The sequence below is a fragment of the Manis pentadactyla genome, chromosome 7 (assembly GCF_030020395.1).
Source record: "Manis pentadactyla isolate mManPen7 chromosome 7, mManPen7.hap1, whole genome shotgun sequence".
NCBI lineage: Eukaryota > Metazoa > Chordata > Mammalia > Pholidota > Manidae > Manis > Manis pentadactyla.
In genome coordinates this window covers 49,805,794-50,382,509 of record NC_080025.1, presented here as the reverse complement: position 1 = coordinate 50,382,509, position 576,716 = coordinate 49,805,794, and the positions used below count along the sequence as shown (strand labels likewise).

Here is a 576,716-nt window from a genome sequence, read left to right as displayed (position 1 = left end):
TGCTTTGGTTATGTAACTATACTCCTATTATGTTAATGTGTGTGCACAATTTAAGTAGTAGCTTAAAACCTATACATGCTGAAGTTACTCTACAAGAAGATTTATCAAAGAAATAATCAATCTTCCCATGTTTTCTTCCGCCTGCTACTTCTATAGCTTTTCTTCTTCCTTCCTAATTACAACCCTTAAATAGAATTCGTGCCTCATATCAAATTTACCGAGTATCATAACTCCTCCAAGTGGTAAAAACACCTCAAGACAAATGCTGGGCATAGAAGCCACAGGGCATAAATATGCAAAGAAGTAAAAAGCTAACCTTTTCAAACAATAAGGCTTCTCTCTCACTTACCAACTTTACATTTCCCTGTATGGCCCCGGAAGATGACTGGTTAGCCAGAGACGGGTAAGATTCCTCAAGGGAGGAACAACCTAAGACAGGCACAGTCGCAGGGGGGCCATCAGGTGAGAAATTGGGGATCAACAGAGGTGAGGCTCAGAACCTCACCCCCCCTGTTCTGAGAGAAATCTTCTGCATATGTGGATGTTTTATTGCCCTGGTCTAGCTTGGATTAACACATAGTCTACAGGCACACACCTGATCATCTACATTTGCTCTCTTACAACACTAAACTATGTTTTCTACCTTTATCTTGTATCTACCTACCACTTCAGCATTTTATTAAAAATAATAATAATAAAGAGAGAAATGTGGTATCCACATATAAATCAAGTATAAAAACCAAATGAGTATTCATATTTGAACTGACTGTTTAGAGTTCATAATGCATGAGCAAAACCGAAAGTTTCTGTGATGACTGCCCTTGTACTGTTCACCATGTAACTTATTCATTATGTAAGAATTTGTTCTACATGTAAGAACTTGTTTGTTATGCCTCAGAAGATTGGAGACTGACTAAAATTAGGCTTGGGGTGGATTAATGATTGTGCATTGAGCACTGACTCCCCTATACAGATTTTGTTGTCATTAACAACCATTTGATCAATAAATATCAGAGATGCCCTCACAAAAAAAAAAAGGACAGACTTCCAATGGTAAAATAAATAAGTAACCAAGATGTAATGTATAGCATAAGGAATATAGTCAAGATGCAAGGATGGTACAACATTCGAAAATCCATCAACATCATCCATCACATCAACAAAAAGAAAGACAAAAACCACATGATCATCTCCATAGATGCTGAAAAAGCATTTGACAAAATTCAACATCCATTCATGATAAAAACTCTCAACAAAATGGGTATAGAGGGCAAGTACCTCAACATAATAAAGGCCATATATGATAAACCCACAGCCAACATCATACTGAACAGAAAGAAGCTGAAAGCTTTTTCTCTGTGATTGGAAACAAGACAGGGATGCCCATTCTCCCCACTATTATTCAACATAGTACTGGAGGTCCTATCCACAGCAATTAGACAAAACAAAGAAATACAAGGAATCCAGATTGGTAAAGAAGAAGTTAAACTGTCACTATTTGCCGATGACATGATACTGTACATGAAAAACCCAAAAGACTCCACTCCGAAACTACTAGAGCTAATATCGGAATTCAGCAAAGTTGCAGGATACAAAATTAGCACACAGAAATCTGTGGCTTTCCTATACACTAACAATAAACTAATAGAAAGAGAAAACAGGAAGACAATTTCCTTCACAATAGCATCAAAAAGAATAAAATACTTAGGAATAAACCTAACAAAGGAAGTGAAAGACCTATACCCTGAAAACTATAAGACACTCTTAAGAGAAATTAAAGAGGTCACTAACAAATGGAAACTCATCCCATGCTCCTGGCTAGGAAGAATTAATATCGTCAAAATGGCCATCCTGCTCAAAGCAATATACAGATTTGATGCAATCCCTATCAAACTACGAACAGCATTCTTCAATGAATTGGAACAAATAGTTCAAAAATTCATATGGAAACACCAAAGACCCTGAATAGCTAAAGCAATCCTGAGAAGGAAGAATAAATTGGAGGGGATCTCACTCCCCAACTTCAAGCTCTACTACAAAGCCACAGTAATCAAGACAATTTGTTACTGGCACAAGAACAGAGCCACAGACCAATGGAACAGAATAGAGACTCTAAACATTAACCCAAACATATATGGTCAACTAATATTCGATAAAGGGGCCATGGACATACAATGGGGAAATGACAGTCTCTTCAACAGATGGTGCTGGCAAAACTGGACAGCTACATGTAAGAGAATGAAACTGGATCACTGTCTAACCCCATACACAAAAGTGAATTCGAAATGGATCAAAGACCTGAATGTAAGTCATGAAACCATAAAACTCTTAGAAAAAAACATAGGCAAAAATCTCTTAGACATAAACATAAGTGACCTCTTCTTGAACATATCTCCCCAGCAAGGGAAACAAATGCAAAAATGAACAAATGGGACTATATCAAGCTGAAAAGCTTCTGTACAGCAAAGGACACCATCAATAGAACAAAAAGGTATCCTACAGTATGGGAGAATATATTCGAAAATGACAGATCCAATAAAGGGTTGACATCCAAAATATATAAAGAGGTCACCCACCTCAACAAACAAAAAGCAAATAATCCAATTAAAATATGGGCAGAGGAGCTGAATAGACAGTTCTCTAAAGAAGAAATTCAGATGGCAAACAGACACATGAAAAGATGCTCCACATCACTTTTCATCAGAGAAATGCAAATTAAAACCACAACGAGATATAATCTCACACCAGTAAGGACGGCTATCATCCAAAAGACAAACAACAACAAATGTTGTTGAGGTTGTGGAGAAAGGGGAACCTTCCTATACTGCTGGTGGGAATATAAATTAGTTCAACCATTGTGGAAAGCAGTATGGAGGTTCCTAGAAATGCTCAAAATAGAAATACCACTTGACCCAGGAATTCCACTTCTAGGAATTTACCCCAAGAACGCAGCACTCCAGTTTGAAAAAGACAGATGCACCCCTATGTTTATCGCTGCACTGTTTACAATAGCCAAGACGTGGAAGCAACCTAAATGTCCATCAGGAGATGAATGAATAAAGAAGATGTGGTACATATACACAATGGAATATTACTCAGTCATAAGAAAAAAACAAATCCTACCTTTTGCAACAACATGGATGGAGCTAGAGGGTATTATGCTCAGTGAAATAAGCCAGGCGGAGAAAGACAAGTACCAAATGATTTCACTCATATGTGGAGTATAAGAACAAAAGAAAACTCAAGGAACAAAACAGCAGCAGAAGCACAGAACCCAGGAATGGACTAAAAGTTACCAAAGGGAAAGGGACTGGGGAGGACGGGTGGAAGGGAGGGATAAGGGCAGGAAAAAAAGAAAGGGGACATTACGATTAGCATGTATAGTGTGGGGGGGCATGGGGAGGGCTGTGCAACAGAGAAGACAAGTAGTGATTTTACAGCATCTTACTATGTTGATGGACAGTGACTGTGAACGGGGATGTGGGGGGGACTTGGTGAAGCAGGGAGCCTAGTAAACATAATGTCCTTCATGTAATTGTAGATTAAAATGATACCAAAATAAAATTAAATTAAAAAAAGAACTATATCAATGTTACAAATGTAAATAATGTTTACAATGCATCCACTCCCCCAAATCTGATAGTAATAAAATATTTAAATAATTTAAAAATAATAATAATAAAGGCCCTCCTTAATAAAAATAAATAAATAATAAAGGTCCTTATTTTCCAAGAAAAAAAAAGAGTACAGAATAAAATACCTAACAGACAAAGAATTGAGAAGGAAGAATAAGAAAGGAGAGAAATAAAGAATCATCAGACTGTCTTTAAAATAGCATAATAAGTGAGTTAAGTTAGATGGTTAGATAGTAAAGAAGCTGCCCTTGAACCTTTGGTAACCACTAATCCAAAGCCTGCAATGGCAATAAGTACATATCTATCGATAATCACCCTAAATGTGATTGGACTGAATGCACCAATCAAAAGACACAGAGTAACAGAATGGATAAAAAAGCAAGACCCATCTATACGCTGCGTACAAGAGACTCACTTCAAACCCAAAGACATAAGCAGACTGAAAGTGAAGCGCTGGAAAAAGATATTTCATGCAAACAATACAGAGAAGAAAGGTGTTGCAGTACTTGTATCAGACAAAAAAGACTTCAAAACAAAGAAAGTAACAAGAGATAAAGAAGGACATTACATAATGATAAAGGGGTCAGTCGAACAAGAGAATATAACCATTATAAATATCTATGCTACCAACACAGGAGCACCTACATATGTGAAACAAATAATAACAGAATTAAAGGTGGAAATAGAATTCAATGCATTCACTTTATGAGACTGCAACACACCACTTACTCCAAAGGACAGATCAAACAGACAGAAAATAAGTAAAGACACAGAGGAACTGAACAACACATTAGAACAGATGGACCTAACAGACATCCACAGAACTCTACACCCAAAAGCAGCAGGATACACATTCTTCTCAAGTGCACATGAAACATTTTCCAGAATAGACCACATACTAGGCCACAGAAAGAGCCTCAGTAAATTCAAAAAGATTAAAATTCTACCAACCAACTTCTCAGATCACAAAGGTATGAAACTAGAAAAAAATTGTATGAAGAAAACAAAAAGGCTCACAAACACATGGATGCTTAACAACATGCTCCTAATTAATCAATGGATCAATGACCAAATTAAAACAGAGACCAAGCAATATATGGAGACAAATGAAAACAACAGTACAATGCCCCAACTTCTGTGGGACTCATTGGAGGGAGTTCTAAGAGGAAAGTATATAGCAATCCAGGCCTATTTAAAGAAGGAAGAACAATCCCAAATGAATAGTCTAAATTCACAATTATTGAAACTGGAAAAAGAAGAACAAATGAGGCCCAAAGTCAGTAGAAGGAGGGACAAAATAAAGATCAGAGAAGAAATAAATAAAACTGAGAAGAATAAAACAATAGAAAAAATTAATGAAACCATGACCTGGTTCTTTGAGAAAATAAACAAAATAGATAAACCCCTAGCCAAACTTATTAAGAAAAACAGAGAATCTACCCACATAAACAGAATCAGAAATGAGAAAGGAAAAATCACAACGGACACCACAGAAATACAAAGAATTGTTAGAGAATACTATGAAAATCTATATACTAACAAACTGGATAACCTAGAAGAAAAGGACAACTTTCTAGAAAGATATAACCTTCCAAGACTGACCCAGGAAGAAACAGAAAATCTAAACAGACCAATTACCAGCAATGAAATTGAATCAGTAATCAAAAAACTACCCTAGAGCAAACCCCTGGAGCAGATGCATTCACCACAGAATTTTATCAGACATTTAAAGAAGATATAATACCCATTCTCCTTTAAGTTTTCCAAAAAATGGAACAGGAGGGAATACTTCCAAACTCATTCTATGAAGCCAGCATCACTCTAATACCAAAACCAGGCAAAGACACCCCAAAAAAAGAAAACTACAGAACAATATCCTGATGAATATAGATGTAGAAATACTCAACAAAATATTAGCAAACTGAATTCAAAAATACATCAAGAGGATCAACCATCATGATCAAGTGGGATTCATCCCAGGAATGCAAGGATGGTACATTTGAAAATTCATCATCATCCACCACATGAACAAAATGAAGGACAAAAACCACATGATCATCTCCATAGATGCTGAAGAGGCATTTAACAAAATTCAACATCCATTCATGATAAAAACTCTCAACAAAATGGGTATAGAAGGCAAGTACCTCAACATAATAAAGGCCAAATATGACAAACCCATAGCCAACATCATACTTAACAGTGAGAAGCTGAGAACTTTTCTTCTAAGATTAGTAACAAGACAAGGATGCCCACTCTTCCCGCATTTATTCAGCATAGTACTGGAGGTCCTAGCCATAGCAATCAAGCAACACAAAGAAATAAAGGCATCCAGATTGGTAAGGAAAAAGTCAAACTGTCACTGTTTGCAGATGACATGATATTGTACATAAAAAACCTAAAGACTCCACTCCAAAATGACTAGAACTAATATCGGAATTCAGCAAAGTTGCAGGATACAAAATTAATACACAGAAATCTCTTGCTTTCCTATACACTAACAATGAACTAGCAAAAAGAGAAATCAGGAAAACAATTCCAATCACAATTGCATCAAAAAGAATAAAATACCTGGAATAAACCTAATGAAGGAAGTGAAAGACCTATACCCTGAAAACTACAAGACACTCTTAAGAGAAATTAAAGAGGACACTAATAAATGGAAATTCATCCCATGCTCTTGGGTGGGAAGAATTAATATTGTCAAAATGGCCATCCTGCCTAAAGCAATCTACAGATTCAATGCAATCCCTATCAAAATACCAACAGCATTCTTCAACAAATGGGAACAAATAGTTCTAAAATTCTATGGAACCACAGAAGACCCAATTAGCCAAAGCAGTTCTGAGAAGGAAGAATAAAGCAGGGGGGATCTCGCTTCCCAACTTCAAGCTCTACTACAAAGCCACAGTAATCAAGACAATTTGGTACTGGCACAAGAACAGAACCATAGACCAGTGGAACAGAAGAGAGAGTCCAGATATTAACCCAAACATATATGGTCAATTAATATATGATAAAGGAGCCATGGACATACAACAGGGAAATGACAGTCTCTTCAACAACTGGTGTTGGCAAAACTGGACAACTACATGTAAGAGAATGAAACTGGATTATTGTCTAACCCCATACACAAAAGTAAGCTCAAAATGGATCAAAGACCTGAATGTAAGTCATGAAACCGTAAAACTCTTAGAAGAAAACATAGGCAAAAATCTCTTGGACATATACATGGGCAACTTCTTCATGAACATATCTCCCTGGCAAGGGAAACAAAGGCAAAAATGAACAAGTGGGACTATATCAAACTAAAAAGCTTCTGTACAGCAAAGGACACCATCAGTAGAACAAAAAGGCATCCTACAGTATGGGAGAATATATTCATAAATGACAGATCCGATAAAGGGTTGGCATCCAAAATATACAAAGAGCTCACACACCTCCACAAACAAAAAGCAAGTAATCCAATTAAAAAATGGCCAGAGGATCTGAACAGACACTTTTTCAAAGAAGAAATTCATATGGCCAATAGGCACATGAAAAGTTGCTCCACATCACTAATCATCAGAGAAAAGCAAAATTAAAACCACAATGAGATATCACTTCACAACAGTTAGGATGGCCACCATCCAAAAGACAAACAACAACAAATGTTGGTGAGGTTGTTGAGAAAGGGGAACCCTCCTACACTGCTGGTGGGAATGTAAATTAGTTCAACCATTGTGGAAAGCAGTATGGTGGTTCCTCAAAAAGCTGAAAATAGAAATACCATTTGACCCAAGAATTCCATTCCCAGGAATTTACCCTAGGAATGCAGGAGTCCTGTTTCAAAAAGACATATGCACCCCTTGGTTTATCACAGCACTATTTACAATAGCCAAGAAATGGAAGCAACCTAAGTGTCCATTAATAGATGAATGGATGAAGAAGATGTGGTACATATACACAATAGAATATTATTTACCTGTAAGAAGAAAACAAATCCTACCATTTGCATTAACATGAATAGAGCTAGAGAGTATCATGTTCAGTGAAATAAGCCAGGTGGAGAAAGACAAGTATCAAATGATTTCACTCATCTCTGGAGTATAAGAACAAAGCAAAAACTGAAGGAACAAAACAGCAGCAGACTCACAGAACCCAAGAATGGACTAACAGTTACCAAAAGAAAAGGGACTGGGGAGGATGGGTGGGAAGGGAGGGTTAAGGGGGAAAAGGAGCATTACAGTTAGCACACATAATGTTGGGGAGAGGGCAAGGGGAAGGCAGTATAGCACAAAGAAGACAAGTAGTGATTCTATAGCATCTTACTACACTGATGGACAGTGACTGTAATGAGGTATGTGGTGGGGACTTGATAATGTGGGGAATATAGTAACCACAATGTTGCTCATTTAAGTGTACATTAACAATAACAAAATTTAAAAAGTAAAAATAAAAAATAGAAAAAAAAGAACAATACAGATCTGTTCACACATGTCATCTGCACTTCGAGAAGGTGTGACATCTCCCAAGCAGAATTAGGAGAAACCAGACTAAGACATAAAAGAAAACAGACATTAGTCAATCTAGTCAGGGCACCAGGACTGGTGTCCTGTGTCTCTCGGGGAAGGAGCATGAGCTGTCACAAGGGTCCAGCTACCCAGAGTGTCCTTACTTCCAGGTGACCCTAGGGCATCGCCTCCCTCACACTGTGTGATCAGCTGACAATAGCATTCTGGCCGGCTTGACAGTCACAGCCAAAGACTAATACATGACTGTCTCTGGCTGCCGTCATTTTCCTGAGTTGTGTTTATGACAATTCTGGCCATGCTCTGGCCCCTGAGATGGCCAAGACTGAATTTACAAATGTGTGGAATTGAGCCCCAAACCCAATATTGGACTGTGGCAGGTGCCCCCTGGGGCCAGGTGGCTTCCTCTATTTGCATCAGGAACAACCCCTCTTGCTCTGATTTTTCAGGGCAGTCCCCTGGCCTTTCTCAAGGTCTTACTGTGTTAGAACTTTATTTACTCACTTCAGTTTTCCAGCCAAGAACAGAATCTGCTTCCTTTGGAGTTGAGATTCAGTAAAGATGCCTGGCCCTTTTTTAATCTTTCTAACACCATAACACAGCCAAATCATTTAGAAAGATTTACTTGGGACAATTGCTTCACACTTCATATCATATCTTTGGATACAATATATTAAACAGTAAACACATTGTAGACACGACAGTTATTGACTTTTTATGCCTGATTATGATTATTTTCACATTTTTCATGTTTGTCCCAATTCAACTTTGCAAGTGAACCACTTCTCCCAAAAGCTTTTTTCATTGTTCAGTCTCATCATCACTGTTCCTTATCTGCCTTTCACCCTCAGGATAATCTGGAAATAATATGTTTTGTTTACTTCTAGCTCAGTGTAATCTCTTTCTGATGCTCAGTGACGCAACTAAAGGGTTGACCTCTTAGCCCTCAATGAGTTGGGAGAGTCCTCCTAGACAGATTACATCACTTTGTGTCATCTGGCCAAACAGACAGGAAGCACCCATGAATAAGAAGGTTGAACCTGAAGCTGACACACTCCAGAATCTCTGAAAAGAAAATGCACACCACTTGGAGATGTAAGAACCACTGTGAACATTTCCTAAGTCATCATTTATGATCTGAGTCACTTTCTTCTAAATTCGTGAAAACTTTGATTTGCTCTCAACTCCCTGGATAAGAATATCACAGCAACCTATACTTTGCAAAATTTAGCTTTCTCTTTTCACCTCCTAAAGATGGATATATCTACTGATTTCAATCTCTGTTGACTGATGTGACCAGGATCTTGAATCAAGGTGATTGAGTTGGATTGTCTGCCACCATTCGCATGTGCCCTTTATACATTTGTAGCTGTTTAAATAATAGTAATAAAAACACTAACTGTTTAATGTAATCTTTTTGGTCTCTGTAGCTCCTCCCTGTACAAACCTTAGAGACTCATGGCCACCCTCACCTGACCCATCCTTCCTCTTCTTTGGCCATAATCCCTGGCTCCTGGGGCCCACCATTCCCAGTCTCCTGAAAGCAGATCCAAGAGAAAAAGGGAGAAAGAGGAAAGAGAAAAGACAATGAAAGGAGAAAAGGAAGGCAAGTCCCCTCTCTTCCCCCATGCCACCCCCCACCACATTGATGCTGTCCTCAATAGTGGCCTGGAGGAGAAGGGGGCAGGAAGGAGGCTGGAGACATGCACCCACAGAGAAAGTGCCCCTGGAGCCCCGAGCTCTCCAGCCCTGGGTGCCTCTCCTCCTTATGCGTCTGGAGCATTCCATCCCAACCCTAGGACTCTCACCCAGCACCTAGACATGGAAGTACCCATCCTTTGCAGGGAGGTATTCTCCCCAATTCCAAGCCCCGAGCACAATCTACAAATGACTGCAACATAGAGCTTTGTAAGTAGGCATTACTTACATTCCACTGTAAATTCTGGTATGCATACATTTATACTGCATACTAAGCAAAACTCTTTTCTATCTATGTTAAATATACTTATTTTAGTCCACCAATGTAATTATTTACACTTGAAGATAAGCACCATCATTTTCACTATATCCCTTGTTTTAAAAGCCAACTCTCTTTACTATCTGTTTTTATAATAACATTTAGATAATTTTATTGTTAGTTATTACTATTAAAAATATTCAAATTACCATATACACACATGTATATATAGTGACCTTCATATAATGAAATTTACATATAAGAAGTTATGTATATATTATATATGATATGTATTTTACATATGTATTAAACTTCACAAAAAGACTGGAAGGAAGTACTAAAATGTTAACCATGGGAGTAGAACTGTGGGTATTTTAAAGTTCTTCCTCCTTTCCGTGGCTTCCAAATTTCATCTTATAACACATACTACTTTTATAATTGGAAAAAAGAAAATAAACATAACTTGAGTATATTAATGTCTGTTAACGATGAAAGCTGGCTGAAACAAAGAAAACAAAGGCACTTTTAGAGCCAATGTTCCAAATCTGGACTTTCAAAAACAAGACTATCTATTACAATGCTTTTAAATATGACAGAAATTTAAAATTTTTCAGAGAAGTAGGAACCTATAATTATGAGATGAAAGAAAAGGTATCTTTCCAGGGATTATCCCTGATCTGAAAAAAATCTAAGTAATTCTTAGAAAAACAAACCCTTGTCTGGATACGTATCTCAAGTAAGAAAAAGTGTCACTTGGGTCTTACATTCTTAGCGAATTTCCTGATTTAAGGACGCATGTACATTTCCATCATCACTGAAGCTTATACATGCTTTTAACTCAAAAAATTATCTGCACTACAAATGTTCCCATCCTGCCTGGTTATAATCTGGTCGCGGCAGAGCTGTATTTTCAGACAGGGAGAATGGCAGTGAGCAGGAATCGGGAGAGCCCATCCCTAGTCCCAGTAGCTTGGTGAGGATCCTGTCACTGAGGGTTTGTCACTGACCAATCCAGAGCCTTAACTTCCTCACCTGGAAACTGAGTTGACAGGACCCCAGCACATTGCCATGAGGTGCCATGCCATTAAATGACACCTTATAAACAGGTAACCTCTGACTTGGCTGTGACTTCTCAGTCTCCCTTGCTATGAAAGGAACCAATTCTCAGGGAGAGTGCAAGGGTCGCCAGGAGCAGGCAGCACTCCCAGGAAGCTTTGGGAAGATGCTTCAAAGCACAGAAACAAGAGCTATAGATGTAACAGTGTCCAGTGAGACGGGAACGTGGATGGATGCAAAGCAGAGAACAGAGACAGGAAAAATGCACTTGGGAGAACATTTGTCTTCCTTCCCAAAGCAATGGACAGTTGAAGGAAGAATGCAACAGCATTTCACAAAGCACCCCCATTAAGACCAGCAACGGACTCCAGCAGGGCCGTGGGGTTTGGACAACTGGGACACAGCAGTGGCCAGTAGCATCCTGGTGATGTTTCTCAAGAGGATGGCTCAGCCTGGCAGGCCCACTCCTGTTTCCACTCAGTGACTCAGAGGCAGCAGTAACCCTACAGGAGCCTGAGGGACCACAGCACCCAGGGGCATTTCTGGTTCATTTGCAGGTAAAGATCTGTAGCTGCTGTGCCTGGCTCCTCAGACACCTTACTAAAATATTGTGAGAAGAAGCTGCTGGTATGGAGCTCCAGGATGCAGGTTATGTGTATATTCCTAGATGCAGGAAGGGATTAGCGCAAAGAGAAACATGACCCCTTCAGTAGAATGCATGCTCACAGCAGGAATATCTCCAGCCAAAGGGCCAAAGGTTGCTATTACGCATGGAAGAAGACAAGCCTTGCAACAGTGGAGACCTGGTAGAGGGATCGGATACTCTGGGGGCCTGGGAGGTCAGCAACAATCTTCCCAATGAAAAAGAAAGTACTCATAAACCAAATTCCCTCATTCAGATTTCCTGAGTACCTAACCCAGATGGCTAATTAGTGAGCCATTTCCCAGGGCCTGTCTCCATGCCCTTTTGACCCTCCTTTTGTTTACTTAAAGATATTTGAATAACCTCCAAAAGGAATTCAGCATCATTACATCTTACAGAATCAGCATCATTAGGAACAAGGCTAAGTGACAGAAAGATTGGACTGAATACTTAAGAAAAGCTTCAGCAAAGAAACCAAAAATTATTTTGGGAGAGCAATGATTCTTTTCCAATTTAGATTTCTCATGGATTTCTTTTCATCAGTATGACAAAGCAGACAGTCTGGGATTTTAGCTTCCTGTCTAGCAAAGTGAAAAATACTTAAGGATTGCACAAATTTATTAATATTATAAATTTTACTGAAAATATATTGTTACTTTGAGACTGGAACACAGTATTTCTGAATCTTAATGGATTTCTAAAATTTCAAGGAATAAAAACTAATAAAATTTTCAGAAATGTGCGTCCACTTGCTTTTAAGAGCAGTAGGATTCGTTTTTCAGAAGCCTTTTGCTTTATCTTTATTCAAGCCTCTTTATCTTGGAAATAAAGTGTCTTTACTTAGTAGCACACAAAGAGGAATCCCTTCAAACACTTTTCAGTTTACATAATGCAAAAACTTGCTCTAAAAAGGAAAAGGTACATTCTACAAGAAAAAAAAGCTTTTTTTTCCCTGTGAACAAATTGGCCCTTTACCCTGGGATGCTATAGAACAAGAGTTTTAGAACTGGGGTGATGCAAGACCTATGTATTTTAATTGTGGGGGCAGAGGAGATCAAATTCCTAGGCCATATCTATAGTGTTTCCCTCTTCTCTAAGGATAGATAACATGAGATGACACATCTAGAGTGATGCATAACTGTTAGGCAGGAAAATAGATATGAGCAGGGTGGAAAGAGAATAAGGTCAGTAATGCCCACTGGAAAGGACTCAGAGTTAACCAGTTAAAACTAGAAAGCCAGAAAAGACTCAGTTAATGAGTTAATCAGTTAAAACTCAAAAGGTCAGGAGCAACTTGAATGTTGCCTTGTATGTTTGAATATTCCCCAGAAAGGAAAAGTATCTGAGCACAGCCATGTCTTCATTGTGTCAATTAGATCATGCCATTGTAAGATTTACTCAGGCCTGCTAAAAGGCCAGCTACACACAGCATAATAAAGACAGGAAGATTCCATCTTAGAACTAAAATTACATTTTAAAAAACCCAAGAAGTTAAGAAGTAAGATTCTTAACATACTCTTTAGCAAACAGACAGTAATTCAGCCCACCTTGGTGGAAGGACAGGCAGTCTGATATGCTCCCAGACCAGGAAGCTACTATCCTGGGAGGGGACCAGAGCAGTAAATTTCATGTGTTAAGTTAATTTTGCAGAACTACCTGGAAGACTGATAAGAAGAGACTCAATGTCTGATCAAAGATAAACATCTTGAGACCACTTAACAAGTCCACACCCCTAGCCCTTTGTCACATACCTGAAAAACCTTAAGAGGGTGAACACCCAACCTTTCAGTGCATACCTCTCTCTGAGGTCGCCCACACTTTTAAGTGCATAGACTTTCTCTCTAACCTTTCAGGGCGTCTCTCCTCCCTGAGGTCACCTGTACTTTTTCTCTCTTTAAGTAATTTTAAATAAAACTTTAACTTTGCTTCTCCAACCTTTCAGGGCACTCCTCTCTCTGAGGTCACTTGCACTTTCTGAGTGTGTAGTAACTTTTTCCCCATCTTGCAGCATGCCTCTCTCTCTGAAGTAGCCCATATTCCCCTTTCTCTGACTGTGCACTTTCTCTCTTCAAATAAAACTTAAACCTTTCAAGGCACCTCTCCTCCCTGAGGTAGCCTGCACATTTTCTTTCTTTAAGTAAGTAACTTTAAATAAAACTTTTACTTTGCTTCACAACTGTGTCTCTGCCCTTCAATTCTTTGCTGTGGCCAGGACAAGAACTAAGGAAAATACACAACGCCCCCCCAACCCCCTCAACATAACAAAACTATTGGCAAAGAATATCCAAGAGGGTGAGACTGAGGTCTTATCTTCATAGGTCTTATTTGACATATCTCTGCAATGCTTTCACTTGTAAGTTTTTGTAATCAGGACAAAAAGGTGATAAAGATTTTTAAGTTGGCTTTACTTGGAAATGCTCTATACTATGGATATTGGAAAGAGGTGAGTTTGATTATCGCATTTCCACGCCCAGGTTTTCCCACACAATCAAATGCAGAGCAATGTCACCCAGTAACCATTTGTACCATCTAAGGCCTGGTCCCATGGGAGGACACTGCTGGGACACTGAATGAGGGGAGGCCCAGCTTCACCCCTGCCTCCAGCCTCTGTGACCACATCCTCGTCCCCATGCCAGGGCTATAGGGGCTGGGGACGCCCCAGCTCTGGAAGGTGGGATAGCTGGAGCCAGTTTTGAGCCTCTCAGGTTTAAGCCTCTCTGATTGGAACGGAATCAGTAAAAGGAGCCGTGCAAGCGGAACCTTTACTGCTCATTACCAGCTTGTACTTCGTTATGTCAGTTCTGAAGCTGAAAACCTGTTGCTCTATACTTTTCAACTTAGAAGTTCACTAATAAGGTATGTTCAATATGACTTTATTTCTTTCTTAATGAAAAGATTCCTTCTGAATGCAATTTATTCTCCATGTTGCTGGCTTGCTGCAGTCCCATCTCTGAGCACAGAACTATTTTCTAGTGTCTGGATGGCTTGGAGCAACGCAAAGGTGACAGAGTAAGAGAAATTATTTTGGAAATTAACTCTGTTGGCTTGACTGTCCTGTACTTCTGTTGATTTCTAGATATCGGAAAGAGGAATTCCTTTCCTAAGACACATTCAAATACAAGTACTGGTTTTATGGATAGACAATGCCTGACTTACGTATCAAATCCCTTACAATACAAATCTGCTAAATTCATTACTTTCCAGACCTGGTTATCTAATCACTTGTATCAACATTTATGGCCAAAAGCAGTTCTTGCAAAAGGGAGTGGAGAAGGGTTTATATTAACTTGACCATGGTGATGCATGATTTTGAAGTGAGAACAAATTTTCCTAAAATAGTTGGTTCTTGTCCTTCTCACTTATTTGCCTTGATTTAAAAATGGGTTAAACTCAGTAGAATGAAGAAAACCGTCTAATACAGAGCCAAGTCTCATCTGTTGCTATTCTGCAGACTTATCTCAAAACTTGCCACCCGAGAACATAAGCCATGATTTCAGAAGAAAAAACTAGCCTCCTTGCCAAAGCTCCTCAGAGACTCTGCTGCGGTCATGAAGCCAGTTGAAAATGAAGCAACACAGAGGTGGCCATGTTCCCTCTCGACTCAGGAGAACGGTCAAGAGCCAGTCCACACTCAGACATCTGCAGTGTCACTGCTTGGATGATGTTTGCTCAGTCCAGGGGCACCGCTATGAAAATGCCAAAAACAGACCCACTTGGTGACTCCATTGCCTGGAAGCACACTCTGCTCGCTGATCTCATGTGCAGACACTTGGTTGACATTCCTGTTTCAGTTTTGCTTTTGTTTTGATGAGCCTAGTTTGGTTGTGTTTCCCTCTTCACTCACACACGTCTTAACAGCCCATCTCTCTGTTCAGTTCCCATCCTATCATCCTTGATAACTGTGTAAAGAAAAACCAACCCTTCACTGTAGTCAAACCATAGCCCAACTCAGTGCTCAGAAATTCAAGAATGAGTAAGTCTATTAGCATCACCCACTGGATTTTCTTCCTGCAGGATTATTCTAGGGTTTAACCTTGTCCTACTGTCACATCTGTTCTTTTGAACCAATGTTCTGTATTCTAGAAGTCATGCTGCAAGAGGATGATATGTTCCCTTAGTTCAATGAATACTGTACAAAATCTGAAGAGCAAGGGACACAGCAGAGAAGGCACAGGCACCATATTAAGCGAGCAGAACTAAATTAACTTTCTGGTCCCAACTCACATGTGGCACACTTGTTTTTCTTTCATAGACTAAGATCACAAGAATCTTCAACAGGAGAAATGCCGAGAGGGCTAGAATCTCACCAGATGGGGCTATTAATAATGGAGCAAACTAGAACTGATGACAAAGGCATCAGGTCAGAAAATTACATGAAGAACATAAATACTGTGAGATGGCGCCCTCCCTCCCAAATCTACCATTTGCCAACTACTGTCATTTCCTTTGCATTACTTATGGTAAAATATGGAATAAAGAACTGCACATCATGTCCAAAAATGCTCTGCTGGCAACTTTATATGATTCACTCTTTTTGTTATTCATATCTTTAAATAGTAAATTGATGGTTATTAAAATCATAGAATGTTTTGTGAGAGTTTGTTCTATTTGTATCCCTGCTTTAATTCAAAAAAGGGCTTAATGTAGTTTATAAGGTAAGAAGGAAAAAGGATAAACAAAGGCAAGAACTAAATTTATCTAGAATCAGAATTGAAGTTGATCTTCAAGAACTAAATGCCATGTACTTCTCTCCGCTTCCTCTGGTGACAGGTATGTCCAGATTAAGGAGGGGCTGCATCCTCTTTCCCACCCTTATCTACCCCGAGGGCTCATGGATGGTTGGGCACAGGTAAAACTCAGAGTTAGCTGAACAGGTGACCAGTGGCATCTGTGTAGGTGAACAGTCTCGGATCTGGGAACCAAGATCTGTTTGTCCATCTAGGAGTCTTCCAATTGTTTGCCATCAGCATTGAAACTGCCTCCATACAACTTACCTGCTCGCAAAAGTCCTATCCTCCACCCACCCACCCCAGCACCACAACTCTCTTCCCCCAAATACACACATTCAGGAAAGGTACCCCAAGTCAGTGTGCTCTGCAACACAGGAAAAGAAAACAGCCCTCATTAAAAGTTGTTATGGGTCCTGTTCTGGGAGGTACGTGGATGTGGACGTGCCATTTCCAAGCCCACAAAGTCTTCTACTTGCCATGTCTGAGTCATTACCAGAGTTACCCCCCAGGAGTTAAGGAAAGAGAACAATAGCTTTAGAATTCAAACAGAAAATTAGACGGAACTGGGATTCTCAAAATGAAAAGTAGTTGACAAATACATATACAAAAATAATAGAGCATCAAGCGATGCACGCATGTGTACGTACACATGTAGTATATATAATATACATATGTAATTTATTCTGAAAAAATAATTAGCATGAAATTCTGTATAAAAGATACAGGAAGTTTGATAACTAACAAGAATTGATGGTTATTAGGCTTTACTTTGGGCCAGATTCTGTTTTAAATGCTGTACACACAGTATCTTATTTCATTTTAATCCTCATAACAACTTTAAAAATAAATACCATTTTTATTTTACGGGGAAGGAAACTAAAGGGTGGTGAGGTTAGGTCACTTCCTCAGGGCTGCCAGAGTGGCAAAAATGAGGATCAAATCAGGTCGGCCTGACTCCAGGGCCAAGGTTTGACTATTATATTTGCTGCCTCCCAGTGGAAAGAGCTGGTAAGTAGCTGGAGTTCTGGCTCTTACTCCGTTTCTCTAGAACTCTGCCTTCACCTGTGAGAATGGTTGGCCAACAAGGATCTCCCAAATCCCTTTTATTTCAACTATTAATAATTAATTGCACCATTTCATATTCCATTAGGAAAATATGTCCACATATCATATTGATTCTTAGGTATCCTGACTTCATGACAAAATTGATAACAATTCATTCAGCCTGGATTTATAAATGACACATTATGACTAATCAGTGTCTCACACCCTAGACTTAAGAATATAATTACTGGGATATACATAAAGCTCCCTGAGAAGCAGAACCAGGATGACCTCGCTCACCTTTGCATCCTGAGCACCAGGAATGGTGTGCATCACACCAGAGGGCCTAAAAGTGACTGGTGCATCCTCAGGCAGTAATGCAACATTATTCAACCACCTCCATACTCAACCTCACTGTATTTTTTATTTTTTGAAATAGGAAAAAAAATGGAAAACAACAATGCAAGAATTGAAACTTGAGATTATTTAGTTCACTCTCATTTTATAAGTGGATTAACTCTGGCCCAGAGAGGACATATCAGTATCAGAGATACCACTATTATTAGTGTTTTTATTACTATTATTGTCATCTTCACCTTCTAAGGCAGTCCATCTATCTGAGAATTCTTCTTTTTTCATTCACTATGAAATGTCTTGGCATAAGAAGCCTCAAAGGCCCTTTGCTTTTTTTCTTCTGAGCTGGAGATTAGGAACCACAACACTGTGCCCACCTTAAGCCCCTACTGTAAACGTACACACACACACACACACACACACACACACACACACACACACACTCCTCAATCAAGAATTCCATTCTCAATCCTTACATTATGTACCATTATTCTCCTTAGCCAAGATATTTTTTAATTTTTTTGTTTATATACAGTATTGCATTGGATCCAGACATATACTGATTCAACAATTATATACATCACTAAATGCTTATCACAACTAAATGTAGTCACCATCTGTCACCATATATACTATGATATTGTTGGCTATATTCTCTATGCTACATTTCTATGATGAATTTGTATTATAATTTGAAGTTTGTATTTCTTTATCCCCTTCACTTATTTCACCTATTTCCAAACTCCCTCCTCTAGGGTAACCAACAGTCCATTGCCTGTGCTTGTGAGTCTATTTCTGTTTTGTTTGTTTGTTTTGCTTTATAGGTTCTACATACAAGTGAAATCATATAGTATTTGCCTTTCTCTGTCTTACTTCTTTTATTAGCATAGTACCCTCTAGGTCCATCCATGTTGTCACAAAATGGCAAGATTTCATTCTTTTTTATGACTGAGTAATATCCCATTGTACATATGTACCACATCTTCTTTGTCCATTTATCTATGGACACTTAAGTTGCTTCCATATCTTAGATACTGTAGAAAATGCTGTAATAGATATAGAAGTGTATATATCTATTCAGATTAGTAATTTCATTTTCTTCCAGTAAATTCCCATCAGTGGAATCCTAGGTTATTTGGTATTTCTATTTCGTTTTTAAAGAAATCTCCATGCTGCCTTCCACAGTGACTGCACCAATTTCCTTTTCTCCAAATCCCTGCCAACACTTCTTTCTTTTTTTTTATACAAGCCATTCTTACTGATGTGAGGCGATATCTCATTGTGGCTTTGATTTGCATTTCCCTCATGATTAGTGATATTTAGCATCTTTTCATGACAAAAGAGCAATGGCAATTCAATGGAGAAAATATTGTCTCTCAACAAATTATGCTGAAACAACTGGACAGCCACACACAAAAAAATGAATCTAGACACAGATTTTACATCCTTCACAAAAACTAACTAAAAATGGATTACAGACCTAAATATAAAATGCAAAACTATAAAACTCCTAGAACATAACACAGTAGGAAACTTAGACGGCCTTGAGTATGGCAATGATTTTTTAGATACAATGCCAAAGACATGATCCATGAAAGAAATAACTGATAAGCTGGATTTCATTAAAAAATTTTTTTTAATTTGTGCTTTGCAAAAGACAGTATCAATAGAATTAGAAAACAAGCTATAAACTGGGAGAAAATATTTGCAGAAGACACATCCCATAAAGGACTATTATCCAAATATACAAAGCACACTTTAAAATCAACAATTGAAAACAAACAACCTGGAGAGGGGCAGAAGATGGCGGCGTGAGTAGAGCAGCGGAAATCTCCTCCCAAAACAACATATATCTATGAAAATATGGCAAAGACAACCCTTCCTAGGATGGAGACCGGAGGACACAGGACAGTATCCAGACCACATCCGCACCTGAGAGGGCCCAGCGCCTTGCGAAGGGGGTAAGATACAAGCCCCGGCCCCGCGGGAGCCGAGCGCCCCTCCCCCCAGCTCCCGGCGGGAGAAGAGCAGGCAGAGCGGGAGGGAGACGGAGCCCAGGGCTGCCGAACACCCAGCCCCAGCCATCCGGGCCAGAGTGCAGGGCCCTCGATACTAGGAAAACAGGGCAGCAAGAACAGTGAGCAGGCACTGGAGGCTGGGCAACAGAGGACATAAGAAAAGCGCGCGACCATTTTTTTTTTTGCTTTTTTGCTGTTTTGTTTTGGCGAGCGCTTTTTGGAAGTCTTAAAGGGATAGGGACCCCAATACTAGGGAAACAGGGCAGAAAGACCGACCGGTGAGCAGAGGCCTGAGGTTGGCACCGGAGAATAAAGAAAAACGAACGACCACCTTTTTTTTTAATTAAAAACTTTTTTTTTTTTTAATTAAAAAAATTTTTTTTTCTTTTTTTTTGGTGGGCGTTGTTTTGTTTTGGCGGGTGCTTTTTGGAAGTCTTAAAGGGGCAAGGCGGGTCACTTAATCCAGAGGTAGGGAATCCGGGATCTCTGGGCACCCTAACCCCTGGGCTGCAGGGAGCAGGGAGGCCCCTTACGGAGATAAATAGCCTCCCGGCCGCTCCTGCTCCAAGGCGACTCCACTTTGGAGTAGCTGCCCGAGCCAGGCCACGCCCACAGCAACAACGGAGGTTAACTCCATAGCAGCCGGGCAGGAAGCAGAAGCCCTGTCTGCGCGCAGCTGCGCAGCACAAGCCACTAGAGGCCGCTGTTCTCCCAGGAGAGGAGGGCCACAAACCAACAAGAAAGGAAGTCCTTCCAGCCGTCACTCGTCCCAGCTCTGCAAACTATTCCTACCACCATGAAAAGGCAAAACTACAGGCAGACAAAGATCACAGAGACAACACCAGAGAAGGAGACAGACCTAACCAGTCTCCCTGAAAAAGAATTCAAAATAAGAATCATAAACATGCTGACAGAGATGCAGAGAAATACGCAAGAGAAATGGGATGAAGTCCGGAAGGAGATCACAGATGCCAGAAAGGAGATCGCAGAAATGAAACAAACTCTGGAAGGGTTTATAAGCAGAATGGACAGAATGCAAGAGGCCATTGATGGAATTGAAATCAGAGAACAGGAATGCATAGAAGCTGACATAGAGAGAGACAAAAGGATCTCCAGGAATGAAACAATATTAAGAGAACTGTGTGACCAATCCAAAAGGAACAATATCCGTATTATAGGGGTCCCAGAAGAAGAAGAGAGAGGAAAAGAGATGGAAAGTATCTTAGAAGAAATAATTGCTGAAAACTTCCCCACACTGGGGGAGGAAGTAATCGAACAGACCACGGAAATACACAGAACCCCCAACAGAAAGGATCCAAGAAGGGCAACACCAAGACACATAATAATTAAAATGGCAAAGATCAAGGACAAGGAAAGAGTGTTAAAGGCAGCTAGAGAGAAAAAGGTCACCTATAAAGGGAAACCCATCAGGCTAACGTCAGATTTCTCAACAGAAACCCTACAGGCCAGAAGAGAATGGCATGATATATTTAATACAATGAAACAGAAGGGCCTTGAACCAAGGATACTGTATCCAGCACGACTATCATTCAAATATGACGGTGGGATTAAACAATTCCCAGACAAACAAAAGCTGAGGGAATTTGCTTTCCACAAACCACCTCTACAGAACATCTTACAGGGACTGCTCTAGATGGGAGCACTCTTAGAAAGAGCACAGCACAAAACACCCAACATATGAAGAATCGAGGAGGAGGAACAAGAAGGGAGAGAAGAAAAGAATCTCCAGATAGTGTATATAACAGCTCAATAAGCGAGCTAAGTTAGGCAGTAAGATACTAAAGAGGATAACCTTGAACCTTTGGTAACCACAAATTTAAAGCCTGCAATGGCAATAAGTACATATCTTTCAATAGTCACCCTAAATGTTAATGGGTTGAATGCACCAATCAAAAGACACAGAGTAACAGAATGGATAAAAAAGCAAGACCCATCTATATGCTGCTTACAAGAAACTCACCTCAAACCCAAAGACATGTACAGACTAAAAGTCAAGGGATGGAAAAACATATTTCAAGCAAACAACAGTGAGAAGAAAGCAGGGGTTGCAGTACTAATATCAGACAAAATAGACTTCAAAACAAAGAAAGTAACAAGAGATAAAGAAGGACACTAAATAATGATAAAGGGCTCAGTCAAACAAGAGGATATAACCATTCTAAATATATATGCACCCAACACAGGAGCACCAGCATATGTGAAACAAATACTAACAGAACTAAAGGGGGATATAGACTGCAATGCATTCATTCTAGGAGACTTCAACACACCACTCACCGCAAAGGACAGATCCACTGGGCAGAAAATAAGTAAGGACACGGAAGCACTGAACAACACAGTAGAGCAGATGGACCTGATAGACATCAATAGAACTCTACATCCAAAAGCAGCGGGATATACATTCTTCTCAAGTGCACATGGAACATTCTCCAGAATAGACCACATACTAGGCCACAAAAAGAGCCTCAGAAAATTCCAAAAGATTGAAATCCTACCAACCAACTTTTCAGACCACAAAGGCATAAAACTAGAAATAAACTGTACAAAGAAAGCAAAGAGGCTCACAAACACATGGAGGCTGAACAACACGCTCCTAAATAATCAATGGATCAATGACCAAATCAAAATGGAGATCCAGCAATATATGGAAACAAATGACAACAACAACACTAAGCCCCAACTTCTGTGGGACACAGCAAAAGCAGTCTTAAGAGGAAAGTATATAGCAATCCAAGCATATTTAAAAAAGGAAGAGCAATCCCAAATGAATGGTCTAATGTCACAATTATCGAAATTGGAAAAAGAAGAACAGATGAGGCCTAAGGTCAGCAGAAGGAGGGACATAATAAAGATCAGAGAAGAAATAAATAAAATTGAGAAGAATAAAACAATAGCAAAAATCAATGAAACCAAGAGCTGGTTCTTCGAGAAAATAAACAAAATAGATAAGCCTCTAGCCAGACTTATTAAGAAGAAAAGACAGTCAACACAAATCAACAGTATCAGAAACGAGAAAGGAAAAATCATGACGGACCCCACGGAAATGCAAAGAATTATTGGAGAATACTATGAAAACCTATATGCTAACAAGCTGGGAAACCTAGGAGAAATGGACAACTTCCTAGAAAAATATAACCTTCCAAGATTGACCCAGGAAGAAACAGAAAATCTAAACAGACCAATTACCAGCAACGAAATTGAAGCGGTAATCCAAAAACTACCAAAGAACAAAACCCCCGGGCCAGATGGATTTACCTTGGAATTTTATCAGACATACAGGGAAGACATAATACCCATTCTCCTTAAAGTTTTCCAAAAAATAGAGGAGGAGGGGATACTCCCAAACTCATTCTATGAAGCTAACATCACCCTAATACCAAAACCAGGCAAAGACCCCACCAAAAAAGAAAACTACAGACCAATATCCCTGATGAACGTAGATGCAAAAATACTCAACAAAATATTAGCAAACCGAATTCAAAAATACATCAAAAGGATCATACACCATGACCAAGTGGGATTCATCCCAGGGATGCAAGGATGGTACAACATTCGAAAGTCCATCAACACCATCCACCTCATCAACAAAAAGAAAGACAAAAACCACATGATCATCTCCATAGATGCTGAAAAAGCATTTGACAAAGTTCAACATCCATTCATGTTAAAAACTCTCAGCAAAATGGGAATAGAGGGCAAGTACCTCAACATAATAAAGGCCATCTATGATAAACCCACAGCCAACATTATATTGAACAGCGAGAAGCTGAAAGCATTTCCGCTGAGATCGGGAACTAGACAGGGATGCCCACTCTCTCCACTGTTATTTAACATAGTACTGGAGGTCCTAGCCACGGCAATCAGACAAAATAAAGAAATACAAGGAATCCAGATTGGTAAAGAAGAAGTTAAACTGTCACTATTTGCAGATGACATGATACTGTACATAAAAAACCCTAAAGACTCCACCCCAAAACTACTAGAACTGATATCGGAATACAGCAAAGTTGCAGGATACAAAATCAACACACAGAAATCTGTGGCTTTCCTATATACTAACAATGAACCAACAGAAAGAGAAATCAGGAAAACAACTCCATTCACAATTGCATCAAAAAAAATTAAATACCTAGGAATAAACCTAACCAAAGAAGTGAAAGACTTATACTCTGAAAACTACAAGTCACTCTTAAGAGAAATTAAAGGGGACACTAACAGATGGAAACGCATCCCATGCTCGTGGCTAGGAAGAATTAATATCGTTAAAATGGCCATCCTGCCCAAAGCAATATACAGATTTGATGCAATCCCTATGAAACTACCAGCAACATTCTTCAATGAACTGGAACAAATAATTCAAAAATTCATATGGAAACACCAAAGACCCCGAATAGCAAAAGCAATCCTGAGAAAGAAGAATAAAGTAGGGGGGATCTCACTCCCCAACTTCAAGCTCTACTATAAAGCCATAGTAATCAAGACAATTTGGTACTGGCACAAGAGCAGAGCCACAGACCAATGGAACAGACTAGAGAATCCACACATTAACCCAGACATATATGGTCAATTAATATTTGATAAAGGAGCCATGGACATACAATGGCGAAATGACAGTCTCTTCAACAGGTGGTGCTGGCAAAACTGGACAGCTACATGTAGGAGAATGAAACTGGACCATTGTCTAACCCCATATACAAAAGTAAACTCAAAATGGATCAAAGACCTGAATGTAAGCCATGAAACCATTAAACTCTGGAAGAAAACATACGCGAAAACCTCTTAGACATAAACATGAGTGACCTCTTCTAGAACATATCTCCCCGGGCAAGGAAAACAACAGCAAAAATGAGTAAGTGGGACTATATTAAGCTGAAAAGCTTCTGTACAGCAAAAGACACCATCAATAGAACAAGAAGGATCCCTACAGTATAGGAGAATATATTTGAAAATGACACATCCGATAAAGGCTTGACGTCCAGAATATATAAGGAGCTCACACGCCTCAACAAACAAAAATCAAATAACCCAATTAAAAAATGGGCAGAGGAACTGAACAGACAGTTCTCCAAAAAAGAAATACAGATGGCCAACAGACACATGAAAAGATGCTCCACATCGCTAATTATCAGAGAAATGCAAATTAAAACTACAATGAGGTATCACCTCACACCAGTAAGGATGGCTGCCATCCAAAAGACAAACAACAACAAATGTTGGCGAGGCTGTGGAGAAAGGGGAACCCTCCTACACTGCTGGTGGGAATGTAAGTTAGTTCAACCATTGTGGAAAGCAGTATGGAGGTATATCAAAATGCTCAAAACAGACTTACCATTTGACCCAGGAATTCCACTCCTAGGAATTTACCCCAAGAACACAGCAATCAAGTTTGAGAAAGACAGATGTACCCCTATGTTTATTGCAGCACTATTTACAATAGCCAAGAATTGGAAGCAACCTAAATGTCCATCAATAGATGAATGGATAAAGAAGATGTGGTACATATACACAATGGAATACTACTCAGCCATAAGAAAAGGGCAAATCCAATCATTTGCAGCAACATGGATGGAGCTGGAGGGTATTATGCTCAGTGAAACAAGCCAAGCGGAGAAAGAGAAATACCAAATGATTTCACTTATCTGTGGAATATAAGAACAAAGGTAAAACTGAAGGAACAAAACAGCACCAGAATCACAGAACTCAACAATGGACTAACAGGTACCAAAGGGAAAGGGACTGGGGAGGATGGGTGGGTAGGGAGGGATAAGGGGGGGAGAAGTAGGGGGGTATTAAGATTAACATGCATGGGGGGGTAGGAGAAAAGGGAGGGCTGTACAACACAGAGAAGGCAAGTAGTGATTCTACAACATTTTGCTATGCTGATGGACAGTGACTGTAAAGGGGTTTATAGGGGGGACCTGGTATAGGGGAGAGCCTAGTAAACATAATATTCGTCATGTAAGTGTAGATTAGTGATACCAAAAACAAAGCAAAAAAAAAAAAAAAAAAAAGGGCAGTTCCTGTGTGGTAACCTCCAACGAGTTCTGCACAAGGGTATAAAGGGCATATAAAAGTGTAGGCAAAGGGTCTGTTTGTGTTTATACAGAGGATCAAAGCCTAATTGGGCTACCCCGAAAATGAACTAAGATACGATATGAAAAAGAACTTCCAACATCTGCACTCTCTGGAAGACTCATGCCAGAAGATGATCATCAAAAAACCCCAACAAAGATCCATGCACTGCTACAGCTGTAGATGCACTCATCCCACCAGTTCCTGGACTTGCCATGGGAATGAGGAAGGAGATATCTAAGCTGGCCTGTGCATACAGTAAAACAACAAATTTGACTGGATCTATACTGTTGGAACTCAACCAAGAATTTGGAGAAGTGCAAATTGTAGCGCTCCAAACTCTTACAACTACAGACTATTTACTGTTAAAAGAACATATGGCATGTGAACAGTCCCCAGGAATGGGTTGTTTTAATTTGTCTGATTTCTCTCAGACTGTTCAAGTTCAGTTGGACAATATCCACCATATCATAGATAAGTTTTCACAAATGCCTAAGGTGCCTTAATGGTTTTCTTGGTTTCACTGGAGATGGCTGGTAATTACAGATATGCTTTGGTTATGTAACTATACTCCTATTATGTTAATGTGTGTGCGCAATTTAAGTAGTAGCTTAAAACCTATATATGCTGAAGTTACTCTACCAGAAGATTTGTCAAAGAAATAATCAATCTTCCCATGTTTTCTTCCGCCTGCTACTTCTATAGCTTTTCTTCTTCCTTCCTAATTACAACCCTTAAATAGAATTCGTGCCTCATATCAAATTTACCGAGTATAATAACTCCTCCAAGTGGTAAAGATACCTCAAGACAAATGCTGGGCATAGAAGCCACAGGGCATAAATATGCAAAGAAGTAAAAAGCTAACCTTTTCAAACAATAAGGCTTCCCTCTCACTTACCAACTTCACATTTCCCTGTATGGCCCCGGAAGATGACTGGTTAGCCAGAGACGGGTAAGATTCCTCAAGGGAGGAACAACCTAAGACAGGCACAGTCGCAGGGGGGCCATCAGGTGAAAAATTGGGGATCAACAGAGGTGAGGCTTAGAACCTCACCCCCCCTGTTCTGAGAGAAATCTTCTGCATATGTGGATGTTTTATTGCCCTGGTCTAGCTTGGATTAACACATAGTCTACAGGCACACACCTGATCATCTACATTTGCTCTCTTACAACACTAAACTATGTTTTCTACCTTTATCTTGTATCTACCTACCACTTCAGCATTTTATTAAAAATAATAATAATAAAGAGAGAAATGTGGTATCCACATATAAATCAAGTATAAAAACCAAATGAGTATTCATATTTGAACTGACTGTTTAGAGTTCATAATGCATGAGCAAAACCGAAAGTTTCTGTGATGACTGCCCTTGTACTGTTCACTATGTAACTTATTCATTATGTAAGAATTTGCTCTACATGTAAGAACTTGTTTGTTATGCCTCAGAAGATTGGAGACTGACGAAAATTAGGCTTGGGGTGGATTAATGATTGTGCATTGAGCACTGACTCCCCTATACAGAATTTTATTATTTTATTGTCGTTAACAACCATTAGATCAATAAATATGAGAGATGCCCTCACAAAAAAAAAAAAAATAAAAGGAGAGACTTCCAATGGTAAAATAAATAAGTAACCGGGATGTAATGTATAGCATAAGGAATATAGTCAAGATATTGTAACAGCTTGGTAGGGTGATAGCTGGAACCTAGAATTATGTATATAAATGTTCTACCACTGTGTTGTACACTTGAAACTAATGTAATGTAATACTGTGCGTCAACTACCCTTCAGTAAAAAATAATTATTAAAAAAAAAAAAAAAAGTGAAAAAAAAAAATGAAAAAAAAGAAAACAAACAACCTGATTAAAAAATGGGCCAAACACCTAACGGACACCTTCCCAAAGCAATACAGATGTCAAATAAACATATGAATAGATGCTCCACATCATATGTCATCAGGGAAATGAAAATTTAAAAACAATGAGATTCTACTACACACCTATTAGCATGGCCCAAATCCAGAACACTGGTGCCACCAAATGTTGGTGAGGATATGGAACAAGAAGAACTCTCATTCATTCCTGGTAGGATTGCAAAATGGTACAGCCACCAAACAAAACATACTCTTACCATGTGATCCAGCAATCACACTCTTTATTATTTACCCAAATGAGTTGAAAACTTAGATCCACACAAAAACTGCACATGTATGTTTTATATTATTTATATCTGCCAAAACTTGGAAGCAGCCAAGGTGTCTTTCAGTAAGTGAATGGATAAAGTAGTATAGCCAAACGATAGAATATTATTCAGTGCTAAAAAGAGATAAACTGTCAACTCATGAAAAGACATGGAGAAATCATAAATCAAACTAATCTGAAAAGGTTGGATGTTTCCTACTACATAACATTCTGGAAAAGGCAAAACTGTGGAAGCAGTAAAGAGATCAGTAGTTGCTCTAGCAGGGGAGGGAAGAGGGTTGAATAGGCACAGCACAGAGCATCTTTACAGTCTTGAAAACACTTGGATCCCATACTGATGGGTAATCTAGTTACCCATCTACATTCCAAACACGTAGAATGCACACCACCAAGAGTGAACAGTGATGTTAACTATGGACTTTGGGTGATTTTGTTGAGTCAGTGTAGGCAGTTTTATCAATTGTAACAAATGTGCCACTCTGGTGGGGGATGTTTGTTGGGAGAAGGCTGTATACACAAGGGCACTGAGAGTATATGGGAAGTCTCTATACTTTATTAATCTCTGGACCTTTATTCTCTCCAGTTTTTTTTTAATCTAAAACTGCTCTAAAAAAATTGTCATAGTAAAAAATTAAGTATTTTAACAAAAAAGAAGTGTAATTGAAATGGGCACAATTGAATATATAAAACTTCGTAAGTCTAATATGGCACTCACAAAACAGTATATCCCTCCAAAAAAGTTATTGTTGTTATTAGAGGTGACTATTACATCAACCCCTTACTCTAAAAATCATTAATTACAGGGAAGGAATTAAGGATATGTCAAAAGGCCCCAGCTCAAAAGGAAAGCTCTTCCTTGCAGAAGAATGATAGCTAATAAGTGTAAAAGTAATGGTAGAATCTCGGAAATCACCATTTTGTTATTCTGAATGAAATTATTGATTCAGGTTATAATCACCAGTGCTGTAATCATTAGGTAGAGGGCAATGGAGAATTGAACATTCACACTGGTGCAAAAGTATAATTTAATTAACTTGCCAGCCCCAAGGGGAAAAATATAACTGGAATGGAAAGCTCTGGCTTCATATTCAGGGACACAACTCAACATCACTAATGGTGGAACAACCAGATGCTATATGGCTCCTGGTGTGATGCAAAATGAAGAACACCTATAAAATTTCGGCCCCAAATGTTTAATCAGAAGTAGATCCAGCCTTTAAATCTCATTTCTAGTTTACAGGAAATGCAATTTACCACTAGAACAACTGGACAAATCAAGAATATAGGGTATTCCATAAAACAGCTGTCTTGGTATCTTCAAAAGTCAAAGTCATGAAAGAAGAGGGGGATAATGCTTTAGATTAAAAGAGAATTAAGCAACTTAAATCCAGACGCAATGCCTACTGTTTGATTGGATCCTGGTTGACAGTCCCCTGACTTCTGAATTCAGACCAGGCATTCAGGATGTTTCAGAATGACTGTTAATTTTATTAGATGTGCTCATGGAATCATATGTATTAAAAAAATGTTCTTTTTAGAGCTGAATAATGAGAGATATATAAGTTAAATATCATGATGTATATAGCTTATTTTCAAATGTTCAAGCAAAAGAAAAACCTAGATAAAGCAAACAAGTGAAAATTACACTCTCAGCCTGAGTGATGGGTATGTGAGTGCTCCTTTTCTAATTGTTCATCTGTATATTTGAAAAATGCATTTATCACATTTTTCACATTCTGTCTATTCTCTTATTTTGGAACAAATAATTCTGCATGTCAGAAATATAATGGAAAAACCAACTACAGTGGCTTAAATAAATAGGGGTTTTATTGTTTTACACAGCAAGAAGTCCGGGGTCAAGCAAGGGAGTCGGCGCCAACATGTGCAAGATTCCCTTGGCCTTTCTCTCATGCTCATAGCATTATTTCCTTCAGAATGAAAAAATGGTGAGTTCCCCAATTCTACCACTGCTCTTATGCTCATTAGCTATCAAGCCTTGCTATCACCCACATTAAGCCAGGAAAAAGGTGGGGGAGGAGACGGCACTAACAGACTTCCACTCAGGTATCATCAGCAAGGAATTTGAGCACTTCGGGGAAAATGCAAGATGGGGAGAGTGAGGCCTCGAGTGTTCCCAGCCCCCAGAGGGCCAGCCCAGTTTGCTGTACTCTTGTTGACCCTCCTACTCATCCTCCATGTCTCAGTCTCGTGGATTTTCTGTCATTTCCATCCATAAAAACTTACTTGTTTCTGAGCTTTCACTTTTAGGGAGAGTTTTTCTATTCCTAGAAGTCCTATTTGCCTGTATTCTTTCCTTTTTAACCATTTTTATTTATGTAGAAAGGGAAGTGCCTCTTCTCCTCTGGTTTTCATGAGAGCAGAGGCAGGGGGTTCTTTCCCTCCAGTACACTCCTGGCCCTTCTCCACGTCTGGGAATACAGAGTCATTTACGTGATTGCTGAATTGGAGGGGACCACCTGGGATGCTCGGCTCATCTCTGCCCCTTTTCCTCTTGGGAACAAGTTTCCCGTGGGTGAGGTGCTCTCTGCAACTCTGAGCAGACAAGCTGTCCTGTCACGTGGCCAGTACTACCTATGACCAGGTGGGTAGCATCTACCTAATTCTGGGGTTCAACCCATTTGCTGCAGATTTAAACACATCCTCCAACTTAGCTATAGGCAATGTTTTGTTGCAGATGATATTTTAGCCTCCATCTGCCACTTTGAATTATTCCCTTTAAAGAATATACATGGGAAAGCACATCAAAGATCCCAATACTGAGGAACTTTTTGGGTTGCTGACTCACTGGTGGTGGAAGGTTTTTACAATGTTTTTACAATGTCTCACTGAAAGCTCATCCAAGCAAAACTTCATTTTTCCGCTGGCCTCTGTGAGGCTTGAGAAACTGAAGTGTCCCCAAGTCCAGAATGATGCCATGTATTCAAACCAGAGCACAGGCTGGGCTTGATTTCGCTCAGACTTGTTTTCTTCTTCTTGGAGCCACTAGGATCCTTGCTGTCTCCTGGGAAATATTTACAAGAGTCTCTTTTGGGGCTGCAGCCTGTCAACGGGTCTGGCTTCCTGCAGGAGTCTTGGGATGACCTCTGACCTCAGGTCTTATGCCTCTGATTTTATTCCAGCATGGAGCTTACTTAGTCCCTAAGACCCTAATATTAAAGTTGGGGCCTCATCTCAGCCTTTCATCCACTCAGGAACAAGATTCCCACAAGGTGAGGTGTTCTCTCCCTGGGACCTACTTTATCTGGAATGTTGGTGCATATACATTCTTCAGCTGAAATATTGCTGCAGCTTTCTGTTTTAGGTTATCTTGTTGAGCTTTAGTATCAGAAGTATGTTTATATTCCATAAGATGAATTTGAAAACATTCCCAATACAGTAACGACCTGAGACAACCAGGCTACTATTACATAAAGTAAGTTACAGACCTGGGCTCCAGTCCTTCACCAGCAGCCTGTCAAAGTTCTCATCTTGGGGCAGGGCAACAGGGGTAAAAGGAACACTGCAGGTCACTGCACTAAATATTTCCACCCCACTTACTACCATGTTCCATTCTATTTACAGCCAGGGGATTACTTGAAATATTAAAGTAAGCAAAAATTTATCTATTGAAGCTAACTGGGCCTGCAATTTTTGGAGGTGATTAACAACTCATTAAGACAACTTTTTTGATAACTACTGGTTAGTTTTTCTATTTCTTCAAGTCTCACTCATATTTCACTGATATTTCCAAATGCATAAAAACAGTAATGTAGTATATTTCCTTATAATTTTCTCCACAACTATTCTATATCCTTCTTGGCCTTACAGGTCTCTCGTTTTATGCTTTCTGGTGTTTAAGCTTTCTTGAGAATTCCTTTGACTTCTTTTCCTATATGGACTGTGTCTACTCTCCATCTTGCCCCTCATTTGAAAGTGATTCAGTTTGGTTTAACTTATACTAGTTCCATTTCTTATTTGATACCTAAAACTACATTGCTCTATTTTTCAATGGCAACAATTATAAACTTATTGACTCCCCTTCTAAATTAAGATGAGGATTTTTTAAAATGCTTTTCTTTTCCCCACCATTCCAATTTCTAGTCATTATTGTAATTTTTATATATCTTCACTTTCATAATTTTTTGGACATTTGCTTTGCTTTGTAACTATGTGAGTCCTTCAACTTGATAGTTTTTAACTGTAAGTTCTTTCTTTTTATTACTCTCATTTATCTTTGTCAATTATCTTGGTAGTCAGCTGAAGCAGATCTTTTGATATATGTGTAAGTTGTGTGTGTGTATTTCTATACAAGACACTGTCTTACTTCACATTCCAAGACCCAGCATCCCACTACTTGTCCGTATCTCTTGCTTGCATTATTGATTGTATTGTTAGGAATCCCCGAATGTCTGGAAAAAGATAATTGTCACTGAGGATACCACAGCTGTGGCCACTTTAGAATGTAGCTTCCTTAAAGATTGTGTTGGCTGTACACATTCTAGTCTGCAAAGAAGCAAGCTCTTAGGGATCCATCCACAGTGGGTGGAGATGGAAATCTTCCTTCTTCCAGCTACTCCTTGAAAGCACATTACAGCATTCAACAAATGTTTATAAAATAAATACCATGTCAATTCTGCCTTGAGCAAATCCAGTATATACCCAAACCTTCACATTCCATCATTACTGCTCCAGCCAAGGCCACTATAGTCCCAACTTTCCTTCCTTTAATGCTTCCCCCACACTACAGGTTTTTGATCTTTTCCTTAAAGTGATCTGATCATGCATGAACCAACCTTTCTTGAAAATTTGCCAGTGGCTCTCTAACACCAAGCTCTTCAGAGACAGACTTCATCTACTCTTCTGGCTTCATTTCAAGATTTATAAACTATCCCCACAAGCCTGGCCTCTGAACACACTCATTCTCACACTTCTGTTATCTTTCCAATCCCACTCCCTGTGCACTTGTAAAATCTCACACCAATTCTCAAATGTAACTGACTTCTTGACCACATTTCAAAAATTACTCCCTTAGTGTCCCCGTAGTATTATAAGCATAATCTTACAGAGAATTTAGTGCATACCGGAGTTGTTCACCTCCAATTCAGATTAAGAATTCCTTAGAGCAAACATCAATTATTCATCTTTTATACCAAACCGTTAAAATGCTGCTCAATATTGACAGTACCAAGAACATTAGTACCTTAACAGATGCTTGAAAAGGCCTAAATCCAATTTCTAACACTAGACAATTTCAGTTGTACTGCAAGTTAAATTTTCCTCTCTACACTAAACTGGAACCCCAATCACAGCCTTTCCCCCTGAGTAAAGTGGACTTAGTAATAGAATCTCTCCAAAGGTAAACACCCCATATAACTTTGCATTTCATTTCAGTGTTTGTGTACTTCTACGATCAAATTCCACTTCCCCAACACTGGGAAATTGAGTTTGTCTTCTCACCAAAGAGAAGAGTTGGCACAGTAGGAGGTCAGGCTGTAGCAACCCAAGATCAAAGCTCTAACACCGGCTCCTACACCTAGCGTATGTTAATACTTAAGCTCTAAAACTCAATTTCCCAATTTTTAAAATGTGAATATATACATTGCTAATTTTGCTTTGTTGCAAATTAATAAACACCTAGTGCAATGTGGACATAAAGATTTATTTTCAACTACAACTTGTGTCTTAAAACAGGCATGGAATCTCCCATACCACCGTTTCACAATAGGGAAGTAATGCAATTGTCAACTGCCACTTGCAAAAAGAACAGAGAAGGAGTATTCATAATTCAAATACTTCCAACATGGGGCTTTTTGTACTTAGAAGTAAAATATGAATTCTTTTAGTGTTTCAGGTAATTGCTTTCAATTTATTCAAATTAGTATCTTAAACATCCTAGGTTTACAGTAGTGCAATTGCTGGCTCTCTTTTCACAAAGGTGTATCAATGCATTCATGGGACTTGAATCACAAGTATTCACTTTTCTTCTATATTAATATATTCTTTGTAAACATACCCACCAGACTGCCCAACATATAGCAAGTGTCAGGAAGTTTCTTTACATTAATAATGGCCATAACTCTAGAATCTAAAGTTAATTATAAACTATTACCTCCCAGCAATCCACATCAATGGATAAACCAATATAATGAAAAACAAGCTTTTTTAATGCAAGATGCTGTATAGCCGTATTCCACGAAATAGGATTACCAGCAGAGGGCTGCAGCCCTACTGAATCAAAGTACTGTCATACATCCGAAAGCCTTATATAGAAGTAATTGCTATAATTTAGATAGTTTGATAAAGTCTCTCAAGTTTTTCTACTTTAAGTTATACGATTTACAGATGAGACACACAATCAACTGTACGGGTTTGAGAGTTCTAAGTATTATTTTTACTAAGGCCTTTTTATTTTCCAATTTAGATGGGAAGACCCAGCCTTTGGTATAAATAACCCACTTCCATGACAATATTTAAAGGCTATCGTTAGTGTTCAGTTGTGTAGTTTTTTGCTAAGGGGGTGGCTAGAGCCTCTTTGCTCTCAGTAAGTGCTCTGGGCTGATGGATAAACACACTAAATTTAACACCCTGGTTGTTGGCAGCTCTGACAAAACCACTATTGGCAGTCATTGTGATAGCTTTTAGAGTATCTCCTGTCCCAAAAATCGTTAATGATCGGCTATTGATTTTTGAACTGGCCACTAGTCTCAAGGCACGCTCGGAAGGCTGGTCTGGCACCACGTTAATTTGTTTAATTAACATAATGGCCCTCTCTCTCTCCCCAGGTCCACCTAAGGTATCTAGAATAGACTGAAAATCCTTGACAGCTGATTCACAAGCAAACAACTCCTTGTCCTTCATAAATGCCTCCAACTGTGGTAAAACCTGTTCTTTCCTCTCTTGCTCTGCTTGTTCCGTGAGCACTTTTTCTTTGAAGATAAAGTGGCAGCCTCCGTAGCTGAGGGCAGATACATACGTGATTAAAGTAGTAATGTCCAGGTTTACTCTTCTGCACACATCGACCTTAATCTCTGTTGGAAACGCAACACTCGCTAGTATATTCTCTCGGTCTACTCTGGTCACCTGCAAAAGTTCAGGGCCCTCATCATCCGATTCACTCTCACTCAGTCGGAGCTCTTCAGGGTGACATAACAGAGAGTTCACTGCGACTATGTCTCCTCTCACAGATATGCCCATTTCTTTCAGCTTCTCAGCCATAGGGCTGGAGACACTGTTATAAAATGCGAAGATGATGTGAGGGTTGCTATACTGCACTGGCTGCTGGTGACTGGCCTGGAGAAAGTCTTCAGCCTGCTCGATGACGCTTTTGTCACCATACTGGCCCCTGCCTAGCCAAATGTTATGCAGAGCTTCAGCCTTCCGGCCAATGGCTTTCACCCAAGTATGACCACCATTTGCAACTACATCCACCACAAGGGTCTGTTTTTCCCCCAAGGTATCTGTGTAACCAAAGACATGAAGAACACTAACAACTTCTTCCAAGTTTTCTGCTGATTCCACAATGGCTCTTAGGTGTGTTAGGTTAGTGCTCTGTAAATGAGATTCCTTAATAGCTACTTTTCCAGCTTCTACTTTCTGTAAGAATTTTAATTCTGCCTTCAGTTTGCTGCATAGCTTTGCACCACCTTCTATGCCACCTTTTCTTGATCTCGAAAGTGATTCTGCTCTCTTGATCAGTTCCTTGGCTATGGCGATTCTTTCACAGAGCATGGAGTGTGCAGACATGCTGACAACATTATTCCTTCCCTATGAAAAGAAAAACAAGGCAAATTGAAACACTGCTTAAAAACTATGGCAATCAATCCTTCACTGAGGATTATAAAACTTCAATCTAACAACAAATTTATGTAGGTGGGGTGTATGAACCTGGGTTTCTGCACGTCTGTTTTTGGAGTAATTCCCTCATCTAGCAGCTAGGGAAAGGATGACAGCAATACATTTGAACACTTTCTTAGGTCTGCTGTATTCTCATACACTTTAGATTTTCATTTCTTCAGCTTGAAGGTAATGAAGTCCAAGGCATGGCCCTGGTCGGATTAAAATGCAGTAATTCAGCAATCTGCCAATAAGGAATTCCCTTATCAACAACCTTACTGTTGCGTTGTGGAGAAATACTAAGACTCCGAATGGAAAATAAAACGATTAAAATAAAAATACCCACAGGGACTAGCTGCTTGGCAAATTGTCCAAAGCAAGCGTGCCTCTCCTAAAATTGACCACACCAACTAAGGCTTTCTAACCTATTCCTCCTTGATGACTGGGTCTCCTTTAACCGGCTGTCTCGGGATTTCCCACGGGCACACGGTACACCTGCCAAGGAATCTACACTGCCTCGTTCCTGCATTTGACGTAAAACCAGCGTATTTTAAAACACCGAAGGAACCCATCAGCCGGAGTCCCTACCCCACTCCAAAGGAAAAGCCTGAAGATTAGGTAAAAGCCACGAGTGCAGCCCGCGGCGCACGGAGGTCGGCGGGGCCTTCCGGACGGGCCTCGGGCCTCTGGCCCTGCGCGGTCCACAGGCAGGCAGATCGGCAGGCTCCGGCTCCTACAGCCGCGCGGCCGGCATAGGGCGCGGAGGGCGCGGCGGAAGGCGAGCTGCAGCCAACACGGCCCCCTCCTCCCATCTCTGCCCGGCCAGGCGGGCCCGGCCCAGCCCCCTCCGGCCTCGAAGGGGCGCCACGAGCCCTTTCTCCGCCCTCCCCGCCTCCTCACCGGCAGCGTCAGGACCGCGAGCACGAGGAGACTGGCATGTGCGCGCGCGAGGCCGGGACCAGCCGGAAGCCCCGCCGCGCAGCCCCCACCCAACTCAAGCCGCCGCAGGGGCTCCGCCCGCTTGAGCGCCACCGCCTCGGGGGCTTTCCTGCATCACGTGGTCTCGCGCCGGGTGACGCCGTGCCCGCGATTCCCAGGCGGCAGCGTGGCCTTCCGACCGCGGCTGACGCTAGCGCGCCGGCCATGTTTGTTGAGGGCACCTGGCTTCTCCACAAGCGGTTCCCAGAGCTCACAGCTACCGGGCCGGCCGCAGAAGAGCAGCTGGGACCGAGGGCGCAGAGCTAGCCTCACCTCATTACCACTGGGGCACTAGTTGCTCGATCCCCAGGGCCCCAGGCCTGCTAACCCGCGCGGCCTACCACTAGTCCCCCGGGGCTGGAATCAGTGCGTTTTGGTGGAGAAAATGTCATGGATGCACCCAACTCTCTTACTCCCGCTAACGAGCTCAAACCCCTACCGAGTGCCAGACAATGGTTGTCTTGGGGTGGGGTGGGGGGAGGCTCATTTTAACAGAAGAGGAAACAGGATGGAGGCTTGGCAAACGCGGGAGCTGGGATTTCTGACTCCAAGCCCTAACTCTTTCCACTACACTATCCTGCGATTTCCATAGAAAGTGTGACACTGTAGAGAAGTGCTAGCCTTTCTGAAGAGATTAAGTGATTGGGTGGCTTCTGAGGGAGAAATTTGTATTAGCCTAGTAGAGTTATCCAAAGTCACCGACAAAGATTAGGGCTTTGATAAAGCTAATACTAAAAAAATAAGACTTCAAGTTAAAATTAATCCTGTGTATGCCTACTCCTTCCTCAAACCTTACTTAAATACAAGTAAAAGGCTAAAAAAGGCATAAGCCCACAAAAACCGAAAGAACAGAAGACGCCTTCCCATGAGGTATGTCAACACATTTGGAAGACAAGCAGTAACATTTGACGCTAACTATATGGCAGGAAGTGTTCTCTTCTCACGTATCAATTTATTCAATCCTCTTAACCTAAAATGCGGATGTATTTTACAGGTAAATCCAGAGAGGTTATTTAACCCAGCCAGCCTCTCTGCAAAAGGGGTTAGCTGAGTGGATAAACTGTAGTGATTCAGGACACAGAAATCCAGAACATCTTTGGAACCCCAGATGCCTGGAAGGTAGAAAGGAGGGGTGAGGCAGGATTGAAATGGGCATTGCCTGAACATCTGTGACATGAGCAAACATGCAGGCCTCTCTTCCATTCAGGGCAGCTGGGCGGTTACCTGTCCTTCCCCAGGCAGAACACTAGAGTTTATAATGCTTAAGATGTGTAACCACGGAGGTTCTAGACAATTATGAAGAGCAAAACTTCTTCCACAGAACGGTGAATGCTATCAGGCCTTCCTCTGCCCTTCCCAGAACTCTGGCTCTCATCTCCTGTTCCCAGTTTTTCTCTGGAAAACTCAACAAATGAAAGACCTTAGGGAAATGAGTTACAGATCCTGACATTAAGCAACCCCCAATAATAGATTCAGGACTCCCTCACAAATATAACACTTCCAGACATTTTTCTGTTTGGAATTTGAAGGAAACATTAAGCCAAACAAAACAGTTTTTCAAAAGATTTCATCCATGAACCAAGAGGACTTGAAGGGGAGATGACAATATAGGAACTAGTTCTTCAAAATGTAAACTGGTATCAGTACAAGAGTATGAAGAGTGGGTAAAAGTCTACCACAAAGTATAATAAAAAAGCAGGTGAAAAAATAGAGCAAAAACAAAAAACAATTTCTCAAATATGAGAAAATTTACCTAAACTGAAAGATGTTTCTCAGTGATAGGGAATACTGAGCGCTCAGCACAATGAATGTTAAGAAACCTACACAAAGGCACATTATGAAATTTCAGAACACTGCAGATAAAAGACCCTAAGAGTTGTAGAAGGCAACCAAGTTATAAACAAAGGATTTGGCATCATACATCTACAACAGCATTAGGCTTATCAGCAACAACAGGGTCCAGTAGGGAGCAACTGCCTTCAAAACATGGAGATCATTTTTAACCTACAATTTTTAAACCCAGGCAATCAAGAGAGAATAGTTTCACACAAGCAAATAGCCTGGCTTAGAACGGGGAGACAAGACAGGGTTCCAATAAAGAGCTTCTTGGAAGTGTGTGGTCCTGGAAGGTGTTCAAGGATTAGGGAGAGAATAGTTAGATTACCTGACAGCTGATATACGAAGGAAAATGGTCTGCAGAGGGTTTTACAATCCTTTTGGGGGTTATCTGGTAAGAATTAGTGACAGCTACACAGAAAACAATGCAAACAAAAGTGAGGCAATTATCACTTCCAGGAAAATTATTTAGGAAATGTAATCTTAGTATACTTACCCATAATAAAGGCCTTTTAGACCAAACATTGTGACCTAATTAAGGCAGAGAAATTGAGGGTGGTACAAGTTTGAAATTCTCATCTTGCAGAATAAAAGTTTACACAGTAGGCAAACCTCAGAAATCCAGAAATAACTGTACAAGCCTATTTTGCAATGTGGAATTGAGTAGTTGATGGAATACCTAAAAAGGTTAAACATGATCTAACGCAGGAAAATAGCATTTGATGAAGTGTTAAGTTACCTTTTTATTTTATGCTTAGGAAGAATCACTTACCTGGCAGCCATAAAGTGCTGGTTCTAAGTCTTCAAGAGCAGGTAAGGGAGGAGTCTGAAGGAACCATCTGAGGTAATGTGACATTAACACAGGAGCACTGGACTGCATTTCAGATGAGCAATCTAAACCAAGGAAGCATACCAACTCTTCTATGTCCTTGTGCAATTCACTATCAGTTGCTCATCTTGGCAAGAGGGGCTGAGGAAGCTTTACCTCCACTGGCAAGGAGACACCTGATGAAGAGGTGAGGTTAAGGACTGAGGGTTGTCTCAGTTCCACCTCATGAACATCAACTGAACAGATGAAAACTCCTTTAATCACCCCGGGTGCCCAATCAGCACTAGGTAATTAGAAGTATTAGTTTTCTTCCTCATTCTCCCTTTCCTTTGCAACTCCCTCCTGCTCCCACATTATATGAATTTTAACCATTTCCATGTTTCATTGCTAATAAATTGCGATCTTAAATTCATGGTTTAGTGAGGAACTGGAAAAGAGAAAGGACATAACAAGTAGAGGCAAATATTTTAAGTGAGAAGATACAAACTGGACCTAGAATGGAGAGGAGCTACAAACATTAGGAGCATTACAATGAGTAGATTAAAAGATGCTGAATTCCACAGGCTAGAAATGAGTTTTACAATGTTTGAGGATGAAATGGCTGGCTAGACCAAACAACTGAGTTTCCCAAGAACTAGGACAAAAAGGAGAGGCTAATTTTAAGGTCAATGGAAGAATAAACTGAGAACAAAGAGAAAAGTGTTCTAAACCACTTCAAGTGAACAGGGCCTTGCATTTAATGGGGCGAGAGGCAGAGAACAAAATATGGACACAACTCTGCTTCAGTGTTTTTCCTTCCTTTATTCTGTAGAACTTATTCTACAGTAAGAACCCACATATGCTTTTTGACCTTAATATATATACCTTTACTCTTCCCTTCTTTTAATGGTATTACTTTGGCATCCATTTTTTTAATATTGGACATTAGAAAGGACCTAAGCAAATTCAAAGGCAGGCTAAACTTTCAGAGTATTTAAATCAATAACCTGAGCAAGACCTTTCACTTTTATCAAATTCAGTCCTCAGAAAATCCTGAGACTATTATCCTGTGCAGTCACTAGGTCAGTAAGTGGCAGAGCTGAGACCTGACTCCAAACACCATTCCTTTTTACTACCCTCTTTCTAGTGTGCTGACGTTACAATATACCATGAGTCTGTAAAGAGAGATTATTAGTTAAAGCCTTCAAGACAAACATCCTGAAACAGGAGGTCAAGCCGCCATCTCCCACCTCTCGCAACACTTCTGCCACCTCTAATAAGCCACAGGTTTTAGACAGATGCTAGACAGAACTGAGAATCTTGACAAAAATACTCCAAGGCTCTTTTCCCCTAAATGTGGCTAAATATTAAGCAAAATTTTTTGAGCTTCATTTAAATCATGGAACAACTGCCTGCTATCTCTTTATTAATAAGAATGATATTCATAAACTTTCCTTATGTTCTGTGAGCCAGACTAATGATATAAGATACCTCAAAAAACAAACAAAACTAAGCACTATGGCTTCATATTTAATGAAAACAGTGTTCAGATACCCCAGTATTTGCTCGGTTGTATCAGCCTAAATTTTTAATTAAAGTTATGATTATACTGAGATTACATACATTACAAAATAATACCATTAAAAGAAGGGAAGAGTAGAGCATATATATTAAGGACAAAAGGCATATGGCCTTAAGCCATAGTTTGGACACTTAAGTATTAGGATTTTATTTCAAGTACTGTAATTCATCCTTGAGTTCTAGGAGAATCTAAGGGGCTCCTTTTACATACATTTATGTACTTTGATGGAAAAACCCACAGGAATCAGTATGCCACTTTTTATTTACTTACACATCTCCTACAGGAGACCATTTGGCTTAGCACTCTTCACAGCTCCAGTGTAATCTCAGAGCACCCTAGGGTTTCACTGATCCTACCTCAAGGTGCCTAAAAAATACCTGCTTCCTCCCTTGTCTCATGAATCCACAAAAGTCTGCAGATTCTCCCAACTATAAAATCAGTGACATTTACCAATATCAGCACTTTGCTTTATGGAAGCATGAACATCTGGTAGTAAAGAGGGCAACAAGATTAGACTTGATGGAAACTGCATGAAGACTGAAGAGCAATTTCACCATTCCATTTTGCAACATAGTTCCCAGAAAACTGTGATAAAAAGCAGGAAATAATTATGTGGAAATTCTACTAACTCCTCTAAGAAGCTGGAAGTTGGATTTAACAGTTTATTATGATTTATTAAGTATCATTTTAAAAACATCGGTCCATTAAACCATGTAGAAATAAGTATGCAAAAAGTCTGCAAAACAAAACATACTTTAAACATGTTTAAGTAGAGAGTTTATCTGAAATTCTGGATTTCTCAGTCACTTCATTATTATGCTATGGCAGCCAAGTAATCCTTAACTTCAGTTGGAGTTAGCCGCCTAAATCCTGCTTCATTGCAGATTCCAACTTCTATGTTATCTTCTGTCATTTGCCCTTCAAAGCTTTCCTATTAAAAAGGGAGAGGATATGGTCAATTTTCCAAGCAGTTAATTATAAAATCGTTATAAATCCAATTAAGACATTCAGCTAACCTTTAGGGTTAATATGGCTGTATGAATGGCATCTTCAAGTTCCAGATCTTCATTATATCTAAAGAATTTTTTTAAAAAACAATGATTTATGGCAACATTTACATTTATGAACACTTAAACACAATGATATAACAGTATATTATTAAAAAATCTCACACTCCTAAAAATACCAAGCTACAGATTAATTTTCTTAGTCACCTCACTATAATAACTATTCCCAAGTAAGAAATTGGCAATTACCTGGTGTGCATTCCTAACATCACGAAGCATGTAACCCTAACATGAGTTAATTTTAAGAAATTTCTTTAAGTATAAATATTCCAATATAATCAGAATGTGGTGGCAACATTTAGTTTTTAAAACTGTAACAGAGAAATCAAAAGCAGATCTTTCGTAACATTTCTTATGTTTGCTCTTGTAAGTTATAACTTCACGTGAAATGTCTGGAAGACTCACTAACTACATACAAAAAGAAAAGGACAATGCTATAAGAAAGATCCAAAGATTATGTAAGTTTACTAATTAATCCCAGGTCTAAGATTTTTAGTATCATTAATATTATGTGGGGAATGTAAGAAAGTTCATCTGTTGGTTAAAGTCAATTACAAACTTTTTCAATTCAAAATTTAGGACTTGTTTTATTGAACTATAATCTGCCTCTAGTACACCTGGAACTGAGAGTAGTTTGCTGTGCTAGGACAGTGATAGTACCCCACTTTTGATCAAGCACATCTATCATGTATTTAAATCAATGCCAGGTACTTAGCTTCACAACTTTTTTTCTCAATGTCATAATGTAAACATCACTTAAATCATTTAAAAACTTCCCTCACAAATTTTTTACTCCAAATTCTTTTTTTCTGACATGGTAGGAAAAATAAAAGTTAAAAATATAAAGAACATTTAGGAAACAACCATAAGAATGTAAAGAGAAGCTCTTAAGAAATGAAAAATATTACCACTTAATAAAATTGAAGGCTAAGGAGCCAGGGTGGAAAGAAGTTTGTTTTTTGCTGTTTTTTTTTTTAATCTGTAACTAGGATAAACAAATTAGTATTCAACACAGTATAAACAAAATTTGTTGGGACTCATGATATTAACTTTTTAAAGAGAGCTGAAAAACAGAAAAGCAAGCTTGCAAGCAAACCCAGTCCCAGTGAACCTACCTTTTCTCCAGAAAAGTTTTCCCATTCACGTAGTTCTTTCCCATTGCTGTAGCTTTCCAGGCAAAGTAAGCTCCCTAATCAGGAAGAAAAGAAAATCATACTGTAAATAATTCACTTAATTAAATTGCCCTGCCACTTGTTTTTTCTATAATTTGTCTCTTTAAGGTCAAAGAACATTCATTTATTGTATTATTAAAGGTTAGAGGAATAAATAACAAGGAGGCATGGAGAGACTTTTGAAGGGCATAAAAGGGCTCAGTATCTTGACTGTGGTGAGTTTTCTCAGGTATTTACATACTTGAAAATTTATCAAAATGTACAGTTTAAATATGTGTGATTTATTATACACAACCTATCCAAAACAACCAGTTAAAGGAAACAGGTTAACTTAAAGCAAATAATCAATAGTAATAATTAAGTTACTAGGACTAAAAGGCTCTAAAATCCATTATATATATTTTGAAAATGGTGATGGATTCTTCATTATCATTAGTAAATAAAGAGATAGGTTTTCATTAAAAATTTTCAAAGTTTCATATTTTGTAATCTAATGTTAAATGAAAGCAATAGCAGTATCTCACATATAACATGGCCTTGTCTGTTGAAAAAATACATATGCACACACTCAAGAAAAATATTGAAAAGAAACATACCAGATGTATTTTAAAAGAAACAGTTGCCTTTTAGATGTAATGAGGGAAATAAGGGCAAAAGATGGAGACGACTCCAGTGGTGGGGCTTCTGCTACTCACTGGGAAGGAAGGTAAGAGGGCTTGTCACTTAGCTTCAGAAGCTCAGAGATGGGCTAACAGACACTGTAAAGTTCCCTTAATACTTAATTTTCCTGATTTAAGTAACAATCAGAGTATTTTTCTTTTGCCTTTTCAGATTACAAAGTTAGACAGTAAGATTTGAACTGAATGAACTTGCAATTATCCATAAAATATACAAAAGACGGTTCCTAATCACAACTTTTTTCTCCCACTTCTCACAGCAAAGGAGAGATGTGGAGCAGTAGTGTCCTCTAAGACACCTCCTAACTCGAACACCTCGGCTTTAGAGCAAACCACTCACCCACTTTGCAAAACCACCAAATATAAGGTAAAGTTACATCAATGTTTGTGCAGGAAAGTCACACTCACGTCAGCTCCCAGATTAAACAGATGTCAAAAGAACACCACAGTCCTCTAGACCCCTATCTTCGTTACAGTATTTCTCAGAGTAACAAAATTCCATGGGTTTAAAGATATTTGATACCAACTTGCAACAAATCATTGAAATATATGAAGTTAATGAACAAAAAAGAAGAGAGAATGCAGAACTGATGCAGCTTCCTCATCAGAAAACCCAATGACCAGCATTTTAAACGTGCAAGTGCATATGCGCTTCATGCTTTCTAAAGCCCAAACGAGAAAGAAAATACTGCTAAACTGAAAACTTTCTACGGTTATTGTTTTCATCATTAGAGATTCAAAGAGCATTTTAACAAATACCTCAACTACATCTGATGATACTTACAGACGGATCTGACTGAAATAAATATGGTCGCCCCTCATTCCAACCACAGATTAATAAAGAAACTCCAAATGGACGAACACCACTGAAAAAAGGAAAATGGGAATTACTTGGCATCTTCATAGTGTTAAAGTCAATGCTCCCTAAGAATTTAATACTCCCAAGTGAACCAAATTAGACCTGCAAGCTCTTGAAAAAACATGTGTAACACATCTCTGAACACATCAATTCAAAATGAATTCTCTGCATGATACTAGGGAACAGTAATCAAATCATTTTGGTAAATGGAGTGATACAAATATTAAGGTCAGTAGTAAGTGTGAGCAACGTTTTGTGTCCTAACAAAACAACTTTCAACAAATGCAGCCTTTCCACTGGCTTTACGTATTTATACTACCTCATCCATGTTCACACCAAATTCAAGAGAATTAAAATGAATATGGATGTGCCAAAGAACTATTGCTTTTATCATGTGCTTACATCATTTCTGGTTGGAAAGATAAACCTGGAAAACAGCAATGACTGCCTGCCAATTAGTGTTTTAATCACCGGCAAAATGACCTTGTCTTCCTGGAAGATGCTTTCAGCTTTTATGTGAACAGCAGGAAAACAATCACATTTTTTCCTTAAGAAAACATTCTAGACCCAGTTAAAATCAGAAATATTCATCATAAGAACTTTTTCTACTTGTTAAGCAAATGTAAGAATACGAAGTCTTCTTTTTTTATACATATCTTCTAAAATGATCATTGTTTTCTAATTCATGATACATTTCAATTAAGAAAACCAACATACCCTGACTGGGTGTATTCTTGCATCACAGAAGCTACTCGCTGCACCAGCTGAGCTGTGGGAATGGGTTCCTGGTAAACAAGGTAGTATTGCTGAGCTAGTTTTCGAGCCCTGTGCACAAGCACTCTAACAAAGAAGAAATAAGATGGAATTAAAATCTAGACACCCTACTATCAAAAGACTCCTCTACTTACAGGCTACACCCACAGCACAAGCTTGATATGTAGCTCTATATAACTATCAGCTCAAAGCCAGGCTTATTCTTGCACCCAACTCTAATTAATTTACAAGTAAATATTAGAGCATCAGAGAGGAGCTGAGCCACAGATGGACAAGGCACAAGGAAGAAAGTGAAGGACTCGGGATACCTGTCAACTGAGGATGAACAGATTTAGTGTACCCACGGAGAGCTTTATCTCCCTCCACAGCTTGCTCAAGATCATGCTCCCTTATCCCACAGGCAGGCAGCCTGTCTTTTTATATTTCAGTCCAGCCAATACACAAGACCACATATGAACACAAGCACAATTTGGGGCATATTGCTCTTACACTGCTTCAATCTTTTCCACAGACTACACTTCAGAGTACTCTTCAGAGATTAAGGAACAAGCAACTACTTATAAACTTAAAAATATAAAATCTGTCAGAAGATATAAAGAATATACTACATAAAAATCAAATATATTAGCAAGACGAAAGGATGGGCCTTTCCCTTCTCATTCTGCTGATCTGAACCATGTGCATTATCCCCTGTACAATACTCAGTTTATCCTCGATTGTACTGCCCTCAGTTATTCTGTCAGTGGTTAGTAACCTGCAGCATCCCTTCTCTTCTGCTGACTCCAGTGGAAACAGGAGCCACTGGAAGGAAGCCTGATCATGTCCCAGCAACACTTGCACTTCCTGGCTCACTGAAGTGAAATTCTGACTCTACCTCTCTTATTCCAAACAATCAAGAATGATGTACTAATACTCCTTTTATTTGTTAAATGATAAACATAAAAAGCTATCCATCTCTTTCAACTTGCTTGTACCCTAATGTTAACAGGATTACTCTCTTTTCCTGGGAAATACTTTAACAGGAGTGACTGCATGAGCATCTGGATCCTGAATAGCTGCCAAACTCAGCAGCTTTCAAGGTTTTCAGAATTCTGTCCTTTTGCTAAAAACAAAAATACATATAATGAGGTTCACTATGCATAGTACTGCTTTCTTTTGCTGCCTGATAACTTTTTTAAATAGCTTATTTTAACTTGTATAGTCTTCACTATTATTAAAATACACTAAAGAAGAGCAAAGCCCCTGAAGCCCAGCCTGTGGATGGTGGAGGAGGAACACTGTCAGAAGGGAAAGATCACTCAACAGAGTAAGAGTAAATAATGTATCTATGCCCTCTTTTACAACCCAGTGGCACTGAGTTACCCTCCTTAAAGGAACCCTTAGTCTAGCCCATGCAGGCAATTTAAATTCAGCTGCCAATCATGCTGCGGATGCTGAACAACACAAAAGCGAGGAGTTGAAAGAGTAAAGGAAAAAAAATGCCTTGATTTTTCTCAAGTATGGATTACAAGCAATTCATAAGATGGTGAGAAAAACAAAAACTAGTATAAGTACCTGTAATCGGGGCCCATGCCACTGTATACCAGGCCTATATGCTTGGTAATTGGCTCCACTTTGTGTACACTTCGCTCGTCATACAGAATGGATTTCTGTTTCTTCTCCGTGGCTAATACCACACCATTCGCAGCTTTAAAAAAAAAAAAAATAGGAAGGACTTAAATGTTCAACCATTTAAAAATTCTGCTACAACAGTTTTCTAATTATGGATGCATTTCACCCAAATTCCCTCATTTCTTATCTATAAAACATTTTCTTCCAGATTTCTATATTAAAATCACCTAAGGAATGGTAAAATTTTCCTTCACTAGTCATCTATAGTGCACCAAAAAATCCCTACAGCTAAAGACATCATACAACTTTTCTCATATTATTGTAAGATACCTAAGAGTCCATATGTTTTAAAATAGTGGAATTCTGCCTACTTGGCCTGCTATTCTTATAATCTGAAATCTAAAATCAATGGTACATACTTTTCCTTAAAGGGTATCTTTCAATTAAGTTTTACAATCAAACTTTTCTTCATAGAAAGGATGAAAAATGCCCAGAAAATAATGATTTAAAATCAGTGGAAAAACAAAATTATATTCAGTATTCTGAATGGGAAATACTATCTTAGGGTTACCATAACTAATAGGTAAAATAAAATAAAAGGTGTTTATTCTGAAAAAAGAAATCCTCTTCTTAGGCTTACTGGCTCTAATTTCTTAAAACTGCAAAAATACTGTCAATTAACAAGAAGACTGTTAAAAATTACACTGCTCCAGCTATTTACTTATAAATTAATTACTAATTAATTCCAAAAGAACATGAGAATCAACTATTAACATGCACCTGAAATGAAAGAAGCCTTTAGTTACCTTTAATTCCCACTGAAGGCGCTCCTCCAGCTACAGCAGCCAAAGCATATTCAATCTGGACAAGTTTACCAGAGGGGCTTAAAAAGAAACAAAGGTATTTACTAAACTCACATATTCTCAAATATTTATTATAGGACTGGCTCTGAGAGAGGGCAGATATTTAGTCAAATCCATTAATCAAACACTAAAGAAAGATGAAGGCTTTCACATTTACCACGAACTTGTACAGAAACTAAGTTTACAGGCTATCTGAACACATTCATACGGCAGCACCAGTCTCTTGGTTGCTTTTTTTTCTACCGTTTAATGCAGGATCATCACTGTTGCCTGTTACCACTCAAAAACCTTGTGACTTTGAGCAAGTTACTTAACCTCTGTGTCTCAGTTTTCTCATCTATAAAATGGGGATAACAGTACTACGCCTATTTCAAAAGACTGTCCTGAAGATTAGATGAAGTGATGCCTTTTGTTCCTGGCACAAAAATTAGCAGTAATGTTACTAAGAACGAATTTGTATCTGTTAAATACCAAACAACAGCCTGTATTTCATGTGGATGGAGTTATACATTTTAGAAGGCAGACCTGGTCTAGGATGTAAGACCTATGTATTAGTCACAACAAAGTATTTGCTATATAAAATCATTTCTAGAAGCCATGAGCTGGTATACTTAACATATTTGGTTCCATAAGTTTGGCAGCCAAATACTATCCCCAAACTGGCTTTTTAGGTCCTATTTCTTTTCAATCTAGTTGTTGAGTTACAATCATAAACACTGCAATCCAACTTTTTTACAGAAAAAGTCCTTGAGTGAAAGTGATTTGTCCAAAGTGACACAGCTCAGTCCATATCTCCAGTCTACTACTGAAATGATCATCTTGCGTTTCAGGTTATCTGTTTTATCTTCATAAAATTACAAATACTCAAGTCTCAACTTGAACCATCCCACTTTGCTGCAAACACACAGAGCACTCTTAGAATTCAAAAACCCCTCTTGACAAGCTGTTCCCTGTCTGGAATGCATTTCACCGTTGCCTCATGAACTCTCTCCTGATCATCCTTCAATCCTTAGCAGAAATCTCAGGTCCTCAGGGAAGCTGCCCTGACCACCCAGGCTAGGCCCTGTCCTTCCCACACTCTCATGCCTATGGTATCCTGTACTTCCTCTCTGGCTAAGATTCATGACACTTAAATTATTTTACAGTATTTGTCTTCCTTAATAAGGTGTAAGCTCTTTTCAGGCAGTATTCCAGCAAATAACCTAGTACCAGGGGTCTACAATCATTTGGTTAACAGAGGCATATCTAGACCTATTTATGGAAGGCAGCAGTTTAAAGACTCTTAAATGACAAAATTGGCTGACTGGAGCTCATTTAAATTAAAAAATTAGGCTACACTTGTTTTCTTTTAATGGTCACTATTTCAAAACCTGTATCATGATTTTCTGGATCCACCCAGCTTTCATTTATTGTTCAATACCTAGTTCAGATACCTCTGGGGAAGTATTTTAAAGGCTCAAATACAGTTACCTCTTCTCTGTTCCCATTATCATTTGGATACACTGTCATCACTGCATCTTTTCTGTATGGAAGTTACTAAATCTATGAGCTCACTGAGCAATCAACCATCTTTATAGTCAATCATGCCCCTCCCCATTCCAAAGCACCAGCATTTCTACCCACAATAACTGAAATAGCCTTCTTACCAGTTTTCCTCTTTTCCACCCTGATTTCCCTCGCACAAGCCAGAGTTACCTTTATACTGTCACTGTCCACTTAACTTCTACAATAACTTTTGGTTCCAATAAAAAATCCTCACTCTAGCCAGCAGAGACCTGTAACATGGGCTGACCCATGCTAACGCCTAGAACGCTGGCCTTATATATGAATTCCTTTAAGAGTCAAGCTCTTTCCCAACTTGAGGACTTTCATACATGCTCCTCCCAGTCCACAACTCTCTCAACCCCTAAATGTATGAACAGTTGGCTCCTTTTTATCTTCCAATCTCAAAATACATCCCCAAGCATTGGTCTTCCCTGACTGCCCAATCTATAATCATGTTCCTCTTTTACTCTTTTCATAAAAATTCCTTAGTAAAAGAAAAACACTTTTCAGAATGCATTAGCAGGCACCAGTTTGTTTACTCATTTATGACCTCCCCAACTGAATGTAATCCAGAAGAGCACTTGTTCATCCTACAGTACTCTCATCACTTCCACCATTCATAATATAGTCCTGGCCACAACAGACTAGAAACAAATTTTTTATCTGAAACAGTTTAGGTGTTAAAAAAACAAGAGTTAATTTTAATAAAGAAATTTATTATAAAAAGATTCAGTCCCTGATGATACATGTTTAAGCTTCAGCTCCCTAGGCCTACACTTTCTTAAAGAAAAAGGACCAAGTTTGCTTTCTTCAGGAACATGAACAGTGACTACTTGGCAAAATACTATTTCTCTAACATTGTATATGTTATGAGACCTTTTATTACAGAATTATTTTCACTCAAAGGCAAAAAAACCCCACACCTTCATTTACTTTTTATAATTGTCAAGAGTAAGGAGGCATTTTGCTATTTTAAGACGGTACCGTATGGTAATGAAAGTGTATTAATTTTGTCATAAGAAAGAACCCAATGTGAATGTTAACTCAGCTACTGATCAATGACCTTGGACAAGTTACTTAATCTGCACGTGCTGTAGTTACCTCATCTGTAAGATACTGAGATAACATTTAGCACACACGGTAGTGGAAAGAGACGGGAGTAGAAAGTTGCACCCACAGAGGAAGTACTCAACAAGTTAAATCCCGCCTGCTTTCAGCCCTTAAATAGGACTACACTTTAAAGGGAGCATTACAGATCCGTAAGAAAATGGGCAAATTCAGTCTTTCCCGGGTCGAATCTTTCCCGGATTCTCTTACACTGGGATGGATGGTTCATCTCAGCTCTATTCTGAAACAGAAAAACCTACAAGTTTTTTTTTTTAGTAAATATATATCCACCTTCCTCAAAATGGCAAAAACTCAAATGTATCCTAATAGTCTGGGGCCCACAAACACTAGGTGACAGAAAGATTAGTGCTTTCACTTTTGGTCCTCCAGCTTCTAATTGGAGCATTAAAGAAACCAAAAGCGGGAAGAGGTTTAGAAAGACACTGATGCCAAATGGAGACTAAAACTCAGACCAAACCGTAAAGTTGAGGCCTTCCAAGAAAAACGGGCTCCCACAGATCTGACCAAGATTCCAAGCTCCAGAAGATCCCAACCAGGCCTACTTGGATCAGGAAGGAAATCCTGAGTTCTGAACGGGACACCCGGAGATAGCTCATCCAAAGCTGCCTTTTTTAGTCTCCAAAGCGAATGCAAATTGCTGGCTGAGGGCCTTACCTTCCCACAACCCAAGGTCGCCCCGATGGCCCGACCCGCGTTCCCACGGCCTCCCGGGACCGCTGCTCCCCAGGCCCCGGACGGGCCCGGCAAATGACTTTGCAAAGTCGCATTTCCGCCCCATTTCCTACTGGGCCCTCCAGAAGCACCAAGCCAGAGACCATGGCGGTAAAAACTGGGTCGGCAGAGCTCCTGAAACCTCCGTTACCGGTAGGACCTCGGGGCCCCTTCCATACCTGAACGTTGTCAGCGAAAAGCTGTAACCGCGCTCCGCCATCTTTATCCGTAGAGCCTAAGCACATCCACACACATGCGCACTGAGGACAGGTTGCTTTTCATTCCCCTCCCCGCGCCTTCAGTTCTGGACCTCTGATTGGAGGAGAATCAGAGCTCCCCCAGAGGCATGCTGGGCATCGTAGTTCCAGAAGCCGGGTATGCCCGACTCTGCGTTTGTGCGCAAGCTCGAGGTGGGGGCGGGACCAAGCAGCCTAGTGGGAGCGGTGTTTGGGCAACGAAAATGGCGTCGGCCTTGCTGGTGCTCGTCGTTCCGCAGTGGTCGGCAGCCCGGGGCCTCCTCTGGAACTGTTGGGAACGACTGCAGTGGATACTTCAGCAGAGCCGTCCAGGCCTTCCCAGTCCTCCGTGGGGTACGTACAGAGGCCGCCGTGGAGAGGGGGCTGGATGGGGGGACCCCAGGCAGCGTGGCGGACACAGCTTTTTACCTGCCCTCGCGCGTTCTGACCGCCACCGCGCGCCCGGGACTTTGTCCGGCACATTCACTATTCACTGACTTTGAAACAGCAGATGACTGGTTTTGTTCTCCCTCCCCTGAAGAAAAAAGTTCTCTCATTGTCCCATTCGTACCCGGTGTAACCGAAAAGAAAGCGTCAAGGGCCGCCGCTGTCTGGGTCGTACTCTTTTTCTAGTCCTCCCACCCCCTAAAGCCATCTGTGTTTGTGTCTGAGCTCTGTGCTGTTGAATCCTGATCCCAGTGTTTCCTCGAAACTGAGGAAGAAAATGCTTGGGTGTTAGTGCCCTGACATTTACATTCCGCTCCATTTCTGAGTATATCCCGAACAGAACAGTACCCTGGCAGTCTGATCAGAGAGCCCACCAAATGCCAAAGCCTGTGCTTCTTGAGGTAATCTCCATAGCAATCCATTGGGTGTCCCCAATTTTCAGCTGAAGAAGTAGGCTCAGAAAGATCAAGGTCACACAGGCCTTTCAGAGCCGTGCTGTTAACCACTGAGCTATGCTTAGCAATGCTTTTCGTTGTCAGCGAAAAGCTGTAACCGCCCTCCGCCATCTTTATCCGTAGAGCCAAAGCACATCCACACACATGCGCACTGAGGACAGGTTGCTTTTCATTTCCCCTCTCCGCGCCTTCAGTTCTGGACCTCTGATTGGAGGAAAATCAGAGCTCCCCCAGAGGCAAATATATCTGTTGACATATCACTGTTGATTGTTAAGGAGAATGATATTTAAATAGTCTTTTAGAAGCTAGGAACCGATTCTGTATTTCCATGTTTTATTTTGTAGTACCAGCATTAGCAGTCCAAGGTTCAGCTGTATTTACAGAACTAGCAAATGACACCAGTGGAAGTAAGGAGATTTCCAGCCTTTTGGATAGTATCTTTTGGATGGCAGCACCTAAAAACAGACGCAGCATTGAAGTTAACCGGTGTAGGAGAAGAAACCCTCGGAAGCTTATTAAAGTTAAGGTAATATATTGGTTTTTGTTTGTGTGCTTTTTCTCACATCCACCACTGCATGTCCTTTTGGTGTATTCACATAGCCTATCGGTAAATTATTTTCAGAGTTTATATGTCAACTTTTCTCTGGCCTGAGTAAAATACATTATCCTCGTTATGTGTGTGTGTATGTCCACTGTCCTGTAGCCTGACTATTTTAGGAACACAGTCGAGGGAGTTTGGAGTCTGGACAGAGGACTGGGTTATGAAGAGCCTACATGACTTTGGAACTGAGCTGTGCCAGTACTGAGCTGTGTGATTCTAAACCTGACATGGCTAAACATCTTAACTATGGCAGAGCCTAAAATTAAAGTCAGAAGCAGTAGGTATATTGGATCTTTGATTTTACCGGCTCCTACATACTTATCCAATTCTTTACTGTGTCCAATAAAATAATGTGAAGGAAAATCCTTAGATAAGTAATGAAAGTAACTGACATCTCTTATTAAGTGCCTATGATTTATCCAAGTGCTTTATGTGAATTGTCTCCTCAAATCCTCACAATAACCGTTCAAAGTAAATACTGCTTTGCTCATTTTTAGGATGAAGAAACTGAGGTAAATGGATTTCCTGTGGTCACAGACTATTAAGTGGTAGAGCCAGGATTGGAGCCCTGACAGTATGATCTTTAGCTCACATTCTTAAAATGTGTTTGTGTGTGTGTGTCCCTGTTCTCAGATAATTCCAGATCTCCACCACCACCTCCTTCCTGCCCCCCATGGGTACACTTTCTTCATTGATCTAGTAAACAAAAATTATAGTGTTGATTACCTTTGATCTATTAATTTATGACTTCAGCAGCTGTGATTTGAGTTACTGTCACATCCACAGCAGCATCACGGTGCAGGTGAAATTCAAGAACGGAGCATGGACTAACATAGGCTTCCACATTCACTAGTAAACCAAACCCATAGTACTTAATCCTTTAGTGAGTCACTGTGGGAATGGACTTAAAATCTGGAACTGAAAAATACTCCATTGATTAAAACAGCAATAACTTACACTGTTTGGTTGAGAGAACATAAGATTTTAGGAATGAGGTCTTGTGCCAATCTACTACATGATTTCCCTGTTTATTCTGATGGAAAAGAGTAGCTCTTATAGTGTACATTTGTTTTCTTCATTGAATTGTTTGCTGTAGTACATTCAGCTGCCTGCTTTGATCAGGGAAAGAGCACCAGTGGACAGTGGATGTCTTTTCCATGTCTCCAGTTGGATATGCAGTCCAGTTCCCAGTGTAGTGGTCTAAAATGAGAGGTTGGTGAGGCAAGTAACTTACACCGTTCTTAGTTCCTTTCAGAAAACTTTTTGTCATCTGTATCACAAATGTTTGTAGATTAGTCTTGTGAAGGATTTGGACTTTCTTTGCTGGTGTACTGTTTTTCTTTACATTTCATATCTTTAAAACATCAAAAAGACTTATTCAGAGGTTATAATTTTCTTACTGAAGTTGAGTAAACATGTATAAAAACTCATTAAAATGCCCTTAAATTATAACATAAGGGAGTTTTACTTTAAGAAATAATCATCCTTCATTCATAAAAAGAAAACATGCTATATACCAACTATACTTCATACAGCAATGTGAGTTACACTGATACCAGAAGAAGCCAATTTGTAATGTGTTGATCATCTTGTTTTCCCCATGATACAGAGAAAAAGTGAATTCTGTTTTCCTTGATGTCTTAAGATGCTGGCTGTATGGATCACCCCATTGTGTTTAGGGACTGACTCATCAGATGTTTATTATTTGAAAATGGGAGAACAGAATGCTGTTTTTACACGATGCGACTACTGTGTAGAAGTAAAAATGCACCAGATCCAAAGCCACCACTTCTACTAATTCAAACTCCATGCTGTTTGTCCTCAGTTTCTCTGCTAAAGTGAGGTTGAATTAGATGGTATTGGACTTCATGCAGCATGAACAGTCCAAGAAAATTCATATATAAGCACCACTTCTAATTGTGCTTTATTTTATCCCTTGTTAAAATATGTTTTTGTTTTGTTTTTTTAAAGAACAATATAGATGTTTGTCCTGAATGTGGTCACCTGAAACTGAAACATGTCCTTTGTGGCTATTGCTATGAGAAGGTATGCAAAGAGACTGCAGAAATCAGAAGACAGATAGGGAAACAAGAAGGGGGCCCTTTTAAGGCTCCTACCACAGAGACGGTGATTCTGTACATGGGAGAGACACCATCCGAACAAGATCAGGGCAAGAGGATCATTGAACGAGACAGAAAGCGACCATCCTGGTTCACGCAGAATTAATACCAAAGGTGCTTAAAAAAGATGACTTCACATAAAACATTTCTCTTGCAAGAAAGGAAGATTCTTCATTTTTATGTGGTTTTGTGCTTGTTTTTAAATTGTGTAGTTTAAAACATTTTATAGGCACTTCTGTGAGTAATTTGAAGAATGTATCAAGAGTAAACTTAAAATATTTATGGATTAATATCTGTTTCTATTATACTATAAGGTTTTAAGTAAACATAAAATTTCCAGGGCAGAAAAATAAAACAAATCATTTCAAATCCATAGCAAGATTTAGGTGTTTGGCTCTGGTTTTCTTTGTTTGCCAGTGGTTTTTCTTATACAAGAACACCTACACAGAAACTTTTCATTTAAGTAGCACCTGGAAATAGTTACTTAAATTCTGGGTATTGGTTTTTAAGATGGTGGTTGTGTAGGTGAGAAAGGATTTGTTCTGTTCTTTTTTTTTTAGCAAATTAAAGTTGCCTTTGATGGAATTATTTTTATGGGATATACATATTAATTTACTTTGATGATAGAAATAGTTCTATCATACTTTATATTAAAATAACATTCAATTCATAGATGGTCTGTGGGATTTGTGTTTTATAGTTTGAGGAGAGATTTTTTTTAAAGTTGTGAGTACAGAAGTCCACAGAAAATGCGCTAAGGATATTGTCTTTGCATTTTCCTTCTAGTATGTCTTTTTTTTACATTATTGTTTTTGTCTCCTTAGCAATGGCTTTTTTAACTTAATTCATTTTATATTTCCTTCTCCCCCATTCCTGTGAAAATCCTGAGCCCAAGGTTTACTATTTTGTTTCCTATCTCATTCAAGAAAAAATAAAATGAGATAGCTTATTAAACACTAAGATAAGGGAATTGCAGTTAAACGGAAAACCAGTAGACAAAATAACATAAAGTCCAAGGACACATTTAAAACAAAAAGCAATGCCACAGTAGCCAGAATACTAAAGGAAATTGACAATTCAACTCTGAACTTTCTTTTCCTTGGCTAGAATGTACATGTATAAGTCTTCACAATCCAGAAGGAGAAGGGCACCACTATGTGAATGCTAAGGCCTGAGGGACACTTCTCCCATGGGACTTTATAGTGAGGCTTTTGTGATGGGGTGATCCATGTTAATGGTCATAGAATGTTTCATGAGGTATAGACCAATACTCTTGTTAAAGTGCAATTCAGTAAAAGCACATCCTTAAAACATCCAAGTATTGGAATCCCACAAAACTGTTCTTTCAAGGCTTGGCTCAGTCTAATTCTGGAGGAACTGGTTATCTGCATATTATTAAGGCAATCCTGTGCCAATAATTACTTCTAAAACTAGATGAACCTTTGAAAGTGTGATGTGTCAAACTTAAGGTGGATATTTATCAGGTAGAATCAGTTGAAAGTTAAGGCTACCTAGGTACATACCTAGTCTATTCCACTGCCCACTCAGTATCTCAGTTGATAAGTCTAGCAGGTTGCAAAGTCTGCCCCTAGGTAACATTGTGCTTCAGTTGAGAAGAATGCTCTCTGCAGGTAGACCTAATCATATGCGGTCAGGGTCACATCTCTGCTATTCATCAACGGATAAAATAATCTCCAAACTACCAAAATCAGATGTCTAGTTCATGGCAGGAAACCATGTCATAAGAGTGCTTATCAATTTTTTGAAGAGGTTGTTCCCTCAGAGTTATATTTTACTACTTAACACCTCCAAATTTTTATGATCAGGGGAAAAAAAACATGAGTTTGAGTTAAATAATTTCTGTAACTGGTTTGTTACTGTTCTGAACATTAGAAATGAACCCCCTCATCCCTATCTGCTCCCCACAACATCAAGATGCTGAGACATTTTACCAGGTACTTTTGGAGGGAGGGGTATAAACTATGTTGCGATTGGGAAAGGTGGGTGAGGAGGTGCCTGTTCCCCTCTGAGCTTGACAGCACTGTCCTCTTGCTGTCTCTCCTTTAAGCAGTTCCTGGCAGATCACCTGGTTCTGAAAGGTCTGAAGTGTCTGGCTTCATTCCATCTCCCTGCCATGTCATTCTGACCCTGATTGTCTCTTAGCTGAGCTGTTAACAATGCATTTTCCAACTATTAGTTACCAGTCCTTTCAGATTTCTAGTTTTCTTTATAATAATTTTTAAATTACAAAAGTAATTCATCATTGTAGCTAATGAAGCAATGCAAGGTATATAAACACAAAGCTAAGGATTATTTCTCTCCTACATCTTTTACCACATCACCATGGTGGGTATGCTTCTAAATGCTATACTGCCACACAGTGGTTTCTAAAACTGTTATGATCATATCAAAACCAGACTCCTAATTAAACCCTTTTGTGTCCTCATGATCTGCCCAAGTATTTATGCCCACCTCCAGCCACAGTGCAATGCACACACCTTTCAGGTTGTTGAGATTCACCGTAAGTCACAGATTGTCGATGTCCTTGTGGGCCACTTCTCTCCCACTGTTCACCTGTCTTTGATGTTTTCTTCGAATCTCAGGGAGTCCCCTGCTCAGACTCCCTGACTGATTCTTCCTCTTTTCCCCAGACTCTTAGCTTTAAAGTGCCCAAGGCTCCATCCTTCGTGATCTAATCCACTCTACACAGCTTTAAATAGCAACTGTATGTTGACTAATTTGGTATTTCTGGCATGGGTGTCTCCCCAGAACTCCAGGCCCATTCAACTGCCTACTTGGCATCCTTTGTCAAATGTCTAACAGGTATCTTAGACTCAGTTTCTCCAACTCAGAATCCCTTTTCTCCGAGCACTACTATTCCCCAGTCTGCGGTCTTCTTCTCAGTTGATGACTCCGTTCTCCTAGTTGCTCAGTCCCAAAACCTACTCCAGAGACATCCTTGACTCTGCCTCTCTCTCCTTCATATTCAGTATGTGAGCAAATCCACAAATCTCATTGGTTCTACATTTAAAATATACTTAAAATCTGACTGCTCACTACACTTGCACCAATCCACCCCAATCAGGGGCCCCATGATTTTGTCTAGAATATGAAAGTACCCCATTCCCAGCACACTAGCCAGAATCCTTTCCAAACAGTTCAAGTCATCTCCGTTTCTTCAAATTCCTTTATTCAACTCAGCTCAGATGAAACATGCAGATTCATACAAAGGAACTATTGCTTCATGCAATAACTTATATATAATATGTATATATAGTCCCTGTGAGTAAACTGAGTTTTGGTAAATAGGTGTACTATGCATGACTGCCATTTAAAGAAATAATAAATCTTTTAAAAATAATCATTTTTTCCATAATTTGTGTGGTGTGATTTTTAAACTCAAGATTTCTTCTTGAAAGAAGAACAAAGACTGGACAAAAAGTCCTGGTATGGGGATCACTTTAACACTCCCTTAGAGAATTCTTTTCTACCCTTCCCCACCCCCCCTTATGCGGTTGTTATGTTTCAGGGACAGGATTAGCCCCTCTATTTCCAAGTCTGTACTAAGGAACTCTACTGTCTATGAGTAATTTCCTTTCCTGTTACACACACAAAAACAGATGCTCTGTCTTCAGCTGCAGCTCCTAAGGAGCGGTGTCATCCTGTGGCCTGTATTGGTGCAGAACATTTTCATTTGCGCGTCAGACAGAACGGTGTCTCTTCCAGCTGCTGTCTGCACTAGTCCTGCAGCAGAGGGCAAAGGAGCGCATGCTCCTGCTGCAAGGGGCTGTCCGGCCTCTCCTCGTGGAGCTATTTTTACCATTTTGGAAACACTTTTTGCAATGGCAATTCCCCTTCTCCGCAGTGGTAAAGTCACTAGTGAGTGTTAGGGATGCTATATGGAGCGAGGACAGGAGGAAGGCATGATCTGGTCTCCTGGACCCTGTTAGTATCACAGTCAGCTTGAGTTCCAGCCTTGAAACAAATCCCGAAAAGTGGCGTGATTTCCTAGGCAGCGCGAGCCGTCCCACTAGGGGGCAGCAGGTCAACAGCGCCGAGACCTCTCCCGAGAAAAACCCGTTGTTTCTGCCAAGGCCCCCCACCGCCTGTGGGGGAGCAGAACGGATTCCTGCAGGACAGAAAAGGCTGTCTGCCTCGCCCAGCAAGCGCCCGGCTTCTCTGGCTCTGCCCGGTGCCTCTGCGAGGCTCTCTGACTGGGGGTCTCCTCTTGATTTCCCCTTCGACAGCACTGGGATTTGGGCAGTCTGCTTAATTCTCAAATCCTTTCCAAAAACTTAACTGTAGGATAAAAGCTCAGAATGCTACTTGCGATATAGCTGTTCCTCCAATATTCTCAAATATAAACATTTCAGCAGCTAAAAATAAGTACCGGTTTTCCCACTGACATTTTTCAAATCTCTTAGCTCTCTACCAGACGCGGTTCCCTCCCTACCCCCAGAGGATGGGAAAAGTCTACAGACATTTCTGATTGTCACTGGCTTCTAGTGGAGGGAAGACGGGAATGATGCTAAAATTTCCCCGTCGGACTCAAAACTGATTTTATTTTTAATAAAATAAATAACATGAAAATATTTTTATTTCTGGAAGTGTCACTTCCACCTTCTCTCTAACTTTTCTTAAACTCTCGGTGATGACCCTTTAAGCCTCTGGGTCTAATTTTCCTGTTGATCTTCAGACCTGTTTATCCAAATAAATCCAGAGATTTCAGCTAGGATGTCACCTCACAGCTTAGCAACTCTTCCAAATCTGTCCCACTAAAGTTGCCTCTCTGGTAGCCTAGTTTGGATCCCTTATTCATTCAACAAGTATCTACAAAGTCTAATATTTCCAACTTTTGCATACCACCACTTGGCTAACTGACGTTTCAGGGTTAGCACACTGAAAACAGAAAACTTGATCACCCCTATATCCTCACCCACCAGTGAAATCTGTAGCTGACCCAGACTTTCCCACCTTAATAAAAGTCATCACCTCCTACAAAGTTCCCGAACAAAATCCTAGTCATTCTGATTTCTCTCTTTCCTTCCCATCTCACATACAATTCACAAGTAATTCCTCCCGACTTTATTCCTATAATATACCCTGAGTCCTGAGTGGCACTGGGTTTCCAGCAAGCGGCAGAGTTGAGGCCAGGAGGGGGCATGGCGTGGGTGGGCAGGAACGGGTCTCGGGAAGCAGGCCGAGGGTCTCTGGCAGCAGTCTAGGCCAGAGAAGATCAAGCACAGACCAGGATGGTGGCAGTGAGCATGGAGTCAACTGTAGGAAACGGAGATACATGTCAGAAGCAAAATAGGCAAAACTCGGTGATTATTTGGATTTAGGGGTACAAGAGAGGAGGAAATCAAGGATGACCCCTGGCTTCCAACTTGGACAACACAGGAGACATGATTAGGGCACCTGGGTGAAGTGAGCATAGCTTATGGGAGAAACCCACACTACCTATTTTCAACAAGTTACTTTTGAAATACTTATTGGACATCTAAGTCAAGATGTCAAGGAAGCTGAGGAATATGTGATTATGTAAATGTGGAAACAGTCAGCAGATATCATGTATTTAAAGCCATGGAAATGAATGAGATGATCCAGGGCAAGTACTCAAGAGAGCGAAGAGAACCCCAACCTGAGAAGGAAGTCAGGAGATTGTCCTGCCACTGATTCCAAGAGAAGAGACATATCAAGAGGGAGTCATCCATTCTGTCGAATGTAGCTGGGATGAGGATAGAAAAGGGCCCAATGATTGTGGCAAATGGAAATTCATTTGTGACATGACAAAAAGCGATTTCATTTGAGTGTTGGTGGTAGAGCCAGATTGGAGTGGGCTGAAGAATAGATGGACCGAGGAGGTGGAGGCAGGGTCCCTGGACAGTTCTTTGCAAAAGATTTCCTCTGCAGGGAACAGGGCAAGGAGGCAATAGCTAGAGGAGGGCAGGGAATTAGGGGACACACGTGTGTGAGCCTGTATGTGTGCTGCAAACTTAGAGATCAAGTGTGTATTTGTATTCTGGGAATTATCCAGAAGAGATTGTTAATGAAACGATGAAGGAGAGCCAGAGGCAGCTGTCTGTAATGTGTGGGAGGGGACCTGAGGCTCACTCTCACTAGGCAAAATAACCAATGCCTCTAACCCACAGCTGAAGATGAAGACCTGGGACCATGCGTGCTGAGTGTGTGTCCAAAAAATAGTTTTGTTCATTAAAAATAAGTGGAGAATAGGCACAGAGTTTATGGGGAAAAACAAAATATTGGCTTTGAAACAAAATCACAGTATTAGCCTCTTTTGAATCCTCAGGCTGGTAGCCAGATGTATGGTAATATTTCTTTGGGATTTCTTGTTTTGATCTTATTTTTATGATAAAGACTTGTTCCAAAATAGTTTCTTCAATTTTTCTACGATTTGATTTTTTTACATGAAATTCTTGAGTCCATCTGGATAAATTTGGTATGTGGTAAATGTGCAGAATCTACCATGATTTTTCCCCCTCAGGCACATCACTAATTTCCCTAATACTGATTAACATAAACACACATTTGCATTACAGATTCTTAACATATGCTCCAGACTGTTTCAGGCTCTTCTTTCCTACTATCTGTCTAATAAAATGCATTTTAATTATTGCAACATTATAATGATTTTACTGTATGATAAAGGTAGTATCTCCTTGTCTGACCCTTCTGTCTGTCTCAAAAGGTAGCCCTATATTTATTTTTCAAAATGGACTTTAGAAGCATTTGGTCCAGTACTATATTTGTTGGGATTTTTCTTGGGATAATGTTAACCCTAAAATTTAATGAATTTGACCTATTTGGTCTTTTTGCATAGCAACATGGTATTTTTCTGTATTAACTCCTCTCTTATTTCCTAGCCTTGATTAAAATTCCACGGTTTTCCTCAGATAGGTCCCACAGATTCATTGCAAGGGTCAGCCCAGTGCACTTGACCGAAACCGTTGGTGAGGGAGAGGAGACTATGTCCTTCAGAGCGGCTTCCACCTCCACCAGACGCGTCCTATTTACTAAAGTAGCCCCAGAGGCGGGAAGAAATCTGAAAAGCCTGATTCATTGTCATACTTTTCTGGAACCTGCCTATAAGCCCAGGTCTCTGAATCTGCCCTCAACGCCATCCCCTCTAAATTTTGCTTTTCCCATTTTGCTGCCATTAGAGTTAGATGAAACAAATAATTCCATTTGGCCCAATGTATTGATGATTTAATGGCTGGTGTTATATGTCAGGTGTTGTTCTGAAGGCTTAATGGTTATTTTTGCTGATGCTATCTTCCAGAATATAAAGGCCAGGGACATTTAAGTATATACTTTGAATTAGCATAGGATGTGGTTGATAGGGGGTAAAAATGAGCAATAGGAAAGAAAAATTCCCAATGCTTTTTAAATCATATTACTTTCAGCTAACTTCCTCATTCAGAAGCCATATTAGTCTTTATATTAAGCTTAAAACCATTTTTCTCCAAAATGATGAGTGGCATTTACTGAACACCTGTTATACTTGAGGCATTTTGTATGTTACAAATAATCTTTAAGATGCCTTTGCAGAACAGATATTAATAATCAAAGCTGTTGTGTCCTAAATGTGTATAGTGCGTAAAGCACAGTGCTGAGTCTTTTACATAGCCTCCTAATAAAATTTTGCATGGCAAATATTGTAAAATTTTAACTGGCATTTTTTCTGTGATATTTCCTTGTATCTTTTGGCCTTTATCTGATTCAGAGAGCCACAGCATTTTATTTACTTTCTCAAGGAAGGAAAAGCAGAGAGAAAAAAAGAAAACTTTCTAAATCCTGACCTTTAGGGGAGAAAGGAAAGTAGTAAGGTTAGGAAAATGTGGTTGGGGAAGGAACATGTTTATTTAGTAGGTCGGATTTCCTACAGCAAGGACTAGATAAAGATGCCCTGGGCTAGAGGAGTTGGAGTAGGAGTCGGAGAAAGTTCCCTTATGCCTTGCCCACCCCACCCAGTCCCTCATCAAACTCTAGCCCTGGAAGGAGGACTGGAGTTTTGATTTTTGGGTGCAGCCCCAGGGAGGCAGAGAGACTGCAGGCCAGAAGCTGCTGGGTGTGTTTAGGCGGGTGGGGCCTTCTACAGTGTCACGGAGACGTGCCGATCCGGAGAACATCTGGCCCTTACAGCGTATTGCAGACAGGAACCATGATTACTCTCCAGGTTGACAGTATAGAAGACCAGAGGCCAGATGGGATGATGGCTTTTCAGTGGATACCAAGAGCCTGTGTCCACCCATCCTCTCTCTTGTCACTAGGTAAGCCCTCCAAAACTACAGGAAAAAAGTGAAGGCATCAGTGGGAAAGGCAGTATGCTGGATGTGTCTGGGGGTGGGCAAGGGACCGTTAACCTTGTGTTAGCAGTTGTGTTTGTCGCCTGATAGAATGGAGCTTTGCATTAGAAATTAAGCAACCCCGTGACGTAGACTTACGCACAGAAGCAAAGCCTAGCCAGTGTCAAACCAGCAAAGGGGCTAAGATCTGAGCCAAAATTGATTCAACTCTAAATCCTAGGGGCTTGGTCACTGTTGTAAAGCCTTGCAGCTTATTGATGGGGACCATGGCACACACTTGCCCACAGCCCTGAGCGCCTGGAGGGGAGCTGGTGTCTGAAGCCAGCATGGGCTCTTTCTTGCATGTGTCTCCTGGCCTCCTTAATGTTGGCACATGTTGATCTTAAAGCTGTGCTTTTTAATTCTATAGAACAGATATTGACCAGACTCCCAGGTGGCATATAGATATTTATAGTAGAATAGGTTGCTAGAGCTTGAAAGGAAATGATGTGGTCCAATGGCTTTGTTTTGGAGTTGAGGAAATTTAACTCTAGACTTAACCAAGATCCCAAAGCTGGTACATGTCAGAGGTGGGTCTAGAACTATCTACCTGGACCATAATGCCAGCCATACTTGACTTTTTAAATGTTAATTATTTTAACAATATAAATACCAAGATTTATTGAAAACTGAGATAAACATACATTCTCACTGTAACTTTTGGAACAATACTTTTTCCCATGGCCACAGTTTATATAGGTTAATAAGTGTAACAGACCTTGTGATTTTCTCCTAATAGAAGAATTACAGCATAATTTATCGTCTAAAACAAGTTTCTTTTGAAAATAAAATGGGAGGATATATGAATAATTATACCAGAACAATAGGAGGCATAAACAGGGACTGCCCCAGGCCAACCCTGTATCTTCTGAACACCCATTGGACCCAGACCACATGATGGGGCAGCTGTTCACAGAGATGCAGGGCTGGGCTCTGAGTAGTTTAAGCTATTCAAGATGACCTCCTCATCATTAAAGGCCAATTTGGTTCAGGCGTAAGCCTGTCAGATCCTAGCATTCTCCTGGATACAGAGATTCTGCATGGGACCCAGTGAGGTTTAAGAAGGGGTTTCCAGAAGACCTGGAAAGAAATGCTGGCTCCTGTGTGATAGCTTCACGGGAGATCTCCCTTCCTCTTACATGTTGTCTGTGGATGTGAGCCCTAGAGTGCTACAGCTCTTGCTTCCTGTCCTATTTCTCTTTCTGTCTCTCCTTGTCACCAGATCTTTCTCTGTCATATCTCACCTTATGAGTATCTGTTTCTCTGTGTCTTTTTATTTATTTATCTCATTATTACACATCTATCTCTCTCACAAAAGTTTTCACAACTTTCTTACTAAGAGATAATTAACAAGTAGTCATTTATTTAATTCACAGTGACTACATTTACTCTAAAAATTATCATTAAAGTAAAACTTGCAATTAGAACTATAAAGGTAAGTTTTGTTTTTGAATAAAAATTAATCAAAGGATTAAATCTTTTTTTTTTTGAGAGGGCATCTCTCATATTTATTGATCAAATGGTTGTTAACAACAATAAAATTCTGTATAGGGGACTCAATGCTCAATCATTAATCAACCCTAAGCCTAATTCTCAACAGTCTCCAATCTTCTGAAGCATAACGAATAAGTTCTTACATGGTGAACAAGTTCTTACATAGTGATTAAGTTCTTACATGGTGAACTGTGTAAGGGCAGTCATATCACAGAAACTTTCAGTTTTGATCATGCATCATGAACTATAAACAATCAGGTCAGATATGATTATTCGTTTGATTTTTATACTTGATTTATATGTGAATCCCACATTTTCCCTTATTATGATTATTATTTTTTTTAATAAAGTGCTGAAGTGGTAGGTAGATGCAAGATAAAGGTAGAAAACATAATTTAGTGCTGTAAGAGGGCAAATGTAGATGAACAGGTCTGTGCCTATAGACTAAGTATTAATCCAGGCTAGACAAGGGCAACAAAACATCCATGGATGCAGAAGATTTCTCTCAAAACAGGGGGGTGAGGTTCTAAGCCTCACTTTGGTTGATCCCCAGTTTCTCACCTGATGGCCCCCCTGCGACTGTGCCTGTCTTAGGTTGTTCCTCCCTTGAGGAATCTTACCCGTCTCTGGCTAACCAGTCATCTTCTGGGGCCATACAGGGAAATGTAAAGTTGGTAAGTGAGAGAGAAGCAATGTTCTTTGAAAAGGTTAGCTTTTTACTTCTTTGCATACTTATGCCCTGTGGCTTCTATGCGCAGCATTTGTCTTGAGGTATCTTTACCACTTGGAAGAATTATGATACTTGGTAATTTTTTATATGAGGCGTGAATTCTACTAAAGGGTTGTAATTAAGAAGGAAGAAGAAAAGCTGTAGAAATAGCAGATGAAAGAAAACATGGGAAGATTGATCATTTCTTTGACATATCTTATTGTAGAGTAACATAAGCATGTATAGGTTTTAACAAACTACTAATTAAATTGCATATACACATTAACAGAATAGGAATACAGATACATAATAAAAGCAGACCTACAATTACCAGCCATCTCCAGTGAAACCAAGAAAACCAGTTAGGTACCCTAGGCATTTGTGAAAACTTATCAATGACATGATGGATATTGTCTAACTGAATTTGAATAGTTTGAGAAAAATCAGACAAATTAAAACAACACATTCCTGGGAACTGTTCACATCTCATATGTTCTTTTAACAGTAGATAGTCCATAGTCGCACGATTTTGGAGCACTGCAACTTGCACTTCTCTTAATTTTTGGTTGAGTTCCGACAGTACAGATCCAGTCAACTTTGCTGTTTTACTGTATGCACAGGCCAGCTTAGATATCTCCTTCCCCATTCCCATGGCAAGTCCAGGAGCTGGTGGGATGAATGCAGCTACAACTGCAACAGCGCCAGGATCTTTGTTGAAGTTTTTTGATGATCATCTTCTGGAATGACTCTTCCAGAGGATGTTGATGTTGGAACTTCTTCTTCATATCGTATCTTAATTTGTTTTCTGGGTAGCCAAATTAGGCTTTGATCCTCTGTATAAACACAAACAAACCCTTTGCCCACACTTTGATATGACCTTTATACCATTGTGAAGAACCTATTGGAGATCACCACACAGGAACTTTTTTTGTTAAGAGAAAGGAATATTATCAGAAAAATATACTTCCATAGCTGATCATCTGACACCCATTAAAAGATCAAAATTAAGGATATATAAAGCATGCATTAATCATTGATTTACTGTTAGTTTTATCCTATCAGGGAGTAATCCCCCTTTTCTTTCTTTTTTTTTTATCATTAATCTACAATTACATGAAGAATATTATGTTTACCAGACTCTCCCCTACACCAAGTCCCCCGCACAAACCCCATTACAGTCACTGTCCATCAGCATAGCAAAATGATGTAGAATCACTATTTGTCTTCTCTGTGTTGCACAGCCCTCCCCTTTCTCCCACCCTCCACATTATGCATGCTAATCATAATACCCCCTTTCTTCTTCCCCTCCCTTATCCCTCCCTACCCATCCATCCTCCCCAGTCCCTTTCCCTTTGGTACCTGTTAGCCCATTCCTGGGTTCTGTGATTCTGCTGCTGTTTTGTTCCTTCAGTTTTTCCTTTGTTCTTATACTCCACAGATGAGTGAAATCATTTGGTATTTCTCTTTCTCCACTTGGCTTATTTCACTGAGCATAATACCCTCTAGCTCCATCCATGTTGTTGCAAATGGTAGGATTTGTTTTCTTCTTATGGCTGAGTAATATTCCATTGTGTATATGTACCACATCTTCTTTATCCATTCATCTACTGATGAACAATTAGGTTGCTTCCAATTCTTGGCTATTGTAAATAGTGCTGCGATAAACATAGGGGTGCATCTGTCTTTTCAAGCTGGAGTGCCGCATTCTTAGGGTAAATTCCTAGGAGTGGAATTCCTGGGTCAAATGGTAAGTCTATTTTGAGCATTTTGAGGAACATCCATACTTCTTTCCACAATGGTTGAACTAATTTACAGTCCCACCAGCAGTGTAGGAAGGTTCCCCTTTCTCCACAACCTCACCAACATTTGTTGTTGTTTGTCTTTTGGATGGTAGCCATCCTTACTGGTGTGAGGTGATATCTCATTGTGGTTTTAATTTGCATTTCTCTGATAACTAGTGATGTGGAGCATCTTTTCATGTGTCTGTTGGCCATTTGAATTTCTTTTTTGGAGAACTGTCTGTTCAGTTCCTCTGCCCATTTTTTAATTGGATTGTTTGTTTTTTGTTTGTTGAGGTGGGTGAGCCCTTTATATATTTTGGATGTCAAGTCTTTATCAGATCTGTCATTTACAAATATATTCTCCTATACAGTAGGGTAGCTTTTTGTTCTATTGATGGTGTCTCTTGCTGTACAGAAGCTTTTCAGCTTAATATAGTCCCACTTGTTCATTTTTGCTTTTGTTTTCCTTGCCTGGGGAGATATGTTCAAGAAGAAGTCACTCATGTTTATGTCTAAGAGGTTTTTGCCTATGTTTTCTTCCAAGAGTTTAATGGTTTCATGACTTACATTCAGGTCTTTGATCCATTTTGAGTTTACTTTTGTATATGGGGTTAGACAATGGTCCAGTTTCATTCTCCTACATGTAGCTGTCCAGTTTTGCTAGCACCATCTGTTGAAGAGAGTGTCATTTCACCATTGTATGTCCATGGCTCCTTTATCAAATATTAATTGACCATATATGTCTGGGTTAATGTCTGGATTCTCTAGTCTGTTCCATTGGTCTATGGCTCTGCTCTTGTGCCAGCACCAAATTGTCTTGATTACTATGGCTTTATAATAGAGCTTGAAGTTGGGGAGTGAGATCCCCCCTACTTTATTCTTCTTTCTCATGATTGCTTTGGCTATTCGGGGTCTTTGGTGTTTCCATATGAATTTTTGAACTATTTGTTCCAGTTGGTTGAAGAATGTTGCTGGTAATTTGATAGGGATTGCATCAAATCTGTATATTTCTTTGGGAAGGATGGCCATTTTGACGATATTAATTCTTCCTAGCCAAGAGCATGGGATGCGTTTCCATTTGTTAATGTCCCCTTTTATTTCTCTTAAGAGTGACTTGTAGTTTTCAGGGTGTAGGTCTTTCACTTCTTTGGTTAGGTTTATTCCTAGGTATTTTATTCTTTTTGATGCAGTTGTGAATGGAGTTGTTTTCCTGATTTTTATTTCTATTGGTTCATTGTTAGTGTATAGGAGAGCCACAGATTTCTGTGTGTTAATTTTGTATCGTGCAACTTTTCTGTATTCCAATATCAGTTCTAGTAGTTTTGGAGTGGAGTCTTTAGGGTTTTTTATGTACAATATCATGTCATCTGCAAATAGTGACAGTTTAACTTTTTCTTTCCCAATCTGGATTCCTTGTATTCTTTGTTTTCTCTAATTGCCGTGGCTAGGACCTCCAGTACTATGTTAAATAACAGTGGGGAGAGTGGGCATCCCTGTCTAATTCCCGATCACAGAGGAAAAGCTTTCAGCTTCTCACTGTTCAGTATGATGTTGGCTGTGGGTTTATCATATATGGCCTTTATTATGTTAAGGTACTTGCCCTCTATACCCATTTTGCTGAGAGTTTTTATCATGAATGGATGCTGAATTTTGTCAAATGCTTTTTCAGCATCTATGGAGATGATCATTGGTTTTTGTTCTTCTTTTTGTTGATGTGGTGGATGATGTTGATGGATTTTCAAATATTGTACCATCCTTGCATCCCTGGGATGAATCCCACTTGGTCATGGTGTATGATCCTTTTGATATATTTTTGAATTCAGTCTGCTAATATTTTATTGAGTATTTTTGCATCTACATTCATCAGGGATATTGGTCTGTAGTTTTCTTTTTTGGTGGGGTCTTTGCCTGGTTTTGGTATTAGGGTGATGTTGCCTTCATAGAATGAGTTTGAGAGTATTCCCTTCTCTTCTATTTTTTGGAAAACTTTAAGGAGAATGGGTACTATGTCTTCTCTGTATGTCTGATAAAATTCCGAGGTAAATCCTTCTGGCCCAGGGGTTTTGTTCTTGGGTAGTTTTTTAATTCCTGTTTCAATTTATTTGTTCATAATTGGTTTGTTTAACTTTTGTGTTTCTTCCTTGGTCAGGCTTGGAAGGTTGTATTTTTCTAGGAAGTTGTCCATTTCTTCTAGGTTTTCCAGCTTGTTAGCATATAGGTTTTCACAGTAGTCTTTAATAATTCTTTGTATTTCTGTGGAGTCTGTCGTGATTTTTCCATTCTTATTTCTGATTCTGTTGACGTGTGATGATTCTCTTTTTTTTTATTAAGTTTGGCTAGAGGCTTATCTATTTTGTTTATTTTCTCAAAGAACCAGCTCTTGGTTTCATTGATTTTTTTTCTATTGTTTTATTCTTCTCAATTTTATTTCTTCTCTGATCTTTATTGTGTCCCTCCTTCTGCTGACTTTAGGTCTCGTTTGTTCTTCTTTTTCCAGTTTCAATAATTGTGATGTTAGACTATTCATTTGGGATTGTTCTTCCTTCTTTAAGTGTGCCTGGATTGCTATATACTTTCCTCTTAAGACTGCTTTTGCTGCATCCCACAGAATTTGGGGCTTTGTGTTGTTGTTGTCATTTGTTTCCATATATTCCTTGATCTCTATTTTAATTTGTTCGTTGATCCATTGATTATTTAGGAGCATGTTGTTAAGCCTCCATGTGTTTGTGAGCCTTTTTGTTTTCTTTGTAGAATTTATTTCTAGTTTTATACCCTTGTTGTCTGAAAAGTTGGTTGGTAGAATTTCAATCTTTTGGAATTTACTGCGGCTCTTTTTGTGACCTAGTATGTGGTTGTGGTCTGTTCTGGAGAATGTTCCATGTGCACTTGAGAAGAATGTATATCCTGTTGCTTTTGGATGTAGAGTTCTATAAATGTCTATTAGGTCCATCTGTTCTAGTGTGTTGTTCAGTGCCTCCGTGTCCTTACTTATTTTCTGCCCAGTGGATCCATCCTTTGGGGTGAGTGGCATGCTGAAGTCTCCTAAAATGAATGCATTGCATTCTATTTCCCCCTTTAGTTCTGTTAGTGTTTGTTTCACATATGCTGGTGCTCCTGTGTTGGGTGCATATATATTTAGAATGGTTATATCCTCTTGCTGGACTGAGCCCTTTATCATTATGTAGTGTCCTTCTTTATCTCTTGTTACTTTCTTTGTTTTGAAGTCTATTTTGTCTGATACTAGTACTGCAATCCCTGCTTTCTTCTCTCTGTTATTTGTCTGAAATATGTTTTTCCATCCCTTGACTCTTAATCTGTGCATGTCTTTGGGTTTGATGTGAGTCTCTTGTAAGCAGCATATAGATGGGTCTTGCTTTTTTATCCATTCTATTACTCTGTGTCTTTTGATTGGTGCAGTCAGTCCATTTACATTTAGGGTGACTATTGGAAAATATGTACTTATTGCCATTGCAGGCTTTAGATTCATGGTTACCAAAGGTTCAAGGTTAGCTTCTTTAGTATCTTACTGCCTAACTTAGCTTGCTTGTTGAGCTGTTATATACACTGTCTGGAGATTCTTTTCTTCTCTCCCTTCTTATTCCTCCTCCTCCATTCTTTATATGTTGGTTGTTTTATTCTGTGCTTTTTCATGTTTCCTTTAACTGCTTTTATTGGGTAGTTGATTTTATTTTTTGCCTTTAGTTAGTATTTCGTTGGTCTGCTTTCTTTGCTGTGATTTTTTTTCTCTGGTGACATCTGTTTAGTCTTAGGAGTGCTCCCGTCTAGAATAGTCCCTCTAGAATACCCTGTAGAGGTGGTTTGTGGGAGGCAAATTCCCTCAACTTTTGCTTGTCTGGGAATTGTTTAATCCCTCCTTCACATTTAAATGATAATCATGCTAGATAAAGTATCCTTGGTTCAAGGCCCTTCTGTTTCATTGCGTTAAATATATCATGCCGTTCTCTTCTGGCCTGTAGGGTTTCTGTTGAGAAGTCTGATGTTAGCCTGATGGGTTTTCCTTTATAGGTGACCTTTTTCTCTCTAGCTGCCTTTAAAACTCTGTCTTTGTCCTTGATCTTTGACATTTTAATTATTATGTGTCTTGGTGTTATCCTCCTTGGGTCCTTTCTGTTGGGAGTTCTGTGTATTTCCATGGTCTGTTCCATTATTTCCTCCCCCAGTTTGGGGAAGTTTTCAGCAATTGTTTCTTCAAAGACACTTTCTATCCCTTTTTCTCTCTCTTCTTCTTCTGGTACCCCTATAATACAGATATTGTTCCTTTTGGATTGGTCACACAGTTCTCTTAATATTGTTTCATTCCTGGAGATCCTTTTATCTCTCTCTGTGTCAGCTTCTATGCATTCCTGTTCTCTGGTTTCTATTCCATCAATGGCCTCTTGTATCTATCTGTTCTGCTTATAAATCCTTCCAGAGTTTGTTTCACTTCTGTAAGCTCCTTCCGGACATCTGTAATCTCCCTCCAGACTTCATCCCTTAGCTCTTGTGTATTTCTCTGCATCTCCGTCAGCATGTTTATGATTTTTATTTTGAATTCTTTTTCAGGAAGACTGGTTAGGTCTGTCTCCTTCTCAGGTGTCATCTCTGTAGTCTTTGTCCACCTCAAATTTTGCCTTTTCATGGTGATAGAGATAGTTTGCAGAGCTGGCACGAGTGACGGCTGGAAGAACTTCCCTTCTTGTTGGTTTGTGGCCTTTCTCTCCTGGGAGAACAGTGACCTATAGTGGCTTGTGCTGGGCAGCTGTGCACAGACGGGGCTTCTGATTCTTGCCCAGCCACTATGGAGTTTATCTACACTGTTGCTGTGGGCGTGGCCTAAGGGCTGCTGCTCCAATATGGTGGAGCTGCGTTGGAGGGAGAACAGCCAGGAGACTGTTTATCTCCATGAAGGGCCTCTGAGCTGCCCTGCTATCCAGGGGTTTAGGATGCCCGGAGTTCCCTGCTGCTGGACTAAGTGTCCCAGGATGCTTCTGACCGGCTGTGTGGTCCCTATCCCTTTAAGACTTCCAAAAAGCACCTGATTTTCTTTGTCCCGAGGGCACTGGCTTCAGGGAATCCCTCACAGGTCTTACTGTCCCGTTTCCCTATTATCCAGGACCCCACGCATGCAGTGTGTCTGCGCTCTGGTGTGGATCCCTAAGGCTGGCTATTTAGCAGTCCTGGGCTCCCTCTCCCTCCCTGCTCTGACTCCTCTCCTCCAGCCAGGAGCTGGGGTGTGGGGCGCTCGGGTCCCGCCAGGCCGGGGCTTGTATCTTACCCCCTTCGTGAGGTGCTGGGTTCTCACATGTGTGGCTGTGGTCTGGATGTTTTCCTGTGTCTTCTGGTCTCTCTTTTAGGAAGAGTTGTCTTTGTTGTATTTTCAAAAATATATGTGGTTTTGGGAGGAGATTTCCACTGCTCTACTCATGCTGCCATCTTGGCTCCGCCCTCTGGATTAAATCTTTCTGATGAAAGATAAATCTTAAAATATTTATTGGGGAAAAGTAGAGTTGGTAGAAAGAATGACTGCCAGAAAAGCCACACAAGGGCAGAAGCTATAATGAGTGCAATTTGATAAAAACAAGTAGAGCGTAATAAATAAAGTGTTATTCTAAAACACTAATGTGAAATAATTAATCTCTATCAAAGCCGTCTTCATAACATAAAAATAAATATTCAAGTAATTAGCAATGATTTGGCTCTGCTCAGCAAAGCTGGTCATATAGGAAAAACAGGGTAGATATGAAATAGCCAGGAGCATAGCCAGGAGCCTCATGTGTCTATTTAATTATGTTACTAATGACTAATAATTAGCAAGTTAATAATAATGAATCAAAAATAAGATTAGATTAACAATTCACTTTCTCAGTTGCAGTAGCCACATTTCATGTGTGGCTAGTGGGTACCATATTGAATAGTGCAGATAGAATATTTCCATCGCTTAGGAAAGGCCTGTTGGACAGCACTGATGTATAGAAAATTGATCAGGAAGTTAAATTGATTCAAAGGAGTTCACTCTGCACAGTATCAAGTATCTTCAAAATATTCTTAGTGTGAAAGTGTTGGGGTCAGTACATCTTGTACCCATTACTCTACAATTCTACAGGCATCCATGTAATACTCCATCTCACTTGTGACATCACCAACATTGAGTACATTTTACAGTTGTGTCTCTATTTTACTATGTTTCTTCAAAAGAACAATTTCTACACTTAATTATAAATTTTTCCATTTTTTGTCCAATTAGTGTATCAGTTTACCTTTAATATTTCATACATATTCATTGATCCAAACCGTAATGAGTCAAATCTATGTTTTTCATCTGTTGTCATAGACTAGAAGTGTTAAATCTTTCTATGACAATTGAGTTTTTGAAGTTTTCTCCTTATATTCTGAAAATTAAAAAAATTATTGGGATAATATGCTATTTTTTTACCTGAAGGTCTAGGAGACTACTATTTATATTTTGAAAAAGTTTTCAAATATACATAAAAGTCTTAAAAAGAGTATAATAACAACTCTCCCCCAAAGATAGTAACTGCCTCATATGCCAAGAAGTATCAAGACTTTGTCATACTTACTTCATCTTTCCTTTTTTAATTTCTTTTTTCTCTAAATATTTCAAGCAAATCCCAGGCATTTACAAATATGGATATCTTTATGAATAGCCACAAGGTTATCCTCACACCTAAGAAAACATACAATTCCTTGTTATCCTCAAGTAGTCAATTCAAATTAAAATTTCTCTGCTTGTCTTAAAAATACCCTTTTGCAGGTGGATGGCTGGAGTTAGGAAACAAAGAGATCCACACCATGCATTTAATCACCAGATCGCTTATGTGTTGCTGACCTAGAGTGTGCCCCACCTCCATCTTTATCATGGCTCAGTGTGAAGAAACTGATCAGTGGTTTTGTGGAATGTTTTTGAATTTTTGTGTTTACTTTCTTATTATGTTATTTGGCTTGTTTCCCTGTACGTCTTCATGTAAATAGGAAGCTAGCCCTAAAGCTTGGTTACACACAGATTCAGTTCTACTTGGCCTGATTGGTTCTGGTCTTTAACCTATTATATCAGAAGGCACATAACACAGCACTGTTGGTGCTGCGAAGACTGATCAGTGGGTTCAGGTGCTGACAGCCTGATCCTTCCACTGCCAAAGTCCCCTTTAACTGTTTTTTCTAATCTCCTCTTTTTAAATTAAAGTATAGTTGACACACAATATGGTATCAGTTTCAGGTGTACAGTGTAGTGATTTGACAATGCTGACATTACCCTAACAAGTGTAGTTACTACCTATCAGCCTAGTTGATACTACTATCAGTAACAAATGTAGTTACTACTTAGTGACTTTTCATCTAAGGATATTATCTTTGGAATCTTTGTCTGAATCAACTATTTCATTAAAACTTGGAAAATAATAAGTTTCTAATTCTATCATCCACTCATTTTTATTAGTTGAAATTATCCTATAAACAAACAAACTTCCCATTATCAATGAGAGTGAATACTGGTTATACAAAAAAAACCCAGGGTAGATATGGAATCCCTTCCCTTTATTGGACAATTTTCAAAATATGGACTTGGTGCCCAAGTATCAATAACGGTGGCCAGAATTATATCTTTTTTCTTGAATATCATTATGAGTACACATGTTTTTATATGTCTAATATGTATTTCAATCAATGTTTGGCTCCTGCATCCTTTCTTTTTCTAGATTTTGTTATGAAAAAATTTAAACATAATTTGGAAGCATTTTACAGTGAACCCCTGTGTACCCATCTACTAGATTGTACCATTAACATTTTAGTATACTTGCTTTGTCGCATTTATCTATCTGTCTATCCTTTATTGATCCATTAATCCTTATATTTTCCTGATGAATTTCATGGTAAGTGGTAGACATCAGTACATTTCCCCTTCAATGTTATTGTGAATTTGTTAGTTAGATTTCAGTATTTATTTATATATTTTTTCCAATGTTCTTCAGACATTAGTTCATAATACTTTAGACATTAGTATCTGAGAGCTTCCTTGCTTTTTGTCAAAAAAGATGTCTCAGTCTCACCTTGGGTATTTCCTGCCCCAGACCCAGAATCAGCCATTCTTCCAAGGAGCTCTGATTCTGCTTAGTGCTTACGTCAGGCAACTTCTGCCATGCAACTAACCCTCCCAAAACTTAGTGGGTGAATAAACTGTTTTTCTAGCTCATGATTCTGTAGTTGTCAGGGACTGCTCATTTCATCACTGTTGAACCCTTTCATACGTCCATGATAAAGCTAGTATCTACATGACATAGGGCAATCTTACTCACATGCAGAGCCAGGATTGTGACCTAGTCAGGCACCTGTGAAGGACCTCACACTTGACCCCAGGGCTCTGTTATAGCTGTTTTGAAATTATTCATAATTTTTAACAGGGGCCCATGTTTTTACTTTGCACTATCCTCACAATGTATGTAGCTGGTCCTGCTCACGTGGCTAGCATTTGTGGACAGCTGTTGGCTAGGACAGTAGGGGTAAAGAAGCCATGTTTCTCTCATTAGCTGGGAAGTTCACCTGGGCTTCTTCAGAGGGTTGTGGTCACAGAGTTCCCTGCAAGATAAATTTTAGCCGAAATAAGCAGGTGAAGAGAGGCAACAAAGGGCCAGGTAGTTTATTTGAATGCCACTCCCAGGTGATGTTCCATGGCCTGGTTATTACAGGCCGGGGAGGTCACACCTGGTCAGGGAGGTGAGGGCTTATAAGGGGTTAGGAGGGGGAGGAGTGGGCAAGCTATCCTAGGGGGTGTGGAGAAGTGTGATTGGCTAAAGGTGACATAATAGACAACTAGAAACTTTTTTCCTTCCAAGAAGGAGGAGGCTGACATCCGGGTCTTAGTTGGCACATCAGAAGGATGGAATTCAGGAAGAGCTGTCCTCTTTCCGTATAAAGCACAGACCTTGGGGTCTGGTCTGTTCTCCCCCTATGGCGTCTCTCTGTTCTGTTTGCATGTCCTTGTTTTTCCTTCCTCCAGCCTAACATTCCCAAGAGCAGCAGAATGGTAAATCTCAAAGGAAAACTGCTTTCAGGTCTTGGCTTGCACCATGTTTGCTAATGTCCTGTTGGCCAAAGCGAGTCACACGGCCACACTATGCTCAGAGAGTAAAGCACTCAGGTGTTGTATTTACGTGAATACAAGGGGAATAGTGGTGACCATACTTGCAAACAATGTATCACAGGAGTGCATATCATTTTGAGATTTTAATCTGTTTCTTGGGGTGCTCATTGCTCCCAGGTTGTCACTGCGTCCAGGATTTTTTAAAGGAAAAAACTAAGAAATATGTTGTATTTGAAATGAAAATAAAAATTGAGTTCATACTGTTATTTTCTCTTAAATGCAATGTTACAGGTCTTTTATTGAACTTCTTTGATTCTATACTTGCAGGTTTGTTGTTGAATGTCAAAAATATTGGTTCCTAAAAATATTAGCATAATTACTTACCTGTTTTAACTTACAATTTACAAAAACAGTCTTCACAACCATACCGCTATTCCTAATGATGGTCAGATCACTAAATAATGACGGTAGGATTTCTTCATAGCTTCATTTGCCCTTATAATATATTTCACTAAAGATGTATAATCAACATATTGTGTTCTGAAATTATTTTAGAAATAATTTTGTTCTTCATATGATTATATCACTAACTTGAAATATAATTAGATCATTTGATTGAATTGGCTCTTGATATTTAGGGGATGCTTTCAATTCTTCTTGGTTTATTTTGATATTTAATGAACTATTTATAAATTTGCATGTAATTGTAAGAAGTAACAAAGAGATGATGCATCCACTTTACTCAGTTTCCCCCAATGGTAACACTTGTAAAACCACAGTGTAATAACACAACCAGAATATCACCATGGTTACAACCCACAGATCTTGTTCAGATTCTCCCAGTTTTACTTATACTTGGGTGTATGTGTACTTAGCTGTGAATAATTTTATCACAGTTAATCCACTGAACAGTTCCATCACCACAGAGCTTACTATCTAGTGGAGAATTAAAAATATACACAGAGAAATACGCATTTTCAGAAATTCTAGTTTGTGCTATGAAAGGAAACTGAAAGGATGAGATGAGAGAAAGTGATGGGGGAACCTGCTATAGATAACACTTCTCTGAGAGATGAACAGTTAGGTGGGCCGACAGCAGAAGAAACCTTCAGGCACAGGGCAGGTGTGAGTTTCCCAAAGTAAAAAGGAGCTTACAATGTAAATACTTAATACCTCCCAAATTGAATTGCCCTAATGTAAGTTCTATTTGAAATGGTATCACCCACTGTTTTTTTTAAAGCAGTAGATGAGGATCTTGGTCATGGTCTATATTAGGGTGATTACTGCCTGTCACCAATACCGTCCATGATGCATTTATGACAGATCACAGTAAAAGGGTCATGTATCATGCTTATCATAGTGGAACATTATAGTGCAGTTTAAGGGGAAGTGTCTACCACTTATTATGAAATTCATTGCATCATTACAGTGAGGCCTCCCAGGAGACTCTTCAGGGTGTCTCTCCTCCAAGTGTGCACCCAGGCATCCTGGCTTCTCCTATTGTGTGGCTCCAGCATGTAAAGTCTTCACCTGCAGCCCTGGAGAGCGGAAAGAGAGGAGGGGACTGCAGGATCTCATAGATTTTAGGGGCCAGACAAGATGGTTACATCACTTCCGCCCTGCATTCCATTGGCTAAAAAGAGTCATTAGACCCCACTCTTTTTTTAAGGCATATAAACTATTAACAGACAAAGCCTACAGATTTGCTTCTTTTCAGACACACCCCTAGTACAGCCAGCAGCCTGTGGTCTCGCTGGGCTGGACTCAGACACCAAGTTCCCAGAAGCGACACAGCCCTCATGGGCCCAAATCTTCTTCAGTCACTCCTTGTCTCCACAGAGCTTTCTGTCCAGACTGTTGGCCAAGACCTGGCTGTTTTCCACCGTTCAAGAACCAGTCTGGGATCTGGTACTGCTGTAGATTCAGCAGAGTGGGAATCACGCATTCCACCTCACCCTCAGGCAGCTCTCCTGCCCTCGTGGTGAGGAGATACCTGCTTTCCTCAACACGCCTAACAGATCCTCACTGCACACCCTTAATTGCAGTGATGGGAGAGGCTGTCTTCTGCCCCCCATCAGTGTGGTGTTGAGTGCTCAAAAAATGTGCTGGACCTTCTCAGTGGTCACGACAGACATGGAAGCAGCCCCCGCAGCAGCATGTCAGTCTCTTGCAGAAAAGAAAAAAACTGCCTGGGAAATGCAGTTTTTCTGCGCTCTGGGAAAAGGGTGATGAAAGGGCCCACACCCAGCATTGTCCCTGTCATGTGCTTCAAAGAGCAACATGGGAAGAAAGTCTTAAAGAATACTATTGCAAAAATACTCTCGAGATGACTGAAGCTTTAGTTGCCCTCATTTTAAACTGTTACGCTTCTCTCCTTTAGGGATGGAAGAGGACTGTTTTCCTTTAACCCTGAACTTTTCCTCTGCAACTTCCTCTGGCACTCAGAAGGCCTCCAAACCGCTAGTCATTCCCAGTCAGGCATCCACAGCACCTTCGCAGTTTCCTCAAGACTGAATCGCACAGAGACGCAGGTCAGCCATTCCTTTTACAGGGCATAGTGAATCACCCCTTTAGCAAATGCAGAATGCACCATGAGCTCTGCAACTGTTGCCCCATGCCTGTTGCTGAGCCAGAAGCTGGAAGACCAGAGGGCATGAGGACTTTATTTCAAGCAATCATCCCATGTTGGGAAGGGTTTTAGTACCCAGTGCAAGTCAGAGAAAGAATACTATCCCAGGACTAATGGTGGGAGTCAGGTACAGAAAATAGCTCTACCACTTATGTCTGGGAAATATTAGTGGCGTTAGAGTCAGAAGAATGAATTTGACATCTGGGTTCGCTACCTATGAAGTCATGCTGGGCAAGCTATCAGTGCTAAAAATTTATTAAGCACCTATTATGAACCAAGTACATAACAATGGAGGCTGTAAAGGTAAATCATGGACTGTCAAGTAACTTAGGGCAATAAAATATGGGAAATGTTCTCCCATTGCCCTATGTGTCTGTTGTGAAAGGGACTTGCACCTCCTCAATCTGTGGCCACTGCCAACTTCAGCAGCTGGATGCTTCAGCCACTGCCCTCAACAGTCAAAATGACCCTCACAGGGGACCTTCACATTGTTGACTTGCAGTTCAAGGTCTCACATGGGTGAGCTTAACTGGGCACACCTAGGTCACAGGACTACCACTGAGTTGTAAAGGAGGCCAGGAAAGGGGGGATGCAAAATTTAAAATTTTCCAAATACTAGAAAGGCATTTAAAATGTCCCAGGCAGAAAATATGGCCCATAAAACAATTTCCAACTGGCACTGAAGGACCATTTGATGTTGGAGACCATGCTTTTGTTTTAGTATGATGTGTAAACCACTTCCAGCTGTGCAAAAACAAGTAGGAACATAGAAAATGGGTTACTGGTTTGATATTGAGATAACTGTGGCAGAAAGATAAGGCTACTAGATGTCATGTCCTAGAAAGAGGTGGATGAAATGATGGGGTTCAATGAATTAGAAGAGCAGGTGGTAACAAAAGTAAGAAAATAGTTCCTGGAATTTAAGAACTCAGGCATTGTGCAGTCCTGGGTAATCATCCAGTGTAGGAATGTGGGTAAGATTCACCTTGGTTCTACCATGTTGGGAAGGGTTTTAGTACCCAGTGCAAGTCAGGGAAAGAATGCTAAGACAGATTCTCAAGGGTCTAAGGATGTAGGCATTTGGCAATAATGTCATGTGTTTGCAATCCGCAGTGCAGAATGTGGTCATGGGAATGCTGGCTAATGAGGAATGATGGTAAAGACACAGAACTGAGAGAACAAATGCTATAGGACCAGTTGTTTATGGGCCTCCAAACATGAACACTGAAGTTTTCCAACAATACAACAGACCTTGAGCTGGAAGATTCAGGAGCCTAAGTCCTCAGTGAAAGGAGAGTGGCCAGGAATCTGGAGCAGGGAGACAGGGTTAGGTGTCAGACCTCAAAAGTGGAGAGGGTGAAGCCTGTGGAGGAAGAAAAAGTAATAATGCAGAGCTGGGAGAATGCAGTGCTGGCCAAGCATAACACAAAGACAATAGTTTTTGAAGAAGACGAGGTTGAAGGAAGGTTAATTAGAATGGAAAGAAAGATTCCAGAAGATGTGGGGAAAGGATGGTGCAGGTCAGACTTAGGAAGAAATATGGGAGAAGATGCAGAATAGTGAATGAGAAGTTAGCTGGTAAGAGTGGTTGGTGTTGTGGGCCACTGATGGCCAAAGGTGCGGGGGATTCCAAACAGGTGCAGATGAATACACATTTTCTCTTAGAGAATGTGAAAAGGGTTTATTTCCCTGTAGAGATGGCATTTGAGGCTGTCTACAGTGGCAAGGAGCCTCCACTTCTCTGCTCAGATGTCAGGGATAAAAACGATCCCAATCTTCGGGGATCATGTGAAATCAGGGTGATGGTGTCCCAGAGAATGTCCATCATATCACCCATGTCTATGAAAACGTTAGTCATGAGGCTGCATTTCCTGGTTGTGTCATGCAGGATATGATGAAGAAGTGTCTTCAAAGTCACAGAATCCTTAACTGAGTATCCCTCAGCTCCCAGGGCATCTTTCCTTATAGGAAAGTCTCAGAGCAGCTTACATTCTTGCATGACACCAACAAAGTCATCTTTCTGTGCTCTTGTAACTCCCTCTGTGCTCCATAGCACACACACACATATCCCACCTGTTGGCTCTACTCATCAAGGTTGCTGTAGCCAGGAGCGTCCCTGGGGACCTTACATGGTCACCGACCCCACGATCCTGGGTGTTCACTTGTCAGAGCTCCTAACGTTGAACTGGTCTGTCCTCCCTCAGCCTTTGCCCCCAGGGTAAATACTCTCTTTATGTCAGGCTATAAAACAGGACTTGTTACTTTAGTTTCTGGCATCACCCTCTAGGGTACAGCTCCTTCACCTGACCTGGTCAGCTTATTTCAATCACTGTTTCCATAAGAACTAGACACAAGTCCCTCGGGGACCCTTGAGTGACAACCTAAGTTTCTGCAGGGAAAGCTTCTAATCCTGGGGCCAAGGGGTGTCAGACAAGGCAACAGGAGTCAGGCCTCTGATGAGGGGGAAATGTCAGAGAGTCTGGTAAGGAGAGTTTTTATGGGAAGGGGAGTTCAGAACAAAAACAGTAGAGTAAAGAGCTGGAAACATCCCAGGGGCAGCACCTCATTAGAGAGTGAGGGTTATGGTGTGTGTCAGCATCTCAGAAATGGAATGTTTTCTCCGATGCTGGGCCACTCAGATCCCAGGTGACAGACTGGCAGTAACTGATGCAGTCCTACAAGACCACCCTCCATTTCAAATGCCAGTTGCAAGTCCAGGTGGTTACATGTGTTTCTGACGCAACTGGCTGTACATTAGAGGTTCCAACAATCCTTGGGTTAGATTAATTTGCTAGAGCAGCTCAACTCAGGAAACCAATGAGTCACTAGATAACTGATTTATTATAAAAGGATACAACTCAGGAAGAGTCAGCTGGAAGCCATGCAGAGGGTCAGGCCCAAGAGCTTCCATGTCCTCATCAGGGCACCAGTCTCCTCGGATGTCTAGTTGTTCACCATCCAGGAAACTCTCTGACCCCATCCTTCAAGGGGTTTTGGAGGCGTCGTTACATTGGCATGATTGATTAAATCATTGGCCATGGTGACTGAACTCAATCTCCAGCCCCTTTTCCCTCCCCAAGTTCAGGGTTGGAACTGAAGTTCCAACACTGATGCCCTGGTTGGCTCCACAAGTGACCATCCCTCATCCTTAGACCACCAGGGTCTTTCCAAAAGCCACCTCGTTAACACATCAAAAGCTATCTTTAGCACTCTCTTTACTTGGGAACTTCCCATGGTTTCACCTCTGTGCCAGAAATGGGATGAAGACCAATTATATAATTCTTATAAATCACAATATCATACTGGTTTTTTAGCTAAAATCAGGATCCAAACAAGGTTTTGAATCCTGTCTTTTAACAACTTTAAAGTTCCTAGTGAGAAGGTTAGTTTGTATGTGGGGATCCACAAAATAGAGGCCACCCCAGTTGCCCAGCCCAAGTCATAAATCTAAGTCAGGAACTTACAGGAAATGCTCACTGTCAAGGAAACCTGACATATGCCAATGCCAGTCCTCCAACTCAGGTTAGCTAGCTTACCTGGAAAATACGACCTGCTGGTTCTATAGGAAAGCCCTGACCTCCTAACCAATCCTGCGCTGGGTCAACTGCCTCTTCTAATGCTCTATAACAATTGCTCTTGACCCGTATCTTTCAGGAGGAGTGCTCCACAGATTTTCCTCCCTTGAATAAAAGACATCGATCTCATTGCTACATTGTTTTGTTTTGCCATTTGTTTGATATCAATACAATCTAATTACTCAGATTTTGAAGTGTCTATTTCTGCTATCCTCTGACTTTCCTTCTTGAAAAATAACTGTTTTGTAAAATGAGCAATATGAATTTATCATGGAGAAATTAGAGAAAAAGAATGAGCAAAAAGTAAAACATAAATCCTTTGTAATCCTGTCAAATAACCATTGGTAGCCAATGTTAGTATTTTAGTGTATATGCTTCTGAATATGTATCTGTTGATCATAAACCTGAAGCACAATGAGAAGCAAATGAGAGTTTATTTGGGATCAAAGAATTGCAATTCAGGGAACACAGATTGAGTTAAAAAACCTAAATAATGTCCCCACTTGTAGGGTGAAAGCAAAGGGTTTTATGAGGAAAAGGAAGGGGTGAGGGAAGTTACATGAATTAAGAGAGAAAAGAAGGGTTTTGGGGGGTGTTTTAACAAGCTAATGGGCTCTGAGTTCCACTTTGTTTGGCTACTGATTCTATCTTCAAAAAGTCCACAACCATCAGACCTGTGATGAGGACGTCTGTTCTCCCACTGACTTTTTAGGCAATTGCTAAAAATCATTATCATTTTGCCCAGTCCAGAGGTTTCAGCCCAGTTCAAACAAAGGCGAATCAGATGGTTTCTCTGCAGTGGCTGCTTCCATCCCATTTTAAAATGGCTCCAGTCATGTCAGTCTTTCACACGATAGGCTTTAGATTTAAATACAGCTTCCAGGATGGTTCTGTGATGGGTGGGCTTCATAATTTATTTACAATTTACTTTCCTCATATGCTATTTGGATCAGCTAGAGATCTTGGGGCAGCTCTCCACTGCTGCCAAAACTTACCTTACAGAGTTCAGTTCATGACTGAAAAGAAACAAACTTTGTAACACTGAGATTACCCGAGTTGGGTTTGAGCACATTGCTAACGGAGCATAGTTCTCAGGTCAACCAGGACTCACCTTCACAGGGCCTGATCAGGGCCAACCAAAAACATTGTCCTGGGGTTCTCAGAGTTTTTGCTGAATAAGCTGGGGAGATGCCCAAGGTTCTGCAAGCCAATGCCAGGTTTCAGGATGTGGGAGGAAGAGTCTGTACTGCCCTAATATTTTAACTCACTGGCTCTGAGTCTCAGTCACCAATTATGGTCATTTTACATGTCTGCAATTCTTTGCCCATTTCTCCCTCAAAAGGTGGAGCTCAGCTCCTCTCTCCTTGAGCATGAGCAGACTTAGGGATTTTCTTCTAACAAGTGGAATGTGGCAGATGTGACAGCATGTGACCCTGAGACAAGTCATGGAAGGCATCATGTCGTGCCTTCCTCCCAGCTCCCCCAAACCCCCTGCTCCTGGCAGGTACCATGGGAGCCAGCTGCCATGCGCCGCCCACCAACAGCCATGTGAGTGAGCCATTTGGAGGCAGGCCCTCCAGCCCTCGCCAAGTGTTCAGATGACTGGTCACCATAATGACAGCACCCTCAGGACAGTCCCTGAGTGAGAACCCCTCAAGTAAGAGCTCCAAGATTCTGGACCCTGTGGGATAATGCATGTTTATTGTTTTTAGCCACTAAGTTTTGGAATAACTTGTTATGCAGCAATTGATAACTAATAAACCAATGAAGAAGTATTTTTCAGGGGAAAACATAAAGAAGGAGGGTGGGTCTGCACTGAAGGGGTCAGGAGAGCATCTGAGAGAAGAGGGATATGAAGAGGTGGGATTTCACTGGCAGAACCTCTCAAGAACACCACATATGTGGCTGAGTAAATTTCTAGATTAGGCCTCTCAGTTCCTTAAACTTGATTTTCTTCCTAATCCAAAGATGATCAGGTTGTCAGGACTGGTGGACGGATGGTAATAACAATGCTCTCCTTTACTGAAGTCACACTCCGTGCTCGGCACTGTTCTAAGCACATTATGCATATGAAATTATTTAATCATCACTACAACCCTCTGCAGTAGGTTGCACAACTATGAAAACTGAGTTACATAAAAGTGAAGTCATTTCTTCCACATCACAGACCTGGTATTGGTAGGTTCCCAGTCCAGGCAGTCAGGCTCCAGCGACCACACACAGCCACAGCTCTATGCAGCACATGAGACAAATCTCTGAGAAGAATCACAGTTTGCTAATTAGTGGTTGTTGCGAGTTGGGGAGACCCATTTCTAGTCATCCAAATATGTCTGCAATTCAGGGTACCCCTCTTCTCAGGAACAAGACAGCATATGTTCTTGGAACTTGGAGGAGCATGGGATTTGACAGCTGAAGTTGAACACACGGAGCCTTGAAGATGAGGGAGTCAGATTATTCAGAAACTTAAATGGTATTTAGTAGCATTAATTTATCACCCAGAATATAGAATAAAGTTCAGAATTTATTCTATACACACTATTTTTCTCAACAATCACATTTCTTAAAATATAGAGGCTCTCAGTCATACTGTGTATGAGGCAAATGAGGGAGTAATCAAGACACATAGTAGAGGAGGAATTTGCTTTCGCAAGCCCTTTGTCAGGCCCAGTGTTATCCTCATGCACTTATTACAAATAGGCTGTTTATTGGTCTGTTATCCTTCCTGCTCCTGGCTTGTTAGCCACCTGAAAGCAAGGACTTTGCCCATTATCTTACTGCTGTTCCCCTGGCCTCAACGGGCATTTGTCATATAGAGGACACTCCATGAAACTTGTCTGAATGAATGAATGAATGAATGTCACCATTCTGTGCTGTGAACCATAATGAATGTGAAATGACGCAAGAGAATGAAGATTCACAATAGGTCAGCTTAATAGCTACTCTTTTAATTCTCTAAATGATGTTGGAAAATGAACATTTCTGGGTGATAAATTAATGCTCCTAAATGCCATTCATCAGAATTCTTGCCATAATCAGCTCAATAAACTATGGAATGCACACTGTACATCAAACTGAATGTGTGCAAACCAGGCACGTAATGATACAAGTATACACTTTGTGGATTGGAGTTAATGCAAAAAAGTGTAGTATTAACTAAAGACAAGGGAGACAATGACACATTTCCTACATGGCAGATCCATACACCATTATAAGGAATTTGGAAGTGAAATGAAAGGGATTTTATTTATGGAAAAAAGAGAAAAGAAGGAAATGGAGAGGGCATGACTGGTTCCATTTATATCTATGCCTTTATGTTTTACCTCCAAATTGTGACCTAAGGTTAGAAATCAAGGCAATAAAAGCTTAAAAATGCATTGCCTTAATTTTCCCCACAGATGATGTGACGGAAGATAGAAGAAAGCACCAAAACAAAACCTCTCTGGCAGAGACTTCTCATTACTTTTCATTTTATTTCCTGGCATTCAAAGACAGCAATACAGTTTTTACTTGTCTGAGAATTTAGAAAGGAGACAGAGCCTGGGGTCAAATAGCAGTAATGGAAGCTGAGAGGCCACAGAGAGAAAGTCTTTTTTGAGCAGGAATTTTGGAAGGTCTCTAAATGATGCAGCAAGCCTCATGCACAGGCCCTCTGTGCTCAAATCACAGCTCCCTGGAGTGCTCGCCCCAGCTCTGGAGGGAGCAGTCAATGCTCCTAATGACTTGCATTTGGAGCTTTTGACAGAGGGGTTGGCCACTGAACCCAAGTTGGAGGGAATTAGTCTCCAGTTTAGTAGATTTCTTGCTAAATATCTACCTCTCCAGGTTCACTGCCAAAAAGGAAGCCATGCTAGGTACTTAGCCTTTTCTCCCTTCCTTTTTTAAAATGATACAGATGTGAAAAAAAAATAATCACAGACATTCTCTACAATACATAACAGGCATCTAACCCCAGAGATCTCCAGATGTGTAATGAGAAATAGGAGGCAAATGGATCCTACAGGTGATCCCCCGGACTCCTCCAACATAGGACATTTTAAGCTTCTATGAAGTCAGGAAGTTAGTCCATAAAATGAACTTAAGCAAATAATTCTATCTGCAACATTTCCCAGAGCTCTCAGTGAAGAGTGAACTCCACATCGGGGTTCTCCTTGGCTCTGCTTCAGCATCCCCGGGTCACGGTCATCTACGGAGCCAGTAAGACGGTCCAGGGTCTGAGAACAGGAGAAGCGAGGACCCGGGCCAGATTCGGCCCCACTGGAGCGCCGCGGGGGGCGGTCAGGGGCTGGCGGGGGCTGCGGCTCTCCTCCGGCGGGTCGGCAGAGAGGGCCACGGCAGCAGTCACTCTCTTCGTTCAGGGCCGGCGGGGTTGCGCTAGGAGAAGGTACTGCTGGGGAAGGAGTGGTGCAGAACTGGTCTTGGCCCCCTTCCTCGCTTGTTAGTTCAGGGACCATGAGCCTCAGTTTCCTCATCTGTCAAATGTGGACGATTAAAGAATGTATAAATGGAATATTATTCAGCCATAAGAAGAAAAGAAATCCTACCATTTGCAACAACATGGATGGACTTGGAGAGTATTATGCTCAGTGAAATAAGCCAGGTGGAGAAAGACAAGTAGCAAATGATTTCCCTCATCTGTGGAGTGTAACAACGAAGCAAGACTGAAGGAACAAAACAGCAGCAGACTCACAGACTCCAAGGGACTAGAGGTTACCAAAGGGAAAGGGGGTGGGGAGGGTGGGTGGGAAGGGAGGGAGAAGGGGATTAAGGGGTATTATGATCAGCACACATAAGGTAGGGGGGTCACAGGAAGACAGTATAGCACAGAGAAGACAAACAGTGACTTTATAGCATCTTACTATGCTGATGGACAGTGACTACAATGGGGTATGTGGGGGGGACTCAATAATATGGATGAATGTAGTAACCACAATGTTGCTTATGTGAAACCTTCATAAGATTGCATATTAATGACACCTTAATAAAAAAATTCAGCAGAAAAAAAATCTCTGGAAAAAAAATTTACAAGTGGACTTAGACTGGTTCCTACTGTACAGGGGACATGCAGTAAATGCCAGTTTCTGATTACCTTTCTTAGTACCTTTTCTTAGATACAGAGTGAAAGACCCTATGGATTTGGCAAGATGAATATGTCTGCAACAGGTCATAGAGCACACTACTCATGCCATAAAAAGATGCTAATAGGAAGATTTCAAGGAGGAGACATTTGCTAGATGAATCAAACCTTCTGGAAAATGCTATTCCGGAAAGTAGCTTGGGGATCCTGTGTGTAAAATTGCAATATCTCCAGACTCTCTCTCCTGGCCTTAGTGCAACTTCATATCAATAGGTGTTTCCAAGGGGTGGGGAGAAGTAGTCCATCTCCATAACATAGGTGGTTACAAGAGGGAGCAAGAGCGTATCTGGACCAGAGAGGCTGGGTGGGGTCCCTCTTTGCAGCCAGGTTGTGAGAGACACAGCAAGCAGAAGTGGATGACTGCTTGTAAGCAATAAATGGGTTTCTCCTACTTTATTTCTCCCTTTGACTGACATCTGCTTCAAAGGTAATTTTCCCTGGGCTGGGAACATATTCCCCCTGACCCCACCTGGCTTTATAGCCCCTCTGCCTGTCTCCTGTGTATCTTCCTTCGCCTGCCACTCAAACTTCAGCTCTCATCTTTGCTCCCTCTCCACATTAAATCCTCCAAACACTTGATCCTCACATTTCCTTTACAACCCTGGATTGTCCAACTGCTCCATTCTCTGATTTTTCCCTTTCTGTCCCACGGCAGTGGCCTGCTCCCAGCCCCCAGTCTGAGAGACCTAACCTCACTGTGGGCAGCCCCACTGCCATACTCCATTCAGAAGGTAATCTCTCCCAGTGGTGTGACAGAGGTGACAAGAAATATTAGGTGCAATAGAGCAAAAGATAGTCTTCCCCCACCCACCCACATCATGAATCTGCCTATGTGTTAGCTACTGTGGCCCTATGCTCTGAGTAAGGCCTAAAGTATAAACACCATAATAAGAATCTGAGCAATTTTCATTTCCATAATTAAGACTTAAAGATGTCATTTGAAATCATCACTGTCCTTTGAGTGCTTCAGGTTTTAAAAAGGCATCCTGTTAGAATCTGGGAGGGTTAGCTGGGACTCCAGCTAATCTTCCATCAGATACAGAATATGTCTTTTGGAGGAACCAATATCATTATAACCCAAACATGCAAAACTGAATCGAGTCAGCAACCTTTCAGGTGTTTCAGTTTTTAAAATTAATTCTATGCTCAAGACCTGTGAGGAAGAAAAAGAAATAAAGAGTAATCTTGCCTTGTGAAGGAATTGCTGCTCAACCCTGGATGTGGTAGTGAGTAGAGGGGAAAACAACAGCCTGGTTGAAGAGTGTTAAATTATTACTACACTGTGCATATGCAGTGGGAGTGTGTGTGGCATGTCAGTTGTTGTTTTAAGCCTAGGGAAATGTGGTGATTAACATAAAACACAGGAATTCTCCCCACCCAGTATATCAAGAATATAATTCAACTGTATAAATAAATCCTTACACTGAGAATCAAATGTGTGGTGAATTAAAAGCCATGGAGAAGCCTGTCTCTGGCACTGGGTTCATTTCCCTTCCTTTACCCTAAAATTGAATATATACTGAATCTAAGTCGTGAATCTCTGGCCCTCTCACCAAAGCATCCCAACCTTAGACCTAATGTACTGCAGTGGCTCCACCTCAGATCCGTCATTGTCCTGAACTCCACGCCAACTTCCCCAATCGCTTTTTGGACTTGGATGGCATACCAAAGTCCATGTTCTCCATTGGGAATCTCTTACTGAAACGTCTGTTTCTTCCTGGGGGCTGACATCTTGCATAACACCTAACCTTGACTCCCTTAACATTTTTGGTAGAAAGGGAGGCACTGCCAGTTTTAGTCCACTTAGGAGATTCTCTCTACCACAGGTCCATTGCTATGAGCATTTCTAGGCCACACCCCTGGGACCGTCCCAAAGGAAAAGCCATGACCCAAACTCCCCTTGACTATGTCATGCTTGCTTTTCAATTCTCAGAGTATAAATCTTAGAGACCCCAACTCTCAAGGCTGTATGTCACATTCATTGTTACAGTGAAATATTTCCAAATACAAAAGACTGAGTACTTTTTCCTGTGTATCTTCTTTTCAAAGTTCCTTTGTTATCCTAAGATAATTCCTACATTGAGAAAAGGAATTGGTCCTCTTTTATCACGATGGGTACAAAATCTCATATTTAAGGTTTTAAAAATCTGAGAGATTAGGTATACTTTTCCAATTGAATTTTTTACCTTTTTTGGTAAAAATTTAGTTGTGAACTGATGTTTTATGAGAATATATACTTAAATGCTGCAAGCACTAGGCTGAATTCCAGCAAACATACACTTAAAACTCAGTAACTTTTAGTAGTGGATGGGGAATTTTTTTTTTTTTTAAAAGAGTCATTAATATGTACATATGGACAAGAAATCCCAATCTTAAACACCCATTCCTTTTCCTTTTTAACAGCTTTAAATACATAGGAACAGATTGTAAGTGAAGCCACTTGTTTTCATCTGTAGTGTAAGCCAGAAATCTTTCTTTGTTGTAAGTCAAAAAGAGAACATTAAACACTTAATAAAAAATAAATGTTACTTTCCCTTTATCAAAGTTAGACATACTTTAGGGGGAGAGGGATGGCTGGAGCAATGATTTCTTTTTTCATTTTTTGGGGGGAGGGTGAGGCCTTAGAGTTATTTTGAACATCAGAGAAGAAATTTCTAATAAACTTCATTTTGTATCAATGTACATTTTGACAAGACTGGAGATACTGAAACTCCAGATTTTGATCAGGTGCACACTTTCACGACTTACGTAAGAGTACCTGTAGAATTAGTCAATCACACTATTAGTCTTCCTAAGAATTCACTCAACAAGGACAAATCTCTGTTGATAAGAAACCTTCTCCTCCCGAAGAAAGTGAGATTTCCCCATGAATTATGAAGAGGCTGTCTTCACGAGCCGCTGTTTAATAGTATCTGCTGGGCTGCTGCTCTGAAGCGCCTCCTAATGCATCTGCTCCTGAATTAGTAATAGGTTTCCAACCTCCACACGCTTCCCTCAGTGTTCAATTTTTTATTGTACGGCGGCTGAGGCAAGATTAGACTAACATGGCTTCCCTCTTCTTTAATTCTTTTTACTTATTTTTTTAAGTATCACAAAAAATGCAACATAAATTTATAATGATCTTGGTTGAGATGTCTACTTCTAGTTTTTTTTACTATAGCACAAAATGTTTTTATTCTCCCCAGAAATCCTGAATTTACTTTCATGTTAACCAGGCTTTGCTAATGCTTCTGAGTTCATTGCTCTTGAAAAACATTCAGATGACATTTGAGAGAGAAAATCTGATTCTTTTTAAAAAGTAGAGGGGACAAAAAAAAGTATTGGCCCAAACCAACACAGGCTGTTAAGCTTGAACATTGCATGAGGTGGTTCTCAGCCAATCCTGTAGTAATGCTACAAGAAGGACCCCTGTGAATCACCTTGGAAGGAAAAGAACGTAGGAGTGCTTGGGCTCCGCCTTTGAGATTCTAACTGAGTAAGCCTGGAATGCAGCTCAGGCATTCAACTAAGGAATTCTACTTTATAAAGACATATTAACTATTTCCAGAAGAAAAATTTGTTCTTTTCTCAAAACGAAAGCTATGGGATGGCATTCTGGAGCAAGGAAATATTAAGAATGGTTTGGATCAGGGTCCTCTGCTTATGCAGCTATTAACTTTTTATGACTGAAATTCACCTGTAAGGTGGGATATAGTCTCATAGCAAACCTTCTTCCTGTATCTTTAACTTCCTTCTATCTGTAAATTAATAAACACAATTCTGTTTAGTTTTATATTTAGGTTTCCCTTATTTTGCAGGTTTAACCATATGGAACTTGGACTCCCCACTTGACTTGGAATGCCTTTTTCTCTAGTTTGTCTAATCAAGTCTCTGACCCTTCTACTACTCTATGACTTACTGGAAAAGTTTTACAGGAAAGAAAATTGTAAAAAGGAGGGAGTACCACTGCTCTGTGCTGAGGGTTCAGCACCCATCATCTCCCTGTTTTACCCTTGGGAACCTAGAGAAAGTGCAGATCACCCCTCAGAGCGATAAATGTCCACCATCTCCCTGGGTTTTCTGTTTCTTGTTCTGGGTATGATATCATAGCAAAGTTGTGAACTTAACCAGACACCCAGGAATAGAGTGGCCTAGTGAGGGCACCCCAGACCACTAGAACCCACAGGGTAAATTGCTCCCAGGTTAGTTCAACCTTGATTGTGAAGGATGAAATAGGAACGTCATCTCTGAGGAACACTGGCTCCTTCTGTTTGTTAAATGTATTTGTACCATGGGAAATTATTCGAAAACTGTCTAGTCCAGAGCTCTGAGGCCTGAAAATATTTCCCATTGATTCTCGGCATGAGTTACCCAGGGGATATTTTTATTTTAGACCTAGATTTCTAAAAATGAGTTACAGCTGGCCTGCCATGAATGGTCGATTCCATTAAGAGAGGAACTTTATTTCCTTACCTTCATCTTATTTTATATTTCTGTGTCCCTTTACTAAAGCAGTTTATTTGGATCTTGCCATGATGACTCTTAAACATTTGATTGTAAAATTAATAAGGACCAAACTCAGATTAATTTTTTGAAGCATCACTTGAATAATGCAAACTCATTTCTCTGAAGTCTTCACTTTCTCCTCATGGCCCCTAGATGGAATTCTTCAGAGCAAGCTCCAGACCTTTCCTAAAGAGATGCCCCGGGGCTCCCCTGTCTCCTTCTGTGCCCAGGGCACATGGATCCCTGTGGTTGCTGCCTTTGTTCCTCTGTAGGCCTCTCTTCAGACTTTCATTTCTCATACTTTTGTTTCCTTTGGATCCACTTTCTCTAAGGTCCATGCATCGAAATTAGAAATGGAAACTTTCTGATGAATATAATGCCCATGAGAAAAAACTTGAATGGGAACTTTTGGAAACCAGGTAAAATCCAGAATCTGTTAGTACAAGTCATTTTTTCTTTGCTTTTGTTCTGACTTTTAATTCAATCTATGGCCAAATTCATGCTTTCTTGATTGTGGTAGCTTTAGAGTAATTAATGACACTGGGCAGTGTAGGGTCTCCAACTTTTGTCCTTTTTCAAGATTCCTTTGGATATTCAAAGTCTTTGCAGTTCCATGACCATTTTAGAAACAACTTGTTAATCATCTCTACCAAAAAATCCTTCTGAGATTTTGACAATGAACTTATTTTACTAAAAATATATCAAAGCTCTGGATACTTAGTTCAAAAGTCTGGATCCCACATCTGAGTTCTGCTGGTAACTAGGTAAGTAATACATTTGTGAATTGGAGATGTGATTTAGGGTTCATGCTGTGAGTGCCTAGCTAGGTAGCCCAGGGTCCAATCCTGGCACTCCCATTTACTAGCTGTGTGATATCCTCAGTGTATTTAACTATATCTCCTCTGCCTCATCAGTTAAAACAGGGATAGTAATAGCATTTACTTCATGAGGTGGCTACAAGGTAGATGAGTTAATATAGAGAAAACTTTTCCAACAGGTTTTGGTATGCAATATTTCACAAACATTTAGCTTGAATTATTTTTTGATGTTCATTATTCCTTTCGATTTCAATTAAACCTTATTACTGCATTTCTTTTTTAACTTTGGATTATTAATAAACATTTTCTTGATTTCCAAACACATGATGTTTTGCTATGTTTTAAAATTTATTTCTATCTTAATTGTCTTGTGGTCAGAGAAGGTACTGTATGCTTTTAATTTTTCACAATTTGTACAGACTTGCTTTATGACTCAATATATGATCAATATTTGTAAGTGGCCCATTTGTCTTTGAAAATAATGCTCATTTTGCAGTTGTTGAATGCAGTAGTCTATATGTGTCCTTTAGGTCTAATAGCTGGTTGTGTTATTCAAATCTAAATCCTTACTGATATTTTGCTGGTTTGTTCTATTACATACCACTAATCGTTTATTTACCCTTCTATTTCTCCAATTTTTTTTCTTTGAAATATTATAAGACTATGTTATTAGATACATTCATGTTTAGCATTGTTATATATTCTGAGTGAATCAAGTATTTTATCATTTTCAGGTGCCTCTTCTTTTATTTTATTTTTTTGCCTAAAGTCTACTTTGATATTAGTATTGCTATTTCAATTTTATTTTGGTTTCTGTTTACATGAAGCATTTTTTCTATTCATTTATTTCCAATCTCTCTGTATCCTTGTGTTTTAGATGTGTCCATCCTACATTGCACATAGGTTTTTTTAATCATTCTTAAAAACTTTGTATTTTATTCAAGTTATCCTTCTTTTATATTAAATATAACATTTGTCCTCAGATATAGATCTATAACCTTATTCTGATCATTTCTATTTTTATTAGTTTATATTCTCTTGTCTCTCTTTTCCTAACTTTTTTGGATTAAAAAAAAGTTTCCATTTTGAGGCAGTTTGGAGGACATACACTCTTCTGATTCTTGTAGCAGTTATTCCTCAGGTTACAACACACATCCTGACTCATCAGAGTTGGCCATTACTTGGCACTTTGACCTCCTTCTGGGACAGCACAAGGACAATAGAACACTTAAATTGTGTTTATTCTCCTCCTGTCATGCAATTTTAATTCTGCCAACAGTATAAACCTTATGAAAATAATGACTGTCAATATTCATTTAATCTACCTAGTCTCATTTCATTCCTTCATGCATTTCTTTTTTTATCTAGGAGAAGATTTCTTCTGCCTACCCTTTAAACTTCCCTGTAGGTCAAATCTGCTGAATTATTTCAGCTTTTGTTTGCCTGAAAATATATTTAATTCACCTTCATTTTTGAAGGACATTTTTCCTACAAAATAAGATCCAGAATATTGAAGATATTATCCTATGAACTTCAGGTGACTTTGTTCTCTTGAAAGTAATCTTTCTCACTGCTTTTATGATTTTTGTTTTGCTTTTTATCCTATCTTCTCCTCCCCTTCGCCCACCCAACTTGATTTTGCTCTGATATTTTTAGGTATGGATTTCTTTTTATTTTTCTTGCTTGCATATCCTTTGGAATTCTTGAGTCTGTGAATTCTTGATTTTCATTAGTTTTGGAAAGTTCAAAACCATTATGTATTTTAGGACTTATAACTGTATCCTGTTTCTTACCTCGTCTTCTGTGTTTTCCACACTTGTATCTTAGGCTTTCTTTTTGATATGCTTCTTCTGATATTTTATCCAGTTCATGAATTTTCTTCTAAAATTTTTCTATCTTCTGTGAACCTTAACATTGAGTTCTTATATTTACTTATTATATTTTGATTTCTACAATTATATTTTGTTCTTTTTCAACATACATTTTTGTTTGTTTTCTAGTTCTAGCAGAAATATTCAGATCTGTCTGTGCTTTAGTTCCTTGATCATAATAAGAAGAGTTAATTTAAGGTCTGTGCCCAATAATTTCAATGTTTGGAGCTCTGTAGGTCTGTTTCTACTGTCTATTGTTTCTGCTGGCTCTCCTTCATGTAGTACTGACCCCTATTCTTATTTATCTTCTTTTGGGGGTTGAGGGAAGGTTTCCAAGAATTTTATTTGTGATTTTGTAGAAGAAAACTGAGGCCTGGAGTTATGTCATTTTCCTTCCAAGACAATTTTCATTTGCTTTTGCCACATCCCTTGTTGGGGTCCTAGCAATCCAGACTTATGTTATCCCACTGTCGGAACTTGGCATTCCCAGTACACTCAGGTGATCTGAGGAAGGGAGGCAGTGTGAATGAGCACCAGGTTACTTCCTATTCTCCCTTACCCCTAGGGTACAGTCCTTTAGGACCCAAGCCCAGAGCATGCAGAGTTTACTTGGAGCCTCACCTTTATTTTTCTCAATCTCTTACTCTCTTCTCTCAAACTCCACAAGGGTGTGAAAATGCCAATTAGACACTCAGCTACCTTTTCTGGATTGGGAATTGTCCTTGGGCTGAAAGATGTCCCAAGTGATGCGTTTATCTTTTTGGCTTTTTTTGGTTTTAGTTTTTGTTTGTTTGGTTTGGGTTTGGTTTGCCTTCTTTCAGACTTTACCTAACAATCTTCAGCATCTGACCAGGCCTCTGATAATTTCAAGTGGATTTATTTTATTGTGGTAAAATATGCATAACATAAAGCTTACTAATTTAAACCATAAGTACATTCTGATTGTTATGAACCACCACCAATACCCATTTCCAGAACTTTTTCATCATCCTGAACTGAAAGTCTGTAACCCACTGAACCACAAGTTCCCATTCCTTTCTTCCTCCAGACCTGGTAACCACCACTCTACTTTCTACTCTATGAATTTAATTATTCTTGATACCTCTTATAGTGGAATCATGCAATATTTGTCCTCTTATGTTCTACTTATTCTATTTATTAATGTCTTCAAGGTTCAGCCATATTCTAAAACCTATCAGAATTTTATTCCTTTCTAAGGCTAAATAACATTCCATTGTGTGTATATACTACATTTTGTTTATGTGTTCATCCATAAATGGACATTTTGGTTGCTTCTACCCTTGGCAATTATGAATAATGCTCCTGTGAATGTGAGTGTGTAAATATATCTTTGAGATTCTGCTTTTAGTTCTTTTGGGTATATAAACAAAAGAGTGGCATTGACAGATCATAAGTAATTTTATGTTTATATTTTAAGAAACCCCCATATTGTGTTCTACAGTGGCTACACCATTTTATTCCCCTCAGCGATGCATTAGAGCTCCAATTACTCCACATCCTCACAAACTTATTTTTTGTTTTGCTTTCTTTTTAGAATACCATCCTAATGGATGTGAAGTAGTAACTCATTGTGGTTTTCATTTGCATTTCTCTAATGATTAGTGATTTTGGGTATCATTTCATGAACTTAGTAGCCATTTGTATACCTTTTTTGGGTACATTTGTATTCAAGTCCTTTGCTGTTTTGTGAATTGAGTTGCTTGGTTTTATATTGTTGAGGTTTAGGAGTTCTTTGTATATTTTGGATATGAATTCCTTATTCTATATAATATGACTTATAAATATTTACTCCCATTCTGTAAGTTGCCTTTTCTTACTCTATTGATAGTATCCTTTGATGCACAAAAGTTTTTAATTTTGGTGAAGTCTAATGTACCTATTTTTATTTTTGTTGCCTGTACTTTTGGCATTACATCCAAGAAATCATTGCCAAGTCCAATGTCAATAAATATTTTCCCTATGTTCTTCTAAGAGTTTCATTCTTTTAGCTCTTACTATCGTAAAGTTAAAAAAAAATTATCTGAAAACTGTTAAAATCTCTTTATATGTTCAGATCTTTGATCTATTTTGAATATGGTATGATATATGAGCCCAACTTCATTCTTCTGCATGTTGATATCATTTTCCCAATGTCATTTGTTGAAAAGATTGTCCTATCCCTGTTGAATAATCTTGGCCCCCTTGTGGAAAATCTAATATGTGGTGGTTTATTTGGGGATCTTTATTATATTCCTTTGATCTGTAACTCTGTCTTTGTGCTAGTGCCACAGCATTTTTATTACTGTAGTAAAATCTGTTTTCAAGATTGTTTTTGCTATTCAGGGTCTCTTGAGATTCCATATGAATTTGAGGATGTATTTTCCTATTTCTGCAGAAAAAAAGTCATTGGAACTTTGATAAGAGTTGCAATGAATCTATAGATTTCTTTGGGTGGTACTGGCATTTTAATAATATTAAATCTTCCAGTCCACAAACATAGGATGACTTTTCACTTATTTACATCTTTAATTTCTTTCAGCAATGTTTTATAGTTTTCAGTGTACAAGTCTTTCACCTAGTTGGTCCAGTTAAGTAGATTTTGTTTTCCAGCATTCTAATTCTCTGCACTATAAGAAAATTACCTTTAATTTTTCCTGTTTGTATATAACACTTTATTGGTGTTTCATAGTATTTCATAATATTCATAATACTGAGCTCTGTAAGGAACACACATGCATTTGCACACACACATACATACAACATTCACATATATGTAGTAATTTTCTCATGCTTTTTGAGTTGTTATTTTTTTTTTCATTTGATTTTTGTCCCTGTTTTAAATTAGAGAATAATTTTCTTTTATGACTACTGCTGGATTATGCATTGTTACTAAAGAGTGAAGCACATGCAGACTGATTATAATTTCTATGCTAAAGTCTTGTCCTTTGTGAGCTTCTAAGTAGAGTATCTGGAGGGAAACTTGCAGCTTTATGGAAAGGGTATTTATAGAGGACCTTGAAGGCTGAGGAGTCTATGATTGGACAACTGCATTTGGTACATGCAGGTTTCTAATATATTCAAGGATGTATTAGGGTTGCTTTGCAGTACTGACCTTTACCTGGTGAACATGTGGACTTACAGGAAGTTTGTAGAATATTGAAGTGGAACTGGGTTATATGAAAGAGTAAACCCCTTAGGAGAAGGCAAATGGGGTCATCCTGAGCTTGGTGGAATCGTTACCTAATTCATGACAAGTGATAACAGCAGCTGCATGTAACCTTTTACAGAACACTTAGGAACCCCGAGAACCCTTCAGTTCCATCTGGGTTTGTGCTATGTTGTCTCCTGCTCATGGGAGTCTCTCTGTAATTTTTCATATTTGCCATGAATGAAATTTAACTGTGCCTTTACCTTTCTATCAATTGTACTAGCATCACCAGTCAGTTAGTAGACTTCCACTCAATCATCCTGCTTCAGAATGTCCCTCAGTTATTTTTTGCCAGACCTGTTGCCTCCGAGTTCTGTACTCCTGGTGCCCAATTCCTTCAGAGTACATTTTTCCCTCCTCATGCTGGGGTAGGAGAGGGGTTTCACCTGGCTGTATGAAGGTAGGAGGAGATGTATGGGTGTGGATATTCCTTGCACAGGTGTGTAGTCCATTCCTCTCCCATGCCTCCTGTTCCTGGGTCCTTCTGAAGTTCTGTGACCCAGGCTACTTGCCTCCTATTAGTCACCCCTTTTTTTAAACACATAAGTATGTTGTCAGTTTTTCTTCCACTTTTCATCTCCCAGAAACTCTGTTGGTATCCCTCATCTGCTATCCTTTTCTTCTCAATTCTATTTTCCCTTTAGGGTTTATATGCTTTTGGATATACTCCCATTTTGATGGCATCGCAGGAAAAAGTAGTGGTAATGATATGTGTTTAAGCCCCCAGGTTTAACCCAAAGCCCTTGTAGTTCTCTTAACAACACAAAGAATATTTGTGCTAATTTTATATGTGAAATTTCATGGTTACTCAATTAGGGGGTGAGGCTATGTTTGGAACATAGATCTGTCTGATGCCAAAGCATATGCTATCAGGCTAGATCATGATATGCTTGTCCTTATAAAACACCTTGTGCTCTAATTAAGCAAAGTTTGCATTTAAAGAAAACATGTCCATTAATTTAATACAGGGAAGTCTTAGGCAAGATCAAAACATTTTAGTTATATTTTTCCTGGTAAAGAAGGAAACTTATTCCTAAGTCCTCAAGTGATAATATACCTCAGAAAAAAATTTTCAGCTCATATGTACTGTGCTTCTTCATTGCTACATGTAAGAATTTAGCACTCAGAATAATAAGAATAATAGAATGTACATATTGTACAAATTTAGTATGCACTTCAATTTTCTATGTTTTGCACAACTTATTGTGTTGTAATCTATGTCTATCTCTTTCCCTTTAGTGTATATTTCTTTTTTTTGATGTGATCTCAGTAGGCGAATAGCAATTACCCCTGGGAATGCATGTGCTTTTTCTAGTAACAGAAGCCTTTAGAAATATTGCCTAAGGGTCAAGAATCAGGACATTACCTGAATATGTGTTACCCATTGTCTAAACTCTACTTTCTTGGTTTTATGTTTCAAAACCAAGGCTGGTTGTACAGTTGATTAGGTATTAATTTCATATTTTTTACCCAAAGTAAAAGAATGATGGGACGCAGCAGTGAGACCTAGAACAAACACAGAGACGCTTGAATTAGCCTTTGCATGAGAGAAATGGAGTAGCCACAGAACATTAAGGATGAATTCAGGAAGACCCAAAACTTTGGGGAACTTGGCTGTCTCTACAATATTTTCTAAGGTTGTTATGGTGACAGACTATGGAGTCTTTTTCAAAATCCCAGGCTGCCTAAAGTAAGATCTGGTCCATCAAACTCACATGTCATCCTGTGGTATGGACAACCTTCTGGATAGTAGAAGTCAGACACCAAGTGCGGGTAAAGCTTATTGGTCAATAGATGAAAAACAATAGGATGAAGTGCCCCTTTCCACAAAAGTGGCCAATCAAGGGATCAGGAAAGACCTCAACTCAAACGGTATCATTGGGCAAGAAGAGGGATGCAGGCAGTCCTCCCAGGATCACACTGGATAGAAGGTCACCCTTGAGGCTATCTGGAACACCACCTGCAAGAAGTGTGGCTGTAAAGGTCACTTGGCAAAGGATTGTTCCATGCAACAAGGTGGGACCAAATGCTCTCTGAAACCGGATGAAGAGAAGGAGAAGCAGTCACCAGAGTTTCAGAAGGCTGACCCCATGAGGAATTCTTCTAGAAAAAGAAAGAAGGAAAAGAAAAAGAAACAGAGATAAGAAGTCATCTGACTCTGACAGCTCAGGCTCTGAGAGTGATGCAGACAAGAAGGCAAGACACACAGCTAAAGACAGCAGCACAGCAAGGCAGATGAAGCCCAGAAAAGCACAAGGAGTGAGAGTGGAAAGAGTGGAGACGGTGATTGAGAGAAGAAGGAACCAGGAGCCTTGTGCCTTGAATCCCAGGCTCCTGGAAAGACTCAGTAGTAAGAATATGGCCTCCCACTCCACTGACTTCTACCCGATGGGAGATGGTTCCCCTCACGCAGCAGGCAGGTTTAGGAGTTAGATGTCAAAAGCATCTGCCTGAATGAGTTGTTCCATATCATTCCTGGTCCCTTTGCAAGTGACCCCTGCAGCTCATCCATGCATTCACCCAACATCCTCATTCAGGAGGAAGTCCTATTAACTTCTCCAGCTGCCACTGTCAGAATCAGATTCCTGTACAGGAGTCCAGGATAGAGCAACAGGCACTGCTGTGGAGGTCAGGCTGGCTGTAGTTGGCGAACAGAATGATTGGTCCCTCCCATTGTTCTTCCCTGGGCTGATTGGTGGCTTATCTCTGCTGCTGCAATACAGGGGCAGAGGGAGACTGGCAGGAAGAGGGAGACCATGGCAAGAAGTGGTGCTCACATTTTCCATTCCCCCATCATGATTCCACTGTACTAGAAGTGACAGCCAGTAGTCACAGCCACAAAACCATTTTTTTGCAGTTACAGAGTTTTTGTGTGGCATTCCACCAGACCACTGAGCCAGACACTCAAGCCAAGATCATTGCTTTACTGTGATTTAAACAACAAAAAGAAAGATAAAAAGAAAAAAGAAGAAAGAAGAGAAAGAGAAAAAGAGAGAAAGAAAAAGAAAGAGAGAGAAAGAAAGGAAGGAAGGAAGGAAAGAAAGAAGGAAGGAAGGAAGGAAGGAAGGAAGGAAGGAAGGAAGGAAGGAAGGAAGGAAGGAAGGAAGGAAGGAAGGAAAGAAGGAAGGAAGGAAGGAAGGAAGGAAGATGGTCTCTTATTCGATGCTTTTAGGATAAGAACAGAGGAACTACAGAGTGATGGCTGATGGCAGGGACTTAGGTACTTCATTGAGCTTTGTTCAAATCCTTGGGCCTAGTTGTGTGATCCTGGAGACTTATACATCCCTAAACACAGAGGATTCTTGTTTAGAAAAGGCAGCTACAAGAACAATGTCTACCTCAGGGAGTTTTTGTTAACTATTAAAGAGGAAATTCAGATAAAGGATATAATATGGTGTTTGGCCCATAATCCGAATATAATAATGGGCAAGTGCTATTACAACACAATTGTGGTTCAAAGGCTTTACTGGCTAGACCCCTGGTAAGGCTAATGACATGGAGGTAAATAGAAAGAAGAGAGGGTGGTTACAGGAGACACCACGGTTGATTGAGGATTACTGCACAGGAATAGAGGGTTATTACGGGAGAAACCAAGGTTATTTGAGGACTACTGCAGGCTGCACATCCCACTAGTTACAGAGCCTAATCATTTCAGTCTTGCACCAGCCCCTTGAGTTGTGCAGTCTCCCACTTCCCAGACAGGGAGGTGAGTTAGCTGGGGCCAGGTGGAGATGGAACTGGAATTCAGATTCCTGTTTGCCTGGCTCCGAAGTCTATTTTCACCCTTTATAGCATGTAGTTTGCCAAAGCCAGATGTCAAACTGACTTGAAGTCAAGTCATCTGTGGAGTTGTATTCCATTTCTGGTTATTTCATTAATGTTACGTTATTATACGTAAAGTGCATTCCATTTCTCCTTCTCTCTTTAATCATCCTTAAGGAGGATTAATAATTGTCCTTCATCTCTAATGGGGTATTAAAGAATAATTTCATGAGCTGTTTCAGAGGGCAAATCCCTAGATTAAAAAGAATAATCAAATTTTAGAACTAGAAGGGTCTGTAGGGATCATCTCGGAGAACTTGCTGACTTGACAGAGGAGGGAACCCAGGCATAATAACAACACTCTTGCCCATGTTCTGACAGTGAGTCACTTGGGGTACTTGGCTTCCCTGCTAGTGAGGCTTAGGTTAAGGCAAGGACTGTTTGGGCTGAGAGCAGTGGGTCAGGCTTTCTTGTGACGTAGACCCAACCACCCCCCTTCAGGCATCCTTCCCTCTTTCCTAGAATGGGGGGAGAGAAGCAGCACAGCTCCATCCTGGGCTCACAGACATCTGGTCAACTTCAAGATTTTCTAATCCATTCTTGCAAACTTCTTGCCCATAGCTAATCAAAGTAATTTCTAATATTTACAGTGGACTTATTAGGAAGTATTTGTAATACATAAAATGCATCTAGTGCATAGATTTCAGTAAGTACATTGCTTGTTCCTTATCCTTTCATATTTGCATTGGCCAGCAGAAGCTAGAGAATCGGGGTTCCAATGCATCGTCAAAATTGCAGAAGAGACATGGGCACAGTCAGCAGGTTGGATATGCCATAGATGTCTGTTGAGAGGGCACAACATAAGTCTATCCCAATATGTATCAAATACATACCTTGCTTTCCAACATCTACACCTCTATGTTTCGTTGAAAACTAAAATCAGTAGTCATCTTAATTCTTTCAACAGATGCCTATTCAACTTTAACCTTTGAGAAACAGCCAGTGAATCTTACTGATGACTGCAGTGGAAAGGGATGTGATTTCTTCAATCGGTTTGGATGGGGAAAGGAACAGGGGCCCCTACCTCTGCCTCTGCATTCAGGATGTGCTGTGCACAGTGCTCAGGGCAGGAATTAAGATTCCCATGGTGCCCTTACTAGAAAGCAAACAGGTGCCAAGCTATACTTACGTGAGCAGAAAACAAGGAACACAAGTTGCTAGCTCAACCTGTAGTGCTGAGTGCAGCAGAGAAAGGGCAAGACCATTACCACGGGTCCTACACTCAAAGATGAGAACTGCGAAGCAGTATTTGCTCCTTTTTTTTTTAAAGTTTGTAGATTTGAAATGAATTTACTTGGACATAGCTAACCTATCATGAAACATCAGGAAAACACAAAATTCATCTTTTTATAGAAGAATGCTTCTAATTCTGAATTGGTCTTTCTCGCTGAATTCACCGAATCAATACTGTCAACAATAAAGGCATGTGATGGCCCAGCATGAGGCCCCTGTCCTGAGAGACAACAAGAAAAATGGAGAAAAGAGTCTCATTGCTTCTGCCATTAGCCCCTTAAATTGATTGTGTTGATTGTTTTCCAAAAGCCCAGGAAAGAAAGGAACAATTTAAGAAACGAGATTTGGACTTGAGTACAAGACTCTGCCAAGAGGGAAGGACACCTTTGAGAGGTGTTCGCACAATGGGGTGACCGTCAAAACCTTTTCTACCTGCAGGGGTGGCCTGAGTCCTATTTCTGAGCACCCTTTGTTAAGACTGTCTGGAAGTCAGAGAAGAAAGAAAATGATTTTTTTTTCATTAGACAAAAATGATTAGGGGATGCAACTCTGAGCACTGAAATTGAGAAATTTTCCAAAGTAATAGGAGTTAATGAGAACTTTTCAGCTTTACTAAAACCCATCTGTGAGACAGCTAAGGACACAGGTCATTAACCCCAGTGAACAAGGAAGAAGTCAGTCAGTGCTCATTAGGGGCAGGTGAGTGTGGTGTTTCATTCAAGCGGGCTAACTCTGTGTCCTCTTCTTTTAGTGACCCCAGGTCATTTTAAAGGGAAGGTTTGACTCCCTCCTTGGTTGCACACCCTTCCCTTTCCTATCCACCACCATCCTCTCTGTCTTGTTCTCTAACATCCTAAACCTTCTTGCCTGTCCCCCCAAACCCAATGCTGCCCATAACTTTCAGGGATGAAAAGAAAAATTGGAAGTTTATGAGGAGATTCTAGTGACCAATGCAACAACCCTGGAAAATGCCACTCATGTGACCTGCTCAGTCACTGCCTCGCAACCAATACTGGGGGCCCCAAACTTACAGCTCAAAATTCCTGATGCTCGCCAACCCCATCCTCAGGCAAGAGGGCTACAAAGGGCCTTAGATTAGGCATCCCAGTAACTCCACATCAGGCAGGCCCAGTGGTTGGCCTCAGACTGGCGCTGTGACTCACGTGGTGGGCATCGGCTCTCCTTACCAGCCAGCCATGCCATCTCTCTCCCACTGAGAGCTGCATGTTTACCAAGAAGGCAACCTACAACCAATCAAGGGTCAAGCTAGTGGGTATAGCTGCTGAGGAGGCCTGAGATGTTTTCTTAAACATTTTACTGTAAAATCCCCACTTCATGTCTTCCAAACTCTTGAAAGCACTGTCCACCTGCCCTACTCACTCCCCACTTCCAAAATCCCACCCAACAACACCAGAGTTCTGCCTGACCCTCCTCAGCCTCATCCTACAAAAATCCTGCTGTAATCTCCTTGTGGTGAGACTTTGTTTTCCCTTGCCTAGCATGGATACATTTAATAACCAACAGTTATCCCTAATGGCCTGGTGGGACCCTCCACTTTCCCCAGTTGGTAAGGGCACCTCAAGTGTCCTCAGGAAAACTCCCCAATCTCTGCCCAAATGTTTTCAGGTGTGGCTGACTGTACTTCCATTTCTAGGTGTGAGCGTGTGACCCAGGCCTAGGTACCTGTCACATCGGAATAGTTTTGGGCATGTGAACAAGCCAGGCAACCAGAGCCAATAAATGCCAAACTCAGACTTGTTCTAAAGCTATTAGTAAATGAACAGTTTTATTTTTATTGAGGTTGTTAAGTTGATAAACTGTAAGCCTGGAGCTTTTGGAGGTCATTTTGAAACTATATAAAAGAGGCTACTTGAAATAGAGGGAAAGTGACTCTTGGGGACATTATTATGAGAGTACAACTGGCATGCCTCAGCTCCATCTGGGCTTTCAGATATGTGACCCTATTAGGTCCCTTTTTCATTTAGGCTAATTTGATTCAGGCATCTAGAGTTTGTAACCAAAAAATTTATAGTCAATTTAGTACTTGAGTTATTGCCCTCTCCTTGTGGACAAAATCCTGCTTTGTACCCCTTTCAAGTAACTGGAACCCTTCCTTCCTCACTCCTCCCCTAACCTATGTTCGCTATAATATTGTTTCCAAATATTTGCTCTTTCTCTAAAATGGGATTGGCATCCCCAGTCTGTGTTAAGTGATCTGTGCTGTATCCCAGGGAAGAAGGATATGGAATCTGGACTTGGCCCAGCTGTGCTTTGGCCAGTGAGTCGCAAACGTCTGTGACATCAGCTTTATTTATCCAGAAGTTTTGCAATACGTGGGTTGCCCCTGGTGTTCTTGCCTCCGTGCCCTCGGCCATGAGAACAAACAGGTCTCATGTAGAAACGTCTCCTTCAACCTGGGTGCCAGAACTGAGCGGGGCCCAGAAGAGCTTCTCAATGCCGGCAAAACTGAAGCCGATCTACATCTCTCATGTCACATAAGCAAGAGATTCTTTTGTTGTTGCAAAGCCCCTCAAATTTCTCAGGGTTGCTTGTCACTGTTGTCAAACTAACACATCTTAGTTACTCTTGTATAGTATTGACTTGATTCAACAATTCTGTTCTTGGACTTTCAGTTGGCAGGCGCCTTGTTACCTGCTGCAGGTCTGAATCTCATAATCCCAAAGGGAAAAGGAGCTAGAGATTCTGGAAAAGGAGGAGTCAGGGTTGGGAGAGCCCCTCTGAGATGGCATGAGGTCAGAGACTTGTGCTGGAACCTTCAGAAACAATTGAAAAGCTGATTACAGAAGCTGGAGGAGAGACAGAAAGAGCAATAAAACTGTAAGCATCCAGATCCTATGAGGAGCACAGAGCCAAGAGTTTAGAATCAAAAGGCTGAAACTACTAAGAGCAGGAGAACCAGACCTGGCAGATCTGGAAAAGGTGTAAGGTGGGGAAAGTGAGATGTGAATATTTCATTAAGTCCACAATAAAGGGTCTTGATAGAGCAGATACCACTGCTACCCCTGTCTCCTCCCGTGGCCCCAGTGCTGGGATGACCCAGTGGACTGCTCTGATGCATGTCAGGCCATCCTTGAGATGGTGGGAAGATTCTGTGAGAGTCTACCAGTCCATGTCCTCTCCATTGCCTCCAGCAGGAGAATGGAGCATAATGCCAGCAGCCTGGAGCCCCCTCATCTATAGCCCCATTTTCCCCAGCAGCACTTTTCAGAAATAGTGATTTAGGCATTGCTCTCAGGAAGAAAACCAGGCAGGTCTTCAGCTCAGATTGTGTCCCCTAAATCTTCTGTCTGTGTGCATTTGTTTTCTGCTGTACCATGGCATGTCAGAGGGTGTCATGGTGTGACCCCAGATGCTAAAAGCTGTGGGAGGAGAATGTGGTTGCTGTGGAATGGCGTCTTCTGTGTAGAAAGTACAGAGAATTGCTCTTCTCCAGCTCTGCAGTGGGAGGGGGAGTAGGCCCACTGCAGAGTCTGTCAGACCGGCAGCAATAGAGATGCTCCTTTACAAGCGACCCATCTCTAAGACCCATCTGCAGGTGAAGGTTGCAGAATGAGGGAATACGCTCTTGCAGACAGACACTTTGAACAACACTTTCCTGGGATGGAAATGAGGTCTCAGTTTAGGTGTGGCTAAAACCGGGGAGGTGGAAACCATCCCTCCTGTGCAAAGTGCTGGTGACTAGAATGGATGGAGTTGGGTGTTGGGAATAAAGGATGAGAAGTCTTTGAATTCATGCTGTCTCAGAGGGGGCCTCCCAGGCCTGGCTCCTACTGCCCCAGAATCTCTTGCCCCTTTTCCCTTTGAGTAAGTGGGTGACGTTTCTAATACTCTGCTTTTATTGTGGCTATTTGCTACATGTTCTACTCTGTTATTAGAATCTAAACTTTTTGTATATTTTCTTTTTCATCTTTTAGGCCCCTAAGCACAATGTTCCTTGTACTGTGAGTAATAATAATTCAATAATATTTCACTACTAACAATAACATAGTGGCAACAAATGGTTAACTAAGTGAAATGAATGGCATAGATCTACATAGAACTGCCAGGGAAAAAATAGCCTTAATGTGTTTTTTCACACAGTACATTTATTTACAGAATTTTTGTTGTTGTTAGAGATGGAACAAAAATGAAAAAAATGTTAGATAGCCAAAAAAAACACCTTAAATTGTTAATTCCAGACTTAGAAAAAGAAAATGAAATAAGCAGGAAGATATTAAATAAATAATAATAAATAAATAATATCTAAATCAGTTTCACAACAATTATTTGAAAAGGGAGTCATTTTCCAAAGCTGTTCACATTTTATCACTTCCGTTAAAGACTTCACCCAGGAAGTTGTGGCATCTTTCTAATAAATCATCCTAGGTATTCAAGCCATTGTTGTCTAACAGCAGAGCCCTTAATCCTGCTGTTTTATTTACTAATCTTGTATGGCAATAGAGTTAGTTTGTAAAGATGGGAAAAGATCTTACATAGTTGACTAATTATCTAGGGCTCCAGGATAATTCTTAGAGGGGTGTTAATCGCAACCACCTCTCTGTAAGCCTCTGCTGTGGTTTTTCTTGCATCAAAGTAAAGAGCGCATGTATTACAAGAGGGTAAAGTCTCTGAAGGTCTCTTCCTTCTCAGAAAAAAAATGCCTTTGAAGAATGTAGGCTGTACACGGTCCTATTAAGGGTGTATTGCACAAAGCTTTATGCACACTGAATCATAACATTTATAAGAAAGATTGAATATTTTTAGGATGAGGGTTGTTGGGTTTTATTTTGTTTTGGTTTTAGTTGCTCCAGGTACTATTGTAATTATGCCATGATTGGAGATACTCTTAGGATTTCACTGTTAATTTCTCATTTTTTATGCTAATGGGCCAGTTAAATTTAGATTAGTAAAGAATAATTCACTTCTATCACTGTCAACTCCACAAGTGTGGTTAAACAGAACTGAAGCTGAGAGTTAGAGACCAGAAACTCGGCTACCTACCAGAGTTTAGTAAACCAGGCACCTGGAATTGTTTTGAAGGTAGCAGAAATGGGTAGGCTCTGATATGTCTATGTTTTCTTACCAATTTTTAGCTGATGAGTGAGTGCATCTGGGAAGTATACTACCTTGCCTCATTGAACACAGTATTTTAATCCACCAGTAAATAATTAATAACTATTCATTGATATATTTTACTGGGCACTATAAGAGATATAAATGTTAAAGAATAACTCCTGCCCTTAAGAAACTCATAATCTCATGTTCTAGCTAATGCAAAATAAAATAAATATTTAGTCCCCTTCAGGTTCCAGGTTAGATTGCCAGTCTTAGAAAATTTAACCAGAATAATTCCAGAAATGGAAATGAGAAGCTGGTTTTAGGAGGCAGGAGGAGATAAACAGTTCGGGTCTGGATGCATTCATTTGAAGCGAGGGAGATAGGACCAGCTGAAAGGCAGTATCCTAGAAGTGGCTGAAAGTAAAAGATTGGAGATCCCAAGTGGTATGTACTGTATGCATCCTGATCAGGATACAGTGATCAAAGAGTAGGGGGAAAGCCCTTCCTTCTGCCTTCTGAGGTTCTTTAGCTTGCTCTTTGAAATAAACTGACAACAGACAGATTAACATGAGAAGGATGACACATTTACTAAGTTTTGATATATGTTCTGTGCATCACAGGGAAAAAAGTGAACCCTCAAAAAAGCAGTGAGATTTGAGAGTTTACATGCCTGTTTTAATAGGGGAAAGGGAGAGGGTATGTAGCAATTTAGGGGAGAGTAAATGATTTTTAGGATAGATGAATGGGCCCTTGTAAGAATAGATGGGAGATGTGCACAGTGTGTCTGGGTGTGGTGTCAGCTTCCAGCGTCCTCTCCTTGTGATGAGCCAATCTTCCCTGGAGGATGAATACTCCAGAAAGGGGATTTAAGGCAACTGAGTCCCTTTTGAGCAGATAGTGGGGTTCAGAGAAAGACAGCCTCACCCTGCATTTGCTGTTTTTCAAATCTTATCATCTCAAAATACTCAGTATACCAAAGTGGCACATTTTGGGATGACATGTTCTGAACTTCCAAAGAAATCAAGAAAATGGACAAGTTCCTTGAGCAGCCAAGTAAAGTGGAAGAGAAGCAGATGCCCTCAAATGGAGCTGCAGGGCATGGCTATGGTTAGGGGCTAGAAAGGGGAAAAAGACAGAGAAGTTAGAAAAAGAAGAACTGTTTCTAAGTTGGACTCCCAATTTCCCTGAATTCTAATTAGTTCCAGAGTCCTGCTACTGTCTCTAGAGTTGTACACACAGTGTCTGAGAAGTCTGGAAGATCGAGGGCCAAGGAGGTATGCAATGAACATCAGTGATGATGGTGAACATAGGCTGGTGAGCAGAAAAACCAAGGGCTTTAGTTAGTCAGCTACTAACTGTATCATAAAAAGCTTTGCATCCTTCCAAAGGTTGGTTAACTCCACAGGGATGAGTACTACTGAGACCATGATTAATTATTCAATCTCTCAAAGAAATATTTATTTGCAGATTATTCTCTAAGCTTTGGGTAATAAATAAATAAACAAGTTAAATAAATTAAAAGCTCTACACCACTGGTTATGTGGAATACTGGAGAAAGAGATAGATGATGTTTAGTACAAATACATTTCAATCAGGACATAAAAGACGCCTCAAAGTACATCCCTGCATGAATGTTGTTGATGAAAAGAAAATCCTAGAATAAAACTCCAGAAAAGAGTTATTGGAGTATCATTTCAGCCCAGGTTTAGGACAACTGCCAGAGAAACACAGTTCTTCCAAAGAAGAAAAGTGCTCTGGGAAGGAAAGCTTTCTTTCAAGGTTATAAATCAGGATGCCAGTAGCTACATTCTACAGATTAGTACATACAGAAATCAACAGTACAGGCTTTTGTTTTAGGGGGGATATTTTGATCATTACCTAGGCACAAGGTAATTTCGTGAAACAACTCAGATGAAAAGCAGATATATAATGTCTGCCCTGCAGACCATAAATCAGGTCTTTGTTTTAGGTAACCCAAGCATTAAGGCCAGGCACTTCTCAGAAGAGTGTATCCTTTGCATTTCTTCTTGACAATGTTTTAACACGTGGCGCGGGCCATGCTGCTCATGTTGTTTGACAAGGTCCAGGCACGAGGAGGAATCCTGAGAACAGGAAACCTCATAGATGGCCCCTGCCAATTCCCACACTTATTTTTGCAGTTATGATGTTGGGGATTGGGCTCATATATGAGAAATCTTTTGTATTTAAAATTTATTAATCTTTAGTAAATAACATAACCCAAAATATTGATCAAAGCAGCAATTCCGGAAACGAAAGCAGTGTTACGAGACCAACTATTCCAGGCATACTGCCACAAATAAGTAACGCAGAACAACTCAGGCCTGTCAAAACTAGATGCAGTTTGTCCTCCCTTTTGTAACAATTCAAATATGACTAACCAGGATTTCTTTAGAATATTGGCAGAGAAGGAGTTATGGGAACCTGGGCCATGGAAAAACCCATTCTCCCAAGAAACTTACAAGAAACAGCAAAGTAATAGAAATTAATAGTCCCCATTGCCCACAGTCCTCTTTATGTTGCTTATAATATGAGAAGAGTATCCCCTTTGAAGAAAAAATTTATGAGCAAAATAAGAAGACTTACATTTATAAATATCCTATATATAAAAGTTTATAATAAATTCATGACAGGATATTATTATATTAATAGTAAGATAGTAAGAGCAGATTTACTGTTATTATATAAAAGATAAAGAGGACTGCAAGGCCCTAGTGCCTGTAGACGCAGGAGGAAAGGTGTAAACATCTGAAATTGTAAAATGAATATTATGAAAGAATAAGATGTTTTTATTGTATTTGTAGGAATGTTGAGGAATGTTAAAACTTATGGGTGATAAGAGTACCATCCCTAGACTTTAGATGTAAGCCTAAACCCACATGTGTAGGATAGGATTTAATTAATACTACAATTAATAATCAAAAGACATATAGCTTGCATTTTATATAACCTGCTTAAACTTTATATAGCCTTAGACACATATCTTAAACTCTATATAATTTTACATGCTTATTAGTAAAAATCATAGCCCACACGCTTAGCCCACACGCTGTCTTACGCCATTTCCTGTCTAGCACCTAGCACGTAACCTACATCCCTGGCCAAAAAGGTTAAGGGAAAGTTAAACATTAAATGTTACAAGAAAGCTGTTCAAAAAAATCATAACATCTGTAATGAGCCGGAATTACACAAAAACTGAAAGCAAAAAACATTGTACCACCCATGATCAAAGAAAATGTGTAACATTATGTAAACTTTAAAAAGATATAAAAATAAAGACCCTGCCGCTTGATGTCAGAAGATGTTATAACCTTAACTGGGTGTTTCGTCTCCTCACTCATCTCCTCACTCGCCGACACTGTCCTTTTCTGCGTGACCCACACCTCAGCTGGAGCTGGACTCCGGCAAACACGTTCACTTAAACTATAGAAAGAAAAGAGCGCAAGATGGCCTTTTGTTTTGGTGTACAGAAGTCACCAATGATTTCATGGGAATTACAACTATTTCTTTAAATCTTTCAGCAGCTCATTTTTAATGAATGTGTCAATTTCTCAGCTTTCTTGCCTACTTCTCTAGATCCAAGAAAATTAGGCCACTATGAGAGTAAATATTTTCTGGGGCACCACGGCATCCTTTTAGGTAAGTCAGACAAATTAAGCCAGAATAGAGTGTGGGAATCCACATCAGAGGAATACAGAAATGGGGAGAATCTGGCTGAATGCCACCGCACTGAAATACAGGATGCAGCCCACAGGCCCTGCACTGGAAGCCCATCTGATAGTCACGTGCTCTGCCTTTGCAGGTGATGTGCACTGCATGCATCTAGACGCTCAGAAGTGTTTGCTCTTTGCCTCCACTAGTTCCTTTCACCAGGCTTACCTCTTTGGAAGAACTGTGTTTCTCTGGCAGCTGTCCTAAACCTGGGCTGAAATGATACTACAATCTACTTACCACAAAGATTTTACTAACTGGAAAAAACATTGCAATGTAATTAATCTATAGCAAATCACCATTTCACAGATGGTGTTTATCATTCTCAAAAGAATCAGCAAAAACGTTACTTCAAAAATTTGGTTCAGTAAGTAACTTTTCTCTGAAAAAGAAAAGGATTGTTTATGCTCTGTTCAAGTGCTCCAGTGTGACTTTTCAGGATGTACAGAACTACTTGAAGGTTAAGCGAGGCTTTTTATGTAGAAGGGAAAAGGAAGGAAACACACATTTTAAACTACACACTGTGTGCTTGATGCTATCGTAGATGCTTCATACATAACATTTCCATTTTATTCCATTTGTGGGGAGTTTTCAGTATTTGCAGTTGGAAGAAATTTCAATCTTCATCAGGGAAACAATAAGTGGATGTAAGAAATTTCAGTTTTCATCAGGGAAATAATAAGTTGAATTGGAGGTGACCAGAAGGACTGGATAGCATTGAAAAAGATATTTTGAGCCCAGGTACCTTTGGCAGGTGCCATAAAATAGATGGGTATGAGAGGCACCATAGGCGAATGTGAGCAGTCAACTCTAAGAGCAAGCTTGTTTTATGAGGACAGACAACAGCAAATGAAAGTTGGCAGAATCACAATTAGGTAAGAGGACGCACAGTTGAATCTGTATTAAAGAGGCCTAGGAGAGTAAATTAATGAATGAGGTAAAGGAAGATTGAGAAATTAAGAACCTGGGTGTTGTCTAGCTGCTCTCCAAATGTCTGCATAAATTTACACTCCCTCCAGTTGTGAAGGAAAGGACATTTCCCTCAAATTTGCCATTGCTTGATGTCATCAAACTGTAAACTCAAAACTATTCCAGGCTGTTAGAATTCCATTGGTTTGTGGAGACGAATGACTGAATGAGGTGCAAGGGGGATTCCAAGGAGCTGGCAAGGTTCTGCTCTTGACCTGGCTATTGGTCACGCTAGGGTTCAGTTTGTGGAAATTCATCAGGCTGTCAGTCAGCATATGTACATATATTATATGTCAATCAAAATGTTTTTAAAAATGCTTGACAATCTAAAGAAAGAATCTTGCTACAGTTTTAACTTGAGTTCCCCCAGTTACCTTGGAGACTGACAGCAGGTCTTCGAATTTATTGGTCACCTGTATTTCCACTCCACATTGATAAAAGAGACCTCAGCAAGTCATGGTGAAATTTTAATTTTCAAAGTTAAAGGAAAATTTTAGCAAAGCATTCACTCACACACACACACATATACAAAAACAACCCCATATATAAATTAAACTTTCTACTTCCACATAGAAAAAAAAAATCTTACCTAATTTATCTATAGTTAATCAAGTTTGCTTCAGATTTCACCTTCATAATGTTAAGTGCTTTACAACAATAAAGCCAAGAGAAGAAAACAGAAATATTGTCACATATGAAAGAATTCTGAAATAAACCTCATATGTAACATTCCTATAAAAGTTTATCATGTATCAAATTCAAGGAAAGTTCAAGGAAGGTTTCATGTATATAGATCTTTACAGAATACAGAAACATGATAAAAACCAGTGTAGCGATTTCACCATAACTTTTATTTGTGTGGTCCACAATTATGGTAGCTTGTAACTGAAATTCAGTGTTGCAATATATTAGTATAAAGAAAAATTCAGTAAATCAGTATATTGATAATCTGAACTGTTACAGTGAAGCTGTTGCCTCTCTTAGAGAAAAATTAGCAATAGCTTTTGACTTCTTCAGACTTCAATACATAGAGAAGAATCTATTGAGGAAGGTCTAGTTAGATAATAGACAATGCTGTGTACCCTTAAATCATCTCTGGAGCAGTACCCTGAGGGTGTCCACCATGATCACCATTGCAGAAGAAAACTGTGAATGAGAGAGACTGACTTGTCATTGTTTACTCCCTAGAATTTTGTACCATGTACACATAATATCTATTCAAAACAGATATAACAAAGATATAGTCTTTAAATGTAAAATAAATTATTATATAAGAATAAAACAAAAGGAAAAAAGTCAGCAAAAAAGCTTACTTCAAAAAAGAAGAAAAATTATTAAAAACATATAATTCTTATTCCTAATGAGAATCAAGAAGATATTAATTCAAATAAAATTTGTTATCAAGAAATACTAATTCATACAAAATTCTGTTCTAGTGATAAGGATTCTACTGAACCCTGCAGACAAATTCCTGCCCTCATATATAATACATCATGGGTGACTGTAACTTGGAGAGAAAGTATGTTCCCAGACTGGGACAAATAACCTTTGAAGCCAAAATCAGTCATAGGGAGAAACAAAGTGGGAGAAATCTATTTACTGCTTACAAGCAGTCCTGTACTTCTGCTCACCCACTGTATCTCGCAACCAGCTGCAAAAGGACCCCACCAAATCTCTCTGGTCCAGGTCTGTACTCCTTCCCACACCCTTTATGATCGCCAATTGATATGGAGATAGACTACTTCTCTCCACCCCTTGGAAACACCTACTGATATGGAGATACACTAAGGCCAGGCAAGAGAGTCTGGAAATACTTCAATTTTACCCCCAGTGACAATAAACTATTAAGAAACACATGAACTAGAGAAAGATGGGAGATCTTTTCCTAATAGTGTGAGAGGAAAAGGCATCTCTGAGGAGGTGATTTTAGAGCAAACTTGAAAACCTACAATTATTTGGGGAAAGAGCCTTCAGGTAAAGAGTAGAACCGCTGTTGTTCCTGGTGTACACAGGGAACAGATAGCTTGCCCGTGTAGCTGGATTCATACGAGATGAACAAGGGGAGAGTGGTGGGCACTGAGGGCAATGGGTAGAGAGAGGGGCTAGTGCATGTTAGATGTGATCAACTTTGATAAGGATTTGAAATCTTAAGTGTAATATGATGTTATCATAGAGTTTTGAGTAGGAGAATGATTTGAATCAGATTTTAGAAGGATCCCTTGACAGCTGAGTGGAGAATGAGCCACAGATGGGGCAGAAGTGGAAGCAGGAAACTATTTTGTGGAAGCTAGTTCAATACTCCAGGTGAGACAGTGTGGTTTGAATCAAAGTCCACATGGTGGAAGCAGTGTTTTGGGTTTGTGCTGAGTGTCAGGCCAATTGAATTGTCTGAAGGGCTGGAATTGAAGATTGAAAGAAAGATGGGTCAGCGCGGCCTCACGGTTTTTGACCTGAGCAACCTGGTGAATGGAGATGCCATTTTCTGATATGGGGAAGACTGTGGGAGGAGCAGGTTTGAAGAGGAAAATTAAGTAAACAGCTTTGATTTTTGACAAATTAAGATGTAGATACCCTTGGCTATCCAGTTGGTGATAATTGAGCACACAATTGTTTTACAAAATTCATTCAACAATTCAGGACAAAGTTGGAGGGTGGAACTAAAAGTTAATGTTACAGGGCAGTGGATTATGGAATCGCCTTCTTGAAGGAAAGAATTCGGTCAGGAGATCCCATATGGAATTCGAGCTACATAGGGTTTTTTATGTAGCAAAGCAAAAGGAAAGTGTGTTCCAAAGAGAGGAGCAGGCTGACCCTGAGGTGGGTAGTGGTCAGCAGGGTTTCACATCGTGTCTTTCATGGGAGTTTATTTGGTTTCCTCCTCCCATTTTCTCATCCTCTTACCATCCATTGGATCTGTCTTGGTTCCTCCCATTCAGCCTCTTTTCACAAGTTTGTGTTGGTCATTTTTCCCAAGGGCACCTAAGCAAAACTCACCTTGGGGCCAAAACCACAATGTAAATGATATGATAATGATATTATAATGGATTCAAGGACATTAGCAACAAGGTCTTCCTTAAGGGTGCATGCTCCATAATTGGTAAAGTCCCAAAGACCTGTATCTTTTGCTTATCAGTGTGTGCTGGACCATCAAAGGGGTTGGTCTAAGAGAGAGAGAGGGCAGTCTCTGGGCAGAGTCTGGGTGGTGTGCTGTTCTCCCTTTTCCCCTTCTGCTCAAGTCTATTGAACTGCCTAGTCTAACAATCAGACTTGTCAACAAAGCCATGGAATTGATTGTGAATATGTAGGAAATAATAGTTGGCTGTAAATAATAGATTGCATAGCTAAGCACTGGGGCACTCCAACATTGAGCAATCAGGAAGATGAGAAGGACCCTGTACATCCCAGTGAGGGGCAGACAAACCCTCTGAAGTGTTCCTGTGAGGGTAGTGGGGTGCTCCTGAAGCCAACATCCACATAAAAAATGTGAGTGCCAATTTTTAAATGCCTGTTAGAAGTTTGCATAAGAAATACATCAATATTTTCTCATTCAACATTTAAAACATAAATGTATATAAAGAGCATAAGTAAAGTCTTCATTATGGTCCAGTCTTGTTCTTTAGCAGAGAGGAAATCTCCACTATTAATTGTATGTCTACTCCACTCAATTTCCTCAATTTACCATGTGCATACATTTATGTGTGTTTGTGTAGATGTGCATATGTGTATAATGTTTACTCCTTACATAAATGGGATTCATATTTCATATTGCCTGAAATTTAGTTTTATATTTAATGAGTCATGGAGTATTTTTAAAATGTATGTATGTACTACCATATTCCTCTACAACATTGAATATAATCAAATTCGCATGTTGCCACTCTGGTGATATGTACTTGATATCATTTGCATTTCCCTAATTACTGGTGAAGTTGAACACTTTTTCATAATTTCAGATTATTTGAATTTTTTAAAATGTATTTTCAACATTACACACTGACTAACCTCAGGCCAAAATTTTTATACCAATGCATATTCTCAACAGCACCACACAAAAGGTTCTAACACATCTTCAAAAATACTTGGTATATTCAGACTCTTCAAATATTGCCATTCTCAGAAGTGTGAAAAGATAGTACATATGATTTTAATTACATTTCTCTGATTTCTTGTGTGGTTGAATGTTTTTACACATATTTATGAGTCATTTGCTATTGGGGGTGAGTGACTTTTTTCTTACTGATTTATATAAGATGACTTTATATATCCTGTACCCTAACACTTTCTCAATTACAGATGTTACAAATGCTTTTGTCCAATCTGTAGTTTCTGTTTTCACATTTCTTTGGAAAATGGTGGTTTTGAGGAAAATAATTTTTGAAAATATAATCTCATTTGTAAAATTTTAGCTTTATATTAAGTATTTTTTGTGTTTTGTTTAAGGAATCCTTTTCTACCTCAAGGTTTTAAAAAAGTCCCATATTCTCTTCTACACATTTTATTATTTTGCTTTTCTGCAAAACATTAAATTTTTATTAAATTATTAAATTAATTTAGGCAACTATCTACTTGTAGATCATTTTTTATTATGTGTTAGTAAACTAATTTCATTTTTTCCATGTATAAGCAATTGGCCTAACAACACTGATTTTGTAGTGTTACCTCTCTCCATTTTTCTGTTTGTATTCCTTCCTTGGAAAATTGTCCGTTAATTTTCTTTCGATTTTTCTAAGGAATTGACTTTCTTTTTCTTACTAATGCTGTTTAGGAACTATCATTATAGTTTCAGGATATTTTTATCTGTAATATATTTTGTGATTAGTTTCTACTACCTTGTCATTTGTCTTTGTTTTTGGTGTCCTGCAATGTGGAAGAATTTAAAACTTCCTATCAGCAATCTTGTCCATTTTTGTAACATTTAGGTTTTGAGTCATTCCTAAGAAGACTTTATCTAACCCATGATTCTAAAAATCTTTAATAATATTTTCTTTACAATTTATTTTTTATGTTTAGATTTTTTAATTCTCTTGAAATCAAAGTCATATATGGTGTGATGAAGCAGTCTAACACTTTATTCTTCTCAAGTGGATAATGACTTTTTCTAATGCTGCAACAGCATTTCTGCCTCTCCTCCTCCTACTCACTAGGCTGCTTCTGGCTGCTCTGGAGTTGAAGCAGGGCCAGAGATGAAAGGTAAAGTGCAGGACAGCTCTTACCTGGCTGCTCCTATATATATCCATCAAATCTGTTGTTGGTTTCCTCTGCCCCGGTCAGTGGTTTCAAACTGATTCTTCCTCCAGGGCACTTCTCAGAAACTGCCCTGCAGGGCCACTGTGGCTGCACCTCCCCTGGCTGTGTGCACTACCTTCCATTCACAGGCCACTTACAGGTCCCCTACCTTTGCCTCCAAAGTTACATATCTAAGTCATCCAGGCACACACAGACTGTGCTTTCAAAGTAACAGCTCCACCTGCAGTGGGACTTTTCAATGTCTCACCAAACATTCCTATCATTGTAAGCTATTTACAATTGTGTAAACCTAGAACCAATTCCAATTTATGTAAACACAAAGTATTTTTGCATGACTTTCATATATTCTGATTACCCAGAAGTGAAAATACTAAATAAATCAAGAGAATATTGTGCTTTGTGCTCAGGATTCCTCTAAGAGTTGTTTGAAATTTCAGAAAGTCCCAGCACTCATGAGAGCAAGGTCCTTGACTCACTAGTATGTGCCCCTGTATCATTTATTTTTGTAGCTGTCACATCCCTGGTGATTCTATGTATAGGTACAAACATCCAGTCACTTCATCAAGTCTTCTATTTTAGTGAAGTTCAAGGATTTACATAGTGGAATATGTATTTTCCTTTTATGTGCTCACTCCTTCATGTCAGGGCATTACAGTGATTTTCATTATTTATGTAATTTTTCATTATGCATGTAGATAGGTTATGGTAATCTGAATTTCATTTCAGGATGCACTAAATAAGGGGCATAAAAAATATTTGTTATAAAAAGGGACATTGGACCCGATAGGATTGAGAATCACAGTTGCCGAGGACATTACCTCCTAGTCCAAAGCCCGTTATTCTCAGTGCTTTGCTCACATGTTTAGCCTCATCTCCCTGCTCCTTCCCCACGTGCACCTTCCAACCAGGCCCACGAACATGCCTCTCATTCATGTCTGCACGCCTTCCTACTCACCCTTACACCACCTGGAACGCCCAGTAAGCTCGGCAGAGCCATGTGGCCTGCATTCCTCAGCTCATGCACTGCCCTCTCTGCAAAGCTTGACCTTGGCACCATCAAGACAGCACTGCAGCTGATTTGGTGCATTTCTCTTTCCCACCCGAATCAAGACCTCCTTTAGGACAAGGTCTGAATTCTCATCTGTGCAGCCTCAGATTTTTACTCTGTATCCATATGGAAAACTGTAAGATCTTAGACAGTATTTATTACATTCATTTTATCCTCACAAGGCAAAATCAGGAAACATGCAAATTCTGGTGATAACATCTCCCTGTAGAGTAAGTGACTATGTGATGGTCCGGGGGTGGTGGGAAAAGCATGAGGGGAAAATGGAGCTTGCACCTGGGCTCCACATCCTCTTTAAGGGGCCTGGGCCCACATTCTTACATTCCTGTCTCCTACTTCTTGCCACCTAAGGTTAAGTCAGAGAGGTTAAGGTACCCAATGAGGGTGAAAGCACTCAAAGCCCACCGAGGATGCTACAGGCAAACATGTGAGAACTTTGCAAAACCCTGGCCTTGCAAAGCAGGCTCTGGGTCTCTGTGGAATACTGGCCATTTGGAAGTATCCCTGAGCACCACAGCAGTAGAATTACAGCTTACAGACAGAAGAACATCAGGGAAACATATGACGTGTTTCCTTGCTCCCCCATTCTGATCCTTGAGAGAGAACAGGAATTTCCTAGGATTTCCACCCATAGATCGCCAGTAATGAAAGAGGTCTGTCCAGGCTGCCTGGACTCTGGCCTGTGCTCACACAGTGGGAATTGTGACTCCGGCCTGGAATCAATCTAGTTCTGTCACCCTGTCATCCTGACTGGCATCTTCTCTCTCATGTCCCAGCTGGGGGGTGCTCAGAATCACAACGGCAGCTGGAAGCTCCAGAATGTTAAACTATAACCAGTCAAAGAACTTTCTAACAATATAGATATACAGCTACTTCAACATGCACTTATTAATAGAGGGTATAGATATATAAAGGATTAGAACTCTAGAGATAATATAAATCCAAAGAACATTTCTGAGAATGAACAGAAGAAATTATAATTACTGCTGGAGACATGTCAGGAGTTTTTTTGTCAATGAAAAAGCCTACCTAAAAGCAAGCTTGACATTAAAATTAGCTGGCCTAAGCAGAATCTTTTTCCAAAACGTCCATTCTTCCCCCTTTGTAGTATATATCTTGGAATCCAGATTTCTTTCCTTCGCACTCCAGGCTGTCTCTATGCTTTGAGGTTCAAAATTGCCATGCACTTTCTTTCATTAAAATATCTCTAACCTTTTTTATCAGTAAGTTAAGAATTATGATGCCACTTTCAAAAGGCCTACTCATGACTTAAAGATGACTACAAGGATTTTTTATGCCAATTACTTTTTGTACCTCTTTTCTCTTAACAAAAATAGTACATGTTTATTGTAGAAAATTTAGATAAAGAAGATGGTGCATGTTACTAGTTTTGTTTTTTAATTGACATGAAATATTTACCTCCCCAATTATGCTATGGATCATTAATGTTTTCTTTTTCTTTGGAGAGGACAAGAAGTGTCTCTGAGCACCTCCATATAATTGTGTAGTACTTACATACAATTAGGACGCAATGCATAAAAACCCATTTTAAAATTGCTGCATCACATTCACTGTAGGATTTCTGAAAAGCAGCATAAATGACCAATTCCTTTAATTAGACTACATTAGGTCACTACGAGTGGTAAAAGGGAAAAATACTATGCCTGGTAGTGGGAAATCTCGTAAAAAAAAAAATAAGAAAGAAGCAGCTAAATTAAATCTCCTGGGAAGAGACATTTTTACTATCATTTTCTTTTCCCAAGAGGATTCAGCTTTTAAAGAACTAGGATTACTCCATGGCAACTACAGTCATGTTGGATTCATTTAGCATCATTTGTTGATGCCTTGATTTTTCTAGAAGCACTCCCAGTGAAGAACTGTAAATTCAAAATATAGCATTATAAACCATCAGCACACAAGTGGGAGTCACTGTAGACTACAGACGGTTGGTAAAAAATCATTCCATTATTGCAGAGCCCCTTAATTATCTGACCTCTGGGTTTCCACTACACATTGGGTCCCTGGCAGAAGAGGAGGACAGAAGAGTATTTTGGGGACAAGAGGAAATGCAGTCACAATTCCCTTAAATAATTGGAGGTCGGTGGATAAAAGAATGCAAGCAGGTATTCCAGGACCTGGTGGCCAACCAGCCAGCCTCCCTGTTCTAGCAAGTCACTAATAAGAACCAGACACTAGCTTTGCATGTCTAGGAGGTAGGACACAGCTGCAAACTGTAATACTATTGAGGGGCCAGGAGCTGTGAGAAGGTTGCTAAATTCCACTGTGGAATTTGGCCGTCCCAGGTGAGTCCTTATCTCTCGGTGGAACTACTGGAGTCACAAAATGCAGGCATGGGCTCAAGTAAGATGTCCCAGAGAAATAATCTGTAAGTGGTAGTCGGGCCCTGAACCCCCTGAGGCTCATTTGGTGGGCAGAAGTAAGGCACTCCTTCAAGGGTATCTGGGGAAAATGCATCAAATCTTTCCCTAAAAGAGGACACCTGATGTCAGACGGATGGTGAGGTGGAGGAATCAAAAGGAAATTGAGAGGTGGGGCTTGGAGCCAGCACTTTCATCCCCACAGGAATTAATGACTATATGGTGGTCTTTTGACATTTTGCTTCTCACAGTGCACGTCCAGAAGGGTTGGAATGCACAGAGCCACAAGACTGAAGGACCCCCACATGTGGGAAAGGCAGGATCAGGTTCCTAGTGGAAAGGAGTACAAACTCATTCTGTAACCCGTTTTCTTTACTTTGGAGTATTTCTGAGCTCAGGCCATGAATGGGAGCACATTCCTGTTTCTCGAGGCTATTTAGTGTGTTCTGGAGGCCACACCCAAAGACCATTTACAGAGTTCCTGGCTAAAAGTTTAAAACAAACAAACAAAAGCCAGTAACATGATCCCTGATGATTTCCCTGTCTCCTCAAGAAGGAAACCTTGGTCAAGAAACTACAAATATTTCATTGGGATATTTGGTGGGAAGAGGGAAGGAAACCACCATAAAAAAGCTTCAAAGTGGAAAAGTTCTGACCTGAGACTTCCAGAAACCAAGTGAGATCTCAACGGCCACAGACATTCCCAGAGAAGGCGCGGGCAGGAGGAGAGGCCCTGGGACAGAATCCGTACTTTCTGGGGGCTGGAAGAAGAGACTTAGATGGAAAGTAAAACATCAGTGAGGCAGACAGTGGAGGTGAGGTTATGGAATAAGAAGTTCAGAGTAAAGAAAAAAATAAAAAGAGACTCACACCTAAATTTCTCCTGATGAAATATCAGATTTTCAAAGATGAAGGACTCCAGCAATACTGAGACAGAGACTGTGGGTGTAGTCAGAGTAGGGTGAGGGCCTCTGGAAAAAGCAAGGCAGTATATTTACAGTCACAGCAGTGTAACTACATGCAAGGAAACCCTCTACCAAAACTCTGTGTTAAACATTAAGCTCTAGAGTCATTCTTCAGTGAGATCAGTTGATACTCCCCAGATAAAGGAAAGTAGCCCATGTTTTTATTATGCTAATTGTTTGCAATCACGTGTAAGATCCACTTTAGCATGCTAAAATGGACTTAATATCTCAAGGACAAACATCCTAAGGCCACTTTTAACAAGTCCACACCCTAAGCCCTTTATCAGTTCCCCAAATCCTCAGCTGCCTATAAATCCCCTAGGCAAGGCACCACCCCAGGCTCTCACCAGGAGCTCGTTCCTCTCACTTTATTTCTAAATAAAAGCCTTTGCCCTGGCTCTCCTACCTTGTGTGTTTGCTAGCTTCATTCTTTGACTCTGCAAACAAGAACCCCGGCATCAACACAACCGAGCTAACTGCGGACCTTGGCTCCCATTCTCTCTGCAGTAGAATTCTTTACTTGTTGATGTAAAAGTTCAGAAATAATTCAAAGAAAAAACTAGTGTATTAGTACATTGTGGGAAGTAAATACTATAAATAGAATTTAATTCCAAGATGGTGGAACAAGATCCAGAGTTTTCTGGGAAAAAGAGTGTGACCCAGGAATTCTAAACAGTGGCACTTCATCATCACACTGGAAAATGACAAACCTATTCTGAGTCACATGAACATCCAAAGAATGAAACATGCACATCATATTAAAAATACTCAGAAAGAAGGTCAATGGGCTGAACAACAGCAGTAACAATGAAAACAAAACAAAGTCTCCAGTGAATAATTGCTGTTTATGTGGTGATATGGAATTAAAATGTCAAAATGGTTTTGAAAGAGAAATTACAGAGTGAAAGACCTAATTGTAATACCCTGGTTTTAAAATCTGAGATAATTCTAACACAGTCTAGGAGGCAGAGAAGAAAAAATATTTAAAGCCAGCTGAATTCCTCACACGCAGCATTGAAGTTTTATTGATAGTATGGACACAGCAGTAAATGTTTGCCATTTTTAATGAAAGATGTCCTCAAATAGAATATGAATAGAATGCATATTTTCCAAATCAATAGAAATATAAAAATGCCAAAAAAAGAAAAACCCTCAAAAACACAAGAAAAGTAAACAATAAAACAACATAGCAGTGTGAACACAATGGCATTAACTAAGATAAGTGCAAATGGGTCAGATTCCATCTTTCAAAGACAATGATTTTCAAATTGGGCCAGAAAAACAAAATCTTGCTATATGTTTTTATGACACAGGGAAAACAGGTGGAAACAAAAAATATCTTTTAAAGAGGTGGGCAAAGACAGAGCAGATGAGTGCAAATAGAAAACAGGGAAAATGTGATTACTAGGCTAACAAGAAGGAAGGGAGGAGGAACCACCCAACAAGGGGGGCATTTCACAAATCAAAGGCAGAACCTGAAATAAAGACGTGGTTGTCATGAATAATGAAGGCACCAAAGAAAACACAGCACTGAAAGAGAAGACACCAGCTCTCTTAGCAGTGTTCCTCACGTTAGCAAAACTACAGGGGATTACAGGCTTTTTTTTTTTTTACACTTTATATACACATATAATATGTGCAGTTTATTGGACATCAGTTATACCTCAATAAGCTGTTTTTTTGTTTTTTTTCTTAAGTGGGAGGTGGACTCTCGTGCAGGGGCCTCTCCGACCTTAAGGGAGGTATCCTCAGATGAGGCAGAACATGTCCATGTCATTCTGCTGATGCTGACAGTCGCAGGTCTCTGGTGTACACCGGGGTCACCTGAAGAGGTTCAAAACGTCCTGCTGCCTGGGTGACAGCCCAGAGCACTTCCCTGGTCCAGGGCAGGCTGAAGCATCAGCACTGGAACTGTTTGGCTCCCCAGGCGGCTTCAGTGCACAGCGGAGTTTGAGAAGCACTGCTTTAGAGCAGTATTTTGGCTCCTCAGTCAAGCCCCACATCACATCACTTCTCATTTCTTCCCCCCAGAATGCCTGCTCCTACATTAAACAATTGTATTATTTTGGTCATTAACGGCCATTTGTTATTAATGTTTCATTCTATTTTCTGTCTTATGACATCTTTTATTTATTTGTGTTTTCTAGATTATTGTATTGAATCACATAGCCTTTCTCATTTAATAATAAGAATATTTAAAGTCAGGGATTTTTCTTTCAGGCAAAACCTTCACCAGCTTCCCAATAATTTGTCTAATGTAGTGTCATCTAACAGTCTGTAGTTAGATTTTAATTTTTCATTTTACTCAAGACTTATTTATGAATGACCACTTTGGATTCCCGACTTAATTTTATTTTTTGAATTAATTCTAATTCTTCATATTGTCCTCAAAGACTGTGACCTGAAAAATTTTTATAAATATCTCATTTTAATTCAAAAAATCCATTCTCTATTTGTAACCTGCACCGCTCTTGCATAATCTGAATTTTCATAATTTTGCATAATGACCATATATAATTCTTAAGAGGAAGAATATATATATAAATCAGTTTACATAAACATCCTTATAGCCATATTTTAAATCATAAGCCTGTTGAAAGCATACTGCAATTCTTTACTTGTTGAAATAAAAGTTTAGAAATAATTCAAAGAAGAAAGCAGTGCCTTAGTGCACTGCAGGAATTAAATCCCAAATATCAAATTATACTCTGGGAATATAAGTGAAGGGCCCCCACCCATAAGATGGCAAACCTTCTGCTTCTCTTCCGGGTCCTCGGTTCCCGCCGGCGCCACCTGAAGCCCAATCACCCCTCGCCCCCCTAATCCCAGCACCTGGCCAATAGCCACCAGCCCCGTAGAAGGGACACCTCAATCAGCTCATGCCCCTTCCTATATAACCCAGCACCTTTCCCTAATAAAGCGGAATTCTCCTGTGAATTGCTGCTGTGTGTCGCTTCTTTCCTTTCAGTAAGAAAGGAAAACCCTCCTCCATGCAATCACAGAAAAACCACTTAGGCTATTTATAAAGTCCACATTCTGTTGTTTAGTATAAAACAACAGTGAATGGGCATTTTCTGTGCTGCATTAGGTCTCTTGTAGAAAACAAAGCTGAAATCAATATGATCTGCTTTTCTAATCTTTTTCCATGAAATGCACTTTGAATGGCTAGTTCAAGACCCTTTGAAAAAACATTTACCATTTCAAGACAATAATTTCCAAATCAAGCAACTGATAAACTGGAAAAAAGACACGTGCACAGAATATTAATCATCCATACAATATAATTGCACATGCAATAAATGCTAAAGGTATTTTAGGTATAAACTGCAAATATGTAAAAAGAATGCAGGGAAAAAAAGATAAATAATTCCAAAGACTGCAAATTATAACAAATTAGAAGCAATGAATACATCTTTTACTACAATTTATTATACTGTAAGTTGGTTGTATTGGGGAGGGAGAAACTTCCTCGTGCCTTCCAGGTTCTTCTAGCTGGGATGAGAATCAAAAGTAACATGAGATAGATTAACAGGAGGAAAAAAAACAAAGTTTAATTACATACCTACAGGGAATCCGTAGACAAAGATTTCAGGGACAGAGGCAATGATGTATACATGTCATCCTGAACCAAGGAGAAGAGGGTAGAGACTTCAAGGGAAAAGGGAAGCAATTCACAGGATTGAAAGAGTAAATGTTTGGTAAACAAACGTTTGCTGGGCGGCACAGGAACAATGGGACCCACAGAGGAATGTTAACACTCTGCCTCCCCGCTCCCTGTCTACCACCCCTGGTTGATATTATGATGTGCTCACCTGGGGTGGTGGCTCTCCTCCTGGAGCAGTTCCTCAGTCTAAATTCTTTTTGTGCGGCTGTGGGGGGGAAGGTCAATGTTTCTGTCTGAGTCTTTTGGGCCTTGGGTGTTCTCAGCTCACGCATCACAGTGGCACATCTTGGGGCAGCCTGCCCTGGGCTCCTTTGGTTGCAATGCAAAAGGGACTTTTTCACTGAAGTAAAAAGTACATCAGGCAAGCTCCAGAGGCTCATTTACCCCATAGTTCACTGAGCCACCTCAACTCAGGAATGAGAGCATGTTTCGGGATGTTCCCACAGAAGAATGTGTCTGGAGCTCCGCTGGGTTGAGGGGACCACACACGTCCCACTTTGCCAGCTCGGGAGAGGGGACACCCTGATTTCTACTCTGGGTAGGCCAGTGCCTGAGAAGCTGTGAATGGTTTCTCCACAAGGCTGATTTGTTGTTATGCCCTTTGTTCCCCAAAAGTTTTGGCTTCTTTTTCCCTCATTCCTACCTTACTAGGGGCTTTCTGTGGCTAAAGGTAGAAGCCACTTGTGATCAGCTTCTCCTTTGATTTTATTTTTTAAAGAAGCATGAAACATGCTGTTTCCAAAATGTGTGTGTGTGTGTATATATCCATGCCTATATAATTCAGACTAGAAATATGCCCAGTGTTAACATATAGTATATGAGGTTCATTTTGAGAGCCTTTTCCACCTAGATATGTGGCAAAGACAAGATTCTGGCCTGTTTCAGGAACTTCCTAGGGGCCCTGCATCATGAGACAGCCTGAACAAACATGTCCTCACAATGTACTTAAAATGAGGCTAGAGATGAGGCAAAGGGCCCAGTAACACACCTTAAGGCAAAGCAGGTCCCTGGAAGGAAGCAGCTGGGTGCACGGAGGAGCTTCTAGGCGGTGCCTGGTGGTGGGGGGCATGCCTGCGCTGATCTGCACCTGCTCCCTGCACCTGCTCCCAGGACCCCAGGAGAGGTACTTCCTATAACCCTCATCACACTCACTCTGGCACATGGGCCCTCTGCCCAGCACTTCAGCTGTTAGGTCTGCTCCTGTGAGTGTTCGCCTTTCTACATGACATTTTTACATTTCCTGAGTCCCCATCGCAGCCCTGGTCACCCTCTACCTCTTCAGTGTACCACATTCACAAGTACTCTGTATTACGTGTTACAGGGTCTTCCTTCCCGCTGTACCCTCTCCTGTGCTTTCATTTGTTAACTATGTCATTTCTTTCTTCCTCTTTCATCATGGTATTTGATTGGAAATGAATGTCTAAGGCCACAGACCCCAGGAAGAGAAAGGGGATGGAATGTAGGTCATGCCTGGGCTCAGTTCAGGGTCTCCTGCAGGGTGAGGAGCCACTGTTGGAGATTTTGGACACTTCTGTCCCTCTTCTCACATCTCCCCGCCCATAGCACCTTGGCCAAGAGACAGTGATGATGGCAGAAGTCGGAGGCTGGCTTGGGGGAAAGAGGAAGGAGATCAGGAAGGAGACAGGGACTGAGGAGGAAATGGAACTGTGGTAGAGGCAGGGAGGAGGTAGTGGCAGTGAGAGGAAGAAACCAGCACCCCTGCTCCTTGCAAAATGGCGAGGTAGGGGGAGCAGACCAGAGAGGGGCTGGACAGACACATGCAGCAAAGCCTGAAATGAAAATCACATTGGGAAGGCTCCTGCAGTAAGGAGAGGCCAGGAGGAGACGACCTCCAGGGCAGCGGCCACACTGAGAGCATGGCGGCCTCGCACAGGGACAGGGCTCCTGAGTTAATACCATCGTCAGTGACTCTTCGGCATTAAATTTACATAACGCTCTCCTCATTGTACAAAATGCATCTGGGATAAGATCATCACTGATTAAATGTGGTAGATATTCCCTGGTGTGATCCTTCATCAAGCAACAAGATTTGTTATCAATTCTTATCAAGGTTTTCAGGTCAGCACCAGTAGGAATAAGTAGGAATAACTTACAAAGGTACATACCACTGACTCCAGATTGCTTGTTCTGTTTCTAAGAACTAAATTTTTCATCACTGATGAGAAGATCTCTTGATGCAGTTCTTGCTGACATCGCTTAAATCATTGTGAAATTAGAAACTTATGCTGGCCATTGAATGAAGTTTGAAAAAAGATGTATTTCTTTTTATATTTTTAAAGTGGTGTCTAATACTTTTTCATCTTAGTTTCAAAGGATTTCGGATACATTGCCTATTGATATTTTAAAATTAAGCTGTTTCTATTGTTCTGATAAACATGTAATATATTCTGAAAAATGGGATAAAACACTATCATAATTTGATATGTAATACCATCCATTTAAAAATGTATGAGCCTCTTTTTTTAAAGGTCAGAAAATATATATCAATCATTTCCTCTTAAAATCATATTTCTATCACACTTCCTTCATAGAATTGTATTCTAATAAAAAGTTTACCTATGAAGTCTTTTATTCATGCTATCAAATTTCTTTTAAACAAAATATATCTATCAATCAAAATTTATTTTAAATTTCTTCTAATTAAAAATTTCTAAATTAAAATTTATGTTTTAAACAATTATTTTAGATCAAAGAACCTTAAAGAGATGATGAATTTTGATAAAGCATTCTTAAACAGAAAAAGAAAATTTTATTAGAAATGCAGCTTTTAATAAGATGTATTGGAGGGAGCTTCTGAGAGCTTCATGGAAGGGTCTTTTCTATGTGATATTTGTAATTGTCCCTTTGCTTATAGCCGCAAAGCTTGGCCAGAGTCAGCTTCCAGATGGGTAAATCTTTTGTTAAGGTGCAGGAAAGAAAGTCCTGACAGGGTGAAGGAAAGCTTTGATGCTCAGGTGAGTTCCCAGGTGGGAAAGAACTCATGAAACTTGAGGTCTGAAAACGGATTCCCTTGCAAAGTCTTCAACAGCCCTGGGGACGTGGACCTCGATGAACACCCCTGCACTAGGCTAAGGGAACCCAAGGCAAGTGGAATACATCCCCATAGACTGCAGAAGGGAACTACAACAACTTTTCATTTTTTTAACTCCTATGTGTACATTTTCTCCTTTTTCCCTGGTGTAGACTATTTTGAGTATAATTCCTAATATATCAATAAAGTAGAACAAGAGTGTACATGAGAAAGTCACTTCTCTAGAGCAAGTCAGTCATGAACACAATTATAGAATCACATTAATCCTTCTCAATTGGAAGAAATAACCTGCTTGTGATTGAGTTCTGTGGAGCAGGATTTCTCAAATTAGGACCCACAGACATATCACAGGACCTGTAAGTTCTCAGGCATAACATAACTTACATTTTCACTCCAGTGGTAACTTGGAACAAGGTAGCTATAGTGTAGTGGGGGGGATGAAGGCGTTACCCTGACACCTTCCACCCTGACACTGAAAGCATCCTCCATGTCATGGGGGCCCCAGATCATGATCCTTGGTCCTCTTTTTTCTCTAGTTTCATCCAGTCCCTTGTGTCTCATTCATTCAATCCCTTGACTTTAATGCCATCTGTATATCGGTGACTCCTAAATTTTTATCTCCAGCCCAGACCTTTCTCTCAAACATGAGACTGTGGTACCCAGCCTCTCCTCTGCTGGGATGCCTACCAGCTGTCCCAAAGTGAATCAGGTTGGGACTGGGCTCCTCACTTCTCACCACGCCCAAATTGCTTTGCCTGCTGCCTCCCCGCCTCGGCTGAAGGCATTTCCACCCATGCAGGTGACACTTCTGAACTGTGGAGTCACATCACCCTGTACCCTATCACGCAGCTCAAAAAGCTGTGGCGTCTCCACACTCCACTCAGTGCACAGGGCCACCTGCGATACCCAGAGCTTATCGGTCTTGCCTTTACTCCTCCCTCTGCATCACCACTGCCCCCGAACTCACCTGCGTGCAGCTACACTGAGTTCCCACGGTTTGCTGCACACAGTGGGCCCGGGCCCGCCTGTAGGCTCTGCCCTGCCCTTCCTTCTACTCACCTCACTCCCTCATTTCCCACAGACGTTTTCTCATTCTCACATTTTCAGTGATGTGGGTCCCAGCTTGAGCCCTGCCACCAGCTCCAGCCTAGGACTGCTATCCCCTAAGCTTTGTTCTGCTTTTCTTTTTTGCTTGTTTTAAATGCGTCTATCATTTTTCAACACACTATAAAGCTTACTTGTCAATATAACTCTTGTTTCCTGCCTACCGCTGCTGGAATATGAGCCCCGTGAAGACAAAGGTCTTGTCTGTCTGCTGGTGGGCATGGTGCCCAGAACTGTGCCTGGCACAGGTATGCCCTTACACGTTTCTGATGGGTGAGTGAGTGAATGAGTGTAGGCCACATCACACATACTCACTGTCTAAATGAAAGTTTCACTGTGCATCAAACAGAGAATAGTGGTGGACGTGAGTTCTCACACAGGGCATGGTACCGAGGTCACAAAACTCAAAGGGCCGCATCAGGTTAGAAGGACTCCAGTCAGGTGCACAGCATAGTCTAGCCCATCTTGCTCTGCACTGACTCAATTCATTAGCAACTACTACTGGAATTGCAGTGAAGACCTTTTTCTATTTTGAATTTCAGAAATGAATGAATTAAGCACCCATTTATTGTAGATTCAGTAACATCATGATGCTGACCTTCTTTTGAGGTGAATTAGTCAGCTTTACAAATTAGTATGTGACATTTCTTCAAAATATGCACTCAAGGATTGCTTGCTGGCAGAATTTTGGTTAACTAGGAGGTCTGTTTGCTAAAATTGCCTTCAAGTTGTTAATAGCCCTTTTTCTTGAACTTATTCAATAGGACATTCTTTAAAATTAATATCATTCAAGTTAAAATATAGAAAAAGGATTAATATACAACTGAAAGTAAGACCTCTCTTTTCCTTTGTCAATAAAACCCCATTTGGATGATTTAGTTTCACCAAAACAGCATCAATTATTATAGTACACTAATGTTGCTAATGTGTTCTTTTTATACTTCTCCCTAATTTAAAATTTTTAGTTTCCTGGTTGAGAAAGAGCCAAACTCAGAGGGAATGTTTATGTAGTTTCATGTTTGTCATTAAAACCAGGTCCCAACGGTTTCCATCTGTCATCGATTAGGGTTCGGGACAAATTCCACAAGAAAAGATGGAGAACAGGCTTTACTAAGGGGTGGGGGGCACGAGGCTGGATTAATACAAGAGGAAGGGTGGGATCACCCTTCTTGTCACCCTATAGACAGGAAAGCCAGGACCAGAGTAATTTAAGGGACACATGGTGGGGTTTGTGTCCACAGGGAGGGACACTTCTCTGTGTGGCTCTTCTTTACCTGGGAAGTATGTGAGCAACATCTCCTCAGTGGGGATAGGATCAGCCCCTGGGAGGTGGGTGCCAGCTGGCTGCAGGGGTGGTCTGCAAAGGGCAGCCCAGGCCCTGCTGTCATGGGGAGGAAAGAAATCCTCTTGCCTGTGCCTGCTCATGGCTCAGACGACCCAGTGGGGGCAGAAGATGATTCTGCTCAGTGCATCACCACGTTCCCTGCATTTTAAGTAGTAAAAATAATTTAAATCAATAACAAGTATCTGTTACTTTATTTTAATGGGTTCTGTACAATACTCAAGTTTCTAAAATACTGCAATGACATTTAAAAATAGCCTCATGCACCAAGATATTTTAGTTTATTATTGACAAATACTGTAGGAGACCTGACCATGTAACACCAGATAAACCCTTCACTGCAGGGATCTCTGCTGTTGGGATCTGGGATGAGTGCACAGTAGAAGTAAACCCCAACCTACTATCTTCTGCATAAGAGGAGTCTTCTATTCTGGAGGTTTACCAGACACCTTGTCAGATAGGAATTAATCCATCGTTAACTTAATGTTCAAACATAGCACATTCTATGGTGCAGTTAGCAAAAACTGAATATTTTTACTTTGTCATAAGGCATTGCCATCAGCTTAACTAAAGACTAGACTTCAGCTAGACACCTGCTCACTGACCATACGAGGGCAGACGAGGGCAGAGAAATCAATGAAACTGACATTCTCTGAATTGAGGAGCTTTTTAACTAATTGCCCTTCCAAATTGGTGTCTGTTTATCTGAGAGCTAAAAATCCTAAAGGATAATTTTCTTTCTTTGCTTTCCAGTTGGGTATATTAAGGGACAATTCCAGTCTCCAATAGCTAGGATACTTTTAAAGTCTAGATAACCAACTGTTAGTCCAATTAGTTAAGATGCATTTACCCCTTGGTTCCAGGAAATGGTGCAACTATTGCATTTCCTCAAGAAACCATTACCTTCTCCGTGGAGCATTTTCTACTTTGTTCATTATCTTGACATGGCCACATGAATGAAGATCATGTGCAATTAGCTAGAGTTCATTGAAAAGTCCATCTATCTTCCCAGGAAAACTGGTTGCAAGCTAGTCTTTATGCTCACTTTGCTTCTAACAAGCAAGGACTTTTCAGTGAAGACCTCCACGGATTTTGGCTCTCCACACCTTTATATGGTTGGTGTGTTTTAGGATAACACATCACTGCTGAAAATGCAACCTCACTGGCAAATATGCTCTCAGCATCCAGCGGAGAGTCAACCTCAGCTGCCAGCAGACCTTCAGCAGTCCTGTGGTTGAGCACTGATTAGAGAAAGAACTTGTTTTCTTTGTAGAGCCCTTTGGCAGTTTACAAAGCACTTTCTCCTGTAATTCACTTTGTTCTTTCCAACAGCCCTGGGAAGAATCCATTGTTACTTCCCTAGACAGGATGCAGTTAATCAAGGCATAGAGAAGGTGAAGTCTACCCTGGTAATAAGCGACAGGCGAGGTATCAGTGTCTTCTGACTGAATCGTTGCACTTCCCCTGTCATGCTTCCTTCTGTTCAAGTCTGAGGCATAGGGTGAAGCAGATGCTTCCTACCAGCAGCTCTACGCACATGGGCTGCCCACCAATGACTCTCAAACGGTGAAAGTTTGAAATACGCTCCAGATACACCACCACGGAATAATCTCATAAACAAGGTGAGTACCCCTCCACTAAGAAAATGTGTCGGAGTGAGAAATAAGGCCATTATTTTAACACACCCTTAAGGCCTTTGGTGTTTGAAAACCTATTTTAAAAAATCATTTATTTTTTTCATTACTAATTTACTCTAGGACTATCCAATTTTCCCCTGAAGGATTTCTTTTCTGATAGAGAGGAAGATTGATTTCAAAGGCAAATATAAATCACATGCAAATGAATATTAAATATTGTCAATACGATTCCTGAGATACAGTAGTTGGGTGGCCCTGGGGCCACAGCCACCTCCTACCAGTAGGCAGAAGGTGAAAGCAGACAGAACCAAAGCTCTTTACTTCCCGTGGCTCTCCCAGGCTTCGGATGAGGGCTCTGAGCATGAGGCGCTCTTCTGGGGGCTCCACGGTTAAGGGCTGTTAAAATACTCAGTCATGAAGAAAAATAATATTTTTATGCAATCTTTTGAAACCTCAAATGAATGCAAAAAATCCATCATGAATAAAATACTACAAGTTTAAATAAGAGGCAGAATCGGCCTTCTTCATTTCCTTTTGCTGCAGGCTCCGATCTGGCTGGGCATGGCATTGCCACTGACCCTCTTCATTTACAATTTTGACATTTCACTCATGACAGAATTTCAGCATACATTTTTCATTTTCAAAACGATTGGCAGTAAAACATTATTTACAAATTTTGCACCCAAGTGCCTACCTGGGCCCTAGTCCTGGCTCTTACATTCAAAACCCTCTGTATCCTGCAGCATTAACAGCCCTGGGGCTGGGCAGGTTGTCACGAGCAGGGACATGTTACCACCTGTCCCAGTATTTCCTGAGCCCCTTGACTCTTAAGGCCCCTCGTTGTAATTGCAATTGTGTTCTGGTAGCAGGTTCCCCAGGACCACAGAATGTGTAGCCTGCACAAACCAGAAGCAGCTCTTTGCTCAGCACGTATTTCCAGGACTTCACAAATGAAAATGCACACACACTGAAAACTAAGCACCCAAATCAGCACCTCTGACAGTGTTTATGCAACCAAAAGACTGTTTGAAAAAAGATGTTTCAGCCAAAGTCCTGTCTTTTAAAATCTCCCAGGACAATCGTCTCCAGGAGACCAAATAGCTCCCAGGAGAGTGTCATCCAGGGACGTGTGGTGAGACAGACTACAGGGCTTCTGAGAGACAGGAAGCCAGGAGGACACCATGTGGGCCTGTAATTCAGGTGTGGAGAAGAGGGGCATCAGAGTGTGCAGTTAAGAGAGTAGGGTTACCAGAGTTTTAAGTACAGGAGATCATGGAGATGAGAACCTTGACTGAGGAAGCATTTAGTGGAGAAGCCAAATGAGAAACAACAAAAAGAAGGATCATGCCACGTAAGCACATGGAATTGCCGGAACCACGTGGACCACTATCTGGTGAAAATCAGGTGAATGGCACATGGAGGCCCTTGCTCCTGCACTCCCGGGCCTTTCCTGACAGCATTCCCTCTCACTGTCGTAAGCATGGAATAATGGTGGGAATGGAGGAACAGGGTAGCTTTGGACACATGTGCTGAAGGAGGGATTATAAGAGCACAAGACCCTGGGAGCCCAAGGGGTTACAGCCTTGTCATTTCAGGCAATGTGCAACCAGCTGCTGAGGGGCTGTGCTCTGCACCGGGGTGATTCTGCTGGCCAACGAGGGGTCTGCATGTCTCCAGTGACCCCATGTGAGAAGGAAGCAAAACACTGGGTGACACAACAGTCAGGATGGGGGGGCCTCAGGGTCAGCCGGTGTAGCTACCTCATTTCTTTCCCACAGAATCGTACAAAGTGGGAATTGTTATCCCTAAATTGCAGAGAAGGAAACAAGTTCAGAAAGGTTCATCAACTTGTCTAAAGTCATGCGATGAGTAAGTGAAAGAGGCGAGACCCGAATACAGTCTGTTTGACCTCAAAACTGTGGTCATTCCACCATGTGACATAAAACCTCCATTTCAAAACTTCTATTGCAAAAGTGCTTAAAATATAAATACATACTTAAACCAGTAAGACCACTGGACAATAGAGAATTATTGCAAGAAAGAGGAACAACAAAAAATTGAGTTCTAAACTGGCAAAAGGTCAGTAAGACTTGATGCCTCAAATTAATCTGGTATCATGAAAAAAAGATATCAGTGAGGCCTGAAATATTTTGCATTCATAATGACCTTGATTTCAACAATTGAAAGACACCAACTTTGATATCAATTCAAGGATACCAACTCAAGATGCTTAGAAGAAGTAAAGTACTGGGATAGCACTGAAGCCCTCCTCTTCAATCTATATTTGCATGCGATTTTGTTGTGAAAGATGTTAGCTTTGCTCTTTTCTCCAAATACATTTCATTGCTTTCAGGTTGGAATTAAGCATCAACTATACACACCACAAATGTTTAGATTTTGAACTGAAGAGCTAGGAATTTTAGGGATTTCACAGTAAAGATTCAAAAGCTTGGTTAAAAAAAATGTTTCTAACACTAACTGGAAACCAAATACATTTAGGCATTAGCTTAAAAAGTGTTTCAACTCACTGCTTCAGTATAGATAAATAACATACCAATCTGAACTGATTACTAAAAAAGAAACAACATGCTTTTCTGTTACCTTACGTTTTCTCACCATTTGTAATAGTATCGTGTCCTAAATATGTGGTTTGAAAACCATCCTTCATTTTTCAAAATAGCATGAAAACGTCAAATCTATGTCACCACCTGCCGAGTGGGTGCCTTGGAAACCACAGCAGAGCCTTTACTTTCCAGTAACTATCCTTCTATTCTTGCTGGAAATTCTAGGATGCTCACAAAGAGCCAAACATTATCACAGGTCAGACTAAGCACAAAATAAAGTCCCTTGAGTGCTTCTCTTATGGCTTCTAATAAAGTGCTTCCTCACTTTCATACAAGCTAGACAAAGTTAATTAGCTTGGATCTGAGAAGCTGTTCCCTGTCCTTTCCCCTCCAAGCACTAATTAATATTAATGAATAAAGGGATAAAATTGCTAAACACTCCTATAATTGTACTAGTGGGTCATTTCCATAGGATGACCCTGAAATCCAGAAAAACAGGACCAGCTGTGGACCGTCAACCAAGAGCAGCAGTGGTATAGATGTCACTGAAAACTCTGATAAAAGGCTCTCCCAACTTCGATGGGAAGGTTTAAGAGGATTATTGCACAGTAACTGATGGATTTACTAACACTGATATCCCACCTTCCCCTGCCTTCTTACTTTTCTGAGTCCTTTCCTGTTTGGCAGGAAGAGGCATGGCATTTGCTATTTGGCCATTGCACATTGTTTTAACTCTTTGAATTGCAAAGACTAAAGGCTCTTATCTCGACAATTCAGGAGGCTAACACAAAAGAGAGCACCATATTTTTCCAATCTCTTCAAAGGAAGATGTCATAAAATGGAAAAGAAGATGATAAATGAAAATGTGATAAAGATGGTATCAAAGAATGTGATAAAATGAAAAGTGGTTTTGGAAATTTAGCAATCAGATCAAGAACTTTGAAATCCAAGGCCCAGGCTCCCTCAGCTGCTCCTTTGGGCAGCTGAAAAGTTATCTGCAAATGTCGGAAGCCCAGTTTGAGTTGAGAGGGTGCTTTTGCCATATTAATTAGGGGGCTGTGCCTAGAGAAAAAGGAAACCACCGTCCCTGGGGAAGGGAGGAATCTACAGGAGGACGCTGGAAAGGTGGTGGTGACTGAAATCGACAGGGCCACTGTGTCTTAGGAGAAGTCTATTCAGTGTCTTGGGGAGGAACGTGGCCCGAGAGCAGCCCATAGGTGCGTTCTGATAAACTGCTCCGAAACCCCATTGTTTGGAAACATATGAAATACTTTTTAACAACAGGGGGTGGGTGTATGTCAATCAACACATCAGGGCAGTGTTGTAAAAGAACCAGGAAGGTTTTGATGCCGTCTACCTGTGAGAGGAAGCGATGATGAGGTTACTAATTATTCTGCTAAAGGATTCACTAGGGGCCCCAAGAACCAGATGGGTGTATTCTCTTCTGAGCATTCCAGACTGGTTTTTCTTTGGTCATGGGGGAGGGTCGAGGGGCTGTGAGTCTTGTAACACAGGCAAAAGAGACTACAGGGCATCTTCTCGGCACAGCAGGAGCTGACCTGGCGACTGGGGCTTCTGCAGCTTGCACAGCCCTTTGCCTGTGGGACCACCGTGGGGAACCACAAAATCACGTTTTACTTCACGGTGACATTTGTGAATTGTCTTTGTGGGTAATTTAGGAAGCCTGCTGCTCTGACAGCTCTGCCTGTCCTTTGCTTTTCCAAAAGAGTTTGGAACAAGTGGCCAAAGGAGTTAACATTTTATCCTATTTTTCTTTTCTACCCTCTGAATTGCTATTTAGAGAAAGTTGGCTAGAGATCCCAAGTGAGGTCTAAGCCTACACACTCTGGAAAGGCAAAAAAGATTATACAGAACAAGCATTTATTTACATTAAATGCTAATGATACATCATTCCCTTACTGAAAAATGTATTTTCTCTCTGCCATGCTGAAATAATTCATAATAATGTCCCTGAGGTCAACAGTAGCAGAATAAGTGTCTGGCAACAAATCAAAATTTCAAGAGCTCTAGAATTTTTCCTGTCCTCTATTCCACAATTAAAAACAAGGTTTAGAAAGTGATTATTCCTAGGAGAATATTAAATTCATAGTAAGTCAATGACAAAAAAATCTCCACTTTAAAAAGTAAAAAAATTAAAAAATCCTTCATACGCCTCCATGCTATTGTTCACGTGTTGAAATCCCCTTCCTTTTCACTGATTTCCTATTAAAGTCTTGCTCTTGGTTTTGACTGAACCAAATGAAACCACACTCGGAGAAATGTTTGTTTCCCTACCCAATCCTGCACCATCTGACCTGGCGCTTGGCCTCTACTAAAATGCCTGTGTCAGAAGCTACCACATTCTAACTGCCAAATCCAGTGCTCTATATTCAGGATGTGTTCAGCAGAAACTTGGCTACATTGGCCTTTTGGACAGCTTCTTCTAAATTATAAAATTCTGTGTTCCTTGGTTTCTGTAACACCACTTTCCCCTGCTTCCCAGCCTACCTCTGTGATACTGTTTTTATCCAAGAATTCCAACTGTAAGGTTCAGGTGTCTAATGGAAAGAAAGAAGTCACTGGCTGAAAGTAAGGAAATTAGAGTGTGTGTGTGTGTGTGTGTGTGTGTGTGTGTGTTTGGGTGTGTGAGTGCACGTTTGTCTTTGTGTGTGCACATGCATGTACATGTAGCCAGATATCTGTTAGTGCCAGACCAATCTCTCAACTACTCCAACCCATTTCCAGAGTGAAGGGACCTGTGGGACTGGAGAAGAGCACCTGTTTCTCAAGAAGGTCAATACACAAATGGATCCATAATTCCCAAGAGACCAGAAGGTCAGCAGTTGGGTGCTGTAGTTGTACCTTCACTATCTTTCCCACACTCTGCCCCTCCTAAAATATTTTGACTAAGAATTCTGGAAAATCCAGTCCTTCCAAAGCTGTAGATTCCTAGCACCACATGAAGTCATAGACCTTGCCTGCTACTTACTCTACTTACCTTTCAGGTGATAGTTGGAGAGCATGCACACCAGGCTCCATGCAGATAGGTGTGCCCCCCAGAATACTGGAAGATTATTAGTTCTACTGCAGTAAACTGCATTTCAGTGACACAAGGAACTCTCTTGCGATCCAGTGTGTGGCATTACTTGGCACTTCTCAGACAGCAGGGAGATTTCAAAGAAGTATGAGCCCTAAGTATAGTTTTAGTTCTCTGTCTCGTTCTTTGATGGAATTTGTAATCTGGAAGCCCCATTCACCTTTAGCTCATCTGCAGATAGGCTATTTACAGACATATTGAACATGCATCAGACTAACCTCAACCACTTTCGCTTTTTCCAATATAGGTTCCTAGGAACAGTGAAAATCCATTTCTGATCAAGAGTATCTATGTATGTTTGTACAAGAATATAGTTTATGAACATACAACTACTGCAGTAATTCTTGGCCCTCCTTAGGCATATTGGCACTAGATACTGAAAGTATCTGGGTCAGAGGTACCAGATGGCAATTAATCAGGGGCACCATCAAGGGCAAGAACTCCGGAAGAAGACTGGGTATAAATACTGGCTGTACCTCTTATTCACCAGGTGAACCCTGAGTAAGTTATTTAGCCTTTCTATGGCCTCTATTTACTCAACTAGAAACAGGAAATAATAATAGCATCTACCTCATAGGTTTGTTGTAAGAATTAAATTATCTAATAAATCCAAAGTGCTTAAGTGTCAGATAACAGTTAACCATTTATTATCAATGTTAGGTAGAAAGATTGACATGAGCAGCCGGGGAAAGGGAAAAATAAGGTTCAAGGAAAATACTGTCCAAACTCTGCCCAGGTAGGGGGTCCCACTTGAAAACAACAAAGGCTTTGCAGGGACTTTTTATGGGGACCAGGCCACACCCATCCCAACCAGATCCCTGCATGGGCACGATCAAACAATACTAAGAACTGCTCAAACCACACCTCATCATGGGAAAGCCATGAGAGGGATGGCTTTGCAGATGGATCTGTCAATCAAATGACCCCACCTTGTCTATCCAAGAGACACCTGCTGGATGGACGCCTTTGTCTGCCTTGACTCTGGCCCACTCCTCCCTCGGAGTGTATACAAATAAAACTTCCACTGGGCTTCACTGTTGTGTCTCTGCTTTTCAGTTCTTCGTTTCAGCAGGAACAAGAACCCAGGACAACAAACTCGACTCACAACATTATTATTATTATTATAAGATAAAAATACTTCTAAAAATAAGCATCCAACATTCTTGGTGGGGTAACAGGAAAATCTGGCCAATATGTCCAAAAAAAAAAAAGTATACCACCTATGAGGAAAATAGAAGCAAGTAATTTAAAAAAGTCAAATTTGCTTGCTGAAGAACTTGAGGTCTGGGGATTTTTTCTGAAATCCTAGGGGGATTTTTTGATTCTTTGCATGCTTCCAAGTTTCATTAGGCAGATAATGTAGTGTTGGAAATGGTATTGTTGGCTGGAATTTGGGATATTTTGGGCTTCCACTAAGATGAACAAGGTTTGCTATATTTAAAAGATGGAAATTTTATAATGTATTTATTTGCTATATTATTATCATTATTAAGGTAATTAATGCATGCAATTAAATGATCATGATCTTGCACAAATTCAGGGTGTGTAAAGGATAGTGAAATAGGCATTAGGCTATTTAGGCTCCTAAAAGCCTGGATCAAAACATAAATTTAATGGGGTATTTGGTGAAATACTGAGATCAAAGTTGAATTTCCATGCATCCCTGTAAGACTGACTATTCTGTGGTAGGATGGATCAAGAAAAGGCTCAGGGAGAGAGTGAAAGAGCGAGAGAGAAAAAGGGGTGGGGAGAAAGAAGCATGTATAGACAAAGGAGTGGAAGGTGAGAGTGGGGAATAATACTATGAACAAATTTATGCCAACACATTTTTAAATGTAGACAAAAAAACAAATTCCTGAACTATATAACTTAACAAACACTAATTCAAGGTGAAATAGAAAGCCTGGATATTTCTCTAAACAATTAAAACAATCTCAGATAGCTTTACAGTCAAGTTCTACAGAATTTTCAAACAGCAGATCTTTTCAATCTTATACAAATATTCCACTGAATAGCAAAGGGGAAACATTCCCAACTAATTTTGATAACAAGCCCAGAAAAGAAGAATTTATAATCTAATACCATTCATAAACATAGATGCAAAAATTTTAAACAACTGATGGAAAATAGAACTTAATGATGTACAAAAATAATACAACACAGCCAAGGGAGATAAATTATTCCCAGAAATGCAAAGATAGTTTAACATTAAAACAATCTAAGTATAACTCACTTCAAGAAGAAGAAAAAAATTTTAAATGTGATTCTCTCAATAGATTTTCTAAAGACTTATGATAAATTCAACACTCATTCATGATAGAAAAACAGCAAATTATGAATATAAATGGATTTCCTTAACATGATGTTAAGTTAAATGAGGTCTACAAAAAAAAAAAACCTTGCAGGAAATATAATTTTTAGTGGCGAAACATTGGAAGTTTTCCTTTTAAAACCCAGAATAAAACAAGGATCTCTACTATGACCATTTTCATCACTCATTATACTGGAGAACTTTTCCAGCAAAGGGGGATAAAAAGAGAAAGGTATAAAGAATAAAAATGAAGGAACAAAACTGTCATTTGTATATGATATGATTGTCTACACAGAAAATTCAGAAGAATCTACATACAACTTAAAAGAAATAAGAGAATACAGCAAGTTTCCTGGATACAAGATCAATGGACCTAAGTAAATTGATTTCTATGCACTGACAGAGGGAACTGCTTGGCTGGTGCTGGTGCCTCAGAATCTTTGAAGAGGGGACCCATAGAATTGGACTGAGGCTTCTGAAAAGGGGGCCATCCAGGTGGTGATTATACCTCTAAGGGGTTAGGTGTGAGAATAAAGAAAAAAGCTGGCAACTGAAACCAATTGGCCCACCATGGTAAAGATCATTGTTAGAGTGGTACTGATGACGAGACAAAGATCAAGGCTCTTCTTGCTTCCCTTGTCTTTCACTCTCCTTCCAATGTCCCTTACTGAAACATTGAAAAAGAAGCCATTTGGCGATGGAGAACTAGTTTGCAGAGACGGAGCCCAGCATCATATGGCAGAGTATGGAAGGATGGGCTTGGAACAAGGGAGACAATAGCTTAAGAGTCCAGCTGTGTTTGTAGAATATTTTAGTATTTAATAGATAGATATTTAGAGTATGTAATCATCAAATGACATTAAAGAAGACTTAAGCTAAATGGAAAAATATGCCATTTTCATGTATAATATGTCCCATTCCAAAAATTTATCTATGGATTCAATGTAATTCCAAAATCCAAGCAGCTTTATTTTTGGTAAAACCTGTCAAAAGAAGATTCTAAAATTTATACAGATAAAGCAAAGATCCAGGAAGAATGAAGCCATTCCTGAAGAAAAGTGACAATAAGAAAATTTTTTATATGAAAAATTATTATTTTGGAAATTCTGGAAATTTTTTAAGTTAGTTACTGAGGTAAAATTTATACCCAGTAAACTTCAGGCTTTTTGTGCAGTTCTGAGTGTGACAAATAAATATAGTCATATAAACACCACGATGAAGATCTAGAATATCCCCATTACCCACTCCACTGCTGTCAACGCTTCCCCCACTCCTAGCCTCTGGTAACCTCTGATCTGATTCTGTCTCTATAGTTTTGAATTTTCTTGAATGGTGATTTTTAAAATTAGTTTTAGATTTGAATTAAACGTAACGACAAGGCAACAAAATAAAGGACTAGAAATAGACTGATGCATATAAGAAGACAATATATGCCAGAGACACAATTGCCCATCAGTGGGAGAAGGGTAGATATTTCAGTAAATGACGCAGAGATAATTGGCTTATCCACATGGAAAAAATGAAATTGAAATTTTTGCAGTATGCACACAAAATTTAATGCATTAATGACTTAAATATAAAAGGTATCTAAAGCTCATATTCATAAAACTTTCAGAAGAAACAGACACTATCTTCCTTACTGTAAGGTACAGCAATGTTTCTTAAACAAGCCCTAAAATTCATTCATGTAACACTGATAAAGAGATTTAAATTAAAGAGATTTAAATTAAGATTGTTCTTCAAAAGACACTGTAATAAAATAAAAAGTCACAATCTGAGAGAAGATATTTGCAATATGTATTATCTGTGAAAAAATAAAATCTATAAACAGAAAATCCTTATGATTTAATAGTAGAGATAAACCATTCAAGGGGAAACTATAGGCAAAGCAAGAAACAGGCACTTTACAGAAAAGAAATAAAAAATGACTGATTTAGATAGGTAGATGATAGATAGATAAATGATAGATTATAGATAAAAAGATGCATATATATAGGTAAATAACAAAGCAAAACCACATTTTTTTAAATGGATAAATACTCAAGAACTCTAACAACGCAAGTGTTAGAGAAGACATGAATGAAGATTGCAAAGGATGCTATTTTGATCAGAGTGTAAATTTGGCATTACTTTAAAAATTTAACACTTGAGGTTCCTCTAATCCAGAAATTCCATTCCCAGTTTACACTTGTGAATATGTGTTCTAGAAGTCATATACAGAAATGTTCACAGCAGCATTATTTGATATTTTAAAACATTGGGAATAACCCAGATATCCATTGACATGAAGATGAATAAATTTATTGTAGAGTAGTCACATGATGTGTACAGCAGTGAAAATAAATTACTTTGCAACTAAATGGAACAAAATGGATGACTCTTAGTAATAATTACTCAGCTTAAAATGAATAGTAAGTAAAAATTAAAGTACAGAGGACTATATTAAGTATTATAACATATTTTAAAATTCAGGAGCAAGTAAACTTAGGTGAACAGCATAATGTTTAAAGATCCACGTATACATGCATCAGGTTGGTGCGCACCTCTGAGGGCAGGCAAGAGGTGGGAGAGAAAAAGACTGCACAGGTAATCTCAACAATATTGGAAAGGCATTAGCTCATAATTTCAATAGTGGACTCATAAGTGTTTATTATGATTCTGCTTATTGCTTAAATAAATGTTATGTAAGTTTAACTATTAGATGATAAAAACAAGTCAGTGAGGGGAACCCTCCTACACTGTTGGTGGGAATGTGAATTGGTGCAATCACTGTGGAAAGCAGTATGGTGGTTCCCCAAAAAGCTAAAAATAGAAATACCATTTGATCCAGTAATTCCACTCCTAGGAATTTACCCAAAGAAAACAAAACCCCTGATTCGAAAAGCTATGTGCACCCCTATGTTTATCATGTACTATTTGTAATAGCCAAGATATGGATAAAGAAGATGTGGTACATACACACAGTGGAATATTACTCAGCCATAAAAAAGAAAAGAAATCCTGCCATTTGCAACAAGATTGATGGATCTACAGGGTATTGTGCTTGGTGAAATAAGCCATGTGCAGAAAAACAAATATCATATGATTTTACTTATTTATGGAATATAAAAACAAAACAAAACAAAATGAACAAAATAGCAGTAGACTCATAAACACTGAGAAGTGACTAGTGTTACCAAGGGGGAGGTGATGGGACAGGTGCAGGGGGGAGGGAGAGGGGAATAAAGGGGCACAATAATTCACAATCACAATATAAGTTGGTCACAGTGATAGTAACAGCATGGAGAATGTAGTCAATGATTCTGTAACCTCTTTCTGTATTGATAGATAGTAACTGTATTAGAGGGGATGAGGATTTAATAATAATGGGTAACTGTTGAACCACTATGTTGTACATAGGAAATCAACATAAGATTGTATATCAACCATACTTCAATAAAAAAAAAGTCACTGAGTGAGAAACGTTATTTAAAGAAAAAAAAAGGGGGCCTGACTTCAAAGTGAATTTACTAATTTTTGGTTCTAAAATATCTTGAAAAGAAATATTCAACACTTGAAGATGAAATTTAAATTTGTATTGCAAAAAAATCAAATTTCTTGTTTATTTAAAGATTCAAACGTATTTAGTTACTAATTTTACCTCTGAGACTACCAGACCATATCAGAATGAGTAAGAATCTGTAGAGGTGGTTTCCTTCTGAAATTGTATTATAGGGTGCTCTGAGCACTTTCAGAGGGCTGGCTCTAGGGCTATTTTTGTAACAGAGGAGTAAATTTGCTGTGCTAGGACTATAGAAAACAATGTTCTGTACTCCTTTTGTAAATACTGATGCTTTAGGGACATAATTACTATCTCCCTTGTGATTCCTGTTTCTTAAAATAGGGTTCTTTTTTTTTTACAATCAAGATTTACGTGTCGACCCAAATCTGTCAAAACCTGGTTTAATATTATTTTTAAATTCCTGTGATAAGTACTATCATATAAATTCACTTTAGGGCATGACTACTCTACAGATCAATGCCTACAACAGATTAAGTGTGAAATTAGTAAAAACTGCATTATCTTTGAAGGTTTTTAAAAACATATTTCTACTTGTTGGGCCGCAAAAGAAAAAAACTATCCATGGTCAAAATAAAATATAACAATATACTTGAGATTATTAGTAATACTATATGTATGTACATAATATGTATACATATATATTTGACACATATTTTCCCAAGCATGTTTAGTGTTTGTATTGAAACCATCTGGTATCCCAATTCTCTGCCAACTTCTGCCATATTTCCTACATAGTTATTTTTAACATAATTTTATCTTATTTATATTATATTGGTATGTATCCTTAAGCCCCTTTTAAGAAGATTTAAATGAACACAATAATTAAGTTTTATGAATACAACTGATAAAATACACTATATACTTATACCTATATATGTATATATATATATCCATATCATTTAAATCAAAAACTGAAAATAGAGTTGGCAGTGTCATTTTACCTAAGGAAAGCATGGCACCTGCTTACTCTGGGGGCAGACCTGGAGTGATTCCAAAGTGTGCCTGAGAAAAAGAGAATGGCAGAGCGGCCAACCCCTGGGACCCAAGACTAACTGGGAGATGAAGTGTTGATACAAGCCCATCAAAATATTGGTGTACCTGCATAAATGCATGCTGGTAAACTTCTTTAAAAATGACATGGGAAAATACAAAAGCTTAACAGCAAGAATGATTTTAAACATCAGAGAACTCAGAGGCAGCTGGAAGGAGAAAGCCTCATGTAATATTGATTGAGCATCTTGTAGTGAAACTTCCTAGTTGATCACGATGCACATGACATATACAATCACAATTCTCTAAAACACCGTACAAGCTATGCTTTACTGTCCCAATTTTATAGGTGAGGAAATCAAGGATTAAAAAAGCAAAGTAGCCTGCCTAAGGTTTCATAACAAGTTTAGCCCTGTGAATTTTATACCATCATACAGGATGCAAAAAATAGAATCTCTTTGATTTTCTACATCAAATTTAATTGCAATGCTGGCTCCCTGACTGGCCCAGGCTCATACAGAAGTTCCAAGGGAATTATGCTGCCCAAAATAATTCTGTGGTCTTTGATTCACACCAGTAACCAAGATGATCTGAAACCTCACGATGTCTTGAAAGCAGTGAGACACTGAAGGTCTTTGTTGTCTGGGTAGCTTGTATCTAATGACTACCTTGGTATCTAATGTCTCCCCCAAGGTCCCACAAGCCACTCTTTTTTGAGCTCTGAGCAATGCTACCCTCTCTAGTTCCCAGGTGTTGAAGAGAGAAAGCTGGCTTTCATTTCTCTGTCTTTCAGAAACGCTCTTCCAACATTAGTCTTCCCTACCTGGTACTGTTCCCCAAACTGCTATGTGCATCAGAAATCAGGCCACCAGAAAAGCCACAATGAAGGAAACAGGAGAATCCATAGTGGTAGTTTGCAGTCAGGTGGGTATAGTTAAGCAAATTAAAAATTCATTTTGGTAATATTGCATGCTAGATATTTTACAGTGTTTTACAAAAAGTCACTTTAACAGATCCTACCTATGAATTTAAAGCTTAAGAGCAACAGAGGTTGGGGAAAATTATATCCTAATTTAATCTCAGGAAAATGTCAAGTGGACAGAGTAAATTGGCCTCCTAGGGGCTGCCCATCACCCAGCCCATGGCTGTACATTTTGGGATGTACATATATCAATATATCCAAAAGTACAGTTTTAGGTATCTAGTAACATTCCACTGTTGCACATCCTGTTTGGCACCTGGTGAGCACTAAATACATATTTGCTGGGTATATTCTGCAGGAAAAAAGAGATCAACAGACAGTGAAAATGTAGGGGATATTATATAATTGAGACAGGGACCATGGACTTAGACAGAATAGGGTGAAGACCTCTGGAAAAAACAAAGCAAGATAATCCATTGTGAGATTTGCTTTGGCCTGCTAGGGGGTCTATCTAGCTTATTTTTCAGACTTTATCCAGGTGCTGCTTTTCTTCCTCCAGCCTAATCAAGTGAATTGCAACCTGAGCAATTTAACAAGCAAGCCCAAACAATGCAGTAAAAACAGGAAGGATTCCATCTTGAAACTAAGATTGCATTTAAAAACCCAATTATTTAAAAAGTAAGCTTCTTAACATACTCCTTTACAAACAGACAATAACTCAGCCCACCTTGGGAGTAAAGCAGGCAGTCTTGAGTGATAAGCTCCCAGACCAGGAAGCTGCTATCCTGGGAGGAAATCAGAACAGTAAATTTCTTGTAAATAACTAGGAAGACTAATAAGACACTTAATGTCTCTTCAAAGAGAAACATTTTGGGACCACTTAGCAGGTGTGCATCCCCTATCAACTGCCTATAAATCTCCTAGAAAATGTATCACCCCAGGACTCTTTTGTCCCCTTCTGGCTGAGCCAGGAGCTCTGTCCTCTCACTTTATCTCTAAATAAAAGCCTCTCACTTGCTCTCCTACCTTGAGCATTTGCAAAGTTCATTCTTCAACTCAGAAGAACAAGAACCCAGACATCATGATTATATCTGTCCTTCATTGAGATCATTCATGGGATTGATGGACTAGACATAATAGCTAATGAAAACAAAGACTGGAACCTCTTTTAATATTAAAGTTGTTCCTACTCTTTGTTGATTCCAAAGTTAGAATTTGCCTACTCACTAAAATTTATTTGTAACCATAAAATTAATACCAGCAGCACTTTCCCAGTCATTCATGGACATGCACAGAAGAGCAAGAAACTTTGAGTTGTGCAATGCACATTCCCAGCTGAGGTTGAATAAGGTTACACCCCACCTTCTTACTTCAGTTCTTATCCTATAAACAAGTTTCCTTTATGCAGTCTATTTAGCGCCATATTTTTCATGTACTTGTGCTTTTTGATAATGATTTATCTGTTCAAAATGGCTTCTAAGAGTTGGCAAGGATGTGGAGAAAAGAGAACCCTCATGCTCCATTGATGGGGATATAAATTGGTGCAGCCACCGTAAAAAGCATATGGAGGTTGACCTAAAAACTAAAAATAGAAATACTATAGGATCCTGAAATTCCACTTCTGGGGATTTACCTTAAGATATGAATCACTAATTCAAAAAGACACATATACCCCATATTTATCACAGTATTATTCACAATATCCAAGATGTGGGACCAACTTAAGTGTCCACTGATAGATGAATGGACGAAGAAAATGTGGTATATAATACAATGGAATATTACTTAGCCATAAAAATAATGAAATCTTGGGATTTGCAACAACATGGGTAGACCTAAAAGGTATTATGCTAAGTAAGTCTGACAGAGAAAGACAAATACCATTAGATTTTATTTATATGTGTAATCTAAAAAAAAAAAATCAAACAGAACCAGAAGTAGACTATTAAACACAGAGAACAGGCTGGTGGTTGCCGCAGGCAAGGGGAGGAGGGGAATGAGTGAAATAGGTGAAAGGATAACGAGGTACAAAGTTCTAATTATAAAGTAAATTAGTCATGGGATGAAAATTCAGTATAGAGAATGCAATCAATAAGATCATAATATCTTTGTATGTTGAAAGATGGTAACTACATTTATCATGGAGAATATTTTGTAGTATGTATAATTGTTGAGTCACTATTTTATACATCTGAAAACGATATAGTTTTGTATATCAATTATATTCCAATAAAAAAGAATATTCACATATTTTTAAATGGCCTTCAAAATTAGTGGTGAAGTATTACCTAGTTGTCCCAAACACAGGAAGGCTATAAATGTGCCTTAAGGAGAAAATATATATCTAGATAAGCTTCATTCATGCATGAGTTATAGTGCTGTTGGGTATGAGTTCAATGCTAAAGGAATCAATAATGAATGTTTTTTAAAAAGCTGTCTTTAAACAGAAACACACAAAAAACAAAGTGAGGTTCTGATCAGTTAACAAAAAAAAAAAAAGTTTGCAGGGACCTGGTCCCGTAGAGTTCCCGTAGGAGCAATGATTCAATATTTGCTAATTCAGTGTCCAGGGCAACTTTATAGGACATCACCATTATGAATAACAAAAATAGATTGTATGACCATATAAATATTTCATGTGTCATTTTCATTTGAGAATATGTCAACAACATCTATAGGGAGTGAAAAGGATCAGAAAGCAAGGTAACAAACACCAGGTCTACAAATAACCGCTTATACAAGGATGATTTCTATCATGGGGTGGGCAGGTGTGCTAAGGAAAATGTATGCAGAAACAAGCAGGTGAGATAAAATTACAAAGTCTCAAAAAAAGGGCATACAATTGAAACTTTTTTACTCAGGTATCTTTTAGATCAGGACATTTTTTTTTAAACTTCTGTATCTCCAAATAAAATTGAGGACATGATCCCTAGAACAAATCTATGAAAAGAGAACAGGCTGAGAAAAATTTTAAAGTACAGAATGAAATTGTCAAAGTAGGAAAATCATACAAGGAACCCAAAATACAACAGAATTGAAGCACACATGATAGCAGGATATGAAGAATAAAACTGGTCACTACAAAGTAAAAATATGAGGAACAAAGTTGGTTAACTCTCCCAGAGTGTAAGATAAAAAAGCAAAAATATGAAAGTTACAGGGGACTGTAGATGAAATTACAAAATGAACAACTTCACATTATTCCAAGCAAAAAATCAACAGATATTTATATCTAGACCCTTCCTAACAAGAAATGTGAATCACATACACATAAAATTTTGCAGGCAAAAGAAGAAAAAATATTCAAGGATTCTGAAAAAGTTATGTTAAGTTGTACTGTAGCTAACTGGGAAAAGGAAATCAAATTAAGAACCCAGGAAGAGAAAGTAATGTTATAATAAGATCAGTGATAAACTGCCCTGAAAAAAATAAAATTCCAGCACAGTCCTACATAACCATGATTGTGCTGAACATAAAACTGATGAACCCTCAGATGAAAACGTTATTCTTAAAACAGAACACATGAGGTATAAAAATACAGATGTATTGGCAATAACCTAGGTGTAGATCTAGAACTACTTATGTTATATTATTTATATTATATATTATTAATAAGTTATATAATATAATAATATTATATTATAAATTATACTAGCAAAATAACAAGAACTTCATAGGAAGGGAAAGAAAAAAACTTGAAAGTTACGGTGTCCTCATTTTAGGTAGCATGGATTAAACAGAATCATTTTGCTCTTCACTATGACATTAGAGAAACTCAGATTAAAGAACACTTTAGAAACTTGAGGGTAGCTGTATTAGTCTGAGTAAGTAACCAGTCACTGTAGCAAAATCACAGTAGCTCAGCACAGCAGAGGTGTATTTCTTATTCACTCAAAGTCGAATGCAGATCTTCTAGTTGGATAGCTCTCCTCAGGAATTTGGGCTTCTGCCACCATCTTCCCACCATCCTGGAGACTTTCACTCAGCCATACAGAGGAGGGAGTGTCCATGAGGAAGACTGTGCTGGCTATTTCACAGCCAGGGCTGACATTCCACTTGGCAGCCATAATTCACAATTGGATGGGGGGTAGAGAAGGGATAGGACCTGGGAAATGTAGTTAGCTTTGAGCCCAAGAATAGGAGAGAATTGGATATTGATGAACACTGGCCATCTTTGTCACAATAATCAAAATACACATGTGTACATTCCAAAATTGGGGAAGACAAAGGTGAAGAAAGTGTGGCCCATATAACCACAGATAGAAAATAAAGAGAACAGTATGTTCTTTAATCGTGTAAAAAAAAAAAGTCAGTTAGCCTATTGGAGTATGAAAGGCTATAAAGAAGGAGCAGCCCAGACAAAGCCCGGACCAATAGCCAGACATGTTAGTGAGGTCTTCTTGGCCCAACCAGCAGCCAAATTGTCAACTGACTTCAAATGCATGAATTAGCACAGCTGATACCATAAGGAGCAGGAAAATTTTTCAGTTGAGCCCAATATTCAAGGATTCTGAAAAATCTGGGCTTGAAATCATCTTGAATTATCAACATACAGAACTGTGAGCAAGTAAATGATTGTCATATTAAACCACATGTTTGGGGGAGACTTGTGCAAAACAAGTAACTTATATAATAGTTATATAAAATATTGATTTCAAAGCCAGTTTCTAGAGCATCTTCTGTTGCCAAACACAATGAAATAATGAGGATCAAGTATACTCTCCTTCTTTAAATATGCATGATGCCATACAAAATATATGAAACACAGATTTTCAAACATCAGATAATAGGCAGCACATGACCTAGGAGAAGAGAAACAAGAGATAAGCCCAAAGATTGTCTCAGTTTATTGCATAAAGAGTTTCCAGACTATAGTGCAGGGAAGGGAAACCTGAATAGAGCCTAGAAGTCTCCCTAAATTAAGGAGATATATTGAGAATTCAGTATGCCACAAAGGCTAGAATTGATAGTGTAAAGTACCAGAGAATAAAGAACTTCTCAGAGAAGGGAGAGCTGCATAAAGAGAGAGCTCAGGAGATCTACAAAGGGATCACCTCAAATATTCAGCTGAGTGTTAATCAGCACAGTATGTGAGGAAACTACCCAAGCCTGATGAAAAACATTCCTAAGAGGATTAGAAGGAACAATCCTGGGAACTCATACAGGGCTAAGAATAATTTGTAATTTTATCAGCCAGAGTGGAGCAACCATATTTCATATGTTCAAGTAGGTAGAGGAAAGAATAAGCATGTTAATGACACTACATATAGAAAACCCTAAACACTACCAAAAGAGTATTAGACTTAATAAATGAATTCAGTAATAAAGTTACAAGATACAAAATCAATATACAGAAATCTGTTCCATTTCTTTATGCAAATAATGAACTAACAGAAAGAGAAATTAAGAGAACAATACCATTTTCAATTGTGTGAAAAAGCGTGGAATACCTGGGAATAAACCCAACCCAGGAGGTGAAAAAACCTGTACTCTGAAAACTATAAGACATTGAGGAAAGAGACTGAACATAACAATGACAACAAAAAAATGCAAAGATAGTCCATGCTTATGGATAGGAAGAAAAAATATTATTGAAATGGCCATACTATACAAGGCAATCTACAGAGTCAATGCAATTCCTATCAAAATTCCAGTGGAATTTTTCACAGAACTAGATAAAATCATCCTGAAATTTATATAGAACCACAAAACCCTGAATAGCAAAGCAATCTTGAGAAAGAAGAACAAAGTTGGTGGTATCATGCTTTCTGATGTCAAACTATACTACAAAGCTACAGTAATCAAAACAATATGGTACTGACACAGGAATAAATACATAGATCAGTGGAACAGAATAGAGAGCCCAGAAAGAAACCCATGCCTATATGCTCAATTGAAAAATGACAAAGAAGGTAAGAATATAATGGGGGAAAAAAAGGTAGTCTTTTCAATAAATGGTTTTGGGATAACTATGTGCAAAAGAATGAAACTGGATCACTGTATTACACCATTCACAAAAATAAACTCAAATGGATTATATACCTAAATATAAAACCTGAGACCATAAAACTCCTAGAAGAAAACATAGGCAGTACACTCTTAACCACTGGCATTAGTAATCTTTTTCTAGATATGTCCCCTAAAGCAAGGGGGAAAAAAGTAAACAAGTGGTACTATATCACAAACTAAAAAGCTTTTACACAGGAAAGGAAACCATCAATAAAATAAAAAGACAACCTACTATGTGAGAGAATATATTTATAAGTGATATATCCAATAAAGTGCTAATATCAAAAGTGCTAATGTAAAAATATATAAAGAACTCATACTACCCAATATCAAAAACCCCTGATAATTTGATTAAAAAATGTGTGTGAGACCTGAGTAGACATTTTTCCAAAGAAGGCAGATGGATGACCAATAGACACATGAAAAGATGCTCAACATAATTCATCATCAGGGAAATACAAATCAAAACCGAACTTCACAACAGAGTGCCTAATATCAACAAGGAGAAATAACAGTGTTAGTGAGGATGTGAAGAAAAGGCAACCCTTGTATACCCCTGATGAGATTGCAAATTGGTACAGCTGCCATGGAAAGCAGTATGGAGGTTTCTCAAAAAATTAAAAATAGAAATATCATATGACTCAGTAATTCTATCTCTGAGAATTTACCTGAAGAAAAAAAAACACATATAGAAAATATATATGCACTCCTATATTTATTGCAACATTATTACAATAGCCAAATATAGATGCAACCTAAGTGCCCATCAATAGATGAATGGAATACTACTCGGCCATAAAAAAAGATTGAAATGTTGCCATTTGTGAGAACATGGATGGACCTAGAAGGTATTATGTTAAATGAAATAAATCATATAAAGAAAGTCAAGTACCATATGATTTCACTTTAAATGGAATTTGAAAAACAAAACAAAGGAAGAAATTCATTAAACAGAAATTGACTTATAGACAGACTGGTGGTTGTCATAGAGAGGGGGATGCAGAGATGGCTGAAATAGGTAAAGGTGGAAAAATTAGTGAGAATCTTTGGTATCTTGACTTAAGTAATGGTTAAATGAGTGTATGCACATGTCTAAATTCATCAAACTATAAGTCAGATTTGCACATTTTATTATATGTACCTTAATGAAAACAAAAAGAAAAAGCAAGTCAAGGAGAGACACAGAGGGTATAAAAAAGACCCAAATTAAGCTTCATAAGATGAAAACATCAATATCTGAGTTGAAAATACATATGATGAGGTTAACAGTAAATTGGACACTGCAGAAGATTTAGGAAAATAAATGAGGTAGCAAATACCTGTGGTAGAACTTCAAGCTGCCTAGTATATGTGTAACTGAAATCCACAGAAGTGTGGGGACATATAATTGAAGAAACGATTGTTGAAATTTTTCCAAATTAGATGAAATGATAAACCCACAGACCCAAAAATCTCAGTAAGTCAAGCACAAGCCAAGAAACAAGAAGAAAACTTTACCAAGAGGCATCATATAATCAAATTGTTCAAAACCAATGATACAGAAAAAATTTTGAAGGTAACCAGAGGAAAAAAGATACATTATGAACAGAAGAACAAAATTTATGGGTGACAGTGGACTTCTTGTTGGAAGCAACACAAGCCATTAAAAGCCAAAAGACAATGGAACGGTGTCCTTAAAATGCTGACAAAAACAAATGAACAAACCCTGTCAACCTAGGATTCTATACCTAGCAAAATTATTTTTCAAGAACAAAGGTGAAATAAATCGTTTTTCAGACTAAAAAATCTGAAAGAACTCATCAGCAGATCTACCCTCCAAGAAAATGAACAAAATCAATGGAACACATACAACTGGAAGGAATAGAACAAGGAAAAGACGGAAGATGAAAGAGACTGATGACTAATAATTTATGTAAATGGTTTAAATTCTGGAGTTAGGTGACAAAGAGTCTTGGATTGCATCCCCCAACAAATTCCAAGTATTGTTGTTCATGAGAGCTTATCATAGCTTTTAAAAAGGTCTACAAATTATTTAATACTCCTCCTGAAAATGTGAAGCCTAATTCCCCTCCCCTAAGTGAAAACCTAGAGACTTACTTCTGATGAATAGAAAGTGGCAGAAATGGTGTTATAAAACATCTGAAACAAGGTATCAGAAGACTTTGTGGCTGCTCCCTTGCCCTCTCTCTTGGATCAGTCACTGTTGTAGGTGCCAGTGCCATGTCATGAGGATACACTCAAGCACACTATAGAGAGGTCCACGTGGTGAGGACCTCCTGCTGGCATCCAGTGCTGACTTGTCAGGTGTGTGGGAGCACCACCTTGAAAGCAGATCTTCTAGCCCCAGTGTAGCAGTCAGGTGATTGTAACTCTGGGTGATAGAAGTGTAACCTCATGAGAGATCCTGAGCCACAGCCACCCAACTAAGCCACTCTTGAATTCCTGACACACTGAAACTGCAAAATAACAAATGGTTACACTTTAAGACACTAGGTTTGGGTCAATTTGTTATGTAACAATAGCACACAAATACAAAGTTAAAACAAATATAAAAAAATAATCTATCAAACCTATTACAATGGTTAACTGCATATCAGAGAAATGTAAACAAAAATTTATTAGGATCAAAATATTAACATTAGTTGATGTAGACTTCAAGTACCAAAATCCTTACAAATACCAAAATCCCTTTCATATCTGAATATGGGAAGGAGATCTAACCACTACCTACATGGGGTTAGGTTCATGGTATAATTCATCATTGTCCATCCAAGATGGGAAAATGTATATGGGAGAAAGGGCTGGTATTCAAGTTTTCTCAGACCTGAAAGACTTGCTTCCTGCTGCTACAGGATCAGAAGGGAGATGTGTGCATAGAAGGCTGGTAATTGTTTACCATGCATTACCAGGGTCAAATTGGATCATTTTTCTTTTACAAAAACAGAAATTCAAAATGAAGTTGTAATTGTCATGAACTTTGATGTGCCTAATAATACTTTGAAAAAATATTATAAAGCACAGACTATTAGATATACAGGTAGAACTGACAAAAAAAAAAAAAACAGTATTAGTGGTAAACTTTGCCCAATTCAAAAGGCAACTGGAGTGATCTACAAATAGTTGGTTTTGGAATTACTTACTGTTCCAACAGTTTATTAAAGGACACTTTGGCTAGCAGAGTGCTCATTGGAGAAGTCTACCGAGCCCAAGGCCAGAACTCAGTTCTCCCACAGGCTCTCCACCCCCTTCTGGGAGAGGCTACCTCACTCACGCAGACAGCTGCCTGGACCTGAAGCTAGGCATCTGCAAGCACTTTGGCAGAAGATGTTTTTGGAGTACCCCCAGCTCAGCATCAGAGCTTGCCCGCCTTGACCATTACTGCACATAGCTTCTTTTCACCTGCCTTCGGCAACTGTTTTGGTTCTATGTTTCTGTTAGGATGAACTTGGCCACCTTACTTTAAGCCTCTCAGCCAACTCTTGCTTTTGCACATGGACAGTGTTCTATAAAAATGACTAATTATATAAAGAAATATCATACATGTATTTGTGATCAAGGGATTAGGGTGAAGTAAAGATAAAGTTATATCTAAATGTAGGGATGTCCAGAACATAATCTCAATGATGAAAAACAGCTGGTGAACCCAGGTGATGAATAGATGAGCTGTTCATTGAAGTAGCCCTTCCAAGATTTTTATAGGATGTAAATTTTAAAATTAAAATCTTGGGGGAAAATGCTATATATCAAAAAAGTAATAATAATCCAAGATATAGCAGTGGGGTGGCATGTAGATAGGTGAGGGCAGAATTAGAAACAAGATTAACCTTGTCTAAGTATGATTCCATTTCATTAAAAGAAAACAGAGATTAAAGAAAGCATATATGTTTACATGTGCATGTATGAATAAGGGAACAGAGGGCTGGCACAAGCATGTTGTTAATCCTGGTTATTTCACAGCAGTGGGTGAGAAGGCAGGAAGAGGATTAGCTTTGTCATTATACATATTTATAATGTACTGTTTAACTTATTGCATACATGCATGTATTATTGTTAGAATCTTCAAGCCATGAAAAATAATTAAAAAATGGTGCCATAAACAAGAACAGTTCTAAATGTTTTCTCGGCTTTGGGATGTGAATATGAGACAAGGCCTGGGGAACGTTAGCAAACAGGAATGAACCAGTTCAATTAAGAAGAAATCCACTCCACATGTGAAACAAACACCTCTGGTTTTTAATCTCTTGTCAGATGCTTTCTCAATATATGCAACACAGGCAACTTACCAAACAGTATGACAGCCTTACAGAGATACAAAGGCTTCTCTTACACGCCCTTTAAAAACACACCATTGGCAATCCCCATCACTCATGTTAATAAACCACAAACCAGTTCTTGCTGACATCGTACAGCTTTTAACATGCTAACTCCAATCTTTTACGATTCCTGAAGAGATATAAACCTGAGTAAATAGACAACGATGGAAAAATTTGGGAATATTGTCAAAGAACTATCCCCAAATATACTAGACCAGTTTGTTTTATTGGTCATTTGAGCCAATCTTTTTAAGAACAGATGATACTTCTGTTACATGAACTGCTCAAGGGCCTAGATAAAATTGGAAATATTCCCAGTACAACTTGTATAGCTCTGAAAACCCTGACAGAGGGCATAGAAAAGAAAACAGCTGGCCACTCTTGGCAATAAATATAGGTAAGTATGAACAAGTCAAAACCAGACTATAGTAAAAGAATAATGCACCATAGCCAAGTAGAATGACTTTCCAGATATGCAAGATTAGGGGCACACGTATGTTTTCACATTAGTAAATTAAAGGAGACAACCCTTACAGTAATCTCAATTAAATTGGAAAAGATATCTTTTGACTATGTGTGGGCAACTGTCCAGCACCTTTGTATGTTTGGGGAGTCCTGCCCCTGTGAGGAGTGGTGTGAGCAGAAGGTGAAATCAGTCCTCCCAGCTTCTCCTGTGCCCAGGGCTGAGTGTAAGTCCTGCGACTGGGCAACCACACCAATACTGTGTTCCAATCAAAGTCAAGTAGATAAACAAAGAAGCAGGACAGTGGCAGCAGTCATGCCTGCCCCACAGGGCGGTAGCACTGTTGTGCCTAGGGAAGCGTCCTGTCATCTGGGGTTCAGAAGTGATACCAGTGTGCTGGTTCATGGAATGATTTGAGGGTCATCCTGGTGATGTCTTTCTCTCCCTGAGGACTCAGTAGGCCTAGTTTCCCATCTTCCCTGGTATGATCTAGGTGACCCAGGATTGGCCAGGCTCAGATTTGCTTGGAGCTGAGATACCTGAGTCACAGAAGTTGAAAAAGTATTTATAAAATTAAACACCCATCCTGATGTTCACATAAACAATTAAAGTAAGCCTATAGAAAACCAAAAATAAAAAGAAGCTCATTTAATGCAGTAAATAGTTAACAACTACATTGTACCTAAGAGTGAAACACTAGAAATCTCCTATCAAAGCAAAGTCTATGCTGGCTGTCACTGCATTTCTCAACAATGCAATAAGAAACTGGAGGAGGAATAGTGTAGATAGTAAAAAGGAAGAGAAAACTATCATTATTTGCAGGTGATATGACTTTTATTTGAAAAAGTCAACAGAATTAACTAAAAAAATTAGACCAAACAAATACTTAAATATGTTAGCCAGTTAAAAGGAAATATTTAAAAAATGAATCTTCCTATATATCAGCATTCACTAGCTAGTTGGTGTTAGAATGGAAAAATAATACCTAGAAATAATTCCTCTAAATCAAGTTAGTAAGAAACACATGAGATCTATATTAAAATCTATAAATATTTGAGAAATAATATAATTAATTACGCAGTTATTTATCAAGAAATTTATCAGATAAATGAAGAGACATATCCTATTCCTAGACATAAAATCCTAATATTATAAACATGTTACTTTTTTCTAAACTAATTTTTATTTTAAATTCCACACAGAACATATGTCTGGTGGGTTTTCTTAGAGGACTGGGCAAAATTATTTTAAAGTTCATACCCATGAAACAGTGTACAAGAAGAGTCACAAGAATTCTCTACAATTACTACACTGAACAGGACTTACTCAGTGAGTTATCACATCATCTCATAAAGAGAAGAAAAGGTGCAACTCTTGCAGGATTAAACAGAAAAGTAATAGAATAGGAAAGGAAGTCTGGAAATGAAGTAAAGTATATGTTGAGTGTGGCAATTAAAAAGGAGTACCAAAATGGTTCTCCTTCTAGACCAGTATAACAAGTTATGACATAGTAAATTTGTCAAATGCAGTTAAAACCATGCTAATATGAAATGTATAGACTTAAATGCACATATTAGAAAAGAAGACTGCAAAACCATGATCTAAGTATTTGAGATAAATATTGAGATAAGTATTATCTCAAGAAATTAGTAAAACAACAGCAAGTTGAACCCAGAGGAAGAAAAAAAAAAAGAAATAATAGAGCTAAATATAAAAACGAAAGACACAATAATACTTTAACAATAATAATAAAATGGAGTGTGTCAATAATTGTAAAAGTTGGTTCTTTGACCAACATTTGGAATTATATATCTTACCAACATTAAAATAATAAAAAGGGAATATTATAAAGCACACTGCCCAGAGAAATCCAGCCAAACTTTGTTACTATAACCTGAGTGAAAAATAAAATGTTAGAATATATAGTAATATATAGAAAAGATCATACATTGCTGATATTTGAACTTATTCTGGGAAGGTGAGGCTGATTTAACATTAAAAAGAGCAAAATCATTATATTGATTTTACAATATAAATGACCAAATTAAAACACAAAAGAAAAACTTATGTAATAATCTCAATACAAGTGGAGAAAGTATTTGATAAAATTCATTGTCTATTTATTGGAAGTAAAACTCAGCAAATTACAGAGAGAAGAGAAACAACTTAACTTAATTTTATCTGCAAAAAAACCTACAGCAGATCTCTGAATGGTAAGATGTAAAATATTAGAAGCTTTCTGAGGTTGGAACCAGATAAAGATTTCTACTTTACTTGCTACTTCACATGGAAGAATATCTTCACGATGGAGGTGGGGAGGAAATAATTTCTTTAAAGGGATGCAAAGAGCACCAACCTTGGGAGAAAATGTACAATTACAAGGGCGAAGTGGGTTGAATGATGTTCCTCCAAATTCATGTCACCTGGAACCTGTGAATATTACCTTATAAAGCAAAAGATGTGATTGAATTGAGGACCTCAGGCTGGGATCCCATGGATCAGGGTGGGCCCCAGGTCGGTGATACGGGAAGATGGAGTCAGATACTGAAGTGATGTGTCTATAAGCTCAGGAATGCTAAGGAACTACTGGAGCCACCAGAAGCTAGGAGGGAGGCATGGGCTGGATTCTCCCTCAGAAACTCCAGAAGGAAGTCACCTTGCCTACACTTTGATTTTGGACTTCTTCCCTCCAGAACCATGAGAGAATTAATTTCTGTTCTTTTAAGCCACCAAGTGTGTGGTAATTTGTTACAGAAATCCCAGAAAACTAACCTACAGGGTGAAAAAGCTGTCACAAACTATACTAAGAATTTGTAACACACATATACATAAATACAAAAGGTTTGTTTTCCAGAATGCATACAGACTCATAAACCAATAAGAAAAAGACATGAAACTAACAGAAAAGCGGGCAATAGAATTAAAGATGCACTGACAAAAGATAATATCCAATGGCCAATAAACCTAAGAAAATGTTCTCAACTTTATTAGTCAGAATGGAAGTGAAAATTAAAACTGTACGAAGACACTTCTGTACACTCAACAAAAGAGTTAGGATTTTACAACTGACAGTACTGAGTATTGGTGGGCATATTGAATACCTGAAATTCTCATGTTGATGGTAATGAAAATTGGTGCAACCAGTTTGAATACTATTTTGCAAAAATTTACTCTCTGATCCAGTATAATTCAATTCCATTCATATATATACAGACTAAGCAGAAACTTGTACATCTGTGTGCCAATGAACATGTACAGGAAGGTTTTATAATAGCAATCTAGCCCAAAGTTGGAAACATATCTGGTGTCCACCAGTGGTAGAATGGATAAATAAATTGTGGTATATCCATACAATGGAATACTACGTAACAGAAATAGATATTAATACAAAAATGTAGATGATTTGAAGAATAATTTGAAGTGAAGGAAGGAGTGCCACAAAAGAACATGTATTTTGTGAGTCCATTTACATGTATAGCAGTAACCTTGGGGAATAAGCAGAGCCACTGAGATAAGGCGTGGTTGGGGGCGTCCCAGGTGCCGGCAATGTTCTATTTCTTGAACTGTCTAGATGTTCTCATGAATCTGTTCACTTTACAATAATTCATTGACCTGTTTCTTTATGATTTATGCAGTCTCTTTGTGTACCACACTTTAACAGAAAGTGATAATTAAAGAAAGTAAAAAAGCAATTTGCCAACAGATTAAGTTATAACATCTGGTTAAATTTTAGAGGAAAATGTTAGATACTTCACACTATAAAGTAAAAAAAATTCCAATAAATTAAATAATTAAATATAAGAGTGGGACAACTGGAAGTCCAAGATCAAAATACAGGAGAATGCATAACCCGGGGGGCAGAGGATGAGAAATGGAAGGCAATTTGACATATGATCCTTAATGCACCACACAGCGAAAACAAAAAGATCTGTACAAGTGTGCACACATTCTTAATGACTATACATAAAAACGTGCAAATACAAATGATAAACTGGGAAAAGTATAATATACAAGACAGTGCAAGAATTAATATACTCACTAACAAGATATCTGAAGGAAAGTTTTTTTTAAGAAAAGAGACTCATGGAGCTAATGACAATTTAAAAAATCCACTGGGGGGTGAATTTTATGTAGAATAAAATCCTTGAAGTGGTAGGTAGTACCTACTATAAGAAAGTTAGAACTGGTCAAAATATATGAAATGACATTAAATTGTGAAGTTATCACATTTTTTATTTATTCTTCAACATCACTGAAAATCATAGCCTCTTACTGAAAATAGGAAATAAGCCTTTCCTTTATGAAGTAGAGCAACTTCTCTCTACCAAACACCACAAAGCCACAGGTGGCCCGGGATTGGAGAAGACAGAGCAGGTCCTGGGGTAGCTTGGGCTGTCCTCTGATGGCACTGCTCCCTGAAGGGTGGGGAGAGTCTGTGGCCAGGGGACTGTGTCTGCATTGTGCCCATTTGAAGCCCACCTCCTGGTCATACGACCCTGCAGAGCCTCCTCTGGTGCCCATGTAGCTTCCCCCCAGGGTCTTCCTCCTCCGAGGGGGCACATTGCAGGTCTGTGCCAACTTCAAGCTGGAAGGAAGGCCAAAGCTGGCTGTCTCAGAGGCTGCAGAGAGCTTGCACCTGCCTGTAAGGACCCTTCAAAGTGTGGAATGGAGAACGAGCTGGGGAGAAAAGGGGAGCAAGCTGAGAGTGGTGCCAGCGCTGGCTTTCCCAGCCCCCACCCTGCTCTGGCTGAGAACTCCCCAAGAATTAAAATTCCAACCTGGCTTCCAGATCGTTAGGGAAGCATATTTGTTCATCAGGATGATGAACCATATAATACATGAGTTAGCTTGTTTTATAACTTTAAAATACTTAGACTTATATATGGGGATCCACATTGAAACTCTGCCCTGCTCCTCGTTTATTACAAGGCGTCAGCTAACTACCAAAAGCCTGGGTGGTGGAGTGAGCTTGAGGCCAGCAGAGGGGGTGCCTCTTGCCATGTCACCAAAGAGAATGAAGCAGCCCTGGGAGGCCAGGCAGGAAACTTGTAGGTGACATGAGAGAAGATGAGAGAGATTCTATCTGGCAGACTTCTTTCCTTTAAAGTAAGAGCTGAGAACTTTACAGGTGAGTCCAGAAGGTGTGCTGGATAAGGAATATGATGAATGATAAAGGTTTGAAATGTATTAAGAACAGAAGAAAGTGTGACTAAGGCAATGGATTGTCACAGAGGGCCTTTATAGCCAAGTGCCAGCTCTGAAATCTGGATGGGGCTGAGGCATGGCCCAACACAGCAGGCCATGATCTTCCCAAATCTTTCCGACGCTACATAGCATTTCATGTGTGCCCATGTGTAGAAAACATGGGATTTGGTCGATTTTGCTAGCCTCTAGCTGGAGAGGTGTTAAATTACGTATGGGGTAGAATCTGATGTGAGAATAAAGTGAGAACGAGGTGGGATATTTTTCAGGCAGTGCAATTTTAATCTTGTGGTAGGGTTTTCATAATAATCCCTCCAGCACCTAGTTGACATTCAGTGACATTATGCTGCTCGACTTTATACTGTCTGGCAATTAGGAGACTCTTGGGCCCAGCATGTGATAATCATAATGAAAATAAAAGTGATTAACATACACTGAACACTTATTTGTGCTAGACAGACACTGTTCTAAGATCATTTATTTAATCCTTGTAACTAATTTATGAGGAAGACATTATTGTTCTTCCTATTTCGAAATGAAGGAAACTAAGAAAAAGAAATTTAAAAACATAGCCAAATATACATGAGCAACTCTTGCTGGGAACATGTAATTAGAAAAGTTACTGAGCTTTAGAACTACATACAATGATAAAGTATGGCAGAATTTGGGTAGAAGTTTTTACCTTAGGATAAATAAACCTTGACTTGAGAAGAAAATTCTTGAATCTTTGTGAAAGGCTTGGCAGTATGCACTTAGGGGCTACATCTCTGAGACTTTTGGGGGATAACAGTGGGTCATAAAATCGGAAAAGTGCAAAGGAAAAACAAATTTTAGTATTGATAATCTGTGTAGCTGACAACAAGGGTGACTTGAGTGGAACAGCGGCCTGTTTCTGCTGGGCTGACGGGGTTGTGCGGCAAAGTTTGGGAGTAGGAGTTAAGAGGAAGCTGAATAAAGAGGAAGCTCCATAAAGGTGAGGAGGAAAACTCTTTTGGTTTCCAAGGCAATCTGGGTGGGAGGGAGTTAGGAACAGAGGAAAGAGGAGTCCGTGAGAGGGGGCAGAGCTCCAGAGGCAGGGTGACTGAAGAGTTGTAATAACAACACTGTTAAATATTGACTCAGGAAATGTTTGCAATGCCATCTCCAGTCCCCCACAGACATCCAGAAGTACTTCTGTGAGTATGCTTTTGTCTGTCTTTCCCCCCCTTTTTGGGGCAATTGAAGAAGAGCATCACATCTGTGTCAACATTATGAAAACACAAGGAAGAAGCTGTCCATGGGCAGAGATGATGGGGAATATGAGCCCTTAGGAATCTGAAGAACTCTCTTCAGAGTGTGAAGTTAGAGGTGGAGCCAATCACAAAGATATCAAGAACCACAGTATTGGAAGGTCCCAGTTTATCTAGGTTGCAAAGGCATTGAATATTTGGGTCAGCAAAAAAGGATGTCTGCTATTTGAAATAAAGCAAAACAAATTCATAACCTTATTTTTGTAGGTGCACAGGAAAGATGTCTTGGCTGGGTTTTCTTAATTGCTGTCAAATCCGTTAGCAAACTAATCACCAGAGCACACTATGAAAGGCAGAGGTCTCTATGACAGGGTTTTGGGAAAGCCTTGGGTCTTTTGACGCAGGGCAGATACTGCTGAAAATCAGGCTAGAGATCTTATTATAGGAGAGTGCTACAAAGGAGACAGAATGCACATCCTTGATAGGTTGCCTCTGTCCAAGTTAGGTTTCTGATAAGAAAAGAGTGGGACCCTGGGAATGGGACATTTGGCACATCTCAGGCCTGCAGCCCTCTCTCCCTTCTTAGGAAAGAGCTTCTCTTGCTTGACGCCTTGCAGAGGTTTATCTGAGGCAGGAGCCTTACATGATGATGCCTGTCCTTCATCTCCAATCATTATCCCCATCCTGATAAATTAAGGTCAAACACTGGTGATTACTCTGTCTTTCAGGAGGAAATAGTTTTCACACTGAAGGGATAGTAGGATCTGGCTAATATGTACCAGCAAGGTCTGAGGTTTTGCAGTTCATAACTAGGAAGACAGAACCAGAGACTATTTATCTTATAGAGGAAAATGTGAGGGAATGCAAACATGTTTTAATCTATTAATCTATTATAATATACCGAGTATAAAATGTCTTACTTTAGATGTTCTGCAGGTTTACTTTGTAGCCTTTTGTGTAGCCCATTTTTATAAATATTTCATGGCTGATTAAATAAAAGACCTATTTGATTTTTAAGACATTTGTTACATGTCAACTAATAGAACTTTTCCATCATATTACCAACCATATGTACTTTAAATTTCCCTGTGTCTTATCACACCACATTTAGTGCCATATATGGTGTCAGCGTTAGATCCCACAGGACAGAGCATGTGATACGCAGGCCAAGAATTATTTCTTATTCCTTCAGATCAAGGATACAATTGTTAGAATCCTGTCCAGGTTTGGAACAACATGGTCTTGTCTCTATTGTTTCTCATAATACTGTCTCTTTTAGGCCCCCATTCTAGATTTTTCTTTGTATGTATACTCTTTGCATTGTGACATCACAATTCTTCCATCAAGAGGTTGAGTCTCTTTCTGCAGCCCTTGATCTTGGCTGGCTCATGATGGGCCTCGGCCAGTGGCATATGGTAGAGGTGACAGTGTGTCAGTTCTGTGCCTAGACCTCGGAGGCCTTTTCTACTTCTGCTCTCGCTGAGCCTCAGCTGCAGCCCTTATAACAAGCCTGGACCAGTTTGCTGGAGGATGAATGATCCTATGGAAGAGAGCCAAGCTGTCCCAGATGAGGTTGTTCCAGATTAGCTGGCTCCCAGAAAACCTGCCAACTGCCAACATAGATGAGCCCAGCTCAAATCAGCCAAGTCTGGTTCAGATCAGCAATTTATAGCCAATTTATAGACTCATGAGAAATTACCAGGTGGGTGTTGTTTTAATCAACTAAGTTTTGGGATGATTTGTTATGTGGCAAACTAACTGATACAGCTCCATATAGGCACTTGAGCTTTCATAAGATCTGTAAAATAAATGACAGTTGGACTTGGATGAGTTAGAATGATTTACTCTCTCACCAACAGAAGTGCACAGCAGCTGACCAGTAACTTTTTTAAAAAGTGTTTTTGGTGGAGGGTGGGGGAGCTGCATTTCACCATTAGTGAAAATGGTCTCTCAACTTAAGTTGCACTAATTTGATTCATACGGCTATTTAAAACCTTTTCACTCATTCACTGTTGATTTTAAATCATCCATCAGAGATTTCGAGTGTCCTTTGTTCCACTCTTCTTTTGTATCAGGTGTTTTTTCAAAAATCTCTTTGAAAAACCTCTTTACACAATTTGAATGTCTAACTTTGGTCCAAACACTTTTAAACTTGGTCATATGCATGACAGTGTGTTGGAAACAGATCTGTATCAAGGATGTTACTGACAGAACTAGCTAAGGAACACCCAGTGCTCCCATGCACAACGCCATGAGCTTCATATTTGTTATCCCACTTAAACCTTGGCAATTTTTATGGTCAATAAATTAACCTGTCAATGTTACACCTAAGAACATTTAATTTTGCTACGTTTTTTTAAGAGCATAAAACCATGGTAGAGCCACTCTTTAAGTCCAGGACACTGACTGAAGTCTTCAGTCTTCACCTCTGTCCTCTACTGTTCTTCCTAAAGGAAGGCTTTCTGTTCCTGAAGAAAGGAAACACAGTGATACCTGTTTCTGATTGTTGTGTTTTTTTCTGTCTGGCTGTCTTTAAATGCCTAAGCCATGCTTTGATTAGTGAAAAGCCTTCTGGAGTGTGATAAACTGTTGATAAACATTCATAGTTCATAATGGTCTGCCACTTGCCTTTGTCTTGTGCTCTTCAGTAAGTATTTTGATGGAAAGGTGGGTGAGGGCACATCAGCCAGCTGCTATCCTAACCTGACATTTCTTTATCAATGTATCTTAATATTCTAAAATCATTGAAAACTTAAAGTCATACTGTAAATTTTACTTTGCTATGCATTTGAATGACAAAGATTATCATTTTACTTCCTGGTTTTAAATGTCTTTATGGGTCTCCATCACTTACAGAATTAATTTTGAAATCTGGAGAGGACATGCTTGGCACATCACAGTCTGTCCCAAACCTTTCTTTCCAATTATCCCTGACCTCCTCTCTCTTTGCTCCAGTTACATTGAACGCTTCACCATTTCCCAAGTACATTCTATTCCTTCAGTCTTTCTGCCCTTTCATGTACACTGTTCTTTCTTAGGATGTATTTCCCTTTTGGTCATTCAACAAACTCCTATTCTTCCTTTAAAGCCCTATTAATGGAACTTCTTATTAATGGAACTTCTCTAGTGTCCAAGCCATAATTAACATACTCATTCCCATCACACTGATAGCACACCTCTCTTTTAGCATATTGCATTTATGTATTCAGCTTGACCACAAGTTTATATTAAGTATTGCTCATCTTTACATTGAAGCTCAACAAATAATAAATTATTGAATTCATTAATAAAGTTAAAATATATGCAACTAGAAAAGACAGCCATTGAGATAATCATACAAAGAAAAGGAATACAGATTGAAAAGGAAGAAATAAAGCTCTCTATTCACAGACAACATAATTGTCTACATTGAAAATTCCAAGAAGTCTACATAAAATTTCCTTAGACTAGTAAATGAGTTTAGCAAGATCATAGGATACAATACAAATATTTTAAAACCCCTTCATTTTTTCCTTCCATTCCAGTAATGACCAAGTCTATGTAAATCATGTTTTTCATTTCTGTATTTTATGATATTCTGACATCTTAGGGTCCTTGCTATCTCGGAGAGACTTCCCCTCCTGGGCTAATTAACTCCCAGAGCTAGCAAACACCTTTTCTACAAGAACACCTTTCATATACCAAGCAACTAATCCTTACTCCATAACCCCAACCGTCTCCACTATCTAATTTTCACACATTAAACCAATATTTTCCCTCCCCTAAGCTACCCAAGGGCCAAGTTCAGAACAACTCAAGACCACCCAGAGCCTGCTAAAATTATTCAAACTATCCAATCCTAAATTTGTTCAAACTTGGCTGTCCTGTTCACCTCATTTCTTCCTATAGAGAAGAAAACAGGCTCTTGGCCATGCTCTCACACTGACCCCTTCTGCCTCCTGACTAATCCACATGCTTCCCCATGTGCTCCTGAGTGGCATGTCCTTCTTGCTTTCTGTTCCTAGGGATGTGTGAGCTTCTTTCTTCATGACAATCATTTCTGTGTCTGTGTGTCTGCACGTCCATAACTGATTAAAACACTAAATAAATGCAAAGATATACAAAGTTTATGGGTTGGAACATTGTTAAGACTGCACAGATGTCAGTTCTTCTGATATTGATCTACAAATTTAATACATTTTCAATCAAAACCCTAGCAGGAGCTCTTTATAGATATTGACAAACTGATTCCAAAATTCATATGAAGTGGCAAATAATAAGAATAGCCAAATAATTTTGAAAAAGAACAGAGTTGGAGGACTTTACCTGATTTCAAGATTTAGTATAAATCTATGTAACTAAGACAGTGTAGTATTAGCAAAAAGATAGATAAATAGCTGAGTGGTACAGAATTCAGAATCCAGAAGAGACTCATAAAAACATGACCAATTTATTTCTTAAAAGTTGCAAAGGCAATCTGATCAAGAAAAGATAGTCTTTTCAATATACAGTGCTAGAATAATTGAGCATTAGTATGCAAAACAAGAACAAAACATACAACCCATGCCTAACATCTAAACAATAATAATAATAATAAAATAATAACTCCAAATGGACCAAAGACCTAAGTGTAGATTGTAAAACTGTAAAAGTTGTAAAAAAAAGAAAAGCCAAACTCTTTGTAACCTTGGGTTAGTCAGAGTTCTCAGATAATGATACTAAATATGTGATTCATAAAAGAAAAAGATAAATCGAACTCCCTCAACCTTAGAAACTTTGTTCTGTGAAACAAATTACTAAGAGATGTACAAACTACAAACTGGGAGGCAACATTTAGAAATCAACAAAGAATTTGTATCTAGAACATATAAAAAATTCTTAAAACTCAAGAACATGAAAGGAAAGAAACACAACTGAAGTAGACTCATAAACACAAGAACAGACTGGTAGTTACCATAGGGAAGGGGGCTGGGAGAATAGATAAAATAGAATGAAGGGGGAAAACATTAGCCAGAATGTTTAATATCTTGATCTAAGTGATGGTTGCATGAGCATATACATGTCAAAATCCATCAAGCTGTAAACTAACATTTGTGCATTTTATTGTATGTATCTCAATATACAAAATAAAAATTACAAAAAAAAATTGGGCAACAGTTTTGAACAGACACTTCTCTAAAAATGGAAAATAAGCACGTGAGAAGATGCTCACCTTGATTAGTCATTTGGAAAAAGGCAAATTAAGACCACAATAAAATATACTTATGCATTTGTCTGTCTTCCAACTCATTTTCTTTAATATACTATACATTTCTCTGCCTGTCTTCTGACCTTGCCATGTTGATCTGGAATGCTCTTCCTTCACTCCCTTCCCCTGCCAATTTCTATTGATCCTTTAAGACTTAACTGAGGGACCATTGATTCCAAGATCTGCGTCTGACCCCACCCTCACTCCCTAGGTCTTGATTTTGTAATATGTGATGATGGGCCCTCCGTTTTACCTTTCATCTGTCAAATATACAGTGCTAACCTGCTTAATTACAGGCTTTAGCACTCTCAACTCTGATCTCCATGAAGTCACAGATTGTCTTTAAGGTTAAACCCCAGAAATTAGCACATTAAAACAATTGCTGAATGAGTGAATAAATTCATGTAAGAAAAGCCCTTTGCTCCTTCATGTAACCTCAGCCTCTTTTTGGCCCCCGGACCCAGTACTAGTCTTCAGACCTGCCAAGTCAGCTGTTGCCATTCCCTAGTCATTTCCAGGTACCCTTCAAAATAAAAATCCTTTTACCCTAATCAGAGAAAGGCTTGGTTTCTCTAGGCAACTTGCTCAGCATACCAGAGTTGGACATGAACGGCCTCTAGTTACCATCCTAAGCCTTAAGTGTCCTCAAATGATAGTTTTGTGTCACCGACTACAGTTTCTCCTATGGAGATATACCATGTCAGACATGACACCCCGAGTGCAGCTCCTACTGCTTGGTCCTTCGCTCTAAGACATCCTTCTGACACTATAGTGAAGGTCTGGTCCTGAAGGTGAAGCCCCTGGTCAGCCCAAACCATAGCTTTCTCAGCATCGAAGGCACACTATGAATGGTGCTGTTTGCAGGACTTCCTCTAACGAGGTTAAAAGGATTTTAATTTTGAAGGGTACGTATACCTGGAAATGACTAGGGAATGTCAATGGCTGTCTCGGCAGGTTTGAAAACTTGTATTGTGTCCAGAAGTCAAGCAGAGGCTGAGGTTACATGGAAGAGCCAAGGTCTTGTCTTACATATGGCCTGAGATGAGCATGCATGCCTGCCCCTCGCTGCATCCTGCCAGACCCTGAGTTACAAAAGGTGGAAATGAAGGATGCATCAGCATTGTGATAATACCTAATGTGTGTGTGTGTGCTTCTCAAAATGCCTTCATCATCTCAAGCCATTAGGTAAGATTAGTGTTGCTGAGGGCATTGGGACTATGACTTATTATGACTGTATTTATAACACTGTACCAGATATATTGGAAGTTCGATAAATATGATTCATAAATGGATGACTTTAAAATTCATGGCAAGTCTTTTCATTTCTCTACCAAACTTGTCTTCCTTTAAGATTTGGCAGCAGAAGGCAGTTAAGTCCAGATTCAAGGTCTTCTGCTGGCAATGAACTTAAGGAAATTACAGAACTTTATGTAGTCTTGGTTTCCTCCTCTGTAAAAGAGGATGATGCTACCCAAGCTGCAGGAATAAACAGGACACTACACTGGAGGGTGAGGAATAAACAAGACAGTGGGAGGTGGAAGAATAGAGAAGATAATAGACATGAGCTAGTGGTATGTTGCACTTGCACCCGGCACATAGCAGGTTACTTTCTAAGGAGGCTCTTTATTCACTCAACATGCCAAAGCGTGCAACTTTGTGTACTTCTGCTTTCACATCCTTTGCTCTCAGAATAAAAAAAGAAACTCTCCAGGGGCAAATAAAGCACACCTCAGGTTTGTTGCCTCAGTAATCTTTATGAAGTATGTTGATTTGCTATCTCCATGTCAAGGGAGAATACAGAAGAGTATCTCAGAGCAATGTTGATGTTCCACCACTGAAAATAATGAGGTGGATATCTTGGCAATTACCTGAAGTAAAAATTTCTCCTTTATTGCAGTTTGGTGATATTGTGTTAATTTGGAAACCTTGGATGTGGTTTATGACAAGAGTTTTTGTTCCCATTGAAGCCTGTGGTTAGAAACATCCCATGGCCAGTTAATGTTGCTGCTTACTGTGCAGCCTGCCCTAGTCTATTCTTGGAGAGTTTCCTTCACATAGGAGGTGATACTCATTGGACTGTACAACCTGCTGGAGAAATGTGGGCCCAGCTTTCTGAGTGGACCGTTAGCTGAGAGTTGAACAGTGGACAGCTTTGGGCTCATCTGACTCAGAGGTCTAGCAGCGTTAGGCAGGGAGAAGGTGTCTGTCAGGAAAGGTGGAGGCCTGGGCGCCCGCAGCCCCAGTGGAATGAGAAAAGGGAAAATTTGTGTGATGTGCCTCCTTGGAGAAAGGGGCACAGCTGGTGAAACTGCCTTGACCTCTTCCAAGGTCTCCACTTCTGGAAAGTTCTGGTTGTGAGACAGAAATCAGTGCCAATGGGCAGGTCAGTAAAATGAGGATCGCCCAAACAGAGGCCCATCCTGCAGTGTTTGGGGTCTTGGGAGGAGCCTGTTTCCAGAGCTCTGGGCTCTGACTTCAGTGGGGAGTTCTGGAGTCAGGACCAGCCCTTTGTGTTTCCTAGAGGAGGGCTGCCCTGGGGCATGGGAGAGAAGATTTCTCAGGATGCGAAAGAAGTCTCATGTAGAGAATACTGGGCAGGAGAATGGGAAGACATAAACATGTGAAGAACGCAGTCAGGTCATAGAATCATGGACCATGAAGATGATAGGCTCAAAACCACTGCGTTTTATGTGAACACGTCAGGCTAAATGCCAACCAACCACATACAGATGTACATGCACGGAGCAGCCAGCAGCCAACAGTGACCAACATTTCAGTTTGCTTTGGTTAGCTGTACAAGAAGGGGTGTCGCCCTTTTTCCTTCCAGTTCTAGCATTCTGACCCTGTGTGCAATTTAATACAAAAAGCGGTTTTGAAAGCTAGTCTTGCCCAACAATAGATTTTCCGGGGGGAGATGTTCATCCTTTGCATTTGCAATTACATTGTTTGTTTTGTATGTTTGTGGTGCAAATACAGGACCGTTTCTGGACATGTGTGACTGTTCATAATTGTATAAGCTAGGTGGGGTCCGGGCCTAAGACAGAGGTTAGAACACCTGTCCCAGGGAACCTGATGGGGTATCTGTACTTCGTCCTTTCTGAACAGCGTCCGTCCATACACAAAAGGGCTGATGGGCTGGGGCTGGTGCTGGCTAAGGCCAGTACGCGAGGCTGGGTGTTGCAAGGATGGGGCTGGCGGAAACAAGAATCAATGTATATTTACGGCGAGGCGGGGGCGGGGGCGGGGGCGCTCGGAGGCTGCAGGGCGGGGCAGCGCTAATGAGAGCCAGCCCGGCTCGTGGTTGGCTCGGGAATCTGGTACCCACTGAGGAGCAGGCAAGCAGGGAGGGGATGCGGGCGGGAGGATAAAGCGCTCAAGTGTGCTGCGTTACCGCGCATCAGGCGCCCTTGTTGGAGCCGGAATACGGTGCGTCTCTGACCCAGCCGGCCCTCTCCCCGCGCACACACACACTCTGAGAGCCGCGCGCTCCCCTCCGCCGCCGGCTCTGAGCACCCGACCGCCGAGCGCTGCGAGAGCCAGCGGGCGTCCCGGTCCCCCAGCAGGTCCCGGCTCCCAGCGCGCCATGCGGGGCACGTGCGCCCCCCGACTCTAACCTGCGCGCTGACGGGAGCATGATCTGTGCCCAGGCCAGGGCTGCCAAGGTAAGCGGGCGCCGGGCGCCCCCTTCCCCCTGCCCTGCTCAGGGCGGCTTCCCCGCAGTTCTCGAGGCCCGGCAGCGCCCTCCCTCCTCAGGGCCCCGGATCCACCCTTCTCCCCACCCTCTAGCTTCTCCCGCGAGGTTCAATTGTCAGCCTGGGGCGCGCCGCCGCCCGAGCCGAGCAGGCATTCCCGGGTGGCGACCCCGGCTAGGGTGCAGCAGGCACACGGGCCCTCCTGAGGGGCACGGGGAGAAACAAAGAAGCCCCCAAGCGGGTTGGCGGCGCCTCCCCCAACCCCCGGGCTCTCCCAGAGGCGAGGTGTGGGGAAGGGGCGGAGAGACCTACGTAATCCCCCTTCCCAGCCCACACCCACCTCTGGGAACCAAAGCTTTGGGTTTGGGCTTTGCCTCGAGCTCGCTTTTAGACAATTGTGTCCCATGCAAAGCCCGTGACCAGCCGAGGAGCGCCCACAGCCCCACACAGCTCTCCGGTGGCCGTTGAGGGGCGCGTGGCAGGTCTGGCCCTTGCTCCCCTGGGTGGTGGCAGGCGGGAGGATACGCGGTGTGGGTGCTCCGCCAGCGCCTCCCTGTCCCCTACGCGCTGCGCCGCTCAGCCGGGCCTGCCACCTGAGTTTCAGCGGGAGCAGCCCGTCATGTCGCCTACCGTATTGCGACCTGCACACGGGCGGGTAGTGAGCCGCTGGGTAAAACGCGTCGGTCTGTGTGTGACTGGCGGTGCGTCTCCTCCTACCCCTACATTCCCGGGCCGTGATAATGCAGCAAAACCGAGCTCTCCCACAATGTGGCCCCTCCATCCCGCGCTCTCCGGTGCCTTCTGATGGTTCTGCTGCTTTGACGTCCTGGCCACTTGGCGGTTTTGCGGAGTGTGGGTGCGTGGACTGTCTGGCTTGCAAACGGAGGCTGGGCACCATAACTTCTTCCCTGCCGAATTTCAGCGCGTAGGGGGGAGCTGGCAGGGACACAGGCTGCAGAGAGCCTGGCTTCCTGTGGTTCCGGGCACAACCGCCGGTCTGCATTGGGCTGACACCAGATAGCATGTGGGGATTTTCCTAGTTGCCGAAGAAGATATTTGACGTTGCTGTAGTTTTGTGCTTACTTCTCATGGGATCTGCAGTGGTGCAATTCTCCCCTTGTTTTTGCTTTTTATCTTTGAAAAGATAACTGGGCTGTGTTCAGCAGAAATGGATACAGGAAGAGCAGCACAGTCCAAAGACTAAGGGAGGCATCCTCTCTTCTTTTCCTGGGATTTGAACGCGATTCAGGAAGGGCAGATACCCCACCTGAAAAGGCCAGCCTTTAAAGACCCCCGCAGTGTCGTGGTCCAAGGCGTCTCAAAGCAGGTGGCCAGATCTGCGTTTCTCATCAGCGGACTCGCTCCGGCTGTAGCAATTACGGTAATTCGTTCTAGATCGGGGATTCATTTTGAAAATGTGGGTTTTCCACTAAGAAGGGATTAGAGTCCACATGCCCACTTCGGTATGGATGTGTGTACCTGCTTGGTAGAGAAATAGAGTGTGGCAGGATTCCCTGTGGTCCCTTCCCCGTTTGCTGTCTCCTCTGGAATGTGGCATTGGGAAGATGTAGCACTATTTTACTTTCTAGACGTACAGGCAAGTTGGACTTTATCGAGTGTTTCATTTAATAAATCATGTTCTGATTTATTCTGGAATCCCAATCTAGTGCAGTTGGCAGTTTTGTGAAAGGGCAGTTCCCTTTTTGTCTCTGGTAGTTATTTCACGAAGGCAAATTGCCTAAGTTTGTTCAGATTATGGCATTCTTGACTTGGTTGGGAGACCACATCCTGAGCCAGCCTGTCAGTGTATCAGTGCATCATCAGTCAGTATAGAGGGCTACTGCAGCTGCTGTGATCTGTGTAGGTAGCATCATTTGATTGCCTTTAAATTTCTGGCTTCAAAAGATGGATGTTTTAAAAGATCACTTTAAGCTTTACCTTCTATGATGCTTGCAGAAGATATGATTATCAATATTGGAAATACTAAGAGGCCAGATGTGGTCATGGGAAGACAAGCCTCCACCACCTCCTTCCTTATCTGTAAAGTGAGGAAGCTGGACTAGCAGATGGCCCTGGTTCTTTCCAGGGCCAACGTCCTGGAATAATGGTAGAGGCATAAGAAAAGTTACCCAGGTAGCAAGGCCACTAATTTTTAATAATAGTCCAAATTATATAAACAAACTAGGGACTGAGTACAGAATTTTTGGCTTCTTTTTTACACCTCACAATTTTTTAAAAATAGAAATTGAAAAAATGTCTAAATGTAATGAGCCAACTCAAACAGGTCTTTTTTCCTTTGTCCACTAGAGCAAGAGATTTGATGGGGTTGGGGGGAGGACAGACAAGAATGCTGAATTAATTGGGTAACAGATTTTCTCCTTATTTGTTGATTAGTGATCTATTCCAGCCTGGCTTTTTGTGGATAAGGGAGAATATAGTGTATTTCCTTCTAAAAGGACTGATTTTATTTGTTTTTTTAGGAAAGAGTCAAGGTAGCTGTTTCATCCTATGCAGCAATTGGCAAGAGCCTCCACTAACTTTCCCTGACATATTTTTTTCCCTTGGTTATTCATTCATTCATTCATTCATTCATTCATTTATTTATTTATTTATTTATTTATTTATTTATTTATTTATTTATTTATTTATTTATCTATTTATATTGAAGTATAGTTGATCTACAATCCCTGATAGAATTTGGTATTGCTCATAAAACTTGCTAGCACTACTGCTTGTTATAAAAATGAGTGAGGCAACAATTACTCTAAACAGGCAAATGAAGTGTTTTCATGTGCTTATAGTAATGTTTACAGTTTAGGAATAGTGTAGGTATTAGGTCATTGATTTATGCTTAGCCACTCAATTTCCCACTGTAAGGTGCTCATTCCTTTTTTTAAACATTTTTTTAAACCAAACAACATTCTGGAATAACAGTACCTGCTAGGCATATGGAATCACTCCCTCTCTCGTTTTCCCACAGCCTTTGCTTTCATAACATAGGCAGCACTCATATTACAGTCACATGAGTCATGAAGGGGCCACAGCCCCCCTATGTCTGCAACACGTTGTGAGCGTCTTGAGGACAAGGATATTAAGTTCATCTCAGCTCTCCATCACCTCACACTTTGCTTGGGACAGGGTATGGTTTCAGGAACACTGACTGAGTGGATTTCAGGTCATGAAAATACCCTCTCCTTGTTTAGGCAGGAGGTAGGAGGGAATTCTGCCCTTCATGAGTCAGGTGTGGGGGGGCAAAGCAGGGAGGTTATGTAAGCCGCTGAAGGGAGCCGGTGAGCCGGGGCTCAAGTCCAGGCCTTCCACCAAACTGCCCCCGAGAGAGAGGCTCCACCCCACCCTCGGGAAAACCAGATAGACCACAAGTTCAGATGCCACAGGGCCGGGCTCTTCAGTTTGTACCTGAATGACCTGGATTGTCCGTTTTGACAAAATTGATCTGCTAGCCAGCTGCCTGGTCTGTCTTGCTGGGGCCTTAGAAGGAAGCTTGTTTGACCCAAGCTCTCTAACCTCTAGCCTGCACTTAGAATCAGTGAGCACCCCTCTGGCCTCCTTCTCTCCAAGTCTTGGTTCCGCCACACAGAGGTTGCCAGGATGATGGGCATGTCTCAAGAATGCCACCCAGTATTTGTCCAGATTGCATTTAACCACTCTGAGCCCTGCTTCTGAAGTGACCCAGAAGTTAGACCAGAGACAACCATCATTCCCAGGCCAGCCCACACTGACCTCGTCTCCCTATTGGCAGATTTCTGTGCTAACAGGTGTGATTTACAAACGGACCATCTCCTCCTTCCTTTCCATTCCAAGAAGCAGGACAGGTTAACTTTAGGAAACCAGAAAGTTCAACATCCATGTGCCCTTTCTGCCTTGAAGCCTTGGGCATGTTGTAGTTTTCTTAGAGTAAAACGGTGTAAAATATTAAGTGTGGCTTTTTTTCCAGTCACTTTTCCTCTCTGAGGTTTCCTCTCCCTCCTTTGAAAGTAGGGAGCTGACAAAGATCACTTTTAATGGTATGATTCCGTGACTGTTTTTATTGGTTTATTCAGTTGAACAAATTGGAGGGCAAAAAATATTGGTGATACTTTAACTTTGCAATCTTTAGTACAAATACTTAAGGTTGTATGTGTGAACCTCCAGGCTCTCTAACAATCCCTTAGAGCCCTCTGTTAATGCTATTCTCTATAAATACCTGTAGTAAATCTTTACTATTTGTTAATCTACATTTACTATATTAAAGGGAAAGGTTTATGGCACTTCCTGTTCCCAAGGGGACAATCCCCAACTCCTTTATAAAATGGTTAGGATTTGAGAATTTGATAGTCAGGGTTCCAAGACCTGTAATATAGTAAAGCATGTTCACCCTCACTGCTGAGTGTTTCACAGCCGAGTAACTCTAGCAGTCAAAAGGGTTTTCTGAGATTCACTCAGCAGTGTCCCTATCCATCTTTTCTGCTTCTCATTTTGCTCCTGGTTTTATTTTGCCCCTTCTTTAGCTCCACCGCCATCCTGTCACACCCACAGAATATATGCCACTAGTAGCACTGCCCACACCCCACCCCTGCCTCACCAAATGCAGGAGGGGGCCTCCTAACCCTCCTGCATGTCTCAGCTTTTCCTCTTCCTTCACGAGCATTGCTCCTCAAGTGAAGGTAGAAGGAGGGTCCGGAGGCACGCTGGCTTGCCTGATGGTTTTGTTTGTAGGAGACGTGTACTTCTCACAGACTTTCTGACCGCCAGGTATTTGTGTCTTGAAGCCTCCTTAAATGTATCAGGAAACAAAGCAGTAGTGTAGGTGCCTTATGCATCCCATAGCATAATGTTTGGATGTGTGGGCCCTGGGACGTCGTTGCCATGTTCTGTGGCAGGAGCAGTGTAGGGAAATAGGTAGCCAGTGCAGGATGAGAATAATGTTACTGCTTATTGGCAAGATATGACAGAGCACCAAGCTCCCAGGTCACTGGAAAAAAACATATGGCTTCCCATAGCAACAGTGAGGGATGCTCTTCACATTATTAGTTCAGAGCCTACACTTTTCCTGATTTATTGGTCTGACTTGTGATGCACACAGAAGACTGAAAAATAAGGATATAGTGTGCACACAGGTCTCCTGGTGTTATCAAGTAATTATTTCATTGTGGCATTTTCTGGAGAATTCAGTGGATGGAATTTCAGCCGGTACTGGGGGCGAGGGGAGGAGGGGAGAGCTAGAAAAGGACGCCATCTGTGCCCGTGATGACGAATGCAATCATACAGACTTCATTCGGGGTCCCTTTTATATATTTAGTGGAACAGATTTTCCCTTTCACACTTTCTAGATCTATTTGTATTGCACAGATGTCAGGGAAATATCATGTGTGTGAAAGGGGAAAAAAAAGATCAAAATTCATATCCATGGCCAGGGATTGTAATTCAATCACTTTGTCCTTAAACTGACACCCATTTAACTTTCACAAATGTTCCCTGTTTTTGCTTTCGGGGTTTAAACCACAGCAGTTTGAAAAACAGAAATCACAGTCCTACACATAATTGAAATTCCAAGGTTCATGTGGAGGTGGGGGGAGACAGGGACACAGAAACTACATACAGCAGCCCTTGCTGGCTGTCCATCCGAAGCTAAGGGAACCCATCAGTCATTGTCCATCGTTCCTGCAACTCACTGAGCAGCTGAAAAACTATGGGACACAATCAATAGACTTGTCTTTAAAGGGATTTCTCTTTTTCTGTACTGTTTTTCCTAATTCGTTTTACCATCAAAATTTAAAACTACGTAACATTTTTTCCCCTCTATTTTGAGCTTAAGTTATTTTTGTGCAAGTGAGCTTTCTGAAGTTGAGAAAAAATAGTTTTGAGGGTTTTGTGGGCATTCTCTCCCCAGTCCTCACTAACTCAGCATTGCTTCTGTCCAGGAACAGGTATTGGACCTGCATGTACAGGGGATGCAGGGAAGCAAACAATGTCACACAAACACACTGCAGTATGTTACACTTTACAGATCCCTCCCCCGACCCCACGCCCCCTACCATCAATGCTTCGAGTTCCTTCTTAGAACATGTCTGGGAAACATTGTCTACAGCCTATAAAGACACATTTTATTGGTTAATGTTCGATTTAGATAAATAATACGTTTTATATATATGCAATTATGAAGAAAATAAAATGAATACCTGCCACGCAGCCTGAGACCACTGTCTGACAGCTCATTTGAAGCCTGCTTTGTGCTTCTGCATCTCTCCTCCCACCTGTCTGGAGAGGACCCCAACCAGGCTCCTGTCCCCATGCCTGCATTCCACTGTTCCCCTGATGGCCCCCAGTGGCCTCTGTCTCTCCAAGTCCAAGTCAGTTCTCTTTCCCAATGCTGTTCATCTCTCAGCAGCGTTTCAGACTGCTGGCCACTCCCTCTTTCTCTAGCTCCTTGCTTTGGGACACCAGATTCATCCGGTTTTCCTGCTGCGCCCCCCCAATCCCAGATTTTTATCCCACTGATGTCTACTGAATTTTGACGTGTACATGATGGAATTCTCCAGGGCCTGGCTTTCGGATCGCTTCTCTTCTTACCTACATTCCTGCCTTGGTTTCATGCTGCCTTCTCTGCTGATGTTCTCAGGCTTATTTCAGGTGTCCTGACTCATTCCCAGAGCACCAGACTTGGATGTGCCATGTAATCTTAACTTTATATGCACAGACCACAACCCCCAATTTTCACTCCCCAAAGCTGCTTCCCCTCCATCTTTGTAAGAGACAAGTGTCCTTCCAGTTGCTCAGGCCGCATGCCTTTGAGTCCCCTGATTTGTCTCTCCCTCACCCAAATCTGGCTTTCAGCCCATCACCCTTTCCCCCTGTCAGCCATTCCATCCAGCACAACCTGCCCTGTGTAAGCCTTTGTCATCTATTGACTTTTGCACTCGACCCTAACCAGTGTCCTGCATTCCCTGTCCATTCTCTATAAAGCAGCCCAAGTGGTCATTCATTCATCCAGCAGATACTAAATATCTGCCGTGTGTCAGGCATTATTTTAGGTGTTGTCATGTTGATAAACACAACACAGTTATTTCTCCACAAAGCCCAGGTAGTTTTCACCCACGGTCCTCCAGTGATTGCGTCCTGCTCAGAGGGAAATCCGGACTCCTTCCTTGGTCTAGCAGGCCCCATAGCTGGGCTTCCAGCTCATGCCTCATCACTCTCATTGCCCCGCGTATGGGTCCCAGGCCCCAGTCTCATCATTCGTCCTCAAACCTGCCAGGCACACTCTTATCTCACCTTCTGTTCCCTTGACCTGGGGGATGTCTGCAAGCTTGCCTCCTCAATTAATGAAATACTCACCTTCAGAAAAGCTTTCCCTGACCGCCCATTTACACCGTGCTCACTCCATTTACCTGCTTTCTTTTCCTGCACTCCACTCTTTGTGATATATTTCCCTGCTTATGTGTCTGTTGTCCACCTGCCCTTCAAATTTGTAGACTCATTCAAGCAAGGACCTGTTTATTTGCCCAGGGCCTGGAATATAGTGGCCACACTCTTGATGGGATACGTCTGCTAAATTTAGAATCTGATGAATCAGAATTCAGATGGTACTTCTAGGTCTGTGCATCAACTGAGAAGACTCTTCTTGTTTTCTGTAAACTGTTGCCTGCTCCTCAGGGTGCAGGCTGGAGGTCTTCATGCTGCTTGGATATTTTGCTGCTCCCAAATCCCTGTTATTTATCCTGGCTGCGTTTTCTTATGGCGGAAGCTGGAGCTTGTCTCTGCTTCCTTCTCAACACCCAGCAAGTCACAATTGTCCCTCACTTACTGCTGAACTGAATCACTTATTTATTGTTGCCAGCACTTGACAAAACTGCTCCCTGCCCTCCAGGCTCTGCCTCCTCTGGGCCACATTGACTTTGGAATCTTGAATGCGAGCACGTCACTCCTGTGTTCAAACCCCTGGGAGCTGCCACAGTTTACCCAATAAAGAACCAACTCCCCAGGCTGGCCTCGCAGGCCTGTGGGCTGTGGCCGGCCCTGTGCCCAGTGTGCCCTGGTGACCTCTGCTGCCGCCAAATGCATCTTTTCTCCATTTCTCCAAACATGCTCCGTGCTTTCCTACAATTATGTACTTTTTTCTTATGCTGTTTTCTACTCTTAGATGTCCTACCCCGCTACAAAGTTGCTCATTTTTAAGATCTTGCTTCAATCTCCCCTCCTAGCAGAAGCTTTCCCTTGGTTTCCCAATAGACAGGCATCTCCCTGCACTGGGTTCCCCCGTGGGTGTTCTCACTGTGCACTCGTTATTAACCCTCTTGCCTTGGCCTCCCTACTGAATGACAAGCTCCCCAGGAGTGAGGACTGTGTCACATGTATCTTGGTATCCTGAGAACACTTGCCCCGGCATCTGCCACTGCAGGCACTTCTCCGAACAGTGAATGAGTGACCCTGGGAACAACCTGAGTGGAGAAGGTCTGTGTTTTGTTGCTTCCAGAATGGCATTAGGCACAATGTATGCATCCATGGAATGTAAGTGGAAAGCTGAAAGAGACGAGGTCCACCAGGACAGGAGTTTCTATTTTTTGTTGATTCTCTTAAGTGCAAGAAGAGTGCTCATTAACAGAACTCAGTAACTACAAAAACCGCTGCATGTGGTTTATTGGAGAATATCTTACATTTCTAATATCCTTATTATACAAAGGAGCAAACCGTGGACTGGGGAGTTAGGCATGCAGCCCATCTTCTCCTTGCTGGCCTCCGCTGCTACCAAAAGGGTTATACCTGGGCAGAGAATGCCTGGTCACCATTTCCAAGGTGATTCTCACAGTGTTACTATTCTACCAATATCTGGGGACTTCCTTCTTAAGAAGAAACCTAACTTTTTAACTGTTCTAAAGGAAGAATAAAAGTCTCCGAATTCCAAAGGTCTCAGAGACTCCGCAATAGGAGGTAACATTTATGTTCCCACTTGGGGGCTCCTTCCACGCATGTGGTATGTCATCCTGCAAATGCCTGAACTCATCTGGACCCTTGGCTTGGGTGGGCCTCGCTCGGGTATTTTGCTTAAACCTTGTGTCTGCTTGAAAGGACACAGTGTTTCTGAGAACCTCTCCAACGGCAGAAACAATTCGCAGTACAATCATTCAGACACAATTTCTACAGGGAGTTTTCTTAGCAATACCGCTGTCTTGTCTTTACTGACAGGTTTTAGTTGCAAGCTAGAACAATTTTTGATGAGGTGTCTCTCACAGGAATTTTGCAAGAGAGTAAAATGTGTCTTTCTTAAAAATATATGGTCAGGTCATGCTGTGACATCTTTGGGAAAAATGGTTGAAAAGTCACAAATTGTTATTTTCATCTTTATCCCAGAAGAGACGAAAAATACCACTATAACATTAATGAATGTTAAGGAGGCTTTAAGCTTCTAATGAGAAATTTGACTGTTAGTCACAGACCCAAATAAAATGCATTATATGTATATATACACACGCATATCTATGTGCAAATATGTTGAAATATATGATCTATAAGTACATGTGCATGATTTTTAAAAATTCTGATTAATTATTTTCAAGTAATTTCTAAACACTTTTTACTCAGAAGACATTTCTTGAGCTTCTATTATGTGACAAGTATTTATGTTTGTGTGTGGGATTTTTCCACCTAGACAAAAACCTACTTCTAGTTTAAGGTGAGAATATGCAAAAAGGTACAGCAGAATTAAATCCCTGCAGTGGAGAAACATTTAGTTTGAGGAGGCAAATTGAAAAAGTCGTGTCCTTTAAGAGTGATCCTTGTATTTTTCACACTATAATGGAGCATCTCTTGTGTACCAGACTCTCTCCTGAGAACTGGGCTCCCATGGTGAAACAGTTTTGCAGCCGAATTCGTTGTCTTCACAGAGCTTACAGGGAAGTCCTCAAATTCACATGGCTTCCTGAGAAGCTACTCAGTTTGGTCATTAAAAAGAACGTCATTCTTGTTGGATTTAGAAAGCATTATGATATTCTTCCATTAAACTTCATTTTCTCCAAATCTACTTCTCCTGTCATTGATCTATGCACCTTGGGTCTGAGGCACTGGGTCTTCTTGAGAACCTGCCACCACCATAGGAACTGGGAACATGGTCCATCATAACTGGAAGCTTTGCCACACATTTTCTTCTTCCCAGGGACCCAGAGACTCTAGTGAAGCAGGAAGCACTTTTTAATGTAAATAGTCCATATGGACTTCAGTGAACAGCTGTGTCAAGGGACATTCTATAGCTAGAGTTGCCATCTGCTCAGGCTCCCAAGACCAGGGGATGTGGGTAACCTGGCAGGGCTCACATCATTAGCAGGTGGTTAAGGCAGGAGCTGGAGATCATGCTGGACACTGGGCCTCAGCCCGCTTGCCTGTCTTGTGCTGTGGAATAGTGATATCTTAGCCCTTGAAGTGGGGTGGGCTGTGGGTGGGAGGGCAGGCAGGAAGTCGGGAGGCTGCTCTGGGTTAAGAGGCATTTCTCTGTAGGCTGTTTTTTAGTTTCTTGGAGAAAGCATTGAATGACCATTTTTGCTATATAGAGAGAGCTGAGGGTTATGGCAAGGGAAAGAAAACAAATCTAACCCCAGATTGTATCTGTAGACGTGGGAGTGATGGGGAAGAGTAGGAATGGGGTATAGGAAGTACCACAGTCAAAGACAGGAAAATGTCATTCTGGGGTCCTGACCCTTCCCTTTTTCAAGAGCTCAGTTGTCCCTGCTGAATGATGAAGTTGATGCACTATTTTTACAAAAACATTAAACTTTGTGGTAGGAATATTTTTTCTTACTTGGTAGACCTCTAGCCTTTGAACTTTCATTTTAAAGGCAAAAGATAGTGAATGATTTTGGTTTTATATTTAGCACTTCTTGGTATGAATCTGCAAATGGCTTTTGAGGGATCCAGATATTTTTCAAATCTATTTTTTCAACGTGCTATTAGCAGGTGGAACTCATGACTTCAGGCATTTTTCAGGCAATGAGCTCAGTGAGATTTGAGCTAAGCCATTTATAGGTTCATACAGTGCTGTCTGGGGAAGGAACCTCAGCCATATCCCATTTAACCCCTCACGTTCTGCAAGATGACACAGCTGTGGCCCACGGCCACAGACTTTGCATCTGTTACACCTGGGACAGGAAGCTAACTCTGGGCTCCTGGCCTAATGCTCTGCAGCACCCTTTGCCAGCTCAGTTTAAGGCAGGGTGGGCAGCTGGCATATGGTTGAGGCCTAGGCAGGTGTGGGTTTCAGTGTTCGGGAGTGGGCAAGGCCTGCTGTCAACCAGCAGCTTGTGCTGGTCACTACGTAGTTTCAAGCTGATCATGACCTGTGGGAACTTGACCCTGCATTGCTAGTTCTTCTGATTTTTCTAAGAAAACAAAAAGACTGGCTGATTTTAAGATTTTTCTTTTACTCATTCAATCTAATGATTTTACAGTATGCCATGCGCAAAGCCAGGCATAACAGTAAGTCTTCAATTTGCAACCTCTGCTCTAGAAAAAATGTGCTTTGAGGGTTTCTGGGGTAGAAATCAAGGACCATGATTATGGCTTCAAATAACTAAACTCTGAAACATGGCAGGGGGACTTGCTCTGAACCCAGAACTAGAACTAGTGAGTAGAGGATTTTGACTCTGGGTTTGACTTCGTACTGTAAGTGTTTTCTGTTATTCAGAATTGTTGAAAAGGGGTGAGGCATTAGCCACTGAGCAGAGGCCGCTGGGCACTTTGTTGTGATGCTGGATGGAGGCGTGGGGTCAGGCATTTCGTATGACCTCCTTGGTGATAAGCTCCGGGATGCTCTCTAAGCCTGCTTTCAGTCGTCCTGAGAGCCTCCCACCACCTCAGCCTGCCGTGGGAAGTGGGCCACAAGCTGCCTGGGCAGATCCCATGGGATAAGGTGCACGTCTGTAGTTTGCTCTCGCTCTTTCTTTTCCTAAAACAGCCCCATCAACTTGATTCCTTCTTCCGCTGATGGATTACTTCTTGTCTTCTGCCACAATTGCTGTTTTCTCTTGTCCATAAAGCCCTGTGCAAGTCTTCTTCACCTTCTACATCCCCACCCCAGCACTAGGGAAGTTCTTCTCTTGTCTTGATTTTTACTACACTACCTTAAAAATGTTATTTTTTAAATCCAACATAAAAGTATCATTATCTCGAGCAAAGGTCTGCAAACTCTGGCTGGCTTGCCTTCTGTCTTTATAGTTTTATTAGAACACAGTCACACCCACATTTACGTATTATCTTTGCCTGCCTTCAAGCTACAGTGGTGGAGCAGGATAGTTAAGACCATGACCACAGGCCTGCAAAAGACCTTTCTTAGAGGGCCAGTCAGTAATACTTTAGGTTTTGTAGATCTATATGATTATATCAGATAGATAATTTGAAAACAAACACATATACATATGGAATAAAATAGCAACCACCTATTATGCAGTGGTCAAATGTCAGAACCATTGGCATCTTAATGTATTACCTTTATAAAAAAATATGAAATTGAAATCACACCAGAAGTACAATTTTGTGTCCATTTAACATGTATCAGATGCATTTTGTTATATAATTTTTGGCATTTTGTATATACATGCTATTTTAATTGGGTCTTATTATGTTTATTATTAAAATAGGCCATGTGTATATACATATATATCTATTATGTATCAATTCTTTATTGTGGCACTTTGCTGTATGTTTTACATATAAAATTTTATTTAATCCTTTTAAGCTTATGTGGGAAGTATTAATAACTTGATTTTACAGATGGGAACACTGAGACCTGAAGTATTTCTTTGACTTGACCAGCTCACACAGCTAAGCTCTCTGATAATCAACCCTGTGTTTTCAGCCGTTCACCTATTACTGTGCATGAAGTTAAATTTACCTTTGGTTTTTTTGGGGGGGATTTTGCAGGGAGGTAGGTATTAGAAATATTGCACTGAGGAATATCAATGTACACAAATCATTGACTGCATTCCTCATTGTTTCCATAGAAATGATACCCAAGAGCAGAACCGATGAATCCTAAAGTTACATTGAGGTTTCCACAAGCACCCTGGAGAGCTGCTTTCTGAAAAGCTGTGGCAGTCTGTGAGGGCACCCATCTCCAGTGTTCCAGTGCTGAGTACTAGGACTCAGATGTAGCCAGTCAGTTTTTTTCCTTTGTTAAGGGAGGAGGAACACTGGAGGCTGCCTCTTCGCAGGGAGGTATGGCCAGGAGATTCCTTTGAGAGTGACTTATGGGGAAGATGAATTCTGGATAAAAAAGGACAGTCTCATTTGGCACAGATCTTTGCCCTTTGCCTACGCATTTCTTCTAGCTGCAGGCTAGGAATGGCAAGCAACTGGGGTGGTGGCCTGGGGAACTGGGTCCCTGCGGGCACATCAGAGGCTCAGTGAAGCCTCTGTTACTAGGGTCCTGATAGGCAGGGAGGTGCCATCCTACCAGCTCTGTTTCTCCCACTGCCCGTGATGGGACAAAGCGACAGTGAAGCTGTGTTTTTGCAGATTCTCTGTATCTGTGTTTTCCCAACACATCCTCCCCGGAAAAGGTCCTGTTGTTTCTCTTCCCAGTTGGTATGAAGTCTTTGTATATTATACATATCAACTGTATCATATTTGATGTGGTTATTAATTTTGTTTGTGATGACCTACTGGTTAAAGTGGATCTTCAGATGTCTCCATCAAAAGGCAGAGTTTGTCTTCCTAACTGGGAATAGGGACAGATTCCTTTGTCCCAATAACCTTTCACGTCATTGTTTTATCATCCACTGAGTCCTTCCCTGAATTCATTATTACACTGGGGATTGCTTTTTGGTGACTTCCCAATGATGTGTTCCTTCCACATCCGTTAGCTGTCATTCTTCTGTGACAAAGCTTTCCCTTTTTTCTGCTCTCTTCATTTGGGAGGAGAGGAATCACTATGTTCTCATAGATTTTTGTTTACTCAGTATGATACAAGCAGTCACAGTCATTATTCTTTTTGCTGCTCAGTTTTAACCCAGTTTTGACTGGTGGGAGCCTTTTATGTTCTAATACAAGAAATTGGAAGTTTATACTTCTTTGTAATTTTCTACCCTTCTTCCCTCCTCCCGCCTTCCTTCCCATCCCCCCACTGCTTCCCCCACTCCCTGCCTCCTTCCTGCCTTCTGTCCTTTCTTTCTCTTTAGTTGGGAGTGGGAGATACTTGTAACATGGGGTAAAACCAGAGCAATATTAGGTAATAGTGGTAAAAAGTCATCTCCTTATCTTGCTCGTCTTTAATTAAGCTGAATTTAGTTTTTCACTATGAAATGATACAAGCCTTTTCAGTTTTTTTTTTTAAATAAGTCAGTATTACTCTATTCCTGGTTTAGAATGTGTTTTAATCATGTTGTAAACATTAGAATCTGGGGGGATTTACTCAAGTTAACCAGTGTATTTGCTCCTTTGATCTAATGAAATGATCAATTGCATTAATGGGTTTCCTAGCATTGCCTTCAGATACACCCAACCTAAATATTGTTTATTGTTTTTTCAGTTCTGTGCTGATTCAGTATGCTTAGTTATACACACACACACACACACACACACACACACACACACGTATGTATATGTAGATCCATATATACATGTAACAAATATCTTTATTGGTAGTGTATATATATATAAAAAACTAAATATAACTATATGGATAAATGAATGAATGAGATGAGTCTACATTTTTATTACACTATGTATTTGAAATTTAAAAAAAAAGAGAATTGGGAAGTGGTTGTTTTAGTCCTGAAAGATGAGTATGATGTCAGATATATCATTCTCTGGAAACCAGAAAACCTTTGTCTGTAAAATTTCCTTGGGCTTTATACCTTTTTTCAGGGCCAATCTGGTAAATTAATGCATTCATTTCATGGTTATTGGCCTACATAGAGTTTCTACTTCTACTTGAGACAATTTTCCAAGAAAATTATCTATTTGGTTAAATCCAACTTGTTTACCATTATTCTTTTGTAAAACTTAAGTTGTTTCCTAACTTGTGGTCTTACTTTCGTTTTTTAAAAATTTTATAATTTACTTTCCCCTCTTCCCTCTTTTCCTCTATCCCTCTCCTCATCCCTCCCTTTTTAAAAAAATTTTTACTTTATTATTATTATTTTTTATTTTTGTATCATTAATCTACAATTACATGAGGAACATTATGTTTACTAGACTCCCCCCATCACCAAGTCCCCACAGACACCCCATTACAGTCACTGTCCATCAGCATAGTAAGAAGCTGTAGAATCACTATTTGTCTTCTCTGTGTTGCACAGCCCTCCCCGTGCCCCCACCACCACATTATGTCTCATAATAGTAATGTCCCTTTTTTTTCCCCCTTATTCCTCTCTTCCCACCCATCCTCCCCAGTCCCTTTCCCTTTGGTAACTGTTAGTTGATTTTTGGGTTCTGTGAGTCTGCTGCTGTTTTGTTCCTTCAGTTTTTTTCTTTGTTCTTATGCTCCACAGATGAGTGAAATCATTTGATATTTGTCTTTCTCCGCCTGGCTTATTTCACTGAGCATAATACCCTCTAGCTCCATCCATGTCATTGCAAATGGTAGGATTTGTTTTCTCCTTATGGCTGAATAATATTCCATTGTGTATATGTACCACATTTTTATCCATCATCTACTGATGGACACTTAGTTGCTTCCATTTCTTGGCTTTTGTGAATAGTGCTGTGATAAACATAGGGGTGCATATTGTCTTTTTCAAACTGGGCTGCTGCATTCTTAAGGTATGTTCCTACTAGTGGAATTCCTGGGTCAAATGGTATTTCTATTTTGAGTTTTTTGAGGAACCTCCATACTGCTTCCCACAATGGTTGAACTAATTTACATTCCCACCAGCAGTGTAGGAGGGTTCACCTTTCTCCACAACCTTGCCAACATTTGTTGTTGTTTGTCTTTTAGATGGTGGTGGTCCTTCATCCCTCCCTTTTAAAAATAAGATTGGTTAGAAATTTTTCTATTTTATTTTATTTTTTTAACCTGAAAACTAATACTGCTATTTATTTATTTTATGTAATCACTTTCTTATATCTAATGTTTTCATCAGTGAGTCTATTTTTAATAATACATTCTTTGTGTGAGTCTTTTTTACTTTTTACTTTATGCTGTCTTGGATGAAAAGCTGGTTTATTTCTTTTCATCTTGTCATGTTAGTAATTCTAAGCTAGTGAGCCCTTCTTGCTGAGCACAGATTTGGCCTAAAAATTCTTCTCAATGCAGCCATACATTGTCACACGTAGAATAGAAGGTACTGCTGTTTCCACCTTTGGAAAACATAATTGGCTGCAAGACTTCTCTGATATGTTCAAATTTACCCAAATTATGGTCTTTTATAGCCCAGGTTTCTCATTCTTAAATTTTAAGAATAATTTTATTCTTAAGCATGAAAGGCATGAGTTTCTCGTTCATAGATATGGGGTAAAATCTGTGTTTAAGCACTTTTCAGGTGGTGTATTTTCTGAGTTTTTCAATACATGGGGGATATTTTTCTCTACTTTCATAAATAGTGTTTTGACTATAACTATCATTTCTCTAATAACTTTTTTCTTCAACACTCTTGAGATATTTTATGATCCTCCACCTTTGGGAATCATAGAGAAGTCTGAAGACAGCCTAAATTTAAATTCTTTGTAGATAATCTTGTTTTGTTTTGTTTTTTCAGCTTAGATACTTTTCAGAGTTAAAAGAAAAAAAAGGAATTAGAGCATTTGACCAAAATATCTAGGTATATAGGTTTTTGTTCCTGTTGTTTTTTAACTAGAATTTATTGGAAACATAACCAACTCTTCTAATTTGCACATATAGCGAAGGAAAATCTTCCTCTGTTATATTTGTGCATATGGCTCTGATCCTTTGTCATTGTATTTACCTCAGGACTTTTGCTCTAGGCTGCTATTTATCTATCAACACCTTTCTCCTTTTCCGTAATCATAGAATCTGACTTAACATTTGGAATGACCCTACTTTGAAAGCTCGATTTCCCAGTCTTTCAGGTAGAGGTATTCATATGACATACTTGAGTCCAGTGACATATATTTGGAAGTCACTGGGTAGGACTTAAGGAAAAGCTTTTTAAAGGGAGCTGACTTATTGGGTATTCTGCATTTGCCTTTATTCTTCCTCTGTAGTCAATCTGGAATGTGGTCTTGATGGCTGGAGTGCCAGTAGCCATATTGTAAGCTGAGGAAGAAGGCCACACTAGAGATGATGGAACAAGGGCTAAAAAAAGTCTGGGTCTTGGTAGGGAAGTTGCTCTACCAGCCCAGATCTGTCATCTCTGGACTTCTTGTCATAGGAGAGAAAAATAAACTTGTCTCCTGGCCGAGCTGCCATTAGCAGCTTGTTTTGTTTTGGTCAGCATCTTTGAACAAAATCCCTCTCTGATAAACAAATGCTTGTTTCTTTAAGGTAACTATATGTTTAGATCATGTTTTCATGTATTGCTTTTTCCTTGGACTCTTTCTTTAGTATTCTTAGAGCGTATTTTATTTTCCCACATCTCTACTTTGAATTTTCTCTCCAAGTCAGACTTTATTTCTATTATTTCTTTTTAATTTCTTTAATATAGCCCCCAGTTAGAGCCATATTTTTTTTTATTTCAGCTTGCATTCGATCTGGTTTCTTTTGGTGTCTGAATGTAAGATTCGTCTGAAATTTTCTTAGTTCTTTCTCACCTCATTTCCTATCTGATTTCACAAGGGCTTTTATGCATTTATGACATCTATTTGGAATGCAAAATAGATGCAGTTTAGACTTTTCTAGTGTTTGCTGAAGATCCTCTCAAAGTATGGTTTCCCCTGAATCTTTAGTGGTACCACCTTATCTGCTTGCTGTACATTTTTCCCCCCAGTTTATTCACCTTTGTATAGTAAAAACATCCAGGCTGTTGTTTACCAGACACCCAGGGGCTCATATTCCTGTCTGTTCTCATGGGTTCTGTGGGGGCTCTGACAGAATCAGAGGAGTCCAAATGTTAACTAGAGGCACAATCAGATACCCATGTCCAGCCAGAGTTTAGTGCCTCCTTGCCATCTATCTAACTGGGGTTTATTCTGAATATGTAGTTTCCCAAAGTTGTTGCGTGTGGTTCTCTGATGAGTGAATGGGAACTGGTACCTGGATAACCTGGTAAGAGATGCACTTGCAGAATCCTCCTCTGCATTCCCGAGGTGAGGCTGATTGCAGTCTTAGGCAGACGGCTCCACTGCCTGATGCCTCCTTCTGCAGCTGGGTTGAAATATAAGGAGGCACTCTCACCTCCCAACAGATGTAAGAAGAGACCAATCAGGAAGTACAGCAGGTGAAGAGAGATCACCTGAGGGGGCAATTCCTCCATAATGGAGGAGGAGTGACTTGCCTTTTCTGGCCAGGTGCTGCTCATGTCATTTCTAAACTAGGGTGGTGTGATCCAGATGGAAGCCTCTGCCCCGTTTTCTTCCAAGTTACCCCCTGAACAGAGCACGGTTTTTCACTCCACCTCCTCTGCCCTGTAGCTAAGAAAGATTTCTTGCAGGGAACTGAAAATACTGATCGGCATTTTCAATTCCCAGAGCTGTGCTCTTGGGAGCATTACCATCACTCTCACTGTGACGTCATTGTCACCTCTGCTTTGTGGTGGCCAAATCTAGCACAGAATTTTCCAGGCCCAAGTTTGATCCCTCTGAGATTTCAAGGCATCTCATTAGAGAAATCCTTTTATCATTTCAAGTTTAATATGTCTAAAGCCAAATTTATGACTGCTGGTAATGACACTGTAATTCTCCTAGCCCTTAAAACTTGTGGTTAAGCAACTAGACCCATGTCCAAGTTAACATATTGGAGTTAAACAACCGGACACCAGATTTTTAGGAAGATTAAAGATGGCAGCATGAGAGGTGAGACAGAGGTCTCCTCATAAAACCACATATAATATGAAAATTTAATTAGTACAGCTAATCCTGAAAGAGAAATAGGAAAGAAGGCTCTGCTAGACTGCATATACCTGGAGAAAAGAACAGACCTCATGGAACAGGGAAATGTACCAAATACCAAAGCTTTGACCCAGTGGGACCCAAGCCCTTCCCCCACCCCAGCTCAATGGTGGAAGGGAGTAGAGGCCTGGTACTGCTGAACACCTAGCTCTGGTGATCTGCTCTGGGAGCATAAATCTACATTGCATGGTGTTCTGGTGATTAGGGTGGGGTGGAAAGCTAAGACAGGCAGAGAACTTGGAGAGACTGAGATTCCAGCCACTTGTGGAAAACAGGGATCTATATCTGGCTGCTCTGGGACAAAAGAAAGACAGGCAGTCTGAGAGACTTCCTAACAGAGAGAGGGCTACTAAAGGGGCAAGGATTGCACAAAGCTTACTGCTCAGGAGAAAGGACAGGTCCACAAAATTGTCCAGGTGCACTCTGCCCAGAAGGTTGGGAACTTTCATGATCTTCAGGTGCTCCAGCTCCCTGGCTGGCTATGCAGCTCCAAGGCACCCCTCCATGATATGCAGCCTGCTGCACCTTCCTCCCAGCCAGTCCTTACCTGGCTCACAAACCGGCAAACCCTGCCCTGGTGTCAGGCCAGCCAGAGGGAAGCCCTGTGTATAGCAGCCACAAACGCAAAGCATAGAGGCTTATATCTGTGTGCTCGGCCCACTTGTTCTGGCAATGGAGCAGGCATAGCAGCTGGGAAGCAGGAAACAGCTCTTTCCTCGCCCCAGGCAACAACACTGCTCCCCTGAAACCCCCGAAATTGCTACAGGGTCTGAGCAGCTCCAAAGAGTAGAGCTTCTGGGCACAAGAGGGTGCCACATACAAATATGAAACATCAGAGGAACATGGTTCAAAGCAAAATCATACATACACCAGACAGAGTCAAATGAAACCAATCTCATCAATCTTCCTGAAAGAGATTTCAAAATAAAAATCATAAACATGCTCATGGAGGTAGAGAAAAATATTCAAGAACTCAGGAATGAATTATGGTTGGAGATCCAATCATTATGGAACACAGTATCAGATATGAAACATACAATGGAAGATTTTAAAAGCAGATTAGATGTGGTGGAAGAGACGATAAATGAAATAGAAATTAGAGAAGAGGAATACAAAGATGCTGAGGCACAGAGAGAAAAAAGTATCTCTATGAATGAAAGAATACTGAGAGAACTGTGTGACCAATCCAAATGTAATGATATTCATATTATAGGGGTATAAGAAGAAGAAGAAAGAGAAAAAAGGATAGAAAGTGTCTTTGAGGAGGTAACTGCTGAAAACTTCCCCAGTATGGGGGAAGGAGATCGTCTCTCAGGCCATGGAGGTGCACAGATCTTCTGACACAAGGGACCCAAGGAGGACAAGACCAAGACATATAATTAAAATGGCAAAGATCAAGGATAAAGACAGACTATTAAAAGCAGTCACAGAGGGAGATAAGATGACATACAAAGGAAAGCCCATCAGGCTATCATCAGACTTCTCAGCAGAAACCTTACAGGCCAGAAGGGAGTGGCATGATATATTTAATGCAGTGAAGCAGAAGGGCCTCAAACAAAGAATACTTTGTCCAGCAAGATTATCTTTTAAATTAGAAGGAGGGATTAAGCAGTTTCCAGATAAGCAAAAACTGAGAGAATTTACCTCCCACAAAACATCTCTACAGTATATTTTGGAGGGACTGCTATAGATGGAAGTGTTCCTAAGGTTTAATAGCTGTCACCAGAGGTGATAAAACCACAGTAAAGAAAGTAGAACAGTTAATTACTAAACAAATGCAAAATTAAATCAACTACCCCGAAAGTCAATCAAAGGATAGACAGAGTACAGAATATGATACCTAATATATAGAGAATAGAGGAGGAAGAAAAAGGTGGAGAAAAGGAGAACCTTTAGATTGTGTTTGTAATAGTGTACTAAATGAGTTAAGTTAAATTCTTAGAGAGTAAGGAAGTTAACCTTGAACCTTTGGTAATCATGAATTTAAAGCCTGCAATGGCAATAAGTACATACCTACTGAAAATCACCCTAAATGTAAATGGTCTGAATGCACCAATCAAAAGACATAGAGTCACTGAATGGATAAAAAAATAAGACCCATCTATATGCTGCCTACAAGAGACTCACTTTAAACCCAAAGACATACACAGACTAAAAGTGAATGGATGGAAAAGATATTTCATGCAACTATAGGGAGAAAAAAGCAGGAGTTGCAGTATTTGCATTAGACAAAATAGACTTCAAAACAAAGAAAGTCATAAGACAAAGAAGGACATTACATAATGATAAAGGGGTCAATCCAACAAGAAGATATAACCATTATAAATATCTATGCCCCTAACACAGGAGCACCTACATATGTGAAACAAATACTAACAATTAAAAAGAGAAATAGAATGCAGTGTATTCATTCTGGAAGAATTCAACACTCCACTCACTCCAAAGGAAAGATCAACCAGACAGAAAATAAATAAGGAGATAGAGGCACTGAACAACACATTAGAACACATGGACCTAACAAACATCTACAGAACTCTACACTGAAAGCAGCAGAATACAAATTCTTCTCAAGTGCACATGGAACATTTTCAAGAATAAATCATATACTAGGCCACAAAAAGAGCCTCAGTAAATTCAAAAAGTTTGAAATTTTACCAATCAGTTTCTCAGACCACAAAGGTATGAAACTAGAAATAAATTATGCAAAGAAAATGAAAAATCCCACAAACACATGGAGGCTTCACAACATGCTCCTAAATAACCAATAGATCAATGACCAAATAAAATTAGAGATCAAACAATATATGGAGACAAATGACAACAATAATTCAACACCACAAAATCTGTGGGACGCAGCCAAGGCTGTGCTAAGACGAAAGTATACTGCAATACAGGCCTACATCAGGAAAGAAGAACAATCTCATATGAACAGTCTAAACTCACAAATAGCGACACTAGAAAAAGAAGAACAAATGAGGCCCAAAGTCAGTAGAAGGAGGAATATAATAAAGATCAGAGAAGAAATAAATACAATCAAGAAGAATAAAACAACAGAAAGACTCAATGAAAACAAGAGCTGGTCCTTGAAGAAAATAAACAAAATAGATAAACCCCTAGCCAGACTTATCAAGAAAAAAAGAGAGTCTACACACATAAACAGAATCAGAAATGAGAAAGGAAAAATCACTATGGACACCACAGAAATACAAAGAATTATTAGAGAATACTATGAAAAATTATATGCTAACGAACTGGATAACCTAGAAGAAATGGACAACTTTCTAGAAAAATACAACCTTCCAAAGCTGACCCAGAAAGAAACAGAAAATCTGAACAGACCAATTACCAGCAATGAAATTGAATTGGTAATCAAAAAACTACCCAAGAACAAAACTTCTGGACCAAATGGCTTCACCACTAAATTTTATCAAACATTTAGTGAAGACCTAATATCCATCCTCCTCAGTTTTCCAAAAAGTAGAAGAAGAGGGAATACTTCCAAACTCATTCTATGAGGCCAGCATTACTCTAATACCAAAACCAGGCAAAGACACCACAAAAAAAGAAAATTACAGACCAATATCCCTGATGAACGTAGATGCAAAAATACTCAACAAAATATTAGCAAACCAAATTCAAAAATATATCAAAAATATCATCCACCATGATCAAGAAGGATTTATTCTGGGGATGCAAGGATGGTACAATATTCAAAAATCCATCAACATCATCCACCACACGTACAAAAAGGACAAAAGCCACATGATCATCTCCATAGATGCTGAAAAAGAATTTGACAAAATTCAACATCCATTCATGATAACAACTCTCAACAAAATAGGTATTGAGGGCAAGTACCTCAATATAATAAAGGCCATATATGACAAACCCACAGCCATTATCATACTTAACAGTGAGAAGCTGAAAGCTTTTCCTTTAATATCGGGAACAAGACAAGGATGCCCACTTTCTCCACTTTTATTCAACATAGTTCTGGAGGTCCTCCCCACAGCAATTAGATAACACAAAAAAATAAAGGGCATCTAGATTGGTAAGGAAAAAGGTTAACTGTCACTGTATGCAGATGACATGATATTGTACATAAAAAACCCCAAAGAATACACTCCAAAACTTTTGGATCTAATATCTGAATTCAGCAAAGTTGCAGGATACACAATTAATACACAGAAATCTGTTGCATTTCTATACACTAACAATGAACTAGCAGAAAGAGAAATCAGAAAAACAATTCCATTCACAATTGCATCAAAAAGAATAAAATACCTAGGAATCAACCTAACGAAAGAAGTGAAAGACCTGTACTCTGAAAACTATAAGACACTCATGAGAGATATTTAAGAAAATACAAATAAATGGAAACACATCCCATGTTCATGCATAGAAAGAATTAATATTGTGAAAGTGGCCATCTTGCCTAAAGCAGTCTACAGATTCAATGCAATGCCTATCAAAATACCAATAGCATTCTTCAACAAACCAGAGAAAATAGTTATAAAATTCATATGGATCCACAAAAGACCCCGAATAGCCAAAGCAGTCCTGAGAAGGAAGAATAAAGCTGGGGGATTACGCTCTCCAACTTCAAGCTCTACTACACAGCCACAAAGTAATGAAGACAATTTGGTACTGGCACAAGAACAGAAAAATAGACAAATGGAACAGACTAGAGAGCCTAGATACAAACCCAACCATATATGGTCAATTAATATGTGATAAAGGAGCAATGGATATACAATGGGGAAATCACAGCCTGTTCAACAACTGGTGTTGGCAAAACTGGACAGCTACATGTAAGAGAATGAAACTGGATTATTGTTTAACGCCATACACAAAAGTAAATGTGAAATGGATCAAAGACCTGAATGTAAATCATGAAACCATAAAACTCTTAGAAGACAACATAGGCAACAAGAAATGTCCTGAATATAAACATGAGCAACTTCTTCCTGAATGTATCTCCTTGAGTGAGGGAAACAAAAGCAAAAATGAACTCATGGGACTATATCAAACTAAAAAGTTTCTGTATGGCATATGACACCATCAACAGAACAAAAAGGCATCCTACAGTATGGGAGAATATATTTGTAAATGACATATATGACAAGAGGTTAACATCCAAAAATATATAAAGAACTCACACATCTCAACACCCAAGAAGCAAATAACCTGATTAAAAAATGGGTGGAGGATATGAAGAGACAATTTTCCAAAGAAGAAATTCAGATGGACAACAGACACATGAAAAGTTGCTCCACATCACTAATTATCAGGTAAATTCAAATTAAAACCGCAATGAGCTATCACCTCACACCAGTAACGATGGCCAGCATTGAAAAGACTAAGAATAACAAATGCTGGCAAGGATGTGGAGAAAGGGGAACCCTCCTACACTGCTGGTGGGAGTGTAAGCTAGTTCAATCATTGTGGAAAGCAATATGGAGCTAAAATGGAAGCACCATTTGACCCAGGAATTTCACTCCTAGGAATTTACCCAAAGAAAACAAATTCTCAGATTCAAAAAGACATATGCACCCCTATGTTTATCGCAGCACTTTTTACAATAGCCAAGATATGGAAGCAACCTAAATGTCCTTCAGTAGATGAATGGATAAAGAAGATGTAGTACATATACACAATGGAATACTATTCAGCCATAAGAAACAAACAAATCCTACCATTTGCAACAACATGGATGGAGCTGGAGGATATTATGCTCAGTGAAATAAGCCAGGTGGAAAAAGACAAGTGTCAAATGATTTCTCCCATTTGTGGAGTCTAACAATGATGCAAAACTGAAGGAACAAAACAGCAGCAGACTCAGAGACTCCAAGAAGGGACTAGCAGTTACCAAAGGGGAGGGGTGTGGGAGGGCAGGTGGGGAGGGAGAGAGAAGGGGATTGAGGGGTATTATGTTTAGTACACATGGTGTGGGGGGTCATGGGGAAGACAGTGTAGCACAGAGAAGGTAAATAATGAATCTGTAACATCTTACTACACTGACGGACAATGACTCCAATGGGGTATGGGTGGGTACTTGATAATATGGGTGAATGTAGTAACCACAGTGGTTTTCATGTGAAACATTCATAAGAGTGTATATCAATAATACCTTAATAAAGAAATAAATAAACAAACAACTGGACACCAAAAGAATCACTTTCTAAATACCCTTGGGTTATCAAGAACTGCTCTTTCCATCCTTTCCATTCCAGCGGCTGCCACCATTGGGCAGGATTTCATTACTTCATGTCTGAATCACCCAAGAGTATCGCCCTCTCCTGCTTCATGTTTCCTCCCCTCTCTCGCAACAGATTGGAATGTCCATTCCAGGTTGGTCTTTCTTGCAGGACCTTAGTGATGCTACAGCTTTGCTGAGGAGCTGCTGTCCCCTCCCTCTGATCTGTGTGTTGGCTTCAGAAAGCTTCCGTAGTTGAATGCCACACTCGTCCACCCAGGTTACTTCGCAGGGCTCTCTGAAGCAGGTGCTCATCCCGTCAGACTCCTCACAGCCATTTGGTACTCATCCTTAGCTCTTAGGTTTCCTTTATGATGGTTTTTCTGCTTGGAATGTGTTCTGTGTTCTTTTATCACCAATGCAGATCTTACCCTTTCTCAAAGACCAGCTCAAATCCAGTTGTCAGATTGTTCTGACCAACACTGTGAAAAAAAAAGAAAAGATTCTGGCCATTATGAACTGGACACATTTGGAAATTATTTCATTGGATTTGTGTGTAATTTCTTGTACATCACTCTCAAATATTTAAGGGTCTTATTTGAGCTATTCCCCTAAACAATATGCAATAAATATACCTTTTTATTTCCTAGCTATGAAAGTCAGAGTAATAGCCATCGGCCTTTGAGAGGTAATGGAAGATGTCATTCTTTTCTGTTGTGGAAACTGTGCTGCTCAGGTTGGCATCATCCAGATGTACAGGCACTATTGGAATGCCCAGTGGGGATAGTATACTTTCTTGGCATACGTACTCAGTGGCTGACTTTGCACTGATGATTAAATACCTCTTTGTTGAAAACATGAGTTTTTGTTTTGTTTCTGTTTCCAGGTGTTTTGGTTCATAAAGCACAGATTGCTCTAGCACTGCCAGTCAATCAATCATGAAGCACCAGGTATTTTCTCTTCTGGGAGGCAGGAGTTTAGGGTCACTTTGATGACATTCATTTATCATGTCCTTGTCTCCACCTGTCTTGTAGAAAAATTGCTCTTATAAAAGGCCTAACTTTTCTGTTTTGCATATGTACTTGAATACATGATATGTTTCTACCCCCGCAGGAGCATCTTCTTCCTAATCTATGTCTATAACATTTGCTTTTAAATAACTTGGACAGTTAGGAGAGTGGTCTGTGTCTTAGTATAAGACTGTCCTCTCTTTTAGGCCAAATGACCCTTCATTAGGACAGCATTTTGCAAAGTGCTTTCTATAAAACTGCTTTAGGATGAAAACAGAGCTCATTCATGGAAAAAAGGTATGTGTGGCAGGGTGGGTATCCAAGGTCAAATAAAGTGTCTTGAACAAAGAGAAACAGGTTTCTTTGCTGCAGGACTTCTGGGGGCTTCTGGCACGCTTGTGTGTGGCTCAGAGCTGCACCAGGGCAGGCCACCTCTCCAGCGAGCAGCTGTGTTGTGGACTGTGCCTCTGGACGGGGTCCAGTGATGGGACCCCAGGGCAGCGTCTGGGGTAATTCTCGTGCACACTCCAGTGTTCTTCTAGAGCAGTTTTGTCTTCTAAATAGAGACTTCATGGAAAAGTATTCATACACAGAATCTGCTAGGCCGAATGGCCAGCCTTGGGAAAAGTGAAGGGACTAAGGGCCAAGGGGACTAGGCCTCCCTGTCTCACCCCTGTCCACAAACACGGCCACAGCACCCTCTTAATTTCAGCCCAGAAGTGTCACTGACTGGGGTCCAGCCCTTCCCAAAGTATGGCTTCTCTGCCCAGCAGATGTGCCTTCCACTTTTGGATGATCTACCCAGCTTAAACATTGGTTCTTTGAGGACCCAAATTTCAGTGTCCACTTCTCAGCTTTGTGTGTCTTGTGCTCAGAAATGAAGGGTCCTGGCTTGGGTGGAGGGTGAGTGAGACAGAGCACCAGGACCTGGAGCATGAGGCCTACTTGGGATGATGGTGTGGCGTTAGCTCCACTCGGGCGGACAGTGTGGCACTTCAGCCTGGAGAGCAGGCTGCTTTCAGAAGCCCGCTCTCACCTCCCAGTCAACCAGGTCAGATTCTAGACCGCCAGCACCCTAACCATGTACATGCCCACCCAGGCCCTGTTGCCTTCTATGCCTCTGGCTGTACCACGGGCATGTGATGGTCTCTAGCAATGAGGTCACCCACACTGTGCTCACCTCCGAGGGCATGCCCTCCCTCCTGCCATCCTTTGAGGATGGCTGGGCCCTGGGACTGCTTCAAGAGATCCTCATGGAGTTTTGCCACCATGGCCAACTGGAAAATTGTGCAAGGCATCTGCAAGCTCCTTACAATAGAGCAGTGTTGTTTGCCCTGACTCCAGCTCCTTCCTCCCCTTCTTCACCACAATTCATTCCAGTCCCTGGGAGTCTTCTAGCTTTCCATTCCTGGGAATGGAATCCTGCAGCAGCCATGAAACCACCTTCAACTTCAACATGAATGTGACAGTGACATCGGCATCATGTGACATCTATGCAACATGGTGCTCTCTGGTGGGACCACCTGTATGACAGCATCTGTCTCCATTCTGTCCCCTGGCATGATGAAGATCGAGATCATTGGGATTCTGAGTGTAAGCACTCCTCTGGATCAGTGGCTCCATATGGCTTGCTATCCACCTTCCAGCAGATGTGGATCAGCACAGGAGTACCACAAATACAGCCTCTCCATTGTCCCCCCAAAATGCTTCCAGGTGGATAGTGTGTTATACCCTTCTTGACAAAACCTACCTTATGCAGAAAACAAGATGATGTTGGTATGGCTATACTTATTTTTTTATTGTCATCTGACCCAGGAATTTAAAACTGGAATACTGGAGGTGATGGCAGGCATGGGGTTGTAGTCTTCAAAGTTCTGCTATGTAGCTGTGTGTTTTGATTGTACATTGTTTTTTTTAAAGAGTCTTTCCAAATATCATGAGCTGCATTGTTATGGAAAGTCCCATGCTTTCCCAGACTCCTCTCTGTCTCCCTACAGAGAGTGGCCAGACCTTGCCTGAGTCTGCTCAAGGGACGGTGATTGCATGGCTTTTGTGTAAATTATATGATCCCTATTTTTTAATCTTTTGCCTGTATACTTGTTCTTTCCATTTTGTTTCATGTGGAATGGTCAGTCATCCTGACCGCCTTTTTATCATCTACCTTTCAATGCATGAAGACTTTTGGTCTTGCTGGGAGTTGATTGAGATAATGAGACAGTTCAGTAAAAGTACACACCTCAAAGAAAAAAAAAGACTTGAGCAGAGTCCTTGAGTTGGCTGTAGTTGGGGACAGATGGCTCCAGGCTTGACCTCAGAGTCACACTTGGAGGAGAATGAGTTGCCTCCATTATCACCCCAATTTTTAAAAGGCTTGTGAGGGTCTTAGGAAATTAATGGCCCAGGGCACCTGAAGCTCCCATTTTTGCCAAGGGCCTTGGATGAGTATGAAGCTTCAGTTTCTTCATCTGTAAAATTAGAATGATTATTGCATTCATTTCCAAGGGCTGTTAATTGGCTTAAATGAGGAAATAAATTCAATATGAGTCACATTGTGACTGGCCCATAGTACCCTGCAATAAAATTAATTGTTCATTATTAGTAACAAGTGATCATTCTACCCCCATGTTAATCTACACACCGGGTCCGGGGTCCTGCAGCTCTCTGCAGACATGGGCTGAAAAGAAAGGAGAAAGTGTCAGTGGGGGACCTGTTGTTCTCTCAAGAGTTTTGAAGCTTAAGTCAGGGATTGTACCTTGAGGTTAATCTTGTAGTCCCAGTTTGAAAATAATTGCTAATGAGTTTAAACACACACACAGGTGCTCACCCACTCATCCACATACCCCAAAATCATTGGCCAGGTTGGTGATAGGGCATGTGAATCAGAATTCGAAAAAGGACCATTGTTTGTTAGCAAATTTAAATCTTTCTGAAAACTTCCAAACACTTAAAAAAAACAACAACCCACAAAACACACATGAGAGTGGGAGATGCAGTGTTTGGCTAGAGGGTGCTTCTGGGCAAGCCTGGATCTGGTTGACAGTTTGACTTTTTATTTCTTGACACTTTATGACTTAAGGAAAATGCATCTGAATTAAAAAACCTGTTACCAGCTTTCTAATGGAAGGACAACTCATTCACTCAAATATTGTAGACCTTATATCCCTTTCCAACTAGGTATTAACTTTGCCTTACTTAGCCCAGTTAATCTACAAAGTAGATAGAGGGGATGTGAAGACCTTCGATATTAGAAGTGTTCAGGGGCACTGTCCTCATCAATGCTGAGAAGGAATGGTCCCAGGTTGCACATGCCCACTGTGGCTTATTCTGTTTTTCAAAAGGAAGCCTCCAACTCCCTTACTCATCAAGCCCTTCGTTCCCCCAAATGATTTTCCCCCTTAATTCTTAACTCATTTCAAGCCACCTCCCCAACCAGAGCTCAGTTGTAGAAGTAGGAAGGCCTTAGGTAAACTTTTCATCACAGAGTGGGAAAAAAATGTATGTCTATCAGGACAACATAATATTGTTTAAACCTTTTGTTACTTTTAAATAATGTATTTCTCTATATATGGAGATCCATATTCATTAGAGATAATTTAGAAAAAGACCTCAGTTTTTCTATCACCATGTGAATACACACAAGGCATAACACACATATTTTAACCTTTTGTAACTCATTTTTCCCCACTATTTATTGCAATAATATCTTCAAGTTATTACAGAATATTTTGACACCATTTTGTTATTCTTAGATATAGAAATACTCCAGTTTATTTAGCCAAATGCCGACTGTTGGACATTTAGGTTCTCTTCAAATTTCACTGTTTTTTAATGCTAAGATTATCTTCCCTCTAGATAAATCTTTGTGCACATGTTAGTAAATATGTGACTTTCTTATTGACGTATACTTGATATACAACTTTATGTTGGTTTCAAGTGTACAACAGTGGTTCCACAGCTACCCACATTATTAAATCCTCACCCCCACTAGTGTTGTTACTCTCTGTCAACATAGCAAGACGTTACAGAATCATTGGCTCGCCTCTCCATGCTGTACTGCATCCCCATGATCAACTTATATTATGATTGAGAACTTCTGTGGCCCTTTATTCCCCTCTCTCTCTCCCCTCCCAGCCACCCCACCCCTTCTCTTATGGTAACCACCAGTCATTTCTCAGTGTCTGTGAGTCTACTGCTGTTTTGTTCATTCTACAAATTTAATATGTGATCTTTCATGTCTGGCTTCTTTCTCTTACCTTATGTTTTCGAGGTTCATCATGTGGTAGCATGAGTCAGTACTTCATTTCTTTTTATGGCTGAATGATACTCCATTATCAGTCAATGGACGTTAGGGCTATTTCCACCACCTGTTGGCTCTTGCAAATAATGCTGCTATAAATATGCATTTGTTTATTGTCACTTCTTTTGAGTATTAATGGAGGAGTGAATTTCTGGGTCCTACAGTAATTCTATGTTTAACTTTCTGAAGGATTATAGATAGCATTTTAAAAAATAGACTTTAATTTTATAACAGTCTCAGATTCATGGACAATTGAGACAGCATATCACAGAGAATTCCTATTTACCTCACACCCAGTATCCCCTATTAACACCTAATATTAAAATGGTACATTTGTTGCAATTGATGAGCCAGTATTGACATGTTATTTTTAAAGTCTGTGCTTTGAGGTTCCCATAGTTTTTCCCTAATATTCTTTGTCTGTTCGAGGATTGCACCCAGAGTACCACATTACAGTTAGTCATCATGTCTTAGACTCCTTGTGGCTATGACAGTTTCTCAGGTTTTCCCTGTTTTCGATGACCTTGACAGTTTTGAGGAGTACTGATCTGGTATCTGTAGCATGTCCCTCTACGGGGACTTTTTCTGCTGACCAGCCTGGGTTATGTTTTGAGGAGGACCACAGAGATAAAACACCATCTTCATCACATCACATCACGGGTACGTGCTATCAGTGGGACTTGTTACTGTTGATGTTGACCTTGATCATCTGACTGAGGTGGTGTTTGTCATGTTTCTCCACTGTCAAGCTCTTCTTTTTCCCCTTTCCACACAGCGCTCTTTGGAAGGAAGTTACCATGTGCAGCTCACACATAAGGACTATGCTCCACCTCCTACATAAATTATTTGGAATTCTGCTCCCCAGGAGATTTGTCTCTTTTCCTCTACTTGCTAGTTTATTCAGTAGTTTATTTACATCAATATGAACTCATGAGTATTTTGTACTTCAAGTTATAACCCCTCAATACATGATTTATTTTGCTGCTAAATTGTTCCAGTTTTGGCCATTGGGAGCCCTTTCAGTTGACTCCCCTGTCTTTTTGACCTTCCTCTTCAGTGGGTGAGGTTTTCTTGCTTTGTTTTGTGAGCACCTCCTTGTTTCCTGGCACCATGAAAGATACCCAGGCTCATCTTGTATATTTCCCGTTTCAGTCCTAGAATCAGCCATTTCTCCAAGGAGCTCTGGTTTCTTTTACCTGGAGAATGGAATTAGACACTAAAATTTGGGTCCTACGTTTTACGCCATTTTTGATATTCAAAAGCCCATGCAATTCAATTTTACTTGGTAGAATTACCAATATTTTACTGTTTTCTTGCTTTGCAAGAAGGGTAACCTTGAAATACCTTCTACTGTTTAAAAATAGATGGGAGGATAACATGAATTTAGACATAAATAATCTATACATGTGTGTTCTAAATTATTTGTTGGCTTTATTTTTCAACATTTCAACCTGTACATATATAAAGTATGTTTCTAGTGTTTGATATAAAGTAGATCTTCCACATTTTTCTCAAAATAAATTAGTAGTTCTCTCAGTAGGATTTATTTCACACTTTTTAAGCTATTTTCCTCTGGCTTTTGAATCTTGAGATAGGGAATGATGGGATTACGAGTTCAGCTGTGTGTATTCAATCTAGTCAATATGGCTCCTTAGTACGGTTGAGAGTGTATCACTGGTGAAATTAGAATTGTTTACCTTCTCCTTTTTCTTACATCTTAATGAATGGTGTCTAGGTGTAATGGACACATGTCTTCTCTCTGTGGAAGTCTAGCTTCTTGCTTTGGCCACTGAGAGCTTTCAGTTGACTCCTGTGGAATTCCTTAATTAAAAAGTCTATACGCTCTAATTTGTTGCCTCAGGAGATAACCTCAGACTGTCTGCTGCCTGATGGTATGGGGTGTGGTTGTGAGAAACTGAGCATGTGAAACACTGGAGCCCGAAACAGAGACTATGCAACACATGGAAGATCTATGTTTTGTCCAACACTCTGTATAGTTTGCATGTTACCCTTACCCTGGGGGCAAAGTAGAGCGAATCAGAGTGGAGGTGGATTCAGGTCTACCAGTTTTGGTCCTTTGCAGGCCGGGCGCGTTGGGTGCAGGCTGTGCACTGTGGGCACGTAAGGACCAGCCACACTGAAACCATACTGGGAGGTATCATTTGGGGCCTTTATGGTGGAAGATGTGGTTCTTTCTGTCACCCTTTGTCTCATTTATGTTGGCCTTAGGAACATAGTTTTTGACGTTAAAACATGATGATGATAAAAGCGTAAGTTGGACTTCTCAGGCTTGTGAGTGAACAGAAGCATCCCCACGGTGGCTGGTCACTAGTTTTTGTGTTGTGGTCGCCGTTGCCTCTACCATATGGTACTTCCCTCTTTGGTTTGGCTGATAGGACGCCCAGAGCCAGATCTGTGGTCCATCTACAGCAAAATATTTGCCTCTGACTAAATTTTACTGCCTGTTTCCAGTTTTGCTTTGTCCTTAGTCCTTTTCCATTCATTTTTCTCTCATATTGGATTTAGGGTTTTTCTACTGCAGCTCTAGTGACATTCTGGGACAGATAATCATTTCTTGCGGGGATTGGCCCTATGCTTTGCAGGACATTTAGTGGCATCTCTGGCCTCTGCCCACTCATGGCTGTCTCACCCACCCCTGGCCATAAAATTTTCTCCAAACATTTCCAAATGTCCCTTGGAGAGCAAAATTCCTCTTGGTTGAGAACCGCTGATTTACATGCATTTATGTCACCCCTAAAATATTTTTGGCATTAAGGCAGTGTATAAACTTCTAAATGAATCATAAATAATTAAAAAAAGTAGGGAGTGGAACATGATATATGGACCTAGAAATTAGAGCCTTAAGCTGCAACAGCTCTGAATACCTGAGAATGTATTCACCTGGTGGCTCTGGAGTGGAATTAGCTATGAGAGGTGTCATGTTTTTCAAGAGAGAAGCTTCTGAAGCTGAGAAACAGAAGGTGTGTGATGAACCAGTCTTCTTTGGGTATATCCACTCCACTTGGTTACAAACAAGGAAAATAAGTGGTGTGTGTCCACAGTCATCAGATACAGGGCACTGGGCAAGCCCCTTGTCTGCACACAGAACTTGCTCTGCCAGGGAGACTGTGATGCTAATTCAGAACATGTGAACATGGGAAGATGAACATGGAGAAAATGAGTAGGTCATAGAGATCATCGAATTGGGATGTCAGAACTGGGTTATTTGGCACTTTGGGGGCCTTTGTACTTCTAAGGACTACTTTAAGGCTGCTCTGTGTGCTAGTACAGTTGTGTAGCTCGCCTCTGGCCAGCCGTGGGTAATGGAAATTGTGTATTTTTAACATTTTTGTGAAAGACCATTAAAGTTGTCTATCATTTCAAGGAAACCTTCACTAAGCTTTCAAACAGAGCTAAAAAATAAAAGGTAGTACCCAGGCAAACATTTAATGTGCCTGTTCTGATTTTTCTAATGCTGATACAGATATAATGATGCCAGGATGTATTGTGTGTTCTTTTTAGGACAACTCTTCAGGCTAAGAGATCTTTCATCAGAGGAAATAATTGAGGTTTACACTATGTCTGCCTGTTGAGATAGCAATGTAGAATGCATTTTGCTCTTTGCTTAAAAGAAAAATGAGTTCATTTGGCTTCCAGGACACATTGCTTTGCAAGAAGAAACACAATGCAGTTTTTCTTTTGTTATTGCTGGACAGCTGAAATGAAGGTGCAGAGAAACATCTAGAAATACTTTTTAAAAGCAGAGCTATAAAATCCAGTTCCACATTCTTCATGATTTGGATGTCCAGAACCCGCTGACACATGTGTGGACTTTGTATTGAAGAGGAAGCAGTGAGTCATTCAGGAAGCAATGAGTTTCTTTAGTTTAAAATCAGATTGTGTCTTTCTTGTTGTTGTTAGAAAGAGAGTGATGACCCTTCTCCTCTGACCCCCAGGGCTCTCCAGGGATGGTCCCTGATGGAGCTAATATTCCCTGATGGGAATATTAGGAGAGTTTGGATTGGGAAGGGACCAGCCACTGACCACAGTAGTCTTGCCAAAATGGTGTTTTGGTTAATTGCACCATCTTGTGTAGTTTCGGTCTTACCTACTTGACTACAAGCATTGCTTTGCTAAACTGCATCTGTATAACTAGCACTGTGCCTGATGCATAAGAAGTACTTAATACATATTTTGGGTCAGTTTATATTTAGTGGTATGGGACAATATGCAAAGGCTGTCCCCAAAAGACATAGCAAGCATACTCACAAAAATTGTCCCCAATTCTTGAGAACCTATTTGTATCATGTGGCATTTTGTGTTCTCCTGGAAATCGAATGTGAAATGGAGCTAGGTGTTTGGGATGTGTTAGCAGGAGTGCCTCTGGAGCTGAAGTGGTCCTCAGGCTTGTTTTGTATGGTCCCAAATTGGTGGACCCTCTACATCCTTGTCTTTGGGTATGTGTCACCATTGGAAGGTCAGGATCTTGGGTGAGGCAGCTCTCTGACCCTGAGCTGACCCTGAAGGGGCTGAAGCCACAGCTGAAGGCCTGTGTGGGCAGCACTGCCACCAGCAGGGCCACATTGCATGCACACTTCTGTGTCATCACATGCCAACTTCCTCTACCAGGTGCTTTCCTCATATTATCTCTTGTCTTCCCTTTATCCTTAAAGTTAGTTAATATTTCCTTCAGTTTACAGATGCAGAAACTGAAGTTCAGGTAGGCTAAGGATCTTACCTAAGAATGAGTATATACTCAAATAGTAATTAAACAATATTAAATATTTGAATTCAGCTCTGAGTTCAAGTCTTGTATACTTTGGATTTCCTTGGAGAATGGGTCAGAGGAGGAGCCTGAACTGGGAGTCAGGAGTTGGAGTGTCGACTGGCTCTGCTACTAACTCCAAGTGTGATCTCAGTGGGCAAGCCCCTAAATAAACATGGAGCCTCTAAAAAACTGAGCACATGGATCACTCAGGAATTTTGTTGAAATGCAGATGCTGATCTGGCAGGTTGTGGGCAGGACCTGCATTTCTAATAAGCTCCCAGGTGATCTGGTGTCACAGGCATCTGGGGTCTTGGAAGATCCTGAAGTCCCTTCCAGCTCTGAAGTTCAGCTGGCCTCAAATGTGTAGGGACAACTCTTCCTTACAGAAGACTTGCAGTTGGTAAAGGCAGAGGAAATAAAGGAAATAGAAAATCACCATTTGATCACTGCAGTAATGACTATGTCATGTAAGCAAATCTCAATTTAATCACAAGAAAATATCAGCCAAACTCAAACCGAGGGATGGTCTACAAGAAAACGGATCAGAACTCTTTAAAAGTGTCAGGGTCATGTGACAAGGAAAGACCGAGGAACTGTCCCAGATCGGAGGAGACCAAGGAGACATGACAGACATGCTGGGGGATCATATATGGGATCTGGGAACAGAGAAAGGACAGCAAAAGGTGCAGTGAAAGTCTCTAGTTTGCAGAGTTGCACAAATACTTCATTTTGACAAGCGCCTTATTTTGATAAAGGATGTAAGGGGATGCTTGGTGGAAGATAAACTAGAACTGTTCCACTTTTGAAACATGTCTGCGAGTTGGAATTATTTAAAAATAAAAAGTAAAAAGAGCAAACAAATATACAGGTATATTCTTCAAAACTTTTTTCAGACTTTTTATATACAAAAGTGCTCAGACAATACAGTTGTTGAGACTTTATATATCATATCACTTGTAAATATTGATGGTTTTGCTCTTTATTTTCTATTATTTATTATCCCTCCCCCCAAAGCTAGAACTCAAACAATTCAAAATCATTGTGGTGGTCTTTAGGATATCCTGGTAGCATTGCCAACTCTGGTTTTACAGTAAAAAATAGTTATAACAAACATTTATTGTATTACTGTAAACCAGTCACTGTGCTAAATGCTTTAAATGCCTTATCTCATTATTCTGCCCCATAACCCTGTATTATCCCTAATTTACCAGAAAAAGAAATATTTAGAGAAGTAAATAGCTTGCTCAAGTTCACATAGAAATTTGCAAAGTCAGGATTTGAATCAAGGGGACCTAAGCTTTTAGTTACACTGCCCATAGCATTGCTTAACAATATTAACAATTGATTTCAGATAGATTGTTTTTTTTAACATGGGAGGGTACCAGCACTGAACCAACATTTTAAAGATGAAATCAAAATGACCAAAATATCAGTCCATGCTGTGTGATCTTTTTCCCAGTACAGGCGAAGCATGGTGTCCGGAGGAATCTGGGACCTGAGCCGCTGAGGTTGGGAGGGGAAGGGTGAGTGAGGAAGGAGCTGTTCTCTCTCCCTGCACGGTGCCCTGGCCTTCCCCCCAGGCTTCACTCAGTGGATGACTCACTAGGTGTAGCTGGCATAGGCCGAGGCTGGCTCCTACCTGAGCAGGGGGAAGGAGGTCTGCACTGACTCCATAGTCACACTACAAATGCAGAAAAAAAGAAGGTGAAAAATCAATCATGTGCTCCTCCCAGGCTTCCTCCGGGCACCCACAGCCCTGACTGCCAGGTGTCCCATGGTTCCAAGGAGAGGCTGGAGGAGTAAGTAAGGTTTGAGGGGCCAAAAGACCTTAGGGATTGGGACAGAATCCCTAACTTGACACACTACCTATGTCTTTTCACCTCTAGGTGACACTCAGAGAAGATGATAAGATCTCATAGGATTGTTTGGAGGTTTACATAACGTAAAGTTAAGCCTGGTGCACAGAAAATGCTCTGTAAAACTTGTTCTTGTAAAAATGAATTATACTTTCATTTGATAAGTATGGACAAACAATAAAGAATCTTAATTTGAAGAGAAGCAGCAGGTCAAATTAGTACGGGGAGGATGTGGTGCATTTTCAGAGAAAATGCATAAAATAGAATTAATTCGGAAAAATAGAAGAGACATTTAAATACACCCCAGTTAGCAATCTCAGGGAGAGTTGAGGGGTGTATTGTGCCAAAAAAGTGGGCTGCTGTGAAAAGGGAAATTGTAAATTTGCTTGCTGACAGAGCACCACAAGTATTGGCAACAAATGCTAATTAACAGTGCAGAAATTGAATTTGGGATTTAGACACTGATTTGAGGAATCTTCATAGAACACAGAATGAAAATATAAATAAGTAGGAGTTATAAAAGAAAAGTGACTGACAGGATAGATTTAGTGTTTCTAACATGAGTTTATCCCCCTCATCCACTCCAACTTGGAGGAGATGGAGAAGCAGTAATACTTAAAGAAAGAGAAAGAAAATTTACCTTTACTAAAGACTGGAGTTTCTGGTGAAAAAGTCCTCCCAAACTCATATAGGATATCAGAAAAGATATACACATATACATATCCTAACAATATGCCTTAATTTCATGGGTAAAGAGAAAAATCATATAAACATTTAAATTAAAAAGAAAAAAGATGGAAGAGACCAACAGTTTTACCAAATAGCTCATTTACCACACTAGTTGTCTGATGACAAAAGAGCAAAGTTCACCAAAATTTTGAGCCTACAGTGAGTGCTTCATGCAGACAAACTAATATTTGTACAGCCACACAAAAAATATGCTTTGCATCATGTCAGTATTTTAGGAAGTATGCTATTAATGCATTATTTCTGGAAAAAAATCCATCAGAATGCAGAACCAGCAACATTGTGAGAAAGTGCAGAGATGAAACAGTTGTAAATATTGAAACCAATAGTCTTGTAGATAAGCCAAAATATGTTTTGAAACATAAGTTTGGGGATTTTAATATACCTATGAATAAAAAAAAAATCCTAAAATAAGAGACTCAAAGTAACAACATTATAATAACAATCTGAAACTGAAGTTCTAACTAGTTTTAAAGAATTGTACTGTGACATCAATATTTAATTTTTAATTTTTGAGAGCTTTAGCTTACTCTTTGTTGTTTTTTTATAGACTCCTATTCTTGTTTCATGGACGTACTCTCTCAAATAAGGTTATAGAACTACTTTTTTTTTTCTCTTTGATGTCTGTTTCTTCCAAATTCTTCTAACTTGACTGTTGTTTGTTTTTATCTCTATAGTTCCTATTAGAAGCTTTCTTCAAAAATCTGGTCATCCTTGTCTGTCTAGTCATATTTAAGAATGAAACTTCAGTCTGTCAGTTGGTAGACTTCCCTTCACTGGAAAATCCCTTCGATCTTCATATCTGTAGGTATTTTTCCTTGGTTACTTTCTTGAAGAGAAAAAGATTCCAGACTCCTTCCTTAGGGTTTGAGATTGACTGGGAGAATTCTGGGAGCGGGAGCAGGCTGGTCAGGGTCTCCCCTCTGATATGAAAGCCAACTTTCCCTTTATACACTTTCTCCTGTTTGGGGGCCCCTCTTTTCTCCCCTCTGATCTGGAACTTCCTGAGATTCTGTGATGTACATTGGCTTCCCTCCTACTGACTGCCCTTTCTTTGGGCTAGTTTTTCATCTCAGTTTTTTTGTTCTTTTTAAAAAAATCACCTATCCCCACACCATCTTTTATTTTAAAAAGTGTATGGATTGTCTCATTCATCATTATCTCTTGTATTTTCTTGATAACTGTAGTTTTATGGCCATGGTTTTTAAAATCTACTGCTGTCTCATCAGCTTGGAAGGAGAACTCAGAGATAAGCACATGCATTCATTCCCTCTTTATACATATCAATGAAATTTAGGGTAACATTTCCATGAAAAAGCCCTCCCCCAAAAAGAAAGTCCCATTGGTATTCTGATTGAAGTCACATTAAACCTGTAGATTATTTTGAGAAAAAAAATGCTTTTTAATATCTAGTTTTCATCTGGGAACACAGATGCGTCTATATTGAGGTCAGGTGACCTCTGCAGCATCTGGCAGGTTTTTCTGTGGATAAACCTTTTCTTTGCTGCTGATCAGGAGACTGGGTGTGGAAAGACTTTGAAGAAAGACAAAGGTTCCTGGCCTGACTCTGCTAAGAACTGTGCAGCATCTGACAGTTTACTCCATTGTCTTGATCTCGTTTTCCTTAGGCCCAGAATGGACATTAACAACCAGCTGGTAGAGTTGTGAGAATCAGAGTCTGTAAAGCATACAGAATTGAGATAAAAAATATTAGTTCCTATTACTCTTGTTAGTATTGGATACTCCCAGGTTCATGCCTACAAACTTTATGTTTTTTGTTGAAAGGTAAATGCAACATTTACTTGTAATATTTAAGCTGTTTTGAATAAGTTGTTAGAAAAGCAATTTCTCTCTGGAGAAATATATTTAATCCTAATATGTTACTTGGATTCCCTATCAATTCAAAATAGTATGCTTAAAACCAGTTCCTGGGTTTGCAAATAATGAGGAACTGTCAAGAACATCATGTGTTTGAGTGCAGCAAGCTGGACTGTTCAAGACATGCTGTGGTGTTTCTTAAATGCAGCTCAGTCAGGGGCCAGATCATGGAGGCCTCCCTCCACTCTCACAGCGTCTGTCATTGATGGTTTCCAAGACGCATTTTTGTAGAGTAGTATTTCTTCCACAGTAAAGCAAGAATAATGTCCTGTGGAAATGTTAGGGGTTATCTTTTTGTTTTCTTTGTGAAATTATGTACCATTGGATGTAGACAAAGATGATGTGTCACCTTAGAACTAGAACATCCCTGACTCTCCTGAATCCACCCAGTGCTGCTCCCCAGTCCTCAAGTTTGTATTTTGCATGACTGCCTACAAGGGGGGCAGCTGCAGCCCAAGGCTGTGTCTTTTGGCTTTCAAACCATGGGGTAGATCCATGCACCTCTTGAGTGTCTTGGCCAATTTGGAGTATAGCTTTTAAAATAATGGACCTATGCTTTGTTCTATCAAATGAAGTAGCATACAGGAAAGTTCTTAGAAATTATGAAACTTTATGTAAATGTAAATACTTGTGGAGATGCAAAATACTGCAATCAAATTTAAGAACTCTTTAAAATGTCCTCAAGGAAATAAAATTGTTTTAAATAAGCAGTAAACAGACACACACAAGAGGGGTAGGGTCTATGGCAACTGGAAGTGAGAACAAAGGAAACTTTGGGAACAGAAAAGATTTATAACTCATCGAAGAATTTTTTTGGATAAAACACAACATGAAAAGAAAATCACGTATAGAAAAGTATAGAGTGAGATTAGTGAACAGGGAAAAACAAATCTACATGATAAGAAATTTGAGATTATTAAAAATTATTCAGCAGTGTTTGTGGAAATTGTATATTTTACTTTGAGAAAATAATTATAAATCTGTGTTATTTAAATGCTTTGTCTAACAAACACTTGACGCTCAATTTAAACATGTCTGATAGATTTATTGGGAAGTACATTTCTATATTTGCTCAATATTAAACTACTGTGTTTCTCTTTCTGTACAATAGTTATATTATCTCCAAGATAATAAAAGCTGGCAGGCACTTATCCTGGGATGCGGTTGTCACCTCCTTTATGAAATGGCCTTGGTAGAAACCATTGCGCTCCCTGGCTTGCTGTGCTTGCAGATGCCCTGCCCACCTTGTGTGCCCAGTGGCATTCCACAGGTGTAACAGTTAGTGAATTTGTGAATGAATAGGAAAAGCATATGGTTAATAAGGCCTTTTATTCATGGATGAAGCCACTTGAACTAGCAAGGAATTACATTTCACTTGTCCCTTTCTTGTTTAAGTCTTTAAGACAATAAATCTGGAATGAATCTTATGACAGCTAGACAGGAAGGAAATGAGCAGCTACAGTTAAGTACCCAAGAGCATTTAATTAGGGAAAGTAAATCATACCAGTTCTGAACTTGGGTGAAAAGGATAGATGATTAGAAAGGTTTTTTTAACAGTATTTTTTAACAAAATTATAAAAGAAACACGTTAGCAAACATCTAATTAATGAAAGACTATCATTTCAAGAAAAGAAACTATACATTATATATGCTACCATTTTGGTGCACTTTCTTTCAGCCTGAGGCCAGCAACTGTGTCTTAGTCATCTTTGTACCTCCAGGGTCTCTCCGGTCTCTGGGCCAGAGCAGGCCCTCAGTAGTTGTTCACTGAATAGAGTGCATGAATTATGGGGTGTCCTCAAACCATTCTTTCTTCTTCCACTTTTTTTATTGGCCATTATTAATCAATGGTTCTTTCTTTTATCTTTGTACGTATAGATAGGTGAGAGTAATGAATAAAATTTATAGTTATGAATTTGCCACAGGTAATGAAATAAAAGTAGTAGATATTTCAACAGTAACACAACTGTAATGTCAAGGAGATACATAAAGCTGTCTATTTCTATGTTTGGCTCAGTTTGTATCAAGAAGATAAACTGACATGGTAGGCCATCAACAGTGAGTAAATGTATTCATGTAAACTGATGAATAACTTCCTAATTCATTCTCAAAACCTTTCTGTGGCTGTCCTTAATTCTGCCATCAAATATTTCTGGCTCCCCATCTCCCAGACATATGGTAGAATTGTACATTGGAGTTAAGCATGGTCACAGACTTACAAGGGCCACTGGAATATGAGTGTAAGTTATACGTGTTACCTCTAGGTTGAAATTTATGAGACTATTCAAGCCATTCTCTTTCCACACAGAGGTGGTAGGGACAGCATATGTCAAGCAAAAGCTACTATTAGTGTCTGTTCCTGATAGACAGATCTCCCCTACTAACCCAGATTTGACACGTAGTGTGATTCAGGAAAGAAACTTTTGTTGGATTAAGCCATTGAGATGGGGGGTAGGAGTGGGGGATTATTTATTACCACAGTGTAACTTAGCCTGTCCTGACTGATGCACATTCACTCAGAAAACTGGGCATTTTGCTGGCATGGTGGAAACCAATACTAATAAAATGTACATCTTCACTTCAGAGGATTTTATATTCAAATAGGAGAGGCAGATATTCAAAAAAGTGCCATTTGTATATTGATACAGTATATCAAACAGGGTGCTTTAAAAGCTGTGCGAGATATTGCGTCAGGTAGAGCGGCTTGAATTAAAAATCTTTGAACTCCAGAGATTTCATATCGAAAATGAATTCCTTACAGTAGCCTCTACTAAACACTCAGAAAATGTTTTATCTGCATTTTCATTCCTTTGGCTGTACTATTTAAACCTAGAGTAAGGAAAAATTTAAATATTTTCATATTTGATATGTAAATTTCTCTGAGTAGACTATTAAAATAATAATTTTGACTCATTGAGAGGAAACCATTACTCTGCTCTTAAGGTAATCAAATTATAGTGTGAAATTAGGCCACAAACTACTCTGTCACAGGGTTTATTTTTATAAGGACAAAATTGATATGTTCTTTTTAAAATCAAATTCACTCAAATCCACAGAAATAGGGAACACAGATTTTGGCCTTAGGCTGGTCTGAGTCTTGCTCTCCTGCTGATAAGGTGTGAAGCCTTAAACTAACAACTTTCATGTATGAGAGCTTTAGTTTTTCCTATCCATTCAGTGGAAATAATAAAGCTCCCATCTTGGAAGCTTCTCATGGGCATTGATTGGTATAAGCCAGGGCACTCTGTATTCATAGCTGTCACTCAAATGTTTATTAAATAGGACCAATTAGTATTGTTTTTCATTACACGTTCTTTTTCTATAGTCACATTGTTTCCAAAATTTTTTAAAATTTAAAGGCAATAAATGTTGACCAATATGGGTGGTTATTATTAACAATGAACAGTTAAGGTATTGGGAAAGCATACTATTTTTATCATTTTCTTTGAGATTCTTTTATTCATGATTTTGTTTGAATTCCTTTTTTGTAGAACTTTTAGAAAATATAGGCAAGTAAAAAGATTCTAGTAACAAGGAAACATAGACAAGGAAAAAGAATCAAGTAAAAAGAACTTACCCATGGTTTCAAGAAATAACTATGGTTAGCACTTCGGAAGATGTCCTGCAAGCATTTTTTTTTTTCATGTGTATGTGTGGAGGTGCACAAAAGATGTATGGTATATATTTCTAGTGAAAAAGGGATCATGTTCTGCTTTTTAAAAAGTTGGTATTTCATGAACACTTTCCATATGAATGTTCTTCTGCACAATCCTTTTCCATGGCTACATGTGCTCTTTATCTTCTGCCTCCCGTGCAAACCCTACTCTTCCCTTTCACCCCACGCGTGCCCAGGGACTGGCTGGAGTGGACCACATCACTGGGCTTCCCTGGCTTCTGGGTTCATCCAGTGGGAGCACCGGCAGGAGATGAGAGAGGGGAAGGAAAGTGAGGCAGGGTATTTATCCTACCTCGGCCTCCTGTGGGGTCATTGGTGATTTGCTGTGTCCTCCGCCTAGGCCAGGCCCCCTCTGGCCAGCTCTCCCACCCAACTACCTCTCTTTAGGTCTAGTTACATCCCCTCCAGGGATGGTAATGCAGCCCTACTGTTACCAGTCTCAGGATCCTGCAGCACTTCTTGTGGTTTATTTACATATGTAAAAGGTCACTTTTTAAAATTCTTCAAACTGCCCAATTTGAATGTCCCATCTAGTTCCTCCTTGGACCCTGATTTATGTTCAGAATGAAAGGTTCTCAAAGTGTAGTGTGCATCAGCATCCCCTGGAATGTTCCTTAAAACGGATTGCTGGGCATGACTCTTGAGAATTTGTGACTCAGTCAGTCTGGGAAGGGCCGGAGAATTTGCATTTTTAACGAGTTCCCAGATGATACTGGAGCTGCTGTTCCAGAGATCACTTTGAGAACCATTGCACTAAATATTCATCCTGTGTGTGAATCTGACAGTTTATTTAACCAACCACTTTTCCTTTATCCTAGCAACTCTGACATTTGCAGCCTTATAGATAAATCTTTACACACAGACTTGTTAGCTTCCTTAAGTAAGTTTCTTAAAAGGAGATCTTAGGTTCATGTGTATGTAAAATTCTAAGGTTTTTGACCTTTATTGCCAGATTGGCTATCAGCAAGTTTTTATAAATTTATAATTCTACCCACAAATATAAAACAAACCCTAATATTTTTAAGATCTCCATGTGTCTTTGCAAATACAGCACAGAATTTTATCATTTATTAAAATCCTTGCCAATTGATGAATGAGAAAATGAAACTATTGTTTTTCTTTGAGTTATTTTGTTAAATAGTGAGATCAAACCATTTTGTGTCTACTTTTGTCCATCTGAACTCACTGATTTTGAGGTGGCATCTTCATGATCTCGACCCATTTTGCTATGTGTCTGTTTGTTGTTTGGCTTATAATTTAAGATACTCTTTATTTGCAGAGAATACCAACTTTGTCCTTTATAAGTTTGCAATATTTCCTCATTTGTTTTTTGTCTTGGATTTTGTTTATGATTATTTTCAAAGAATTTTTTTTCTTTCTATAATCAGAGCTGTCAACCCTTCACTTTATGGTGTCTAATTTTAGCATATAGTTAGAAAAACAAAAGCTATCTTTACCCCTCACAGGATGTAACGATATACCTGTGTTTTCTACTAATATGTTCATGGATATACCTTTACATGTTTCAGTGTTTAAACTTTGATTTGGTAAGGTATAGTTCCCTCCATAACTCTCCTAGAACCACTTGTTGAGTGATTCATCCAGAAATGCCACTTTTATCCAACTCAAAATATTAAATGCATTAGGGTTTGTTTTTAGAATTTATTTTTATTCCATTAAGCTGTGGACCCCTGTCCCAGGACCACATTGTTAATTAATTATTGACATTTAAGATATTTTTAATGCATCTCATTAATTTCCTTTTTTTCCCTAAAATTTCTTTAGCAATTATAAATGCCTTACTACTTGCAAATAAAAGGCTACTTTGTGTAGTTCCCTCAGAAAGGCCAAAAAACTTGTGTCAAATTTCACCTGAGGGACAAGCTCCTTTTTCTCATGAGTTTGAGAACTTCAACTGTTCTGGTCCACAGTACTGTCCCTTTTTCTGCAGATTTCATTTGTTTTTCTTGTTTACCTGATGCAATTTATTTACCTCATTTAGATTTTATAACTTACCTTCCTTTGTTTCTATGTTTATTTCTCCTTCTGAATTGCCAGCTTTCTTGAGGAGGTGGTGGACTCCAGCTGTGAGTCCCCTGGGCCCCGTGGGGTGAGGCAGGGCTAGAGGGGCTGCAGGGAGCTTGAAAGCTCAGGGCCTGGGGCAGGGGTCTCTCTTGCCAGGTTTGGGTGGAGCTGTGTGTCCTGACTGAATGTGAATGAGGAATGACAAAATAATTTGATGTAGTGTCACTTTTCCAAAAGAACCCCCTTTTGCAGTTGCTCATTGGTTTCTATGATACTGTTTTTTGAGATTGCTTTGGGTTTTTTAAGATGCTGTCGATACCATTATTTTCAGATTATTCTATTTAATGTCATTCATACAATAATGTTTTAGGCTTGACCGGAGAATCGGAGCTTTTGGAGGGAAGGTAGGTTAGACGCTGTTGGATGTGCTGGGTGCCACCAGGGGGACCTGGAGGAGAGAACCGGAAGCACATGTTTTTCCTAGGGCTGCTCCCTGGGTAGCTCTGCTCAGCTGGACAAGCCCTGTGCAAAATTGGCCCTTCACTCTGGACTCGACCATCCGCCTTTCCGGCTTTGTATTTTATTCCATTGCCCTTGTCATCACCTGGCAGACTATGCATTTTCCTATTTATTTTGTTTATTGGCCATGTGGTCAACTGGGAAGAATTGGTTCCTTGCTTCTTCTGGCTTCTACTAACTCCAATTTAATTTATTGTCTGTGTCCTTCACCCAACTGGAAGCTGCATGAGGCTTGGGAATTCTGTTTCTTTCCTGCCTTGTGCATCCTCGGGATGTAACACAATATTGGCAACAGTTAGGTGGGCCCAAAAAGACTTGATTAAGTGAAGGAAACCCCGGATCCTCTCTCCCCTACATGCCCTGCATCCTCTGCACACACACACACACACACACACACACACACACACACACACACTTAATCAGGCTGAGGCTTATAGGTCACCTTTTCCAGAAAGCTCTCTGTGTTAATTCCCTCCTTCAGGCTGGCTTCGGGTAGATACCCATTGTCACCATGTGAGCAACACGGCAGCATACTGTCTGCTCAGCCTCTGGCTCACCCTGTGTTACTGTGACTACCAGCCTGGCTTGTGAGTCTCTAGATTCTTGTGTATCACAGCGCTTGGCTCATAGGTAAGCCTGGTCATTGTCTGTCAAATGAACTAATGCAACAATTGTATCAAGTTCTTAGATCAGAATGGGCACCAGTGGATTTAGATTTTCTCTTGCTCTGGCTAAGATATTTCAAAGAAAGCTTTCATGGAAGGCAGGCACGTGAGATAGTAAACTCTCCATTCCTGGAAGAATTCAAGCAGAGGCCAAATAACAACTGTTAGGGGGGTTGTGAAGGTGATTACTGCTTTCATTACGGAGAGTGACCTAGATGACTTGAGATCCTGTGTCACTAAGATGCAGTGATTCTCTTATTTCTGGCTAATTAAGCTTATGTTTTAAATCTTGCTTTCGTTTTTCTCCTGGCTCTAATTCCCTAATTCCTAATTTCTGTGTGAAGTTTGTTTGTCTTGTTACTTGTGTGCAGTTGTGTCCTCTGCATTATGACTGCAGCCATGATCCATGTTAATTCCTTGGGAAATGCTGGCGCTTTTCATCTGCTTGCTCCTTTTCAGCCCATTTGTCTTTATTGAATATGCAAATGTGATGGAAGCATCTGTCACTTGCTCTGTGATCTCTCTTTTTGCATAAATGATGGAAGGAGAAAAGTGATTTTATGTTATTAAACACCATAAACAGTTGTGTGTGCATTTGAGCAAACATCAAGATTTATTAATTAGTGCTATTTACCTACCTATGAAATCCCTCTTTGCTACTCTGTATCATTTTGTTTTATAAAACAAATTAAAAATTTAAAAGGAATTAAAAAATGCATAATTTAAAAATACTTATTATCAGGGTATTAGTTCCCTAGGGCTACCATAACAAATTACCATGGGCTCGGTAGCTTAACATGACAGAAATTTATTCTCTCAAAGTTCTGGAGACCAGAAGCCAGAAATCAAGGTGTCCCAGGGCTGTGCTCCCTCTAAAGGCTCTGGGAAGAATTGGTTCCTTGCTTCTTCTGGCTTCTACTAACTCCAAGCATATTGTTGGCTGGTGGCTGCTTCCAGCCAGTCTCTGTCTCCATGGTCACATTACCTCTTCCTCCTCTCTCTGTGTATCTCCTTCTTGTGTCTTTTATAAGGACACTTGGCATTGCATCTGGAATAATCCAGGATGATCTCATCTCAAGATCTTTGACTTAATTCCATGTGCACTCTTTTTCAAGATAAGGTCACATTCACAGTTCCCATGGATTAGGATGTGGACCTATCTTTTAGGGGCCACCATTTGCCACTACAGGCAGTAAGCCAGAAGATCTTGTAGGTCAAAAAGGAAACTGAGTAAGATCTCACTTGGGGATCCTGGGTATGCCACTTTATGCTGAGTTAGTGGTACCCATAAACAAAGATCTGCATTACTATAAAAACAGCATAATCGTAATAGGTGTAATCTATGGAGCACTTGTTATGGGCCAGGCTCTGTTCTAACTTAACAAGCATCATCTCAGCTGACTGTCTCAACAAGTCTGTGAGGAGGCAGTTATTATTAAAATTGTTTTATAGATGAAGAAATGGATCTTAGAGAAGCTAAGGAACTTGTCCAAGGTCACATGAGCAGCAGTTGGAAGAGTCACTTATATGTGTTAGACTCCAGGCCTGCAGGGGTAACATGACGGTCAGCTGGTTAACAGAAGTAACCTAGCATCCCTGCAACGTGTCCAGGCAAAGGCAGGGGAGCTGACGAGGTGGCACGGTGACACAGACGAGCTGGAGAACAGGCTGAAAGCTTTCTGCTATGTCCTGCCTGTGTGAAAGACTTCCAGTAAATAACCAGCTGGGTTACTTTTCCCTCCACTGCCAAGCTATTGGAGAAAAGAGTACGGACGCCATCACGTTTGTCATTAGTTTTGGGATACCCAATACATTTCATCTTGGGGAAGATTGTAAGTGGAGGGGAGATGATTGCTTGGCTCTTGTGCATGCACACATGCACCCACACCCACACACACACACACACACACGTGTGCCCTGGCAGGAGAGCTGTCCTGTTGTTTGGAGGGCCTGGCGGGCCTGTGCTGTGGGGCCTGCGGATGGAGGCAGGCTCTGCTTCTGTTTGCACTGTTCACCTCACCCCGTGACTGAGCTCCTGGCCTGCATTCATCCAGGGAGCTTGCCATGGGTCACCCACCACCCCTAGACTCCCACCTCCCAGTTTTCTTTTCCTCTGGAAAGGAAGGCCATGGACCAGGCTGGGGATGAGGAGCAGTCGGCGGGCATCTCATCTGCGTGGCTGGAGACAGGGAGGCGGCAGGACAGCAGGAGGAAGAAAGGCTGCTCGTTGCCATTCATTATTTATAATTTATTTATGCCTCCATTAATTTAAAAAAAGAATTAAGCCAGCTAATAAAAGGCATTTGTGTGCACTGAGCTGAGGGACCTGAGCCCCTGGGGGAGCTGCCCTGGGGCGCCCTGCATGCAGCCCCGTGCGCCTTGGTGCAGCAACCCTGGCAGAGCCTGGCCTCCCTCACCTGCCGGCAGGAGCCGAGCAGAGCCACAGCCCCACGCACTGGGCGCCGTGGCGTTGGGCTGAGGAGGATTTGGCCTTAGCGTGGAAGGAGTCAGAAGAAGCCATGGATGAGGGGACATGAGAGTGCAGTGTGGCGGCTGGGGCCTCCAGGAGGGACGGAGGCAGGGGCTTTCCAGAATTGCAGGAGATGCGGCGCTGGGGCAGCACGGACCTGGCGCATTACTTAGAATACTGCCCTGCTGAGAACTCCTGACCAGGGTGCCTTAGGAGTGAGGAACCCTGGGTGGGGACAGAAGGACGAGAAGGTGCCTTCCCTTCTGTGAGTCTCAGAATACCTGTCTTTATTCTTTCCCGTTCAGCTGCTTCAGAACTTTTCCTCTTTTTAAGAAATGCCATAAATTAGTCCAGGTGGAAGTTCTCTTTGAGGGCTGAGGGCTTCTCAGTTCCTAAATAATGAAAGATTTTCACCGGCATGTATTTCATGTGAGACTGCAGTGCATTGTTGAACTGTGATAGTTTTGTGTTATATACACATGCACATATATATTTCTCTTTTTTCCCCTATATTTTCAAAGGACTCCTGTGTTCACAGATGGAGATACCTAAAACACATCAGTAGCCATTAGAAGTAGAAAATTAGAATTTTCTAATTCTAGTACACTATGTGTGAATTACTTTAGAATATGAAGTTAGAAAATTCCAAAGTTAGAGACAAGAAAATAATGTCAAGGAAACTGGGCTTTTGAGACATGTGTATATGACTGAATAAAGCATTTTCTGACATTCAGCCTTTGTCATCACAGGCTATTAATAACAACTCAATAAATTATCTGTAAAGGTGTAAGAAGTTTATTCTGTGAAATTTAGATTACTTTGAGAGCATTAGAATGTATTTATTTTTGCTGTTTGTGCATTTTCAAAGCGCATGGCTGTCCTACATGATGTTTTTTGTATTTCTTTGAGGCTTTTTAATCCATAGACAGGCACTGTGAACCCAGTGTAATCATTTAACTTTTTTTTGGTAATGGTTTCTCTGTCAATCAATCATGCCAGCAGCTTTGAAAACATGCTATGATCCTTATATGCAGACAAAATCAGAGACTATCAGTCATTCATGTCAGAGGTAAGAAATCACACTATAGGTCACTAGCATGTGTTGAGCTTCTAGGTCAAAAAAGAGACCTCCCTTCTAACTCTTTGCCCATTCATTCATTCAACCAGTGTTTATGAGCATCCACATGGGTCAAACATCATAATAGTCACTGGGTCACAAAGATGAATGGAACATGGTCAAAGGCCTTATAATCTGGTGAAGGAGATTGACAAGGAATCAGATGGTTTTAATACGGTAAGTGTTAAGGTAGAAGCTGCCCAGGATATAATGTATCCAGTTCTGTAAGAAACACCTAATCAAACTGGGGAAGGCTGCTCTGAGAAGCTGATTCTAAGCCAACTCTTTCGTAATTATTGATATTTTTAGAAAGGATGGTGGTTAGTCATTTTTTCAAAAAGCTTCCCTTTGACAAAAATTTCTAATAATTGTTTAGTTTGCATTACAAGCTAAATTTTACATTTCAGGTTACATTTTATAGATTATAGGTGACTGGTTATTTGACAAAAGTATAGTGGGACTCTACCCATTAGAGAGTAATAAGGTTTTAAGGCAAATGGCCTTAATCATTCTGGTCAAGTAAAGGTGTTCATTGAATTCTTAGTCTTAGAGGAAAGTGGCAGTTACCCGATGTCAGGCTGAGCAGTGGGGCCAGGGAAAGGTGGCCAGGCACTTATGAGGTCAGGAGCACCCAGAGCGCTCAGAGGTAGCTGAAGGAAGGCCCCTGCCTGCCAGGCCCACATGGCTTGCATTTCATCCCAGGGGTTATGGGCAGCCACTAAAGACTGCTAGCCAAGCAAGAGGCCTGATCAGAGTGGGGTGTTTCAGAAAGAGTCCATCTGATTCATTCTGTTGGGGTGGTGTAGTAGTTTCCTAGACCCGCTGCTAATTACCATCAGTTTGGTGGTATAGAGCAGCAGGAATTCATCCTCTTACAGTTGTAAAGCCCAGAAATCTCATATCAAGGTAGGGGTAAGGCCAGGTTCCCTCCAAAGGCTCTAGGGGAGAATCCTTCCTTCTTGTCTCCCAGCTCCTGGTGGCTCTGGGTATTCCTTGATTTATGGAATCTCCGCCTCTGTCTTTGCATGGCCTTCTTCCCTGGGCCACTTTGGCTTCTCCTCTTGTGTAAGGATACTGATCATTCAGTTTAGGACCCACCCTAAATCCAGATTGATTTCATCTTGCGATCCTTAGTTAACCAACCTGCAAAGAACCTATTTCCAAAAAAGGTCACATTCTGAGGTTCTGGTTAGATATTCATTTGGGAGGTACACTAGTCAACCCACTGCAGATGGGGAAAGGATGGAGGAGATTCAGACAGTCACCTTCTAGAAGCACCTGGGAAGACATTACAGGGAGGCATCTACAAGGAGAGGTGAGTATGTGCCTGGGCGCGATTGGGCAGTAGGTAGCTTTCAGGAAACGTGTGCTCAGGGAGAAGAAGGAAGGGAAGGGAAGGATGAGCAGTTATGGAATAAAAACATACCTACACAAAATTTGCTTTCTGCACATCCAGGTATTTTCTCTCATTTAAGTTCTAGCTCATAGGCCACTTTCTCTTCAGTAGCAATGGCTACTAACATTTACTTAATTATTTACTTTACAGCTACTAGTGACAAATCAAAAACTCTAGAGAGAGAGATCTCTGATATGAAAGGGTTTATTGAGCCTTTGCAGATGCAACCAGAAAAAGGACTGAGTCCTGGGACAGGAAGTTTCTGCTTCACCAGCAGCAAGGCCCGTTAACAGAAAACAACTTGTCTGTCAGGCTCAAGTCACAGGACACATTTAGAAGGGGTCTCAAGGAAACAAAGTTCTTTCAATTCATACTGGTTAACAGTAAAGAAGACAGGCTAACTAGAAACCAGGACAGGCCTGGGGTAGGTGGCTAGTCCATAGGGAAGGCTCGTGAAATGCTTGTTGGTGATGCTCACACACTGCTCACATGCAAGGAGGCTGCGATGCTCCTGCTGAACTTTTGGGTCATTGTTGAAGGGACTTCATTCAGGATCGTGGAGTTTCTGGCTAGTTCTGCAGCATGGCTATTGACTGATGACCTTCTCTTGTTTCTCTCTCATTCTGTGTCTCTTATGTATGGCACTTAATTTAGGACATTTCAGACTTTTTCCTTATCCCTAGCATTATCTCGTTTAATTCTTAAAAATCTTCAGAAGCATATTATGATCACCTCCCTCCCATTTAAAGATGAAAAAAATGAATCTTGGAAAGGTTAAGTGACTTCCTAGTAAAGAAATCTTGGAGTCCGGATTTGAACCAGACAAACACACCCCAAAGCCTGCACTGCTGATCGTTCGCACATCATGGGCCCCAATTCCCACCCCACCAGTAAGGTTATTCTTGTTGCTTTGGACCCCCATACCATGTAGTTTATATTTCTCTTTTGGAATTTGTCAATTTCAAACTGGCCTGTGTTTATAAACAGATTTGCCTATATGTCTTGAGGGCAGGCTCTGGACCTGTTTTGCTTTTGCAAGGTGCCCTCAGTATCTTGGACCTTGCACTGCATAAAGATCATATTCATGAGTGTTCATTGAATAAAGGAATATTAGTAATTCAAACCACAATGCTATGTCTAGCCTGTGTGAGAGACAGACAAGGGAACATACAATTATTGAATAGTGTCAAGACCAAGGTGAGCATTAGGACCCTGGAATGCACTTAGAAGGACCCTTAGCTCAGATATGGAGGGGGGGTTCAGAGAAGGGCAGGTTCCTGGGCCTGAGGCCTGAGCTGCACCAGAGGGGTTGGGTAGGGGTGGCCTGGGGATGGTTCCAGGCCTAGAGAGCAGGGTCTGTTTGGAGCCCTGGCTCAATGTGGCTGGAGAGTGCAGAGAGAGGAGGGTGGTAGCCAGAGATAAGCTTGGGCAGGGAGGCTGGGCAAAGCCTTCAGAAGCTTTTCTGTTATGCCAAAGAGTGACCTTCATCCAGAAGAAACAAATGGGAAGAGTTGAAGAATCAAAGAATCAAACTCAAGTTTTGGAGAGGGCTCTCCAGCCACACAGGGAGGTGGGTTATGGGGGATGGGACTGGAGGTAGGATGGTCAACCGAGAGGAGCCATGTATTTAGGAGAAGAGCGTGGTCAATGGGAGGCAAAGGGTGACCACCCAGGGGGTCAGCAGCAGCCAGAAATGTAATCATTTATTAGACAGGATCCAAGAACTTGGCCGATGTGGGAGTAGGGGAAGGGAGGAGGCAAGGAGGACTTGATGTGGCCTCAGGGGAAAAGCCTGCGGCAGGAGGCTTCTGTTTGGGGCTTGGTGAGTTTGCAGATGTCTTAAAGAGGGCTGGAATTTTAGGTCTTGCATCCTGGGCCCCTGCATCGCAGCTGTATGAATAATGGCAGGTCTCCTTTGGGGAGAATGGATTTTAGAGTCAGAGGGTGCTTTGGAAATCATCAAGTAGGGAAAAATCTTAAACAAAACAAAAGCAATGCCTTTCAGGGAAACACTTGGCAAGTTTGATTTAATCATTGTGAAAGCTTTGAAAGAGCTTGAAAGAGAATGACAAAAATAAAATACAAGTGAAGAGGCAGGGCTGGGAGAAACTACTTACATATAATCATCAGAGCATTTGTGCACTGTCATTAGAGATGGGACACATTCACATACTGACACAGATGAGCAAAGGAAATGCACAGGGAATCCTCAGAGGAAATAAAAATAGTCAATAAACATCTGAAAAGATACTCAATCTCACCTGTAATTAGCAATATGCAAGTGAAACAAGGGATAATATTTTACTCCCACCAGATGGGTGAAATAAACAGTTTAAGGAGGGCAGGCAATATGTCTTTGTTCACTGCAGAAAGATACAAACCAAACTGAGAATAAATTGACATCAGTTACTTCTGAGGGCAAAGGAGGATGGTTGCTAGGGAAACTACTTTTATCTGTAATGTTTAAATTGCCTTACTAGGGGAATGTGTTCATGCATTACTTGTGTATTTAAAATTAATAAAGGAAGAGATCATTACCTCCCCCTTGATCATGGCCTCCCTCTCATTTTACATCACTGGGTAATTACAGAGAGTCTACTTCTTGCTGTTTTAGTAGCAGAAGGCAGGACTGACTTGCACTACCGGTTCTGTTATCTTTCTACCACATTTTAATGATTTGTGATTTATGATTTTTGTAATTTAATGACTAATGATTTAATTGTGAAATCTGAAAGTAAAGGAAATAGTGGTTTAGAGGGAAAATATAATATGTAGAGCAGGGTTGCTCAGGAGGAGCACTGTTATTTGTGGCTGGGGAGCCGTCATGGGCAGTGAAGGACATTCAGCAGCATTCCCGGCCTGTGCCCATCCTTCCGAGCTGGGACAATTGAAAATGGCTCCAGACACTGACCGATCACCCTTCCCTCCACTGAGAACCACCCATGTAGGGAAAGCCCAGAGAAAGAACTTAGGCATCCCAACTCAGCCAATCCATTGCAATAAGAGAAAAAATAATGGATTTAATTATTATGATTATTATGTGCTAGTACTTTGCTATTCTCTAAAGTGACCACTCTTATATATTCCTTGACAAAACTATAATTGATTGCTTATTCTTATTTTTGTATTTTAGATACACTCCCCACACCCAAGAAGGGATAACTCTGCTTCTGGCAAGGCTCAGTGGGTTGTGACCCTTTGGGGCAGCTCAGAGCCATGCTAGTAGAGGGGGAAGGAGGTTATTTTGTCTGTTGGATCATCATCAGAGCTTCTGGGCAGATCATTCCAGTAGCCACACTTGGCTTCCGGTCAAAATGCACTGGGGCTCTTGGTTGTGATCAAAACCCACACAGACCAGCTTAACTAACAGAAGGGGCCAGTCAGGGAAGATCACAGTTTGTGAGAACACCCTGAGGGGAGAAGGCAGGGGCAGGGATCAGAGTGCTGGAAAACAAGTGCAATGGTAGCAGGGCCTGCATTTTAAAGGGCCTTGTCAGCATCGTTTGTCCAAAGACGAACAGAAGATGTCAGTTGTGATCAGACCACCCAGGCCTGCAGGCTGGGCAGGGAGCAAGAGTTGGTGAGGAACAATCTCTTAGTGGATGCCAGCAGCCAGTGAGGGGTGAAAGTGGCCCAGCTGCCCGCGGTGCCAGGGAGTAGAGCAGGTGCATGGATCCCAGGAAATCAGACAGGCTTCAGCTGGAAACAAGGCTGGAGCTGTGCTTACACAGTGTAAGGAAACTTTCGCACACAGGGAAGTAGGAAAAGTATTCCTACAAAAGCTCAGCATCCTTTAGCTCAGAGAAAGCGACACCACCACCGTCCGTGTACCGTCTCACCTGCCAAAAAAGGTTGGCAGGTGGCAACTATAGCGGATGACATGGAGAGTGCAAGCATGGAAGACCCATGGCCTTTGTATTTGATTCTTCCTTACCTCAAATTTTAGTTTCTTTTTCTTTTCTTTTTTTTTTCTTTTGGTATGATTAATCTACAATTACATGAGGAACATTATGTTTACTAGACTTTCCCCATCACCAAGTCCCCCCCACATACCCCTTCGCAGTCACTGTCCATCAGCGTGGTAAGATGCTGTAGAATCACTACTTGTCTTCTCTGTGTTGCACAGCCCTCCCCATGCCTCCCCGCACATTATACATGCTAATTGTAAGGCCCCCTTTCTTTTTGCCCCCCTAATCCCTCCCTTCCCACCCATCTTTCCCAGTCCCTTTCCCTTTGGTAACTGTTAGTCCATTCTTGGGTTCTGTGGTTCTGCTGCTGTTTTGTTCCCTCAGGTTTTTCTTTGTTCTTATTCTCCACATATGAGTGAAATCACTTGGTACTTGTTTTTCTCCACCTGGCTTATTTCACTGAGCATAATACTCTCTAGCTTCATCCATGTTGTTGCAAATGGTAGGATTTGTTCTCTTCTTATGGCTGAATAATATTCCATTGTGTATATGTGCCACATCTTCTTTATCCATTCATCTACCAATGGACACTTAGGTTGCTTCCATTTCTTTGCTATTGTAAATAGTGCTGCGATAAACATAGGGGTGCATATGTCTTTTTCAAACTGGGCTGCTGCATTCTTAGGGTAAATTCCTAGAAGTGGAATTCCTGGGTCAAATGGTATTTCTATTTTGAGCTTTTTGAGGAACCTCCATACTGCTTTCCACAATGGTTGAACTAATTTACATTCCCACCAGCAGTGTAGGAGGCCTCCCCCTTCTCCGCAACCTCGCCAACATTGTTGTTTGTCTTTTGGATGGTGGTGGTCCTTCATCCCTCCCTTTTAAAAATAAGATTGGTTAGAAATTTTTCTATTTTATTTTATTTTTTAACCTGGAAACTAATACTGCTATTTATTTATTTTATGTAATCACTTTCTTATATCTAATGTTTTCATCAGTGAGTCTATTTTTAATAATACATTCTTTGTGTGAGTCTCTTTTGCTTTTTACTTTATGCAGTCTTGGATGAAAAGCTGATTTATTTCTTTCCATCTTATCATGTTAGTAATTCTAAGCTAGTGATCCCTTCCTGCTGAGCCCAGATTTGGCCTAAAAATTCTTCTCAACACAGCCATGCATTGTCACACGTAGAATAGAAGGTACTGTTGTTTCCACCTTTGGAAAACATAATTGGCTGCAAGACTTCTCTGATATGTTCAAATTTACCCAAATTATGGTCTTTTATAGCACAGGTTTCTCATTCTTAAATTTTAAGAATAATTTTATTCTTAAGCATGAAAGGCATGAGTTTCTCGTTCATAGATATGGGGTAAAATCTGTGTTTAAGCACTTTTCAAATGGTGTATTTTCTGAGTTTTTCAATACATGGGGGATATTTTTCTCTACTTTCGTAAATAGTGTTTTGACTACAACTATCATTTCTCTAATAACTTTTTCTTCAACACCCTTGAGATATTTTGTGATCCTCCACCTTTGGGAATCAGAGAGAAGTCTGAAGACAGCCTAAATTTAAATTCTTTGTAAATAATCTAGGTATATAGGTTTTGTTCCTGTTGTTTTTTAACTGGAATTTACTGGAAACATAACCAACTCTTCTAATTTGCACATACAGAGAAGGAAAATCTTCTTCTGTTATATTTGTGCATATTGGCTCTGCTTCTTTGTCCTTGTATTTATCTCAGGACTTTTGCTCTAGGCTGCTATTTATCTATCAACACCTTTCTCCTTTTCCGTAATCATAGAATCTGACTTAACATTTGGAATGACCCTACTTTAAAAGCTCTATTTCCCAGTCTTTCAGGTAGAGGTATTCATATGACATACTTGAGTCCAGTGACATATATTTGGAAGTCACTGGGTAGGACTTAAGGGAAAGCTTTTTAAAGGGAGCTGACTCATTGGGTATTCTGCATTTGCCTTTATTCTTCCTCTGTAGTCAATCTGGAATGTGGTCATGATGGCTGGAGTGCCAACAGCCATATTGTAAGCTGAGGAAGAAGGCCACACTAGAGATAATGGAACAAGGGCTAAAAAAAGTCTGGGTCTTGGTAGGGAAGTTGCTCTACCAGTCCAGATCTGTCATCCCTGGACTTCTTGTCATAGGAGAGAAAAATAAACTTGTCTCCTGGCCAAGCTGCCATTAGCAGCTTGTTTTGTTTTGGTCAGCATCTTTGAACAAAATCCCTCTCTGATAAACAAATGCTTGTTTCTTTAAGGTAAAGTATATGTTTAGACCATGTTTTCATGTATTGCTTTTTCCTTTGACCCTTTCTTTAGTATTCTTAGAGTGTATTTTATTTTCCACATCTCTACTTTGAATTTTCTCTCCAAGGCAGACTTTATTTCTATTATTTCCTTTTAATTTCTTTAATATAGCCCCCAATTAGAGCCATATTTTTTAAATTTCAGCTTGCATTTCATCTGGTTTCTTTTGGTGTCTGAATGTAAGATTCATCTGAAATTTTCTCAGTTCTTTCTCACCTCATTTCCTATCTGTTAAGGAGTTCCCAAACTATTCTCTGTGATGGGAAATGTAATCCACTGTGTTGAGCAGCTCAAAGTCATTAGTCTCACACACACACACACACACACACACACACACACCACAATCATGTGTACACACAGGTTTAAGCTCTGGTCTGTTGTTTTTATAAAATCTAATTTTTCAAGTTGTATTTCCTATAACATAAGTCCGGTATTTCTTTAGGTCTTGCTCAAAGTTTGAGTGAACATTTCAAAGTTTTAAGTATCACACTTTTAGTAAACTCACTGTGTGATGAACATGCCTCACAGATAGGAGGAGATCCATTGAGGACAACCTTGTGAGAAAAGACAGTCTCATAAAAAACTATCCAATGCAATGGACTATAACAATGCCTGAGAAACAATGGAAGGGAAAAGGAGACACTCTTAGCTCATATCCTAGAAAAACTTACAACCCTGGAATTTTGAAGAATGCCTGTGAATGAAAAACTGCCAGACTTGAAAGGGTTTAACATAGAATCTTCTTCCAAAAGGGTTGGGCATTCTTATCCCTTCTCCCTGTTGTCGGCTACATTGCCGGAAATCATTTTCAGTAAGATGGCAGTTAGATAATAAAAGTAAAATGCTCTTAGGATATTTCATCTGACAGCTTTTGAGATTAGTTTAATGTTACTTGTGCATTGTGAGCTTCAAGTTCTGATGAACTGAATATTTAAGCAGATGATGCTTCTACAGTCACTGAGTGTTACTTATGTCCATTATAAGTAAGAGCAAAAAACTTACAACTCAGTATTTTCACCACTGGGTTTTAGAGACTTCTAGAATGTCTTTTTCAAAAATTCTTTTATATACTTCTGTGTTTTGATATCATGCAATTACAGACATGGTTGAATTATGTTTATATATACTAATTAAACTATTATTATATGCATTCAAAAGTAACGTGTTACTTAATGTTCAAGGTCACTTTTATAAACACAATAAACACACCTTAGGTTTGAGGAAAATAAATAATCAAAAGAGACTTGAGATGCTTGCGGCTTAGCCCTTTCTACCCTATTGCACTCGTCCAGAGCTCAGAATCCTCCTAATTGGCACAGATCCCTGTAGGGAATCAACGTGACAATTAGAAGTCTGCCCTCATTATAAGAGGCTCAAAGGAATAATTGGTGTTGGAAAATACACTTATTTTCTCAGTCGCATTGGAAGCAGTCCTTGGACAGAGCATGAAGAGGCTCTGTAGAAAGCTATGAGTGAAGTGAAAGGGACATGTTTTACATCAGGATAGAAGGTGTGATTGGCTGGCAGGACATAAACAGCTAGACCTCTTTATCAGCACCTGGGCTGTTCTGTTTTCCCTTGGCCAATCCCTGTGTTTTAAGCACCCACTGTTTTTGGTTGCTAACCCTGATTTCCTCCAAGGCAGTGGTTTTCACACTGTATTCACCAAAGTCTCAGGTTCTGGGGACACGCTCAGCCCTCCCACCCCTTACAGCTAGCGGTGTTCTGATCTCTGTATATTTTGATTTTGTGTAAGACTTAATCTGAAACTAAGGTTCTCTTGGGAATAAAGACAGCAAACCCCAGCTTTTGGATGTAGATGACCATCTGAGAATGTTCCAGTCACACCTGGGCCACCTGGGAATGTGTCTCAGGACTATGGCAAGTGAGGCATGGGGTGGGAGCACCAGATCTAATGAAGAAAGCAGTGAATCTGGTGTCTCAAGGATAAGGCAGCGGTCTCCTCATTGCCAGGGGATGGGCTGGAGTGGGCAGAGGCAGGGGGAGGTCAGGTTCTAGGATTGCATAAATATAATCCCCTCTTGTCTCTGCGCAAAAGGAAAATTAAAGGGCCACTTTGCAGGGCTCTGCAGGGCAGAAAGGTTTGCCATCTGGTTTCTGGAAAGGAAGGATTGGTTTACCTAGAGACAGTTAGTGTAAAGTTTTGTTGTGGGTTGTTTCCCCCTTGGTACCCAATGTCCCTGTGTTGCCCTCCAGAGGGTGTCCACTCCCAACCATGTGTTAGGAAAACAATCTGATTAAATAAAGTTACCCAGGGTATGGATGACTCACAGGATACCCCCCACCATCTTGATGACTCTTATTTTCAGTGAGCCCTGATAACTGGAATTTCAGATAAAATTGGGAAGATGGCATAAATATCCTATTGCATAGGGAAGGGGTTTGTACCCAACTGCCTACTAAAGCCCCAGTGTTTAGGGCATTGTCCTTGTCTCTGGAGGACCTGTGGAAATCCCTCACAAGGAAGCTGCAAGCCTTGACAGTCTGGCTTTCCTGCGTCATGGGTAGGTGGCCTCAGAGCCCCCTCACAGCCAGCCCCCAAATGTCCTTTCTCCCTTGGCTTCTGCAACTGTTCTATCCTTGATCCAAACTGTGCTTTGTTCTGCTTCCTGCTGGTGAGGCTCAGAGATGACCCCAGCTCCTTCTCTGATTCCTCAGTCTCCTCCCAGTGATGCCAGGGTTCTTGTTCACAGAGCTGAAGGATGAGCTTCGCAAACACTCAAGGTAGGAGAGCAAGGTAGAGGCTTTTATTTAGAGATAAAGTGAGAGGACAGAGCTCCCAGCTCACGCTAGGAGGGGACAAGAGAGTCGGTGGTTGGCTCGTTGTCTAGGGGTTTTATGTGCGGTTGAGGGTTTTCGGGAATGGGGGTAAAGGGCTACGGGTGCAGACTTGTTGAGTGGTCCCAGAATGCTCATTTTTGATGAGTAACAGAAGAAATTTGCTGATCTGATTCTCTCAGGATAGCAGTTTCCCTCTGGGATCATGTCTGTTAAGTCTACCTGCCCTGCCCCCAAGGTGGGCTGGGTTGTTACCTGTTTGCTAAAGTGTGTTAAGAAACTTACTTCTTAACTTCTTGGGCTGTTTGTAGTTGGGCTTGCTTACTAAATTAGTCTTTTTCCTAGGTTGCAGATTACTTGATTAGAATCACAGAAGGAAATACAGCACATAGGTACAGTTAAAAATAAGCTGGGCTTTTTAGCAGGCTAAGGTAAATTTTACAGTGTCATGATCTAATTGATACAGTGAAGTCACAGGTTATGCTGAGGGACCTTTCTTTATCTGCAGAACACTCAGACATTCCAGGCCAAGTTGCTCGTGGCCTTTTGAGCTTCAACTGATCTCACTGAAGATGTCTATATTCCTAGTCTGGTATCATTACCCTAGAGAATTAGTGTGACTCTGACTTTGCATAATGCTTAACACAGAGTTTCGATAAGGACTTCTTTGCACATTGTTACATTGTTCTGACTGTAATTATCTTGCTCTGCTTTTTTTCTGGAGGCCCTCACCCTACTCTGCCTAAACCCATGGTCCCTGTCTCACCAGGGTCAGGCTGGACCAAGAAACAGCTCTCCAGCCCAGATACCTGCTTCTCAGGTGCTGGCCTGAGCTCCGAGGAACTCCCCAGCCTCCACTGCAAACCCTCCCAAGTCACTGTCATTTGCAACTGATTGTTTCCTTACTCTCTGTCTTCACAACTTCTTTGCTCATGAAACAAGATTGTCAGCTCACAATAACAAAAACCCCTCTAGAGCATTTTGTTTCCTTATTGCAGGATGCACAAAGTTTTTGTTTTAACCAATTCATTGACACATGGAGTTGTCATGTGTCAATGACTCTTCTGTGCTGTGGGGGGGAGTAAGCAAAGAAGTGATTTAGAGGATTCAACATTTTCTCTGCCCCAAAAGCAACTCAAATGGAGTACATGATGTTCTGTGATCATTTCCTCTATTGAAAATTTATATTATATAATATCTATTAACAAAAAATAAATGTTGTAGGCATATGTAAGTAATGAGGCATATTAGTAAAACAAATCCATCTCGCAATTTAAGAGTTAGAGCCCTAAATGTACCAATGTGCTCCTCTAGCCCATCCATCTCATTCTCTACTATTTTCCCAATGTTTTATTATGAAAAATTTCAAACATACAAGAGGAGTAAAATAATTTTATTGTGAGTGTTCTCATTTTTTTTATTTTTGAAATTCCACATATAAGTGAAACATATAGTATTTGTCTTTCTCTGATTTATTTCACTTAGCAAAACACCCTCTATATCCATTCATATTGTTGCAAATAGCAAGATTTTTCTTGTATGGCTGGGTACCGCATCTTCTTTATTCATTCATCTATTGATGGACACTTAGGTTGCTTCCATGTCTTGGTTGTTGTAAATAATGTGTCAGTAAACATAGGGGTGCATGTATCTTTTCAAATTAATGATTTTGTTTTCTTCTAGTAAAGTCTCAGAAGTGGAATTACTGGTCATATGGTATTTCTCTTTTTAAGTTTTTGAGGCACTTTCACAGTGTTTCTCTTAGTGGCTCTACCAATTTCCATTCCCACAAACAGTGTGGGAGGCTTTCCTTCTCTCCACATTCTTGCTGTTTTTTTGTTTTTTTGAGGTATCTCATTGTGATTTTGACTTGAATTTGCCTGATGATTTGTGATGTTGAGCATCATTTCATGTGTCTTTCAGACTTTCCCATTATTTTTAAAGTAAACATTTTTTCTAGACTGTTGAAGACTGAGTTTTAGTAACAGTACTTTATCAATGCTGGTTAATTTTTACTCAGGCAGGTAGTTAGGAGATTCCTTCAGAGTGCAGGTTGCATTTTCAGATTAAAAAAAAGTTATTTATAAGCATAACAAATCCCTGACAAAATGCAACTGATTTGAAGTTAAGTGGAGTAAATCTCTTTGCTAGATCTTCTCTGTACATGAAGGATGAAGTATTTTGGGAAGAGCATGGAGCCTTCTATATGACAAAGAAGTTAGGGGGTGTTGGGGTGTATTGCACTTACTTGGTCTTCATCAACTGCTCACTTTGATAAATGCAGACCATTCATGGATGGTTTTTGATATTCTAGTCACCTTTTCCTTCCTACAGGCACATCATATTTGAACAGCCTCTCAGTTCTGTTACCCTCTCAGTATCTAAATATGTCTCAAGTTTTATTTTTGCATTGTCCACCAAAACACATTTCCTCTTAACATGCACAGTGGCTAATGGTCTGCTCACATCTGAGTAACCTTTTAAATAATTCTTCTCAGGGAGCCACATGGTATTTTATCAGCATACTGTTTACATATTTTGCAAGTACTCTTTGAGGAGGAAAAGTGGATTACCTGATTGAAATGGTATTTGCAGATAAAAAGTGGCAAATATAGGCAATTACTTATAAGTGCTGGTATACCTTTTGTCCCCCTTGATTCAATTCTGGAGTTCATTAATGTGTGCAAGGTGGTCTAGCTAACCGAACACTTGGGCCCTGCAGGAATTCATGCTGCTCTCTTACAGACTTGGGATTGAGTGGCTGCGCCTCTGTGAGAAATGGCTCCCACAAGCTCCCAGGCCAGGAGAACCCTTCCCCAGCCTGCCCTGTCTAGTCCACGGAGATACTCTGCTGTACTCAGCTCTGCTCATATTACCTCTCATTCAGAAGTCCCATCTGCTCCCACTTTTTAGTCTATGCAAGCAGCGGCATGGGCTGGATTGTTCCCGTACTGTGTTTTTCATTATATTCACTTGGTCATCCTCCCTGTGCTGTATCTTTGAGCCAGGAGGTGCCACTCACCCTGTTATCTTCCAGGCGTTGTGGTGAAAAAAGGCTGCAGAGTCAGCAAACCTGAGCTCTGGCCCTGGTGGTGCCGCTTGTCAGCTGTGTGACTCTAGGCTAGTGACTTAATCACTCTGAGCCTCAATCACTCTGAGAATAATTGCACTTACCTCTGCAAGTGTTTGAGAGAACTAAACAAGTTCCTGCGAATGTGGAGCTTAGTGTCTGGCCTGCAGAGAGAGCTCAAATGTTGCACAGTCTTCCTGTCCCACTGCCTGCTCTTTCCCAAGCCTATGGGCTTCACCTGGAAGTCCTCATGGATGTTCCCAGTACTGCCCCTTGAATACTGGTAACATTTTATTCTGATCTTTTTTGGCACTTACCACTCCACACTTTGTGTGACTCTACTGTACCTGTTTTATCTTCCTCACTCCCTGAGGGCAGGATTCCTGTCCAGTCAAAAGCCTTCTTGCATATCAAAGCCTCCTTTCACATATTGGGAGTTGGTTTTAATGCTATTCATAAGAGAGAAGGATTTAGTATATTTTCCCTGTTGCCCAGGAACTTAGTAAACAATGGACTTTGCAACATGGAGTAAATTATCAAATATCAAATGATTCTATGGCTCGGCTCCCAGTCAGCTTTCTACCAAGTATCTGTTTTCTCTAATAGTTAATGGTTATGAGCTGTCTGATGTTTATGATGCACTAGTCACTGTGTGAAGCTCTATCTCATTTAATCCTCACAATAGTGCTTTGACTTGAGTTCTTTTATACCCACTATCTAAATGGCGGCGTAAAGAGGTAAAGCATGTGCCAGGTCTCACAGTGAGAGGTTGTACAGCCAAGGGAGGCTTGTGCTGAACTTTAGTCTTACCGAAGTCCTTTCGCTGTGCACTAAATTACAGAGGGCTTAGTGAAAGGGAAACTCATTTGTGAAAGTAGCATTTTCTGAACTCTTCCTGAAAATATCTTCCTTGTGGAAGGTAGTACCTGATTTAAATAAATGAAACCCTGAATGTAATATTGCCTAGAGAATAAGACCTTGGAGAATATCAGTGACTTTCTTGGAAGTGCCAGGCCTTTCACAAATATCACCAAGAAAAATGAAGACTATTTTTTTCAAGAGTAATTCATCTCCTTTTCTCCAGCAGTGAGAAACCATCAAAGTTGTTGACACTCAAAAGAGATCCTTGATTTCCACAGAAAATACTAAATAGAAAATAGCCATCCCAGGATGCTGGAAAGAGTGGCTGACAGCTTCACCCAAGGGCTCTAATTTGAATTAAACTGTCTTACTGGTGCGACATCAGAGGTGAAGCTGAATGCCACTGCACTAGAGCCAAGGAGACTGTAGTGTAGTGAGTGCTGTTACTCTCAAGGCTTGGGACTCTGAGCGCAGTATTCACAGGTGCCAGCCTTAGCTTGAGTTGTGTGCTTCAATAGAAGTTTCTTGTGTTTAAGAGCCTAAGTGTGGTATTAAAATTGAAGTCTTTATATTTTATTGGAACCTGGACTCCTTAATGTGGTTATGTTCAGTTATTAAAATGAAGGCCAACAGTTATTTGGGGGGCACTTTATATACACTTTTTTGGGGAGGGGCTGAGAGATTGAATATATCCAAATGCAAAAATTCATACTTCAGAATAGATGAATACAAAGAAGTGTGTTTTTAATATGTTTTGTATTTAGGTTGTGTGTACTGAAGGCTGCAATGCAGACTGAACACCTTATATATGCCACTGGGATGTTAGGTAGCAGCCACCTTTTCCTAATCAGGAACCCATGCCTTAGGAGTTGTGTGAAAGGACCTAGGCAAGAGTTCATGACCCAGAACATGGCCATGCTTTCTTTACCACTGTCCAGATGAGTCTGAAAAGGCTCATTAATCAGCACAAGGGATGTCAGAAGAAATACTTCATTGGTGAAATGAGTCAAGCTTCTGTTTAGCCAGGAGGGTTATGCAGGCACTGTGCCCTTGTCTGCAGAGGGTAAAAGGATCAGGTGAAGGTTGGAGATGGTACAAGCGTATAGCACAGGTTGTGTGACTGGTGTGAGGCGGCTGGTAATGAGCCTTTGCTCAGATTGGGTTGGAGCTTTCCTGCCACTGCTCCATGGCTCCCGGGACATCCTCCTCTGGTTGCTGTCCCTCTCCTGGCTATTCAAAGAACCCAACAGTGGTGAGTACTCAGACCCACTTAGGCTCATTTGCACTGACTATATTTTTCTCTTTGTATATCTTCAGTTATTTTAGTGCAGCTTTGGCGGTAACTTCCAAGGGTTCCCTTTCCCGGTATCCTTGCAGTGCACACATAAACCCTTTGTAGACTGTGTAATTATAAATTAGGAGCAACTCTCACCACATCTTTATTTTAATGTAGGTTTTCACCAAATATTGAGCATTTCTCTGCTCAGTGCACTGTGAGGGTAGATGCTGGGCTGTGGGAGCAAAGGGTTCAAGGTATGGCCCTTGTAGGCACTCACCTGTCATTTGCACTTGGCTTCACTACTTAGGATACAATTAAGGTCACAGTAATAATCTCCTAAACCTTCCCCCTGTGAGAACAGCTCTCCCACCTTCTGCCACCAGCCCTCCATGCTGTAGATCTGGCAGGTGGCATCGGGCTGGAGAAGAGATCCCTGGTTCTCCTGCCCTCTTCCCAGCACTCCTGCTCCTGCCTGAACTAAAGGTGCCCCAACATTCCTCAGCACAGTCCCTGCTATATACAGTGTTGGCTTATTATTAAGAAAAATAAATACCTTTTATTGTCAGCATGAATTAGTGTCAGTGGTCTGTAGCAAATGTTCAAAACTAGCTATTTTTAAAAAAGTGAAGTATATATACACACAGAGAAGTATATATATATATATATATACATGTTTACTAAAAGTATATATACTTTTAATACATGTACTATAGTATATATATAATATATAAGGTAGATAATAGGTATATATATATATATATATATATATATATATATACTTTAAATATTCTTATCAAAAGTATATATACATATGCTCAGTGAAATAAGCCACGCAGAGAAAGACAAGTACCAAATGATTTCACTCATATGTGGAGTATAAGAACAAAGAAAAAAAACTAAAGGAGCAAAACAGCAGCAGAATCACAGAACCCAAGAATGGACTAACAGTTACCAAAGGGAAAGGGACTGGGGAGGATGGGTGGGAAGGCAGGGATAAGGGGGGGTGAAAAAAGAAAGGGGGCATTACGATTAGCATGTATAATGTGGTGGGGGCACGGGGAGGGCTGTGCAACACAGAGAAACAAGTAGTGATTTTATAGTGTCTTACTACGCTGATGGACAGTGACTGTGAAGGGGTATGTGGGGGGGACTTGGTGATGGGGGAGTCTAGTAAACATAATGTTCCTCATGTAATTGTAGATTAGTGATACCAAAATTAAAAAAAAGTATATATACATAGTGAAAATATATACACATCAAAAATTTTACTGATAAAAAATATGTGTGGCACAGTTCATAAATAATAAAATATAAAATCCTCTTTCTTGTAAATTCCATAAAGTCAGTTGGTTTTCATAGAATGTTTATGTTGATTTTGGCCAAATTGTTATATCCATAGTCAACCTGTGGTTGCAGCTGGCAGACTAGTGAAATTCAAATTAAATGTTGTTTGATATTTTCATTTACTGTAACTTGTAAAACAAAAGTGAAATGATGAGGATGTATGTTAGGGCTTCCCTCATTCTCCCATGATGAATTGGATAAAATTATTTGAATACTGAAAGAGTATTTCCTCAAGTTTTGTGCTACTCCAAATGTAACAGTTATAGAAATGACACACTTTTAACTTTAATCTGCATATAACATTTTCTCAAGAACAGACAATCAAAAAACAGTAAGTCAAGTCCTGATTTGTAGCATTTACCAATTCCTATAGTGTAAAACCAGTCCCACCATGGCTGATTTCCAGCTATCAATGTGATCCCCACTGAAGAAGCAGTTGGGAAGAGATGCACGTATCAGACCACTGAGCAGTATTTCCATCCCCTAGATTCAATATACATAAGATACCTCAAAAGCAAAGATAATAGCATAAGATAGTAGAATAATTATGATGTGATGAGTTTTCAGTATTTATTACTTCTTTAATTGATTGAATTTTAAGTTTATGTATTTAAATTTTTAATAATGACTTCATGGTTTTAGTTAACAACTGGTATGCAGAATTCTTGAAAATGTAACAGTCTTCTGAGCTGGCTGCAGCAAGTCAGAATGGCATATGGATTAGGTATGTGTTTAGGAGTTCTCAGAATATGTTTGCAGGAGAGGATGGGCCTGCTCTGATTAAGAGGTCCTGGAAAAGGGTCCTTTGACAGGACTAACTTACTCAAAGATCAAGAGTGAAATAATTCTCAAAGAGCTTATCTAGGAATTTCATTCTCTGAGATCCCCTCTACCTTAAATGGGAAGGCCCCATTAGAACACATCTTATCTGACTCCTTTCTAATCTCCACAGGTAATACATATACTTATTTTTAAAATAGCTCTAGCAGTTTATCCGTTACCTATTTCTGCTTTACAAATTACCTAAAATTTAGTACCTTAAAGTAACATACTTTCTCACATAGTTTCTGAGAGTCAGGTGGCAGAGAGTGGCTTAAATGGGAGGTTCTGCCTTGTTTCTCATGAGGGGGCAGGTGAGATGCAAGTCCCAGATCATGAAGACAGAGCAGTAATTGCCCTTTCTCCACTTTTTGGTTGTATTCAGGCCTGCAAAGATGGGCTGCCCCTACTTTGGTGAAGGCAGATGTCTTTACTCAGCTGAAGGATTCAAATGCAGATCTCCTCTGGAAACACCTTTGCAGACACACCCAGAAATAATGTGTTAGCAGCAATCCCTTAACCCAGGCAGGTGACACACAGCTAACCATCATAGTAGCCAAACCGCAGTTAACTGCACAGAGTAAGAATGCTGTCTGAGTCAGAATGACTCAGATCTCATTGCCCAGAGGAGCCTCCGGCCGCCAGCCTCAGTGGGTCCAGAGGGCAATCCTGCAGGTGTCCTGAAGCAGAGAATGGAGATGTTTGGCAAATGCATGCCTTCCTCAGATGCCCTCTTAGGACGTTGTCATTAGGGTTAAAACCAAATCAGGAAAATTTCATCGTGAGTATTCTTTCCTGTGGTGGTACTGGTGTTTTTAAACAGCCTACATTCAAACTACTTGCTGGATTAATGGAAGCTCTCCTTCCCTCTTCCAGCATCTGGGGTGGTGCCCCCAGCCTGATGAGTGGTCAGCCATCACATTTACTTGCTTCCATCCTCACTGGTTTAGTTGAATGCTGCCCAAGAGTCACTTGTGAGTTCTCCCAAACTCGTTTATGCCAGTATGTTTAATTTTATGATTACACAATTCATTTTAAATAGTACATAATACTATAAAAAATGAGGACAGGAAGAAAGGGTGGATCTCTTTAAAAACTGCCACTGAAATGTGTATAGGCTTGATCAGTGCTCCTCAAATTTTCATAGGTAAACAAGCCACCCAGGGATGGCTTTCAGAGGCAGATTCCCACTCTGCACGTCTGGGTGGGGCCTGAGAGCCAGCATTTCTGACTAGCTTCCCAGTGATGGTCATGCTGCTGGTCCACAGATCACATTATTAATTGCAAAATATGAGACTGGTACAAAAGTTTATTGGAGCTTCATTAAAATCCAGAAGGACACCACCTTCTGGTTCTCTATGACTGTGCTCCACTTTACAGAGGCTACACCCGGAGAGGCTGGCAGTTGTGTTAGAGAGCTGGCTGTGCTGTAAAGATTGTACAAATTCCATTCTGGGGAAATGTATTCAAAGAAAAGACCTTGAAAGACAGATGTTTGGCGTCAAAGGTGAAAGCTTCAGGTGTTCGTTTGTTGTTTCTAAGCAAGCCCCTACCTACTCAAAATACTTTTCCCATTAATTGCCAGTCATATGGGAGAAGAGGGCTTCTACTGTATTATATGAATCTATGACTACCAAACGGCAGCTAGCAAGACTCTTTCAGCAACTCACCAGGCTTTTTAGCAGGTACATCTCACCAAATCTCAAACGGGGCCATCTCGCTGTTCAGCTCCAGAGGTAACTCTTGTACAAAATACAGGGGCAGATCTGCAACAAATCTTGACCTCGGAACTTTTTGTGTATTGCTTTGTTTTCCAGTATGGGGAAGAGTATTAACTGTGGCAGATATTAAACAGCTCAGAATTACTCTGGGGAGAAAGGAAGACATGCTAAGTAGGTTCAAAGCAATAAATGCTCTTTCTGACACTGCCTTCACATGCCATGGTCACGACTGAGGAAATGTCTTTTATAGTCACAGTAGGAAAGGGGAGAAAGAGTGAATTTCAACACTGTGCTTGTAAACCTGGATGAGCTTGAGGGCTTTCAAAAGAATAACGACAAGGAAATGCACTGGTATGGGGGAGCCATGGATTAAGAACTACTTCTTGTAAAGTTTTCAGTTGATAAGTGATATATTTACCAGAATAATTTCAGTCCTCTTCTTCAAGACTCTGTCCCAGGACCAGAGACCTTTTTGCTATAGGATAGACTGAGAAATGGCTCCTTTGCCAGCCAAACCAAGGGGAACAGTCTCCTGGTTTATAAAGAAACACATCTGCAGACACATCCTCTTCCCATGTTGCTCTGCCCTGCATATACCAAACTCCTCTTCTGCCTTGTTCAAGTCCACTAAGTTTGCAAAGGAATATTCTGCGCAAACTCTCAATTCTTTCCTCATCTAGGTCCAGTCTTGGTTTCTTTCTTGCTGCGGTGTGAGTTCATATCAAATCCCAAACTGGTTGGGAGGGAGAGGGGAATAAAAGGGCACAAACATTCTCAATCATAATATAAGTTGGTCACAGGGATGGAAGTACAGCAGGAAGAATACAGCTAATGATTCTGTAACATCTTCCTATGTTGACAGATAGTAACTGCACTAGTGGGGATTAGGATTAGAAAAATGTGGGTAACTGGTGAACCACTGTGAAGTATACTTGAAGCTAACATATAATTTTATATCAATGATACTTCAATAAAAAATAATCTCAAACTGAAGTATCATTCTTAAGACTGGATTGGGGGGGACATTTCCCCTTCCATATGTTGTATAGGGAAGGACCTGCTGGAAGTACCTACAGGCAAGGCATTCTAGAAGTCACAAAACAGAAAAATTCACAGACAAAATTAAGATACTCGAATCCCACCATTTCTTAAAGCAATTTAACACACAAATAAAGGAAACGATGGGTTAGATTAAGGTACTTAATGTATGTACTCTGTAGTATGGTATCAGTCGGTAGGGCCACCACACTTGACTTCTGGGCTGGCTGATATGCCCTGTCCCTCTGCCACAGCAGCCTTCCCCAGCGATGGCCAGAGTTGGGTCTGAGCAAGGGCACCCATGGGCTGAAGGTGGCGGGGGCTGTTGACGCATCCTTGCTGTATCAGAGAAAAGGGGGTGACCGGCAGGTGTGGCTACCCTGCAGTTGTAGCATGCTAATTAGCCACTAAACAGCCATGGGTTTAATTGGACCTCTTGAGCCAAGCACATACGCACCCGGAGTCGGGGGGGGGACACTGTGAGTGTCGCCAGTAGGTGGTGGATGTTGGAAATGACTCGGCTCTCTGCTCATCACTTGGTCTGTACATCATTTCCTAGCTTTGAATAACATTTACACTGTGCCATCATATGTATATCATTTTCTATCTATTTTTAGCATTATAGGGTTCTAACTTACTGTCAGTATTTAGCACATACTGTGCATTCTGCCCGGGCCTCTCAAGCCCCTTGCTTAATCATTATCTGTACTTAACATGTTCTGAGTTTCTCCTATGGCTCATCAGCTCCTTGCTAATTCACTCTGTGTTTTACATTGCTTCCGCGTTTCATCCATTTTATTTGCTTTTCTTGTCTTCTTTAGCAAAACTGAACAGTCTCAAATGAGACAGCAAAAAATCACATTATGCAATACAATAGGAGGACTGAGGGAAAAACAATGTGAAAAAATATTTTTGATGGCTTAGTGAATAAAAATTGCTACTCCTTTTAATAAATGGTACATCAATAAAGATGCCCTTTAAAGAAAGCCTTCAATTAATTTTCCTATTTATAAGTTATACATGCTCAATTTAGGAAATTGGAAAGTACAGAAAAGCATAAAGAAGAAAAAATTATCCCTGATGCCATCACCTGGTGACAATCAATGTCAACAGTCTGGTGTACTTTATATTTTAAATATTATTTTAGTAGACATCTTTCCTCAGCTGTTAAGATTGCATGTTTCTATATCTGCATCTTCAGATCTTAATGCAAATCCTTGATAAATATCCATGTAGTGGTGCCAGTATATCTTTTTTTAGAGTTTGCAATTTTAACAAGCCACATCCTTTTTTGTGGATATACTGGCTGCTTCAGGTTTTCTATAATGTGTGTAACACTGCATGAATGGATTTATGCATAAGGCTTTTTCTCTATTTTGTATTATTTACAAAAGACGATGATGGAATAACTGCTTGTAAGGACATAAATGTTTTTAAGGCTCTAGAGATAGATATTGAAAAATTACCTTCTGAAAGCATTGTTGCAGTTCATGGTAATATCTTCTAAAGCTAGAAAGGCCGATTGAGGACAGTCTAATTTCTGTACTTAGCAGAATTTAATCTTGTGTGATAAATGCTGACCTATCGAGAGATTTTCTCTGTCCTTAGAAATCTGGAATACTCTGTCATTCCTCTCTGATCAGATGGAGGACATGAAGAACTGCACACCCCAGGGTGTGACTCTCGGCTCCTCACTTCCTCAAAACCTTGCCCTGGTCAGAGACCATGTTTTTGTCTTGGCTAACTCCTGCCTTTAGAAAACTCCTTCTGGAGATGGGCCTGTGGGTTCACCCGGGCAAGGGCTTCAGCAGGAGGGGACAGGGGTCTTAACCTTCTATCAGCTTCTATGACGCAAACCGCAGGCTGTGGAAACTAGCATCCCCCACGCTGCTGCCTCCTGTGAGGCGGTTTTCTCTGAAGGAGGTGTTAGAAGAGCAGCAAGCATTCTCTTAATGAGGGAGAGATTGTTTCCACAGCAATTTGGCTTCACTGCTCTTCTTTTTTTAAATTTTTTTAAATTTTGTTATTTTTAATGTACAATTACATGAGCAACATTGTGGTTACTAGATTCCACCCATTATCAAGTCCCCACCACATATCCCACTACAGTCACTGTCCATCAGCATAGTAAGATGCTATAGAGTTACTACTTGTCTTCTCTGTGCTCTACTGCCTTCCTGGTGCCACCCCGACATTATGTGTGCTAATCATAATGCCCCTTATTCCCCTTCTTCCTCCCTTCCCACCCACCCTGCCCAGTCTCTTTCCCTTTGGCAACTGTTAGTCCATTCTTGGGTTTTGTGAGTCTGCTTCTGTTTTGGCCCTTCAGTTTTTCCTTTGTTCTTATACTCCACAGATGAGTGAAATCATTTGGTACTTGTCTTTCTCCACCTGGCTTACCTCACTGAGCATAATACCCTCTAGCTCCATCCATGTTGTTACAAATGGTAGGATTTGTTTTCTTCTTATGGCTGAATAATATTCCATTGTGTATATATGTACCACCTCTTCTTTATCCATTCATCTACTGATGGACACAGGTTGCTTCCATTTCTTGGCTATTGTAAATAGTGCTGGAAAAACATAGGGGTGCATCTGTCTTTTTCAAACTGGTCTCCTGCATTCTTAGGGTAAATTCCTAAGAGTAGAATCCCTGGGTCAAATGATATTTCTATTTTTAGTTTTTGAGGAACCTCCATACTGCTTTCCACAATGGTTGAACTAATTTACATTCCCACCAGCGGTGTAGGAGGGTTCCCTTTTCTCCACATCCTCGCCAACATTTCTTGTTGTTTGTCTTTTGGATGTTGGCCATCCTAACTGGTGTGAGGTGATATCTCATTGTGATTTTAATTTGCATTTCTCTGATGATTAGCAATGTGGAGCATCTTTTCATGTGCCTGTTGGCCATCTGAATTTCTTCTTTGCAGAAGTGTCTGTTCAGATCCTCTGACCAGTTTTTAATTGGATTATTTGCTCTTCGTTTGTTGAGGCACATGAGCTCTTTATATGTTTCGGATGTCAGCCCCTTATCAGATATGTCATTTATGAATATATTCTCCCATACTGTAGGATGCCTTTTTGTTCTACTGATGTTGTCCTTTGCTGTACAGAAGTTTTTAGTTTCCCACTTGTTAGTCCCACTTGTTCATTTTTGCTTTTGTTTCCCTTACCCAAGGAGATGTGTTCATGAAGAAGTTGCTCATGTTTATATTCAAGAGAGTTTTGCCTTTGTTTTCTTCTAAGAGTTTTATGATTTCATGACTTACATTCAGGTCTTTGATCCATTTTGAGTTTACTTTTGTGTATGGAGTTAGACAGTAATCCAGTTTCATTCTCTTACATGTAGCTGTCCAGTTTTTCCAACACCAGCTGTTGAAGAGGGTGTCATTTCCCCATTGTATATCCATGATTCCTTTCTCATATATTAATTGACCATATATGCTTGGGTTAATATCTGGACTCTCTATTCTGTTCTACTGGTCTATGTGTCTGTTCTTGTTCCAGTACCAAATTGTCTTTATTACTGTGGCTTTGTAGTAGAGCTTGAAGATGGAAAACAAGATCCCCCCTGCTTTATTCTTCCTTCTCAGGATTGCTTTGGCTATTTGGGGTCTTTTGTGGTTCCATATGACTTTTAGAACTATTTGTTCCAGTTTGTTGAAGAATGCTGTTGGTATTTTCACAGGGATTGCATTAAATCTATAGATTGCTTTAGGCAGGATGGCCATTTTGACAGCATAATAAGAGGAGGAAATTTTTGTTGGGGTGAAATTCAATTAATTATTTCAATTAAATTCAATAAATCCTCTTTAATTTCTCTTAAGAGTGTCTTGCAATTTTCAGGGTATAGGTCTTTCACTTCCTTGGTTAGGCTTATTCCTAGGTATTTTATTCTTTTTGACGTAATTGTGAATGGAATTGTTTTCCTGATTTCTCTTTCTGCTAGTTCATCATTGGTGCATAGGAATGCAACAGATTTCTATGCATTAATTTTGTATCCTGCAACTTTGCTGAACTCAGATATTAGATCTAGTAGTTTTGGAGTGGATTGTTTAGTGTTTTTTATGTACAATATCATGTCATCTGCAAACATTGACAGTTGACTTCTTCCTTACCAATCTGGGTGCCTTTTATTTTTTTGCATTGTCTGATTGCCATGGCTAGGACCTCCAAAACTATTTTGAATAAAAGCAGGGAGAGTGGGCATCCTTGTCTTGTTCCCGATCTTAGAGGAAAAGCTTTGATTTTCTCGCTGTTAAGTATGATGTTGGCTGTGGGTTTGTCATATATGGCCTTTATTATGTTGAGGTACTTGCCCTCTATACCCATTTTGTTTAGTTTTTATCATGAATGGATGTTAAATTTTGTCGAATTCTTTTTCAGCATCTATGGAGATGATCATGTGGTTTTTGTCCTTCTTTTTGTTGATGTGGTGGATGATGTTGATGGATTTTTAATCCTTGCATCCCTGAGATGAATCTTACTTGATCATGATTTATGATCCTCTTGATATATTTTTGAATTCAGTTTGCTAATATTTTGTTTCATATTTTTGCATCTATGTTCATCAGGGATATAGGTCTGTAATTTTTTTGTGTGGTGTCTTTGCCTTGTTTTGGTATTAGAGTGATGCTGGCTTCATAGAATGAGTTTGGAAATATTCCCTCCTCTTCTACTTTTTGGAAAATTTTAAGGAGAATGGGTATTATATCTTCTCTAAATGTCTGATAAAATTCAGTGGAGAATCTGGTCTGGGGCTTTTGTTCTTGGGTAGTTTTTTGATTACGATTCAATTTCATTGTTGGTAATTGGTCTGTTTAGATTTTCTGTTTCTTCCTGTGTCAGTCTTGGAAGGTTGTATTTTTCTAGAAAGTTTTCCATTTCTTCTACACTATCCAGTTTGTTAGCATATAGCTTTTCATAGTATACTCTAATTATTCTTTGTATTTCTATGGTGTCCATACTGATATTTCCTTTCTTATTTCTGATTTTGTTTATGTGTGTAGATTCTCTTTTTTTCTCAATAAGCCTGTCTAGGGTTTATCTATTTTGTTTATTTTCTCAAAGAACCAGCTGTTGGTTTCATTAATTTTTTTCTATTGTTATATTATGCTCAGTTTTATTTATTTCTTCTCTGATGTCTATTATGTCCTTCCTTCTACTGACTTTGGGCCTCATTTATTCTTCTTTTTCCAGTTTCAATAATTGTGAATTTAGACTATTCATTTGAGATTGTTCTTACTCCTTTAAATAGCCCTGGCTTGCTATATAATTTCCTCTTAGAAGTGCATTTGCTGTGTCCCACAGAAGTAGGGGCATTGTGCTGTTGTTTTCATTTGTTTCTGTGTATTGCTTGATCTCTGTTTTAATTTGGTCATTGATCCATTGATTAATTAGGAGCATGTTGTTAAGCGTCCATGTGTTTGTGAGCCTTTTTGTTTTCTTTGTACAATTTATTTCTAGTTTTGTACCTTTGTGATCTGAGAAGTTGGTTGGTAGAATTTCAATCTTTTTAAATTTACTGAGGCTCTTTTTGTGGCCCAGTATGTGCTCTATTCAGGAAAATGTTCCATGTGCACTTGAGAAGAATGTGTATCCTGCTGCTTTTGGTTGGAATGTTCTATAGACATCTGTTAGGTCCATCTGTTCTAATGTGTTATTCAGTGCCTCTGTGTCCTTACTTATTTTCTGTCTGGTTGATCTGTCCTTTGGAGTGAGTGGAGTGTTGAAGTCTCCTAGAATGAATGTATTGCATTCTATTTCCCTTTTTAATTCAGTTAGTATTTGTTTCACATATGTAGGTGCTCCTGTGTTGGTAGCATAGATATTTATAATGGTTATGTCTTCTTGTTGGATTGACCCCTTTATCATTATGTAATGTCCTTCTTTGTCTCTTGTGACTTTCTTTGTTTTGAAGTCTATTTTATCTGATACAAGTACTCCAATTCCTGCTTTTTTCTCCCTATTTTTTTCATGAAATATCTTTTTCCATTCTTTCACTGTTAGTCTGTGTATGTCTTTGGATTTGAAGTGAGATTCTTGTAGGCAGCATATAGATGGGTCTTGCTTTTTTATCCATTCTGTAACTCTGTGTCTTTTCATTGGTATATTTAGTCCATTTACATTTAGGGTGATTATCGATAGATATGTACTTATTGCCATTGCAGGCTTTGGATTCGTAGTTACCAAAGGTTCAAGGGCAGCTTCTTTACTGTCTAACCATCTAACTTAACTCACTTATTACACTATTATAAACACAGTCTGATGATTCTTTATTTCTCTCTCTTCTTTTTCTTCCTCCTCCACTCTTTATATGTTAGGTGTTTTATTCTGTAGTCTTTGTGTTTCCCTTGACCGACTTTGTGGATAGCTAATTTTATTTTGCATTTAGTTAGTATTTATTTGGTCTACTTCCTTTGCTGTGGTTTTATTTTCTCTGGTGCCAGCTATTTAGCCTTTGACATACTTTCATCTAGAGCAGTCCCTTTAAAATACACTGCACAGATGGTTTGTGGGAGGTAAATTCCCTCAACTTTTGCTTGTCTGGGAATTGTTTAATCCCTCCTTCATATTTAAATGATGAGCATGCTGGATACAATATCCTTGGTTCAAGGCCCTTCTGTTTCATTGCATTGAATATTTGATGCCATTCATTTCTGGCCTTTAAGGTTTCTGCTGAGAAAACTGATGATAGCCTGATGTGTTTTCCTTTGTAGGTGACCTTTTTCTCTCTCTCTGGCTTCTTTTAATACTCTCTCCTTGTCTTTGTTCTTTGCCATTTTAATTATTATATGTCTTGGTGTTGTCCTCCTTGGGTCCCTTGTGTTGGGAGATCTGTGGACTTCCATGGCCTGAGAGACTATCTCTTTCCCCACATTGGGGAAATTTTCAAAAATTACTTCTTCAGAGGCACTTTCTATCCATTTTTTTCTCTCTTCTTCTTCCGGTACCCCTATAATGCAAATATTGTTCCATTTGGATTGGTCAAACAGTTCTCTTAATATTCTTCCATTCCTACAGATCCTTTATTCTCTCTCTGCCTCAGCTTCTCTGTATTACTGTTCTCTGATTTCTATTCCATTAACAGTCTCTTCCACCTCATCCAGTCTGCTCTTAAATCCTTCCATTTTTTGTTTCATTTCTGTTATCTCCATCTTGAATTCATCCCTTAGTTCTTGAATATTTCTCTGTAGCTCCATCAGCATGCTTATGACTTTTATTTTGAATTATTTTTCAGTAGATTTGTGATTTCAGTCTCACCAAGCCCTCTTTCTTGTGTTTGATGAATTTTGGATTGAACAAGGTTCTTATGCCTTTTCATGGCTATGGGAGTGATCGCCAGCAAGTGGTGCATGTGTCAGCTGGGAGAACAATGTCCCTTCCTGCTTGTTGGTTGCCTTGCTTGTCTCCACTGTCTGTGCCAGTTAACTGCACACAGGGAGTAGCCTCTGGGTTAATCCCCTAGGCTGCAGTGGGTTGGGCAGCCCTCGGGATGGCCTAGGGCATTGGCGGAGGTCACATGCCAGCAGTCCATGTGCCTGCCACAAGTACAAGGTCCCTTCATGTCTCCTGGTCTCCATGCCCATCTCCCCTGTTGTCTGTCCTGTCCAACTTCACACAGGGAGCAGCTTCTGTGTTAAGCTGTGTGGTTGCTGTAGGCAGGGCTGCTCTGTGGTTGGTCTGCAGCAATGGGGGAGAAAGCCGGTTTGCTTGCAGGTGCCAGTGGGGAGTTAGGAATGGCAGGTTGCTTACCGCCGTGAGGGACCTCAGAGCTGCATTGCCAGCCAGGGAGATGGGGCACCTGAAGTTCCTTAAAGTTCCCAGACTGCTGGGCTGGGATGAGTTTGCCAGGATGATTTTGTCCACCTGTTAAACCCTTGTCACTTTAAACTTTTCAAGCATCTGCTTTTCTTTTGTTCCAGGGCAGCCGGCTGTCAGAACTTGTTTGCAGTCTTAGTCTTGATTTTGCTTTTATGTTCCTCTAATATCCAGAGCACCATGCAATATGTGTCTGTGCTCCTGGGGCAGATTACTCGGGCTGGTTATGTAGCAGTCCTGTGCTTCCAATCCCTCCCCACTCTGATTATTTTCCTCCCACGGGTGAGCTGGGGTGGGTGGAGTGCTCGGGTCCCACCACGTCACGGCTTTGTATCTTACCTTTTCCATGATATGTTGGGTTTTCACAGATGTAGACTGGCTGGTGTACTGTATCTTCTGGTCACTCTTTTAGGAATAGTTGTATTAGCTGTATTTTCAAAATAAATATGGTTTTGGGAGGAGATTTCTGCCACCCTACTCACACCATAATCTTTTCCTCTCTTTTCATTGCTCTTCTTACTGTTGTTTTCTAGAGAGATCATAGCTCATAATCCCAGATCATAGAGAAATCCCACATCATAAAAATGACTTAAGAAGAATAGATAAATGTGACATTTTGCTAATTGCTTTTAGCTGGGAAGAAGAATCATGAATGGCATGGTGATCGATTACTAATGGTGCTTCAGTCTCCTACAGGGACTTGTACTTGGGTGTCCCTGGATGGCCCAGGAAGAGGTGGTACAGTCCAGGATGCCCTGTGCTGCCTCCCGCCAGGTTTCCTGTGGGAACACTCAACTCCATCGTGTGTAGGATGGTGTGGGCAAGGCAGCTGGGCTTCTGATGCGCCTGGTGACTTCAGTGACCACTAACCCTGGACCTTGGGAAGGCACCTGGGCAGAGCTGAGCCCTTGCTCTTCAGAGGCAAAGCTTCTGCTGCCTTCAGTTTCTCAGGCTGCTGCCCACCACATCAGGAGCTTCAGTTTTTCGATATTTAAATATTTTTGGTAATTTATGGGTATTTTACTTCAAAAAATAAACAGCACCTCTATCGTCACCTGATTTTACCTTAACCCAAACATACCTTATTGTTTCTGAGGTGATTATTTATTAAATTTCCATGGCCCAGATAGGACTTTCCAGAGTCATTCGCTTTGCTTTGCATGGCATGAGCCATACCTTGATAACAAACAGCCACAGCTCAATGATGACCTAATTCAGCATTTGTGTCATCCAAGGTAGGGGCTTCCACATGTGCGAGCTGTTTGGAGCTCAGAAGACAGTGGCATGTGGCTGACACCTCCTGCCCAGTTGACATAACACTGTCAGGGATGCAGCTTCGTGCTCATGGGTGCTGAGCCAGAGACAAGCCTGGGTGCAGATTAAAACCCAGTGGACATGTGGTTTCCATGGTTTCTTTCACACACAGTACATACCTGCTGAGAGTCACTTCTGCTGCTTTTTAATTATGTTTTGGAGTCCAAGTGCATACTTTTACTTTTTAAATGTAAATCTTTGGTGGTTTTGAAATGCACATGAAGAATAATCTGTGATTTTTTTTTATATATATGCACATGCATTCATGAGAAAACTTTAAACATTTAGGAGTTCCATTGTTTCCTCTCCACTTGAGCAGGTTTAAAAAAAGCATATATGTGTGAGTGTGTGTGTATGTTTCTGTGTGTGTGTGTGTGTGTGTGTGTGTGTGTGTTTCATTGATGCTTTTATGTTCTCCTCATAAAAGCCATCTGCTCATTGTCGGTTAGAGTGAGCTACTTAGAGGACAGGTTCCTATACCTTGAACCCATTCATATCGTCCAATAAATCCTAAATAAAGGAAAAAGTCTTGTTAATTGGAACACAAAAACCCCCCATCCCTGGCCCCAGGGCACCTTTCTATAAGGTGGTATAATCAGAAGTAGAACTTTAAGAAAAACTTGTTATTCTGTGTACATGTAAGGAAATTAGGAAGGAAGAAATTAGAAAGTGTCTAAAAAATTAGAAAGTGTCAGTGAGGTCACTCATTGAGTGAGGGAGTGGTCAGACAACCTTCATACCTTTTCTCTGTAATGACTTCATGCAGATTAGAAAGGCAGTGTGGTCACAGGGCTCCGGCCTTCTGCAGAAAGGCTGCAGCCACACCATGACACCATGACCAGGCACATGGCACCTGGAGGCCTCAACAGCTCACCTGCCTGACTTGGCAGTGGCCCTGCAGGAGGGTGAAGGGCAGGGGGATAACCCCACCCACACGGTTGCTGCATGTTCCCTATAGTCTCCAGTCCTGCAGCCCTGAGCAGTTTCTCTCTTTCCTGAGTTCCTGAATCTGTATCAGGTGCTGCCGAGTGAAGACAAACGGGTGTGGCACATTATAGACACAGTGGTCACTGGGTCAGGTGGGTGCCACATCCACAGCTGCAGATGGCTGGGAGAAGGTGGGACCTCTCACCCAGGAAGCCCCTTCTAGGGCTGGCTGCATAATTTATGGGGCCCAATGAAACATGAACATGTGGACAACTTGTGAAAAAATCATTTAGAATTTCAAGATGGTGACAGCAGAGCATTCAGCCAAGGGTGGGGTTCTAAGTGCAGGTCCCGGCTCAGCCAGGACCCCTGCCCTGGCCCCTTTGTTCCCCTTCAGCTGTCACTGCCCTGTGCAGTCCAGGCAGAGAAGAGCCACATCTTTCATGGTTTTGCCCCTGGGCTGTCTGAACCCTCAACACATGCACACACACACTCATAAACACACAAACTCACACACACACACACACACACACACACACACACACACACACACACACCTCCCAAGATCGCTTGGGCTAATCATTTTATTTTCCCTGTGAGAACTGATGAAATGGGAACCACGCTTTTCCAGCATTCTTGCCTGAAGGGTCAAACTGGATATTATCTCTCTGAGGCTCCCACTGTGCCTCATACCTTGTGTTTGTTCAATAATGCTAAATGATGTTCCTTCACAGGTCCAAAGCCTTGAATGGCTTCAGACTGTCCTCCTTACAGAGTCCAAACTTCCTACCTCCATGCTCAGAATTCTCTAGAACTTCATTGCATATTCCTCCCTACCCTCTTCTTCAGAGAATATAAACTTCTCTTGCTCAGGAAACATCATCAGTGGATCCCCCCACCATGCTCAGAATGCTCTGTTAGGAGTCAAGTTTGCACGCCTGGCTTCTCTCCCTTCAGCTCACCGGGTTGTTTGGACCACATGTATATCTCTCTCTCTGAATCTCTTCCACAACAGTGGTCTTCATGCTCTTTCTCAGGCATCTTCCCTAAGAGAATTTTAAAAACCATGTGCCCTTTTGCATTTTTGAAGGTGACATTTAAAAAAATGCCTTCAAAGTCTAAACAGTTGCCAAATATATAATTTTGTATTATTTAAATACTGAAATTTTACATATTTAAATTTGAACAAAACTTTTATTTTGTTTAAAATACATATACTCAATGGAACCTAAATACTATATAGTACTTTGATAGTCACCATCATCAATTTCTAAAATATATGTAAAGCTTTCCTTTAACCATTGAACATTTGCATTACTCTTTTTCCTCTGGAACTCATATTTCCATTTCACTGACCCTATTGAAATTCCTATTGAATTCCATTTATGTCATTTAATTGGTAAAATGGTCACTTCTAATCAAATTTGTAAAGCCAGTCTTTCTGGCAACTCAACTGGCCAGAATATAGTATAAATATCTTTTTATGCAGGGAAGTCTTATTGATCACTGTGTCATACTTTGCTGCAACAAAAACATGTATATAAGCAGAAATTAAGCTCTTAAAATTCCTTATGAACATAAGGCTTTTCTGTATATGATTAATGCACATTATATCACAACATAAATATGGTATAAGTCTTTATCAAGAAAAATACATTTTATTAGAAACACATCTCTTTTGAGCAGGAGGGGGCATTTATTTCTCCAATGATCATGTTTCCATGGATGAATATTATTTGCTGCTAGAATGAGACAGTTTTAAGCTTCAGCTCTTTTCATTTAAAAAGAATTACACAGTTGAAAGCAGTGAGGATGATTTTCAGCTTTAATTCCGTTCAGTGTTGGTGACATGGTTATCATAATAAATTGTGAATGACATTGAGAAGTCATTTAATGTCACTCGACTTTTTAATTATTTCTAGAGCCCATATCAAAAATCACAAAAATTATTTTTAATGTTGTCATCTGAGAATTTGCTTAGGTTGTCCTTTACTGTATTTCCAAAGTACTAGAAACTATTAGAAACTGTCTGACTTTCAAAAAGGAGTTGATTGGCCCAGTTATTGAAATCATTCATTTTTCCACTTTCTGGAAGTTATATACAAAAGAGACTTTTCCATAATGACTAATTATGCCTGTTACTCTTTCACTTAGAGGCAGTTCCTATAATTTGATCTATGTAGTTAGAAAAGATGAGTAAGATTGAAATATTGTTAATTTAGTACATCTTTGTCAGTGTGTAACATTTTATTTTCTGATCCATGAGCACGGGATGTGTTTCCATTTGTTGGTATCTTCTTTAATTTCTCTCGTCAGTGTCTTGTACTTTTCAGAGTACTGGTCTTTCACTTCCTTGGTTAGGTTTATTCTTAGGTATTCTATTCTTTTTGATGCAACCATGAATGGAATTGTTTACCTGATTTCTCTTTCTGCTAGTTCATCATTAGTATATAGAAATGCAACAGATTTCTGTGTATTAATTTTGTATCCGGCAACTTTGCTGAATTCAGATATTAGATCTAGTAGTTTTGGAGTGGATTGTTTAGTGTTTTTTATGTACAATATCATGTCATCTGCAAACACTGACAGTTGACTTCTTCCTTACCAATCTGGGTGCCTTTAATTTCTTTGTGTTGTCTGACTGCCATGGTTAGGATCTCCAGAACTATGCTGAATAAAAGCAGAGAGAGTAGGTATCCTTGTCTTGTTCCCGATCTCAGAGGAAAAGCTTTCAGCTTCTCACTGTTCAATATAATGTTGGCTGTGGGTTTATCATAGATGGCCTTTATTATGTTGAGGTACTTGCCCTCTATTCCCATTTTGTTGAGAGTTTTTGTCATGAATGGATGTTGAATTTTGTCAAATGCTCTTTCAGCATCTATGGAGATGATCATGTGGTTTTTGTCCTTTTTGTTGATGTGGTGGTTGATGTTTATGGATTTTTGAATGTTGTACCATCCTTGCATCCCTGGAATAAATCCTACTTGATCACGATGGATGATCTTTCTGATGTATTTTTGAATTTGGTTTGCTAATATTTTGTGGAGTATTTCTGCATCTATGTTCATCAGGGACATAGGTCTGTAATTTTCTTTTTTTGTGGTGTCTTTGCCAGGTTTTGGTATTACAGTGATGCTGACCTCGTAGAATGACTTTGGAAGTATTCCCTCCTCTTCTACTTTTTGGAAAACTTTAAGGAGGATGGGTATTAGTTCTTCACTCAGTGTTTGATAAAATTCAGCAGTGAAACTATCTGCTTCCGGGGTTTTGTTCTTAGGTAGTTTTTTGATTGCCAGTTCAATTTCCTTGGTGGTAGTTGGTCTATTCAGATTTTGTTTTTCTTCCTTGGTCAGTCTTGGAAGGTTGTATTTTTCTAGAAAGTTTTCCATTTCTTCTAGGTTATCCAATTTGTTAGCATATAATTTTTCATAGTATTCTCTCATAATTCTTTGTATTTCTGTGGTGTCTGTAGTGATTTTTCCTTTTTCATTTCTGATTCTCTTTGTGTGTAGATTCTCTTTTTTTCTTGATAAGTCTGGCTAGGGGTTTATCTATTTTGTTTATTTTCTTCAAGAATCAGCTCTTGTTTTCATTGATTCTTTCTATTGTTTTATTCTTCTTGATTTTATTTATTTCTGCTCTAATCTTTATTATGTCCCTCCTTCTTCTGACTTTGGGCCTCATTTGTTCTTCTTTTTCTAGTTTCACTAATTGTGAGTTTAGACTGTTCATTTGGGATTGTTCTTCTTTCCTATAGTTGTCCTGTATTGCAATATACTTCTCCATTAGCATGGCCTTCGCTGTGTCCCACAGATTTTGCAGTGTTGAATTATTGTTGTCTTTATCTCCATATATTGTTTGATCTCTGTTTTTGTTTGGTCATTGATCCATTGATTGTTTAGGAGCATGTTATTAAGCCTCCATGTGTTGTTGGGATTTTTTGTTTTCTTTGTGTAATTTATTTCTTGTTTCATACTTTTGTGATCTGAGAAGTTGGTTGGTACAATATCAATCTTTTTGAATTTACAGAGGCTGTTTTTGTGGCCTAATATATTATCTATTCTTGAAATGTTCCTTGTGCACTTGAGAAGAATGTGTATCCTGTTGCTTTTGGATGGATTGTTCTGTAGATGTCCATTGGGTCCATCTGTTCTAATACATTGTTCAGTGCCTCTGTCTCTTTACTTATTTTCTGTCTGGTTTATCTGTCCTTTGGAGTGAGTGGAGTGTTGAAGTCTCCTAAAATGAATGCATTGCATTCTATTTCCCCCTTTAATTCTGTTAGTATTTGTTTTACATATGTAGGTGATCCTGTGTTAGGTACATATATATTTATAATAGTTATATCCTTTTGTTGGACTGACCCCTTTATCATTATGTAATGTCCTTCTTTGTCTCTTGTGACTTTCTTTGTTTTGAAGTCTATTTTGTCTGATGCAAATACTGCAACTCCTACTTTTTCTCCCTATTAGTTGCATGAAATATCTTTTCCATCCCTTCACTTTTAGTCTGTATGTCTGGGTTTGAAGTGAGTCTTTTGTATGCAGCATATAGACAGGTCTTGTTTCCTTATCCATTCAGTGACTCTATGTCTTTTGATTGGTGCATTCAGACCATTTACATTTAGGGTGATTGTCAATAGGTATGTACTTATTACCATTGCAGACTTTAGATTCATGGTTATCAAAGGTTCAAGGTTAACTTCCTTACTATCTAAGAGTTTAACTTAACTCACTTAGTATGCTATTACAAACACAATCTAAAGGTTCTTTTTTTGTCCTCCTTTTTCTTCCTCCTCCATTCTTTATATATTAATTATCATATTCTGTACTCTGTCTATCCCTTGATTGACTTTGGGGATAGTTGATTTGATTTTGTATCTGCTTAGTAATTAATTATTCTACTTTTATGTGGTTTTATTTCTGCTGGTGACAGCTATTTAGCCTCAGAAATATTTCCATCTATAACGGTCTCTCCAAAATACTCTGTAGAGATGATTTGTGGGAGGTAAATTCTCTCAGCTTTTGCTTATCTGAAAATTGTTTAATACCTCCTTGAAATTTAAATGGTAACCTTGTCAGGTAGAATATTCTTGGTTCAAGGCCCTTCTGTTTCATTGCATTAAATATATCATGACACTCCCTTCTGGCCTGTAAGGATTCTGTTGAAAAATGTGATGATAGCCTGATGGGTTTTCCTTCATATGTGATCTTTTTTCTCTCTCTAGCTGCTTTTAAAACTCTGTCCTTATCCTTGATCTTTGCCATTTTAATTATTATATGTCTTGGTGTTGTCTTCCTTGGGTCCCTTGTGTTGGGAGATTATGCTCCTCCATAGCCTGAAAGACTATCTCTTTCCCCAGGTGGGGAAGTTTTCAGCAATTACCTCCTCAAAGACTATTTCTATCCCTTTTTCTCTCTTCTTCTTCTTCTGGTACCCCTATAAGGCGCATATTATCCTGTTTGGATAGGTCACACAGTTCTTTCAATATTCTTTCATTCTTAGAGATCCTTTTTCTCTCTGTGCCTCAGCTTCTTTGTAGTCCTCTTCTCTAATTTCTGTTCCATTTACTGTCTCTTCTACTACATCTAGTCTGCTTTTAAATCCCTCCATTGTAGGTTTTATTTCTGATACAGAATTTCTTAAGGATTGAATCTCCATCTTAAATTATTTCCTGAGTTCTTGAATATTTTTCTGTACCTCCATGACCATGTTTATGATTTTTATTTTGAACCCTTTTTAAGGAAGATTGGTGAGTTCACTTTTTTCCAGGGTTTGTGAGATTTTGTTCTGAACTGCGTTCCTTTGATGTTTCATATTTCTCCTTGGCACGCTCTAGTGCCCAGAAACTCTAGTATCTGGAGCTGCTCAGCCCCTGGAGTGAGGTTGCAGGTCACAGGGGAGCATCACTGGTGCCTGGAGGGAGGAAAGAGCTGTTTCCTGCTTCCCGGCTGCAGTGCCTGTCTCCAGTGTCAGAGCCAGTGGCCCGAACACACAGGTGTAAGCCTCTGTGCTTTGCATCTCTAGCTGTGGTAGGTGGGGCCTCACTGTGGCTGGTTTTGACGCTCACGCAGTGACTGCCGGTTTGTGAGCTGGTGCCAGCAGGCTGAGTATCACAGTGGGGGGCCTCAGAGCTGAGTAGCCAGCCAGGGGGATGGAGAGCCTGAAGCTCCTCAAAGTTCCCAACCTGCTGGGCACAGTGCACCCAGACAACCCTGGACATCTATCCCTTCTCCCTTGAAGCAAGCTCCATGCAATCCCTGCCCCTTCAGCAGCCCCCTCTCTGCTAGGAAGCCTCTCAGATCACCCACCTTTCCTTTGTCGCAGAGCAGCTGGATGTGGATCCCTGTCCTCCACAAACTGCTGGAATCTCTGTCTCTCAAGTATTCTGCCTGTCTTAGCTTTCCAATCCCACTAAATCTCCAGAGCACCATGCAGTGTAAGTTTGTGCTCCAAAGCAGATCTCCAGGGCTAGGTGTCCAACAGTCCTAGGCTTCCACCCACTTCCCGCTCCATTTTTCTTCCTCCCACCAGTGAGCTGGGGTGGGGGAAGGTCTTGGCTCCCACTGGGTCATGGCTTTGGTACATTACCCTGTTTTGTGAGGTCTGCTCTGTTCTCCATGTATATGCAGTCTGGTGCAGCCTTCTTAACTGTTGCTGTTTTAGGATTATTTGTATTAACTATATTTTCATACCATATATGTTTTTGGGAGGAGTTCTCTGTCTCACCTCTCATGCCACCATCTTGAATCCTCTGCCTTGTCTAGATTTTTTCATAAATAGGGTTTTTGATAAAAATAAAAAATAAAATGACATTCAGCCAACGTTGAGCTATTCATCATGCTGCAGATTATGTTTTGAGCACTTACTCGTGTGATCCTCACAGTAACTGTAAGTGGTACAAGTGGGCTACTGTTAAGATTCTCATTTTACAGATGAGAAAAAATCCAGGTACATGGAGGTTAAGTAATTTGCCAAGGGGTACCTAGCTTGCCAGTGGCAGAGCCAGAATATGGACTCTTACATTCTATTCTATAGCCTGTGCTATGCATACTGCCTAGGGTGCTCACATGTTATCATTGAGGTCTGTACCTTATAGGTTTACTTTCACATCTTTAGACAATTGTGTGCATTATTAAGGCTTTGAGAGCACTGAATACACTATAACATTATGAAAATAAATACAGAATTAAAAGGAAAACTATCTTTCCTTTTCCATATTTCTTTCCAGGTTCCTACACATTTATAACCATTATAAAATTATGATCATAGGATAGATAAAATTTTGTTCCCTGATTTTTCAGTATATTTTATTTCAGATTTTTTTCTTTTGCTATATCATCTTCATAATAGTAATTTAAATAGTTGTAAAATGCTCCAATAAGTTTATGTTTCATAATTTCCTGACACAGTCATCTCTTGGTATCCTTTTTGTGTGACAGTGCAAGTAACATTACAGTGAACATCTCAGCCATTATTTCTTCTACCTTTTCTGGGCTATTTCTTAAGAATAAATCCGTAGGAGTGAGATTACATTCTAGACAGAGGATAAGAACATTTTTTGTTGTTTGTGAAAATAAAGTCACATTACTTTTAAAATGGGTGGGTACAGGTGGTCGTCCAGAGGTAAGGCACTAGCCATTCCTTCACAAGGATTGGCATACTGTAATGTTAAATTACTTTTGCAAAGGTACCCCAGTTTCTTAAGTAACATACATAATAGCAGACAAGTCTTGACTATTACCTAGTAACATCTTTTATTCATTATGTTTAGGTGTATATTGCTGAAAAAAAAAGTACTGTTGAATTATAAGTGAATTCTGTCTTTCCCAATAGAGTTAATTTGAAGTTGTAGTAACAAATGAAATTTCATTCAATAAGAATTCTGATTGTGGCTCTTTAGTTCAGGATATGAAGAATTGCTGCAGTTCCTGGCAGATTATGGGTTAGAAATCTTTTGCCTACCCCTGTACCATGACAAAATATATTTTATCTTTCTACAGCAGGAAATGTCAAAGCTGCTACTTTTATAGCTCTATCATTGCGCAAGTTCATTCTTACTGTGAGGCAAATCTCTGAAGAAGGCTTGGAACTCAAGTCCATTTTGCATGACTCATATATAGTTTATTGAAGAGACAAGATATCTAAGGCAGTGAGATCTACTCCATTTCTTCACTTAACAGCAGATTTTGTTCCAGAAGTCCTAAGTCATTTTCTTTGTGGATTAGTTTGCCAAAACACTCTGTATTTTGTAAGATAAAGTAAGTCACTATCAGAGTTCAAATCAAGTGAAAAAATCTTATACTCATTTACTCATTACATAAATCTTTATTGAGCATCTTCACTCTGCTGGTGGCCAGTTATACCCAGCATGGCCCTGCCCTCATGAAACTTACCACCCAGCTGGGGCTGTCAAAGAAAAACAAAGCTGGACACTAGTTCAAGGCAGTTGGACAGATTCTATTCAATACTGTTGCAGTACGGGAGAGCCCTCAGTGTAACCTGAGCACACAGATCTGCCAAAACAAAAAGCAGGAGGCCTTTGGAACCCTGGGGTGTGCTAAATGGAAGCCACTAAAGGATGTTAGGGGGCTTGGTCTACATGATTAGGCCACCTGGTTTGTTAATTGGTGCTTATCTGGAAGAAAAACAAACTTCTCATTATCTTTAGCACAGAGATAGTTTTGCCAAATTGGAGCAAGGTGCCCAGGTAAGTCAGGGTCTCACCCTCCCACAGGGAGACAGAAGAGCTGTCTCCCTGATGCCTGCATTTCAAAGAGATGGCCCCCAGGTCCTTGAGGAGACATTGCTGGGTGGTAGAAGACTGGCAGTTTAAAGGAGCAGGGAAAGGATTTAGAATTGCAAGTTTTCTAAGGTTAATGCACCAAGAAAAGGGATTTCAGGTGCCTATGGTCAAGTTTTGGCTGGAACACACAATAAATTCTTTTGGTACCATTGCTTTTTCTCAGGCAGGCATTTTAAAGAGGCTGGAGTCATCATCCTAGGAGCAGGGCCTGAGCTGGTAGAAACTCTGCTAGTGTTTGTTCAAGGCTCTTAGGCTGTGGGGAGGACAATTGTGTTCAAAGTTGCACTTCTTGTAGGGCAAGGTTGAGGCTTAGTCAAGAAGTGGGCTCAGGAGCCTGACAAAAAATTTGGTTAGGGACACACTTTGTCAGGATTCAGCCAGTTACAACAGCATTATTGTGTCAATGCCAGGATTGGTGTGCATGCTGCACAACTCTAGGGGTGCCATTACCTCATAGCCTGGGTGAATGACTCCCTGCCCCTGAGTTGTGCAGTGTCCAGCCAGCATGGCCCCATGAAGCATCCTGTGAGCACAGCCTCCAGCTGGAAGAATTATTTCCAGTTGGTTCTCTTCAGTTGTGTCCTGATCAGTGGGCAAGGTCCTTCCTGAGCATCCACACCTAAGATGTCTGAGTCGCTCACTCACTGGAAGGGGCTGGACTGGTAGACTGTTGGTGATCCCACTGCCCGGGCATTGGATCCATACACTGAGCACAGCTCAGTCCCAGCTTCCTTCCATCCTGTCCTTGGGGCCTCCAGGGGGAAGGTCTTCACTTCCTTCCCCATCCAGGACCCCCCTTCTCCTTGGAGATAAAAGTCTCCATTAGCAGATGTTGTCTGACAGCTGAGGCTGTGGCTCTCCCGTCTCAGTTCCCTCTGCAGTGGGGAGAGCAAGTTACAAGACCCAGGAAACATGCGGGTGGATGCGTCTAGATGAGCCTCTGCCAGAAGCACTTGTGAGGAGGCAGTTGAAGGGCTGTGGGGGTGAGTGAGGGAGAGCGGGAAGCAGACACGGGGACACTTCAGCCAGTCTGCAGAAAGGACAGGGCGTCCTCCCAGAGATACTGACACTGCCATGCAGCAAGCTTAGGTAGGCAAGCGACAGAAGAGCAAAGGGCAAAGGGGAGGTGAGGCTAAAGAGGCCTACCATGCTTTCTCTGGTCTTTTTTCCTCTCTGCTTCTATTGGATCAATTGTCTTCTCTTTATAGCATTCTCCTCAACTCCCAGCAAGTAATGTGTTCTATTTTGATTCTTTTAGTGGCTAACTTTACATTTTTAAGAGGCATCGTTTGTTTTACAGACACTGGAGCTCATCGATCTCTGTATTATCCTCTAAGAACACGAAGGCCTTAAAATACTGAGCTTCTCTCCTCTACCTCCCATTTTTGGCATTACTTGTATTCCCTTCTTCTTGTGAACATCCAAGTCTGGTCATTTATCATGATTTTTGAAGTCAGTTCACATTTAGATGAACCAAAATGTTGGTCAGTCTCTTTGCTTCTTCTGGGCTAAGAAATCCAGCTCATTTCTAGACTCATTCTTATTCTATGTGCTGAAATAATCTTTCAGTGACGTAAAGTGAGAAAATCTCTCAGTCTTTGTTATATCTGAAAGTTAATCCTTGCTCTTGAATTAAAGATTTGCTAAATATATAATTCCAGGCTAGCTGTTCTGTTTTTCCTTGGCACTTTGAGTATATCTCTACATTGTCTTCAGGAGTCCTTCACTGCTTTGGAAAATGGGCTTTTGTCTAATTGCCCTTCCATTTTAGATAATTTTCCTTTCCGCTTGGTAATTTTTAAAGTATTTCTCTTTTCATGTTCTGCCGGCTCACTGTGCTGTATCTGTGCGGATTTGTTCAATGTGTTCTCGCTGAGACTTGCTGTGTGGCCTCAGTCTATGAATGAGATTGCTCTTCACATCTGGCAACATCTCCACCGCCATCACCACCATACCTTTTTCCCATTCTCTCTATTCTAAGTTTCTGGAGCTCCTGTGAACATAGAGCAGGCATTTTCATTCTCCCTTCATGTTATTTAAACTCTCACATTTTCCAGATCTTTGTTTCTTAATGTGCACTGTGGGTGATTTTCTCACCTCTTTCTTCCAGTAGACTAATTCTCTGAGGGCCTGTGTGCTGATTTCTGTATTTTGGTAACTAAATATTTCATATGTAGAATTTCTTAGCATCTTTTGCAAGTCACCTTGGTCTTTTTCCATTGGTTCCTGTCTTATGGTTCGTATTTCTTCCTTTATCACTTGAAACAATTTAAGGTGACATTCTTAATTTAAAGGTTCTCTCAGATTGTTTTCTTGTTTCTGGTTCTTGGGGTTCAATCTGTCCCATTTTTTGCCTGCTGACTGCCCCTCATGGTGGTTTCCTCTCACCAGGAGCCCCGGGGGCTGGGCCATGGCAGCCTCCCAGTGGGAGAGTTCACACTGACCTCTACGAGCCTCATGCAGTTCACCAGTTCTGGTAATTTCTTATGTCAGTTTCTGGCTGTGGATGTTGTGTGCCTCTTTACTGCCCATGTAGTGTGAATTCTGGTTCCATTTCTGTTGCTGGGTTAGGTCTGGGGCGCGATTCTTTTAGGTAATTCCTACCACTCTTGGCCTCTGGAGCCATGGGTTCCCTGGGCTTTTGTGTTGGTCTCTTCTTCACTGAAGTGACAGGCCAGGCCTCCAAGGCTCCTGGCTTCCAGCAGGGCACCTGGGGCCTGGGGTCCTCCCAAGCCCTGCTCTGGCAGTTAAGGCCTATGTCCAGCTCCGAAATGCCTGTGCCTCCCTGTGGCTTCAGCTTTAGCCAAGCTTTCCAGCTTTTACTGACCTCTTCATTCCTGGCCCCTCTTTTGGTATTGAAGTTGGATATATACCCAGAAATGTGTCTCTTCTTTAGCATTTTTATGTATTTGAAGCAGATAGGGCAGAGTTAGGAGTGGGAGGCAGGAGGCCTTTCATGTCAGCTCAGAGAACCCTATTGAAAAGGCCCCAAATTGTTTTTGGAAGTCAGCATAACATTGTCACCAAAGCCGCAGAGATCCTTAATGATCCTGTCCTCGATGTTGTGGTGATCACTGGCTTCAAGCTGGTGCTGGGCCTGTGGAGGAGGATCCCTGCTGCCATTTCTCCTGTGACCCAGAAGCAGATGACCCCTCTCAGCAGGTGGCCTCAGTCCAGGCCTGGGACATTCTCCAGGCAAAGGAGCTCCATGGTGTTTCCTGAGGGGCTCCTTCTGGTTCCCGTTCTCTGTGTCAGGCTAGTGATTTTTATCTGTCTCAGGAATATCTCCTACCTCTTCTAGAAAGACCTGTGATGTTTGTGATGGAACATCTTCTCCTGTCTCCTGTCTCCTGCAGGTTGGAAATAACAAAAAGAGCCCCCCCAACTGTTTTTTTTTTTTTCTCTCAGTGAGAGAAGTTTCAGTTGGAGGGTGATTGTAGCCAGGATACAACTTGGTAAGATTTGAGGTAGACTTGGAGAAGGGAAGCCAGGAGCATAAATCTTCCCACAAGTCTGCTGAGAAGCAGAGAAGATAAATAGGTTATTTTAGTGAGAGGAGTGTGGGAAGGAGTCAGATATCTGCATGGTGATGGGAAGGAGATTGGCATTCCTGAGGGGAGGGTGACTAACAGGGCAAAGTCTTGGAGGGCCTGGGATGGCCATCAGCCAGGGGACACCTGATCCACACAGCCCTACACTCTCTGTTTAAGGTGACTTACTGTGTATTTCAGAAGGAGAACTTTGACTAAAGGAACAGTGCCATGGCTCTACTTCGGGTTCTTCTCCAAAAGAGAGAGAGAGAGATTTGAAACCACTGTCCCTGATTTTCCATCTCATGGAAAGGGCAGTTCCTGGCCTAGCGGAAGCCAGCAACCTGTGGGGTCTGCTGGGGGGCCTCTGCAGCCTGCCAGACTGCCTGGCTGGGAGACTGTAGTCAAGGAATCTTCATGGTGGCTTTTTCTAGAAGTTGAGTTATCTCTTATCACTGTCCAAAATAACTTGTGGAGATATAGGTCCTTGAATAGATTTGATACATCATGATGGGGTGTGTTCAAGACTGGGCGGCTTAAACGTAGGTTTATTTCTCACATTTCTGGAGGCAGGAATATAAAAGTGCCCGCTGATCTGGTTCCCGGCCAGAGCCTCTTCCTGGCTTGCAGACACCACCTTCCTGCTGCGTCGTCACATGGCAGAGAGACAGATTGCACCTTCGTGACTCCATCTAAACCCAATTACCCCCCCAAAGTCTGTGCCTTCAAATCCCAGGGAGCAGGGCTTCATCACAGAGATATTTAGTCTTTCAGAAACTGAGGTTCAGGGATGGCTCTGGTAGAATATTACAGAGAGGGACTCAGGCCATCCAGACACAGGATTGCTTAGAGGAGGCTAATAGTGGACTCAAGAAGGCTTAGGCAGAAGTGTGTGTGTGTGTGTGTGTGTGTGTGTGTGTGTGTGTGTGTGTGTGTGTGTGTGTGTGTGTGTGTGTGTGTGTGTGTGTGTGTGTGTGTGTGTGTGTGTGTGTGTTGGGGAGGCAGGTAGAATGGAAATCTAACCTTACAATTTTACATAAATACAGCTGGCTTTTGTTTTATTCAGGCAGTTCTCACTTTTAAGTCTCTTCTGAAATGCCACCTTTCTTTTCTGTAAATAAATGAACTAATTCATTCAATTAATATTTATTTGTGATGCTCTGTGCTAGGCACCACTGGGGGGACTGGGGGTGCAGAGATAAGTGGGGTTATCTGTGTCCTCAGGGAACTCATAGTCTCTAGGGACAGTGGTCCTCAAACTGGAGGCAGGATTCCCTGTGGTGAAAGACACCTTTCCAAGGAGGGATATTGTATGGCATTCTTTTCTTAAGCTTTCAACTTTAAACTCATCTTTTCTAAAATTGATCTGCTTGAATAAACCTGTGTTCACAAAAGGGAGGCATTCCCCTCACCTACCTCAAATCTTCCCCTGGTGCATCACCCAACAGGGTGTAAGACTTCAAGGGCATCAGACAAAGAGAAAACCTTTTTTTAAAATACTAAATCAAGACATCATAAAGCCTTGGAACTTCCCCCTCTGTTCCTGCCTTCTGTTTTTCTGTTAAGAGTGAAGTGTGGTGCTGGAAAGGGGGTGCCTGGCCCCGCATGTTTGTCGTGTTCTGATATATAGCATGTGAAGTAATGACAGGTCTCATTTTAATGACTTCACCTGTTCTAGTCTCTACCTATTACGAAAGAAGTCCTTTAGGGAGCAAAACAAAGAGAGCTTCTGTAGGAAACAGTGAGCACTAAAACCAGGCCCACAGTATCTAAATGTGTGCAACTCTTTCCACCCGTCCTCAGGGTTCACCCCCAGAGCAGGGCATTGATTCCCACAAGTGCAGTCAGGATGTTTTCTGGAACTACCAGCATTTTCAAGGCTATTAAATAAAATGCATGAATAAAACTTTTATCAAACTTCTCTCAGATTAGCAATATGTTTTAATTAAGGTAGTCAAACCTCTTTTTTCAAATCATATCATAAAGTCATTACAATCATTTGTCATGTTATAAAATGTTTAATGTTTTCTTCCTACTACTATTAATACAAAACAAAATTACAAATTTATGCTAGCTACTAGACTGATTATTTTTAGCAATGTATTCATTTTCTAGTAGATATAGAAATTTTGGCAATTATAGCTAACAAAATTATTGGAGTTAATTTGGATTTTTATCCATGAGACTTATTTAATTGTCCTTCAAAACCAAACCATATATACACAATTATAGAAGAAATACCAAGGCTATTATTATGCTCCACTGTTCTCAGATAACTAGTAATTTTAGCTGCAAATTACATTGCACTAAAACAAATTAAGTAATGAGAATGATTTATTATCTTGTTTATATAACTTACTTTAAAAAGGATAAATATATTAGATCTGTATCATTTTAATCATACTAGAATATTTTTAGCAAGCTAACTTACTTACATCTTTTCTTTCATTTCCAGTCATATTTATAATATTTTGAAATATGCATTAACAGATTGATTTGAATTTTAAAATGAGGTCAGACTTCTTTCTGACAAAATAATCTGATTTGGCTAATTGGTTTGACAAAGAGGACTGCCTTTACCATTTATGTTATGTGGTAAATTTTTCCATAAACAAAATGATTATAGCTTCAAGATTATAACAAAAATATATTTAAAGCACAAGCTACTATGAAATCATTGCATTAAAATATTGTATTGGTAAAAGGGTAATGAAATTAATAACACATCAAATTTCTTAACTTTTCATGAGTTAATCAGTGTACCATTAAGTGAAATAGTAATATTAATCATATGGTAAGTCTTGGTGAACCTTTCTTGTATACGTCCCAGAAAGTGATTGACTCTAATGACAGGTAAGAAACCTTTTGCAGGTCAGGTGTTTTCCAGTTCTTTACTTTCATGAAACTGAAGCAGGACCTAATTGAGTTGTTGGCTTATGATCATTAAAAATAATTTTGATGATGAATGACTACGGGATTTGGAACATAAAACTTGGAAGTAGTTAAAAGACTTGTGTAATATTACTACAATGAAATCTGTTTCACTCATATCTACTTATTTAGGTTACCAAGATATGTTATTTCTTAATTCCATAATAATAATCGTAACAACAATAAAAAGAATTACATTAGTCTAGAAACCTGAATCATGCTAACAATGTCACATTAGTCATGGATACATGAGCAGGGAGAAACAGTCCTTTCATATTATTAACAGATGCATTTCTGATAATTTCCTTATGTTAGCATTTTTTAAAAATAAAATTTGTAATATATTTATTTGGTTTGGATCAATATATTCCACTATCCTACTGACAATAATTTTAACAAACAATAATTGGTTACCTAACACAGAAGATGTTGTTTAGCACTGGGGATCATGGGAATTTTTTAGAAAATGAAATTTAAATCTGTATATACATTTCATTATAGAAAGCATAATTAGTAAAAAGATTATGTCATAAATATACAGCATTAGGATTAAATGATGCCAGGGAATTGGAATGGAGATTAAAAAATGAGTCTCAAATATAAAAATTTATTAACATAATGAGTATGTTAGAGTCTGTTGGATATATTTAATAGAGTGATTTAACCATTTTATTTTTAAATGTCAGTATTTATAATATACCTGAAATAATATCCTTTGCTCTGATTTAAGTTTTTGAAAAATTTTCTATTTCAAAAACTTAAATCAGATCAAAGGATATTCAGTTTAAAAATGTACATGCAATTACATAGTTTTTTAAAAATACCTTTAGTGGTTATGGTAACCGAAGTGTTTGACGAGAACAAGAGAACTATTATAGAGCCAACTCAGAAATAAAAAAATTACCACATGCTTCCATTATATAATAATAAATATGATACATAAATAGCACACAAATCAACTAGGTAGTTAAATGGAAACTTCCTGGGGTCCTGGTAACTGCTTGGGTGAAAAAAGGAGCCAACCTAGGCAGAAGATGAGGTACAGAGACTGGGACCATTTAGAGAAACTGGAGGTGGGCAGTGGGATGTGTGCGCTGTGGGCGGGTGTCATGGAAGCAAAAGCTTATTCAGTCGGTATCCTGGGCTTGGTCACTGAGGCAGTTCCCAGTATTTTGTAATTACAGTGATACTGCAGTGGGTATCCTTGTGTATCTACAGTTTCATTTTCTGAAGGCCTATCTTCCCTGTACCTTCCTGGTCATGGAAAGGCAGTTGGGGGTACTGAAGTCCACTTGCTCAGGCACAGACTTGCAAGAAATGGATGCTACATTTTCAGGAATTTTGTGAACCTACTGTTGAACCATTGATAACTTGAAATCAACTGAGGTGGGGGAATTTACACCACGGAAATCCGCAAATGTCACTTGCCACCCCCAGAAAGCCAGCTTGCTAGCAAACTGCTGGAGTAAAAGTGCCAAGTTCCCCTCTAGGTACGGTTTTTCTTTAAATGTATTTCTGGATTCATTCTCTATATTTTGATCTAGAATTCTTGCCTCATTTACCTTTTTTGTATAGACTATAATTTTTGAAGAGAGGGATCATGGAATGGGTATCACTTTGTTAAATAATTTGGAAACTATCTTGTACATTTTGGAATATGGAAATTATACAAAAAATTGTTATATAAATTATTCCTTGAATTTCTGAGATAGGTTTCTGGTAAGCAAAAAATGCTCTTAAAGTTCTCTGTTTCTTCCATATTTACGGATGTCATTGTTATTTACTTGAGAAAAGTCAAATTTTCAGAAAAATTAACTATTTCATCAGGATTTTGGAATTTATTAGGTTAAACATTTAGATACTTTTTATTTTAAAACTACTTTCTCCACCGGTAGTCGGCATAATCTTCTTTCATATTACTAATTTTGTTTGCTTTTTCTTTCTAGCTTTCTTTCTACTTTTCTAAATTTAGAAAAGTAGTGTGTGTATGCTTGACACAGGCATATACGTTTCTCTGGTTTTTCATATATTCCTAATCTTTCAAGCTCTTCTTTTACCGGTTTTCAAATACATTTGCTTTTCTGTTTTTTCATTTATATCTATATATATGTAAAATCAAGGAGAATGAGTAGATGAGGAAGATTTGTAATATGAAAGGAGATTATAACTAATAATGATAGGGACAACACTTTGTAAAGAATAAGCGAAAAACTATCTGAAGTTCTAGGGTAATTGTTATCACAAATAAATAATATATTCAAATTAATTTCCTAAGCAATGTAGATGTGAAATCTAGACAAAGTGGAGTCTGGCTGTTTAATTCAGATGTTCTTTCTACTTTCCCCTGCCCAACTTTTCCTCTCCATTATTCGGAGATTATTGTTGCTAGTGTATCAGTCAGGATCCTATCAGGAAAAGATGGCAAATTCAAAGTGAGAAGGGAGGTTAATAAAGGGACTTTTGCAGAGGCGTGTGCAGTGTGCAGGAACCTCACGGTAGCCAGGTGGGCAGGGGAGCTAGTCTGGGAGGGGAGCGGTTAGGACCCCCGAGCCCTGGAGAGGCCTCCAGGGAGGGGCCAGGACCCGAGGCCAAGCAGCTGCCACAGCTGAGGGACACTCTCCCTGTCCAGTCTCCTGCCGTGCCCATTGGTGGCTGACCCGGCCTGGAAGACGGAAGGTGAGGGAGCCCATTCAGGGAGCCTGACCCTGTCAGGCCCTGGGCCCAAGGCAGGAAGAGGAAGGTGGGAAAGGAGAAGCAGATGGAAACACATCCTGTGCATTTGAGGTCTTCATTAACTCACTCTTCCTTCTCTCTTTGGGTGTTCTTTGCTCATTTTCTTTTTTCTGATTTTAGGAAATTTAAAGATTTAATTCTTGGTTCTTTTATTTACCTCTTTTCTTGTTTAATAACTAAAGCAGTTAAATGACATACTTAATGACCAGTCCTGTACAGGATCTGACCCATCAGACTGGGGAGGGTTGGTGTTCCCGGGAGAGAGGCCCATGCAGAAGCGTCTGCGGGTTTGAACAGGACGGCCTGTGAGGGTTGGCTGGGCGGCAGGCCGGCTGGAAGCTGCAAAGCCTCCCCTGGAGTATACTTCTGTTCGTATTCCTTCTGTAAGCGCTTTGTTCATTTTTAAAGTCTGTAATTGCAACTTAAAACTCTTTTATAACCAAAAAGTTATTTGGGTTCTTAGTTTTAAATTGGCCAAGGTATTTTTAAACTTCAACCTTTTAATAGCTAGCCTAGTTGCTTTGTGGCCAGAAAATATCTTCCATACTCTTTCTGTATTTTGTCATTTATCAATTTTTCTCTGGGTCCTTTCTTTAACCAGTTCTTGTAATTTTGGCAAACAAAGTCTATTCTTTGTCAAAACCATTGAAGTTTTCCTCAGAGCTTTGCCCTGGGCATTGCTGCCTCAGAGGACATGTAAGGACAGGTGTGCAGATCCAGGGAGAAGAGTGGGGCCGGCAGAAACCACTGCCGTTTCTTCAAAGTGCTCAAGCCCCACAAAGGAGAGATACTTGTTCACTGCTTCACAGGAGCAGGTTTGGGCCCTGAGTCAGAGAGAAGACAGGCTTGGAAGTTACATGGGTCTGATGCCTATTTTGTGTGATCTCGGTCTATGAGAAGAAATTTGAGTCTGGCAAGATGAAGCAGGTTGTTAAGACCTGACCTTAAAGCTGTGGCGCTGAGCAGTCTGGCTAAGTTAACTGCCAGCACTGTTGGCTTTTCTGTTTCCCAGTCCACAGCAAGCTGAAGATACTGCCCAGTGCTGCACTCCGATGCTTTGTCAACCTAGAAGCAAGGGTCTCTGAGCACACAGCCTGCTGACCTTTCACAGAGTAACAACACAGCAATCTTGAAGCATCCTTGGACTAGCCCCCAGGGGACTATTGCTCAGGATCTGGTTGGAAATGGGATTTGAGTCCTTTGTAGCACGGTTTTCACAACTCCTTCTCTGATCACACTCTACTGTTGTTGTCCCACCCCTAAACACACGTTTTAATGACAGCAGCTTGTACCAATTACCCTATCAAATTGGCCCCTTATCTAATAGAAAGAAATAAAAAATATGCTGGAAATAATTTAGAGACTCACTTACTTGTATCATATCTCCATATTTTGCATCATAGACATTTTATGTTTGAGTTTTTATCCTGAGCCCAGGACTATAATTATAATTGTGTCTCTGTTAGGTGTGTAAAGTATATTCCTGGCTCCAGTAAAATGAAGTCCTTCCCTGGGAATGCTGATAAGAAATAAGAAGCATGTTTCTTCCTGTTTAAAACACAGGAATTCTGTTAAGTAGGGTCAGTGTTGGATCATAGTTGAGTGTCTACATCAAATTGAGATCTGTTATGACCTCTTTCCCCTTGTAGATGAATCACTGTGTCCTAGAGAGGAAGGTGTTTTTTATTCCCTCCAGAATCACTGCTTGCAAGGAAGAGAAAGATTTTTGAGCTTAATTCAAATGACCAAGAAGAGGGGAGTTGTGGAGAAGCAGTGTTGTGACAGCATTCAGCAGACAGATCCCTCGTGAAACACGAGGGGCTTGGGTTTCTCTCCCCTTCTCTTTCTGGACTGTATTCTTTTGCTTGCTCGTATCCTTATGTGGCTTGAAGTTTGGAAGACCTCATGGAATTAACTCCCACCACTCGTATATCTTAGAATCATCAGGAAAGGAACTCCTTTGCTCACAGACCAGCCAGTCCACTGGCTCTGCTTGGTGCCATGGCCTGGTAATGGTGTCATCTAGGGCAAACCTGGCTGCCAGCACCTGCTCTTGGTGGGGCTGCAGAGGGAAGCATTTCCCAGAAGAGAAGATTCTGACCTGGAAGGACAGTCACTGAGGCTTGTGTGCCGCCCAGGAGGGAGAGGAGCAGCGTCCCACTGAGGTATTAGGAGGAGTTTTATGCTCCCCTTTGAAGAAGACCTTGCCCAACAGAGTGTGTGTCAAGGACTTTGAAGCTTTAGAATTTCACAGGTGAAAACTGATAGTTCATTTTGTATTTTTAACTTAAAAAATCAATATCACAATGCTGAACCTTTCAACGTAAGGCATATTGAGAGCACGGGTTGAATTTTTGTTCACTACCAGCAACACTATCCAAGAGATCAGGGAGGGGGACCAGAAAGCCCCTCTTCTTCGTGCTCAGGAAGTGACACGGGGTCACCTTGAGAACCCTGCTCCTAACTTTTCTAGAGTGCAGGTTATTTTTCCCAAACAAGAGGACAAAACAAATGGATTTGCAAATGGCAGTGACTCAGGTAATCACATCTCAGATGGATGGCCCTGTTCTAGAAGGAACTGGGACTGACAACATGTTTTGGTGGATGAGGGAAGAAAGCAGGGAATGGGGGATGGCTCAGCTCAGGGAGCAAACCCGGCTGCAGTGTGCCTGTGACACCATGCAAACCAGTGTCCCCAGAGGTGTGGCAAGCTTGAACTTGGCCAGTGTTTATATCCCCAGGGTGTTTTCCTGGTGGGCTGTTTAAGCCACAGTAGTCTTCTGGATTGACGGTAGGTGATAAAGTCCAAGGCCAGCAAAATGTCCTGTTTTAAGAGGTTCGTTAGTTTGGAGCAAATCCCCAGCCAGGGCTGGGAGGTGTATAGGGAAGGGTTCTTTTGGGGAGGAGGAAACTGGCACAGCCTTAGTGGGTTGGGCAACTCAGGAAACAGAGGCAGAGTCCTTCATGAGTTCTGACACCAACTACCTGAGCTGGGCCAAGCTTTGCAGGTTAGGGGTTCAGTTCCCCCCAACACTGCCATCAGCTGAGGCCCTAGGCCACACACACTCTGAAATTTGAGTGTTCTCACTACCCTCAAAGTTTCATTAATTCACTAGAATGACTCTTAACACAGGAAAGCGCTACGTTGGATTCCCCCCCACCCACAACTGTGTGTTTTGCCACTTTTCTTTTATGGAACCTGCAGTAGTTCCTGTCTTTGCTAAACGAAAAAAATCTGAAAAGGATTTTTGCTTTTACAAAATGATAATTGCTTCACTTAACACCATTTCAGCTTATGACAGTTCTCATAGGCACATTCTAGTTTTGGATAGGAGCTTAAACTGCTTTTAAAATTATGTTTTTATTATAGTGAAAGGATACAAATTAGAATCAGCCAAAAGAGTAGGGACAGGACTGAGATCATCCCAGACTCAAAGCTCCCCGTGTCCTGCTCCGCCCCTCGTGGAGTCAGGACGGTTATGCTCCCAGCAAACTATGTGGCAGTGGGCGGGAGTATTGCCAACTAAGGTAGCTCACCTGGGATTTGTTGTTCAGAGTTTTTTTTGGTTTCACTGTTTGGTGTGCCTGAATCATAGGTCCTGTGGTTGAACTCAATCTTCAGCCCCAGTTCCACCCATAGGTGTCAGGTTGATAGAATATAACTAGGTCTTTCTTTAAGAAATGTGTAGTAAGATCCTACTAATCTAGAGGGACATTTGGGTACAGCATTCAGTGCCCATCTATGCAAGATGCTGTGGGCAATCCTTTAGGGCTCTTTCTTCCAAGGCCTGGAAGCACTCTGAGCACTGTTTGATAGGTCCCTTATCAAATAGTTCAATTAACTGTGAATTTCCTGGGATTTAAGGCTAAGGGAATTTAGATAGACCATTGCCAGAGATCCCATTTCAAGGTTTCTAGAAGAATGTATTGGTACTTGGTACCACTTTACAGGATGAGGGCAATACTGTGACTTCTGATGCTGAGTTGCAGGATCATCGTTTATTTTGACCTCTTAAGACCAAGGATGACATATGTCAGAGAAGTCGGAGAAGATATTTGAACTGAAGCCTAGATGGTCTTCCTAACCCTGGTCAGAAACATAACTTTTTTTTCTTCTAAACCACTGTATCTCTTGAAGCCTCTAATGACAAGCCTCATGCATTTTAGTAAGTGCTCGGTAAATATTTGCTAAATGAAATGTCAGGAGAACTAGCTTTCAAAAGTTGAGTTGACTGCATCATAGACAGTACATCATCATTTTATCATCATAGACAGTAATGTCAAGTGGCTTTTATAGAGGAGATTATGTAGTGTAGATCCTTGCTACTCCAGGTGTAGTCCTTGGACCAGATCATGTCCCCACCTGGGAGGCCGATAGCAGTGCCAAGTCTTTGGACCCCACCCAGAGCTGCTCAATCAGAACCTGCATTTTAACAAGCTCTGTGAGAAATTCATATATATTTCGTAGTTCAAGAAGCTTACTCTGGACCACGTTTCTCAAGCTTAGTGGCAATTAGAATCCCAGAACCATAAGGTCAGCCTTTCTGTGGGTGGAACCCAGACTTCAGGATTTTCAAAATTTCCAAGGGGGTCTTACACTGCGAGTCAGGGGGAAGCAGTCTCCTTGGTCACTTTGGACAGTCTGAGTTTTTTACAGTCCTGAACTGAGTCACCTTTCTTTCCAATGAAACTTGGTTTCATCCTTTCTTGCATATCTTGCAAAGCTATAGAATATTCCTGGCTGGAAGGTACCGTGTGTAAGTGGGATTGCCCTGGAGCTGTGTTTAATCTAGGATCAGCTATTTTCAAATGTGGACTTGAAAGAGAATGGTGGAAGTGCTTTGAAGAACAGCACAAGGAATTTTCAGGGTCATATCTTTAAATCATGTTTTTTTCTGCCATGACTGCTGAATTAGAATCTGGAGAAATTATTTTCTTCCATAAAGAGCCAAGTTCAGTAGGGGGCAGCTTGCACAGATGATTCTGTTTATGGAATTTTTCTGGAAACCTGGTGTGAGACTTGTGACCTTCAGTTTATCCTCCCGTAGCCACAGAATGACCTGCATGGCCGCCTTGACTTCTGTTCCCTCTGCAGGTTCTCCCTCCCTTCCCTGCACTCATGGGGGTGCTGGCCGGGGACCTCCTCTCTGCTCTCCACTCACTGCCTTGGTGATCCCATCCTGCCTTAGGACTTTCAGATGCACTTGTGCATTGATGACTTGCAAATTTGTATTTCTACCCCAACATCTCTCCTCTGAGTGCCAGATTTGTTGGTGTTTAATAAGCATTTTCAAACAGAAAGTGTCCAAAACTGAACTCCCATGTTCCTCCCCGAGCTCTGCTCCACCCTCCCCATCTTAGTTCATGGAAATCTCTCCTTCCAGTTTGCTCAGGTCAGAATGTGGAGTCATCCTTCTCTTTCTCTCATTTCACAGCCAGTCTAGCAGCCGGTCCTTTGCTTCTATCTTCCAGGTATGTCTGGAATCCAGCAACACCTTCTCCCCACTACCCTAGTCCAAACCACCACTGTTTGTTCCTCATTAGAATTACTGCAGAAGCTCCGAATTTGTCTCCCTGCTTTTTCCTTTGGTCACCTTCAGTCTGTTCCCAGCATGACGCCCTAAGAGCCCATGAAAACTTCTCAGCACAGATTCCTTCAGTGGCTGTCTTTCAGGAGCAGACTCAGAGCCCTTACTCTGATATCCGAGGTGCCACCAGCATGCCCCCCTCTTTCCCTCACTGTGGTAGCTCTGGCCTTCCTCAGGGTCTGGCTCCCGCACCTCACCAGGTGTCTGCCTGCCTGCCTCCCGCCCTCCTTCACACCCAGCCCCTCCCATCAGCACCCTGCGATTCCATGGGGTCTAGCCCTCATCCCAGCTCTCTTACCCATGGCATCACTTTCCCTTACATTGCTCACCCGTTTTTGTTCATTATCTGTCCTCTCATCTAGAAGGAAAGTCATGATAGCAGCAAAAGGAATTTCAACTGTTGGATTCACTGTTCTTTCACTAGCATCTAGAAAAGGCACATAAAGCAAATGAATGGTTGCATTTGCTGTCCCAAAGAGGACTGGAAACCCATTTAATGTAAAACATCATGAGTTTGACACCCAGGGCATGGACTAGCAGGATTCCATCTATGTATCTATGAGGTCAGAGCCTGGTGAGGGGCTGATGTGCAAACAAGCACAGTGCAATATGATTCTTGTGCTTTTAGCTAAAATCCAAATGCTCCTGGAGCTCACAGGGGCAACTCACAATCTGGCCGAGTTTGGAGATGTGGCATTTGACCTTGGTGTAGAGCAGTAGTCCCCAGAGAAAGAAAAGGGAAGCATCATAGGCAGAGATGGACCATGGGAAAACGTACACAGGTGTGAAGTGTCTCTAGAATCATCGAACAGCAGGATGGAGTGTGCTTTGTTGGGGGAGTGGCTGGGGAAATCCTGGAAAGAGAAGGCTGAGGACAGCAAGTTTGGATTTGATCCTGTAGGTGATGGGGGACCATTAAGTGTTTTATGCTTAGACACAACATGATGAAATTGATGGCAGGTAAACTCATCTAGAGCAAGTATGGGGAAGGAAGAGGGAGAACGGAGGCCAGCACACAGGTGGCGGAGGTGTGCCAGGGGCCTGGTTGTGGAATGATGAGGATTTGGAGAGATTTAAAAAAGTGACTGGCCTAGTTTCAATAGTCAAAGCCATGACTGGAGAATAAAGCCAGTAGCACTAATAGTAAGAGAAATGTAAATTAAACCCACAGGATATGCCATTTCATGCCCATCAGGTTAAACACAAGGAGGGCTGACAATAGCAGGTGCTGGCAGGAGTATAGAAACATGGGGGCCGCACTGCTGACGGCAGAGCAGACTGGTGCTGGCCTTAGACCAGCACCACAGCCTGCCTGGCTAAAGCGGGGGGGGGGTTGTCCTACCATTCCTGCCCATGTCCCCAGCAGGGAACCTCTCACACACAGGCCTCGTGGGTTGTGGGTAAGAAAGTAACTTTGCTTGTGATAGCAAAAGAAAAGAATGGAGAAAATCTAAATGTTCACTGGAAGGAGAATAAATAAACTTTGAAGTACACCTCAATAAAATACCATGGAGTGATAGAGCTGTGCACTAATGCTGGTAAATATCTCAAACATCAAATTGTTATTTCTACAGTGTGAACTTTTATTTATGCTACCAGAAAGGTTAGTTAAAAAGCATGAATAATAATAGTTTTCTATGAGATCAATATAGAATATGCTTAGGATACAAGCTTACTAATTGAATAAATCTCTGCTTTTAATATTAGAGTATTTTTAGATACTTACATGAAAAGTCAAAATGCCATTAAACACCATATTTTCTTTGGTAAACCTAATACTAATAATAACATATTTTATATGAATTTAGGGAACACTGAGGTCCAAATGGAAAGAGTTTCGAATAAAAATGGCATATATAAGCTCTGGCCCTGGTTCTGCCCTTATTTCTGTAATCTTGCTCAGGTCACTTAACTGAAGTGTCTGCCGTTCATTGTTTGTTGTTAGCTGAGGACAGGACTACGGTCCTGACGTGGACAGTGTGGTGGTGAGGCCCAGAAGAAACCATGGTGAGGAATGGGCTCTGTAAAGGGTGCGTGCTATGAATTCACTGCCCAAATGCCTTACTTTTTTCATCTTGTTGAAGTAATAGATTTTGAAATAACATCATCACTCAAGTGACAGGTCTGAAAAGACAGGGAAGCAGCCTGAATTTTCTAGGCATGGACCTAAAGAATTAGTGTCGGTGTTACTCCAGGTCCTCTGAGCAGCGGTGCAGAAATTGGATCAGACAAGCAAGGGATTGATCAGGAGAAGCCCCTGGAGGGGCTGGGAGTCAGGGCAGGCAGAGCTGACCCCTGTGAGGAGAGAGGGAAGGGGAAGAGCCCCACAGGTCACAGTGTGCTACTGACTGCCTCACCTTGGAGGGGATTCCTGCCAGACCCAGGTAATTTCAGTTTTATTGACTTCCTGGTAAATAATATGTGTTCCCAGTGTTGACTGTGCTCCACCTTCACTAAACTAAAGTCTTCGCAGACAGCTGACAGCAAGCAGGAGCTCACTTATTAAAGAGATGCTTTTTAATACAGTGGCATTAGTGACCCACATAAAATTCAGTGCCATGGAAAACATTCCTCAAAAGACAGAATTCAAAACTAATGTTTAGACAGGGGCTGACACCATCAAGATAACTGATTCAGGCAGAAATAATAGTAGCTAAATAAAAGGGCAGGTTGAGGAGTAATAGTTATTTACATAACCTCAAAGTATCTTTCTATGAGATACATACTAATTACAAAGGATAAAACAGTAACCATAGTGAAGAAACCTGGCAGACATCACCTTCACTAAGTAATCAAGGTCACCATCACCAGACAGGGACGAGGTGACAGCACGCATCTTTGGGGATGGTGCCCGAAGATCTCAGCATCGTTCCCGTGTGCTCCCACCCAAAGGGCATAGGCTGAATCTGATGGCAGAAAATGTCAGGCGGACTTAAAGTGAGGGACATACTAGAAAATCACTGGCCCGTCCCCTGGAAAGCTCTCAGTGTCATGAAACACAAAGAGAGAACAGACAACTGAAGACACTACAGAGGTCTTAGATCATGGATTTTCCTTTGCTGTAGAGGACATTATTGAAAAAAGTTGGTGAAATCTGAGTAAGGTCTGTAGATGAGACAATAGAATTGTGTCAATGTTGATTTCCTTATTTTTTTAATTGTACTTAGCTATGGGAGAGAATTTCATGTTTTTGGGAAATACCCCTGAAAGTATTTAGGAGTAAAGGGCATCTTGTCTACACATTTCTTTTGAGTGTTTCAGGAAAAAATTAGATATGCACACATATGTGTATTTATAAATATGCATAATTATATAAGTTATACGCAGGCAGAGAGAGAGAAAGGAAAAACAAATATAGCAAAATATTAACATTTAGAGAATCTGTGTGAAATACATGGGGGAATTCATTGTAATATTCTTGCAACTTTTCTGTAAGTCTGAAAGTATGCCAAAATTTAAAAAAACAGAGCAAAATTAATGTAGAAAGTGGCCAAGTGATTGCAGGTTAGCCAAGTATTAGTATAAGGCCCTGACTGGAGTGTGAAGGCCCCTCATTTCATGAATGTGACACAGCTTTTTCATCACTGAGCATGCACTCCCTCTCTCTCTCTCTCTCTCTCTCTCTCTCTCCTGTAGGCAGTAGCTTATGTGATTCGTACCATGTTTAAACCTTTCCATGTATTTTCCCACGTAAACTTGTTGACAACGCTATGGAATAGATACAATTATAATCCCCATTTACAAGTAAGAAAATTGACATTTAGGATTAAGTAACTTGATGAAGATCCCAGGCCCAGCAGTGGTTGGATTAGACTTGACCTCAGGCTTCTAGAGCTCCTTCTGCTCTGTTGACTGTTCCATGTCTGGGAATCGTTTGTCTCTCCCATCACAGCCCTTTCAAGATAACTTTTTTTTTCTTCTGGGTATTTATAAATATGAAAGTATCTTGTGGTTCTTGCGTATGACATGGAGTCACTGAACTGATCTATACCAGCGTATGTCACCTCACTTTGCTCATTGCGCCACCATTACAATCAAGGTGAAGTTCTGCCCTTAAATTCCTTAAACTATTGGATTCTGGATAGGGGAAATGGAGCAGTGACCTATTTCATTAATTCTTTAACATCGAGATCCTTCAAGCTCTGTGGCTTAATATGAGCAATCTCTAACACACCCTGGTTCCATTTTGCCAGAAGCTCCCCCTGGCCTGGTGACAGTGACAAGAGATAAGACACTAACCTCTCCTGGCAGCTCTTCTTCCTCCTAATCCCACCCTGTTCCAGCTGCTAGGATGGGACCCTGCTCTCAATTCTAAAGTGTAAATGCCTCCAGGAGGACCTAATTTAAGTCTGTTAAACTCCACTATTGTAATTGCGTTAATGCCCTCATGGGCACCTGCTGTTTGCCAGCTAAGAGATTGAAAAGGACTCAAAAGACAGTAGATTCAAGGAAGAGATGTCCCTGTTGGGTGGTGCTAGAGACTTACCTCCCCTGGTTTTCTATGGTGAGATTGAAAATTTAGTAAAGTACAAGATTTTAACTATGGGCCCTCACCAGCAACACCACACTAGAGTCCAATCTTCTCTCTTGTTAGCAGAGTTGTTTTTTTTCTCCTGGGAGAAATTTGATCTGTGAGTTGATAGCAACTAAGAAAAAATGACCATAAAGGGCTTGGAATTTCAGTAGAAGAGAGAAATCAGCACATACAAGAAACGAAAAAGTAGAGGACTTGGTTGACTGGGATGGTTTGAACGGGGCACAGGAGAGAGGAAAGGCACCTCTTCAGCCATTGCCAGGTCAAGTCCATATTTGTGTTGAATCCTCTCCCTCACTCATGAAATATATGACCTTTCCATCAAAGGAGGTCAGGTCAGGAAAATGCCAAGTGCTGGTTGGCATGGAAGAATCAGGATGTGCTTCCGCCTTCCACCGAGCAGAGGGGTCCAGGTCAGAGGGGGTAGAAGTGGAGGCCGGGTGTGCAGCAATCTTACTCTGCTTTTTCTCTTGCTGCTTAGGCTGTGAAACAAACACCCCCACAATCGCAGTGGCTTCCGCAGCAAAGGTCTGTTTCTCACTCACATCACATTTAGGCTGAAGGGCAGCCTCAGCTCTCCTTCCCCTTGTGGGTTGGGTTCAGACAGGCTGTGCGTCTTCCTTCTGAAGTGCAGGCCGAAGGCACAGACCATCAGAACTAGAACATGGCGGCGTGGGGGGAACAGGAGCAAGAAGGATGGTGTAAACTCTTGATACCTCTTCACACTTAGGGCTCAGAAGTGAACATCACATTTAATTGGCCAAAGCTTGGTACATATGACATACCAAGTCCAAAGCCTACAAGGTGGGGGAGCATACTCTCCCCACCAGCAGCATGAGGCAGTCACATGGCAGGCGGGACAGAGGATCCCATGAGGAGAATGACGGTGCATCATATCCCACTCCACAGCAAATGGTAATGCTATTGCAGCCTGCTATGCGTTGTTCCGTTATCCATCTATGGGTGTGATTTAGAAAACACAAGGCTTCTGGGTCAGAGAACAGACCGATTACTAGAGGACTCTTGCCTTCATTCCCCTGCCCACCACTTCATGGGGTGAAGTGCTGGGAGCCGGATGTCCCCTGCATGCACAGGGGAGAAACCCTGACATTATGAATCTCAAAGATTATAAAAGAGTGGCTGGCACATCTGGCCCATTTTCTCTCTACAGAGAGGAAGAGAGATCTTTGTTCTGGAATATAAAGAAATCCTTTCTGGGGAGAGGATGCAAAGACTCTGGGCTTACCACCCCCGGAACTTAAACAGACATCTCCAGAGGAGACATACCCACACCCCTCCAGAGGTCACTGTGTTTAGGGTGGCCATCAGTCATCCTTTCACCCGGGTGCCTGTGCTTTTCGCTCAGAAATTGCTAACCACCAGAAACACAAAAATTCTCACAGACACTTTTTCCCACCACTTGCACTTTCCGACATTTCAAGTTTTGTCGTTGTTCAGTTTTGGCAAACCCAAGTTTTCAGAGAGGTAGAAACGAGTACCCCTCTGGTTCACAGTTTTCAGTAGGTAAATATCTTCCTTTGGCTGAAATACTGATCCTTGATTAAAAATCTGACACATCTCTCCCTCTCCCTGGCTGGTGAACACTGTTGTGCTTGATACTACATCTGGAAAACCTTTATGTTTTCATAGAACAGCAATGTAGAAACAACGAAGTTTGTAAAAAAACCACAGCTTGAGATCATAATTTTTCTTGTCTTATAAGCCCTCAACACCTTATTATCAAGTGACATCATTTACTTACGTGTAGTTTCCAGGACTTTGGAGGCGCAATTGTGGAAAAGACAAGGTTGCACATGCAGTCACATATATCTGGGTCAGCATATGCCTGTGGATTTTAATATCTTTAAAGGATTATATGTTCAAAGAAAAGCTGCTATTGTTTGCTTTTTGGTGTCTGAAAATCTCCTTTATGTGTCTGTGGAGTCTTAAAATATTATCCGATAGGAAAAGGTGTGACTGAAAAAGATAGTGGTGATATCCAGTAACCATGCTGTCTGACAGGCACCGATAGATTTACTGGATGCCTCTTCCTCCCAGAACAACAGCTTCAAGAAAGTAATTTCATGAAAAGCTTCCAAAATGGTACTGTTCTGGAACCTAGGAGTAGCAATCAGTTTAACTGACTCCAGAACTGATATCCAGAACCAGGTGTGCCTAAGGCCCTGAAGAACACAGCCAGCCTCTGCCTGCTTGCACGCCCAGCACCAACCACCCATGTGGCCTCCGCGTGCTCCCCTTCCTGTGTGCACTGGGCTCCTCCACTCCCGAAGAGGAGCTGGAGGTCCAGTGGGCATCATGGGAGCTGTGATGCCCACACAAGAAAAAGACAGATTCAGAAGGAGGCGTGGAAACAGAATACTGTTTCTGGCTAAAAAAAGAGAAATTGCTTCGTATTTTCCAGGAAGAAACTGCATTGCAGGTAGTCAGATGAGCAAGGAAGAAGCATCAAGCATCCCTCCTCAGTCTGCAAGAGCTGCAAGTGATACAAGTGGTTGCTAGACAAACACAAGGTTAGCTGGGGGTGGCACATATTAAATGCAGCACAGCCTTGCTCATGACAGCCCTCTTCTCCCTACAATTCTGACCAAATTCCCACACTCCCTTTATGTCTGGTCTGGATTTTTGCAAGGTGTCCCAGCCTCCTCCCTCACTTCCCCTTCAGTGTGTTCTTAATCCAGCATCCAGAAACCCTGTTCATTGGCAGTCACTTCCCTCTGAATTGCTCTCCACTGACTCCCCACCTTGCTCCCTGTGGACAGGACCCTTCCACTGGCCTGGGCAGCCAGCACCATCTACCCCTCATTACATCTACAGCTTCATTTCCTACAATTCTCCCCTGTGTTCTTTTATCTCCGGCCACATTGGCCTCTTGGCTGTTGCTCAGAAACCCAGGCACTCTCCACCTCAGGACCTTTGCACTTGCCATTCCTTTGCCTGGAATGCTCTTTTCCTGGACATCTGCTTGGGCACTTCCCTTTCTTCCTTTTGGTCTTTACTCAAAGTTTTCTTACCTTTGATAAATGCAGTCTAAAACATCACCTTCTAATCACATCTTAAATTTCATTTCTCATTTATTGTTTCTTCTTAAAATTTCCCACCATCTAGCATGTATTTTTACTTACTTGTGTTTTTTTGTTGCTGTCTCTCCTCAAACATGTGCTCCACACCCAGGACTTGCAGTCTGTGTTGTCTGCTAACATCACCTCATCTCCAGGGCCTGGTGTGTGCTTGGCGCTCCACAAATATTTGTTGAACATACAACTGAATGAGAAGACCCCTCCTCACAAGGCCCTGCTGGGAAATACACACGGTGGCTTAAAGGTGTTTGTGACCAAAATAATTTTTAAATCACTTAACAGGAACTGCTTAGAGCCCTCCTGAGCTCTTACACTCAGGGGTCTAACTAAGCATGTTGTATATTCAGCTGTTCTAGTCAGCATGTGACAACAGATATGCTAGAGCATTGGTTCCTTTGGCTAGGTCTATCTGTGCCCCGGAGCCCCATGCCCGGCTCTGCTCCTTGTGTTTTGTGTGACATTGAGCAGGTTATATGACACCTCTATGCCTCAGTTTGCTCATCTGTAACGCGTAGAGACAATAATAGTAACTGACTTGGAGGTTGTTGTGAGGATTAAGTGAGATACTATATGCAGAGCACTCCCAACGGTGCCTGGCACATAGGAAGCTGTCTAAATGCTATATACTAGCTTTCACCACTGTGTTTTCTGATGCTCAGGTGTGCCAGGCACGTGGCAACTGGTTTATAAATGTTGGATGGCTGAATCTGCTTTACTGTACAGTACCTCTCTGACCCTAAGGCTATCAGCAAGTCCCACCTGTCAGAGGCAACTGGTGACAGATTGGAAAACAGGCAGAAATGCAGGTCACCAGCCTTTCTTTTTTTCTGCCACTTGGAACATGAAAAAATACTGAACAGGATGAAGTCTCTTCACCTACCCATGATGTGCGAATTTAATGTGCCATTGAAACCAGTGGAAGTGAGCCCCTCGTTGCTGAGGGCAGTGTTAAGCCCATATGTTTTGCATAATTCTGCCCCATCATATTGCTTATTGTACAAGGAAAATGTTTTGATAGTCTGTCACTGAAATCTGTTTTTCATGAAAACATCCTGGGATCAGCTATGATTCTCAGAAGACAGCTTTGTTGTGGAGCTAGTCAAGTATGGAGTTCTATTATGAGTTTTCCCATCACAGATGTCCTGTGGATGGATGAAGGTTGTGGAAAAAGCACACAGCTCTGGGCTGAGCAGCAGCGAATCCCAGCACTGGGAGGAATAGAAGTTGGGGAGAGGGGCAGGGACCCAGTTCATGCCATGAGCCCTGACCCCAGCAGCAAGGCTGGCTGGGGGCTGCCCCTGCCCTGTCCTCAGCACCTTCACCCCACGACTCAGCTTCATTCCTCCTCCTGGCATTGCCCCTGGGCTGCCCAGAGTCAGGGTCTGAGGAATAAGGTCCTGGATGGAGGGGGCTGCACCCACATATTGATGTTGCCTGGTCATGGAGTTGGAAATGTCCACTGAGGACAAACTGGCCATCTTTGGAACTCATTTTCCTTAGAACAAGCGTGAGTCCATTGAGTTGGGAAGAAAATATTAAATAGGAAGTTTGGGGTTGGGGAACTTGGAAGTTCAGAGTCAAGCCATCTTTATTTTCCCTCTGCATTGTTACAAGTAGAGTTTAGTCTGGAGTTTGCTGGAGAACTGGGGAAACATGAATAAATGAAACTTGAAAATATTGAGTAGAAAAAAATGAATAGCTTACTGGCTATGCCATGCCCTTCAAGTAAAGCATGGTCTGTTTGTCGAAGCCTTTAAATTTTTTTTTTTAAGAGAAATGATCCGTAACAATGGAGGGGCCTGAGAATTTAAGAGATATTGTAAGTCATTAATGACAGGAAATATTAGCTATTGGCTCATGAAAAGACTTCCTCCCAGGAAAATGAACTCAATGATAATAATCCCTTTAAGATTATGTGACAGTAAATCTTATTATCTCCTAAAAATTTAAATGGAATCAAGACAAGGGACTGAAAGAAATGAGCGTGGGATATAACAAAACCAGTCAGTCCCCGAGTAATGCTGGTGAGTTAACAGTCGCAGAGTTGAAAACAAGACCAGACTCTCACATTTGAGCCTACCACGCTCGCTGTCAGCAGGTGAGTCCCTGCTGGGTCCCCAGTAGAAGGGGACATCTCGGGAAACAGCTTGTTCTTGGGATCACCTGTATGTACGAGGACACATAGGCAGGCTACTCCTCCACTTGTATTGGTCTGCTGGTCAGCAGGTATTTATCAGATGGGGGACACTGAGCTAGGGTCTTTGCACATGAAGAAAAGAGGGTGTTAAATTTTCCTGTGGGCTTGGGGCCACTGAAATGGAAACCATTTGTCTTTAATGTCTCTGCAACTTGTCATTTCCCACTGGAATTCAGTAGATCCTCGATGTCTATCATCCGTTCTGAGGACAACTTCAAGTAATTGATAGTCACAATTGCAGTCTTCCATGGGGGTGACTGTGCTTGTTGACCAGCCTTCTGAGGAAATCAGATACATCCACTCAAATTCTTTCTAAAGATCAAAAACCTCCTCTGTGGGCCAGCAACTCTGGGGCTTCTTTCCTGTGATGCCCAGTGGGACCTGCAGGGACTGGGCCACCCGGAAGATGGCACCTGGCTAGACTCCTTAAACACCCACTCCCAGCCAGAGTCTCTGCCTTTCTTCAAGGGTCAGGTTATGTATGACTCTCATTGTAATGTATTTATGGCTTGGCTTTTTAAACAACAAATGTAGCTTGTTTCTGTTTTTTTAAATCTGTCATGCAAAACAAATTTATTTTTAGCACAGGATAAATCACTGTGTGGTCTCAGGGCCAGTGTTACGCTTTCTGTATTGGGTTTTTAACCTCAGCTCATTCTGGTAGATGCAGGATCAGTACTAGGCCTGGAGTAATATCTTATCTGGTTTATTTTATTTTTAGTAATAACTTCTCTCCAGGTGACCCAGTAACAGTGGCAGAGTGTCAGGCCATGGAGGTGGTGTTACCTTTCGGCCTTGACTCTTAGAAGGGCACTATCTGCGTGTTTGTTTACAGGGTGGCAGTGCGGATGCCTGGGGCTGGAGAGCCCACTCGGAGGCCATGAAGTCCTCGTCAAAGGCTTTGTCTTCTCTGGGGCTCCTCCTGTCCCATTAGGGCCTCTACCTCAGGCCCCACTGCGAGGGCCCTCAGAGGCACCTTCCCACCTGACGTCCCTGCTGCCTTGTGCTGTGGGCTCCAAGACGGTTCCCAGGGGCCACAGCCCCTTGAGTGCAATAGAAGAAGTGGATATAATTGCATATAAATCACTTCCACATTTGAAGGGAGAGTTGTCTAATCTCAGGTTATTAACAAGGTACAACTTTGTTCATCCCTGATTCCATCAGCTGCACTTCTTGTTAGGGTTTCCTCTCCTTGACATCATCAGTTGTCGTCTCTGTGTGGATCTGTAATGCTGACATGGGTGGATGCAGAGGTGGAGCACTTACCTGGTTGCTTTTGAGCAGACAGGTCACTGGGTCCCCATTTCAAGCCTTTGGTCCCTGGGGCTCCAGCTTTTCCTGGAGCCAGAGGGTTCTGCCAGGTCCTCACTGGCAGGGTGATATGAGATTTGAGGAGCTAGAGCTGGATCCTTTCAATGCCCATTCACAGTGTTTGTCAAGTCTCTACTTCTGCTCCCATTTTTCTTTGCCAGTGTCAGGTTTTGCAGTTAAACAATTAGTAAACTGTAAAAAAAAAAAAACTATTTACAGTAAACTCTAAAGTGAAATATATCAGTATCCCCAGGGCTAAGACCTAAATAAATAACATCTAATTTGAATGGTCTTTTTTTCTGCTCAACTCACTCTCCTAATGCGTATGTGTATGTTTCATTAATTGAATCAACCTTTGGCTTAGGACAGGGGCAAAAAAAGGCCTCTTTTCCGTCTCCTAAAGTCTAGACTATGAGTTCCTCAAGGACGTAGACAGTCCCTGATCACCCATTCATTCATCCACTTCCCCTTGCACGTAGTGAGCACACTATTGTACCAGGCTCTGTGCTGTCCTGAGGATGACAGCCCAGCTGCCACAGAACTCTGTCAACTTTGCAAGACAGATGTTAAACAATTACATAAATAGTTTTTTAGAATTATTTTCAAAATTGACAAAATAAGCACAGGGTACTGTTCCAGGGTCATCTGTCCTTGACAGTGGTACGGGGGATGGAGGATTGAAGGCTGTGGAAAAGGTGGTGTGTTTCAAATGCATGGCACACTGACTGACGTCTCCCAGCGAAGGAGAAGCGTATTCTTCTGAGAACAGCAAACCCCCTGCGAGTGCTGGGCTGTTGGAGGTCATGGGGCGGAAGGAGGCAGGGCCAGGGCCAGATCCATTTTGCATGTTTGTGTGAAAACAGTCTGAAACTGGTAATTAGAACTTTAGCCCAAAGGAAGCATGAAGTCACTAAAGCAAGGAAGTGCCCCAATAAGATGTTTCCTTCTTTTAAAACATTCTGTCACATCCTATAGTATGGGAGAATATATTCATAAATGACATATCTAATAAAGGATTGACATCCAAAATATATAAAGAGCTCATGCACCTCAACAAACAAAAAGCAAATAATCCAATTAGAAAATGGGCAGAGGATCTGAACAGACACTTCTCCAAAGAAGAAATTCAGATGGCCACAGTCACATGAAAAGATTCTCCACATCACTAATCATCAGAGAAATGCAAATTAAAACCACAATGAGATATCACTTCACACCAGTGAGGATGGCTACCATCCAAAACACAAACAACAACAAATGTTGGCGAGGATGTGGAGAAAGGGGAACCCTCCTACACTGCTGGTGGGAATGTAAATTAGTTCAACCATTGTGGAAAGCAGTATGTAGGTTCCTCAAAAAACTCAAAATAGAAATACCATTTGACCCAGGAATTCCATTCCTAAGAATTTACCCTAAGAATGCAGCAGCCCAGATTGAAAAAGACAGATGCACCCCTATGTTTGTCACAGCACTATTTACAGTAGCCAAGAAATGAAGCAACCTAAGTGTCCATCAGTAGATGAATGGATAAAGAAGATGTGGTACATATACACAATGGAATACTATTCAGCCATAAGAAGAAAACAAATCCTACCATTTGCAACAACATGGATGGAGCTAGAGGGTATTATGCTCAGTGAAATAAGCCAGGCAGAAAAAGGAAAGAATCAAATGACTTCACTCATCTGTGGAGTATAAGAACAAAGAAAAAAACTGAAGGAACGAAACAGCAGCAGACTCACAGAACCCAAGAATGAACTAACAGTTACCAAAGGGAAGAGGACTGGGGAGGATGGGTGGGAAGGGAGGGACAAGGGGGTAAAAGGGGCATTACAGTTAGCACACATAATGTGGGGGGGTGCTCGGGGAGGGCTGTACAACACAGAGAAGACAAGTAGTGACTCTATAGCATCTTACTATGCTGATGGACAGTGACTGTAATGGGGTATGTCGGGGGGACTGGATGATAGGGGGTGTCTAGTAACCATAATGTTGCTCATGTAATTGTAAATTAATGATACCAAAAACAAAAAAACATTCTGTCTTTTGTAGAGAATTGATTTGGGGCTTGGGTGAGTGGGGAGACCAGTCAGGGTCAGTTGAGATTGAGCAGGAGAGGGAGACTTGGGTCCTGATGGAGGTTTAATGGTGAGAAGCAGATGGATTCTAGAATTATTAAAAATTTCTGACTGGGAGACCTATTGGGTGAGAACCATTACCATGCTCAGGCTTTTGGGCAGAGGATCAAGAGTGAGGACGAAGACCCTCGTTCCTTTTGCACCGTGTGTGAGGCTATGAGAAGCCCCAGAGGATGCCAGCTTTGGACTTCAAATGAGTTCTGAGTTGTCACAGAAATTGGGAAATTGTCAATGTTTAGTTAGTAGCTGAGGCTGTGGGTGGGAATACGGGCCCCTAGAATGAATATAGGAAGGTCTGGGGACCTCCGGGATGGAAAAGGTAAGGGAGGAAGAGCCTGCCAATGAACTGAGCTGGGTCAGCCTGAGGAGCAGGCAGGAAGCACAGGGAAGGGCCTTGGGCGAAGGGGGCGTGGTTTCCTCACCATCGAGAAGCCAGGTAGCTGCCAGCATGGGTGGGGCCAGACCAGGATCTGTCTCTCCTATTCACATCTGCCTGGACCAGAGGTGAGAACACAGGCTGTGCGCCCAGAATGCAAGCTTGCAACTATTTCTTACACAAACCCGTTTGTCAGCAAAGCTTCAGATTTCACGGAGGGTTTGGATAGCGGATATCATATACCACTTTCTTCTGGAATAAGAACATATTGATTGCTTTCACAGCAACTTTAAATTCAGAGGAAGATGTGTCTATAAAATCAAAATAAAGGCTCCTGAGCCGAAGTTGGGCAGGGATAAACCATCAGCCATTTCCCTATGCTTGGCATCTCTTTGCACAAGTCCAGTCTTTGACATGGTTTCTCTATACTAACGTGCCGATGCTGTGACCAGTGACTGCCATTTGGGGTGTTACTCTGCCGGCCATATAAGGGACAGCTCTTCCTCCTGGGTCTCTCACATCTGTGAGACAAGTTAACGACATTTCCAGCAGTTTAACTCCAGATCCGGTTCCTCAGTAGCTGGGGTTGCTGATGAGAGGAGTGTATCTGAGGAAGCTTTTAGGTTGTTTCCTCAGAGGCTGGGGGAACAGAGCCTCACCCCTGCAGACGCCATACCAAATGTGGATTTCCTGAGAAGCGAAAAAAATTTTTTTAGGTCCGTGATTTTTACTCCTAAATCTAAATCAAATTATTCATGGCATAAAATAATGTTGCTTGCTGCATTTTGCCCATTTTATCGAAATCAATATGGTCCTCTTGTAATTTGTCCTTTTATATGTTGGTTGCCCAAGCCAGGTATCTTGGTGGAGGTGGGGGTATGATTCTCCTCTTGCGGGTAATGTCGCTGATTCCATTTGTTTGGGATACACGCTGAGTTGACCTCGTTGGATTTTCCCCAGGAACCGATGCGCGTGCACGTGCTGGGCCATTATGCTGCTGCACCTGTGCAGTGTGAAGGTCAGTGCGCTTTTCTGATTATAAGAACCCGTCCATGTCATTCCATCATAAACCCACTCCACTCATAATGGAATGCGCCCGGCCCAGAGCCCTCTGTGGCTGCCCAGAACTTCTCTCCAGCGCAGCCCTGACATCTGAGACCCATCACCTGCTCTTCCCCCACCGCCTGCATCCACCTGATTCAACTGTGCTCCCTGTTGAGATGATGTTCTTTGCATGTCAAGTTGCTCTTGTGTGATGTGAATGTACCGTTGTCACAAGTGAATTTGTGCCTGGAAACAAATGGTCCTTCCAGAATCACAGCCAAGAGCTCCACTGGGCTGTGGGAAATTGCCTTACCTTAGGGCTGGTACAGACCCAAGGGAATTCACCTGGAGCCCAGAGCAACCATTTCTCCTGCTGACCAGAGTTGCCAGTTCATTAGGGGGTTGCCTGTAGGTGGGCACTCTCCTGGGAAGGGTTTTCCCCCTGCAGCCCTCAGGCCTCCCTCCGAGTCACCCCTTTCCTGTATTTCCCAGCTTTGTCACTCTTGGTGATGGCCCTGGTTTATAGTAGTTACAACTCACATTAACTGGACGCTATGCATCCTGATTTGTGAGTCTTCTCCACTCGCAGAGATCTGAAGAGGTAGGTATGACCACTTCCCGCCTTATGTTTGAAGGAGCTGGACATAGAGGGCTAAGACACTGCCCAGAGGCTCCCAGTGGGGAGGTGAGGCCTGCCTGTCTCGGGGGAAGACCTGTCCATGGGTCCATAGGCCCTACTGCAGCCCTGGGAATATGCACTCAGGTAATCCTTCAAGGAGGTTTTCTTTAAAATAAATAAAGAAAGAAAAGCTGGCATCTGTATAGCACTTTGCAAATGTACTAAGCATATCCACATGGGAGTTCAGCTTATCCCAGAAATAGCCCTGCAGTGAGAATGAGGAGAATGAGCAGAACAAGGCCTGAGGTGCTCGGTGAGGGCCTCCAGGTGCATCATCTTGCAAGAGGGTGAGCAGCCCTCAAACTCAAGCCTTCTTGTCCACCTCAGGGCATTGCTTCCAGATCACCTAGAGGGGTACTTTCTTAATTAGTAAGTTTAGGGTGCCACTTAGAGAGTGACCATTTTATATGTTGTATTCAGGAAGCATTAAATTAGTGGTTAATGTGTGCTGCCAACTGTCCAGGGACAATCTCAGGGCAGTAACTTCAAATGCCTTTGTCGTCTTAGACATCCCAGTTTGCTGTGCTGTCAGCAGAGGCTGCATTTCTCTAAGGCCACTCAGCTGCTCCACCCACTAGTTTTCCCCATTTGGGGAGGGCTTGGCTTTTGCTAAGAGATGCTCTCATCTGCTTACCTTCCCCTGGGACTTCCGAATTTCCTCTAGCTGTAAAGATAGTGACAAGTCTTTTTAAAATACCATGTAGTTCCTTTTGGGTGCGTTTAACATTCCGAGAGAATGCCCCCACCTTTTCCTCTTTCCAGGACTGATGTCCTTGGAAAGTTAGGACTTCTCAGTCCTAGAGATTCTCAGCTCATGTGTGTCTTCAGATACAGGCTTTGCCTTGAAATAAAACTCCTTGAATCTAATAGCAAAGCTACATGTGCACACAGATGATCTCAGGAGAATTTTATCAGTGATCTAGGAAACACAATGGCTGAATAGTCTCCTAACATTTAATGTGAGCTCCCCACAATTAACAGGAGAGAGAAGACAGAGATCATAGCAATGCTCCAGAAGGACTTAGTTTGTGAAACAGGAGCATGACGATGACACTGACAGCTGAAGGGACAGAGCACAGCAGCCTTATTCCCAGTCTCAGTGCGAAACTTCTTGCCCTCAACTTTGCCACAATATAGGAAATCTTGCACACTGTAACTTTTGTGTTTTTTGCTGAAATCTTCAAAACTGAAAATGATTTCAAGGGTTCCTATACCTTTCTGTAATATTTTCCAAGAAGATTCACCATGCTCCAAAATAAATCTGCAGCATTACTAACTGGACTTAAAAAATATCTGGAGATGAAGTAAGGATTACTTACTTACATAAGTGACCACTTAATGTAGCTACACTTTTCATCTGGAATGATCCTCAGCAGATGAATGCTCATCTCTGGAAGAAGCCTAAACAAAGGGGAATTTCAAGCCTAAACAAAAGCGAGTGGTTCTCAACCAGGGGTACATCTCAGGTCACCAAGTATAGCTTTGTATGTGAGGTTGGACACTTGCATTTGAAAAAAGTCTGGAGTGATTCTTAATATGCACCCCTGATGAGATCCACTGGCTAGAACTGATGGGACCTAAGCCTGTCTATGTCTCTGAATAAGAGACTAGGAAAGACATTTATAAAGATCTGCAGATCTTTGTGCTACAAAGAGGATCTTTTTGCTCAAAGATAAGTTTCCTGAAGCCTGTCAAAGATGCTTTTTGGAAAAATAAGCAAACAAACGTTAGGGCTCACGTGTAATGAGGACTAGCATCTCTGTGTCTGTTGGGGCCCCGAGGACATAGCCACTCGTCGAGGGAGAGAGAAATAACACCTTGAAGGAATGAGAAGTAGCACTGGGCCTTTTGTGTTCTTGCTTAAATCTTCCAAACTGAAAATGATCCCAAGGTTTCCTATACTTATCCCCACCCTTCATGCTCTTGGAGGTGAACTCTGTATCTAGAGTATTTAGTAGCTGGAGAGGTGGACCCTTGGCCATCTGAATGCCCCTCCAGCTTTCCTAAATATCCCCTGTATCTGCATCTCACTTGTCAGTATCATCCAGGCATAAATGGAAAAAATCATCAGAAGCCCTTAAATCCACACCACAATTTGTCTTCTTGACACCAAGAGAAAATCAGTACCATTAATTCTCTACATTTATTGATTTAGGAACTCAATCGAAAGGCTGACTGCTCTCCTCCTCCATCCCCCAACGCTCTCTGTGCTCCTCCCCCCACCACCACAGTTCTCAGGTTCCAATGTGTCTATGCCACTGGGCTGCAATAACTATATCCTAAAGAGAAAATTACTAGATCTCCCTCACATGCAGCCACAAAGTCAAGACTTCACTGAGGGACCACCATGGCCTCCCCTCTAGCTTTTCTCCCGTCGCTGCCTTGAGTTCAGCCTTCCTGGGTGGTGAGAGAAATCGCGTGCTCAGCACGGCTGTGGGGAAGCTGAGTCATGCCTTTGGCAGAGACAGGGAACTCCCGCTGGGAGACCAGTAGCCTTGGGTGAACCTGGAAGGGGTCTGGTCTGACAAACAAGGCCTCCTTCAGGGACTGCTTGGCCTCTGCCCCACAGGTGATGGGCGCCCCGTCCCCTCCCTCAGAGGGCAGATCGCCTGGGGAGTCTCAGCTCTGCTGACACCTGGGGGGAAGCCCTGCTACCAATATTTCCCAATAGGAAACAGCAACCTTAGCACAGAAATAAAGCTGCCTGCTGACTTGCTCACAGCTATCCCAATAGTTGCTCTGGGTGTCATCCTGACGCAGCAGTCCCTGAGCACCAGGCCACACAGGCTCAACCCTTTCCGTCAGCCCTGCCCAGCAGGACCCAAGCCGCGTGCCACTGAATAACTTCTCCGTCTGTCTGCTCTTTAGATGATGTCTTGTTTTGAATACTTAATCTGTCCTGTTCTTTCAAAGTAAGTGCTTTTATAAAAGGTCTGGACTGTCCTTTAAACATATATATATATTTTTCTCACTTAAAGGGAAATGTATTTCTGGTCACTTCTGGACTCAACTTCAGAAAGGGACCTGGGTAGAGGAAGGATGCTTTTGTGTGGAATTCAAAGATTGGTTTAAACGAGGATGTGCACATTGCATAGCTGTTTTGCCCAGTTAGATGATGGCAAAAAAAACCGTGCATGTGTAGCTAACTGTTTGGAGTTTTGCTTATTCCAAGTAGTGTGCAGTAAGTAGTTTTGTTTGGGCAAAGGAATGCCAGCGGTAGCGGCAGTGACAGATGAAAAGCCTCTCTTGCTTGGTAGTGCCAGATTTGGAGTCTAGCATTTCAATTTTCAGCAAGAACTCTTTACCCCCACATGCCCATTTGCACGGTGCAGAGTTCTCGGTGATCATGGCATTGCTGTGTCCTGCTGGGCTCGCAGTGCAGCGCTGTGTGCCAGCAGATACGGTTCCTGATCTGCTTGCTTGCTGTGCTTTCTCCATGAAGTTTCTTGCTTTTCATGATTTGAAAAATGCCAGTGTTTTCAGGATCGTGGCTAAATATATACCACAACTGGACGTGTATTTGCTTTCCTCTCTTGCACATTTTTTTCCTTTACAAAGTAGAAGTGAGATTCTGGAGTATTTTATTCTCCTTGAACATTTTGGATTGAGTTGGGTGACTCTGGCCCTCATGAACTGCTAGGAATTAGACCTCAGACCCTGAAATAAGGGCCCTGAGATGCAAACTCATGCTGGCTTGGATGTTTTAGATGGAGATATGAGCAGTCATTCATTATGCATCTGGCAGCTGTGTACTGAGCACCTGCCACATACCAGCCACAGCTGAGGTGCTGGGGATACAGCCCATGAACAACAGACAAGCCCCTACCTCGTGGAGATTTTATTGTAGTTCTGGTGGGAATGGGTGTCAGGAAATGAAAATCACAACTCAATATATAACTTGATGTCAGAATGGCAAGTCCTAAGAGAAAGGAGAGAGCAGGTGGTGAAGAGAGGCCCTGGGGACACCTCTGTTCTCCTGCTTGGCCACAGCATCCCCCTGTGGGCAAAATCTCTGAAATTCTATGCTGTCTCTGAACTTGCATAAAAATATAGCCCAGAGGTCACCACCTCTACCATCCCTAATGAGGTTATTTTATTTGACTGCCAGTGAGGTGTTTTGTTTTGTTTTATTTTGTGGGGGTGGGGGTTTGATTTTGTGATGACTTCATTTAAAAACATAATTTTATGTAAGAATCAGAATCTTAGCTTCTCTTGAAAAAACTCAAAAGTGCTTCATCTCTGGGCCCACATTCTGCTTGGCAGCAAAGGGCAGGAGCTGAGTGAGGGGGTCCCTGTCAGCTCAGAGGGACATAGGACCTCCAGATTATCATTGTTTCCACTAGCTCACCTCCCGCTGGCCTCTGAAGGCCCCCCTTGCTTCAGTCTGTTTTGGCGCCAACCCTGCACTGCCCAGGACACTGATGCCGCTGGGACCCAGGACCCTTCCTTACTGGGTGTTTCTGTAGAGCTGTCTCCTTCCTCCTCTCCTGATCACGTTGTGTAGATTTGACTCTCTTGAAGGCTGCAAGGCACTGTCAGGTGCCAAGCAGTCACAGTCCTAGGCTAAGTTAGAGAAGCCATCTAGTCAAAGAATGAGCCCTATCCCTTTGCAGTCGCAGATTGCTTTCATACAGCCTTCCAGGGCAGAGGACTCAGCGCGACTCCCAACACCTAGTATATTTTCATTCATGATCATCACCGGTCTAAATAACTAAGATGCTCTTGGGGTTATGGGCTCATTAACTCCTGCCTAATGAAATGCAAGCCCATTCTCTGGCTATTCATCTTTTGTCCCTTATATAATTCCACCCACCAAATCCTCCCCAGACATTCCCTTCCCCAAAATGCAATTAGTATAATTAGCTAAAGCACATGTTACTTTGGTCAGTTACCATTACTGGTAATTATTTCATTTCTCTGTGGCTTTTCTGAGTTAAAGCTATTCATTACCTGACAGGTAGGGGTGTGACCACAGTGACTGCAGGAGGCAGTGTCCTCTGAGCTGGCCCAGTGCTCCATAGGCCACATGCCATGGGGTCCTTGGCCCACATCCAGGGTGTCAGCGTTCAGGGGGGCAGGTCTCAGCTGGTACCACCGAGGTTGCCTAGAATTCACTCATTTGACTCATACACAATATCCCCAGATGACCATAACTGTCACAACCACATGTTTGCAAGCCCTCTAATCAACGTTTAAGTGTACTTTTTATTTAAATAGATAAACTTCCCTATGCTATAATGGATAAAGGGTTCTTGGCTGGGGGATGCCTCCCCCTATTGCATGTGTCTTTCCTCATGTCAGAATCATGCCTCTGAGTGTCCTCCATGGCTTTTTGCCCAAGTCAACATTCCCTTCAGTGAGGGACCTTCTGATCCTGGCTCACAGGACTGTGCTCATTCTTTTTCAGAGCTGCCTGGGGCTGCAATTGCCTATGTGGCCAGAACCAGCAGCTTTAGCATCAGCTGGGGCTGATAGATGCAGCCTGTCAGGCCCCCTCAGGAAATGCTAAATCAATATCTGCATTTCAATAAGATTCCCAGGAAACTGTGGGACTTCTATGTAGAGAAGCACTGGCTTATATCACTGCCAATATGTGCACGGCTCCCACTACTGCCCCAGGCCGCCAACACTGCCCTAGGCACCCCACCCCCCATTCCATAGCACCTTACAGCCTCTTCTGCAAAACTCTGAACGCTGAATGGACATTCTCTGTTCATTGATTATGAGTTCCTACAGTCAAATGTTTACAGACCCACACATTTTGTGGTCTTAATCTTTGGTAGTCATTAAATTCAGCTCTAGGTAAAAATGCTAGAAAACCGTATCATCAGCAGTTGGCCATACTATAAAATTCCCATGCGAACTAAGTCATTCATCTTAAATATCTAAATGATCATTGGGGGAGAAGTAATCTTGCAGTGTAGTTTAACAGTGGATGAAGAATGTGGAAAAAACCAGTGAAAGTCTCTAAAAGATTATTGTTAAGTCAAATAGATTGTTACTGTTAAGAGCAGACATAGGAGTCCAATAGCCAACTTAGGCTCCAGCTTTACTCCCAGCTATGTGACTTTGGGGAAGTCCTTTGGCCCAGTCATTTGCAAGCCCACCTACTCAGTAGAATCAACTGTAGAGCATGGAAATAAGTTTCAGCTGCCAGTACAGACCCAGGTTCGGTAGCTTTCTGGTAAGACCCAGGCAACTGCATTAAAAGAAAAAATCCTTAGGTCATTTTGATGCACAGATGAGTCTGGGAACCAATGGCAACTTCATGAAGCCCCTAACTCCTCTTTCCTCCAGTGACGATAGTAATAGAGCAACCTCACTGGTTTTTGAGAGAATTTAATGGTAGCATAAAGGGAAAAACCCTGTCACATGCCTGACGCATAGTAGTTGCTCAACTTTGGTAGTGATGACAGCAGTGGTGATGGTGGTGGTGGTGGTAGTGGTGGTGGTGATGACACAGTCTGCACTTACACTCCAACTGGATATGCACAGATCTACATCCCTTTTCTAAAATAGGAGCTTTACTCTATAGATGGGTCTGTAAAGGAGCCCACTAACATGAACTGTTAGGATAGATACGATTATTTTATTGTGGGTGCTGAAAGCTCTGCACAAGGCTTGACCCCAGCCTTTTAATAATGCTGTTTCATGTTCAGTACTTCCAGTTTGCCATCATCTCCCTTCACGTTCCCTCCAATCCTAAGAGCTGTCACAGGGACTTAGCCTCCTTTGACAACTGAGGAAACAGACTTGAGTAGCATGGGGCTTACTTAAAGCTGCCCACTGAACAACCTGGAATGAGGTTCAGGATTTCGGACACTGGGTCTGTGTAGACTGACTGCTGTCCTCCTACCAAAAGCTCATATTAAAAGGAATTTTCCAGACAAATCTTCTTGACTGATTGCTAATGAATCTCCTCAGGTGTATTAACAATCATCTGGGAAGCCTTCGTTTCCTCGGTCAGCCCATTTAGTCTTATCTCCAGGTATTTTCAAATCTGAGGAGGCCAAACACAGAGTATTCTTATTTTTTCCAATGGAGAATCAATGATCAGTGAGGGGAAAATAACAAAGGTTCATTAAGTGAAAAGTAACATAAATAGGTAAATGTTAGAGAAAAGAAAATGTGACATGGTTCACTAAGCTTATATTGTAGCATTTATATCTGAAGTTTTTCATGAATTCTCAAGTAATTAGTTTTATGAAGTATTGCCCAATGGCACTTTTCTACCTTCCCAGCCCTCTTGGAAATATCCAACATACTAGACTAGCAATCTTACTGGAATGTTATGTAAAGGAGTTTACAGAATGTACTAGAAAGCACACATATCAAAATCTGCTGACACCATACCTATGACAACAACAAAAACATAGCTGCTTCTTCAACCAATGTTTTTCTTCTCAGGAGAAGTTTACCCCTCCAGCACCCTTGGAACACGATCTTTGAAGGTGTGTGAGGAGCTGGTCACCCTCAGCCCCACCTCCGCTGAATTATCATCTCTTCTCCCCTTTCTTTCAGCACTGATCCTACCTCACAGAGAAATGGCCACTCTCGACTTCTTTGAAAACCACAGGACCAATTAATTGCACCTGTTACCTACCAAAACTTGTCTTCACTGTGGTCACTCATACCCCTAAGACCCTTAGTATCACCAGAAGAAGGGGTATTTAACAACTGTCTCTCAGATGACTTTGTCATTCCTCACAGGGCTGCCCAATAGTGTCTCCATACTTTCAGCCAATAATCCACTCCCTATTTCTTTACTGTATTCATGTATGAAAAAGTACAATTACTCAAGAAGGGGAGACACAATGTCATAGTTACTCAAAACAATAAATTAAAAATTAGCACCCCGACTATATTACTTAAGAATTGGGGCATCTCAAGTTTAGTAGTTGTGCCAGTGGGATCCAAGCTGCTAATCCATTTAGATTGATTCCTCATCTGGAATCCTACCTCCAAGCAAAAGAATTTGAAGTAAAAACAACTGAGGAGTCAAATACTGTTCCACCTGCTATACTACATGACCATATTTTGAGAACTTTAGTCCCCGTTGCATAGAGCAAGATTTATTCAACAAATATGTACTATTTAACATATACTTTCATTTGTAGGTGTATGTGGAGTTGCCTCTCTGGGCCAGATGCTATGCAGGGTACAGGGGATAAAATGCTGAGCCAAGCCAGGCCCGACTTTCCAGGCTTCTAGTGACAGATGAAAGTCACTCAGACAGTAACCAACATGAAGGAAGAGAACAGCTCTACAAGCACACGCAGGCAGGGAGCTTCACCTGGCCTGAGATCTAGGAAGTGCTCCTGAGGAAGGGACACTTACTTAGGAACTGAAATGTGAATTGTAGTTGATTAGGTAAGAGAGGAAATTTTCCCTTATTAAAAAAATTGATGTCATCTGCTTCCAAGAAAACTGACCTCATTATGAAGAGGTATGAAAAATAAAACAAGCTAATCCTTTTTAGTCGGTCTTTTCTACAACCATGTATGTAATTATAAAGTGTATTGCTCATTACTGCACACCATCTCCTATTGTTAGATAGATAAACTTTGACCTTTTTCTCTGGGTACTTGCTCTTCCAATTATTGCATACTTTAGTCCTAGTAAATATTTTGAAAGTGTTCTAGGAAATGAATAATGATGGGCTATTTGCTTTATCATACTACTCAAAATAGAAAATATGAATAATATGTGGGTCATAAAGCTATGTGAGGTCTACTGAGTACTGTAAAAAGGAAGAATTGCAGGTGAAGCCAAGTAAGAATATAGTAGAATATAGGCACCAAAGTAATTTCTTCTGATTACTAATACAACCATGAAATATGAGAATAATTAATAAGTAATACATTAGCCTAATGTGTTCCCATGGAGTGATTAGTTAAGTAAAGTCTGTTGCACAAAAAGCAACATTTCCTAGAACAGAGCCTTCTCTTTTTCCTTTCCCTTCTCTCCATATGGTTTCCTTCTCCCCCTCAAAAAAGGGAAGAAATGTATGTAGATTATGTATTGCAAATTATTTGTTTGGTTCCATTTGTACTGTCAAAGGCTTACTTTCAAACTGAGAGTTAAACATTCTAGTATAATTGTTACAGAAATGAGGAAACAAAGGAAATATGTCTACTCTTTCCTTACCAGAATTAAGGATGGCATTACAGTGAACACTACCAGGTGTTGGCTCATTCTGCCCAGAGCTCTCATCCGTTCAGTGAGCCTTATTTGATACTGTCTTAAGGGCTGTGGGGCCACCCAAATGAGCAGGACACAAACAGATGTTTACATGAATGCATCATACATGCTAATACTCCAATGTGATATATTAGTAATGGTTCATAAATTGACTATGTGGTCAAGTAAGCTTGGGAAACTCTAGGTTAACAAACTTAATCTGTTGTCTTTGCTGCAAAACATTTAATAGGTGATAAGAGGGAGATCTAGGAATGCAGCATTTGTATGTTGTTTTTTTTAACATATGATCTACTAACTCATGATTCCTTGGCTGTGCTCTGAGAATTGCTCATCTAAGCAGTTGAGCAGGATTCTGCCTCCTGGATAGAGGCTGTCATTCTCTGGGCAGGTCTGGACCTCAAGCAAGAGACATGAGGTTCAGGTCAGATTTCTAACTCCAGTGGAAGGATAGTGGCCAACCTTTACTGGAGAGGAGGTGGAAAACCAAAACAGAGCACAGTCATGCAGATCAAGCAATCCAATATGAAGCTCAGAGCCATGTCGGATACAGGATTCTGGGACTAATTATAGACTTCATTTATAGGTACATCCTGGTCAGGAATGGCTCCAAAATTGGACTAAACCGGCATAGTTGAATGAGAATCTAGATAGCCAGGACAACTCAGACTCTTTTTGATGTATTGGTGCAGGCAAGCTAGAAGCACTCCATTTGATCTAATAGGAGGCAAATACAATTGAAAATGTCACATTTACTTGTTAAACCACCTGTACACATAGAATTGTTGTTGGCACTAGCAAAAAGAGATAGATATTTGTGTGTTGGAACTAGCAGAGGCAAATTTTGAGAGCTAGGCAGCAGTTAAACTGCTGAAGGTAGGGAGTGGCTTCTATAGGGTGAAAGCTAGGATAGAAAACCCCTCAGCTAGCAGTGGGAGATGCAACCCAGTTTTAGACCAACTCATTGCTTAGTAAAATAGAAGGATTGCTCCCTCAATTTAGCCTCTATATATAGGAAATAGTTGGCACTCTAGTGGGAAAATAAAACAAACAACAATATACATCTCAACTGTTCTTATATAAACAATCCTTAATATGTAATTTGTAAAATTTTAAGATATGCAAAGAATCAAAAAAGAATGTGATAAATCAATAGAAAAAGAATCTATCAGTGAGAACAGGCCCACAGATGAACTAGATGTCACAATTAGCAGAAAAGGACTAGAAAACATTATAAATACATTCAAGAATTTTCTGAAAAAGGTGACTAGAATGGTTGAACAGATGAAGAATTTCAACATAGAAATAGAAACTATAAAAAAGAACCAAACAGAAATTCTAGACTAAAAATAAAATACCTGAAATAAACACATACATTACATGGATGTCTCAGTCTTTTTGGGCTGCTATAATAAAATACCATAGACTGGTGGCTTATAAACAACAGAAATGTATTACTCATAGTTTGGAGACTGGGAAGCCCAAGATCAAGGCATGGGAAGATGTGGTGTTTGGTGAGGGCCCACTTTCTGATTCATAGATGTCCATCTTGTACCTATACCCTCATATGGTGGAAGGGATGAGGGATCTTCCTGGGGCCTCTTTTATAAAGGCACTAATTCCATTTATGAGGGTTCTAGCCTTATGACCTAATCACCTCTAAGAGGCCCCATCTGATACCATAACCTTACTGGGGAGTAGGTTTCAATACATGAATTTTTAGGAGAGGCACAAACATTCAGTCTGTAGCAATGGACTAAAAATAATAGAAACTGTGAAAGAAAGGATCAGGGAACTTGAAGACTGGTTAATAGATATTGTTCAAACTAAAGCACAGAGAAAAAATACTGTAAAACACTTTACAGTTCATCAGTGACCTGTGAGGTAGTCTAACCCACCTGCACTTGGAATTCCAAAATGAAAACAGAGAGAAAATGGGCCAGAACATATATTTGAAGAAGTAACATCTGCACATTTTGAGATATGGTGGGAAAATATCTGTCTACAGATCAAGGTCTCAGTGAATTCCAAGTAGTAGAACTACAACAGACACCACAACACCTAGGTTCATCAGTCAAACTTCTGAAAAGCAATGATAAAGAAAATATCATTAAAAAAGCCATGCAGGAAAAAATGACACATTACATTCACAGGAACAATGACAAAAAATAATGGAAAAAATGGTTGACTTAATCAGACACAAGTAAAGTCAGAAGGCAATGGAAAGATATCTTAAACTGAGAAAGGTCGTGTATAGAATATGCCATGCTCTAAGGAGTATCAGAGGGCAGGGCCCAGGCAAGGGGTCAAAAAAGGCTTTTCCTGCACATCCCATCTGAGCTAAGGTCTGAAGAATGAGATGTAGGGAAGATGTTCCAGGTATGTGCAAAGTCCCTGTAGCAAGAGAAAACGTCACATAGGAAAGCTGAAAGGTGCAAAGTAAGTGGAGCACAAATATCAAGGAAAAGATGGGAACCTGACCAGCTATTACAGGCCACAAAGTGGACATTTGTTTTCAAGAATTTTAAGCAGGAGGGATCATTTAAACAAATCTGTGTTTTGAAAAACTATTGAAACTTTGGATAAAGTAGAGGGATACTGGAGTAGCTGAAGAGAGAGCAGGAGGCCATAGGAGTGGTTCAGGAGAAGGGATGGTGGCTTTGACTCAGATGGTCTCAGCGAGGATGGAGAGAGGTGGCAGTCTGACCCCAGGAACATGCACCTGACCATTAGGCTGAGTTGCCTGTGAGAAGATATAATGAGGTGCAGGAGTCTGAGACACTCACGGGGATATAGGGACCTGGAACTCGGAAGAGCAGTTTGAGCTGGAGGTGAGTATTTGAAAGTAATTGGTGTAGAAGGTAGATTACATCTTGGATATAGATGAATTTTTTCCTTAACTTCTTTTCCTTTAAAACCTTATGTCTAGTGTACCTGCTCTGTTGCTATGCTCTGGGTTACATCCCAAGTATGTTCCCTGAATGGGGCAGACCCCCTTTTCCTGAGGACCATTCCCTGAATGTCTTCTGTCATTACATTTGCATTCCCCCACCTGTTTGCTGCCCTCTAGGGACCCTTGGGAGCCCTGTACCACGTGGAAGGCCGTTTAACCCCTGTGTCCTGGCTGCCTCTTGTGGGGCCTCTGTGATCCTGGAACATGGAGCACAGGTTACAGGTTCTGACTCAATTACATGGTACCTTCAGTCAACTGGGAGTAATAACCACAAGACAGAAAGTCCTTTGTTCCATGCCAGTAATGTGGTTTTTTTTTTAATTTTTTTTAACAAGGAGCTATTGACAGATTAACACTCAGATTTCAAGGACTGCCTGCATGTTGGCCACATCAGTATGTCTTTATTGCAATGAGGGACCCCTCACTAGGGTGTCTGTTTTGTGACCCACCAGTATCTGGCAGATTGTTATTTTTCAGTGTTATTTGCTTGTTCCTTGCCTACACAAATTGGTCATTAAAAATTTACAAATCTAAAGAAATCAATAAATATTTGAAGCTACAAGAAAGTCAGAAAGAAGACATAGCTGTCAGTCATTGACTAATGTATCTACACCAGCTGTTTTGTTTTATCTGATTTAACATCGGTGGTGTGGATGATATCACTGTGAGGAAGCTGAGACTGAGACAGCTCAGGGCACCCTTCCAGGGGCCCGCAACTGGTGAAGTGGAGGCAAGATTCAGACCCAGTCTTTGTGACTCCAAAACTTAAGTTCTTTCCATTATGTTATGACGTCTTCAAATAAATCTATAACTACTTAGCAGTTGTCTTACCAGAATTAAGCTCCACAAATATAAGACACAGTTTTCTCCTCCAGAAAGTCTTGAATCCAGCAATGAAGTTAACATGCATTCTTAGGGGTAGCAAACTGTTAAAATAGTACCTTTTCAGTCGTAAATGCCATTTCTTTCTTTGTTTCCTCTCAAAAGCTATTATAAATAGAGCAAAGATACTGTATAAATCAATGCTACCATTCTAAAGAGGGGAAAATTGGTTATTTTCTCAGAGAAGAAATGGTAATTTTACTGAAACCTCTAAAAATATCAGAGACCTCTGCCTCTTCAAAGACACATACAGGTGAGGGTTTCCATTAACTTACTAGTAATAATTACAGAAGAAATGTTTTTTTCCTTTAATTACAGAAAATTACAAATATTCCTGCCAAGACTAACCCTGCAAAGCAAGCCATCTAATTGCAAAATTACTCTGAGCTCTGTTACAAGTAATGAAAACATAGGGAGAAATACTAGGTAAGAAACAAGAAGGAAGGGAAGGAGGGAGGAAAGGAAGAGCTTAGGAGAGGAAGAGAAAGAGGCCCTACAATTTATTTTATTCTTTCTAGCATTACATATTTTTAAATTTAAGCTCATATCTCTCCACACCTTACATTTCTATTTCATTATTTACCATTCACAAAGCAAAAAAGAATGATAAAATGAATAAATCTCAAAATTTTGCCCTTTATTTTCCTTAAATTGAGCATCTGTCCTCAGTAAGAAATAATGACTATTGTTAAGAAATGAATGTGTCTACATATGCTTTCCCTTCACAAAATAGATGAAGATAGTCTAAATGACTTCGTGTATTAAATTCATCCTTCTATTTCTTTTTATTTATCATGAAAACTTGAGCACACGGAAGAAAAGTATATTGCTTATATAGTAAAGACATTGAGAAAACAAAGCAGAAGAACATAAGAAGATCATACAGTAAGTTATACTGTGGTAGCAACCCCTAAAATCTCAGTGGCTTAAACAGATGATTATGTTTTACTCACTGACTTAACTAGTCCCTGGTACTGCTCTTGTAGTTCGTCCAGGTACTGGTTCTGAAAAGTTTTGCAAAGCCATTTAAACAAACTCAACATGGAAGTGACACACTTACCCCTCCTTGGCCATTTTTGGTCCCATGGGCTTCCTCACCACAAGAACCAAGAATTATCCCCCTACCATGTGCCTGAACAACTGAGAGCAGACATGTTTGGAGAAAAGCACAAATTTTATCAGAAAGGAAACAGAAAAAATGGAAACCTTACTATCAGACAACTTAAGTGCATGAATATAATTGCTATTATTCTATTTTGACCTACAAACAGCCATTTCACAAGGTTCACACTAATAAGATTAAAATACCTTATCTTTTTTCTGATACCACTTCTGACATTAAAGGTATGCTTTTCCCATACCAGTTCTGTCACTCTTCATCTGGGTGCCCCAAAATTCAATTCGATTTTTACTAACAGGAGTTAGTGTAGGCCCTATAGCTTGAGTCACTAGTCCCATGCACTGTTCCCACTTCAGGTTCTACCTGCACATGGGCTTCCCAAGCTACCTAAGTATAAATTCTGCTGGGCTAAGTACAGATTTGGGGTTTCCCGTGACTCCTTCTCCTTTGGTTCAGTAATTTGGTAGAGTGACTTATGGAATTCAGGAAAACACTATACTTACTATTATAGTTTATTATAAAGGATACAAGTGAACAGCAAGAGGTAAATAGGGTGAGGTCTTAAAAGGTCCCAAGCAGAGGAGATTTTGGTCTCTGTGAAGTTGGGATGTGCCTTTCTTCTGGCATGTGGATGTATTCACCCACATGGAAGTTCACCTGAACCCTGTCATTTAGAGGTTTTATGAAGGCTTCATTTTATAGGAATGATTGATTAAATCATTGGCCATGGGTTATTGAATGCAATTCCAGCCCCTTCCACCTCAATGGGATCTGAAAGTTTCAACCCTCTAATCACATATTGGGTTCTCTGGTGACCAGCCCTCTTCCTGAAGCTAGCTAGGGACCCACGAAGCATCATCTCATTACCATAAATTTGGGTATGGTTGAAAGGGGCTCATATGAATAACAAAAGACAGTCCTATCATTCGAGAAATTCCAAGGGTTTTAGTTGCTCTGTGCCTGGAATAGAGATCAAAGACCAAATACACATAGTTTCATTAAACCACATATCTCTTACAAGAATAAGTACAAATAAATATCTCCTAAGGTCAAAAAATGCTCAAACTGAACCAGACTACAAAACTCATCTATATTATATTTAAAAAAGATGTGTGTAAAAGTAAATGATTAAGAAGGAAAAGTGAGAAATGAAGAAAACACAAGTCAGCTTACTATCAAATCAGGTAATGTTTGATGGGGAGAAATCCTGACAAAGATGATCATATTATATTGATGAAGGTTATAATCCTTTGGTGAAACAACTATGAACCTCTATGCTCCTGATAATGTAGCATTGAAATAGGTAAAGCAAAGACTGCAAGAAATGAGCAGAAGCGAATTTCTGTGGAGAATTTTAACTCATTATTTGGCATGTAAGTGTGATATAAATAATATTACATAGAAATAAAATAATATATTAAATTAAAAATTACACCAGTTTCTGATTCTGCATGGCAGTTTCCAATTCCTCATGTTGTGGAGCTTGGAAGTTGCCAAAACATCCTAACAAACAAAAAGCTGAACAGATTGAAAAATCGGCAACTCTTCCTGGATGGTCAAGAGAGGGGAGGATACAGGACAAACTGCTGCCCCCAAGGTTGGAGAGACAAACAGGGAAATACAGAGAGTCACGACTTACCAGAGCAGAGGCTCATGAGCAGGAAGAGCCACAGGCATCAGGGCTGTGATAGGAAAACCTGAACTGTAATTGATGAATTGTTGGAGGCTCAGAGTAGACAACTTTGAGAATTAGAAACTTGAGCCACCAAATGTTAGGGGGGTTTTGTAAATTTTACAGCTTTGTAAAATTTACCTCCAAGAGCTCAACTAGGTTCTAACAGTAAGTGTCAGTGAAGAATCCCCTTGTACGTCTGGCAGGGGGAGGGGAAATAAGCTATCTTGATATTCACCAGGGCACTCTGTTCTTCTTAACAATACCTACTGTCAGTGGAAACTAGTTAACCAGAGTCCGACCTACTGGCATATAATCAGAGCTCAGCTGACCTGGAGGAAGGGAAATACTTAACTCCAGCCCACTCCAGCCATCCTGTTCCACCTAATGGGGGAAAAAATGAAGAGAAACAATTGTGAAGTTCACACTCCAGAGGCACAGTCTAATTAAGACTGAGAACTAATCATAGGACCACAGAATGCTACCCTCTCCCCCCACACCTAACCACCATATCACTAAAGGCCTGTTTACACCAGTAAACACAAAAGACACAAAAATAGTGGAAGACAAAACTAGGAACAAAGAAAAAGACTACAGTAGAAAACAGTAACAAATATAGTAAATACTAATCCAAATATTTCAGGAATCACTTTGAAGATCAGTGGTCTATGTGCACCAATTAATTGTCAGAGATTGTCAGGGTGTATCAAAAAAACTACACACTACTACATGTAAGATATTACAAGAAACCCACTATTAATATAAAGACATATATAGATTGAAAGTGAATGAAGGAGAAAAAATACAAGGGTAAGACTAATTTTAAAAAAGCAAGAGTAGCTACATTAATTTCAGACAGAGCAGAAATCAGAGCAATGATGTTATCAGAGATAAAGAAGGGCACATATTGATGAAGGGGTCAGTTCTCCAGGAAGACATGACACTCCTTATTGTGTATGCACCTAACAATGTGAGACAAAAACTAATAGAACTGCACAGAGAATGACTCCACTCTCGTGTTGGAGCCTTCAACATGCATCTGTCAGAAATGAGCAGATCCAGCCAGCAGAAAGTCAGTAAGGACAGAGCTGAGCTCAACAACTCCCTCAGTCAACAGGATATAATTGACACCAATAGACTGTTTCATGTAACAACAGCTGAATACACATGCTTCTCAAGCTCACATGGAATATTCACCCAGATAGACCACATTCTGGGCCATAAAATACACCTCAAAAAATAGGAAAGAATAGAAATTGTACACTACCTGCTCTCAGATCACAATGGAATTAAACTGGAAATCAATAACAGAAAGATAACTTGAGAATCCCAAAATGCATCGAGATCAAGTAAGAATTTCTAAATAACACATGAGTCACAGAAGAAATCTTGAGAAAATTAAAATACTTCTAATTAGTTAAAAATGAAAAGCAAATTTGTGAAAGCAGTGCCTAAAAGAAATTTTAACATTGAATGGATATACAAGAAGTGAAGAAAGGAATAAAATCAATTATCTATGAAGCCTTATGCAACTAGAAAAAAAAAATAGGCTCTAAAGTTTGTACAGAGAGGCAAATGACCCAGAATCGCCAACACAATATTGAAGGAGAAAAACAAAGCTAGAGGACTGACACTTTCTGATTTCAAGACTTACTATAAAGCTACATTTATCAAGTCAGTGTGGTACTGGTGAAAGAATAGACATATGGTTCAGTGGAACACAATGGGAAGCCCAGAAACAGATCCCCATATAGTCACCTGATCTTTGACAAAAGAGAAACGGCATGTACAATGGAGCCAGGATAGTCTCTTCAACAAATGGTGCTAAAAAAAAAAAGACACAAACTTTACACCAAAACTAACTCAAAATGGATCATAGACCTATGTTAAATGAAAGCCATAAAACTCTTAGAAGATCTTCTCACTTAGAAGAAAATACAGATGGCCTTGGGTATGGTGATGACTTTATAGGTGTAACACCAAAGGCATGATACTTGAAAGATAAAAGATAAAATTAATAAGCTGGACTTCGTTAAATAAAAATCTTCTGCTCTGAGAATGACAGTGTCAAGAGAATGAGAAAACAAGCCAGAAACTGAGAGAAATATTTGCAAAAGACATATCTAATAAAAGACTATTACTCAAAATGCACAAAGAATTCTTAAAACTTAACAATAAGAAACCAAACCACCTAAATTTAAAAATGGGCTGAAGACCTTAACAGATACCTCACTAAAAAAGTTATATACACCACAAATAACCATATGAGAAGATGGAAATGCAAATCAAAACAATGAAATACCACTACATGTCTAACAGAATGGTTGAAATCCAGAACCCTGATAACACCAAATGCCAGCAAGGATGGGGAACAACAGCAGCTCTCACTCATTGCTGGTGGGAATGCAAAATGGTACTTTCACTTTGGAAGACAGCTTGGCAGTTTCTTCAAAATTAAATACAGGATTATGTTTAACCTAAACTAAACTTACCATAGGATTCAGTAATCACACTCCTTGTTTAAATAACCAAAAGAGTCGAAAACTTATATACATGTAAAACTCTACGTGGAGGTTTATAGCAGCTTTATTTATAACTGCCAACACTTGGAAGCAACCAAAATGCCCTTTAGTTGCTGAGTGGATAAACAAACAGTGATCCATCCAGACAATGGAATGTTATTTAACACTTTAAAAAATGATCTATCAAGCCATGAAAAGACATGGATGAACCATGAATGCATATTACCAGGTGAAAGGAACCAATCTAAAAAAGCTACAAACCCCATGACTCCAACTATATGACATTCTTGGAAAGCTAAATTTTAGAAACAGTAAAAAAGATCAGTGGTTGCTAAGGGCTGCTGGAGGGAGGGATGAATAGACAGCACAGATGATCTTTAAAGCAGTGAAAACGACTCTTGTATCTAATGCTGGATACATGTCATTATACATTTGTTCAAACCCATGGAATGTACAACACCAAAAGAGAACTCTAATGTAAACTCTGGACGCTGAGTTATAATTATGTATAAATGTAAGTTCCTTAATTGCAACAAATGTCCCTTCTGGTAGTAGACGCTGATAATGGCACCTCTATACCTTCTATTCAGTTTTGCTGAGAACCTTAAACTTTGCTACAAAATTAATGTCTTAAAAGAAATAAGCAAATTATACTGATCATTTTGCCATAAAGCAGAATTCATCATCATTGGAAGCATTTATATATCATCTATACAAACTAACAGTATACTACTAGGCCAGGAAGATTATCTCAATAAATTTCAGAAAGAGCAAATTATTAAGGTCATATTTTCTGCTCACAATATAATTAGACAGTAATGTTTTTAAAAATACTGAACACTTTCAAATTGAAGAATAACTATTGGCCAAAGAAGAAATTAAAACCATAATTTTGACTATTTAGAAAATAATGTCAATGTGATTATTCTACATTTTAACTTACCAAATAGTCAAATTATTTATAGGGAAAATTATTTTTTTTCTACTTTAAGTCAAAGAAAAGAAAATTACTAAGCATTTTCAAATTAAGAATTTAAAAAACCCTAACCCAAAAAACCTAAATTAAATAATTTAAATATGAAAACAAATTATTGAACTAAAAACAAAATACAGGGAAATAGTGACATTGATAAATATCTAAAAGTGGTCGGAGGGTCAACATTCTGGAATATCTGATTAACAAGAAAATAAATATATATGATTAGAACCATAAAAGATATATAAATTACATGAAGTTCAAATATTCTGAAGACTCAAATTAATTCCTTAGGAAAGGAAAATTACCAAACTTATAAAGCAGAATATTTCAAAATACCAAAGTTATGAAAGAAATTGTATAACTTGCCAGAGAATACCTATTAAAGGTTCCCAAACTACACCATTTTAGAAATGGATATTTATAAGCTTCTAAGAAATACATAATTCACATTATAATGATCAGAGACAAGAAAAGATAAACACTTCCTACTTTATTTTTTGAAGCTCTCATAACCAGTGTCCAAACCTACATGTACATCACAAAGGAAAAATACTAGAGATGGATATCTTTCATAAATACAGGTGTTAGCATCCCTTTAAATCATTAATAATCAAAATCAACAACCTAGAATTCATTCCTTGATTTAAAAATATACTTATTTAGTCTCTCTAATATGCAAGGCATACCCTATATAGGGTCTCTGCCCTCTAGGACCTTACTTTCTAGTGGAGAAAACTACCATAGGCAACTACAGAATTAATTATCTGATTGAGATTAACACTAGAAGGAGACGTGCAATATGTTATGATGGTAGGTGCCAAGGGGACTCTTGCTCATGGGCTCTGTGCTTTAGTGCCAGACCACCAGGACTGAATCAAAGATCTGCTGCTTTATTGGCCATGAAACCTTTAACTCCTTGGTTCTCAGCAGAGAGGGATTTTTCCCCACAGGGAATTTGTAAGGTCTGGAGACACATTTGGTTGTTACTACTCAGGAGGGGCTACTGACATCTAGTGGGGAGAGGCTAGGGATGCTGCTGAACATCCCTAGTGAACAGGACCCCACAACAGAGAATGATTGGGCCCTAAATAGCAGTAGTGCTGAGCTTCAGAATCCCTAGTACGTGATGATGACTCCCACATCTGTTTCTCTGGTGGAGGCTTGAGAGCCAGAGCCACACATCTAACTGCTCACAAGACCTCTCCACTTGACCCTGGGAACTAAAACTTATCATCTTCCTCTGAAGATCTTGCCCCTCCTGAGTTCACTTTTTAAGTAAGTGACACCACCATCTACCCTTTTACTCCTGCCAGAACTCAGCGTGTCATCCTTTCCCTTACCACTGAAATACTGTCTTCATTAAAATTCTGATCACCTACCTAAGTAACTCTAGAGGCCATTCACCACGCTCCTCTGTGGAACTTTGCTAGCTAGCCCATCTTCTCTTTATTCATGTTCCTGCCCCCTCCTGTGACAAGAAGCCAGAAACAGTCTATATTTTAGTTGTATTGAATACAGTTTAGCCAGAACATGCCATGCTTCTACTGGCCACAGGGCCCTTGCACATTCTCCTCTTTTTGCCTGTAACAGGTGGGCATTGCTTACAGTCCCACATGCTTCACATGATAAGCTCATTCAGCCTCAGTGTGGATTCCATTTCCTCCAGGACGCATTCTAAGAGACTTCGGGCCTGGGCACCTGTAGGCACTTTCTTAACATACAACACTTTATTTTAGGGTTACATAAAATTAAAACTTGGAACAGATTTGGGTTAGGAAGACAATTTCAATATAGGAAGGAAGGAAGCTGGTGAGGATACTTGGAGCACTAAAGACAATAAATGAACATAAAGGGCCAGTACAACCATCTGTGAATACACCATGTCTAAGGAGTAACCAGGACACAGAACACTGGTGCATTTCTGGAGCACTTTGAACTGATGTCAGAAGTCTAACCTGTCTAATAACACTCAGTTGGCCTCATGTATCCAAGAAAACAAAGCAGCGGTCCTCACCAGGAGAGGGTCGGGAGTGGGTTGCTCCAGGAGGACAATTGGCACTGTCTGGAGGCATTTTCGGGGGTTTCCTAATTGGGTGGTTGCTATTGGCATCTGGCATGTTGAAGCCAGGAACCCTACAATGCACAGGACAGCCACCACAATAAAGAATTATCCTACTTAAAATATACAGTGAGGTCAAGAAACACAGTGAACGCATTGCATGTACATTATCCCAGTACAGCAGCCACCTTCCTCAGGGCAGACTCAGCCTGCAAAGCCACACACTGTCACTCCCGCCGTGTTCTGTGGGTCATGCGGACCAGCCCTGACGCAGTGGACGAGTGCTTCATCACGGTGTGAGCACCGGGAGGCGGGCACCACCGGGGGCCTCCAGGAGGCCGGTGAGCAATCCACTGTAACAACCAGAGATATGAGAAGAAATCAGTATAACATTTGTAGATGTCCATTGTCAAACTGAAAAACTGCAGTGAGTCAACTGAAATAGTGTTAGAATTAATGATTAACTCTTGGTAGGACACAAAATAAACATATAATAGGTATCAGTACATCTCATCCAAACCAGTGATGTCACATTGGAAAATATCAAGGAAAAAAAAATTCTATTTATAAAATACTTAGAGTTAGCTTCAGAAAGTACCTACAGTATAATGGAAACTCTCTGAAGAAAAATATAAAATTTCACTAAGAGTTGTAAAAGTCTGAAATACATTGAGAGGTAGGTATGTCACATGGCTGGGGTGGAAACACTGGATTTGTATTTAACTTCAGTTCTTTACAAAGTAATCGACATTCTAGATGTAAATCTCAAATCCCAGGGAAATAGATATACATAAACATTATATTTATAAGTATATATTATGTGTGTATGTGTTTCATCAAACAATTCCAGGTATTATCTAGAAGAATAAATGGACCAACATAACCAAGAAACTTTGGGGAGAGAAGTGTGGATATTTAGTTTAATATTAATATGTAATAAAGTTATAGAGACAGTGTGGTATAGTACAGTAATATAATGGAAGATCAGTGGAATTATCTAAATAGACCAGGAACATACCCTAATTAAATTTTTAAAAATAATAATAGTGATTGAACAAAAAACTATTCGGGTAAAAAAAAATGTTTTTTTTAATAAACGTTATTGACACAATGAATTAACCCTGAAAAAACTTTGTATTTCCCCCTTTAGCCTTACAGCAGTCCTTAACAGATTTGAGTTAAATGTAAGATCATATAAAGTCACAAGAAAATATGAATGAGTATTATCTTGAGTTGGAGAGAGACCTTTTGAGAATAAATTAACAGAATGATAACAGTGGGAAAGAAATCAAGATATTTGCCAACATAAAATGTTAAACTCTCTGTAAGTTAAAAAAAAACACCATGAACAAAATTAAAGGTGAGTAAATATTGAGAAATTTTTTCACATTTATAGGAAAGTGTGGATATTCTACATATTGAAGAGTAGTAGGAAAATAATGCTTTTATGATAAGAAAAGCAGTGAAATCCTGCTACGAAAATAAAAGAGACATGAATCATCTCTCGATTGATTATTCATCCCATATCTTGTTTTTGAGAACTTAGGTGCACCAGATAACTGTGACAGATGTGAGTCACACATATAAGAGATTATTAAATCAGCGAGAACATAGTTAGCCATACCAAAAAACAAAATGCAAATTAATGAAAAAGATTCTGCTACTTTGCCTCTCAAACTAAAAATTTTTAAAACAGTACTGCTCAGTGCTGTCAAAGATGCTCTGGGACAGGCACTCAACAAATAACAGAGGGTGTGCAAATGAGTCAATGTAAGTCCTGCTTTTACCGGCAGTTTGGCAGCAGGCAGCAGGAGTGTGGTGGAGTTATGGAGGTCCTCAGAGAATAACATAACAAAGCACGCAGATGTTGGGACAAAGGATAAGCTGTATGTTGTTTATTTGCAGCATTGCATTTACACTAGTGAAAAATTATAAATATCCCTTAGACTCCAACAAAATAATTAAAATACTTACTGGAACATTGCAATATGGACTGATGTGCAACCTTTATTAAACAAATCTTCGTAATAAAATAAAAATTGCTCATGACATAATGTTACATAAGTAAAGCATACCAGTAATGATATATGCAGCACAATATTTTTTGGCTGAAAATTTTGTGTGCATTGAAATCAGTTGGGAAGGAAATCCTGATGTGTCAGTGGTGCTTATCCTGGGGTGATGGGACTTGAGGTGGTTATTTTTCTCTGTATGATTTTGTTAATTTTATAAGCTATTTGTGATTACCTAACATTGTTTTTATTATAGAACTGTGAATATGGAAGAAATAGTAGTAAGTTTTGAAAAGGCATGAGGAGTAGTAATGTAAATGCAGGAAATATCTGCTCAAATTATGGAGCTGTCTTGCAGTGTGACCACTAATTCCTCCACGTGGGGCCTCCCACTACTTACACAGTCTCCCTCTCTCTCTCACCCTCACCCTCCTGCACACGTACACACACACCTGCAAAAAACCCAGTCATTCTCCTTTTACTGGGTACATAGCTTTAGGTTTCTTCAATCAAATGCTTTATAGAGTTTTTGCCAGTATCCTGCTAATTGATCCGAGGGGCCATTTCCTCTAGTGATTTCTGGTATTACACAGCGTCAGCTCTTATTGAATTTCCTTACTGGATTTTTGTCATTAGAATTGTTACATAAATTGAAATTTGTTGTGGGGAATGACATTCAATACCAGTGCTGGAAGGAGGCAGAGGCAGGGAAAAGTCAGAAGCTTTCAAGAATTGACTGTGCAGGAGACCCCTTGTCAAAAGGACCAGTCTACTTTCAGTTGATGGAGGCTCTGTGGCAAGAAGTGACCCTTTTGTTTATTTTGTTGGCTCTGTAAAGGACACCAGAAACTGGGAAATCATGTCCCATAAAAACAGTGCAATGGCCAGTTGGTTTTGAATCAATCTAATAGACTGACTGACAGCCTGGCCTGTTCTTTAGACTTATCTAAAGGCCAGCACTATCAAAAATGCCTTGATTTCCTTGTCAAGACTCACAAACTCCTGGTGTATGTGGCCCCCTGGTGTATGAGAATTGCCCTTCTGTCCCAGCAAGTGACTGGAGACCTCCAGTGACACTCCTCCCAGTTTGCCACTGGTTTTAAAAAAAACAGAAGTGTCTCTCACAGTATTTTGTGGGATTTAAGTAGAGATTAAATTTAATTTCTTTAAAAAATTATAAGCTGCTGTTCAAAATAAAATATAGGTCAAAATTTACATCATGATTATTTTTTAAAGTTGTGATAAACAGCCCTTTCCTCTCCTAGGTTAAGGAGAATTCTTTCATCCTTATGCCATTATGATTTACTATTAATCCCCATGAAATGTGTTTTACTTCTTAAATGACACTACAGGAAAACTTTGGAGATTTTGTGGGTTCGGTTCCAGACCACAAGAAAGCAAATATCACAAGAAAGCAAGTCAAGTGAATTTCTTAGTTTCTCAGTGCATATAAAAGTTATGTTTATGCTATACTGTAGTCTGTTAAGTGTGCAATAACATTATGTCAAACATCAATATACATATCTTAATTAAAAAAATACTTCAGTGCTAAAAAATGCTAATCATCATCTGAGCTTTGAGTGAGCTGTAATCATGGATCACAGGTCACTGTAACAAATAAAATAATGATGAACAGGTTTGCAATGTGAGAATTATCAAAATGTGACACACGGACACAAAGTGAGCAAATGCTGCTGGGATAATGGTGCCGATAGAACTTGCTCAATGCAGGGTTGCCACAAACCTTCAATTTGTGAAAAGCAGTGTTTAGCAAAATGCAATACAGCTAAGTGCAATCAAACACGGGCTAACTTTATTTTTACACAGCTACATGCAAAATGTAGTCTTCTGGGAATATGTTAAGAATGCTGGGAATATGGTGAATACACCTGCACCACTTTGCAGAACATGTCTGTCCACTGGCATATTGTATGTTTGAAATAGACTTCAATCTGAAGCCAATAAATGTTTTATAGTATGTGCAAAATTAGCTCAGCTTTGCTGTCTCCTGAGGAGCGATGTTAGGAGTCTTTTTTGACACATGCTCCCACTTCACCGCTTTCTTAGTTTTCCTTTTCCTAAAGTGAAGTCAACTACCTGAATCATACAGGATGCACCGCAGCCTTTCTTTGCCCACGGAATAGAAAGCACATTCAGCAGGATGCAAACCTCTCTCATCCCACTTTGCCAGGCTGTATTTGCCACTCAGGAAACATCAGCTGGATCTCACTGCTGGCGGGAAGCCTCACTCGGGGTCTGTTTCTCTTGGGTTCCCGGGATGTTCACGGTCTTTTTTCTTCTCCTCCTTCTAGGCCTGCTCCTCAGCTTTCTCCGTATAATGTAAGAACAGATTTTAGTTTTCTGGAAGAAAAATCTATCCATTAATTAAAATGTGGAATAAATAAATCTCCATCACCTCTTCCCCATCCTCCCATTTGGATGACGGATGACTGCTTCGTTCTTTTTTGAGGCAATTGAAAGGATCAGAAACAAGGATTAGAAATGATCAGAAAAAGCTTCCTGCCTTTTGTGGTAGATGAACTACTTATGCCCCCATCGAAATCACTAGTGCACATGGTCCTGCCCTCTGTCACCTGCTGAGGACATCACTGCAGAGCCCCTTTCTCCTGCTCTGTTAGGTTATTCCCTGCACCTGCTCTTTCTCCCAATCATCTCACCACCTATGCCCCTTCCATCTACCACCCATCTCCTTCTCCCTTTACAGCAGAACTTCTTCAAAGAGGTGTCTAGACTACCTCCAATTCCTCACCCTTCATTCTCTGAGCAAGCTTCCTTAACTGCGGCCCTTGAGGGACTCCGAGAAGCTTCCACTTTGGAAAATCCATTGCTCAGTTTTCAGTTCCTGACTTTCCTGCAGTTGATGTGATTGACAGAACCTTCCATGAGGCACTTTCTCAGCCTCCAGGAAAACATTCTTCCTTGGTTTTTCTAATTCATTGGCTTTTGGGCTTTTTGGGCTCTTCTCTGGGAACCCCAGACCCAGAACTGTGGGCTGCCTGCAGGCTCAGCCCTTGGCCTCTTCTCTTTTCTATACACTCCCCCACGCTGTGGTCTCATCCACCATAATTTTAAATAACTCTGTAGGCTGGTGAGGCCCACATTTATACGTCCATTCAAGATGCTTCCCCTAAACTCCAAACTTGGATGTTTAGCTTCCACTTGAGACCTTCAACTGGATGCCTAATAAGCACCTCACACTCAGACTCTCCCACTGACATCCTTCTCTGCTCGCCAGCCGCCTCCACGCAGTCTCCCCCATGCCAATTGATGGCATTCCATCCTTCCTGATTTTCCTGTGGTGTCATCCCTGACTCATCCTTTCTCTGCACCCCCACACCCAAACCTCTGTCCTCAAAAACAGCTCGTTTTGCAGTATGCCCACAGCTCCCACTTGGTCCGGGTGATGTGTAGCTCTCGCCTGATGACTGCAGCCACTTCCTGACTGCTCTTCCTGTTTCCGCCTCGGCACACGCGGCGACACGGCCAGCAGCCTGTGCCTTTTCAAACCTAATCTGGAATGTGTCACTTCTCTGTGTGAGCCTCTGATATCTCCCAAAGCCAGTTCAGTGGGCTGCAAGGCCCTGCATGGTCTGGTGGCTGCTGTCCCCTCCTTGCTCACTCCACTCCTGCCACAGGGGCCACCTGCTGTTCTCTTGCATTCCAGGCGCACCTGCCCAGGGAGTTGGTGCTTACTGTCCCCTCTGCCCCTGATGTCCACATGGCCTGCTCCTCTCCCTTGAGATGCCACCCCCAACCACCTGATTTAAAACTGTAACTACACAGCTCCCTAACCTTTCTTGCCTAGTTTTCCTCCCCAGGCCCATCCCTTTTGGATGTAGTCTGTAATTTGTTCAACTGTCTTACTGATGGTCTCTCCCCCATTAGAATTTAAGCTGTCTGAGGGCAGACATTATGGCTGTTGTTTGCTTCATACCTAGAATGCCTTGCACAGTAGGCACGAACAAAATCAGTTGCACGAATGAAGGAATCAAATGGTTCTCAGCGATTAAAAGTAAGGACACAGGTATAGATGCAGCTTTTTTATTCCTTGGAGCTGAGTCTAGATTGCATTTCCTACTCATTTATCTCAGATGCAACATTTAGGATGGGCTCCAGGTGGGAGTGTTCCATTTGAGTCATCTATATGTAAAGGCACTGTCCCGCCCAGGCCCCTCTGTGGTAATGAACTAAGTTTCCTTTGCATTTTCGTGAACTCGTTTTGGTTAAAGTAGCAAAGGGCCGTCTTAGGTTTTGCATCGTGGCCATTTTCTTTCTTTCTTTTCCCTTTAGTTAGTACTTAATATACAAGGAGAAAAGTTCTGAGTAAACATTTGTAGGAGTATTAGAAGCAAACTGCCTCTTTGTGTTCTTTTTTAGGCTGTGGGAGGAATTGTCTCCCAGTTTCAATTAAGTGAAAAGGAATATTTTAAATACAATGTGATTTGTTCATAACCAGAACCCCTGAACTTCCATGATCCCTAAGTCCTCAACAGCTTTCCCACCACATTCAGAGCAAATAGCAGCGCTTCCCCCATTCTATCACCTGCTCCTGCTCGCCTCTGTCCCATCCCATGGCTCTCTTTCTCTTGTTCAAGATATGAGGACTCACTAGTGGTCATTAGTTCCTTGAACCATCAGGAATTCCCATCTGCGTCTTCACCTAGAAAGGCAGCCACCTCCTGGCTACCTGGTCCCTTTTTTCTTAGGTCTCAGATAACATGTCGCTTCTGCAGAGGGGTCTTCGCCACAGTTTCCAAAGTATCTCTCATCTTAGTTCTTTTACAGCAACTGATCTTTCTCCTTTAGGGCTTATTATAATTGGTAATGTATGTTTATTTGTATGTTTATGTTTCCTGGACTGTCTCTCTCACCCCCCAGCTGTAAGTTGCCTGAGGGTAGGGCCATGTCTGCGGTGTTTAGCTGGGTGACTGTCACAGTTGATGCTCACCGGGCACTTTCCTTTGGTCAGGGGCCACCAGCACCCCTGCCCCTGGGGTGTGCCCAGCCCATCTGGGCTGCAGGAGAGAAATCAGAGTTGGGGGGTGGGGGCAGAAAGGGAGTGGTGAGTTCAAGAACTCTGACTGCTACAATGAATCTGTCCCAGGTGCAGGGTCAGGAGGGCAGTTCTTAACCCTCCACCCCAAGAGGTGGGCCCTGGGGGAGAGCTGGCAAGGTGGCAGCCAAGCCTGCCTGCCCTTCTCTTTCATGGATGAACTGTAGTTCCTGGGGAGCAGAATACAAGGAGATGAGTTTTACAGTGTAAGCAAGCAGTAGAATGGCATACTTAGAGGACTTGTGGGAGGAGGTGCAAATAATCCTGATAATTCCAGGAACCTGAGAAGGCCAGCACCCCCTCCCTGGTATCTAAAATGGAATCAGACCTTGTGAGGTCTCCATTCATTCCTATTACAGCTCAATTGTCAGAAACATAATGAACACACAAATACCCCAGGACACTGCAACATCTGAACAACAACAGAAAATCCAGCCAACTATTTTCCTCATCTGAAAAAGAACACTCTTGGGCAGCAGGAGTGAATGGGCTTGAGGAACAGGCAGAAGGCAGGTGAGAGGGAAAACTAAAAACATCCCCCTAATGCCGACAGCTTTCACTCATTGTGTTCTTGATGCCCTGTTTGGTTTGGGGATCTCTTTGTCCCCTAGAAATCGGCATTTACGATCGCTGATGGCTGCAGGATCCTGGAATCCCAGGCTCAGGGAGTGGACATGGGATTTCCAGCCCTCTTCTCTCACACTCTGGCGTAGTTGGCTGTTCTGTGCAGCAGCTCAGCAGCCCCTGCCCTGCCAGCTGCCGAGGTGCCCCCCTGACTGGGGCGGAGCGGAGAGCCACGAGAGCCTCTTCACAAGCCTTCAGCTCTTTCAGGGCAGGAAGTGTCAGTGAGCAGCTTGTGCCAGGGCTTGGCCATTTCAGGCCCTGCTCGGACCATGGCGGCCCTGCTCTCCCACCCCCAGGGACCCCATTTCCTGTAGAACGAGCCCCTCCCCTTGGCTTGTTCCCCAGGCCCTCCACAGCATGCTATTGACTGGACACCTGCTGTGTGCCAAGCTCCACACATGCATCATCCCGGATTTTCCAACAACCTTATCAGGGAAATAGTATTATTCCCCACTTAGAGATGGAAAACCTGTTATTTAAGAGATGTTGAATAACTTGTGCAGTAGTAAGTCAAGAGCTGGAATTTAAGTGTGGGTCTGATTCCGGCACAAGCTTTTCCAAAGTTCGCAGCTGCTTCCACAGCCTCAGCTCCTGAGTTGACCTCTGTCCACTCTCCCACAGCACAGCAGGCTCATAACCACCAGCTGGTCTGCTTTGTCCTGGCTCTGCCTGCAGAATTTGGTTCATACCACGTCCTGCATGTGCAGTGGACTCAAAAGCCCACCCTGCCAACCTCTGTCCATCCTTGCAGGACTAGCACATAAGACACCCCCTCCATGGAACCTTCTTTGGTTTCCTCTTCATCCCACCTAGTTCAGCCTTTCCCTCCCAGCTGTCATTGAATGCTGTGGTTCCTCTGTTGCATTCTGTGAACTACTTGGTTACAGGTTTAATGTCTACTGCTAGATTGAGAGACACTTATTTACATCAGGAGCCATGTCTTACTCAGCTTAGGTACCCCACATGCCTCTTACGGATGTTTACATGAATCTCTCACACCCTTCGAGGCAAGATGCCTGATGGCCAAGTCCCGCCAGCTGGCAGGAACACCACCTTAGCTAACAGCCCAGAGTAAAGGCAGGCATGACAGGACGCATGCTGACGACTGCTGTGGGAAGGGCCCTGCATCCCATTCTCTCTGGCCAGCTTCACTGGCTGAGCACTTCCTTCCATTGCCAACAAGATCACAAGAAGCTGTTGAGAAGGGTCAGATCTGCTTTCCCTACAGACGCTTTCCCTCCCCACGGGTGTGTTTCTTTTCCTGGTTTTTAGTGTTCACGGCATCTCAGATCCTACACTTGCCCATCCGTTAGCACAGGAAGAGTAATAGTCAAGGCTCACATACCATATGTTTAAAAGCTTAGAAGTTAGAAAGTGAATCTATAAATGGTTCAATGAAAGAAAAGGAGTGAATATCATTAAATGTACCTTTAAATTGTTAGATAAAATAAATACCAAATTTAAATCAGTTATCTAAATAAAGCTGATTTTAAAACTCAAAACACTATTTTCATTAAATATTTTATAAGAGTATCTGCCATTCTAGCATTCAGTGGTCCTCTAATTGCCAATAGAAAGAATCAGTGTCATGCTTCACACATGTTGTATCTAGAATGGAAGTTCTCAGTGTGGTCCAGGGACCCTTACGAGTCCCGGGAGTCTCTCAGGGGGTCTGTGAGGTCAATACTAGTTTCATAGTAACATGAGACTTTATTTGCCCTTTCACCTCAGTCTCTCAGGAAGTGCCCTGGAGTTCTTCAGAAGCTCCTTGATGTATGTATCAACAGACTGAAATCAGAAACAAATATGAAACTCCAGCTGCTCCTATTATGCCCCACCTTAAAAAGAATTACAAAAACATAAAACATTGCCATAATTCTATTTTTTTATTTTGAAAAACAGTTATTTGGCATAAAACATGTTATCCATGTTGATAGTTTACCAGTTATTATCATTTTTAAATGAATGCATATATTTAAACTGTTGTTCAGTTTTCATTTCTAATATAAAGATTGATATAACCCACATAAATAAAAGTTCTTCGGGTTACTCAACAATATTTAAGAGTGTAAAGTGATCTTGAAACCAAAATGTTTAGAACTGTTGATTTCAAGCTACTGGAATACCAGATTCAGAGTATCACCCAATACTGCAAATGTCCTACAGTCTCCATGCTAACTAGGCCATGAGCAAACATTAGGACCTGAATTGGAATAGGAAGAGAAGCAAGGGTTGACCCTGCTGAGAAAGGACACTTTATTATGCAACCTCCCATCTCATAATGCTCTCTGAGAGAGATCTGACAAGTTAATTAAATCATCTTTCCTCTCCCCTGCTCAAACCCTCCCCAAAGGGTCCACAGTGGAACAACCACACCCACTTCCTGGTGCTCACAGGGGCTGCCCTTTGAGTCAAGGACGTGGGGATAGAGGTAGGAGGGTGTGAGGTCAGTGTTTACATTTTGATGCTACAAGTGAGGAAATTGAGGAGGTAAGAGGGTAAGAGTCTTGTCCAAGACTGCAGGTCCAGCAAGAAACAGAGCAGGCCAGACACTTCACTAAAAGAGAAGGAAATATTCTCTTTTATTTTTACAGCCATCCAAGATAGTTAGTCACCAGATGCAACTTAAGCTCAGAGAGGAAGCATAAGGCCTTAGACTAAGCACAGCTGGCTTAGGACCACACTTGTAGTGAGTTTACACAGCCGGCACTTTGTGCAGGCAGGTCCAGGTCCAAAGCAAGCACTCTTTCCTCCAAATTTCAAAATTTGGATGTTTTCACCAGTACATGGTCATGCCAGTTTAATTAGCATTACTTACAATGAAGAAAAATTAGAACAATCTAAATTTATAAAAATAGAATTAGTGTCATTACTGTTATAAATATCATGTGTTAAAATGTTATGGATATTGAAATGATTTTGTGATATATTTTTAATAACATGGAGAAATTTTTTAATAGCTAAGCATAAAAAGCAGAATGCAAAAATGGGTGATCACAACTATCTAATAACAAACTGCATAAAGGAAAAAGGAAGGGAATATTTGTAAATGATCATTCTGGTAGCCTGAGTGGCATAGTTATGGAGGTTTGATGTTTTTTAAAAATTTTGTGTACTTTTCAAGTTTTTAACCTGTATTATTATTATTTTTTTTTTTTAGATAATTATTATTATTTTTTATTGAAGGGTAGTTGACACACAGTATTACATTACATTAGTTTCAGGTGTACAACATAGTGATTCAACATTTATATACATGTAACCTGTATTATTTTTATACTTAAAAATTCCACCTCTGGACTACCACAGGTCCCTGGAATATGCCGAATGTGACTTAACTTCTCTTGATGCCCAGGAAAGGCTGTGTCAGCATCTGCCCAGTGGTGAAAGCAAAGCCGTAGCTCTTACAGGACACACAGCTCAGAAGGCAGCAGTGCAGCCATGGACACCATGGGAGGTCTAGGTGAAAGGAGTGCTAGGGGATGGTCTCCCTGCCCTTATCCATCCTGGTGCTCTCAGGTCTACAGAAAACTCACCCATATCACTTTTTCACTTGGCTCAGTTCAGCTTTATGGCTCCTCTGCCCCATTGCAGATTGAGAAATGAGGCCAAGTGTGTACTAAGGCTGGTGAATCCTGTTCCAAGGTTCCCGGGTTCCTGGTGCCTCTCAAGATGCAGCAGCCTTCAGGGCCACTTGGCTACCTCGGTAGCTCTGCTCCTGGCTGGTGCTAAACAACAAAAGTCAGCTGTGTAAATTTGAAGATGAAATTGGCTTTATTCAATGATTCATAAATCAGGCAGCATCCCAACTAGCAACAGAAAGGAGTTCCACTGAGCTGTAGAAAGGAAGGTTTTTTAAAGGCAGAATTGGGGTGGAAAAGGAAATTGTTAGCAAAGCATGCATTGTTACAGGCAAGGGTGCCCTCCTGAGAGGAACAGAAGGGGTTAACTGGGCACATTAGCTCACCAGTAATTCCATGTGGACTGGTTGAAGGTTACATTCCTGGAGTGGGGGTTAAAACTGCAGGTAGGTTAGGTATTAAGTCTTGGTTTGCTGACATGAGATTTAGCACAAATGAATTGGGGGCCTACTGTCTCCTTTTTAACCCTGGGAGCAGGCTCCTGTTCAGTTATAAAAGTCTATTTTGCCCTGCACTTGCCCAAGGTTCTTAACAGCTACCTGTTCAGTGGTCACCACTTTGCAGCTTTTGGTGACAATCACCCTTTAGAAACAGTATGGCCCTTCTCCCAGTGCTGGCGTGCTGGCCAGCACCAGACTGAGCTGATGCTTGTTAAAATATAACTTATTAGGTCCCCTTACCCCACTGAATTAGAACCTCCAGGAAGGAGGGCCATTTTTTACAAATTTTATTTTCATCTCATGTGTTCAGTTTTTTTCTGGCTTGGTTATATTGACTTGAGAACAGGGATCATATCCTGCACAACAGGTGGCCCAGAGCTTTGAAGAGCAGTTATTAAATGAATGTTTGTTCAACCGAACTGAATCATATACAAAGTGAGGGCACAACTTCAGGCCTTGCACTTGAGTCTTTGCCAAAATGTTATGATAACTTGTTCATTACCAACCCTTCCTAATCAGCAGTTGGAAACTTGTTAATTACAGAGATAGCTTTTCATCATCTTCCATACTGTTTTCACATATTGTTCCACCATGTGGAACCTGACTCTCTGTTTGATATGTGTGACCAATATTCTTTAGGGATATAGTGTTCAGACTGTCAGTCAAGAAGAGAGATGGCTCAGGCACCCACAGAAGGAGCCATTCACCACAATGGTTCCAGGGCTTCGCAATGACCAGGGCTTCTCTTCCCATATAATGGAAATGAATATTGGTACCCAGATTTCGGTGGGCATTCCAAGGCTGAGATGTTTTTCCTGAGCTGCATGAGACAGGTGCCTTGGGTTTGGTTCTAAGGATCCTTCTTCTGTGTGTTGATTCTATGTCAGTTGAAACATATAAATAGTGAAGTCACTAGAAACAGTGATATAGTAATTTTTAAAAAAAATCTCCATTAACTAGGACTTATTTGTTCTGGTTCTTTATATCCTGGTTGGGTGTGCACCACTCTCCCTATCAGGACTGTCCACTCCACTCCCGCCATGCTCATTTGCGTTTCTCCTGGTAACCTTGCTTTGGCAGTTGCGTGTGTATGACTCCATAGAGATTCTTGGGCTGTTACTGGTTTTTCACACGAGAGTCCTGGCTTCCAGGGCAGATGCCATAGCTTATGCTCCAGTTCATTCTCCAGTGTTTGACACCCACATTTGTTGACTTGCTGAATAAATAAAGATTGACTAGGAAATGCACACTTAGTAGTTAAAGCTATTCTGAAAAGTGGCCCTGACTACCTTTAAGTAATATTAATAAAGCAAGAGTAAAATGCCAGCCTCCCGAGGTAGGACATGATTGAGGTGACATGGACTGCAATGTCTTCCCAGGACTAGGTGATATAAGATATGTCCTCTGTAAAGAGCAAGCTAACATCTTAGAATGAGTGCACTTAAGACTCATTAACATGTTACCTGTGGCTCTTGGATTCCTTAGAATTACTGTTTCTTTGTGAACAGTCTTTCAAAAACCCAAATTACTTAATTTTTATCATTTTCTTGCTTTGCCACTGTCTCTTGGGGCTTTACAGAGAAGCCCAATGAGCAGTCTGAATGGCAGCTGAGACACATCATTGTGATGACACGGTCCCCACTGCCACCCCTGCATGCTGTGGCTTCTCTGCAGCTGTCACTCCCTGGAAGGATGCAAAACTTTAATCCCTGATGTTTTCTGTCTGTGAAGTAACATGGAAAATTAGAGATGTAATCTGAATAATTAACTCAAGCTTCAAATGAAAAAAATCCTAAAATATCCAGATCATTAAGACTTCTGATTTCTACTTGGGTGTAGGCAGTTTCTTTTCACTAGTTGAAATGGCAGTGGGTGCCCTTGAATATCTGACCGTATTATTGAGAGACAGGACTTCTAGTTATCAGCTTAAGCATGAAAAATATCTTAGCCAGGTGATGATCATCTAGTTTGCCTTCTGATCACTGCTATAGTCAAATTAAGTTAATATTCTCAATAAATTTACTGTAGACCTATACCATACTATTCAGCAAAGATTCCTCATGGTCAGGAAGGGGGTTGGGGGGAGAAGCACTGGGGCTTGTACTTTCGCTGTGGCAGCTGCACCTTTTTCATATCACAGACAAGCTTGGTTCTAAGGATCCCAGGCATCCCAGCAAGAGACAGATGACGAGAAAACCATACTTTTTCTCCAGTCTCTAAAACTGGAAATTTTGTCTGAAATCCCCAGCAGACTGTGGCTTTTGTTCACAAGTTCAAAGGTTCCAAGCTGCCTCAGTTAACTGACCCTTTCTCTTTAGTTCTGAACAATCAAAAAAATACATTGGTATGACAAATGTCCAAAGAGACTTTCTGTGAAAGATATTCACTAATCTCAGCACTGTGTCCTGTAATCATATTTGAGAGGCATAGCCAACTGTTTATTTTCTTTTAATGCTCCTTTAGAACCAAGCAAGACTTTAAACTGTGAAGGTTTCCCACACCTTTCAGGAAGTCAAGTAGGGAACCCAGGCATCCGGGTAACCATAGCCTGAACACTCACTCCCAACCCACTTTAATCCTAATCTTAGTGATGACCTCCTCATGCATCAGAGCAAAATAACAAATCCTACTCTGAGATTTCAAAATAGAATTCTTCCTTCCTTTTACCATTTCCATCAATAATTGATAATAAAGCACTATGACACCTATCTAGGTCACCTCATTTGCTTGTTTTGACCACGGGGATATCTTGATGCTGTTGGAATTTTCCAACATGGGACTTTCACAGCTTTAGACACTCATTCATTTAGCTGTGATTCACTTAAAAAGCAATGCTCTGTCTCTGCTCCTGTATCATGTCTCTCTTCTGTAGATGTTAAGAGCTTGATGGCAGTGCTGGTAGGCTGATTTTTCTCCTTATCATTCAGCTCTCCCAATTATTTTATCTCAAATCCTTGATGGTAGGGTGACTTCTTTTTCAGTAGCACCAGTTCTTTCTTCCTCCAGCAATCTCTTGATTTAAACCATCTCTGCCAGCCCTTGTATTTTAGCCTGGGCGCTAAAGTGGTATAGCCTGGTGTGGTTAAGTGAACAAGTGACAGCTAGGAACAGAACTGAGTAACACCAACTGGAATGTCATGGGAGTGGAAACAATGATGAGCAGAAGGAACCTGGGAAAGAACATGTTCCCGGTGACCCTGTCTAGGATATCAGTTGGCTTTGTCACTTCTCAAGGGAGATAGTGGGAGGGGTAGGTGTGGAACAGACGAGAGAGAGGCCAGGTGCCTTTACATTGCCAAATGCCGTTTGTATTTTACTCCTCGTCATTGCTCTAAGTTGTCTTCCCAAAGTGGTTTCAGGTGTTAACACTGAACTTATATCAGATATGAGTGTGTTCATCCAGGGCACTTTGATAACAAAAGGGAGGCACTGCTTCCACAGGTTCAGTGCCTGTGTGCTGCTAATGGGCCGTGTGGCTCCTGTTACTAAAATCTGGCGCCTGTTAGAGCTGCAGACTAACCAAGTAGTCTGAAAAAGAAGTGGCACTGGCCACTGTGGAGATGGGAGCTGTGCAGTGCCCATTACCCCGGAGCAGCCTCAGGACTTGGGCAGCAGCTTCCACCAGTGGCTCCTGAAGGAAGATGTTCAGCAGCAGCATCTGTGCACGCACAGTGTAGGTGAACCTGCCTCTAGGTCTTTATCTTCAAAAGGGCTCCATGCCCCAAAAGAAACACCTGCCTTCTTACCTGGGACACTTGGCTTTCATGGATCTTGCTTCCAATTGGGCCTCATACCCTGCTCCCCACCCTGCATCTGGGGCTCCCCCCTCCTTCAGTCCCAGCTACACCGGGCAAGGTTAGAACTCCCACACCTTTGCACTGTGTTCCTTCTGCCTGAAAGACAGCCCTCCTCTTCTCCTGAAAGTCATATTCCTTCCCTATCAGACAAAATGAGTAGTTATCTCCTTATCCTTTGAATCCCTCTAATCTTGCTTGTCACCCTGCACTGAAATGATTTGCTTACCTATCTTTCTTGCCACTAGATGGTGTCCAGCCCATATGCCTCATCCCTCCTGCTGTATGACTTCATGGGTATTTAACTTACTTATTAATTAGCTCCAGTACAACACTGGCAATTTAACTTTGCTACAGAACAGTGAAGGATACATCATCTTTGTTCTGCATTCTATGCAAGATAAGATCACGAACGCAATATGTTCCAGGATGCCAGGCCAATTCAGTCTGTCCTGATGTGTTAGCCACACCTTGCAAATGAAGGACATAAAAATCCTGAAATTTACTTCTCCTGATTAGTTCTGAGGAGCAAAGCATACTGTGTGCAAAGTATTCAGTGTCCTCAAACAATAACATTAGGCACAAGAAGTGTTTGCCTTAAAATGCTCTGTGCGGTGCACGATGCTGCCCTTCTCTGGAATGAAAGCCATGGCTGTGAGAGCCCAGTAAAAACAGGCCACATGAGCATCTGTGCCACATTCGCCCACATGCAGTGGCATCTCCATGACTGTCTGTGAATTGCCCTTTCATATACACACCTCTTCAGGGACCTGGTCATACCTGTCCCTTTACCTCTCCTCCTCCCACAGTGGGACAAACACTAGGCTGCAGATGGCACTACGGGTTCGGGCTGAAGGGGCCGTGGACTGATGAAGCTTCTTCCTGCATGTGAACTTGGCTTTCCGAATAGCTGTGGCATATGCTCCACTGGCTATAGCAGGCTCCTTACTCCTTGCTCCTCTCCTCATTGCTGCAGGAGGACCAGTGCTTTTGAGGTGATCAGACTGTCTCATTTCCCAGGTCCCAAACCTGTGGCTCCCATCCTCCAGAGGGGACGTCTTTTGTGTTGGCATGGCATGGGAAACCTTCCCCCGCATTTCCAGCGGCGCCTCCTGACACTCCACCCTGTGCTTCCTTGTAAAGCTGTGCCCTTACACGTGCAGCACCCTGGGCTTAGGGTGGATTTCTCTCTGCCCTTGCTCAGCTGCTGCCTTCCCTACTCCTTCCAAATACAGCTTCCCCACTCCCACATCTGGGAGGCATTATCAGCCTCCCTCTCCCTCTCCCGGGCACCTTGCCTACCGCTCCTATCATGGCCATCATCATTGCATTGAGGTTGACTACTTAAATGATTGCCTCTGACACAAAACTCTGAGAATAGGAGCACTGTTTGATTAGTCTCTGTACCCATGATGCCTGGTATGGTGTCTAGTACATCCTAGCAACTTGATAAACATTTGGAAGGAAGGAAGAAGTAAACTAAAACCAGAGTCCAGCCTCCCAGGAAGAATTTAAGAGAACATCTGTACAGCATGCAGACCTCCATAATGAAAAATGATGTATTTGAGTATGAACTTCAGAATGTATGCAAGCTTAGCCTCTCATTTCCAATCCCACTGAAATGTACTTCTTAGAATGGTATTCCTTGCCTGGCTACATTGCCTGTTTGTTGGCAGAACTGAACAGGATCATGAGCAGAGGAGGAAAACACACTGTGCGTTATGGTATCCACAGCCTGCTGCTCCCTCCTGGGCAGGGTGGCCGGGCAGTGCCACAGGCAGCCCCCTAAGCCGGGGGCTCACTAGCCGAGTTCAGGGCAGGCTGCTGTCCTGCTGGGACCTCGCTTCCTAGTGAGCAACAGGGCCTCCCAGCACTCCCAGTCTGGGGTCTGCATGACGTGACTTGGTGTCATGGGCTGGGTTTTGGAGGCTGGACTGCTGCCAGGTGGTGGTGCCCTGGGTGGGGAGCAGCCACAGTCACTCCACTTGGGGTGCAGCACTCTGGGAGCAGAGCTGCAGTGGTTGGGTGCTGCTCCTGGCTCTGGATGCCCCAGAAGAGGGTGCCGGCCACACACAGCCCTGCTGTTCCCCAAAACCCCCAACCAGGTGGCTCCCCAGGGGTCAGCAGGGTCCCTGGGCCTGGGTCTCTAGGCTGGCTGGAGTGTGTCACTGTGGTTCTGGGACATGAAAGCATATCCTTTTCTTCTGCGAGTGTCAATAGGTAAAAAAGGAACTTTTCCAACTTACATCAGGATGGGTCCCTCCTGAAGAAGAAAAGGACCTTAGGTTGAAGAGGGGAAGCCATGTGTGTATTCCCACATATTCTCTGTCTCGGTCAGTCCATCTGTCTGTCTCTCTCACACATGGCAATACCACTTTCAGTGGCCTTCCCTTGTAGTGTAATCAGAAGGAGGTGCTGGGGATCTGGGATTTCCCCTGAAGAACCCCAGAAGGCCCATCTGCCCCCTACCTTCCTTCCTCCCTCTTGCCCGCAGCCCCCGCTGGGTGTTCTCGCCACACAAACCGCCCAGATTTCCACAACTTCACCTAACACAAATCTCCCAAGTGACCCAGAGCTGCCACAAGAAATTCCCTCCTTGACCAAAGCGCACACCGGGGAAGCATGGCCAGGCCTCCCGCTGGCCTCTCAAGTGCAGAGAGGCAGTGGTACCTGATCCATGGACTTTCCTCTGCCACCATCAGTGGGGCCCCAGGCAAGGGGTGGGGGTGGGCTGTTCAGCTCTCTTAAACCTATTGCTGGGGTTTTTTGGGGGTTACAAGGTTTTATATGTCCTTAATAATGTGTTTGAGTGTCATTTTAACAAATCCCTGGTCTTTTAAATCTTGGCTTTCTTGGTTTCATAGTCCTATGACTATTCCTTGGCTTGACTTGATTTGTGTATTAGAATTCTCTCCACCTAATGTTCCCTTTCAGCCAGCAATGTGTGGGATTCTATTTCTTCAAGGGATAGGAGCTCACACAATTGGGTTTACGCAATTCTGCAAAATAGCTTTGAGCCTAAAACCCAGTTCTGAGGCCCAGGTTTCAGGGATGGGGGCCCAGGAGCCACAGAGTTGGATAGAGGTGGTGGTATCCAGCACCCCCCACTCTCATCCACTGAAGTGCTGTGCCATGTGACTGGTCAGGGCACCTCAGCCCCTCACACCCACTGCTGTCCCAGAACTCTCTCACATGTGGCCATTTCCCAGGAGACGAATGTATGGGCAGGACTCAGGTCTCAGAATGTGACATACAGAAGGGGACCCAGGAACAGTATTTAATCTCATCCTCAATTCACCTTCCTTACCAGTGTCATTCAGGAGCCAGTAACTCAGGGGATTCTGGACACCAAGTTTTGCACTGAATACAAAATACGCATCAAGATGTGTTCCTGAACCATGGGGCAGGGCATCACGTCAGACTCTGAGACACAGGAGCAGAGGCACCCCAGCCTGCGTCACCCGCATGTTGGTTCATACATTCATTCATCCAACAGGACATTCACTGAACATCTGCTACATTCTTGCCAGGCACTACTTTAGTTGGAAATGCAGACCCAAAGGAGTTTGGCAAGGACTGTGGCATCTCAGTGCCTGCCAACTGGTAGAGGGACACTAATAAGAAATAAATTATCAATGAAGACAGGTGCAGACAGATCATGTCATTCAGGATCTATCTTCATCAAGGCTGGAGAGCAGGCCCTGGGTTGAGAACCCCTTTGGGGTTTGGGACATAGGGGTGGAATAAGCCAAGGGGACTTTTGAATGTGTCACAAGGCAAAACAGCTTAACACATTCATCAGCCCCTAATAGACTGCCTTTATATTATGATCTCAATTTTGATCAAAGACTTGTACAAGTAACCTGCCATTACACTTGTGATAAAAAATCTTTTAAGATAATGTTCACCACATCATGTGATTTTCCCTACATAAATTTTAAAATGAAGCATTTTATTTAGAACATGCAGGAAGAAAAAATTCCAATATTCTGATAATGAGAACTATGCTTTCCTTTTATCTTCTCGACTTCCAAGAAGCTCAGAGAAATAACCTGAATCTCAGTTACTGCAACTCTGGCTGCCCACGTTATAACTTGGAGAGAATGCCTAAGAGTGATAAAGGGCCCACTTATAATCACACAGAATGCGATCAATTCCCATTTCCTGCTGCAGAATGTGTGACTTGGGAATGCTTATTAACCACCATTTGGAGCTGGGCTTCTCACTAACGTGAGAGTAGTGATACTTAATAGGGTTTTAATGAGATAATGCATAGAGTAAATGATCATATCTTCTAATTATTACTTCCTGATTTTTGTGTGGTTTATATTCCCGATTTCCTTGTACATTTCTTTTGTTGTAAATTTTCTAAAATTCATTGTAGAAAGAGACATGCTATACATAATTTTTTAAAAGTTCCACTACACCCCTGACGGCATAACCAGAGCTGAGTGTAGGATAGAAAAGCTTCAGGTATCTACTTGCTCAAAATCAAATGTGTGCATGAACTCAAAAACTGTTATGCTCTTTCTTCCTGCTATAAATAATGCCAGTTTCTAAAACCTCGTCTCATTCACTTTAATGAAGTTTCCTTCAGGGCCTGTGTTTTTCCACTCATAGTTTTTGATTTCTTAGTGTAGAGGCAATTTTTAGGAATAATTTTCACTGTTACAAATAGGCTTTTTGTCCACTTTCTTTTCACTTCTGAGGTGGCACTCACTCACAGCTTTATATTCCAAAACAGAAAAGCTATTAAGGACCCTGTCAGTTAGAAACGGACACAGGAGAATCTTTGGTCTCCCTGTGTTCTTCAAAAGAAATCCATAATGACATGTTCCTGCCCTAGAAGTGGTGATTTTTTTGCTTTTAAGATTCTGTGTCTTTATATAAGGCTTTGTTTTTGCTGATATACTGTAATGCATAAGAATCATGTAAAACATATTAAATACGCAAAGCCTGTTCCAAGATTAAAAAAATAATAAATCCAAGGACATATCAATTCAATACATTTCAATATTTACAAGTTACTTAAATTGGAAAACAAAACAAGTAAATATAACATCATGTTGCATCTTCTCCTACAGATAGGAAACAAGCCAGCAAATGGAATCTTACTCCCTGTGAAATGTGGCACAACATAATCAGATTGTTTTTGGGGGCTCCCTCATCGGACCCACTCTTGCAGGAGTGAGTTAAAATCTATGCTTAACAAAGCCCATAACTAGTGTACACTTGATTACCATTTTCCAATAATTGGAATATTACAATGTTACTGAAACTGTTTCTAATATTCTCATGGTTTTTGATGGGTGTCTGTTGCTATCACTAACATAAAAGAAGATAAAAGACACCTGAGTTACTCAGTGGGCTGGAGAGAAAGCTGGGAGCAGTTTAGTGATGCCGTTACCTTCCTCCTTGTACTGAGAACAGGAGGCTGTTCCTTAGCAGGGAGGAGGGAGATTGCCTTAGAGATTAGAAAGAATTTGGAGGTTGTAAAACATGGAAATCATTGTCTAGGAAGAGAGTGGTCTTTTATGCAGGACTATTTAAAACCAGGACAGCTCCTCTTCTGTCTCCCACGGTTCAGATGTGAAGGGAGAGTGATTGTATTGTTTCTTCCAGTTGGATGAGTCTATAGTGTAAGGCTTGGAACACTTGTGAAAGCCTGGGGGAAACGTGGTCACAAAGGAATAGCAATTGGACGTCAACCATCCACCTGCTGCATTCAAGAAGCAGCTGTGTGGGTCTTTAGCAATAACACCTTTTTAAGACATGCTGGCATAGTTTTATGTTAGCCTTCTTCCTGTGTAACTTTTTGTCACTGTCTTTATTTTCTTTTCTCAGTGCACTGCCTACTAACTTAACATGTATTTCTGTATTTTATCTATTTTTAATTAGCCACCTAAAACCCTTTCTGCAGAAAGAAGGAACATAATGGAATTAAGCTAATTCTCTTAATTAAGGTTTTGAGGGTCTTTGTTGGACCAGGAGTCATGTCAGGTCCAGGGGATATACAGAACAGGGAATTCTGGCCTCAGGCTTTCCCAGCTGTCTTGCCAATGGGTTTCAGCCCTGGGCAAGTTCACTATGGATTCAGTGTGACCAAAGAAATGACAGTAGAATGTTCTTGAGGTGAAAGGATGTATTACCCGGCTTGTTCTCCTGGCGGTAGGTCGAGCACTAGCATCTCTACCTCCACACAGAGCATTGGGCCAAGCCCTCTATATAGTGCAATAATAGCTTATTGCCTACAGGTGTGGAAGCAGTAGTCTAGCAACAGGCCAGTTACATCATCAGGTGGTTTAAGTTCAGTGAGGATCCTGGCTATAGGAACCCCAACTTCCCCACAACTGTAAAAGGAAGAAAAGATGACCATGCTCCTGTTGGAGATCACTTTGAAAACTGTCCAACCTCTCAGGTGGCAAATACCAAAGTGTGGACAGGAGCACAACATAGAAGCAGCAGGAGAGTTGGTCTATGAAGAGCCTGGGCAGGTCAAATAGCAGTAACACAATAAGGATTCTTGCAGAGGGATGGGGTTCCAGTGAAATAAGAAAGGCCTCCTCTCTTGGGAATGGAAAAAGAATGGAAGGAGAGGTTATAACAGAGTTTGTGCTGGAACATAATCTGGAGGCACATACAAACCCTGCCTGCAAAGACGAATGGGAGGGATGCAGGCAAAGACGAATGGGGCTGAGGAATGGAGAGTGCGGTCTTCAGGAAACAGCTTTGAGGCTGCCCTTCTTATTCCAGGCAAATACCATTATTCTGGTCTAGTAAATTGTTGAAAAACGTCTTCCCTGACTAATGTTTCCTTTTCTGCCTTTATTCCCACCATATGGATGGTGATCACAGGTATCATTTGATAGTTTTTATTTTTTTTTTCACTTGATAGTTTTAAGAGACTTGCCTGGTTTCTAGGGAATTCTAATAAATACCACAGCAGAAGTGTCTTCAATGAAAGAAAAGCACTCTGAAATCTTTTTTTGAGGCCCTGACTGACCCTACGTGGATTATAGGCTTTTAGCTTTCCTATTAAGGCAAGACTATCTGACTCAAGAACAAATCTTACAAATACAGACAACCCTCCCCCTTCAAAAAATTTGTATAGAGGGCCCTTTACGAATACGCTGGACTCTAACACTTGCAATTCCAGTTTCCTAAGGAAACCTGGAGGGCCATGATGGGGAACAGTTTGTAGGTTTGCTGCAGTGTGAATTTAAGCCTGAGGGCCAGGAGATTATGGGCAGGGACCCTGGGCCCATGAGTGAGCCTGGCCGACTGCCCAGGACCTATGTTTCAGTGAGGCTTCCTTACTAAAGCAGTCCTAGTTCTATTTCAGTAGTAGGTTTTTATCTATTGAGCATTTAATATGCTCAGACCTTAACTTGCATTATTTTATTAAATTCTGACTACCCCATTTACAGATGAGGATGCTGAGGACTTGAAGGAGTTACTTAAGTAGGCTGTCTCGAGACACACAGCTTGGGTACCAGTGGTGTGGCACCAACTTGGGTCTAACTCATAATTACATACTTGAGTATTTCATTCAATTCCAAGCAGTTTTTATTCTCTGTAATAATACTGTAAGACGTTATTAGTCCATGTAAAGCATGTGTAAACTGAAGAAATGTTATGCTCCAGCAGCAGCCTCTCCTTTTTTGGAAATTTTACAAAGGCCTAGAGGATGGTCAGGTTGCTGAGATGCTCTGTGAGCGCCAGGGCATCTGTCAGGTGGGACCGTGCTTCCTGGCTCAAGGCTGTGCCTGTCATCCTGAGAGGGGGACTCGTTTCCAGGCAACCTTGCAGTCCATCTATTTTCAAATGTCACAATGACAGGCTTTTTTTTTTTTAATAAGACGTATGGTACCAATAGTGTGATGAGATGTTCTCCAAAGTCTGGCTTTTCTGCCTATAGTAATTCCATGGTTACCATCAGTGAAGCCAGAGGAATTCCTAACAAGAAACTCAAATAATGAATGAATAGGCCTGCCACATGGCCATTAAAGACTGAGAGTCAGAAAACTGGCACCTGCTTTATGAGGTTAATGGACTTTTTATAAGTGCCCTGGTCTTAGGAGATGGAAAAAGTGCAGGCCTAAATTACTGCTAAATAGACTTATATGATCTAAAGAGTAGACTGGTGCTGGGGTCTGGTGCTCATGGATGGTAAACAAAAAGTCAGCAACTTGAATTTGATTGATGTGTGTAATAAGTTTCAGTCCCTGGGCTCTAAACTGCATGATTCAACATATTTTTAGGACTTAATCTTCTCTTCTTGAAAACAAGTGTTATTATTGGTTGTAGAACAGCATGTACTTTAATAACCAGAAACTCCAAAAATGTACACTGAAATCCCAATTTTAATATACTTTGATGAAGTCAGAATCACCCTTGTTTGTTTCAAAAAAGAATCCTTTATACAAATCCTATGTGATGCCCTTTCCCCATGGTAAAAGCCCTCTGTGTCCAAAACAATTGTTACTGCTCTGCATCAGCTCAGCTTGCTTTAATTGATCAATGTTATAAACAATAAAAAACATGCATTTTTTTCTCATTGGATTCAGTGTTTTCTACAATAACATTGGCTCTGAGGGAGACATAGTTCCCGGAGATTAGATTTTATTGAAAACTGTGTATTTGAAGATGACTAGGATATCTGGATCCCTAATTTCAGACAGCCAGAGACATTCTGTAGAGGGGGAGCTATAAGTGGAGGGACATCGGTCGTCTCACCCAGCAGGGACCACCTCCAATTCTGGGCTATATGTAGGGCCTCAGATGCTGCCAGGATCACTGAAGTGTTTGTAACTATCATCTACCCTAAAGAGGGGTACACTTGGATCCAGTTGAATAGATGCTGTAGAACTCCAGGGATGGCACTTTGCCCGGGGGGCAGCCAGGGCCGTTCAGGCCTTCCTATACCACACAGGCTAGAGGAGGATGGGGGAGGCAGACACGCCAGCAGAGCACGGACATCCCTGGGTGAGCTTATATTTTGTTCTTGCCTTCCCAGTGCGAACACTTGCCTACCGCATTTGTCTTGAGGAAGATGCTCTGTGTCGTATTTCACATCTTCCTGGGATGGCTGCTCGCACCCAGCTTGCTCTTCTTCCTCCCCTGGGAAGGCAGTGGCTATGAGGCTGGCATCTCCCACCCCTGTTGATTGTCTGTTTGCTCCCACAGAATCTGTACCAGAACAGGTTTTTAGGCCTGGCCGCCATGGCATCTCCATCTAGAAACTCCCAGAACCGACGCCGGTGCAAGGAGCAGCTCCGCCACAGCTACAACCCCGGCCAGTTCCACAGCATGGCCATCAGGACGGGCCCCCATGGCACCGTCACCATCCCTCGCTCCACTAGTGACACTGACCTGGTCACCTCAGACAGCCGCTCCACACTCATGGTCAGCAGCTCCTACTACTCCATAGGGCATTCGCAGGACCTGGTGATCCACTGGGACATAAAGGAGGAAGTGGACGCTGGAGACTGGATCGGCATGTATCTCATCGGTGAGTAGGACAGCCCTTAGCCAGACCAGGTACCGCGTGCCGCGGATGTAAGTCTTAGAAGAGTGTGGTGGATGCTCAACTAGTATTCTCTTCATAATTCACTTTAACATATGCTTTAATATTTCAATAAACTATAATTTAATAAGAGCACAAATTTGAAATCAAATGTTTTATACACCAAATTCTAACACATTGCAGACCACACTCTGAGGCTCCTCTCTTGCCATCTCTGTTCACCGGAGGAAAATCATGACAGCAGGGCAGGGTGTGGTTGAGCGCAAACTTTATTAGCACTTGCAAGAATAGACTCTTCTACTTCTGAACAAATTCATATAAAAAACCTGTTTCAAGTTCATGTGTTTCTAAGACAAAAACAACACCCTATTCCCAATGAAAGTATACACATCTATGTGGAGGTAATTTCCCTTTTGTTTCCACTTTCTTACTGTTTTCTGTTCAAAAGACATAATGGGATTTCCCAGACAGTGACATCAAGCTTGCCGCAGGCTAGGGGACAGAGTGATGATTCTGAGGGAGAAGACTGCTCATGCCCATGTGCTGGAGAAAAGAAATCTCACAAAAATTTGAAGTTATGAAAATAGATTTACATGAAAATGTATTTTATCTATTTTACATGATAGAATCAGGGGTAGTGGGAATGGATGCATTTATGCTAGTAAATTAGCAAGGGAAGCTGTGATTGCTGGGGGACAGGCACCTGGTCAAGAGAGGCCAAGGCCTTCTGCCTGAAGTCCACGCAGTGAAAGAGTCACACAGTCAGACACTCAATGCCAGATTTAACATCACTGAAGTCACAGAAACTATTGGATTGTTCTGAGACTTTTACAAACTGGACCATTTTCTCATACAATAAAGGGGATCTTATCTGACTGGTGTCTGGAAAATATTACAGCTCTCTTGAACATTTATAGTCAGTGTGGCTAGCATATTTACAGTACAGATATTATTGTAAAGTTGAAGAAACAACCTTCTTGAAATTTTTACACAAATAGTGATTACTAGGTAAATCAGACTTCCAAACAGTTAAAATTTAATTTTCTTGAAAATAGTTCTTGAAACAAACTGCTTGGATGCCATTGATCTAAGACAGAGCTTGCCAAACAACAGCCCATTGAGCATATTTTATTTAGTCCATATTGCATTAAATTTAAGTAGTTATCAACATTTAAAAATGTAGAGACTTCACATTGAAATTCAGACTTCTAGCTTCTTTCACAAAAGCCCTGAATTTGGCAGACCGGCCTGTACTTCTGCTTGGCTTGAGTCAGCTGGAGTGAATCATCAGCTCCCCTTGTGGACTGGCCTGCTCCCCTTGTGGACTGGCCTGCACCCTTCAGTTCTGCCACAACCTCCCTCCCACCCGTCTTTACTTAAAGTATGAATGTTACTTGTTTACCACCTTAGGCAATTCGGTTTTTGGCCCCAGCTCTAGTTTTGTTTTTTTGTTTTTTTTTAATGTAGCATTACAGATTTATTGCATAGAAATCTCTGAAGCACTTTTTACTCTAAAAAAAAATTTAATTTAGAGATTTTACACAAAATAATAGGAACTTAACAGTCACGCCAGAGAAAAATAAAACCGCAAACACAATGACCTCTCCCTACTATCAGCAATTTATTTTATTCTTCCAGATCAATAACTGTTAATGGGAACTGTGTTTAAATGTGAGAAAGACATTCTTACCAGCTAGAGATTCCATTTCAGGTAAAATGTAAGAAACATGAAAACAGTGACATTTTCGAGTGACTTGTATGGATTTGATTTTTTTTATCAAGGTATCATTGATATACAGTCTTAATGAAGGTTTCACGAGAAAAACAATGTGGTTATTGCATTCAGCCTTATTATCGAGCCCCTCCCCATGCCCCATTGCAGTCACTGTCCATCAGTGTAGTAAGATGCCACAGAGCTCCTATTTGTCTTCTCTGTGCTACACTATCTTCCCTGTGACCCCCCACACACCATGTGCACCAATCATGATACCCCACAATCCCCTTCTCCCTCCCTCCCCACCCAACCTCCCCCACCCCTTCCCTTTGGTAACTGCTAGTCCCTTCTTGGAGTCTGTGAGTCTGCTGCTATTTTGTTCCTTCAGTTTTGCTTCGTTGTTATACTCCTCAAATGAAGGAAATCATTTGGTATTTGTCTTTCTCTGCCTGACCCACTTCACTGAGCATAATACCCTCCAGCTCCATCCACGTTGCTGCAAATGGTAGGATTTGTTTCTTTCTTATGGCTGAATAATATTCCATTGTGTATATGTACCACATCTTCTTTATCCATTCATCTACCAATGGACACCTAGGTTGCTTCCATATCCTGGCCACTGTAAATAGTGCTGTGATAAACATAGGTGTGCATATGTCTTTTTGAATCTGAGAAATTGTTTTCTTTGGGTAAATTCCCAGGAGTGGAATTCCCAGGTCAAACGGAATTCCAATTTTCAGTTTTTTGAGGAGCCTCCATACTGCTTTCCACAATGATTGAACCAGTTTACATTCCCACCAGCAGTGTAGGAGGGTTCCCCTTTCTCCACAACCTCGCCAACATTTGTTGTTCCTAGTATTTTCTATGTTGGCCCTCCTAACTGGTGTGAGGTGATATCTCACTGTGGTTTTAACTCGCATCTCCCTGATAACTAGTGATGTGGAGCATCCCCTCATGTGCCTGTTGGCCATCTGAATTTCTTCTTTGGAGTAGTGTCTGTTCATATCCTCCACCCATTTTTCAATAGGGTTATTTGCCTTTTGGGTGTTGAGGTGTGTGAGTTCTTTGTGTATTTTGGACGTTAACCCCCTTTCAGACACATCATCTACAAATATATTCTCCCATACTGTAGGATGCCCCCCCCCCACGTTCTGCTGATGATGTCCTTTGCTGTACAGAAGCTTTTTAGCATAATGTAGTCCCACCTGTTCATTTTTCATTTTGTTTCCCTTGACTGAGGAGATGCGTTCAGGATAAAGTTTCTTATGTTTATATTCAAGAGATTTTTGCCTATGTTTTCCTCTAAGAGTTTCATGGTTTCATGACTTACATTCAGGTCCTTGATCCATTTTGAGTTTACTTTTGTGTATAGGGTTAAGCAATAATCCAGTTTAATTCTCTTGCATGTAGCTGTCTAGTTTTGCCAACACCAGTCATCAAAGAGGCCGTCACTTCCCCATTGTATATCCATGGCTCCTTTATTGTATATTAATAGACCATATATACTTGGGTTTATATCTGGACTCTCTAGTCTGTTCCACTGGTCCATGGGTCTGTTCTTGTGCCAGTATTAAACTGTCTCAATTACTGTGACTTTGTAGTAGAGCTTGAAGTTGGGAAGCATAATCCCCCCCCCCCCACTTTATTCTTCCTTCTCAGGATTGCTTTGGCTATTCAGGGTCTTTTGTGGTTCCATATGAATTTTAGAACTATTTGCTCTAGTTCATTGAAGAATGCTGTAGGTATTTTGATAGGGATTGCATTGAATCTGTAGATTGCTTTAGGGAGGATGGCTATTTTGAAAACATTAATTCTTTCTATCCATGAGCATGGGATGTGTTTCCATTTATTGTTATCTTCTTTAATTTCTCTCCTGAGTGTCTTGTAGCTTTCAGAGTATAGGTCTTTCACTTCCTTGGTTTGATTTATTCCTAGGTATTTTATTCCTTTTGGTGCAACTGTGAATGGAATTGTTTTCCTGATTTCTCTTTCTGCTAGTTCATCATTAGTGTATAGAAATGCAACAGATTTCTGTGTATTATTTTTGAATCCTACAACTTTGCTGAATTCAGATAGTAGATCTAATAGTTTTGGAGTGGATTATTTAGGGTTTTTTATGTACAATATCATGTCATCTGCAAACAGGGACAGTTTAACTTCTTCCTTGCCAATCTGGATGCCTTTTATTTCTTTGTGTTGTCTGATTCCCTTGCCTAGGACCTCCAGGACTGTGTTGAATAGAAGTGGGGAGAGTGGGCATCCTTGCCTTGTTCCCGAACTTAAAGGAAAAGCTTTCAGCTTCTCGCTGTTAAGTATAATGTTGGCTGTGGGTTTATCATAGATGGCCTTTATTATGTTGAGGTACTTGCCCTCTATATCCATTTTGTTGAGAGTTTTTATCATGAATGGATGTTGGATTTTGTCAAATGCTTTTTCAACATCTATGGAGATGTTCATGTGGTTTTTGTCCTTCTTTTTGTTTATGTGGTGGGTGATGTTGATGGATTTTCAAGTGTTGTACCATCCTTGCATCCCTGGAATAAATCCTACTTGATCATGATGAATAATCTTTTTGATGTATTTTTTAATTCGACTTGCTAATATTTTGTTGAGTATTTTTGCATCTATGTTCATCAGGGATATTGGTCTGTAATTTTCTTGTTTTGTGGTGTCTTTGCCTGGTTTTGGTATTAGAGTAATACTGGCCTCATAGAATGTGTTTGGGAGTATTCCTTCATCTTCTACTTTTTGGAAAACGTTAAGGAGTATGGGTATTAGGTCCTCACTAAATGTTTGATAAAATTCAGCAGTGAAACCCCCAGCTCTAGTTTTGAACCAACTCTAGACAGCTGTACCTTCCTGAGTGGTGAGTATTGAAGCCATTCATTCCCCAACTCTGGGAACAGTGGAAGAGGAGCATGTGGGGGGGCAACCAAGGGACACACATCCATGGTGAAGCAATGGATGCATCTGGAGCTCAACCGTAGATCTGGGCTGGGGTGGATACTTTGGGCAATTGCACCCTGAGAGTAGAGAAGGTCCCTTGTGGGCCATGTATGGGGAGAGATCACCAGAAAGCCCGGGTCAGAGAGGAAGGCAGGGAGGATCTCAAACAGGAGACGTGATGGAGAGGTATGACCAAAGTAGGAGACCTCACTGTAGAAGTCAACAGAGAGGTGTTAGAAGGAGGAAGGGGCAGCCTGCAGTATTGATGTCAGGAATCTCTGTGAATGAATAGACTGGGTGTTGACATGACATTTTGACTGAGACAAAAGTAAACATGGCTCATCATCTTAGAATCTTAGTTTGACAGTTTGTTCTTCTCATAGTGGCTGCATATATATAACTGTGAAGTTATTTAATGCAAAATGCCAACACTTTCAGCAGCATAGCATCTTATAACTAATTTCCAAATCCAAAATTATCTGTGAATCTTCAAAGTTCTTAATTTCTAGGTCCTTAGAAACTTACCTGCCAGATATGCAGTGCCTTGCTAAAGATCAAATCATAGGTACAGACCTTAAATTTTAGAGGTGGTGATTTTAATCTAAGCTGTCATTTTACAGTTGTAGAAACACCAGTTCAGTGACTCCCAAGGCCCCACAGCCGCCTGTCCTGGTGGCAGACCTCACACCGGCCACAGGAATAGTCTGGAGCACATCAGGTGTCGGCCACCTAATGGCCAACATAAATGCCCTCATGAGGCACATTTGTAATGCTGTCAGCTGCCTGCTAGATCTCTCCAGGCAAACATGACTTTCTTTCTACCCCAGATGTCTGGATGTGTGGAGGGGGATGTGTGGCCCTGCTCACTGACACTGTCACCAGTGCTGTCCTTAGCCAGGAACCAAGTTACGGGGACAGTAACCCTAGTATGACCATTGTTATAATAGTGAAATTGCATTTGGTTCCTTCATTCATGGAGTGGCTCATGAACTAGATGAGTGTGACCAAGGATTCTGTCTCCAAGAGGCACATCACAGGGAATGACTGTGTGGTTTCAGTGACAGCTTGAGCTGGGGTAGAATCACACACTGTCACTGGCCAGAGCATGGCCTAGGTCATGTAACTGGCATCAAAGCTTTGGGTTCCTTACCTAAAAAATAGAGAGAAAAAATCAAATCTATGTTTTCTTGATTCTGTGGTTCTTCTCAGGATCACCAAGCAGAATTGATGTTGTTCTGTGCAATACCTCATGTCTGGATTTAACTTGCCAGGCAGTTCTATTCTCTGGATGCATGGTGCTAAAACTATCCTGATCCCAGGCTTCACACAGCCCAGCCACGGCCTGCAGACGTGTACCCAGTCGTATAAGTTATACATTATAGACAAAAGCTTTGGGACCTGGAAGGAGATTTAAATGTCAGTAAATGGGCAGAAAATTATGATTTGCTCAAAAACAAGTACAGTTGATCCGTGGGCAACATGGGTTTGAATTGTGCAGGTCCACTTATACATGGACTCTTTTCAATAAATACAATATAGTAAATGTATTTTTTTTTCCATATGATTTTCTAAATAACATTTTCTTATCTCTAGCTTACTTTATTGTAGGAATATAGTATACAATAATGACATACAAAATATATGTGTTATAGACTATGTTATTAAAGGGCTGCTGGTAGGCTATTCGTAGTTAACTTTTTGGGGAGTCAAAAGTCATACATGGATTTTCTACTATGCAGGGTCAGTGCCCGTAATCCCCATGTTGTTCAAGGGTCAAATGTAGAGGCAGAGTCATTAGAAATCAGCATTTCCAGGAAATAGTTTCACAATTATTTATTCTTGACTTTGCCTACTTGACTTTGACAAGCAAAACTTAATATTTTATGAGTCCTATATTTAGAGTAAATATTCAGCAATACCCCTGGCTTTCTCACACTAAGGAAACAGCATCACATAATTGGGTTCAGATGCATAAATTGAAGGATACAGTTAATACCTGTAATCATTAGAGTGCTAAATTAATGAGAACATATCCATTTAAGTATGTTTTCCTTCCTCATTTAACATTCCAATATTAAAATAATATTTTGATTTTATTTATCAGGGTTATCAAATTTTTAAAAATAGCCATTCCTTTGATGCTCTTGGAAGTAGCCCTAATCAAAACTGTTTAAGCATGAAATAAATGTGTGATTAAAATTATGAAAATATAATTGAATAGGTAAAATGGACATAATATGCTCATAATAAGAAGGAAAACTGGCTTCTTATTAATTTAGAATTTTAATAAATCATATCATTATTATGCCATGCTATGCTATACCATGTTAGAATTTGCTCAGTAATTTAAAACATAATAAAACTAGGGTACATTTGTTCATTCAAAATTCAATAAATCAAAAGATGGTTACTCAGAGCAAAATTAAAATGAAAGGTCTAAAATGGCATCTTTGAAGCACTCCCATAGACTGGTGCTTGGGACATAATTTCTCTTCCATACCTTCTAGGTTGCCCTAAGCTGTGTGAGGTTAGAGATTCTGGTCTGTATCAAATCTATTCTTTGGAATTCTTTTAGGTTGCTTTCTGTGACCTATACCTGCTCAGTTTTGTAAATATTCTATGTATGGTCATTAAGAAAGTGTATTTTTATTGGCCAGGTCTTCACTGAGTTCCACAGCAGCTGAGGTAACATAGTTACAGTTTCCACAGAATCATCAAAGTAAGAACACAAATCTGATATGTACAAGTTTCAGTTTGCAGGTACCTTACAAAGCAAGGCCTCTTACTCTCTCCCTCACTCTCTTTCTCTCTCCTCTGTGTGTATTTAATATATACATAGATGTATATATATATATATGTATGTGTGTGTGTGTATACACACACACTCATAGTATGTTCTGATTTTTTGTGTCTTTGATTTTTGAGTGTGTCAAAAATTGCTATCAAAAGTTTTTTAAGTTTTGATTTTAATTCATTTATCTCTACCTTCACTTGTGGAAGCTTTCTGCTTTATAGATGTTTATGCTGATAATTAAATGCATAAATGTTCATGATGTAGTTTCTTACAGTTTGCTATTACAGATCTGTGTCTCTTCTGCTAGTCTTTGCCTTGAATTCAGTTTTCTAACTAAGATGGCTCATCTCTCAGTTTTCTTCTGTTCACATTTGTTTGATCTCTCTTTTTCTTTTCTTTATCTTTCAATCCTTGTCTTTTTTGAGTGTGGCTTTTTGTGTGTGCTTTTTAATTTTGATCTGAGATCCTGCTTTTTAATTGGCTAGAATAACACATTTACATTTATTGTACTTGCTGTCATATTAAGATTTATTTTTGCCATCTTTCTTCATTGTCTTTATTTACTGCATTTTCTTTTTGATTCTTCCAGTTTTTCTGCTTTCCATTAGAAAGGCCTGTTGAGTTAAAAGTTATGAATTCTCTGATTGTTGTTATGGTGATTGCTTTTTAGCATAGACCTTGGTTCTGAATCAAGGGTGGTTTTGCCCCCCAGTGGACATTTGGTAATGTCTGAAGACATTTTCGGACGTCATGTTATTGTAGGAGTGCTTCTGGCATCTACTGGATAGAAGTCAGGAATGCCACTCAACAGTTTATAATGCACAGGACAGCCTCACCACAACAAAGGTAATGAACAGTTATCCACACAAAACACCAATAGTGCTAAGGCAGAGAAACCCTGTCCTAGACAGTACTCATTATTTGCCTGCATTGATTTCTTAACCTTATCAACATCTCTTCTTTCAGTAGACTGGTAGCTCAGCCAGCATACTTCCATATTTCTTTGGTCTTCCAGGACTTTGGTTTCCCAGATGTGAACACTCTTCTATTTATGTTCAATATCCTATAGCCCTTCTTGTATATTTTCTGACTTTTTTTTTTTCCCTTAGGAGGGTTTTTCAATCAGCTCTTCCAGCCTCCCAATCCACTTTTCAACAGAACTACCACAGAATAGTAGGATAAGAGCAATGATGAGTGAAGACATGGATATTATAGCCACAGGAGTAGCACTCCTATCCTACACATTAATTTCAGTTTACACTCCATGGGGAAAGAGTTCTCTGGTTAATAAGGATTGAAAACTTCACCTACATTGCCCCACTCACAATATACATTAAAGTTTCAGAAGCCTGGAGTAAGCAACCCAGTTTAATTTATTTAACCTAGCATTTTCAAAACCTTTTGGAGAAAGAAAAAAATTCTTATTTTCCAATATTTCTCAGGCGCTCCAGTTTGGGAAACCACACACCAGCAGTTATGAGAAGTTAAAGAGTAAGTACAGAAGCCCAATCCTTTCCCTTAAGGAGAAATTAATGTGCAGAGCTTTAAAATTTAGTGTTTTAGGATGGAAGCTAAAATTGCCTCTCTAGCTAGACACGTGCACATAAAAACTCCAAGAATGCTTCCCTATGGACATTTGCTCTTGAAGACCTAAAAGTTTTCTTTTACATCAGCATTCTAATAGAGTATACAGGAGCGGAAGCTGTATTTCCTAATTATGGCACAACAAGTTAGAATAGTTAGAACAAAGAAACAATCTGAAGGCAAGGCCACAGAAAAGGAGAGTGGCTTTGATTTTTATGGCCCCCTGCCCTTGGTCCTCACCCTCCCCTCCTAGCACAGGTGAGCAAAGCTTTTCCATCCTTGGCTTAGGACTACAAAAGACAAATCGAATCTCCCTGGATCTCTGGATCTAAAATGAAGCTATAGTGGGAGAATCCTTGGAGATTCTTCTGAGATTTGGTTATCAGGAGGACGAATTCTTTTGAGAAATGGAAGCTGTATTGTATTTTTTCTGTTGGGCTTAGGTGGTGAACCAGTTCTCCTTTTTAATTGATCCTGCGTTCACTTGCCCATTCTGTTCTCAACAGCAGTAGTCTTTTTGCCATGCACTTTTCTATTATAGACTAGGGTGAGGCGCGCATAGCTACAGTTTGCATTTGGAAGACAAAGTAAGAGAAATACATTTCTTGTTTCTTAGTGTCCTTGTTTCTTTAAGCTTCACTAGAACTTTCTGCAAAGATTAATTTTTAATAACCTGCAAAGATCTTTTCTCTATTATAAACTGTGGAGCCGGAAGTAGGATTCTATACGCTAGAGGAAATAAGTATCATCCAGCAAATATAATCTTTTTTGAGGAACTTAATACATTTTTACATGTGTTGTATGAAATGAGTAATGACAAAATTTGAAATATTTTATGCCAAGGTTTCAGGTTATTATTAATGGATTTGGAAATTAAGTAAATGGAGCTTTGCTATAGACGGCTCTATTTTTAGCCCAGACTGTGAACAGAAATCGCTGCTCATTAGATGCCGACACTATTCTCAGACCACTACCTGTAATAGCTTATTTAATCCTCACAACAGACTTTGGGGGTTATTAATATTACCTCCATTTTGTAGCGAGGAAGTAAAGACACACAGGGGTTAACTAAGATGCCTAGGATCACACAGCTAGTAGTGATAACCTAAACTCTGCCTCAGTGGGCTGTGATAGCCCTCTAATCACACCAACACTGCTCCCGCAAGGAGACTTCTGCCCCGTCGAAGAGTGCAGGTAAACCTCGGGATAGAGAGCCCAGGGGATGCCCTTCCTCAGGGTGATGGAGACATGGCGTGGCCCCCACCACCAATTCCCCCATTCCAGGCCTCTTCTCTACTCCAGTGCCTCCCTGTCGTGCAGAATCTGGTGCCGAAAACTTACATATCCCAGACTTCTGTACCACTGTATTCCAGATGCAAATTTGCTCCTTTCATTTAGATGCACCTGTGTAAGATAGGGAAAGTGAGGTGAGCTGTGGGTTCCTCCGCTTTTTGCCTGTGGCTAACCCAAGCATAACTTAGAGAAATTAAGCTTTTCCACCACAGTGCCATAGCGTCCACTCACTCGCTTCGTGGGCACCCACTGGCAGCAGTGTGGTGACGTAACCTATGCAGCTTGCCTCTGGAGGATGACTCCTTGGTGGGTGGAGAGCCAGCTGCTGTGGCCTGTGGCCCTGCAGGTCGCAGGTACTGCCCAAGGTTCCCGCACTCAGCAGGTCCCATGTGGCCTCTGAGGGCGGCAGGAGCAGAGCGAATGTTATTTTGGGGTTGTTCCAAGAGGCCCAGCCTAGAGTCCATTTCTCCAGTACCTAATTCTCTGCATTAAATCCCTTCCTGGATAAAATATCTATACTGATTCTGTTTTTCTGCATGTGACCCTGACAATACGCTTGGATTCCCAAGCAAAGACTAGCAACTCTCCCAATAACCTGCAATAAATGCCTTTGGGGAAGGAGTTGACCTCAGCACAGACCGTGCAGGCAAGCTCAGGTGATATCTGCTATGAAGTGTTATTATTAGTGTAAGAGAATGGGCTACTTGTCAGGATCAATTGGCAATCTCTTAAAATGTGTTGCATTTAAACATATACAGAAGAATGCATCTCGTTCTCTTCAAATGTTATTTTGCCATTCTCATTGGATTTTCCTGGTTTTCCCACCCACTCAACCCCATCCCTTTGTCATCCACTCCCCTGTGGTTCCTTGATGTTTAACTCATTCTTACACTTACTGTATTCTAATGAAATCCCCATTTTCTTGAAGAGCCTATTAGGAACTTCCTAGAACATAGACCATGTATCCCCAGGGTTTAACCCAATTTCTCAAGTGGAATAAATACTCAGTACCCATGGACCTAATGTATGAATGAAAGTCCCCTTTCTGGGTGTTACTGTATATAGATATAAATACCTAGCAATGACTATTAAAGTGAATATTGTGCTGATCAGAGTGGATAAATTCAGGTAAATGCCTCTTGTTGGAGAACTGCCATAATGAGGCACATTTCTACCTGGGTGGGAGGCTTATTATGTCTGTACTGAAGACCAAGGGAGCTAGGAAAATATTATGACTTTTTTTGTAGAAATGAGGCAATTACTGTGAAAGACGTATTAGGCAATCATCTTAGTAACCCAAACAGGGCTCTAAGCACACATTGTGAATATAAAGACAGGCACATTTTGCAAACAAGTGATTTTCCAAAGGATACAAACAGCTCCTGCCTTTAATTAGGCTAAGATGGTGTTGCTTTGCCCAACTGCCTCTGCCAAAGGGGAGGCAGGCAAAACTGTGCAGTCACCATAGCAGGTCACCACCAGCACATTTACTGTTGTCTCATTTAATCCTCCCCAGTGAGGTCTGAATTATCACCAACTCCCACTTTACAGATGAAGCTGTAGAAGTGACACTATTGGAAAATGGCACAAAGGCCTTGAGAGCTAGTCCTTTGGCTATGAGCCCTGCCCTCTCTGTCCCTCATCCCTGCCTGTTTTCCCAGGGCAGCCAGAAGCAAGATGGGATCCTCAGGCATCTCAGTTGCAGAAAGGACAGCAGTGACCCAGCCCCTTTCTGCAGAGCTGGGGCTCTGGCCTGTCCTCAGGAACCCCTGAGTTCTGGCTGTTCTCCAACCACTGCAGTGCATTTGGACTCTCAAACCTATTTTTCCCATAGCCTGAGATCCACACAGTTCAGATGGTTACTTTCTGGTGAAGGAAAACTGCAAGGGCCCCATAGAACATCAAGGTAAAATTCACATCCCTGTCTTAGTCTGCATTGAAAACGTGCCATCTGGAACCAGGGAAGAGGCAATCAGCTCCACCTGCATGGATCTGTCGTCTCCAGGAAAGCTGCATTCCTCCCGGGGCACCAGCTTTAAGCAGGACGTTGATGGGAGGCAATGTGCTGAGCACAGAGAGGGCAGGAGGGGAAGAAAGCGCACGCCACCAGCCCCTCCCAGCACCCCACACAGCAGGCTCTCCCCACCTCAGTCCTTGGACACCACAGTGGGCCTTACCCCGCCCCCCACAGCCTACCCCCATGTCCACCCCCACAGCTTCTCATCCCTCAAGCACTCATGACCCCAGTTGGCCTCCCTCCATGTAACTTCCCCTCACAGCACCCTGCTCTTTGCCTCCTTATCTTCTGTCACAAGTTGTAATAATACTTTTGTGTTTTTTCTTCGTGTTTAAAGTCTGCATCCTCAATAGTTTGTAAGCTTTAGTTCAGAAAGGACTGTATTGTTTTTGCCCAACCATGGCCACTGCCCATCTCAGCACAGCAGATGGTTGGATCTTGGTAAGATCTGTGGAATGAATAAATGAACACCCCGTGCATGAGGGCGGATGGATAAATGCATGGATACGTCCCAAGTAGTGGGTGATAATGGGTGTCCAGGCTGAAGAAGAGAGGATATAAGGTGGGGCCCATGAGAACTGGACCCCAAGTGGAAAGTGTGATGGGATGTTTTCTTTATGCCTCATTCTCAGACCCAATTAGGGAACAGTTAATGAAAGTTTTAGAAGCAAGCTTTCCATGCTGGGATTTCACACAGGTAAGAGCTATTTGAAATGAAATAAACTGCCATAGAAGGAACTATTTCTCTGTTTCTGGAGGTGTTTAGGTACCAGCTAGATGATCACTTGCCAGGAGTGTTGCAGAGTGGGGAAGAGATTCCTGCATTAAAAAGGGATGGTCCTGAGGGCACCTGAGGATGCTTCTAGCTCTCTGATTCTGATTCCAGGTGCTGCTGCTTCTCTTAAACTGGAGGTGGCATTAAAACCCTTTGCTCCTGTCTTTTTTTCTGCATACGCTGTTATCTGATATGATTTTCTACTGTTTTCTTTCCTTCCTGGAAATATAGATGAGGTCTTGTCAGAAAACTTTCTGGACTATAAGAACCGTGGAGTCAATGGTTCTCATCGGGGTCAGATCATCTGGAAGATTGATGCCAGCTCTTACTTTGTGGAACGTGAGTACTTTTCCCATTCCTGTTGCTCAGGAGGAAGCAGAATTCAATTGCTTTGTTCTTTATTCTGTAGCATTGCCTCCACTTAGAAACATGCCATGTTAAAAAGCGATGTAGATTTAATGAAATGCTTAAAAATAGTGAGTGGTGAGCTTTGTAACAGCCATCCAAACCAGCCCAGAGGGCCACTCCTTTAATTGCAAGGGAAAGTTTGGTTCCTGTTCATTCATAAGCCTCTGGATTTAGGACCTTTTAGTTCTTGTCCCTTAACTTTCACTTCATGGCTCCCCTGGTGCTATATTGCCCCTTCTGTATCCTGTTGTCTGGTTTTGACTTTGCTTGACTAGTCCTTCAGGACTCCTGGCTCATGGCCCCAGCATGTGGTGATCTTCCACACTTTTCCCTGATCTTCGGTGTTGACCACTGTTCCTCCGGATGGGGCTGAGACATTACTACTGCCAGCCTGTGTCTTTGCTTTCTGACCTACTGACATTTCTAGATATATAAGCTTGTCATCGTGTATCTTATTGAGATATTTTCCAAAATTGTCTTCTGTCTTTGAAAAGAGCTGATTTTCACAGTTATGGAAGGATTTTCTATATAGGTCCCCAAACTGGCACATTGCCCTCCACATGAGGACATACTGTATACACCTCACGTTTGCTAGCTGGAGGAGCACACAGATTACCCTTGGTCCACAACTCCTTCCCTCCCACATGGGCACTGGAGAGTGCTAAACGCACAGATCCCTTCATGCATCTCCTGTTTGTAGCAAGTGTTCATTCAATATTCTGAAAGGAAATGGAATAGTCAGTGTTCCAGCTGCCCAGTTCTCAGAGGAAATGATGCACGGCCAGAAACTTAAAGTTGTCAATTATCATCTGACTTGTGGTTTGAGAAAACCTGTATGTTTTAGCATGTTTTGTTTCTATTTTTATTCACCCTCATTTTCCTTTATTCACTTAATGAACATTTTGTAAGACCTTCTGTATTCTAAAAAATAGATTTGAAGATGAAAGGCCTCGTGTCGGCCCTCTAGAACTTTGCCGTGTCTCTACTCCTAGACTGACACCAGTGCCCCTATTTTTGGATCAGCACAAGCACAATGGGTAGACAGTCAGGAGATTAGACACTGCTGGGTGTAGGGGAGACTGACCTCATGGGATGTGATTGCTAAGCATAATGAAATTCCCAGTAAGAGATCTTCTTTTCCTTAATACGTACCTCCCCGGCTCTAGCTTTTCTCCCCTCTAATCCATCCTGCATCCTGATACCAGACAAAATGCCTTGAACCTGATTCTGCTACCATCTGCCCCAAAGCCTCATGGCTTTGCTTTCCCAGCTGTCAGCTGAAACCTCTCTGCCCAGCTTCCAAACCCCAGCACAACTCACCCTCTTCCCTCAACCCTACTTCTCCATCCTCCCAGCATGTCCTCCTTTGCCCTGACCACACCAGTATCTTCCCCTACACCACTAAAAACATCATTCATTTAACAGGAAGAACTTGGGTGAATTTGATTTAGGGGTAAAGATGGGCTCCCCCTAGTGGTACCTAAAAAACTTTCCAAATGCCAGTAAGAACAGAAAAGGTAAAAACTTCGGTTGTCAATGAACATTAGACATAAAAGCAGACAGAATGCCCCAGTCTCCACTGGAAGATGAATGGGAGAGGCCTTCCTTACTATATGCCCGTTTTCCACTTTGGGGTTCTAACTGAGAAATAGACACCACTAGGGTCAAAATACAGTATCGCCTCAGGAATGAACACAACTTGCAAATTCTTATGTTTTCAGAGTCAAGGAAATGTGTATTAAGGATAATATGAAATTAAACTGTTTCTTCATTCTGCTTGAGTGGATGTAAAAAATTAAGATTTGTGTATAAATCAAGCCAGCAATAGTGCCATTTCTTTCAAATCTTCAAGATTTCTGTGACATTTAGAACATTTCCTGCATATTCACCCCAAATAACAAACCATTTAATTTAATCATCTTCATCAGCCATATGAAGACACACTTTAAATATCATTAGAAAGCTATTATAACAGCCCTGTAAAATATATAAAATCTACTAGACTAAGAATATCTAACTGTTTTGGGAAAGTGGATGAAAGTGAAATTGAAAAGATGGATATTTATATTCTTGCAAATATATCAAATGAGAGATCAATATACTAAGAATGTATTATGCTATACAAATGTAATGTAATTTTTCAAAAAGTCAAAATTCATCAAGACAAAGTTTAATTGAGTTTGCAAATGATTAGATATTAACTCAAGGCATACATGTAAATCAAATAAATTAAAATGCTATAATGATGTATAGTTTAGGAGTCTGAATGCATTATATATAATATGCTATGAATTTATATTTTTAAAATGAGAAATGGTTCACATTTTTGAAAATTGTGATTGAAAATGTGCCAAGTTAACAAAGAGGAAGACATTGGATGTACAAAATGTTCCAAGTGACTGTCCTTCATTAACACATCAAAGCCACAAAGGTCCTCTTGTCATAATAATAATGCAGAATCCAGGTCATTATCCAAAAGATTGCAGAAGGTTTTGTTATGAATAAAAAATAAGACTTTGCCATCTCTAGGTAGTAATAAACACACTAATCTAATTGGTAATTTAATCATGCCTTCGTAAAATTAAAAGTAATTTTGCAAACTTTGAATAGTGGCCCAACTTTAAATGTTAAAGTACAACAGGTCATTCTTTCTACCTGGGGGTTAAATTAAAATATGAAAATAAATGAGGTTTTATTTTATTTTTACTTCCCATTTTTTCTCTTTATTTCTCCCTTTTAGGACAGTGGGAGTATATTGCTGATTAGCTGGAGTCCATAATGTCCGAATAGCACATTTCTTTTGGGATTATGATTCAGTTTAGAATTAGGTAATTGCTATTGATTTATACATGTTTTTTAAAGGTCTGACTAAATCAGACTTTGAAAGTACCATCAAATTAGGAACATACAAAAACAGATATTTTCTGGACTCCCCAAGGAGTTCCATGCATAATAAAATACAAAAGACAGTGAAGCCTGAGTCATTTCCTATTCCCTGGCATAAGTTTTCCCTAGTGGGTGTCTGGCTATTTGCCTATAGAATAATTGCTGTAATGTGAGAACTGTAAAGACCCAAATTTTAATACTGACAAAAGAAAGAACTGGTGAAATTTTAGCTTTACCCATCCTATCACGTTGTGTCATAACAGTAACTAAAATACTATTTTTTAATAAGCGCAGTGATGCTCATCCAGCCAGTCTCAAGCCTTCAACTGGAGTTAAACCAGTCCTTGCTGACTGTGTGCTCCCATGAGAAGCCTCTCAAAGTCAAGCTTGCATTGCCAAGAAACAGCGGCCAGAGGCAGTGATTCTGCAGGGAAGCCATCTTTGTTGATCTCTGGCCCAAATCTGCTACCTGTAGCCCCCGTTCCCTGTAGCTCCCCATCAGCAGGTAGAAGGGTAGCGTGCCTGGAACAGCCACTGATGAGGGCCAGAAGTCTCCCACAGGGACCTGCTTTCCCACCTGCTCCCATGGCCCGTCATGTTCGCTGTCATGAGCACCACAGTCACGATCACTGCCTTCTCACAGCTATCTGGCTGTGATCCAGAGATCTTCAGTCCTGCTGCTCTGCCTTGCTGCGGCTTACGGCCCCTGGCTCAGCACGGCTGTCACCAGCTTCTGCCTCGCCTCCGGGTTGGTCACTCACATGTAGCCTCTTCCCCTGCTCTGCCCTGCTCCCAGATTCACACCCTGAGAACTGCTGGCTCAGACCTCATCACTCCCTGCCTTTGTCAGAAAAACATCCCTCAAGCCCCTTTTCAGCACATCATTTCCAAATCCTTTCCCATCACATCATCCAAAAGTCAAAAAACACACAGTGGCCCCTGATTACACATGACATTCAATCTAAGCACCTCATCCTGCTGTGAGTTTTTAAGGACACCAATCAAGCACAGCAAAGTGATATTCACGCAAGTGGGAGGACATGAAGATTTGTGTCCTCACCCAACCCTTTGGCAGGGGGCCCGAGTGAAAGGCACGTGGGCTCAGGGTCCACCCTGATGTGACCCATTCTGTTTATCCATCTAACAAATGAAGTTAACGTACATTCCCCACAAGGTGACCCCAAGGTGAACTGATTCACCCTGTGAGTACCAGCCACGTGTCTGGTATGGCCAGGTGCACTATGCATGCAGAAGGCTTTGGGTGAGGGATCGCAGTGCAGCTCTGAGTGGGGTCAGAGCAGGACACATTTCACTTTGCATTTCTCCACTGGGAATGGACGTGTTGGTGTCTTGGTGACAACTGTGAATTGAATGGCTTCCATGGTTGGAGATGAAGGGCAGCAATGGGAAAGCGTAGCTCTGGGAGAATCACTGGCTACCCTCATTAGCATTTCTGGCACGTGCTTTCTCCTTTCCAGCAACACAGCAGAGTGAGGGTGGGCGCTGCTGGAGCCGGAAAGCTACCCAGCCCAATGATCAGACAGATCTGATAAGGTCGACCATCCAGATGGCTAAGGTGACACATTTTAGTTGGATCTGTGCATATTCTCCCCGAGACTCCTCTATTTTTAGAGCTGGTATGGCTGACAACCGCACTGTGGGCTGCCATTCCTGATCACTGCTCTGTGATTTCCAGGGAGATGTCTCCATTTGTTCTATAATAAGCATCTGAGTCATAGGCTCTCAGCCCTCAAGGAGTCTGAAGTCTACTTGGGGAGACTAAACACAGTCTTATGACAATCACACTGCTCCACAGGTTTTCCATAAGGAACAAGTATGGCTCCATATAAATATTTACAAGAAATGGGCATTTACATTATTGTGTCATTTGTATTATATAATTCCACGGAAGCCATCGCTCATCCTGTTTAAAACTATCCTGTAGGGAAATAATGGTCAAAATTGCACTTTACAACAATCACAAAGTAATTTCAGTTGACTTGCGTTATTACTTATATTTCTGAAAATTTGAGAAAAGAATATACATATTTCACAGCAATACTCCTAGAGTTCATTTTCCTCTTTTCAGTGTCCTTGCACCACACAATTCTCCAGGCATCCCTCCTTCCTAACTTTCTCCATAATTCCAGCCTGATCATAGCTCACACTCATTCTGCTCTTCCTCCCTTCCTTAGTTCCTCCACATTTTGCTTAAAAAGCCTAAAAGGAAGAATCTTGCTGGAGAGAAGCCTGCTGGAATGGTAGAAGAAGGAATCCAATCACCAAATACACAACCACTCACTCTTCCTCAGACCAGAATGAAGATAGTCATACAGAATATGAGCTGCTGGAGGCCAACTGAAGGGTGCAGTGGCTCTGACTGAACAGGGCCAGAGAGACAGCGGGAGTGGGGCAGTGCGAGGGCAGGGGTTCAGGGGGAAGACAGGTCAGAGGAGTGGGGAGATATGCAGGAGGCTCCTCTTCCATCCACCAAGTATGACAAGCCTAACTGTGGTGTGCAGTCTCTTCTTAATGTCAAATATTCCACTGCATCTGGAGCATCAGAATCAGTCTACAGTCTGCAGAGGTGTCAGTCTCTCACATTAGATAACAGACCATACAAAGAGCAACTAAGCATTATTATGGAAAGCAGCTAGAAGGACATAACCAGTCACACAGCTCAGACTGCAGCAATACAGATAGAGCTGGCTTCCAGCTGGATGTGCATCAGTCTCCCAATGAGATGGAAACTCTTAATCAACACAGAGAAATGGTCAAAGGTCCTATTAACCCAAACTGAAATTTTTCTGGATTAACCTTGAGTTGCCTTGTCAATGAGAGAATATACACCTTCGTCTGCCTCTGTTAACCCTATAGTTCTGGAGGCCTGCTGGGGACTGTGCTGGGCTCCAGTGCCTCAGAGCTAGAGGCGAAGGCTCAGTGCCTGCCTGCCCAAGGCTCTCACATTCTAGTAGGGGGTCATATACATACTTCTGCCTGTGTCTTGTGTCAGCGGAAGGGAGCTCCTGACCTGGCCTGGGGCACAGAGTTGATCACCACCTATGGATAAGAGGAGCTTGTAAACAGACTTGGCCAGTGCGAAGGACTGGTGTTGGGGGCCAAGCAAAAGGGACATTCTAGGCAAGGGACAGCACCCGCAAAGGTATAAAGGCACTGGGGGAACAGGCTGGGGTAGATGAGAGCTCAGAATGGAGTCCCGGAAAGCAGGAGAAGCAGGTGGAGTGGACATGGGAGGGGAGAAGAGAAGGAACAATGTGGAGGATTTATTGTGGACACAAACTCCTTGACACTCTTCTCATCAGGAGGCAGGGTCCATGTCCCCTTCCCTGGGGTCTGAGTGGGTTCCGTGACCCTGTGCAAGCTGCCATGCTGAAGGAACACTGTGCCAGCTTCCAGGCTCAGGTGCTGGGACACTGATGGCTCCCACATCCTACCCCTTAAAGCACTGCTTCCTGGAGCCCTGAGACAGCTGCATGGAGAGAGCATGTGGCCAGCCCAGCCGCTCCAGCTGCCCTCCCAGGCAACAGCAGAGGTCCAGCCCAGCTGTTACCAATGGCAACAGCATGTTAGGCCCCGAGAGAGCTGCTAGCTGGGCCCAGTCACCTCCCAGGGCTTTGAGAGATACTAATACCCAGCTGTTGTTTGCTGTGACATTTTCAGTTAGATTGTTATGCAGCCATAGTAGCTGTAGCACCAGGGAAGCAAAAGAACAGGGCTGTGGAAGTCAAGGGAAGAGAAACTATGAAAGGAGGCGGTGTCCTCACGACCTGGTGAGTGCCAGTGAAGGGGTGCGGAGACATGGGCCCAGGTGCATCTGCAGAGGGTTGCCACTTGGAGCTGTGCTGATGTTTGCCAAAAAAAAAAAATCAACGAACTCATAAGAAAGATGGCAGGTGGATGGGCAGCAGAGAAACAGGATAGAGATGGGCTGGCGCGTGCATACAGACTGAGTGCAATGAGCTGTAGAGCCAAGGGTTCTCACCTGTTTAGTGCTTACCTGTGTCCACGTCATGACAAAGAGCTTCCATCCTTTCATTTCCTGCTGATGGGAGCACCATGAGATGGGTGCCATCACCATTAATTTGAGGAGAAAACTTAGTCTCCCAGAGATGTAGGAGACAGTGCAGCCGGGATTTGAACCAGGCTGACCTACCTGTGCTCATCAGCCCCAGAAAAGAGCCTATGGGGACATTGGAGATGCAGGACATGGAAGGTCCATAAGGAGCGGAAGGAACAAGATGCAGAGAAGACTTACTGAGACCGGCCTTTCCTGGAAGCCCTTGACCCAGTACGGACAAGATGCCCACAAGTGGGGGTGGGCAGGAAGAGCACAGGGAGACGAGGAAGATGTGTTGTGCCAACCACTCTACAGTGCCCGTTTTCCTCACAAGGAAACAAGGAGAAACTGAAAGCATGTAGGCATACAGATGTGGTGGAGTCAAAGTAGAACTCCATGAAAAGGCATTCTCCCCATCCCTCTTGTACTCAAAATCACAGACACATGGGGCTGGAAACAATCAGGATGCTGAGCAGCACCAGAGCTCTGTCTCCAGAGTGGTCTCAACAAGAGAAGGAGGGAGCACCATGTGCTTCTTATTCTCCCTGAGACAGGGACACAGTAGCTTCCTCATACAGGCCTGGGCAGTGAGGGCAGAGAAGCCAAATTTAGCAGCAGGGTATGTGGGACAGACAAGGGAGATTGACCTAATTGAGACACCATGTCTGGACCTGCAGCCAGGTGGGAGGCCCTGTCTGAAGGGCATTGCAAGTCGACTACCACAGAGTCCAATTAGACAGACACGACAGATGGGCATGAAGGTGGCTGCAGCCATCCCAGGGGGTGGCCTGTGCTTGCCCCTGGGGATCTGTGCATGGCTTACAAGACCCCTGGGCTATCATTTGTGGCAAGGCTGCTGTCCTGAATAGGGGCATGATAATAGTAGCAGCAGAAACCGGACATCTCTGCAGTCTCCCGATGTGCCAGTCACCTCTGCGCACCTCACATGTATTGCCCCATTTAATCTTCATGGAAACCCTAGGTGATGATCATTATTTTCCCTTTTTGTTAATAAGACATCAGAGGTATAGGAAGGTGATGCAGCAGGATCCACAGGTAACAAACAAGGTGGGACTGGGACTCGAGCCTAGGCAGTAAAATCTCAGAGCCTATTCTGAGCCACCACGATGTCCTGATAAAGTCTAAGTAGGCAGGAAACAATCCCACCACTGAGACGGGGTTCAGGCAGAATTCTGGTGCCGTGGAGGGTGGGGCACTGGTGATATATTGGCTAGAACTCTGGTGCTGGAGTCAGTGCTGGAGGCTTAGCTCCCAGAGGGATTGGCAGGGAAGTGAGCATCAAAGTGAGAGCCCAGATGCCACTGGGCTAGCAAATCCCTGACCGGAGGAATGAAAGTCGAAATGGCTAATGTCTGGCCTGTCTCCCATGCAGATGATTCTGAGTGGGAAACTCGGTAGGCCCCACCGTGAAAAGCTGTAGAGAAAGTCAAATCAGAAGACAGAGGCTATCCAGGATTTCAATCACTTCTTCACACATAAATGTTGCCCATTTCAGTGTATTTGTTATGTGTGTATGAATTCCATTTGTGTACTCATTTTTAGTAGTTTACTTGTTCCTTGCAGAAAATTTGAGGAATAGACCAAAGTAAAATTCATCCATAATTTAGTAAATTCATCCATAATTTCAACACTAGATACCATTTTGAATTAATTTTTTTATTGCTAGTAGCATCTCCCCTTAGAGGAGCTTAATACATACTTGCTCAATTAATGAATGCATGAGATAAGTTAGTGCTCAGAACTCCTGTGCAGGAAGCATAGGATTTATACAAACTGGTTATCTTCTCTTCCCCAGATGACCCATGAACCATCTGAGGAAGAGACAGAAAATGTTGGTGGGAGGAGGGAGCTGAGCAGTCCCTGGTCAAGACATATGGCAAGAGGGTCCCAGGAGGAGAAGGCAGAGTCCATTGACCTATCTAGCTCTTTGGAATAAGGAGGTGGCAGAGAGGTGCCACCTTTTAAAGCAGAGGACTCCACTGTCCAGTAAACATGGCCCAGTCTGCACTGGGAATCCAACCAGCCAGTGTGGCGACGACTCCTCCCTTGATGTGGCCCAGGAAATGAATGCTGGAAAAGCAGTGGGAAGGGGGGAGTTTTCCCTTTTTCTACTTCATTCCCCACTGACATTTCTCTCTTTTGGCTTCTGAGCCTGCAGAGGTTACCCACAGGTGTTTCAGACATCAGCCAAGACAGGTCTCCAACTCCAAGTCAACTCCAAGGCCATTTTCAAATGATGCCAACTATATTGTCCCCACTGGCTTTGGGCACCCAGAGTCCAAATAAAATAACAGGTAGGAATTCCTCACAAGTTCTCACTAATCCAGACTTCAGTCCCACTTTCCCCAAATTCCAAAATTGATATATGGTACCCAAGAATACTGCAAAACCCCCCAACACCCACAAAATCTAGGAAATGCAAACAATGCCTGACCCATTGCAGCATCTGCTACTCTAAGCCCTGTTTCCCTCTTTCCCAGCAAACCAGATTTTGCAAGACCTGGCTGGCATTTCGACCCACACCATTGGTTGTCAGCTGTTGTGTGAGGGATGAAGACAGGAAAAAAGGAAAACAGAGCTAATTGTCTTTCTTTTCAGCTTCACCAGAAGGAGCTCTGAGGTCTATCTCTTTCATTGCTCAAGATCTACAGGCTTAACTTGGAGAACTCATCTTGTAAGGGAGGAATTTAATCATGATGTATCTCATATCCTTGGGGAAAATACAGTTATAAGTACTTCATTCTCTACCAGAGAGTGACATCTAGGAAACACTCCTATTTTTATATGGAATTTAAAAATTTGAACCTATAGGTTCAAAGCCTTTTTATGAGACTTTCTTACATTGAACCACTTCATCTCTCTGTCTCATTTTATAGACTACTTAATAGCTGCCTCTGAAAAAAAAGGCTCATTCTATAGTGTGAGTTTTCTGTAACAGAACATGGAGTTCTAGTGAAAACTAACCCTTGAAGGTCTGACTGACCTTTTAAGGAAGGAAAAGTTAAGTATTTAAAAAGAATATAAAGAATAAGGAATTTTCTGGGGAGAACAGTGGATTGTGTCAATGTTTAAACAAAAAACATCAGAAGAGAGAAGGCAAAAAGAATATGGAAAAACAGTAATAGTCAAAGTAATCAGCGGCTAGACCCCACTCTGTCTGCAGCCTACAGCCTAATCATAGGCAGCTCCCAAATTGGGGAAAAATACATTTCAGGTGAACTCACCATCAAAAATGAACATTGAAACTTAAGAACCAGTTAAATGGAAGCTCCAGGTCTTTGACACAGAAGAAGGGATCACAGTGACCTTACAAGCGCGCAAAGCAAATTCTTACAGGAATTGGACTCTTGAAAGATCAGCCCCCTGGGGCTTGCGCGGGCCGGGCGGCGCGTCTGCGGCTCCGCTCCCGCCTCCCGGCCTCCGGGGCGCAGCGCCTTGCAGCGCCCCCTGTCGGCAGGTCCTGGCGGCTGCGACAAACGTACCGCGCGGCGGGAACCCGGAACACCATAGGGAGTCAGGAAAGGTTCTCTGGTACCTTTGCACGAAATGGGAGGATAAAGCGAAGCTTATGGGAAGATCCATGCTGACGTGGACACGGAGCTAAGCCGGATGCGTGGCAGGAAGAATTCTTAAAGCCTGTGATGCCTGCCATCTAGAAGAGGTGTTCAAGTAAGGGATTTGGGACCGAGTGCTATTGACGGGTGCACCCACACCGACAGCCTGAATTTGGTGTGCGTGGGGGTCTTTTGTCGCCTCTCCTCCTCCACACGCCTCCCTCTTGGTCATCTGGCACAGACGCATCTCTGAGCCTTCCAGAATAAGATGCTGAAGCTTCCAGTTCAGCCAGCACCGCGCGTGCTGGACAGCGTGTGGAAGGGGGCCCTGCCGGCTGGTGAAAGGCACAGAGCCAGGACCCGGCGCTACAGCGGGGGCGCCTTACTCTTTTCTTTTTTCTCTTCTAACCGACCTAACACTGACCGGCCCCACCGCAGCTTCTGCTGGTGCAGGCTGTTCCTGCATGGCCTCCCCAAGTCCGCCAAATAGTCAAGATCAATGCCTCCAACTCAGAAGTGAGTTTTTCCCAAATGGCAACAATACCAGTAAATTCCAAACATGTAAATATCTTTTTTTTTTTCATGAAATCCCACATCAAAGGAGTGCAGTGTGTGCCATTTTCAGGAAAGGAACTTGCTTGTCGTAAAGGCTGTTTTCTTGGCCTTAGGTCCCTTAAAGAGACCCAGCATCCAGTTAATGAATCCCAGCTCAGAATCAGCTGCAACTGGAAAAAACAAGCCAGTTCAATAGGTAGCATGCCCCACCAGCTAGCATTTTTATATGGGTTCTGAATCATCACTGAAACTATGTTCTAGGGAGCTGAGATGATGGGTGAGCTCTCCTGGGGCCTGGAACTGCAGATCTGAGTGTCCCTAGCTTGCAAGATTCTCCCATAGAAAACTATGGTCATTCAGCTCCATCTGCAGATGACTAAATTAGTCCTAAGCACCAAATTGTGAGAAAGTTTATGATGTCTTCTAGATCCAAGGGAAAACTGGGCAGGGGGAGACAAGAGGCACCCTGAGAGGAAAGGGGGATCCAGGGACCCAGCAGCCTTCTCTGCTGGGGTGTATTCCTGTACTTCTTGCCAGAGAAACCCACTTCAGAGAGCTCTTTCCATCTACTTCTGTGTGAGCGCTGCCCCTGGAGCTGGTAAGGAATCATCCCTGTTAAATAAGGTCACAGGAATGTCAGGGGACCACATCCCAGAAGTACACCCTGCCCTGTACTACCATCCCTAAGGTCAGTGTGTGGGCAAGGACAGTCAGCCCAAAGTAGTGCTGTTACCCTCCCAGCCTCCTGAATGCCATGTGCTAGAGCCCCGACCTGCTTTACTGCGTCAGTGCATTCATTACATCTCTTGCCCCACTGTCATGAAACCCGTACATCGGTTAGATCTTCTGAAGTAGGCCCCTGACATTCATTTGTGGTTCTCACCTTAATCCAGTTTTAAAAGGCAATGTTCAAAATCCTCTCCCTGACCATAAACAGTTCATTTTAAAAGTAATGCTGACTCTGCTTCCTCCCTTCACCTGCACATTCTCCAAAACCCTGCCCTTCATGTACTTACACCTTTGCCCCAGTATATCCTTGCACTTCTAGCTGAGGAAGAGACAAACCCTTTCTGGGGGTGCTGATCGCTTTGGCCCATGAGAAGATGAGCTTATGTCTCCCCCTAATTCAGCTTCCCTCTAGCTCCCCCTGTTCCTGGCAAGCCCTCTCTAGGGACCCTTTCCTTTACTATCTCACTGCCAGGTCTCAGTATCAAGAGAGAAGATTTTAGCTCTATTTTTCAGATGTTTTCATGGCTCAGGTTTAGTCTCATGCCCTAAAAGCTCAGGATTTCACAGATGTCTGAAGGGAAACCAGATGGGTATTTGAAGCCTCCAGCCACTCTGGCTCCACATGACCACCAGCAGCTCTGCTGGTTCTGTGCCACCAGGGAAAAGGGCTCTCAGCTCAGCTCAGTTTTCTCCCCTGTCCTGAATCTGTAGTTCTTCTTGCTTCCATTGTTATGCAGTGCCTTAAACACTTTGTTTTAAAATCAGTTTATCTAGTTAGCAGCAGAGACATTAATCTGTTACAATTACTCTATCCTAGCAGGAAGAGGAAGTGTTCTAGTTGCCATTTAGCAGATGCTGCACATGCAATGATCCCAGGGATCAGAAACACTTGTGTGGGGATGATAATAATCAGCACTGAAGTAGGAAACAAAATACATTCATTGCATTGTTTTTGAATTTAGAATTGGCCCTCTAGCCCATGAAATAAGTATTTCCTGTAAAGTTCCAGTGTCATTTCAATAATAGTTCATTTGGATCAGTCTCCTACTTGTGCTGTGGTACCATATTTGAAAGCACTAACAGGATTTTTGCTGCTGTTTAATAGGAAATTAGTCAAATAATATTCAGTTCTTCATGTTAAAAAATATATATCATTTACCATATTTCACTCAAGTAATCCATCATAATTTTGCTATTAGAGAAACATGACTTTATCACTTTTTTTAAAATTAATATATCATTGATATACAATCTTAATGAAAACTTCACACAAGCAATATTGTGGTTTCAGCATTCACCCATATTATCAAGTCACCCCTGCCACCCCATTGCAGTCGCTGTCCATTAGTGTAGTAAAATGCTATAGAGTCATTACTTGTCTTCTCCATACCACATGGAAGTTTTTATAAGGCAAATATGAAATACTTAAGGATGCAAACATCTCTGTCTATTCAAAATGTATGACTTCATTTTTTTCAGTTGTTTTCAAATTACAAAGTTAATATGACCAGTCCATAATACATCATTCTAAGTCACTTCTGGAAATGCCTGTCCAACTAAGAGGATATCTTCATCAGATTATAAAATTTTGTCTATTCAATATGATATTCTGTAAAACAATAAGAGTATTTTTTCTGTTAGAACTCATTTCTTGCCCTAATGAGAATTTTACTAAAAAAATACCATTTGAGTACCAAGTAAAAACACCATGCTTTCCAGGGCTGATAATAGAGCATAGTTTTTTGGTACTACTTAATATGGATTTTAAACTTATATATGATTTCTTCATTGGAATGAGTTCTTGGATGCAAGATGCTGAAATTAACTGTAACAGGAAAAACATATAAAAGGTGGCTGCTTTATTCTGGCATTCGTCCAAAACCAGGGCCCCATGCATAAGAAACTTTAAAACTTTGCCTTAAGGAGACCCAACAGGCAATATCAGTTTTAAATTAAAATAATTTTTCCATTGTTAAATCTTTACATAGATAGTGAAATCTTCAATGTTAGATACTGTGTCACTGAACACTAATTCCATTTATCAGGAAGTCCTTCACCCTTTCTTTTGTTTTGATCAAAAGTCACAGCCTTTCTCTAAGCTGTTTATTTCTTGAAATCCATTTAAGCATATTTTTAAATTAAAAAAATGCAAATGGACCTATTGCCAAGTAGGGAAGACTGGGAGGATCTAAGTTTTTAATATTGATTATTTTTTTTGAAAGTACTGCTCTTGCTGTTTCCTCTTACTGAAGTTAATATTTAGCTCAGGCTCAAAATTTAATTTATATCTTATTATTCCATTGCTTCTTGATCTCTGGGATTTTAAAGATGTACTTTCTGTTACTCCTTGGACATAACTGTTGAGACTGACTCACAGTGATTATAGCTTCTTGAGTTAAAATTATTTTTCTGGATTTTGAGAGTACAGTTTATGTATGTCTCACACCAATTTTATAAATGAAATATTGTCTATTTAAGCTCATTGTTCTTATGAGAGACTGTTACCGCACAGATAATTTGTTTCTTTCTGCACATATAAGTGATTGATTCATAATAGAAAGCATTTCACTAACTGGGCTAATCCAGATTTCTGTCTAACTCATCAGGTCTGATCACACTGGTTCCTAAGATCTGGGCATTTCTGCTTTGCAGATACTGTAACATACGGATAGCTAAGAACTTGCTGTCAAGTGCAGATATTTACAGTGCTCGCAATCTGTGCAATGTCTGGACAGGATAGAAGTAATCACCTGCTTCTTAAAGATATTTTTACCGGTTGCAGAATTCTATACTGACAGTTATCTTTTCAGTACTTTGAAGCTGTCACTCCTTTGTCTTCCATTATTTTTTTAATGTTGAGAAGTCATCTGTCAGTCTAATTGTTACTCAAGCCATCCAGCTCTTTCCTTCATTGGCTGATGATGTGATTTTTCTCTTCTTTTTGAAGTTTCACAGTGACGCCTGAGTGCTGTGTTCTTTTTGGTTCATAGGGGTTTTTGAATCAATAGTTTGATGTCTTTCATAACTCTTGGGGAATTTTTAGCTTTAGCACCCCACCCTTGTCTCTTCCTTCTCCCTTTTGGATTCAAATTTACGTGTATTTTAGATCACCCACCAATATCACCTGTGTTTTTTATTCATCCTCCATATTTCATATCCTTATTCTTTGCATGCTTCATTCTGTATTGTGTCCCAATTCTTTAAATTTTCTTCTGTATTTTGTTTAAGCTACTTTAAACCCATCCATTGAGTACACTATTTCAAACTGTAGTTTTTCAGATCCAGTACTTCTGTCTGGTTCTTTTTCACAGACTTCATACTTTGCCAGTGTTTTCAATCTTGTCTTTTATTTCCTTGAATGTTTTCAGGATATATTCAGTAAAGCTTAATACCTCCAATACCTGGAAGTGCTGATTCTGCTTATAATGCTTGCTTTTCCTGTTGGTATTTTTTTTGCATTGCCTTGTCTTTGCATATGCCTGGTCAATTTTAATTGAGACCTGGACTTTGCAAATGAAAACTTGTGGAAATAATTTGAGGCTTAGGATAATTTTATTTTTCTTCCTGTGAGGATTCATATTTCTTCCTATACTACATTTAGCAACCCAGAATAACCTCAATTGAATTTCCAGACTTGAAATGATTTCAAGGGCTAGGAATGATATATCTCACTTCTCAACAGTGTATCTCTTCCACTGTTCAGGGTTCAAACTCGAATCATGAAGGATTTATCAGAGCCCTTTTTTTTTTTTTTGAGAGGGCATCTCTCATATTTATTGATCAAATGGTTGTTAATAACAATAAAATTCTGTATAGGGGACTCAATGCACAATCATTAATCCACGCCAAGCCTAATTCTCATCAGTCTCCGATCTTCTGAAGCATAACAAACAAGTTCTAACATGGTGAACAAATTCTTACAAAGTGAATAAGTTCTTACATGGTGAACAGTACAAGGGCAGTCATCACAGAAACTTTTGGTTTTGATCACGCATTATGAACTATAAACAATCAGGTCAAATATGAATATTCGTTTGATTTTATACTTGATTTATATGTGAATCCTACATTTATCCTTTATTATTATTATTATTATTTTTTGTTTAATAAAATGTTGAAGTGGTAGGTAGATGCAAGATAAAGGTAGAAAACATAGTTTAGTGCTGTAAGAAAGCAAATGTAGATGATCAGGTGTGTGCCTATACACTCAGTATTAATCCAAGCTAGACAAGGGCAACAAAACATCCACGTATGCAGAAGATTTCTCTCAAAACAGGGGGGGTGAGGTTCTAAGCCTCACTTCGGTTGATCCCCAATTTCTCACCTGATGGCCCCCCTGCACCTGTGCCTGTCTTAGGTTGTTCCTCCCTTGAGGAATCTTACCCGTCTCTGGCTAACCAGTCATCTTCTGGGGCCATACAGGGAAATGTAAAGTTGGTAAGTGAGAGAGAAGCAATATTGTTTAAAAAGGTTAGCTTTTTACTTTGCAGATTTATGCCCTGTGGCTTTTATGCCCAGCATTTGTCTTGAGGTATCTTTACCACTTGGAAGAATTATGATACTCGGTAAATTCGATCTGAGGCACGAATTCTATTTAAGGGTTATAATTAGGAAGGAAGAAGAAAAGCTATAGAAGTAGCAGACGGAAGAAAACATGGGAAGATTGATTATTTCTTTGACATATCTTCTTGTAGAGTAAGTTAAGCATGTATAGGTTTTAAACTACTAATTAAATTGCACACACACATTAACATAATAGGAATACAGTTACATAACCAAAGCAGACCTACAATTACCAGCCATCTCCAGTGAAACCAAGAAAACCAGTTAGGCACCCTAAGCATTTGTGAAAACTTATCTATGATATGATGGATATTGTCTAACTGAATTTGAATAGTTTGAGAAAAATCAGACAAATTAAAACAACACATTCCTGGGAACTGTTCACATCCCATATGTTCTTTTAACAGTAGATAGTCTGTAGTTGTAAGATTTTGGAGCGCTGCAACTTGCACTTCTCCTAATTCTTGGTTGAGTTCCAATAGTATAGATCCAGTCAAATTTGTTGTTTTACTGTATGCACAGGCCAGCTTAGATGTCTCCTTCTTCATTCCGATGGCAATTCCAGGAACCAGTGGGATGAATGCAGCTACAACTGCAATAGCGCCAGGATCTTTGTTGAAGTTTTTTGATGATCATCTTCTGGAATGACTCTTCCAGAGTACGTTGATGTTGGAACTTCTTCTTCATATCGTATCTTAGTTCGTTTTCTGGGTAGCCAAATTAGGCTTTGATCCTCTGTATAAACACAAACACACCCTTTGCCCAAACTTTGATATGCCCTTTATATCACTGTGAAGAACTTATTGGAGGTCACCACACAGGAACTGCTTTTTTTTCTTTTTAAGAGAAAGGAATATTATCAGAAAAATGTACTTCCGTAGCTGATCATATGACACCCTTTAAATGATCAAAATTAAGGATATTTAAAGCATGCATTAATCGTTGATTTAGTTAGTTTTATCCTATCAGGGAGTAATCCCCCTTTCCTATCTTTTTTTGTTGTTGTTGTTATCATTAATCTATAATTACATGAAGAATATTATGTTTACTAGGCTCTCCCCTATACCAGGTCCCCCCTATAAACCTCTTTACAGTCACTGTCCATCAGCATAGCAAAATGCTGTAGAATCACTACTTGTCTTCTCTGTGTTGTACAGCCCTCCCCTTTCTCCCACTCCCCCCATTATGCATGCTAATCTTAATACCCCCTTCATCTTCCCCCCACCTTATCCCTCCCTACCCACCCATCCTCCCCAGTCCCTTTCCCTTCGGTAACTATTAGGTCCATTCTTGGGTTCTCTGATTCTGCTGCTGTTTTGTTCCTTCAGTTTTTCCTTTGTTCTTATACTCCACAGATGAGTGAAATCATTTGGTATTTCTCTTTCTCTGCTTGGCTTATTTCACTGAACATAATACCCTCTAGCTCCATCCATGTTGTTGCAAATGGTAGGATTTGTTTTCTTCTTATGGCTGAGTAATATTCCATTGTGTATATGTACCACATCTTCTTTATCCAATCATCTACTGATGGACACTTAGGTTGCTTCCAATTCTTGGCTATTGTAAATAGTGCTGCAATAAACATAGGGGTGCATCTGTCTTTTTCAAACTTGAGTTGCTGCGTTCTTAGGGTAAATTCCTAGGAGTGGAATTCCTGCATCAAATGGTAAGTTTACTTTGAGCATTTTGAGGAACCTCCATACTGCTTTCCACAATGGTTGAACTAGTTTACATTCCCACCAGCAGTGTAGGAGGGTTCCCCTTTCTCCACAGCCTCGCCAACATTTGTTGTTGTTTGTCTTTTGGATGGTTGCCATCCTCACTGGTGTGAGGTGATACCTCATTGTAGTTTTAATTTGCATTTCTCTGATAATTAGCGATGTGGAGCATCTTTTCATGTGTCTGTTGGCCATCTGTATTTCTTTTTTGGAGAACTGTCTGTTCAGTTCCTCTGCCCATTTTTTAATTGGATTGTTTGTTTTTTGTTTGTTGAGGTGGGTGAGCTCTTTATATATTTTGGACGTCAAGCCTTTACCGGATCTATCATTTTCAAATATATTATCCCATACTGTAGGGTTCCTTTTTGTTCTATTGATGATGTCTTTTGCTGTACAGAAGCTTTTCAGCTTAATATAGTCCCACTTGTTCATTTTTGCTGTTGTTTTTCTTGCCCGGGGAGATATGTTCAAGAAGAGGTCACTCAGGTTTATGTCTAAAAGGTTTTTGCCTATGTTTCTTTCTAAGAGTTTAATGGTTTCATGACTTACATTCAGGTCTTTGATCCATTGTGAATTTACTTTTGTGTATGGGGTTAGACAATAGTCCAGTTTCATTCTCCTACATGTAGCTGTCCAGTTTTGCCAGCACCATCTGTTGAAGAGACTGTCATTTCGCCATTGTATGTCCATGGCTCCTTGATCAAATATTAATTGACCATATATGTTTGGGTTAATGTTTGGAGTCGCTAATCTGTTCCATTGGTCTGTGGCTCTGTTCTTGTGCCAGTACCAAATTGTCTTGATTACCATGGCTTTGTAGTAGAGCTTGAAGTTGGGGAGTGAGATCTCGCCTACTTTATTCTTCTTTCTCAGGATTGCTTTGGCTATTCGGGGTCTTTGGTGTTTCCATATGACTTTTTGAATTATTTGTTCCAGTTCATTGAAGAATTTTGCTGGTAATTTGATAGGGATTGCATCAAATCTGTATATTGCTTTGGGCAGGATGGCCATTTTGACGATATTAATTCTTCCTAGCCACAAGCATGGGATGAGTTTCCATTTGTTAGTGTACCCTTTAATTTCTCTCAAGAGTGACTTGTAGTTTTCAGGATATAGGTCTTTCATTTCTTTGGTTAGGTTTATTCCTAGGTATTTTATTCTTTTTGATGCAATTGTGAATGGAACTGTTTTCCTGATTTCTCTTTCTATTGGTTCACTGTTAGTGTATAGGAAAGCTACAGATTTCTGTGTGCTAATTTTGTATCCTGCAACTTTGCTGTATTCCGATATCAGTTCTAGTAGTTTTGGAGTGGAGTCTTTAGGGTTTTTTATGTACAATATCATGTCATCTGCAAATAGCGACAGTTTAACTTCTTCTTTACCAATCTGGATTCCTCGTATTTCTTTGTTTTGTCTGAATGCCGTGGCTAGGACCTCCAGTACTACGTTAAATAACAGTGCAGAGAGTGGGCATCCCTGTCTAGTTCCCGATCTCAGAGGAAAAGCTTTCAGTTTCTCGCTGTTCAGTATGATGTTGGCTTTGGGTTTATCATAGATGGCCTTTATTATGTTGAGGTACTTGCCCTCTATTCCCATTTTGCTGAGAGTTTTTATCATGAATGGATGTTGAATTTTGTCAAATGCTTTTTCAGCATCTATGGAGATAATCATGTGGTTTTTGTCTTTCTTTTTGTTGATGTGGTAGATGATGTTGATGGATTTTCAAATGTTGTACCATCCTTGCATCCCTGGGATGAATCCCACTTGGTCATGGTGTATGATCCTTTTGATATATTTTTGAATTCGGTTTGCTAATATTTTATTGAGTATTTTTGCATCTACATTCATCAGGGATATTGGTCTGTAATTTTCTTTTTTGGTGGGGTCTTTGCCTGGTTTTGGTATTAGGGTGATGTTGGCTTCATAGAATGAGTTTGGGAGTATTCCCTCTTCTTCTATTTTTTGGAAAAATTTAAGGAGAATGGGTATTATGTCTTCTCTGTGGGTCTGATAAAATTCTGAGGTAAATCTGTCCGGCCCGGGGGTTTTGTTCTTGGGTAGTTTTTTGATTACTGTTACAATTTCTTTGCTCGTAATTGGTTTGTTTAACTTTTGTGTTTCTTCCTTGGTCAGTCTTGGAAGGTTGTATTTTTCTAGGAAGTTGTCCATTTCTTCTAGGTTTTCCAGCTTGTTGGCATATAGGTTTTCATAGTAGTCTTTAATAATTCTTTGTATTTCTGTGGAGTCTGTCGTGATTTTTCCGTTCTCATTTGTGATTCTGTTGATTTTTGTTGATTCTCTTTTTCTCTTAATACGTTTGGCTAGAGGCTTATCTATTTGGTTTATTTTCTCAAAGAACCGGCTCTTGGCTTCATTGATTTTTGCTATTGTTTTATTCTTCTCAATTTTGTTTATTTCTTCTCTGATCTGTATTATGTCCATCCTTCTGCTGACTTTAGGCCTCATTTGTTCTTCTTTTTCCAGTTTTGATAATTGTGATGTTAGACTATTCATTTGGGATTGTTCTTCCTTCTTCAAGTGTGCCTGGATCGCTATATACTTTCCTCTTAAGACTGCTTTCGCTGCATCCCACAGAAGTTGGGGCTTAGTGTTGTTGTTGTCATTTCTTTCCATATATTCCTTGATCTCTATTTTAATTTGTTCGTTGATCCATTGATTATTTAGGAGCATGTTGTTAAGCCTCCATGTGTTTGTGAGCCTTTTTGTTTTCTTTGTAGAATTTATTTCTAGTTTTATATCTTTGTGGTCTGAAAAATTGTTTGGTAGAATTTCAATCTTTTGGAATTTACTGAGGCTCTTTTTGTGGGCTAGTATGTGGTCTATTCTGGAGAATGTTCCATATGCACTTGAGAAGAATGTATATCGTGTTGCTTTTGGATGTAGAGTTCTATAGATGTCTATTAGGTCCATCTGTTATACTGTGTTGTTCAGTGCCTCCGTGTCCTTACTTATTTTCTGCCTGGTGGATCTATCCTTTGGGGTGAGTGGTGTATTGAAGTCTCCTAAAATGAATGCATTGCAGTCTATTTCCCCCTTTAGTTCTGTTAGTATTTGTTTCACATATGCTGGTGCTCCTGTGTTGGGTGCATATATATTTAGAATGGTTATATCCTCTTGTTGGACTGAGCCCTTTATCTTTATGTAGTGTCCTTCTTTATCTCTTGTTACTTTCTTTGTTTTGAAGTCTATTTTGTCTGATATTAGTACTGCAATCCCTGCTTTCTTCTCTCTGTTATTTGTCTGAAATATGTTTTTCCATCCCTTGACTTTTAGTCTGTGCATGTCTTTGGGTTTGAGGTGAGATTCTTGTAAGCAGCATATAGATGGGTCTTGCTTTTTTATCCATTCTATTATTCTGTGTCTTTTGATTGGTGCATTAAGTCCATTTACATTTAGGGTGACTATTGAAAGATATGTACTTATTGCCATTGCAGGCTTTAAGTTCGTGGTTACCAAAGGTTCAAGTTTAGCCTCTTCAGAATCTTACTGCCTAACTTAGCTCGCTTACTGAGCTGTTATATACACTGTCTGGAGATTCTTTTCTTCTCTCCCTTCTTATTTCTCCTCCTCGATTCTTCATATGTTGGGTGTTTTGTTCTGTGCTCTTTCTAGGAGTGCTCCCATCTGGAGCAGTCCCTGTAAGATGCCCTGTAGAGGTGGTTTGTGGGAAGCAGATTCCCTCAGCTTTTGCTTGTCTGGAAATTGTTTAATCCCGCCATCATATTTAAATGATAGTCGTGCTGGATACATTATCCTTGGTTCAAGGCCCTTCTGTTTCATTGTATTAAATATATCATGCCATTCTCTTCTGGCCTGTAGGGTTTCTGTCGAGCAGTCTGATAGCCTGATGGGTTTTCCTTTATAGGTGACCTTTTTCTCTCTAGCTGCCTTTAAAACCCTTTCCTTGTCCTTGATCTTTGCCATTTTAATTATTATGTGTCTTGGTGTTGTCCTCCTTGGATCCTTTCTGTTGGGGGTTCTGTGTATTTCCGTGGTCTGTTCGATTATTTCCTCCCCCAGTTTGGGGAAGTTTTCAGCAATTATTTCTTCAAAGACACTTTCTATCCCTTTTCCTCTCTCTTCTTCTTCTGGCACCCCTATAATACGGATGTTGTTCCTTTTGGATTGGTCGCACGGTTCTCTTAATATTGTTTCATTCCTGGAGATCCTTTTATCTCTCTGTATGTCAGCTTCTATGCATTCCTGTTCTCTGGTTTCTCTTCCTTCAATGGCCTCTTGCATCCTATCCATTCTGCTTAGAAATCCTTCCAGAGTTTGTTTCCCTTCTGTGATCTCCTTCCTGGCATCTGTGATCTCCCTCTGGACTACATCCCATTGCTCTTACATATTTCTCTGCATCTCCATCAGCATGTTTATGATTTTTATTTTGAATTCTTTTTCAGGAAGACTGGTTGGGTCTGTCTCCTTCTCTGGTGTTGCCTCTGTGATCTTGGTTTGCCTGTAATTTTGCCTTTTCATGGTGATAGAAATGAGCTGGAATGAGTGATGGCTGGTAGAACTTCCCTTCTTGTTGGTTTGTGGCCTTCCTCTCCTGGGAGAACAGCGACCTCTAGTGGCTTGTGCTGGGCAGCTGCACGCAGACAGGGCTTCTGCTTCTTGCCCAGCTGCTATGGAGTTTATCTCCGCTGTTGCTGTGGGCGTGGCCTGGCTCGGGCAGCTACTCCAAAGTGGTGGAGCCGTGTTGGAGGGGGAGCGGCCGGGAGGCTATTTAACTCCGTAAGGGGCCTCCATGCTCCCTGCTGTCCCAGGGGTTAGAGTGCCCAGAGATCCCAAGATTCCCTGCCTCTGTACTAAGTGTCCCCCCCTGCCCCTTTAAGACTTCCAAAAAGCACTTGTCAAAACAAAACAAGAACAACAAAAAAATTAAATAAATAATTAAAAAAAAAAAAAAAAAACACTCGCTTTTCTTTGTCCTCAGGCCCCGGCATCAGGCACCCGCTCACCAGTCTTGCTGCCCTGTTTCCCTAGTATCCAGGACCCCCCGCATGCATTGTGTTTGCGCTCTGGTCCGGATGGCGGGGGCTAGGTGTTCAGCAGTCCTGGGCTCCCTCTCCCTCCCCACTCTGACTCCTTTCCTCCTGGCGGGAGCTGGGGTGAGGGGCGCTCTAGTCCCACTGGGCTGGGGCTTGTATCTTACCCCCTTCATGAGGCGCTGGGTTCTCGCAGGTGTGGATGTGGTCTGGATGTTGTCCTGTGTCCTCTGGTCTCTATTCTAGGAAGAGTTGTCTTTGTTATATTTTCATAGATATATGTGGTTTGGGGAGAAGTTTTCCACTGCTCTACTCATGCTGCCATCTTGGCTCCGCCCCCCCCAGATCCCTTTTTATAAAACCTTGAGCCCATGAGTTTGGTCCCACAGTCCTGCAAGTCTGTCCTAATTTTGTTTCACTTTTCCAGCCTCTCATCTGCATTTCTTAAGATCAATACAGGCCCTCCCATAGGGAAACAGCAAGCCCAAATCCTGAGCTCATCTGAGTTTTCATCTTTAGGATCTTTTCTCGATATTTAATTGTCTCACTGGGTCTCTGATGCCTTCAGGCTAGGATTTCCATTTTTAGGGGGGAAAAAAATCCCAGGACCCCTAATTAAATTTGAATTTGAAAAAAACAATGATTTTGTTTTTTTAGTCTATGTCTGGCCCATATAATATCATATTCTCTAAAAATGTACTGAAAACTTATTTCCTGTTTATCTGAAACTTAAATGTAATTGGGTATCCTGTATTTATATGACTACCCTATTTCAACCATATTTACTTCCATATTTTTCCAACTTTTTAAGATGTTCTCTGAATTACCTAGTACACTGTAACTGGAAGTGAATGTTTGCTTTTGCTGGCTTGTCAACAATCTTGAGTTATTAACAATTTTTAAAAGACAAATCACTCAATGAAAACTTACTGTGTTTGCTTAAATCCTAGCTGCCATGCCCTATGTGTGTGACCTTGTATAAGTGGCCTTACATTTTGGCTTCATTGTCCTTACATGCAAAATAGGAATGATAGATAATATTTGTGTGAGGCCTTATTATATGCCAAACATTGTACTAAGCACTTTTTTAAAAAGTTAATAACAACTACCTGTGCTTCATAGGGATTTTGTGAGGATAAAATTAGAAAGTTGTATAAATGGTCTGGTACATATGAAGTCCTAATTAACATATGCTAAAATTCATGACCAGTTTGTCATAAATTTTAAACTTAATTGAACATTACACTTCCAACAAGTCTATTACCATCCCTGAATTTGGATGTCTTAAATGCTGCAGCAGGACTGCAAAAATGGCAGGGAAAAAAAAAATCTAACAATATTTTGGATTTTAAGTGATGCTGTAAGTGAAGTGATCTGTACTTTCTGAACACATGCCCCAAAAGAAAAATTATAATTGCAAACAAACATGTTTATAGAGGTAGAAACTTCAGTTGTAGTCCACTTTGTGAATGAGCCAGTAACTCCTGCCCAAATTTGAAAACCAATAATATACCAGGCAAAAGTAACCAAAATGTTAGAAGGAGACCTATTTCAGAGCCACCATTAACCTGTGAGAATTTGAGATGTAGACGTCTTCCTCTGAAAGGGCAAGAACTGCACCTTGTGGTGAGTGGAGCATGGACTGGATTTAGCCTCCTACCTGGTTGGACACCTTTAGCACGTTCTTGAGCAGCAAGACAGCTCTATTGAGCATGAATGACAATCTTGCTGGAGCCTATTGGCAGAGTATCTCATATGTTTACTCCTATGTTGACCACTTCCTGTACACAGCTTCACTTATTCCATTTGCTCTGAACAACAACTGTACTTGAAACAATATACAGAGTTGACAAAAATATTGCCATTCTACATTAAGACTGAGGTTCAGAGAGTCTGTGTAACTCATTAGTAGGTTAACAAGAGGTGAGTCAAGAAGTGGACTTCCAACTATGGTCGATCCCACACTTCTCCTCTTCCTTTGATCATTTTGGCTTCTTAACCTTCTGTTACTATGTATCTAATTACCATGGATAAACAATGACACTATTATGGCAGAAATGCCTTAGGCTCAGACTTGAGGGGATTTTTGAATTATTATTATTTTAAGTAGGAAAGGCAAAGAACGTTAGAACTACCACAGGTCTCCTTAGATGAAGTATCTGAAATAATAACCAGCAACCCTTGAATATTTCTTGACCTTTGAGCTTTGATGCTTTTCTCAGAGAGAGCAAAAATAGCTACAGTGTGGTCATTTATCTATATTGGATCTGTTCCAACAGTCATATAATAATAGGTCATAAAAAATGCATGTTCTCTATGAAGAGTTAGGGCCCACCAGGACATTATACCTGCTCCTGGGTTAATGAGGCAGTAGAGTCGATCAAATGAAACCAATAGTTCATTAGTCATTTTTCAACAGATATTTACAGAGGATCCCTGCATTACATGACACTGGTGATATAAAATAAATAGTACCCAGTTTCCTCTAGGAAAAACTCAGTGTGGGGTTAATTAAATAGATTGATTTAATGCAACTGTCACCAAAACCAGAGCAAAGTAGCATGGAATTTTCTGAGATGAATGATTTTTAAAAATCTATACAACAAATCATTTATGCATTAAATCATTGCATGTGTTTTAATACTTGTGGGTGACTTCCCTTTACACCCACCCCTCCCCTAAATGAGAAAAACTTTTAAATAACTCAATATCTGTTTCAAGTTTGAATAGGAAATCGTTTTAAATTACAAGAAGTATTTAGGCTAACAAAAGGAAAGATTAGTTAATTGTCAAGTTGCTAAATACCGGAACAGGCTATTAAATCACTTGCTTAAGAAAAGAAAACAGCCTTCTTCAGGGATTTCTCGGAAGACAGTTGCCATGCTCTGAAGGTTTCCATGAATTCTTAGTTCAAAATACTTATCTGCTCCCTTGCAATAGCATTCAATGCAAGATTGTGTATCATTTCCCTGACCTTTCTTACTAAAAAGCATTGGAATACTTTTCTTTGAAAGGAAAGCTAGTAACACCTACTCAGGATGCCTGTTATCTAGATGTTCCTTCCACCCAACTCAGCTCAAGATGCGGCCATCTGACCCCTCCATGCCGAATCTGCTGGCACCTACAGGCAGAGTAACTCACTCTCTGAGCTACACTGACTCTGTGTATGTGCCAGCTCTATGGCTCTCTGCTTTATTCAGGGTCCCTCCATGCTCCCTAACCCACAGGATACCTGTGGGTATCAAGCTGAGAATGGATCTAGGGGTGTAGACCTAATATGGGGACAATTGTGAGATGCCTTGGCAAATACGGAACTAAGATTGTCCACCAAGAGCTTAAAAGACAACAGATATGCAGAATCACTGCAGGGAAAGAATGAATGTGGATGGAAACTGGAAGTGTTGACATATCTAAGTAAGAATCTGTCCACCGAAAGGTGAGCACCAAGTATCATCCAGGCTGAGGGAAGTCTCAACAACTACTGTTCAGTGGAGAAAAAAGACAAATGCAAATGGCTAATTAAAATGTGATGAAAAAAATGTTTAATCTCACTAATACTCAAATAAATGAAGTTAAAATGAGATACTGTTTTAAGCTTATGTTTGGTAATGCTCAATGTTAACAAAGTTACTATGAGCTGGTCAGTGTGACGTGTTCTGGTAGAAGAGTAAAGTGCTTTTTGGAAAGCCGTTTGGCCACAGAAAGGGAGAATCCTTAAAATACTCCTATCTTATAAGGAAGAATATTGCAACATTCATATCTTGTATGTCAAGAAAACTTTCTATATCAGTTAGGTTTAGCTGCATATATTAAAAATCCCCAAACGACAATGGCAAACATCAATGTTATCTGCTAGGGAGGTTATAAAACAGTCCTTTAGCTGGACATTACCACCCAAAGTAAAACTGAGATTCTGTTATTAAGGGCATTGGGTAGGTAGCTAGCTAGCAATTTTTGCTTCATTATCCTGGGGTGCAAATTCGAACCTAAAAATAATCTCCAAAAAAGTCATTCATTTTAGGGAAAAGCACCAATTTTCAAAACTAGGGGAATATTTACAAATTGTAAATTGATTCAATGATTCCACAGAACAAGGAATATTATAAAGTTCTAAAGGCTAGCAGAACATGCTTTTAAAATAATGTTAGTTAAAAAAACAACATTGTAAAAAGTTTATACTCTCAAATATGCAAAGAACACTTTTAGTACTTTTGTTTTTGGTATCATTACTCTACAATTACATGAGGAACATTATATTTACTAGGCTCCCCCCATCACCAAGCTCCTCCCCCACATTCCTCATTGCAGTCATTGTCCATCAGCATAGTAAGATGTTGTAGAATCACTACTTGTCTTCTCTGTGTTGCACAGCCCTCCCCATGCACCCCCCCACATTATACATGCTAATCATAATGCCCTCTTTCTCCTCCACCTTATCCCTTCCTTCCCACCCATCCTCCCTAGTCTTTTTCCCTTTGGTAACTGTTAGTCCATTATTGGGTTCTGTGAGTCTTCTGGTGTTTTGCTCCTTCAGTTTTTCCTTTGTTCTTATACTCCACAGATGAGTGAAATCATTTGATACTTGTTTTTCTCCACCTGGCTTATTTCACTGAGCATAATACCCTTTAGCTCCATCCATGTTGTTGCAAATGGTAGAATTTGTTTTCTTCTTATGGCTGAATAATATTCCATTGTGATATGTACCACATCTTCTTTATCCATTCATCTAGTGATGGACACTTAGATTACTTCCATTTCTTGGCTATTGTGAATAGTGCTGCGATAAACATAGGGGTGTATTTGTCTTTTTCAAACTGGGCTGCTGCGTTCTTAGGGTAAATTCCTAGAAGTGGAATTTCTGGGTCAAATAGTATTTCTATTTTTAGTTTTTTGAGGAACCTCCATACTGCTTTCCACAATGGTTGAACTAATTTACATTCCCACCAGCAGTGTAGGAGGGTTTCCCTTTCTCCAAATCTTTGCCAACATTTGTTGTTGTTTGTCTTTTGGATGGTGACAACATTTTTAGTACTTTTAAAAAATATTTTTTAATACTTAAATATTACTTTTTAATGCTTTTCTTTATTTTCCTTATTTTTTCATACTTTTCTTTTTTATGTTTTTTAAATACTTTTCTTTATTGTTCATATTTTTCATAATGAGCATAGCTAGAATGGACACTAAAAGAATTTTGGACATTATTTTTTAAAACATTACAGCTGATGCCACATTTCCAGGTTTGTGATAGGATCTCAAATTGGAGATTCCTCCTGTTGTTCCAAACACCATGACTATAAGGGACTAAGTTATGACCGGGTACATTTTTCAAATTTAAAGAAAAAAAAAAATCCAGTGAAAAAACAAGGGAAAGCAGGTCACCTTCCAATGAACAAAACTCAGGATGGCCCAGATGTCCTTCTCTGTACAGCAAAATGCCAGAAGGAAATGGAGTCGTAGCATCATGGTCTGGCCAACATCATCACCCTCACTCATATTTACTGAACACCCGGTTGACCTCTAAGAACTGTTATTTGCTTATCCAGCATCTTACAAGGCAGGTATTATTGTATTTCACAAGGAACGTGGGGTAAGGGAGGTTAAGTGACTTACTCTTGGTCTCAGATTGTCAGTAGCAGAGCTGAAATTCAAACTCAGGAAGTGTGACTCCCCAGGGTCGTATTTTTTCCTGCCTACGTCTATAGAGCTTTGAAGGAAAACACATCATGTTGCAAAGAAGTCATCACTGATGTGTACCAGAGTTTAGAAAGTATGCTTCCCATCCACATATTTCAATAACTTCTCAAAGTCTTCCTCCACATTACCAAGGTAGTAATTACAATGAAAAAGTAACAAACATTACAGAAGAAACAGAGTGGTGGTAGGCATCAAAACGAGTGCAATCTTAGAACTAAGCATTTAAAAGCAGTAACCTCTCATGTGATAGGATGGATGCTGTGATGTCTAAACATAGTTACTGAGCCCAAGCTCATGCCACTCACCACATGACATGCCAATAAGTTGAGAGGCAGGGTGCTGTGGAAAGGAGAGTGACTTTATTTGGGAAGCCAGCAGACTGAGAAGATGGTGGACTCATATCCTAAAAAATCTTAACTTAGGGTTGATTTCAAGCTTCTTGTATAGTAAGGAAGTGAGGGTCAGGGGGTGACAATTGACCTCAGACATCTGGACATCAGCAAGGGTCTGATGAGGAGAGATGTGAAACTCCTTGTCAATGGTTGGTTGACTCCGGTCATTTTGTTGACATAAGTCTGGCCGTGGTGTTCCTATAAGTCCCTGACAATCTAGCCATCATTTCTGTTCATACTTCTTTATGTCCTTGGGGGAGGTGAGTAAAGGGCTGGTTGCATCAATCTTAAGTCATGAGTAAAGTTCCTTTTGACAATTAACAAACCTACATGCAGGCCTGCAGGGCTCTAGGGCTGGGCAGAAGCTTTTTGACCCAGAGATTAAGCAGCAAAGGAGACAGATACAGTATGAAGGCAGAGATGCCTTTTTCATTTGGCTACAAAGGGGTTTAATTTTGGTAAAAAAATGCTAAAGCCAACACAAGTTTTGATGACTCATTTTTAGAAAGAAGTCAAATCTGTCCATGAGGCTATGTGTTGGACCAACACTGTCAGGTGTGACGTGCCTGGCTCGTGGGAGGACTTAAGCTGCACTTCCTGGCTATCCTCTCTGGTCACAGCTAGCTCTTCCTGGCTTATACCCAACTTCTCAGTCCCATTTCATTTTTGTCTTTCAGCTGAAACTAAGATCTGCTTCAAATACTACCATGGAGTGAGTGGAGCCCTGCGAGCCACCACCCCCAGCGTCACCGTCAAAAACTCGGCAGCTCCCGTAAGTCCCATTTCTTCCTCTCTGGTCCAGCCTAATTCAGGTGCATCTTTACTGTCCCATTTTGTTCGTGTGTGTGTGTGTGTGTGTGTGTGTGTATACACTTATGCAGAGATATTGACAGGTTATGAATAGGTAGGTAGATGGAAACTCATCTCAGAATAGTGAGAGGAATGAGATATGCAGTCAAACTTATTAAAAGGAGTATCACTTTTGTTCAAGAAATGTTAAGCTTCAGTGGATAGCCAGATGTTTCTAATAGATTCATGCTTAATAGCAATGCATGATAAAGTCTTTCTTAGGAGTGTGTTTTATAAAATTCCTTGGCATTAAATATTTATATTTTTGTATGTTTTGATTTCTTTTTAGTCTTATAAATTATTTTTTTGAAATAGAATTTATAGTCTCAGACTGGTTTAGGTCATAGAATTATAAAAGTCAGCCTAGAAAAGACTAGAATGTCTGGTCCTTTTTTCTTTATACCGATGAGGAAACTGTGCCCTAAGAGCTGAAGCAATGTCCCTGAGGCCACACAGTGGGCTAGCTCCAGATCAGGGGTTTAAATCACATCTGGTGTTTCCTACTCTCGTTCACACACCATTTCCTAAATTACAATCTAGTTTTTACCTCTGTGGGGCTTCTCACCTTAGCTTTCAACATACATGATGGGGCCAGCTGGAGTCTACGTTCACATGGCATTCTATTTTCTCTTCACATAAATTAAAACTACTGACCAGGGGAGGCTGAACATAAACAGGAAGCACTTTGTCATGGTAGTATAAGTAAACAAAATTTATTTATTTTTCCTATGTAAAAGGAGAGAGAGAGAGAGTACTTGAAATAGGGAGGATTCAGGAAGAACTTTGGCTCCAAATACCATTTTGCAGTTTCACAATCAGCTGTTCAATGTGCTGGAGGTGAGCCAGTTAAGTCCTTGGTGACAGCAGGAAGATACACAGGCTCAAGGCCAGCAGCCGGTCTGCCTCCATCCTGAGAGGTGGGCAGGACTGGACGCTGGCCTAGCGGGGGCTCCCCAGGGCTGACAGTGAGGGACACATAGCACAGGAAGGTCCATCCATGTTTGTCATCTCACCGGCTGGGGCAGGAACGGAAATGTGGGAATCAGGGAAAGTGTCCCCAGAGTGCCAGGCCTCCTCTTACAGGCCCTTTGTACGGGCCATCCTCCAAAGAGGTCCTGCTACAAGTAGCCTAAAGGTCCTGCTACAAGTAGCCTATTGTTAAGGGGTGGGGGGCATTTACTAAACCAAGGCAGCAAAGCCAGAGGTGGGGCTGAACTGACCCAGAGGCAAGGTGGATGAAGCAGGGGGGTGGCCACCATACAGATAGAAAAAGAGGAAGCTGGAAGTGAGTCAGCCGATCTGGAACCTTCTGGGGCAGGCGTGGCTGTGTGTGATGAGGCAGCTTCTCACCAGTCATGACAGCTCCTGGGCCAGGGTGGGCCTCGCCCAGGGATGGGACTGCCTGTTGGCTCAGGCTGGCTGGGAGGGGAGAGCGCCTCACCTTTTGCTGCTCAGGAGGGATACTGTGAGTGAGCCAGCCCTGGAACTCAGATGAGTTCCTATCTTTGGGTAAGTCCTTTTTGGAGAAAGCTCTCTGGGGCATTTGGCTTCTCTGAACACAACCTACAAGGGATTCCAGATGGAACCTGCTTACCAGACGGAGGCAAAATGCCATGTACATCACCACAGAAGTGTACCATGTAAGCCTACAAGAAAACAAGGTGCCAACTGCCTGGAGTGGCTCTGTAGGCAAGCCTGAGATGCAGGAGAAACTATCAGCAAATGGACTTTCCAGGGGCTGCCCCCCAACCAGAAACAAGAACTAGTATCTGAGTAGAGGAAACATCAAAGGAGGTGCTTCAGTCCTGGGATACGTCTGGAAGATTCGTTCAGGACATTGCGCTGATTCTGTGTCATCTTTGATATTCTTGGGTGCTAACCTTGCTTCTCTTCAAAGTTCTGACATCCTGAAATACTCTGACCTGTTGCTTTTGTCCTAATTGTCATCCCCACATCGATTTTCTTCTCAAGAAGCAGTAGACGCTTGGTTGACACTCTATGTGCATCCATTCCACAGACAAGTCTTGTCCCTCTTGTTAACCCCCATGCACGCGAGAGGCCAGTCATAAGGCTGTATGATGCCAGGGGCAGAGAGGGGTCACAGACGAGCACGCCTCTTCCTGCAGAGAGTATTGTAATGTGCTTAGGGTTTTCTAATAGTTGAACTATTAGTGGCTCTTAGAGCAAGGAACACTCTTCAGAGGGGCTTCACTTGCCTTGTTTTAGTTGTCACAGCTCATCTTCAAGACAGGTGGGAACCATGTGTTTTGGTTAAGTGACCGTTTGGCCAGCTAGTGATGCAGAAGAAGCAAACCAAGTTCATACGTTTTGCAAATCATTTCAGCCACTGATAGGATTGAACAAGCTCTGGGTTAAATGAGCGTTTGCAGTCGGGTCTGGGAACTCACCCACACTGTTTCAGAGGAGAGATGCTACTCAAGTTTTCCAAAATCAATTTGTCATTGAACTTTGAGTGTCCGTTTTGATACTGAGGCTTGCACATGCTGTACTAATCTCTCAGGAAAAGTTGGCTGGCTGTGGCCGTTATGTCCCAAAAGTCAATGAGTTTGAGGCGATGTGCTGCAACTGTAATTCTTCGAAAAGGAGAAAGAAGTTCCTTTACTGTAATCAGCACTTTAATATCTGAGCATAGCAGGTTCCCAGTATGTATTAGTTCTTTCTCGGTTCCCCATCCCCCTTATCCTTTGTCTTTGTCCTTCTGACAGTTGTTGAGGACCCTGTTATAAACAGAGGCTGTCACCTATCCTTATCTTTCCAAGGCTCTCATTTATTTGTCATAATTGTATGTCAGAAACCGTGATGAGTAAGCTCTACGGAGATAAATGAAATACAAGCGCGTCACTGAGAACTCAGTTACTGTCTTACAGATGGTAAAAGCTGTCTGGCAGGTGTGGGGCTGCAGTGTTAAAAGCCGTCGTGCTGTGTAGAGAGAGCGGTGAGGGGGCACCTGCAGCTGCTGGGACGGCTTTCAGGGACGGTGGCATGCGGGCCGTGTCAGGCAGCATGACAGGACTTTGCCAGGCATGGGGGGCACATAGGCACAGCTGGCAGGAGGGTCAGTGTGTGCAAAGGCATGGGGCTATGAAATGCCCCAAGCCTGGGAGGGAAGGAGACCCAGTCTGTGTCAGCTCTAGAGAATGGATGCTCACTTCATTTCCTCCGTGTGTCCCCTTGGACTTGGTTTCATTCTCTTCTGAGCTTACCGAGAGCACCTAGCATATGTTGTATGTTTTACTTCAATTCTCTGTAACAAATCATGTCCAAAGGATGCTCTTCCAAAGGGTCTGACCATGCCACCACCGCCATGCTTTACAGTCTTTCTGAGTAAGTCCTGTGATAATTTTTTCCTCTCCCCATGTATACATTGAAGGATAGGAATCTATCCATACCTACAATTTGCCAAAATACAGGGAAGGTACATTGTCTTTAGCGCACCACACGTGCACTTTCTAGCCTCTCCCTTCAGGACTGTGCCGGAATGGTAGGTCTGCATGTCCTCCCTTGGCCCTTGGTGGGACTGAGGGGCCCCCTCTGGGAGGGCGTGCTGGCCGGGCTGACAGCTGTCTGCCGCTGGGTTCCCCTGCACTGTGTCTCCTGAGGGCACTGTCTGTAGCTCTTCCTGGTATGTGTTCAAGTCCTCAGCACACTGCTCCCCACGCCAAGTTTCTAAGACCTTTACTGAGGAATGTTCACTCTCACTGTGCAGTGGCCACCATGGTTTCCGTTGCCCCAGCAGTGCTGGGGCCCAGGGACCACAGCCCCTGGATACAGAAAATAGGTAGCTGTTGGAGGAATAACCACGGCAGCTCAGAAAGGGGGGCCCAGGGAGTTGGAGAAGGGCCCCCGAGTGAGGGACAGGCAGAGGACTTTGTGTTCCTACCTTATCTAAGCCTGGTGTAGGGCGGCCCCCCAGATTTAGATTTAGACCAAAAATGTATTTCTTACTCAGTCTTCATCAAGATTTTAATTTTGGCAATTCCATCAGGATATTGTTATCCTGGATTGTTCTTATCCTTAATTCACATTGCTATTATCTATTTACATTGCGGAGTCTTTTTTTCATATCTGTATCTTCTAGCTTTTTCAGTGAGAAATTGGAAGCAACTCCACATAACACTGTATCTTTGAAACTTATAAGAGAATGGTGAAAGGAAAGAAAGGACAGTGGGGAGATAATAGGGGCCACCTTTTGAATACCTGTCATGGATGGCTGAGTTAGAGACCATAGGAAAGAAATTACTGAATTAGAAGACAAACTTCTAAAAGCAAATTCAAAGGAAATTTACCCCAAACCTAGTAGAAATAGGAGATGAAAATAGGGAGAGAATAAAAAGACCTGGAGATCAAATCTATGGACAATAGGAATTTCCAAAAGAAGAGTATATAGAGAAAGAAGAAATAACCAATCAAAGAAAAGATAAAAACATTTTCTGATCTAAAAAACATACACTTTAAACTTAAAGTTGAAAGACCTAGTCATATTTTAGATATCTGGAATTTACATATTAAAATAAATATATATATTCATGGGAGAAAATTTAGTAAACATAAATAATAAAAAAAATAATTCAACCTACAGCAAGCCTGTGGAACCACACAATTTTCAAACTGAAGAATCCTATAAATGGCAGGAGAAACTGTCAGGATACCTGGAAAAAACAAAAGCCAAGAAACTTTGAATGCCTCCTCCCCAGCACTAAACTTGGCATGATGACCATGTAAAGGACACACTTTGTTTCCTACTGTCCCAGTGATCAAAGATGTGTGAGAACAAGGGAAGACAAATATCCTCAGGTGTGTAATATAGGGACGGCCCGCCATGTTCAAGATACAATTTCAGGTTTGAGGAAATTGTGAACAGAAGAGACTGGTAGTGAATAAGTTTGCTATAAAGGGGTAAGGTGAAATAGTTGAAAGTGTGAATTATTATTTTATTTTTCACATGTAGTATGATTTACTGTATGAATGGGTTGCACAAAATACTTTAACCTTCATAACTGAGAATGCATTCTTAAAAACTCTTTAGAAAAAACTCCTAAAATATCAAGACTTGCTAAGATAGGGAATACTTGTTTAAACCAGAAAGGCAGCATCATACCTGTGGAGGCTGAGAGAGATGCCTGTGGGGCCCTTACCCATCACAGACCCAGGAGCCGGCATCCACAGCACATAGATTGCACACAGCACTGGGATCTGTAGATGTTGACGATGTAGCTAATTTGGTTGGATCCACTGAAACATGTCATGCCACATCCAAGCTCCACCAGTATTCCATGACTGGTTTATAAAGGGTTCTTGAGCAGCAGTGAGGACATCTAACCCAGCGACTATATTAGTGGGGCCATGGTCACCACTACAAGACCCCAGAAGGCATGGCTGAGACTACAAACGTTTGTTTTCGCAGTTCTGGAGGCTGGAAATCCAAGACCAAGGTGTTGACAGGTGTGGTTTCTCCTGAGGCCTCTCTCCTTGGTTTGCCAGAACTGGCTTCTCACTGTGGTCTCACATGGACTTTCCTGTGTGCACGCTCATCCCTGGGGTCTCTTCCTCTCCTTATAAGGACACCAGTCCTATCAGACTAGGGGCCCACACTAAGGACCTAATTTAACCTCAGTTACCTCTTTAGAGGCCTTATCTCCAATGCAGGTACATTGAGAGTTAGGGTTTCAGTGTGAATTGGGAGAGGAAGGTACATAAATCAGTCCATAACAGAGATGCACAGTCTCCTAGGGCTGACTTGATGAGTCTGCTCTAGCTGTCTATGCACAGTCTCTGTGCTCCAGGAAAAATCTTATACCCTTCTATCTGTCTGTCTATCAAATGCTATTATAATATGACATACATGTAGTATGTTTATATATTGTATGTATTTATATAAATATGTAATTATATATATTTAACATATTTGACATATATACTTAATATATATTAAAATGTAAAGATTTGAGTGTAATTTCTGGGACTTTTTAATGAAACAACAGAAGACTCCTGATCTAAAACCACCAGTCTTGTCTCCCTGGTCATAAATATAAATAGATGTACCTATAGCTATAGATATAAAGTAATGTTATATATACACATCTATGTATATACACAATTCTATTTATGAAACTTTATTCTATTTTTATTTATGTGAGCTTGATCACCTCTACCCACTCCAACAAACCAAGTATGAACTCATCCATTACAATACTTAGCCATGAAACACTAGAGGTTTTTAAAATTAAAATTGGATAAAAATAAGTATATAGATGTCACCATTTTTTATATTTAAATAGTATATGCTCCTTGGAAATACATAGAAACAAACAAACAAACAAAATATCACCCATGATCCCACCAGTCCGGGAGCCTCAGGAACTCAGAACTCACAGACAAGAAGAGGTTTGATGATCTCTGACCCTGGGACCAGAATCCGGAATGAATTGAGCAAGTCTCCCAGGGAAAGGGCACTAGCCAGCATCTGGGTTGTGTGGATTCTCACGGCCAGCTGGCACAGCGCCTTTTACACAGTAAGTACCCATTCAATGGTCATCAGGTTGGCAAACGTCTACCTGAAAATATTCTAGTTTTTAAGTCTTAAGTGGCCATTCTATAAAAACTCTTGATTAACACATCATTGAAGGATAAGAAATTTCAAGTACAAAGATCTTACATCCAGATTTGTAACTTTGACTTCAGTGCTCAACTCAGTGGTCACACTCTGGAAAAAACTTTCCTTCGGGGAAAAAGTTTTAAGGGGACGTAAACTATTCCTTCCCAAGAATCTCACAGAGCTGACATAAGTAAATTAAATCTGACCACTAAGCAGAGTGGATGAAGGCAGAGTACAAAGCATGCCGGTGGGTCAGAGACACCTGGGACTTGGAAGGGAGGGCTCAGTTCCTCCACACCCCCAAGAGGGCTGCCCTTCCCTCGTGCCAGCCACATTTTCAAACCTAATTAAGAGTTCCACAGTTATCATATACAGCAAACTGTCATTAAGGTTTATTGCCTTTTTTGGTCTATGAGCAAAGTGAAATTTAAGTTGATGAGCAAGTGCATTAACTCTGATCTCTTCATTTCTTTGCTTCAAAACACCCAAGACCTAATTGAGGAGCAAAGCCCTCCAAATGGGCTGACTCAGGAATTGTTGCTCACCCTGCCCCCTCATAATAATTAATCTAGGGTTCTGGTAGATCATCAGATTCCACCTCCTTCAACCACCTGCACTGGACCATGAAGGGTCCCTGGATTTAAGGTGCTGTGACTAACCGGGGGGCTGGGACCAGTGCTTTCAGCTCAGGGGTCTTCCCAGGGCTGTTTCATTAGAGTTTCAAAACCTCAGAATCAAATTCTTACATTTTAATGCACAAAGATAAATGTTTTTTCCCTCCTTTGCAGTCAGTTGCCCTATGTTGCTTTACAAACATGTCAGAAGCCCTTAAGTTAGTCAAGTCCTCAGGCATGTGGCCAGAGTGTAAAGGCCTCTGTCTGTGTGCTCACGCTAAAAGGTAAGTCAGAATTATCAGGCAGCCCTAGAATGGAAATTGGAAGTCTGATCCTCGAGATTTTCTTATACTTCCCCTGGGGCTATGCTTAATTTCTCTGCCTGAGTTCTTGACTGCAACCACCTTTTATGAGAAATGACTGCTCCGTCAGAACCCAAAAATGACTGCGTTTCAGAAGAGGTTAGTAGAACCTTAAAATTAATGCTTCATTTTAGGGGTGCACTCATTTATACATCCAAACAGATGCATTTACTAATAGGTTTTTTTTTAAAAGAGTCCCTCAAGTTTTACTGCGGGAGCCTATTTCATTTCATTGGCCAAGTATATAATATGTGTGTGTTATACTTTCAGATTTTAAAAAATACCATGCTTGCTTAAAGTTGTCAAGTTAGTTTAAGCAATTAAAAGAAATCTAGCTATTTGGAATCAATATTCTTTATCTCTTTAGACCCTTTCTAATAATTTCTATTTCTGTAGTTCACCTTTATTTGAGGCCTTAAAGGGCCAACATGAGGTGATTTGCTCTCCTGTGTGCACAGTGGCTATTGGGTGAGGAGAGAGGAGAACTTGCCTGGAGAACATTTATTTAAGGGCAGGAGAATCTAAGTTTTCAAAGAGCTCCTTATAAGCTGGCACGATCACATGTGTTATGGCTGCAGCTCTCCCAGATGACCTGCCTCCGGAGGATTCCGCATTGTTCTCTCACTTGTCCCAAGTATACGTTGTTGTAACACTTTGAAACTGAAAAAAAATATGGACCTACAACTAAGTGTAGGAAGTGAAGTGTAATTATTGTTTACAGGGTGTGTGTGTGTGTGTGTGTGTGTGTGTGTGTGTGTGTGTGTGTGTGTATGTGTTAGACTAATAGGAATGGGAAATTAAGAGTACACTGAAGTCAAGCAGAACTGGTTTCAAATTCCTGCTCTAGGATTTCCTAGCTCTGTGTTTTTGAAGCAAGAAAGGCACTCTTTTAGGATACCCAGCCAGAATAGTGACACTAGCATTTTTTTTCTTATTCCTTCTTACACTTACTTTCCACTCCTAAAATCCTTCTTTTTTGAATAATACAAGGAAAGAATGGAATACAGAAATGGATAATACCATTTTGTCATAATTTTTCTTCTTGAGTTATGCAAATGAAAATTGGACTAATGCTTTCCTCATGCATTTAACAAGCATTTGTTGCCAAATATTTTTTTTAAATAACCCATTGTCCTATATTCGCTGAACAGTAAACAGGGATGCCCAAAACCTGAGATTAGCTTATACTTCTGACCACCAGGATTCTTCATGCAGAGTTAGGGTCTGGAGGTGGGAGCCCTGGGTGGTCCCCTCTTATCCTGAGATGAATGTCTCTCTCCTGCACAGTCAGTTCTCTCTCCTGCACCTTTCCCATCCTATCACAAAACATTTTGGCCCTGAACTAGCTTTTTTTGATATAATATTCTTCTTTCCATGACTTTCCATGATGGGCTGCTTCTGCCTGCTGCCTTCTCCTTTTACATCTCATCTCAGCCTCGTTTGTTGTCTTTCTGACCCCTGAATACAGCAAGCTTGTCTGCCCTCAGGGCCTTGGCCCTTCAAGTTTCTCAGCTTTGAACATTTTCCCAGGTATTTAAATGACTTACTCCCTCTCTTCATTTAGGATTTCTCCCAATGTTACCTCCTCAGAGTGGCCTTCCATAACCATTCTCTCTAAAATATTCTCACACACCTCCTGTCACTCTGCATTCTCTGTTAGGCATTTGTTTTGCTCATGGTGCTCTTGTCGGAATCCGTGTTTGCTCTCCCTATTAAACAGTAGCTTCTAGGGGCAGGGTATGCCTGCCTGTCCTATTTAAGGCTGTCTCCCAGCACCGGCTAGAGCAGTACCTGGCCTGTGGCAGGCCTTCCATAAAACATGTGTACCTGGTCGGCATGGTCCAAGCCTGGCTCAGCCACTCAATGTGGTGGCTTTGAGCAAGTTGTTAACCTCTTTAAGGCTCAATTCCTGACTTCGCTTACAGATAGGAGATAAAAATAGAACCTCTTCACAGGACTGCTGAAAGGTTGTCTGAGGTTGAGGTAGAATGGTGCCTGTGACGCTCTTAGCACTTGCCCAGCATGTAGGAAGAACACAGTAAAAGTGAATTCATAGTATGAATCTTATGAGTTGATCTGATAACTTTTTGTTTATGGGACTATTCCAGCTCTCTTGTTTCAAAATACATAGATTTCAGTATCAGTGTAATATAGAGAAGCTAAATGCCCTATTTGAGCAATATACAGAAAGTTCAAAAGTGCCAAAAATAATGAGCTACTACCTATGAGCAAAGGTTTAATTCCTTCATTTAAGATGTTTCTTTAGAGGAATTTCATGCACCTAGAATAGTACCTGAGAAATGGATGGATGGATGAATGGGTAGATGGATGGATGAAAAGTACTTCAAAATGATGACCAAACTGAGGATTTTATTTTAACAAATATTTATAAGAAAACAACCAGATCAAAAGTGCTATGGATTTCTTCTAATGCACAAATAAGTCTTGTTATTTGGAGACCTTGTCTTCGAAAATTGCAATTTAAGCAATTAGAGGGTGGGCCTCAGCTTTCATGTAGCCCCTAGAAATGCAGAGGGGAGTAGGTGTGAGGTTCTTGGATGCTGACCAGTATTTAATGAAAGAGCAAGAACTCTCCCACCATGTGGGTGAGAAGGGCAGTACTCATCATGGGATCCAGCGAGTTGTAGGGAGCACGCACACCTGTGGGGCATCTGGAGGGAAGGCTGCAGCTACTGCTCTGGGGCCCCCAAAATGGCAGAGTGCCTAGGAGCCGAGAGCAAGCCCATCCTTGGACCCTGGTGGGCTTTTCCTAATTTCTTTCAGAAAATGAGAATCTCTGGCATGTCATGGGAGAGGACATTGCACTGGAGAGAGACACGCTTTTTGCCTAGAACTTAAATATATTTCTACATGGGAGTATGTCTTAGAAATTTTAAAGCAAGGCAACGAGGAGGAGATGATTTGTGTGAGAGCAAAATCATTTTGTAAGCATCTTTTCAGGAATATCTTTCATGCCGTGAGACATAAATACTGTCACAGTTTTACCATACATGCAGATGGGTGAACCATGCGTGACTCTCTCTGGAATTTGATCCCTCACGTTGCTCGTCTCTGTCAGAGGGAGTGGGTGGCTGCAAAGAGCTCTGTGCAAAACGCAGTCCTTTTCTTTCACTAAACACACTGTTTGACCCAGAGGCATTAGCAACTGACATAATTCCAATGGTTTAATTTCCCCAAAGTTTTTGCAGTCTATGAATTTAATAGCTGTTTTTAAAAAGTAAAATTAAAGCAGTTTTTTCCCTCTAACCTCACAGGCTAAGATGCAAAGGCCTAACTCTTGTCACTTTTGCATCCTTAGCTGGGCTTGCTGGTGGGAAAGGAAAAAACCCAGGTTTAGAAGGACTATGGTTTTGAGGAATTTCATAATCTGTTAGAACAAGATTCTAAATTCAAAAAGAGCTTCAGACAAAGGAACGCCTCTCTTTCCTCCATACTCTCTTCCAGTCAGCCACAGATTGTACCCATTTACCCCTTACTGGTCTGAGGCTCCATCCTCTGGGTCCTTCCACCCACTCTCAGGACCACATTGGGTGGGGCCGTCTCCAAATTAGCCCCTCTGCCTCCACCCTGTAGCTTCGAACTTCTTGGTTCTCAGCCAGGGTGCACTCTGAGCTCACTTGAGGAGCTGGAAGGACAGATCTGTTCCACCCAGAAGGTCAGCCTGCCTGGTCTGGAGAGGCCTCGTGCAGGTCCAGAAAACGCCTGCACCATATCCTCCAGGCTGTGGTGGGGCGAAATGGCAGAGCACAGTAGAAGCATTGCCCTGCCCTGTCCAGGCCACCTCCAATCATCTGCAATATGTACGCATCACTATTTAGAGTAAATTTTATCATTTGAATAAAAAACGTTATTTTCCAAAAAATAAAACCAAATCTTCAATGGCTCTCTCTTGCCTAAAGGGTTAAGTTCAAATTCCTAAACATACACCACAGTGGAAAAGGTATAAAAATAAACCATAGATAAGTTAAAATATCCAGCATGGCAAAACCAGCCTCCATTTCCCGTCCCCTGTAGAGCCGCACGGCCACCACACGTTCCAGCTCAGGGATGTGCGGGGCTCATGGCTCCCGGGACCCCAGGCTGGTTTAGGTCTCCCGGCCTCTGTTGCTGTGAGTGCCTCTGCCTGCAGCGTCTTTTGCCCCCTGGTTCTTTCCTTCTCATCCAGAGATTCCAGTCAGGAGTCTTCAGCCTCCTGATCAAGCCTCAGCCATCTCTCTGACAGTAGTACTGAAGCAATTGGTTGCTCTGTCTGTCGGAGATCAGTTCCTTAGCAGAAGATGCCAAGTCCCCCATGGCGCTCCAGGCCTCAGGAGAGATGGCAGTGGGTGAGCCTCCTTCCCTGATGCACACAGCAACTCCCAGCCCCATCTAGCTGCCCTTCTCCTCCTCATGCACTTTGTGACACCCTCCCTCTACTTGTGTCCCCCTGGCTTTTGGAGTACATTCTGGGATGGTTTTGCTTTTAGTAAAAGTATGATCTATCAGTGCATACACACACAAAATGGTTGAAGATATGGAAGGAACATGGGGTCATAAAAGGATTGTTACAAAAGGGGAAGAAGTCAATCAAGGAGACTAGAGAGGTAAGTTTTCTAATATATTGTAACATAATTATTCCACATGCTGTATGATGTATATTATACACACGTATTTTTTTAAGCTGGGAAACATTGGAATAAATTCATTTTTAACAGATTAGTTGTATTTCCAAATACTATAGCTAATATATTTTTCTTTGCCCTTCAAACACCTTCCCAGCTATTTTAAATTTAAAGCAAGGAATCCAGTTGTTAATCATGAGCTGCCAATTTATTGCCCCTATGAAGTGCCCTAAAAATCTGGAAACAAAGGGAAATGTGTGTGTGTGTGTGTGTGTGTGTGTGCATGTGCATGCATGCATGTGCACACATGTGCCCTGTCTTGTTCCAGAAAGGATTTCAGTCTACTTAACAGAATATACAAGTTCATACGTGAACCACTGAAGAGTGGGATTCTAGGATCAGGTTAGTGTGCCCTTGACAATGGTGGCCACCACTTTATAAGGGCTGTGGTGCGGGCTGATGTTTATGTGTTCAAGGGGTCCTTACTTAGGAACAAGGCCATTTGTGGTTTCAAGAGGGATAAAAGCTTGCTATAGTCACTCAGGAGTGCAGCTGTTGTTGGTTCTAAGCTGGGCCAGATATTTCTCACAAGGCAAAAGAATGTGTTGAAATGAGCTCCAGCTCATAAAGGAAATAGAGTGAAGATGGCTGTATTAGTTTCCTACTGCTACATAACAAATTACCACAAAGCTAGCAGCTTAAAACAGCACATATTAGCTTACAGTTTTGTAGGTCATAAGTCAGGATGGCTGGATTCTGCAAGTAAATACCTGAAATCAAGGTGTCAGCCAGGCTGACTGTTCATCTGGAATTTCTAGGGAAATTCTGCTTTTAAGCTCAGTCCTTTTGTTGGATAAGCTCAGTTCCTTATGGTTGTAAGACTGAGGTTCCCATTTTCTGTACTGGCTCTTCAAACCAGCAACAGTACATCAAATCTTCTCACTTTATATCCCTGACCCCTTCTCTTTCTCTGACCTTTAGACTAAAATTTAAAGGGCTCATGTGGTTAGATTAGTGCCCCCCTCCCCCAATATCATCTCCCTTTCTCAAAGTCAACTGTGACATATCACCTAATCACACGAGTTACTCATAGTCCCTGAGAACATGCAGGGCTTATATACCAGAGGCAGGAAATCTTGGGGCCCAACTTAGAATTCAGCCTGCCACAATGGCTTAAAGGGTCGCTCCAGCCCTCCTGGTATTTGGGGTTTGAAGATGGAGGAGAAAAGAGTGAAGCCAAGCCATCCCAAGTCAGAGTTCTTAACTATCCACCTTATATGGAGGTTCACTCCCAGGAGTGCGCATGGCCCCTGAATAAGCAGTGCCACCCTGGCTCACACAGCATTCTTCCCCCATGAGATGCTGCATACTTGCCCTAAGTCCAGCCTGATCTTAAAGTAAGCATGTAGATGTTCTCAACTCCCTACATGCTTCTTCTGTCTTCTAATGGAACCCTTCTAGAAATTCTGCCCACCTCCACCTCCTTGCCCACTTTAGCCCTGTGACCCCTGATCTCAAACTGTGATTCCTAATCCCAGGTCCATAGGCTCTAAGATCAGCTCCAAGATGAGGGAGACATGCTGATTAGCTACCTTTTCTGCACCACCTTGAGAGTGTTGGAGCTACTGTAAGCTCACTGCACTGTTGCTTTTATGTTTTCTTCATTTCATTAAGGCTAGGTTTTGTTTACAAAGTGATTAAAAACAGCTTGACATGAATTTGTTGGAAAACTGAGAATAGAAAAATATGGACAAGACTCCACGCATGTTAATTTAACCCAGATGAGCATGGCATACCCATAAAGCATGGTAAAACAAATGAGCATGTGCTCGTTTTCCTGAGGTGTGTGTATGTAATAGAGTCTGGCTGAACAAAAAATTATCTAGCCATGTAGAGGGCACTAAGGCAGCTTTCAAAACTACCTTCGTGTCATGTCTCACAGCCCGCCCAGTAGGTCCTTTGATAGTTCTCTTTATGCTTGGCATTCCTCATCTGTAAGGTAAATCATCAAACATCAGACAATCAAACATAATAAAATCTGTAACATTAAAAGGTCAGAGGTTAAAAAACAAATAGAAATAGCAGCATTAGCCTAATTTAGAGCACTTAGTATGCCAGCCTTTGCGCTAAGTGTTTTATGCTATTATCTCATTCAGTTCTCAGGAGAACTCAGTGAGGTAGGTTCCTTTCTGGCTCCTATTTAACAGAAAGGAAACAGAATTAGAGGAGTTGATGGCCTTGCTCTGGACCACTCAGTCTGAGGAGAGGCTGGCAGAGAAGGGAAAGAGCCAACTCCAGACTGAAAGCACTGAGTCCAGCTTAAGCTCTCAACACCATATTGGACACCTGCCTAAATGCCTGAGTCATCCATCCACTTCATCTTCAGGAAATTCAGAATCTGCTCCTGAAGTTTTCATCTCTTTGAAAAGAAGGAATAAAACAATACTTGGCTATTATACAATATCAAATCTACTTTAAACCAATAGCCAACATCAAATTTTTTGGTTAAATACCAGAACAAGAAACAACTGTGGGAATGATGTCACCAAGATGGTGGTATAGGAGACCCCAGCCTCTGTTCCCCAACAAAGATCAATAATTGGACAGCTATCCACAAACAAAAGCATCTCTGGGAGAGCTGTGGACCACTTAAGAAACTTCAATAACACAGTAGAACAAAGTCCTGAAAATTATCACACAAGAGAAAGAGGACAACTTCATTTTGGCCGCATCATAATATGCCTGAGGCTGGCAATGCTTAGCACTAGGAGGGAAAGCCTTGGCTAGAAAGAGTTCCCCTCACTGGGAAAGGAATAGATGAGAGCCACTAGCTTCCCCAGCCTTTTGGGGAACCACACAAGATCCCACTTAGATACCACTGCACCCAGTCCAGCAAAGTGGAGATGTATGGAGGCATCTAGGAATAAGGAAGGACCTACCAATAGCAGCCACACAACAGGAGTGATCATGGTTCATAGGAATCTGATCTACAGACAAGCTTGCCACTTATGCCACTGAAGAAGGAACAAGTGTTCAGCACAGCTGCCGCAGAACCCCTGCAGATTTTACCAGCTTTTGCCCCAGAGGCATTCATATTTGCTGATGCAAGCTACATGAGCCCCTCTAAGCTCCCTCCCTCCATGTTCTCACCAAAGCCTGGGAACCACACCAGCAGCCAGCCCAGGCCTCTGTGATTGCATAAGTGAGAGATGCCAGCCTCAGACCCTCACAGCTGGCCCCATCAATGCACACGCACTCAGGGCTAGCTCCTCCAGCTGTGCTCCTGCATGCTTCCAGCTTGACTCCTAACATAAGCCTGCAGGTGTGCAGGAGACTGTGCAGCTATAGGAGGGCAAAATCAACAGCCAGAGGCCCCACAGATGCTTGTAGTCTTAAGTAAGGCACTGTCTTCTGTCACTGGTCTGCACCATTGTGCTCACCTGCAGCTGCAACCTCCAGCTGTGCACCTGCATGTCCCTACCTGAACCCCATGTCCAATCTCCACTGCTGTGCACCCAGCAAGACTTAGCAGCCAGAATACTACATCTGAGAGCTAGAGCACCCACAATTGGCCACAGTCCTTGCCACTTCTCCTGGCCCACAACACTACATGTGTATGTACAACCAGCCCCTGCCACTATACAGATACTTGCAGCTGGATACCACTGGATATGACAGCCACTGCTGCCTGCCCTGGTTCTTAGCTGCAGGACCTGGAGGTGCTGCCGAGGACCCCCAACAGCACTGGCAGAGCCACAGTGGATCCCCTACATGATCACCAAGGACCACAAAGTCACGAATGCTATGGACTCAGCAGCCTGAACCAGTGACATCATGCCTCCCCTGGACCCAGAGTCTCCACACACCCTGCCTTTTGGCACCTTGCATGTTCCAGCATGCTCCCACCCACAAGTGAAAGTCTTTCTTTACCAAAATGTGGAAGAGATGATTGCTTCCTAAAATGCACAGACACCAGTGCAAGGCAACAGAGATAATGAAGAGTCGTGGAAACACAGCTCTACCACAGGAACACAGTGTACCTCCAAAGTGACCCCAAAGAAATGGAGGTCAATAATTACATTACAAAAATTTCATAATAATTGTTGTAAAGATACTCAGATTGTGATTGTTTTCCTGAGGTGTGTGTATGTAATAGAATCTGGCTGAACAAAAAATTATCCAGCCATATAAAGGGCAATTCAATGATATCAAAAAAATGATACAAGAACAAAATGAGAAGCTCAACAGAGATAGAAAATATAAAAATGAACCAAACAGAAATTTTGGAGATGAAGAACACAATGACTGAACTGAATAATTCAATAGAAGGCAGATTTGAGCAAACAGAAGAGTAAGCTCAAAGACAGATTAGTTGAAAGTATCCAAGCAGAGGAGCAGAAAGAAAAATACAATGAAAAGGAATGAAGAAAGACTGCTTTCTCAGTAGGACATCATCAAAAGGACCAATCTACAGATTACTAGAGCTCTAGAAGGAGAACAGAGGGAAAAAGCAGCAGAATACCAATTCAAAGAAATAATGGCTGTGAACTTCCCAAATCTGGAGAGAGATTTGTATTTCCAAGCTCATGAAGCTGATAAGTCACTTAACAAAATCAACTTAAAGAGATCCTCAAACACATTATAATAAAACTGTCAAAAATCAAGGACAAAGAGAATTTTAAATGCAGCAAGAGAAAAAAACTTGTAATTCTAAGGGAACATCTATGAGACTATCAGCAGATTTCTTAGCAGAAATCTTATAGGCCTGGAGAGAGTGGAATGATACAGTCAAAGTGCTGAAAGAAAAAAAACTGCCAACTGAGAATGCTTTACCTGGCAAAGATGTCCTTCAGAAATGAAAGGAAAGTATAGACTTTCCCAGAAAAATATAAGCTGAGGGAATTCATTACCACTCAAGCTGCCTTGCAAAAATGCTCAAAAGGAGTTCTTCAAGCTGAAATGGAAATACGTGAATTAGTAACATGAAAATATATAATACACTGGCAAAGGTAAGAATATAGTCAGATTCAGAATATTCTATTACTATAATATGTGTTAAGCATAAAACTTTAGTATAAAAGATAAAGGACAAGAGTATAGAAAATATCTATAGCTATAATTTGTTAATGGATGCACAATATAAAAAATTGTGACATCAAAAACATTAGAGGGAGAGTTAAATGGTAGAGGTTTGTATATGATCAAAGTTAAGTGATCAGCATGAACTAGATGGTTATATCTATAAGCCATTTTATAAGTCTCATGATAATCACAAAGTAAAAATTGCAGTAGATTCACAAAAGATAAAGAGAAGGGAATGAAAGCATACAACTATGGAACATCTTCAGTTCACAAAGGAAGGCAACAAGAGAGGAAGAAAGGAACAAGGGAACTACAAAACAGCTAGAAAACAGTCCCTAAGATGGCATTAGGAAGTCCTTACCTGTAATTACTATCTATGTAAATGGATTGAATTCTCCAATCAGAAGACATAGAATGGCTGGCTGATAAAGAAAAAAACAAAAAAACTCAACAACACTCAACCATATGCCGCCTACAAAAGACTTTCTTTAAGGACACACCTAGGTTCAAAGGAAAAGGATAGAAAAAGATAATCCATGCAAGTGTAAGCCAAAGAGAGCAAAGGTGGCTGTACTATTATTAGACAAAATAGACATTAAGCTAAAAGCTATAAAAAGAGACAAAGGGGTTAATTTATTAAGAATATACAGCAATCCTAAATATATGTATATATACCCCCACCATCAGAATACCCAAATATATTAAGGAAATATTAACAGTTCTGAAGGAAGAAATAGACAACAATACAGGGACTAATAGGGAACTTCAGTACCCTAATTTTAATAACAGGTAGGTGATATAGACAGAAAATCTACAAAAAACGTTGGCTTTAACTGTACTTTAGACCAAATGGACTTAACAGAAATACAGAACTTCCCATGCAACAGGAGAAGAATACATGTTATTCCCAAGTATACATGGAACATTCTCCAGGATAGATCATATGATAGATCACAAAAGAAGTCTTAGCAAATTTTGAGATTGAAATCATACCAGGTGTATCTCTTCCAAATACAATGGTATGAAACTAGAAATCAGAAACAGGAGGAAAGATGGAAAATTCACAAATACATGGAAATTAACACATTCCTGAGCAATCAGTGGGTTAAAAAGAAATCAAAAGGGGAATTAAAACATACCTTTAGGCAAATGAAAATGGAACTACAACATGCCAAAACTATTGGATGCAGCAAAAGCAGTTTTTAGAGGGAAATTTATTAGTAATAAATGCCTACATAAGCAAAAAGATTTCAAATAACAACCTAAATTTACACGTAAAGGAACTAGAAAAAAAAAATCTAAGTCCAAAGTTAGCAAAAAGAACGAAATAACAAAGATCCAGGCAGAAATAAATTAAGTAGACACCAAAAAAAAAAAATATGAAAAACTAACAAAATTAAGAAACATTTTTTTTAAAGATAAACAAAATTGTCAAACCTTTAGCTACAAAAAAAAGACTGAAGTAAATAAAATTGGAAATGAAAGAGGAGACATTCCAACTGATACCATAGAAATAGAAAGGATAAGTAATGATTATGAACAATTATACACCAACAAATTGGATAACCTAAAAGAAATGGATAAAGAAATTTAGATAAACATATAACCTACCAAAACTGTATCATGAAGAAATAGAGAATCTAAACAAATCAATAATGAGTAAGGAGATTATTCCTTTATGTGTTAACATGACAGGGATATGGGATGCCCAGATATTTTGTCAAACGTTATTCTGGTTTTTCTGTGAAAGTACTTTTTGATGAATATAGCATTTAAATCGATAACCTGAGTAAAGCAGGTTGACCTCCCTCATGTTGATGGTCTTACCTATCAACTGAAGGTCTGAATAGAACAACCCTAACATTCTGTTGAACAAGAGGGAATTCCTCCTGCCTGCCTTTGAGCTGGTACCTCAGTTATTCCCTGCCTTTGGACTCAATATGAAACATCAGCCTTTCCTAGGTCTTGGGCTTGATGGCTTTCAGACTAGAACTTGTATCATCATCTCTCCTGGTCTCAGATTGGCAATTGCAGATTTTGGAACTTGTCAGTCTTCATCAGTGTATGACTCAATTCCTTGTTATATATGTGTGTATGTGCACATGTGTGTGTATACACATATATACATATATACATGTGTATGTGTATATATATATATATATATATATATATATATATATATATATGTAGTATATATGCACACACCCTATTGGTTCTGTTTCTCTGGAGAACCTGATACAAATCTTAAAAAGGATTACACTAAATGAAAGAATCCAGGCACATTATATGATTCCATTTATATGAAGTATCTGGAATATATAAATCCACAGAGAGAGAAAGCAGATAGGAGGTTTTCTGGGTCTGGTGGGGGGAGGGTATAGGGTTTTACTTTAAGTCATTGCAATACTAAGAAACTAGACAGAATTAGTAGTTGTACAACATTGTGAATAAGCTAACTATCACTGAATTACTCAGTTTCAAATAGTCTTTTTTATATGTGAGTTTCACCTCGTAAATTGCTTTATATGTAACAAAAAAAGTAAAAAATATATGCATACATACATGCATACATGCATTCTTCTAGAGCAAGGATTGAAATTCAAAAGCTTGCAGGGAGCCAGGTTAGTATTGCATTTCATCAAATCTAAGGTGCCATAGGTATTGAGACCAGTCATTGATCTTCCTACCATCAGCCTAGAAGAATCTTTCCAATTATAATTACAAGAAGCATTGATGGTTAGACATACCTTGGTCTCAGAGCATTAAAATGGAAAGGAATGGGTGTCTTAGGGTGGATGAATCAGTCCCAGAGAGGAGGCCTGGGAAGGTGCACTTCTAAAGAGGACTGCTGTTTCTCAGCTCCAGTTACTCACTGGTAGAAATTCTAATATTTCAAAAGTCTGGAATCCACATTTTAGATAAATCCAAATAAATCCAATGAATTTTAAAAGTATGTTAGAAACTAGCTTTTTAAAAACTCAAATACCTTACGGGCCAAAGAAAACATGTCCTTGGCCCACATGACCTGCAGCCTCCCTTGTGCCCAGTGGGCGCCTTTAGTCAGTTTGAACCAAGGCGAGAATGACTGACTCACAGAGAGTGGAGCGAAGGCCCTGTCACAGGCTGAGGGGTCAGCTGGCTGGGCCCTAGTCCTTAATATCAGGAGGTAAGGGCTGCAGAGAAGTGGATTGTTCACCCCTGTTGGGGACAGACTTGCACACTGGGGACTGGGCCTCCATGGGCCAAGACCTCACAGAACCTGCTCTGGGTGCTTGGAACTGGGATCAGGATAGTTTTGACCTAAATGACAAATCTAAGGCTCTTCCAATACCCTTTGAAAGAGATAGACACTTGAAACTAGTGTTTCTCCAAGTGTGCTCTCCCCAGCACCAGCCTCACCTCAAACGTGGTAGAAATGCAGACCCTCTGGCCCTCTCCATTCCTACAAAATCAGACCTTCTGGGTGGGACCCAGCAGTCTTTGTTTTTTTCAAGCCCTGCTGGTGATTGTGATGCACACTACCATTAGAGGACCTTTGGCCTACAGCAAACAGAATGACTCTATTATTTCATTGAATTTGGTAGTTTGTCATGTCCCCACTTGCAGAACGGTCTGTGCTACACAAGAAGCTATGTTAAAGTGAATGGATAAAAATCATCAGGAAACACCCAGGACTGGATGACTTCCAGTTGGTATTTTCATGCACATGGTACTTCTTACCCATTCTTGTCACCTTCTCAGTAAGCCTAACTTCCAGCCTCTCAACACAGCAGTCCTTTACCCTAAGCTTGGTGCTAATTATCTGCAATCCTGTGCTGCCAAATGCAAGCAGAGCAAAGAAAATCATCCCTAATTAATTAACACATTTTGTTCAATTCACACCATGAAAACTAGGAGAAATGCCTCATTTTCCCACCCTGCTCCCCCTCCCCCATAGTGATTAGCAGAAGAACCCTGCAATTGGGAAGCCTGTGCTTTGCCTTCAGGGCAATAAAGAGGTGAGGACTTCTGGAAATTGGCTTGACAATAACAGCATCAGAAAGCAAAGAGGAGAAGGCAAAATAGGAACAAAATAGAATATGAGCAAAAGAGCTGAGCAGCACGGCTGGGTCTGAAGAAGTGGTCCCAGGGGGTTAGTGGACTCCTCTGAGGGTAGATTCTGCAAATGTCAGGCCAGAGGTTGACTGATCCCAAGGGAATTTGGGGAAGTCAACAAATTATTTCTGAGCTTAACTTTCACATTTGTAAACCGGTGGGGAGTGAATGATGCCTAATTTGTAAACCATTCACATGGCCTCTAGAAGAACTGCCCTTGTGTATGGCACATACTCAGCTCTGGTCTGTGTTACTTGTCTTCTGCGCCTTCCGTGATAGGTGTCCCTAAGCTCGGGGAAATGGACAAGGGATGCAGCTGACTGACTGCAGTGCTGGAGTTTTATATTTTGTTCTCTCTGCCCTAAATTAAGGAGCTTTGCACTTTGAGTTTATAGGTCTTTCTGTTGGAGAACTTGGAATGAGCTGCCTACCACCTAATAGTCATATTATGAGAATTCACTGAGGGAAGTGTACCCAAAATGGCCTGCAAACATTTGTAAGGTGTGTTTTTGTGTGTATTGTTTGCTCGTTGGAGCATGTCAGACATTTGGAGATGGAATGGAACTTAGGCCTTGAATTGGTTTGATTTTTGTTTTCTAAGCTGGCTTGGAGGCATGTGAGATTATTTAAGAGACTTCCTCTCAGAGACAAAAGATACTGAACGGTGTGAGAACCACTGATCTCTGATCTAAAATGGAACCCATAATCCTCTGCTCTGGATGCAGATAGGCCACAGCTTGGATATTTTATTATTTACATTGCAATGCTCCTATGCACATAATCTCAAATTATCAATCACTTTTCATTTATAGGAAAATCAGAATTATCTGAGTGGGGTGAATAAATAAAGGCTCAGTGAACTAATGAATTTCAATCTCCTGCATCATTATTGATTTAATTGCTCTGTTACTAAACATAAACCCTGTCAGCATTTTTAGGGGGAAAAAGCCATTCTGTAATTATTTGGGAGTAATTGTGGGAATGTAAATGGAACTAACATGTCAGAATCAAGGAAAATGTGGCCACAGCCCTGTTGAAAATGCCATGTGTGCTACAGGAGCTTCTCCAGCTTTTACCCAAGGAAGTAAACATGGGTGTGGAACATTCAGAGAAGCTACTCATGTGGCCTTTCACATGCAAGAGAGTTATTTGAAAAGTCCTGTTTTATCTTCTAAATATTTGCAAATTTGCATTCAACTTTAAATCTCTTCATGTTTAAGTTTTACCCAAAATTTTGGGTAAAACTGATGCCCCAGGATAGGCACCCTTGCTCCAGGGTGCACCTGCCAGGCTCTGGGAATGAGAGTGCACTTGCCTGAGAAGCCTGCATCCTTGGAGAACAGAAGATGAAGGACTGTGAAGAAAGTGAAAGTTCCTAGGCCAGGATGCTCACCTGGCCCTGGTCGGCTTGTTCACCACTCATGTGTGGGCTTACATTATTACTGACTCTATATACAAAGCTCCACCCAGGGCTCTGGGCTGCAAGACTGCAGGAAAGCAGAGACTGGAGTGGTGGCAGAGTAGAGCACAGAGATTAAAGGCTGTGGGTAGAGAGCCGCAGAGGCAGAGAGTGGCTTGCTGCATGCAGTCTTGCACTGAGTGGCCAGGATTCTAGTGATTGACCTGGCACCATAGGAATAAAGTTGGGTATAAAACCTTTCACCCCAAGAACATTCCACTGTCATTTTCTAAGTCTCATTGAATCCATCGTGAACTTGTCTGGGACTGAAACCCATTGGCAAGACATGGATGTAGATCAACATGCACAAATGACCATGTGATTGAGACATTTGTGTATTTTCAGCAAACAGCCTTATCTTCACATGGTGATACTGTGAAAGGAAAGAATTTGAGTAACATGGTGGAGAGCTAAGGCAGAGGAAACTCACTCAACTAAGCCACATGTCTCCATACTGCTGAAACAGAAGGTCCCCCATAAGACTAAAATGTCCTGATGTTCACTCTATTTCTTGCTGGATTGAATTTTGGGGGTATGCAACAGTGGTGTGAATTCATACTTACAACTTTTCAAAAAGCAGATGGAGAAAGGCAATGAGAATGGGAGTAGGAGAAAGGCGTCTGAATTCACTCTAGAGCCCTCAGTTCAACTCCAAGGGCCTCAGCATCCTACAGAACCTTCTGCACATCAGCAACAGATTGGGCTTTGAATCTGTTAAACTATTTGCCAAGAAGGTTTCATTGTGGAAACACTTGTGTGCAAAACTGTGGAACTGCCTGGACTGCATGGGGGATGGGGAGCATCAGGACCGAGCCCCTAATAGTGAGAATAACAATGAGGCATCAGATACAATGAAGGGAACATGGAGAGCTGGGAGGAGGAACGATCCGCTAGTGTGCTCCACCGCCTCAGATTGTTCCAGGGGGTGACTGTTTGGGCTGAGTCTCCATGTCATTTTCACAGTCAGTGAACGGTAGTGCGTCCTTCTGTGAGTGCAGCAGATTTTTTAACCCCCAACATACCCCTGGAACTCATCTTGAACAAGCAGTCAGGATGCCAAACTCCCAAGACTGGCAAACATTTTTACTTCCTGGAAAATGGTTATCATGGCTATTGTTGCCTGCACATTCCTATCGTCAGTCTGGTGCTGGGATGACTTTGTAAATAATCTTAGCCAAAGCCACAAGTTAGGAAGAATTTTATGGAGTTTTAAATGTATCTCCTCTTCTGAGCTTAGTAGCTTCTGCAAAATATGTATTACCTGTTTGTGTAAAGACCTGTTTTTGATGCAGTGAAGATGAAGAATCTTTTATAAATACTCTGAATCGTCAGCAGAAGAATATTTTAAGTATCAAGAACCAAAATATGTATGCTTTAAATAAGAAGGAACTAATGTACTATCTTTTGTTATCATTGCATGTTTAAGCTGATTTTAGTCTGGCATGAAATGTTAATCATACACATCTTAAAAATACAAACTGGAATGCACACACTCGACTTGTAATTCTGCAAAGCTCTATTAAAAGTATAGTTTTTGTTGTGTCCTCAAGGAACTTTTATTCTGAGAAGCACACAAGCTAGATATCGACACTGTTGAACTAGAATTAGGAACAGCCGACTATAATCGTCCCCTGTAGGCAGGCTTAGCACTGTAAGGGGACTGATCAGCCTGCGGTAGGGGCCTACTACAGCTTCCTCAGGCATAAGTTTGAAAAGAAGAAAAGTCTACAACATTAAGGGAGTTTGAGGCCTGATTATGCCCATGCGTATTGGTCATCTGCTCCATCTGCTTTTTGAAGAGTTAGGAGAGTCGTCCAGCCTGAGGACACAGTCTCTGGGTGTTCGTTGACCTCCTTTGCCCTGTGTCAACCAGGTGATATGAAGAGCAAACACAGACCAGGATGGAGGAGCCTTTACAATGTGAAGAAGGCTGATGCCTTTGGACCGGCTAGCATTTCTGACTCACCAGTCCTCTGATTCTTTATCATCAAGTGAGAATCTTAGAGACACAGACCAGTCTCTTATCTCACTTGATGCCAAGCCCCATTCCATATGCCACCACGTTGGTTTCCTCTCTGAGCAGCCTAGCATCACTAAAATGCAGCTCTACTTGGGCCTAAGAGCAGACATGCTGAGGAGAGATTTGCACGCAAGCTGTAGCCAAAAACATAAGGCCCACCAGGGCCACCAGATTCAGTGGGAGTGTTACAGAAATTACTGAAAAAACCTGGACTGGATCACTGACGGAAAAGCCAAGCGGCACTCGGAGGTCTTGGAGTGTTGAGGCTTTATTTCACACTGGCGGGCTCAGAGGGGAGAAATCTCCCCAGAAGTCTGAGCCCTGAACAAAGGCAAAGGGAGCAATATATATCTTTCTGCTTTTGTATCTGTAACATTCCTTCGTGCACAGCAAGCGAGCAGGCAGAGGGGAGGGAGTGAACCCTGGGAAACAGGGCTCAGCAGAGCAGGAAACCAAGGGAGTGTTTTTTTGTTGTTTGTGTTGAGGAAGGGGGAGCCACCTGGGCTAGATTGCTGTTCTTGTAAATCTTACTTATCATGAGGAGGTATTCTAGTAATCCCTTTGTACTCTCCTTGAGCAGAAACTATGAGCCCTAGTGATGCCCAGTCATTACTCCATGTCTCATATGAGGCAGGTTGATGGGAGCATCCAGTGACAACTTTCACAGCATCAAGAGTACTGAGAGGCAGTGAAAAGAGAAAAAGCAGCCCCCACACTCATCTACAAAGAAACTTTGAGCTAGAGGCCACAGAGCCTTGCATTTTGTCCTTCTTCAGCACAGATTATCTTCTAGAAAGTAGACACTGTATGGATTTGCTTAATACTCAGAGTTTAAAAATTATTTTCTGCAAATATGCAATGTATTAAAAGGTAATTGCCTTTGAATAAATATTCAGAATCATTTCTGAGTAAAACTTACCTAGAAGAGAATGGAAGCAAGTACTCTAGCTGTTTCGATTAGTACATTAACAGATATATTGAGCAATGATGAAAAATAAAGCATTTTAGCAACCTGGTTTACAACTACCTACTAGACTGCAGAAAACCATGTAACAGTTGTGTTCCTAAATTTCCCAGGAAGGCAGTTAAATGAGACCTCAGAATAGCTTCTTAATGCCATGCTCTGGCTCCTTTCTAATAAACAGTTTCCTGGAAATCCCTAGATAATAATACAGATCAGAAGAAATGGATGTACAGCAGTTTAACACTATACTTTGCTAAATGGAACCACATTATAATTACAACAATAAACATCTATTGACCTATCATTCTACTGCCCTCAGGCCTGCTTCATAAATACTTTTTGCAAATTTGAATGTGAAAAGAGATTGTTTACATAAGTAGTTACAAAGGGCCTCTAACATTACAGTAATTGTGTTTGTTAATTTCCATTTCTCTACAAAGTACCCCTCCTCCCCACTTGCAGATCCTCTATTACTGGGAGACATTAGGTTCAACAAGCTTGTTTTATTCAATAGCAGCCTAATGAAATGAAATGCTGCTGTCTTTGTAGACCGTAGCTGGAGAAATAACTGTGATTAAGCATTTTTGTGTTGGGGTGTAAGTATCTATTTCAATGCTTCTTTTGCTCGTCTCCCATTTTCCTTCTTACAGATTTTTAAAAGCATTGGCTCAGATGAGATTTCCCAAGGGCAAGGAAGTCGGAGGCTGATCAGCTTTTCTCTCTCAGGTATGTTTTGCTCATTTGAAGACTGTGGAAAAAGCAAGAATGTCAAACGACAATCATGAGATCCACTTCAATCTGACTCTCATAAGCAAGTTACTCAATCGCTGTGCCTCAGTTTCTCCATCTGTAAAACAAAATTAAAAATATCTGCTCCATTTCCCTTGACCTGATAGGGATAGTAGAGGGTTCAATAAGTAATAGATAGGAATGCACCTCGAGATGATAAGAAGAAAAGCTACTGTTTTACTTTTCCTCCATTACCAGGTAGAATTAATTGGAGTTTATAAAGTGGAGGTAGGGAAAACTGGAGAGAAGCAGCTAGCAGACCCTTTGTCTATATAAAATCTCATATGAAGCTCAATTCGTACAACAGACAAAAACCAAGCTGCTGAAAAATGTACATTCATGGAAGAATCAGTGATATCCAAATAAAGGCCGTAATTTTTTTTTTTGTAGATAATTATTTTTTATTGAAGGGTAGTTGTACAACACAGTGATTCAACATTTATATACATGATAATTCTAGGTACCAGCTATCACCATACCAAGTTGTTACAATATTTTGACTGTATTCCTTATGCTATACATTACATCCCGGTTACTTATTTATTTTACAATTGGAAGTGTGTACTTTTTTTTTTTTTTATGAGGGCATCTCTCATATTTATTGATCAAATGGTTGTTAACAACAGTAAAATTCTGTATAGGGGAGTCAATGCTCAATGCACAATCATTAATCCACCCCAAGCCTACTTTTCGTCAGTCTCCAATCTTCTGAAGCATAACAAACAAGTTCTTACATGGAGAACAAATTCTAACATAGTGAATAAGTTACATGGTGAACAGTACAAGGGCAGTCATCACAGAAGCTTTCGGTTTTGCTCATGCATTATGAACTATAAACAGTCAGTTCAAATATGAATATTCATTTGATTTTTATACTTGATTCATATGTGGATACCACATTTCTCTCTTTATTATTATTATTTTTAATAAAATGCTGAAGTGGTAGGTAGATACGAGATAAAGGTAGAAAACATAGTTTAGTGTTGTAAGAGAGCACATGTAGATGATCAGGTGTGTGCCTGTAGACTATGTGTTAATCCAAGCTAGACCAGGGCAATAAAACATCCACGTATGCAGAAGATTTCTCTCAGAACGGGGGGGTGAGGTTCTAAGCCTCACCTCTGTTGATCCCCAATTTCTCACCTGATGGCCCCCCTGCGACTGTGCCTGTCTTAGGTTGTTCCTCCCTTGAGGAATCTTACCCGTCTCTGGCTAACCAGTCATCTTCCGGGGCCATACAGGGAAATGTGAAGTTGGTAAGTGAGAGGGAAGCCTTATTGTTTGAAAAGGTTAGCTTTTTACTTCTTTGCATATTTATGCCCTGTGGCTTCTATGCCCAGCATTTGTCTTGAGGTATCTTTACCACTTGGAAGAATTATGATACTCGGTAAATTTGATATGAGGCACGAATTCTATTTAAGGGTTGTAATTAGGAAGAAAGAAGAAAAGCTATAGAAGTATCAGGCGGAAGAAAACATGGGAAGATTGATTATTTCTTTGACATATCTTCTTGTAGAGTAACTTCAGCATGTATAGGTTTTAAACTACTAATTAAATTGCGCACACACATTAACATAATAGGAGTACAGTTACATAACCAAAGCATACCTGTAATTACCAGCCATCTCCAGTGAAACCAAGAAAACCAGTTAGGCACCTTAGCCATTTGTGAAAACTTATCTATGATATGGTGGATATTGTCCAACTGAACTTGAACAATCTGAGAGAAATCAGACAAATTAAAACAACCCATTCCTGGGGACTGTTCACATCCCATATGTTCTTTTAACAGTAAATAGTCTGTAGTTGTAAGATTTTGGAGCACTACAATTTGCACTTCTCCTAATTCTTGGTTGAGTTCCAACAGTATAGATCCAGTCAAATTTGTTGTTTTACTGTATGCACAGGCCAGCTTAGATATCTCCTTCTTCATTCCCATGGCAAGTCCAGGAACTGGTGGGATGAGTGCATCTACAGCTGTAGCAGTGCGTGGATCTTTGTTGGGTTTTTTTTGATGATCATCTTCTGGCATGAGTCTTCCAGAGAGTGCTGATGTTGGAAGTTCTTTTTCATATCGTATCTTAGTTCATTTTCGGAGTAGCCAAATTAGGCTTTATAAAGGCTGTAATTTAATAAATAGTTTGTGGTTCAGGAACCTAGTTAATATTTTAGTTTCCATAAAGTACATGGTTCATGTACATGTTAACAATGGGGACAAACTGGATAAAAGGCATGTGGGAATCTTTGTATCTTTCTCAACTCCTGCCAATCTAAAATAATTTCAAAACTTAAAGTATAAAGAAAAACTGGGTTGCTCTGCCTAGAATGATATATAAAGCTCAGAGGCCCACATATGCAGTACCACCCTGGAAGTAGTCTTTGAGGAGATGCAATGATGTGAAGCTCTAGGACTCCATTGAGCAGAGTTTGAAAACTTCTGACTTAGTTTGTTGTCAAACCAACAAATGTTGCAGGCCATCAGTGTCAGAGATTCAAGATCACAAAAGCAAAGTGCCTGAGTGTCCTGGGAAGATTCACCATCACCTGGGGCTTTTCATGTCTACATGAGCCCCATCAAAGAGAATGTGTGTCTACAGATCCATTGATAAGAGATTATAGCAAAGTTTCAGGATACACGGTTAATATACAAAAAAGTCAATAGCTTTCCTATATACCAGCAATGAACAAGTCAAATTTATATTGAAATGAACTATACAATTCCATTTATATTAGCACCAAACAAATAAAATAACTAGGTAAAACCTAACAAAATATGTACAAGATGTATATGAGGAAAACTATAAGACTGAGAAATGAAATCAAAGAAGAAATAAATACATGGAGACATATTCTATGTTCATGGATAGCAAGACATGATCAAGATGTCAATTTTTCTGAACTTGGTTTATGGAAGTAATACAATCCCAATTAAAATCCCATCAAGTCATTTGTTAATATTGACAAACTGATTCCAAAATTTATATAGAGAGGCAAAATACCCAGAATAACCAATACAATATTGAAGGAGAAGATCAAAATTGAAAAACTGACATTACCTAACTTCAAGAGTTAACTACAGTTATGGTAACTGGCACAGGAAGGTATCAGTGAAGGAATAAACAACTAGGTCAATGGAACAGAATAGACAGCCCAGAAACACACCTATAGAAGTTTAGTGAACAGGTTATTGACAAAGGAGAAATGGCAATACAATCAAGCAAAGATAGTCTTTCAATAAATGGACAGCAGTTAGAACTATTGGACATCTACATGCAAAGAAAAATCTATATGAAGAATTTATACCCTTCACAAAATTAATTCAATCAACTAAAAATTTAGAATAAAGGAATTCAGTAAAGCTACAGTATACAAAATCATACAAAAATTTATTGTTTCTATACATTAATAATGAACTATCAAAAAGAAAAATTAAGAAAACATCACATTTGCTTTTGCATCAAAAAGAATAAAGTTCCTAAAAAAAATATAACCAAGGAGGTGAAGGACCTGTACACTGAAAACTGTAGGACCTGAAAGAAATTGAAGACAGCACACGTAAATGGAAAGATATTCTGTATCTATAAGTTGGAAGAATTAAAATAGCTAAAATGTCCATACTACCTAAAGCAATCTACAGGTTCAATTCAATCTCTATCAAAATTCCAATGGCATTTTTCACATAAATAGAACAAACAATCCTAAAATTTGTGTGGAACCACTAAAGACCCTGAATAATCCTAATAATAAGCAATTTTAAGAAGGAAGAACAAAATGAGGGAAACATCATGCTTCCTGATTTCAAACTATATTATAAAACTGTAGTAACCACAATAGTATTGGCATAGAAATAGACATGTAGATTAGTGTAACATAATAAAGAACCCAGAAATAAATCCGCACTTTTATGGTCAATTAATTTATAACAAAGGAACCAAGAATATATATTGGTAAAAGGACAGTCTTTCTAATAAATGGTCTTGGGAAAACTGGTCAACCACATACCAAAGAAGGAAACTAGAACATAATCTTACACCATATACAAAAATTAATTTAAAATGGATTACAGACTTGAAAGTAAGACTTAAACCATAAGACTCCTAGAAGAAAACATGAGTGATAAACTCCTTGTCATCAGTCTTAGTGACAATTTTTTAGATTTGACACCAAAAACAAAGGCAACCAAAGAAAAATAAACTACTAGGACTAAATGAAACTAAAATGCTTCTGCACAGCAAAGGAAACAATCAACAAAATACAAAGGCAACCTATGGAGTGAGAGAAAATGTTTGCAAATCATATCTCCAGTAAGAGGTTAGTAGCCAGAATATATTAAGAACTCATACAACTCAGTAGCCATAAAAAATGAACAACATGATTTAAAAAATGAACAGAGAATCTGAATAGACATTCTTCCAAAAAAGATATATAGATGGCCAACAGGTATATGAAAAGTGCTCAACATCACTAATCTTCATGGAAATGCAAATCAAAACCACAATGAAATATCCTCTCACACCTGTTATAATGGCTTTTATCAGAAAGAAAAGAAACAGCAAATGCTGATGAGAATGTGGATAAAAAGGGAACCCTTGTGCACTGCTCGCAGGGAAATTGGTGGAGCCATTATGGAAAACAGTATGGAAGGGCCTCAAAAATTAAAACTAGAACTACCATATGATATATCAATTCCATATCTCAGTATTTATCCAAAGAAAATAAAAATACTAACTTGAAAAGATATATGCATCCCTTGTTCACTGCAGCATTATTTATAATAGCCAATACATGGATGCAACCTAAGGTTCCATTGATGAGTGAATGGATAAAGAAAATGTGGTGTGTGTGTGTGTGTGTGTGTGTGTGTGTGTATAAAGTGAAATACTATTCAGCCATAAAAAAGAAGGAAATCTTGCCATTTGTGACAACATGGATGGCCCTTGAGGGCATTATGTTAAGTAAAATACAAAGACAAATACTGTATGATTTCACTAATATGTGGAATCCAAAAAAGAAAAATAAAGCTTCTAAATACAGAGAACAGATTGGTAGTTACCAGGTCAGGGGTAGAGAGTGGGTGAAATGGGTGGAGGTGGTCAAAAGTACATACTTCCAGTTATAAAATAAACGCCATGTGGATGTAATGGACAGCATGGTGACCACAGTCAATACTATTGCATCATCTATTTGAAAGTTGCTAGGAAAGTAGATCTTAAAAGTTCTTACTAAAAGAAAAAAATTGTAACACTGTGTGGTGATGGATGTTAACTAGAATTAGTGGTGATCGTTTCTCAATATATACAAATATCAAATAATTGTGCTGTATGCTTCAAACTAATTTAATGTTATATGTCAACTATAACTCAGTGTAAAACATTAACTCAAAATGTATCACAGACCTAACTGTAAAATGCAAAACTGTAAAACTCCTAGAAGATAAGGGGAGAAACCTAGATGTCCTTGGCTATGGTGATGCCTCTTAGGTCCACACCAAAGTCATGATACATGAAAAAAATAACTGATAACATGGAATTCACTGGAATTAAACACTTCTGCTCTGTAAAATACAATGTCAAGAGAATGAAAAGAAAAGTCACGGACTGAGAGGAAATGTTTGCAAAAGACACTTCTGATAAAGGACTGTTATTCAGAATATACAAAGAGCTCTGAAAGCTCAACAATAAGAAACCAAACAATTCAATTAGAAACTATGAGCCAAAGACCTTAACAGCCACCTCACTACAGAAGTTATACAGATTGCAAACAATCGGATGAAAAGATGCTCCACGTCATGTGTCACTAGGAAATGCAAATTAAAACAATGAGATACCACTACACGTGTATTAGAATGGCCAAAATCCCAGAACTCTGTCAACAGCAAATGCTGTCAAGAAGGCAGAACAGGAAGAACTCTCATTCATTGCTGGTAGGAATGCCAAATTGCACATCCACTTTTGAAGACAGTTTGATGGTTTGTTACAAAGCTAAACATTTTCTCACCATAGGATCCAGTGATTGCACTCCTTGGTATTTACCTAAATGAGCTGAAAATTTAAGTCCATCCAAACCCTTCACACATGTTTGTAGCGGCTTTTTTCATAATTGTCAAAACTTCAAAGCAACCAAGATATCCTTCAGTAGGTGAATGGGTAAGTAAAGAGTCATATATCCAGATAATGGAATAGTATTCATTACTAAAGGAAATGAACTATCAAACCATGAAAAGATATGGAGGAATCTTACATACATATTACTAAGTAAAAAAAAAAGTTAATCTGAAAAGGCTACATGTTATATGATTCTAATTATGACATTATGGAATGGGCAAAACCATAGAGTCAGTAAAAAGATCAGTGGTTGCTAGAGTATAAGGGCAGGAGAGAGAGACAGGCAAAGCCCAGAGGGTTTTTAGGGCAGTGAAAATACCATGTATGATATTCTTAAAGATGGATACATGTTACTTATTCATTTGTCAAAACCCACTGAATCTACAACACCAGCAGTGTACTCAAGTGTAAACTATGGACTTCAGATGATAACGATGTGTCAATGTAGATTCAGTAATTATAACAAATGTATACTCAGGTAGGGTATGTTGATAATGGGGAGGGCTATGCATGTGTGGGGAATGGGGTATATAGGAAAATCTCTACTCTTAATTTTTCTGTGAACTTACAATTTCTCTAAAAATATTGTCCTTTTTTTTTAAGAAAAAAAAGCTCCATTGACGATATTAGCATGCGTATAAGGCTAAAAAAGCAGATAAGAAAAGAAAACTCAATACTTTCATATTACTAGGGCAGAAAGCTAACAACCCCGACTTGCTGTTCTTGTGTCCCTGTTGAAATGCTTGAGAAACAATTATTTGTGCAAACCTCCAGACCCAACAGAAACCGGGAAAACTACTTGCCAGAAACCAAGAGCAATTTTATTCACCAAAGCTCAGTGAAATCCTGAAGTCCGATGCCGTGCAAGTCGGCAGCTTGAGGCTGGGAAGAATTTTCAAGTTGAGCCCCTCCCTCCAGTCTGCTCAGGGAGCACTAGAAGTTGAGTCCAGGAAGGGCCAGCATACTTGCAAAGCATAGTGTCCACAATGCCAGTTGTATTGATTTATCACAAGGATTTATCACCAAAACAACTTAATATGTGGCAGTGGATGTTCCATATAGTGGGTTCTGTAGACATCTCAGTACATATTTGTAATGAGATGGAAAACAGTCTAAAGATTCAACAGATTTTTCCATGGACTTTTCTCCTTGAATAAGGTCTGATATGATGTTTAACATTACTAAAATACATTTAAATGAACATATTCCTTATTTTGTAGATTTCCAGGCCATGGGGTTAAAGAAAGGGATGTTCTTCAACCCAGATCCTTACCTGAAGATTTCCATTCAGCCTGGGAAACACAGCATCTTCCCTGCCCTCCCCCACCATGGGCAGGAGAGGAGATCCAAGATCGTGGGCAACACCGTGAACCCCGTCTGGCAGACCGAGGTGAGTGCCACGGCCCTGAAGAGGGGCCGAAGTGCCAGGCGTGACCCTGAAGCAGCCAGTGTGTGCTTCCCTCCTTCCTTGGGGTCTCACACTCTGCTACTAAGCTCGTGGTTCTCTTGGTCTTAGGAGAGAACCATGTTCTCTCTGGGTTGCAGCTTTTAGGGATCTTGATCAAGTCCCTCTAGGCAACACAAGGGAACAGAAGAGCCTCTCCATCTGATTCAGAGCCTGCATCTGAAAGCAGGGCAGCCATGCCCTCTGCCTTTGTGTGGGAGAAGGAACAGAAGCATTTTGATCTGCTCATGCTCACACTCTGACCACACGTGGGGTCCTTAAGCAAGAGTGCCCAATTTTAAATGTGTCCCTCTGGGCCAGTTCCAGAGATTCTAAAACTGTCAGGTTCCTGAAACAGGTAACTAAATAGGACCTAGAATTTCCCTGGGGGTTGCATATTTTCTGATTTTTAACAGCCATGAAGCCTAACTGTTCACTCCATCTTCCTAGTTTGCATGGTGCTCGGCAACTTGCTAGAGTATTGAATGGTTTGTTTTGTCTAATGAAGGCCTTTCTCCACTCCTCAGTGCGTCTCCTCCACCAGCAAGGAGCTTGGAGGTTCCTTAGCAAAGTCAAGTGTCACTCTGGGCCTCACAGTGACTAAGTCCTCTCCTTGGGAACCAGCAGAAAGTTGTCGCAGCTGATTTGGGGGTCTGGTTTACGCTTTAGCTTGAGGGTATGTAACCTGCAAACTGTGTCTGCCTCAGAACAGAGAGGCTTAGGATGTGAGAGTGGCCACAGTATGTATGACATAGGAGTTAAAAGTGCAGCTTTTAAGAAGTCACACAGACCTCGGTTCAAATCCCAGCTTAGCCAGTTACTTGTCTGAATTTGAGGAATCGGTTATCCTCAGGCTGGGCCTAGAGCATCTCCCTCAGGCTGTTGCTGATAGAAATGTGCCACTCCTGCCCAAGGAGCTTGCTTTGCACCGGGTTCCTTCCTTTACCATTCAAAGTAGATCATCTCTGATATAGAGCTTTCCAGCATCCTTGACAAGAAACTGTAATTAAATATTTGGGGATAAATCTTTTACTTTTCGTCTTAAGTTATACCACCTACTTCCTAGACTTAATTAACCTTGACCCAGGCTTTACAGAGGAGCAACGTTAGAGCTTTTGAATGGACTAAAGGGAAATGAGTTGTACTTAAACTCCCTACTACTTTGTCGATCAACAGATCTGAAACACTTATAGTAGTGTTAATGTGATTAATGAATCTTAAATTATATGTCCCTTCAGTCTGGCTATTCTCTGAACTCCTCACTGCATTCCTGGAGATAATATAAGATGCCACGGGAATATATAGTACATGAGAAAAAAGGACTTCTCTCTTCTGAAGAACTTTGGAGCAACTTGTTCTAAGACATTCAGTCATAAAGATATTATAAGTCTCAAAGAACGTGTGTAAAATACAGCACCACCAGAATGTTTCTTGATTTAAAATGTCAACTAGAATCCACTTTAAGTCCCAAAATTATTTCTGGATCTTTAGTTTAAGATTTATTTTGCTCTGGAAGGATACTGGCAAGCCCTCACTGCTCCTCTGCTCTTGACCTCCTCCATCGTATCCAATGTGCTGTGGTTCAATGGGAAAAAGAAGGTGAAGGTACTCTGGCTAATCATTTAACCATTTAAGAATGTTATACTGAGTATCTACTTGGTCGTAGAAATAGAGTAGAAGGAAACACAAAAATGATTGATAGGTAAGACCTCTCAGGCTGGTGGGAGGAAACTATACAATGAAATAAATGTCTTAATCAAGGTGTAAACCGAGTGCTACAGAACGCTGAGGAAAGGCTTCACAGATGGCGTGCTATTTGACTTGGGTCTGGATGGTTGATGCGATATACTCGGGAGGGTGGGCATTCCAGGTAGAAGGAACTAATGTGCAAAGATACCAAGGCACCCCACACTCAGAGAACTGTTGAGAAATGTCACGTGGTTGGAGCTTGCGGAATGCACAGCCAAGAGATGGCGACTGGGCTGGGCATACTCCAGTTGCGCACATCCGGCATGGTTCCCTTATTCCTTACAAAGAAAAGCTAACATTGGCTTCTGGGTCTCACATTGCACCTTGTTCAGAGAAAAGAAGCGTCCCTGCCCCTGCAGGATTCATGCAAGTCTTTAAACTTCCAGCTGTCCTACTTTCTGTATTTACTGACTTACAAAGAATATTCAATGAGAAATCATTGACGTTGCTGCATTTAAGAGCAAGAATATCCTTTCATGTGTGGTCTAAATGATAAATTTATTTCTATGATTAATGTTGCCTTAAAGATTTCAAAGGAGACTTCCACATTGATTGATCTATCTCCTCTTTACTATTACTGTAATTAAAAACTATCTTCACCCAGAGAACACTGTCTTTGATTTTCAGTTCTGTTTACATTCCTGAATAGACATAATGAGCACTTACAAGATTAAAGCTACACAGAGAAGTTAAATAGAAACAGCAGCAACTAAAGAGTCTTGGTTTACTTATGCACAGAGCATACATTTATGCCACTAAATCAACCATGGAATTCCTGAAAGCAAATTCTCAAAAACATCAAATGAATTGAGCACACATAAAAATCAGCCTGAGACCATGCTGTTTGTCAGCCTCCACCCCATTCTCTCTGTCTCTGCCCTCAAAGGTGGGTGAATTAATCCCTACATACGGGTGCTATCAGCCTGGAGTCTGGTCATAAGATTAGAATATTAAGACAGACAAGGCCTTGCCTCATGGGGCTTATGTTCTAACCTGAGAAAACAAAACAAAATAAACTAACAAAATAATTTCAATGGCAGATAAGTAACATGAATGAACCATCACATTGTATGTGATATGATATGCGTGATGGAGAGAAGCTACCTTAGATAGCAGTGGTCCAGGAAGGCCTTTTGGAGTTCCTGCCACATGAAATGAGCAGCCAACACACAAGACCTGGTTAGACATGCACTGCAGACAGAGGAAGCAACTAGCATGAAGGCCTGAGTGTAATGAGCTTTATAGGTTTAAAGAACAGCAGGAATGTCACTGTGGCTGGAGAAAAGGAGTATATATGTGAGGGATGGGGTGAGGATAAGGTGAAGTTGGGGTGAGAAGCAAGGACTGGCATTTTGTCGTCATAGAAAGATGGAAAGTGGTTAGGATTTTAATTTAAATGTGATAAGAAGCCACTGGACTAGGGAAGCATTATACTCTGATTAAAATTTTATAAAAATGCTCCTGTGCTATGTGTGGAATGGATTACAAAGAGTCAAGAATGGAAGCAGTAGATTCCTACTTCTGATTCTCATGGAGTAGCTCATGGCACACTAGCATAGAACACCTAGAAAAGCCAGATAAAAATTTTTTAAAAGCATTTGTGATGACATCAGGACATGGTCAAGATGACCAGAGCTGTGTGGTCAAGATCTGGGAGAGTAGAATTTTAAGGGAACTAACTTTCTGCAACTTCTTTTTATGAGAGAGACGAGAAGGTAGGCAAAAAAGCTACTGAAGATGAGGAAGAGTTTTCTGTAATCTCACAGTGCTGAAGAGACAAAACCTGGAGTTCTGGATCCTCCACGGGAGAGATGTGATAGTAAAACCCTAGATTCTCCTTTGGACGCTTGGCTGGCTGCAGTGTAGGCAAACTAATAGTAGGAAACTTCAAGACATCTTAGACAGCTCAGTCAGTCCCTGATAGATTAAAATTGTCTGACTCAATAATTATCTGACAATGACAGTAAAAACAAACCCACAGATGACTTATTATTGGAGTTATCAGAGATATATTTTTAAATACTATTTTATGTGTTTTTAAACTTACAAAGCTAGACATAAATAATAAAAAACTAGAAAAATGTCTGCCTTGACACTTAAGCAAAAAACTTAAAAGATCTATGGGTCAAAGAAGAAATCACAATAAAAACTATATATAATTTAAAAAGAGAATACAAAAAGAAGTAAATAAAAATATAGAAAATATTTTGCACTAAATAATAATGAACATATGACAGCTAAAGTGGTGGGATGCAACTAAATTAGAAAAGAAGAAAAGCTGAATATCAGTGAACTGAGTCCATAAGATTAAGCTACAAAATTAACAGCAAATCAAACACACAGAGATAAGAGGGAAGTATACTAGTATAATTGAGAAGATAAATGTAGATATCACTGAATTTAAAAAAATATGTAATAGAGAAAATTAATAAAAATTGAAACAGTGATCCTACATGTATTAAAAAATAAGAGAGTATTATGGAAAAATCATGCTAGTAAATTTGAAAATTTAGATGTAATAGAAAACTCCAAAAACAACACATATTACTAAACTGATAAAAGAATAAATAGAAATACTGAATAGTCCTATATATCAAGGAAATTAAATCTGTATCTTAAAACTTTTTCACAAAGAAATATCTCCAAACAGTCACTATTTGAATTCTCCCGAACATTTAATGAAGAAATAACAATAATCTTATATAAATTCTTCCAGAGCTAAGAAATTTGTTTTAGGAGATAAACAAGTCTTAGATAGCAAAATCTGACAAAGTCAATACAAGAAAAGTAAATTACAGTTCAAGCTGTCTCATGAAAATTCTGTGTAATTATGCTAAATAGAACATTAGCTGATGGAATCCAGCAACATAAAGCAGCTAATCTTTATGAAACTATTTATTCCAAGAATGCAAGGTTAACACTAAAAACTCAATAGCTGTAGCAGTTTCTCTCTGGCAATAGTCTTCTCATCATTTGCTGAAGTCTGGCTGAACAAGAAAGGGAGTAACTGCTTCCCCACACTATAGTTAGGACTAGACAGTCTTCCCATAACTCTGCTAATGGTGAAAGATGCAGGATACAATTAGACACAAAAATTGCTCACAAGTGTAAGCCGTTATTGTCAGAAGTTTACCAAATTTCCAGGTCATGAATTTCCTTTCAAGGTTCTGGTATAACTGTTTTGAACTTCAAATAGCTCTGCACTTACAGATCCTTCCCGATGATTCTTTGTTCAAAGTCACCAAGCAATATGATGCCCACCAGGCCTGTAGCAATTATGGGAAAAGATATCCAGTTAGGACACTTGCATGTGGAGAATGTGATTAAAAATCTACCATAATGGTAAACATTTTGTTCTCAAACAGAACAACAAAAATCTTCCTGTTATTGGTAACTATGAGCATCAGAATTTTTTTGTGTGAAGTACAAAGCTGCCAATAGAAAACCAGTGCAAAGGCCCAGGCATTGGTATTGTTTTTTCAATTTCCAGTTGTATGGAATTTTGTTTATCAATAAATATTATCTAATACTCTTTCCATTATTATTTTTATCCTTATCTTTATTAAGGGACAACTTACACACATAAACACAATTCATTATATACCACAAGTGAAAAATTGCATTCATTTCAAGCAAACAATTTGATAAGCTTTGACAATATTATCTCTCTATGAAATCTCCACCATATTAAAAACACAGAACATTTCCATCATCATCCAAAGATTACTAGTACCGCTTTTTCAGTTTAGACCTGACTTCATCCCTGGCCATCAAATTCTGAACTATACATAAATTTTCCTTTTATGTGAATGGAATCTTACAGTATACACTCTTTTGTCTCTGGCTTCATTTGTTTAAAATAGTGCTTTTTTGATTCATTCAGGTTGTTGCATACATTAATAGTTTGTTCCATACATTAATAGTTTTTTCTTTTTACTGTTGAGTGACATTCAAATTGTACAGATATACCACATATAGTTTATCCACTCAATGGACATTCAGATTGTTTCCAGATATTAGCTATTGTGATCAAGGCTGCTGTGAATATTCAGGTACAAGCCTTACCAATTTATTTCTCTCAGGAAGCACCTAGGAGTGGAATGGCTGGGTCATATTGGTGAATGAAGATTGCCAAAAAGTTTTCCAGTGTGGTTGCACCAGTTCACATTCCCACCAGTAGTGTATGAGAATTCCATTTGCTCCACATCCTCATGAACACTTGGTATTGTCATTCTTTTTAATTTAAGCTATTCTAGTAGATGTGTAGTGGTAATTTATTGTGGTTTTAATGTGCATTTTCATGTTAACCAATGATATTGAGTATCTTTTCATGTACTTTTTGGCTATTTGTATATCTTTTTTTTGATGTGCTTGGAGATATCTAACTTACTGAGTTTTGAGAGTTATTTATATATTTTGATTCAAGTCCTTTATCACATATTTATTTTACAAATATTTTCTCCCACTTAGTGGCTTGCCTTTTTGTTTTCTTAATGGTGTATTTCAAAGAACAAGTTTTTTTTACTTTATGAAGCCCAATTTATCAAGTAATTTTCTTTTATGGCCCATGCTTCCTGTGTTCTAACTAAAAAAATCTACCCATGTTATCAAAGATATACTACTAAGTTTTCTTCTAGGAGTTTTACAGTTTTACTATTATGTGTAGGGCTAGGATCCATTTCAGGTTAATTTTTGTGTGTGGTGTGAGATAAGGATCGACATCCATTTCTTTCAATATCAATGGTGAGTTGGTGAGTTGTTCCAGCACTATTTGTTCAAAAGATTTTCTTCCTCTTTGTACTGAACAGTTGCCTTTGTCAAAATTCAATTGAACAAATATGTGTGAATCTGTTTCTAGGCTCTCTATTCCTTTCCACTGAACAGTCTGTCGTTCCTTTCATCATTATGTCTCTGCCTTGATTACTGTAGCTTCCTAATAAATAGGTAAAGTCCTTCAACACTTTTCTTCATCTTAAAAATTGCTTTGTCAACTTCCAGTTTCTGATTCCACATGAAAGGAGTTTGGAAGTCATCACTCAGTCCTAACAAGTAAAAAGCTGAACAGACTGAAATATCAACAACTCTCCCTGTATTCACAAGAGAGGGGAGGATGTAGGGAAAGCTGCTGCCCCAAGATTGCAGAGACACAGACATGAATGCAGGAAGTCACAGCTTACTAGAGCAGAGACTAATGAGCAGAGATTGCCAGGGAAACAAAAGCCAGGGTAGGAAAACCTGAATTGTCATTGATAAATTGCTGGAGGGTCAGTGCACACGTTGATGGTTAAAACTTCTGGGGAACCCAACTGTAGGGTGGACCCCCAATATTGTGAAGTTTACTTCCAGGAGCTTGACAAGGTTCTCACAGTAAATATTGTAGAAAATCCCCTCTTGTTTCCATATTTCTACATGTAAGGAGAAAATTTAAGAAAATTTAAAAATATCATTTATAATAGCATCAGAAAACTCAAATACCTAGGAATTAACCTAACAAAAATATAAAGATCTCTATACTGAGCATTGCAACATTTCTGAGATAAATTAAAAACAGCCTAAATAAAAGAGCTATTTTATGTTCAAGGATTAGAAAATTTAATATTGCTAAGGTGTTAATTCTTCCTCAAATCTATCTGTGGACTCAGTGATATCCCAGCCAAACTCCTAAGAGGTAGTTTTAATGTTACTTGACAAGCTGATTCTGAATCTATATAGAAATACAAAAGGCCAATTATGTAGAAGGCACAAACTCACCCCTACAAATCAAAAGGAAAAGAACAGAATCTAGCAGAAAAATGGACCAAAGACTTGAACAGCCTCCTCACAAAGGAGGATGTCCAAACACCAAAAATCACAGGAAAAGGTTCTCAGCTTCATTTGTCATCCAGGACCAGAAATTAGAATTGCAGTGTGATACCACTATGCACCCGCCAGAATGGCTAAAAGGAAGGAGATCAGCAATAACTAATGCCAGTGAGGTGTGGAACAAATAACTCTTACACCCTGCTGATGCTGGGGAAGGTGGGAGAGGTGGCATCAGTTAGGAGGCAATGGCAGAAGCTGAGAAGGAGACAATGAGGCCTGGACCAGGATGGGAGCAGCAAATATGGAGAAGTGTATTTGTAGATATAATTAGCTGTATGCCTCCCTGGGATCCACTGGGTCCCTTCAGTATCACCTAGTGCATGTAACATAGGGCTCTGCTGCCTGAGAGGAACTTTAAACAGTGCAGGTAGCTCAAGGCAGCTTCCAGTGCTGGGGCTGCCTGTGGGTCCACTGTTGGGCAGAATCAACAATGCCTTTCTCATTTAGCAGCGATTCCAGGCTCAGGCTGAACATTAGAGTATTCTTCCAGGTGCCCAGTAGTACTAGGTGGTCTACCAGAGTTAATCACCCCAACAACATCACAGACAAATAAGAATGAGATGTTTTGGGCAGGGAAATTGCCAAAACTTGACTGATTGAGCAGACCAGGTTGGCTACAGGCCTCATCCACTAGAGATAAATAGGGGTGCCTAGCCGAGACCCATGATCTCCGGAAGGTAAGCACAATTGCTAAATGATTACTGTAATCAGCCTGCCCTAACAAGTTTTAAACAAGCTCTGATTGGTTTAAAATAGATTATTAACCTCAGTCTGATTGATTGGAGGTTAAGAGGTAATGTAATCAAAAATTAAATTGCACTTTTGACTTGGACAAGGCACACAGCGTCGTAAACTCAAAAATCATTAATGGAAAAATTTATGGAAGAAAAAGATTCTCCAAATGCAAACCTGGTGCTAGCAGTCATGCAAGCACTAAATCAGTTCTTTTATTGGTTAAACCAGCTGCTGAACCCTTTTATGAAAGAAACTTGTGAATGGATCATCACTTTATAAACAGAAAGACTCCAGCAGTTCTGCCTCTAGTTCCCAGGCATTGCCTCAAGTTCATCACTCATTGACCTGGGACTCAGGATCACAGTTTGATGCTGACTAGCTAAAGTATCCCTTGTTCTACTCTGTTTGTATTGTTTTGCAACCTCCGAGGAAGTAAGATAAAAGTGGAGGTTTTGAGAGCAGCAGTAAAACCCAGTGCCTCCTAATGTCTCATGAAGGAACAGAGTGAGCTGGGCGAGGGGTCACTTTAGCAATCCAGGGGATCAGTGTGTGCTCTTGCCAGCTCATGTGAGCTCCCGGGAGCCAACGTGCACAGCTCACCCCAGCTCCTCACCTAGCGAAGTCAGCTGTGGTGGGAGTATTTACACTAAGAAAACGGGCAAACACTACAAATCAGAGCTGGAACTGGGTAGTGCCTCTTTTACTGACAGACATTTGTTAAACTAATGACATCCTATAGGGCTGATAGCAGAAATCAGTGGCAAGGCCAGAGTCAGGGAGAAATAGATGTTAGTGGATTTCCATGCATGAAGGCTTGATAAGTACAGAAATCAAGTACAGATGAGCCAAAGAGGAGGAGCTAGGAACCAGGAAAGACAAGGAGCAGGATGGTGGAGCAGGCAGATGGGAGATGACCCAAGGAATTTCAGGTGTGGCATGCAGGTGTCCTTGGCATATCTATCCACCTGGCCATATTTATTTTAATGAATTAAAGCAAAATAGCTAAATAGCTAATGGAGACTAAATCACAGAAAATGCCATGTCCTGTGAATTCTCTTTCCTTACTCATTTAATCTACCTCAGCAAGGCCCATCTCTGACTGAGATTCCTTCCTTCTTGGCAGGTCCCCATCTGCCTTGTCTTTCAGGAAGTTCATGGCAATGCCTCAGTGACAAATCTCAAGTCATGTCAGGCTTTAGTCCTTAGCTTTTTCAGTTTTTTCCAGTGCTTTGGGTAATCAGCCTAGAAAAAAAAGTCAATAAAGAAATATGAACCAAAGAAAATATAAACAACATTATTTTTGAAGTTAAAAATATCAGGGAAAACCAATAGAGGTCTTGTGAAATTATCAATGATTTTAATTTGCAGTTCTCTAACAACTGAATTACTATGATCTGACTGTTGACTGATTTCCTGTACTATAAAATTATTATAGTAATACCATGATTAATTAGCTAATCTCACATTTTCTAGGATTTTGCTTATTTTAAAGAGAAGATATTATATATCTTGAAAAATCTTATGGTAAACATTTAAGCCAGTAACTGCATCCATTTTTGCCTAAGAGAATATTACATTTAAGGGAGGCATTAGAGGATATACATGTAACTTAATATTTTTGTGAGAGAGGCATACAGGCAGAAGTAACACAGCACAAGTCCACTGACTGGGTGATAGAAAGGGGATAGCAGTCCACAGATAATATGAAACAGTAGGTGGCAACTCATAATAATAGTGTTAGCAATAAGCTTTCAAACCCAGCTAATATAACCAAAAGAATATTTGAGAAGGGGATATTTTATATACCTGCCATCCACCCCCCACAACATGTAGATAGATAGATGATAGATAGATAGATGATAGATAGATAGATAGATAGATAGATAGATAGATAGATAGATAGACAATAGATCCATAAATGATGGATAGATAGATGTCTGTTTGACTGAGCTGCCTCAGTTCAGTGGCATGATACCATAACTGGTTTTATTTTTTTTCCCATCACTGCATTCAGACATGCTCAACTATCTATTAATGATGTCTCGGATACATCCTATAGCTTTCTGGTTAGTTATAAAAATTCAATCAGTCCAATTTCCTATTCAGTTTAAACCTCTTTTCCTCCCAGCTACCACAGATCAGGTTGTGGTTTGAGGGTTTTGGAGTGGAAAAAAGACACAATCTTCTCTCTTGCTCTCCCTCCACCCCCAGGACTTTTGAAAGAAATGGAGACTTGGTCAGTGTCTGGGCATCCCCTCATCTTTTCTCTGCAGTGTGATGACCCCATTGTTAGAGGCTAAGATGGGAAAAGGGAAGGCAAAGATTTTCTCACTTAACAGATGGTGGAGAGAAGAGGAGAGTGGGGGTCTGGCTCCATTTGTTGGCCCATCTCTTTAGATATGGGACATTTAGTGACCTGATTTTTCCTAGGAGCACGCAGTGCCCATTCTGAGGCCATACAGAATCTTGCATACACTTTCAAATATTTACATCCCTTCTTGTTCCTCAAAATATGTAAAATACATACAATATAGCAAGAGATGATATATTTAAATATAGGTGAGAAAAATGAAATCAGAAAAAAATTCTTTTAGTAGTAAAGTAAGGTAAAGTGAAGTTAGTATATAAAATAAAAGTCTGAGTCTTCACACCCTCAGAAGAACACTGGGAATGCCAAGGAGGGAGGGACCCCTGATCTCAGAGGAAGGATCATGCAGGTGGTATGCAGCCTGAAATACATTGCATTTTTCATACAAATGCTGCTTTTCATTTGAAAGCAATTCAATTTAGGATTTTTATAAGTATGTTATAAATAAGATGTCTTTAATTTTATTTTCTTATAGTATTATTCTACAGTTTGTATCAAGACATCTTATCCTCAAAACTGATTTGGATAACTGTCTCTTTTTTTATTTTTAACTTCCTGAACAGTTTATATAAGATAGAGATTATCTGTTCCAAAGAGTTTTGATAAAATTTACTTATAAAGTGACATGGTGATGAGATGTTTGATTATTGACTCAATTTTAATGGTTATTGATTTATTCAGGTTTCCTATTTTCTCTTGAATCTATTTTAAAAATAGATTTAAAGTTATATATAATGATATGGTTATAATTTATAAATTATAAGTCTGAAAAAGGTCCTGACAGTTTGTGGATAGTAAAGTTTCCAAGTTTTTATGTATTTGAAAATGTCTTTAATTATTCTTCACTCTTGAATGAGAGTTTAGTGGGTAGAAAACTCTTGCTTGGCAGTTATTTTTCCCTCAGCACTTTGAACTATAACTGGACACAAAACACCAATTTTCCAAACCATGATCTACCTAACAGCAATCTGCCATATAAAACACACACACAAACACACACATGCACACACCCAGGGAAGGTGCTGCAGTTGCTGCAGTCCAACAGGAAGGCACTGCATTCTGTCTTGCAGATTCATGATACCCATATGTCTAATTAAAGTGTTGTGTCACCTGACAGTAAAAAAAAAATCTGTTTCCTATTATTTAAACCCATGCTTCTCATCAGACCCCATTTTTTTTTCTTGGAACTCTTGACATCATGTAGAAGCCAGCTTAGGAGATGCTACAGTACAGTGTTTAAATAAACACTGCTTGTCAATAAATAACACTAAATACTTACTCAGAAAGTATCTTCATCCTGCTCTTACACTAATTTAGGTTAGATTGTTAGGTTTCTATTGCTGTGTAGCAAATGACCATAAATTTAGCAACTTAAAACAAAAGCCATTTATTACCTCATAGTCTTATAAGGCAGAAGTCTGGGCACAGCCTAGCTGGATTCTCTGGTCAAGGTCCAAGAGGCTGAAATTAGGTGTTGGCTGACCTATATCCTCATCTAGAGGCTGTCTAGACAAAAGACTGTTCACAAGGTCTTTTGAGTCGTTGGCTGGAGGCCACTCTCAGCTCCTAGAGGCTGTTCTCTGGGCCTCACCATGTGGCCCTCCCCATCATCGAAGCCAGTAAATGGAGAATCTCCCTTGTGTTGAACCCCTTTCACACTTCCCAGCTCTCTGACTTCAGAAAAGGCCCAATCTTTTAAATAAAAGGGCTCATGTAATGAGGTCAGGCCTACCCAGACAATCCCTTTTGATTGATTCAGAGTCCATTGATTAGCAACCAAATCATGGATGTGATATCCATCATGTTCACAAGCCCTAAAGAAGGAATCTATGGGATTGTAGGTGGCGGGATAGAGTGAGAATCTTGAGGGTCATTTCACAGTTTTCCCTAACATATTTATTATTCTTCAGTGGTAGCCTGTGAGATGGTCCACATCACATGCCCAAAGGAAGAGTTTCACTTTGCTTTTGTTTCAGAAAAGTCCACCATAGTATAGTCCTTATATTATAGTCACTATGACAGTAGTTCACTATAGCATAATCCATATTATGTACATGTGTGTGTGTGTATGTGTATATATCCATATACAGATGACCCTTGGATAACGTGGGTTTGAACTGCACAGGCCCACTTATATGCAAATTTTTTTCAGCAAACATATTGGAAAATTTTTTGCAGATTTATGACAATTTGCAAAAACATTTTCTCAGGCTTAACTTTATTGTAAGAATATAGTATATAATACATATAAGGTATAAAATATGTGCTGCTTAACCATTTATGTTATTGGTAACATTTCTGGACAACATTGACCATTCGTCATTAAGTTTTTGAGGAGTTAAAAGTTATACCTGGATTTTCACCTGCACAAGGGATCAGAGCCCCCAAGCCCCATGTTGTTCAAGTGTCACCTGTAATTTAATTCTTATTTACACACTATAATATAATTCTTAGGTTTTCTACCACATTAATAACTAGCATGATATGGGCATTGAAGGTCAGCCTAGTGCTCACATAAGAGTACTGTAGTTCACCTACAACCTTGGACCATGTTCTGCTTTTGCAGCTTCAGTGTCGATTTAGAATGGAATCACCTCAGGCAGTGGCTAGTCATTCATTTATCAATGTGCTCAATGTGCATGTAATATGTGGTTTCTGTGTGCAACGAGTTTTACTAAAAACAGATGCTACATGTGCATCCTCATCAACCACAAGAAAATAAACAGTGTGGTAAGAACTGTGGAGGCGATATGGAAGCAGAAAAAAGAACAGCCATCTCTGTTGGTGGTTTCCAAAGCCAGAAAAGGCTTCAAAGAAGAAAGTTCACGTGAATGGCTTTTTAAGGTTGAGTAGGAGTTTGGCATGGCAAGGACGTTGGGAAGGAACAACTTCTAGTCAGGCAGTAAGTCTGGAAAATGTGTGAAAAAAAAATGCGGTTTTCAGGGAACCAGGATAATAAATGAAAGGCTGGCAGGAACTGGACATGTCATTAGGAAATTTGGATTTCATCCTGTAAGTGAGAAGCAAGGGGAAGTTCTTACAGAGGAGAATGGAATGATCAGGTCTGTGTTTCAGAGATATCACTTTACTGGCAGCTGTAAGAGAGAAGCTGAAGACGGGGACCATTCAGGAGGTCATTATGTGAGCGAGGAAGATTTAGAAGGTCATTATGTGAGCAAGGAAGGACAAGAGCCATACGTGGCCAGTGGCAACAAAAGTGGAGAGGCGAGAAAGGACATGAGAGTGAATAAGAGTTTAGACTCAGTGACTGATTGGATATTGGCTCCTGAAGGTAAGAAAAACAAGATCGACAAAGGTGTGTAGAGGAGGAGCTACACCAGCAAAGATGACAAGTTTCCGACAAAGTATGTGCCCAGAGTAAAGCAGGGAATAGCGGTTCTTTCTTCTCTCTTAGGAGTAAAGTAGGCACAGAAAGGTTAGTTAAGTTGCAATGATCACACAGCAAAGTTGGTCTTCTTGGTTTCTAACCTAGTTTTCTAATTCCATTCCTTCCTTGTAGGTGTTTAATTGAATCATTTTCAGAAGCAAAAGATTAGAGATATAAATGTGCATATGGATCAGAAATAGATAGAATACATGTGTGTATAATATATACTTTTATATCTGATATATTTTATGAATAATATATTATTACATATTTATATGTACCCACATATACAGACCTTGCTTCCCACTCTGCCAGCCACAAGTAAATCTTGGCCTAACTTTGTCATGGCAGTGCCTGCCAATAAAATCAGTAATATTCTGTTCTGAGACTGAGGATTCTCAGAGCCTGTTATGGCCATGGTAGAGGCCCAGTCAAGACCCAGTTAACCTGCTCTTAGGCATAAGAAGAAATGTAAGCTTTCAATATTATCACAAATTTGGAAGAACAGCCTTTACTACTTAAAACAATTAGATTCCCACAGTTGCAGGGCACATGTCCCAGTAGGATTGTCTCTGGTGCTCCCTTCCTAGGATGAGGTCAAGCTACACACCACTTAGAGCAGCAGGTCTTCTGTGCCCAGACTCCAAGGATACCAATTCTTAATATAAAAACCTGTATTGCTGCTAGTGAGGGAAAATAATCACTCTCAACTCAATTATAGCTCTACTAATGCAGTTGTTTTTCTGTCATTATCATTGACTTCAGGCGGCACTATTTTTAGATTCAATGAATAGTGCCACCTGAATTGAAATCATGTGCCATGCAAGGTTCTAAGGAGGAGAAGCTACAGCTTGCATGCTCTATTCCCTCCTTTCCTGCTGTCCTCCTTGGAGAACTTTTGCACAGGAAGCAGCAAGCCTAGTCCATGTGACTTTCATCAGCAATGAATAATAGTGTTTGGCTGAATGGTACCAGGCAGATTCTTGTGAACAGAGCTGGTGTTGTATTCCGCCTATGTCTGGCTGCAAGAGAGGAGAAACAAAACTAGATGCCCCCTCTAACTGCATAACATGACCTGTTTCACATAACAATTAGGACCACTCTTATCCCACATCCCCAGGCATGTAATCTTGGTTTCTAGTTGGTATTTCTGCTTTGTACCTGAATATTCTGCTGCCTTTTCAAAAGCAACATGATCTAAACCATGTTAACCATCTCTACCATTTTTCAGTTCTCAACCATTCCCTACCTACCTAAGTTTATGAGTGGGCATAAATGCATCATAGAATTTCCTTCCTTTCTGTCAGACTGGGGTCATCTTTTCTCATACTCTTCCCTAAATGTCTAAGTGAATATACTTTCCAAATCATGTTGAAAATGTCTCTGAAATTTCCCACAGCTATTTTCTCATTTTTAATTATAGTATCACCCTCTCATATTAATATCCTTACTGTCTTGGCTACGTTGAGGCAATTAGGAGTCCCATTATTTACTCTGCCATGACAGTAAAGACCTTTCTACCTATGGCAACATCTTCCCTTTCTATCCAAGATCTACCATTATTGTGGTGATAAGGGCCCATATGAATGACCTATCAGACATCCGTATTTCCTTGACCTTATCAGTCTCCTTGACCTTCACTTCCATTCATCACCAACGAACCATTCCAATGCTTACACACTAAATCTTGTTAAACTATCACAAGGTCTCCAGCTTCTTTACAGTCTACTATCCTTCCATACCCAACCCCCTACTTCTATCACTCTCTTTCCTGATCACTTTGGCCCCTTTCTTCATGCCTAGCTTTCAGTGCCCCCATGTGCCCTTAATCTTGGAAATGCAGTCTGGGGAGTTTGTGGCCCCTTTCTTTCCCTTATGCCATGGCTCTCATTGACATTCAGCCCTTTCTGTTTCATCACTGTCTACCTGCAATGTACAGCTATGGCTTTAAGCTTAGAGATCTGTGGATCCAGCACTTAACAGTGGTGGCTGGGTCGCTAGCACCCAGGGCAGAGGCGGTGCTCCACAAGTGTTTGTGAGTGAATAGCCGATGTTCCCCTTCTCCTGAGCCATTGGCTCCCTTATTACCAATGCTCTCCCAGTCTCTGCCTCAGTTACCCATTATGGAACTGCTGCCAGTCTATATAGTTGTCAGTTAAATATTTCCTTCACTTAGCTTTATTTCAGTAAGCTCAATTTATGGAAGTTCTTTTTATAGAAGATCTACCTCATAATTTTTCTGACACAAGGTAGAATACAACAAATAAATAAAGTATCTTATTTCTATAAATGGCCTATAAGTAACAGTGCAAACCAAAACAGTCCACATATTTAAACACTAGTCCCAACATCTGTCTGGGGAGCTGAAGATGGTAGGGATATCCGTGATTCCTGACCAGGGTGACTTGCCTCCCAGGGGACATCGGGCAATGTCTGGAGACATTTTTGGTTTTCACACCTAGGGAGTTGTTACTGGCATCTGTTGGGCAGAGGCCCACTTCCGTCAACTGCTATTAATTAAAACGCCAAGACCAAAAATAAACTGTTAAACTGGAGTTTGAAGAATATGGTGTGAGTCATTGGACTAAATATATAAGCCGCAGAGGAAGATTTAGATTTGACCTAAAGAATATTTTCCCAGCAATGAGATTATTTGATTAAAATGGATTATTACTGAGGTAAATGTGGTTCCCCACTCTGATTGCACTTGAAACACTACCAGGGCTCAGCTCTACCCTGACAGGAATCAAATGCAATTAGTCAAGATTGGTATCCAGTAGTGGGTATTTTTGTGAAAGCTCGTCAGATGAGTCTGAGAACCAGGGCTAAGACCAATGCCCCAAAGCAAAAGTAAGAGTCCCAACAACCTGTGTTAAATGAAAATTTACTTTTACCAAAAGGGGGCTTGGCACTGTAGGAATACTGCATGTGTCATTCCAGCCTGGCTCTGCGTCTTGTACAACTTTCTTCCTGCTGTTGCTGTCCGATTATAAAAGGTCTAACAGTTGGTGCCTAAAGTGCATCCAAGAAAGAAAATTAAGAATCTGATGCTCTAATGGAAAGGTGACCTATAGAAGTATAATTGTCATTATTTGCAGATGACATGATATTATATATAGAAACCCTAAATACTCCACCAAAATCTATTAGAACTAATAAATGAATTCAGTGAAGTTGCCAGATACAAAACCAATGTACAGAAATTTGTTGCATTTCTGTACACAAATAATGAACCAGCAGAAAGAGAAATGAAGAAAAAAACTCCCATTTACAGTTGTATCTAAAAGAAACATACCTAGAAATAACTCTAACCAAGGAGGTGTAAGACCTGTATTTTTGCAAACTATAAAACACTGATGAAATAAATTAAAGATGACACAAATAAATGGAAAGCCATTCCATGCTCATGGATAGGAAGAATGGTATTTTAAAATAGCCATCCTGACCAAAGCAATCTACAGATTCAGTGCAATCCCTATCAAAATACCAATAGAATTTTTCATGGAACTAGAAAAATTAAACCTAAAATTTGCATGGAACTACAAAGGATCCTGAATATCCAAAACAATCTTGAGGAAGAACAAACCTGAGATATCATGCTGATTTCAAACTATTCTACAAAGCTACAGTAATCAAAAAAGTATGATATCAGCTCAAGAACAGATCCATAGACCAATGGAATACAATAGAAAGCACATTAATTGACCATGCCTATGTGGTCAATTAATATGTGACAAAGAAGGCAAGAATATACAGTGGAGAAAGACAGCCTCTTCAGTAACTGGTGTTGGGAAAACTGGATAGCTACATGCAAAAGAATGAAACTGGATCACTGTTTAATGCACCACAAAAATAAATTCAAAATGGATTAAAGACCTAAATATAAGACCTAAAACCATAAAACTCCTAAAAGAAGACATTGGCAGTAAACTCTTGAACATCAATATTAGAATATTTTTTCCAGATATGTCTCCCCAGGAAAGGGAAACATAAACAAAAATAAGCAAGTAGGATCACATCAAACTAAAAGCTTCTGCAGAGCAAAGGAAACCATCAACACAGTGAAAGGGCAACCTACAGTATGGCAGAATATATTTGCAAATGATGTATCTGATAAGGGGCTAATATCCAAATATATAAAGAACACATACAACTCAACAACAAAAAGACAAATAATCCAATAAAAAAATGGGTAGAAGACCTGAATGGACATTTTTCCAAAGAAGTCATATAGATACATGACCAACAGACACAAGAAAAGATGCACAACATCACTAATCATCAGGGAAGTGCAAATCAAAACTACAATGAGGTATCACTTCACATCAGTAAGACTGCATAATACCAACAAGACAAGAGATACAAGAGTTGGAAAGAATGTGGAGAAAAGGAAACCCTTGTACACTACTGGTGGGATTGTACACTGCTGGTGCAGCCACTAAGGAAAACAGTATGGAGGTTTCTCAAAAAAAGAAAAATAGAAATACCATGCAACCCAGAAGTACCATTTATGGGAATCTACCTGAAGAAAACAAAATCATTAATTCAAAAATACATATGCACTCCTATTTTTATTGCCACATTATTTACAGTTGCCAAGATATGGAGGCAAGCTAAGTGTCCATCAATAGATGAATGGGTAAAGAAGAAGTGGTACATATATACAATGGAATGCTACTCAGCCATAAAAAAGATTGAAATGTTGCCATTTGCAATGATGTGGATGGACCTAGAGTGTATTATGCTAAGTGAAATAAGCTGTTTGGAGAAATAGGATTACCGTGTGGTTTCTCTTATATGTGAAATCTGGAAAAAAACAAAAACAGAAGTAGACTCATAAACACAGAGAACAGACAGTTGGTTACCGTCAGAGGTGGGAGTCAGATGAAATAGGTGAAGGAGATAAATAGGTACAAACTTTAAATTCTAAAGTAACTTATAGTCACAAAGATGGAAGTATAGCATGGGGAATATAGCTCAATGTAAAATGTTTGTATGGTGAAAGATGGTAACTATACTTATCCTCATGAGCATTTAATAACATATAATTGATGAATCACTAAGTTAGTAATCTGAAACCAATATAATATTGTATATAAACTATATTTCAATAAAAATATTAAATAATAAATAATAAAGATCTATTATATTACGTTTCAGAATGGAATTACTGAACCAAAGATCTAGAAGTTTTGAAAACCTGAGACGCGGGGCCTGGATTCTCACCCAGACAGGCCTTCTTAGAGGAGTACCTGCTTCTGGGTTTGATCCTCAAGCTTAGCCTGTCCATAAATCCAGTTTTGTCAGTACTGGGAATGATTGGTTCTTAGGAATTAGGAGTGAACTGAACTGATTTATAATGAAAATTAGAAGGGCCACATGGAGGGTATGGAAGTCATTAATGCTGTTCACCAAATATTTCCACTCTTTACCTCCCAGACATGCTGTAGGATCGTACTTCCTGTTCCCTGTGGTTGGCTGAGGCATGTGTCTAATTCTAATAATGAGCTGGGTTTGGAAGTAAACACATTTGCAGGAGGAAGATCCTCCCAAGCTCTCTCCCTCTGTCACTGTGGTGTGCAATGTTTGAGACAATGTCTGCTCCATCAGCCATGCTCCCTGAGTGACTAGTGAGCAGAGTTCTCCACCAGCCCACAATGACAGTATGAGCATGGAACAAAAGCTAACCACCACAAGTCATAGGGACTTGGAATTTGTTTGTTTCTGCAGCATGCCCTAGCCTATTGTGATGGTACAGAAGATATTTTAACATTAGCACAACCAACATACATATTTCATGTCTGTAATTAAAAATCAATTAATGTTAAAAGATTGCTTTAAGAATTAATCAGAATAAAAGAAAATAATTCCATATTTCTGCTATTATAGATGCTGCAACATTCAATATTAATTAAGACACCCTCCTCCCAGATTAAGCTGGGCAATGCCAACATTTACTTCCCTCTCCTTTTCTACACTTTCATTGTTGACCAAGCCAACTTCCAATGGTCACAGTCTCCCTTTAATTGTTGTTACCTCTATTTTAAAAGTCATAAAGCATGCTGTTTTAAAAATGAACAGTTTTGAATTAAGTGAAAAGGCTCTGCTTTCTCCCCTCCCCTACCAGCCCACTTCCTAGAAACCCCTTTAGTTCAAAGTACAAATGGCATCCCTCTTCATATTCTTCTACACCTTGCTTTTTGACTTAGTCTGTCAAGTATCTCTTCAAGTCGTTGCATAATTACCTGTTTCTTTTTAATGACAGCTGAGTTATCCATTTCAAAGACACCATCCTTCATTTAACTGGTTTCCTTTTGATAGACATACTTGGTCTTTTCAGTCTTTTGCTATTGTTATTTTAATGCTCCAATGGTCATCCTTATAAAATATATATTTTGCACTCTTGTGGAAGTAAATCCAGAGGGAGAATCCTTAGAAGCTGATTTCTGAATTGAAGGGAATTTGCAGTTTAAATGCCAATCAGTATTGCCAATTTCCTTCCCAAAAGCCAAATCAATTTACATTCCCATAAATACTGTGAGAGAGTTCTTGTCTTTTCCCACTCTCAAGAACCCAGAGTATTATCAAACTTTCAAAAATCTGCCATTCTAATCATGAAAAAAGATACGTTATTGATTTAAAGTACATTTCTTTAATTGTAGATGAGTTTGTTTTTTTCTTTATTTAAGTATGTTGAGTATGGTGAGGCCAGGGTGACATTCTTTCTCTCTAAAATGAGTTGATTATATTATTTCAATCTCAGAGAATAATCTTATTGTTAAGCACTGAGGAAGCACCTCATTGTTGCCATTATTCATTACTGAATAAACAGAACTCACGGCAATTCTAAGGCCTTGGGGTATATATACATATATGTTGCCACTGGGAAATTCTGTAATGACTTCATCCAAGGCAGGCTGGGAATTGGCAGCCCTCGCACCTTTCAGTTCGCTGATGTGATATATTATTTCATTGCAGCACTTCAGCTTTGTGTCCTTGCCCACTGATGTGCTGGAAATCGAGGTGAAGGACAAGTTTGCCAAGAGCCGACCCATCATCAAGCGCTTCTTGGGAAAGCTGTCGATGCCGGTTCAGAGACTCCTGGAAAGACACGCCATAGGGTAAACTGCGACTCAGACCCCAGTATCACTAGGCTTCGGCCAGCTGGCTAGGGGAGGCCTGCAAGCTGCAACATTGATTATGTTGCCATATTCAATACTTACGCAATAGAGTAAAAAAATCTTAAGATACGGTGAATATTAGGGACATTTAATTAGATATGTGCAGCTTATGGCTTGTATGCAGCGGTGTGCATATAGACATGCTGTAAACTCACAAGCCAAAGGGAGCTGACACTTATGGAGCTACACACAGTGTGTCACACACAGTGTTCACACTCTTCATTCATGGCTCTGAGGACTAAACTGAAAATGTACATAAAGATTGTGAAGCAATCCCTGGCACACCGTGACCAAACTATATAACCATTTGCTTTGTAAATAACATACTGAATGGCTGTTAAAATAAAGCAACTCAGGAGGCTCCCTGGACTCCTTTGCCTATAACATCCCAGCCATCAGCTGGTTCTCTCCTCCCCTGCTGCCCTGGAGCCCTGACCCCCTCAGCTTCCTGTGGAAATATCACTACTGCCTTGAACCATTTAGGAGGTCCTGCCTATGCCCCCAGCTAGATATAAGCTATTTAAAGGCAGGACTATGCAATTACATGCTTTGTATCAACTGCAGTATCAATATTTTACATCACACAGGCTCAAAAAATATTAGTTGATAAAGTGGGTGAGAAACAAAGAAAAACAACCTGGAAAGCAAATGCGAAGCAATATTAATTTAATGTTTGTCTCCTTGTCTGACTATCTTTAGGCCTCCCTTGACTTCAGCTAGATTTGAGTTCAGGACCTCTCTCTTATGGTCAGAGTAGATTGACTTTGTAATATTGACCAAGGCCCTTTCTAAAAAAAACAAAATGTTATGGCTTATTCCATTTTTTCCTGTATAGAATGCTTTATTTAATGGATTTCTTAGGAACTTCAAATACCAAACCATGGTTTACCAAAGAAAAATACTAAGTAAGTTGATCATTGGGATATGTGCTGTTTGTTTCATAATGCTGGTGTTTTTTAGAAAGAAATATTACTAGCCAGTGATTTATCATTTTATTTGAATGTGAAAAATGAGTAAATGGAATGCACAGAATCATCTGAGTAACAAGTGGTTTGGGAATATCTTTGTTACCATTCAGCACACAGGATTTGTTAATTCCTGAAATGTTCCAAAGTAGTTACTCTTTCTATTTTGGCCAAGATAGGGGGCAGTGTACTCTGCTGAAGCTACATTGTTGGTGAAACTCTAAAAGCAAAGTTTCAGGTTGATTTCTCCTGGAAAATTTCTTTATAATTAAGAAATTTCTTTGAGGGGGCAGAGGGGATGGTACCAGAGTCCAGCATGGAGTTTCTGAGTCTCTATGTGAAACCCTGGAGTTGGTGCAACCAGAACTCACAGGCCACTGAACCTGGCCCACAAATCCTGCTTTGCTCCATTCTGCAGTAGGTCCCTTTCTGAAGCATTCTGCAGCATTCCACATCACTCCAGTAACCAGATAGATATAAATATATATACATAAAACAGTGCTGGCACTGTCCATGACTGTCCATGATTAAGGGTATATTTGGAAACTGTTAGCTTGTACAAGAAAAGCAAGCAAGATACCCATGTCTTTTTTTGGGTTGGGGTAGGGTAGTTAGATCACAAGTTGTCAAACTTTCTGTAAAGGGTCAGGTAGTAATTATTTCAGGCTTTGTAGACATTAGGTTCTCTGTCCCAACTACTCAACTCTGCCATTGTAGCATAGAGCAGCCCCAGACAATAAACTAATAAGCATGGCTGTGTTCCAATTAAACTTTTAGTTGTGGAAACTGAAGTTTGAATTTCATATGACTTTCACTCGTCACAAAATACTACTCTTCTTTTGCTTCTTTATGACGTAAATGTGTGAAAAGCTCATGGCTGTACCAAAACAAGTAGTAGGCCAGATGTGGCCCATGGGCTGACCCTGCTTTAGAATGTTTGATAAGGATTTTCTTAAAGTTTGTCATTGCTGTTGAGCAACTTTCCCACCTTCACCTCAGGATGGTCTCACATGCACCCAGGCAGATCATGTCCTATTATCAGGGCCTCCTTGGAAGTGCCTGTCTCTCCTTCTGGTATAGAAAACACTGTGTGATCTTTAAGAGGACAGGTACTAACCAGATCTGTAATGATGCCTATTTCCTTTTAGGGATAGGGTGGTCAGCTACACACTTGGCCGCAGGCTTCCAACAGATCATGTGAGTGGACAGCTGCAATTCCGATTTGAGATCACTTCCTCCATCCACCCAGGTATTTTCAGCACGAACTTCATGTCTTGTCCTAGCCTAGTGCCGTGCTGTGGTTCCCTTTTCTAAAATACAGTAACCATGGCACTTTGGTTGGAGTAGGGTAGACAGCAGCATGAGATTGACAGGGGGGCCAGCCTGGGTATGGAGCCGTGTCTTATTTATCGTTTTACTCCCAGCACCTACATAGGAGGTGCTCCGTGGATGTTTAATCATTGCATATGTGGACGAATGAAAGAGAAACATGAGTGAATGTGATTCATGTCATATTATTGAAGAACTACTATTGTACAATGGCTTTTACAATATCAGAGAAAAATGAAAAATATCAGTTGGACAGAAAACTTCAGAATCATCCAGTGTTGTTTTTGAAGCCCAGACATATTTCCAAGTAAGAATGATGAGATGCCTCATAATTCCACTTTTCTCCCATGACCCCTATTCTAAGTGTAGATCATGCTGAGAATTGGTTGGTCCTCCTGGACCACATTTATGAGGTGTGGTTAAAGCTAATGAAGTTTTCAGAGCTCAAAGGCTGGAGTTTATCACTGCCCACTCATTAAGCTCCAGCTGCACTTCTCTATGGCTGATGTACAATGCAGATTGTAAGAAAACACCCTGTTTTATCTTTTCAGACTCAGCCTTTTCTACATTCTGAGAATAAAACTGACTCTTCCTTCAGGATAGCAGTAAGGACAGCCTTACAATTAACTAGAGAGATTGTTTTTCTTCAATGAGAGAATTGCAGGAGTGTTAGAAGCAGGAGGTTTACATCTGGCAGGGGTCTGGTGGAGCCAGCAGCTGGGGGAAGGTAGAGGGAACCAGTGATTGCCTCTCCTTGCTGTGGAGACCATGTTTATTTTTCCATTGTGGTAACCTCACATGTTGGACAGTTCCTAGTCTGAGCCACTGAAGAGCTGTGGCTGGCTCCTATCACCTGGCCCCTTTCTTCTCTCTGGTTGCCTAAGAACTTGACTTAGCCATTCTGCCATCCTGATAGACCCAATCAGAGGAAACACACTCAACATTATAATTAGCCTTGCCTGGGTTTAGTGAGGAATTATACCCTTTCCTCATTTCTGAAATCTTCCATGTAGCAAACATTGTTGAGCCATACCTGCCATGTATCCAGAACTGGGGTAGCTCTAGGTTTTGGGTATATTAACCAAATAAATGAATTATCTTGAAACAGAATCCCGAAATATGTCCAGACTGCAGATTGTCACTAATAGAAGGAGAACTCATTCTTGCAGAATTTTTTAGCACAGCTTTGGCGGTAAGAAACACTCATCAACCCTTACATCCAGTATCCAAACTCAGACATCTCTCAGGATGGCTTGCATGTCGGCAGAGTACACGAATAGTCTAATGCCCTCCCTCTTCCAGAAGGAATGACATTTTCTTCTTGCCCACAGATGACGAAGAGATTTCCCTGAGTACCGAACCTGAGCCAGTGGAAATTCAGGGCAACCTGGTGGCGGGCAGCGGTGCGGAGCCCATTCACGGTGTGCCCGAGCCCTCCGGGAGCCCGAAGGCCGCGCAGCCCAGCGAGGGCAGCGCCGGAGACGCTGCAGGGGACGAGGGCTTGGCGCTTGCCACGCGGGCGGAGGACGCGGCAGGTACCACCGAGGCAGGAGACGACGGCGCGGTCTCTGCGGGACCTGACGGGGCTGGGGCGCCCCTGGGCGGGGGGCGAGAGGACGCCGAGCCCGCTCTCAGTGCAGAAGAGCTGGCCGAGCGGCTGGACCTGGGAGGGGAGGAGCCCCAGGCCGAGCTGCTGGAGGACGCGGGAGCCTCAGGCAGCCCCCGGGAGCCGGAGGCAGGGGACGCGGCGACGGAGAGCCGGGCTGGGGGCGAGGAGAACAAGGAGCAGGCGGAGGAAGAGGAGGGCGACGTGTCCGCCCTGGGGCAGGGCGGGGACAGGCTGCAGCTTCGGGCCTCTGCGAAGAGGAAGAGCAGACCGTGCTCCTTGCCGGTGTCCGAGCTGGAGACGGTGATCGCGTCGGCCTGCGGCGATCCCGAGACCCCGCGCACGCACTACCTGCGCATCCACACCCTGCTGCACAGCCTGCCCTCCGCCCAGGGCGGCGCCAACGACGACAGCGCCGAGGACGAGCCCACCCTCAAGGACGCCTCGGAGAAGGACGGGCTCAGCGAGGTGGACACGGTAGCTGCTGAGCCGCGTTCCCATGAAGAGGATGGAGAGGAGCCCGAGGGCGCCACGCCAGGCACGGCGCCCCCCGGCCACTCGGGCGTGGCCAACGGCACTGTCCCCGACGGCGACATGCTCCTCAGCACCGGGAGCGAGAGCGACTCCAGCCCCCGGCAGGGCGGGGACCACAGCTGCGAGGGCTGTGACACGTCCTGCTGCAGCCCCTCCTGCCACAGCTCCTCGTGCTACAGCGCCTCCTGCTACAGCTCCTCGTGCTACAGCGCCTCCTGCTACAGCCCCTCCTGCTACAATGGCAGCAGGTTCTCCAGCCACACCCGCTTCTCCTCCGTGGACAGCGCCAAGATCTCCGAGAGCACCGTCTTCTCCTCGCAGGACGACGAGGAGGAGGAGAACAGCGCGTTCGAGTCGGTGCCTGACTCGGTGCAGAGCCCTGAGCTGGACCCGGAGTTGACAAACGGCACAGGGCCGTGGCAAGACGAGCTGCTCGGCCCCACCGGGAGCGTGGCGATGACCGTGGATGGTCTGGAGTCCCCCGTGGCAGGGCCAAGCAATCGGAGAGAAGGTTAGACCTCAAACCTGATCAGAGTGAGAATAGGACCACCAGGGGGACACAGGCCTCACCAACATGGTTTAAACAAGAGAGGATCAGTCCCCAGTGGGGTTGCTGGGGCAATGTACACCTGTCCTGTACATGTATGTGTGCATGTGTATATGTGTATATCGGTATCCGTGACTATGACTAGCAGACACCCCTCAGATATATATATTATATATATACACACCAAAAATTACAACTAGTGCACACATGTGCGTGTGCATGTGTATGTGTGCATCTCTGTTTTAACTAATCACCAGAACTGGTTAGTGTACATGTTACCTTTCTAGTCGTGACAGCAACCAGATCACTAAGGCTAGTATCAAAAGGTACAAGCAGTAAATGATCGTCAACATTAGATGGATGCTTGTATAAATATCTGCTGACTTCCCAAAACATACTGAAGATTAGTAATAAATGTTAATACAAGTTGAAGAACATTGATTTTTACCTCTGTTTAGAATTTAACTAGTTTGTTTACATGTGGATATGTATAGCTACATGTATTTGTCATTATTTCTGTCTGGTGGTTAATTCTCATTATTGTTGTGTTTTTTTTTTATTCAATTTATTTAAACTTGAAAAAAAAAAGCAGTTGACCCATTTCTCCTACCCCTTATCCCGCATTTGGTTCTCTGTTCTCTTGAAAACTGTAGGACATTCATGAAAGAATTGAAGAAGACACAAATAAATGGAAAGATATTCTGTGCTCATGGATTGGAAGAATCAATATTGTTAAAATGTCCACACTACCCAAAGCAGTATGACAGATTCAGTGCAATCCCTATCAAAATTCCAAGAGCATTTTCACAGAAATAGAACAATCTTAGCATTCCATACAGAACCATCAAAGACCCTGAATACTAAAGTTATTTTTGGGAAGAAAAACTTGGAGGCCTCAACGCTCCCTGATTTCAAACTCTATTCCAGAGCTGTATAATTCACTATGGTTTGTTTCTGTTGTTCTTGTTGGTTTGTGTGTTTGATTGGGTTTTGTTTTGTTTTGACTATTTGGCTAATGGAAGGGAAAAAAGAGTGTGAATGCATAAATCACTCTGCTTCAAGTAAGATTCTAATCCCAAAGCTGCCACCAACTTTAGTTTTAAAATGTATTCTGTAGTTTAACCAAAGGCATTTCTTCTTAGTCATGTCTGAGGAATCCCATATAAATTTAATTTGCCTTTCCTCATTCAAAATTGGGAACCCTCTTCCAATCAGGTGATAGGGAAATGAGGGAAACAATTCAAAAGTCATGTAATGATATGAAAGAATTCAGTTATTTTCACAGAAGGAAGTATAGATTCTGCTATTTTTGCTTAAATTAGTAAATTTACTAAATTACTTTATTTAGCAAATTCTACTGCTTAAATTAGCCTCCAGACAAATATGGTGCTATTGTCTCTAGATTATAAGCTCATCAAGGGCCAGAACTATGTCTTCCTTATGTCTGAATTCTCAGCACCTAAACAAATGCCTGACACCTGACCTTTTCACAGGAACTGATGTAAGTAAGCACCAAAAAATAATCAAGTTTAAGAATTCAACAACACCCAGTTCTGCATTTCAGAGGAAAGGAGTGAGGGGAAGTGACACATGGGATAAAAAGAAGCGAGAAGCACAGGGAGGAAAATCTTAGTGACATACACGTGCAAGCGAGATTGGGATGGACTCGCTTTAACAAAGATATTTTCCAGTCCCTTCTTGTTCTGGGCTAGATGCTACATGCTGGGCCGAAAAAGGTGATCAGCATCAGACAGTGTAGGGAAGGTACTCAATGATTACAATAGAATTAAAAATAATCACATTATAAGGAGGTTTAGGAATACACACATAAAAGGGCACCACTAGGAGCTGGCAGGGATGTTTTGGACCAGAAGTCACAAACTTTTTTCTGAAAAAGGCCTGATAGTAAATATTTTAGGCTTTGTGGGTCAAGAGCAAAAGTCAAGCAACTATTCTCACCAAAAGTTATTTTTAAAACAGTTTTACACTGAAGAGTGTAATAACCATTCTTAGTTCAGAGTCATACAAAAAGAAGGCTGGATTCATATTTTGTCAACCCCTAATAGCCTATGGGGTGTGTTTTGACCACCATGCTGGGAGACAATCCACACATAGTTCACTGGAAATAGACTCAGTATACATTTCTATAAAAGCATGTTTTACAAACAAACAAAAAAACCACAGTCCATGCCTCTGAGGTACTAACAGTCCATCAGCTGCCCATGAGCTGCCCCCTTAACAGAGAAGTGTTTCAGGGCCATAGTGGAAGTCTTTGCAGGACTGTTCCTAAGGGAACTTCTAAATTCCTGAATTTGGCAGACTGTAAACTCAGAAAAGGTTAAGAAGTACCTGTGTGCTTTGTGCTGGTGGTCACAGGGGGCACGGGGCAGACTCCTGAGAGGGGCTGTTGACCTCATGAAGGTCGTGCATCCACTGGCAGGTGACTTCTGCATGGCCAGTTTCACTGTCTTGACAGTGAGTCACTGAGCTAATGGCGTCAGCCTTTGCCTCCATCCCTCCCTGGCACATGCTCAAAGAAAGCAGGGTTTCCACACCACCTGCCTGCTATGTGCCTGTGGGTCCTCTCCTTCCATGAGAATCACTATTGCCCCCTAACTGGGACTTTTAGGATTGCAAATTCTTTCACTAAGTTAGCCAAGGTAGACTTACGGTACCCATGCCCACACAACCCATGCCACCATTTATGGAAACTGGACTCTTTGTCTTCATTTAGATTGTTTTCCCTTTATGAACATGTCAACATAAAATAACATTTTAAAAACCTTTGGCAGATCAGATGAAAAGAGCAATCTATGAGCTCAGGCCCTGGAGTCAGGGCCCCTGGGTTTATATTCTGTCCCACTTCTTAGCCACAAGTTACCTGAATGCTCCATGCTGCATTTGTGTAAAGTGGGTGTAAATGTAGACTCTGCCTCAAAGGGTTATTGGTTTAAGCAAGATGATACGTATAAGTCTTTGGCCTCTCAGTGCATGATGGTTCTTCCAGGCAGATAAGCAGGGAGGCTAACTCTAAAAGTGGAATGTGTTTCCTTCTCAGAGGTTCTAGCGGGACTGCACACTTGCTTTGTGTTTGAGAGGAGGGTGATTGTGTGGAGCCACGGCCTCGTGCAGAACAGAACTGCTTGCTGCTTCTGTGCGCTCCCTCCATTCCGTGGCCTGAGCTGCATCAGTAACATCATTCCATTTGCTTGGGGTTCACAAGCAGGCGGGGTCAGCACCATTAACCCCGGCAGGCGACAATATTGCATTTCTACTAGCTTGGAGGAGTAATTAACCTGATTTGTTGAATTAATTATGAGAGGTAAGTTTGTTGTTTCTCTAAAGAACCTAAATTTAAAATACTGCAGCTGGTGACATAACAACCGTACCTACTGTACTTTCTTTGCTGACACAAAGCACATATAAAGACAAACATGGGTGTGGTAAACACAGCCCATCTTGTAACAGGAGTCAGTTCTCAGGAAGCTGTAGGCTGGCCTGAGGGGCACCTTGCCTCACATTTAGTCTCAGAGGACCCCAAGGATTTGAGTCACATACCAGGGTTTGCACAAGAAATCATGTTATATAGTCAACATTTAAAAGGACCCCTTGTTCCTAAGTACATCTCTGTTTTCATTTTCAAGTTAGTTCTAGTAATTATACTGCTAAATTACACCCACCTAACTTCTTTCCTAATTAATTTTTAAACTCAGTCCTCTGGATCTACAGTAAGAATAATTGCCCTTTCCATTTATGGGTGTTCTGGAAAATATTTTAAATTTGAGATCCCATGAAGCCTTAACCACTATCTTTCAGAGTTTCTCTCCCTTTTGATCCAAGGGAAAATGGAACCCTTGCTATTTGCATCAGCCATGAAGGGTTCAGGAAAGAGAAGGCATGACCATTGTCCTCTGGCTAATAGAGACTGTTGCAAGAAAGCCAGGATCTTGTGAGACAGAGGGACACCAGTCTGCATGGTGGCTCCCACATGGCCTGGGCCCATGTAGCTCTCCAAAACTCAAGAGTGTTTGTCTCTGATAATGTGACCAAACAGCAGGTGTTGCGGGCCTCCCACCCACACGGCCACTCTATAGGCAGTGTTACAGGACCTGAGGATATCATGAAACAGGAACACCATTTTAGAACATTGTTCAGTTTATTTAAGTCTGGCTAAAAATATTAGCTATGTCTATAATAATTGAGGCATGTATTCTGTGAGTATGTTTATCTCCAAAATTTCTCCATGTCCATCTGTCTTTTTCCTTCTCTCCCACTTCTGTGTTTTCCTGTCTCAGTCTTTCTGCCTTTTATCTACTTCCTTTGTCTCTTGTCCTTTCTCTTTCCAGAGCACCCTGGCTTATCTGATTTCTTCCTCAAAATAATCTGGAGCAATCATGAGACCCCACAGCTCCTCAACCACCACCCCAGCCTCTGGCTTCCATACTACAGAAATTTACCTTCTTGGCCCACCAGTTCCTAAACCCCATCTTGGAAAGGCACCGTCTACGAGTTTCATTCCAAAAGCAAAATCTGAAAAATGGTTTCTTGGAAGCCCTCGGATGAAACCTATCTAAATACGGAGCTATAATTTTGCACAGGCCTACCAAGCTCTTATGGGGCCTTATAAATGCTGCACTTGCCTCAAACAGGCCTGTTTCCTTGGCTGGGCCAAAGTTGGGCTCTGCTATTTTTCTTTTGTGCCCCTTTCTGATGTGTCCCTTTTCTGTCCCTTTCCATCAAGATTCAGGGGGTTATAGAGTCAGACCCTGATCCTACATATTGGTCTGTGTGATAGATCATAGTCATGAAGTGTTTGGCTATTTTCTTCGGGGTTAAAAAATAATAATTCCCTCTGTTCCCTCTTTTGTGAATGACTGTGAATGTAGCAAACTGACACAAAAAATAGATTTTTGCCCACTCTGGGGATTTCCTGTAGTCATTTGTTTTCCAGTCATGCTTTTCAATGACGTTGCCACAGCCGTGAGTGAACCTGAATGCCTTGACTATCTTGTCCATAGGTGAATGTCCTATACTCCATAATTCCCAGCCAGTAAGCCGGCTTCCTTCCTTGAGGCCCGAACATCATCACTACCCAACAATCGATGAGCCTCTTCCACCAAGTAAGCTTTAGTTTTTGAAATCTATATCCTAACTCTTCCTATCAAGTCTAAACAGGTCAGTATGAACTTGTATGTAAACATCCAAACTCTTTCCCAACTCCATGCCTTACCTGGTTATATCAAAAACCAATATGGCACCTACTGGAAAAACTGTTTGTTTTGTTTTGACTAATGGTTTCAGCATGTGATCTTGAAGAGATAACCCAGTATTTCCAGTGCCCCTCAAGTTTGGAAATGGAGACCATTTCTTTACAAGACTTTGACTAGTCCTTGCAAACTGCATGTGACCCTTAAGTCCCAAATCGTACTATTTTATACTTACAAGTTTGCAGTTCAAGATGGAATATTCCCATTGCTCTCCGTCAGATCTGTTATGTCACAAGTAACTCCATAAAATAAAATATTTCAATCAATCAGGACCCGTGAACTTGCAAGTTATACTGTAACTTGTATCAATAGCTAACAGCCTCAAATTTCTTCTCTGGTTCTTAAGGGTTTCCAGGCAAAATATCATCTTTAGGGAAAGAATTCCATATCATTTTCTCCTTGTAACTGTAGTATGTAATTAATAAATACTTGACTAGTCATTTGAACTTGGAAAAATCATTTACTCTCTCAGAGACTCAGTTTTCCTATTTGTGAAGTAAGGCTTTCATTTCCTCAGTTAGAGAAATGCTAGATTTGGACCTGGTAGTCTCTAGATATCATTCCAGCTTTAAACTTATACTACTCCATTATAATAAATTTGTAATGAGGAACTGACACCCCAGACATTTTATATTCACTTAGTGTCATGTACACTTACGAATTCTAGAATATCTCTACTTTGTTTTAGGCTTGTTTTTCAAGCAAAGGTAACCTTTAGGATTTGACACATTTTACAACTGCATGTCTTTCCAGGATGCAAGGAATCAATACCTCTTTCCATTCTTTTATCTGTGCTTACATTAAGAGGTTACAGTTTTCAAAAGGAGAAGTGCTTATTCATGGTAATATAATATATTTTATGTATACACCATTCTTCTCCTATTTAATTGCAGTTTACCAGTGAGAAAACAATGACTACCTTTAATATGTAGACATTTGAAAGGACCCCATATTTGTCTTCGGGGGTGCCAAGCCAAACATGATGTCCTTTAACTTTTGACACCTGATTTTGTTCTTTATTTAGACGTTGATTAATGGATATTTCATTAACGAAGAGTAATGTTTTAGTGTCACTATAGATACTTCCTATTTAGCACTTACCTGAGAAATATCTACAAGATGTTCTGTCCAGGAATGAAACACTTTCCCCACAACAAATAACCTATCAAAATGCATGCATGCATGAATTAACTGCCAGTCCATGCAAGAGTAATAAGTAGTTATATAGACAGATATTTTAAATAATTGAACATAAGTCTATTTTAAGGAATTACTTGATATAAGCTGCTTTCAACAATGAAAACAAATTTCTCCAGATAGGTTTTGCCCTTCTGTCCATGAGACACTGAAACATGCTAGAAAAGTTGGTAGTGAAGCCTAACACCTGAATTTTCTTAGATAATCTCAAATAGTACCTGGCTATCTTCACTACTGGCAGTCATTCATTCAACAAATATTCATTGAATGCTTACTCTGTGTGAGGTACTGTTTTGGGAAAGCAAAACAGATGAAGATCCCAGATTTCAAGGAGGTTACAGTCTAGTCTGACAGAGACAGTAATAAACAATAAAAAGAATAAATGAGAAAATAGTATAGCACATTAGATGGTCATAAGACCTATGGAAAAACAAAAGCAGGTTAAGATAAGGGGGATCTGGAGTGTGTGGTAGTGGCTGACCATACTTTAAATAAGGTGATCAAGTTGGCTTCGTGGAGGAGGCAGCACTTGAAGCTAGACTCAGAGGAGGTAAGAGATGTCCACATGAGTATTAGAGAGAGAGCTTTCTGAGCAAAGAGAAGAGCCTGCCTGATGGGTCTGAGGAGAAGCAAGGAGATCAGCGTGTCTGAACAAGATTTAGGAAGGGAGAAGTCAGAGTGCTGAGGTCAGGGAGATATTAGGAACCCAGAGCACACAGGGCCTCAGAGAACTCTTAAGGGCATCGGTGCTTACTTTGGATGACAGGGTCATGGTACGTTTTAAGCAGACAAGTGAAGATGTCTGACTTAGGTTTAAGAGATTTTCGGTGGTTGTGTGTTGGCACTAAATTGTGAAGGGGGAAGGATTGAAGCATGAGACAGAACATGAGGTATTGCCATTGAGAGATGTTGTGGCTAGAGCCGGGGGACACAGTGCAGGTATGAGGAATAGTCAGATTCTAGATATATACTTTGTAGTAGATTGACTGACAGATTGGATGTGATGTGTGAGAGAAAGCTAGGAGTCAAGAATGATGGAAGAATTTTAACCTAGAAGGATGGCATTGCCTTCAGCTGGGATGGAAGGGAAGGCTGCAGATAAACAGGTCTCAGTGGGAAAGATCTGAAACTTGGGTTTGATCATGTCGTCCTTGAGGTGTCATGCAGGTAGTGATGTCAGGAAGACCATTGGGATGAAGTTCAAGAGAAACATGGCATTGCATTTGTTAAAGTAAAAAAAAAAAAAAAGGACAATTTGACAGGGTTTTGTTAGCACAATAACTAAAGATACATTAGTAGGCTCTATATTGTTCTTAGATTTCATGGAAAATATATAATTTAGTGCATGATAGGTCCTTCAGTCACAAATGAATTATCCTAACTTGCCCAGCTTCATAAAGGGATTGTTTTCACGAATCTGTTTAGGCATCACAGTGTGCCAAATCCATGTGACATGCTGAGGCCTGAAGATCCATTTGGAAATTTTATCTTTGTCTAATAAGTGGAAGTACATTTTGTACAAAGTAACCCAGAAAACACACTTATAATCTCTAATTGCACTTAGCTATTATTTTCTGAATATTTATAAGAGTATATAATTAGGACTATGCATTCCATATGTTTAATGTATTGCAAAGGCCTTTCTGTCTTGTCCAATTTGCCTTGCTTTTCCATGAGTGATTTGGAAATATTGAAACTTGCAGAGAGAAACTATTATCAGTGCACGATTCTCTAGCATTTGTCCTTGGAGACTTTATGAGACTGGGCTTTGCCTTTGAAGGAAGCCTTCTTTACTGTGGGCACCTGGAAGGCAGGACACATGTCACTCAGCTGTGGAATTCCTCAGGACCTGGAATAGTTTCTAGTTCAGAAGGGTGCGCAGAGGAGTTTGTTCAGGTGAACTCAACGGCACCATACTCTTCACAGATTGATGCTCATTCCTTGCTGGGTGACAGTCACATTGGGATCAAGAGAAAAGCTGTCCAACTGCAACTAGTAGTTACACATAAACACAATTTCATCAGTGAGCTGATTAACATTTACAGCTAACAGTTGACAGCTGAATTATCTTGTCCTCAGTTTTAATCAAAACCTTCTAGAATATAGTTACACATTTTTCCTTCAATCTGCTCATTAATTACATTGGGTGCCTTCTGGTGTTTTCACTTTTATTGGGTATTCTTTGGCAATTCTTCAGGTCAACGTCAGACAGAAGCCACATTGTTCACAGGTATTCCATGTACCTATAAACCATAAATACACCAAATATACCGAGGTTTTCATTTTCAGAAATTGAGTTGCTATGTCATTGCCTGAATGATAATTTTTCAATACAATTGTTAATATCTGACCTACTCCCCAAAGCTATGACTTTTCTCACTCTAAAGGCTGGTTTTCCTCTGTTTGCAGTCATTTTTGCTTTTTCTTTAGTCTAATGCATTTTTCAGCATACTTACCATGAAGCTGTTATTTCCACCACATCTTACATGTGGACTCTAAAAGCTCGGCCCATTTCTGTACAGCCCACGCTGCCCTTCCATGTTAAGCTCAGATACGCATATACTGCTCCAGCCCTCTCAGTTTGGAACACTTTTTCGCCCACTCCACCCGCCCCAGCCCCTACGTGTATGATGTAGTGTATCATCTATGCTTCTATCTTTTATTTTTGTTTTTTTCTTTTAATTTGAAAAGTGAAGGAACTTATCCATGGGCTCCCTCTACTGTTCAGGATGGTTATTTATCAACAAAAAGGTATTTAAAAGCTTGAAGTTTGGTTAGTAATTGTGACTGGTTCCGCTGGTTTTCACCAGAAGATATTTGGCAGCCACAGGTGGGTTGAATATATGCCGTGAATTTACAACTTTTCAAAAGGACAGTTTAAAACCATAGGTATCAAATTCTCCTTTTCTCCCTCTTAAGAGGAATGGTCATCAATGAAAGTTGCTAAGTTTTAGACAGAGGCCATCTAAAGTTACCTGGACAGTGTTTCAGAGCTGTAGTTCGTATGAGGGCCGTTATTCCCTCCCTGACTAGTCACCCTCTCTCTGATTTAGCAAAGAGAGCACCTCCCACATGAGGGTCACCTCTCACTGGGGGATCTCCAATCTTCCAGCTGTCATCTGAGTAGCAACAAGATTGAGAGGATGGAAGTTTTTCAGAAATAAATTAAACGTTAGACTTTCTCTGCAAATATTATTAGAATTTTAACATGGGTCTTATTTGAGGAACCACAGTTACTGTTCAAAATGGCCCAGCAGAGGATCTGAGTCCATGGGCTCTCTTCTGGATTGTCAACTCCATGCCAGTGCTTCAGACATCTTAGCAAGTGCTGTGGGCCGTGTCTGGCCTTCAGCAAGTAGCCAACCGTGAGTTCTGCCTGCAGAAGACCTGAAAGTGGTATGTTTCACATGGATCAGTAGTTGTCTTTGATTTTTCTTTTTGCCTTTTGTTACACACTAGACTGGGAAGCTCGCATTGACAGCCATGGGCGAGTCTTTTATGTGGATCATGTGAACCGAACGACCACCTGGCAGCGTCCAACAGCGGCAGCCACCCCCGACGGGATGCGGAGATCAGGGTCCATCCAGCAGATGGAGCAACTCAACAGGCGGTTGGTGATCAGCATGCAGTGAGCCCCTAGAAACCACAGTGAAAGGAGAATGGTAGCTAAAGAAACCCCCTCGTACACTCTTCTGCCCAGATTGTAGGAGACCAGAAAATAATTATGTGTTTTAAGAAACCCATCCATAGTAGGAATGTGGAAAACAAGATTTAGAATTTGGTGGCAGAAAATAAGCTAAACCTGAGTGTCATTTGATAATGGAGAATCCTCTGAACTTCTTGATGGCCCAGGCTTGCAAACAGGTATTCTTAACCAAGGGCCCATGGACAACCACCCGCCCCACCCCAAGCCAGGTACTCAGTGAGGGTGTCAGCTTCCATGAACTCTCCAGAAATTGTATGCAAAATTATACATGGATGCATATTTTTCTGTGAGACTGATCCATATCTGTTGTAAGACTCTCAAGAGGATACAGAAGTCAAACAGTTGAAAACATTCCAAGAATATTGCACAGAATACTAAAAGCTGTCTGGGGAAAAAAACTCTCTAATGAGTAACTGTATTCATGTCCACCTTAGTCCCATAATTGCTGAATTCTCAGAAATAATTATTCTTCAAAGCTTTTATCTTAGAAAAAGAAATGTTTGAAAACAATTTTGAGAATTGTTTTAATATAAAGACTGTTTTGTCTAAAATCTAGACCCTTACTAGTGAACTTATAAAGATGTCATTTTGTTTTTAACATGCAAATGAAACCCTACATTGCATCTCTCCCATGCTATAAGCTAGTATAAGCATCATATCCAACATCTTGCTTCTCAAACGCCAGGAAGGTGGCTTTGGGATACTTTTAAGTAACCAGTAATGCAGACTGAAGACTCAACTTCAGTTGTATCCACATGCCATCTTGTTAGTATGACATAAAGGAAAGGTTAAGAAGGACTACAAAAAATACAGAACTGGATTTGGGGACATCCCTACAAATAGCAAATGTCATTTGAAAGTTAGCTGTATCAGTCAGAAAAAAAAAAGTACACAATTTAGTCCTATTAAAACTACCCAGAGACAATTGAACTTCTTGTTACTCATTTAAGTTACTGGTCACAGAGAGGAGCATGCTTCAAGATTTTTTTATGGCTTGAGCATTTTGAAGACATTTGCTTTCCATTTATTCCCATCAGTACCCGAGTGTTTAGCTCATTAATAAGAACCAGAAAGGATTTTACTGACAGCAAATTTCTCTACAATCATTCCTACAGAAAGCATTACAAGGAAGATAACTGGTGATAACCCAGCTTTCGATACAAATGCACCAAAAATCCACGGGACAGTGCTTTGTGGTGTTTGCAACAAAATTCCTATAACTAAAAATGTGGGGACACAGCAAGCTTATTAATGGAGGCTAAGAAATAAGGACAGTGACAGCATCATCTGCTTATGAGAGGTGCAGTTTGATTAGTAAAAAAACAAATTGGAAACAGAAGTGAGCAGGTTGACCTGTGACATAAAAATCCATGAAAGTTCATGGCATTCAGGTTGTATAATATAAAAATTAGGCCAAATCCATCCTGAACCAAGCCTCTGGAGAAGTTTTGCAGGCTCTGATGTGTAAATTCCTGTGGCTTCCAGTGGAGCTGAACACGCTGGGAGAGGCAGCCTTCGCTGACTAGCAAGTTGTGTTTGCTGTATCCATCTACACGGATAGAAAGAAAAGGAATTTAGCAGTTTAAGAATGCGCTTATCTCTTGTGAAAAAACCTGCTTAGGGAAGATCAGATGACCTTGAGATAAGTATCAGGCTCTTCTGTACTTATCTTAAACTATTGCTTTCAAGCATTTAGTTTTCTGAGACTTGGTGTGAAGCGGCAGCTACAGGAAATGTACTGCCAGACTTATCCATCACAGATATGATCACACACAGGGTCGTGTTTTGATAACCTGCAGTTACTGGGAGAAATTGACAATGATCACTGTCCTGCAGCAAAATAGAAATATTTCTCAGGGCTGGAAGAAGGTGTGACAGGAAAACTTGTCCTTTCTTCCCTTCTAGGTTCTTCGGGGGTGGGGGGTGCTGCTTTAGACATAAACAGATTAACAGGAGAAAAGCAAATGCAATTTCACATGTATGGAGCTCATAGAAATAGGGTAGTCAAAGAAGTGACCAAAGCAGGCAGTTTTTGTGCTTTTTAGACAAACAAAAAATTTGTGAGAAACTGACAAGGCAAAGAAGTTTGGACTTGAGGTAGGAAATTAGTAAAGAAGTAACAAAGTCTGTTTATGCAGCCTCCCTGGCCCAGAGACATGACTAGTGATGAGGATGCCTTCTCCCCCCAAGGTGTGTGTGGGGCCCTTCACAGGGGGAGCCTATTCCCTGTTTTTAGGGGGACAGAGGAGTGTCAGCACGCCCTTCTTGCTCTGGCTGTTAAGTAACCTTAATTCAAAGTATCACTACTCCAGAGCAGCCTATTTTGGGGCAACCTGCCATGGAACCCATCAAAGGAGTTTCCCTTGACCTCTGAGAGGGTGATTGTGAAAATCAAATGCGTTTGTGCAAGGAAACACTCCCTGCGAGATGCAGAGTGCACAAGAGCAGCGTGCGGTGCCCATTCAGACTTGGCCATTCCCCAGATACAGTGCACCCTTCCCAGCCTTCCCGGCTCTGCCACACACTCCCACTGCAGGGAAATCCCTCACCGCTTGCCTTCCACCCAGTACACATCTCCGTCCTGCAAAGGCCCAACCTGAAGGTCCTATGATCCTGGAACCTCCCAGGAACAGTCCACACAGCGCCACGCTAGGATGGGTGGTGGCTGCCTCCTGCCACAGTCCTTACCTTCTGAACTCATTCTTGGTGCAGCCCCTCCCAGTGCCAGAGTTTACCAGGACTCAGTACAAAACCGTCTCCTGCATTCATTCCTGCACTCTCAGAATATCGTGACCTAACTAACTCTACCTCTACAAATATTACTGAGCAAGCAGAAAATACAACATGTATTCTCCTTTTAAATAATCAACTGAAGTTGATTTTTTGGTTATTCAGATATAACTAGTACAGTATTGAAAAAAAGGTTTAAATGGGAAAAAAAGGATCTACAATCCTACTTCCTAAAGCTTTTCAAGAAATTTTGTCTTCAATTTCCCTGTGCATGCTCAGGCCTTGCATAGTTATAATACCAATATGTAGTTAGTGTTAGATTCGTTTTTCACCTACTATATTACAAGTGTGTTTACATTGCTGTAGTGTTAAGACAATCATTTAAATGGTTGTATAGTATTCCAGTCAGTGGATGTAATTTCCTTGACTTAGTTTACCATACAGTGTGATGTTTTGGTTATTGTGTTTCATCAGTATTTTGGATAAGGCCCAAAGGCCTGTTAGTATTGCGATTGTCTTCCAGTAGAGCGTTTCCTTCGGGTTATGTTCCCAAAGGGCAGGCCGAGGGAGATCAGCGTGACTTGGTATCTGATATCACTGCCTACCCAATGTTTTCTAAAGTGGTCCCGGGGTCTCACTGCCAGCAACAATAGCTTCACTTCCTTCGCAGCTTTTGGTGTGTTTTGCTGACTTAAGAGGTGCTCCTGGTGTTTTCCTGCTTCCTCTATTTCCCTTCTTGGAGGGTCAACTTTTGTTTTCATGAGCTCTTCTCATGCCAGCTGTAGCTCCTCCCATGAGAATGATCTGTTCTTGGGCTTTGGTGGTTTGGTTTGGTTTGCAGTGGTTGGGCATGGCTTGGGAAGGCTTTTTTTTTTCCATGTTTGGTTATCTCTGTGTTTGTATGTTCCTCTGTGTGTGTATCCATTTACAAATTAGACAGTCCAGCTGATTTTCTTACCAATTTTCATTAACTCTTTAGGTGATATAAATATTTAAACCATTACTGCAAAAAAAAAAAAAAATGTAAGGGAGGCCATTGAAGGATAATTTGAGATGAACAGGAGACACCCAGCTTTCTGACTCCCTCTCTCATCCCTAAATAGAGAGAGCCTCTGAGGCTGACCGAGTGACCCCCTCCACAAACCACTATGTGTCCTGCTTCCCCAAAACTGTCCCTGCACTTCAGCAAAGACCAGGGGTGGGAACTGGAGCCTGGGAGCTGAGGCTGCCGACTCAGTAAGGCATGAGATAGGCAAGGCCCCACTGAAGCAGGTTGTGGGATTGTTGACACTTCTACGGTCAGATAAGACTGTATTTACTCAAAAAATTCTTTCCTGTCGTGACTGCACTTTGGGAACACAAAGAGAGGCTACAACTTGACATTTGTCTAAGCCCTATTCCAGGCATTCATTGCTGAGTAATGCACCACCCAAACTTAGTGGATGAAATGGTAATTTATTAGTATCATTATCCCTATTGCTCATGGTTCTCTTGGTTGACTGGGTTCAGCGAGGCAGTTCCATCTCAGGGTTATGTCCTGGCTGCAGTGAGAGGGTGGCTGGGGCTGCAGCTCAGCCCTCACATGTCCGGAGGTGGATGCTGGCTGTGGGCTGGACCTCAGCTGGGGCTGTCAGGCAGACGTCTGCACCTGGACTTCCCCACAGCCTGGGCCTCCCACAGCACGGCCACTGTGCTCCATCACAAACTGTCTCTTACATTATCTTCTATTAGTCAAGGTGGCCACAAGACCTTCCCCAGATCAAGGGAAGGGGACATTGATTTTACATCCTAATAGGAGAGTAGTGAGGTGCTAGAAAAGCCTGTGGGATTAAAGGTTTCGTTGAGCCATTTTTGGAACATGCGACCTGCCATGAGCCGTTTGGGGACCCGTCCCACAGCAGTGCCCATGGTCTTCAGCAGGCCCACCCCTCCCCTGTCAAGGTTACACACTCAAGCAGCGGCTCACTGGCCCCCCTGTCCCTCCCACGTGGGGACATTCCCTGAGTTCCAGCAGGGACAGCATCACACAGAGCCATCCTTTGCCTCAGACCTCCCCGCCACAGGCGTGCTGAAGGGGTAAATAAACACAGCTCTTGGTCTCTGTAATTCCTGGCTTGTTCCTGCCCCATGACCCATTTTCCTGTAAAAGGCCATCTCTGCTCTGCCTTGCAGTAACTACTGCAGGCAAAGGTGTCTTCTGACAGGTGGCAGGAGTGAGTGGCTGAGTCTCTTACATAAAATGAAACTTAAAGAAAGCCCCACACTGGTGACTCTCAAACCTAGATGTAGATAACATTACCTGAAAAACTTGGTACAAGTGCAGACTTCAGTTTTGCCTTGATAGCCAAAATTATAATCTTCATCCAGAGGATTCTCTTGCAAGTGGTCTGGAGACTACACTTGAGAAGGAAAGTCCTCTTCAAAGCCAAGGTGACTGGCGTTCGGAAACTCTGCCACCGTGGACCGTATCTGTGTTAACAGTGTGGCCCGCCTGCCCCCATGTTGGGCTGTGCTTGGAGACCTCGTCGTTCACTGCTACCTGGACACTCATCTCCTACTCTTCTTCACACCTCCTCCACCCCCACAGCTCTTTCCTGGGCACAAGAGCCATATGGCAGCATTCTCCTGAACTTGTCATGTGCATGACCTTAAATACCTCCAAATCAACGTCCAAATCCACTCCTGAAACTCCCCTCCGCTCCCCACCCACCCACCCACCTCCTACACGCTCCCTTCCAGGATTGACAATTCCACTTTCCAGCCACCTGGTCTAAACAGAAGCCTTGAACTTCACAATTGTCTCCACCCTTTTCTTCAACCTCCATATCCAGCCAGGCCCCAAATCCCATTGAGCCTACATACAAAAATCATTGCAAATTCTGCTGCTAAATATCTCTTGAATTCAGCCTCTTCTCCCTTTGCCCTGTGCTTTGAGGAAAAGGGAAGCTAAAAAGTCATGTGCCTCAGTAGGCTCAGACATTAGGCAAAAGAATGGCCACCTGGTTGGGAGGCTGGGGTGTCAGAAGCAGAGCAGAGCCAAGAGAAGTAAGACAGCCAGACGGATGCCTGCAAAATAGAATGGTTTAGGCAGAGCAGGCTATCAAGGGAGGTTTAAGACATTTCTGTGAGTCTTTTGAGGACAGATGTAGGAGATCTTGGTATCTCTGCAGTGTGGGGGTGCTTCTCTCCCCTGGCAGCATGCTCCAGAGCCAGTGTGATCCACCACCCCGGCCTGGGCCCATGCCTGTACCACCGCCAGCCTGGCTGTTGCAGTGCCCCAGACTCCACGCTCTCCTCCAGTGCCTGTACCTCTGGACAGGGGTCACCATTCTCTGTATCACTGAACTGTCTCTTCCAGCAGCTGCCCAGCTACCCGGTGGTGTTCAAAGCTGGTCCCATGATCAGCAGCATCAGTGTGACCTGGGAACTAGCTATAAACCACCCCCAGGGCTGCAGAGTCTAAGACTCTAAGTGGGGCCGTTACATGATTCTGACACAGCTCAGGTTGGAGAAGCTGTGCTTGGAGGGTAACATGCAGATTGCTGCCAGTCCGTCCCGCTCAATGCTGCTCCCCAGCAATTTCACACTTAACCTCAAAATGAAAGTACCTTAGGTGCTTTCCCATCTGCATACCCTCACCTCTTTCACGTCTAGCTTTTCCACATTGCTAGAGCCCCTCCCCTCTTTGCTCGGTCTTGACTGTGTGTGTTCAGAGGGTGATTTCGTACTCTAGTCTCCTTTTTGATCTGAACGTCTAGCACACAGCCTAGGCACACTGGAAGATTTAGTAAATAATTAGTAAGTACTCAGCAAGGTGACTGCCTGGCTGATGGACTGGCCAGTTCCCAAGCTGGGAAGAAAAATCAGAGGAGCCTCCCAATGACCAGGAAACCTGTATCTGTCTGCCAGCTTGCTGTTGCTGTGTGATATCTCCACAAACTGCCAGTCATATCTATTAACTGCCAAATAAAAACATGTAAGAGTATGACACTAGTTTGTAGACTTCATACCGTAACGTAGAAGTAATTTGATAGCTTAGTTGTAATGTTTTAAGTTGCTTCCTACCCCATTATTTTAGGTTTAGCCCAATTTGGTTTCGTGCAGGGCAGAGGTGGTTTTTTATGGGTAGCTACTGTTTGGGTTGATATTTTTAAAGACACCATACTCTAAACTCATCATAGATTACAAATCAAAATGAAGTCAGATCATCCAGAGACCCTTGTCTTGCTTATTGTTTTGAGTGTCCTTTGGGAATTTTAAGCATTTCTCTCCTGACATTCAAGACAATTCTCTACACGTGTCCCCAGTTATCTGCTGCAGAGCATCAGCCAACAAACAAAAGTTAACTCCATCTTTCCATTTTCTGATGCAAAGGTATCAGAATATTCAGAGAACCATCGCAACAGAGAGGACTGAAGAAGATGCTGGCAGCCAAAGTTGTGAGCAAATCCCCACGGGAGGCAGCGGTGGAGGTGGTGGGAGTGACTCAGAGGCCGAATCGTCTCAGTCGAGCTTAGGTATGAAAGGAGGGGTCCCCAGACTGCTGGGGTGGTGGCCAGTGGCTGTGTGACAGAGGGTGTGAGCCCCTCTCCTACCTTGTGGGATGGCACTGCGCCTCGGGGTAAAGAGGGTCAAGGAGTGGATGAGGTTAGGGTGGAGGAGAAAGAAGTCTGGTGCCAGCAGCACAAAACAAACAAGTTTCCCACCAGGAACGTAAATGGGAAGTGGATTCACAGTGGAGAGAACTTGTACATTGAGGCAGTTTTTTCAGTGGCTGAATCATTTCTTGTTAAGTACATTTGTTGGTGTCCTAAGGATTTACCACTTATAAATAACCATAGAATAAATATTCACGGTTGACTTCAAAGGGGCCACATGCCAACACTAAGAATAATTATTTGTTTGCATTGAGAATTAAATACAATCCCCCTGGGGGAGGAACCCACGAATAAAGAGGTTTTCCGGGGAGCTATGGTTTGGCACTCTGCCTGAGAGCCTTTTTACCAAATACTGTAGGTGAGGCATCCCCCAGGAGGCTGGCATTCATTTCTTTCAATTTGCCTGAGTAAAACTCAGATGAGAGTGTCCAAAGGGCACAGGAGGTGGGCTTCTGCTTTTTAGATCTGTAGTAACCTAAGATTATCACAGTGACATCCTAGTAATCCACTTCTTTTTCAGTGGGAAATGCTGGCTGACTGAAGGCTCAGAGAAAAGGCTGAGCAAGCAGGCACACGTTCCCAGCCCTGCTGGGCTCTGCTCTCTCCCGCACTGTGGAGAGTGGCATTCACAGGCAATCTTTACATGCCTTTAACACACGTGCCCCAGCAGTTGTGATTGCCTCCGTCCTGTTCGTTTTACCAGATATACCAACTGAACTGACAGTTAGGTTTTTCTTTAATAATTTGTCTGTTTGGCCTCTGAGAAAGATGTGGTAATAAAACATGGTGAAAGAAGGGACAGGAAATTTATTTCTGGATTTGGTATTAGATCCATTGGCATCTGCTGTGTAACAAACCACCTCAAAGCTTAATAGCTTAAACTCATAACGTTGCATTTTTCCCAGTCCTGCAGGTGGGCCATGAGCTGAGCTCTGCTGGGCGGATAGTCAGGTGCCCCTGCGCTCAGGCACACATCTTGACCTATCAAATCAGCCTCGGCTGGCTGGCCTGAGGTGGCCTCAGTTGCCGCAGCTTGTCCTACACTGTGACTCCTCATCAGATCAGTGTAACTCCTGGTACTATCACTATGACTCCCAGTCCTACACTATGACTCCTGGTCCCACACTGTGACACCTGGTCCCACACTGTGACACTTGGCCCCACACTGACACCTGGCCCCACACTGACACCTGGCTCCACACAGACACCTGGTCTCATACTGTGACACCTGGCCCCACACAGACACCTGGTCTCATACTGTGACACCTGGCCCCACACTGACACCTGGTCCCACACTGTGACACCTGGTCCCACACTGACACCTGGCCCCACACTGTGACACCAGGTCCCACAATGACACCTGGTCCCACACTGTGACACCTGGCCACACACTGACACCTGGTCTCACACTGTGACACCTGGTCCCACACTGACACCTGGTCTCACACTGTGACACCTGGTAGCACACTGATACCTGGTCCCACACTGTGACACCTGGTCCCATGTTGTGACACCTGGCCCCACAATGACACCTGGTCTCACACTGTGACACCTGGGCCCACAATGACACCTGGTCCCACACTGACACCTGGCCACACACTGTGGCACCTGGCCCCACACTGACACCTGGTCCCACACTGTGACACCTGGTCCCACACTGACACCTGGCCCCACACTGTGACACCTGGTCCCATGATGTGACACCTGGCCCCACACTGACACCGGGTCTCACACTGTGACACCTGGTCCCACAATGACACCTGGTTCCACACTGTGACACCTGGCCAACACTGTGACACCTGGCCACACACTGACACCTGGTCTCACACTGTGACACCTGGCCCCACAGTGACACCTGGTCTCACACTGTGACACCTGGGCCCACAATGACACCTGGTCCCACACTGACACCTGGCCACACACTGTGGCACCTGGCCCCACACTGACACCTGGTCCCACACTGTGACACCTGGTCCCACACTGACACCTGGCCCCACACTGTGACACCTGGTCCCATGATGTGACACCTGGCCCCACACTGACACCTGGTCTCACACTGTGACACCTGGTCCCACAATGACACCTGGTTCCACACTGTGACACCTGGCCAACACTGTGACACCTGGCCACACACTGACACCTGGTCTCACACTGTGACACCTGGTCCCACAATGACACCTGGTTCCACACTGTGACACCTGGCCAACACTGTGACACCTGGCCACACACTGACACCTGGTCTCACACTGTGACACCTGGCCCCACAATGACACCTGGTCTCACACTGTGACACCTGGTCCCACAATGACACCTGGTCCCACACTGACACCTGGCCACACACTGTGGCACCTGGCCACACACTGACACCTGGCCCCACACTGTGACACCTGGCCCCACAATGACACCTGGTCTCACACTGTGACACCTGGTCCCACAATGACACCTGGCCCCACACTGTGACACTTGGCCCCACACTGACACCTGGCCCCACACTGTGACACCTGGCCCCACACTGATACCTGGCCACACACTGACACCTGGCCCCACACTGTGCCACTTGGCCCCACACTGACACCTGGCCCCACACTGTGACACCTGGCCACACACTGACACCTGGTCCCACACTGTGATACTTGGCCCCACACTGACACCTGGCCATACAATGACACCTGGTCCCATGCTGTGACACCTGGCCCCACATTGACAACTCACCCCACACTCACACCTGGCCACACACTGACACCTGGCCCAACACTGTGACATCTGGCCCCACACTGTGACTCCTGGTTCCATATTGTAACTCCTGGTCCCCCACGTGACTGCTGGTCCCATACTGTGACTACTGGTCCTGCACTGTGACATCTGGTATTCAAAATGACATTTGCTCCGGCTGTCTGGTGAAGACGTGTGTGATGTGGGGAGAGAAGTGTACTGTATTTGAAAGAACTTTTTTCCGGTGCATCCAGTTTCTTTGCTTCACTTCTTCCAGATCTGAGGAGAGAAGGGTCACTTTCTCCAGTGACCTCACAAAAAATCACTTTGCTGCTGCAGTCCCCAGCGGTCAAGTTCATCACCAACCCCGAGTTCTTCACTGTGCTGCATGCCAATTATGTGAGTGCTCCAAAATGCACAGGGAGCCTGCCTGGCTTCCATCAAGACCCAAAACACAGCTTTGCAAAGTGGTTGATAGATTAAAGATGGTAGCACTTTAACCCAGGCAAGGAAAAGGACAAAAAAAACAACAACAACAGCTCGGGCTACCCTTTTTTAAATCTGTGAGTCTCCCCAGAAGGAGAAAAGCTGGTTCTGGGAAGGCTGTTTGCCCTTCAGGTGTTCGTTAGCTCCACAAGTGTTAATGTCAGTGAAAGTGGTTTGGAAATAAATGTTCTTATTATTGCTCAATTTCTGAAAGAGCAAGATCATGAAGTGACAGATTTCCTTCAGCCTGAATCATTTTATAAAATCATTTCATTAAAGAAACTTACATGCATATAATTTCAATTATCATGCTTACGTTAAACGTTACGGGATTGTTACCCAGGCAGTTTTTTCACTTCTTTTTTTTTGTGGTATTTTCAAGAAAGCAATGACATGATATTACTCTGCTCATTCTTTCTCTCATTTGACACACATTTTCTGTGCTTCAGGCTCAGATCTGGGTGCTGGAGTCCCAAAGACAGATCAGGGTGAGACCGATAGCAGGAGTTCCCTGTTTTGTGGAGCAGCAGACATCTGAAGAGGCCAGGCTAATGGGACAGGACATGGCCTGCCCTCTGCAGACCCAGGAGATGGAGCATTGGGTTGCTTCCCCAAGGAAGTGGCTGTGAGGGGCCTGGGGCTGGGTCCTGCATGGCTGGCCTGTGGGGACAGGTAGAGGTAGGAGGAGGGGTGGAGAATGAATATCAGAACACCTGGTAAGCCATGAAGAGGAGCCTCGATTGACTTCAGTGGCAGCGGGAGCCAGCAGCAGTCTCAGGCATTGGTGTTACAAGACCAGGGTGTTCGATAGGTGTGTTCTCAGGCAGGATTGAAGGAGAGACAGAGGGCGCTGAGACTAGAAGCTGACTGCAATGCTGCAGTGAGAGCCAATCAAGGCCTGCCCTACTGAAGGGGCTGGGAGCATTGGATGAACAGCTCAGTTCAGGAGCTATTTCTGCACAGAATTAGTAGTGCTTGGGACTGCTGTGATGGGGGATGGTGGGAGATGAGGACTCAGGAAAGTCTGGGTCCTTTCTGCTTTGGGCACCTGAGTTAGATGGCGTCTCCATTACGCGGTGCAGTGCGCTGACTGGGTGATGGGGGTTGTGGCGGGAGAGGAGGAAACCAGTTTTTAGCAGATTATATTTGAGAAGCCTCTGGGACCTTCAGTGGTTAGACCCAGAGCAGCATCCCGCAGTGCCGAGGTGAATCACAGAGGGGGACAAGGATGCCAGATACCAATGCCCTTGGCCCTGGGCCCCTCTGGCCAAAGCAGCTCTGCTCTCACCACACACGCACCAGCCCCATGCACCATAAAAGTGTCATTTGGCACAATTAGAACTCCGAAAACTCTTCTTTCTCCTTCTCTATCCCCTCCACACATAAAAGTTTCTACATGGGGTTCAAAGAAGTGACAGACCTCTGAAGTCCAGCCTTAAGTCCCCAGGTACCCTAAGTTAATGCTCCCTGTTATAGACAGATAAGAGGAGTGAGGATGGACCTGGCAGTCAGAGAGGAGCCAAGAAGGAGAGAAAGGAGCTGAAGGGTAGAGGCAGACTCCAGAGCCCCCTGGGAGGAGGAGGGAGGGAGGGAGGAGGGGACAGCCTTGGAGATGCGCTTGGAGGCAGACAGTGTGGGAGGCTGCCTAGCAGCAGGAAAGCTGAGGTTGTAACAGCTCTGCATGTGTTTAAGGTGTGCATTTAATTTTTGAGCAAGATCTCTGCCTCTGAGGCGCCCCTCTCAAGACTCACAATAAATCGCTGTGTAACAGTCACGCCCCAGCATGTCGAGGTGCTCAATGTGTACTCCGTCTGTTTTTCCTAATGCCCCGCTCCCTGCCCCCATTGGCCCTGACCCCATCTCAGAGTGCCTACCGAGTCTTCACCAGTAGCACCTGCTTAAAGCACATGATTCTCAAAGTCCGGAGGGACGCGCGCAATTTTGAGCGCTACCAGCACAACCGGGACTTGGTGAACTTCATCAACATGTTCGCAGACACTCGGCTCGAACTGCCCCGGGGCTGGGAGATCAAAACGGACCAGCAGGGAAAGGTGAGTGTGACTGACATGTGGACCTTTTGCCAAGTGGGCTCTTTCCCCAAAGAAGAGGAACGTGAGAAAGAGAGGAGGGAGGCTGACGAGCACAGGAAAGCCTGGTCGCAGGGCTGTGCTGTGGTCCTCGGAGCAGGGGCGGGTCAGCTGTGCAGCAGGTTTCTGCCCTGAGCCTGGCAGGATGTTTAGCAGCATCCCTGCCTCTGCCCACAGATGCCAAAAGCACACCTGCCAAGTTGTGACATTGGAGGGTAGAATGTGCCCAGTTGAGAACTACTGTCTACATCTTTTAAATTTAGGTTTGAAACTTGAAACCTATTGTTTTACCTTCTTAGCTCACTCTCAGGGAATGGAATTACTCATTAAATGGGAGTAACATTATTAGAGTCCTCATTGTGATTGCCCTAATAAGATTTCGGTTCTCATTAAAACAGCCTGGCAAACAGGGACAGTGGGTATTGGGCCCATGCGACGTTACTGGCTTACATTGTGCCTTTATGTGACCTTAACCATTACTGGTCTTTTCGAGCAATGTTTTAAAAGCCTAGCTGAGTTTGCTAAAGCAACCATGTTTTTTTCTTACTCACCATCAATCACCTCAGTGTATTTATAGGATAGGCCAAACAATTTACTGAAGATTTGTCCCTGTGTAATCTTGTGTTACTTTGATAGAGAGACTCCCTTCCTCTCCCCTGAGAGCCTCAAACCCCTACCCCACAACCCCCTTCAGGTGCCTCAGACCCGGACTTTCTGTGTGAAGAAAGAACATGTCCACAACACAAGTCCATTGGTCCAGCGGGTCTCTGTGACCTGCACCTCTGCGGGTGCAGGTGAACAGCGGACATGCCACGTGGAGCCCCAGAGCAGCCACAGCCAGAAGCTGCTGCCCAGGACCTTCTCTTTTACTGGACATGGCCTCCCCTGGGAGAACGACAGGGATTTGTACTGTGAGGACTTGTTGGTATGTGTGAGGGTGGGAAATGAAGCCCGAGCTGGAACAGAGAGTAAAGGAGCATCTAATCAGAGCTGGAATTCTCCTGCCACCTCTCCCTGGTCTGCGGTGGCCACATCTACCAAGATGCCAAGGGGCGCCACCATGAATCAACAACCAGGAAGGCAGCGCTTACTGGGCACAAGCACACACACAGGCAAGCAGCTTGCTTGGCCCTGGCATTCCAGGACTGCCGCTCTCCCATAAGGATGCCAACAGCAGAGGCTCCAGTGGGATGCCAGAGAGGCCCCCAAATGCTCAGCCCCGATGCTCCATGGTATGTGCAGGCCCCAGTCCTCACACTAGCAGGAAAGCACAGTAGCTGAGATGTGCTCCAAGAGTTTTAGTCATTTTGAAATGCCCATTAGGGAATTTTCTCCCTAATTCTGTTTAGTGAGATAGCATCATATACAAGACAGAAAAAAGTCTGAATCTGAAATGAGATTTGCTTTCAGTTATATACACACAGTGGTGTTTCCAATTCCTTATTAATTAAAACACACATAAAACTCACAGTTGGCAGACAGTTTCAAAGTGATATACAAGTACTAAATTGCTGTGGGAAAGTAGTCTTAAATTTGAAATGTGTTATCACAATCCACGCAGTAGAGCGGACAATGGAGGAGAGAGAGTACAACCAGGGGTAGAAGGCGTGGACGTGGACAAGCCCATCCCATTCTAAACGTGGGACCTGGGCAGGTCACCTCCCCTCTCTGAACCTCACCTTATTTACTGTAAAGTAGCCATAATGGTGCCTGCCTTCATGGCTTATAAGAAGATGTGAAAGGTTAAGTTAATGTGGGAATCCATGATAATGTAGGAGATTAGTAATATCTGCTGTTCTTGCTCTTAATGCTGGAGGAACTGTCCCCAAAAATCCAAGATCAAGACTGGCAACTGAGGGGAAATAAAAGTATACCTCATTGCTAATGCAATGGGAATAGATTGGGAAAAACATTTCTGGACTATATTCTCCAGGCTCAGTTCTCTAACCTGGAAAGAACATGCCATCCAGGAGACTGGGTTTGGGAACACCACTCGGTGAATGGTGTGCCGATAGCTCTCTATGCAAAAGCCATCTTCGGAGGTGGCCAGAGCAGGTCCCACTATATCACGTTCTTGTTCCTTCTTGCTGTATTGACACATTCAGAGACAACAGCCTTCACTTTTACTGTGCACTGTGGGAGGAACAGAAGGACTGGGGCCATCCTCCCAAAGGGGCACAGACACTGAGCTCTGAGAGCTGTGCCTCTTCAGGAGGACTGGAGCAGTGAACAAAATGACTTCCGACTCATATGTTGCCTTGGAATTCTGAGAAAGGACACAGCCTCTCACCTGACTTGGGTAGACTATGTGTGGGCCTTGGGTGGGTTCCAGGGAGAGCCAAGCAGAATGTTTATCATCCAGAGAGGTACAGAGAGGGAGCCGCTGTGGGAGGTGGGACAGGTGACATCTATCTGTGGCAGGCATGAGACGGAGGCGGCCTCTGCTCTGCTAAGGAATGAACACATAATGACAGAATGATGAAGGACTCCATCTTTATCCAAGGAAATTCACATCTTAGAGGATAATTTTCTTGAGAAAATAGAAAATTTAAAAGATTCCTGCTTATCACCCACAAGATGGTTTAGGAGTACATGATTCGTATTAAGCAAGAAGAAACAACAAACAGAAAAGAAGCTGAGAGGAAGCAGATATAAGTAAACAGAACTACCGTATGATCTGGCAATACCACTTCTGAGGATATATCCAAAAGAATCGAGATCAAAATTTGAAGAGACAGCTGCACGCTCATGTTCCCTGCAGCCTTATCCACAAGAGCCAAGACCTGGAGGCAGCCTAGATGTCTGCCGATGGATGAATGGGTAAAGAAAATGTGGCCCAGACATACAGTAGAATATTATTCAGCCTTAAAAAAAAGGAAATTCTGACACATGCTACAACATGGGTAAAGGTGGAGGACACTGTGTTAAGTGAAATTAGTCACAGGACAAACACTGCATGATTCCACTTATATGAGAACCTGAAACACTCGATCTCACAGAAACAGAGAATGGTGGTGGCCCGGGGCTGGGGGTGGAGGGAGCAGGGAGCCTCTGTTCCACGGCTGTGGAGTTTCAGTTGTACAAGATGAATAAATGCTAGAGATCTGCTGCACAGTCTTGTGCTATAGTGAGCAATACTGTGCTGCACACTTAAAAACTGGCTAGAAAGTAAATCTCATGTTAAGTGTTCTTATTACCACAAGATAAAAGAAAAGAAAGTGGGCTGAAACTAAACATTTCAAGATTGCAAGAAAAAACAACATGTATAACATAGGGATAAAGAGAGCAGAACTGACATGATATGAACATGGAAACTGTTGCCAAAGCAGAGGAAGGAATCAGACTGTACACAGCAAAGAATAGGTTTATAAAAATGCAAAAGCTGAAAAAAAGAAAAAAATAGCTCTTACGTTCTCAGTGAAGCCTACCCTAATCATCCAGTTTAATGCCAAAATCCTCCCCCAAGATCCCTAACCCATGTGCTCCACCATATAATTTGCATATTTGGTGTTTGCTGTTTGATCTCTTTTTCCTGTCATAATTTTAAGATCCTCAGGAGCAGGGCTCTTTGCTTGCTTATTGATGAAACCCCAAAGGCCTAGAATAGTGCCTGGTGCATAGATGACCTCAATAAATCTCTGTTGAGTGAATGACTTATAGGTGTTCCTGAAGAAAAAGCCAGAATAATAGGTACAATAGCAATAATTAAATATTAAAGATAAATATTTAAATTATTAACTGTTGAAAGTAAAACTGTTCTTAAATGGTTCAGGTAGGCAGATTAATTCACAGACTACTATAACTCACTGAGTTATACTAAAATTAATTCAATTCCACATCTATACATACTGTGGAATGTCTTTAAATAGAGATTTTAAAAATCTTATCAATATACATCCATGATAATATGAGAGCTACCAACTAAAGAGTAAAAATCAGACAAGCTTCAAGTTTCCCATCCATAAAACTAAACTGTAGAAATCCACAGTGCAGTGATTACAGGTTATTAATGAGGAAAGTTTGTAGCCCAATAATCCTATATCCAAATTATTATCATTCCAGTGTGAAGACCCTAGCAAACAACCGCATGTATTTCGTTGCTTAGGGGAGATGTCAGAACTCCCCTACTCTCTTATCCATCCTAAAAAAAAAAGCAAAAAACACCGAAGCCATCCTTCAGATGGCTCACAAATGAAGCAGAACGGGAAATCAGTAATGGGAAATCATAATATAAAAAGACTGTGGAGGTATTATAATTAAATACATAAATACAAATAACTGCTGTTAAAATGCTTTAAAATATATTAGAAAAGCCTCAATAAAATATGAGAATATATGTATGGTTTTAAAAATGGAGTAATTGTGTAAGAACAAGCTGGATCAGTATCCCCAGACTTGAATAAAAAAGATGAGAGAGTGGGAAGAGGGTGGGTGTGCAGGGCAAGCAGGGCAGGCAGTTCTGCTAATTTCCTATTTAGGTGGAAGGAGAGTCAGATTGGAAAATCTGAAAAACCAAAGGTTAAGTATAGTTATTTGGCAAACTGAAAAACTTTGTACCATTGAAAGCAAGATTTTTTTTCTTTTGAATTCCTACAAAAGATAAAATCAAAATTAAATTCACATGGCTAAACACCAAAAAATCCACAAAGAAGCAAAGAAAATGGAAATAATAAAAATTAGATAACAAAACTAAAGCCCAACATAACAGTCATGGCAGTAAGTGGAAATAAGATAAACTTATATGCCAAAAGGAAAATGCTTTTTGATTTAGTAACAAACAGATACAGTTTATTAAAAGACAAACCTAAGAAATGCTTCAGTAAATTTAAAAATAAAAGAATAAATATTGATATAGTGTGAGAACAATAACAGAAAAATCAGTGGTGGTGTATTAATATCATGCAAAAGAGAGGTGAAATCCAGAATCATTAAGTGGGGTCAAAGGAAGATTTTATATTAATCAATGGCACAATGAAAATAAAGATACAATAACCATATATCCTATGAACCAAATAACATCATAGCATTATATAAAGAAAACTGAAAAAGAAATATGAAAGGAAATGAAAGAAATGCAGTGATCATAGGAAAAGGTGTTTTATATCCATCAGTTTGGAAGATAAAATAGACAAAATAAGCCAGAATTTGAATAATAAAACTTCCTGTTAATGAAACATATATTAATTCTTTTGTTAAAATAGAACTTATACAGACCTTAATTATATACAGATTTTGTCATTATACCTCAATAAGGTGTAAAAAATAAACCCTACATGAATGGACAAACAAAATATTTTATATACTTACAATGGAATACTATTCGTCCTTAAAAAGGAAGGAAATTCTGACACATGCTACAACATGGATGAAGCTTGAAAGCATTTATGCTGAGAGAAATAAGTTCGACACAAAAGGACAAATACTGAATCTCATATGAAATATCCAAAGTAGTCAAATTCATAGAGCAGAAAGTAGAATAAAGCCTACCAGGGCCTGGGAAAAAGAGGGAGTAAGGAGTTCTTGTTTAACGAGCACAGATTTTTCAGTCCAGGAGATGAATAGAGGTAAGAGTTGCACAATGAGAATGTACTTAATGCCACTTAATTATACACTTAAAAATGGCAAATTTTATGTTATGCACATCTTATCACAATTTTTTTAAAAAAAGAAAAAAGCTTATAACTTCTTTTTAAGATCCTGTGGAACTTTTTTTTTTTCTTTCAGTAATGGCATTCTGCAACACAAAGAAAACAAAACAGAAAATACTCAGGTTACATTCTATGGCTATAAGCAATAAAGCTATATTTTAAATAATGAATTTAAGCACAATCATCTAAAATAAAATCATTCCCAGCTGGAGATTCAAAACAATGTTGTAAATGACTATTGGGTTTTAAGTAAAATTAAAATGTAGAAGTCACTGAGGAGTTAATAAAAATGCATGTGAGAAGCACTTAATAAAACATGCAATATAGAAAGGCTGTACTCAAAGGATTAGCAACATTGATTTTTATTATCAAACAAGAAAAAACATTTTAAAAATCTTCCAAATCAATAACTTACAGAAGATTAAAAAAACAACAGTAATTATATCAGAAATTTATATCAAGATGTATTTAGAAATAATAAATGAAAGGCCAGAAGTGAATAAGACAGAAAACAATAAAAGAAATAAACGAGTAGTTTTTAGAAGAGAAATAAATCAATCAAAGGAAAATAGTATATAAAACTAAAAAATGACATATAACAACATCTCATACAAAGGAGGCAGAAAGAAGAAAAAATGCATACAGTTATATAAATATCTAATATCAGAGTTAGAAAATCTAGAAGAATAGGTAATTTAAAACACATATATAAGTGATAAAAATTGACAAGAGAAGTACAAAAAATTGAATAGATGTATGGAGTAAGCTGGAAATGCATCAATGAATTACCAATGAATTACTTGCCTAGTCCCTAGTAGATATCTATGATCTACTCCAAAATGTAGGAAGTAAAGAAAATTTCATAGTTCATTTTATGAAGCAATCATAACTTTACTAATGAAACCAGACAAAAAGCAAAAACTTGATACAAATTTTAGTACATCCATAGCCTGGAATATTACTCAGCAGTAAAAAAGAATGACCTCATGTTGCATGAAACTTGGATGAACCTCAAATGAATTATGTTCAGTGAAAAAAGCCAATCCCAAAAGGTTATCCATTGTATGATTCCAATTATATAATATTCTTGAAGTGACAAAATTAAGAAAATGGAGAACAGATTACATGGGGTAGGAGTTAGAGGTGGGGTGGAGTGAAGGAATAAGGGAGGGAGGAGGCAAATTGGTTATAAAACACAGAATGAGACAGAATGTTCAGTAACTTGACTATGGTGGTGGATATGTGAACCTGCACGTATGATAAAATTGTGTAAAACTAAACACACATAGAGATGAGTACATGCAAAACTAAGGAGCTCTGGTTGAAAAAAAGAAAATATAGGCAAATTCACTTGAGTTCCAAAAATCTCATATTAAGAAATGAAGTTGAATTAGTTTATTAAGATAATGACCTACAACAATTAGATAGATTACCTCTGAAAAATGTAGGGTCACATACTAGTAAATAAATTATATCTAGTATTTTAACCAATAGTTAATATGAAGAATTCCTGTAGATCATTTTAAGAAATTCTAGAAAAGTACTTCATAAAAATTAACAGACATTTGTTTTAAAAATAAGGTGAAGCTTTAGTAAACTAGGAATATAAATGTTTTCATGACATAATGCAGCCTCCCTTAATATAATGAACCACATCCTATTTTGTAACTGGACCTTAGTAGTTTTCCTATCAAATTTTTAATTAGACAAGATTGTAGCTGCCACATCTTATTTAACATCATTCTTAAAGTTCTTCCTAGTATAAAAGAAAGGTGGTGAAAGATAAAAGAACCCTTGTAAAGACAATATCATTGTCATCTGCAAGTTAAGATCAAAGAAGATATATACCAAAAAGAGTAGTTTACTCTATAGAAGCATTTAATGTGGTGAACAGACACAAACTAAATATACCAATAATAGCTTTCCTAGATACCAGCAATGATGGGTTACAAATACTACAGGAAAAGAAGTATTCAGAATAGCAACAGACAATATCAAATATCTATAAACTATCTTAACCAAAAATATATGTCTTTCAGGGAAAAAACCTACAAAATTTTACTGAGAAAAAAAAAATCTTGAACAGAGTAATTTTATGTTCAGAAAAATGGATACACTCTCATAAGAATGAATTCTCTTTAAAATCATTTGTAGTCTTAAGGTTTCTAAACAAAATGCCAATGGAACTATTTTGGAAATTAATAAAATTAATATTGGTTCATCTGGAAAAATAAAATATGCAGGGAAGAATACCTAAGAACTTTAGAAAAAATAAATAATGAGAAGAAACTTACCCTCTAGATATTAACCATTAGAACATTGAAAATCCCACAGACCTTTGGAACAGATAAAATATTCCTGAATATATTCCTTATAAAATATTTATGTGTGATACACAGAAATTATGTGTAATAAAGCAGTAAGAATTGGAAAAATATGCACTTGGAAAGAGAAATCAAATTATAACATCTAAGTTTCAGAAACAACCCACCAAAAAAAAAGAAGTTAGAAAAATACAATTAAGCATTTAACCGACCTCTAGATAAGTGATTAAGAGATTTGAATACATAGGAATGTATCAAATTCTGTGTATTAGAAAACAAAGCACAAAAATAAAAAGCAGTTTGAAGCAGATGAGTAACTAAGCACATTTATAAATTAAGAAAACCTTAATATCCCAACAATAAAAAAGGGAACAAAGTAGACAATACTCAGATGGAGAAACTGACCATTAAACTTGTGAGAAAATCTTTAGCTTTCCTTGTAAACTATAATTCATCGATATTTACCATTCAACATTTCTAAGATTTCTTTCAAATACTAAGCCTTTGTAAAGTGCATGAAGGGTTCACAGACTTAGGTAACATAATAAATCTGTACAGTTCTCATGTTTTTTTTATCTCAACTATTTAGTTTGTTAATATGCATCAATAAACATAAATATTTTAAAAAATTTTTAACCCAGTAATTAACTCAAATTATAGGAATTAATACTAAGATATTACCACATATGCAAAATATAAGGAACCAACTTAACTTTAATTTTTAAACTTCTAGGCATACAGTTAAATAATAAATTTATCTTTAATAGTTATTAGCTTATACTTGTATGTTTAAATTCTCATATAAACATATTGATAAATGTTGGGCTTTTTCTACTCACATTTTTCCTTATTCAGATTTTACTCATATATTTTATATCACCAGCATCATTTTGATGCTGAACATACATGCAAAATCCTTCACAAATGTTAGCAACCCAAATTCAAAAGTACATTAAAAGCATCATCCACTTATGACCAAGTGGGAGTTATTCCAAGAATGCAAGGATGGTTCAATATCCACAAATCAATCAATGTAATACAGCATGTTAGCAAAAGGAAGGATGAAAAACATATGATATCAACAAATGCTGAAAAATCATTAGATAAAATTCAACACCCATTCATGGTAAAAACTCTCAACAAAGTTGGTATAGAGGGAATATATCTCAACATAATAAAGGACATGGATAATAAACCAATAGCTAACAACATATTCAATGTAAAAAACTGAAAGCTTTTCCTCTAAGATCAGGAACAAAACAAGGATGCCCGCTCTCACTACTTTTATTCAACATTGTACTAGAAGTCCTAGCAGAGCAATCAGACAAGAAATAGGAATAAAAGGCATCCAAATTGGTAAGAAGAAGTAAAATTGTCACTATTTGAAATTGACATGATACTGTATATTGAAAATGCTAAAGACTCCACCACAAACTACTAGAATTAATAAGTGAATTCAGTGAAGTTGCCTGATACAAAACCAATATACAGATATCTGTTGCATTTCTATATACAAACAACAAACTAGCAGAAAAAGAAATTAAGAAAACAATCCCACTTACAATTTCATCAAAAAGAATAAAATACCTAGGAATAAACCCAACCAAGATAGTGAAAGACCTGTACTCTGAAAACTATAAGACTCTGATGAAAGAAATTGAAGATGACATAAAAAAATGGAAAGCCACCCCATACTCATGAATACAAATTAATATTGCTAAAATGGCCATATTGCTAAAAGCAATTTGCAGATTCAATGCATTACCAATATCAGCGACATTTTTCACAGAACTCAAACAAAGAATCCTAAAATGTATATGGAGCCAAAAGACTCCAAATAGCCAAAATAATTTTGAGAAAAAGAACAAAGCTGGGGTATCATGCTCCCTGATTTCAAACTGTACTACAATGCTACAGTAATCAAAACAATATGGTACTGGCACAAAAATAGACACATAGATCAATGGAACAAAATAGCCCAGAAATGAACCCCTGCTCATATTATCAGTTCATATGTGACAAAGGAGGCAGGAATATACAATGGGGATAAGACAGTCTCTTCAATAAATAGTGTTAAGAAAACTGGACAACTACATGCAAAAGAATGAAATTGGATCACTGTCTTATACCATATACAAAAATAAACTTGAAATGGATAAAGACCTAAATAAAAAACCTGAAACCATTAAACTATTAGAAGAAAACATAGGCAATAAACTCTTGAGCCTTGGCATTAGTAATTTTTTTTCTGGATATCTCTCCCCAGGCAAGGGAAACAAAAGCAAAAATAAACAAGTGGGACTACATCAAACTCATAAGCTTCTGCACAGCAAAGGAAACCATCAACACAATGAAATGGCAGCCTACTGTATAGCAGAATATATTTGCAAATTATATATCTGTTAATGGGCCAATACCCAAGTATATAAAGAACTCACACAACTCAAAAAAATAAGTAATCTGATTTAAAAATGGGCAGAGGAACTGAATAGTCATTTTTCCAAAGAAGAAATACAGACACCTGAAAAGATATTCAACATCACTAATCATCAGGGAAATGCAAATCAAAACCACAATCACATATCACCTCACATCAGTCAGAATGGCTAATATCAATGAGACAAGAAATAACAAGCATTGGCAAGGATGTGGAGAAAAGGGAGCCCTCATACACTGTTGGTGGGATGGCAAATTGGTGCAGCCACTACGGAAAGCAGTATGGAGGTTTCTCAAAAAACTAAAAATAGAAATATCATATGACTCAGAAATCCCACTTCTGGGAATTTACCCAAAGAAAGAATCAGTAGTTTGAAAAGATATGCAGTTCTATGTTTATTGCAGCATTATTTACAATAGCCAGGTTATGGAAGCAACCTAAGTGTCCATCAGTAGATGAATAGGTAAAGAATATGTAGTGTATATACTCAGACATAAAAAAGAAGAAATCTTACCATTTGTGACAATGTGGGTGGAACCATATACAATGTGGAGGGTATTATGCTAAGTAAAATAAGTCATACAAAGAAAAACAAATACCATATGATTCAACATATATGTAGATTCTGAACAATAAAATAAATGAACGAACAAACAAAAAAACAAAACAAAAATCTCATAGACATAAAGAACAGATTGGTGGGTGCTATAGGGGGAGTGGGATGGGGATTTGGACAATATAGGTAAATGAGATAAAAAGATACAAATTTCCAGTTATAAAATAAATTGTCCATAAGGATGACAGTACAGCATAGGGAGCATAGTCATTGATGTGATTTCTTTGTTGACATGAGGTAACTATACTTATGGTAGTGAGCCTAATTTAATAACATATATAATTGTTGAATCACTATTTTATACATCTGAAACCAATATAATACTGTATATTAACTATATGTCAGTTTTTAAAAGGGGAAAAAATAATGCCTTGTCATATATTGAAACATGTACAGTAATCAGACATGATGCAAAGATTTATATACAAGAGTATTTATAGAAGCATTATTTTAAAACAGTAAAAAAGTTAAATGTCCAGTGATAGAAGACACTAAAATTATTATTCATCCTTCAAACTGAATACCCCATACACTTACTAAATTCTGTGTTAAAATAATAATTAATAATAAGAAAAATGCTCCTAAAAATATGTGAAAAAAATCTTATAACAAAATTATAGGTACTGATGTGGAGAAAATATGCATATGTTTGTATATTTGCATAGGAAAAGAAAAAACTGGGAAAAAAATCAAAGTATTTTGGTGATTACTTTTTAGGTTGTTATATTTAAGATGATTTTAGTTAACTGCTTCCTACTTTATTATCCTTTTAAAGTTTTTTCTTAGTTAGGCCGTATTAATTCTATTATCAAAAAAGAGCATTGATTTTATAAATGCTCTACAAATTATTAATTATGGTATTATTTTGTTTTTGCAATTTGTATTGAAATATAGTTGATATACAATATTATATTGGTTTCCGAGTACAACATAGTGATTTGACAATTGTCTACATTACTTCATGCTAACCATGTTAAGTATAGTTATCATCTGTCACCATACAAAGATATTACACTATTATTTGCTATATTCCCTGTGCTATATTACTTTTATCCACCAAAGGCTTGATTTCTCTTATTTTCCCTGTTGAATAAAGTGTTTGATCACTACTCTATAACTCCACAGTGTAAAACGTTTATCAGATGGCTTGTGCTGCTTCATTCATTGAGCGAACAGATGTGTGGTGCCCCAATCTCCCATCCAATTTTGAGTAGACAAAAAGGAGGGGTAGAAATAGACATGACCAAGCCCCGTAGCAACCCCTTACATTACTGACTTCATATTTGCTCATTATCATGCAGTGTGCTTTCTTTACTGGTCTGTCTGCAGTCTTTCTTCGTGGACCACAACAGTCGAGCTACCACTTTCATTGACCCCCGAATCCCCCTTCAGAACGGTCGCCTTCCCAATCATCTGACACACCGACAGCATCTCCAGAGGCTCCGAAGTTACAGCGCTGGCGAGGTAACACTCCCCGCTCCCCGACCCACCGTTCATAGGTCCAAGGCGCTGCCTTCTCCGGTGGGGCCAGAGCTTCTTCTAGGTGGCCGCAATCTAGGGCTGTCTGCTCCTCAAGGGGCCAAGCCATACCCACACTGCTCTGTAGAAGAATGAATGGTGACTCGGGAACACCCACTTAGCTCCCTGGGCCCATCTTCTGATTGCCGTCCTTCTGTCTTCCCTTCTGCCCTACAAAATGGCCACTAAACTGAAGGAAACTAAAAAAGCAGTGGCAGGAGATCCTACTTAGGGCTGGAGCTGTGCTTCCTGAGGTCTACCAGTCCTGTGTGAATTTTTAAAAGATCATGGAACTGTTCTGCCCTGTATGACTGACTTTAAACTTGGGCCTCTCCATTGATCTTGGAGAAGACATCAATAATGTATACAAGGAGTAACAACTGGGGGAAACCAGCAGGGCTGCTGGAACGTGCTGTCCCATCCTATCATGTGCTTTTCACTGGTTCTTGTCCTCTTCTCCCACTTACGGTGACCTTCTGCTGAACTGTGGCAGGCTGTCGCCATTCTTAAGTATCATGTTCATTGCCCTTCCAAATTACTGTCACTACATCCTACACCCTTTCCTACCCTCTTTTGTCAAACCCAAACTCAAAACATAGCTCTTTCCTGCTTCCAATCAGCTCCTGACATTATGAGCAAATCCCATTTTATGTCCTGACATTTCCCAGTTCATAGACATCATCAGGATCTCAGGAGATGTGGTTGGATTACAGTGAAGTAGAAAATGAAAAAAGTGTGGGAAGAAAAAAAACATATGTGGCCCCCACAGAGAGTCCTTCCAGGGAGAACCACCATGGACATCTCAGGAAAAACTGGGAAAATAATGATCTACCTGATAGCTTACAGAGAGCAGACAGAAGCCTCACGGGAAGAGCCTGTCGGTGTATCAGCACCAGTTTTAAGGGAAGCCTCGTGTACAAAAACAATTCTTCAGGGAATCATTTGTATACTTGGAGAGACTTAGCTGTTTCCAGCCAAGGGCACTCATAGCTTAATGGCATGGGTTAATGTGATAAATGAATTTTTGTTTCATGGGATCATCTTAGGCATCATTGTTTTAGGACATTGCTGAAAGCATGCTAGCTGTTTCTTTCTGCATATAACATCCCCAAGAGTTATATGGATGTCAGGACATCCCAGGTACCAGGCACTCAGCAGCAGACAGGCTCGCTGGCCACAGAAAGCAGTGCCTGCACTTCCGAGCTCAAGACGCATAGTCCCCCTCTCTGGAAGTACTTTTCTAACACTTCGGAAAGTACAAGGGGTATTGTCTGAGATGACAGTGGATAAATTCAAAGTTCTGCATCAACTTGAAATATACCATTTTCATTTGTTCAAAATGGTCGATCTTTAATACTGCTTAGGCAATTTCAGTATTAATAGAGAATAAGTACATATGTTCAAAGAAGCTTAATACCACAGACAGATTCACTATCATTGAAATAAAAATGTAGATCCCTCAATGTAAGGTGAACCCCCCAAAGATATAGGTACTTACATTTATAAGAAATAAACCTGAAAATTCAAATATGCAAACTGTTCTGTTGAAAGAACAAGATGGAGATCATGAGTACCACGTGCATTCCCTATTCCAAAACATGCATTCAGTGTGATTGAATCACCCCCACACGGTTACACTGAGTATCAACATTAATGATCAAGTGCCACCTGCATCAGCCAAGAAAAACTCACATACAATGACAAAAGAGCATAAGTGTGCATCAGCTACCCGTAGGCTTCCTAATTCATCTGCTGTCCAACTGGCTCTGTTCATCAGGTGCTCAAACCTCCCCCCTGCCCTCGCCCCCCGCTCCCCCACCCCCACCCAACCCCACCCCCGCTCCCAAACCTCTTCCCATCCTCTCTGCTGGTAGCCTGGCTTTTACACAAGGGGAAATTAAGAAAAGCAACAGAGAGCAAAGCTGGAAGGCAGAGGATGTCTGATCCGGAGGCAGTATTTCAGAGAAAGCAAAGACCTGGTTCCTCCTACCTCAAAAGCACGCAGCCTAGGGGAGGAGGAGACAGGAGCACCCTGGTACACAGAGAGGAGTCGGCGGGAAATGCTCATCGCGTTTGCTCTAGTGTGATTGTGCTCAACAAACATCGATTAAATGCCTGACCTGCTGTGAGCACTGAGAATGCAAACAAATATGAGATAGGATCTCTGCCTTGGAGAAGTTTGTATTCTGTTTTTGTAGCCACACCAGAAATATACACGGAATGAGTAACAAGAGAAATTAGGATATGATTGAGTGCCAAGAGAGATGTTAGGACAAGTGCCACAGAGTTCAAAAGAGGCCAAGGAAAGGTGTCTTTTAAAATAAGGTACTAGACCGAGACCTAGAAAAATGGAAACTAGCTAGGGGCGTGGGAAGCGAGCAAGGGCGGCCCCACAGAGCACGGCGCTGGCGAAGGTGCAGCGGCAGGGTTGGAAACGTTCTGCTGGAAGATCAGTGCAGCTAAAATGCCCCGTGGAAGAGTTGGGACTTCTTATGAATTCATTGAATGAAAATGATAAGAGTAACGGCCAAGAACAGGAGGGACTGTGGCAGAGTGGGATGTGAGAGAGAAAGGCCCATGAGAAGCCACTGAAGGTATCAGGCGATGAGGCCCTAAGAGACAGAAAACAGGGGAGCCCCTGTGGGAAGGGGCCTCAGGGGAGCCGAGCAGTACTGAAGAAGGAGTCCCAGTCCCGGCCTCTCCACAGAGGAGCTGTGTGTCAGTACGCCTGCCTCCCCTTTCTGGGGCCTCTGTGTTCTTGTCAGCAAATCAGGACAAGGGAACCAGATGGCCACCACCCCCAGTTCAGGCTCCGGGGTCCTCAGAGCCTGTGATCTTGAGCCACAGTCCCATTAACAACACTTAAGTTACAATGGAATATTAGATGAAATCCTGTCATTTGCGACAACATGCATGGACCTGGAGGGCATTATGGCAGGTGAAGTAAATCAGGTGGAGAAAGACAAATACCATATGATTTCACTTACATGTGAAACCTAAAAAACAAACAAATGAGCAATTAAACAAACAACCCAGAAGCAGACTCATAAATGCAGAGAATAAACTGCTGGCTGCTAGAGGGAGGCAGATAGGGGAATAGGTAAACAGCTGACGGAGATCAAAAAGTACAAGCTTCCAGTTAAAACATAAGTAAGTCATAGGGATAAAAGACACAGCATGGGGAATGTAGTGATAACATTGCAGTAATTTAATATGGTGACAGATGGCAACTACACTTACATGTTGAATCACTATGGTGTACACCTGAATCTATTACAATATAATATAAACTATACTCCAGTTTCAAAGAAGTATACACAGCCAAGATAAGCAGGAAAGCCAGTGGGAAAAGATGGCAGTTTTGTCTGTGGACAAGGTGATAGTAAGCATGTAAACAGCATGCTATCCCTTTAGAAGTGACAGGTGAGCAGATAGCAATATGAAACTCAGGAATAATCAATGAATTATTTCCATAATCCATGAATTTTTGTGTCATAGACCATGGGCAACGGAGAATTCACCGTGGATGTTTCTTAGACCACAAAACTTAGGGATATATATTTTCCATTCACCTTCGTGAACCATTCTTCAGTGCTGCTCAGCAGTTAACTTTTTATCAATTGCATTTAAGGACAGAATTAAAATCAGTTTCTATAATCAGGATCCTAAATGATAAATTCTTTTCTCAGAGCCCCAGCAATAGATTATCAATAGAGACATTGTTAAAATCTTTTGGGTTAGTCTTTACCACACCTGAAAATTTTTCAGTTTCCTGAAAGCAGTTATCAGGAATAAGGATATTATGCATAAAATGATCATTATTTGACACTTTAACATGGATGTTAACACAGTGGCACATCTGTCTGCAGTATATTTAAGTATCAACAAAACAGGCCTTATCTCTTCCCATAATGTCCAAATGAAATTGGACATAGATAAGTAGAAAGAGCAAATACGACTGTAAATATTGGATCCCATCTCTCCATCAGTACAGAAATCACTGAAGGTCATACTTGTTTTGGTTACACAGCAATTAGCAATATAAAGTAACATTAATAAGGAAGGATTACAGAACACGTAATTTTCATTTCCTTTACCACTTTATCATGGCCAGGTTAGAAAACCTGGGAATTAGGTTAGTCTGCCTGAATGTGTGTTTTAAATATGTTTGGTGCTGTAAAAACAGGAATCTCAAAGACCACTGAACTGCAGATTTTCTAACTGATGAATCACAGAGAGAAACTGAAGAAGCCAACCTGATAGCAGATCTGGAGAAGGCTTGGCTGTGCCCTGAGTTTAGGCGATGCCTACTCAAGTGTCTGTCAGTGGTTTGTCCCAAAATGATAGGGCTTTGGAGCAGAAGAGACTCACTTCTATTTCTGGCTGCCACAGGGAATTCCCATGTGGAATTCCTGTGTGGTGGGTATGCTTTAGGGAAAAATGGTGCCTCCCTGTGAGTCACCTGCTCGCTGGCAAAACTAAGCCAAATGGAAAACTTCAGAAACCAGGTGGAGACCAGCTACCCTGAAGGTCAACAACTGACTGATGAATATGCTTCAGGCCAACTAGGAGTGAGATGGAGGAAACAACACAGGGAGAAGGGGGGCTTGTGGGACCTTTAAGACAGAGAACTATCTGCCACGGGTAAAGAAGGTGGGTGCACGGTGGGACCGGATGGCCTACCTATAAGAGCCAGAGTTAAATAGGAACATTCTTCTCCAACTAGGAACCAGGAATTTACAGGGACGGATACAACTTCAGGGAGGGCTGGAGAAGATTCTGAGATTCTAAGATTGGGATAGAATGTAATCTATACTACAATCTGTGCAGCCCTGAAGTTGCACTAAATAACATTCTGCAGGGTGTCTGACATCAGCTGGGTGAGGGATTAGGATCTCACTGCAAAAATGCTCCAACGTGCTTTCCCGACTTCTGAAAATGACTGGAAGAATGGATTTTCCATGTAAAACCAAAATTATAGGACTTGTTGAATTCCTGGGCATTTGACACTTTTTGTCCTACTGAGGTTCTCAGGTTTGTATGTGTGTATGTGTATGTGAAAGAGAGAGAGACAAAGACAGAGACAGAGAGACAGAGAGAGACAGAGAGAGGGGAGAAAGGGGAGAGGCCCTAGTGGCCTGCCTCTACCCAGACATGCTATCACTATTCCATGACTGGGTAAAATCTAGTTCACTGTGGGAATGACATTTCAGATTTCTTTCCCTTTTGATGTTAAGATAGCTTTAATCATAATTGCAAATATGAAAATTTCAACTAGCTTTCCAGAAAAAAACATAATAGAGATGCTCAGAAAATAGTTTTCAGTGACTGATAAACAAGCTTTCCTTCTGTGTTGCAGTTTGGAAATGTAAACTGGTGGGGCAGGGCTGAATTTGGGTTAATGATCAGCTAATGCCCTATTTAAAATGCTGGAGACCTGCTGGTTTAAAAAAACAAAAATAGCAAACTCAGAAGAAAAGCCCATGTGATGTCAGAGGGAGAATTGTCTTTTCTTTTTCATCTGTATGTCTGAGCTCCTTGTAAGTATCCTGCAAAATAATCTTCAAAATTCTTAAATAATTTTAAAGCCTATTTTGGCATACTTTGCCAACTATCATGGAATGAGTCACCCATTACACCAAACCTCTTATCTCTGGTGAATGTTCTCCACTGTGGAAAATCTATAGTGTCTCAGTTTAAATAGCTTACTCTGCAAGGATCCTTAGGGAACACAATCATACAAAATATACATGGAATCATAGTAGAAAGCTCATTGCCATGCTCCAGAATTTTGGGAATTACTAAAATTTTAAATTGAGCTACATTGAAGTTAACCCACACAAATATCAGTTTAAAGCTAAGCAGGTTCTGTTTTCAGTGAAGTTTTTTCAACATGCCCAACCGAAACCAGGACAGCCGATGCAGGCTAGTGAACAGATGCTCTGCAGTTGAGCATTAGCTGGCATCCTGGTTCCCACTCCTACAGCTGAAAATTTGGGAAAAACAATTTTCTTGGATTTTCAGATTCCCCATTTGTAAACTGGGGTTAATAATGCTTATCTTGCAGAATTTTGTGAGGCTACAAAGACACCCAGGGAAGAATAGCCAACATCATTGGTGGGATGACAGGCAGTAAACGAGTGTCATAAATTCTCTTTTGAAAAGCAAGCCCATTCCACGTTCAGCTTTGAAGTTCAGTGTCACCTCTGAGAAAAGAAGGTCATAGGCCTGCCTTTACTGATAATATGCATGCAGAATTTATTTAGATCTCCTTTAACATGAAGAGAAATGTTTCTTAGTCTATTCGGTGTATTAATTTAACGTTCCTGATGTTTGGCACAACCGCTTTCTTAAAAACCATAATATGGTAAGTATATCAACCATTTCACTTAGTCATTTGTTTAACTTGCTCACATTCCATTTACTTGGAGGATTGTTACATTATCACTTTTGGAATTTAGGGGATGTCAGGGCCTCTAACCTTTCATATTGAAAAATTAGTATCAAAAGGCGATCTGCAGTTGATGAGCTTTCCAATGCTAACAATTTTATTCTGAAATTAGGCCTCAGAAGTCTCTAGAAACAGAGGAGCCTCTTTACTGGCCAGGCCAGGACACAGCCTAGTAGCTGCTATTCGGAGCCAACATCAACACGAGTCATTGCCACTGGGTATGTATCATGCTTTTTGAACCCAGGGGACTCCAAGCTTTGCCTTGCTTTTCTGATCACAAATCCTTAATAGTCAGGAGTCTGCACTTTTGTTTCCCTCTTTGAGGGTATAGTCTACTCCCTACCCTTTGTTCCCACCCCACTTTGCCTTTTGCCCTTTCCCCTCCTTCCTCACTCTGTCCTTCTCTCTTCCCTCCCCTCTCTCTCCTCCACTCTCTTCCAGACCCTCACTCTCCTTTTTTCCATTCAGTGATTTGTTAGCTGAGTTGAGGAGAGCATAATTTAAAGAAGGTGCTAGATGTTGTTGCGGCTCAATGCACTTTTTAATGTCCTCTCCTCCAACGTGTGCATGGGGATAAGCCAGCACAGAACTTTGTTTCTGACCTCAGCTGCCTCTTTCCAAAACATATGCCACTCAGATCAAGGAAAATGGGGTGAGCGAGTCTAAATGGATTTGGATATTTCCATTGTCACTACTGGGAAATCACCCCACAGGTCATAGGTGTCAAGTTCTCAGAAAATGATTTCTTTGAGCTTATAAAGAGTTTTTTTGTCATATTAACTGGCAAAACGACCAATGGAAGCAGGGAGAGAGTAGGACTTCTGCCATAGGACACCTATCTTATTTTCCTCACCTGCTCACACAGGGATGCATTAAAACCAGTGAAGTTCCTGGAGTATTAAGGATAATTAACTTAGATCTAGTTTGCTTTTGGTTTAAGCATTTAAAAGTAATAATGCTATTAAGTCCCAGAACAAAACCCTCAAGAGTTTACATTTTTTGATGCATATGCTACCTTCCCTTCAAATTCTGACATTAATCCCAGTATCAAGCAGCCATTTTCCAGTCATTGGAGAAATTACCTCGGGGCTGAAGATTCAACCACAACTTGCACTTTTGTCTGTTTCAGCATATAATGACAAGATTGTGGCTTTTCTTCGCCAGCCAAACATTTTTGAAATGTTGCAAGAGCGTCAGCCCAGCTTGGCAAGAAACCACGCACTCAGGTAGGGGCTTGTCCCTCACCCTAAACTCCAGGTCTCTCCAGCTGGTTTTCCAGGTGAAACAAGACCTCTACAGAGAGAGAACAGAGCTAATGATGTGTTTTATTCATTCATTTAAGTTACATTTGGATACTCAGAATGAAGGATCCAGAGGCTTCTAATGTTCTTTGCAGTGTCACAATCAGAGACAATCATATTGTCAGGTTACATATTATTCACATGATGCTAAAATGATTTCCATTGAGCTGGAGGGAAGCACAGAAAGGAAGCAAATTAGCTTTCATCAAAAAAAAAATCATGTAAAGCATCATACAAATTATTTGTATTTTTGAAATATGATTGTTTAATGGTAACCAGATATTAGATCACCATATTAAAAAATAAGCAAGCAAACAAGAAGTATCATATGTGTTCTCACTATTTAAATCCTGTTGACCATTAGGATCATTTTTAAGCAACCATCTCTAAAACTCTGAATCACTTATTGGCAGGAATAGCCACCCAAAGTGATAAAAAGGGAAAATATGCTCTGAACTTAAATTCCACTTTCTCACCAAGATATTCAGACATCTCTCTCCTTCAGTTTACTACCCTCATCTCAGAAGCTGGACACGCAAGGTGGTTAGGTGTGTCCCTTGGAGCTTGGGAGCGATGGTCCCAGCACTTAAGGGCCCTGGTTGAAGCATGTCATTCAGTCTTTACCCTTATCTCCTCATCACTGAAACAGGGTCCGTGTGTGGGCACTCTTGAGACGCTTACACGGGTGTGCATGTGAAGATCAGACAAGGTGGGCCAGAGGGTAGTCAGTGGCTGCCTCCAACTCCCCTCCTGCTTGGTAGTCTTTGGAATCTGCTGAACTCTGTAATATTCTACTTTGACTTCTTCAGTGAATCACCCATGCCTGAAAGTAGCCTCTTTGCTATTCAAATCCTTGGTTTTTTGAGGTAGGTCCTATTTCATTTTATTGAATTATATTTGGCATCCAATATTATATTAGTTTCAGGGTACTTACTAATCCTGCCAGGGTCTTTCTCTCTTCTTCCCCTCCATCTCCCATCCCGACACCTTTTCCCTATTTTCCCTCTGTGTGTATCAGACCCATCATCCTCCACTGCCCGTCATCTCAACTCCTCCCCTTCCTCACCTCCGCACCACCCCATTCACCTCCTCATTTCTCTCTCCCAGCCTTCTCTCCTCTTCTCTGCTGTGGCTGTGTGTGGACCCTCATCATTTCTCTCCTAGACTTTCCAGGGGTGCCTATCAACCTATCACCACCACAATTACCTGCTTATAGCACAGGAAATCATGTCGCTCCAGTCCTTCAAAAAGCATCCCACTGCATATGAAATAAAAATGAAGTCAAGCTCTCTAAGTATGATTTCCATAGTTCCCAAAGTCTGGCCTACCCTAACTTTCCCTCTTGTGCTAGTTTTTCCTTCTGGTTTCTTTCACCCCCACCGAACAGGCTATGTCCTCTCCTACCTCCAGCCTTCCTGGAATGGCTTTTCTCTTAAGGGCATTCAACCTGTTTTAAAGCCTCAAGTCAAATGCCAAGATTCAGTGATCCAGGCAGACTTTAGTATTTCTTTTGCCTGGCTTTAATAGTATTCTTTTCTGTACCTCTGAGATATTCTCCATTACCTCTTGCATTCTGTCATGCACTGATGTCTCCCCACAAGGCTATAAGCTCTTTAGAGCAGGGCCTATATCTTCTTTTTCTTGGTACTGCTCTCTCCCTCTGAACCTGATCATCTATGTTGAAGACAGGAAATACTAGGTACTTTGAGAGTGAATGGAAGGTCTTGAGCATGAATAGATGAGCTTTTCACCAGTAATTGCCACTTCCACTTATGTTGACTCTGCCCAAGTTCATTACTGGGCTGTAGATGCAGCGCTGTGCTCAGTCACTAGGCCACTTATTTGTGGGCTGCTCTTTGGCCCACAGTACTTAATAATTTAAGGGTATTGACAAGGGATTGTTCGAGGAGCTTGTACTACTTGAAAAGTTTCTTACCCGTTGCTGCTTTTGAACATTTTTTATGTCACTGATCCTACCACTAAGAAAAGAGTGAACTGCCTACTTTTGGTGGAATATGAACTTACAAAAAGCACTGGAGTCCTAATTTAAATCATTTCAAAACTAAGAAAAGTAATCCTCTGTGTAAACAAGTGGAATATATATCCAAAGGTAAGTAAACAGTTTTCAGCGCTATTGTGTAGTATCACATTATAACAAAATCCAAGAAACCTTAAAGGTTTTGTTGCAGTGTGGAATTGTACTGTTATGATTTCCCAGATCTAAATTTTTTCTAGATTGTAGATTTGAAATTACGGCATGTTGGAACTGGAAGAACCTTGGAAATTATCTACTGTAGAATCAAATAACCTTTTTAAGTTTTGGACTCCTTCAAGAATCTGATAATAGCTATTGTAGACATCCCCCCAAATATAAACATAAATCTTTGCATATAATTTCAAACAACGAGTGGTTCCTAATGGACCTATGGACCCCAGGTTGAGAACTCAAATATTGCTTGAAAGACAGAAGGCTACACTGACATCAGAAAGTGACTAAGAGCCCTTTGAATTCCAAAGGCAGAATGACAGGCCAGAGCTTGCTCTTCAGGTCAGGCCTACAGGACCGGGAATCTGGGTACTCGTCTCTCTGACCGGGCTTCTGCCTGCCCCTGGATGTGGTGTGAGGGTGAGTCAGCCCCATTTAAAAGGTCCAAGAAGTAAAAAGAAACCACCTCTCCCTATGACCCTGTCCAGAGGAGGACCACACTGCCTCCTCTGGCCCCTAAGTGGGACCAAGACCCCTTGATCAGCCATTGCTGTTCTCAGGGAGCCACTGTCTTGGGTCCACAAAGCCCATTGCTGGGTTAGAGGGCAGGGACTGAGTGCTCAGAAAACTGGGTTCAGCAGACAGCAGTGAATCATAAGGAAGCCACACATGGAGAAGGAAGATGGGGCCGGAAAATTTAGAGGCTAATGACATCTGTTAACTTTAAGGGTCATGACGGCAGTGTTCATTCATTCGTTCTTCCCTTCAGCTAGTGCTGCTACTGTGCACATTCTGCGTCAAGGTTGTGCCAGGGCTGTGTATGCAGCAGCAGAGCAAAACAGATGTTGGCCCTGCCCTCGTGGTGTTTACCAATCTTTGGAGGAAGACAGATGATAGACGAATTTGGCATTTTTTAGGCCAAACATATAGCTACGGAACATGTTAGGGCCATGAGGGACATGATCAGGATTCTGTGATAGTGATAGAAATAATGTCAAGTATTTCATTTGGACCCTGAGTTTTGAGGTCTTTGTGTGGCTACGAATGGAGATATCAAGATGTCAGGGAGGCAGGTGACTCTACTGACCTGAGCTCCAAGGAGAGTTTTGCACCAGACTTTGCCTGACGGACAAGGGACACATGTAGGAGTAGCAGATGGCATTTTCCCTCAGAGATCTTCCCCTGTTGTCAGTGCCATTGAGAAAGAGTCCCAGGGGCATCTGGAGGCCCCTCTGACTGCTGGGTCAGCATGAGGTTTTCATACACATGACAGAGGGTATGATGTCTCATGAAGAGCCAGCAAAACTCTCAGAAAACTCTGCTTGGCTGTAGGACATGTGGATGTGGCCCCTGCGGGTGGTGTGATGATGGAACCACTCCAGTGGGTACCGTTTTCTGGGACTGGCAGGGCACTTTGCTGCCCTAGGAGAGCTGGGCCTCTTTGAACTTCATTTCCCCAAGGACCCTGGGACAAAAAGTGATCCCTAGAATGTTCTCTCCCTTTTTCATCCAGGCAGAGACACCAGGGACTTACCTAGATGTGGGTCCCCTGGGGCAGTAGTGTCCCAGGGACATTGTCATTGGAAAGATGTATAAGTTTAAGACGTCTTCCTGGGGCTGAAGTTGGTAAACCAGAGGAACAAGTCCATGAGAGTCTTCCAAACAAGAGGGCTGTGAGGTAGTATCAGGATTTATAGGACAAAACTCGGTAACACAGAGGCAAGGACATAGGGACATGCAGGGAGAAGCAGGTGGTGGAGGAGGCATGGTGCTCACACTCCTGGCTGGCTTCCACCTGCTCCCTGCAAAATAATGTGTGGCCAGGTCTGTTCCATTTTTCACACTCCTGGCAGAGAAGCCACTATGAACATCCCCCCAGATTTTGTAATAGCCTTTACTGCAGTGGTAATCTACTGAGAGATTGGACTCTAACTGCACCAAGAGACTGGACTCTACCTACATTGAGAGATAGGATCATAGAACATTTCTGTATTTAATTGCACTTGGTGTATCTTTGTAGAAGTCAGAAAGTTTCCTTTGTCTTTGTAAACAATACCCACACCAAAGGGTCAAGTTCACTGTATTTTTTATGGAAAGTATGCAAGTTATCATGAAGACCAGGGCTCACCGTATTACTGTCAGAGAGAGGAAAAACTTGTGTCTGCTGTATTTTTATAAATAGAATTTTTAAAAGTCATCCATTGGAGGAAACTAAGTAAAGAGTATACTGGATCGCTGTACTAATTTCTTACAACTAAATATGACTAAATTATCTCAAAATAAAAATTTAAACAAAAAAATGAAGAAGTTAAAAATCTTTAAAAATTAATACTCAATTCCTCCCAGATTTCTGTTACATTTCTTCAATAAAGTGAAAAAATATTTAACTTTAGCTTCTTTGAAGCATGCCTACTATGGAATGATTCTTGAGCATGGCGTTTGTAATATGTGAATATTTTAATGTCAGAGAAGCAAATTGCAAAGTTCATTTGATCAAAATAAAGTCTATTTACCCGTAGACTTTTTTGGAATAATTTGCCAGGCTGGAGTTGGAGGTTATGAAAAAGAGTCAGAATGCATAAGTTCAAATTAAACAGAGAGAAACTGATGCTTGTGCTCAGACTGACCAGGAAGACTCATGTGTGGACCTCAGACCCTCTCTGAACCCCGTGTGGTTTCCATCCTAAGGCGCCACGAGCCCACAGCATCTCCAGCTCCACTCCTGACTGTGGGAGTAGCTATCCGAGGATCTACCTTTGCCGTGTTCTTCAGCCTCTGTCCCTGTGTGAGCCCAGAGAAAGGCAATACCTCTAGTGCACCCTGGGGACTTGCAATACCAACTTAAAATTCTGTGAAACGCACTGGGCCTAAGAACATGGCCGTTGAACCATATTGGAGGAGAGAGAAAAAAAGGGACCAGAAAGGGATATTCCTTAGCTTACGTGTTGGTGTGTAATTCTTGTTTTCTTTCCCACATTGTTGTAGGGAGAAAATCCATTACATTCGGACTGAGGGTAATCATGGGCTTGAAAAGTTGTCCTGTGATGCAGATCTCGTCATTTTGCTGAGGTAAGGGGCTAAGCCTGGGGCAGTCCTGGGAAAGCTGCTCTGGGCAGTTCTCCTCCACTACAGCCCAGACAGAAACACGGCCATTTATTCTAGAGGGTTCCAGTGGCTGCAGGAAAGTGGAGTCCCATCCTTTTATCTGCTATCCATCGCCTTCTTTACATTTACAACTGTGGAATCAGGAGCTACATATAGTACTTGATGGACATTTGCTGTAGGATTAATTAGGCTTAAAATAACACAGAATTTGCTGAGATGTGCCTAAGTGAATCTAAATGCTTTTGTTGCCTTGTGAAAACTGGAACCGCTGTTACCGCATTCTCTCATGGACAGAAGACTAACCGTTTTTTTTTAAACTTTGCAGTCTCTTTGAAGAAGAGATTATGTCCTACATCCCCCTGCAGGCTGCCTTCCACCCTGGGTACAGCTTCTCCCCCCGCTGTTCACCCTGTTCCTCACCTCAGAACTCCCCAGGTAACTAGCATCTTGCATTCTTTCTCCCTTAAGTGGCCAGCTGTGTTTCCACCAGACCAAGGTAGGAGGTGGAAGGAGGGCAGTTGTATGTATGTCCTCCTTCCCTGCCTCCCTCTCAGGTTCTAATTGGGTGTTGACAAATTGCTGCCTGTTTTTGCAGTGCCCCCAAGCTAAATGACTTGGAAAGCTTGTTTACAAAAACAGTATTGTCATTACATGTGAAAATTTTATGAAATTTAAATTTCAGTATCTATAAATGAAATTTTATTGAAACCTCTCCACACCTGTTTATTTACATATTTTCTATGGTAACTTTCACACTACAACAGCAGAGCTGAGCAACAGCTACAGAGACCCTGTTGCCCAAAAAGCCTAAAACACTTACTGTCTGGCCCCTTGCAGAAAGTCTATCAACCCCGCTCTAAATTGCTATTGTGTTCCAAATGCACTCTCTTTAAAAGGATAGACCTCTTTCTGAACCATTCTGCCTTGTGACTCAGAATGTTACGAGATACCAATTTTAGTAACTTTTTGTTAAGTTGTAAAGGAGTTACTAGGTTCCATGGTTAGGGACAACTATCATGTCCCCATGAAGATTCCAGAATTTTCTTATGATGTGAAATTGTTCCCCCAAAGTTTTCTTTATGTATTAGAGTGAATTTACTCATGACACAAAATTTCTTGGTAGATTTTTCCATTCCAAATGAGAAAATGTATATTGAACTGTTTAGTAAAAAAAGAAGATATCATTTTCTGTGTTCATTAAGATAATCAGCTTAAGTCAAATCCCTATTCCCAAACAGGATCCAAATATTGAAGAGTTTTTCCCCATTTGTTTAGTTTGCAATATCACATTGTTGTAGGTCTCTGTGGTAAACCCAAATTTCTTTTTATAACTTTAAAAGTGAAGGAAGTTTAATTTGAAAGTTCTAGTAACTTCTTCTTCATAGCCTGTAGAGTTAGGGTCCAAGCTTGGCTTTTAAAACCACGGGGGAAATTCAGAAGAGAAACAGAACTTAGCATCTGGTCAGGCCCTCAGAAGGGATGTCTCGGTGCAGCTCATTCCTGGGAGAGGTCTCCAAAGCTGGAATATCTTTTAGTTTGGCTCCTCCAAGTTTGGTTAATTGCTAAAAGCTGTGTTTAAGTCAGTATCTACTTGTTCTCACTTCCTCCAAACAAGTGTGCTGATGCCATTGTGAGGGAAATGCCCAACATATACTGCCTTTGACATACAACAGAACTGAGATGCCATGGCTGGGAAAAGGAGGACCAGGAGCTTTGTCAGGGCCACCAACACAGCAGTCACATGTTCTCAGTGTGCACAGGGTGACTTACTTTTGGGGGGCCTATTGGTCTGCTTGATGATCTGCCCTCTTGTGGTAGAGATTGTCCTGGTCTGACAACACATCTACACATGGGTGGAAACCTTTGGCAAGAGACTATGATATTAACAACGTTATATGTTCTGCAAACAGAAAAAGAAGAGAGAATAAAGAGTTATTTGCTAACTGAGATTTATTTAGATAACTTTTATAAAAGGAAATCAACGTTGCTGTTAAAGACATTTTACAGATGCCATGAGTCCAAACAATCAACCAATTCATTTTCTCAAAGTGCTCGATTTTTCTCCTAGCTTTGACTGTGGGTCCTTGGTTATGTAATCCAAACATTTTGCTGTTAAATTTTGTAATTCCCATTTTTCTAAACCTTTGTGAAATTGACCTGGGTGCTACAGAGATAGTGAATCATAGACATTTATGTCAAATTACTTTGAAAAGCTTAATTAAGAGGCAAATGCATAGTAGTGACCATTGTAATAGTGGCGTTCCAACAGTAGTAAAAGTCATATTACAAAATATACTGTACTCTGTGGGGCAGAAAATTATACTTGCACCTACAGACTTGTATTCCAGTTCTCCCTGTATCCTGAAACCTGGCATTCCACCAAAGACACTTTTTCCCTCCAAGTGATGTCTCTTGGTTCCCTCACACGTCAAGTGCTGCAGGGCCCAGAGGTGGGGCTAATGCCCTCTGTGCTTCTGTGCTTACACCCCTCAGCTGTCTCCCCTCCTAGATGCTGTCATTTGCCGAACTTTTTCTCATTCTCAAAGACTGTGGCCCCTGTTTCGTAGTCTCCCTTTCCTTCCCAAGTCCTCCCATCATCCAGATGACTTCAGCATTCGCAAGGATACCCATTCAGTTCCCTGGCCTCCAGTTTCTGGGCTTCCTGATCTGCAATGATCTTCCCCTCCTCCACCTCAACCACCTGATGCCACAGTCACCTTCCTGCCCTTGCTGTCATCTCTAAAATCCCTGACTCACGCATCCTGCTCCTACCCAACATGCTTGTTCACCTACTCCCTCCCTTTGATATCCATCACCCTCAATGGGGACCTCCAGCCCACGGATGCCTCTTCTTTCCTGCTTTTCCCTGATCCAGCATAGATTTTGTGGCTCATCATGTCAGTGACATCCTTGCCAATACCCTAAACTCCCCTGATCCTCTCCATTCCATCTGCAGAACTCCACCCCTAGGTAAACTTCCTGTCTGCTTCCTCTACATCTATAGTCAGGCATCCTTGGGCAAACTCACCCGACAGGCAGATCGCTAAGTATAGATCAGTCTTCTCTCACCTCACTTGGACCTTGAACACCCAGAAGGAAATTCTACATTTCTTTGGGAGACTTACTCTCTTTGCTAATATTTCAGACGTTTCTACCCCCCTCAAACTTCTAACCCCTTATGTCTCTCCTAGCAAATGATATCCCTTCTTCCTTCACTGAGAAAATTGAAGTCGTTAGGCAGAAACATTGTCAAACACCACTACCGATCCCACAAGCTTTCCAAGCCTGCTCCCACTCGCTCCCCGTTCGTGCCTGTGCTTCAGAGGAGGTGTCTTTGCCGAGGTCAGCATGACCTCTGGGCACCCAGGTCAGTGCGAGGTTCCCAGCCTTCCTCCCGATCTTTCCGCTGGCTTTAACGTTACTGACTGCTGCTGTCTCCCTTAAGTCATCTCTTCAATTAGCTTCTGTGACACCACTGTCCCCATTTCACCTACCTCTTCAGCCACCTGTGCAATCTCATCCTGCATTTCTTACCATCCTCAGGACTCAGTCCTGGTTTTTTCCTCTCCTCTCTCAACTGTCTCTTTCCAATCAAACATGCAAAGGCAGCGCCATCAAAGAGCACGCTCATGATCTCCCCCACAATTTTTTTCTCCCATTGTTCCCCATTGCAGTGAAAGCCCCCACAGTCCACTCAATACAAAAATCTGAAACTCGCCTTTGTCTCACTACCTACATCCAGTTTATTGCCTCCTAAACACATCTCCAATCTATCCACTTCTCATCTCCGCTGACACCACTCGAGTCCAATGCAGGCTTTCTAAATCCACTCTGGTCCTCTCCAGATTTCTCTCTCTACTGAAGAAAGGTGAATGTTATCATAACTCAAGTCACATCTTGTCAGCCCCCATGCAGTACATGCCTATTGTGCTTAGCATTAACCCAAAGTGCTTTGCAGAACGTACCTAGCCTGTCTGGCCTGTCTGCTGCCCACCTCGCGGGCACTGCTTTGCATCGCTCTGCCTCACACCCCACGGCGTGCCACCTCCCATTCTGCTGCAGTGCCCACACTCGCTGGTCCCCTGCCTGCACTGCTCTTCTCCCTGCGCATCTCTTCTCTTAGTTAAACAGAAGCCTTTCCTGATTCATTAAACCTAATTCATGCCTATGGAGTTTTCAGATACTCCCTAGGGAAACCTTCCTGAACTTGGCCAGAGTGTTCTGTGATCAAAGAACTGAGTTACTTTCCCTCATGGGTAGCGATCATCTCAACTCGTAATTGCAGTATGTCTTCATTTCTGTGAGTTTGCTGGTATCAGTCTTCTTTAGATTATAAACTTAATAACTTGGGATATAGTGACTAATAAACAGTTATTGAAAGGGCAAAGCGTGATTCTAGTCATCTATAAAACTTGGAGAAGAATGCTGTATTTTCCATTAAAATGTGTATAAAGACAAAAAAGCATTTACAAAGCACTTGATATAAAAAAACTCTCTTCTACATAGAGTCAAGGAATTACTATTATCATTTTTATCATTTTTATTATAGGTCTTGATTTTATGAAGCAAGGATATCTAATATAAACTCCTAAGCCCCTAGGCCCCAGCGGGCAGGCATGCCTATTTCAGCATCAATGTCAATATAGTTCTACAAGTACGACACACATCACAGTTACAGTCACTTCTCACAGCAACTTAACAAGAAAAATTTAGTCTAGCTTGAATTATGTTGTTTTTAGATTATATAAGTATGATTAAGCCAAGAAATATGCATGCTCATTAAGGTGTTTTTAAGAGAGATTCAGCTTGAAATGGAGTTGAAGACATAGATATTTATTGTCATTAGAATTCTTTTTTTCTCTTTATTATATTATTTCTTTTTATATAAAAGTAACTGAGGGAGCAACAGAAATCAAGGGAGACCTCTCGGAGGAGAAAAACATGAAGACACCTGAATGTGCCTCTGGCTGGCCCTTCCTGTATCGTTGCTGTGCATGTGTGTTCTTTGATAAAAAGGGCTGCCTTTCCGCCTGTGTGCTTCTCTCTGCAGGCCTGCAGAGAGCCAGCGCCAGGGCCCCTTCACCCTACCGGAGAGACTTCGAGGCCAAGCTCCGCAATTTCTACCGGAAACTGGAAGCCAAAGGATTTGGTCAGGGCCCAGGGAAAATTAAGTGAGTGTCCCAGTAAAGCGAGGAAGGGGAAAACATTAGGAAGTTGAAAAGAAAGAAGAGGGGATCTTAAAGGAGGTGTGAAGGGCAGGAGAGAGAGAAAGTCGATTTGGACAAAGACATACAAGATCAGTAGCAGACCTTTTCAGTAAACAAGGAATCTTAAACTAAATGAAAGATTATAATTCCCTTTACTTATTCTTGGGACAAATTTAACTCATCGGTCAAATTTATTGTAACTTTGTTACTGGGGTCTAAGTAAAAAGTTGTGGAATATTTTCTTTTTTTGTTTTTCTTTAGCTTCTGGGTTTATTCTTTTCATCTTTAAAAAATGAACCCAACTCAAGAATCCAACCTAAGAGATTCTTTTTGGAATTGATCAAAAGGAATTCTACACGTTGTCCGATATGATGGAATATATCCAATTATTATTTTCATCTTTAAAAAATGAACCAACTCAGGAATCCAACCTAAGAGATTCTTTTTTGGAATTGATCAAAAGGAATTCTACACGTTGTCCGATATGATGGAATATATCCAATTATAAAAGAGTACATATTCTGCTTGCACTCCCAGTACCTTGAAAACAGCGTTAAAATAAGTCCATCGCTGAACTGATGGCATCTGCTCTCACTGGCAGGGTGGGCGTGGGACCATGGCCCGAGCACTAGCTCTCACCAGAACTCTCTAGCAGGGTAGGCACACTCTCCAGCATTGGCACTTCAAGCTGCCGCTCTCCCCACCAGGCTCATCATTCGCCGGGACCACTTGCTGGAGGGAACCTTCAATCAGGTGATGGCCTATTCCCGGAAGGAGCTCCAGCGAAACAAGCTCTACATCACCTTTGTTGGAGAGGAGGGGTGAGGCACCAGCAGTTGTCTGCAGACACGTCACTGTCAGTGGCCTGGAGCCCCTGGATCTTGAGAGATTTCTCTCAAGAAGGACCAGGGTGCCTCTGAACCTTTGCCCCAAATTGATTCTGATTATGTCCTCCTAGGAGGTCTTTCTCTCTCCAGGTATTGCCAAGCTTCAGGTTTCATGTTCTTCAAAAGCCTAAGACTACTGGTGCATGCTAGAGTCTGAGGCTACGTGGTCAAAGTATAAGCCAAAAATACATGTGTAAGCTACTTTTCATGTGGCATACACTTCGGAGTATGTAGCCAAAGAACTCTTCCTCCTAGACTGCGCATATGCAGCTACATACCAAATTTTTCATAGAAGGTCAACAATTTCCTAGAAAGCCATCTCTACCACGGACGGTAAGCCCACCTAGAAGGTCATATCAGAATGAGCTTGGAAGTTTTTTCAATTCACACACATGCACACATGCACTGTCGCAAGAAATTCCCTTGCACTTCCCTGAACAATGTTCTTGCTTTTAATCAGTCAGCTGTGTGTTTTATCCAGGAAGTGTTATATGATCGAAGAAAGATTAAGGAACTCTGCCATGAGAGTTCATCCATGGATATCTAGTAAGAAACATCCCCAAACCATTGCTGCATCCTTATATTCTACAGCATATTATAATTATAATCCACTATAAAGAGCAGTGCCTGCTCTCTGAACAACCACACTAGTACCCGGACAGAAAAACTTCCCCCACCTCCCGCATGTAATGAGCTTCCCGGGCCTCTGCTTCCTTTGCAGCCTGGACTACAGTGGTCCTTCGAGAGAGTTCTTCTTCCTTTTGTCTCAGGAGCTCTTCAACCCTTACTATGGACTCTTTGAGTACTCTGCAAATGACACCTACACAGTGCAGATCAGCCCCATGTCTGCCTTTGTGGAAAACCATCTTGAATGGTAAGATCTGGAATTTTCACTTTCTTATGTTTGGAAGTTCTGGTCTTCTTAGTCAAAACTCAGTTAGTCAAAACTCAGCAGTTTTTCTTGAGGGCCACCATGCTTAGATCAGTGCTCCAGGTATTATGAGACATAATGAGAGTGAGTAATGAAGCCCAGAACATTCCCTATTAGTCTTCATGCAGAATACAAAATAAATGACTAAAGATACTGCAAACTTACTATCAACTGCAAATTGATTTAAGTAAGATACAGTAATTGCCTTCTGAGGAGACACTAAGGTAAGTAGACATAGAGGTCTTAGATGTTGATAATTCTACTGAAATCATAAGAGTCCCCAGTGGAGGCTTCTTGGAAGTATTCATAGGTTTGAAATTCTTTGACCTTGGGTCAATGGCTTTAGCACGGTGGACATCATCTTCTTCTTCTTACTGTAAAATAAGGCTGTCGGGTCAGATGATCTCTAAGCATCCTTTTGACTTGAAAATCCAGTATCTCTTTGGTTCTATCCCTTTGAGGCATCTATTACTACTTATTGATATGTGTCAGAAGATAAGTGTCAGTCAATTCTGTGCAGTTCTGTGGGAGACATACCTCAGGTGTGTATATTAGAAGTCTCCAGAAAGCTGCATGGGACACCTAGGATCCATGCACTTTCTTGCAGTGTCACCACCACACCTGACTTGAAAACCATCCCTGGTCTCAGGAGCTCCTGCTGTCAAGAGGGAAATTAGCCCTGGAAACTGCTAATGTGGATTCTCACCTGACTTTGCTTATTTAGGGTGTGTGCAAAGACTGCTGGGGAAGGAGCTTCTGGGGTAATAGCTGGGCCTGCCGGGCATACAGCCCAGACCCCCTCATAAGAATACCCTGCCCCTGCCAGGGCTGGTGTCCTCTCCCACTGGCCCTCTCAGCTCTGAAGTTCTGGAGCCTAGGCAGGAGTGTGTCTACATCAAGTGTTGGGCACAAGAGAAGACACAAAAATTGCCCTCTATCATTGCTTTCCCTTTAACTTATCAATAAGTGGTGATGAAGCCTGTAAGGCAGAAACACGCAGACGGGGCAGGCAGAGCAGGCAAGCCACCAGTGAGAGTACTTATGACCCAGAGAATTAACTGCCAGCTCTAACGTCGGTCATGTTCAGGCAGCGTTCATTGCAACTGCGACCCACGACACCAGAATATATGTGTACACAGATCATACTTAATTCTTCAATTCACTCTTAGTCTGTGAGCATGGAATTTAAGACTGTGTCTTAGAGATCATGAATTAGAATGAGCCATTAGTAAAGAAACATTTTCACCAAATATTGTACCATATAGGACTATGCTAGGTGTTGTGGGGTACCTTCATGAACTTAGCAATTAAAAAGCATGCACCTACTATGAGCTGGGAGGATATGAAGACGAAACAAATGAGCTCTCTTCCCTCAAGGAGTGCTAGTGAGAAGAGCACATTACACCACAGCCTCCTAACTACCAGGTTATACACATGCATACTTGTGTGTGTGTGTGTGTGTGTGTGTGTGTGTGTGTGTGTGTGTGTGTAAGCCTGAGATGCACGTATAAGCCTGAGAATTATATTACATCACAATTTCATTAAAATGCCTCATTTAGCCCAAGGTAGGGGATGGCAAAGTGGGGAGCAAAGCTGGTGGATTTTATAAAAAGAGGGGATGGTCGCACCGGGTCTCAAAGGACAGTTGAGGAGACTCAGCCGAGAAAGGGAGAAAAGACATGTGAAGAGGCAAAATTAGAGGCAAGAATCAAAAGGCCTGGGAGGGAATGGAGCCCTCAGCAAGCAGTATAGACGGTCAGGGAATAGATGAGCCCTGGGTTCGTGCTGGGAAGTGAGGCTGGGATGAAGACGGTCGTGCCCCAGCTGGAGAAACTGAAATCGGATTTGTAGTTTTAAAAAGTAAATCTTGCCATGGGAGGGCAAAAATTTGAGGAGGTAAGACTGGAAAGAGCAAGATAGCTTGGAGCTGTTGATAAGTCAGGGGGAGACATTCAGGTCCAAACTATAGCCAAGTCTGCACCAAAAAAGGGAAGAGAGTGACTTCAGGGGCATCTTGGAGGGAGAAGAGACTGAACCAGTTTGTTCACTGCTTAAATGTTGAAATGGGGATGAAAGAGAGAAATAGAGTAAGTCTGAGGTTTTCAGTGGCACAATGGGGTGGACTGATATTTAGTAGGAAGTTAGACATTTAGTAGAAAGATGAGGAATTCATTCTTTGACAGGTAGAGCTTGCAGTTTCTGTTATAAATACAGGTTTTTATATTAATATCTAACAGAACCATGTCCCCGGTTAGCAGAATAGCTGGGCTAGACACTGAGATTTGGAGACGCCAACAGCGGAGCAGCTGGGCCATGGGAGAGGAGAGCCCCCGGAGCTCGTGCAGACGGCAAGCGCGGCAGAGGCCCGCAAGGTGGACGGCACTGACGTGTAAAGGGTGGGCAGAGTCAAAGGTCCAGACAGCAGCTAAGAAAGAGTGGCCAGGTGGCTCCAAGCCTGCGAGGAGGGTGTCCAGAGAATGAACAGGACTGGCAGGAGCAGGGGAGGACTTGCCGGCAGGAGGGGAGCCAGCTGTCTGACAAGGCAGAGGCCAGGGGTGGGAGTGTAGGCAGTAGGGATTTGAAGCAGGACTGGAGGGCAGACCTTAGGACACTGAGGCTGTAAGAGTCTTCAGACAACCAGAGCAGCTGCATTGAGGTGGTGGCAGAGGTTAATGGCTAAGGGCCTAGGTGGCATGAATGGGACCCACTGTTCTGAAGGAAACCTGTAGTCACAGTTGATTCAGTGCTGATGCAGAGTCAGGCCACAGGCAGAGGCCTCCTGGAAAGCAGAGAAGACTCACTGGACTTGCAACCAGCTTGTCTGCTACTTGAGAGTGGCCTCAGTCGCTTTCCACTGGCCCAGGCACCAGCCAGCTGCCCCGTGCCTGCCCCAGCCTGGCTGTGCCGCCTTCTGCTCCTCTTCGGCATGAAGGGGCCGAAGAGCCTGTGTCAGTGTGTCCATTACACTTTACCACATGGAGCAAGGAAGCTATGATACTGGGATGGTGTAGGAATTAGCTAAGTTCCCTGGAGGGATCCTTTATAAAGGTCAAAGGCCCAGAAGTGCCCATCCTGAAGGTGCTAGTAACTGCTCTCTTTCCAAAGGAAAGGACATGAGGACGTGGGTTCCCTCATGTGGAGGATATTTACAGTGTAGCCTAGAAACAAAAGTGCAGGTAGCTTTCTGAGCAACTAGCAATCTCAACAGAGCTCATACAGATGAGAGTCTCCATTGGATGGCGACTTGTTAAGAAGCCAGCAGGGACCTCCCCTCTGATCCGAGGCTCTAAGTCTGAATCTTCAGTCCCCTGAGCCCTGGGCAGGCAGAGGGGCCGGGACACAGAAACAGCAAAGGCACTAGATTGCGTAGTGAACCTCACGTGGGGTCAGACTCCTCTTGTCAGCACCTCCACAGTCCTGGGAGAGGCGAGGGGTTTCCTTTGGGTGGCCACAGGCCCTGCTGAGTGAACTTAAGCCGCTAGGACAGAACCTGCTTTACCTTTTGACAAGAAGCCCCTGTTGGGCTGTGGGTGCCTCAACCGATAGTAACACTGAAGTTATGCCCTCCAGGTCAGCCTGACAGGATTAGACGTGGTCCAGGTGGCTGGAGGAGACTTCTTTGACAAATCATTTTTGTATTATTCTGGTTTTTTATCTTATGCTGGTCTTCTTCTATGTCCCATACTGTGTTTTGTCTGATTTCCCCTAGAGAGTAAGCTGCATGTGAGCAGAGACGGGTCTTATTTTACTCTTAACATGTGCACGGCACTTCCAAGTGTTCAAAATAACATTTTACTGATGATCAGGTGCATAAATGAGCATTGTTTCACAAGCCATACCAGTCATTTCCTTGTACCAGGACCGTTAAATAGGGTCTCATACCTTCCACGTGCCTTTGATCTTAATTGCTTAAAGACCACACTTTTATTTTGTACCATCTGTGGTTTTAAAGCTCTTACAATGCCAGCAGTAAATGTACACATTCCCTGGGAGCTTTGCACTCTGCTATACACGATGCCCAAGTTCTGCTTGTTACTGAAGGAAAGCCTCCACCTCTTTTCACACTGCATCGGCTGCTTCCAGGCCAGGCACTACCCAAAGAGATTGGGGAGAGGCCTCAGACACTCTGGGTCCCCCCTCTGCAAGCTACCTTTTGACTGCAGGTACTTGACATTCTCTGGCTTCCTGCTCACTATGTGTGGGCTTCACATACACTGGAATACAGCCAGGAAATCAAAAGCCTGTATAGTGGGGCGTAGCGATTCTACCTCCCTCCCTTTGTTTCTATCGAAGTATTGAAATATGTCAATATGAATGAATATAGTGAAGATTCTATATAAACATATTAAGTAAGCAGAAAAAAAAACTTCAATTTTTTTTGCCTTCAGCCTTAAACGACTTCCTATAGTTGCTGTTTCATTATTTATTTGTACCACTGGCTTCCCAAGTTGGCAAAGTCAGCAGTGAAACATTCATACCAAGTAAGACAGAGGAGCTGGAGCCCTGCTGGGCCCCCCATGGGAGCTGTGGCCACAGATGGATGCAGCCCTGCCAGCCCTGAGTCAGGCAGAGAGGCCGGGAAATTTACCTCAACACTATTTTCCACCCTCCAGTCTATTGGCCAAACCCACACAGACCAGAGGGCAAGGTATCTCCAGGTATTGCCAACCTGTCCCCAAGCTCACAGAGCAGGACAGAGAATGGTGGGAGATCTGTGAGGGGTGGGGGCAGGGACTCAAAATAACCTGAAGAGCCTCTACAATTCAGGACTTTCAATCCGTCCACTAGGAATGTTGCCATTTGCTAAAGTGCACGTGTCTGCTGTACGTGTCTTTGACAACCACACAAATCTTGAAGTAATATTCCAAATTCCCTATCTTCATTTGCATATTAATGAGGTGCTCATATGCTGACCTTTTTATTCTTTTATTCTCTATTGTATGTTGATTTTATGTCCTGGAGGTACAGATGTTAATACAAAACTAAACAAAGCATCTATTGAAAACTTACTAAATGTGCCAGGCACTTTCTAGACACTTTTGCCTAACAATGCTATTAGAGAGACAGTGAATTATTCTGCTTTTAGAGATGAAGGAAATAAGGTACAGACATAACCAAAGTCACAGGGATAGTCACAGACCAAACTAGGATTCTAACCCAGACAGCCTGGCCTCAGCATCAGGCTCCAGCCCCCATACTAAGGCAGAGTCAGATATTTATTTGGGTAAACTACAGTACAATATGATAAATGCTATACCTACCTCTATTAGAGCATTTATCACATTGCTCAGTACAAGGAGCTTTCAGAAGAGTAGGAATAGTTAGCCGCAGAGACAGGACAGGACCTCAAGGTAGAGGGCCCAAAACTGGCAGCAGGATGGAGGAGTGAACAGACAGGTTGGTTTGCTGTGGCTGCAAAGCGAGAGAGAAAGGCTGTAAAGGCCTCCTTGGTCAGATAGGGAAGGGCATTGGATGGCATTCCAGGGGGCTGGGGTTTCATAATGACAATGACAATGTAATATTTTTAGAGTAGAGGAATGTCTTGATCTTATCTATGTTTTGGAAAGTTAACTCTGGTTATAAGTATATGAATTGGAGTGGGCAATGGGGGTATCATTTAAGAGGCTGTTGGAATTGTTCTTTGAAAAGAGGACAAAGAATCAAACTAGAAAAGAAGCAGTAGGAATGGAAAGTTATCTCAGAAGAAGAATGACAAATGAGCAAAACTTAGTGATGATTATGGATGATGGGAGGGTAAGTATATGAAAGTTTGTACTTGTTATAAAATGAAGTATAAGGAAATGACAGGTAAAAAGTTCTCATATTTTGAATGGAGGCATGAATAACAAAACTATAAATGTGAAAAGCTCCAAACGCATTTTTATGTCTAATACAAAGTATGAATGGTGTGAAATGCATGTATTTTTGAATTATTATGCTTGAAGACTCACATTTCAGCTCAAACACCTCCTCTAAGGGCCTTCCCTGAGCACTCATTTAAAATAGCCCATCCATTTATAACTCTTCAACTTAACACCATACTTTCTATATTGATAGAATTTACCACTATCTGAAGTAAAGTATACTTACATAATTTATGTTGTATACCTATAACTCATTCTTTTTTTCTCCCCCTAGAATGTAAGCCCTGTGAGACCAGAGTGTTGCTTTCTTAGTCACAAACTCAGCACTCAATAAGTATGTGTGGAAGGAAGGAAAGAAAGAAGGATGGGCAGTAAGGGAAGCAGGGAGGATGGATGGACAGGTGGATAGGTGGAGGATGGGTGGATGGATGGATGGATGGATGGATGGATGGATGGATGGGTGGATGGATGGATGGATGGGTGGATGGATGGATGGATGGATGGATGGATGGATGGATGGATGGATGGTTGGGTTGGTGGGTAGATGAATAGATGGATAGATGGGTGGATGGATGGATGGATGGATGGATGGATGGATGGATAGATGGAAGGATGGATGGGATGGGTGGGTGGGTGGGTGGATGGATGGATGGATGGATGGATGGATGGTTGGTTGGATTGGTGGGTAGATGAATAGATGGATAGATGGGTGGATGGATGGATGGATAGATTGGTGGTTGGGTGGATGGATGGGTGGGTAGATGGATGGAAGGAATACTCTTCAGTTAAAACTTGATTATGAGAGTTTCAGTCTCATTTCAACTTAACTTCAGAATATTTGGATTCAGAAAAAAAGAGCACTCACTGTTGAGTGTCGTTAAGTTCCTACCAGTTGTCTTCTCTGAAATCATCACTGGAAACCCTTTTATCTTTCTCAGTCATTCTGAATGCCTCTTTTCCCACAACAAATCAGATGTGCTGAAGTCTAAACAATTGAAATAGGTGGACTTCTTCTCTATTTTGAAGAAGAGAGCCAGTGTCCACATGCTCTGTTTAAGTATCAGCATGTATCATTTTAAGAAGTTGCAGTGATAGAGTCACTCTTTACATAACCATCAGTGTGAGAGGAATTTTCAGAAGTCCTGGTTTCAAATCTAACAACTGTTAATCAGTTTCTGTGCAACTACCAGACGGTCAGTGTGCTCATTTCACAGATGGTGACAGATTTAACCTTACCAGTGCTTACAAGCAGAAATTCTAGGACCTCTCAAACCAAAATCTCCAAGAGCCTTTACTAACTGAAAAAGAGACTCCTCTCCCTCCTCTTGCCCTGCCTTGACCTCTCTCCTTTTCCAAGCAGATACTGCTTGGGTGGTAAAAATCTGGTTTTCAGGTCTTTAGCAACAGGAGGTAGGCAGAAGAGGAAGGCTTCTTTGAGCATGTTTAATTTGGCCAAGTGGGCATTGAAAGTAATTGTAGAGTTTTATGGAACTCAAGAGGTTCTGGACAACACACTTTAAATATCCCTTGCTACATCTGCAGTCTTGAATTAGTAGATAGAAACCACAATATCATGAGATCCCATTGGGTATCTCCCTTCAGTCTCCAAGTCCCCTCCTGACAGAAGAGCTCAGTGTGTAGCTTTTTTGTCAAATTTCAGATAAGCTCCCTCCCCCCACAAAGCCATCCTAGCCCCTGGGTCTTTTCCTAGACACCTACAAGAGTTTCATCATCTCATCTCTGGCTGAACCTGAGTAGCCTTCCTAGCAGTGCCCTAGAGAAGCTCAATGCCTCGTTAAGAAGTCATCATGAAATATGTGTGACTGGTTGTGCCTATACCCAGTCTGCCCATTTCTTAACCCAGCTTCCTTCAGAACTTGTGAGAAACTTCTAGTAAAATTTTCAAAACTATTATAGAGAACACTCTTTTTGAACACTTGCATTATCTAGAAATAGAGCTGATGTTGTATAAGTGTTTCATCTACGACAGTTCAGGTGGGAAAGAATGGACTATCCGTTAGTGATGAGATACAACTGGCTATACAACCAAAAAACTTAGGTTAAGTTCCTTTCCAATTTGAGAGTATATGTAAAAAACGTAACAATAAAACTTCTTCAAGAAAAACTAGGTGACTTTATATATATTCTAGAACATAAACATTATTGAGTACATAAAACAAACTCAAGAAAGCTTGAGTGGTAAAGACATTTAAAGTTAAAATTGGAACCCTAGAATCTATAAAAGAAAAAGAAAGCATATTTGAATATAAAAATTAAACTTGTTTTAATGGTAGCTCCACTCCCATGTGTGCCTTATTGTTTTGCCTATCTTATAGGAAAAATACCAAAAGCAAAGCCAAAAGGCAAACTCTAACTTTGAAAAATAATTTTTGCAACTCGGACAAATCAAAGGCTGAGAATATGTAATGTAGATTTCAAAGAGCCCTTATATTTGAAAGAAAGAGGGGAAACAACTCTAGAAATATCATCAATGAGTAAGAAAAAGCTGTTTAGAGAAGAAAAAATCCAAATAATCAACAAACCTATAAAAAGAATTTCAACTTTACCAAAGGTCAAGGAAATGCAAACTAAAATTAACAATGATGCATCACTTCATAACTATCAAATGGGCAAAAATTAAAAAGAGGTACATTATCTCCTTTTGAAGGGGACAAAGATAAGAGAATGCTTTCATGCATTGGCAATAGAAACATGTATTTTTTATGGCCTATTTAAAATTCACAATCAACAATATATACTAAAAATTTTAAACCTCATATACCCTTTGGCCCATGAATCTATCTCATAGAAACAAAAGCATTACCATAAAGACTCTTCTAATAATAACTAGTATTTCTTGAGCCCTTATTATGGCCCATATATGTTTTTAAAGACTCTATGTGAGTTACACATCCTATTACAATTCCCCCTATTTTACAAATGAGGGAAGTGATACCCATAGAGGTTTAATAGTTGCCCAAGCTAGTAAATGGTACAGCCAGGAATCAAAGCCAGTAGTAGTCTGGCTCTAGAGTGCAAATTTTCTAAAGCGGTTCTATACTGCCTAACAAGACAGACAAGGATGTTTATTCCAGCCTCATTTGTAAAGACACAAATGTGGAAGCAATGCAAGTGTTCATCAGCTGGGGACTGGTCCACACTACACAGTGACTGATGTGAGCTGTATAAGGGCTGCATTGTTATTATTAAAAGCTTTACCAATGATGGAGGGGATTTCTTCAACATATTGTTGAGGGAAGAAAGAAGCAGAAATGTATGAACAACAGGATTCAAAAACTGAAAAGTAATACCACAAAAACTATATGTGTATGTAGGTATATAGATACATAAATATAAATAAATTAGTGTGTGATTGTATGATTTAGATAAAAATATGGAAGGATACGTTTTAGTCAACACGGGTCATGGGAGAGAGGAGGCAAGTAAGTCAGAAGACAAACCAGCAATGGTAAAAAATGTCTATGATCGTGTTAATGAATTTATGTAAACATGAGCTGTGTAATTTAAAAAAAAAATCCCTAACAATTGAAATGCCACCTGGTACAAGTGGCTCGCTAAATTACTACAGGGAACAGATGACTAAGGCTCAGGTTTCTCAGTGCCCTCTCACACCCTGGAGGACTTGGTGCAGGGCCGCAGGGGCTGCTGGGCGGGGAGCCTGTGGCCTGTGATCAGGTCCACCCGTGCGCGCTCCTCCCGTGCTCACCCTCCCTCTCATCTCTTCCAGTCTTCATCCCATTTCCCACCTCTCTCTCCCTTTTACTCAGCACAAAGGTTTTTAAGAATTCCCACTCTCAATAAAATGAAGTCCAGACTACCCCACTCCTCAGGACAGCCCAAGTGCAGGACTGCCTACCTGGAGACACCATCCGCTATGCTGACCAGCCCCCCTCGGCCTCCCGGGTCCCCGTCAGGGCTGCGCCCCACTCCCATGTGCCCTGTGTTCACTCTGCCCCCTTCTCTCATTCTCCCGGGTCCACATTTCACCCACCCTTAAACCCCAGTTAAAATACTTCATGTTCATTGTGACTTCTATCCTGAACTTTCTTCTGAAAAATAATTCATCCTCTCCTGAGTTCTTTTAGAAACAGATTTTCAAATACCCGTAGCTGAAACCTTGCTTTGTAATGAAAGGTGCTTTAATTCCCAGCATCTAAAACATAGGGAAGCGAGCCGGGCTCAGTGGCTGCCCATTGTCCCCTCAAACTCTTCTTCCCCACCCCCACATCTCTGTGCTTTTGTGCAAAACAGTGAAAAACACAGCAGTCTGGGTTACTGTCTGCTTCTCCCATTCTGCGGCTCTCTGGCTATTTGGCATTGTAAGGATTTGCGTTATCTTTGAAACTGAACTGGGCGGCACTTTATTGTCTGTGTTTGCCCTTCAGAGCCAGGCAAACCCATTGTGAATTCCTTCTCCAGCTCTCAGTTGCTGTGTGACCTTGGGAAGGTTTCTTAACCTACCTGAATCTCAGCTTCATTGCCCATAAGAAGATGATAATAGTGCCTGTGCTTCCTGACCGTTGTCAAGGTACAGAAAAAGTGACTAGCACCTGTAGGCATTCAAGAAACACAGATGCTATCATTGTTTCCCGCAGGTATGAGCACCTGTTACAGGGACTCAGGAAGGTGGTAGAGAAAGCTAGGTCGCTGCCTTCCACCAAGGGTTTCCCCACTCAGCACTACAGATATCTGAGGCCACATACTCTTTATTGTAGGGAGTGCTCTGCGTGTTGTAGGCTGTTTACCAACATCCCCGGCCTCTGCTCGCCGGGTACAGTCCCAGAACCACCACTCCCCACAGCAGTGACAGCCAGTGTCTCCAGACTTTGCCAGGTGTCTTCTGGGATGTGAACTCTCCCTGTTGAGAGCTGCTGCTTTGATGTCCCATATGAGAAGAGGCTGGAGGGAAAAGTGCACTTGGCCGGACAAGGGCAGCAATATTTTTGCAAGATAAAGAATATTTCTGTGGGCCTACAGTTTTATGAAAACCGTGTTCAACATTGGAATAAGTCATATATTAGACATCTGTGGGTAATGGACCAGCATAGCCCAGCCTCAGAGAAGGGCCTGGGGTGGGGCCTGGGTGCAGTCAGGCCCCTGCACCCATGCTTGGGTCCCTTGTAGTCCATCCAGAAAAGAACCTCCTGGGACAGTTGCCTTCTGGACTCAGTTGAGCAAATTTTAGGCCATGCCCTTTAGGAATCAGAATTCCGTGGAGTTCCTCAGGGGTCTTCAAGCAGGGAGTTCTCTTAGGCCCGGGTGTGTTACCTGCCCAGCAGCAGGCCACAGGGTCCTCCCTGCAGGTCAGCTGTGCAGGAGGACCAGACGCCACTCCTCAATCCTCCCACAGACCAGGAGGAAATGACTACAGAACAAACCTCTGGGGAGGATGCCAGGGCCGAACTGGACTTTGGAGATGGGAGACCAGCTTAGGGCTGAACCCTGAACTCAGCTGGCCGGAATGTGCTCCCGGCAGAAGGAGTGAAGACAACGCGGGGTGTGGCACAGGAGCAAGGGGCAGGGAAGTGCTCTGCGGGGAGGACCAGGAGCTGCAAAGAATTAAAACTGCTTTCCTGGTGCTTATCCCAGATCAGCTCTGGCGCAAGGATGCTATTAGTGCTGGCCCTGGCCCCAGCTGTGTGTCCTGTGTGCCACTTTCCAAAGGCACTCCTGCTTCAGTAGGCCATGGGGATGTCCTGGGCAGCACAGGGAATATAGTCAGTAATACTGTGGTAACTGAATGGTGACGGGGTAACTGGACTTATCGTGGAGGTCATTTCATAATGCGTAAAGATGTTGACTCGCTATGATGTACACCTAGCATTTGCCACTTAACACATCAATAAAAAATTATATTGGCAATCAGTCCTGAAAGCTGCTCTTGCTGGGAACTTAGCTTTGTGGGCAGCTAGAAGGGTACAAGGTAGTTGACGAGACAATGTAAACAGAGAGGGAAACTTGAATTATGAGAGGACAGAAAACTGAGGGGGCAAGAGCCCAGATGAGGCAGGAGGGAAGAAAATCTCAGGAGGGAAGAAAATTGCATAAGTAGAGAAACTCTGAAACTAGGGCAGCGCCTTCTTTCTCTAGGCTGTCGTAAAATAACTGGCAAGTATAGGCTGCACATGCGCGCTTAGAGGCTGGGGACCACAAAAGGGATTAGCTTTGGGCAAAAAGAAGAAACCCTCCCCAGTTTAGTGGGGCAGGAGGAGGCATGAAGATATGTGGCTGCAGGTAAGTGGGCTGAGACGAGCCCACGCAGGACACTTGGTCCCTCTACTTTTAGAAGAGGCAGGTCTTTCTTTCCATCCCTTCCCTGCATCTGTGCATAAAACGCAAGGCTGATGCCTAAGGCAGAACTTCACTTCTGACTTCCAAATCTCTATTTTTTCCATTTAAAAAAAAAAAAAGGATGAGGGACTTGGAGTCAATGGTTCTCTTTAGTAGGCAATTGCAGAATTGTTTTAAGTGAAGATTTCCAGAACCCACCCCACAGAATCTGACTCCGACACCTCTATTTTAATGAGCACCCAAGGCATGCTGATGCCAGTGGGAGGGTCCCCACCCTTGGAGAAACACTTCCCTAGATGCTGGCAGCTCCGAGAGCCCTCCAGAGAGTCTGAGAAGAAAGCTAGGTGCTCCTGCAATGTTCACATAGAGAAACGAAATCCCCCAGGCAAAACAACAGATGGTCCTTCAATTTGCCAATATGTGAGACGTTAGAAAGCATAAAGGTCCCAAGATGCAGGCAATACTATAGTGAAAAGCATGGAAACATATATTGTGTGAGAACATCATAAATACTTCATGTACCTCAATAATGAAGTTGAGCAAGGATAATTATTTTTAATTATTAAAAGTTATGAGCCTAAGGAAAGAGGAGTATCTTTGAGACAGGTTTTTAGAATATAATAGAACTGAGCAATTACAAACTACTCTTCATCTTCAAAGAACCTATTAACCTTAAATTACTCTGCTTGTTAATTCCATGATGTAGGTAAGCAAATTTTACATTATTATCCCTGATTTGGAGATGGGAAGAGAAGAGTGCAGAGGCTGTGCACTCTTAAATGCAGACCTAAAATTGAAAGGACTTAAAAAAAAATTTCCACTGTAGAGACTGGAGATCTGGGTTTTCAGGCTATTGTGTCACCTTTAGCTCTCTTGTGTGCTTATATAATTGGGAAAGAACTTACAGAAAATTTTGTAAAAGCAGCCATTAGTGGCAAGAAGCTCACAGGGATGGAAGGTGCCACCTGCTATTCTCCAGATTTCTGTAGTGTATTAGGATTTAAACTGCGGTCAGGTTTCAGAAGAATCGGTGTAAATTAATTTGACCAGACTGTTTACATTACCCTCCTTCATCATCCTAATGCATAAAATAGAGATTAAAAATTACATTTTGTTTACATGATTCAAACTTTTTATGACTACATAGTGCCTTGATTAAATAAGTGGGATTTGATGCTGCCCACCTTAAACTTGGCTTTGAGGACAAAGGAAATGAAAGCACTATAGTAACAATGGCAAGCCTGAGAATAAATGACAATATGTGGCCAATGTCATGGCTGAGAAATCCTTAGGCTTGACTATGAGTATAAAAATAAACAAAATTGGAACTACTGGCTAAGTCACTGAAAGGTGCACTTCCCATGAAATTTGTTCATTTTCTAATCTGTTTAAGTACTGAATAGAATTAACAGGGCAACAACATCTTGTCTTCAAATGACTTTTTGTCTGTTTTGCTGCTCTTGGGGGAAGAGTGTTCCCAGCCTAGTACTAATCCCCTGTGAAACCAGTGAAACAGAAATAAGTCAAGGGAAAGGGTTGGTTGGGAGAAGCTGTTTTTTATTGCTCACAGCTTGCTCGAGTTCACCAGCCTGGGCCGTCTCCTCTGCCGCCACTCATGTTCTGCCCCTTGGCATGCTCTCCACTTCCCACCCACCCTTTGTGGCAGGAACTCCATTGGTGGATCCTTGGTGACTGGCAGACACCAGACCAATTACTTACCAGGAACGGATGAGAGAAGAGAATGGCCGTAATCTCTCCACCCCTTGCCCCAGAGGCTGTGGGAGGCTGCAGCAGTAAACACTTATTGATATGTAAATGACTAAGTCTAGGCAGGAGATTCTGGAAATTCTTCAATTTATCCCACACTACTGGAAGAGGTTTAAATAATAAATTATGTGAAAATACAGAGGTTTATTTTCTGTTTAACTTAAATTTCATGGGGGGAAATGTAAAGTCAGAGCAGTGGGAACGGTACCGAGTTTGACAGCAACGGAAACTGGAATGAATGGAAGAGGGGGCCAACCATCTAGCATGAATTTCCTAAGTTGAGAATAGTAGAACTATTCCCCAAAGGAAGTGTTGAAGATGGCATTTTCAGAGGTGACCCAGGGACAGAAGTTCAACCCTAATCATGTCAGGAACGTGATCAACATATCCAAGTGATCTGAAGGGGGATAATGGGTAGAGATACATAAATCTAAACATCAGGAATATCACTGTGAAAGAAACACGGGAACCACCTAGACTTCTAAGGAAGAGTGTGATTTAACCTGGGAGACAAATTCTCAGGCATAGGCTGGGAACAGATTTGACAGATGCCTTGGGATCTTTAAGGGCACGAAGGGGCAAGAAGGGCTTCCAGTTTTCTGGTGATGTATAGCCAATGTATACTTCAAAATTGGCTTTCCCTGCTATCCAGACTTCTGGGGACTTCTTCTTTATAGTCTAATCTCAAAGAACATCAATTAATTCTATTATCTAAAGAAAAATATAAGCAGTACATAAGTCTTCAAAACAGTAAAGCTAAACAGAACATAGTTGCAAACCTCAGAATCATGCTAATGTGTTTGGTTTATGCTTCCCACATTTTGCCTCTATCAATGCTCAATGTAATTCATTCAGAACCAATTACTTAAATAGCTTCAAATATTCCTGGTATTGTGGTTTTATCAGTACATATACCTTCTGTATCATGAGAACGTGATGTTGTTAGAGCCATTATTATTTTGCCAGTCACGTGAAAAATTAAAGAACGTAATTTTAGTTGAGACTTAAGTAGTATTGCAATAATCTAATAATTTCTGGAACCGTAATGTCAGTAGACTATTTGTTCCATGGGGATATGGAAGCCTTGTCTCCTGTGTTCATAAATATCCCAGGAACTACCATAGTGCCTCTGAAATGATAGGTATCTCATTATGATCTGTTGAAAGATGGAAGAAAGGAAGGAAAAAAGGAAAGAAGGAAAAAAGGAAGGAACAAATGAACGAAAGAACAAATGAACTAAAAGTTATTTAGGTTATGTAAGATAGATTCTAGATGAAATAAGCAGGCGAAGAGAGGCAACAAAGGGCCAGGTAGTTTATTTGAACGCAAATTCCCAGGTGATGTTCTGCGGTCTGGCTATCACAGGCTGGGGAAGTCACGCCCGGTCAGGGAGATGGGGGTTTATAAGGGGCTAGGAGGGGGAGGAGTGGGCAAGCTATCCTAGGGAGCGTGGAGAGGTATGATTGGCTAAAGGTGACATAATAGACAACTAGAAACTTTTTTCCTTCCAAGAGGGAGGAGGCTGACATCTGGGTCTTAGTTGGCACATCAGGATGGAATTCAGGAAGAGCTGTCCCCTTTCCATATAAGGCACAGACCTTGGGGTCTGGTCTGTTCTCCCCCTATGGCGTCTCTCTGTTCTCTTTGCATGTCCTTGTTTTTCCTTCCTCCAGCCTAACAGGTTATACCAAATTGATTCTTTTTTTAACCTGACTCAGTTTTAGTGGAATGCATTGCTTAATGAGTCACAGGCAAGAGGGACACAACATGGAAAGGGGCAGTAAGGCACCATCGGTTCTGCCTGGAGCACAATGGCATTGCTATTCCTGTGTTCTTTGGTCTGTGCGACTCAGATAATTAAGACCTTTTAGGTCCTCACCTTCCTGGATTCCCCTCTTAGGTGAAGACACAGCAAATTTCAGAACATTTTCTTTACGCAAGCCAGCAGCCTTTTTAATCAACTTTTCTATAAAATTCTGGGCATGGAACAAGACTCCATGTCTTATTCAAAACTGGATAAATTCTCCTTTTGCATGAAATTAAATGTATGACTTTAGTAGGCCAGCTTAGAAACTACACAATACTGTTCTTAGGGAAAAGTGTTCCAGAAAACTAAGGAAAAGGGACCCCCTTTGGATGGAGTATATTACTTACCTAGGGCTGCCAAGGCAAATTACTCCAAACTGGGTAGTCTCAGTTCTGGAGGCCGGAAGTGCAAAATCCAGATGTCAGCAAGAATGTGCTCCCCTGAAGCCCCCAGAGTAGAGTCCTTCCGGGCCTCCTCCGGCTCCTGGTGGCTCCAGGCATTCTTTGGCTTGTGGCTGCACCGCTCCCATCTCTGTTTCTGTCTGCACCTGACCTTTTCCTCCGTTTCTGTGTCTCCTCTTTTGTCTCACAGAACAGCATCTGTCAGTGGATTTAGGACCCACATGGATAATCCACAATGACCTCATCATGAGATCTTTAATTATATCTGCAAAGATCCTTTTTCCAAATAAAGTTAGGTTCATAGGTTCCAGGATTTAGGAAGCAGACATACCTTTTGGGGGCCAACATTCAACCCACTACAGATGCAGATAATCTGTATAATATTACATGTATTATAGAGGAGCTCTCTCTAACAGGGAGGCACCCATTTGGTCCACTGTGTTGCCACATTGAGGAACAAGCAGTCCTGTCTTAATCCTTTGCCCCCTGAGTGGTTGAAATTAATGGAGGTCACCTGGCACACATCAGGACTAGACATTCATTTCAGTTGCTAATTAACAATCAGAAGATAATACCCTGTCATTATCTTGTGTTTGGCGGAGTCTCTTTCACGGCAGATGAAGAAATCTTCGTTTTCTCAGCTAATTTCCAACACTGTTTCCACACACAGGGAAGCTAGGAAAACTAGATACAAATCATGCCTTGCATCTGCAATATTTACAGTTTTTCAGGGCATGAGCAGGGGTTTCTTTACACATTCCTTGAAACACTATCTGAGTAAAGGTGGGTGTAGAGAATAGTCCTAACCTAATCCCAGGGGCCTTGACCTACATTCTACTCAAGCCACCTGCTCCCTACTTCATTACCCTCCTGACCTCATTATCACCCAGAACTGTGCCATATCTGAATCTGAAAACTCTAATATCCCATCTATAATCCTTCTACTGCCAGTGTTCTCACCTCCTCCCACAACCATAGCTGCTCACCGAGGTCATTTGCACCTCAGACTCACCATCTTCTCCCCATCTGGCATGGGTCTCCTTCACCCCAGGCCTCCTGAACTCTTTTCTGTGCACCCACAATTCCCTCTCTCCTACACGCTTGTGCCCATTTGATGGGCCAATGCCATCTTGGATCAGTGTCATAACTCACTCTCCCATATTCAGTGGGAGCTGTTTCCTGTACCTCTAGCCCCAGAGAAAATGAAATAATCCTGAGATGGTACAATTCTAAATCATGCCCTCTGACTTCAGCAGGTTCTACAGCAAAGCTCACCAGTCCTTTGATGCATCTTCCATTCACTGTCCTGAAAGCCCCTGCCAACCAGATTCCTTCACTCTGAGGAGATGACTTTAGATCCTGCCGATCTGAAGAAATACAGAGGTGACTTCAGTTTCCCGCCCAACTACAAATACTAACACCTTCCCTGAGTGTCCCTCCTCCTGTCCAGGCACAGCCCTCCACTTAGGCTCCGGGTCCACCTGGGCCCATCTCCTCCATGCCCTTGCTCCAATGGTTTTCTCTATCCACCCGTCTTTACATGTACCCTCCCCCACTGCCATGGACCCTCTCCCCCACTCACCTACTGAAATCTGACTTAAGTATCCATCACCAAAACTGCCCTTTTAATGAGCAGCAGAAACCACCTAATGGCCAGATGTAGTGAACTATTATGACTCCTTAGCTTAATGGAAACTTTACTGCAGTAATATGGACCTCACCTGAGGCTCTTCCCCTTGCATTCTGAGACACCAGTGTCTTTGAGTTTTCCTTATACCTCCATTATATGTAAATAAATCTATGTAATGTATCACATCAGAATGGACATTCATTATAGAAAAAACTAATATCCATGAGGAAATATGTCCATACAGAAATTAATGCTCTTAATATTTGACTCAAGTCGTTCCATGCTATTTTATGTATGTATGGGTGGATGGATGGATGGATGGAAAGATATAATTTTATATAAAATATAATAATGGAATCAAAGTTTACTGTTTTATAAACTCTACATGTCAAAATATGAATTCGAAATCTCTATTTTTAAGCCGAACCTCTCTGTTGAGCTTCAGACTCTATTATCCAAATACTTACTAGATATCTTCATTTTGACCCTTCTCCAAATATAACTTAGAATCCTCCCATGAGCCACTTCCTGTCATCCTTCACGTCTGCTCACATAAAGCCCCCTGTCCTGCCGATTTTCTCCAGAGTGTGTCTCGATTACCTGGACATTCCGTAATACCCCCCAATCTGCTCCTTCCTCGGACCTGTCCTTCATGAGGCTTCAGATTGAATTCTTTAAAATGCCAAACCAAGTATGTCACTTGTTGCTTACACCCTTCCGCAGGTCCCTGTTCTCTATAATTTGAAGGCTGAACTTGCTGGAATAGAAAAGAAGACCTTCCAGGCCCCTCCCCTTTCCTCTTTCTTTAGTCTCACCTTGCTGCTCCTTAGTCCTTATTCCCTAGTCATCGTGAGTGGCATGCTGTTCTAGACACATTCCATTCCATTTCCTGCCTCTTCCCTCATGTGATTTTACCCTCTTGGAAAGTCCTTCCCTGCCTTCATGAATTTCTACTCATTCTTCAAAGCTTGCCTCAGTCATCACCTACTCCAGCGACTCTGCCTGGATTTAATTCCTCGCAAAATCTGCTGGGTCTCCTTCCTTTGTGTTTTCACACACCCTGTGTGCTCTTCCACAGAACTTGCTGAATGGTAAAGAAACGCTGCATTGCTATGTCTATCCTCCTTACTATCCTGTAAACGCTTCCAAATGAACTTCTACTTTTGTGTCTTTCTTTGCACCTATAGTGGGCATTCAGTAAATTTGTTGAAATTGAAAATGCATGAACACATTGTAATTTCTCTCACCTTTAAAAAGCAAACCCAACCTCCTTGATGTCACACCCTCTTCTACCTACCACTGTGAATTGTTTCTTCCTTTAGAGAAACAATCGTCTGCAGTTACCTGCGCTCTTTCTCCCATTCTCTCCAGCCAACCTTTCCGCCCCTTCCCCCACCACAGACACAACTCTCATCGCGGTTGCCAAATGCATTGGGCAACTCTTAGACCTCCTACCACCAGATGTCAAGAGCACTTGACTCAGTCTCTGCCTCGTTCCTGAAACACGCTCTCCACATTCCTTGGTTCCTCTCCTGCCTATTGCCTCTTCTTTCTCAGTTCACTTTATTGTCACTCCTTATCTTCCAGATCCCTGAATGTTGCACTGCTTAAGGCTCAGCCTTTGGCCCACCTCTCCCAATGCATGCATTTCCCTGGGGAAGTCTCATCCAACTACAGGACTTCAAATGCCATCTAAATTCTGATGACCTCACATTAACATCTGCAGGCTGGCCCTGTTCCCAGAAGTACTGACTCAGTGATACAACTGCCTACTCAATAGCTCCACCCAGATTTAATAGGCCTCACAAACTTAATGTGTCTGGAAGACACCTCTCAAAGTCAGACCTTCTCTTCTGGTGTTTCCAATCTCAACAAATAGCACCACCACCTATGCAACTGGTCTGGCCAAAGACCATGGACTGTCTTTGGCACCTCCCTTTTCCTGACATCTCCCATCTAATCCATCAACAAATTCTCTTGACTCTATTATGAAATACATCCCCAGTCTGACCTTGTCACCTCCACTGCCACCACCCTAGTGGTTGCCATCACCTCGCATTTGGACTAACCTCTAAACTGGTCTCCCTGCTTCCACCCTTGACAGCCTCACCTTTCTCCAAGAAGCATCCAGAGTGATCATTTCCACATCAATCAATTCATTCCATAGACCCTACAGGAAACCGCCAGTGGATTCCCACTGCACTTAGAATAAAATCCAAAGTCCTTTCCATGGCCTGCGAAGCCCTGCATGATCTGTCCCCTGGGTATATCTCCAAACCCACGTGTTACCAGCCTCACCTTCTCTCTCTGGGTCCAACCCCATTGTCCTCTTCACTGTTATTTAAATAAACCATGTATGTTCCCACACTTGTTATTTCTATATTCCCAGCTTACAATGCTCATTCTCTCTGAGGCTTATTTCTTTTCTTAATTCAGATCAGGCATTATCCCTCAGAAAGGATGACACAATGTGATGGTGCATTTGAGAAGAATCATTCTGCCCTCCCATCCTTTCCCCAAGAGAAGCCTAGAGCTCAAGTTTTTGGTGGGAGTCCAAAAGGATATTTGTGGGGTAGGAAGCTAAGCTTAGAGATTCAAGGAGGAATGAAAAAACTGCTTAGATATGTGCAGAGTAGAGCTCAAAGCCTCGGGGTGTGTGACCTTCATTGTCTTGGCAATCCCAGGAGAGACAAGAGGCACCTATGTGTTAGAAAGGAGCTACGATCACCTCTTCAGATAGCCTTTCCCCGGGAGGGTGGTTTTGCTCCCACCCCAATCAAGGGACATTTGGCAACATCTGGAGAGAGTTTTGGTTGTTTCATCCTTGGAGAAGGTAATGCTGGCATGTAGTGGGTAAAGGCTAGAGGAGGTGTTAAACATCGTACAGTGCCCAGGACAGCAAATGCCAATAGCACTGTGGTTGAGAGACTAGCTCTATTCTTTTGAGAACCACAAAGGACCTCTTAAAGGAACTTAAGCCCACTGCCAGGAAAGCAGGGACCAGAAATGAATCTGAAAACAGCATGAATGCAAAACATGACTGCAGCAGAGAGAACCTTCTAGAACTGAGCTAACACAAACCACCCAGCTGTCAGTCCACAGTGACAAGTGGGTGCATTCTCAGTCATAGCTTGAGAGGCAGGCCATTGTGATGGTGTCGTGGGGACCGTCAGGCATGGGTGCCATTTCAGCGGCGCTCTGGCCTCGTTCACTGACGCAGCAGACTGACTTGGAGCCCCTGGGATGCGCCAGTGCCATGCTGGTTCTGACAGGCTCTCGGAAGAGGCCTTTAAGTCTGCAGGTGCACAGGGTTTAGGGCGGTCCTCAGGGTCCTGCCAGGTGGTCTTGCATCTGTCTCAGGCCCCCAGCCCCTCACCAAAGGCAGGAAGAGCCGTGTACACTGTCCCCAGATGCCCAGCCTCTTTACAGTTCTCTAGGATACAGGCTGATCCCCTTCCCGGGCAGGGAGGCTAGGCGATGGCACCAGCTTTGTGCCTCTCAAAGAGAAAGCGGGTACAGGGAATGCAGAGGCCAAGAATCCCTCAGAGAGAGATGATGGCTTATAGGTCAAAAAGAGGTGACTGAGAAGGTCACCAAAACCAGGACACACCTTGAGACAATTAGTAGGGGCCCAAGTTTAACACCAGGGGATCAAAGAACCAAAACACTGCAGCAAACCTTTCAGGCATATTGCCTGGGTACCGCCCTGAACATTTTATTCCATTTTATATCACTTTCATATCAAGAGACTAACTAGAAACCTTTTTAAAGTGTTCCACTTTCCAAAATGTCCTTCCAGGGTCTCACTCGGTCTTTTATTTTCTTTGCTTGTCAAACCATCCTGTGTCCCTTTCCATAAATGTGGCCTGTGGACAAGAAATTCCTCTCCCAAATGTCCTGACCAAATTTTTTTTGCCATCATGGAAACTGCTTTTTAAAGAATCAGTTAAAAAATACACTGTGAAATCATTACATAGTACCTCCTGCTAAAACATGTTCCCACCCAGTTTCATTAGAGATTGAAGAGGGAGAAGAAGGGGAGAGACCTACTATTTCAGCTTCTTGATGCAAAACATCCAGCTCATCTTTCCATTACACTGAAGTCACCTGAAGTGTCCTCTGCAGTTCAGTCTTTCATCCACCTTCCTGGACAGAGACCTACCATAGGTACTAGAAATGTAAGCAATTAATCTAAAACAGGCTTCAAAAGGTATATGATGTTGCAGAAATCATCGGTAAGTTTACATAGTTGTGCTTCCCTGGGATAAAACCAGATGACAATTTTCAGTTCAGTTTGATTCAGCAAATCTTGATCAGGCCCTTACTTGTGCCAAGCACTGTGATCTGTGAGCAGAGCAAAAGTTTGCAGTTCTGCAGGAAACAGCAATGCTGGTCCACATTCTCATTCTTCACTCCAGCATAGGTGTATAGCTCTAGGTTTCAAGCTGGGGTAAGGGATCAAACATGCCAGTCGGCAGATAGTATTTATTAAGCACCCAGTGGACTCATCCACTAGTCCCTGAGTAAAGTCTCAACATCTTATCAGTTACCCTATATAATAATTGTAATTATGAAACCCATTTTGCAGATGAGTCATCTGAGACCCATGGATGTTACGCAGCTTGTCCAAAGTCACACAGCTCAGGAGAGTTAAACTGAGGCAGCCTGACATCAGAGCTTGTAATGTTGTCCTCCCTACTGCATGGCCTTTCTTGCATTATTGGAAAACAGCCCAAATGAGTCAACAAACAGTAAAGCACTCAGGAAGAGTGAGGGAAGAGTCAAGTCTTTGCTGGGCCTTTGAACCACAGGAAGGTGTGCTAGAAATGTGTGAAACTCTGTTACCTTTGAACTCTCCCTAAAATATACAAAACCCATATGGAGCTGAGGTAAATCCTTGCCAATAACATTGGCTCCTTTGGGATCTCCTGCCACAGTCCCCCCTCCGTGGCTCTATGAAAGCTCAAAGTGGCTGCCGTGACTTAATCGGAGGAACTCAGTTCATCTCCCAGACATCTGGTGAGTGTTGCTAAGGAGCCTTGAAGAGTCACATCTGCCCATTTCAAGAGTTCTCTGGTGGTCCCAGAGTTAAATGGCTCCCTGCTGCCTCCCCAGTACCTATGAGCAGATGTGTAAAGGTGAAGACCACTTAGGTTTCCACCACAGTGGGAGCGCTAAACCGAGTGTAGAACTTCCACACAATGAAAACCTTTGTAGTTTATTTAAGTGTGATGATGGAAACCTGTATTTGCAAATTTGTGAGGGTCTCTGTGCTGCCCTGTGGTGTGAAAAGAGGAAGCTGCAGAAGATCATGAGAGGCAAGGTGACCCCATTTATGAGAGTGTGTCTGTGCTCATGACTGATACTTGGGGGAGGGGGTGACCCATCAGGGTCAAGAACTTTGCCTCACATGACAGAGTTTTGCATTTTTTAAATATTTTCTGTATTGTTTATATTTTTCTTTATGCTAAAAAATACCCAATTCTGTTATTTTTCTTTTGCAGGAGGGTAAGGGTTGATGATACCAAAACAAAAAACTTGCAGCATATTGAAAACAAGGATAAGAAAAGAATGTAGAGTTCAAGGGATATTTCTACAAACCACAGGGCTAGTGGGGTCAGGTTGAGAAATCTAACTGTGAACCCTCCCCATTCCCCTCTGAAGGGAAACCGTGCTTTCTAACCAATGAGACCCATATTTGATTGACTCTCAATTTTTTTTTCTATTACATGTGGGGTTACTGGTATTTTGCTCTATTGATCATCTATTTTTGGTGTCTCGGGTCCAGATGGTTGTATGTGGAATCATCTCTGAGCAGTAAATAAATAGAACAAAATGGCTTATGTGTTTTTAAAAAGTCCGGAATACATCTTAGGGCGATGGCATCTCAGAATCTCCTGGGGACTTTTCATATTACACCCAGGGTGAAGCCAGAGGGAAACTCTTTTCCCCCCTCTTGAGGATTACTAGTGGAGGGAGGTCCTAACCTGACCCATCAGGGAGCCATGTCCTTCAAGTGGCTGGAAGGGAGAAAAGATTGAGACCTACCATCTAGTGGCAGGGGGAGGGCCCCAGGGGGACAGGCCTGGTGTAGCTGGTGGGTGTGTTTCATTGAATAAATCTAGTATGTGCGGTTGGGGAAGAGGCCTTGTCTCCTCTTGTCCTCTGCCATCCCTGCATTAAATGCACTTACATCTGCTGATTTACCTGGGGCTTGAGGCCCCTCCCATGAAGAGAAATTGAATTCGTCCATCACCGGACTCAGGCACTTGTGGGCATATCTTGCAAAGAGGCCCAGTGGACAGCAAATTGTGAGCAAGGAATCTGGGGTCCTCGGAAATAACAGATGAGCAGAAGAATGACTCAGCAAGCCAGGGTGGCCAACAAAGCCTGAGGTTCACATGTGAATGAGTGGGGTTAGCTGCTCCCCAAGCCCATTGTGACCTTGCCAGCCCAGAATTAAGAACAGTGAATGAACTTCAAAAGCAGTCCCAGTAAACTCTCAGGACCCCAGCAACTCTGCTATGAGGCCCCTTATTTAACAGAGGAGCTCTTTCTCTACCAGCAAAATTATGAATGTGGACAGGCTGCTCAGAAGAGCAGATCTTGGGCAGCAGCCTGCAGGCTGGTGGCAGTAGCCCTAGAACATGAAGCACATTAGCCATCTGTGCTGTGTGCTGTGTGCTGAGGCCAGTGCGGCTTCAAGAATGGAAGCCCTGGGTAAAAAGGAGGGGCAGGCCACACCCCTGCTCAGGGCTGGCCTGCCACATCAGATGGGACTCCCAGAGAGGAAGGAGTGACTGGCCCAGCAAGTTCACAGCAGGGGGGCCCTCCACCTGGAGACCCTGGGGCCTGATATTAAAGGGACACATGCCCACCCTGAGCAGAGGAGGAGGGGTCTGCTCCTTCTGTAGGACTTTCACTTATCCTTAAAACTCTTTATTTATGGCAAGTAACTTAGACCAAAACATGAACTTTTTCTTTATGTTTATGAATTTTTCAATTATCTAGGTAGTTTCTTAGATTATCAGTCTAGAAGCTAAAGAAAAGTATTGTCTTTCCATGTCATAATTCCTACACGTTTATAACTGGGCTTACAACAAACACAGTCAATTTCCCAACAAGTCATTGTTCAAGCTTGTGAGATAAATAAAGGAGGCGCACAATTACTAGAAGGTGTTTTCTCATTCAGTAAATTCTGCACCATGGCAGTTCAACTGGTAAAGGCTTCCTGTTCCAATCTAAGCTTTTTAGCTATGTTTGGGATTTGTACAGTCACTGTGTTATGCTTTAAACACACAGCCCAGAGAGTAGCTCATCACTCTGGAATACATTTTACTATATATACTGGATGGGTTATGAGCTTTGCTGTGTATATATGAAGCCAACCTCATTATCACAGATTACTTGCACAACTATGAAAAAATACCCACAGCCTACTATTACCCACTTCAGTTTGTGAAACCAGTATAAATTTGTCTTTAGCAATTCCCCCTTATGGTCATCCCCATCCAAAGCTAATAAACATTCCCTGCTGGTGGTCTGCTTTGCAGTCCCCTGTGCTGGAACAGCCCCATCTGCTCCCTCCATCTGATCCCACCACCTGGTCCAGGCAAGCAGTGGCGATCCTAGCTGCATGGCTGAGCAGGACCGCAGGCTCTGAGCTCTCCTCCCCAGACCCTGCTTTCCTCAGCACTCATGGCTGGTCCAGCGTGGGCATCCAGCCTGGCTGGGACAACCAGGGAATCAGGCTGGAAACTGGGACAGAAAAAGTCAGAGAGAGTTGAGCTGGTTTCTCTCCAGGTGCTTGAACTCCAGGAGGAAACACCTGGGAAGTACTGGCAGTGAGAGAGCAGAAAGGAGCGAAAGCCCAAGGGGAGGTTTCTTGGATGAGGCTGGGGGAGGTCACTCAGTCCCTCATTATCCTGATGCCCACCTGCGTTACGGACCCTGGGTTCTGGGAGACACCGCCAGGACCTCCTAATGAATTACCCCTTTGGCTTAAGCTAAAGGTTGCTTGAACCAAAATATTTCTAACTGGCATAAGCAAGTGTTGGAAGCCAACATAAAATAATAATATCAATAATAGCTATCATTTAAAGAGAGCAATTTTCCAGAAAAGGAAAGGGAGAGGAGGTGGTTAAGTCCTTCCACGAGCTCACACACCAGGCAGCCTGGCCCCTGACCAGAAGATTAACATCTTTACTGTTCGGGTTCTCAAAATAGAAACAGAGTGAAGGGCCGGGTCTGGCGTCAGGCGGGTCTGGGGCAGTGTCCTCCCTATATTACTTGCCTGGGCTAATTATTGGCCCTGGACTTGTTACCCTGTGAAACAAAGAGGCCACAATCACAAAATAGAGTTGATGCAAGGATCAGTGAGATAACACGAGCGACATGTGTTGCCCAAGAGACATTTAATAACAGTTATTTCTAACATGATTCCAGTTTTCACTTATAATTAATTGCAGTGACTAGAACTGATAGAATATTGTGAAAAGTGGTGATGACCAGCATCCTTTTGTACTTTTCCTGTTAAATACAGTGCTGAGATAGATGTTTTACTACCCTAAGGAAGCATTCTTCTATTCCTGGTTTACAATTTTTTTTCCTCCAGAAATTGATAGTGCATATTATCAAGTAACTTTTCAGTTTCTACTCTCCCCCTAAAAAGCCATAGAATTTTTATCTGTTGACATTATAATTAATATTAATAATAGAATGTCTAGTATTCAACTGTCCAATCCTAAAATCAAACATCCTTAACCATTTTGCATTGTTCTGTGAATGGATTGATAGTTTTGTGTATGTTATTTTTTTATGTATGAGTGAGGTGTCTTTAGTTTTCTTTCTTTTGCTCTTCTCCAGATTCTATTTTGTGGTTACAATAGTTTAATGATGAATTGACAAGTTTTCTACTCTGATTTCTGGAACTATTGAAATGCTAGAGGGGTTTTCTGTCCATTCAGGGTTTGAAAGGGAATATGTGTATGTGTATACACACACACACACACACACACACACACACATATATCCAGTCCTCAGCATCAATTTTGGATATAATTCTTTTTCTTCAAAGTTTTCTAGTTTACACTATGATTGTCTATTTAAGTTCTCTACTTTTTTTAAAAAGATTTGAATAATTTATTTTTGTTAGAATATTTACAATTCATTGAGATCTTCAACTTTTTAACATTGAGCTGAAAAACAATATTCTCATGTAATATTTTCATCTACTCCATGTCTGTGGGCACTCACTGCCTGCCAAGATTACCTTTTCTCTTTACTAGGCCCACTGGGACCACCTCTAGGTGAGGAGGGTACTTGGCCAGGAAGCTCTCTGCTGACCTTTGCTCTCTCCTGGCTTTAGGGGGTCTCAGTCTCCTCTACCAGCATGGCCGCAACCCTGCCATCATGTTGGGGGCACCAGTCCTATGCTTTAGAGTCCAGTTGGAGTGGGTTGACCTGTATTGGAGTAAAAGTAAACTGTTTTTATACACTGGATCATGGTTTCCATGCTGGGGACCAGTCAGTTACTAGCATGGTCAGGAAAGAACACTGAGGAATGAAGCACTTGTGGGGCACCACAGCCCCAAGGACTCTCAGCTGTTTGCTCATCCTATGGCCGTCCCTGTCCACAGTGTCCCCATAGCAGCTCTACCAAGGTTCTCTTCACCTCTAGTCTCTTCAGAGTCAATAATATTTGCATGTTATATCATGCCAAAAAATCAACTGCTAACACACCAATTTAAAGTTGTTGTTTATAATTACACTTATTCTGTGGGGTCAGATAATCTATTCACTTTAATAATTTTTATAGCAGTAACAAATTAGGAAATCTTTTGGGTCTAAAAAGAGTCTTGTGAAAGGTAGTGGAGATGGGTTAGTTGGAAATTCCAATTAGGAGGATCTGAGAAAAGTCACAACAGAGTCCAGAGTCCACTTTTAGGTGAAAATCTAGTTAGAAGGAGACCAGGGAAACCCCAATTATGGAAGCAGGTACTGGAGGTGGGCAAGGCTTACATGATAAGGAAACTAGTGTGCTAGACCAGGCAGACAGGAAGCTGGGTTAGAAGCAGGGCAACAATGGGATCAAGAGGCAATTTGCCCCAACAAGGATTTAAATCAATAAAGGCCCTTACATCAGGATGTGGCCAGGTCTACATGACCATTTCTCCACTACAGAGATATTGTTTGTATGTGGCTGGCAGTATTAAATAGTAATGTAGGCTCAGCTTATTACTTCCGACAGTGTGATTCCATGTAATCTTCCTATTAGCTGTGAGCACAACCACCATGTGTGATTCATACTCAAATCCTCCATGCCCCAGTGTATATCAGATAGACCTTCAGGTGGTATCTCTGAAATGCTTGAATGGGTAAGGAGGCACGGTCTAGCAAACGTTCTATGTTCTTGGGTTCATGTCCTGCTCAGGTCCAATATGTGCTATTTATCTAGGGTTCCAGAATCCCATTCACCAGTGATTTTCTTTTCTTGGGTTCTTATATTCCCGGGTCTGAAAAGAGAATCTAGCAAAATGACTCTATTCTTGTACTTGGAGGGGAGGAGGGTTCCTTCAGTGCATACCAAGCATCTAGGCATTGCTTATGACAAAGAATAAAAAGAGGGAATATGAGGCCTCGCTTGTGTCATCAATTGACAAATTCTTTAAGTGGCTTAACATGAGTACTTTATGTAAAGAAACATGTTAATGAAAATACAAATTAAGTTATCAAAAGGAAGGATAAAAACCATATGACCACCTTAATAGATACTGAAAAAGCATTTGACAAAGTTCAACATCCAGTTATGATAAAAGCTCTCAACAAAGTGGGTATAGAGGGCACATATCTCAACATAATAAAACCCATATATGACAAACCTACAGCTAACATCATACTCAATGGCAAAAAAGCTGAATGTTTTTTTCTCTAAGATCAGGAACAAGACAAGGATACCCACTGTCACCACTTTTATTCAACATATTCCTGGAAGTCCTAGCCACATCACTCAGACAAGAAAAATAAATAAAAGTCATTCAAATTGGTTAGGAAGAAGTAAAACTCACTCTTTGCAGATGAGATGGTAATATATGTGGAAGACCCTGAAGACTACACCAAGAAACTATTAGAATTAAAAAATGAATTTAGAAAAGTCATAGGATACAAAATCAATGTACAGAAAGAAATCTGTTACATCTCTATATACAAAAAAAAAAACTAGCAAAAAGATAAATTAAGAAAACAATTCCATTTACAGTTGCGTCAAAAAGAATAAAACACCTAGGAATAAATCTAACCAAGAAGGTGAAAGACCTATACTTTTGAAAACTATAAAACATTAATCAAAGAAATTGAAGATGACATAAGTAAATAGAAGCTATTCCATGCTCATGGAGGAAAAGAATTAATATTGTTAAAATGGGCATACTGCTATCTATAGACAACTTTGTAATCCCCACCAAACTACCAATGACACTTTTCACTAAAATAGAGCAAATAATCATAAAATTTGTGTGGCTACAGGAATCAAAACAGTATGATAATGGCACAAAGACACATACATAGACCAATGGAACAGAATAGAGAGCCCAGAAATAATACTATATGGTCATTTAATCTATGACAAAGGAGGCAACAATATATAATGGGGAAAAGACAGTCTTTTCAGTAAATGGTGCTAGGAAAACTGGAGGGCTACATGCAAAACAATGAAACTGAATCATTACTTTACACTATATACAAAAATAAATAGAAAATGGATTAAAGACCTAAACATAAGACCTGAAACAATAAAACTACAAGAAGAAAAACATAAGCAGTAAACACTTGAACATCAACATTAGAAATTTTTTCCTAGATATGTCTCTCCAGACAAGGCAAACAAAAGCAAAAATAAACAAGTGGAACTACATCAAAGTAAAAAGATTCTGCACAGCAAAAGAAACCATTAACAAAATGAAAAGGCAACCTACTTTATGGGAGAATATATTTGCAAATGATATATCTGATAAGGGCCTAACTTCCAAAATATATAAAGAACTCATGCAAATCTAAAAGACAAATAATCTCGTTTAAAATGGGCAGAGGACCTGAATAGACATACTTCCAAAGAAGACATATAGGTAGCCAATTGGCACATCAAAAGATGCTCAACATCACTAATCATCAGAGAAATGCAAATCAAGACCACAATCAGGTATCACCTCACATTTGTCAGAGCAGCTAATATCAATAAGACAAGAAATAACAAGTGTTGGGAAGGATGTGGACAAAAGGAAACCCTCCTACACTGTTGGTAGGATTGCAGACTGGGGTAGCCACTATGGAACCCAGTATGGGGGTTTCTCAAAATACTAAAATTAGAAATACCATATGACCCAGCAATTCCACTTCTGGGAATCTCCCTGCAGAAAACAAAATAATTAGTTTTTTTTTTAATGTACACACTTCTATGTTTATTGCAGCATTGTTTACAATAGCAAAGATATGGAAGCAACCAAAGCGTCCATCAGTAGATAAATGGATAAACGAGATGTGGTACATATATATAATGGAATATTATTCAGCCATAAAAAAGAAACGAATCTTGCCATTTGCAACAATGTAGATGGACCTAGAGGGTATTACACTAAGTGAAATAAGTCAGTCAGGAAAGAGGAACATATGATTTCACTTATATGTGAAATCTGAGTAACAAAACAAAGCAGAAATACACTCTTAAACACAAAGATTGGACAGTTGTTTACTATGGGGTGGGAGGTAAAACAGGTGAAAAGGATAAAAAAGCACAAACTTCAAATTATAATTTAGTCACAGGGATGGAAGTTTAGCACAGGGAATATAGCTCATAATATTGTATGATCTTTGTATGGTGACAGATGGTAACTTTACTTATGGTGAGCATTTAATAAGTATATAATTTATGAATCATTATGTTGTTCATCTGAAGCCAATATAACATTACATATAAACTATATTTCAATTTAAAAATGATACAAAATACAATGAAATATTTAACGATGTAAATTCCCACCTACCTTTAAATTTCTCTGCCTTGTCTGTGTTCCAGGTTCAGGTTTAGTGGTCGTATCCTAGGCCTGGCTCTGATTCATCAGTACCTTCTCGATGCTTTCTTCACGAGGCCCTTCTATAAGGCACTCCTGAGACTGTAAGTGTATTGCAGACCATGGTCCACCCACCCAGCCCTGCCTGCAGGATGACAGGGGCTGACCCCTGCACCTCTGACCCTCTGGACCCAGTTTTGCCCTAATCGTCCTGTTAGGTTTATGGTGCTTTACTTTGTGAATGCTTAGATACCCCATATGCCTTCAGTAAAAAAGGCATTTGAAGATTTTAGGTAAGCATGGGAGAAGACTATTGTTACATCATATAATGGATATGAATCAGTTTATGTGAATAATTATAGTAACATCACAAAGTGCACTAACTACTAAACACAATTAATGTGTTTATAGCTTTGTTGTTTTTAGATGATACTTTTCATCAATTGCCATGGAGAGTCCATGAGCCAATAATTGTTTCATGTTTGTTATTGTAAATATGTTAATATTTCCTTTTGAAAAAAATTTTGAATGAATAAAAAGGATTCATCAACATATGAAAAAGTATCACATTTTAAAATAGGTCTGTGTTATTTTAGCCAGGAGGGGCAGAACCACATTTTGAAGCAAGGTGTGCACAGCCATTTGTTTAACAATCTGTGCACCTTTCTGCCTTCGAATGCACCCAGGCCCTGTGATCTGAGTGACCTGGAATACCTGGATGAGGAGTTCCACCAGAGCTTGCAATGGATGAAGGACAACATCATCACGGATATCTTGGACCTCACTTTCACCGTTAACGAAGAGGTTTTCGGACAGGTTTGTGAGATGTGGGGCTAGGAAGGGATATTTTGTTTGCTGTTATGGAAAATTCACATGACACAAAGTCTACCATCTTAACCATTTTTAACTGTACAGTTTGGTATTAAGTATATTCACATTGTTGTGCAACCAATCTCCAGAACTTCTCCATCTTGCAAAACTGAAATTGTACCCATTAAGCAACAACAACTCCTCATTTCTCCCTCTTCCTTGAAACCACCATCCTACTTTCTTTTTCTATGAATTTGGGTACTTTAGCAACCTCATACAAGTGGAATCACACAGTATTTGTCTTTCTGTGACTGGCTTATTTTACGTGGCCTAAAATCCTCAAGGTTCACCAACATTATAGCATATTACAAGACTTCCTTATTTTTTTAGGGCTGAGAAAAACTCCACTGTATGTATATACCATATTTTGTTTGCCCATTCATCTGTTGATGGACACTTGAGTTTCTTTCACTTTTTGGCTATTGTGAATAGTGCTACTATGAACACAGGTGTACAAATATCTGTTTGAGTCCTTGCTTTCAATTCTTTGGCTATATGCCCAGAATTGGGATTGCTAGATCTTATATAACGGGATTTTGTTTTTTAACTAGAAAATAAGGAGTTGCATTCATTCCAAATTTAATTATTTGAGAGCTACTCCCTTTAATAAAGCTATGCCTTCTTCATTCTTTGTCTTGTTTTGACATAGATCTACTTTACAGAGTTTTTTGAAAATCAAAGTGGTTGTGATAATGGATCAGAAAGCCTTTTTGTAAAGTGTGCTATGTAAAGTTTTTGTTATCTGTGCAGCTAAAAAAATACATTTAAAACTACCATTTAGATAATTACTCCTCCAAAATGTATACATCTCACTACTAGTTAACAAGAAAAAGGTTCCCATTAGTTTTCTATCAGCATGTATATGACATTGAATCATCTAGGTTACAGTTTTATCAGGCTAACAGTAGCCTGAGAAGATTTAACAATTAAGGTTTTAGGAACATCATTTACTAGAGATCCCAAGAGCCCATGACCTGTGGTAATTTGCAATGCTTTGTTGTGAGAATTAAGTTGGGAGCCTTTGTAAGTACCTTGCATGAATGGGGACAGTGTGCTGAGTCTGGGGTGAGGGTTACCCACTGAATCTTGCAGGTCACCTACTGCCCACATCTCAATCAAGAATCTTGGACAGGTCCTGGAAAATGTCTAATTCTGTTGTATTTTCTTTGTGTAAACATACCTCTGAAGAATACGTTCTTCCATATTTGAGAAAAAATTTATTTCTTCTTATAGCTAGAGCATATTTAAATATGTTCAAGAGTATACAGTTTCCTTAACTGATCTGCCATAGATGACCGTGTAAAATACATTATTCCCTGTGCATGACTATTTTAGCCCATCCTTTACACTTTCCCTATCATAGAGGGTAAATTTGCAAAATAAATACAATGATTTAGTAAATTGTATTAAAACAACTGGGTAACCATCTTAAAAATTTTAAGTTAGATCCCTAACCTAATTCATTACACTAAAATAAATTCCACCTGAATAAGGAAGCTGAATGTAAAAAAAATCAAAAAGAAGAAAATGAGAGCATTTTTATTTTCAATCCTGCAGTAAGGAATGCTGCTGTAGATGTGACACAAACTTTCAAAGTCATAAAAGATTGACTAGTCCACTAAACAATTCTTTTGATTTTGTATGGCAAAAATACACCATAAGCAAAGATAAAATGGCATAATATTTAACACATTGTAACGCATAACACAGACAAAAGACTTTCAATATAGGAAAAAATCCCACAGATCAATAAGAAATTATCAACACAATAGAAAACTGGCAAATAATACAGATTGCTCCCAGAAAAGGAAATAAAAGGAAATATACCCAACCTCACTCACAATTGTATGAAACATAAATTAAAGCACAAATACCATTTTCCCTTAAGAGAATGTCAAGAATCAAAAGATTCAGCAGTATTCTACTTCAGAGATGGTACAGAGAAACAGGCGCTCCATACAGGAGTGTAGGTGAAAGGAAGCAGAAGATTGGTTCACACTCTATGAAAGGCACCTTTGTGACATCTGTCCTCATTCTAAATGCACCTGCCTTTAACTCAGCGTCCACACCTAGGAATTTGTCTTACAGATATATTCACACCTAATTGAAATCACTAATGCATCAAGATCTTCATTGTAGCATTGTTGAAAATGGCAGAAGATCTGGAATAATCTAGATGTCCAGCAGTGGAGCATTGGTTAAATAAATTATGATATGTTCACACAGTGGAATAGTGGACAGTGAGATGTGAAGCTGTTAAAAAGTGTAAGATGCCCCAGCCCATCAAGTTACATATAAATTATAAATGATAAACAGATGTTAGAACAACAGCAAAGAATAAGGCAGGTCCAAACAATTGCAAAGATGTATTTTTAAGTGAAACAAGTATGGAGATGAACACAGTGTGTAATATGCTACTGTTCGTGGGAAAAAGAGGTGATATATACAAATTCCTGGTTTTTAAATAGAATCTCCCTGGAAGGGAAGGAAGGATGATTTCCTCCAGGCAAGGAGATTGAGTGGCTGGGAGATGAGGTGGAGGAGTGAGTTGCTTTTCATTTTATGGCCTTTCATACCACTTGAATTTTATTCCATTAACACATAATATCTACTCAAAAAAATCAAGTAAACTACAAATAACTAAATATATGAAGTTAAAAGAAAAAATAATGTTGAAAATACAAAAGAGCAATCCTTCATGTGCACAGAGTGTAGGAATTGAATGACTCCAAAAAAGTTTAAAATGTTCCCAGTGATAAAGATCCAGATGGGTTGCAGATCTAAAGTAATGCATATTGTTTAAAGCTTAAACACGACCTGTTTCTCTTCCAATGAAGTCATGGAGAATGATGATTTTCGTTTTAGAAAATTAAGTCGTCGCCCTTCTTTTGGCCGGTTAGGAAATGGGGAAGAGCAGACAGACAGACAGACACAGGTGAGACACCACAGGCTCTTCCTGGGTGAGTTCATCAGGGTTCAGCTGTTAGTGAAGACACCAGACAGACCCTGCTGACGTTAACGGAAGTGTGTTTTCCTCTCACGTGAGCGCTGGAGGCAGGACTGCAGCCCCTGCGATGGGCACCTGCACTCATGGCCCAGGAGCACAGGGCGCCCTGCCATCCTGTCTGCATCTGAAGCCGCAGGACAAAGGAGCAGCAGCCCTCCCTTTGAGGAGGCCCCCAGGAAGTGCCACGCACTCTCCTGCTCACACCTTATTGGCCAGAACTTAGCTGCAACAGAGGTCAGGAAACAAAATCTTTAACTAGACAGCTAGGAACCAGAAGTTCCAAGGAATGTGGATATTGGGTGGCAACTAGTATGTTATCTGGCCAATGTTTTACAAATAGCACTAGCCACCTAAGTGAAAGAAGAAAAAGTAACTATTAGACTTCTGTGGATGCTTTTGTTTAGGTACCTGTGTCTGTACACACACACACACACACACACACACACACACACACACACACACTCACATGCACATACACACATATATTTTAAAACCAGCTACTAAGTACAGCTGTGCCTCGTTTGTCTTATAACGTTGAGTGTTTCAGTGAGCTCCTTAAGGGAATTTAAGGTGACTGACACTTAATTCCTTCAAACACCAATGCTTTTAGACTAAAGTTTAAACTGTTATTTACCCTTTTGCCTTTCAAAAGGTAGGGCACAAATCATAACATTTCTTGATGACTCAGGCTGTGCTAACAAACACGCATCCCCATCCTAAGTGGAATGTCATTCCTGGTTCCTTTCTCAAGGCCAGGCTGTCGTTCTCCAGCCACTGTCCTACCTGCTATAAAAACCACCCTCCCCCACTCTGCTATTTTGTTGCCAATGACCTGCTGTGGGTTGGGAAGCTGGTGGCTGTCACAAATTTGATCTAATTTGGATTTGGGGGAATCAAGTGGGTGGCTGGTATAGGGACATTCCAGTCCATTTAGGGAAAACAGGGCATTTTTCTTTTATTTCCTTTATTCCTCTTGAGTTAAGGAAACACTTTTCCTCTTTATAAAGCAAGGAAATGCAGCCTTTTTCTAAGGTGCTTTAGTATCTGTGTAATACAACCAGAGCGTTTTTAGTAACTTCAGGAAAGGAAAAATGACGGAAGAGGCAATAAGGCTAAACCCGTGTGAGAGGACTTTCGGCAAATAGTTCACACTCGCTGCAAGGTAAACTGGATTGACAAGCATCACAATCATTCTGCTTTGCCTCAAGGTAACAGAAAGGGAGTTAAAATCCGGGGGAGCCAACACCCAGGTGACAGAGAAGAACAAGAAGGAGTACATTGAGAGGATGGTGAAGTGGCGGGTGGAACGCGGCGTGGTGCAGCAGACGGAGGCGCTGGTGCGGGGCTTCTACGAGGTGAGACGCAGGCCTGGCTGAGCAAGGCAGACCAGTGCTGGGGCCCTCGGCATGGGACGCAGCTCGGAGGAGAAAGGACGGGGGGATGCAAGGCAGGTGAAGGGCTGGACTCCACTCCCCAGAGTGCAGAGAGGACCTAGGTAGGGTGGATGGAGGAGGGTCAAAGTTTTCCAGGCAACCTAGCTCTTGCCATAAGTGAAAAATGCTCCCACAGAACTGGTGTCCCGTAGCCCTGATTGCCATATGTGAAAACATCAGCATCTTTCATCCAGATACTTGCATGTTACTTTTCCTTTCTTTCTGTGAAATGAAAGTAAATGAAGTGAAGGCGTTGGAAGACATTGTTCACTCTTGCTAGACATTTATTTCAGGATAGTGTCACTTTGTGCTGCACAATCCATGCACAGATAGTAAATCGTGAGACCAGTGACAGCTGCTAGCCTTCTATGCACCCAAACTGACATCCTTTAACTCTTCCAGCTTCAAAACAAGAGGCTGTAAATGTTTTCTCGGGGCTTGGGTCTTGGAAGGATTTTTTCCTGGCATGGCTCACTGGATCACCCACCACTTGGTTTGATTAAAGGAGGTACCCAGTGCAGGTGCTCAGTTGTATGTGATACACGAGGGAACAGGATGTAAAGCCAGAGCTCATGCCCTAACAGAGCTTTGAAAGAGGCAGGAAAGAAGGGAGGGAGGAGGAAGGGAGATACAGTCCTTTTAATACAGAATGCCCAGTCCTAGTTTTATGTGGAAAAGAGGATGCCTTTAAGTGAAATGGTAATACTTACAGAGTGACTTGGACTTTTTGCCTTTAAATTGCAATGACACTTGGAAACTCAAATGTGACTAGAACAAGTTGAGTCAGTTTTGTTCATAACATCATTCTGAGAAGAGTTGTCAGAGGTAGTGAAAAGCTGAGGACCTTTTTTGAACTCACAGCTCATGAAAGAGTTGTGTTTTGAGATGTTTTAAGTTGCAATTTTGAACTTAAACATGATAACATATTGACAAAAGAGTTGTAAAGGATGGTCAGTCCCACAGCCTAGCCCACAGAAATAATAATAATGACTATAACTTTTTGATGTGGTTGGATCTGTGTGCAGAAGCCCAATCTGTGTTTCAGGTCGTGGACTCGAGGCTTGTGTCTGTGTTCGACGCCCGGGAGCTGGAGCTGGTGATAGCTGGCACGGCGGAAATTGACCTGAATGACTGGAGAAACAACACTGAGTACCGGGGAGGTGAGCCCCACAGACATGGTTCATCACTTTGCAGAGCTTTTCTATGGAGGCAAAATTGACATAACCTTAAATTAACCATTTTAAAGTAAACAGTGCAGCGGAAACTCCCCAGTCTGTAAGCAGTAGCTCTCCATTCCTCCGGCTCCCCAGCACTGGCAACCATCAGTCTGCATTTTCTCTATGCATTTACCTGTTCTGGATAATTCATGAATACAGAGTCATACAGCACATGGTCTTTTGTGTCTGCTTCTTTCAACCTAACATACTGTTTCAAGGCTTGTCCGTGGTTCAGTATTTCATTTATTTTTCATGGCTGAATAATATTCCTGTATATACATTCTATATATAGTCTACATATATATATATATGAAATATATATAACACACATATTTTATATAATGCATATAATATATAGCATCACATATATATTATACAGTATATATGTAATATATAGTATAAATATGAATAAATATATATTTATAATATAAATAGTGTATGTACTCTATATAACTTAGATAGTTGATCCTTGAACAACATGAGTTTGAATTATGTGGGTCTAATTATTCATGGATTTTTTTTCAATAAACATATTGGAAAACTTTTTAAAGATTTGCAATAGTTTAAAACATTTTATTTTCCTTAGCTTACTTTAGTATAAGAATACAGCATATAGTATATATAATGTATAAAATATGTGTTAATTGACTGCATATGTTATCAGTAAGGCTTCCAGTTAACAGTAGGTTACTAGTCATTACATTTTGGAGAAGTCAAAAGTTATATGGAGATTTTCAACTGCCCAGGGGCATCAGCACCTGAACCTCAGTGTTGTTGTTTATATATATTTCATATACATTTATATTAAATGTTTATATATATTATATATACATTTATATATATATGTCATCACTCTTTGAAGACTACAAAAAATTGACCTTACTTTAACCCATGTGCAAAGTAGACGCTAAGACACACTTTCCTTTAACTTCCAACCTGAACTTTCCTTCAGGTGACAGTAATCCCCGTTGGTGGTCTCTGGCCCATCTCCATGCAGATGCGTCCCAGAGAACCGCCATCCACAGGCCAGCCGGCAGGGAAGCGTGTCCTGTGGAGCAGGAGCCCTCTTTTCCTCGGTCCCAGTTTGCCAGAACATGGCTGTAGCTACTGTCTCTCCAAACTGAATTTCTAACCCCTCCTAACCATTCACCTTCACACTACCAAACTAGACTTCCTAAAGCATTATTTTTCATCAGGCCATTTTCCTACCCTTAAAATAAGCACCTTATTACTTATAGAAGAGGTTTTCGAAAGCTTTGTTTTATGCTCAAAACCCTTTCTTCAAGTACAATATTACAGAGAAACCCTGATCAGTACAGTAGAGAGAAAGCTAGGGCCCGCCATCTTGGCCTCCCTGTGTCCCCAGTACACTCGGCCGTGAGAAGCCTCTGAGGGACTCTAGGCCCCTCTTGGAAAGGTAAGAAAAGCACTGACTTAAGTTGTCAAGTCAAAATGTCTCTGCCTGGCTGCCGAGGTCCTCGAAGCCCCCCGGCAAGTCCCCCTTCAGTTGCCACCACACCTTCACGCTAGTTGGCTTGCCATTCCCCACATGTTCTGCCTCATTCCTGTTCATCTTTATTTCCCCTGCCAGTGTCCTCCTGCCCTCCTGCACTCACACAAACCCTTCACACACTCAGGCCACAGCTCACTTCCCTTTCATGAAGCTGTCCCCCCTTCCGCCCAGCCCAAGTAGATTGCTCCCGTCTGTAATGCTGCCTGCATTGGCAGTCAGTGTAAATCATTGATGTTGATTGTTGGACCCAAGCAAGGGCTCCCAGCTGTACTGTGACAGGGGCCATACTTCCTCCATGGGCTCAACTCATCTTCACCCAGGCTGGCCTGAGCGCGGCTGCTCCGTGGGTACCAGCGGTGGCTGGAGATTCTGGCATCTTCCCTCCACAAAGCTTGCCATTTCCCTCCAGGCTTCATTAAGTCCTAGACTCTCCCATGGTATGTGGGTACCGAGACATCAGAACAAAGAAAATGTGATGAAATATTGTGCTCACAGAAGGTTTTATCTCTTAATAATCCCAGAGATCGCAGGTGCTCCTTGCCTACATTTACAAGAGACAGGAATATGACTGGTGGAATCCCAGTTGTTTCAACAAAAAGCAAGCATCTCTGAGGACATCCCTCAAAATCTTCCTATAGAATGGCTGTTTTCTAATTTGGGTTTTGTCTTAAAACTGGACGTAATTACATAAATTGTTCCGGACCTCTGTGAAGGCCGTTATTAGAGAGATCAGCAGGCTGGGAGCAGCTGCGCAGCTCCTGTCCTGCCCGATGTGTGTTTCACCTCTCTCTCCCTCCTTCTTCCCGTCTTTCTCCCTCCTGTCATTCTGTTCAGGTTACCATGATGGGCACCTTGTGATCCGCTGGTTCTGGGCGGCGGTGGAACGCTTCAATAATGAGCAGAGACTAAGGTTACTGCAGTTTGTCACAGGAACGTCCAGTGTGCCCTATGAAGGCTTCGCAGCCCTTCGAGGGAGCAATGGGCTTCGGCGTTTCTGCATAGAGAAATGGGGGAAAATCACATCTCTCCCCAGGTACAGAGCTCCCGCCCACCTTAAGGAAACCCTCTGAAGTTACAGTTTATTATCTGAGCTTGGGTCATCATCCTTTGGGATAGAATTATTTAGCGCCCCCCCCAAAGTATTGTTAGGTGAGTTATACATAAAAGGCAGAGGTAAGAAGTCTCTGGGAAGTGAATTTAGACCATATTTTTAGTGATTCTTTGATGACTGATGTATCTGGGCTATAGCATCATGGTCCACGTGTCGGTTGTGGGAAGCTTTCCAATGTATACATGGCCCGATTTAATTTAAAGAGGAATGTGTCACTTGGGGATGGTGGGGAGGCTGGAAACCCACAGTAACCTTCCAGTGCTGTGCCTGTGCTCCTATGCATATCAGTGCACAGTCCATAGGATATTCATGCGTGTACATGTCATGTTTCTTCTACTGTGTTTTAAAACATGTTAGGACAATACTACATGTATCTCAGGTCTCCATAGTGACTCCTATATAGTCAGCTATTGAGGACATTATTGAGATAAATGCAGATAAATGATATTAGGGACCCAGGCAGTTAAAAAGAATGAATTCCCTATGCCATGAATTTTAATCCCAACCACTTCCTGGGTCCTTTCTAGGCCACTTTGGGCAGCATATTAATGATCCTGAAATAAAGCACACTAAAGAGATACTTCTGTATGGGTATATAGTAATAAATATTGCTCAAGAAACAGAAGAAAGGATTGACCCATATTATTTTCTTCTACTGTGATATTTTCCAATTACAGAAAAAGATTCACATTTAATTCAGCTCTGTTTCTACATGGCCTCCCAGAAACCATTGCTATATCTCTATTGTGGGAGGATTTACTGAACTATGATTTTCACCTAGCTTTCCCAGATTTTCTAATGTCCTGAAGACAATTCACCTGATGTCAGTGAGCGTTAGAAGGCCCCAGAAGCAGTGCATACCCAGCTGGTCATAACACCCTGAAGCCTTGGTGCAATTTGCAGCCCTGGCTTCACCTGCTGGGCTCAGCGGACCCTCACTTGCATGGTTCTGCCAACAGCTGAACCTCCTGAACTAAGCCAGGCAAGAAACTAAGGCTCAAAAGGCAAGATTTCCATTTGTCTACTTTAATGATAGATTTGGAGAATTGAGGGTATTTGGATACATTCTGTTTTTATTTTAGAGAAATGAGTTTATTTTAGAGAAATGAGTCACCATCTGAGCCACTCCCATAGTGGGCTCCTTGAGGAAGGGCTGAGACCCCCACAACATACATACCCAGAGGAGTTTACAGTCTAGGAAGCAACACAGCCTGACAGGAATGAATGACACAGAAGGTGAAGTCAGAGGGGCACTAAGCATGGCAAGTAAAGGCAAGGTGCTGAGCACGGAGAACAGAAGCCAAATCTCAGTTGAGTTGGCAAGAGAAGACGCAGTAAAGAGGCTGACATTCAGGTGAGCATTGGGGGGCAAGGAATGGGCAGAGAGAAATTCCAGGCTAAAGCAGGATCCTGAGTTTCACTCAGTGAGAAATGGCCAGTGTGTGCTTAGGAAAGTGTGCCAAGCCAGCACACAGGACAAGACTTCTGAAGCGATACTCACCCGCAATCCAGTTGAGGAAGATAGTTTGGTGGGCCATGGAGCAAAGACCCCACTGAAGAGTCTCTGTTCTATTCCTTAGGAAACAGAAGTTGTTGCTCCTGTCCTTTGGAATCACAGATTCAGTCTCATTACATAATTGCTTTGGGAAGCTTTGAATTACACATGGATAATATTAACTCACACAGAAGAGTAGAAGGTGGACAATGGGCTGGTGATCAGGTTCTCCACGTATGGGGCCAAGCACCCCTAAAAAGGACACTGCTCTGCAAACCTCAGGGAGGATTCCTTGAGGATGAAGGGTCTCTGCTTGGGCCAAGAGGGCCCCAGGAGCAAGTGCTGGAATACCTTTCAGAGGACAGTGGAGATTGTCCTCAGAATAGTGACCCATGTCTAGTCTCCATTGCACATTCTCTGAAGATCCAAGAATTTAAAAAGTGCCACCTGTGTGTAGAGATAAAGAAAGAACCTCGAACTTCCAAGAACGGTAGCCTGGGAAGACCTGGCCAGCCCACATGACAGGTGGCAGGAAGCCCTGAGGTGGTGGGAGCAACATCTACAGTGAGGTGGGGTGGGAAGGGCCCACTGGCCGACAGGGGCACCAAGCAGACACAGTGTGACCCAGGGCTGCCACAGTGCATACTGCCCACACTCAGAGGAGAGGCAGTCTAGGGAGCTTTCTCCTGAGAACTTCCCACAACAGAAAGGCACCTGGCCTCCCAGACCAGTGTGCCAAATAGTGTCACAACACAACCTGGTCATAGCCCAGACTAAATAAAACCTTCATGTCAGTTCAAGTCCTGGCCTGCTAAAAACTGTGTGAGGGTTAGGAAAAAGGACTTTAAGAGTAGGGGGTTCTAGAATAGAATTGTACAGTGCTTGCTGAAGAAACTTTGTATGCCACCACAGGTAAAATACCAGAGGGATGGGGGGTAGCATTCGGGGGGAGTCAACAAGCTGGCAGCCTAGGGCATTGAGCAGGTCACCCCTGTGGGCCCAGACGCCACACAGTCTGGTGGGGACACCTGAAATGGAAAGGATTAAGCAAAACACAAGAGATTTTAATAAATGTAATTAGCCAGAAGTTCAGAATACAGAAGGTATATCCCTGGTTTCCAAACTTTTTAAATCTTAACCCACAGAAAGAAATGCCCTTTATATCACAACCCAGTATGTACATATGTATTTGTGTGTGTATCTGAAATATAAGTTCTTCAAAACAACATTTTACCCTTATTATCTTCAGGTAATACACTCTATTTTCTACTCTATCCAGTTTCATTTAAAAAATGCCAGATAAAACCTGTACTTTTGGGGAAAGACTACCTAAATGGCAGTAGATTCAAAGGATCAGAAATTTTTTATCTAGAATTGGCAGTGGGCATGAGAAGAGTGCTCACTCGCAGCTCAAAATGTGGCCGGGTGAACAGTGGTGTCTCCACTCGTGAGGACTAGGGAGGGACACCAGGGCTGCGAGGTCGTGTCAGAAAGACCTTCAGAAAGTGGGAGAGTTTCCTCACAAGGAGCAAAGACCGGCGAGAGGACAGAGAAGGGAGTTGGAAGGAAAGAGAAGCCCAGAAGCTAGTCAAAGTAGATGTAGCACAAGGCAGTGTGGAGATAGAATAAAGGAGAGGAGAGAACCTGAGGGATCGCATTTGGAGTCAGGACCAGGGATTACAGAACTATGAGTCATGGGCAGGTTAATGGGCCTAAAAATTGCGAACAGAAGCATGAACATGCTTCACCGCAAGTGGGAACTGAACCCAAGCTCAGGGTGGAAGTGGAGGCCTGGTTAAAGTAAATCTAGGCTTACTCTGTAGGGATTGTTCTCAAGGGGAGTTGGAGAGAGATGCCCACCACACCTTGGGGGACATTTGGCAATGTCTGGAGACATATTTGGTTGTGGGGGAGGCATGCTACTGGCATCTCACAGGTGGAGCCCATGAACGCTGCTAAACACCCATGGTGCATAGGACAGCACCCCACGATGGAGAATGGCCAAGTTCAAATGTCGGCAGTGCTGAAGTGAGAAACCCTGCTCTGCAGGCTGTAAGGGCACAAAGGAGGCTTGGGGAGCCACTGGGAATTAGGAAGAGAAACTGACAGCCATTGAGAAGCTGTGGAGAAGCCAAGGGGCCAGAGACATTCAAGAGGAAGATCTGCCAAGTGCTCTTAAAGAGCATGAGGAGGCAGGGGTAGAGGATGGGCCTCTGTATTTGGGGACCAAGAGGTTATTGCCAAACTTGAAAAAGAGTGGAGTCCGGAGTGATGAGAGGCTGGAGAATGAGGCTGTTGTGGGCCGGGCAGCAGAGCGTAACGTGAAGGGAGACACGTCGGACATAACTGGCCTCACAACAGCCAGCGGCTGACAGCATGGCGGTTCCCTCTTTTTGTTGTTTACTTTTAACCTGCTTTAAAGTCATCCCTACTGGAGAGAGCAAGGCTGCCTTTGGCACTGTGTTAGCTAATATTTTAATCAGTAACTTGGAAAAAAATGGAGGTGGCCCGGAGATCAACTGTGCAGATGACACAATTCAAAGGGAGAATAATACAGTGGTTGGCATAATCCAAATTCATGTCAAAATGCTGGAACCACAGATTAACACCCACAGAGTGAAATCTGACCTGGCATGATTGAAAATGGAACATATTTGGGGGGTTCCAAAATATCAATCATGCAAATAGGAGATGAGGGTGATTCACTCGCCAGGAGTTTGTGTGAAAAAAGCTGAGGGTCTTAAGTCCCCACAAAGGTGACACAGTTCTTCTAGGAACTGTTAATGCAATTGTGGTTGCATTAAGATCATCTTATGTTGAAATGGTGATTCACAGTTTATGGGAGGTGTTTATGCACATTCTATGATGGGTCCTCACAACGACCCTTTGAAGTGCACGGAGCATGTATTATTACCATTTTACAACTGACTAAACTGGCTCAGGAAGATTCATTGACTCTCCCAAGGTTATCAAGTGGCTAGACTGTGATCAAAGTAGAGGTCTGCCAAGCCCTGGTTCCCTGCTTTCCCACCCCCAACCCCCGACCTAGGTCCAGTGCTCACAGAATGAGGTCAGCAGGCTCTCTGTAGTGTCAGAACCACACCTGGAGGGCGGCAAGCCTTTAGGCACACTGAATCACACTGTGGTTTGGCTGTGTTCATTCATTCTAGATTACAAACTAGAATTTATTTAAGAGAGTTAAACAAGGCTGTAGATAAATGCAATAAAAGCAACTCTTGAAGAAACTCTCTGTGTTCATACTAGAAGTGCCATTTGCTAATGCTTTTGGTTTATGCCCAGAAATTATCTTTCACAGAATTAATTTGTTCCAACTATTTGATAAATAGAGGATTTTGTGCTGTAGTATTTCCACTCGTGAGTGCCTTTTAAAATGACCGTAGGAAGAAAATCAAGAAGATGATTTCTGCTCCAATCTGGCTTCTGGCTAATTCAGCTGGTTCCAAAAATGTACTTGGGATTTTTCTGTCCCACTTAACTTAGGTTCGCCAAAGCCCAGAGTATGTCCTAGTTTCAATCATTCTAAATATAGAGAAGGACCTTTGTAATTGTTATGCTACTCAATTCACTGGGTTCACTTTCACTTTGAGTTGAAATAAGTTTAGGCAAAATATTCAATTTTATTTTCAAGTCAACAACCCATTTGAATCTTAGAAAATAATCTGAGACCTCTAATAATATCTATTTTTATGTCTCTTAGTTAACTCCTTAAGGCCTAAGGCCAGATACTCTACTACCCCATGCCCACCCTTGAAGGTTGTAAGGAGAGGGGGTCAAGGGGTCAAGGAGTCAAGGTTAGGGTGTTAGGTTCCCAAGGACAATGAGGGAGCTGTTTGCAGGAGAAGGAGGGATGGATGCTGGCAAACAAAACAATGGCATCCTCCCCAGGTTCTCCCTGTGTGGGGAAAACCCACCTTCCCTTTGCCTTCTTCCATTGCCCCACCGCCCAATCTCCCTGATACCCTGAGCTGATGGGGAACTCTGAAAATACAGGTATGAATTATATATGACTCTCCTGGAGATCTTGTAATTAGAGTTTAATATCTCAAAATGCAGATGAAGAGAGAATGGTTTCTTTGATTAGGGTTTTGTTTAGCTTTGTTTGTATGTGTTTGTTCTGTGACATTTTCTTTTATTGTATAATACCCTTTTTTTGGTGCTGGTTGGCTTCTCAAAACACCATTGCAACACACCACCTCTTTTAAGGAGGAAAAGGTGTTAAATTAACCTTCAGCTGCAAGCATCCACCTTTCTCCGTACTTTGGTACATCAACCAACAATTCCATAAAAACAAAGAGCCTCTGATGTGGAGAAGCTAGTCAGGTGATTTGAAGTTCCACAGGATTAGAATCTGGGCCTCCAAGACACTGCTGAGCCCAGCATTGGTGACAAAGGGTCTGCTCCTGCTGCGTGTGTCAGCACGTGGCAGAGGACGCCATTCCTTATCTAAGCCAGACACTGGCATGCCTTCGGCCTGCAGGATCAGGCACAGGACAAGAACCCAGGGCAGGTGGCACAGGGATGCTCCAGGCACCCAGGCAAGACTGTCCCACAAGTGCAGCTGTTCTTGGAAATGCTTCTGGGTATGTGTGTCCCACTGGGAGCAGTAGAAGAGTCAGACTGCCTCCGGGGCATGACTAACCTGGTAGAGCACTGGAGCTCAGAATCCCAGGTATCTGTTGGCACCTCTGAGTTGATGCATGTGGTTTCCTGAGGCCAGAAATCAGAGCTGGGGAAGGAGAGAGAGGAGTATGATCTCTAACACTAATTATATTTCTGCCTCCTTCACTGACCACATCCACATTCATACCTCAATTGCAAAATAGAGCTGACACCATGGAGTGTATCAGTGATTTGCTAGTAAGGTTCTCATGGAGTGTGGTTTGCTTACAACTGGTTTATACATGTGTAAAGGGCAGTGCTTCTGAGTTACAATGTTCTATGATGGTCCTAAGCCACGGTTCTGCTCCCTTTCGATTCACAGCTCCAGACTAGTCACAGATGCACACAGCCTGTTGTATCCCTGAAACAAACACCTTAACCAGTCTTTTCTCCCCCATTCAGGGCACACACGTGCTTTAATCGATTGGATCTTCCACCTTATCCCTCATACTCCATGCTGTATGAAAAGCTGTTAACAGCAGTTGAAGAAACCAGCACCTTTGGACTTGAATGAAGAAATGGAACTCACCTGGCATTTTACTGATCAGTCACATCAACCTTTCTGGGATGATCCCCCTTCCCTTTCCCTGACTCTTTGATTTTGGTATTCCATGATTTTTATTTTCAAACCAAATCAGGATTGACAAAAGCCGTGCATGAAGAACTGCCTTCTTCTAAGATCTAACCTTCAGGCTTATCTCCTCTACTTTCAATGAACTGCTAGCCTGTATGCAATATTAAAAAACAGCTGTCTCAAGGTCTGTGTATATCTCCACATACCTCCATTACTAACAATGAAATATGAATGCAAGTTATGCTACACTTGACCAAATGGTAATAAATGTTTACTTCCATTTATATAATTTAAGAGAAAATTTGAGCATTAAGCATTCCAAGCTTTTATATGCCCATGTCTTCTGAGCAGAGCCACCATTTTTTATAACTGCTAACAACCCACTTCAGAACTAGGAACCAGTCAACTCTTTTCTTCCCACTCTACTTTTCCCCATGCATACTATCCATCCAAAAATAGCAGTCGCAAAGCCGAAATTTTTATACATTCAACTCATGATTCATATGTGGCATCAGTCCCATCAGCTGGAACTAGCCTAGAATATGGTGCAAATATTACACTTTCCAACAAATAATAACAGCAAGAGAACACCTCCTACTGCTGCAGTATGGCACCTCCGGGTGTGAGGACTGTGGCTCAACTTGATTTCAGACAAGTCTGGGAGGGGGTGCACCCCTCGTGGGCACACACCACACAAGAAGCACAAACTTGTGCACCTGTCCAAAGAGACAATCTCCTTATGTGGCAGAAATTTGGAGGCTTCTGTCTCCATTGTCTTGTCCAGAGTGTGATGATGCAAACAGGCAAGAGGGGAGAGGGCCATATTAGGTTGGTTCACGTCACAGAGTCCCGTACCATTTTGCTTTGTTTAATCCAGCTGCCACTTGCCTTTCTCCAACCCCTAACAATGTGTAGATCATCTCATGACTTGTTAAAACCGGGTAAACTCACTTGGCAAACATATTTTTATTTTAACTTTGATATATATTTTTTTCATGTTGTTCTCTTTTTCTTTTTTCTTGTTAATCTGGCATTCAGAGTCCTTTACATCTGATTGTCCGCAGGGACATTAAACAAGAAGCTGCAGAGAGCGATGGTGCTTTGTTGGGGACCAAGGGCAATATAATACTTCTCCTTCAGCGCAGTCCTCCAGGGCTGGAGCCCTGACACCCCAAGGGCATATTGGTTTTTGTCTAGTTCCTTTTAGCATTCGGTAAAACGAGATCTCTCAGAAAACTGTGTTCAAAAGAACAGTTGCAGACTCCAAACACAGCCTAACCTCTCGATTACAGTTGGAATAAACCCAAACATAACAGTCATTTGCTGTTTTTCTAACCTTGTTATTCATGTTGTCTGAAGTCAGACTTAAAGGAAAGTGTTTTTCTTCACTGGGAAAACAAGTGCAAAAGGGGCCCACTGTTGAAACGTCACATTGTTGTTTTCAAGACATTAAACAAAGGAGGTGTAAGGGATGTAAGAGGAAGTTAATTTCATAGGAAGCAATGCCTTGTGCTCATTGGGTCGGTTTGTGTCTGGACAGTACATTACTGTGCTTTCTGCATTCCAAAGTGACATACTCTTTTAGTAGGAATTATTTATAATGCCCAGAACCCTTGCTGCTGTGTATCTGTTGTCAATCAAGTGGTACATATGTTATAGAAATTTAGCCTTCTATTGTTATCTAAAAAGAATATTTACCAAGATAGGGTGGTATAGGTAAGATGCATAGTATAGACTTTGAAGGTCCTGTAAAATTCAGTATACATTTCAGGATCTGATTGGATTCCAGTTGAGCCATCATTTTAAAAATCAGAACATAAGAAATATGCAAATCACTTCACCAGTCTGACTCTTTGAACAGCATCTCTAGTGTAGGAGGATCTTCCACTTTCAGGACTTGATGTTGTATGTACATAAATACTAATTCAAGCATTCCCTTCTTCTATTAGTACTTATGTTATTTGTTGGCATTGGCAAGGGGGAAAACTGTTCAAAAGATGGAACCTGCTCCTGGGGAGCGTCACAATTTACACGAATATCTAATTAAATCTACTAATCAGATTAAGGTCTATTCTACCCAAATACAGAAAAAACTAGGTATCCTAGAAATTATAGATAGATAACAGGCACAAATGATTTATCAGCGAACTTTTCCTTATTCCTACCCCCACCTCCCCTCCACTCAATACCATGGCTCTAGATGAACCTCATAAACCATTACAGGAACACTGTTTCAGAGTATTAAAAAAAGAAAAATACTGGCGTCAGCATTTGCTGAAAAAATGCAAAGCTTGCTTAACAGGGTCCCAAGATTCCATTACAGCCTCGTACAGAATCCTTAAGCAGGGAAAATAGAAGAGGAGTAAAGATGGTTGCTATGGAAAGGTCCTTAAATTCTCAGTTGAGTTTCTTTAGTTAATATTCCCTCATATATGATGCTGATTTTTAAATTATATATATTTTATTATATATGTAATAAAAAAGCTGTAGGACCAAAATTGTTTTATTGCTATTAATTTTACCAGGTAGAGGTATAAACCACCTCAAATCATTTAACTCAACAGGCAAGGTAAATCTGTTTGTTACCACTTGTAATTTTTTAAATTTAAGTATGAGCTTTGTCCAGGGAGGTATATCATAAACTTAATCACATATGAACCACAGTTCCCCTAAAACAAGATCTTTTAGAGCTAGTTTTAGTAAAAGAGTACTACTTTTCATTGGGGGACAAACAAGAAAAATAAATAAGAGAGAACCTGTTTCAATTTGAAAAATGCCTCAAAAATACTATTATGTATTATCATAATTTCATGGCTGTCACACATTTTACTCTATCATATGAGAATGATAATCCTAGAAAAATAGAAATGACTCACAGGGTCAGGAAAAGTATTCTAGAGCTACTGAGTTTTTGTGGCTTCCTAAGTATGTAAGTTGTAGTTGTGAATATTTTTTACTCCCATCACTAGTAAGTGTTCAGAGGGCAATGAGGAAGTTAAGAAAAAGTGGTGTATGATTCTTTGGCAGGCTTACATATGCAAAATACAAATATTTTCCCTATTTAATATGACCATATGTCCTTTAGCAGTAAGTGTATTCGTGAGGCAGGCTAATGAGTCAGACTTTCTGGACAGTTCCAGTGTTACATTTGTGGCATCGTCAGAATATATGTCAAACCATTTGTCCAAAATTTGGGTTTGGGAAATTTCTCAGTTCCCACAAATGTTTTCCCAGTCAAGATAAAACACTTTCAAATGAAAGTAGTTAGAACTTTAAATAACAAATGTGGTGCTTTATTATTATTATTATTATTATTATTATTATTATTACGTACTTCAGTGTTCATTATTAAAACTGCAATACTGTATCACAAAAATCTGGGATGAATGTTCCAGCCATCACAAGGTCCCAAAGCAAAAGTGTTATTTTCCTGTTAGTGACTTGTAGTCCCTGTTCTAGTAGAAAAAAAAGGTGCCTAGAGGTAGTTTATACAGTACATATTGTTCCATCAGCCTACTTCCTGCAGCTTCCAGTTTATCTAAGGAAATGTCTATAACAATTTTGTTAAAAGTCTTTGTTCTAGTCAACAGCAGGAGAAGTCCACATTATTGGGCTGATTTTGCTAACTTCGATGAGAGAAATGTCATGTGATACTCAGGCCAAGCTTTCTCCTTTCCATCATACCACCTTCTAGGAATGTCAATAAACTCACTTTGGTTTGGCATTGTGTCTACTCCTTATTGTGAACAGAAGTCTGGGAATGCATGACAATTTGTATCATGCCTACGCTCTCGCTGGGTCTAAGCAATAAAACAACACAGAAGGCGACCAGCTGCTATTATAAACTATCCCAGAAAAATGATTTATCAAAAAGCATAGTATATGCTCAAAAATCCATGGATAGAGGAACAGCTTTTGTAATGAGTTCCTTTGTTGTATGCCTACTAAACTGCACACAAATCACATGGGCTTCATTTTGTGAATATCCTTTATGTTGAACCAGGCTTACACTGACTTATTGAATTCCTACCTCTTAAGGTGCTTCTACAAAAGCTTCAGGCCACAGCCTGACACCCAGTGTTACTCTAGGACAAGCGTTAGCACTGGGAAAAACTGTGTCCAATGGCAATACCGTAATGCCCAATAGCATGACAGCATTACCTCCTTCCACGCCTCTAAAAGACAAACTAATCACATAGCTCCCATTGGGTGGTGAAAAGCTCATTTATTCTTTGAGAAAAAAAGTATTTTATTATTAGAATGTGGGTAGGATTGAGAGAAGGAGAAACCTGAGAGGTCTTGATAATTGCAGTTTTATGCACATGTTGGGTTGAACTTTAGACTCATTCTAAATGAAAATAATCTTCTATAGTATAAGAAAATAATTAGCCTAGAGCATAATTTACAAAGAAGAATGAACAATCTTATTTTGTGTTTCAATCAGATCGTTATCCTGAAATCAGGATTAGATTTCAGATCTCCTGATTTCTATGACCATACTTTCCAATATACTGTGCTGACAACTCATTAGTTATATACTGTAAAAAAAAAAAAAAGATACACATAGCTTATAGTCAAGATGTGGTTTAAATATGTTTATAGAGGATGGTCTCCAGCAGAATAAGTGGAGTTACGGAAGGTCAGGCTAACCTTTATCAGTGCTGCGGGAATCATCACACAGCTGGGAAGAGAGCTTACATACTCTGGTCTCACTAGCTTACCTTGGAGATGAGGAGTCTGAGACCAGGAGACATAATGTGCTGAAGGCCATGAAGCTTTAACTTGGGGGCTAAAGGTAACCTGTCACAAAATAACCCTTGAGGTCCTGAGCCTCTGGACCTTGCATAACCATGAGGAAATTTGCTGGGAAGGTAGAAAAGATGAAAGCTGAGATCAACCTGGCCTATCATAGAGGACACCAGGAATCCACAGTCAATGGTACTCCCCACAGAAGGATTTGGGCTGCTTATTACCACAGTCCCTTAGTCTGAGTATGCTGGGAGTGCTGCACCAAAGGACCACAAACTGGGTGACTTAAACAAGGCCAGAAGCTCAAGATCAAGGTGATGGCGAGGTCATTTCCTTCTGAAAGAAAATGTGTTTCATCTGTCTCTCCTACTTTGCAGTGATCTGCTGACAATCTGGCATTCCCTGGCTTGGAGGCCTCTGTCCTCATCTTCATATGATGTTCTCTGCGAGTGTGTGTACATGTGTGCATGTGTGCATGTGTCCAAGTTTCCCCTTTTGATAAAGATAGAGGTCATATTGAATTAGGCCCAACCCTATGGCCTCATTTTAACTTGATTAACTCTATAAAGACCTCAACTCCAAATAAGGCCATATTTTGAGGTATTGGGAATTAGGACTCCAACATATCTTCTTTGGGGGACACGATTCAATCCATAGCATCCTCCTTCATGCCACATTAATAGCTGTCATCAACCCCAACAGTAATAGTAATAACAACAGAAACTGACATCTAGAACCACACTATTCACCATGAACTTAGAAAAGCTTTTTAATTGCTATAATAATAATCATGGAAGGAATTAAGACATTGCCTATAAGTTACTGCTACTTAAACAGCTTAATATAGTAAATCAATCATTAATATTGTGGTATCTGCTTAATAGACAACTGATTCAAAGACTACTAGGCGTGCTTTACTTTTCTGGGATAACTTTTGAAACCAAGCACTGAAAATTTAATTTAACCTTATTATGCATGGTAGCTGTGGTTTAGTTTAAATGAATAATAGCACTGGAGAGAGAATAAAAACTGGCATATTTATATGAGCTCATGAACAAAAATTATAAAACACACAAGAAACTTAACGAACAGGAAAGAAAATCCACAGAGAGAATTAAAAGAATCTGAAAAAATACTGCATTCTAAAAGAGGCATAAAATAAGTACTTTGAAATATTTTAACAGACAAGGAAGGGATAGATTACATAAATCAGGGACAGAAGATTATAAACCATGAAAATGCAGGTTTGAAAAAACAATACTGTGCCTTTTTTCTTTTTTTGTTAACTGCAACAAGTTCTTTGAATTCTTTAAGTATTAAACTTGTATGAAAATGTATAGCAGCTCATAGCACTTGAAAGACATATCTTCTAAAATAATTTTGAATGTATATTTTTCATATATATGTTTATAAAATGTAGTTTTATCATAATTTTACAGTAAGAAAAAATATTGCTTAGTTGATTTTTATGTTATATAGATTAACCTATCAGGTTGATATAAGAATGTTGAGCTTCTACCCTAAGAATGCTGAACTTTGGCTTTCAAAAAATTGATGTGTAGGTGCTTAATAAATGCCATTCAAATTTGTTTTTGTTACAGGAAATATAATTTATTTAATTGGTATAGAAACATACACACATATATACATAATATGACTTGGTTTGTTAATTTTTGTAATTAATTTGTTTTCTCAATTTTATAAATAATTTGTAACTCAAAATTCTTTGAATTTGTAATTCAGTAAGCTTCATATATTTGAGTCTGTGAATTATGTGTGTATAAATCAAAGATGGTTAGGTCTCCGCAGTGACTTGTTTCTTTTATAAATATATAATGACCTTCTTAATCCTCAGCAATTTCACCTAAAATTCTTTTATCTTGGTTATTAAGAGTAAGTAAGGGTTTTATGGATATCTATATCCCATCTATTGTGTAGATCCCCAAAACATACCTTTACTCAACAAACAGAAAATATGCATTATTCCCAATCACAAGAAACATTTGCAAAAAAAAAATACTATGTCTCAATAAATGCCAAAGAAATTACAGTTCCACATTCTCTGACTATAGTGTAATAGAAGCCAACAGTTTAAAGAATTATTTACCAGAGGATAACAAAACACTTAAAAATAACTCATGAATACAGCTAAGTCATTCCTTAGACTTACATACTCAACTGGCCAATCAACATCTCTATTCAGTGGGCTGATAAACATGCCAAACTTGTATCAATTAAGTTTGGTTCAGGAAAGTCGAGTCACTCTGAGTGACAGGGAATAAGGAATTTATTACAGAGACAGACCTTACACCGCTGGGGTTGCTGGTGAGTACATGGAAGCTTTCGCAGCTGGTAATTGGCCTGAATCAGGAACAAAAGTCAGATATGAAGCAGGCGAGAACCAGGACAAATGAATCTCACAGGGATAAACTGAAACCCATGAAACAAACTAGAAGCCACCGTAAGAATGTGGGTGGCCAAAAGTGATGTCTCCTTGCAACATGGAGCTGCACATACACCTGACCCAAGACTCAGGGGAAACTATAGAAAGAGATCCTTCTCTCAAACCCCTCATCTAATCTATCAGAAATTCCTGTCAGATCTACCTTGAAAGACTTTCAGTTGCTTTTCACCAACTCCATTGCCACCTCCCTCATACAAGCCACTTCTCACCCGTATTATTTTTATAGCCTCCTTTCTGGCCTTCCAGCACCCAAGTTGACACCCTACATTCTATTCTTTACACTGTAGCCAGAATAATCCTTATAAAGCATGTATTAAATCATGTCACTATCCATTCAAGTCCACCAATGGTTTCCCATCAGCATGTAACCCCACATGACCTGCCCCTAGCTATGCCTCTTACTTCTTACTATGCTCTCCCAGCCACTCACTCCAAATAGGTTTTCACCTGAAGGCCTTTGCAACCATGATTTGCTCTGCTTGAAATACTCTCCTCATACATGTCTGCAAGGTTCTCTTCTTCTCTTCACTCTTAATTTTTTTCACACCATCAATGTCTATTATTCAACTCTCCCCAATAGGCCAGCTGAGGAGCTGGACCTCCATGAGAAGCGGTCAGACTGGGGGCTCAGTGTGGCCACCCTAATGTGCTCCAAGACCTGGCAGTGGTCCTGGGGCCCGTCCCTCCTCCCCCTAGGCTTTCCAAGTCCAGAAGACATTGTGGGGTCTAGGAGAAGAGGGGAAAAAAACCTGACTGAGAAGCACTTGTGCAGCTCAGAGTCCAGAAGCACAGAACTGCTAAGACTGAGATCCAATTATAAGACTATAGAACACTTTCACACCCCCATACCTTACACTACATCATGAAAGGCCTATTTACAGAAGTTTCTTTTGTGCATTACCTCATGTACAGCTACCAAGAAAAAAATTACAAGGCATATCAAAAGGCAAAACATACCCCCACAATTAGAAGAGACAGAGCAAGCATCAGAACCAGAAACAGCAGGGGTATTGGAATTACTCGACTGGGAATTTAAAACAACTATGATTGATATGCTAAGGGTATAATGGATAAATTAGACAGCATACAAAAATAGATGCATGGAAGTGAAAAAAGATGGCAGAACAGGAAGGCAAGATGAAAACCTCCCTCAGACACACCAAGGAAGCAACTTCAGAAAATACAACTAACCCTGAGAATAACCTGAAGACTGCAGAACAGAACACCTAAAGCTGGTGAAGAAGAGAAGACAACAAAGGGAAAGATAAAGTGGTAGAGCCATAATCAGTCAGGACCCCAACCCTTCCCCCAACCCAGCCAACAAGCAGATGAAATGGAGCAGGGAAGGGATAGTTGCTCAGGAACTCTGCACACCTGGCCCTGGAGATCTGCTCTGGGAACACAAGACTACATGGCATTGGCTTATGATGATTATCAGGGCTGAATATCAGGGAAGGTTGGAGGACTCTGGGAGCCTAAGACTCCTGCCCCTTGTGGAGGTTTGGCACATTCCATCAGTCCTGCTGAGACCCAACACAGAGGCAGTAGTAGGAAGGGTGCCAGAGGGACAAGAGTTGGATGGAGCTCTCTCTGCAGGAGAAAGGACAGGTGGACTCTACCTCCCCAGCCCTCCCTTGGCCCAGCAATTCAGCCCTCTTGGGAGCCCCAAATACTCCCTCGCCCTCACTGGTGGCTCAGTCCTGAGGTACTTCCCTGAACACCGACCTGCTCTGCCCAATAGCATCAGACATGTTGCCTGGCAGGCTGAGGGAGACTTTGCTGCCAGGCAGGCAGAGGGAGGTTTTCCCAGCTTTCTGTCCCCTGTCTCAGCCCAATGTGGGAGGCACCTGCTGGAACCAGCTTTGAGTGATCCTTCCTCCACTGGGCAGCCCAGCCCAGTGCCATGTGCAGTACATGTGCCATGCCTTACAACCATGTGCCTGCATATCTAGTCACTATGCAGCCTGCTACCACTGCATAAACATGTACCCTGCCACCACCACACACGCACCCCAGAGCCCAATGACCACCCTGCCTACCCCATTAGCCCAGCAGTGCCACCATCGCTGCAGGACAGGCAGAGGACAGCCTTGCCCACAACAATCAAAGCAGGAGTGCTTCTGCTCAGCTCAAAGGGCCAGCTGAGGTGAACTGCCATCCCTGGAAGACTGAGAAAGACCACTGCCATAAGACAGACAGAAAGGCAGCCCCAACCACAGTCCATCACAAAGGAGAACCAGGCACTGGAGAGGAAAGAGTCTTGAGCTTCTGGGCACCATTGGATGCCTTCTTCAGGAAGCCATTACTCTCTAGACCAGGAAGCATAGCAGATCCATCTAATACAAAGGAAGAAACACACAAACCCAGACAAAATGAAGAGGTAGAGGAATATATTCAAAACATAACTACAAGATAAGACACCAGAAAGAGGGCTAAATGAAACAGAAATCACCAATCTTCTTGATAAAGATTTCAGAGTAGCAGTCATATGCTCACTGATCTATGGAAAAGTATTGATGATCTCAGGAAGGACTTCAACAAAGAGATAGAAGAGTTGAAAAAGAACCATTCAGAGCTGAAGAATACAGTAACTGAAATGAAATATACAATGGATGGGAATGAAGAATAGATTGCTGCAAGTAGAGGAGATAATCAATGAGATGGAAATTAGAGAATCGGAAAAAAAATGAAGCTGAGAACAGACAGAAAAAAAGTCTCTAGAAATGAAAGAATACTAACAGAGTTGTGTGATACTCCAAATGAAACAATATTCACATAATAAGAGTACCAGAAGGAGAAGAGCAGCAAAGGAGTAGAAAGTCTCTTTGAAGAAATAATTGTTGAAAACTTCCCCAATCTGGGGAAGGAAACAGATACTCAAGTCCTGGAAGTTCAGTGAGCTCCTTAAAAAAAGGAACCCCAGAAGACAACAGCAAGCCATATAATAATTAAAATGACAAAGATTAAGGATAAGGAGAGAGTACTGAAAGTAGCCAGATAAAAAAAATTACTCATAAGGGAAACCCCATCAGGCCATCAGAACACTTTTCAGCAGAAACTTTGCAGACCAGAAGGGAATGGCATGAAATATTTAATGGATTGGAACAGAAGGACCTTCAACAAAGAATTCTCTACCCAGCAAGATTACCATTCAAAACTGAAGGAGAGATTAAACATTTCCCATATAAACAAAGGCAAAGGAATTTATAACCATGAAAATAGCATTATAGTATATGTTAAAGAGACTTCTGGAGATGGAAGTGTTCCTAAGCCTAAATAGTTTTAACAGAGAAAATAAACCCACAGTAAAGGTAGTAGATCAATTACAAACTAAGTAAGTATGAAATTAAAACAATACAAAAACAGTTAAACCAACTATACACAAAATCTGTCAAGGGATACACAAAAAAATGCAGATTATAATATCTAATACATAAAGTGTTGAGGAGGAAGAAGAATTTAAAAAGTACTTCTGTCAATATCATACTTAACAGTGAAAAGCTGAAAGCTTTTCCTCTAAGATTAGGAACAAGACAAGGATGCCCACTCTCCCCACTTTTATTCAATGTAGTACTGGAGGTCCTAGCCATGACAATTACACAACACAAAGAAATAAAAGGCATCCACAAGAAGAAACAAATTAAACTGTTACTGCAGATGACATGATATTGTACATAACAAATCCTAAAGAATCCAACCCAAAACTACTAGAATTAATAACTGAAATCACCAAAGTTGCAGGATACAAAATGAACACACAGAATTCTATTGCATTCCTATATACAAATGATGAACTAGCAGAGAGAAATAAGGAAAACAATTCCATTCACAATTGCAGCAAAAAGAATAAGATACATAGGAATAAACCTAACCAAGGAAGTGAAAGACCTATACTCTGGAAACTACAAGACACTCTTGAGAGAAATCAAAGAAGACACCAATAAATGGAAATACACCCCATGCTCATGGGTAGGAAGAATTAATATTGTCAAAATGGCCATCTGACTAAAGCAATCTTCAGATTCAATGCAATCCTATCAAAATACTGAGAGCATTCTACAATGAACTAAAAAAAATAGTTCTAAAATTCATATGGAACCACAGAAGACCCCGAATAGACAAAACAATCCTTAGAAGGAAGAATAAAGCTGGGGGGATAATGCTCCCAACTTGAAGCTATACTACAAGGCCACAGCAATCAAGACTATTTGGTACTGGCACAAGAACAGAGCCATAGATCAATGGAATAGAATAGTGAGCCCAGATATAAACCCACACATATATGGCCAATTAATATATGATAAAGGAGCCATGGACATACAATAAAGAAAGGACAACCTCTTCAATAACTGGTGTTGGCAAAACTGGATGGCTATACATAAGAGAATGAAACTGGACCATTGTCTAACCCCATACACAAAAGTAAACTCAAAATGGATCAAAGACCTGAATGTAAGTCATGAAACCATAAAACTCTTAGAAAAAAACATAGGCAAAACTCTCTTGAATATAAACATGAACAACTTCATGAACATATCTCCATGGGCAAAGGAAACAAAAGCGAAAATGAACAAGGGGGACAACATCAAACTAAAACGCTTCTGTATAGCAAAGGACACCATCAGTATAACAAAAAGGCAGCCTATAGTATGGAAGAAAATATTCATAAATGACATATTCAATAAGGATTTGACATCCAAAATATAAAAGGAGTTCACACACCTCAACACCCAAAAGCAAATAACCCAATGAAAATATGGACAGAGGATCTGAACAGACATTTCTGCAAAGAAGAAATTTGGATGGCCAACAGGCACACGAAAAGATGCTCCACATCGCTAATCATCAGGGAAATGCAAACAGAAAACACAATGAGATATTACCTCACACGAGTTAGGACAGCCAACATCCAAAAGACAAGCAACAACAAATGCTGATGAGGATGTGGAGAAAGGGGAACCCTCCTAGACTGTTGGTAGGAATGTAAATTAGTTTAACCATTGTGGAAAGCAATGTGGAGGTTCCTCAAAAAGCTCAAAATAGATACACCATTTGACCCAGGAATTCCTCTCTTAGGAATTTACCCTAAGAGTGAAGCAGCCCAGTTTGAAAAAGACATATGCACCCTTATGTTTATCGCAGCACTATTTACAATAACCAAGAAATGGAAGCAACCTAAGTGTCCATCAGTAGATGAATGGATAAAGAAGAGGTGGTACATATACACAGTAGAATATTATTCTTCCATTATAAGAACACAAATCCTACCATTTGCAACAATATGGATGGAGCTAGAGGGTATTATGCTCAGTGAAAAAGCCAGGCAGAGAAAGACAAGTATCAAATGATTTCACTCATCTGTGGAGTATAACAACAAAGCACAACTGAAGGAACAAAACAGCAGCAGACTCACAGAACCCAAGAATGTATTAGCAGTTACCAAAGGGAAAGGGGCTAGGGGAGGTGGATGGGAAGGGAAGGATAAGGGATTTAGGGGTATTATGATTAGCACACATAATATAGGGGAGCATGGTGAAGGCACTATAGCACAGAGAAGACAAGTAGTGACTCTATAGCAACTTACTACACTACACTGATGGACAGTGACTGCAATGTTGTGGGGGGGGGGGACTTGATACTATGGGTGAATGTAGTAACCAGAATGTTGTCATCTGAAACCTGAGCATAAGATTGTATATCAATGATATCTTAATAAAAAAGTAAAAGATATATTAAAAATGTACTTTTACATTGTGTTTTAAATAGAGCAATCATCAACTTAATATTGACTATTATATAGTTAGGAAGCTATTGATGAACCTTATGATAATGAAAAACCTAAAGCCTATAACAGATACACAAAAAAATTTAAAGAAAAGAAATCCAATCACAACATTAAAAAAAAACCATCAAGTAACAAGAGAAGAAGAGTATAAGAGAGTAAGAAAGGAACAGAGAGGAACTACAAAACAACCAGAAGACAATTAATAAAATGGCTATAATTAGTACCTATCAATTATTACCTTAAATGTAAATGGACTGAATACATCAATCAAAAGGCAGAGTGGCAGAATGGATAAAGAAAAAGTCCCATCTATATGCTGCCTACAGGAGACTCATTTCAGACACAAAGACATACACAGACTGAAAGTCAAGGGATGGAAAAAAGATATTTCATGCAAATAATAGGGAGAAAAAAGTCAGGAGTAGCAGTACTTATATCAGACAAAATAGACTTCAAAACAAAGAAAGTAACAAGAGACAAAGAAGGATAATACATAATGATAAAGGGATCAGTCAAACAAGAGAATATAATCATTGTAAATATCTATGCACCCAACAAAGGAGTACCCAAATATCTAAAACAAATACTAGCAGAATTAATGCAGGAAACAGACTGCAATTCATTCATATGAATAAAGGAGACTTTAACACACCACTTACATTAATAGATAAACCATACAGAAAATACATAAGGCACTGAACAACACATTAGATCAGATGGATTTAACAGAGATCTACAAAACATGACACTCAAAGCAGCAGGATACACATTTTTCTCAAGTACACGTGGAACATTCTCCAGAATAGATCACCTACCAGGCCACAAAAAGAGCCTCAAACCTCTAGACAGACTCATCAAGAAAGAAGGAGAGAGTACATAAATAAAACCAGAAATTAAAAAGGAATAACCACAAAGGATAACAAAGAAATACAAAGAATTATTAGAGAGTTCTATGAAAAATTATATCCCAATATAATGGATAACCTAGAAGAAATGGACAAATTCCTAGAAAAATACAACCTTCCATGACTGACCCTGTAAGAAACAGAAACTGTGAACAGACCAATTAACCAGTAATGAAATTCAACTGGTAATCAAAAAACTCCCAGTAAACAAAAGTCCAAGAGGACCAGATGGCTTCATAGCTAAATTCTACCAAATATTTGGAGAAGAGCTAATATCCATCCTTCTTAAAGTATTCCAAAAAGCAGAGTACTACACACTACTGCTAAATGCATTCTGTGAGATCAGCATCATTCTAATAGTAAAAGGAAAGAAACAGAAAATCTGAACAGACCAAACACTAATAACAAAAGAGAACTGGTAATCACAAAACTCCCAACAAGCAAATCCAGAACTAGATATCTTCACAGGTGAATTCTACCAAACATTTAAAGATGAGCTAATATCCATCCTCCTAAAGTATTCCAAGAAATGGAGGAGGAGGGAATACTTCCAAACTGATTTTACAAGGCTAGTATTATTCTAATACCAAAAAGCAAAGAAACTATAAACAAAAGAAAACTACAGACCAATAACCCAGATGAACATAGATTCGAAAACCCTCAACAAAATATTAGCAACTGAAATTCTAAAATACAGCAAAAGGATGAACCATCATGACAAAGAGAGATTTATTCCAGGAATGCAAGGATGGTAAAATACTCATAAATTTATCAATATTATAAACCACATTTAAAAAAGCAAGGACAAAAAACCACATCATCTCCCAGAACATTCTGTGAAGCCAGCAACACTCTAATACCAAAACCAGGCAAAGACACCACAAAAAAAGAAAATTACAGACCAACATCCATGATGAACATAGATGCAAAAATACTCAACAAAATATTAGTAAACCAAATTCAAAAGTACATCAAGAGGATCATACACCATTATCAAGTAGGATTCATCACAGGGATGCATGGATGGTAAAACATTCGAAAATCCATCAACATCATCCACCACATCAACAAAAAGAAGGACAAAAACCACATGATCATCTCCATAGATGTTGAAAAGCATTTGACAAAATTCAACACATTCATAATAAAAACTCTCAACAAAATGTGTATAGAGGGCAAGTACCTCAACATAATAAAGGCCATTATATGACAAACCCACAGCCAACATCATACTTAACAGCGAGAAGCTGAAAGCTTTTCACCTAAGATCAGGAACAAGACAGGGATGCCCACTCTCCCCACTGTTATTTAACATAGTACTGGGAGTCCTAGCCACAGCAATGAGATAAAACAAAGAAATACAAGGCATCCAGATAGGTAAAGAAGAAGTCAAACTATCACTATTTGCAGATGACATGATACTGTACATAGAAAAACCTAAAGAATCCACTCCAAAACTACTAGAACGAATATCTGAATTCAGCAAAGTTGGAGGATACAAAATTAATACACAAAAATCTGTTGCATTCCTACACACTAACGATGAACTAGCAGAAAGAGAAATCAGGAAAACAATTCCATTCACAATTGCATCAAAAAGAATAAAATACCTAGGAATAAGCCTAACCAAGGAAGTGAAAGAACTATACCCTGAAAACTACAAGACACTATTAAGAGAAATTAAAAAGGACACTAACAAATGGAAACACATCCCAGGCTCTTGTCTAGGAAGAATTAATATTATCAACATGGCCATCCTGCCTAAAGTAATCTACAAATTCAATGCAATCCCTATCAAAATACCAGCAGCATTCTTCAATGAACTGGAACAAAGAGTTCTAAAATTCATATGGAACCACAAAAGACCCTGAATAGCCAAAGCAATCCTGAGAAGGAAGAATAAAGCAGGAGGGATCTTGCTTCCCAACTTCAAGCTCTACTACAAAGCCACAGTAATCAAGACAATTTGGTACTGGCACAAGAACAGACCCACAGAGCAGTGGAACAGAATAGAGAGTCCAGATATTAACCCAAACATATATGGTCAATTAATATAGGATAAAGGAGCCATGGGTATACAATGGGGAAATGACAGCATCTTCAACAGCTGGTTTTGGCAAAACTGGACAGCTACATGTAAGAGAATGAAACTGGATCATTGTCTAACCCCATAAACAAAAGTAAATTCAAAATGGATCTAAGACCTGAATGTAAGTCATGAAACCATAAAACTCTTAGGAAAAAACATAGGCAAAAATCTCTTGGACATAAACATGAGCAACTTCTTCATGAACATATACCCCCAGGCAAGGGAAACAAAAGCAAAGTTGAATAAGTGGAACTCAAAAAACTAAAAATAGAAACACCATTTGACCCAGGAATTTCACTCCTAGGAATTTACCCTAAGAATTCAGCAGCCCAGTTAGAAGAAAACATATGCACCCCTATGCTTATCGCAGCACTATTTACAATAACCAAGAAATGGAAGCAACCTAAGTGTCCATCAGTAGATGAATGGATAAAGAAGAGGTGGTACATATACACAATGGAATATTATTCAGCCATAAGAAGAAAACAAATCCTACCATTTGCAACAACATGGATGGAGCTAGAGGGTATTATGCTCAGTGAAATAAGCCAGGCAGAGAAAGACAAGTGACAAATGATTTCACTCATCTGTGGAGTATAAGAACAAAGAAATAAACTGAAGGAACAAAACAGCAGCAGACTCATAGAATTCAAGAATGGACTAACAGTTACCAAAGGGAAAGGGACTGGGGAGGGTGGGTGGGAAGGGAGAGATAAAGTGGAAAAAGGGGCATTACAATTAGCACACATAATGTAGGGGGCATTGGGAGGGTTGTGCAACACAGAGAGGACAAGTAGTGATTCTATAGCAATTTACTACATTGATTGACAGTGACTGTAATGGGGTATGTGGTGGGGACTTGATGATGGGGGGAGTCTAGTAACCATAATGTTGCTCATGTATTTGTAGATTAATGATACCAAAATAAAAGAAAATTTTTTAAGTTTTTAAATAAAAAACCTTGTCATCTTAATAGATGCTGAAAAAGCATCTGACAAAATTCGACCTCCAAATAAAAACTCTTAACTAAATGGGTATAAAGGGAACATACCTCAGCCATATACACAAACCCATAGCTAACATCATACTCAATGGTGAAAAGCTGAAAGATTCCCTCTAAGATCAGGAACAAGACAAGGATTCCCACTCTCATCACTTTTATTTAACATAGTACTAGAAATCCTAGCCATGGCAATCAGAAAACACAGAGATAAAATGCATCCAAATTGATAAGGAAGAAGTTAAATAGTCACTATTTGCAGATAATATATTATAATAGAAAACCCTAAAGACTCCACCAAAAACTATTAGAACTGAAAAAGGGATTCAGCAAAGTTGTAGGATACAAAATTAAGACACAGAAATCAGTTGCATTCCTATATACTAAAAACAAACTAGCAGAAAGAGAAATCAGGAAGATAATTTCAATTACAATTACATCAAAAAGAATAAAATTCCTAGGAATAAACCTAACCAAGGAGGTGAAAGACCTGTACTCTGAAAACGGTAAGACACTCATGAGAGAAATTAAAGAATACAAAATAAATGGAAATCTATCCTGTGCTCATGCATAGGAAAAATTGATATTGTCAAAATGGCCATCCTGCCCAAAGCAATTTACAGATTCAGTGCAATCCCTATCAAAATACCAATTACATTTTTCAATGAATGAGAGTAAATAATGCTCAGATTTGTATGGAACCACAAAAAAACCCTGAATAGCCAAAGCAATCCTGAGAAAGAAAAGCAAAGCTGGAGGCACTACTCTCCCTGACTTCAAGCTCTACTACAAAGCTACAGTAATCAAAACAGTATGGTACTGGCACAAGAATAGACCCATAAATCAATAGAGGAGACTAGAGAGCCAGATATAAACCCATGCATATGTGGTCAATTAATATACAATAAAGGAGCCATGGATATGCAATGAGGAAAAGACAGTCTTTTCAATAACTAGTGCTGGGAAAATCAGACAGCTGGATACAAGAGAATGAAACTGGACTACTGGCTAACTCTATACACAAAAGTAAATTCAAAATGGATTATAGACCTAAATGTAAGACATGAAACTATAAAACTCCTAGGAGAAAACATAGGTAAAAATCTCTTGAACATAATAAGCATGAGCAGTTTTTTTTCCTGAACACACCTTCTCAGGCAAAGGAAACAAAATCAATAATGAACAAGTGGGACTACATCAAAATAAAAAGCTTCTGTACAGCAAAGAACACCATCAGCAGAACAAAAAGGCAACCTACAATATGGGGGAATAGCTTTGTAAATAATTTACCTGATAAGAGGTTAATACCCAAAATACATAAAGAACTCCTATGCCTCAACACCAAAAAAAGAACCACTTTGATTTTAAAAAGGGTGGAGGACCTGAACAGACATTTTTCCAAAGAAGAACTACAGATGGCCAACAGGCACATGAAAAGTCGCGCCACATCACTAATCATCAGGGAAATGCAAATTAAAACCACAATATGATATCACCTCACTCCAGTTAGGATGGCCACTATCCAAAAATCAAGAAATAACAAGTTTTGGTGAGGATGTAGAGAAAAGGGAACCCTCCTACACTGTTGGTGGGACTGTAAAATTAGTGTAGCCACTGTGGAAAGCAGTATGGAGGTTCCTCAAAAAATTAAAAATAGAAATACCATACAACCCAGTAATTCCACTTCTAGGAACTTACCCAAAGAAAGCAAAACCCCTACTCAAAAAAAAATACATGCACCCCTATGTTTATTGCTGCATTATGTACAATAGTCAAGTTATGGAAGCTACCTAAATGTCCATCAATAGATTAATGGATAAAGAAGACATATATATGGAATATTATTCAGCCATAATAAGGAAAGAAATCCTGCCATTTGCAACAACATGGATGGACCTACAGAAAAATATGCTAAGAGAAATAAGCCAGGTGGAAAAAGACAAATACCATGTGATTTCACTTATTTCTGGAATATAAAAACAAAACAAAACAAAACAAAATGAACAAAATAGCAGTAGACTCATAGACACTGAGAGGTGACTGGTGGTTACCATTGTGGAGGGAGGGTGAGGGGGATAAAATGGCACAAAACTCTCAATCATAATATAAACTCATCACAGGGATGGTAGTACAGCATGAGGAATATAGCCAAAGATTCTGTAACATCTTCCTATGTTGACAGATAGTAACTGCACTAGTGGGGGTGGGGATTTAATAAAATGGGTAACTGTTGAACCACTGTGTTGTATACTTGAAACCAATATGAGATTGTATATCAATGATACTTCAGTTAAAAAAAAAACAGAACAATTTATGCAGAGAGATGGAATCCTAAGACAGAGCCAAAAAGATATGCTATAAATTAAACATACTGTAACAGAAATGAAGGACTTCTATGGGTTTTTTAGTAAACTGGACACAGCAAAGGAGTCTCTGAAATTGAAGATATCTCAATAGTAACCCCCACAACTAGAAAGCAAAGAGAATAAAGACTAAAAGAAAAAAATAAACAGAAACGAATATCCAAGAACTGTGGGACAACTACAAAATGTGTAACATGTGAAATGGGAATACCAGAAAGAGTAAAAAATGAAAAAGGAATGAAGACATATTTGAAACAATAATGACTGAGCATTTCCACCAATGTAATATCAGGCACCAAACCACAGATTTAAGAAGAACAAAAGCAGGATAAATGCAAACAAAACAAAACAAAAAGACACAGACTTACCACTTCGAAATTGCAGAAAATCAAAGATAAAAAAATACTGAAAGTAGCCAGAGAGAAAATACCTTTCTTATAAGGCAACAAAGATAAGAATTGCATGCATCTTCTCCTGAGATACCCTACAAGCAAGAAGAGAGTGGAATGAAATGTTTAAAGTGTTGAGAGAAGAAAACCCACCAACCTAAAATTCTGCACCCTGTGAAATTATCCTTCAAAAGTGAAAGATAAAAAAAAATTCTCAGATAAAAATCGAGGTAATTTGTGGCTAGTAAACTGCCTGTTAAAAGAAGCTCTTAAGAGAGAAGGAAAAGAATATAGGTCAGAAATTCAGGTCTACATAAAGAGAGAAAGATGATTGAAGAAGGAACGATTGAATTTTTTTCAAAACCTTTTATTATTCTTATTTTTTTCATTGAGATTAATTGACATATTGGTTTCAGGTGTACAACATTGTGATTTAAGATTTGTATATATCGGGAAATGGTCACCACAATAAGTCTAGTTAACATCTGTCACCGTTCATAGTTACAAAAATTTTTTCTTGTGCTGACAACTTTTAAGATCTAAGCTCTTAGCAATGGATAAGTTTGTTCAAAATAATAGTAGCAACAATGTATTCAATTATGTATGCTTATGTATATGTTTTATGTATATAGATATATGCTTATGTATGTTTATATACAACTCAAATGAATGATAGCAATGACACAAGGGACAAAAGGAATGAATTAGGATTATTTTGTTCTTGTAAAGTACTCATACTAACCAGGAAGTGGAATAGTCTTATTTTAAAGTAGATTTGATTTAGTTATAAATGCATAATGCAAACTCTAGATCAACCAGTTTAAAAAGAACACTAATATATGCTAAGACAGGAGAGAAAATGGAATCATGTGAAAAAGTCTCAATTATATCACAATGCAAAAAATAGTGGAAGACAAAAATAGGAACAAAGAAAAAAGGGAGCAAATAGAAAACAGTAAAAAAAATCATAAATATTAATCCAACTATATGAATAATCACATTGAATGCCAATGGTCTAAATGCAGTAACTAAAAGACAAAGATTGTCAGATTAAATAAAAAACCATGACCCAACTATATGGTGTCTACATAATAAATATAAAGACACACAGATTAAAAATAAATGGGTGGTGACAAATATATCATGCTAACACTAAGCAAGTAAAAGGTGGAGTAACTATGTTAATTTCAGACAAAGCACACTTCAAAATAAGGGAGGTTATCAGGGATAAAGAAGAGCATTACATAGTGATAAAGAGTTTCTGATGTTTTGAGTCTTCTCTCTCTTTTTCCTAGTCTAGTAAAAGATTGTCAATTCTGTTTATCTTTGCAAAAAGCCATTATTTAATTTCATTGATCATTGGCATTGTTTTCCTAGTCTCTAATTCATTCATTTCTGCTCTAATCTTTATCATCACCTTTTTTCTGCTACCATAGAACTTAGTTTGGTCTTTTTCAAGTTCCTTGAGGTGGAGTAGATTGTATATTTGAGATATTTCTTTTTTCTTAATGTTGGTGTTCATCACCATAAACATCCCTTTTGTAACTGCCTTTTCTGCATCCCGTACATTTTTTATGTTGTGTGTTCATTTCTGTTTTTAAAATTTTTTTAAATAAATAATTTCTTCTTTGAACCATTGATTGTTCAGGATTGTTTAATTTCCACACATTTTTAGATTTTCCAAGTTTCCTTTTGCCATTGATTTCTAGTTTTATACCATTTCGAGTTTTATACCATTGCAGTGTTTGAGGAGAATGCGTATTCTGTCACTGTTGGATCAAATGTTTTGTGTACACCTGTTAGGTCCATTTGGTCTAACATGTAGTTCAAGTACACTGTTTCCCTATTGATTGATTGTCTGTCTGGATGACCAACCCATTGTTGAAAATGAGATACTGAAGTCCCCTACTATTAGTACTCTTAGTTGTGCTGCTATTTAGTGTAATACTCTATTTTTACCTTCAGTTCTGTTAGTATTTGCTTTATATATTTAGGTGTTCTGAAGTTAGGTGCACATATATTTATGATTTTTACATCTTGATGAATTAACCTCATTATCATTATATAAATGTCTTCATTTTTTGAGACAGTTCTTGATAAAGTCTATTTTGTCTGATATAAGTATAGCCAGCTTTGCTCTTTTTATTATCATTTCCATGGAATATCTTTTTTTATCCCTCCACTTTCTACATATATATGTCCTTAAAGCTAGTGTCTCTTATAGGAACTATATAGTAGGGTCTTTTTCTTTAAATCTATTCAGTCATATCATGGCTTTTGGTTGGTAAATTTAATTCATTTATATTTAAAGTATTGGTAGGTATAGACTTACTATTGCTGTTTTGTTCATTGTTTTCTTACTCTTTTGTAGTTCCTTTTATTTCCATTCTTTTCTTGCTGACTTTGTGATTTGAAGATTTTTTTGTAGTTACGTTCTTTGATTACTTCTTCTCTTTTGTGTATCTACTACTGATTTTATATTTGTGATTACCTTGAAGCTTACATAAAATATAACACTATTTTGAGCTGATAAATTAACTTCAATCACATACAAAAATTCTACTTTTACTTCTCTTCCATCTTCCTAATTGTATGTTACTGATTTCACAATTTACATCTTTTTATATTGTAGCCATTAACAAGTTATTGTGGCTATAGCTATTTTTAATGCTTTTGTCTTAACTTTTATACTAGAATAGAAAGTGACTTATTCACCACCATTATAGTATTATAGAATTCTGAATTTGACTATATAATTATCTTGACCATATAATTATCTTGACCAGTGAGTTTTGTATTTTCATATGTTTTCATCTTCCTATTTAGTGTCCTTTCATGTCAGCTCGGATAACTCCCTTTAGCACTTCTTATGAGGCAGGTCTAGTAGTGATGAATTCCCTCAGCTTTTATTTGTCTGGGAAAATGTATCTCTTTCACTTCTGAAATAAATCTGTCCAGGAGACAGTAATCTGAGTTGGAGGTTTTTTTATTTTGTCAGCACTTAGAATATATTTTCCTTCTGCCTCCAGGCTTCCAAAGTATCTGCTGATGTATCTTCTTATCATCTTACGGGGGTTCCTTTGTATGTGACAAATCATTTTTTCTCTTGTTGCTTTCAAAATTCTCTTTGTCTTTGATTTTTGACAATTTGATTATAATGTCTCTTGGTAAAGATTTCATTATTCTCAATCTATTTGGAATTCTTGGGCATGACTGATCTGGATATTCCTAGATTTGAGTTTCTTGTCATTATCTGTTTAATTAAAATTTCTGCTCCTTCCTCTTTCTTGGCTCCTTCTAGGGCTTCTTTATTTTGTATTTTGTATTTTATAATATGTATTTTGAGTCATTTGATGATGCCTCATAAGTCCCATAGGCTCTCTTAACTCTTTCTCATGCTTTCTTGTTTTTGTTACTCTAACTGGATATTTTCAAATGACCTGTTTTCAAGTTTGCTGTTTCTTCTGAATGAGCAAGTTTTCTGTTGAGAATCTCTACTGAATATTTTGTTTCAGTCATTGTATTCTTCAGCCCCAGGATTCTTGTTTGGTTCTTTCCTAAGATTCCTATTTCTTCATTAAAATTCTTATTTCATTCATACTTTATTTTCCTCATTTCATTTGGTTGTTTATCCATGTTATTTTGTAGCTCGTTGAGTTTCTTTTAAAATGATTGTCTTGAATTATTTGTAAAGCAGTTCATGGATCTCCATTATTGGAAATTTATTCATTTCTCTTGGTGGTTGCATGTTTGCCTAATTCTTTATTATCTATGTAGCCTTACACTGATGTCTGTTCATCTGAAGGAGAAGACTCTTCCAGTCTTTGCAGACTGGTTTCAGCAGGTAAAGACCTTCTCCTGGTTGAGGTGCTGCCCCTAGGACCACATTCAAGTAAAGCTGGAGCTAAATCCCATGTGTGCTGGCCAGGCCCACAGTCAGGTCTGTGGTTAGCAGGCCTGGGTAGGGGCACAAATAGATATCACTTGCATCAGGTCCCTGCATAGGCAGGAGCCATGTCATAGGACTTCCTCAAGGACCACAGTTGTATCTGAGGTCAGTGAGCCTGTTAGCCCAGGTGCCTGCGCAGGTATAACTGCCACAGGACTCTCTGGAATGGAGCTGGAAAGTGTGGAGCTGGGTCATGTGACTGCTTTAGTTGGGTCTGATGTCAACAGGTCCCGTTACTGGGGGGCTGGATGGCCATAGGTCATAATGGGTCCCTTGGGAGGAAAAGCTGGCAGCAGGACTATGAACAAGCAGAGACGGCAGTCAAGTCCACAGAGGGTTGGGGTTGCCTCTGTCGCACAGATGGGACCACAGGTAACAGGCCTCCCAGTGGTGCACAAGTCTGTCTTCTGAAAGTGGGGCTCCTCAATCTTGGGTTCCACTGAGGTTTCACAACATCCTTCCTGGATCCCAAGAGTGCCACAGAGTCACTTTTGTCCATGAGTAGCTACCAAATATTTGTTTTGTGTGGGAGGATGTGGGCTAAGAACTTCCCATTCTACCATTTTTCTGATGTCACCAGTACCACACTCTTGATTACTATAGCTTTATGTTGGGTGCTACTGTAGCCTTGATGTTGAGTAGTGTCAGTCCTCTGACTTTTTCTTTTCTTTCAATATTGTGTTGGATATTCTGGGCCTTTTGCATCTCCATATGAACTTATAATCAGTTTGTTAATATCCACAAAATAATTCAGTGGAATTTTGATTGGGATTATATTTAATCTATAGATCAAGATTATGTTATTTTGAGGCCTCAAGAAAGTACACGTAAAATTTTTAAAACATTCCTAGAATACACTAGGGATTTAATAAATGTTATTTCTAGCCAAACAGCCTTATCTTGCATAGGGAGCAGAATTTAGAAATTAAAACATTCCTGTGTCAGGCCAGTAAAGTCCAGTACAGGACAATTAATTCTATTTCTCCAGAACCTTTGCAGAATATAAAAAGGCTGACCTTTACTCTCCTCTTTTTCCTAGGGGGAGATCATCAGAAATGAATTTGTAGGTATACTCATTAATCTTGTTTTCTAATCTTGTATCTTCAGACCTTAGAACTGGAAATAGTAGAAACTAATCATAGAACCTATTATATAGTTAATTTTTTTTCCCTTTTATTTTCCAGAGCCTCTTCTTCATAAGTATTTAAATGAGAAATTAGGAGAAGGGATTCTGGGCTCCTATGTTACTGATGTTGAGGCTGTTTGGGTGATGCTGTTACCTCTTGCTCAAAGATTTCCATAAATCTGTTACATATTTTTCATAATCAATCAAAACTACAAACATTACAGCCAATAAAATACCCATTATATTATATTTCTAACCAATCTGAAGGGGATCCACATCTTCTCTTGTTAGCTGACATGCTCTCATTTTAGTGTTTGCATTAAAAATCTCAGAATTTCAGAGAATTTCATTCAATTCATGAAAATATTTCATATGCTTTTCATTAGCTCTTCTACATGTATTTAGATACTTAATTTTCTTAGGCAATAAACACCACAGGAGTCATACAGAAAGTTTTAACCTTGGAGTTGAGTTGATGTTTACCAATATTCAAAGTGTATTAGTTGGTCATTTCATCGGATTCTATAACATTCACCAGACAGCTATTGTATAACACAGTGTTGCTGCTTTCCTTGTGTTCTCTGAGATTCCTGTGCTTTCAAATCTGAACCCTCAAGTGCTGGTGAATTTTTATTAAGTTTCACAATGAATCTCCTCATCAGAGTTAACATGTATAACTCTGACAGAGCAATTGCCATTCTCTCAAATATCATCGTTGTTTGGAAAGGCTAAATGGCAAAGGAAAGGAGAGAAGAGATGACCATACTGAGCTACTCTTTTCTAAGCTAAATTCTGAAAAATATTCACTGAAATATTGGAGTCCTGTTGTACGTTTGACCTAAATGCTAATTTTGGCACCCAAATGAGAAGTACAAATCAGTCATCTTTCTTTGACAGCAAGTGTCAAAGGAAATTGTGTTGTTTAGCTGAACTGCTGATCTCAAAGGCATGCTTATCCTCAATGAGCTGAGGTCTGTAACTTGCACATAATTTCCCAGAACAGTTCTCTGATATTTAAAAAATAGCAGAAGTTTGGACATGTGGCAAGCTTCAACTTGAATTGAAGTGGAAGAAAAAGAATGTTACTTACACTCCCATCAGTAAATGGAGAGAGAAGTTACGTAGGGTTGAGCTGTGTTGTAAATAACTGTAGTCCATGCCTGACATGGTATCTTTATACTAAAAAAAAAAAAAGCTTTATTTTGTTTTTACTTAGTTCAGTTATAAAGGCAATATATATCATTTAAAGACATTTGGAAAGTACAAAACATAAAAAGGAAGTTACTCAGAAATAGTCACATCAACCAAAGTGAATCATCATTACAGAGGTAATTCTGTGTCATCTCTTTTCAATGTACTTTTAAAATATAATATAAAATAGAAACAACTTTGAATCATTCTTTTTTATACTTATTGCAAAATGAGTATAATGCAGTGTTATTAAATCCCTGCATGAGTTTTGCATAATAACCTAACAGGTAAATATATCATAATTCATTTAATCATTCTCTTACTGAGAGACATTTAAAGTGTTGAATATTGAATTCATCAACATTTATCAGTTTTTATGGAATGTCAGTTATACATCTGAAGATACAGAAATGAATGGCCTCTGTTTTACCTAGCTAGGAGAAGAGAAAAGTATTCACTTAGAATTCAATTTGATAAAGATAGGCTCAGGCTTATATGGAAGTAAGCAGGCCAGATTCTATCTTACTCTGATGGAATCACATAAGTTGCCCTATAGAAAGTGATCTCTGAGTTTGGAAAAGTACCGAAAAACACAGATTATAGCAAAAGAAGGAAATAAAAAGTACTTATGTTTTTATCCCTCCTGTCTTTCCCTCCATTATCACTAACAAAGGGCATTGAATTATCTTTAAAATCTTCTAATTTTGCTGGCAAAAGTGGAGAACCATTGGTTAATTTGTATTTCTTTGATTCCTAGTAAATTTGAAATTTTGCTATGGATTTATTATTTTTGTTTTTAAATATATCTAATCACCTTCATTTAATTTTTTTAACTTAAAATTTTCAGGTGATTCTTTTGGGTAATCTGCAAGTGAACTTGAATTGCCTACATTTAATAATTTTGTGTTTTCCTTCCTGACCATTTTAAATCTTCCTTTTCTATATTAGTGCCATTGTAGTCTACTGTCCTGTTTAGGTTTTCTGCTGCAACATGTAATCGGAGTAGTGATAACAGGTAACATTATTGTGCCCCTGATTTCAGTGATAGTACTTCTGTAAGTTTTTCAGAGATATATCTTATTAAGATTTATTTCTAGGCTGCAAATTGATTTTTAAAACGAATCAAATGGATATTGAATATTATAAAATGTTTTTTCCCCTCTTATTCATTTTTGGTCAATCTCCTCCAACCCTCAAATAAATCCCTCTTCTGATTTTTAATCACCATAAATGGGAAGTTAATTGATTAATTTCTAAGCATCGGTGATTTTAGAGAGCTTTTCGTTTTGGTTGTAGTTGTATTTTGTTGTAGCAGTTGCATCAAAATAATAGGTAATGTTTGGTTTCTTGCTTGATTCCACTATGATCATAAAACATAATCTGTAGAACTGCAGTCTTTTGAATTGTTGAAATATGCTATATGATGCAGTATGCAAACAAAACATGTTTTCTTTGCACTAAAAAGACATGTATTCTGTAATGTACATACATCAATTATGTCAAGTTTGTTCATTGTGTGGTTCAAAACTGCTAATAACATTTCTATGTAATGTTTTGTATGTTTGCATACAAATCAGTTACATAGAGGAGTTTGTTAAAAATCCATGGTTATGACTGTGGATTTCTCTGTTTCTCCTTTTAGTTCTCTCATTGTGCTTTGTATATTTCAATGCTATATTTTAAAGACCATACAAATTTAGAATTGTTATAACTTACTTATGAATTGATTCTTTTAAGAAAATTTATCTCTTTTTTAAGCCCTTTATCTCTATTAATGCATTTTGCTTTAAATTTTACTTTTTCTAATATTTGTATAGCTATACCATTTTCCTACTAGGCACTACTTAAATGACACAATCTTTCCATCCTTTACTTTCAATCTTTCTGTAACTTTCTGTTAAATTGCCTAATTGAAGCAACATACAGCTGAGATTATTTCTAATCCTGTCTAAAACATTTGTATTTTAATTGAGGGTTTATTAAATCCCATTCATGTTTAATGTAATCACTGCTGAAAAAAACAAGTCCTGTTTAAATATATCATCTTACTATTTGTTTTTGACATGTCCATTCTTGTTTTATGTTCCATTTCCTTTCCTTTCTTATTTTTTTCAAATTAAACATATTTTTATTATTCCATTACCCCCTCTATTAACTTGTTATTAATTCCTTTCCTATTATTTCAGTTATTACTCTAGACATTATAATATTCATTCTTGATTTATTAAGAATTAAAGCCAAGTAATTTTATCAATTCCCATACAATGCTAGGACACACTTGAATTTCATCAACTCCTTCCCTCTTTTTGTGCTATTATTGTGTACATTTTAATTCTATGTATATTTAAACTCCCATAAGACATTATTTTCATTGTTCTATCCAGTTCATATTTATTTATACCTATTTATATGTATTAATCCCTTTATTCTTCATTCCTTCAAATCTTCATGATTCTATTTGGGATTACTTTCCATCTGCATAAAGAACTCCCTTTGGAGTTTTCTTTAATGTAGGTCAGATGATGATCTTAGCGTTTGTTATAAAAATGTCAGTATTTTACTTTTAGTTTTGAAGAATACTTTTATCAGATATATAATCTAGATTGGGAGCTAATTTCCTTTAGCACTTTGAACACCCGAAGTTCTTTAGGTTTCCGTGGTTTCTTTGAGGATAAGCTCTTGACCTTATTGTTGCTCTTTTGCAGGTAATATATCTCCTTTCTCTGCCCATTCTTTTTTTTTATTAAGATATTATTGATATACAGTCTTATGAAGGTTTCACATGAAAAAACAATGTGGTTACTACATTTACCCATATTACCAAGTCCCCCCCATACCCCAATACTGTCCATCAGTGCAGTAAGATGCCACAGATTCACTATTTGCCTTCTCTGTGCTACACTGTTCTCCCCATGATCCCTCCACACCATGTGTACTAAACATAATACCCCTCAATCCCCATCTCCCTCCCTCCCCACCTGCCTTCCCTCCCCACCTGCCCTCCCACACACCTCCCCTTTGGTAACTGCTAGTCCCCTCTTGGAGTCTGTGAGTCTGCTGCTTTTTTTTTCTTTAGTTTTGCTTCGTTGTTATACTCCACAAATGAGGGAAATCATTTGGCACTTGTCTTTCTCCACCTGGCTTATTTCACTGAGCATAATATCCTCCAGCTCCATCCATGTTATTGCAAATGGTAGGATTTGTTTCTTTCTTATCGTTGAATAGTATTCCATTGTGTATACGCACCACCTCTTCTTTATCCATTTATCTACTGATGGACACTTAAGTTGCTTCCATATCTTGGCTATTGTAAACAGTGCTATGATAAACTGGGGTGCATACGTCTTTTTGAATCTGAGAACTTGTATTCTTTGGGTAAATTCCAGGAGTGGGATTCCTGGGTCAAATGGTATTTTTATTTTTAGTTTTTTGAGGAACCTCCATATTGCTCTCCACAAGGGTTGAATTAGCTTACATTCCCACCAGCAGTGTACGAGGGTTCCATTTTCTCCTCATCCTCGCCAGCATTTATTGTTCTTAGTATTTTCGATGCTGGCCATCCTTACTGGTATGAAGTGATATCTCATTGTGGTTTTAATTTGTATTTCTTTGATAATTGGTGATGTGTAGCATCTTATCATGTGCCTCTTGGTCATTTGAATTTCTTCTTTGGAGAATTGTCTCTTCATATCCTCTGCCCATTATTTAATTGGGTTATTTGCTTTTTGGCTGTTGAGGTGTGTGAGTTCTTTATATATTTTCAATGTTAATCCCTTGTCAGATATGTCGTTTACAAATATATTCTACCATACTGTAGGATGCCTTTTTGTTCTGTTGATAGTGTCCTTTGCTGTACAGAAGCTTTTTAGTTTGATGTAGTTCCATGTGTTCATTTTTGCTTTTGTTTCCCTTGCTTGAGGTGATGTGTTCAGGAAGAAGATGATCATGTTTATATTCAGGAGATTTTTGCCCTTGTTGTCTTCTAAGAGTTTTATGGTTTCATGACTTACATTCAGGTCTTTGATCCATTTTCAGTTAACTTTTGTGTATGGGCTTAAACAATAATCCAGTTTCATTCTCTTGCATGTAGCTGTCCAGTTTTGCCAACACCAACTGTTGAAGAGGCTGTCATTTCCCCATTGTATGTCCATGGCTCCTTTATCATATATTAATTGACCATACATAGTTGGGTTTATATCAGGGCTCTCTAGTCTGTTCCATTGGTCTATTGTTCTGTTCTTGTGCCAGTACCAAATTTTCGTGATTACCATGGCTTTGTAGTAGAGCTTGTAGGTGGGGAACGTAATCCCCACAGTTTTATTCTTCCTTCTCAGGATTGCTTTGGCTATTCAGGGTCTTTTGTGGTTCCATATGAATTTTAGAATGATTTGTTCTAATTCTTTGAAGAATGCTGTTGGTATTTTGATAGGAATTGCATTGAATCTGTAGATTGCTTTAGGCAGGATGGCCATTTTGACAATATTAATTCTTCCTATCCATGAGCATGGGATGTGTTTCCATTTATTGGTATCTTCTTTAATTTCTCTCATGAGTGTCTTGTAGTTTTCAAAGTATAGGTCTTTCACTTCCTTGGTTAGGTTTATTCCTAGG

At 40.8% G+C, this 576,716-nt stretch overlaps 4 protein-coding genes and 1 pseudogene across 9 annotated transcripts; 3 read left to right on the top strand and 2 right to left on the bottom strand.

Annotated features, from left to right (window-relative positions):
* Positions 1 to 30,054: 30,054 nt before the first annotated feature.
* C7H7orf25 (chromosome 7 C7orf25 homolog) lies at positions 30,055 to 37,135 on the bottom strand. 3 transcript variants are annotated; one of them, XM_036918901.2, is made up of 2 exons: positions 36,979 to 37,135; positions 30,055 to 36,009 (listed from the first exon to the last, which is right to left on the bottom strand). In XM_036918901.2, exon 2 carries the CDS (start codon positions 35,986 to 35,988, stop codon positions 34,729 to 34,731), a length of 1,260 nt encoding a protein of 419 aa, XP_036774796.2. In that variant the 5' UTR covers positions 35,989 to 36,009; positions 36,979 to 37,135; the 3' UTR covers positions 30,055 to 34,728. The 3 variants fall into 3 exon arrangements, with proteins under 3 accessions (XP_036774796.2, XP_036774798.1, XP_036774797.1); XM_036918903.2 differs by lacking the exon at positions 36,979 to 37,135 and adding an exon at positions 36,667 to 36,925; XM_036918902.2 differs by lacking the exon at positions 36,979 to 37,135 and adding an exon at positions 36,504 to 36,657.
* Positions 37,136 to 41,930: 4,795 nt separating this feature from the next.
* On the bottom strand, positions 41,931 to 52,006 carry PSMA2 (proteasome 20S subunit alpha 2). The gene is made up of 8 exons (XM_036918898.2): positions 51,869 to 52,006; positions 48,249 to 48,325; positions 47,386 to 47,518; positions 45,775 to 45,897; positions 44,983 to 45,064; positions 43,465 to 43,538; positions 42,299 to 42,356; positions 41,931 to 42,213 (listed from the first exon to the last, which is right to left on the bottom strand). Exons 1-8 carry the CDS (start codon positions 51,907 to 51,909, stop codon positions 42,097 to 42,099), a joined length of 705 nt encoding a protein of 234 aa, XP_036774793.1. The 5' UTR covers positions 51,910 to 52,006; the 3' UTR covers positions 41,931 to 42,096.
* Positions 52,007 to 52,109: 103 nt separating this feature from the next.
* Positions 52,110 to 55,929, top strand: MRPL32 (mitochondrial ribosomal protein L32). The gene is made up of 3 exons (XM_036918899.2): positions 52,110 to 52,279; positions 53,172 to 53,353; positions 55,400 to 55,929. The coding sequence occupies exons 1-3, from the start codon at positions 52,150 to 52,152 to the stop codon at positions 55,652 to 55,654; spliced, it is 567 nt and encodes a 188-aa protein (XP_036774794.1). The 5' UTR covers positions 52,110 to 52,149; the 3' UTR covers positions 55,655 to 55,929.
* A 42,881-nt stretch (positions 55,930 to 98,810) lies between these two features.
* LOC118929123 (zinc finger CCHC domain-containing protein 17-like) lies at positions 98,811 to 101,719 on the top strand (annotated as a pseudogene).
* A 71,510-nt stretch (positions 101,720 to 173,229) lies between these two features.
* HECW1 (HECT, C2 and WW domain containing E3 ubiquitin protein ligase 1) lies at positions 173,230 to 547,289 on the top strand. Of its 4 annotated transcripts, none has more exons than XM_036918894.2 (29): positions 173,231 to 173,529; positions 292,601 to 292,658; positions 339,520 to 339,844; positions 353,214 to 353,321; positions 383,270 to 383,364; positions 409,926 to 410,001; positions 417,389 to 417,558; positions 438,693 to 438,835; positions 441,009 to 441,109; positions 442,521 to 443,840; positions 448,895 to 448,996; positions 453,800 to 453,950; positions 461,151 to 461,293; positions 464,424 to 464,545; positions 466,498 to 466,683; positions 479,074 to 479,208; positions 485,826 to 485,931; positions 486,843 to 486,939; positions 492,206 to 492,289; positions 492,651 to 492,760; positions 497,376 to 497,496; positions 498,240 to 498,353; positions 499,141 to 499,293; positions 530,201 to 530,299; positions 530,882 to 531,011; positions 535,281 to 535,427; positions 536,551 to 536,665; positions 539,070 to 539,268; positions 545,924 to 547,289. In XM_036918894.2, the coding sequence occupies exons 2-29, from the start codon at positions 292,632 to 292,634 to the stop codon at positions 546,033 to 546,035; spliced, it is 4,791 nt and encodes a 1,596-aa protein (XP_036774789.2). In that variant the 5' UTR covers positions 173,231 to 173,529; positions 292,601 to 292,631; the 3' UTR covers positions 546,036 to 547,289. The 4 variants fall into 4 exon arrangements, with proteins under 4 accessions (XP_057360369.1, XP_036774789.2, XP_036774788.2 ...); XM_036918893.2 differs by lacking the exon at positions 173,231 to 173,529 and adding an exon at positions 174,609 to 174,940; XM_057504386.1 differs by lacking the exon at positions 448,895 to 448,996 and having other exon boundaries at positions 173,230 to 173,529.
* The last annotated feature ends 29,427 nt before the right edge of the window (positions 547,290 to 576,716 follow it).

Bases quoted from the DNA above. Each gene is read 5' to 3' on its own strand.
- C7H7orf25 (XM_036918901.2), bottom strand. From the start codon at position 35,988: ATGTCTGCACACTCCATGCTCTGTGAAAGAATCGCCATAGCCAAGGAA.
- PSMA2 (XM_036918898.2), bottom strand. From the start codon at position 51,909: ATGGCGGAGCGCGGTTACAGCTTTTCGCTGACAACGTTCAG. The intron at 45,898-47,385 runs GTACTTATACTA...CTTCTTTGTTAG, and splicing joins GGCATGGGCCCCGATTACAG to AGTGCTTGTGCACAGGGCTC. The intron at 45,065-45,774 runs GTATGTTGGTTT...TCCTTTTTTCAG, and splicing joins CAAGAATACACCCAGTCAGG to TGGTGTTCGTCCATTTGGAG.
- MRPL32 (XM_036918899.2), top strand. From the start codon at position 52,150: ATGGCGTCGGCCTTGCTGGTGCTCGTCGTTCCGCAGTGGTCGGCAGCC. The intron at 52,280-53,171 runs GTACGTACAGAG...TTTATTTTGTAG, and splicing joins CCTTCCCAGTCCTCCGTGGG to TACCAGCATTAGCAGTCCAA. The intron at 53,354-55,399 runs GTAATATATTGG...GTTTTTTTAAAG, and splicing joins GGAAGCTTATTAAAGTTAAG to AACAATATAGATGTTTGTCC.
- HECW1 (XM_036918894.2), top strand. From the start codon at position 292,632: ATGCTGCTGCACCTGTGCAGTGTGAAG. The intron at 485,932-486,842 runs GTATGTATCATG...TGTCTGTTTCAG, and splicing joins ACACGAGTCATTGCCACTGG to CATATAATGACAAGATTGTG. The intron at 535,428-536,550 runs GTGAGACGCAGG...TCTGTGTTTCAG, and splicing joins TGGTGCGGGGCTTCTACGAG to GTCGTGGACTCGAGGCTTGT.